Below are 576,716 nucleotides of genomic sequence, written 5' to 3'. Positions count from 1 at the left end.
AACTGGGCCGCGTTTATGTCCTCTTCGCATATAGGCCACTGCCATCGCATTGTCGTCCTGGAAAGGGATCGGTCAGCGTGCAATTGGCTGACGTCTTCTTCACTACCGTCTCTGCTCTCTCGTTTCCGACTGGGGTGCCAGCGCTTGACTTTACGCCGTAGCAATCACGAGGTCTCTTACCGGCTTAACTCCGAGTTAAGCACCATCGCAAAGGCGTGCGTTAGTGACCACGGCAACAAAAAAAATGGCTCTGAGCACTATGGGACTCAACTGCTGAGGTTATTAGTCCCCTAGAACTTAGAACTAGTTAAACCTAACTAACCTAAGGACATCACACACATCCATGCCCGAGGCAGGATTCGAACCTGCGACCGTAGCGGTCTCGCGGTTCCAGACTGCAGCACCAGAACCGCGCGGCCACTTCGGCCGGCTACCACGGCAACAGATACGAGTTTTGCGCGACTATTCGTGGTAAAATCCGAAATCTCTATTGTCCTCGCACTGAGGAATAGCCTACAGGGAACAGTTACAGGAACTCTACATTGCTTTCCGTGACAAAGGCCTAGTGTAGATGGTTTCCCATTGCCTTCCTCCAACATGTTATGAGATGTCACGTGCTTATCCTGCATCGTGCGGACAGTACTTGTAGAGTGTAAAGTTGTGTTTGTCTTGTTTTATGGATGAAGGAAAGAGAGTGAATCCTGCCGCCAGCATGTAACCTACTTCTCACGAATAGTGCGACGACCATATAGTCCCCATACGGCGGACGGACCATCATCAGTAACAGAGCCACAGGCCTTGACTCCGCGACACGCTATGGAGGGGTCTAGATTTTACTGTAAGACATTGGTGCAAGGTCTGTTGATCAATAACTTGACGCCACGACCTCTCCTCCCCTTGTCGGCTAAATACCGAAGGTGAAAATTTCTTCTTCCAGCAACGTTCGAACAAAGTACTTGGGAGTCGAGCTCCACTACACAAGCATACGCCAACTACCTTAGCCACGGAGACAAGTGGATGTAAGCCATACGTTGATGGGTACTGTACACACAGCAACTGCCACTCTCCTTTACAAGGGGAGTGTGTTAGGTGCCGGGAACGGATTTCACCGTTACCTTCCTCCTGTCTCCATCTTCGCCAGTACGAACGCCTTCTCGAAAATGAATCACCGTATTTTCCTATTTCCATATTTCAGTTGTATTTATTTTAAAAAACGCTTAAAAGATACAGAATGCTAGAACACAAAGCATAAACTGGCCCATCTCCATACGGCAGACTCGGACAACAGTGAATTTACTGTGTGGGCTGCTCGTTCCTAATTTAGTACTTTGAACCGCTGCAGCCAAATGCAGCGACTAATCGATTACGCGGCAGATAAAAATTAGTAGCAGTGAAAAAAAGTCTGCACAAAGCTACGCTCGGTACGAACACGTCAGTAGTAAATTCTGAACACCCATATTTACGATACAATATTGACATGTTGCAAACAGTTCATGTAAATGGTACCAATAACAGAATATCTTTCCATTTTGACAAATTAATGAGCCCAGCCACATATTTCAGTGAATGTGTGTTTCATTGCTGCGAAGGACCACAACATCTTCAGGCATATCTTCAAGGATATTAGCACATGACGTCACACAACTGTCGTAATCACGTGCAAACAATTGCTCAACAACGACCATCTTGTACGGATGAAACTGCACGTTCTGTTGCAAAGTTCGACGCACACTCCGACCAGATAACGGAAGAGCTCTATTGTGTCTTCGAGCATATACCTTTGCAGGTTGCTGAAATGAATGCCTTATTGCATTAATTTTTTATGGAGTTCTAACGGTACGTGCCCTTCCACCTCTCTTCTTAACCATGTCCACTCGACCTAACTTCTTTACTTCGAGTCCTTACTCCTATCTGAGATTAAGTACCGTATCAAGCTCCATCCTTGGCCAAGACTGCTAAAAGATTATGTACATAACATGCCTACCTGTATATGTGAAAATATTGCAAATTTGAAGCCTGTAAAGATGGATATCTCTACTTCCATATTATGAAAAATGAAAAACAGACGGCCGTCCGGAGCGGCCGAGCGGTTCTAGGCGCTTCAGTCTGGAACCGCGCGACCGCTATGGTCGCAGGTTCGAATCCTGCCTGGGCATGGATGTGTGTGATGTCCTTAGGTTAGTTAGGTTTAAGTAGTTCTAAGTTCTAGGGGACTGATGACCTCAGAAGTTAAGTCCCATAGTGCTCAGAGCCATTTGAACAACAGATGCGTTATTGCAGAGAGATTTTACGTTCATCCGTTTGACTGAAGCACAAGGAAAAAGTCAGGAGATAAATTTTTTTAGCTGCATATACCGTCCAAATAGGACATAGGACATTGTAATCTGTTCTTTTCTGAAGTCACACATAACGAATAAACATATCAATAAAAAGTTGTTCTACGTCTCAAAACAGTAGTATAGTTGTTACGAACTGAAGAGCACGTTCTGTTATATTTTCTTGCAATCCCAGAGTGTTCCTTTTTCCGTTTTACAGTATTTTCGATGATGCCCAGTGTGATTACATGCATAATCCAGAATCCTACTGTACACCACGGAAGCAGGCTTTCTTTCGTATTCCGATTTATTATAGTGCACAAATTTTGTTGCTAACATTTTAAATTATTCTGGAGCATCAATACTTCTCCTCCTCATAGTATTCATGTGAGATATTGCTGTTCGGATCGATACGAAATGTATTTGACACAAAATGTAATGGAACTGCTCTTCGTGTCATTGTTTGATGTCCTTGTTTTATGCCGTAAACAGCTAAAGTGGTTACCATGGGAAACGCGTCATTTTCACACAAATTCCAAGATTCTTTCCTCTCCCAGTTGCGAAAGTACCAGTTTCATGCAGTCGTTGTTGTAGTCCGACGAAAATGGTGTGTGTATCCGTAATTACGAGAGCGGCTGACAACGGCGCCCTCTTCTCATTTTGTGTGCGTACCGCGAAGAGGAAAATTTGAAAGTGATCCGATCTTCAACTTACTTTACATCCAAACGGTACGTTTATGGACATGGATTCCTTATCAAAACGTTATCTACCACATCCTCTCTACAAAGCGTACAAGTCTGTTATACGAATTGTCAAACACTCTGAATAGTCGTGTGGAATACAAGTGGATAGAAAGTTTTCTGACAGACAGAGAGCAGTATGTCGTCCAGAATGGGGTGACTTCAACAGAAACAGGCGTGACTTCAGGTGTGCCCCAGGACAGCGTAATAAGTCCGCTGCTTTTTACGATTTACATAAACGATATGGATGATGGTATTGACAGCGGCATTAGACTGTTTGCCGAATATGCTGTAGTCCACAGGAAAGTAGTATCACACGAAAGTTGTGAACAAATGAATGAGGATTTTCAGAAAATAAATGCGTGCTGTAATGACTGGCAGCTACCTCTCAATATTAATAAGTGTAACCTACTGTGTGTAACAAGGCGAAAATCCCCATTAATGTACGAGTACAAAATAAATGCCCAGTCTTTGGAAGCGGTAACATCCGTCAAGTATCTGGGTGTGACTATTCGAAATGATCTCAAATGGAATTGTCAGATTACACAAGTAACGGGCAAGGCGAACTCTAGATTGTGGCTTGTTGGTAGAATCATGAAGCGATGCAGTCCTTGAACAAAGGAAATTGCGTACAATACGTTAGTTCGTCCAGTCTTAGGATATTGTTCGTCTGTATGGGACCCTTACCAGTTAGGTCTCATTCAAATGATTGAGAGGGTCCAAAGAAGAGCGGAAAGATTCGTGCTGTTACATGTAGCCATCGCGAGAGCTTTACAAATCTCATATAAAGTCTGAAGTGGGACACACTTGCAGATAGACGACACGCTAAACGGAAGGGACTGCTCACTAAATTCCGAAATCCGATCTTCGCCTAGGATGTAGAGCATGTACACTCCTGGAAATGGAAAAAAGAACACATTGACACCGGTGTGTCAGACCCACCATACTTGCTCCGGACACTGCGAGAGGGCTGTACAAGCAATGATCACACGCACGGCACAGCCGACACACCAGGAACCGCGGTGTTGGCCGTCGAATGGCGCTAGCTACGCAGCATTTGTGCACCGCCGCCGTCAGTGTCAGCCAGTTTGCCGTGGCATACGGAGCTCCATCGCAGTCTTTAACACTGGTAGCATGCCGCGACAGCGTGGACGTGAACCGTATGTGCAGTTGACGGACTTTGAGCGAGGGCGTATAGTGGGCATGCGGGAGGCCGGGTGGACGTACCGCCGAATTGCTCAACACGTGGGGCGTGAGGTCTCCACAGTACATCGATGTTGTCGCCAGTGGTCGGCGGAAGGTGCACGTGCCCGTCGACCTGGGACCGGACCGCAGCGACGCACGGATGCACGCCAAGACCGTAGGATCCTACGCAGTGCCGTAGGGGACCGCACCGCCACTTCCCAGCAAATTAGGGACACTGTTGCTCCTGGGGTATCGGCGAGGACCATTCGCAACCGTCTCCATGAAGCTGGGCTACGGTCCCGCACACCGTTAGGCCGTCTTCCGTTCACGCCCCAACATCGTGCAGCCCGCCTCCAGTGGTGTCGCGACAGGCGTGAATGGAGGGACGAATGGAGACGTGTCGTCTTCAGCGATGAGAGTCGCTTCTGCCTTGGTGCCAATGATGGTTGTATGCGTGTTTGGCTCCGTGCAGGTGAGCGCCACAATCAGGACTGCATACGACCGAGGCACACAGGGCCAACACCCGGCATCATGGTGTGGGGATCGATCTCCTACACTGGCCGTACATCACTGGTGATCGTCGTGGGGACACTGAATAGTGCACGGTACATCCAAACCGTCATCGAACCCATCGTTCTACCATTCCTAGACCGGCAAGGGAACTTGCTGCTCCAACAGGACAATGCACGTCCGCATGTATCCCGTGCCACCCAACGTGCTCTAGAAGGTGTAAGTCAACTACCCTGGCCAGCAAGATCTCCGGATCTGTCCCCCATTGAGCATGTTTGGGACTGGATGAAGCGTCGTCTCACGCGGTCTGCACGTCCAGCACGAACGCTGGTCCAACTGAGGCGCCAGGTGGAAATGGCATGGCAAGCCGTTCCACAGGACTACATCCAGCATCTCTACGATCGTCTCCATGGGAGAATAGCAGCCTGCATTGCTGCGAAAGGTGGATATACACTGTACTAGTGCCGACATTGTGCATGCTCTGTTGCCTGTGTCTATGTGCTTGTGGTTCTGTCAGTGTGATCATGTGATGTATCTGACCCCAGGAATGTGTCAATAAAGTTTCCCCTTCCTGGGACAATGTATTCACGGTGTTCTTATTTCAATTTCCAGGAGTGTATTATTAGCACCAACTTTCAAATCGCGCAATGGTCAACATTCAAAGATAAGGGAAATTAGAGCTCGTACTGAGGTCATCAATCCCCTAGAACTTAGAACTACTTAAACCTAACTAACCTAAGGACATCACACACATCCATGCCGAGGCATGATTCGAACCTGCGACCGTTGCGGTAGCGCGGCTCCAGAGTGTAGCGCCTAGAACCGCTCGGCCACTCCGGCCGGCCTCTTGCTTAGGATCTCAGTCTGATATCTGCCTTTGATACGATTAGTTTTATGTGGTTTTTCACTTCAAATCGCTCCCTACCCATACTTCCAGATACTTAATGTACACTGTAAAACAAAACAAAAAGATTCTCCACGAAGGAACTGACCAAATCCGATGCCAATAGGTACATATGACGTACATGTACACACAAACAAATGATCACAATTTCAGAAAAGTTGGATTATTTATTCAAAGAAAGAAGTTCACAGATTGAGAAAGTCAGTAAGCTTTGGTATATCGCTGGCCCTTGTGCAAGCAGCTATTCGGCTCGACATTGATTGATAGAGTTGTTGGATGTCCTGCTGAAGGATATCGTGCCAAATTCTGTACAATTGGCGCGTTAGATCGTCAAACTCCTGAGCTAGTTGGAGGGCCCTGCCCGTAATGCTGCAAATGTTCTCGATTACGACGAGATCCTGCGACCTTGTTGGCTAAGGTAGTGTTTGGAAAACTCTCGCCGTGTGCGGTCGGACATTATCTTACTGAAACGTAAACCGAGGATAGCTTGCCATGAAGAGCAACAAAACGAGATGTATAATATCGTCGACGAATCGCAGTGCTGTAAGAGTGCCGTGGATGACAACCAAATGGGGTTCTGCCATGAAAGGAAATAGCATCCCAGACCATCACTCCTGGTGAAGTGTGAGATTGGCATCCCACCACTGCCTGGGACGTCTCGTCTTCGTTGTAATCATATTGACTGAAGCAGAATTGCCTCCAGTGATGAGTCTCGCTTTGAAATGAAACTCGATGACCAGCTAAGACGTCTCTCGAGACGCCCCGGATCGCGGTACGATACCAACCTGACTATCGCGCGCCACACGTCACAACAGCCATGAGTGATGTACTGGGACACCATTTTTTTTTCTTAGCAGACCCCTTTGGTTGTCATCCGTGGCGCCCTTACAGCACAGCCGTACGTCGACAGTATTCTACGCCCCGTTTTGTTGCCCTTCATGGCAAGTTATCCTGGACTTACATTTTAGCAAGATAATGCCTGCCCGCACACGGTGAGGGTTCCTGCTGCTTGTCTTCGTGCTTGCCAAACACTGCCTTGACCAACAAGGTCCCCGGATCTCTCCGCAACTGAGAACGTTTGAAACACTATGGGCAGCTCCCGCCAACTAGCTCGGTTTTTTCTCAATCTAACGCGCCAATTGGGCAGAGCTCGGCACAATATCCCTCGGGAGGATATCCAACTATTTTGTCAATCAAGGCCAAGCCGAATAACTGCTTACATAAAGGCCAGAGGTGGACCAACGCGTTATTGACTTTCTCAATTTCTAAAGATCTTTCTCTTGAATAAATCAAGCAGCTTTTCTGCACGTGTAGTCATTTGTACGCACATGTGCGTCATGTAAGAGTGATTTCAGGTGTGCTGCAGGGGAGTGTCGTAGGACCGTTGCTATTCACAATATATATAAATTACCTTGTGGATAACATCAGAAGTTCACTGAGGCTTTTTGCGGATGATGCTGTGGTATATCCAGAGGTTGTAACAATGGAAAATTGTACTGAAATGCAGGAGGATCTGCAGCGAATTAACGCATGGTGCAGGGAATGGCAGTTGAATCTCAATATAGACAAGTGTAATGTGCTGCGAATACATAGACAGAAAGATCCTTTATCATTTAGATACAATATAGCAGGTCAGCAACTGGAAGCAGTTAATTGTTAATTCAATAAATTATCTGGGAGTAGGCATTAGGAGTGATCTAAAATGGAATGACCGTATAAAATTAATCGTCGGTAAAGCAGATGCCAGACTGAGATTCATTGCAAGAATCCTAAGGAAATGCAGTCAGAAAACAAAGTAAGTAGGTTACAGTACAGTTGTTCGCCCACTGCTTGAATACTGCTCTCCGGTGTGGCATCCGTACCAGATAGGGTTGATAGAAGAGATAGAGAAGATCCAACGGAGAGCATCGCGCTTCGTTACAGGATCATTTAGTAATCGCGAAAGCGTTACGGAGATGATAGATAGACTCCAGTGGAAGACTCTGCAAGAGAGACGCTCTGTAGCTCGGTACGGGCTTTTGTTGAAGTTTCGAGAACATACCTTCACTGAGGAGTCAAGCAGTATATTGCTCCCTCCTACGTATATCTCGCGAAAAGACCATGAGGATAAAATTAGAGAGATTAGAGCCTACACAGAGGCATACTGACAATCTTCCTTTCCGCGAACAATACTATACTGGAATTGAAGGGAGAACCGATACAGGTACTCAAGGTACCCTCCGCCACACACCGTCAGGTGGCTTGCGGAGTATAGATGTAGATGTAGATGTAGATGTGTATTTGACGGCTTCCACTGACTGTTCCACAATCTTGTAATGATACAATAACGGGTCTTCCTGCGTCTTCACGCGTAATGAAAGTTGCTCTTACCTACGATGTTGTGTTGAGGCGCGAGAAGCAGCAGCGCTCTGCATCAGCAGGCCAGTTGGTAGTTGTGGTGTCACCGCCAGACACCACACTTGCTAGGTGGTAACCTTTAAATCGGCCGCGGTCCGTTAGTATACGTCGGACCCGCGTGTCGCCACTATCAGTGATTGCAGACCGAGCGCCGCCACACGGCAGGTCTAGAGAGACTTCCAAGCACTCGCCCCAGTTGTACAACCGACTTTGCTAGAGATGGTTCACTGACAAAATACGTTCTCATTTGCCGAGACGATAGTTAGCATAGCCTTCAGCTACATCAATTGCTACGACCTAGCAAGGCGCCATTATCAGTTGCTATTGATATTGTAAAGAATGTACAGACAAGAGCTACGTTCAACATTAATGGATTAAAGTTAAGTATTCCACCATCTGCGTCCGTTTTTCTAAGTTCTCATTTCCTTGTCCTGTTCCAGACCTCACGCCAGCCTGCGTGAGCTTAAACGCGTGCCTTTCGGCTTCCTCTATTCACACGGGTTGGCTCTTCTGCTAATCCTCAACAGTAGTAGCACTGCCAACGTAGCGTAGTCCGTTGCCTGTTGCTCCTCGGCTGATGCTGATGTAGCGCGATAACCGACTCACACTCAGCACAACCGCCTTACGCTGGGGACAAACGGTCGCACTTAAAATATGCCAAGTTCGAAAAACGTATTCCAGAATTAATAACACGCTCGGTACTAGTAGGGTAAGTAATTCGAGGATTATTGTTTCGCACTGAAGACTCCGTTTCCTGTATTTATTTCTCTCTGAGACAGAAACTTCGTCCCTCTCTGACATCGGTGATGTTAAGGCATGCTCTATAGTATCTCACCCTATTAACGCTCTGGTCAGTATACGAGCAGTTATAGAGAATTGTTCAGTAGAGCGATGATAGGTGTCAGTTGGAGAGATGGTTGTGGCTGCTGGAAGAAGTTTCACCGTGCTTCTATACCTCTTCTCATCTCGTCAAATTCTTGTAATCGCTGTTCTAGAGTAATTACTTACAGCATAGTTAGGTTCGAGATGACCATATTCCAAAAGAAGTACTGCTTCAGAATCTCGGCTGCAGACTTTCGTAAGCTTTGTTTTACCTACGCAAAACATTTTTGTTTAATTTCTTCCCCAAAGTAGTTTCAGCGAAAATTTCGCCATCATCAGTGGGTTTCTTTATTCTAAAACATGCAAAGTTGGCATCGTTACAAAATACTACAAAAACGGTATTACAGGCGCACTGTTTGCTTCCAGATACTGTAGGGTATGACTAGTTTTGAAGTACCTTTTTACATTTGAGTCATTGCATGGTGTCAATTTTTGTTGTTTTGTCGGCATATTTTCTACGTTTGTTGCCGTTTTTTTTGACATATAGAATGTCATCTGCAACGGTACGAGCGGCTGTTATTAACAAATAATATGAAAATGTGTGGTTACATACGAGAGCGTTATACTATTAGGAACAGCATTAGTGTTGTGAACAGAATTTTGATGGGTGCTAGGTTGCAACGTAATCTGTCATGTACCCAGGTTCCAAGGTTACATTCCATTATCACTCTTATACACATCAATAATCAGTAACCGGAATTAAATGAAGAAGTAGTATTATTAAAAAACAATTACAATTAAAAACATTTCGAAACAGAAGCTATTGGCCACTAACACAAATTCCATTTTCAAGACACGGAATATTGTCCAGACAATAAAGAATCTCAGTGCATTTTCAAATCCCATCAACAACAAAATAGTAGAAAATGCAAGAAACTGCCTATGGCGGTTTCTAATGCGCGTTCATTAACGTGAAGAATCAGTCACTAAAGTGAAACACCGGTCATGAAACCTCATGTATTCCTAGGTACACTGTCCTCCAAGTACAACAATCTCTCCCAAATCCTAGCAAGTCCAAATGAAGTGTGATATCAGATATACATAATAAGCAAATCGAAGGAGACGCTACAATAAACTCCTTCTGAGGCTGCATTTGCGTTGTCTCAGAATATTCCTAGTCTAATCCATCAGTTTTCTGGTATATAGTACTAGTAAGTGGACCTGTATGTCATCGGACGCTACGCTGCAGAGTTGTGACCAAGTATCTTGAACTTGTAATCGGCTTTACTATTTCTCTTTTATTATTGTCTGATTCGTAATACCTTCTCGTGTGTTAAGAGGATGATTGTAACAACGGAAAGATGTAAATGCAGGCTTAACACGAAAAAACTATAACAAACACAACACGTGTGTATCTATGAGGTGATATAATAAGATCAAACTCGCACACAATTATTCACAGAACAAGAAAAGCTGTACAAAAATGAGTCAAATGGCTCTGAGCACTATGGGACTTAACTTCTGAGGTCATTAGATCCCTAGAACTTAGAACTACTTAAACCTAACTAACCTAAGGACATCACACACATCCATGCCCGAGGCAGGATTCGAACCTGCGACCGTAGCGGTCGCGCGGTTCCAGACTGTAGCGCCTAGAACCGCTCGGTCACTACGGCCGGCGAAATGCTGGACAGACTATTATCACATAGGTCATTTGGGCTCTGTACAGTGAGTGCAATGAAATATTTGAGGGCTTATTTTGTCTAGCCGCACTGCAAACTGCTTTCAAGTTAACTTCATTTTGTTCATTTATTAGATACCATGACTTCTATTATAAGCTACATTTGTGTATGAATAACTGGATAATATCAACAGATGATGCTCTAAAACTAACCTCGTTGATCATATGGATATGATTCCCCCTATACATGACTTCCTTGCATGACTGTTCCAAAACACTCTTTTTGTCTCTGCGCAACGAAGTCATTTTTCGTGCAATGTGTCGACTTCATCTGCTGACATTTTTAAGTTATTCGTATACAAATGTAGTTTATAGTGAAGGTTATGGTATCTAGTAAATGAACAAAATAAAATCAACTTGAAAACAATTTGCCATGCAGACAGACACACTAAAACCCCTACTTATTGCTTAGGCTTATACTTTTGTTGTGGCAGAATAATGTCAGAATCATCTACAGTGTGTTTCTGCAAAGAATACTACGTAACAAGAGACTAATGATCAAAACAAAATACTGGAAATAGCGACGGGCAGATACGAAACGTTAGCAGCAGTCGCAATACCTTCGAAACAAGATTCTGTTACGTGAGAATCTGCTTGCCAGGAAGCGAGAACACGTAAAGAAATCATAGAGGGGCGGCCGTCTGCCTTCGATTCAATGCATTTTTCCGACTCGTCGTGAAACACTGCCACTTACACGTCAACAGTGCAGAAAGCAGCTAGTTTTCTTATGAATGACGTCTCACCAATTGGAAATCGAAGCTTTTTCTTTATTTACGTTGCAGCCACACCGAGCAGTCATGTTACATAACGAGAAACATAGATTCGTGCGTCACCGGTGTTTTTGTCTCACAATGCCTAACCCAACACTTTATTTTTGCGTCAGCGTCAGCCTCTTACAGTTAATTCTAGTCTAGTTTTGGAAACCACATGAAAGCAACTAACTGCTGTAATGTTAAGCAGACATATCGGCCTTGAATTGCAATAGTTTTTTATGAAAAGGTGGAAATTCATTTTTGTATACCTAGACCGCAGGTCGTAGATTCAAATATGTAGCCTTTCCATAGCTGAATTCATTAATACACTCTATTCAGAAAAAAACACAAAATACGTTGAACGACTAGAGATAGGACATTCATATTTCCAGGACATGTGCATAATGATTAGTATTTCAATCATCTAGGTTAAGCATGTGTCCTATTGCCTAGTAGGCACAGGCTCCGTCATGGGTCCTAATAACATGTTAGGCGAATGCCACTCTGTGGTATAGCCATCCATGCTGCATTCACCTGGTTCCAAAGATCGCCTGTGGTGGTTGGCATTGTGTCACAGCGCAGCACCCGTCATTTCACCTAATCCCATACATTTTCGATTGGCTACAAGTAGCCGGCCGGTGTGGCCGTGCGGTTCTAGGCGCTTCAGTCCGGAACCGCGCGACCGCTACGGTCGCCGGTTCGAATCCTGCCTCGGGCATGGATGTGTGTGATGTCCTTAGATTAGTTAGGTTTAGGAATTCTAAGTCTAGGGGACTGATTACCTCAGATGTTAAGTCCCATAGTGCTCAGAGCTATTTGAACCATTTGGCTACAAATCTGATGATCTGGCATACCATACAGCAAGAAGGCACCTGTTCGTGCAGCAACATGTGGTCGTGCATTGTCTTGTTGAAAAATGTTGTCTTGGTTGTTGCGCAGAAAGGGTATGGCTAAAGGTCGCAGGATGTCATTCACGTAGGTCGCACTGGTCACAGTGCCCTGGACACGTACGAACTGTGATTTGTGGTTGTACCCAATAGCACCCCACAACATAAGGTCTTGAGTTTTCGCTGTATGTCGTGTGCGAATGCAGTCACTATGATGCCGCTCCCGCTGTTTGCGACGAACCAAAATGCGGCCATCGTTTTCAAACAAACAGAACCTGGCCTCGTCCAAAAGCACTGTCTGATGCCGTTCCTGTTCCCAGTGACATAGTTCCATACACCATTTCCTTATAGCATGTTTCTGCACATTCATCAAAGGTGAGTGGAGAAGTGGACGATGCGCACCTAATCCATACCGTAATAAACGGCGACGGAATGTCACCCCTGATAGTGTACGATGTGTTACACTGTTCCAGTGTTGCACCAGAGCCGAGGAGGATGCAGATCTGTCCTGCAATGCCATTCGGATGAGATGTCGATCTTCTTGGGGGGTCTGGGTGGTGCGACCTGACCCATCTCGTCGTGTGCTACGGCCTTCCTTGAACCATTCTCCACACACCCGTTGCACTACCGAAAAACTTCGTCCCACGCGAGCAGCAATTTCCAAGATGGATGCATTACATTCTCTCATGCCAATAATGCGCCCTCTTTCAAGGTCACTGATTTGACAGTACGGGTCGGGAAGGCATCCTGCACATATGCTCAAATCACACTGATCCATTACCTTCACTTTATACCGACAACGAGAGCTGCAGCCACATTTTACCTGTTGGTGATGTTACGCCGCGATGTCGATGTTGACCTTGAACCCACAGGCCGACGTGGGTCAAATGCTGATCATTTCTGCAGAACGTGCCAATGTACACGTCCTGTGAATATGAATGTCCTATCTCTAGTCGTTCCAGGTATTTTTTTCTGAATATGAATGTAGTTGTAAACAGTCACGTTAATACATCATAATGCGTAATGAGTCAAAGATGTTGGTGTTTATATGATTACAGTTCTCCACTACTCGGGCTTTTATCAACTGGAGAAAAGTTTCTTTTTCATTTTATTTCCATGCGCATAACTGAACAGTTCTAAATGCGAACATATGACAACCCGTCACAATTGTCCTGGTTTGAACAGAGTTGAAAAATTAAGCTATCCACACAAACGCAATGTAGTCGTCGTAAGGAGTCAACCAAATTATGAGACATCAGAAACATAACATCACTTAGGTCTGATTCGGCACACTTTGAGACACTTGATAATGTTTCAGATCACGACCAAACAAAATACAAGCGCCTTGGAGGCTTATTAAACAAAATCCTTCCAGAACAGTCGTAGCGCTCAGAGCCATTTGAATCATTTTTTTAATTTCCGTACAAAATGGGAATATCATTCTGAAAATGGGTGAGTCCTTTTATATGTTTCGAAGCAATCGTGATCACCATACCCAGAGTATCAAAAGACAAGGTCCCTGAAGGCACTGAATATTTTAAAAAGCCTTTGTCACGGATTTTGTGACGTCTGTTCCGCCTTTACAAAGCTTTTGTGTGATAAGGTTATGTGAACATGGTATACGAATGAGCGATACCTACTTAACTGAAGATCGTCAATGCTACACGTCAAGAGGTTAGTCTGGACAGAAATGTTACAGAATTTGTCCCATTCCCCGCCTCTATGCTGTGACGGGGTAGCCATTACTTTCCATACAGTTGCAAGAATCACTGACATGCTAAACTGTTATCCACCCTAATACAGAATCGATTTTCATAAATAATCTATGAGCAATGATTCCATATGGAGTTCGTTCATAGCATGACGTAATAACATCTTCTGTGGGACCAATGTCGACCGTAAGAACAGTTATTCTGCCAAGGTTGTTAACAAATTTGAGAACAGAGACTGTGATTACTGCTTTATGAACAGTGGACAGTAATTACGCGAGTGAATAAGCTTTCAACTGCAGCTGTATATTACACGTTTTACGTTTTGAATGACTTAACCACATTCGCCTCGCACTATTCTAGCAAGGGCGCTATTAACATCTTAGTAGAACGCCAAAATCCTCACACACACACACACACACACACACACACACACACACACACACACACACTCACACACACAAGCCATCATACGGCGAGTATACACCGACGAGCCAAAACATTATGACCACATATTTAATAGCGTGTTGTTCCGATTTTCAAACACAGTACAACAGAGATTATGCTTGGCATAGATTCTACAAGTCCTTGACAGGATTCTGGAAGTATGTGGCACCAGATCAAGCATTTCCCTCAAATTACGGGATGGTGATTTACGGGCACGCAGCTGGCGCCCGCTATGTGTTGCAGTGAATACAGATCAGGGACATGTGCTGCCCAAGACATCAATGTGAGCTCACTATAATGTCCTCAAAACGCTGTAGCACGATTCGGACCTCGCAATACGGACAGTCATCGCTGTAGGAGGAGACTTCAAGCATGAAGCGATGCAAGGGGTCTGCAATAATGTTCACGTAGTTCAGTTGTGTCATGATGCCTTCGATTACCACCACAGACCCCATGGAAGCCCAACTTGCTGTACCCCAGAGCATAATTCTGCCTCTGACGGCCAGCCTCTGTAGCGCGGTGCGTCTTTCGTGCAGCCATTCGCTCGGATGACGGCGTGTAAGGACCCAGCCATCGACCTTTTGTAACAACAAATGCAATTCATTCGGCAGGCGACACAGTTCTATTGATCCACGGTGAAAACTCAGTGATGCTATGCCATTGCAATGAAACTGACGATGTCGTTGGGTCAACACACGAACAGCAGGGGTCGCGTGATGCTCAGCTCCATGTTCAACAACTGCCTTTGGACGGTGTGCTCCAAAACACTCGTGTTGCACAAGTACTGTAACCTGTCATCAGATCAGCCACAGTTCGCTGCCTGTCCTGGATTACATATTGGGGAATCCTCCGACCTCTACGTTTTGTGATGAGACGTGGTCGTCCAATACCATACGGCCTAATCGTTATTTCACCATCCTTCAACCACTTTCCATAGGTGCCCACGACAGTAGTACACCAACAGGCGACCAGATTCGCCATCTCAGAGATGATCGTTTCCAGCCGCAGAGCCAGAACAATGTGCCCTTTGTAAAAACCGTTTATATCAGTGGATTTCCGCATTTGCGGCCCGTACCGTTGCTATAATGACTGCCCATTCGTCTCTCTTCCGCTTACATTCTTTCCTTACTACGTCACGTTCCCGCAACATCACAAAGAGGCATTCAACCTCGCTGTGGGCAGTGATCGTAATGTTTTGGTTCATCAGTGTATCCTGAACCGGTTTCACTTTACCACACGTTCTCGTTGCGCGGGGCGCCTGGCTGTCGGTATGCCACTTCGTAAACTAGAATTTGACTTATTGTGCAACTGTGGTCATTATGTGATATCTTTTGGTCATTCCAAACAAGAAATTTCTTCCAGAATGAACGGCAAATGCACAAGTTTGAGTCCCGGTTCGCCACACGCCTTTAATCTGCCAGGAATATTCCAGAAATTTCTTGACTGGTATTGGAAACTACGCTCACGGCATTTTAAGAACAAGTCTCTCGTGTAGCATCTCTCACTGGATATTGTTGATCATTTCAGTAACGTCTTGATCTGACTAAAAAGAGAAACTGTGATGAATAGCTTTTTCTCTCTAGCTACTCCATCTTGGTAAGGGTCGCAGGGGAAAAACTCTTAAGAACCAGTCGGAGACAATTTGATAAGCGACCATCTTCGCTGTTAAATTACACTACCGGCCATTACAATTGCTACACCACGAAGATGACGTGCTACAGACGCGAAATTTAACCAACAGGAAGAAGATGCTGTGATATGCAAATGATTAGCTCTTCAGAGCATTCACACAAGGTTGGCGCCGGTGGCGACACCTACAACGTGCTGACACGAGAAACTTTCCAGTTGATTTATCATACACAAACAGCAGTTGACCGGCGTTGCCTGGTGAAACGTTGTTGTGATGCCTCGTGTAAGGAGGAGAAATGCGTACCATCACGTTTCCGACTTTGATAAATGTCGGATTGTAGCCTATCACGATTGCGGTTTATCGTACCGCAACATTGCTGCTCGCGTTGGTCGAGATCCGATGACTGTTAGCATAATATGGAATCGGTGGGTTCAGGAGGGTAATACGGAACGCCGTGCTGGATCCCAACGGCCTCGTATCACTAGCAGTCGGGATGGCAGGCATCGTATCCGCATGGCTGTAACGGATCGTGCAGCCACGTCTCGATCCCTGAGTCAACAGATGGGGACGTTTGCAAGACAACAACCATCTGCACGAACAGTTCGACGACGTTTGCAGCAGCATAGACTATCATCTCGGAGACCATGGCTGCGGTTACCCTTGTCGCTGCAGCATAGGCAGGAGCGCCTCCGATGGTGTATTCAACGACGAACCTGGGTGTACGAATGACAAAACGTCATTTTTTCGGATGAATCCAGGTTCTGTTTACAGCATCATGATGGTCGCATTCGTGTTTGGCGACATCGCGGTGAACGCACATTGGAAGCATGTATTCGTCATCGCCATACTGGCGTATCACCCGACGTGATGGTATGGGGTGCCATTGGTTACACGTCTCGGTCACCTCTTGTCCGCGCTGACGACACTTTGAACAGTGGACGTTACATTTCAGATGTGTTACGACCCGTGGCTCTACCCTTCATTCGATCGCTGCGAAACCCTACATTTCAGCAGGATAATGCACGATCGCATGTTGCAGGTCCTGTACGGGCCTTTCTGGATACAGAAACTGTTCGACTGCTGCCCTGGCCAGCACATTCTCCAGATCTCTCACCAACTGAAAACGTCTGATCACTGGTGGCCGAGCAACTGGTTCGTCACAATACGCCAGTCACTACTCTTGATGAACTGTGGTATCGTGTTGAAGCTGCATTGGCAGCTGTACCTGTACATGTCATCCAGCTCTGTTTAACCCAATGCCCAGGCGTATCAAGGCCGTTATTACGGCCAGAGTTGGTTGTCCTGGGTACCGATTTCTCAGGATCTATGCACACAAATTGCTTGAAAATGTAATCACATGTCAGTTCTAGTAATATATATTTGTCCAATGAATACCCGTTTATCATCTGCATTTCTTCTTGATGCAGCAGTTTTAATGGCCAGTAGTGTACATTTCCTTGTCATTCTAGCATGTAACTTCTCAACTAGATATTTTCTACATCCAAAGTGTATCGATCTGGATGGATATCCCCACATATTAGACAGTTACGATCGTTTATCGATGAAGTAATCAAAAACTTTCATGTCTTGTATCTTACTTCCGCACATTACATTTGGTTCCCTTGAGGGTCAGCTGCAAGCAATTTGTACCAGGAGTTCACCATTGGGGCGCCTTCGAGTACTTCACAACGGTTTTCTACAGAAAAACTCTCTCTCTCTCAGCCTCAGAGAGTTGCTGACCTTGTGTACTACGTCCTTGAGACAGTAACAGTAGGAATAGTAATAGTCGTGTCACACTTCTCCGAGGCAGGCTAATAATACTCTCGCTGGCGGCGTCGCCCCATTGAGAACGACCTATTGAGTCCTGCTCGCCAGAAGTCTTCAGTCTAATCACACGCCTGGTCTCATGTAATACAAGCATGTATTTTATTCACGAACTTTAGTACGAAACACTATCGGATATTTTATGGACGTCAAGAAACACAGCACAAACGTGATGAAAGAGTGTGTGGAGTGGTGGGTAAATAATCAAATGGTCGTTAATTCCGTTATGTAGTTGTGAAAAGACTCTTAAATTGTCTGTGCGTGCTTTACATCTACCTTCGTCGTTTACAAGAGCCTGAAAACTATTTTTTCGGTCAGCCAGAAAGCGATGGGGAACATACTGACCATAGTTTCCAGTCTGTAAGTTCATGTTACTCTTTGTGCTGACTGAAAGAAAATGTTTCTACTTGCTATTTATTCAGCGGGATCAGGAACTACGACTATAAATTAAAGTTTGGACGTTTAACTGATTGATATATTCTGTAAAAGTTCACACGCATAAAACCGGTCTTAGTATTCTATCTAATGTACCTATCGGAAATAGCACTGTTAAGAGTTCAGAGGCGACCTCTCCGGGAAGTTCCGAGTAAAATGGCTTCTAATCATCAAAGGTTAATAGCTCGGCGGCCGGTGTGGCCGTGCGGTTCTAGGCGTTTCAGTCTGGAACCGCCCGACCGCTACGGTCGCAGGTTCGAGTCCTGCCTCGGGCATGGATGTGTATGATGTCCTTAGGTTAGTTAGGTTTATGTAGTTCTAAGTTCTAGGGGACTGATGACCACAGATGTTAAGTCCCATATGGCTCAGAGCCATTTGAACCATTTGTTAATAGCGCGCCTTAAAAGTGGAAAATAATCTCGCCACTTGCCACACGGTTTTGTCAACGTTACGAGACGCACACAGACAGTTACTTCAGCGAGATCTAAGAGAACCAGTACGGTGTACAGTTCTCGCGAGCTCACTTCCTACTGTTACCGAAAACGCATTCAAGTCTGCCCAGCTCTGACGTCATCCGAGACAACGCGAACAGATTGATATCTCGGTGCGAAGTGTCTCTTCTTGCCTCTCTCGCTGTATTTATACGAGGGCTGTCCAGAAAGTAAGTTCCGATCGGTCGAGAAACGCAAACCACAGTGAAAACCAGAAACGTTTTATACATAATCGCCGCTCCAGCTTCGAGTTTTGTCGTAGTGTTGTATCAACTTTCCAATATCCTCGTCATAAAAAGCAGCCGCCTGTGCTTTTGGCCAGTTATCTGCACTGGTCTGCAGCTCGTTGTCTGTGGAAAAACTGTGTCTTCATAGCCAGCGGTTGTTGTGAGCAGAGATGAGACTCAGGGGGAGCCAATTACGGACTGTATTGTGGGTGATCAAACACTTCTCATCGGAAACGCTGCAGGAGTGTCTTCATTGCCCCTGCAGTGTGCGGCCGAGAACTGGCATGAAGAAGGAACTGCTCGACAGTTGTGTTATGTGGGCTGCATGGCACAGGTGAAATCTCTAACCAGGTCCTCATACTTGGCGGGAGACGCTATTTCCTACTCATCTTTATGTGCTGACTGTTGACTCAAAACTGAAAAGAGTGACGCGACACGATCGACGGGCATACTAGACACTGCCCAATACATCCGTGCAAAGCTTTACCGGATTTTACCAGTGGTTTCCATTTCGCGACCGATCGGAACTCACTTTCTGGACAACCTTCCTATATGGGTGAAGCGGACCGCCGAACGGAACATCTGCTATCAGCCGCTCTAGGCACAGGTAGCAGTATCTAAATTGCCCATTTCTTGGACATGTATTAATAAATAACTCTGTCGTGTAACAATTTATGATCTTCTTAATATTTATATAAATAAAGTTACGTTTGCTTTAGTTACTGAAAAAGATTTTGCTCGACTGCATTTAAACTTTGCTGGCTAGAGCTATTGGAAGGGAACCGACAGTAGAACATGACCTCTGAACTGTCTCTTTGAGACTCCTTGTAACCACTGCGATTTACAACACAGTTTTGGTACTTGGTACAGTTGTATTATTGCATGAATGTAATCGAGTGCTGTAAGTAGAACTTCCTATTGCAAATACAAATGACGCTTAATCTATCATGAATAACGACATTTTCGTTCCAAATTCGGTTTTTAGTAAATAACTTGAAAAAGAATAGAGGTAGCCTATTAGTGTCATATATTTAATGGTTTTACATCAAACTGAGGCAGCATACGAATTTTCATCTTTCTGCGTCTAATATTTAGCTCTTTAGATTTTTCGTAAAAACGCCTATTTTGACCAAAACATTGCTCTGATGAATTTGAGAGTTCTGACTTTTAATTTTGACATACATGTGCATATTCTGACCAATTTTTAACTTTCTAATTTTACTATTCAGCGCCACTTATGTGTTTTTTTTAAGATCATATATTGTGCTTAACATATTCATTTGATGGTTCTGAAACCTTACAATGTTGACATTAATATACTGAATCATACACTGACGAAGTTTGGAAACATTGCTACAATTTTTAATGTCACTATTAGATTATGGTGCAACCTTCAAAAGCTAAGCACCGGCGTGTTGTGATGTAGTGGCACTGGTGGTAGTGAACTGGGTAATCCGCGGTACACTCACTCGGTTCAGTAGCTCTTACAATGATACAGTGACTGTTTAGCCTCAAGTGAGCTACGAATTTCACACTACCGTTGCTTTTGAAATGCTTTTTGAGTCTCACAATGAAGTATTCCTGTCTCCATTAAAATCGTAATTCCACACACTATCCACAACTGTACCAGACATTGGTGGGTTTTCTATTTAGAACTATGCATCTACTTCAGACCTTTTTAAAATCAATATTCACAATCATCTTGGGGTTGAAGCTCTTTTTTCGGTGTTTCCTTTAACAATCTTTATCTTTAACGGATGAAAAATAAAAGCCAACTGAAGATGCTGCAACTGCAGCGAAACATGTTTGGGTTAAAAAACAAAATTGTGTTTTGCTAATGGCGGACCCTATCCAAAAACATACGTAATATTCACAATGTTTGACAGCTAAAACATTTTTGCAAGTTGACGGAAACATTAGAATACTGGATCTCTTAGGGATGCAACTAAAATAATGATGCGCTGATCTGTAAATAAAAATCAGAATCAGGATCATTGCTGGCACTTCTCGACACTTTATAACTAACAATAGTGCCAAAAATTTTCCCTAAGCAATTTATTATAGTATGAAGCCTTCAAAAGCTCGGACGCTATCGAAGAAGTTTCTTTCCTCATCGAATACTAATCAGAAGCACACATTATAATGCAGAACCCTCGCGATCTCGGACTCGGCCGACAACACGTCTTGACCATCCAAAAACAGCAGCCATATTAAGGATCCAGTAGTTTCTCAAAGCTTTCTCGTAAGACCAGGAAAGGCTTTCAAAACTGCCTTGGACTACGTTTACTTACTAAATAACAGAGAACTTCACGAAACTGAGGTTACAAAAATGGAAGGAGACGAAGATTAAGGTTTGATATCCTGTCGACAACGAGGTAATCAGAAACAGAGCAAAAGCTCACAATTGGACAAAGACTTTAGAAAAGAACCAACCCAACATTCGTATTAAGAAATTTAGGGAAACTACAGGAAATGTAAATCTCCATCTTCGGAAGAATATTTAAACCCTGCCATTCCTCAAGAGGGGTCCATTGTCTTAACCACTGTGCCACTTGCTCGATTTGAAATTATTTTATCGATCTTAAGTTTGAGAGATGTTAGACTAGCACCTGCATCAGTCGCAGTCTAATTTTGTATGCGTACATTTTAAAGGTTTTACTCTGGCTACAGCTTCTGACCCAAATTCAGATCACGGACGTCCGTTGCGTTTGGAATCTGTTTCACTGGAGAGGGAGGTGGTGACGACAGAAGGCACTCTTGCGGGCGTTCGCATAATTAATGTCCGCTTGCTGGGTCTGTATCCACCGGCCGGTCAGCTCTGCTGACCCAGCAAGCAATCTTCTGCACTAAAGGAACATTAAATATACATCACTGATCCCAATTGCATATATTACTTCGCAGTGGCCTTCACTTTTTTTCAACCATATGGGATCATCCTGCCATTCTCGAGGTGTATGATACGTCGAAGGAAGAAAAGAAGATAAGGGCTTAACGTCTCGTCGACCTTGAGGTCATTACAGACGGAGAATAGACTCTGAATGTTTCAAGATGAGGAAGGAAATCAGCCGTGCTTCTTCGAAGGAACCATCCCGACATTTGCCTGGAGCGATTTAGGGAAATCACGGGAAACCTCTACATCTAAATCTATACATCTGCATCGATAGTCCGCAATGAATCTCACGGCGCCTGGCAGAGGGTACTTCGTACCACTACTGGTCATTTTCTTTCCTGCTCCACTCGCAAACAGAACGAGGGAAAAACGCCTCTCTATATACCTCCGCATGAACCCTAATTTCTCTAATCTTATCTTCGTGGTCCTTACGCAGAATGTATCGTGGAGGCAATAGAATCGTCCTATAGTCAGCTTATAATGTCGATTCTCTAAATTTTCTCAGTAGTGTTACTCGAGAAGAACATCACCGTCCCTCCAGGGATTCGCATTTGTGTTCCCAAAGCATATAAATAACACTTGCGCGTTGTTCGAACCTACTGGTAAGAAATCTATCACCACGCTTCTGAATTGCTTCGATGTCTTCCTTTAATTCGACTTGGTATGGATCCCAAACACTTGAGCAGTATTCATGAATGGGTCGCACTCGCTTCCTATATGCGGTCCTCTTTACAGAGGAATCACACTTTCATAGAATTCTCCCAATACACCGAAGTCGATCATTCGTCTTTCCTGCCACAGTCCTCACATGATCGTTGCATTTCATATCGCTTTGCAACGCTACGCCCAGATGTTTAAATGACGCGACTTTGTCACTTTGTCATGCAGGACACTTCTAATGCTGTATCCGAACATTACGGCTTTGTTTTTCCTACTCGTCCGTGTTAACTAACATTTTTACACATTCAGAGCTAACTGCCATTCATCACACCAACTAGAAATTTTGTGTAAGTCATCTTGTATCCTCCTACAGTCACTCAACTTCGACACCTTACCGCACACCACAGCATCATCAGCAAATAACTGCAGTTTGCTGCGCACCCTCTCCGCCCAATCATTTATGTAGCTAGAGAATAATAGCGGTCGTATCACACTTCCCTGGGGCACTCCTGACGTCATCGATTTCTCTGACGAACGCTCGCGGTCGAGGACAACATCCTGAGTTCTATTACTTAAGAAGTCTTCAAGCCACTAACATTTCTGTGAACTTATTCCATATGCTCACACCTTCTTTAACAGCCTGCAATGGAGCACCGTGTCAAACGATTTTCTGAAATCTAGAAATATGGAATCTGCCTGTTGCCCTTCATTCATAGTTCGCAGTACATCATGTGAGAAAAGGTAAAGCTGTGTTTCACACTATTGACGATTTCTAAAATCATGTTGATTTGTGGATAAAAGCTTCTCGGTCTCAAGAAAATTTATTGGATTCGAACTGAGAATATGTTCAAGGATTCTACAGCAAACCTGTTAGAGATATTGGTCTGTAATTTTGTGGGTCCATTCTTTTGCTCTTCTTATGCACAGGAGTCACCTGCGCTTGTTTCCAATCGCTTGGAACTCTGGGCTGAGTGAGAGATTCACAAGATATGCGTGCTAAGAGTGGCGCCAATGCCGTAGCGTACTCTTTGAAAATCCGAACTGGGATTCCATCCGGTCCTGGTGGCTTATTTGTTTTCAACTCCTTCACTTGTTTCTCTATGCCAGGGATGCTTGTTTCTATGTCGTCCATATGGGAGTCAGTTCGATGGTCAAACGACGGTACGTTTGTACGATTCTCCTGCGTCAACCACTTATTGAGTGTGTAATTTATAACTTGGGTTTTCGTTTCGCAATTTCAGTTGCCACACTAGACTGGTCAACATGTGACTGGATGGGAACCTTAGACCCACTTAGCGATTTTTCACAGAACCAGAATTTTCTCTGGTTCTCTGCCAGATCTCTAGCTGCGGTAAAAATGTAAATGTCGTGTGACTAGGGACTCCCGTCGGACAGACCGTTCGCCGGATGCAAATCTTTCGATTTGACGCTACTTCGGCGACTTGCGCGTCGCTGGGGATGAAATGATAATGATTAGGAAAACACAACACCCAGTCCCTGAGCGGAGAAAATCTTCAACGCAGGTGGGAATCGACTCCGGGCCCTTAGGATTGACATTCTGTCGCGCTAACTACTCGGCTACCGGTAACGACTCTACTTGGGGTATGACGATGGTAGTAGGTGTGTGCTTCGCGCATAGATCTTTTCACAGAACCAAGAATCTCCACTAACCTTTGCGTGTCATCATTTGCACGTTCTCTTTTGAACCGAGAGTGCAACAGCCTCTGCTTCTTCAGCATTCTCCGCATTTCGTTATTAAACCATTGTGGGTCTTTTCCGTTCTTAATCCTCTTACTAAGCTCATAATTCTACCGATCACGATTTACAGTCTGCTTAAACTTTGCCCATTATACCTCCACGCCCATCTTACTGGAACTAAGTGATGTCAATTCACTGTCTTAGTGTGATGCTAACAACTGCCTATCTGCTCTTTCTAGCAGAAACACTCTCGTAGCCTTATTAACTTTCGTAACCATAGTTGCTATAATGATCGCTAACCCCCGCTTCTATACCGACGTTGTCGATAAAGTCCGGCATATTTGTAGCTATAAAGACCTTAAGACGTTTCCATTGCGTGTGGGCTGCCAAACTAGCTGCTCTAGACAGTTTTCAGAAAACGTTTTCAAATGTATTTCGCCTGACAGTCTGTCTGTACGCCTGAAATGAATCCATTGATATCCCCGACTATACTCGGTAGCTTAATATCGCCTCCAACTAATAGTGCACGATCTGGGTATTTACGCAATAATGACCATAGACATTCTTTCAATGGCTCTAGAATTGTCACAGAGTCTGGTGGGCAGTAAAAACATCCAACAATTAGCTTGGTTTCATCTAGATCTGTTATACGTGACCTGATAACTTCACTGTCACACTCAGCTTCGATCTCAATAGAGACAATATTTTTGTCAACGGTAATGAACGCTCCCACTCCTATGACCTACAATCTGTCTTTCCGATTTGCGTTCCATGACTCGCTAAATGTTTCAGAGCTTTCCACTTCGGGTTGCACGCAGCTCTCGGTCCCGAGAATAATTGGAGCCCGAGAACTTTCCTGGAGTGCAGTAAATTAGTGAACTTCGTTGCGAATGCTTCGACAATTTACTGATAAAATTTTGACATCGAAGTGTCTTTACTCAGAACGTGGTCTTACTTCCCTTGATGCGTATCGACTGGCGAGTGTTCATCAGAGTACCTCTGACTAAATCTGGATGGCCGGTCGCGGATTTGAACCATCGTCCTCCCGAATGCTAATCACTGTGCCACCTAGTCTGTATGATCCGAGGCTACGACGAAGGTAAGCTTCTTTCCATTCAAAGCTTACCACTGGAAGAAACCGAAGCACCGCATCCACTGCTCCGCTACAGTCCTTCATTTATACGCTATACATGGACATGTATTAGGCTCTGCTCAGCCTACATACGCGCTGAAATGATTCTTGACTACTATTATCCTCTGATGAAAATATACAATCAGTTTCGTAACATTTGCACTCTGCACACATGGAACTGTAAAGACAGTAGAATTCAAGAAGCTCAATATCAAAGAAAAGAAGCACTTTCTTATACGTTTCTTATACATTAGATTCATTGGATGCTAAGAACATGATTTAAGACTAGATAATGTTATTTATTAAACAGCATTCATCACACGACGTAAATGTTGGTAACCAGAACGCAGGTGAACAAGGTTGATGATCCATATGTTTCATTTTCTGGCATGTAGTAATTACGTGGAAACATCTTGATCGCCAAAAATGCTTTATGCGATCATTATGTTTCCATGGAATATTTTATGCCAAGTCTGGATGTTCGCATACTTTACAAATGAAAGACTTCATCATTCAAATGGAAGTTCCATTTAAAAAAAAAAAAATTAAGTTCTGTGTTGCTGAATATTCGGTAGCCATGTTGAGAATAATTGTAAGTCTATTGAAATCAAATTCACAATTTCTCCAAATAAGTTTTATAGCCGTGTATTTAGGTTGCACTAGAGGGACATTTATAGCATAATGTATGACTATAATGAAAAGTATGTAACGATACGCGAAATTCTGGTACAATACGTCGCAATAGTGGGTCGTCGTACTGAATGTACGTTGTGAGTCTCTGACAGGTCAAAAATTGTGAAATGTCCAGCGCTTTGGCGCATATCGATGTTAGACACAGAAGAAAACCGGAGGCAATCAACTTTGCGGCGACGTTTACTCTGGAACATGTCTGAACCTCGACGCAGAGTGTCTTCGTACTTCTAGTAGGTAGTCCTCCAACTCTATCGCACATGTGCCTCCCAACGAAACACAGATACTGGGAACATCTTTAACGGCATCTGTCATCTGCACGTCTCACCAGGGGCCACCGACTGGTAGTAGTTACACCATTGACAGTTTGGCGACAAACTGCCAATTTCCGTGTTGCGATGGAACCGAGAGGTAAGTACAAATCTCACCGATGCTGTGGAGCAATAAAGCAGATGCTATTGCCGAATTCTAGTGAGGAGAGACATGGCAGGTATCTTCCTGACACATCAGTTAGTGGTTGTGGAGACTGTTTAGTATCATAAGCTGTTAATGTCGACTCAGACTACAAATCAGAGAGACTACAGATATCCGAGTCGACAACATTCGGTTTTCCCCCTGTGCAGCTCTAGAACGGAGTCAAGCGCTCATATAGCCGAAACGGTAATTACATCGCAACTTCTAAAGGTTGGCGCATAGTATAGAATCCAGTTTTTCTATTTCGAAAACCCTGTGCTATCTTGGGGTGGCAAAGAATCACGAAATTTTGGCATTTTCAGGTTTTTTCTCTATAAATTTTTTCCTTGTATCCTACAGCAAAAAGCACTCCGACCTTTCTAGCGCAGAATTTTCTACAGTTTGCATTGGTCAAACTTACTTTTACACTATGCATTTATCAAGGCACAGTGCTTCAGAGGAACAGAAAAATTCTTATAAAAGCTGCAAAATGATAATGGCAGGTTCCTGTAACCGTCAACGCCTAACATCAAGAACTGCCCCGCCACTACCACGAGCCCTCTCATTAATGCAATGATAATTTCTGCTAAGGTTGCACAAAAATGGCAAAAAATGCACGTTTTTCGTAGTAGTTGCCTCTAAATGTCAGTGTTTAAAAAACATAAGGACATCTTCCCCGACCTAACACAATGTAATTTCTTATAAGCTACATGTACCTTTAAAAATGAAATTTACTACGAATGAGAAAACATGTGGCAGAATACATAACCACACAAAAAAGTGAAGCCTTCACTTCTTTGATCCTGTGCCATCAGGATCTGACTCCTCAGCGGTGATGTCGACGGTTAGGGCTTCCATGTCGTCGCAATGTGTCTCGGCATCCTCTTCGTTGAGGTCTGGCATCCGTGAATTCTCGTATCCACGGGCGCAACGTTGTTTGCCAATGGCAGAGAACCAGACTCCTGATTTTTTGAAGCTGCTGGCCCCTGTCCTAAGCCTTTCGTACATTTGCGAGGTATGATTTTCAGTGAAGAGCCTGGAGTTGCATTTTTTGTTGTTTTCATCGGAATTACCCCTGTCCTTATTAGCTTGGGCGGCGTCTCAATTACGCGGCGCTCTCACAAGCTGGCTTCAGGGTTTTTCCGCAGATTTAGAGAATTGTTAATAGCAACTGTTATCCAGTGTATCTCTGTTTATGTCTGCATCTTAGAATGTCACAAGAAACATTTCCTCTATTTCAGAAATTTGCTGTGCTGTTGCGCCTGGCTGTTTTAAAATACCAAGAATATTTCTCGTAAATGGTGTAATATTTCTTCTTCCGTATTCCAAAGAGGGATTGAAGCAGAGGTGAATACGCTTGCTGAATTAAGGGAAAAGAACATTCTGTTCACAGATTTTGTATAATATTGATGACTGCGGAACACTGAGGGAATTGCCGGCCGCGGTGGTCTAGCGGTTCTAGGCGCGCAGTCCGGAACCGCGGGACTGCTACGGTCGCAGGTTCGAATCCTGCCTCGGGCATCGATGTGTTTGATGTCCTTAGGTTAGTTAGGTTTAAGTAGTTCTAAGTTCTAGGGGACTGATGACCTCAGATGTTAAGTCCCATAGTGCTCAGAGCCATTTGAACCATTTGAACTGAGGGAACTATCCCTCCCACTTTCCTGAAAATAGTTGTTGTTTTGAGAAGACTAATGCCTTTAGCAACATCGGGATATCTAAGTCTTCGTCTGTGATGGTAACACTACCATAGTCATCAGCCTCTCATGTTCTGGTATTCCTTATCACCAAACCGGCATCTTCTATTGCGTTCTTAATCACAATGCCCTTTGCTCCCATTTCAGTAGGCAGTAACGAAGCGAAGTTCCTTTTGTTGTTGTCGTTTGATAAAAAAAATTGGAAATTTGTGGTAAGGTCTTATGGGACCAAACTGCTGAGGTCATCGGTCCCTAAGCTTACACACTACTTAATTTAGCTTAAAGTAACTTACACTAAGGACGACTCACACACCCATGCCCTATGGAGGGCTCGAACCTCCGACGGGGGAATCCGCGCGGACCATGACAAGACGCCTTAGACCGCTCGGCTACCCCGCGCGGCGTTTGATAATAAAATTTTTGGGGTACTTTAACGGCTGTTGTGGTTAAGTTTAATTTTATACCCTGTTCAGTACAGCCTGATGCTTTGGTGTTTTGGTAATGGACGTCACTAAGAAGAAAATCTACCACGCGGTTACACCATAAATGTCGAGATAGAGCCTATACACTCACTCGGACATGGCTGCTACAGTCCTTCTCCATACATCTTTATGTAGAAGGTATCCACCGTCCATTACTGCACATTTTGCGCATCCGAAGGTCCACTTCCTGTATCGGATAGGAAGCTACATACTTCACTGACTTTGTGCCCTTATACGGTCCTCAGTGAAGAAACGATGGAAGCTCAGAGTTGAACAATTCTTTCAAGTTGTCACCAAACTGGTTGACAGTGTAAAATCATTGAACTGGAGTAAGAAAATCGAAAGTACCTATTCTGTCTGCAGTTTTCAGGGCACATGAAATTGGAGCTAGAGTAACAACCTTATTCTTTCATTTGAACCTCACATCTTCAAATTTTTTTCCACTGTTCTCTTCATGCAGGTGATGTTGATTTCTCGAGTTAACAACAGTTCATCTCTTCATGAACAATTGTTCCTGTGCTGACACTATTTCCTTAGTCTCAAGGAATGGTGAATGTTCAGAGAACCCTGGTTACTCGGAAAGGCCTCACATCTACAAGTAGTTCAGACGTTCCTGGATGCACCATTGTGAACATCTCAATTTGTTCACTAAAGTGACGGAGGCTCAGCGTATCCGAAGGCCACGGAGACATAACACTACCCGTTATGCAGCGACCATCATACAGACCTCCATACTACACCTGTGACATTGTCAGCGTGCGGACGATCTGCAGTATTAGGTACACTGGTATCCAAAATTAAAGCAACAAACTGTTATTTCCCCATCCTGAGTCTAATTCACGATATAATCATACAAACTGTCAACAGGTGTCGTTACGATCGTTTTCTGCACGGAAGATGTCATTCCGATCAACGGACAACCAAACTGTCAATCACGTCAGGGCACCTATCAAGCGGGGTAGTGTTTGCAGGGTAGTCCCACATCCACAATCGCTGTGTACACAGTCACAAACGGTGCAATGTGGTACAGAGAAGACGCCTACAGACTCTCTGCTGCCCGCATCTCGTGGTCGTGCGGTAGCGTTCTCGCTTCCCACGCCCGGGTTCCCGGGTTCGATTCCCGGCGGGGTCAGGGATTTTCTCTGCCTCGTGATGGCTGGGTGTTGTGTGCTGTCCTTAGGTTAGTTAGGTTTAAGTAGTTCTAAGTTCTAGGGGACTTATGACCACAGCAGTTGAGTCCCATAGTGCTCAGAGCCATTTGAACCATTTTTTGAACTCTCTGCTGCGGAGGGCCATAGGAACAATGGAAGCAGGAGAGTCGTAAATTGATGTGGCCCGATGGCTTGATGTGAATCGTTCTGTTGTTTCTCGGTTGACGCGACAGTTTCTAGAAGCAGAAACTGTATCCGAGGGACCATAACAGGGCCGATCATTTGTGACATCAGAGAGTGTGGACCGTTATTTGGCTGTCAGGGCACAACGGTGCCGCTTTATTCCAGCACTCCAACTGGCATTTGACCTCGCAGCATCTCCTGGACGTGTTGTGCCGAGGCAAACGGTGTAGATTGCTGCCGGCCGAAGTGGCCGTGCGGTTAAAGGCGCTGCAGTCTGGAACCGCAAGGCCGCTACGGTCGCAGGTTCGAATCCTGCCTCGGTCATGGATGTTTGTGATGTCCTTAGGTTAGTTGGGTTTAACTAGTTCTAAGTTCTAGGGGACTAATGACCTCAGCAGTTGAGTCCCATAGTGCTCAGAGCCATTTGAACTTTTTTTTTTTTTTTTTTTTTTTTTTTTTTTTTTTTTTTTTTTTTTTTTTTTTTTGTAGATTGCTTCAGCTGAGTGGGCTTTATTGTTGGAGAATCTGCTGTCTGTTTATCTCTGACTTGTCTTCACAGAAGAAACGTCTAGAGTGCAGCCATCAAGGAGCCACCTGGACGGTCGAACGGTGGGCCAAAGTTCTTTTCACAGATGAATCCCGATGTGGGCTGCAGAGCGATTCTCGACGGATTCGCTTCTGGAGGGCACGTGGAATACGATTTCGGGACCCAAACTTCGTTGTAATAGACCGATATCGAGGACCCTAATGGTGTGAGCAGGGATTATACTGACAACTCGCACACCTTTTCATTAAGCTGCACAGGTGAATCAGCAACGTTTAACTGCTGTCAATTCACTTGAGGAGATCTTGAGATTTCAAGGGCGGTTGTTACTAGGGGCTCTGGGCCCAGACTTTGTGTTGATGGACGATAATGCGCGACCTCATAGAGCATGGCTGGTTGACGTCTTTTTGGAAACGGAAGATATTGCACGCATGGCGTAACCTGCTCGCTCTACCGATTTGAATCGCATAGAGCGAGTCTGGGATGCATTAGGGAGACGTGTTCCATCACGTCAGCATCCACCAACCACTCCCCAAGACTTGAGAGCAGCTCTCCAGGAAGAATGGGTATTATTGCCCCAACATGAGATTGCACAGCATGTCCCGTCGTTGTTAGGATTGTATTGGTGCCGCGGGTGGTCATACCCATACTGAGCACTTTAACCAGCTGTCAGAATGTGTGTACTAATCCGTTAAGTTGGAAAAAACGAAGAACATTTTTGTCTACCGTTATGCATGTTGCAGTTGATTACATTCTGTATTCTTTACATTGTTTCTGCTTTACTATCATCTGTTTATACAGTTCTGTGGCAAAATAAACGCCGCTTTGCAAAATTTCCGTTTCTTGCTTTAATTTTGGACACCAGTGTATATTGAATAAACTTTCAGCAGCCAATAGCGCTAAAATCATTTATTCATATAGATTACGGGTTTCGACAATTCTCTGTTGTCATCTTTGGATCTACGTTTACATCGTTACATAATTGTCTCCTTCAGTACAGTAAGTGCTGCTATACAGTGTGATGGTATGCAATGTACAGCACCACTTACTGTACTGAAGGAGACGATTGTTTAATGACGTAAACATAGATCCGAAGATGGCAATAGAGAATCCTCAGGATGAAATATCTCTTTAAGGTGGCTAATTTCCTCACTTTATAGATGTGCATTCTTGGTTTAATTCAAATGACATACTGCATGAAAGTAAGGAATCATTTGTTTCACACATTCGAGAAGTACATGTTCCAATCTCACAAACATTCAGCTTTAATGAAGCTCTGTATCATGCGGAAATGCTGAATCCATAGCGAAGCAGCAGGATGACAATGCTATGTAAAAGAAGTCCTGTTTTCAACAACGGCTCAGACAATGATGAAGGGTGGTGGCTGGAGGATGGAATGTACCGACCGCTTTGGATAACCCAAGTACACCAGCCCAACTGTACAGCCCAAGCTGAAATGAACATCCCATTGACAGGTCGAGCGGGCTTCTTGCGGTTGATTAACGTTGACCGTTAGCGGAACATACCACTACGTTTTAAAAAAATGTTGTAAAAGTAGATCTATAATGAAAACAGGTGCACTTTTGCAGTTTCTTGATGATTTGAAAAAGTTTCCTTTATTTTGAAGCTCTGTATCATGGTATTTGGTGTTAAAAGACGTTTAACAAGTAAAAATTTCAGGAAATTTGATGATCTACAAGAAACGTCTATGTCCTTTTTGTCGTGGGGCGCAAAAGTAAATTTTATACAGAAAAAACAGAAAAAAGTGCTTAACTTGCGCAGTTTTCATTTCCCCCTAAGTTAGCACAGGGTGCTCGTGGTCGAAAAATTCGGTTATACACTGCAGACCATCTGCATACAATGTGCCAAAAGTTCATTAAAGGTATCCCCTCTTTTTGAATACTAGCCGACTAGGCTAATATGGAGTTTCTGGGTAACGCCGTTAAAGACACAACAGTGGCGGTCAGACAATGATTCTCCGCTTATGAAGTTATCCGTCACATATCATTCAGCATCATGGAACTGGCCCAGCTACGTCTCACTGCCTTGCTTTGGACTTGCTCTCTCGTTATTCTACGTTTGGCTGGCGACACCTTGTGCTTCGTTTTGGTTTCCTATTCGCTTGTCATACCGTTTCGCGAATCAACACATCGTTCTCGCTACCACTTGTTCCACATCGCTGTGAGCTTCTCTGTTTACGGTTAGACCGCAGCCACACCGCTTCTGCTTCCCATCACTTCCCTGTACTGCTGTCTTGTCAGAGGGACTTCACTCATAAATGTCAATGATATCATGAGTCCTAAGGCTCTAGCTTTTTACCAAACATCGTCTCGATATAGCATTTCGAAAAGAAAATATTCATTCGCACATCTATCCACGGTCTTTTGCCTTGATGTCGAGTACCTCCAGAGTATCACGACCGCCGCGCGGGATTAGCCGAGCGGTCTCAGGCGCTGCAGTCATGGACTGTGCGGCTGGTCCCGGCGGAGGTTCGAGTCCTCCCCCGCGCATGGATGTGTGTGTTTGTCCTTAGGATAATTTAGGTTAAGTAGTGTGTAAGCTTAGGGACTGATGAACTTAGCAGTTAAGTCCCATAAGATTTCACACACATTTGAACATTTTTTGAGTATCACGACCAGTTGCTGCAGTGGTTGACAAGCTAAGGGGACAATGGGTGACGTCGCTCTTCTTATCGATAGTGGAGCGTGTATCCGAGCACTCGAGCTGCTGCGATCTGTTGTTGAGAATTATAATATTCAACTGGTACCAAGTCCATTTAGTGGTTTACATGAAATTGTAATCAACGTAATGCATCCACATACACTTTTAATACGCGCTGTTTCATTTTATGGCCAATACTACTTCCGCTTAATTTTTTTCCCTTACTGTGTTTCATTCTACACTCCTCATTTAACGGTGCCCTACACGAAACGTGGCTTCATATTGACTATTTAGTATCAAATGTTCTTCTACCGAATATAGTCTTGCAGTAGTGTACAAATCAGTTGGCACAGAACTATTCAACTGTGTACATTTATACGTACATTTTATACGTATGATACAGTTAGTAGCTTCCTGAATATTAGTAACCAGTGTAGCCACATTTTGCTTTAATGATCTTCTGGACACGTTGTGGCATAGATTCCACCAGGTTAGCAAATGTTTCGTACTTCGTCATCGTTAAACCACACTTTTACCACATTTACTAACATACGTTCTTTTGTTGAACAGTTCATTTTACCAAGACTAGAGTTGCACTTTACCAAAATTACGGTTCAGTAGTATTGGTACACAACATGAATGATGTAGTAAAGTAGGGAAAGAAACATAAATGAACGTGTAAGAGAGAAAATGGGAGCCGACGACTTTTCTTTGTTTTTTGTTTGTTTCGTTGCATGTTTTGCACATAATTAGAACCGAATATCACTCAGTGTTTGTCCATTGTGTAACTCATATCGTTACAGAATGTAGGTTGCCTTTTAAAAGAAATAAAAAATGTAGTTGATCGCGTAACTTCTGTGCTTTTATGTAACCAAACCACTTACTTTTGGTAAAATACAAATGTAATATTGCTGTTATTATGTACTCAATAGAACGTTCTTCATCATGATCAAAGGCAATTATTCCCTGTTAATAGTGATAAATGAGAAAGTTGTTTACGAATGACAGAAACATGTTTTATGTACGTTCGACAAAACAATGAGCGCTGTTTGATAAATTTTTCTTTTATCGTTTATTTTTTGTTTTATCTTTTTATTGAGTACATTTCGTTTTCTAGCACTATATGATAAATCTGTGTTTTTTCTTTATTTTTATTCCGACATCCCTCTGTTTCACGATACAAATCCCATTTTCGAATAAAACCTGATTTAAACACTGACAGTTTCAGTTGTTCTATAAATACTGTTTATTCTTAAGTAACAGACAGGAGGAGAACTATGTAGAACAAAAATGTTCCGTAGGTTAGCCGGCCCTTTATGTATCCTCACTGAGTTTCTAGAAGGTTCACTGCTTCCGGTTTTTAGGGGAATCTATTGAAGACCTGATCGCACACGTAAAGAAAAGGACCGTTATGAGGCACTGCCCGACATGTATGCAACACACATAACGTACAAGGAATACTAACTGACCAACGCTACTAGGAAAACTACCGTTGTCTGTGCTAACGTAAGGTAGTCTATGATAGCCTGTGGTAGTTTTACAACTCCGACCAAGGCGCCTGCTCACAATACTTCACAAATTTTCAGGTCTGGTGAATGGCTTGGCCACTGAAGCACATTAATGTTGTTTTCTTCCATGGACATCTTTACTGCTTTAGCAGTGTGACACAAAGTCAGATCATGTTGAAATACAAGTATCGCTCCACCATCTATGGAGGTCTGCAGGAATGGCACAATCCTGCGCCTAAGGATTTCCATGTATTTGGTTGAATTCATCATGCCATCAACTGAAATAGTGTCCCAGAGCCACTTACAGTGAAGAAATCCCAAAATATTTTCAGGGAAGCCATTTTACGGTCTGTTCAAGATGCTTAGCTGCCCCATGGGTGCTTCACCTGACAACCCTTGCTGTATAAACATGAACGATAAAAATGTGATTCATTACTGAAAACTACACGTTTCCAGTCACCAAAGGTCCAAGATTTTTATACTTTGGTCCATGGCAGCCGTTTTTTCTTCATGGCAGATCTTAACAACTGCTTCTTTATTTGCTTTCGCGCCTTGTGCCCAGAGTCAAGAAGCCTATGCCGTACCGTTAAAGAGTCAACTTCAGCCACAGTAGCCAATAAATCTCTCTGGAAGTCCTTACCTGTCTCGTAAGGATGAATTCTACTGGTTCTAAGTAGAATTTTGTCCGTTATACGGGTGGTTTTTCGTTTTCGTCCACATCTGCCTCTTCTCGTTAGAGACAATGAGATATTATCGCTAAATGCCCTCTTAAGTCCAGGAACACCAGATTTTCTCACATCCATAACAGAGGCAACTCTTACAGTCATGAAGAGCAACTATTTTTCCCCTTCTTAGATGGAACGTCCATTTTAACACAAACACATAGTTTTCCTGTCGAAAGCACAGAAGTAACACTCGCTGTTGGTACACATACACGCACTCACCTGAACTGGAGAGGATCTAGGCCTACAATTGTTGTTCGTGGTCAAGGCAACAATAGTCCGACAAGAGTCGAATAAATAAACAGATAAAATTTGTTACAGATAACCAACAATTCCATTAAAATATGACCCTCTCACAATTAATTTGCACACTATTGTAGTTACAAAACAAAATGGCCTTCTAATAATTTTCGCGCCTCATTTACGGTGCTCACATATTACAGAAACAAATGGAGACTTTCTCGCGGAAGTTCACTTATAAAATTTTCAAGTGTTATCAACCGACTAACTGCGTCGTTTCGAAGCAACGATTTCATTCGTTTCAGGTGACATATGTAGATGTAATGTAAGGAATTTGTTTAAACGCTATTTACTGGTATCCGTCCAATAACCCGAGAAAATTTCTTCAAGATACTGTGTATTTTCTTTACGGGAGAAAGACTGTCTTCTAGTGACAGTCGGATAACAGTTCTGATGTCGAAGGGGTGTGTTTATCGCTCGTAGGCATATACACTCTTCTATTACTGAATATGTTGCACTTTATTTGTGTTAATGCAACTTATCACAGCTACCGTACTCCCGTGGTTATAAAGTTGTTAAGCTACTGGTGAAATGAACTCAAAACAATTGAGACCTTCACGACAATCGATTATTTGCAATTAATGAATTAATGATAGTGACAATTATTACCTGTCATCGAGAGTGATCATACATACAATTGTTCTTACTGACACATTACTATAAGCAATATCACACAATTGCTATCTACTGGGCGCGGAGAAGTAACATTCCTCCATTGGCGTAAATTATTGTGAATTAGTGTATTAATATTACCGTTATTTTTTTCGAAAAGTATTCAAATGAACAGAAAAATTCTAGGGTAGTCACATGGTCTCGAATCGTCAGCTCCTCAGATGTAACATCAAAATCTGGGCATGACTGAGAGCTACGAAACGAGAAATTCTTTGACAATGAAAGTAAGAAGTTGACAGTGCACAACTAAGTACGTTGCTATAGTTATTGTACAGAAATAATTTCATAAAATATGATAAGTATACATTCAGTGTCATTGATATTATTTTAATTTTTTTAATTTCGAGTGCGGTTTCGGCAGAACAATTTCAGCGAGCCTTGTGACACACACACACACACACACACACACACAAAACTACTCATATTTTGCCTCAGCAAACTAAGGCAGTCATTGTAGGCCACTGCGAAGGCACGATGTAGCTTCACACCGAGGTATCCTGACGATAGAGGAAATCGCCAACTCGGCCACAAGAAAAGAGTCGGAGGAGTAAAGTACTGACGGTCAAGTTTGTACATCATGTACTCTATAAACCGAAACCTCTTCTTCGTATCCCATGGGGCTAGGGCATATGATATTGTTTAGGATTATCCTTCTGTCGGACAGAATCACACCCAAAAGTCAGAGCTGGCAATTTCATACCGCCTACAGAACACTACTGCCAAGAAAACCAAGAAGAACATATTCCCAGAATTTTATATTGAAGCTCTTTCCGTTTTTCCCATATGAAAAAGCATTTTTAAGCTTTCTCAAAAAATTTCATTACATCATCGTTAATCAGCCTCACTGTTTCTTTAACTGTTTCTATTGTACATGCAGCGCAGTTACGTAATGTGACTAGTTGTGAATCGTAATTTGATAATCCATTTACGGCAGGCTAGGCGTGTCTTTATTTAATTTCTGGGTTTTGCACGAAAACAGTTTATTTCAGTTTAGCTAAACAGCGCAAGAGCCACACTTGTCACCCGGTTTATAAAAAATTGACAGGTATGTATAGTACACACAAAATTTCTTGATAAATTATAAAGGTTTATTGGGTGTAAAATTAGGAACAGAAATGTATTTTCCGGCGCGCGACAAGGGCGCATATACCCGGGGACAAGTGCCCCCCCCCCCCCCCCCAGTTCTCACGGAATGCAAAAAACGTAGTTTAATCAGATGTTTTTCTTTCAAGAAAATGATATTAAAATAGGTATTACGCAGGTTTTTAAGGGGTCGGAACGGATACTTTTTTATGGCTACTTGAAGGTCGGAATTCCGTTTCTAAAATATTAAAAATACTTCATACCCTCCGGTTTGGCTCTCCCCTACAAACTACGAGTATCATATGGGCTTCCTTGGAGCGAATATCTCACACGTCACCCACCGTTTTCCTCCAGATAAATCAGAAAGCTAAGATATTCACAAAACAACCTACACATACAGAGTAACAATTATTGAAGTATATGGAAAAAACGTAAATTAGTTACAAACTATGGCGTGCACAGACTTTATTCAACATGTAAACGTCACTGAAGATATTCGAATTTAGGTTATGACATGTTCGACATGCCTGCCATCATTGGCGACTATGTGGCGCAGAAGAATAGCGAACTTCTGCATGACCCGATGAAGTGTCGGAAATTCGATGCTGTCGATGACTTACTGAATGGTTATTTTCAATTCAGTAATGGTTTTTGGGTTATTGCTGTACAGCTTGTCTTTAATAAAGCCCCACAAAAAGGAGTGGCATGTGATCAGATCCGGAGCATATGGCGGCCAATCCGGGCCTATGCCAGTGGCCGCTGGGTACACCAGAGTCAAAATGCGGTCCCCAGAGTGCTCCTCGAGGACATCAAACACTCTCCTGCTTCGATGGAGTCGTGCTCCGTCTTGCATGAACCACATCTTGTCTTGTCTTGTCTTGTCGAAATCAGGGTCAGTTTGGATAACGGGAATGAAACCATCTTCCAAAATCTTCACGTACCGTTCGGTGGTCACAGTGCCATCAAGGAATATCGAACCGATTGTTCCGTGACTAGACATTTGAGACCAGTCAGTAACACGTCGAGGGTGAAGAGACTTCTCGATCGCGAAATGCGGATTCTCAGTCCGCCAAAAGCGCCAATTTTCCTTATTGACGAACCCATCCAACTGAAAATGGGCTTCTTCGTTAAACGAAATAGACTGATGGAAAATAATTTCCATCATGTCCCGCGGCCAACCGTGCAGTTTGACGGTCCTAACGCAAAACGTTCAGAAATTATAACGATTGTATTTCATATAGTTCTATACTGTCACCCTGTAAATTATAACTCGAATCCAGTTAGTCCAGAGTGCGAGTCCAGTGTTTTAACGACTGGGCACTCCTCCTGTATAGTCTTGATATTAATACCACTCGTTCGAATTTTTTAGCCTTCTTGTAGTCACCTGCAGGAAATTATTTACATGTGCTCCAACTGAAGCTTAAAGCGCAGCGCCGAGAAGTCGAGTCCGTTTTGCAGATTTATAATCTGTTGCCTCAGCCACTGAGTCTCTTCCGATATTTATGCACTGGACGCTGAATCTGGAGAACCACATTTTAAATTCCCGGTCGGGTAACCAGATTTATGTATTCCCGTGGTTTACTTACGTCGTTCAACGAGTCAAGGAAAATGACGGCACGATTCCATTGAGTAGGTCACGGTCAATTTCCCTTTCCGTCCTCCCCCTAATTCAATTCAAAATCATGTTCTGCCTCTAATGTCTTCGTCGTCAATGGTAGTCCTCCTATACTGAGTACTGTACCACATTAGTGGCATGTTAGTTCGTCTCTGTAAGTATTGCGTAGTACTGTGTTAACCATTCTTGTTTTCAATTAACATCTACCTAGCGCAGCCGGAACGGCAGTATGACTAAAATTCCAAAAACTTTAAGAAAACCAGAAACTAAAACCTTGTCAGTGTCACCCGTTCACAGGAATCTGTTGCATAACGATCGGACTTTCGATTCCAGTTTTATGGCACCATTAAATAAAATTGTTAATACGGTAATAGCGTATGGGGCCTGAAGATGGCAACATTGAGTTGCCGAAACTGGTAGCATTTGAGACATAAAATAAAATAAACCAAAACATACGGCTGTTGATAAAGTATTTTGAATCAAGAAATACGTTCCAGCCGATGTCCCCCAGGCCATAATGGACCGACAGACACAGAAACTAAAACGGTTGCATCCGACTACGTCATTGACCATTCTATCAAAACTAGTATCTTTTTCCATTATGGTGTCATCCTTCGATTTGTGGTCCATTCATTTATAATACGAGAGGTATCCATCCCATAGAAAATCAGATGTTGACACCAAGGAGACAATTCAAACCCTATTGTTTAATCAAATATCAGAAGATTATTTCTACTTCAACGTTCACAATAAATCATTGGTTATGGACACTGTTAATGATGTTACTTTCCAGGTGTAATAAGAAGTAACGCGCTGTGCAAACGGCGGGTCACCAGTAAAATGCTTTACAACGAGTCAAGGAAAATGACGGCACGATTCCATTGAGTAGGTCACGGTCAATTTCCCTTTCCGTCCTCCCCCTAATTCAATTCAAAATCATGTTCTGCCTCTAATGTCTTCGTCGTCAATGGTAGTCCTCCTATACTGAGTACTGTACCACATTAGTGGCATGTTAGTTCGTCTCTGTAAGTATTGCGTAGTACTGTGTTAACCATTCTTGTTTTCAATTAACATCTACCTAGCGCAGCCGGAACGGCAGTATGACTAAAATTCCAAAAACTTTAAGAAAACCAGAAACTAAAACCTTGTCAGTGTCACCCGTTCACAGGAATCTGTTGCATAACGATCGGACTTTCGATTCCAGTTTTATGGCACCATTAAATAAAATTGTTAATACGGTAATAGCGTATGGGGCCTGAAGATGGCAACATTGAGTTGCCGAAACTGGTAGCATTTGAGACATAAAATAAAATAAACCAAAACATACGGCTGTTGATAAAGTATTTTGAATCAAGAAATACGTTCCAGCCGATGTCCCCCAGGCCATAATGGACCGACAGACACAGAAACTAAAACGGTTGCATCCGACTACGTCATTGACCATTCTATCAAAACTAGTATCTTTTTCCATTATGGTGTCATCCTTCGATTTGTGGTCCATTCATTTATAATACGAGAGGTATCCATCCCATAGAAAATCAGATGTTGACACCAAGGAGACAATTCAAACCCTATTGTTTAATCAAATATCAGAAGATTATTTCTACTTCAACGTTCACAATAAATCATTGGTTATGGACACTGTTAATGATGTTACTTTCCAGGTGTAATAAGAAGTAACGCGCTGTGCAAACGGCGGGTCACCAGTAAAATGCTTTACATCCATTTTGTAATAGGTTTTTTCGAAATATTTGTGACGCAACTTCATTAATTTAATTTTCCAAAACAATTTTCATCAGACTACATACACTATCTGATAAAAATAATGGGCATTAATATGGGAAGTGTCCACTTTTCGCATTTATGACAGCTTGAACTCTGTTGAAGATACTTCAAATCGGGTGTCTGAATGTCTGCGCAGGTTCGAATCCTGCCTCGGGCATGGGTGTGTGTGATGTCCTTAGGTAAGTTAGGTTTAAGTAGTTCTAAGTTCTAGGGGACTGATGACCTTAGATGTTAAGTCCCATAGTGCTCAGAGCCATTTAATCTGAATGTCTGTGGAGGAATGGCAGCCCGTTCTTCCTCAAGAACCGAATCCAAAGAAGACAGTGATGTTGGACACTGGGGTCTGGAGAGAAGCTGACGTTCTAACTCATCTCAAATGTATTCCATTGGCTTCAGGTCGGGATTCTGGTCAGGCCATTGTATTTCTGGAATGTTATTGTCCTGAAACCATATCTTGAGAGATGCTGCTTTATGACAAGGTGCATTGTCATGCTGGTGCAAACATAACCGTTTCAGAACTGTTAATCTACTGTACGCCGTACAAATTATGAAAATGTATTCACTTCCTTCCACATTTAGGATTTCCTTAAATCCAATATGGAAAGCATACACTCTCTCTCTTTCCAAGCATTTATCCCGACTGGCGGGGTCTGCTGCTATGGTTAACCAGAGTTGGCATGCTAATTTTAAGGGGTGGCCAGATGCCCTTCCTGTCGCCACCCCGTACTGTAACTGAGGCGAACAAGGGGACCAGCCCGGTATTCACCTAGTGAGATGTGGAAAACCCTCAAAACCACATCGAGGCTGGCTGGCACACTGGCCCTGGTCATTAGCCCACTTTGCGGATTCGACAGGGGGCCGGCGCACCTACCCGAGTCCAATAAGCAGTGCGTTAGCAGTCTTGGCTACTCTGGCGGGTTATGGAAAGCATAAACTATACTCCTCTCTATTTCACTGTTGTCACTACACATGACGACACAGTGGTTAGCACACTGGACCTGCATTGCGGAGGACGACAGTTGAAACCCGCATCCGGCCATCCTGATTTAGGTGCTCCGTGATTACCCCAAATCGCTTAAGGCAAATGCCAGGATGGTTCCTTTAAAAGAGCAGGGTCGATTTCCTTCCCCATCCTTCCCTAACCCGAGCTAGGGCTCAGTCTCTAATGACCTCGCTGTTGATGGGACGTTAAACACTAATCTCCTCCAACATGATGACACATAACCTTGTCCAAGCATTCGCCAAACCCAAACCATTCCATCGGGTTTCAGCTAGGTATAGCGCCATTCATCACTTCAAATCACTTGTTTCCGTTCACCCAGCGTCCAGTGGCGTCGCTCTTCACACCACCTGAAGCATGGCTTTCCGTTGATTACAGGAATACAGTCATAGTTCTAGATGGACTGCTGACAGAGCATTGGAACTCACTAGTGATTCCTTTCGCTAATTCATGCGATCTGTTACAACCATCCTCCGCAACACTCAGCTGTCCCTCTCCGTCAGTGCATGAGGTCTGCCTGATCTTGGTTTAGCTGTGGAAGTTCCTTTGCATTTCTACTTCACAGTTACGCCACCAATAGTCGACTTGGGCAGCACTAAAATAATTAGTTTGAAGTCACTAAGTTCGCCTGACCGACCCATTCTGCCATTACTGCTTCTCTATTGACAACGCAATACTCTCCGTATCCGCCTCTTGTAATATTTAGTGATCAGGTTCGCTTTACACTGGGATTTACAGATACTTTTGAATAAATAGTGCAGTTCTTTGTAATGGTGCTCTGGACTCGCGTTCAGGTGGACGACAGTTCAAATTCTCATCCTACCATCCAGATTTAGGTTTTCCGTGGTTTCTCGAAATCGCTCTATGGAAATGCCAAGATGGTTGAAAACGGCAGGTCCGATTTCCTTCTCCATTCTTGAAACAATCCGAGTTCGTTCCACATTTCTAATGACTACACTTTCGATGGGATGTTAAATTCTAATCTTCCTTCTTACACCTTTTCCCAGTCAGTCTGTCTTTACATCCTTTCATCCTTAAAAATTTTCACTAATTCTTTTCTTTTATTAAAGTGAGTGTGACAAACTTACCTCTCCACTGCTGAAAAAGTTCTGCATCCATATAAAATCGCAGTATTTTCACGAAGGTCTTCAGTTACGGGGACTAAGCAAATTTTTCTGCCTATCACCTGGAGTACCGTTGCGATCTTTTCAACACATAACGATCTGATGCAGTGACTAACACATTTTAACATCATTCGGAACTATCGAGGTTCCATTTCTCATTCAGAAATTCTGATTTAGGATTTTCATGATTTCAGTAAATTACTTCAGACGAATTCCGGATCTTTAATAAGGCAGTTGCTGCTTTGCTCCCCCATATTTGTCCAATCGCCGGCCGTTGCAGCCGAGCGGTTCTAGGCGCTTCAATCGGGAACCGCGCTGCTGCTATGGTCGCAGGTTCGAATCCTGCCCGGGGTATGGATGTGTGGGATGTCCTTAGGTTAGTTAGGTTTAAGTAGTTCTAAGTCTAGGGGACTGATGACCTCAGATGTTAAGTCCCATAGTGCTTAGAGTCATTTGTCCAATCTGAACAGAAGGAAAATTAACATTAAATGTCTCGTCAGTGGTGAGATCATTAGGAACGGAGCCTAACTCGGATACCAGAAGGATGACTCTAGAAATCTGTCATGGCCATCCAGTCAATTGTATTAATCGATTTATGGAATAAAATCTAAATCTAGATGGCAGGCTTAAGGTTTCATAACCGCTTCTCTCGAATGAGAGTCCAGAATGCTCAGTGCAGTGCTACCTTCATTGAATTTTCCCATCGGAGCATGAGCTCCATCGCAAATGACACATAGAATGGAACGTCCTACGAAAAGGATCCATAAGAACGAGCAAGTATCTACAATGTCCAACGGTATTGAAGGAACAATCTGTAAGACACACACTGAAGTGTAATGTGATACTACCATTCTGACTAATCAGTCTCCTGATGAATTACGCATCTATAATTCAAATCTTGTCCTCTTTCCGTCGATTATTGAGTACTTTCTGAGACTCGTCTTCATAACAGAAAGTCCATGCTGCCCAAAGCACGTGGAATACCGTGAGTGGGAAGATGCGGCCACCACATGTACCACAACTTTATAACCAACCACTCAGCAGTCTCTGACCACTTGACAAAAGCTGAGGAGAACCCCGCTAAGAACTCTTGACCCTTACATTACCTGTTGGAATTTCACGAAAATCTTTCTGAATCATTACTCTGCATGTTTCTACCTTTGTGTAAAACTGTAAGGAAAACTTCTTGCTCCACATAAATAACGTTGCTTACTGGATTTCTCTACCTGTCTATAGAGTACTTCACACACTCACTTCCTTGTACCCTGCCGACTACATTAGCATGTGTATGTATAAAAATAAATTTAGTGAGTAGATCTGCCAACTTCTTGCCGTCTATGGGTGAGTCCTCACAGATAAAGGAAAAGTTAAGAAATGTAAGGTTTACATTGTATTCTCAAATCACTTTATCTCCAAATACCGGCTTACTGACTTTTGTACCAGGGCTGTGATATAATTCTCATGAATCCACAGCTCTCATCATTTAAAGACCGATAGTAAATACTCTATCGATAGCTGCTGAATTTTTTTCTGACTAAAGGGTCTTTCGTTCCCTGAAACAAATTTTCAGTTGTTCAGCGCTGATTCTAGTAACACATAACACACAGTTCCAACTACAACGTAAGATTGCTTTAAATGATTCAGATTTTTACTTTTGGTTTGCTTTTCAGAAATTACATCTACAGTTAGTAACATTTATCAGTAGTCAACGCCACATTTAATTTCCAGTGAGATAATAGGTATTATGCGGGATAGCTTCCGTGAAGTAACTCACCAGTCCTGATATGAAACAACTGCGTCACTTTTTTTAGACGCTTTTTAGAAACAACCTATTTAAGAAATTGAACTACTTCAGTCGAAGCAGAAGGTCAATATACCTTCATTCAGACTTCAAGTTTGTCGCATTAGATGATATGTTAATTAATATGAATTAATGAAATCATCTATACAAAAGCATGTATTACTTTTCATACATGTTGCTTGCACAGATTCACATTCTTGACTCATTTTCCACAGAGCAAATGATGTCGTTTGTTGTGCATGACAATGACGTTACATTCAGTTTTCAATCTTATAAATTTAGTTTTTACGTTTCAGCCATTACCATCCGCATTTTAACACGGTTCAGTCAGTGTCTTACAAGAATACTTCACAGGCATAAAAAACGAGCATTCAGAGAGGCTCTCCCTTCTATGTTATGAATCCCTGAACCACATAATTGTCCTTCACCCTAAACTAATAATACAAATTGAGGAGCCAAAGAAACTGGTACACTTGCCTAATATCGTGTCGGGCCCCCGCGAGCATGCAAGAAGTGCCGCAACACGTTGTGTAATGAACTCGAGTAATGTCTGAATTAGTGCTGGAGGGAATTGACACCATAAATCCCGCAGGGCTGTCCATAAATCCGTAAGAGTACGAGGGGCTGGAGATCTCTTCTGAACAGCACGTTGCAAGGCATCCCAGATATGCTCAATAATGTTCATGTCTGGGGAGTTTGGTGGCCAGCGGAAGTGTTTAAACTCAGAATTGTATCCTGGAGCCACTCTGTAGCAACTCTGGACGTGTGAGGTGTCGTATTGTCCTGCTGGAATTACCCAAGTCCGTCGGAATGCACAATGGACATGAATGGCTGCAGGTGATCACACAGGATGCTTACGTACGTTTCACCTGTCAGAGCCGTATCTAGGCTTATCAGGCATATCACTCCAACTGTACATACCTCACACCACCACAGAGCCTTCACCAGCCTGAACAGTCCCCTGTTTTCGTGTAGGAACCATGGGTTCATGAGGTTGTCTCCATACTCGTACAGGTCTATCCGCTCGATACAATTTGAAACAAGACTCGTCCGACAAGGCAACATATTTTTCCAGTTATCAATAGTCCAATGTAGGTGTTGACGGTCCCAGGCGAGGCGTAAAGCTTTGTGTCGTGCATTCATCAACGGCTTTTGGCTCCGGAAGCCGATATCGATGATGTTTCGTTGAATGGTTCGCACGCTGACACTTTTTGTTGGCCCAGCATTGAAATCTGCAGTAATTTGCGGAAGAGTAGCACTTCCGTTACTTTGAACGATGCCTTTCAGTCGTCGTTGGTTCCGTTCTTGCAGGATCTTTTTCCGGCCGCCACGATGTTGGAGATTTGATGTTTTACCGGATTTCTGATATTCACGGTACACTCGTGAAGTGGTCGTACGGCAAAATCCGCACTCCATCGCTACCTTGGAGATGTTGTGCCGCATTGGTCGTGCGCCAGACCCTAACACCAGGTTCAAAACCAATTAAATCTTGACAACTTACCATGTAGCACCAGTAACCGATCTAACAACTGCGCCAGACACTTGTTGTTTATACAGGCGTTGCCGACCGCAGCACCGTATTCTGTGTGCTCACATATTTGAATACGCATGCCTATACCAGTTTCTTTGGCGCTTCAATATATTAGCTGACGAGACATGTTATCACTATGACATATAGCTCGCTTGAGTCTCGAACAACGTCACGAGCCACTGTTTAAAAATGCTGTCTCTGACGAAGGTGAGTAGTTTGCAGAAGTTTAAGGGAAAGATGCACTGTGCGCCACATGTAATGCTAGTGTGTTCATGTTACAGACTTTTTCATGTTGGCAGAACGGTTTCAGCCTTGTTCAATTTCTGCCAATGTCTCTGTCAGCATGTGTTTTATTCGGGAGTGACAAATTTTGTGCAGTATGTTTGTTCCTTTATTGTTATTATTCTTCTTCTTTCTTTCTTCGTTTGGGTCATCTAAGGACCACACAACAATTTCAATGCTTCCTTCTTTGCTCTTTCTTTTTCCTCCAGTATTCTTTCATCTTTTCACTATGTATCCTTTTTCTCTCCTCGGATCATTTTGACTCTGTCTTCTTCTCCGTCCTGCCTTGGAATCCTTCCATTTTTGACACTTTCCCCTTGAAATTCTCTCTTTCTGTTGCATCATTTTCACTTATGTTGTTTCTTTGAAAATCTTTCCTAGATTCTTGAATCCAGCCTATTGTTGACTTCTTGTCCCAAAGAATTTTAAAAATCTGTTTCGTTAACCTGTTGCTGTTCATTTTGTATAAGTGTCCAAAAAATGGCAGTCGCCTCTTTCGTAGTGTTTCATTTATGTTTTCTATGCTGCGATAAACTTCTTCATTGCCTCTTAATTTTCCATACATCTGTATTTTTTGGTGGCCCAAGTATTTTTCGAATAATTTTTCTTTCTAGAACTTCAAGTTTGTGTAATTTGCAGTTCAGTACTAAATAGTCACATGCATAAAGACATTCTGGTTTTACTACAGTGTTGTAGTGCTGTATCTACAAATTTTTGGACCGACACCTTTTGTTGTGCACATTCCTAGTTACTCCATAAACTCACTCCGTTTTATGTACTCTTTCTTCTACAGCAAATTTTTCTAAGCCATTTTTTTGGATAATTTCTACCAAATATTTAAATTTATTTGCCCTCATTATCTGGCCAATATCTGTTGCTAGGGACTCCAAAGTATTTATTATATTTGTGATAAATTTTGTTTGTTCCACAGATATTCTTAAATCTGCTTTGTTGACTATTTCTTCTAAGAGATTGATTTGTATTCCAGCATTTGTTCGGTTTTCAGAAAGAATGGCAAAATCATCCGCAAATGCTAAACAGTGAATTTCAATTCCTTGCTTTTTAGATCCCAGTCTGATTGGTGATAGCTTCTGTTCTTTAAGTTTTTGTTTCCATTCTCTTACTATTTTCTCTAGTACGCCGTTAAAGACGAGTGGAGACAGGCCATCACCTTGCCTTACACTTGTTTTTATGTTGAATGCCTTCGATATTTCACTCTGAAACTTTATTTTTGATTTGGTGTCTGTGAGCGTTTCACGAATAATTTTGCTAATTTCGATTTGATGCCAAATTCTCTGATCTCTTTACCTAGTGTTTCTCTATCAACAGATTAAAATGGCTTTTTAATATCTATAAATGTTACAAGTATATCTTTGGAGTTTGTAAGTCTGTGACGAATTATGGACTTTAGGCTTAAAATCTGTTCTGAGCAAGATCTGCCCCCTCTAAATCCTCTCTGATGTTCTCCCAAATCTCTATCAGGTGTTGCTTTTACCTAGTTTAGTAGTATTGTTGAAAATATTTTATAGCCCACTGGCAACAAAGATATACCTGCGTTGTTATTTATATTTTGCTTATAACCTTTCTTGTAGAAGGGATGGGTGAGAGGCACTTTCCAGTCCTCTGGTATCTTTTCAGTTTCCAATTCTTCTTAAAACATGAGCTGAAAGTTAGTTATAATTTTTGGTTGAGACCATTTAATAAGTTCAGCTGAAATAGATTCTTCTCCACTGGCTTTGTTGTTTCTCAGGTTACTTATTTTTTTTAAAAATATCGTCAGCTGTAGATGGTGGATCTGCTTCTGTATTTTCATGGAGATCTGGAAATTCTAGTTCACTGTTTGGTTCTTCACAGTTCAATAATTCTTCAAAGCACTTTCTTAGTATTTCACAGTCCTGGCTGTTGTTTAGGCCTACTTTCCCATTTTCATCTGTGCAGCAAATACTTGGAGCTTGGTAGCCCTTCAGATGACTTTTCAACATCTGATAGAAATTCTGGGAGTTATTTCTTACAAAGTTGTTTTGTATGTCAGCAAGTTGTTATTTCTCAAAAGATCGTTTAGCACTCTTTATTATTCTTGCTCTTTCTTTCTTTTGCATTCTGAATTCATCAAGGTGTTCAGGCTTCCCAGAAAATTCCCATTTCTTCCACTGTTTTATTCTTTCTGTAACTGCTTCTTCACAGATTTCATACCACCAGACTTTCTTCTTCATTTTTGTTATTCAAATACATTTCTCACCGCCCTGTTGATTACTTTCGATATTTCTTCTCATTTCCCTGATTTAGTTAATTTCTTCCTGAAAATTTTTTATTACCTCTTTGGTGATGCTGAACCTGTGTGTATTATATTTAATTAATTTTTGCTGTCTGTTTTGGTTTTTATTGGGGAGAAGTTTCAGTTTAATTTTAGTCAGGTAGTGATCAGAATGAAATTCCCTGTTTCTCGCTACTTTTACATTGATTATTTTTTTTAATTGCATTTAGAAGTAGCCACGTCATCTAACTGAAACTCCCCTAGCGATGGATTCGGAGAGATCCATGTTTTTGTCTTTCTTGGTAATTTTTTTGAAGAATGTTGACATTACCCTCAACTGAAATGTTTTACAAAGACTGATTAGTGTTGTGCCACTTTTGTTTGTTCATTCATGGGCTGGATAATATCCTGCTATTTTTCCAATTGATTTTTCTCTCCCTATTTGTGCATTAAAATCCCCCATTAGTATAAAAAATTTGATTTTAGAATTTCTGATATTTCTTCTTCTAGAAGTTCCCAGAATGCATCTACTTTACTCGGATTTTTCGTATTTTCATCATTGAGTGGAGCATGACAATTAACAAAGGTATATTTTTGCGTTTAACTGTGAGAAGAGATAGTCTTTCTGAACTGGATTTGAGTTCTCTAATGTTATCTACTAAATTTTTATGAACATAGAAAGCGGTACTAAGTATTGGCATGTCATGATTTTTGTGGTTTTTAGTTTCTGTAACATTGTTATGATTATCATTATTATTATTATTCGTATTATTATTATTCGTAGTTTGGTTTTCTACTCTACATCATCAGCTTCATTTGCAAACTCAGTAATGGGAATTGGGTTGTACCTGATTAAGCAAAGAGACCTTCCTATTGCCCAAGTACCTTTCTGCACATTTGTGCCATCCTGTCAGCAGCTCGTCGTGTAGTTGTTAGCGCCACTGCCTCCAGATAGTGGGTCCCCAGGCTCCATACCCGGAAGCTTCCTTCGCTTGGGACTAGGTGTTTATGTTGTCCTAATCATTCATCTTCATCGAACGCACAAGTTGCCGAAGTGACAAACAGAAAGATTTGCACCTGTATCCGAACCCTTGTTGGGGGTCGCCCCACCAATGATGCCATATCATCGTTTCATTTTTAGTGGAACATGTTCTACTCAGCCACAAAAAATGACATGTCTCACAGAATAATTACTGAGTGAAGAAATGAGCGTAAAACATTTTATATCATTACCGTTACCTAATGATTTCAATAGATTTAAATGCTTTAGCCCTAATTTTTCGCTCAATGTTCATAATTGCCATTACCTAATGATTACAACAGACACAACGTCTTCAGTCCTACTTTATTGCCCAGTAATTAATCCATTAATCACATCCTCTCCAGACCAAAATAAAACATGAAACACTGATGACGTCACAGATGTGCCTAAAGATGTTTGTACAACAAGAATATTTCGTTGCTTACGTAAAAGCGCGGAACATGATTCACTTTATAATTATTTCCTTTGGCCCTTTAAAGAGCACAACGACCTGTTATTTGCCGTAAGTTTCCTTGTACATCTTAACTTTCTAAGATATATTCATCTTCTGACTATGCGTCTCTCGTCTTTCTAGCACCCAAGCGTTTTTAAATTGTAGACTCATTATCACCTTTCTTGCGGCGCACTTACCAGAGTCGATCGTCTGCCCGAACTCGCTTGTAGTCTGCCCAGTTGTCAGTGCTTCAAAAGCAACTTCCGAGATACCCTTTTGGGTGTTTGATAGCCATTGTCCTTGTGTTTCTGTGGTTGGGTTGGGTTGGGTTGTTTAGGGGGAAGAGATCAAACAGCGAGGTCATTGGTCTCATCGGATTAGGGACGGACGGGGAAGGAAGTCGGCCGTGCCCTTTCAAAGGAATGATCCCGGCATTTGCCTGGAGCGATTTAGGGAAATCACCGGAAACCTAAATGAGGACGGTCGGACGTGGGATTGAACCGTCGTCCTATCGAATGCGAGTCCAGTGTGCTAACTACCGCGCCACCTCGCTCGGTGTTTCTCTGGTCCCAAAAAAACATACTTTTTTCATAGTAGGTGCATTGTGCTGCCACCTACTGCCAGGTACTCCATATCAGTGACCTCAGTAGTCATTACACATCGTGAGAGAGCAGAATGGGGCGCTCCGCGGATCTCACGGACTTCGTACGTAGTCAGGTGATTGGGTGTCATTTGTGTCATACGTCTGTACGCAAGATTTTCACTCTCCTAAACAACCCTAGGTCCATTGTTTCTGATAGTAAAGTGGAAACGTGAAGAGACACGTACAGCACAAAAGCCTACAGGCCGACCTCGTCTGTTGACTGACAGAGACAGCCGACAGTTGAAGAGGGTCATAATGTGTAATAGGCAGACATCTATCCAGACGTCCGCAGCTCGTGGTCATGCGGTAGCGCTCTCGCTTCCCGCTCCCGGGTTCCCGGGTTGAATTCCCAGCGGGGTCAGGGATTTTCTCTGCCTCGTGATGACTGGGTGTTGTGTGATGTCCTTAGGTTAGTTAGATTTAAGTAGTTCTAAGTTCTAGGGGACTGATGACCATAGATGTTAAGTCCCACAGTGCTCAGAGCCATCTATCCAGACCATCACACAGGAATTCCTAACTGCATCAGGATCCATAGCAAGTACGATGACAGCTAGGTGGGAGGTGAGAAAACTTGGATTTCATGGTCGAGCGGCTGCTAATAAGCCACACATCACTCTGGTAAATCCCAAACGACGCCTCCCGTGGTGTAAGAAGCGTAAAAACTGGACGATTGAAGAGTGGAAAAACGTTGTGTAGAGTGACGAATCACGGTACACGATGTGTCGATCCGATGGCAGAGTGTGGCTATGGCGAATGCCCGGTGAAGATCATCTGCCAGCAAGTGTAGTGCCAACAGTAAAATTCGGAGGCGACGGTGCTATGGTGTGCTCGTGTATATCGTGGAGGGGGCTTGCACCCCTTGTTGTTTTGCGTGGTACTATCACAGCACAGGTCTACACTGATGTTTTAAGCACCTTCTTGCTTCCCAATGTTGAAGAGCAATACGGGGATGGCGATTGCATCTTTCAGCACGATCGAGCACCTGTTCATAATGCTCAGCCTGTGACGGAGTGGTTACACAGCAATAACATCCCTGTAATCGATTGGGCTGCGCAGAGTCCTGACCTGAATCCTATAGAACACCTTTGGGATGTTTTGGAACGCCGACTTCGTGCCAGGAGTCACCGACCGACATCGATACCTCTCCTCAGTGCAGCACTCCGTGAAGAATGGGCTGCCATTCCCCAAGAAACCTTCCAGCGCCTGATTGAACGTATGCCTGCGAGAGTGGAAGCTGTCATTGAGGCTAAGGGTGAGCCAACACCATATTGAATTCCAGCATTACCGATGGAGGGTGCCACGAACTTGTAAGTCATTTTCAGACAGGTGTCCGGATGCTTTTGATCACATAATGTACATTCAGATGACTATTTGAACTTTGCGCAATTCTTCTGGTCACTGTGTCATCTGTTTTACTGGTGGGCTAATATAAACTTCAAACCCTGATGAGATACCGTAGATCTGCGCGCCTTGGAGAGACAACGACCTTAAATGTTTAAAATACAAAATTTGACTATCAACAGAGTTATGTATTTGTCGTTATACTTCGTTAAATTCACGGCGGCTCGAAAATGTTGCTAAAGAACAACATACATGGAATAGATCAGAGGGACGGTGCCAGTTTTAGTTTTTCGTTAGTAAATGTACACGCTTCATGTATCAATACTGTGCCAAGCACGAAGTCCGGTAATGGCAGAGTCTTCGTAGCTGGGCGAATGCTCCGTGCAAATCGTGAGCGAAATCAAGAACAGCACGTGAATCCAAGTCCGTCGTATGAACAAAGAAAACCATACCAAGGAGAACTGAAACCACAACCAAGTCCATAATACAATCGTCACTATGATTAGTACGGAACTGCATGTAGGCTTCAAGTAAAATGATCTCTATGTGTGTCCCCGCACCCAGCTCTAACAGAAAAACTGACTAAAGCCGATGCACATCTTACATGACCTTAGCAGCTTCAGTGGCGGTGTTCCTTTCCTCTAAGGAGTCGCCACATAGATGGAATCGATGCAGTCCATGTCGTCGCGCAGCCCATATCGACGTCCGACGGAAACAGTAAACTAGGCACTAAATTCCGTACTTGGTCTGTATATATTAGTACGAATTTCTATCAGTTGCAATAATATAAGCCTTAAAATAAATTTCAGACTAATTTAACGTACTTGGTATATATGTATATATATCTGTGTGTGTGTGTGTGTGTGTGTGTGTGTGTGTGTGTGTGTGAGTGTGTGTAAAATTGTCTAAAATAAGAGTTGCGAGAAGTAGACAAAAGCCTGTGTTTTCTTCTGTAGTACGTTCCAAAAACGTAAGTTTGCCGTAAGAGCAGCCAATTCGTAGTGAATGTCGTGCCTGATGGAAAAGGTAACGGTTTGGATTTCACAAACTGTGTATTCTTCCTCCTCTCGATTTTCACCATACTAATACATTTTTCTTTGCTTAGTCAAATATTTAAAAGAAACATATATTTATACCTAATTTCATTGAAACTTGATGTACTGAAGATGATAAATGAAGTTCCACTATAATGAAACTGAACGATGAGCTAGTCAAAAATTTGGAATAGATTATTTGATTCAGAATATTTCGACACATGGCATGTTTTTCTATAGTGTATCCTAGATGGGCTATCTACGCGCCTAGCATGGAATTAAGTTCATTATGAGTTTCGCGTCAGATAACACGTTTTATCAATAGTATTTAGATGGAGCTCTCAGTGACAACGTACTGTGTCAAAACAGAATATTAGTAACATTTACAAACTGGCAGAGCAATTTCACTACATTTTCTGATACATGTTTCTTGTCTTAATTGTTCTGAGGCGTGAATGTTCAGCACTTAATAGCCTTAATTTTACTTTCAGAAACAAACAATCGTTTGCCTTCAGTGCCACTGTGTAAACGGTCAGCTTGTGCCTCTAATAAAAGTATTAATAAGAAACATTAAGATTTAACGTCGAGCTGAGAGCAGGGGCATTAGATAAAAAAAAATTATATGATAGCGATTAATTGGGAAATAATCTGTGTCCTTTTCAAAAAAAACCGTATCGGTATTCGCATTAATTGCTTTGGGAAAACCATACGAATTGTATATCTGAATTCTTAACGTAGCCGTAGTAAACCTGAGTACAGCGTGTTAACAACAGCGACGCTCGCTGAGTGTGAAAGCATTGAGGTACTAGCACAATGGCTTCTGTTTCTTCTAGCGGTTATAACAGAGATCGATGAAACTTTCGTGACAAGCATATTTATTTTGAGTCATTTTTTAGACTGTATAGTACAGTCACTGGAGATAATACCATTCAAACGTGACACGAAAATACGCTTCTAATTTATAATTTTTCACTAACCCATCTCTTTCAAAGATAATGAATTAAAAAGCACAGTTCCTTCGTTCATTACATAAATTAATTAAATGTTTCTAATCTTTTGAGACTGAAACATGTTCTATTTGAGGCAGAACAATCAGAAGAGTTTCCTTCATGAATCTGTTGCGCAAAGCGTGGACACTTTATTCAAACTATAGAATATGATCTGTGGCAAACGGTCCATTTGCACGGAGAGTACCTGATGTCCCTGCTAGATAAAAAGGGTCAAAATTTATGAAGTTGGCGCATTGTAACGTTTATTTATTTCATCTATTAGTATCGTTTAAAAAACCCAAGTGCGGCCAAAACTTTTATACTGAGCTGCAAAAGGCACTATTCCACGGACAGTACACCGGCCATCCGCGCAAATTTTGCTTTCCTAACAGTTTTCAGCAAAGATAAAAGCTTTCACCCATCATTCAGTGGGGTATTTGCACTCTTATTACACTGGAAGATAACGATATTAACATCACTGTTCATCTAACTGAATCGCCGTATGTGATCAAACTGGACTGTTGTTAAACAAAAAGGGCGATCGACTACCGACACCAAAGCAACTGGTGGATATAGGAATATCGTATATTTCGTATATTTCTAATACCGCCTACCTTCGATGTCGTTTTGACACTTTGATTAGATGCGCCAGTCCAACAGTCGTTCATTGCAGACACAGGAAAGAGACTTTTGTGTCTTACCTTATTTAACCCTCTGAAATAAAAATTGTAACTATGTCTTACGATCGCCAAGCTTTGAAGGAGTTAGTTTACTTTGTTAATTCTGAAAATTACTGTGAATTAGTAATCAATGTTATTAAAGTAATTGCTACATGAAACTGAAGATGCAGTATTTTTTCTGATGCCACGCTTAGGCAACCATCTTTGACGATAAAGGATGACAGCCAAAAACAGTCGCAGGATAAAAATTTATTAAAATTCTTGACCAAGGTTTCGGTACATATAAATATACCTTCATCAGAAGTAAAAAATCCTGAACAGGAAGACACTTTCATTAGAAAAGACTTAGCATCGGAAGTGAGAAACACAAAAGCTTAAGTAATAGTGAAATTACCAGAGTAATACAGGCATAAAATCTTTAGTTACTTACTAAAATTACATCATGCAATGGAGATTAATAAAACAATTGTGCCAATGGCGTCGTCAATAATTAAGACATCTTCTCCATTTGTACAACATGACTATGGGCACAGGGTCAAAGCGAACAGTTTCGCACCATTACTTCGCTTATGAACTATCGAGACAAGAGTGTGAAAGCACTAGGGCAGATGGTTTCGCCGAGAGAGGGCACTTGTATGTGCCAGACACTCGCGCATATTAAAATCCGTGAATACATACATAAGCGCATCAAAAATTATTAAAAGTTGTGTTAGTTAGGGATAAGTTAAGAAAAACTAAACATCTTATGAAAGAGTTTCAAAAGAAAACTTTAATTAATATGAACCCTAGAGCACCTAAGCTTAGAAGTCAGTTTAAGGTACACAAAAGTCAACACGCAGTTCGTCCCATCGTTAACGGAATAAAGAGTCCACATCATAAATTAGCGAGATTCTTACACACTAAAATTAAAGAAGCCTTTGTTTTTGGAAACAATTATTCTGTTAAAAATAGTGCTGAGGTAATAACCAAGCTAAAATCGATAGAGATCTCTTCTTATTCTCGTTTGGTTTCTTTTGACGTCGTAAGTTTATACACTAATGTTCCAGTGGATATCACTCTTAAGATTATTGAAGATAACATTCGACAACATAGAACTCTAAGTGAGCTACAGTTGTCGGGACTTATGTCACTATTGCAGGTTGTACTAGATTACAATTACTTTCAGTTTAATGGCAAAATGTATGAGCAACCATTCGGCTTAGCCATGGGTTGCCCGTTAGCTGGTATCTTAGCTGACATCTTTGTGAATGCGTTAGAAGAAAATTTCTTCAAAAACAATCCTGCGTTGGGTAATATGATTCCTTTCTATGCTCGTTATGTTGATGATATACTCATAATATTTCAAGGGAGTGACCAAGATCTACAACAACTGTTTCATGTTTTCAACAGTTTTCACGAGAAAATGAAATTCACAAAAGATATACAAAACAATGAGAGAGAACTCCATTTTCTCGACTTGAAACATAAGTTATCGGGTAACACTATTAGCTTCGACATTTTTCGTAAAGAAACTTTTTCTGATAATATTATTCCAGTAGATTCTTTTCATCCTCAAACTCACAAAATCGCCTTCTTTCATTCTGCAGTTCATCGTGCTGTGAGCACACCTTTAGCACAGAATTGTTTAGAAAAAGAAATATCTTTATTAAAGTCAATGGCTACTAACAATGGATACGACCCTAAATTAATTGACCAAATTGTAAAGAAAAAAACAGGTGTAAAATGTTCAACTTTGGGAGATAACAGGGCGAAAAAGAATGAGGGTAATAACTTTATTTCTATTCCATTTTTGGGGAACGTTTCTTATAAGATAAGAAGACTTTTACAGAAACAATACGGTTACAGAGTTGCATTTTCCGTAAGTAATAGCCTGAAACAAAGAGTAATTCATACCATTGGAGCACGGGAAGAACTCGGCACTAAGTCCGGTGTATACAAAATTACTTGTAACGACTGCCAAAACTATTACATTGGACAGACAGGTATAAGGAACACATGTTAGGTAAAAATGGGGAAAACGTACATAATTCCACGTTTGCCGAACATCTATGGCTCTTACAGCATACGCCACGTGAACTGGACGACATAGAGTTGCTTCATGAAGCTAATAAAGGTTACAAACTGGACTTGCTCGAAGCATTAGAGATTTTCAAGCATCTGTCTCTAAAAGATGGTTTTGTTCTTAATGAACAGGTGCAGCTTGGAAACAAAAATTTTTTAGACAGTTTCAAACCCCTCCTTGCCTTAATGTAATATAGTCTGGCTGACTAGAAGTTAGTTTTCTTGCTTGTTGATGCCGGTGAAATGCGCTTTTCCTGTCTTGTTGGGATTTTACGCATCTATGTTTGATGTTTGTTGTTTGTGATTTTCGATGTGTATGTGTGGTTAATTGACTAGTATGTTTTTATTCACAACGACAGATGGTTTCGTTTTATTACAACATTTTGGTTGTTTTCGCTAGTATGTATTTCACCGCCTACTTTACGCGAGATTCTCGCGCATTACACTAGTGCCCTCTCTCGTTAGACGTTCCATAGCGCAAGCTTTATCTGTTTGACACTAGGACACAGGTAAATTGTTTCTATATTTTCTATTTTACACAAATGTTCTTAAATGGCCTGATATGTTTTATTTATTAAGACAGAAAGTTTGAATTAACACAACTTTTAATAATTTTTGATGCGCTTATGTATGTATTCACGGATTTTAATATGCGCGAGTGTCTGGCACATACAAGTGCCCTCTCTCGGCGAAACCATCTGCCCTAGTGCTTTCACACTCTTGTCTCGATAGTTCATAAGCGAAGTAATGGTGCGAAACTGTTCGCTTTGACCCTGTGCCCATAGTCATGTTGTACAAATGGAGAAGATGTCTTAATTATTGACGACGCCTTTGGCACAATTGTTTTATTGATCTCCATTGCATGATGTAATTTTAGTAAGTAACTAAAGATTTTATGCCTGTATTACTCTGGTAATTTCACTATTACTTAAGCTTTTGTGTTTCTCACTTCCGATGCTAAGGCTTTTCTAATGAAAGTGTCTTCCTGTTCAGGATTTTTTACTTCTGATGAAGGTATATTTATATGTACCGAAACCTTGGTCAAGAATTTTAATAAATTTTTATCCTGCAACTGTTTTTGGCTGTCATCCTTTATCGTGAAGAATTTCAACAGTTGCTGTTGCAGCCATGTTTAAAATCTTGAACCATCTTTGACACTTTCACTTTAGCGATTATCGAAAATTTTCTTATTAGATTATGAACTTTCATTCAGCAAAATTTGCGTCAGCAAACATAAAAATAAAAGCGACCAGTGCATAGACAATGTATTCATTACTCTTTAAATGAACGGTAAATGAAATTCATCATACTGTAAATTTCCGTAGTTTAAGATTATGCAAATACTATTTTTGAGCGCTTCATTTTAACAGAAGTTATTAGTTGTGAAATATGACAAGAATTAGGATCGAGACTGGTCTTTTTGTTAAATAAAATTCGATTTAAACTGTATAATGAACCGCAATATTCAGTCTGAAACACTTGCACAATTATAAGTGGCAGTTATAGGTCTACTAAAACAAAGGAAACGTCTTGTATTGTCTTAGTTGCGTCGTCGAGAAAAATGTGACTATTGACCTTACACAGCTTCTTCACATCTTAAATGAAATATTTTAACGCCGACGAACACAACGCTTCCCAGGGCCATTTTTCCAATGGCAGCCGTAGCTCACAAATCTTCATAACGTCGTGTAAGTCCAAAAATATTTGCATTCACGACTTTATAATTTCATAGACAAATTAATATTGTGTCGACAAATGTCACATGAGTTTATTTAAACCCTTGGGGCTGTACAGCCTTTTGCAGTTATCAAAACAAATTTTCCACGTTTTAGTGTTTTCAGAGTATTTCATATATACGGTTCTTCATTTCATAAATTATAAACATATTTACATTTCCCATATGCACTTATCTATCTGAGTACAGTTGCATCGAAAATTATTTTGAAAAATTTATTATTTAGTATAGTTGTTCCGTTACAATACTTTCTGCGCAACAAGGGCTAGCCTACTCGTTCTGCACGCAAAGCATTGTTTTTATTGCCACGTTCAATAACAGCTGGCACACAATGAATATTTTATCAAGATCCAACATGCGAAATGAGTTAGAAAGTTTACCTAGTTTTTCATTTTATCTCCTTCAGTCACGATAAATGAAATCGCATTAGTGTTTTTTTCTTATTGATTACCTGCCATGGCTTACCACTACATTATTACAAAGCACACATGGAATGTTCGCTGTAGTTCTGTGGTTTGCTTTTTCAGCCGAAGGCATTGTGGTACTTTTTTGTGTGTGTTTTGAGGGATCTAAATGTGACTTCAGTGTATTCCATCAGGTATTTCCTTTCTTTGCTAAAGTTAATGGTTCAAATGGCTCTGAGCACTATGGGACTTAACATCTATGGTCATCAGTCCCCTAGAACTTAGAACTACTTAAACCTAACTAACCTAAGGACAGCACACAACACCCAGCCATCACGAGGCAGAGAAAATCCCTGACCCCGCCGGGAATCGAACCCGGGAACCCGGGCGTGGGAAGCGAGAACGCTACAGCACGACCACGAGATGCGGGCTGCTAAAGTTAGTTATATCGAAAGATGTTAGATCTTTCAACAAATTTACTTTGTTCATTTACACGGTTCACTTTCTTAATGACCAGTAAGCACAATTATTGGTCGGAAACACTCTTATAGCTGTGAAAATTTATGTAATAATTCAACGCTCCATATTTTGCAAACGTTGCTTTCACGAAACCACCCTTTCGGAATCTTGATATCTGTTTCGTGTAACTCACATTCTTGCTTCTTGCACATTTGTCTCTTTTCACATTAATGAAAAATTTACATATTTGTACTTTAAACAGAAGACCTGTAATGCTCCCAAAACGAAAACTTTGTAGCATCAGTATCATGTGTGATCATCAGATATATTTCTGAAATGCCTGAATCACTAGTAGACGTAAATATATATGTATTTTTTCACTTCGTTTGATATATACTGAGTAGTTACAATTGTTCTGCACCCGGTATGAGTATTGGTGTATGATTTCGAAAACGTAAGTCTGAAGACATAGACGAAATAGGTAATTGTTCAACAAAGATACTTGTGTAAAAGCAACATTAGTTACAAGCACTAAGAAACAAGGCAAATGAAGCACAAAGTCTCACATGAAAAGAGGCAGCTTCGAAAGCGAAGGCTACCGTTTTAAGAAATGATGGTAGGAATATGATAGAGTGTGCTACATTAAACAAAACTGTTCGTAAATATCTCCAAACCCATGTTACAGCATAGTGTAAAAATTTTGTAGTAGAAACAACTGATCTAATTAATTAATGTGTAACGAAAACAAAACAGAATTTATATTTAGTACCAAACACATTTCATCATTTCATTAGTAACTAATTACAGAGAGAAGATTATATACGATTTTCAAGATTTCTTTTTGCTGTTTGTATAGTGTGTGACATGAGTCAGAAACAAGTATAAGTAATAAATAAAATAACGGCAGTCAAAAAGTAAATCGAATAAGATCTAATAAAACCTTTCGTTGTATGAAAAATGAAAAGAGGCCAAGAAATGTTGTTTCAGTAGCAACACATTGAAAGTTGGAGGAAACGTATGACGAAAGGAGCTCGCAATGTCGATTCATAATGTGTGCTGAGGAAAATAAGTCGCTAAGACTGTAAAATTGCTGTAACTCTTTTCCTTCACAAGAAAGGTAAAAAGATAAAAAGGTGTAAAAATAACGGATGTAGTAGCTTCCTTTCTGTAATATACAAGATATTCACTAAAATTATCATAACCTGTTTGGAAAAAGAATTACATTATAATCAGGCAAAAAAGAGACTTGCTTCATAAAGTTATAGATGACAATATAATATTTACAAGTCCTGAAGAAATTATACAATGAAAAATGCGTGTGAATTACCAATTTGTATGACATTCATTGATTCTGAGAAATCATTTGAATCAGTTTTAACAATATCTACAGAGACACTCCATGAGAAGCAGAGTATTGATTCAACAGACGTTAGTATCCTGAACAATAAACAAATGAAGGCTATAGCTTCAAATGAACTTCATAAGAATAGTGATAACTTTAAAATGGAAAGAAGAGTGATGGAAGGGGGTTCCAGATCAACAAAAGTTCTTAAAAGATCTAGAGGAACATTCAGACCCTTAATCCGGTAACAGGAATAAGGAGTATACATCTCAGTCACCTGATGTTAAGCTATTCTTTGTCTCTGGTGTAGACAAAACTTCCAACAATGAACGACAGATCTTAACACAGGAAGTTTGGAAGTAGAGCTGTACGTTTTAACAATAAACTAGTATAGCCTATTAATAAGTTGTAATATTTAGTGCAGCTGAATACATTGACTGACCGGACACGAAAAGAGATTAACATACGAGCGAAGATAGCCTGGAGTCATTCTGGAAAACAAAATGGGGATTTATAAGCTAAGCTTCCGTTGAGTCTGTAACTGAAAATTAACAATTACTATGCACTATCAGTTTTTACTGATAGCAGTAAGATGACTTTGATTGTGAAAAGCATTCAAAAACTGAGGGTCGCTTCACGACCAGTGGAGAGATGCGTTCTGGAGGATGGAATGGAAAACAAGTGAATCAGGCAACGGACTGGAATAGACGAAATAATTATGACCGTAATGAAAATGAAATGGAGGTAGGTGCTACATGTAGGTGGAAAATGAATGGGTCACGGCAGTTTATTTTGCTGCATTGCAAGACGTAAAAGAAGACCGAGACGACGTCCTATAGAAGGTGGGTTAATGCTATTAAAAATCATGCACTAGCAACAATAATACCTGAACACCGCAATGCTAGGAAAGTCTAGAAGAGGCTTTCTTCCAGCAGCGCATGTTGACTGGCTGTTGAAGATGAATGCTTATACGTTGTTTCAGCATATACACTAATGACGATAGAAAGCGTTCCATCAGCCCGATATTTATCAAACTTTTTAGAGATGTTTATCACATAACTGGTATTAAATTATTAAATTTTCATTCCATCCAGAACTGATGCCCGTCATCAGCGTAAGTATGAGATTTGACCCCTACCTACACCAATACTAATCGTTGTGACATGGAAGCAAACATCCTCTGAATGTCATTTTGACGACTTTCTTGCCATATCCGAAACACGTGCTGCACCAGTACAAAAAAGATTGCTGGCTGAAGCCTGTTGCGAATATATACGTCTTCCCGTCGCATTCCACACGTGCTTTATGCGTGACGAATCAGAGGCTGGGCTGGCCAGTCAAGAGTCCACACATTCCTCAAGGAGTTTGTTGTGTGTACTATACTGTGTGATACTGTATTATTCTGCTGGAATATTCCATTTGGTACCCTGGTCATGGAGGGTAGGACCATAGGGTTTATCATTCACGCAACATACTAGCGAGTTTTCAGCCTCCCTTCAACAATTACAAATCAGTCCTGTTGTCATATACAATAGTTCCTGAATTATTCCAGAAGTTGGAGAGTTATATGTGTCGAGAATCGTTGGTACCTGTGTCTGTGGACATGATGGCTTCGATCTCACCGCCACAAGCTGAAGCGATAATTATCACTGAACACCACATAATGCCACAGAATGTCTCAAATGACACTGGCTCTCAACGACTCAAGTGGTATAATGTCAGCGATAAACGACTAATGGCAACTGGTAATCTCGACCCAGCTTCCAGCAAGCTGCTGCTTACCGTTTTTTGGTAACATTCCGCCTGGAATCTCTGCTCGGATTTAAACTTTAGTCAGCCATCTATTCTTCAGAGTTTGTGACATATTCGTAAAACCTTGCGGTGCAGTCCTTCGGGACGGCCTTGTATTCTTCTTGCCACAGTGTTATCCTGACCCCATCCCTGACTCTACAGTCATCATTCCACTACAACAGAGGGCCGAGAGGAGACACCTCTGCGCGAGGTCAAGATGGCTGTTTGGAACCTGTGAAGTGTCATCAACGCTAGTAAAACGTAATTAGAATTCAATATTTATTCTCAGTTGTTCCACACCAGCCTCGGCTTTTGCTCATTCAGCTGTGTGTTGGATTGTAGCTGACATCCGTCGAGGCAGCTCAGCGGTTCACGTCCAGGAGATGTCAGTGACCCTGGCCTCACAGCAGTTTGCCTACGAGCAGGGGCGGCTGGAGTGCTGGAGTGTCCTCGGTCCCACTCTGAATTCTACAATGATCCTTTCACGATATACGTGGTGTTGACAGTCGTCTGGTCCGTTGATCTTCTCCCTACTCCTGGTAGGTTTCAGCACCCAGAGACACCTGAGTGTTGAACAGCAATGTGGACCACAAGAGGTCCTCTTGCTGGCTTCCACATTGAAGTTCAGTGTTGGTAGCACCCTGTGATGTGGTTTGTCGGAAGACAGTCAGTGCCTCCATCAGTAGATGGTAGGCAGCGAGCAGCATGAAGTTCATCAGACAGAAGCTATCATCTCGAGTATATCTTCGTCTAATTCGTGGACTGTGTTGGAGCATCTAGGACATAGATTCACTACAGTATTGTAATCGTGGAATCGAGTGTTATTACTCTGAGTGCCATTGATCCCAACTCATGATGAGACCTTTAGAGCTAGTGTATTTAAAGGGACTTGAGTAAGGGTATGATAAGAGGCTCGGTTCCTATTCACCGCATGTATCCTCCTTATTCTGCAACATTCACTTCACAAGCTGTTAACTGTTATGTCAGTTCCTCGCTACGTGCTCTTCTGAAAGACTTACCACCTAACAGTCATGCTTGTCTTGCTTCCTTTAGTTTTATGTTGCAGTCTCCTTTCTACTGAATGCGTATCCTCATTCGGAAGACAGTGTCGTGACGTGTAATTGATCTGCCCACGTGTGACGTACTGGCTTGCTTTCTTCTTCTGCCTCTGTCTCTGACATGACTTGGATTTGCCTGTGGCTTAGTGAATTATTTTTATTAATTTTTTTCTAAGTTATACCCCTTTCTATTTTGTGCCGTAACACTCTTCACTGTACTCAACTGCCTGTGCGATCTTTTGCTGTGAGGCTCCCATGCACTACACAGACGGAAACGGAAAGCATTGCACAGTGAACACCTGACAGAACGCTACAAGACTAACAATCAATTATTTCCATTCTTCTGGAATTTTTTGATTATAGCTTCATCCTTATGTAAGCTTATTTTCAGTATTCTCGGTGTAGAAAAAGCCGTTCCAGTATGCCAATGATTCGAACTTCTCATAGTCCAAAATATGGAGATCCACTGCACGTGCGAGAACTCCGGGCACCCTGTATTGCGATCTCCAGTTGAGAATTTCCAGTAACGTTAGAGATATCCAACAGCCATCATCTACTCACAACATTCTCCACATGGTGAAACGGCTTTTTCTGCAACGAAAATACTGAAAATAAGTTCACATAAGGATGAAACTATAGTCAGACAATTCCAGAGGAATGGAAATAATTGACTGTTAGTCTTGTAGCGTTCAGTCAGGTGTTCATTGTGCAACGCTTTCCGTTTCCATCAGTGTAGTTTTTCCTAGATATGTAATCCAGAAACCTCATTTTAAGAGGCATTGTCCAAATGGCTCTGAGCACTAGAGGCATTGCCAACATTTATCTTGTTCTCCAAACTTAAGAGTAGATTGTGTTCAGAAACAGTTTGAAAAGATTGGAAGGGTGTTGCAGGGGAGGTCGTGCTGAGAAATACTCGTTAACAAAAAAAAATCGATACGTTGCGCCGTTTTCGAGTCATTTAGCATTGAAATATCCGAACAGGTCGTCGCGCGCGCTAATTCAAGCACTTGCACGTGTAAAAATACGGTAATGTACAGACATCTGTGGGTCCGTGAGTTACTAATTGTTCAAATAGCCAGTACCACTTTAAATGTGCCTTTCTGCAAATGATAAATTTAAGGCAAACGAACAAAAGAGCCGTTTGTTTAGTTTGAAGAAACAAAACAAAGAAAACGTTTGGCGACACTGCCTCTGGCAGACTTCTTGAATATGCGGGCGAGACAAACTGATCAGCTAACTTCAATTCTGAACAACTCGTAAACGGCGCAACGTATCTATTTCTTTTCTGAACCATTATTTCTCAGCAGAAACTCCCCAGCAATACCCTTGAAAGCTTTTCAGACTATTCTAACCACCCCTGTATATTCTTACGTGCCATTCTCAAAGTCCTGGACTCGGATTCGGGGGACGACGTTTCAAACTGCGTCCAGCGATCCTGATTTAGGTTTTCCACGATTTCCCTAAATCTTTTCAGGTAAATTTCGGGATGGTTCCTGTGAAATGGCACGGCCGACTTCCTTCCCCATCCGTCCCTACTTGAATGGGACCGATGACTTCGCTGTTTGGTCCCCTCCCCCGAATCAACCAACCAACCTCAAAGTATATGTATTCTGCAATATTGTTTTTCGAGTTTTACTGCTTGATGTAAGAATGGTGGAAATTTCGAGCTTAACAGGGTGCATTGCCTGACAAAAGAGTTAAGCACGTATAAGACGTAATCGGATGTCAATATAACTTCGTACATGTACCATTTTCTGTGAGAGAAAGGAATGGCCATCAGAATGAATTAATTTTTTTCGTGATTAGTGTTGTCACGAGGCCTGATAGTGTATATAAGAGGAATTAGCAGCGTCAGCTGTTGAATGATCTCTTTGAAGGACACGGAGATGTCGTGCACACCGGTGCGGTAGTGTTATCAGGATTTCACAGAGTTTTAAACTCACCGTCGAGTCTCTGGTCGACCACGTCTAAGCACCACAAAGGAGACTCGCTATATTGTGAACCAACCATATTGTAACCCCTTCACATATGCGCCTGCCACGTGAGAATAAGTAGTGGACTTGACGTAATATTCTGTGTCACCCTCCGCCAGCCGTTGGAGACTAGGAGTAGCCATCCACTGCATAGAGAGCCGTTAATACCACAACACAAATGACTTCATTTGGAATGGTGACCGGGAAGCATAGCCTGCTCCTCTTGGTTCTGCGCTACCGGATGATCATCGTCAGCGAGTGTGGCAGTGATCTGGGGAGAGGTCCAATTTTTTGGTGAGGGACAGCGGCGTTACTTCAGGCGTCCTGGTCTGGATAGCCATTAGGTATGACCTCAGGTCACAGCTGGTATTGACTGAGGGAAATTTGACGATACGTCACGGACATCCTGCCCCCTCGTGTGTTACCTCTTATGCGATAGTAGTGTGGTGCCATTTTTGGACAGGACAATGCTAGTCAACACATGGCACATGTCTGTATGAACAGTCAACATGACCTTCAGGCACTACCTTGGCCAGCAGCACTCCAGCTGCAATAGTTGTGGGTCAGCAGGCTTCAGAAGAGGATACGACGACCTTTAGACCCTACTGAACTGAACCAGTGAATGCATCCAGGTCGGAGGGGGAGCGGATAAGTGAGTTCATATTGTCAAGTTCTTTGCAAACTTGGTTTGATATTGTAATCACTGAAATAATACCACATACCTTCTCAGGCCATGAAGTTTCATTTCGTTTCGTTCTTCCTTTCTGGGTGAGTCACCTTTTTTTTTTTCTGGTAGCATATTTGGAGCTGGGGCAAATGCTCATTCGCGACGACAGAGTGTGCGATATCTTGTAAAGCTGGGAAGGGCTGAAAATTTAAGAGGCTGTTTTTAAGAAATATTAGAGTTTTTCGCGTTGAGGACGTGGTGATCGGAGACGGAGCACAAATTCGGATTGAGGAAGAAAATCGGCTGCACTCTTTTCAAAGGAACCATCACGATATTCGTCTTAAGCGATTTACGGATACCATGGAAATCTAAATCTGGATGACCGAAGGAGATTTGGCCCCTTTGCATTCCCGATAGCGAGGCCATTGTCTCGCCACATCGACAGCTCGCTGGGTCCGGGTTTGTTGTAAACATATCAGAATTGTCCATCTTTGCATCACGGAACATGACAACAATACGAAAAATGTTGATACGTGTTATTTCTGTCTAATATATTAGAGTCATTCAAAAAGAATCTAGCCGGAGCCTTTAAAATGAAAATCGTTGAGTAGATCGTGCCGTCACTATTTACTGAAGGAAGTGTGGCCCCTATAACATCGCTGAGGCCCCAAACGCGGCACTTGAGTGACATTGATGTACACTCATGTGACGACAGAGCGAGCACGTTAATGCCTCGACCGCCCAATGCGCCAATTGTAAGTATTGCTGAATAAAGAGAAATGGGAGCTTAAAAAGAAGAGCATAGGGGTGTAGTGAGTTTACTTACAACGGAATTGTAAGTATTGTAAGTATTGCTGAATAAAGAGAAATGGGAGCTTAAAAAGAAGAGCATAGGGGTGTAGTGAGTTTACTTACAACGGAAGAATTGAGGGGAACGAGAATTCGTGGAAGAGTGGCACAAGTGTACTGAGAGCACTGTATGTCCGTTGCACTTCCGACGCTCAGTCCAACCTCTGGACCAATGGCTTTCACTTTAACTAGGCGGTCTTCAATAATTGATAAGGACAGGTTTGTTTCTAGCAGCAACAGCGTATTGATGAGATTCTCGATAGAAGGAAGTGCAGCATCGGTCCTAAATTTTTAATCTTTTTATTTGCAAGTCGATTTCAGCTAATGTATAGATGTCTCTAGTGCTACATAAATTCAAGCACATAATGAGAATGAGACATTAAGGAGCTCCAGACCGATTGAAATCCCCCTAACTTATACAATGTAAAATTTATTCATATAAAAGGTACCTTTTCCCAGAAACCATTGGGAATAAAAATTAGAATATATATGACCTGTAAGTGGCACATTTCTAACCACATTAACAAAGGAATTTCTAAAAGCAGTGACTAGCATTAAGATAGTAATTATTTTTGTGAAAAGTGGACATAAAAATGAAAAAAACTCTCTACACTTTTTTATGTATGTCTGGCTAATTTCTTTGAGATTTACAAAAAAAATAAACCCATATGTTTCAACATACACGATACACAATACACAATAAGTATACCTCGCAATTTCGAACCAATTCTGGCAAACAGAAGCTGACAAAAAGTACTCTACATTCTTTAAAAAGAACCATTAAAGTTGACATTGCATCCCAGCTCAATATGATGGGTTGTCTGCATTCTCTTCCATCTTATCTTGCAATATGCTTTTTCCTGTTTGTCTGTGCTGACTTACCTTTGTTTCAAGGTCTCTACCAGCTCTGTCTATCTAAATTTCTGTTTATCTAAATTTATTATTTGTTTCACTGTGAAAGGACCAAGAATTAGTAGCAGTCTTTTAAGGACTTCACACCTTGCAATATTTCCTTCACTGGACGTTGTCACTGCATCAAAGACAGCAGACGTGCAGTGTATTAATTGCCACGAATACTGTCTTGGGAAATCTGGTCCATATTATGCTATTGATGAACTCGTTAGGATTGTGGGTGCGACCATGAAGACATTTCTTCAATAGACTTACGTCTGAAAAATCTGCACTTCCCATAAATTATGTCCGCCTCATCGCATCCTTTCTCTCTAACTGCCCCTCTTGTGTCATCATCAACAACATCAACTCCTGTATCTTCCATTCCTCTGCAGGTGTGCCCCAAGGACATGCCCTCTCCTGTATGCCCTCTACACCGCTGATGTGCCAAAGCCTCCCCCTCCTGTTTATCTCCTCTAGTATACCGATGGCACAGCCTTCCTCGCCCTCTAATCTACCCTCCGGAGACTGCAACTGCCCATCCAGCTCTTGGTGCAACCATTGGCTCCTCGAAGTCAACCTGGCTCCTCGAAGTCAACCCTACTAACACCAAGGCAAAAATTATAGGCCAAACCACCCACAACTTTTACTTTACCATTAATGAGCGTCCAGCTAACTAATACACTAAAATATCTTGGACTGATCATCGACCAGCAACTAACTGAGAAACCTCACCTACTAACCATCCAACATAAAGCCCAAAATTGACTAAAATTACTAGAACTACTAACCAGCCGAACATGGGGATTTCACGCTTCCACAGTCCTCTAAACCTATAAATCCCTGTTGGGACCCATGCTCTCCTATGCAAATGGGGCATGGACTTCCATTCCTCCCTTGTATTATCATGCCATACAGAAAGCCACCACCTAGCCTTTCTGATCCGCTTACTCCCCCCCCACCCACATTCTCTACAAACTTACAAAATTCCCCACCCTACTCTTCCATCTTGAACATCGTCAAGTTTCCTACATTACCCGTAAACTCGACACTGTCCACCCACTAGTTTTCCCCATGCTCACTGATACTGGTACTCTGCAGCGCCTCTACCACCACATTCCCCCAACACTCAACCTCCACGCACTCCACGTCCTCTCCCAAGGAAACTTTAGTCGCCTTTCCTCACCTGACCACGGAATCTGTCCTGATATACACCCACCTTACCAGATCTAAGAGAACCCACCCATCTACCTCTTCTCATGGCTCCCTTTCTCTCCACTCTTCTCCACCCACTTCCAGAGTCTCGGTTCGGAACTGCATCCATCTTCACTCTTCCAAAATCCCTCCTCCAAACATCCTCATACACAGAAAACCTCCTCGCACTCCCCATTCCCATGATACCCCTAACCCAGGTAGTCATCACTTCCCTCATCTATATGTCTATTATAATCAATCAACACATCAATCTTTTATCTTTTGACTTATGCAGCTGCCCATCTGTCATATATTCGTGTGAAACACTCATTTTCCATTCTTCTGTGTCTATATTTTAATTGATCAACAAATCAGCATTTTATAGTTTAACTTTTTAATTGACAAGATGTCTTTTTATTTTTACCTGTCATACTTTTTACTTAAATTTTGAACAAAGAAAACCGCTCTGTATATTTGTAGTCATCTCTACAGTGTGTTTCAATTTTTTTTTAATTTTTTGCATCCATAAATGTGTTTTGTCATTTCTTCATTAACTTTTGTAAATGCTCTAAGCAGAAGAACGGGATATTATACCGCTGGCAGCCTCCACCCCTCCTACCATATGCACCGAGGAGGATGAAGTAACAAACGCAAAAAGTGTTATGCGTCCCTCTTTGGACATGTGGAAGCCCTCTTTTTTATTAATAACATGAGTTACGGAAACTTCCCAAAACTGGGTGCTTCTCATTACCAACTGGTCATTGAGGAGATCTCCGATAACAAAATATCTCCATTTCCTAAAGAGATACAAAACTCTGCCCCAATCCCATCTATGCAGCAGCTTGATTTGTGAGGTCAGATCATGAGGAACATGACCACTGTCAACAAAATCTAATCTCAAGCCTCAAGTAATGCCTGTTACGTGGAGTAGACTGGGTGAGGGCTTGAGACTGGATTTCGTGAACATGTAGCAATAGAGAGAAGGGCTATAGCTGAAAAATCAAATTTTGCTGCACATCTTGTTGACAATGGGCATGGTCCTCCTGTTCTGAACTCGCAACTAAAGCTGCTGCGTAGAGGGGATAAGGGCAGATTTTTTTCATCTTCTTGATGAAATGGAAATATTTTGTTATCAGAGATCTTTCTATGCCACGTTGCTCAATGAGCAATTAGCAATAAGTAGCACCCAGTTTTGGGAGCTTTCCGAAAACCACCTCATTAATAAATAAAAAGAAGTTTTCTCATGTCTATATGGGCAGGGAGTTGGGGGGAGGGGGAGGGAGGAGTCAACGGTGCAGTCAATCCACTCTTCAGTCAACTGCCAATAAAAACTAAATGAGAAGAAAGAACATGAAACAGACAGTTGAGATATTTACAATGAATTTAAAACCTTTTAAAGGTGAAAAAACATATTATATATATATATATATATATATATATATATATATATATATATATATATATATATATATATATATAACAGAGATATGACTTCCTGCTCTTCTGTTTTAAAAAATCAAATAAAAAGTAACACGAAACACAGTAAGAGCGCTTCAAACACATATAAAACTTGATAACGAACACTAATATTTAAAACAAACACTCTCCAGGCATTAAAACTGGAAGGACATGCCCTGGGATAGGGAGACTGTTATTGAAAGGGATAAGGTTTGTCGGTGAGGAGGGTAGGAATGTGGTGGTATAGGGGTGGTTGACTGGTAAATAGTATCGAGAGGGTAGGAGTGGGACAGAGGAGAGGGTGAAGTAGAGGAAGGTATTGGTGATGCTAAAAATGTGATGGGGAAAGGTGGTAGGGAAAGAAGGACAGATAGGGGAAAAAGGGGGTAAAAACATATTGGGAGGGAAGGTACAGGGAGACCCGATGAGGTGGAATGGGTGCAGTGGATTTAGAGCTGGTAGGATAGGTAAACGACAGAGTGGTTTCATTATCTACTAGGGGGAGATGGTTGAAGTTTCTTTGGAAGAGTAAGTGTAGGATTGATGGGATATGTTGTTAAAGGCGTGGCAGCACATGAGGTTTGGCAAGTAGAGGGGAAACTATAAGATTATTGGAATCGACTTAGCGAGTGATTTAGGATTTTCGGAGGTGTTCAGTTTGAGCGACGAGAGGCGGGAATCTGATTAGAGTTGATAAATGATCTTTGAAGGGGAAGCTAAAAGGATGTGGAAAGCGAGGCAGAATGCATGGCGTTCCAGGATCTGGAGCGACTTAATAGACTATGGGTAGGGTAGAGTTTCATGCAACAATTGCATAGCTAAGGATGGGTCAAATCAAGATTTTGTAGATGTGGAGGACAGTGAAGTGGTGTAATCCCCATTTCGGCTAGTTTTAGTAGTTTTAGGCTGTTGTGGGTTCTCTGTTGGATGGTTAGTAGGTGATGTTTCTACGTGAGTTGCCGGTCAATGGTTAGTCCAAGCATTTTACTGTATTAGTTAGCATGAAAGGACGGTCGTAAATGGTAAGGAAAAAGTTGTGGGGATGGAAACTGTTGGTGTTTCAGCCTACAATTACTGCCTTGGTTTTAGTAGGGTTGAACTGATTGAGATGGAGGTGGTAGGATACTTGGTATTTCTGGAGGGTAAGGTAGAGGACAGGAAGGCATTGTCATCGGTATGCTAGAGGAGATGAAGAGGAGGAAGTGGCTTTGGCATATCAGCGTCGTAGAGGATATATAGGAGAGGAGAGAGGGCATATCTTTGGGGCACACCTGCAGTGGAGCTGTCAGGAAACGCACTACACTCATTTGCTCGGCACTCTAGTAGCGATCAAAGCTCGGTGCTCTTATAGCGACCACACCTTCCGTAGGCAACGCCATTACTATCCATTCAGCCCAATGCAGTGTACATCCTGCGGCCGATTTTTTTTTAAGGGACCCTAATATTTTAGTTTAGAATATATACTGGGCTGTCGGGAGCATGTTAGCGCCCTGAAGGTCAAAAAGTAAAAAACTCTGTCATTATGTTAAGTCCCCCGGTCACTGTGGCCGAGCGGTTCTAGGCGCTTCAGTCTGGAACCGCCCAACCGCTACGGTCTCAGGTTCGAATCCTGCCTCGGGCATGGATGTGAGTGATGTCCTTAGATTAGTTAGGTTTCCAAGTTGTAAAGGACTGGTACCTCAGATGTTAAGTCCCATAGTGCTCAGAGCCATTTGAACCATTTATGTTAAGTTCAATGACATACACTTCATTTGATTTAATGATGCTGACTACGGCATGTGTATTTTCATTACGAAGTTACAGTAACGTATTGTAATGCCTTGTATGATGGCACAGTGACATAGCTCTATAATACCAATTAGCTAATCGCTAAGTAATGAAATGACGTGATTGTTTGAAGATAAAATAGGCTTCACAGGAAAATGACTTCCTTCAAGCAAAAAGCTCGCGGTATGCGTTTTATAATGCTAGGTAATGCTGGCGTGTGTGTCTCATTGCGTGTCGTTTCGTCTGACAGTAGTCAATAACATTTCAGCAACGGCTCATTATTTTCTGTCCATTTTTTGAGGTAAATCATAACTTACATGACAACAAACGCATAGCCGTTTACGCGACTCTCAGCGATTCGAATAAACATCACACAGTTGTGAAGGACATATCATCTTATGGAAAAGCCTATCATTAAGCGTTATGGGCATCTTTTATATACGAAGCACACTTAAAAAGGGTTTAAATCTGAGTTACTAGCGTGTACAATCGCCGCGTAATGAAATAAGAAACTTGTCTCGCTAAGAACATTGTGTCGCTAGTATTACTTTCTTAGCACAGATAAGGGAATTTCATGCAACAAAGATTGAGTAATATCATTTTATTTAAATTTGTGTATTGCTTGTATCATGTACTGACGTTTGAAAGCGTATATCACAGTTTAACAGTTTTCGTTGTTGTGCCCGATGGTCACAGTACAATATTTCGTACTTTGACGCTGTAGAAATATCAAGAACAACGTAATGTCGATATAAGTAGCAAGGGTGGCTGTGTCTTTGCCTTCTTGTTTACTCGAAACACACTGTGTTACAGTAAACAACCTATACTATTATCTGTTATTGATACTTTTGGTAAGGCTTATACAGGTTAACCGGATTAGCTAATTTTGTTTAAGTCAATCCTTCAGGCGCCTTGATTTGCGTAACTTTTTCGTCGATTAAGCGTAATTGTTCTCAAAGTGAAATAATTATCTCAACAATATGTTACGTCCCGAACTAATACGCAGTTCCAAATGCTTGAAAGGTAGTCAGTTACGTACCACAGGGGAATGGTGTCTGTCAAGCAAGTATTTTGAGTGTAGCACACTTCACTATTGCCATCAATTGTATAAAGTCCACTGTAGGGAGGCGGAGGCCAGTCCATTGTTCCTCATTAGTGAATGATTTTGCAGGGTTTACTTCTTTTGCTTCCTCCAAACATGCGTCAGCAGTACATCAATTGCAACCAACATTAAGCACGTTGGATGATTGAGCTACACAAAACGATTGTAAATTGTCTGCAGATAAGTGTCATGTGTGTGTGTGTTTTGATTTTAACCGCTCGCACGATTTTTTAATATATCTGTTTCACATTTGAGGGATACGTTTCTAAGGTTTGAATAATCGGTCAACTTACTGGGCTTCCCGTTTCATTCGAAGTTGTAGCTGGCACGTCTGGTAGATCTGAAGGCAAGATCCCTGAAAGCACTGGACTTTATGGAGTGCCATGCTCACAGGTATTGCGGAGCAGAGAGTACGCGTCTGACGTACAGAATAGAGAGAGCTACTACGTCAAGATCATCGACAAATCTTCAACGCTGGGCTTAGACTTGTCGCAGGTGCTGATCCTGGAGAGCCGATCCTTTCAGTGACAGCGCTTCGTGGCATGTCAGACTTAGAGGTTTCTCAATGTTGAAGAATCACCTACATACCAAACCATTGCTCACCCTGGAATCGATTTTCATAAATTGCCCACGAACAACGATGCAGTTTGGGATCCACGCAAAGTGCGACCTAGCGCCGTACGGTGTGGGCAAATAGTAACCCCACTCCAGCGTCCAAGCCGACACATTTGTGTTGAGAAATTGCTCATCTACTCCAACTCCCTGACGGTATTTTACTGTCTACATTGTTAATATTCACTATATAAACAAGTCCTGATCGAGGATAGTGTTCCCCACTTATAAAGGCTGAGGAAGGAAGTTTCATTCTGCTGGGTTGGATACCACAGCAGATGGGAATTCAGATACATTTTCACAGTCTGATGACACATGGCTTCCTAACCCAGCAAGAGGACCTTCCATAGTGCCTCTGTTATGGCGTACAGATTACGAAATGCCACCTTTTGATCGACTGTGGCTAATTTATCAGAAATGAAATGATCGTATGGCATAAGTCCCCTGTCTTGGATTGTTCGGCGCCTGGTGCAGGTCTTTCTATTTGACGCCACTTCGACTGCTTGCGCGTCTTTATGATGAAGACGAGGTGAAATGATTTGGGCAACAGAAACACCCGGTTCCAGAGCAAAGAAAATCTCCGACCCTGCCGGGAATCGAAACCAGGACCCTGCGATCTAGAGGCAGTGCTAATCAATCGAGCTGTGGGCGTTTACCAGAACATCTGTCCACTTTCTAAGTAGACAACTATCCGGCTTGTTCCCTAACATAAAAGGGAGGAGTTTCAATACAGTACGAGGGTGGCTGGATCAGCCAGATCTTTTGTAATTAATTAGCCACCTGTACGTCCCAGAGTTCTCATTATAGCTGTTGCTTTGTTACTTTATCCTGTTTTTAAAATGACCGTGTTTATAGCTTTTAGAGTATAAGTGATGGTTTGAGTGTGGGGGTGAATATGATTGAGAGTGAGGGAGAGCGAATCTAATATTAGACTAGATGAGCCTGTATTTAACGCGTTTTTAAGTTTCACATATTTTGACGATATTCGGTTCAGGCTATTTTAACAAAAGAGATTATAACCATGCCGTAGCGTGCCCTAAATCTCGAAACATACACATACTCCCACACCTACACTCTTACCCTGCTTTACTGCATTTTTATGGAGATCGAACCAACACTGCGTAGGAATAGTTCAGAAAAATGATTCATATCGATTCAACTAGCCACTTTATTATTAAGATCCAGAATTTTTTATTCAGGGGAACATGAATAAGTGTTTAGAAACGGAAAAGGAATTATGAGTGCTCCGTTGAGCATTTTAAACTAGAGAAAGAGAAGACTGGAAAGCTGATCTGGAATGAAGTATGCTACACGTTCTCAACACAAATTGGCAGAACAGTAGTATTATCTCCCTTAGGATACTTTTAAATTGGCAACAAAACGATCTTTTGCCACAAAATTTTCATCAATAATTAGCTAGCGCAATGGAGAGTTAAAGTAATAAATGACGCCTGCTTTAAAGCAGAAACATAATTATCAATAACTAGTAATTGGCTGTCTCGGCAACCGAAGATGACAGCTAATTTTCAGAATAAATTGTCTGTTGCTAACACAAAGGCAGTTGACTTTAATCATTGTCACTTTCTAAAACGTGATAATGAACGCAGAATCATAACAAACAATTAGTGGTTGTTTGGTCAACATAGTAACCGAAGATAACAGAGACTCTTCGAAGAAACTGTTTCTGACAAAAACTCCACTGAATTTCAGCTTGGAAACTTTCTAGTGTGAGGTGTCCATGGTAGAAAGTCTACAGTGAGGTTTGGAACCTTATACTGGACAAGAAAAGTGCATGGTGCTGCGTGTCACCATGATAATCAATTACGCAATTGCTAAGATTCAGAGCGGTACCCATGTGATACCCATTTCCCCACATCAGGATTGATGCAACGATGCCACGTATATTAAAGTGGCGTAAAAACTATCTACGGACTGATAACGATGAAATACCGTGGTATCGCATTATGCTGCAGGTTGTGAAGATCGTCATTGCAAGCGAGTTAAAGTACGAAAAATTGACCTCCAGAATAGAAAAATACTCAGAAAGTGCTGTAACATCAGAGTGCGGTATGTTGGCTAGTGGAGATAAAAGTGGCAACAAGAATAGCGAGTCAGTGTTGTAATTGGCACGCTCTGAGAGACGAAAGAAGAAGCAGATAACGCCGTGAGAGACGTCAACAGTGGTGGGGGACGCTCAACATAAACCGACGGCCTCGGCTGTTCGTCGAGGCATATGTGTGCGCGTAGGCGAACACTGTGAACACAAGGGGTATAGTCTGGGCTCGGATACATGGACGTGAGCTGAAGTTCTCACCATTCATCTGTTTGTCAAGGAACCAATAAAAATTAAAAGGCCTTCAGAAATATTTGAGAAGAATGGGAACCACACGAGCCACAAATCATGTGTATAATAACTGTACACTGGCTTTTAAAACTAGAGGTGTTAAAAAAACTGGAGCAGGAATAAAGAGGTGTTACATGCTCAACTAGGCAAAAATAGTGAGAATTTAATGAGATGCTAGTGAAAAATTTAAATATACCTGTGGAACAAATAAACATTTTATAATATGGTTTCAAGAAGGTGAAGATAGAGATGAAAGTAGAGGTACAAGTGATAGTCTTTTATTACTCAAGCGTAAATTTTGCAGTTCTGAGAAAAAGAGAAAGTTCCATCCAGTAGCTTTTATATAGCAATTTCTGGAACTGTTCCCGAATGCTGGGTTGACAGATAAAATATCTGGTGTGGTAAGTAGGTTAAAAGGAGATTGATGTTACAACGTAGAACAGACGTTATAAATTATACTTTTAAGGTGAAATGTTTCTAAAACAGTGTTGGTCGCACAATACTCAAAGTAATGAAACCACAGTATTTTTTAGCATGAGATTTTGCAGATAGTAGTGACAAAGCCGTCTATATGTAATGGCAGTCACTTTGGTGGCATTGCCTAAAATGGCAGAAGAAAAATTTTGCTGACGTTCTGTACCTAAGAAGTGAACAGATGAAATATTGCAAGCTTCGAATAAACTTGTCTCATTGACGTGGGGTACTTACACCCACATTGGATTGACGATAATGAATTAGAGACAGAACTGGCCGTAAAGGGGGGCTCGTGAGGAAGAAAATCAGAATTATAATAGGCACGTACCGCAGCAGAAGTCCGTCCATGTGGCAAGTGGTGGCTCGAATAGAGGTGGGAAAAGAGGAGAAGCGTTTACGAATGAAAGAATAGCAGGATAAGAAGATTATAAAGAAGAAGAAGAAGAAGAAGAAGAAGAATAAAAAGAAGAGAAGGATTGAGAAGGTTCTTAAAATGAGCAGGGAAACTGACGGATAGTTCGAGGCACGATAAGAAGATTATAAAGAAGAAGAAGAAGAATAAAAAGAAGAGAAGGATTGAGAAGGTTCTTAAAATGAGCAGGGAAATTGACGGATAGTTCAAGGCAGGTCGTGTATAAGGGACACACTGCATAAAGGAGGTCTTAGCAGGAGAAACTGAAACAGAAGTAAAAATAAATCTTATCAAGTTCATAATGATAACAAAAAAACGGCTCTGAGCACTATGGGACTCAACTGCTGAGGTCATTAGTCCCCTAGAACTTAGAACTTGTTAAACCTAACTAACCTAAGTACATCACAAACATCCATGCCCGAGGCAGGATTCGAACCTGCGACCGTAGCGGTCTTGCGGTTCCAGACTGCAGCGCCTTTAACCGCACGGCCACTTCGGCCGGCAATGATAACAGGCTGAGGTGGTGAGATAAGCGCAACATCGTAAGAGCAGTGGGAGCAAGAAGCGGTGAGGAAGGGATGATGATCCCGGAGCCAGATTTGTGTCCAGCGTTGTTACTGGGGTCTAATTGACTGCAAAATAATGTAATAACGGATTGCAATGATGATACACTGCTGCCTCATCAAGTAGTCTGAAACGGGTTATTAAATTTGCTGGTAATAGTTGTCAGAAATTGATACTGCCAAGAAATTTCTACGTCCGCAGTTCGGGCCCGAACCGTAGATTTTTCGTGAATATATGTTTCGTATTAAAGTGCAATTTAATTATCAATCTCTTTAATACAAAGGTTACGTAGATTAGTATAATGGTTACAGATTAGATTTCATTTTGGACGCTGCCGCAGCTCTCGAATTTGCTCTGCGCTAGACTTTTTAGGATTTTTTTCATTCCTCTTGATGCGAATTTTCTTCTGACTTACGTTTTCTATAATTCACAGCATACTTACGGGTCATATGAGACGAAACATTTCACTATTTTATAATTTTCTGCTTGATACCGATTTTCAGAGGCAAACCTACTCTTATAGCATTTGTAGACCTAGAGAAAGCTTTTGACAATGTTTACTGAACTATTCTGTTTCTAATACTAAGGGAGCCAGGGCTGAAGTACAGAGAGTGAAAGGCTATTTACAATTTCTACAGAAACCAGATGGCAGTTATAAGAGTAGAGAGGCATGAAAGGGAAGCAGTAGTTGAGAAGAGAGTGCGACAGGGTTATAATCTATCCCCGATTTTATTCGGTCTTTATATTGAGCAAGCGGTAAAGGAAACAAAAGAAAAATTTGGAGTAGGAATTAAAGTCTAGGGAGAAGAAATAAAAAGTTTGAGATTTGCCGATGACGTTGTAATTCTGTCAGAGACAGCAAAGGGCTTGGAAGTGCGGTTGAACTGAATGGACGGACAGTGCCCTGAAAGGAGGATTTAAGATGATCAGCAACAAAAGCAAAACAAGGATAACGGTATGTAGTCTAATTAAATCAGGTGATGCTGAGGGAATTAGATTAGCAAACGAGACGCTTAAAGCAGTAAATGAGTTTTGGTATTTGGGAAGAAAAATAGCAGATGATGGTTGAAGTAGGAAGGATATGAAATGCAGACGGCCAACGACAATAAAAGCGTTTCTGAAGAAGAGAAATTTGTTAACGTCGAGTGTAAATTTAAGTGTCAGGAAGTCCTTTCTGAAAGTATTTGTATGAAATGTAGCCATGTATGGAAGTGAAACATAGACGATAAACAGTTTAGACAAGAAGAGAATAGAAGCATATCAAATTTAGTGCTACAGAAGATTGGGTGGCCCTTTACGACACCTCAAGCCTTTAAGAACATGTTCGCGTGCCATAATTTTTCGGAACATCTTTAAAGGTGCTGAGGAAGGTAGAATGAGGCATCTGGTATCCCACATTTCAGTCAGAGTCTCTTGAAACGAAAGCACATTAACCTCTTTTGTGCTCCGGTATGATTTTTTTCCACTGTATTTCACATTACTTCCTTTTAAAAAAGAAAAAAGAAAAAGGGTGCATGAAAACCTGTTGACTCTGTAGTTTCCTTTAGTACATAAGTTTGTTCTGTTGTAATTTGAAATTCTCTGTCATCAAGGCTATATCCACCATGGTCTACTTCTATTGCGATTTCGTCGTCCCAATCCGCAGTGTTGTGAACAGAGCTCACTTTTTTAATGCGTTACATCTACATCTACATCTACATCTATACTCCGCGAGCCACCTTACGGTGTGTGGCGGAGGGTACTTATTGTACCACTATCTGATCCCCCCTTCCCTGTTCCATTCACGAATTGTGCGTGGGAAGAACGACTGCTTGTAAGTCTCCGTATTTGCTCTAATTTCTCGGATCTTTTCGTTGTGATCATTACGCGAGATATATGTGGGCGGTAGTAATATGTTGCCCATCTCTTCCCGGAATGTGCTCTCTCGTAATTTCGATAATAAACCTCTCCGTATTGCGTAACGGCTTTCTTGAAGTGTCCGCCACAGGAGCTTGTTCAGCATCTCCGTAACGCTCTCGCGCTGACTAAATGTCCCCATGACGAATCGCGCTGCTTTTCGCTGGATCATGTCTATCTCTTCTATTAATCCAACCTGGTAAGGGTCCCATACTGATGAGCAATACTCAAGAATCGGACGAACAAGCGTTTTGTAAGCTACTTCTTTCGTCGATGAGTCACATTTTCTTAGAATTCTTCCTATGAATCTCAACCTGGCGCCTGCTTTTCCCACTATTTGTTTTATGTGATCATTCCACTTCAGATCGCTCCGGATAGTAACTCCTAAGTATTTTACGGTCGTTACCGCTTCCAATGATTTACCACCTATGGCATAATCGTACTGGAATGGATTTCTGCCCCTATGTATGCGCATTATATTACATTTATCTACGTTTAGGGAAAGCTGCCAGCTGTCGCACCATGCATTAATCCTCTGCAGGTCCTCCTGGAGTACGTACGAGTCTTCTGATGTTGCTACTTTCTTGTAGACAACCGTGTCATCTGCAAATAGCCTCACGGAGCTACCGATGTTGTCAACTAAGTCATTTATGTATATTGTAAACAATAAAGGTCCTATCACGCTTCCCTGCGGTACTCCCGAAATTACCTCTACATCTGCAGATTTTGAACCGTTAAGAATGACATGTTGTGTTCTTTCTTCTAGGAAATCCTGAATCCAATCACAAACCTGGTCCGATATTCCGTAAGCTCGTATTTTTTTCACTAAACGTAAGTGCGGAACCGTATCAAATGCCTTCCTGAAGTCCAGGAATACGGCATCAATCTGCTCGCCAGAGTCTACGGCACTGTGAATTTCTTGGGCAAATAGGGCGAGATGAGTTTCACATGATCTCTGTTTGCGGAATCCATGTTGGTTATGATGAAGGAGATTTGTATTATCTAAGAACGTCATAATACGAGAACACAAAACATGTTCCATTATTCTACAACAGATTGACGTAAGCGAAATAGGCCTATAATTATTCGCATCTGATTTATGACCCTTCTTGAAAATGGGAACGACCTGCGCTTTCTTCCAGTCGCTAGGTACTTTACGTTCTTCCAGCGATCTACGATAAATTGCTGATAGAAAGGGGGCAAGTTCTTTAGCATAATCACTGTAGAATCTTAAGGGTATCTCGTCTGGTCCGGATGCTTTTCCGCTACTAAGTGATAGCAGTTGTTTTTCAATTCCGATATCGTTTATTTCAATATTTTCCATTTTGGCGTCCGTGCGACGGCTGAAGTCAGGGACCGTGTTACGATTTTCCGCAGTGAAACAGTTTCGGAACACTGAATTCAGTATTTCTGCCTTTCTTCGGTCGTCCTCTGTTTCGGTGCCATCGTGGTCAACGAGTGACTGAATAGGGGATTTAGATCCGCTTACCGATTTTACATATGACCAAAACTTTTTAGGGTTCTTGTTTAGATTGTTTGCCAATGTTTTATGTTCGAATTCGTTGAATGCTTCTCTCATTGCTCTCTTTACGCTCTTTTTCGCTTCGTTCAGCTTTTCCTTATCAGCTATGATTCGACTACTCTTAAACCTATGATGAACATAATACAGGAAAGCTCTCTTTGGATTTCTTCGCTGTAATAGTTCTCTTATTATCGATAATTTTTCCGATTCCCATTATAGCAATAATAAAACTAAACTTAACTCCTTCCGAAGAGGCCTTGAAGACGACCGCCGCTTCATCCTCAGCCCACAGGTGTCACTGGATACGGATACGGGTTAGCTATCCCATCCGTTGTCAGTTTTCGTGACCGGAGCCGCTAATTCCCTATCAAGTAGCTCGTAAATTGGCCTCACAAGGACTGAGTGCACCCCGCTTGCCAGCAGCGCTCGGCAAACCGGACGGTCACTCACCCAAATACTAAACAAGCCCGACAGCGCTCAACTTCGGTGATCTGACGGGAACCGGTGATACCATTGCGAAAAGGCAGTTGGCATTACAGCAATAATGCCAAAGAACTAACCGTAGTCGATGAAGTCACAGGTCTCCTTGGAATCTGCAAACACGGAAATTTATGCTCTGCCTCCCTTTTAGTTTAAATGTTTAATCTACAGGTGAGCGACCTTTCCGGAAACATCGTTGTTGTTTCCTAAGTCTGTGTTCCATCCTCTCTTATAGACGCTTTAGAATGGATTGGGGTAAAGTTTTGTGTATTCCTGGGAGATATAAGGTACCATGGAAGGATGGATTAATGATAATTTCCTATTCTGTTGAAGCTGTTCTTTGTCGCACCTTTGCAAGATGTCTGTTATTTCTTATGGAGTATGCTTCTTGCACTTTTAAGGAGTCTTTACATAAAGCCTGTTTCTTTTTCAGTCTCTTAACTCTGTGTTGATGTCGTCGCGATCTGAGGGGCGCGACAGCAAGCTAAGTTCCACAAATTTCTCCGTTACGATTATAATGACTTTTTCCAAAATTGGAAAGTATTCAAAATATTTTTCTAACGTTTCACAGTTTTCTTCCTATTATATTTTTAGAGTTCTATCTTTCGGAAGCACACGGGTGGACACTTTTATCCTTGAATCAGTCGTTTGAAATTCCTGGAGTATTCTCGGAAGTCAATACGCAAAAAAATTTGTTCCATCCTGTTGTTTAGTTTCCTTCCATGCTTTCGGTTCGTCATTGTGTATATCTCGACTATTTGTACACACTGATTTCTTCACTCGCGATCGTGAATATTTTCTTCGTGTAAGTAGTCGTACTTTAAAGGCTTGAACACAATAATCGATTTAATGGCATACTTATTTGCATTTTAGGTCCCTGATATTACCTTAGCGTTTTGTATCATCTACTTCACTGTGAAAATTATGTCTTTTCCAATAACCGAGCAAGTTATCTGAATACATTTTCTAATTTATTTCTTTTCGTTAAAGTGGTACGTTCGGTCGAGGAGGCTAGTTAATGAGACCAAAGACTGGTTTGTGGGGCCAGGAGAGTAACTAATTAAGTAAGGGATATGATTGGTTTTTTCCTCTTTGTGCTGAAAGGATGGGTCTGAAATTTGCTGCTAATCCATAGTGAGCAGAATCGATATCCACTCTCCTGTTGATAATTAATTATTTCAGGACGTTCACATATGGCTACATGGTGTATCTGAAACTCTATCTCAGCTATGCTTGAAGATGGTCATGTACTTAGTTTGGAAGGGACCAATTCGTAGCGAGCACCTTTCATACACGGCGCACCAGCACCAGGCTCAATTCACTTGTTGATTCACAGACGGTCAGTCACCAGTCGTCCCAGTCCGTGGGAGCAGCACATTTTTGCCACACAGGAAAGAGAAGCGATCTCTTACTGCAGGGCTGGAACTTTGATCATCGCTAACAAATCAGAGAGCTCATGCAGTTTGAAACACAAAGGCACTCTCAACCCAGACAGCGCGCCGTTGCAGAAGTATTCAGGCACTTATCTTGTGTATTTCGTACGGACGCATTTGACGAGAAACTGTCAACATATAGTTGAGATTGCAGCAAGCAGCGAGGATTCATGCTGAATTCAGATGATTGGAAACCGCGATAGTATTGAAGCTAAGTAAAATCGTGTCCTTCTCACGCTAACTTTTTCATGTGGATTTGCCGTGCATAATGTTCGATCCTTGTTCTCGTGTTCAGCTGTTTCAGAACTGGTGGTGATCGTTATCCGTCTATGAATATACAATCTCTAAATTCAAGTGACTTAAACTAGCTTCTTCCATTCGGAGTTACTTTTATAAACAGTTCGTAAAATCGTGTATGTTAATTAGATGGCATGATATTCGGAACGGATGTAAATGTTCTGACTCAGTGTTTGTTCATGGCCATAATGGCCAACTTGAACACTGTCCAGTCAGATTAATGTAACCATTTGTCAAAAGCCTGAATTCTACAGCGTGAACAAATGGTTCAAATGGCTCTGAGCACTATGGGACTCAACTGCTGAGGTCATTAGTCCCCTAGAACTTAGAACTAGTTAAACCTAACTAACCTAAGGACATCACAAACATCCATGCCCGAGGCAGGATTCGAACCTGCGACCGGAGCGGTCTTGCGGTTCCAGCGTGAACAGCTGCGAGACGTGCGAAACGAGAGAGTGAGGTTCTGGAAAGTACCACAGAGATGTGGAGTTGTGCCGACTCCAGTGCTGTGATCAGTTGCGCTAGGTTTCTCTGCTGAGTTTCCATGGCGGGAACAGCGATATAGATGTGGCCCTACAGATTCTCGATTGGATTTTAATCCGGGGAGTTTGGTGTCCGGCAAAGTACGGTACTTTCATCCTGGTGCTCCTCGAACCAGACCAGCACACCGCGAGCTGTGTTACACGTTGTATTGTCCTGCTGATAGATGCTATCGTGCCGTGGAAAAGTAAACTCAATGTAGAGACGGACAGCCGGCAGTTGTGGCCGAGCGGTTCTAGGAGCTTCAGTCCGGAACCGCGCTGCTGCTACGGTCGCAGGTTCGAATCCTGCCTCGGGCATTGATGTGTGTGATTTCCTTCGGTTAGTTAGGTTTAAGTAGTTCTAAGTCTAGGGGACTGATGACCTCTACATATACATCTACAGCTACGTGATTACTCTGCTATTCACAATAAAGTGCCTGGCAAAGGGTTCAATGAACCACCTTCATGCTGTCTCTCTACCGTTCCACTCTCGAACGGCACGCGAGAAAAACGAGCACTTACATTTTTCCGTGCGAGCACTGATTTCTCTTATTTTATGGTGATGAACGTTCTCCCTATGAGGATGGATGCCAACAGAATGTTTTCTCAATCGGAGGAGAAAACTGGTGATTGAAATTTCATCAGAAGATCCCGTCGAAACGAAAAACGCTTTTGTTTTAATGATTGCCACTCCAATTCACGTATCATGTCTGTGACACTATCTCCCCTATTTCGCGATAATACAAAACGAGCTGCCCTTCTTTGTACTTTTTCGATGTCATCCGTCAGTCCCACTTGATGCGGATCCCACACCGCACAGCAGTACTCAGGAATAGGGCGGACAAGCATAGTGTAAGCAGTCTGTTTGGTAGACCTTCTAAGTGCTCTGCCAATGAATCACAGTATTAGGTTTGCTCTACCCACAATATTATCTATTGATCGTTCCAGTTTAAGCTATTTGTAATTGTAACCCCTAAGTATTTAGTTGAATTTACAGCCCTCAGATTTGTGTGACTTATCGCGTAATCGAAATTTAGCTGATTGCTTTTAGTACTCATGTGAATAACTTCGAACTTTTCTTTATTCAGTGTCAATTGCCACTTTTCGCATCATACATATATCTTATCTATCATTTTGCAAGTCGTTTTGATCATCTGATGACTTTACAAGACGGTAAATGATAGCATCATCTGCAAACAATCTAAGACGGCTACTCAGATTGTCTCCTATGTCGTTAATATAGATCAGGCATATTAGAGGGCCTATAACACTTCCTTGGGGAACGCCGGATATTACTTCTGTTTTACTCGATGACTTTCCGTCTATTACTACGAACTGTGACCTTTCTGGCAGGAAATCACGAATCCAGTCGCACAATCGAGGCGACACTCCGTAGGCACGCAGTTTGATAAAAGATGCTTGTGAGGAACGGTGTCGAAAGCCTTCTGGAAATCTAAAAAAATGGAATCAATTTGACATCCCCTGTCGATGGCACTTATTACCTCATGAGTACAAGGAGCTAATTGTGTTTCATATTATAAGTCCCATAGTGCTCAGAGCCTTTTTTTTTTAGGTACCGACATGGTCCCCAAGGACAGATGCATACTTGTGTTGATCCATTGTACCTTCCAGAACGACGAGATCACCCACTGAATGCTACAAAATATTCCCCAGATCATAATGCTCGGGACTGATGACCTCAGATGTTAAGTCCCATAGTTCTCAGAGCCATTTGAGCCATAATGCTCTCTTCTCCGGCCTGGAGCTTCCGACGATTGCCGCAGGGTGCTTTCTGTCCCATGGGGCATAAACCGTGATTCACCTGAAAAGGCCTCCTGTCGCCACTCAGTAGATGTCCAGTTGCGGTACTGGCGAGCAGGTTCCAGAGTTCGTTGCCGAGGAACAGCAGTCAGCATGGGTGCATGAGACAGGGGCCTGCTGCGGAGACCCATACGCAGCAACGATCGCTGATCGGCCGTTGAGGAGACACTGTTGGTAGCCCCTTGGTTCATTTGGGTGGTCAATTCTATTCGCCCATACACATCTCCCCAGCCGTCGTTCACTCCATTCATCTATGGCCCGTGGTGAGCCACAGCTGCCTTAGCGATAGTTTTCGATAGCGCCACTATACCATGCACGGTATACTTAACCACGGGGGCATATTTACAAACTTAGCTGTTTCGGAAATCCTTCCACCCTTGGCCCGAAAGCCATTGATCATGCCCTTTTGGACGTCTGGTAAATCGTTCCGTTTCCGCATTACAACAACGACTGAACTATTTTCCGCCCCCCCCCCCCCCCCCCACCGCTCAACATACTTTATATGCCCTCCACTGCTAGTGCTGCCACTTGTCGTCTGTGAGTGGTTGTTTCACGTTGACATCGAAGTAGCCGTGGTCACGTTCCTGTGAGTTGACCGTGTATAAGAGATCTACTCATGAATTATATTCAGTTCATACAGTCGGACTTCGAAAATTAATTATCTTAAACTTTTCTTTTGTTCACAACTTCTACCACGTGTACTTTGCATCAATGTGTGATCACTTAATCTTTGTTTCATGCAAAACTCGTTCAATTCACTTATGTTACAGTTTGCTCAGGGGGTACTTTCCAGATGCTTGCCACGCTGGCATTAATCTTTCTTAAGATATTTTCAGTAATCCAGGTAAAGCAACGGTAATGCAGTTCTTCGAGTCATGCGGCGGCGGAGACGACGTGATCGTAAATTATTTCTTTCGACAAACATGCTCACTGTTTTCTGATTATTAGACAATGTAGGCAAAAGACTAAACGTTTGTCTCTCTACAAATCGAGACTATAAGACATGCCTTGCTACACTTTGAGGCAGTAAAAAATTAATTACGCAGTTAATGTTCTCGTTAAATAATGAGTTGTTGTTACCTCTGAGTAATCCCCCTTTCGTTGCGCTTTGCGTAATCTTTGCCGTCTCCAAGATAAATTTTCGACGTGAGATTGCGTTGTTAATGGGTCGTATTCCGTGTCTGGGGGTACATTTCAGGGCGTAACCGGGTTTATCACTTTGTGTGATCACTCACGTGTAGTTTCGAAAGAAGCGGAAGGCTTATAAGTTTTTTGCATAGGTAACGTAAAAGTTTCTATTGTTGAAGGTTATGGTTCTGGCACAGTTCTATGAGCCTTATCGATTTTTTTTTGATCTTCTTGAAGAAATAATAAACAGCTATTCAGTTGCAAAGTGGAAGCATTATTTGAGCCCCTTGGCCGTGGTTTCAACGACTATAAAATCCTCTTCGTCGGAGTGAAATATTGACTACATGCACAAGTTAACAGTGAGATAATATCTCGATAAGAAAACAAAAAAATTATTCAAACTCACTGCGTTACATGTTGTGGCGGACGTACGTTAAAATACAACCGAAAGACGTCAATAAAACATAAAATTTCACTGCCATAGTAATTAAAACATGCACAAATTTGTGATCGTCATTTAGTGTTACATCACCAAAGTGCAGCTAGTACACTAGCGTCGAGTACGCAACGCTTGGGCTAAGCAGTGCTGTACTACCTGTACAAAATTTTAAAATTTTATTAATCTCTTTGTCTGTTCGTTATTTTGCAACAACCTTACTTGTGTATGAGTGGATGGACACCATGACCGGTCTCTTACGGGAGTCAGCGATCTGCGAGTAAGGGATTCATAGGTAAGTAAAGCTACGTCAGTTGCGTGAGGACCATGCGATGAGACCATCACGATCCATCCACCTCAACACATTCCGCACGATAAAACTCCAATGTGGGGGTGCACCTTCTTGCTGAAGGATATGTACGGCTACAGCTCTTCGATTTGTGGTAGTAGGAACTGTTCGAAAATGTCCGAGTAAACATCTCCTGTTATGGTTTTCTCTGCGAATAAAAATGGTCCTATCGCCCTGTTGTACACTACGCCACACCAAACATTCTACTTCGGGCGATCACGGATGTGTTAGCACTTGCTGTGTGCGTTTTCGAGACCCCATTCCTGAATTTCTGGCGATTCACATGTCCAGAAATGTGTAATGTTGCCTGACTGTCCGCGTCGATGAAAGTCAACATAGAACACGTTAAATCATATGTCACAGGAAGATCATTTAGCTGCGATGGTTGGACCATTTGCACATTGTGGTGCAACCACTTACCACACACTTCATGGACAACTGATCTCGCTTCCTGCGATTCGCGTGATGAACGATGAATCGACTTCTGGTGCCTGCGTTGAAATGCATCTTGTACTCTATCAACACACGCTTGAGAAGCAGAGCGACGTCCAGTTCGAGGAAGGTCTTCGGCACTGTCTGTATGTTTATAAAGTTTTTGGACCGCCTCTTTATGCTTTTTTTTGCCGGTGGTACCCTCCCACACTGGCGTCAAAACTTCAGCAGTGGCATTGTCACAGATTTGGATTCTGCATACCAGATGACGCGTAAGGCCTCCTCCTAGTCTGTCTATATTTTGATGCACCCCGTATCATATTTGCAACAATGGATAAAGCGGAAAGAAACTCTGAGAGATGCTAAAAGTTTTACAACAAACCACGATTCTCAATTTCTAATAGTTTAGAAGTTACGATTTTTTGAAATGATAGCGGGAATTTATGTACACCATGTATTCCTCGGTATACGGCCACTTCTCTTATCTCATACACATGATTCCTATTCGAGATATACAATGAAAGCAGCGGAAGAGTTGCACAGTCTTCCGCCAGTGACAGGTCTCTCAATTCACTCAACACAGTTTCGCGAGAACTTGATCATCTTTCTTCTAGAGATTCCCTTTTAAATTCTGCAAACATCTATGATACATTTTCATATGGGCTATACTGACTTGCTACTAACCTTCCTGCATGCCCTTGATTCATTTAATGTGTACTGCCACGCTTGCTTGATAAGAATTTGAAACGTGGTAAAAGTGGTGTTTTTTTTTTATAAATCCACAGAACATTCTCAGAACTGTTCCAAAAAATCTAAGTGTTCCATTCGCCTTCTCTTTTACTCGTTTCGCTTCATAGTAGATTCTAAAACTTTTAAATCACATGACAGCCTCAGAAAGCTAACCTCTGATCTTGTACTTACATGCTACCGTTCTTTCTGTCTTGGTTATGGCCATTATCTTGCCTTAGTCACATTTAAACAGAGATTTCATTCAGCAGACCAAGTGGAAATGTCAATTTGTTCCACACTTCCTTAAAATCCCTCAGTGACGATACGTCCTCGAACACAACAACAACATCCGTGGTCAGTTTAACAGTGCTCGTGACCATATCTGATTATCTTCCGTATATTTAGAAAATTTGCGAGCCTATTAGTCTTCCTTGACGTGCATCCGATGTTACTTTAAAAAAAATGGTTCAAATGACTCTAAGCACTATGCGACTTAACATCTGAGGTCATCAGTACCCTAGACTTAGAACTACTTAAACCTAACTAACCTAAGAACATTACACACATCCATGCCTGAGGCAGGATTCGAATCTGCGACCGTAGCAGCAGCGCGGTTCCGGACTGAAGCACCTAGAACCGCTCGGCCACAGCGGCAGGAGATGTTACTTTCTAATTTATTCAACGTTAGTCATCCAGTCTAATGGACTAGATTATTTCGCCACAAATTCTTCACGCTCTAACGATCTTCCTCTACCTCTTTATTGATTCTTTAAACCGTTAGAATTATTATGACCCTAGCACTTCCACTAAACATAAACTGCAGTGGCCACTTTTCCAGCCTAGCAGTTTGTTAATGACACTTTGCAATTACAAGGACAATAATCAAGGTTACTTACGCAGTTAGAACTGTGTAACAATAAGAGCTGGTTATTTTCAACAGATAAACGGACGCGTTAAGTATTTATTTTTATGGTGTCACTTTACTACGAAATGAAAATAATTGTAATCAATTCCAGTTTAACACAGTAACTACCTTGTACACTTCCAAAGTGCCTAGACCATGACCTAACTAACAGTAAAGGCAGTCAGTATCCGAATTTACAGTGATACATTGAACTACGGCCGATACTAAACCATGTTAATTCCTAGTTGCTTATTCTTCCTCCATACCAGTAAAGTTTGAAGCATTGGATCATACACGGCTAAGATATAATCTGGCACTTACCATTAGTCAATCCACCTGAAAGTTTGCTGTGTTTGAAATACTGTGAAAGTTTGGCTTCGAAAATTGTTAACCAGACAAAATCTGAATGCATTTTGTGTACTTTAATTGTAAAGCAGCAAAACTAATTCACTTTCCAAAAAAATTATTATTCTGTAACACAAACCAAAGTTCTTGCTCAAGTATCTGTGTTCGAAACCTACACACTGAATGTATCTGCGAAGCGCAAACTATGTATACAGTAAACTTGTTTTTCCTACACAGTATTTGTTATTGTATGTCAAACAGCTCCAGTTAACTATGAAAATAAACTTGTATCGACTTCAGTGAATCTATGTAAAGTAAAATTTCTTGTTTGAGCTAAATTATTTCACTTGCGCCAATTGCGAGAGTATATGTACTTCAGCATTTTGATCTTTAACTTAGCTTGGAGATAGCATATACAAGACCTCTCTTTTTGCCATTTAGCCTATGAATGTAAGAAACCTAAGACTTACATGAGCTTTATAAAAAGGCTTATCTCTCATATTTACTACTAACATTAAAACTGTGTTCATCTGAAAACAGTATTTTTAAACGGTTTTAGACAGAGAGTAATTTAATGCGTTGTCTATCTGAATATATTTCAACTGGATTGGAGTTGATACTTCCTTATTTCAAAGATTTAAAATCTCACTGAACATTAGACTGTGCAACATGAAGCTTTCGAACGTTTAACTCTGGTCCAACCAGATATTAAGGAATAGCTTCTTTAATAGTGTATACTGTTTTTGCTGCTGAGAAGCAGCATTAACAGTTCACCATATAATTGGCTCACTAATCCACAGTACATTGTATACACACTGTAAAATACTATGAAGGAAATGACACGGTAGTCTTTAACTGTTAACAACACGAAATTTATACATTTCTGTATATTAAACTCAATAAAAACAAGAGAATAATCTGCACTGTGTAACAAAGATAACTAAACACAGTTCTCAGATCTCCCCTTGGATGGGCGAAGTCCACGAAGTTTTTTCTCATGAATCTGGTTTCGATTTGTGCAAATGGCGTACAAATTGCACATCCGTCTTCTCTGGATATGAAGTCATGTACAATTCCTTTCCTAACATTTGCATCTGATGTATCGTCGACTTGAAGCTGGTAATTCTGTTTTAGAGAAATGCAAGACCACCTTTCGTGCACATTAATATTCTTCACTGCTCACATTTCCAAATGACCACATCCTAGTACAGAGCACATGACACTGTCCATCTAGTCATTATGGGCAACTGTCGGCAACAATTTTAAACATTAAGCACTGTTCATTACCTCTCCACATACGTTCGACTTGCTACTATATACTGACTGACTTATCAGCAGAAATAATTAACTCGGCATAGTTCATACTAGTACTGTGTCCGTACCTCTCTGTTAACTGCTTACGACTCACTATATGTCCACCAACTGACTAAGACGCCGTCTTTTGGCGAGCGCCGTAACTTTCCGCACGCTTCCACGTAATCAGTACGTCCCATCAAAAGGTTTTAACTCCACTCAGGCTGAAAATTTATACAATGCTTTTCAACACTGATTTCTCTTACACATTTTTACATAATTCTACTGTTACAAACTTACGTAAAATCAAATAAAACAATTGACATTACAATCATTACATGACTTGAACATAATTTTTAAAAGCCTTAGTAAAGGAATTTAAAAAATTTTATGCAAATACAGATGAGACAAAACAAAATACTACTGTATGGTGTTTGTGTGTATGTGTACTTGATGCAGATACTTTACAAAACCAAACGCAAATTTGTGTGGATATTCCGTACGATCGTGTGTTGGTTACCAGTCGACAGTGTAGTGCAGTATCGAACGCCTTTTTGGAATCTACCTGTCCCCGTGTATATGCTACATGCAATATATCGTGTTTAAAGCTGTGGCATGTATTTCATGCGAAGTGTTCCACAGTAACTAGTGTTGATTCCGGGGAAAAAAGGTCCTATCGCTGCACTAAACGTTCAAGTTTAGAACATACTCTAAAAACCTGGCAGCAAATGGTCGTTAAATATATTCATCTACAGTTCTGCGCATTCGTTTCCTTACCAGCTTTATAACAAGGAGTGTTCTGTGACTTGATACACGGGACTGTTTGGTGCGCGTGATCTAGGTCAGCGACCAATTTCCGCAGCGTATTCAATGTAAAATATAACAGTAATCTCACAAGAGACTGGTGCCCTATTGGAGTTCAGTAGTCGTCAATGTTTTCCAATACCGGGAGGACTTACATTAGTAGCACTCGTTTTTTAGTGTAGGCGGAGGTCAAACATTGGTATAGCAATAATATCACGATGCATAAATCCATTTTTAATTGTGAAGTTGACTATTTCCGCAACCTTTGTGTTGGTTTGTTGATTTGGAGATTAAAGGGACTAAACTGCATGGTTATCAGTTCCTTTTTCCTTAGTCAAACAGGTATCGCATTAAAACCATACCTCAAAAGAATCCTATCGCCTGAAACCAGGGGAAGGAACAAAATGCGTAAAACTATGTGTGTAACCACATTAAAGTAGAAAAGGAAAACACCAAACCAAAACTGAGAACATTAACTAAAAGGAAAAAAGTGGTAGAAGGTTTTAAAATAATATAGTAGGCGGCCTTGGGTGGTTGATCGCAAGAATAATCTGTGTGTTGTCTTCAGTTTCAGTTCCAGAAAGGTGTACGTTGGTCTGGATGGAAGGCTTCCATCTGTTTATTTACTGTGGAAATACTGTAGACTTCGCAAATAGGCCTTATTACAGACGCACGATTTGTCATTAAGTTATCTCAATCAGTTTCTCAGAATTATCTTTGTGATGAGTGCTTAACAGTTTCTGTTGTCTCAACATAATCTAAATAACATTACTAAATCAAGGGGTCTTAACTCTTATTTTACTACCTTGCTTGGTACGGATTTTTCTGGAGCACCGTGTTTACGTCTGTCGGATTTAAATTAAATGTTCTCATTCTGCATTTTAAGTAAGATGTTAACGCTACTCTATCGCTTTCGAAGAACATGAATACTATCCTAGCTTTCTTGGCGGACTCTGAAGACCATCGTCGCCGCATTAGCAACATGATCGCTAAACCCTCTGTCTTGAATTTTTTGAAAACATCGTGTCTCTTTGTAGCATATCTAACATGTTCGTTTCATCTGTGGGCTGTCGGATTATTTGTTTGGGACTATTGTTCGATAACCCCTGTAGTACTACTTCACTGCTCAGTTGGCCCTTACATCGTAAAATATGCATAGCTCTTTTTTCAGTCGACACTAGGCAAATTAAATTCACCCCTACTACTTAAGTAAGATCACGATATTTTCATATTACCGAAATTAGTCTCCCTTTGTATGACACCACGATCTATGTGTCTGAATCTGGCAGCCGATACAAACATTAAACTATCAATTAAAATCGGCATCGGTGATTACTCTTATCCACATGAATTCCGTACAGAATTCATGTTGGCTCCGCAGACCTTTTATTACTGCTCCACTGCCTCCTGTGTATAACCTTCCGTTCCCATGTAGGTTCCGCGTAGTGTGTAATTGGTCTACTTTCTGTTTTGGGTTTCAAATAATCCTCACTTCCTACTATTGTGTGAGGGTGACTACATTATTGCAGAGTTAAATTCTGGAACACTACGGCATCTCTTCAGTAGTTACCGACAGATGTTTTAGTATTATTACTCTTGATATTTTATATTATATCGGTTTAAACGAGTGGTTTCTTAGGTAACGAGCTTCCGTTACAATATATTGGAGTTCCATGTAACCCAATAATGAATAATTAAATCAGCATTCCACACGTTCAACGCCACACGTGTCGCCGTTTCCTACGTAATAGTACGTTTCTGACTCACACAAGGCCACTCTATCACTGTGTAGCACAGGTCGAAGGACCCACAGCTAAGCTCGTCAAAGCGCCGACAAAGCCTCTGGTTTAAACTGTCCATTTGACTGCAGACCACAAGACACCAATCAATCTTCGGAAAGGTGCTGGAAATCGATAGCTGTCCTGAGACCCCACGAATGAGGCTGGCTGTCCTCACAGCTTCCACCAATCTTTGCTAAGAAGCGGTAATAGTCTCAGAGCTCAGACGTCAGACAGATGTCACAGCTGCCGACGTGAACAACGATCCGCAGCTGACTTCAACTTGAGCTATGGAATGGTCTGTTTCACCTGGTGGACGATTCCCCAAAGAATAAACAGTGAGTGCACGGTGGATTCGTTTCCCTCCAGTGACGCTCTTTCTCTAAGAGAAAAGATTACCCGTATATCGTCGCTGTTTCCATTAGGCCGATCGACGATCGCCAACGCAGGTTCCTGCTTCTCACGGACAGCAAACGCAATTCTTACATCACGATGCCGCAACTGCCATAACCTCTAGCCATATCTACTGGTGAAAGTTCCATTCGAACCTAGCTCTTGCTACAAAGAAATTACACACCATAACCACGCCAGAGACGCTGTACACAAGCGACATCTGTTCTGTGATTTACTCTTTGATTGTTGATTTCTGTTCCACGTTCTACTCCTTGGCCAAATCGTGAATCCAAGTGTGTTAGATACGGAATAATTCACCGTACTGAGCTGTTTTCTCACGGCTTCGCACGAGTTATCGATTGCAGTGTATTATTGTCTGTTTCGACCGCAGGGTTTCGTTAATAAATTATTACATCAAGCTGAGACAAGCCTAATTCCCTCATTCAATTTACAAGCACACGCAAATGTTAAACCATCGATCGCGGTAATTCAAATCGGTACCGGTTTGAATAACCCCGATCGACGGTTTAACATCTGCGTGTGCTCATAGGCTGAATAAGGGTAGTAGGCTTGTCTCAGCTTGATGTAATAATTTATTAACGAAACCCTGCGGGCGGAACAGACAATAATACACTGCAATCGATAACTCGTACGAAGGCGTGAGAAAAGTTCAGTACGGTAAATTATTCCGTTCAAATGGTTCAAATGGCTCTGAGCACTATGGGACTCAACTGCTGAGATCATTAGTCCCCTAGAACTTAGAACTAGTTAAACCTAACTAACCTAAGGACATCATAAACATCCATGCCCGAGGCAGGATTCGAACCTGCGACCGTAGCGGTCTTGCGGTTCCAGACCGCAGCGCCTTTAACCGCACGGCCACTGCGGCCGGCTAATTATTCCGTATCTAACACACTTGGATTCACGCTTTCGCCAAGGAGTAGAACGTGGAACAGAAATCAACAATCAAAGAGTAAATCACAGAACAAATGTCGCATGTGTGTAGCGTCTCTGGCGTCCAGCGGGAAAGTTTTGCGGCACTGTACTTTCAAACACCGGCGCATTTCAGTTTCTGTATACTTCACACAGAAGCACTTATAAAATAACAAAAATAAAGTTAATGGACAACCTACGTATTTCGGACTGTTGCAAAGCGACACTGCTGTTAACTATCTGCCTATTTCCCGAGAGCTCGCATACTGTTTACGTGCTGAAATCATTTGTTTTGTTCTTGACATAGTACTTCAGGATTTTGCTACTTTTGTGTCCAGGTTGTTCTTAATGTCTATTTCTTAGCAAGGATTTCTGGTTTTTGTCTTCAGTAAGGGATAATCATTGAACTGGGTACATATTTAGTTGCACAACATAGGTATATCAAGGGAAACCTAATGCTTAAAGGTTCAAAGTTCCAGTCCATTCTATATAGCAAATTTTGCATCCAAAACTGAGTTATTTCTCATTATTTTTTGCAGCACTTCTGTTGTTCAGGGACTGTGGGAATCTTTTGTTGAATTTTTGTTGAATGTCTATATGAAATTCATATTTGAGTTTTTGTGACTTTTTCGTATTCCCTAATGTTACTGCTCTTGATGTTACAGCTCAACCCCAGAATCAGTACTACAATGTTTGCATCACTTATCATTCCTCATTCACCTTGCACCTGGGGCAATATCTCGTTTCTGTTCAACCATCGTATTTATTTGACTGGTCTTTACTTTCCGCTACAGCATCTCTGATCCAACGGACTTAGTCCGTCAAGTGTTACTATTTCTCCAGCGTATGCACCAGACTCAAGAACTTCGGCAATGCCCCACTCCATTAATGCACACAGTGTTCCTTTTGCACTTAGGGATAAGCTTCAGAGCAAGCTCCAACGCCTACGGAACAAGAGAACATTCACCCACGTCCCCAACAGTCAGTGGGCCACTCTCATCATCATCATGGAAAAACCAAATGGTTTGCTAAGAGTCTGCGGAGACTTCAAACCACGGGTAACTCGGTCTTTGATGCCTACCCTATAACTGAAGTAGAAGACATCATGACCCGCTTCACTGGTGGATAGGTTTTTGAGAAAACTGATTTGCATGATGCGTATCTCCAACACCTGCTAAATGAGGCTTTAGGAAACATCTTGCTTATCAACACTCCATTTGTACTTTTCCAGTATAATTGTCTCCCCTTTAGCATTGCCAGAGCACAAGCTATCATTCAACACTATGTAGAGCATCTTATGTGAGAGGAGACAGGGACGCCATCTACTTAGATGATATCATTGTTACGGGTAAAACTGTACAGGATTTAGCTGCCAACTTCGATTCCTTGTTTAAAGCACTTCACCGGACCAGTCTCAAGTGTAACAAGGATAAATGCTGATTTCTTATTTCATAAATAGAATATTTGGGACATGTATTCATTGCATGGTGGATGTGACCCATATCACATTACATCTAGGGAGTCCAGAAACTCACAGCCATTAAAATCCGTTCTTGGATTTCTCATGTGGCGACCATCGCTCCACCATTCCACTACAGAAATATGTTAAGTAGAATTGGACTCCTGCTTGCGACAAGGCTTTCCAGAGTCTCAAACAAGCTCTTTTTTTATTTTACATATCTCACAGCCTACAACACTTCCAAGCCCTTAACTTTGGCAACAGATGCATCGGATTACAACTTGCGATTGTTCTTTTCCCATGACGTTGACAGGGTGTAACGCCGTATTGCATTCATCTCCAAGATAATAACATAAACGTAACGTAATTCTAGCCCTGGTTGTTATCTGTCCCCTGAAGAATTTTCACAATTATGTGTACTGCAGACATTTTACTCTATTAACTGAGCATAAACCTCTTTTGCCACTGTTCAAGGCCAACTCCAACATTCCAACCAGAATGGTATATCAGCTCTCCAGCAGCGGGTGTTGTTCCTGTCAGAGTACACCTACAACGTACATTACAGCCCATGGTGCAACATAGCAGTGCAGATATCCTCTTAAGACTACAGCTTGGACAAGACACAGAGGTCGATTCAGTGCCAGAGGTCCGTTTTCACATACATAAAGAAGCAGAAAAAGCGGTGGTCAACTTCCCCTTGAATTCAGAAGTTGTCGTCCGCCAGTCTATAGACGACCCTGTCATCTGGGAAGTAATTCAGTTATTGAACCATGGTTGGCCAGCGGACTGCAAACAATTGGACCACCTGGAAATGCCAGTCTACTACTATCTTCAAAACAAAATATCAATTCCACACGGCATCCTAATCCTTCAAATGGACAGCGATCGCACCTGAGTGGCAATTCCACAAGCCCTCAGACAATGAGGTCTAATGCTCCTCCATGAAGGTCGTTGGGAAATAGTCCTCACCAAACTGCAGGTTCACCAACAAGTATATTGGAGAGGTATTGACAATGATATTGCTACAATGGTTACAGCATGCTCCACCCATCAGAGTAACTGGGCAGCTCCAGCAGAGTGATGTTTTCCCTGGCCAGATGCATCATAACGATGGTCTTGCCTTCACTTAGACTTTGTGGGTCCTTTCTTTGGATACTTCTAGTTAATTGTAATTGATGTAGGCGGCAGTTTCCCATATTTGTTTCGAATGTCTGCTACATCCTCGCCAAAACAAGCAATGGCCCCCAGGTTACATCCGCTGAATTTGGCACTTTTTGTTTAGTAAACAGTATTGCCTGGTTGCACACCACACATTTCCATCCAGCGTCCAGCGGTCTTGTGGAGAGGTTTATCCACATGATGAAGACACGAGAAGCCTGACTGCACTAGCTCCATGTAGTGTACAATGTACTTACATTGTTCTTAGCTCCCTACCGGTCCTCCCACAATACAGGTTTATTCCAGCCGAAAAGCTGCATGGCAGGCTGCATCGATCGCAACTCTCGATTATTCACACAACTGTACCTTGGCCCCCTGCCTGCCAATCGAGTTACCACCGATACTTCTTCTAGAATGAGGTCTGGGCACTCATCTGCTCCAAGTGTCCACCAGCACTGGGCGCCAGCAGTTGTAACACGTCTATTAGGTCAGACATTGGTCAAATTGCAACCTAAAAATTGCTCCAGATTTTACAAACACATCAGCCAGGTTTGCCCTCGCAGCACACCAACCCCTATGACCAGAAATCTTCCGAATCTCTACATCATTTTATTCGAGTTGGACACCTTACTACCTAGTACCATCTACAGCAATCTATAGCTGCCACCACAACAGGCTGCACAGTTTCTAGTAGCCAATGAGATCAGGTCTCCCACGACCAGGGCGCTCAGATCCATAGACATCAACGTTCGCTAGTTCCACAGGTTGCCAGTGGGGAGCCAGTTACTTCCTGGGAGTTCGAGATGTGTCACACCCACTCGTTCGTCAGTGGGTTGGGGGGGTGGGTGGGGGAGGGAATGCTAAGTCGAAGCTGTTCGCTCTCTCACATAGCAACCAGTCATACATCATCACCAGGTGGGTGTCTTATGCAGCAAAGCTGCAGGGGTCAAAAAATGTTCAAATGTGTGTGAAATCTTATGCGACTTAACTGCTAAGGTCATCAGTCGCTAAGCTTACGCACTACGTAACCTAAATTATCCTAAGGGCAAACACACACACACCCATGCCCGAGGAAGGAATCGAACCTCCGCCGGGATCAGCCGCACAGTCTATGACTGCAGGGCCTTAGACCGCTCGGCTAATCCCACGCGGCTTGCAGGGGTCACTCAAGCAGATGACAACCAGAAGGTCTCCTGCGCCCAGTGCGCCAACAGATGTCAGCATGACTATCGCAGCACGTCACTGTCCCTGCATACAGCCAGCTGCACCCTGACACTATCACGGTATTTAGGCCAGCGCCTTGGCTGTACCAGGCAGTTCACTCCTAACGAACTCTCTGGGCCTGGAGCCGATCGCAGTAGCGGTCCATCTATCAGAGTGTCGTTTAAGAACCATCAGGATCTTCGACACTGTATTACAGACAGCAGTCTCTGCCTCGTGGAGCAGCTAGTGCTGATACCAGGCTTCACCAAGACATGGCCTCTACACTGAGGACATGTGTGAACTTTGGTTTTGACCATTGTAGCGTTTCGTGTTATTAACTTTACATGATAAAGTTATTCCAGAAATTGACTGTGACACATCTTATGGCTGTCAGGCCAACAAACAGTTACTGTGTCACTCAGGTACAACTCTGACTTAACCAAATACTGTCAACGTAATAACTTACTCCAGGGAGGAGATCTGAGTTCATATGTTAACTGATAAGATCGTTCTGCATTCTCTACTTATAGTGTGTTCTTACTGCGCCTCCAGCAGTGCAGTACATAGCAGAGGCTTTTCTTCATCACGATTTCAACCGATCTCCTACTTCCATGTTTTTGACTGAAAGTACCCTTACTTGGCTACTTAGTATAACCTAGTAGTATTATTACACCAGTACCAATTAAAATTGCAGCCCCACCACAAAGGTGGCATGCAGCTATAGAGAGACAAGTCTAGGGAAATGCGCTCAATACCGTAAGGCAGGCTATTTGCAGCAAGACGTTTGCACAACACTGCACCACAGCACTCACTAGGCGTCGCCTTTCGCCTGCCGGTCAATGCCCAGACGATTACCAAAACCAGGAGGCATTTTGGCATGCAATGCAAGTGACTTTAGCAGCCGCAGCACCACAACAGACCTAGTTAAGTACTGGCCATCAAGCCAAGGAGCTGATTGGAGCAGCAGTGTTTCGAAGCATCGGGCCATAATAGTCAGCCATCGCAGAGTTCGCCTCCATCGTGAGGCCACCGTAGCTCTGTCGTCATCTTGACAGGAATGCCTGCCAATGGGGTGCAGCTGCAGCTAGATGGGCTGTCCTAGCCACTGGGGAGATGCTGGTGTCAGCCAGCACTTTGGCCGCTCTACACAGCTGAGGCAGGCGGCCAGCACGTCGTATACTCAGCCGCCCCCCTATTAGTGTGACAACATGAGTTAACTGCACCAGCATATGACAGGGAGTGACTGGGGAATGTTCACTATGCAAGAACATCTCAGTGACTGTAGTAACTACTACCGTCTTCACAGCAACACTTCTCTGTCGAGGGCCGCGAGATCGACGCCTGGCTACGCGTGTGCAACATGAACACCAGTGATCAACTCTAGGTTGCACCACTGGATGGGGTCAGGTACCAGTAGCTGTTCAAGCATGTTGACATAATGAGTTTATGCGCAATGTCTTGCTTCTGCCACAGTTGGTTCAGGAGGGCCCCGCTCAAAAAAAAAAAAATTGTTAAAATGGCTCTGAGCACTATGGGGCTTACAACTACTTAAACCTAACTAACCTAAAGACATCACACACATCCATGCCCGAGGCAGGAGTCGAACCTGCGACCGGAGAGGTCGCGCGGTTCCAGACTGTAGCGCTTAGAACTGCTCGGCCACTCCGGCCGGCCGGGCCATGCTCAACACCATACAGTATGTCAACAGCACGACATGACTAGGACCTCCGAAGACTGAGATTTTGTTATCTCGGCCTTGCAGGATCGTACAGCCAAGTCCCATAGCTGGTGTCTGTGGTGTCACCGCCAGGCACCACACTTGCTAGGTGGTAGCTTAAATCGGCCGCGGTCCATTTAGTACATGTCGGACCCGCGTGTCGCCACTGTGTGATCGCAGACCTAGCGCCACCACAAGGCAGGTCTCGAGATACGATAGAGCACTCGCCCCAGTTGTACGGACGACATTGCTAGCGACAATACGGACGAAGCCTTCCTCTCATTTGCCGAGAGACAGTTAGAATAGCCTTCTGCTAAGTCCATGGCTACGACCTAGCAAGGCGCCAATTGTAACAGTGCATGTATCTTACGAGTCGCATTTGTATAGTGAAGAGAGATGTATCACAAGGAATAATAAAGTTAAGTATATTCCACAGCTACGTATTTTCTTGATAGCAGTCATAACGTATCTTGTTCCAGACTTGACGCCAGTCGGCGTGTGTGTACGCGTGCCTTTCTTTCGGCTACTTCAGTGTGGCGTAACAGTCTTGTTACGTCACAACAGTGTCAAATGTTCAAATGTGTGTGAAATCTTACGGGTCTTAACTGCTAAGGTCATCAGTCCCTAAGCTTACACACTACTTAACCTAAATTATCCTAAGGGCAGACGCACACACCCATGTCCGAGGGAGCACTCGAACCTCCGCCGGGATCAGCCGCACAGTCCATGACTGCAGTGCCCTAGACCGCTCGGCTGATCCCGCGCGGCCCTGGTGTCATGAAATGGTTTTGTTTGTGGGTTTGTTTGCAGCAATCCAAGTAATTATAAGAAGAGTACGATTACGCCTGGGGAATCACATTACAAATAACCTAAACTGGAACGATCACATAGATAATGTGTGTGTAGAGCAAACCAAAGACTGCGATTCATTGGCAAAACACTTAGAGGGTGCAACAGGTCTACTAAAGACACTGCTTACACCACGCTTGTCCACGCTATCCTGGAGTATATCTGTGCGGTGTGGGATCCGCATCAGGTGGGACTGACGGGTAACATCGCAAAAGTTCAAAGAACGGCAGCTCGTTTTGTATTATCGCGGATGGGGGAGATAGTGACACAGACATGATACGTGAATTGGAGTGGCAATCATTAAAACAAAGGCGTTTTTCGTTGCGACGGGATATTCTCATGAAATTTCAGTCACCAGTTTTCTCTTCCGATTGCGAAAATATTCTGTTGGCACCTACCTACATAGAGAGAAATGATCACGATAAAATAAGAGAAATCAGGGCTCGCACAGAAAAATTTAAGTGATTGATTTTCCCGACGCCATTCGGGAGTGGAACGGTAGGGCGACAGCTTGAAGATAGTTCACTGAACCCTCTGCCAGGCACTATTGTGAATAGCAGAGTAATCACGTAGATGTAGATGTAGATCACGGATGTCAGCATAGCGCCCATTGTTGCAGTTTCCCTTTACACAGAATTAGAGGAAGGCACACCATTGTGGTGTGGCCAACGGTTAAAATGTACACATTAGTGGGGCCAAGTCGTGTATTTGGACGTGTTCCAGTTCTGCGTACTGCATCACAATGGCCATATTCATGTGTGGAGAACGAACGTTGCTGAATGCGTTGGTCGTCATCATATTGGTCTGTCATATGGCGTGATGGTATAGCGTGCGATTCGGTACGCAATACCAACACCTCTTCAAGATGGTCCGCATTGTCAAACTGTGGTGATCCTGTGCAAGCTATTCAGCACCTGATTGAAGAGTGTATACTACGAAAATTTCCTGGTGGACTTAGAGAAATGCATTTGGTGACACAATGAGTTGTAGAGTGGTTGAGACACCTAGGTATTCACTTATAGTATTTTCTCTGTATTGTTTGTTAGCTTGTTTATATTCCGTATAGTCTTGTGTATATTTAATCTTTTATATATTAAGTCCTTAAATAAGTCTGTAAAATGACCACCTAAGCTATACAAATAAATAAATAAACCACCACCTCTGGTTCACATAGACGATAATTTCGATAGCAGGCCAGTGATTTTGCCCTCTCTTCGAGGACTCTAGGACGTTATCTTTCAACAAGGTAAAGCAGTAATGTAACGCTACATATTGCCCATGTTGTCCTGCCCTGCGTCGACACAGAACGTGCTCAACTGCGCACTGTCCAACATGTTCTCCAGATCTCACACCATTTGAAAACATCTGGTCACGGTTTGCCGCAAGACTGACACTTCATCGCTCTCCAGCCACTATGATTGATGAACTCCGGCATAGAGTTGATGCAGCACGGAATGACGTACCATATCTGTCATGCAAGCTCAGTTGTACTCGATATCCAGCCGGGTCAGAGACATTGTTGTTGTTGCCTGTGAACACAAATCCATGTGCTAAAGTTCGCACGTTGTATTCAATCAAATAACCAGCATATGTAACCATGTATTCTCCTATTATACAGTGTATGTATAATAATTAAAATTTCAGTATTCACTATCCTTCCTGGCGTTGCAATTTTAATGGGCAGCACTGCACTATTATTACTATTATTATTATTATTATTATTATTATTATTATCTGCAATCATTCCTTCTTAAAGGAAGCGCATGAACTTGAATTCGTTTTGTGTTTTTGTCTCTTCCCTAATTCTTTTCATGTGTTGGCTGTGTTGCTTCTTTCTCGCTTCTGTCAACATACATCCTGTCTTATTGTTTCGTCTTGTGGTTTCAAATTAGTATTTGTTGCTAGTATTCCTGGACTTTCCTCGATCTTTAATATCATTGTTTTTCGCCCCTACCTGTCTGAAGTTACCATCAACTTCTTCAATCCTCTTTATTTTCCTCCTGCCTGAGTGAATGGCTTCGAGAAATTTTGGTTGCTTGGTAGGTTGGTCGAGGGGACGGGACCAACGGCACGGTCATTGGTCCCATCGGAATAAAGGGAAGGATGGGGAGGGAAGTCGGCCGTGGCCTTTCGAAGAAACCATCCCGGTATTTGCCTTAAGCGTTTTAGGAAAATCACAGAAAACCTAAATCAGGATGGCCGGACGCGTGTTTGAACCGTCGTCCTTCCGAATGTGTTTGTGTGAATTCCTAAGGGACCAAACTGCTGAGGTCATCGGTCCCTAAACTTACACACTACTTAAACTAACTTATGCTAAGAACTACATACACACCCATGCCCGAGGGAGGATTCGAACATCCGGCGGGATGGGCAGCACAATCCGTGACATGGCGCTTCAAACCGCGCGGTCCCGAATGCGAGACCATTGTGCTAACCACTGCGCCAACTCGCTCGGTCGAGAAATTTTCTTGTGATTTTGTTTTCATCCATCTTGAGGGTATCTACTAAATTTGATTCGGTTTCTTCTGGACCTGTCCGTTACTTGTCTGTGTATTTACGATGTTGATCTCTCTGTTCAGGTTCCTTGTCTATTTATTGGGTTTTCCATTCATGTTTCTCTATTTCTTTTGTTATTTCCACCAGTTTGTGTTGTTTCTACCATGCACAGGCTTTCCTAAAGTATTACTGAGTTGTAATGCCTAATTTTGTATTAATGGATGTCGACCCTTTATTGTACTGATTCCACGTCAACATGTACGATTTTTGGAGCTTTCTGATTCTTCAATGATCGGTCTTTAAGTTAACGCCTGATGACTGAATAATTTCTCACAAGTATTTAAAACGATTTTCCCATGGCTTGTTGCCATGGGGAGAGTCTCATGTGGCTCTCCCTCAATGTACTGTTTTTTTCGCATTAAATTTGCAAACCAGTTTTTCATGTGATTTTACGTAATTTCCTGTGGTGCCTTAAGTTTCTTGTCTGTTGCTCGTGAGGACTGCGATATCGTGGGAAAGCAGCAAGCATTCCACGTTGACTCTGTTTTAAACCAATTTGGATTCCTTAAGCTTCTTTTTCCCACGTACTTTTTTCCAAAGATGATGTTAAATAGTGATAACATCGCCCTACCGCACTGTGGTTTTGATCTTAAATGTCTCGTAAATTTCACACACGAATTTCTGTTTTGAGATTTGACAATGTTTCCCGAATGTCTGCTCTTGGCCTTCTGTTATGCCAAATTCTTCCAGCTTCTCGAGCAGCTCCTGTCTGTCTAGGGTTCATCTTGAAGTGTACGAAGGTGAACACAATATCTCTGGATCTTCTCATCTGAAGAATGATGTTAAAATTCTATTCTGACCTAGGGAGTCATTTGAGTAAATCTTCCTGGCATTTTTATATATCTGCAAGTTCACTTTTTTCTCTGAGCCTGTTGTTATTTTACTTTGAATGTTCACTCCTAAAGTGTATTGAAATATCGTTTTCCGACTTTTTCAGCTCATACAAGAAAAACGTCCTTGCCAGTGCTTCTGGTAACCGCATAAGCTTCCTACTGGAGCAATAACATCGTCATTAGACGTTCGAGGTTTGGGAAACGACATCTGGACTGTTACTGCACGCCTAGTTGAGAGTACCACGAGGCGGTAGATCCCTGTTGTCCGTAGGGTAGAGACAGATAATGGTATCGTCGTTACGGATGAAACACAGCCCTAGATAAGTTGGTTAAAAGCGAACGATTTGTCCGTTTGGATTGTCATATGCACTAGTTGCCAACCTACGGCAGACCACTCCAGACCTACACGTCCCATAACACGCTATACAAGGTCATCAGTCGCTGGTGTCTCAGTGGCTCGTAAACACCATATGGACATGAAGACAGTTCTCTCGAACCCCGATAATTACCAATTTAGTACTATTGAGCATTACTTTATTAACATTTGCATCGCAACCTTACTACCGGTGGTACTAATAAAACTCGACCTGGTAGGAAGATTACTGTCGCTTATCATGCCCTCTGTAGTACTGGTTTAACAGATTCGTGTGGTCCACGAAATTACAGGCCCCTGCGAGTTACTTCTGGGGTACTAATAATTTTTAGCGGGTGGGTTTAACCAACCGGTAAAAATTTCTCGGCAACGGATAACGCAATCTTTAGAACCACTACAGAAGGCACCTATGCAGTGCTTAATAGGCAGCATAGAGCTTTTATTTACTTTCATTTGTTGACCCAGCATGTGACTGAGGTAGTGACTAACTTTAGGTTTCACCTATTCTTTATGATGAAGGGAGGAAATAATCAGTACAGGATATAGTTTAATTGATATTTATTTAATACCTATGGCATTTCAATTACTAACCGTACATCTGTTGGAAAAGTTACTGTCCATTCTTATGCAACAGCAAGGGCTCTCATATTGTACATCATCACAACTGGTCTCTCTAGTTAACACAATTTACTTTCGCCACGTAATTATAGAAAGGGAAAGGGGAGCGCAGACCTCGTTTCAGTGGAATTTTATGCAGGCACACAATTATACTTAAACCCATGCCTTCTACTGATATTACGTTTAATTACTACAGGTCACGCAGAACAAGTTCAGCAAAGACACTACAAGCGAACTCGGTCAGGGCGGAAGAGGCCTACATATTTCAATTTTCATTAAAACATGCGCTGAAGAGGGTGGTAGCAAGTGGTATACTTGACTATGACTACCAATTTTGCTTAATCCTGCATTCCAAAACAACAACACGTTACTGAGCTTGGGGGGGGGGGGGGGCGGAGAAGACCATTTACTGCGAAAATTTCGCAAGTCTTTAGCATATCAATGGGCATTAAAATCTGAACGGTATATTTTATGTAACGCACTTCATTGAAGGCAAATCAAATAGTTATGGAGATCACAAGATCACCTTCATACTATTCCACACAGTGTGGCCAAGTTGCAGTAGCCAACAGAAATGCAAAAATAACAGCACACAAGATTATTCCTTTGCTATCTTACAGACATGCCCTACCGTATAGTTATTCACTCATCTACTGTACATTTTCAGACCGAAACTGCACTTTACCAATGTGGCGGTTGCTCCAACCGACCAAGTGGAGGGAAACCAAGTACACAATGAAAACATATAAGAAATTAAAAAGAAACCCCCTAAAATATTACTGTGAAAGAAACACCACATTAAAATACATTAAATGAGTTAACTTCTGTTGAGCACTGAGCAACAATACGACCGTGAGCTTAAGGCCCATGATGTGTGCCTGACCAAGGCACAAACGCAAAGTTATTACTGAAATTTGACCAAATTACGAAAATAAACTCCCTTATGGGGGTTCCGTGGCAATCTCACACCTGATTTCAACATCTATACTTCAGTAAAGAACAGATTTGAAACTTTCTAATACCTTTGTTAATATTACCATAAGTCGAGAGCTGCGTCTTCCACGTCTACCCAGCGCCGCTACCCAGGAACCAGTCGGCCTGCCACCACATCGCCTAACCGTAGCTCGTTCAAAAGGTGGTGGAGGGGATGGTTCGCCAACCTGACAGAGCCAATACTCGTGCCTTCGTGACCTCACTGACCTGTCTTGCACACTTTCTTTGCCAAACTTGGTCGTGTTAGCAGTTGCTACTATCCTACCACAGAACCACTCTACTCATGCAATGCTACAACCTCTGACTAAAGCTTTCTGCTACTTCCCATAATTTCTCATTCATACAACCCAGGTCACACAAGGGAGAGGACGCAGGGAAACGTTGGACACATTACATAAAAGTCAGTGCATAAATAAATAAACACCGTTTGGTCCATTCTCTCCTGCTTGTTACTCAATGATTCATTTATGCAGAGTAAAAACTCTCGCTTTTAATTCTCCTGTACCGGAATTTATTGAGAAAAAATATGGAACGGGACAATAAGTTCCATTTCACATTCATTATTCTATATTTGCTTCTATGATCGAATCAAAATATTCTTCTTTTAACGAATTTTGTAGGGACTTCAGGAAGTAAGTCACACATGTCACCGCGTTAAAATTTACTCAATAGTGTTTCACGAGTCTTAAAGATCCAGGCTTTAACAAATGTCGCATACTGAAACTGACTTACTGATAGCATAGGGCTTTCGACATTAAACTGATATTTAATGTTCCAGTTTCATTTCATCATGCGTTAAATACACAAAAGACTGTGGTATTATGTAGGAAAACTGTAGGAAACTTGAGTATAGGCTGATGTGATTAGAGCTATTCTTATGTATGTTGTGGTGTCGTTGCCTAGTATTGCAAAAGTCGTACAAAATGGAAGTATAGTTCATAATGCCGTCATTTGAAGGATCATTATAGATGCAGTATATCAAGGGAACATCGTAGTATTTCCCTGAATTGATTTAGACAGACCATGGAATAACTAAATCAAGAGTTTTAGAATCTCTACTCTTCAATGTAAAATCGATGTTTTATCCACTGTCACACCTCACTCAGCTAAATACCGTAAATTACTTATAAATAATTGAGCAGGTGAGGTAGAACAGCAGATAGTGCGCAGAATTCGCCAAACTGACAACGTTAAATGATCTGAAATGACCTTCCAATACTGTTCAACACCATTCTTTTAATTCGCAAGATGAGCTATCTCTATCGGACTAGCACATTATATTCTGTATGAATTTTGAACAGTTATGCAGAACTGGCAACCTTCTCTCTTGAAGATATATCGAAAACTTGATTAAGTACGTAAATTAAATTAACGCACTATATTTCTGAACCACTGAAGATACAGCCAGTACTTCCTATTGGACATTATGAGAAGAATAAGAATATTACTATTGTATTTAGCTGTAAACGGTGGGAGGAAATGCATTAGCATCCCACGCATCTACAGAACTACTGCTCCGTTTCTTCGGTTGTGTTAATTACTTTTATTACCAACTGTGCTAGATTTTGCTATAGGAAATTAAAGGTTAGGTAATACCTGCATGGATGGTATATGTAGCTGTCACTTTGTTACTGTCAAGGAATAATAAAACCATGTTTTCAGTGTCCTCAGCAGCCTACGATGCAGTGAAGATTTCAACTGTTTTTGAAAAGAATTTCATATAGTATAGGGTTTTTGCATTACCTCTACGTCAGGCAGAGAATGCGGCATAACAGGAAAGAGAATGATACATTTGACTCCTTAATTATACATAATGTGATCAAAAGTATCCGGACACCTAACTGAAAATGACTTAGAAGTTCGTGGCGCCTTCCATCGGTAATGCTAGAATTCTATATGATATTGGCCCACCCTTAGCCTTGACGACAGCTTCCACTCTTGCAGGCATACGTTCAATCAGGTGCTGGAAGGTTTCTTGGCGAATGGCAGCCCATTCTTCACGGAGTGCTACACTGAGGAGAGGTATCGATGTCGGTCGATGAGGACTGGCACGAAGTTGGCGCTCCAAATAATCCCAAATGTGTTTACAGGATTCAGGTCAGTACTCTGTGCAGGTCAGTCCATTACAGGGATGTTATTGTAGTGTAACCATTCCGCCACATGCCGTGCATTATGAAAAGGTGCTCGATCGTTTTGAAAGATGCAATCGCCATCCCCGAATTGCTCTTCAACGGTGGGAAGCAAGAAGGTGCTCAAAACATCAATGTAGTCCTGTGCTGTGATAGTGCCACTCAAAACAACAATGGGTGCAAGCCCCCTCCATGAGAAACATGACCACACCGTAACACCACCGCCTCCGAATTTTACTGTTGGCACTACAAACCCTGGCAGATGACACTAACCGGGTATTCGCCATACCCACACCCTGCCATCGGATCGGCACATTGCGTACCGTGAGTCATGACTCCAAACAACGTTTTTCCACTGTTCAATCGTCGAATGTTTACGCTCCTTGCACCATGCGAGAAGTCGTTTGGCATTTACCGGTGTGATGTGCGGCTTATGAGCAGCCGCTCGACCATGAAATCCAAGTTTTCTCAACTCCCGTCTAACTATCATAGTACTTGCAGTGGATGCTGATGCAGTTTGGTATTCCTGTGTGATGGTCTGGATAGATATCTGCCTATTTCACATTAGGAACGTTTTCAACTGTCGGCGGTCTCTGTCGGTCAACAGACGAGGTCGGCCTGTACGCTTTTGTTTCCACTTCACTATCACATGGAGAACAGTGGACCTAGGGATGTATAGGAGTGTGGAGATCTCGCGTACAGGCGTATGACACAAGTGACACCCAATAACCTGATCACGTTCGAAGTCCGTGAGTTCGGCGGAGGGCCCCATTCTTCTCTCTCACGATCTCTAATGACTGCTGAAGTCGCTGATATGGAGTACCTGGCAGTGGGTGGCAGCACAATGCACCTAATATGAAAAACGTATGTTTTTTGGGGTGTCCGGATACTTTTGATCACATAGTGTAACACGTTCACAGATGGCTGCTGCGACACAAATTGCAACTGCCCTGGGCAGCAATATCGTCAGATCTCTCGCCTATGGAACACATATGACACATAATGAAGCTGGAGCTCACTCCTCCTCCAGTGCTTGCACGTACCACTGCCGAATAGTAACAAAATGTGCACGTTGCTTGCGACAGTCCATCGCAAGACGCCATTCGGCATATTTTTGATCATTTGCTTGCGAGCATGCACGCCTTCATTGACGCCAGAGGGGGTACATTTTGTTGATGCGACTGTTTGGACATCCTTTGCTGTGACATCTGCATTTCATTTGGTCGGAATTTGTTATCATATTCTGCTCTTCCAATGATGAAGTACTTATCACATCACTTGTCAGTACAATGATATTGTCCGTAATGGTGTTGCAATTTTTTTCCTGACAGTGTAAATGTCTGCTGTAGATCACAGAATATTCGACTGATACGAGAAATTTTATATTTTTGTGTCGAAATCCGAGTTCCGTTATTGGTACCTTTATTTCTTTTGAATTCTGAATGTGGGAGTTGCAGAATGCAGTTGGTACATTGCCTGCAAGATTACGAGTACGAAGACTGGAAATTGCGTTTCTAAGTCGTACCTGACGAGTGACTTCTGCACTATTCTTTTTAGCATGTTTGTGTAATAAATAAACGTTGCAAATGTTTTTGCATGCTGGTGCTACTCGTAATTAACGCCGACGTAAGTAGGGGTAGAGATCCACTGACTGTGCTTTAAGGGCTCTGCTGATGACAGCCAAAGGGGTCCTCCTATGAAACTAAATGGCACCCGACACCAACACTCCTGGTTGCCGGGCTGTATGGTGGGTGACAGTCAGTTTGACATCCACCGCTGTTCAGGGCATCTCCAGACACTTCTTCGCTTGTCATTGGGGCTCACTTCAGATGTGACTTATCACTGAAGACAATTCTGCTACAGTCAATGAGTTTCCACGGCCCGAGGACCAGCGAAGACGTGTCTGGAGACGCACCAGACAGGTGTGGGATACCAACCTTATTGTCACCCCCCAATACCGCTCGACAGCCAGGAGCGGTCGTCTGGGATGCCACTTCATTTCGTACCAGAACCCCTTTGGTTTTCATGTACGGGACTCTTACAGCACAGCGGAATGTCGACGATATTCTACGCCACGTTTTGCTACCCTTCGTGGAAAGCCATCCTGGACTTACATTTCAGCAAGATAATGCCCGCCAGCACACGGCGAGAGTTTCTACTGCTTGTCTTTGAGCTTTCCAAACACTACCTTGCCCAGCAAGATCGCCGTATCTCTCCAGAATTGAGAACGTAAGGAGCATTATGGGCAGGACCCTCCAACCATCTCGGGATTTTGACGATCTAAAGCATCAGTTGGACATAATCCGGCACTATATCACTCAGAAACACACCCAAAAACTATATCAGTCAATGCCAAGGCGAGTGCTTGCTTGCATAGGGGCCAGACGTGGACCTACGCGATATTGGCTTGCGCAATTTGTGAAGCTCTTCTCTCGAATAAATAACCCAATCTTTCTGAAATTGTAGGATTTGTTTGTCTTTACATCTACGTCACATCTAGGAATTTCCGTCCCATTCGCATAATTACTACGTGGTGCGTCGCCTTTTTTGTGTTCAAATGTATGATGAACCCTTTGCTACCCATCCTAAGGGTATATGCAGAGAGTGTGTCTAGATGTAGAAACAGATGCAGAGAGGGACGTCTACTTATCGATTGATTCTCTAGTCTTCGTAGCAGGAGCCTGCCACATGAAATACGATATCAAATAAAGTCAAACGTTCATGGGAAGGATTAATGTGTGCTAAGATTGCAAATACGGAATACATTACTCTAACTTTTTATTTGTTTTCTATTTCAGGGAGAAAATAGAAGCTCCATTTTTAGAAACAAGTTAGAGACATAAAGTAAATCTGTTGATAAATACAATATTCTGCTTGAAAGGTTTTGATGGAATTGGCGTTACCACGTCACTTTACTCTCAGTGTGTGATCTTAGGTATGGACGTCGTCCAAGCGCTGTTTGGACAATAGTTATTACGTAAGGCTGCCACGTATTGTCGTGGTGTATTTCTGGCTGACGCGTCTCTAGGTGTACAGTATGGCAACAAGCACCAGGGTGTGCCGTATACAGTGTGGCCGAGGGTCGAGAAGTTATACATCAGACATAAAACCGATCCGATATCGTGTCATGTAGAACAAGTGAACGTAAAAATATTGAAAAAACCTCGATTTTCTGGAAACTTAAAAGATTTAATTCTCACTTTGTCGTATGCGAAAGATCTCAAACTTCACTGATAGCAAGCTACTTGAGTAGATGCAAATTTGTACATGCTGATGGTTGGGATGTCTAACGAAGCAGGTCGGAATACTTTCACACGACAACCATAATCCTTGTGGTATTGCGATTACTATCTGTAATTGAAATATCTCAACGTCTTCCATTTACTAGTAGTCACAGGTAATCCAGGCATAATTCTTCCAGCGTGGAGTGTTTCAGGTTGATATTCTATGTAATAAATTTGTATCAGAATCGATTTGTGGTTTACCGTAAGGTGAGTTATCGGGTGACTAAAGTAGTCTCCTTTAGCTCGCACAAATTATTCTCTGATCTATAAATTTATTTTCACAAGCGTCAAAATATGATAATGGACGCACAGTCATTCGCAAAAGAATTAGCTTTAGATTATCTGTGGCAAACAATGGAAACAGTTCGATATAAGGAAACCTGAGACAGAAATAAAAGAAAACTGTTTTAACAATAGCAATTCACTTTAACACCAGTTATTTATAACCAAAAAGAATCATAATCGGAACTGTACAGTGCAGACTTTCACTACCGTTATTTACGTTCTTCGTGACATTTGTTTCCTGGGAATTAATTAACGTTGGAGAATCAACTATATACAGCTTTATTGCCTCTGATGATGTTTCCCGCAGTAGGGACGAGACAGTAGTCACAAAACGTGCTTTAAGCCATCGTCTAGTTCCGAGGGAACCAATGATGAAATTGTACAGAATTCATTTTATCCTACATTTCCAACAAAATACTTTGCTCTTACGGTATTAGGGGCCTCACAATGCTTTTGGGTCAACGGTATTTAAATATAATCTTAGCACCATTCAACATTTTTTTCACAAATACTAGGTTGACAATATTTCATAATGTTCAGTCCAATTATAATTTTAACAATTACACTTCGTCGGATTATGATCTCTGCTTTTAGAACAGGATTGCCTAACAAGGCTTCTACGTCGAAAATTCGCTCCCACACGTCAATTGCATTGTCCATTGCATTTACAAAACCCAGTCACGAATTAGTAGGCGTTTGAAAACCTTCCTCGTACAGTCGTGGACAAAACGAGCGAGACACCTCGCCTTTTCGTTATGCTGATCCGCACGGCTTTAAAAGTCTGCTACACAGCATAACAGGCAAGGCGACGAAGTGCTACCAACATACTATGCACAGGCGTGAAATTGACAAACTATCTGAACTTTTTTAGGCTGTTTTCAATAATTTGTAAGACTATATTAACGCTGATTAGTATGTTAAATACAACACGTAAATATAAGACAGAACTGAAAGAAGAAACGCTAATTGGTATGAACTGTACCAATAAAAATGAATTTCAACTTATCGAGGTAACATAACTGTTTTAGTAAGACAAAGAACCCCGGATCGTTACGAATTAGCAAAATATTATCCGCATTCGGCCGCGAAACGGTCTGTGTCAACGTTCAGACCAGTCATACTGGACTACCGTTGCTGACCTACCATGAAAGTGTGCAAATTTAGCAATGCGTGAAGATTCATAACGAAATTCAGTTAAAAATCATTCAGTGCCACACATAAGTCAATTCCATTATTGACAGAAGCGGAAAAAGTAGGCAGTAACATGTATGAAATTCTACAAGAGTGTCATATTGACATGCACAGGGCGCCAGTACAGAATAAAGGTAGCGATAAAACGTATTGGGGGCGCGAGAATTTCTTAAAATTGCTTTACTGATATTCTACCTGCCTCCATCGAGATTAGAACCGAAAACAAACCAGACCTTCCTTTCACTACGCTAGCAGACAACCCAGGCAGACCTCTATTATTACCCCAGACATGAATAAGCCGGCAATTTCGCAATGAAAATGGCAAAATGATCTGCAGTTTCTGTTGCATAGAGCTTTCTGGAATCAAAAACATGAATTTTCTTCCTTTATGTCACCGCTTATGTGACAATCATTCGGGATGTTTATCGAAATAACAAAATACTGTTATTAGAGGGTAAATTTAGTGGGATAATTCTGCACCACCTCAGGAAATAAACGCCTACATAGCTGCCAAACATATTCTACACTGTTTCGAATTCTCCACTAGACTCGCCACAGCCATAAAACGTTCATTAGCCTAAGTGTTTCTTAAGCTAGCTAGCAATGGGAATGTTCGCACTTGTAAAACGCGGTGGCATTAATACTGGGATGTGAATTACCACGTGTATAGGCAAATGGATTCTATTTGCATTCCTGTAAACATGATTTGGATCGAAAGCGTACCTACGATTAATATGCTGATGTATCGACTACAACTAGAACATTTCGAATAAAGAGTAGGGGGTGTTATTTATGCGGCCCTCATCTTCAGTAGCTGTCGTAGCTGTTTTCGTTGTTAGGATTTCGTCACCTAAACCGGTAAAAACGGAACCCAACAAGTCTCACTTTCTTGACCGTCTATCGGTCTACCCAACCTTTAAAACCCGTTTACCTCCTGAACGGGTGGACATAATATGTGGAAATGTATCGCACTTCTTGCGGTAACCGTTCTCTTGGTGGTGTAAAAAAGTGAGCTTCTATTTCAACGCAATCTAAAGATACGGCCGTTTATGTAAAGAAAATTTACGCGAAAGGTCAAAAAATGGCTTCAAGAACTAAGCGACCAAACTGCTTATGTCATCAGCCCCTAGACCTAGAACTACTTAAACCTAGCTAGCCTAAGGACATCACAGACCTCTATGCCCGAGGTAGGATTCCAGCCTGCGACTGAAGGAGCTGTGCGGTTCGTGACTGAAGCGCCTGGAACCGCTCGGCCACAGCACCCGGCGGAACCCTATTCACCTCATGTATAATGAGAATATATACTGCCTAGTGAGGATAAACTGTATTCGCCAGCAACTCAGATCGTTTGATCACGGAACTTTTACGAAGCTACATTCAAACTTTGTTCGAAGTCGTCTGCAATATCCATTTATAAACACCCTATGAACGTCGTATGCGATATCCACTTCTGAAGACGCTGGCAGACATTGCAGTACCATAACAAGTAGGTAAGAATTTATTGTTATTGGTCCATGCATCACACTTTATTTCAATATCAATTTAACGTACCTAGGTGTTCGTATATGGCTGAAACTAATGAACAAAAAGTGAATAAACAGCAAACAGCTTCGATGTTTAAATCAAATGAAAGTCACATGTCGCAATTACAACATAATTTCGTTGTTACATCTACATGACTACATCAACAAGATTTCTTTGCAATCCAGATTTACGTGCCTGGCAGAAGGTTCAGACTATTTCTCTACCGTCCCACTCATTAACAGTGTACGGGAAAAAGGACCACTTAAATCTTTTCTTGCGAGCCTTGAATTACATTATTACTACGGTTTCTTCCTGTGTAAGTTCCCGAGGAAATAATGTTTTGGCATTCAGAACAGATGTTGGTGATTGAAATTTCGTGAAAAGATCTCGCAGCAACGAAAAACGCTTTTGTTTTCATGAATGTTACCCCAACTCGATTATCTAATCTGGGACCCTCTCTTCCCTATTTCGTGACATTACAAATCGTGCTACCGTTCCTTGGACGTTTTTGCGTGCACAGTCAATCACGTCTGTCATGGATATTATAGCAGTGGACGGACAAACGTAGTGTAGGCAGTGTTTTCAGTTGGCCTGTTGCGTATTCTTAGTGTGTGGCCAATAAAACGCAGTCATTCGTTTGCCTTCCCCACAAAAGTTTGTTTTCTATCGTTCCAGTTTGAGTTTTACTGGGTACTGAGATGAACTGACAGTGCTTCGACTTGTGTTTTGTCATGTAACCGAAAGTTAATTATTGTTATTGGACGCAGCTTTCGTGTTTAATGTATTCCTCATTCAACAGAGTACACTCCTCCTACACCACATATAACTGTTTCAAAGTATTAAATTGTTACTGATGTTACCAAGTTGCAGTGGTCATCTTAACTTGCCGTTTTGAAACAAAGGAAAATATTATAGCGAAATGTAGGAACTAAGAAGCGGAGTATCCAAATAAAAAAACATTTCCGGTTTAAGTAGTTGCAGTAGGTCTACTACACAGTAACGTAAATTAGGAGCAAAGTCCATTAGTAGATCGTTATCAGGAAAATCAGCCCTCATAATGCAAAGTGCCACTAAAAAAAAGAAAGTTTCCAAACAAGTCAATGAGTAGTCGAGGAAAGTGGACGCATTCTGTCTACTGTATCCCAACGCACTACGCGACACGCCAAGTGTCATAACCCCGATCTTGCTGAAACTTCGCTCAGTGAAAGAGGGGACAAAATAAGCGAACACGTGTCTCGGCTTATCTGCTTACACTCTACCGCTTCTGAGAAAAGGACGGTCAAAGTTTTCAATGCGCTGTTGCTATAGTGTAGATACCTCTTAGCGGGTAAGGATTCAACTGAAGCGGTGGCTCTGCGGCTACCATAGCGACTTCGGAACTTTGCGCTGCGAGTTCGAAACCCGGTTTTTCCTCCCCCCCCCCCCCCCCCTCACTCTCTGAATTATCTACGAATGTTTATTCCAATTCCAATTTATGTTGAAACACTGTTGTCGTTATTCGTCAGTTAATTTACTGTGTAAAGAAATAAGTTAAAAAGGGAACACATAGTGCGTAGTGGGGCGATCACTCTGTTGTAGGAATAATTCAGAAGCCAAGATCGCTTAAATACTGTTTACTGGACAACCGGTTTCAACACACTAAAGGTGCCATCATCGGATCTGAATGTAGATTAACATTTATAAACCATTTGGATATAACGATACATGAGGCAGACCAGATGATTTTAGATCAGCTTGTCTCATTCGTTTATTATTTTTTTAATTCATTGATTACACGTAAAGTTAATTGGCGAATAATGACAACATTATTTCAACATAAATTAGAAAAAAACATTCGTAGATAATTCTGATAGAGAGGCAGGAAAAAATAATAATAAACAAACCCAATATGATCTCGAACACGAGAATCAAAGTTAAGAAGGAACGACGGTAGCCACTGAGCCACCGCTTCAATTGCGTTCTCGGCTGCAGAAGGTATCTACACTATAGCAAGAGCCCGTTGATAACTTTGACCGTCGTTTTCTCGGAAACGGTCGAGTGTCTGCACATAAGTCGAAACACATGTTCGCTTATTTTGTCCTCTCCTTCACTGAGAAAAGTTTCCGGACAATCAGCCTATGACACCTGGCGACTTCCCCTCGTTAGTCGAGTCGCTTCTTACGCCTGGCGAGAATTATGTATGCCTCAGAGTAAACTGCGCCACTTGGAAACACGGCGAGCGAGGATAAACACGTTTTCCTTCTTATAAGGCAACCTTCTACAGCTAAAATTCACGAAGTGTTCTTCAGGTTGCCTCATATATTTCAGAAATGTTTCTTGCTTTAGGCCTGCCGCATATGCAAAACGTAAACATTTCATTTCATGTAATATTTATCAGGATAAGACATGACAAGAGTAGACCAGTCCCTTCTGAGAAAAATTACAGATTCTAAGTTGCTCCACTATGTAATGACACGGTTACGGGCTTGCGATCTCTCGTTTATGCCATCGATTTCCGTGTTACACATACTTGGCCACTGCGTTGTGGCTGCCGTCGTGGAGGAGGCAGTCTGCTTCCGCAGCAGATATTAACCGCGACGAATCATTCAGTCAACGGTAAATGGCCCATCTGGCTGAGGAAGACAAGGGCGCTATAATAGCACTCCATGCAGAGGGATCTTCAAATGGCTATATAGCAAGAACTATGGGTCTTCCCAAGTCAACGGTAGCCAGGTGGGTCAGACGAAAGGAAGAGAGTGGTAACCTGAATGGGAGGCCTCATGGCCGTCGCCGCAAAACAACAGCAGTTCAGGATCAGCAGATACGCCGTTTCAGTGAGAACCACCCATTTGTCAACGCACGACAAATTCAGCAGACTTTGGGTCTCAATGTTACCAGTAAGACCGTCACTCATCGTCTAAGGGAAGGTGGACTGAGAGCAAGAAGCGCTGCTGTGAAAAAGAAATTGACTGTTTCCCTCAGAGAAGCTCGCCTTGCTTTTGCTGCTGAAAATGTCGACAAAACTCTCCAATTTTGGAGGCGAGTGAGTTTCACGGACGAAAAGGTTTTCTCTACGGCATCAACAGGAAAAGTACTTGTTTACCGGCCTAAATGTGCTAGGTATAATCTAAAATACATAACAGTTGCCGAAGGAGTGGCAGGGAGTCGGTAACGGCATGGGCATGGATATCGGCCGAAGGGTGTGGGCTCCTGTGGGAAGTGGAAGGAAGATTCGATGCGCGCAATTACATATCAATTCTGGAGAACGTGATGTTGCCTTTTGTGACAGCAAGATTTGGCGATGAACAGATCATGTTCCAACAAGATCGCTCGCCTATTCATATGGCACGTGTGGTTAAGAGGTGGTTCGACGACCATAGTAATATTACTGTAATGGAATGGCCACCTAAAGGAGCTGACATGAATCCCATTGAGAATATTTGCGCAGAAATGGTCAGAGTAATACGAGAAAAGGGGCAGTCACCGTCGACTCGCCGACAGCTTTCTGATGTGATTCATGACGCTTGGAATGAGTTACTTGAATCTCCTAGTTATGTGGTTCGAGTTGTGGGCTCAATGCCCAACAGACTTCGAGCTGTTGTGGAAGCCGAAGGAGGCTATACGCGATACTAAGCAGCATCAGCGGAGGTGTTTTTTTTTTCAGCCCTTCACCAATCAGCTGCAACAGCTGTTTCAAGTTTTTTCTTTATTTACAGACGTATATTTTATATAATTTCAAGGAAACCCAGTAAGTGTAACGTGGACAAACAAATTAATTCACAGCAAGATTTGTAATATTTAATTTGACAAGAGAAGAAATACACACCTTATATATTCATGCAGTCTCTAAAAAATACATGACACACGTGTATATGCAAGAAGGGTACAAAACAATTCAGCACAAATGAAAAATATTGAGGAGAAGCTCGCCGATGAAGGCGTAATTGGAGACCAAAGGTTGGGCTAGAAGGAGAGGTAAGGAGGCCCGAAAAAGCAAAGAAAAATCAAATACCCAATAGACTTTGAGTCGTTGTCGCAGCAGAGGGTGGTTGGTATATGCGATTCGGAGCAACAGTAGAAGAATAGTTTTATTTACTGATTTGTGAGGCTTTATTTTGTGATGGCTAAACAGTGCTGCATCATGAGACCCACTATTTGTCCACATGTGGCTAAACATCAGAGGTGTAAAAAATGTTGAGAGATGCCGAAGTTCTCTGGAAGAGTAACGTGTTTTAGACAAGAAGATGATTTTTAGTTCATTTCATTTTAACCGTTCACACTATGCTTTGACATTCTAATCTTTGATTTCATTTTATTATCATGTATCTTTTCTTCAGTGAAAGTCAACGATAGTAAGTTTCAAGATATGAAGAATAACTGGAAGTTTTTAATTTGTGGAATAGCGTATTTAACAGTTAATATTTTCAACAAATCTGTTGTTATAGGACATATTTAGAAGCAAGTCAAAAATGGCATTGTGGAAAGATCAAGTTGGTCTCTAAAGGGTAACGACGGTAAATAGCAAATACGAAAGTATGGGTAACAACTACTGTTGATGGTGAGGAGCCATAATCGATATGCCACTATTCTGTAATTGTTTTTCTGAAGTTTATCGTCAATCCTAGGACTGAAACCGATACTCTGTTTTACGTAAAGAATATAACCTTCAAAATTTATTTAGCAGTGCAGAATATTAAATCATGGTTTATAGATCAGGAACCTAACCCAACTGCCTTTAATTTTATTCTCACGGATGACATTGAGACAGTAAATAACAAGAGAAATAACAAAACTCTCAGAATCAATATAGAGAATTCGAGTGTTCAGTGAATTCAATTGTTTGCTATAATAGCGAATAATTGCTTTTACTGACTCCTTCATGCCTACGTTTTCTGTCAGACAATGTTTGAAACTAGGACTAGCAAGGTAAACAATATTTCCACAAATTGTCAAATTGGAAGTCGGAGGGCCAGTTACATAAATTACGATGACAACAAACGTTTTTCAAGTAAACTGATCACAGGAGGCATCCAACTCATTTATTGTGTGTTACATGCACAGCATGTAAACTGGCAACGCCACCAACACACAATACCACTAACAAGGGAACATCCCCATCACACACCCCTCAGATTTAGTTATAAGTTGGCACAGTGGATAGGCCTTGAAAAACTGAACACAGATCAATCGAGAAAACAGGAAGAAGTAGTGTGGAACTATGAAAAAAATAAGCAAAATATACAAACTGAGTAGTCCATGCGCAAGATACGCAACAACAAGGACAGAGGGAGCTCAGGAGCGCCGTGATCCCGTGTTTAGCGTGAGCAGCTGCGGAACGAGAGGTGCTTGGTTCAAGTCTTCCCTCGAGTGAAAATTTGAATTTTTTCTTTTCAGACAATTACTATCTGTCCGTCCGTCCGTCCGATGCGAGGTAACTGCGCCGTAGTATGATGACGCTACACCGAAACAAACATCGAAACACATGACGTCAGTCGACTACAGCGCACGGAAGAGAGAGTATTCCTGCTAACGAGGCTCCCTGGCTGGCAGTTGACTGTTCGCTACTTTGGAAGAGAGTGCATTAAATACGTGAGATGCATTCCGTGGGCAATATGAATCTAGCAAATAGAGCTCGCGACTTCAATAACAATGTCAATGAATATTTTCCGAACTGTAAGGCATCGGAAACTACCTTAAGGGATCGAACGATTGTCGAACATTTGTATGATTATTTCCTACATTTGTTGATAAACAGTACGTGTGGTGATGATTGTCTGAAAATAAAAAACGAAACGACTCACTCGAGGGAAGGACCTTTCCCTCCGCAGCTGCTCACGCTAACCACGCGACCACGGCGCTCCCGAACTCACACTCTCCTTGCGCGTGGACTACTCAGATTGTATATTTTGCTTATTTTTTTCATAGTTCCACACAACTTATTCCTGTTTTCTCGATTGATCTGTGTTCAGTTTTTCAAAGCCTATCCACTGCGCCAACTTATAACTAAATCTGAGGAGGGTGCGATGGGGAGGTTCCCTTGTTAGCTATAAAACAACTGTAGCAAAACGGAGCATCCTCGTTATCCACGTGATGGAAAAGACGACTAATCCGCAACATAAATGTCAATGTAAGCATCAATTTATTTTGGAACGTGCTTCCTGGACCAAATAACATACATTTCCTACGTCTTCAATACGAATCATGAAGCAAATGTAATTTAAAGGACATAAAAATATCGAGTGATTTTACTAACATACACTCCTGGAAATGGAAAAAAGAACACATTGACACCGGTGTGTCAGACCCACCATACTTGCTCCGGACACTGCGAGAGGGCTGTACAAGCAATGATCACACGCACGGCACAGCGGACACACCAGGAACCGCGGTGTTGGCCGTCGAATGGCGCTAGCTGCGCAGCATTTGTGCACCGCCGCCGTCAGTGTCAGCCAGTTTGCCGTGGCATACGGAGCTCCATCGCAGTCTTTAACACTGGTAGCATGCCGCGACAGCGTGGACGTGAACCGTATGTGCAGTTGACGGACTTTGAGCGAGGGCGTATAGTGGGCATGCGGGAGGCCGGGTGGACGTACCGCCGAATTGCTCAACACGTGGGGCGTGAGGTCTCCACAGTACATCGATGTTGTCGCCAGTGGTCGGCGGAAGGTGCACGTGCCCGTCGACCTGGGACCGGACCGCAGCGACGCACGGATGCACGCCAAGACCGTAGGATCCTACGCAGTGCCGTAGGGGACCGCACCGCCACTTCCCAGCAAATTAGGGACACTGTTGCTCCTGGGGTATCGGCGAGGACCATTCGCAACCGTCTCCATGAAGCTGGGCTACAGTCCCGCACACCGTTAGGCCGTCTTCCGCTCACGCCCCAACATCGTGCAGCCCGCCTCCAGTGGTGTCGCGCCAGGCGTGAATGGAGGGACGAATGGAGACGTGTCGTCTTCAGCGATGAGAGTCGCTTCTGCCTTGGTGCCAATGATGGTCGTATGCGTGTTTGGCGCCGTGCAGGTGAGCGCCACAATCAGGACTGCATACGACCGAGGCACACAGGGCCAACACCCGGCATCATGGTGTGGGGAGCGATCTCCTACACTGGCCGTACACCACTGGTGATCGTCGAGGGGACACTGAATAGTGCACGGTACATCCAAACCGTCATCGAACCCATCGTTCTACCATTCCTAGACCGGCAAGGGAACTTGCTGTTCCAACAGGACAATGCACGTCCGCATGTATCCCGTGCCACCCAACGTGCTCTAGAAGGTGTAAGTCAACTACCCTGGCCAGCAAGATCTCCGGATCTGTCCCCCATTGAGCATGTTTGGGACTGGACGAAGCGTCGTCTCACGTGGTCTGCACGTCCAGCACGAACGCTGGTCCAACTGAGGCGCTAGGTGAAAATGGCATGGCAAGCCGTTCCACAGGACTACATCCAGCATCTCTACGATCGTCTCCATGGGAGAATAGCAGCCTGCATTGCTGCGAAAGGTGGATATACTCTGTACTAGTGCCGACATTGTGCATGCTCTGTTGCCTGTGTCTATGTGCCTGTGGTTTTGTCAGTGTGATCATGTGATGTATCTGACCCCAGGAATGTGTCAATAAAGTTTCCCCTTCCTGGGACAATGAATTCACGGTGTTCTTATTTCAATTTCCAGGAGTGTAATTATGAACAGTATTGCCATTGTCCATTAGACTAGCAGCAGGAAGAAAACGTTCGCTCAGCTGTGCTGAGAAAGCTTGCACTGACGAAGCTCGCGTTCGAAGACGCCACAGCATCGTCTGCCACCATTTCATGGGAAACGAAATATCTAAAGTGTACAGTCTTAGACATAAAAACTGATCGCCGGCCGCCCGCCAAAGAGTCTATTCACTTAACGTAGCCAATAGAACTGACCGGCCATCTGGACAATCTGCCAACATTGTAAGGTGGGGAAGTGTTAGGAGGAAGTGTTGTCTACTTCCGAGATGTTCTCGGATCGTGTGAGCCCGTGGTCTAGTGCTAGCCGGCACGGTACCTCAGCGTGTTAGGTCAGAGAGCCGGTTGGCCTCTGTAATAAAAAAAACTGAGTGGAAGGATCAACCACCGAACTTCAACAGATTGTTTTGCGACGTCCGCCACGACCAAACACAACGATCAATGATGAACACAAAAAAAAGTGGTAATCGTCATGCATTCTAAGATTATGGTCGCCTGTTCGCGTCCAACTATTTTTTTTTTTTTTTTGTTTACCACATTTCGGTCTAAAGTTATGAGTCTGATTGAGCATCGAAGATAGTTCGCTTAACATTCTACCCACCAGCAATAACAAGTACTCCAGAAACAACTCCCCACGACAGCTCGTGGCTGCGCCGCGATCAGAACAGCTTACGCTCGAGCGTTTCCTCGCGCTGCAGCGGCTACCGGCCACCGGCCAGACGCCACCCGCCGCCTGAAATCCGGCGCCGCCCATGTGAACGCGGCGCCATGCTGTTAGTGTATGTATCAATTGTGTTTGGAGCGAGTGCTTTTGGCAAAAATACGCCAGAAAAAGATATTCGTGTTTCAACAAAGATCGTTCTGGCATGAATGATTTTCCACATTAAGGAAGTCTCGACTACTGATATGTGTGATAGATTACCATTTAACCATCATGCGACATTTGCATACAACAGGCAAAGTTCAGAAGTCTGGTGTAGGAGTACTGCATGCTCTAATTCGAAACAACAAAAATCAACGGAGTGACTATTATTGAACGTCATCAGGTCACTCATCGAGCATTCCTGTGCAGTACTGTTGCTGGTGACGTGTTATGATGCCTTTATCGTTAACTTCCTAAGAGAAATGAAAGGCTGAGCCCCACCAAAAGACGTAAACTCGAGGAAAGAGTAGTGTGAACATAATATTTTACATCTGATAAATCCAAAAGTGTGTTTTGGGCTACGAATTCTGCCCCCAGGGTGTGTGCAACACAGATGGAATTTGTTGCCAACAACTCAGACACCTTTCGGTCGCAGTGTAAGAAAATCGAGCAACATAACTACATCACCTGTGCTACTGCATGATAACGCACTATGTTGATTTGAGAAACAAAACTATCCAGGAGATTGATAGGAAAGTCGTCTCTCAGGCACTTGTATTGATAGGGAAGTCCTCTCTCAAGCACTTGTCCCTCTCGTCATATATTTGTAAAATTTTACCTTTCCCGCTCTTGATCGATCAACCGTCAAGGCAATTCATTTCTAGACGAAAATACTCTTAAAACTACTCTGGTTTAATGACATCGTTAGAACCAGTAGCTTTCTACAGGCGTAGAATTTGTAAATAACTTTAGCATTGTCAGATCGTTTTAGATATCGTGAAAGAAAATTCTGTTGCTGATTAATTTCTCTTTGATAATTACTGTTGCGTTTAGTAAACTAATGGAAAATGCAATTAAAATATTCACTGTACTAATACAAATTAAATTCAGCTTACTACAGAAACATCACGACGACAGTCTATCTTAATAAAGCATAAAGTGTCTGTGAGACGATTGAGCCTATTTTCACACGAATTAGTAGGATATTACCGACTTATGACTTCGAAAAGATCTGTATTTATTTCATTTCCTCTACCATTCGTAAGTATTATGAAAATGTGACATTTCATAGATAAAATTATGTATTCACAACAATATGTCGGCAGAGAACAAAAGTGGCATTATGAATTTGGCAGTGCCGTAAGGTTTTCGCTCTGACACTACGAGTTACTGAAAGTAGCAAGACGAATTTTGCTCGAGCGCTGTCTTACGATTCCCTTATTGAGTTTTTATCAGCCTGCTTGTAGCTGTGCTACAAAAGAATTAAAAATCTGGCTTTCAGCGAGTCTCGAAAGGCGAAGGAAAGCAACTTGCGCCTGTTAGCTAAGCATGTTACCTGGGAACTGGTTTTTTCCTAAAGTGGGAAGACATCCTTTTGTGGTTGAATTGTTGGCAAATGTCAGTCAGACGTGTGCCGTTGGTCTAAGCGTTTCGGTGTGTTGAATTTGTACCAAGGATTTTTCTACAGGTTTTTTCTGTCCCAAATAGAGAGTTGAAGTCTCCCATTAGTATTTTCACGTCATCCTGGTGAATTTTGCTCATAGTATTTTCGAGTGTGTTCCAGAATTTTTCGACATTTTCGGTGTTTTTCTTATTTTCGATGTTGGTGGGGACACGTGCATTGATGAGTGTATATTTTTTACTGGGGCTCTGAATGAGCATAGTCATAAGTCGCTTGTTGATGGGCCGGCCGCGGTGGCCGAGCAGTTCTAGGCGCTTCAGTTCGGAACCGCGCAACGGCTACGGTCGAAGGTTCGAATCCAGCCTCGGACATGGATGTGTGTGATGTCCTTAGGTTAGTTAGGTTTAAGTAGTTCTAAGTTCTAGGGGACTGATGACCTCCGCTGTTAAGTCCCATAGAGCTCAGAGCCATCTGAACCTTTTGATTGTTGATGGATGTGATTTCTTTGACAGAGTTGATGATAGATCTGTGTTCGAGAAATGCAATGCCGAAGATTGGTACGCCTTTCGCTACCTTTTGTTCTATTTTGCTCTTGAAGATGCAATGGTTTCCCTAATGCAAGGTTTCATTGTCAGTTAGTCGTGGTTCTTGAGTAGCAAGGATGAGAATTTTTGTCGGTGGATTTCTTTTGTGAGATTATTTAGTTTTCGTGTTTGGATCAATGTATCGATGTTTACTTTTAAATGCATGTTTCTTGCTTGTAGGGAAATTTACCAGAGATCTTCGATATTCTCTGCCGTGCTAACCTGGACTCCCCAGAATCCGAAGCCTGTCGACAGCCGGGTTGTGTACCACCTGGGGTAAAGTTGACTTTGCTTGCATAGTTCATGTTTGCTTGTGTTTCATTGGTTTGGCTTGGGTGATACCAGGACCGAACAGGACCAGAGTAGTGGTGATTTTCACTCAGACGTGTCTGGATTTTGGGTTCAACGGATTTAGTAGCCGTTCAGGATCACGTTAGTATTTGGTTCACCCCTAGTATTTGATTTCCTCGGTACCACCCATATGGGGGAGGGTTTTCCTTATCCGCCACACGCGATTATTATTATTATTATTATTATTATTATTATTATTATTGTCATCATGTCATCAGCAAATCCGATATGGTGTATCTTCCCACCACTGAAATAGATGTGTATTGTTCGATTCAGTATTTCCATCACGTGGTAATTCACATCCCAGTATTAATGCTACCGCGGTTTAGAAGTGCAAACATTCCCATTGCTAGCTAGCTTAAGAAACACTTAGGCTAATGAGCGTTTTCCGGCTGTGGTGAGTCTAGTGGAGAATTGGAAACAGTGTAATACGTTTGGCAGATGTGTACCCGTTTATTTCCTGGGGTGGTGCAGAGAAATCCTACTAAATTTACTCTCTGATAACACTTTTTTCTATTTCGATAAACATCCCGAATGATTGTCACATAAGCGGTGACATAAAGGAAGAAAATTCATGTTTTTGATTCCAGAAAGCTCTATGCAACAGAAACTGCAGATCATTTTGCCATTTTCATTGCGAAATTGCCGGCTTATTCATGTCTGGGGTAATAATAGAGGGCTGCCTGGGTTGTCTGCTAGCGTAGTGAAAGGAAGGTCTGGTTTGTTTTCGGTTCTAATCTCGATGGAGGCAGGTAGAATATCAGTAAAGCAATTTTAAGAAATTCTCGCGCCCCCAATACGTTTTATCGCTACCTTTATTCTGTACTGGCGCCCTGTGCATGTCAATATGACACTCTTGTAGAATTTCATACATGTTACTGCCTACTTTTTCCGCTACTGTCAATAATGGAATTGACTTAAGTGTGGCACTGAATGATTTTTACCTGAATTTCGTTACGAATCTTCACGCATTGCTAAATTTGCGCACTTTGGTTCAAACGGCTCTGAGCACTATGGGACTCAACTGCTGTGGTCATCAGTCCCCTAGAACTTAGAACTACTTAAAGCTAACTAACCTAAGAACATCACACACACCCATGCCCGAGGCAGGATTCGAACCTGTGAACGTAGCAGCAGCGCGGCTCCGGACTGGAGCGCCTAGACCCGCACGACCACCGCGGCCGGCTGCACACTTTCATGGTAGGTCAGTATGACTGGTCTGAACGTTGACACAGACCGTTTCGCGGCCGAATGCGGATAATAGTTTGCTAATTCGTAACGATCCGGGGTTCTTTGTCTTACTAAAACAGTTGTGTTATCTCGATAAGTTGAAATTCATTTTTATCGGTACAGTTCATACCAATTAGCGTTTCTTCTTTCAGTTCTGTCTTATATTTACGTGTTGTATTTAACACACTAATCAGCGTTAATATAGTCTTACAAATTATTGAAAACAGCCTAAAAAAGTTCAGATAATTTGTCAATTTCACGCCTGTGCATAGTATGTTGGTAGCACTTCGTCGCCTTGCCTGTTATGCTTCGTAGCAGACTTTAAAGCCGTGCGGATCAGCATAACGAAAAGGCGAGGGGTCTCGCTCGTTTTGTCCACGACTGTACATTAGTAATATTTTCACAATATAGACACCAAATTAATTATCTATATTACGATAAAAAATAATACGAGATTCCGATTGTCAATGTAAAAACATCACTTTACAGAATCGAAGGTATGCTGAGAGTATTTAAACTCTTAACTGTTGGCTGAATCAATAAATGTTAGTATTAACACTTCACATACAAAGATCGAAATATACTGACGGAAATGGAAAGTTTTAAACCAAGAAATCGTCAGTCCAGTACATAACACACTTAATGGAGATGCTCATCACAAATCTTGCATTCGATTCGCAACTGATGCCTATCATCCACGTCAGTATGAGGTGTTGCCCCATGGGCGCGATTACCTTCTTGTATTCGTTGGGGCATGGAGTAAGATAGCCTCAGAATGTCATCTTGAGGAACTTCTTGCCCTGCCTGAAACACATACTGACTCAGGTTATGAATATTGCTCGTTGGACGCTGATATCATCCTATGTATTCCCTGTGGGTTACAAATCTGTAGATTGGGCTGGCCAGTCAAGGATTCGTACATGCTAAAAGGCATTTGTGGTGTGACCTATACTGACGGTTTTTGCTATATCCGGCTGGAATATGTCATTTGGTACCCTGGTCACGATTGGTATCACCAACAGGTTTTTCCATTCTTGGCGCATACTTACCAGCGTTTAGCCTCCATTAAATAATTACCAAATCATTCCTTTTGTCAAATCCGTTAGCTTCCCACACCATTATTCGTAGGGTTGGAGAGGTAAGGGTTTCGAGAACCGCTGCTGCCAGTGACCTTCCACTAAAGCGGCTCCTGACGTGCTATCTGACCGCCACAAATAGAAACAAGACTTATGGCTGAACAACCACAGAGTGCCACTCAGTGTCCCAGTAGGCTCTGGATCTACATCACATAAGTCTGTATTGCCTGAGGTATGGTGTCAGCGGTAAACGACGCTTGACAACTTGAGATCACAACCCAGCTTCCAGTAATCTGTCCCCGACAGTTCGTGTTGACACTCTGGTCTCAGAACTCTGCACCAATTTCAGCCGCTTACATCCGTCTATTCGTCAGGTGCAGTCATACAGTCCTATGATCTCCTCGTGGTGTCGTCCTTCAGGAAGGACATGCCTGCTCTTACCTCAACGTTGTCTTGAGTCCATCTCGTCAGCACTTATTCTGCAGTCATTGCACTATTGCTAACTGTTGGTGTGACTGGTCGGTATGTTGATCCCATATCCGTCTCAGCAATGATTCTCACTTTAACAAAGGCACGAGAGATGGAAATAACCTGAATCTGCACGTTCTCTGGGTATACTACGTACCTATCTCCACCTGAAACGTTGCAGTAACGTTAGACACCCATCCAATAGCTGAGGTGACCAAGTGAAATCTCGCCGCCAAAATTTCTCTGACAGAAACCAAAAGCAAAAGAGAATGCAATCACTGTCAGAAATATTGTAATATAGTCAACTTAGTACAAAGAATCCTTGACGTGATCTGTGGGATTCTGTCCATTCGTGTAATATAGGGTGCCTAGGAAGCTGCTTTCTCGGATAGCTAGACAACATACAAGCAAATCATATTAATGGAGTTTATTACAGTAACTGAATTGGCAAACTTAACTTTGCCTTTTTCACAATGAACTGTAGCAAGTAATTGGAGACACGCAAATAATCAATGCCCTTCGATACATACAATTTCCATGCAAGCAGTTAATATAAGGCACAAAAAAATGGAAATAAGCGTTTGGCGTCATTGGCCGGGAGGCCACTTACGGGGCAGGCTCGGCCGCCCCGACAACACAATACCCAGTCCCTGAGTGGAGAAAATCCCCAACCCAGCCGGGAATCGAACCCGGGCCCGCCGGCCGAGGTGGCCGAGCGGTTCTAGGTGCTACAGTCTGGAACCACGCAACTGCTACGGTCGCAAGTTCGAATCCTGCCTCGGGCATGGATGTGTGTGACGTCCTTAGGTTAATTAGGTTTAAGTAGTTCTGAGTTCTAGGGGACTGATGACCTCAGCAGTTAAGTCCCATAGTGGGCTCTGAGCACTATGGGACTTAACAATTGAGGTCATCAGTCCCCTAGAACTTAGAACTACTTAAATCTAACTAACCTAAGGACATCACACACATCCATGCCCGAGGCAGGATTCGAACTTGCGACCGTAGCGGTCGCGCGGTTCCAGACTAAAGAGCCTAGAACCGCTCGGTCACTCCGGCCGGCGTCCCATAGTGCTCAGAGCCATTGTGAACCCGGGCGCGTAGGACGGCAATCCGTCACGCTGACTATTTTTTTTTTTTTTTTAGTCTCTTTTTCTCATTTTGTTCGTTTTTGATCATTTCATCTGCTCGGTTCGGACGTCGCAAGACACCAGTTGCAGTTCGTCGTTGATCCATTAACTCAGTTTTTTTTTATTACAGAGGGCAGCTAACCCTCTGACCGAACATGCTGAGTTACTGTGCCGGCGACCACTCAGCTATCGGGGCGGACTAATATGAGACACAAGTACGGTCGCAGGTTCGAATCCTGCCTCGGGCATGGATGTGTGTGATGTCCTTAGGTTAGTTAGGATTAAGTAGTTCTAAGTTCTAGGGGACTGATGACCACAGACGTTAAGTCCCATAGTGCTCAGAGCCATTTGAACCATTTTTTGAGGCACAAGACTCGGCTAAACAGTTAGAATGACGGCTCGTCTTCTAGTGCACCTCTTCTAGTGCCCGTCTTCTAGTGCGGCTGAGGCTAGCTGGAGGGGCGCTTATATTCTCTTCTAGTCAGCGTTCTATTGGCTGACGTCGTCTCACAGCCTTCTCTGCTGTTTAATTCAGGCCGACGTGCCGGAGCTTGATTTTCTGCCGGAACAAAATCCTTATACGAGTGCTTGTGCAACGCTGCGACAAGATAAACACTGGAACAGTTCAAAATTCACATCCGCCTTGCAATCAACAGAATTAAACTTAAGTCAGGTAATGAGGCCATTTGTGGCTCACTACACTTGTAGGGAAAGTTACGACTGCAACTACAGCGATTCTCAACTACTGCTGGAATGGGTCTACTTAACTGGGGAGAGGTTCACTCTGCTTCGCTTCACTTGGTTGGATGAGAAAACTGAACCTGTCCTTATGAGGCCATTTGTGGCTCACTACACTTGTAGGGAAAGTTGCGACTGCAACTACAACGATTCTCAACTACTGCTGGAATGGGTCTACTTAACTGGGGAGAGGTTCACTTTGCTTCGCTTCAATTGGTTGGATGAGAAAACTGAAACTGTCCTTTTGCAGGCTAAGCACCGAAATGCTATTCCTGCAGTTCCTGGTGGGGTGGAACCTAACGTGGTGGATTGGCCTTGGGCTTAATGTGCGGGGTGATCCTTGAGTGTTGCGGAGTGTTACTCCCGCGACAGCTCCGGCCAATGCGTAGTTGGTCGGCGGTGGTGTCGGTAGCCACTCAAGAGCCAATTGCGGAAGTGGCCCACTTTCTCGTAAAAATTGCGAGCATTGTTGTGGAACCTGTCCCGCAACAGCAGAGGCCCACATCCTCGTGGAGTTGACAGGAGGGTACATTGTGTGGAGGCGTAGTGCCAGTTTCAGCACCCGGTTATGTACTCTTTGGAGGGGGCCAATGTTGGAGCCGGCGGCCTTCCCCCACACCACAGCCGCGTACTCCGACACTGGTCAGACTAGCGCCAGTTAGAGCGTAATGCCATGGCGAGGGGGAAGCGTCGTCTCGGGATTAAGGAAGGGGTAGAGCACTCACAGGCACCTCACGGTCTTATTTCGCATCTCGCGGATGTGCGGTAGGCATGTCAGCCTCTGGTCAACTTTGACTACGAAGGAGAGGGCGATCTCGATCCACGAGATGGGGCCTCCCACGATGATGATCAGGAGAACTTGGGAGAGCTGCGGTCGGGCAGCCTTTGAAATACATGATCCATGGCGCCGGTGGCGCCTCAAAAATTGTTCAAATGGCTCTAAGCTCTATGGGACTTGACATCTGAGGTCATCAGACCCATAGACGTAGAACTACTTAAACCTAACTAACCTATGGACATCACACACATCCATGACCGAGGCAGGATTCGAACCTGCGACCGTAGCAGCCGTGGTTCCGGACAGAAGCACCTAGAACCGCTCGACCACAGCGGCCGGGCGGTGGCGCCTCAACTCAGGGGGGCGTGCCACTCATGTGGCCGGCAGTTGAGCTACACCGGTCGCTGTCGCTACCACTGTTGGGTAATAGTGGATCCTTTGCACCCTGAAAATTGCCCCTTGCAAAGTACCGACACTACAGTAGCCATCATTAATTGACACCTTTCTTCATGCGTAGAAAACACTGGAAATAATGTCATCTCCAGTCTTTGGCGATGTGACTGATTAATGGAAAGCTTTCGGATGTTCAAACGAATGCAGTCCAGGCAGCGAGTACGCAAAAGTTCACAGCTCGCAGCATCCGAGGACGCTGACTGGGTCGGTCGTCATAATATTGTGCATAAAATTGAATCAAAAACTCGGGTGAACACCCGAAAGCACACAATTAATACTGGAAATATGCTCACATACAGATGAAATTTCGTTTAACATGTACAACATGCAAGGAAGTACTGAAATGTAAGTTTGGTGTTCATAATATAACACTTCTCGTTTCCACGAGAGTAGTTGCAGAAGTTACTGTCCTGCAGCAGTGTGGCTAGGTCTGCTGAACTCCCAAAATCCATGAAAAAATCAATATACAGCGGCTGACAGAAAAAGTGAAGCATCCAGAAGACATGGTCGGATGTCAATGTAACTTCGCACACGTACACCCCATCGGCGGGTATGTAAATGATCAGAGCTGCATTTCTCTGTGACAGGTAGAGCGCTCGCCAGATCGTATTTGTGTTGTTCGTGTTTGGTGTTCTTATCGGGTCCTGGTAAGGCGCGTAAACAGCGTCAGACGGTGAGTGACCATAGTGGAGAAGATGCAGGTGCCTTGTATTTGAGTGGGACAGCGTTAACAGAGACTGGCAGAGTTTAAAAGGGTGTCCATTTGGTCGGCTGGTCGGATCGAGTAATATTCGGATTTGTGGGGCATTCGGATGTAACAATCACCCGATATCAGACTGTATTGGAACTTGAGGACAGGCATACTCCTCGTCAAGTTCCGGTCGACCACATCGGATAGCCACAAGAGAGGGTCGCCGTATTGTGCACCATGCACATTGAAACTCTTCCCCATCTGCGCCTGCCTTCGGAGAAATAAGTGACAGACTCCCTGCAATATTCTGTCATGCCGCACCACTGTTCAACGACTAGTAGCAGCCAGGCCAGGGAATTACCGTCCAATCCGTAGGCTGCTGTTGACATTACAACACAGACGACTGCGTTTGGAATGGTGCCGTGACCGGGAAATATAGACTGCTGATGAATGGCGTTATATTGTGTTAGTGATGAATAGCGGTTCTGCAGCACTGGATGGACATCGTCGGTGAGTGTTGCGGTGACCGGGGGAGAGATCCCATTCTTCCAATTTTTTGGAGAGGCACAGCGGTGTTACTCCTGACGTCATGGCGCGGGAAGTCATCGGACTACAGGTCACATCTGGTAGTGATGAGGGAACTCTGATGGCTCAGTTGTAGAGGACAGTGTTGTACCTTGGAAAAGTTTTCAGACTTTCTCCTGTAGCCATTCCTTTATGTGTGCTGCAGTCTTTTTATGAAATTACAAAAAATTACTCCGAAAATTAAGAATTTTCCAGATGTGTAAAACTAATCAAATGTACAACATGGTCAAGCACCTAGGAGCAACTGTTCTATTCAAATTAAAAAGTGTTTCAAATGTGAAATTCTTGTCAGTACTGTATGTAATAGACTATGTAATATTATTATTACTCTACTAAACACGAATGAGTAAGAGAAATCAAATTAGGAATTAGTATTATCAAATACCAGTTAAAAGTTGAAAACTTTTTGCAATAGAAGCTATTGCCTGTTAACACAAATATTCATTAGAGGAAATTGTTAAGACGTTAAAGAAACTCAGTACATATATCACGTGTTCCGTGGTAGAAGTTTTCTACCGTTTGGAGGTGCAAGATGATGTACGACCGTCTTATTGCTTAAAAATGGTTCAAATGGCTCTGAGCACTATGGGACTTAACATCTGAGGTCATCAGTCCCCTAGAACTTAGAACTACTTAAACCTAACTAACCTAAGGACACCACACACATCCATGCCCGAGGCAGGATTCGAGCCTGCGACCCTACCGATCGCGCGGTTCGGGACTGAAGCTCTTATGGCTTAACCGTCCACACGTTATGTTACTAGCATTAAAAATATACATAATTGCATTCATCATGAAACACTATAACTGAAGAATTAACAATGTCCTTCAAATAGCTTTAATATGTGAGAGTTCGATCTCAAATAGTGGCAACTATTTATTCACAACCGATTCAAAAGAGTTACATATTTGCACCTGTTACTGTCCTTCAAAGTAGTCACCAGCGTTGTTTAGAACCCGTTGCCAGCGATATGGAAGGCGTAGTATACCGTTAGCAGAGCCTGTTCTGTTGATGGTGGGTATGAAGCGGTCTACTGCCTGTCAAATCTCTGGAACAGTTCTGAACGAATTCCACGAAGTGGTTCCTTCATCTTCGGAATCAAATCAAATTCACAAGGACTTAAGTCATTCACAAGGACTTTCACCATACTGGGGCTCTGACACAGTTATGGTGATTCTCTTGTACGACTGTGATGGTGTTATCCTAACGCATTACGTTCCTCCACGGCAGACCGTCAATGCACAGTATTACTGTCCGCTTTTGGAGCATCACCTACGACCAGCTTCGTGAAAGAAGCGGCGACGCTTTCTGCGCAACCCACCCATCATTTTGCACGACAATGCGCGGGCGCATACAGCGCAAGCTGTGGCTGCTCTGTTCGGTCGATGGAACTGGGAAGTACTGTACCATCCACCATACTCCCCGGATTTAAGTCCTTGTGCCTTTGATTTGATTCCGAAGATGGAGAAACCACTTCGTGGCATTCGTTTCAGAACTGTTCCAGTGATCCGACAGACAGTAGACCGCTCCATTCGCACTATCAACACAACAGGCTTTGCTAACGGTATACTAGGCCTTCCACATCGCTGGCAACGCTTTCTACACAACGCTGGTGAATACTTTGAAGGACGGTAACAGGTGCAAACACGTAACTCTTTTGCCTCGGTTGTGAATAAATAGTTGCCACTATTTAAGTTCCATCCCTCGTATTATACAGAACCTGAATATGTATAACTCGTAATATTTGCAAACGCTGCACAAAACACACCCACATCTCTCACAGTAACAAAAACAGTAGAAAATGCCGGAAACTGCTCATGGCCGTTTCTAGTGCTCATTTCTTCATGTGATTCCAAAATCAGTCACCAGACTGAAACACCGACGAGGAAGCTTCATGTGTTGCTAGGTACGCTACCTCCGGGGACAACACTCTCCCCTACGACACAGACATCCTGCGACCTCATGTGACAGTATCGTGGTGCCACTCAACAAGAGAATATGGCACGTGTCTCTGTGAATGGTCTGTGTGATGTTAAGGCACTCCCCTGGCCAGTAAGATTCGCAGATCTGTCCCCGACAGAACACGTGTGAGACCAGCTCCAACGTCAACTCCGTCGCAGTGCCATTATCGAGGATATATACATCTGCAGCTACATCTACGTGGATACTCTGCAAATCACGCTTAAGTGCTTGGCAGAGGATTCATCGAACCTCGAACATTGGCTCCATACTGTGCAAGCCACCAAACGGTGTGTGGCCGAGATACTTCTGGTACCACCAATCCTCGTCCCTGATCCACCTGCGAATGGCACTTGGGAAGAATAACTGTAGATAAGCCTCTGTATTAGCTCTAATTTCTCGAGTTTTCTCGTCGTGGTCATTTCGTGAGATGTTCGTGGGAGGAAGTAATATGTTATCCGGCTTTTCCCGGAAAGTATTCACTCGAAATTTCAATAGTAAACCTCTCTGCGATGCACAACGCCTCTCTTGTAACCTCTGCCAATGGACTTTGTTGAGCATCTCTGTAACACTTTCGCGCCGACTAAGTGAGCTCGTGGTGAAACGCGCAGGTCTTCAGTGGATCTTCTCTATCTCTTATCAGTCCTACTCGGTAAGGATCCGAGATTGATAAACAGTACTCAATAATCGGTCGTGTTTTATGTGGTCATTCCACTTTAGGTCTTTCTGGATAGTTACTCCTAGATATTTTTCGGTTGATACTGTTTCAGTGTCATCAGTAGTGTAGCTGTACAGTGGTGGATTTCTTTTCCTATGTATGCGCATTATGTTACATTTACTGTATTTACGTTCAGGGTCAACCTCTGCAAATCGTTACTGGACTCTGGAGATACCACGTTCATATAGTTAACCACATCATCTGCGAATAGTCTTAAAGAGCTTCCGACGCTTTCTACTAGACCATTTATACAGGGCGTTACAAAAAGGTACGGCCAAACTTTAAGGAAACATTCCTCACACACAAAGAAAGAAAATATGTTATGTGGACATGTGTCCGGAAACGCTTACTTTCCATGTTAGAGCTCATTTTATTACTTCTCTTCAAATCACATTAATCATGGAATGTAAACACACAGCAACAGAACGTACCAGCGTGACTTCGAACACTTTGATACAGGAAATGTTCAAAATGTCCTCCGTTAGCGAGGATACATGCATCCACCCTCCGTCGCATGGGATCCCTGATGCGCTGATGCAGACCTGGAGAATGGCGTATTGTATCACAGCCGTCCACAATACGAGCACGAAGAGTCTCTACATTTGGTACAGGGGTTGCGTGGACAAGAGCTTTCAAATGACCCCATAAATGAAAGTCAAGAGGGTTGAGGTCAGGAGAGCGTGGAGGCCATGGAATTGGTCCGCCTCTACCAATCCATCCGTCACCGAATCTGTTGTTGAGAAGCGTACGAACACTTCGACTGAAATGTGCAGGAGCTCCATCGGGCATGAACCACATGTTGTGTCGTACTTGTTCTAGCAGCACAGGTAGAGTATCCCGTATGAAATCATGATAACGTGCTCCACTGAGCGTAGGTGGAAGGACATGGGGCCCAACCAAGACATCACCAACAATGCCTGCCCAAACGTTCACAGAAAATCTGTGTTGATGACGTGATTGCACAATTGCGTGCGGATTCTCATCAGCCCACACATGTTGATTGTGAAAATTTACAATTTGATCACATTGGAATGAAGCCTCATCCGTAAAGAGAACATTTGCACTGAAACGAGGATTGACACATTGTTGGCTGAACCATTCGCAGAGGTGTACCCGTGGAGGCCAATCACCTGCTGCTAGTGCCTGCACACGCTGTACATGGTACGGAAACAACTGGTTCTCCCGTAGCACTCTCCATACAGTGACGTGGTCAACGTTACCTTGTACAGCAGCATATTCTCTGACGCTAACATCAGGGTTATCGTCAACTGCACGAAGAATTGCCTCGTCCATCGCAGGTGTCCTCGGCGTTCTAGGTCTTCCCCAGTCGCGAGTCATAGACTGGAATGTTCCGTGCTCCCCAAGACGCCGATCAATTGCTTCGAACGTCTCCCTGGCGGGACACCTTCGTTCTGGAAATCAGTCTCGATACAAACGTACCGCGCCACGGCTATTGCCCCGTGTTAATCCATACATCAAATGGGCATCTGCCAGCTCCGCATTTGCAAACATTGCACTGACTGCAAAACCACGTTCGTGATGAACACTAATCTGTTGATGCTACGTACTGATGTGCTTGATGCTAGTACTGTAGAGCAATGAGTCGCATGTCAGCACAAGCACCGAAGTCAACAATACCTTCCTTCAACTGGGCCAACTGGCGGTGAATCGAGGAAGTACAGTACATACTGACGAAACTAAAATGAGATCTAACATGGAAATTAAGCGTTTCCGGACACATGTCCACATAACATATTTTCTTTATTTGTGTGTGAGGAATGGTTCCTGAAAGTTTGGCCGTACCTTTTTGTAACACCCTGTATACACTGTAAATAGTAACGGTCCTATGACACTTCCTTGGGGTATTCTGGAAATTACCTTTACATCCGTCTATTTTCTTCCGTTAAGAGCGACGTGTTGAGCTCTATCTGCAAGTTAATCTTGAATCCAGTAGCAAATATGGACCAATACTTGGTAAGCTCTTTTTTTTCTCACTAAATGGCAGTGCGGAACGATGTAAGATGCCTTCCTGAAGTCAAGGAACACGACGTCAACCTAAGCGCCGTTGTCTACAGCGCTACGGAACTCAGGAAGAATCAGAGCGAGCTGAGTTTCGCAACATTTCTGTTTGCGGAATCCATGTTGGTTTTTATGACGGATACTTCCTTTCTCCAGACACGCACTAGTTACAACAGTTGTGGGAAGCTTGCCTCAAGAGAAGCATGCATCCAGGCCCGAAGGGGTGCAACGTCATTTTGATAAGTAGCTACGTCGGAGGTTCGAGTCCTCCCTCGGGCATGGGTGTGTGTGTGTTATCCTTAGCGTAAGTTAGTTTAAGCTGGGTTAAGTAGTGTGTGGTCTTACGGAGCGATGACCTCAGCAGTTTGGTCCCTTAAGAATTCACACACATTTGAACATTTTTTTGAATAGCTTCATTCTGCCAATTTCCTTCTCAATTTGACCTAATTTTTTCAACACTGAAATGACACCATATACTCACTGAACATGAAGTTTCATTTCATTTCCTCTTCTCCTTCTGGGTGTTCCACTTTTACCGTCAGGCAGTGAGCTATTTGGGTGTATGTATCGTATGAAGTCCGAAGTAGTGAGAATATAAAATGTAGATGGGTAATTGCAAGAAAAGCGTTTCTGAAAAAGAGAAATTTGTTAACATCGAGTACAGATCTAAGTGTCAGGAAGTCTTTTCCGAAAGTATTTCTATAGAGCATATAGCCCTGTATCAAAGTGAGACATGGACGATAAACGCTTTAGACAAGAAGAGACTAGAAGCTTTTGAAATGTGGTGCCACAGAAGAATGCTGAAGATTAGGCGGATAGATCACGTAACTAGTGAAGAGATACTGAACATAACTGAGGAGAAAAGAAATTTGTAGCACCACCTGACTAGAAGAAGGGATCAGTTGGTAGGATACATTCTGAGACATCAAGGGATCACCAACTTAGAACCGGAGAGAAGTGTGAGCGTTGAGCGTATGTTTCAGGGAGGAGGAAAGTGGCGGAGGTGGGGGGGGGGGGGGGGGATCGTAGAGGAAGACCAAGAAATAAATACTGTCAGCAGATTCAGAAGGATGTAGGTTGCGGTAGTTACTTGGAGATGAAGAGCCTTGCAAAGGATAGAGTGGCATGGAGAGCTTCATCAAACCAGTCTTCGAATTGAAGACCACAACAATGTGGTTTTCCAAGTACAGTTTTAAATAAAACATAAGCATTAGCACAGGTAATTTACATACACACATAAAAAAAAATTTTGTACCACCTAGGTTCCGAGAGTTTCGGAACCTGTACAGAAAGTTGGAATAGAGATCAACATAAACATCATTTCCTCCCTTTTTATTGCTCATGAAAACCACACACTGCATGTTGTACCACCATACAGCGAGACCTTCAGAGGTGGTTGTCCAGATTGCTGTACACACCGGTACCTCTAATACCCAGTAGCACGTCCTCTTACATTGATGCATGCCTGTATTCGTCGTGACATACTATCTACAAGTTCATCAAGGCACTGTTGGTCCAGATTGCCCCACTCTACAACGGCGATTCAACGTACATCCCTCAGAGTGGTTGGTGGGTCACGTCGTCCATAAGCAGCCCTTTTCGGTCGATCCCAGGCATGTTCTATAGGGCGCATGTCTGGATAACATGCTGACCACTCTAGTCGACCGATGTCGTTATCCTGAAGCAAGTCATTCACAAGATGTGCACGATGGGGGCGCGAATTGTCGTCCATGAAGACGAATGCCTCGCCAGTATGCTGCCGATATGGATGCACTATCGGTCGGAGGACAGCTTTCACGTATCGTACAGCCGTTACGGCGCCTTCCATGACCAGCAGCGGTGTACGTCGGCCCCACATAATGCCACCCCAAAACAGCAGGGAACCTTCACCTTGCCACACTCGCTGGGCAGTGTGTCTAAGGCGTTCAGCCTGACCAGATTGCCTCCAAACAAGTCTCCGACGATTGTCTGGTTGAAGGCATAAGCGACACTAATCGGTGAAGAGAACGTGATGCCAATCCTGAGTTGTCCATTCGGCATGTTGTTGGACCCATCTGTACCGCTCTGCATGGTGTCGTGGTTGCAAAGATGGACCTCGCCATGGACGTCGGAAGCGAAGTTGCGCATCATGCAGCCTATTGCGCACTGCTTAACACGACGTCCTGTGGCTGCCCGAAAAGCATTATTCAACATGGTGGCGTTGCTGTCAGGGTTCCTCCGAGCCATAATGCGTAGCGGTCATCAACTGCAGTAGTAGCCCTTGCGTGGCTTCAGCGAGGCATGTCATAGACAGTTCCTGTCTCTCTGTATCTCCTCCATGTCTGAACAATATCCCTTTGGTTCACCCGGAGATGCCTGGACACTTCCCTTGGTGAGAGCCCTTCCTGGCCCAAAGTAACAATGAGGACGCGATCGAACCGCGATATTGACCGTCTAGGCATGGTTGAACTACAGACAACACGAGCCGTTTACCTTCTTCCTGGTGGAATAACTAGAAATGATCGGCTGTCGGACCCCCTCCGTCTAATTGCGCTGCTCATGCGTGGTTGTTTACGTCTCTGGCAGGTTTAGTGACATCTCTGAAAAGTCAAAGAGACTTTGTCTGGGATACAACATCCACAGTCAACGTCTATCTTTAGGAGCTCTGGGAACCGGGGTGATGCAAAACTTTTTTTGATGTGTGCAGAAACACTGAATTTTTAGTATAATCAATTGCGTCGTTCGTTGCCATTACGAAATCGTTGAGAATTCCCCGTTATGCCCTGCTGGGATGTTCTGCAACAATGTGGCGAACGGTTTGCCTGGCTGCTCCACAGTTGCATTTTGAAGATGGAGTCTTACCCCATCTATAAATAGAGTCCGCGCTTGTGCCATTATTGGTGCGTGATCGCTCGAAGTCAGGTTTCTTTCTCATGCAGGGCCAATTGTGGCAATGTGGAAGGCAAGCCCCTGTCAAAGTTTGTTCCCATGAGCCGGTTAAGTTGAACTGAGACATGTGTAATTCCATGGCTGTTTGCATGGGTGGTTTTCTTGATCGAAGCCAGTTTCTTTCTAGGGTAACAGCGGATCGATGGATAGGGAGCTGCGTGATGCCTTGTATGCGTTTAATTCATAAAGAAGAGCTGCTTTTCGTCGAAGGCCAGGGTCGGAATTTGGTTCAATATGGGCTTCCATTCGATAGAGGTTGCTCTTAGTGTACAACTGGCTGATTCTCATGTATTGTTCAACTGTTCATCGAGCATTTGGTGTGTGCGCTATTGGGTCATACAGGAGCACCCTGTTCGGCTGTAGTGTAGACTAGTCCAAGTGATGAAGTGCGCAGAGTTTCAACAGTGTAGCCCCTGATTGTTCCGCGCTGCTTATGCAGGATGTCCGCATTGCGATGTTTTCCAGATGCTTCTCGCAGTACAGTATTGATATAACCTACAGATATTCTCGGTGCTGACTGTGGTGCAATTGTCAGCTACCAAAATTGTTCTATGGCTGTCTATTCACCAACCTGTTGCCCAAATGAAAGAAAGCCGTTTCTGTGTTGGTGGGGTTTGGCTTCAGTCTTCATCTCCGAAAGTAAATTCCCATTATCGCCATATCAGATGTTGAGATGGCTTACGTTTCTTCAAAATTTCGGTGTCCCACTGCCAGCATCGAATCATGTGAGTATTCAAACTTATGAGATCTATTTTCAGGCATATCTAAGATGTACAGATTGAACAGCAGTGGGCTGAGGATAGATCCCTGAGGTAGTCCCCCGTTTAGCGGCTTGGAAGGGTGTTGCCCAGTATGACCCCAAATGACCTGCTGACAAGTATGCTATTAAGTTTTAATGTTTTTCTGCAAGGGATTATTTGAATAAGTTTGTAGAGGAGACCGTGGTCTCGTGACTATATCGTAAGCTGTTTAGAGATCTGTTTATAAATGCAGTTAGCGTTCTCAAATTTATATGATAACCTGCTTCTGTACAGGTCGTGAGTGAGTATTACAGCTGAGATTCTCTTGTAAATGACTCTTTCTAGAAGCTTGTGTATTTAGCTAACAAGGGCTATTGGAAGATAGCCTTTTGACTCGTAGCTTGATTTTCCTGACTTACGGATAGCGATGACGTTGCACTTCTTCATTCCACTCGAGATTCTCACTGTCTTCATGAGATCGGTCAAGAACACCGCTAGTCATTTATTGGTGTATTTACCACGATTCAGAAGGAATTCAGTGTGAATTCCGACAGGCCTTGGCGCACTTCCCAGTTTAGCGTCTTCGAGTGCCATTGTCATTGCCTTGACACTAGATCTGCGCAGTACCAAAACCACAGTTCGGTAGTTTTGCTACACTACATAAATGGCGCAGTAAATGGTGGATTACCGGTATTGTTGGCAGAGAAAATTGTAGGCGATCACTCCGCTTTGTTGTTCGTTTGTTTGGTTGTTTGTTTTGCACATGATCAGAACCGCAAATCATTTTGCGTTAGTTGTGGCATTTTTGCAGAATGTAAGTTGCATTTTATAAGTAATAAAAATTAGTTGATCACGTATTTTCTGCGCTTTTATTTAATAAAGCAATTACTTTTGATGAAAGTACAGTTTAAATGCACAAACATAGAAGACATATGTATAATTATTGTTGTTATTTTGTACTCAATAGATCTTTCTTCATCATGACAAAAGCAAGAGTTTTCTGTTGTTATTGATAAATGCGAAAGTTATTTATGAATAACAGAAACATGGTTTATGTTAATTCGAAGAAGTGCTGAAGCTATTTTTGATGTATTTTTGTTTTGCATTTTTTTTCTTTATTTTACGTTTTGGTTGAGGAAATTGCTTTTTCTAGTACTATATTATAAATCTGAATTGTTTACTGTAATTTTACTACAACAGTCTCCTGTTTCATATTACAAATCAACAATTTTTGAGAAAAACCTGAATCAAATACTGACAATTTCAGTTTTGCTAAATTCTTGAGTAACAGAAAGGGGGATAGCTATGTAGAGATAGTTTCTAGACAGTTCACCGCTTCCGGTTTTTAGGGGAACCTAATAAGACACTGATTGCTTGCATAAAGAAAGCGATCGTTATGGGGGTAACGCCCGATAGGTATGCAACACTCTCTACATACACGTAATGTGGGTATGACCTTAACTGACCAAAGCTACTAGGAAAACTGCCGTAGTCTCCACTTACTTATGTTAGTCTACAGTATGCTAAGGTAGTTTTACAGCTCTACTTGACACTAAAAGGCGGGGAGAATATAGGCTGGCCGATGTTAGACGTCTTCAAATCTTAGAGTTCATCTTTGATTCGGGTGATGTACGAAATGATGGGGATAAGGTGGTGAGCTCTGAGTGGCTGCCCTGGACAGAGGAGAGAGTGTGACTGGAGACTGTGCTTTGTTGCAGGGGGCTGCCAGGGGTGCGCTGAGGCGGCGGCGAGCGAGGCGTCGTCGCCGCGGCGGCCGTCGGTGACGCTCATGAAGTGGGCGGTGGGCGGCGGTGGCGGCACCAGGCGCAAGGCGTCCGCGCGCCCTGGCTCAGACCCCGACACGCCCACGCCCACGCCGACGCCCACCGCCAGCCGACAGGTGAGCCAGCCCGTCTCGTGGAAACGCTGTTACATGGCACTAATTACGCCAGTGCAACAGAAGTGTAGTAGTACGTACCTAATATCAGGGAGTATCCTCTCCAGACTTCCCTTGTAGCAGGTCGACATTCACAAAATCAACAAGAGAACTAAAGGTGCTTTGAGGGGTAAACTGAATCACGCCATCACAATGGAATTGTATTTGTGGATGCAGAAATTTGATCATGAAGAGATCTCATCACTCTCATAACATTGCAATACTATCGATTGTTTGTGGTGACCATGTCATTGTCTAGAATGGACATCAAACCAATTTTCGACATTATTTGTCATCCCTGTGGATAATTAACTTGCTAGAATGTTCCACCATTTTCATGTTATAGTCGGTAAGCCACCTTACGATGTGTGGCAGAGGGTGCATCTGCCATCACTAACGTTCATTCGCGAATCGTTTTCGGAAACAACAGCCGACGGTAACCCTCCGTATGACCTCTAATTCCCAAGGTTTTTCTGGCGTAGTCATTTCGCAAGATAGGCGTGAGATAAAGTAATATACGGGGCAGCCAAACTAAAACGAGATAAATGAAAAAAAGTAAGTAAACTGTTTATTATATCAAAATTAATCGCCTAACTGTTAATACATTTACCTCATTGTGAGACAAGACGGTCAATGCCTTGGTGGAAAAATGTTTGCGGTTCGTTACGAAACCATGACTGTGCCCAGGCGTACACATCTTCGTCCGAAGGAAATCGATGGCCGCGAATGTCGTTCCTCAGGGCTCCAGAAACATGGAAATCGCATGGGGGAGATCGAGACTGTATGTAGGATGTGCAAGGGCTGAAAGGCGAAACTGCTGAACTATGGTCGAAACAACCTTGGCAACATGTCGACCCGCCCATGGACGAAGAGGTACGATAGGATAAATGTATTAACAGTTATGGCGACTCCTTTTGAAATAATAAACAGTTTACTTAATTTTTCCATCTGTCTACTTTTAATTTGACTGTACCTTATATGACTCTTCTTGAAATGTACGCCCTCGGAATTTTACGGCGTCTACCATTCGAGTTTGATGAGCATGTTGGTAGTGTTCCCGAGCACACTTTTCGAACCCTTGATGATACGGGCGCCTTTGCTTCGAACTTCTATATCTCCTCTACTTTTATACCTGTAAGGTACCTGGCTGATGAGCAATATTCAACAACTGGTCGGACGAGTGTTTTGTAAACTATTCCTTTCGGTTATGAGTTCCACCTTAGATTGCTTCGGAAGTCAACTCCTATCTATTTAACAGTTGCCGTATTTTCTACTAATCGATCACCAATAATGCAGTGGGACACTAATTGGCCCTTGCGCTTATTTTTGCATAGTACCTTGCATCTGTTTATGTTGAGGGTGAACTCCCAGTTCCTTCTCCGAGCATCAGTCCTCTACAGGTCTTCCTCCGTTTCATTATAGTTTCCTAGCAGCGCAACTTTCCTCTGTACTAAGACAGCGCCCATAGTCGGTCCTGCGGCGCTTCCAACGTTATTTAACAGATCATTTATACCTATTGTGATTATTAATCTCCCTTACAACACTTTTTTCTCTCCCCCCAAATTACTTTTACTTCTGACGATTTCGCCCTTCTGCAAAGGCGTGTTGTATTCCATCTGCTATGAAGTATTCATAACAGTGAAAAAATTGTTCAGATGGAGTACCAGGAAACACTACAAACACGTGAGGAATCGCCACAAATGCAGTGCCTTGTTCACGACACACTCCATGGCCTCACGTTCTGTGTACAGAACTCACACCTGTCCGTCTCCAAACTATTGGCACCGCAGGGCGCCCCGTCTCTAATGACACCGATGTCGACGAGACGTTAAACATTAATCTTCCTTCCGTCGCAGGCCTCCAAACCGAGCTTCCTGTTTCCTATGCCGTTTCTTCTAATGAACGACTTCATGAGATCAGGGAACTCCCCTCTTGTTCTGTGACGTTTTCACAATCACTCTCGTGTGATGTTAGATGTCATATATTACCGTGCCCCATGGAGCGTAATGAAGGCCGCATTGTTCTGTCAAATAATAATCCCCTCATTAATTCCGCCGTGACGCTATTCTTAGTGAAAGCTGATTCCTCCCGCAATTCTTGTTTGCCTTCACTGATCACAATGGTCAAATAACCGTGATTAGCTATTTTCTTGTCAATAATTGACAGTGCAGTACTCGCAGTATAGACGGAATATAGATGGAAGGGCACTTAATATCTGTTTGACATTGGATAACAATGTTCCCCCCATCTGGTACCCACTACAAATCATTCCACAATTTTGTGTGTTAACTATGGAAATGAACATACGACCTGTGTATAAGCATTCATCTACATCTGCATTTACAGTCTGAGAATGGAAGTGCATGACAGAGGGTGCTTCCGATTCTGTCAAATATTGGGGTATATTCCTTCCATTCGCCTGTAGAGTTCAGGACGACTCCCTACTTGAATGCCTCATATGTCCACTGTTGCCTTGCAGCCCCTACGGGAGTGATAGGACGCTATAGCTCTTCCTAGTATTTTCATTTATAATGATTCTTAAAAGTTTGTAAGTAGGCTTTCACGGTATAATTTACGTCTGTCTTCAAGCGTCAGCCATATCACAACTTTCAGCATTTTCGTGACGCTTTGCCGTGACTCATAGAAGCTTGTCACAATTTGTGCTGCCCGTCTTTGTATACGATCAATATCCCCAGTTAGTCTGCTTTATGTGGGCACCACACATATGAGCATTATTCTAGGACGGGCCTCACACGTGTTTTTAAACTATTTTCCTAGTAGTCTGACTAACTACATTCAACAAAATACTCGCTTGAGCTCATTACGAGTTCTATTTAGATACTGTGCTCTGATAACCAACTAGCCTCTAAGAGATTCGCATAACATTTGTGATTTGTGGGGAGAAACTAATCGTTAGGGTTATGAGTGAAGCCGGCATCAAAAGCTGTTAGTTGAGCTCTTATTCCATAAATAAGATAGTTAACGTAATTTGCTACGCTGCGCGTGTGCTCACAGAGTGCCCATAAATTACGGTACTGAACAGTTATTGCGGCGAGCAGCGCTCGTTCATTAACACGTCGAGCTGTGGCCGGCTACAGTACCAACGACCCCATATTCATTGTGGCATTTTGTGCTTGTAACCTACGAACTATACACGGCGTTTGCCCCCAGTACACATTCAACAAAGCGCTGGATAGGCTCCGAGAAAAGAAATGCATGGTTTATGTAAATTTTTTGCAAACAGTGTAATGCTTTGGAAACATGGATCATCACTAAACAGAAATCGCTATAAGACAAATGTCACTCATCAAACGAAAAGTTACTTGAACAACTGGACATCACACTTTCGACGTTGTATTATTTTCAAATTTATCTACATAAGGGGACTGATGACCTCAGATGTTAAGTCTCATAGTGCTCAGAGCCATCTACATAAATCTCATATAAGACTTTCACAAACGTTTTATATCTTATACTTAACTTCTCTACTGTCAAAAGTACCTAATGTGAAAACAAATTATCTTACCTATATAGGTACAATGGAATTTGTAAGTTAAATCACATAAACGGTTACAATTAGATGAAAGTTTCTGAGACTGGAAGTTCATCACCGGCAGCCAGTGGCTCTGGTAAAAACTAAGTCCAATGCGATCACACTAAGCGAAAAAGTGGCGGTCTGCAGAGGGGCAAAGCTACCAGACAGAAAACGGAGGCTTGTTGCCACTTTAGGTAGAATTTGTGTATTTGGTAGAGACATTCGATAGGACCCGTCAAAAATGGCGATAGACGACGGCTATATGCCAACAGTCGACTTAATCAGTCGACTTACATCCTGAAATGCGTGGTTACCATGCTAGAGACCATTTATTTAGTCATATATTGTTACAGAAACTGAGGTCTAATTCGTGTTTACCATGCAGTCACAGTTACAGTACGCATGGCTTCCTCCTAAAGTGTGGTTCTGTTCCTCATACGTCATTCCCTAGCGCTCTCTCCTGCCACAGTAATTGGTAATGTTGTGTCCGATTCTCTTGCTGACTCACCTTGTAGTGGATGTGATACAGCGTTGTACACAATGGTTCCGTATTGGAATCGACAGCTTGCCGACATGGTGTTTACTTATGAAAAGGCAAATAGCAACGGGCGGCGGGCAGCAAGATTGTATCAGGAAACAATAGCCGCAGCATTCAATGTTTGCAACACTGTTTCGCCGTTTGTCTAAGATAGGGTCGTTTCAGGAAGTAGGAAATCGTGAAAGACGTATCCGAAATGTTCGGACATCAGACTTGGAGCAAAATGTGACTAACACTGTGGATGGCGACCGCCGTGTCAGCACCAGGCAGTTGGCCGCCATTACAGGGTAAGATAGACGACCGTGTGGAACATTCTCCATGACAGTTGTTACTACCCTTATCACTTACAGCGTGTGCAGGGCTTACTATCGACAGACTTTCCACATGGAGAGCTGTTTTGTCACTGGTTTCTTCATCAGTCACCCACGATTACGGGATTTGTATCATCCATCCCCATTCACGTATGAGGCCACCATTGCGCAGAGTGGTATACTATGCAGAACCCTCATGGTATGGTGACAGCGAATCATCAGCATCGGTGCAGCCGGAATATATGCAACGGGATAATTGGCGACCATATTTTGGGGCCAGTCTGCCTTCCACGTCGCCTAACAGGCCGAAACTATCGGCGTTTCTTGCGGATGACTTTGCCTCTCCTGCTGGAAGAAGTGCCATTGATGGTTCGAAGGGTTATGTGGCTGCTACATGATGGTGCTCCAGCCCACTTTGCCGTTAACGTCCGGACGCATCTCAATCGTGTCTTCCCTGGTCGATGTATCAGACGAGAGGGTCCAGTTGCACGGCCTGCTCGTTCACCGGATCTTCACCCGCGCGATTTCTTGTTATAGGGTCATCTCAAAAGTATCGTGTATCCAGAGCCCATTCCAGATGTGGAGACACTGGAGCAGCGTATTTATGCTCCCTTAAACACTGTTCGGAAGCAGCCTGACCGATGTGAACGTGTGAGACAGAACATGTTACGGCACGTACACGCATGCGTCGAGGCACATGGAAACCATTTTCAACACATACTGTAACTGTGGCTGCATTGTACAACGCATATTAGACCGCAGTCTCTGTAACAATATATGACTGAATAAATGGTCTGTAGGATGGAAACCATACATTTCCGGTCATACGTTCATTAGATCTTTTTTGTTCCGTTCCTCTCAACGATCAGTCCCTAGAGCCTGTACATAGTGGAAAAAATCACCCTGTATACCTCTGTTCAGACGGTGGAAGTGGAAGAATACCCGTCACTGGGTCTTGAGAGTGAGATAATATCAACTCCACTTCCAGAGATCTGGAGATCTCCAACATTGGAAGCAGTTAGGAAAAGAGATCGAAGAGGGATATGAACTTCGTGAAAATACCAGCACTTCTGCCAGTCGTGGAACTGGTAGGGAGCTTCAGATCGTTGCCGTAGCGAGAACCTCATCCACAGTACGTATAAATCCTAGGGTCGCGTCGTGGAACCTGATGATGGTGCTGGAGTTCCCTATAGAACTGTTGCAGACGAAGCCAGATTCTGCGACCGCTAGATATACTTCATCTACACCTACATTTAGAAACATACCCCGCAAGCCGCCGTACGTTGGTGGCAAAGGGTACTCGTATCTTGTTTCACTACTAATCGCCGGCCGGAGTGGCCGAGCGGTTAAAGGCGCTACAGTCTGGAACCGCACGACCGCTCCGGTCGCAGGTTCGAATTCTGCCTCTGGCATGGATGTGTGTGATGTCCTTAGGTTAGTTAGGTTTAAGTAGTTCTAAGTTCTAGGGGACTTATGACCACAACAGTTGAGTCCCATAGTGCTCAGAGCCATTTTTTTTCACTACTAATCATTTCCTTTTCTGTTCCGCTAGCAAAAAGAGAGAGAGAAAAACGACTGTCTGTATGCCTCCGTACGAGCTCTAATTTCTCAACCTTATCTTCGTACAACCTACACTGAATATACGCTCGCGGCAGAAAAGTCGCTTTGCAGTCAGCCTAAAATGCCGAGTCTCTAAGTTTTCTCAACAGTGTTCATCAAAAGGAATGCCACCTTCCCTCTAGGGATACCCATTTGAATTCCCGAAGCATCTCCGTAATACTTGCGTGTTGTGAACCTACCAGTAAGCCGGCCGGCGTGGTCGAGCGGTTCTAGCCGCTACAGTCTGGAACCGCGCGAGCGCTACGGTCGCAGGTTTGAATCCTGCCTCAGGCATGGATGTGTGTGATGTCCTTAGGTTAGTTAGGTTTAAATAGTTCTAAGTTATAGGGGACTGATGACCTCAGATGTTGAGTCCCATAGTGCTCAGAGCCATTTTTTGAACCTACCGGTAACAAATCTTGCAGCCCGCCTCTGAATTGCTTCGATATCTTCCTATGGGTCGTACTGGTGTCCTATATGTGGTCTTCTTTACAGATTAACCGAACTTTCCTAAAATTCTCTGGAGTCGACCGTTCGCCATCCCCAGTACAATCCTTACATGATCGTTCCATTCAATATCGCTTTGCAGCGTTACGCTCAGGAATTTAAACGACGTTATTGTGTCAACCAGCACATTGCTGATGCTGCATTTGAACATTTCAGGTTTGTATTTAATACTGATCTGTATTAACTTACGTTTTTCTACATTTAGAGCAAGCTACAGTTCATAACACCAAAGAGGCAATCTATTTAAGTCATCTTGTAAGTTCCTACAGTCTCTCAAAGACGCCACCTTCCCCTACACACTGGTATCATCAGAAAACAGCCGCAGTTTGCTGCTCACCCTGTCCGCCAGACCACCTACGTGTATAGAAAATAACAGCGGTCCTATCACACTTCCCTGGGGCACTCCAGACGATACCCTTGTTTCTGATGAACATCCGCCGACGAAGAAAACTTACTGGGTTCGATTACTTACGAAATCTTCGAGTCACTCACACATCTGGGAACTTATTCCGTACGCTTGTAACCTCGTTGATAGTCTGCAGTGGGACACGAGATCAACAGATTTTTGGAAATTAATAAATACTTTATCTTTCTGTTGCCCTTCATCCATAGTTCGTAGGATATCACGTGAGAAAAGTGCAAGCTGAATTCCTCACGAGCGATGTTTTCGTGGAGAGAAGGTTTCCCATCTCAAGAAAATTTACTATATTCGAACTGAGAAATATGTTCAACAGTTCCGCAGGAAACCGATGTTAAGGATAGTGGTCTATAATATTTGCGAATACGTACTTTTACCCTTCGTATTTACAGGAGTCACCTGCTCTTTTTTCCAGTCGCTTGGCATTTGCGCGACGTAAGGTAGATGTATAACGCAGTCGGTGTCTGGAGCCTGACCTTATCTACGCTGCGTCCGAGTCATAGGCAACTCATTGCTCATCTATGTAGGCTGTGTACCGTATCTTCTGGAGGACGCAGCAGAAGCTATGCACATTTAAAAAGAACTTTCATTCGTAACCTAATACGTTTCGTTTATTACAAGGTCCAGTCACGTCAATATCACCACCTATCAAAAGCCTGAATAACCACGTTTTGCAGCGCAGATCGCCGTGAGCCGTACAGAAGGTGAGTCCGTGACGTTCTGGAAGGTACCGACAGGAATGTGGAGCCACTGTGACTCAAGAGCCGCGCTAGGTTGAAGGTTGAAGGTCCACAGCGCGAACAGATCGATATTCCAGAATTTGAAACACGAACAGCTGCTAGCATGAGTTTCTTAGAAGTAGATACCTTAGGGGTTGCAAAGCAATTCAAATCGCTTGATACGGGCAAGTCTTCAGGTCCAGATTGTATACCGATTAGGTTCCTTTCAGATTACGCTGATACAATAGCTCCCTACTTAGCAATCATATACAACCGCTCGCTCACCGATAGATCTGTACCTGCAGATTGGAAAATTGCGCAGATCGCACCAGTGTTTAAGAAGGGTGGTAGGAGTAATCCATCGAACGACAGACCTATATCAATGACGTCGGTTTGCAGTAGGGTTTTGGAGCATATACTGTATTCAAACATTATGAATCACCTCGAAGGAAACGATCTATTGATACGTAATCAGCATTGTTTCAGAAAACATCGTTCTTGTGCAACGCAGCTAGCTCTTTATTCGCACGAAGTAATGGCCGCTATCGACAGAGGATCTCAAGTTGATTCCGTATTTATAGATTTCCGGAAAGCTTTTGACACCGTTCCTCACAAGCGACTTCTAATCAAGCTTGGGCCTATGCGGTATCGTCTCAGTTGTGCGACTGGATTCGTGATTTCCTGTCAGGAAGGTCGCAGTTCGTAGTAATAGACGGCAAATCATCGAGTAAAACTGAAGTGATATCAGGTGTTCCCCAGGGAAGCGGCCTGGGACCTCTGCTGTTCCTGATCTATACAAATGACCTGGGTGACAATCTGAGTAGTTGTCTTAGGTTGTTCGCAGATGATGCTGTAATTTACCGTCTAGTAAGGTCATCCGAAGACCAGTATCAGTTGCAAAGCGATTTAGAAAAGATTGCTGTATGGTGTGGCAGGTGGCAGTTGACGCTAAATAACGAAAAGTGTAAGGTGATCCACATGAGTTCCAAAAGAAATCCGTTGGAATTCGATTACTCGATAAATAGTACAATTATCAAGGCTGTCAATTCAACTAAATACCTGTGTGGTAAAATTACGAACAACTTCAGTTGGAAAGACCACATAGACAATATTGTGGGGAAGGCGAGCCAAAGGTTGCGTTTCATTGGCAGGACACTTAGAAGATGCAGCAAGTCCACTAAAGAGACAGCTTACACTACACTCGTTCGTCCTCTGTTAGAATATAGCTGCGCGGTGTGGGATCCTTACCAGGTGGGATTGGCGGAGGACATTGAAAGGGTGCAAAAAAGGGCAGCTCGTTTTGTATTATCACGTAATAGGGGAGAGAGTGTGGCAGATACGATACGCGAGTTGGGATGGAAGTCATTAAAGCAAAGACGTTTTTCGCCGCGGTGAGATCTATTTACGAAATTTCAGTCACCAACTTTCTCTTCCGAATGCGAAAATATTTTGTTGAGCCCAACCTACACAGGTAGGAATGATCATCAAAATAAAATAAGAGAAATCAGAGCTCGAACAGAAAGGTTTAGATGTTCGTTTTTCCCGCGTGCTGTTCGGGAGTGGAATGGTAGGGAGATAGTATGATTGTGGTTCGATGAACCCTCTGCCAAGCACTTAAATGTGAATTGCGGAGTAATCATGTAGCTGTAGATGTAGATGCAGAGCTGGTCACACACATTCTCGATAGGGTTCAGATCCTGGGAGTTTGGTTGTCAGGGTAGTATGGTAAACTCAGCCTGATGCTCTTCGAACAACGCACGTACACTGTGAGCTGTGTGACACGTTGAATTGTCCTGCTGGTAGGTGCCATTGTGCCGAGTAAAAACAAACTGCATGTAGGTGTGGACAAGGTCCCCAGGGGTGAATACATACTTGTGTTTATCCATTGGGCCTTCCAGATTGACGAGATCATCCAGGGTATGCCATGAAAACATTCTTCGGACCATAACGCCCCCTTCCTCCTGCCTGGACCCTTCTGACGATTTTGCTGGGTGTTTGCTGTTAGACCTTTCACGCCGTACACGGCAACAGCCATCTGTCCGATGGATTCGAAAACGTGATTCGTCTGAAAGGCCACCTATCGCCACTCAGTGGCCCTACAGTTGCGGTATTGGTGTGCAAATTTCAGCCTTCGTCGCCGTTGAACGGCAGTCAGCAAGGCTGCATTAAACAGTCGCCTGATGCGGAGGACCATATGCAGCAACGTTCGCTGAACGGTCGTTGAGGAGACACTGTTGTTAGCCCCTTGGTTCATCTGGGCGGTCAGCTGCTCAACAGCTGCACGTCTATTCGCCGTACACATCTCCGCAGCCGCTATTCACCCGTATCACCTGTGACCCGTAGTGCACCACAGTTGGCTCGTCTCCGGTTTTGGAGGGCGCCATTTTGACATGCCCGATGTACTCTAACCACGGCAGATCGCAAACAGTTTAATTTAGCTGTTTCGGAAATGCTTCCACCCTTGGCCGAAAAGCCAATGACCATGCCCTTTTTTTCGCTAGATACACCCCACCGTTTCCGCATTACAACTACGACTGTGCTATTTCCCGCGTCTCCCCAATACGCTGTGTTTACCCTCCACTGCTAGTGCCGCCATCAACTGGCTGAGAGTGGTTATTGCACGTCGAAAATAGACCGTGGCCACATTAATGCGACTGGAAAGTGTATTCGTGATATACAGGGCGAATCAAAAGTCCTTGGACACCTGCATAAGTTGGAAGAATAAAGGGAAAATTAAAATTTGATGATGGGAACATAGGTTTGACGTGGGACCGCAACTTTTGGAGTGAATGTCATTCATGGCCGCCATCTTTAAATCCGCCATTTTGGATTCAAGTCATTTTTTTTAAATGGGAAGGGGGATGTATGACACATCAAATAACACTCGCTTGAGCTCAGGAATTTAGTGGTGTAATTTGTTTTTGTCTATCTTGTACAGTTTAGAAGTCAGAGCCGTTGTGGCGACTACAGTTGTGCATTGCACGGGATGGACAACACGTAGAACATGTGTTGTAGCAGTCGTTATGAAGGTAATTTCCCAACTTTGAACATTAACAACCTCTAACCTGTACAAGATAGACAAAAAGAAATTACACCACTAAATTCCAGAGCTCAAGCGAGTGTTATTTGATGTGTCATACAGCCCCCTTCCCATTTAAAAAAAAATTACTTGAATCCAAAATAGCGGATTTCAAGATGGCGGCCATGAATGAGATTCACTCCAAAATTTGTGGCCCCACATCAAACCTATGTTCCCATCATCACATTTCAATTTTCCCTTTAATCTTCCAAGGACTTTTGACTCCCCTTGTATTGCAAGTGAAAAAGGCTCAAAAGGAGTTTTATACCAATTGTCTTATTTGGGTGTATAGTGACACCTTCCTTTCCTGCATTAATTCCATAATATGTTCGAAAATTCTGCAACACACAGACGAAATTGGTATGTAATTTTGTGTCTCCGCTGTTTTATCCTTCATAGAAGCAGAACTGTCCTCCTCACTTTCTCGTCACACGTAAATTTTCGCTGTGCGGCTATTCTCGATTATTCTGAGCTAGGAAAGAAGACAATCATGTAGCGCAATCTGTGCAGTATAAGACAGAAATTCCGACAGCGCCTGAAACATTGTTCGTTTCGAGCTGTGTAAACTACCATGCTAAATCATTTATACCAATTGTCTTATTTGGGTGTATAGTGACACCTTCCTTTCCTGCATTAATTCCATAATATGTTCGAAAATTCTGCAACACACAGACGAAATTGGTATGTAATTTTGTGTCTCCGCTGTTTTATCCTTCATAGAAGCAGAACTGTCCTCCTCACTTTCTCGTCACACGTAAATTTTCGCTGTGCGGCTATTCTCGATTATTCTGAGCTAGGAAAGAAGACAATCATGTAGCGCAATCTGTGCAGTATAAGACAGAAATTCCGACAGCGCCTGAAACATTGTTCGTTTCGAGCTGTGTAAACTACCATGCTAAATCATCCAACAACGGCCTGCAGTGCAGCACGTAATTATTGTTGAACTATCGACGTACTCCACACACCCAGAGCGTACAAACTTGGAGATAAATTGCTGCTGTCAATAAATACAGGTCAATCTCAACCAGTTTCCGAGCGAACTTTCCGAAGGGACCAGCATGAAGTGGAAATCTGGACACGGATACGTCAATCCTACATCAAACAGGGTAATGTCGGAGTAAGACTAAGAATGAATACGAAACCAGGATTGTGGCTAAGCTACTACGAACTGTATAGTGAACGCGCTGTCATAGACAAGATAGGTACAAAGCCTACACTCCCCATAGTAATATAGGTCTATATGCCAAATACACATATCAAAAAAGTTTGCATCACCTCGGTTCCGAGAGTTCCGGAACCTGTACAGAAATTTGGAATAGAGATCAAAACAAACATCATTTCCGCCATTTCTATCTCTCATGGAAACCACACATTGCATGTTGTACCACCATACAGCGAGACCTGCAGAAGTTGTGATCCAGATTGCTGTACACACCGGTACCTCTAATACCCACTAGCACGTCCTCCCTCGCCAATATGCTGCCGATATGGTTGCACTATCGATCGGAGGGAGGCATTCACGTATCGTACAGCCGTTAGGCGCCTTCCATGATCACCAGCGCCGTACATCGGCCCCACATAATGCCACACCGAAACAGCACGGAACCTTCACCTTGCTGCACTCGCTGGACAGTCTGTGTAAGGGTTCAGCCTGACCGGGTGGCCTCCAAACACGTCTCCGACGATTGTCTGGTTGAAGGTATATGCGACACTCATCGGTGAAGAGAATGTGATCCCAATCCTTAGCGGTCCATTCGGCGTGTTGTTGTGCCCATCTGTACCGCGCTGCATGGTGTCGTGGTTGCAAAGATGGACCTCGCCATGGACGTCGGGAGTGAAGTTGCGCATCATGCAGCGTATTGCGCAGAGTCTTGAGTCGTAACACGACGTCCTGTGGCTGCACGAAAAACCTTATTCAACATGGTGGCGTTGGGGCCAGGGTTTCTCCGAGCCATAATGCGTAGGTAGCGGTCATCCACTCCAGTAGTAGCCCTTGGGTGGCCTGAGCGAGGCATGTCATCGACAGTTCCTGTCTCTCTGTATCTCCTCCATGTCCGAACAAAAAAAAAAAATGGTTCAAATGGCTCTGAGCACTATGGGACTTTACTGCTGTGGTCATCAGTCCCCTAGAACTTAGAACTACTTAAACCTAACTAACCTAAGGACATCACACACATCCATGCCCGAGGCAGGATTCGAACCTGCGACCGTAGCGGTCGCGCGGTTCCAGACTGTGGCGCCTAGAACCGCTTGGCCTCTCCGGCCGACCCATGTCCGAACAACATCGGTTTATTTCAGTCCGGGACGCCTGGACACTTCCCTTTTTGAGAGCCCTTCCTGGCACAAAGTAACAATGCAGACGCGATCGAACCGCGGTATTGACTGTCTAGGCATGGTTGAACTACAGACAACACGAGCCGTGTACATGCTTCCTGGTGGAATGACTGTAACTGATCGACTGTCGGACCCCCTCTGTCTAATAGGCGCTGCTCATGCATGGTTGTTTACATCTTTGGGAGAATTTAGTGACATCTATGAACTGTCCAAGGGAATGTGTCTATGAAACAATATCCACAGTCAACGTCTGTCTTCAGGAGTTCTGGGAACTGGTGTGATGCAAAATTTTTTTTGATGTGTGTAGTTCCACAGATGATGAAGAGATTGAAAGAATATATGATGAAATGAAACTAATTATTCAGGTAGTTAAGGGATATAAAAATTTGATTGTGATTGCGAAATTGAATTCGATAGAAAGAAAAGGAAGAGAAGAAAAACAGTAGAAGAGCACTGACCGAGAAACAGGAATGAAGGGGCCGCCCCAATAGAGTTTTGCCCAGTGCAAAATTTAATCTTCGCTGATGCTTGGTTTGAGAATCAAGTGAGAATAATTTACACATGGAAGAGACCTTGAAACACTGGAAGGTTCCAGATTGATTATATAATGGTAAGACAGAGATTTCGGAACCAGGTTTTGAACTGCATGCAATTTCCAGGGAGAAAAGCGGTCTCTGACCATAATTTAGTGCTTACGAACTGTAGATTAAAGCTGAGGGAACTGCAAAAAGGTAGGAAATCAAGGAGACAGGACGTGGATAAATTGAAAGACTGAGATGTGGAGAATTTCAGAGGGAGCATTAGATAATGATTCACTGAAACAGGAGACGAATGGATAGCTTTGAGAAATAAAATAGTGAATGTAGCAGAGTATCAAACTGGTAAAAGAGACAAGACCTAGTAGAAAATCTTGGACAACAAAGAAGAGACTTAATTTAACTGACGAAAGAGAAGATATATAAAAATGCAGAAAATTAAGCATGCGAAAGGCAGGACTGACAGGAAGTGCAAAATTGATAAGAGGGAATCATAGGGAAGGCGTAATTGAAAAGGGAGTGTTACAGGGCTATACACTATCCTCAACGTTATTTAATCTGTAGACTGAGCAAGCAGTAGACTGAAGGAAATTAACGTTCAAGAAGTAGAAATAAAACCTTTAACGTTTCCTGAAGACACTGTAATCTTTCAGAGGCAGCAAAGGACTTACAATATAGGCTGAACGGAATGGATTGTGTCTTAAAAAGAAGTTGTAAAATGGACATCAACCAGATAATGGAAAGTAGTCGAGTTAAATCAGGTGACGCCGAGAGGATTAGATTAGCATATGAGACAATAAAAGTTGTAGATGAGTTTTGCTATTTTGACAGCAAAATAACTGATGTCGGCCGAGGAAGAGTGGATATAAAATGCAAACTGGCTCTACCAAATAAAGCGTTTCTGAAAAAGAGGAATTTGTTAAGATCTAATATAAATTAAAGTGTCGAGAAGTTTTTTTCTGAAGAGATTTGTGCGAAGTGTAGCCTATACGGAAGGTAAACATGGGCCATAAACATTTCAGACAGGATGAGAATAGAATCCTTTGAAATGTGGTGCTACGTAAGACTGCTGTAGATTGATAGGTAGATCGAATAACTAATGAAGAGATACTGAATAGAATCGAGGAAAGAAATTTATGTTACAACTTGACTATAAGAAGAGATTGGTTGTCAGGGTACTTCTTGGGACTCAAATCGTCAATTTAGTAATTTCAGGAAGTTTGGGGAGTAAAAATTGTAACGGGAAACCAAGAGATGTTTACAATAAGCAGGTTCAAATGGGTGTAAGGTGCATTAGTTATTGCGACATGACAAAACTTGCACGGGATGGAATATCGCACAGAGCATCATCAAACCAGTCTACGGACTGAAGACAAGAACAGCAACAACAACAGGCCGGAAGTGTTTCTTTGATATTTTGGGTGTGTTTCTCGTACCATATCCGTGGCCAGATCACTCAGGTTTCCGTGAACATTAACCAGTATGTTGTTTCAGCATTAACTAAATCTTGCACTTCATACCGAGTGCGGTGTGAACATGTCCATCTTCTAAGATGACAACAGCCCCGTTCACAGAACTGCTTCTGGTTTGACGAACACTCTGGCAGCCAATGACATTTCGGCTGGCCCACGAAATCACCCGATCTTAAACCCATAGAAAATGCCTGTAAGTATTTGGGACAGCGGCTGTAACGTAGGAATCAACGTCTCCGCAGTATGGCAGCTCTACGGCATGTCATCATCAACGAGTGACTTCTGCTGGCTATGACATTCCTGAAGAAACTCTTAGACTCTCTTCCCCGCCGAACTAAGGCCGTTATCCACGCTAGAGGCTTTGTTACACGATATTAGAGCAGTGACTCCTGGGGGACACATCTCAAGATGGCAGGCGTGCAGATGCGTAAAATAACAGACGACTGCCATATGAATATGACTGCCATTTCTGAGGAGGTTGTTGTCGGGATTATTATCACGCTCATAGACAGAAAGAAACGGTAATATAGTAAAGATTCGACGGCGACCCGATGGGGCTGCCGGAGCGGTTCGTCAGTTATAACTGCCGTCCAGCTTCACATTGACAAGGCAGTTAAGAAGGACTTATTGCGAAAAGAAGAAAACGTCACTAATGAAATGTTAATTCCCTTCGTAGAAACAGATATTTTTGGAGCGTATCTAGATGATTTACAGATAACTGCACTGAAGTCGGCGCCACACCTGTATGGACAGCTGTGCAGAATAGCGAAGGTAGCAACCTTACAAGTGAGTGGTGTGAGAAAATCGTTTGAAACTAAGAATAGACAATCAGAATGTAATAGATTACATGGCACAACATTAATTGCGGCAGTGCACACGATCAATAACATTTGATTTCTGTTCATAAATACTACAAGCTATGACGGCAGATGCAGGCCAAATTTCCGAGGAGGTTGGCCTGGTTAACACCAGAGTCGATAATGTAAAAGAAGATTTCGGAGAAAGGTTGGGAAAGATGCAGTATGAGCTGGGTGACGATGATAAGAACTGTATGCTGAGACAAAACGCACTTGAGGAAGTGGCCACTAACTCTATTAACAATTTGTCTAGTTGAGTGGTAGAGTGTGAAAAAGAGGCAGAATTAAATTCTTTAGCAGCAAATCAGGTTGCTACTGTGATAGATGTTCCGTTGGTTAATTCAGGAGTCACTTATAGAGTGGTATTTGGATTATTCAAATCCTCATGCGAAGGTTACCAGTGTACACTGGAGACGTTAAAGTGCATTAGCGATATGGTGTAAGCGGCTTTGCTGCGAATCGTCAAATGTGATGAGAGTATCCTCGCCAAAACGAGAACTCTACTATGAGTACGATGGGTTTCATAGAGAACCGGAGGTAATCTTGGCTTGATAGTGTGTAGCTCTCGCTAACGTGGCATCAGAGTGTACTTCCGCTGTACACATACTTCAGTGACACAATCTCCACGTGGTTACCTGGACAGTGACATCGATATTGTCTCGGCGGCCGGCATGAATGTTGAGAGCTTTTTGACTCGCACGAATAGTACCTTTCTGCGCGATTGGATCACGACACAGAAAATTGGAAGAACCATTTCTGTTAAATACTCGGACACCATTTCGGTCAGACCAGATCGCTGCTGATTATTAAGCTAAATATTTCTCGTGATTACTGTTTTCCCATAAGGATCCTGTCTGTGTATTTGGATATCACATTAGACATACTTGGTCTGTTTACTCTAGCTACTGTCAACCTGGGCAGTCTCGCACTTCCTTTGCAAATTCGAGACCGAGACTCGGTTGCAGCTCCGCTACACTCTCCTGTATCGTCTGGTATGCACAGTGCTCTGTGTATCTACAGAGAAACAAAGGTTCCCACTGCAGGTTGCTGAGTGATGATTCTTCTCTTAGGACACCACGACTGCTTAACAGAGTAATTTTTCCGGGCTAGTTACGGAAGCAATGTGGGTAACGGACGATGGAAACCAACAGATATATCTTGGAGAAACCAAATAGCAGAATGGTCTGGAAAAATCTGCTGTGGATGTAAGAGTTAATAAAATGGAAAAAGCATATGGTTTTGTAGCAAGATTTCTACAAAAAAGCTGTGTAGCTATAAAAGTAAATCTAAAACAATATATTACAGTAGTATGATCAGATTGTTTACATACATTTGAATATTTAGCGATGAACTATATGCTGAACAGAATCAAGGGCGCCTATAAGATAGTTAGCAGAGAAGGGGGATATACACCTGGGCTTATAGTTCCGACCCTTCTAAAAACCTGCATCATACAGACTTCCAAATCATTTTTTAGAAAGAAAAAGACCTGATATACTATTTTTCTTCCTTTCCTTAGGAGCCAGGGGGGCCACTCGCCACCTTGTCCCCGGGCGTGGGCGCTCTTGGATAGAATAGAGAAACCTGAAAGACAGATTGTTAGAAAGATAGTGGGAGCAATAAAATTACAAATGACTGGAAAATGGAAATTACTGTGGCGATCTTGGAAAATATACAGAAGATAACAGAAGTGATAGCAAAGCGAATATTAATCTTTTTCCGACACCTCTACGGCATGAATGCATTTCCCTTTGTACCCTTTGACCGCTAACCGATGCAGAACAGGGACGGCAAACTAAGACCTACACCACTGGCTGAGATGGACTCGAGCTTGCTACCTCGGCGTTCTAAGACAGCGATGCTGCCTCAGGACCAAGGAAGGCGGCAATTGAGGATCTAAACCCCGAACATCTCCAATACATGTCCAATGCCTTAACCGTTGCACTTTCTCGCTGGATAAATTACGGAGACCAAAGGTTGCAGCACCAATATCAATCTATAAACAAGCTGCAAATCTGATAGAGGCTGCACGTGCATTCCTGATACCATCCGAGGAAAATGGTTCAAATGGCTCTGAGCACTATGGGACTTAACATCTCAAGTCATCAGTCCCCTAGAACTTAGAACTACTTAAACCTAACTAACCTAAGGACATCACACACATCCATGCCCGAGGCAGGATTCGAACTTGCGACCGTAGCGGTCGCGCGGATCCAGACTGAAGCGCCTAGAACCGCTCGGCCATACCATCCTGGGAAACTCTTGCAGGGAAAGATATTATATAAACTACATTACAGACTTATTTATACATTTTAAGAAATTAAAATTAGAGACGAACTACCTTGCAGGGCTAAGGAATAAACTACCACCGTCCGTCCCTGGCATTTTCCAGCTGCGCTTAAAGATAGTTCTTTTCTATATTAATTCTTGCCTCTTCTGATGATTCTACGGCAACAATTATTTTATTACAGACATGTCTATCAACGACTTGCGGGGTGTGCGAGATCTGTCCTCCTTGCCAGCACGAGGTAATTTCTAATCGTCACTATGACAGTTGCTGCACATTTACGACCACGATTTGGAACTCGAGCAACACATTTCATCCCGTTTGAAGTATTTAGAGTGAGTCCCAGCACCAGAGCAATAAGTACTTGTTGCTGGCGATATCGCTTCCCCTTTAACATTACAAGAAACAGCTTCCGCACTACATTTCACTATAGCAAAACACACATACACTACTGGCCATTAAAATTACTACACCAAGAAGAAATGCAAATGATAAACGGGTATTCATTGGACAAATATATTACACTAGAACTGACATGTGATTACATTTTCACGCAATTTGGGTGCATAGATCCTGAGAAACCAGTACCCAGAACAACCGCCTCTGGCCGTCATAACGGCCTTGATACGCCTGGGCATTGAGTCAAACAGAGCTTGGATTACGTGTACAGGTACAGCTGCCCATGCAGCTTCAACACGATACCACAGTTCATCAAAAGTAGTGACTGGCGCATTGTGACGAGCCAGTTGCTCGGCCACCATTGACCAGACGTTTTCAATTGGTGAGAGATCTGGAGAATGTGCTGGCCAGGGCAGCAGTCGAACATTTTCTGTATCCAGAAAGGCCCGTTCAGGACCTGCAACATGCGGTCGTGCAGTATCCTGCTGAAATGTAGGGTTTCGCAGGGATCGAATGAAGGGTAGAGGCACGGGTCGTAACACATCTGAAATGTAACGTCCACTGTTCAAAGCGCCGTCAGTGCGAACAAGGGCTGACTGAGACGTGTAACCAATGGCACCCCGTACCATCACGCCGGGTGAGACGCCAGTATGGCGATGACGAATACACGCTTCCAGTGTGCGTTCACCGCAATGTTGCCAAACACGGATGCGACCATCACGATGCTGTAAACAGAACCTGGATTCATCCGAAAAAATGACGTTTTGTCATTCGTGCACTCAGGTTCGTCGTTGAGCACACCATCGCAGGCTCTCCTGTCTGTGATGCAGCGTCAAGGGTAACCGCAGCCATGGTCTCCGAGGTGATAGTCCATGCTGCTGCAAACGTCGTCGAACTGTTCGTGCAGATGGTCGTTGTCTTTCAAACGTCCCCATCTGTTGACTCAGGGATCGAGACGTGGCTGCACGATCCGTTACAGCCATGCGGATAAGATGCCTGTCATCTCGACTGCTAGTGTTACGAAGCCGTTGGGATCCAGCACGGCGTTCCGTATTACCCTCATGAATCCACCGATTCCATATTCTAACAGTCATTGGATCTCGACCAACGCGAGCAGCAATGTCGCGATACGATAAACCGCAATCGCGATAGGCTACAATCAGACCTTTACCAAAGTCGGAAACGTGATGGTACGCAATTCTCCTCCTTACACGAGGCATCACAACGACGTTTCACGAGGCAACTCCGGTCAACTGCTGTTTGTGTATGATAAATCGGTTGGAAACTTTCCTCATGTCAGCACGTTGTAGGTGTCGTCACCGGCGCCAACCTTGTGTGAATGCTCTGAAAAGCTAATCATCTGCATATCACAGCATCTTCTTCCTGTCGGTTAAATTTCGCGTCTGTAGCGCGTCGTCTTCGTGGTGTAGCAATATTTTAATGGCCAGTAGTGTAGTATAAGATCGTTAATGTGGCCATACAGTTAGATATAACGTTGATGGAATTCTTTGGCGCTGTTCAAAACATCCAACAAATATGATCGTCGATGAAACAGCCTGTGGACTGCTCCAGTGAATTCAAGATCTGCGTCACCGGTCTTCAGCTACAGGACTGAAATCATGAATCATGGGAAACTGACATCGTCTAACGCACGAAAGTAGAGTTTAAAGAAATTGTGCGTAACATAGTAATATCAGATGTTTTACAATGACATATTTGTTGTTCTGATAGTGGTAGTTAGCAGTAGTTGTAGTAGTAGTAGGTTCTGTTATGGCAGTGGTGGTAGTAGTAGCAGTAGTAGTAGTAGCTATTGTTGTTGTTGTTGTTGTTGCAGCAGAAGTAGTAGTAGTAGTTGCTGTTGCTGTTTCAGCGCTAGTAGAAGCAGCTATGTTTGTTTTACCGGTGCCATTACTCGAGGTACTATAAAAGTAGTAGCAGTAGTAATAATAGTAGCAGTAGAAATAATACTAGTAGTAGAAGTAATAGTAGTCGTAGTTGCAGTGGTAGGGATGGTGGTGCTGGTGGTGATGTTCGTTAAGAACAGCGTACAGCAGTGTCTAACTCCATGGATTAGATGAGATCCTTAGGGAATGCTGTTGTAGTATAATTGCTTTGATGTATTAACATACAGGAGCTTGTTGTTTTTACAACTAAAGCACCTAATGGTCTCCTGAAATATCTCCTGGCGATGACGACGAAGCAAGTCATCGAAAGCTTCGAGACTGACAATCTGACGTGACAAGACCTCTGTGAAATATTTATTCAAGAATTTAGTCTCGAAAAACTACGTTCTCAAATCATGACAACCATCTGCTGCTGTATGTAAACATAAATAAACCGTGTTCTGCGTTATCTATACAAACACCAGGCGGGAAATACTGAATTAACGCTTACTGTTTGCACCAAGCTGTATTCTGATTTAGAAACGTTGATTTGACCGGAAAAACTACATGTCTCTCTCCAGCATCTTTTAAGTAAAGAGCCTTCCTTCTCCCACACATCCTGTTATCGAAAGTGATGCAGACATAAGCAGGGCCGCAGTCATTAAATAATGAGGACGAGGTTTTGTCTTCAACAACATTAATCATCGAACTACCAAAGCAAAAAAGGCAGTTTGAGATTGGTTCAGTCATGAATCAGAACTCCCAAACAAGGTAAAAATTGAGAGATAAATTTAATTAGTCGATGTCAGCCGAAAGCCTACATAAAAATATTTTATCGTACTACACATCCGCTGAAGACAGAGAATTTTTCGCAAACATTACTGCACAAGCTTTAATGTTAATTCGTATATGTGTCACGCTTTATTCTTTTACTATACATGTCGCTTTCCTCGGTAGGTTTTCCAATGTGACCAAAACAGATAACTGTTATTCGACTAATTTTAATAAGAAACAAACCGTTCGAAATAGTGTACAAATATGTTTACCACGAGACTCCTGCTGCAACCTATTCCTGTTCTGCTGAGACAGAGCTTCATTCCGTATATCACTAGCGGACTGTAATAAGACTCTGTCTAAGAAAATTGCACTAAAAATAAACTGCATCATGTGACAGATACTCCAAATGATGTTGGTATGTCCAGTTTGTTACACTGAACACCAAGCGGCTTACGTACTTGTGTTGTGAAATTCCAGCACACACGTGTTGTTGAAAAGCTGTAATGTGAAGAGTCATTCTTGTTCACCATCAGAGTCAGCTTTTCAGTACCCAGTACTAAACAAAACATTTCTCCACACGGTTTCATGCATTGCGGGCCTCCACATTGCTCCTGAATGTTTTGTAATGTACACTCCTGGAAATTGAAATAAGAACACCGTGAATTCATTGTCCCAGGAAGGGGAAACTTTATTGACACATTCCTGGGGTCAGATACATCACATGATCACACTGACAGAACCACAGGCACATAGACACAGGCAACAGAGCATGCACAATGTCGGCACTAGTACAGTGTATATCCACCTTTCGCAGCAATGCAGGCTGCTATTCTCCCATGGAGACGATCGTAGAGATGCTGGATGTAGTCCTGTGGAACGGCTTTCCATGCCATTTCCACCTGGCGCCTCAGTTGGACCAGCGTTCGTGCTGGACGTGCAGACCGCGTGAGACGACGCTTCATCCAGTCCCAAACATGCTCAATGGGGGACAGATCCGGAGATCTCGCTGGCCAGGGTAGTTGACTTACACCTTCTAGAGCACGTTGGGTGGCACGGAATACATGCGGACGTGCATTGTCCTGTTGGAACAGCAAGTTCCCTTGCCGGTCTAGGAATGGTAGAACGATTGGTTCGATGACGGTTTGGATGTACCGTGCACTATTCAGTGTCCCCTCGACGATCACCAGTGGTGTACGGCCAGTGTAGGAGATCGCTCCCCACACCATGATGCCGGGTGTTGGCCCTGTGTGCCTCGGTCGTATGCAGTCCTGATTGTGGCGCTCACCTGCACGGCGCCAAACACGCATACGACCATCATTGGCACCGAGGCAGAAGCGACTCTCATCGCTGAAGACAACACGTCTCCATTCGTCCCTCCATTCACGCCTGTCGCGACACCACTGGAGGCGGGCTGCACGATGTTGGGGCGTGAGCGGAAGACGGCCTAACGGTGTGCGGGACCGTAGCCCAGCTTCATGGAGACGGTTGCGAATGGTCCTCGCCGATACCAAAGGAGCAACAGTGTCCCTAATTTGCTGGGAAGTGGCGGTGCGGTCCCCTACGGCACTGCGTAGGATCCTACGGTCTTGGCGTGCATCCGTGCGTCGCTGCGGTCCGGTCCCAGGTCGACGGGCACGTGCACCTTCCGCCGACCACTGGCGACAACATCGATGTACTGTGGAGACCTCACGCCCCACGTGTTGAGCAATTCGGCGGTACGTCCACCCGGCCTCCCGCATGCCCACTATACGCCCTCGCTCAAAGTCCGTCAACTGCACATACGGTTCACGTCCACGCTGTCGCGGCATGCTACCAGTGTTAAAGACTGCGATGGAGCTCCGTATGCCACGGCAAACTGGCTGACACTGACGGCGGCGGTGCACAAATGCTGCGCAGTTAGCGCCATTCGACGGCCAACACCGCGGTTCCTGGTGTGTCCGCTGTGCCGTGCGTGTGATCATTGCTTGTACAGCCCTCTCGCAGTGTCCGGAGCAAGTATGGTGGGTCTGACACACCGGTGTCTAAGTGTTCTTTTTTCCATTTCCAGGAGTGTATAACTACCTGCCATTAGGCTGCTGGCTCCATCTTTTCTTATCTATTGACGTCTGTCGAAGAACTTCCTTCGACTATTTTCCATCCATTCGCCAGCCTACGTGTCCCGTCGATTTACATTTCCTTTCCATTCCGTCCACAAGTACGTCTTCCATTCCATTCTGTTCAGCGATGAATTTCATTATGTCTCTCCTGGTAATTACCTAAAACCATCTTTCCATTTCCCAATGAGCAGTCACAAATTTGGAATGGTTGTTGCGTTGAAAATCCATCTCTCACTGCCACATTCAGAACTGATAAAATACACTAACTATAAACTTCCCACTCCCGTCGCATCGGAAGCTTAATTTTTAAAATATTATATAGTTAACCAAAAGCACTCCATGGCATTTTACTCTTCGGCTTATTTCTTTTCCTACGAGTCCATCCATTTTCGTCGGCTGCTCCAGATAAAAAAAACTCATCATCTCGTTCAATTATTTCACTGTTCATTCTCAGTGTCGATTATAAATTATTTTAGTCTCATTATAATCGATTTTACGATTTTTTTTCAAATCTGTAGTTCTTCAATTAGTTCTTTAAATCAGTTCACACTAAAAACAAAACAAATATCATCAGAAAAGCGAAAGCAGTTCTGATGTGTTTCGTGAACACGTTTTGCTTCTTATTTTTATAAGTTTAAGGATTTGAAAACTCCTTTGCGGCTGCTGAGAATAGTTTTGTTGATATGGACTTGGTATGCTTAAATAATGTATACTTCTGAGTTTGCCATTGTCCTGACGAACTCTAATAAATGCTGAGCATTGCTGAGTACATTTCTTAGGATCCCAACTTAGGATGAATCAATGTCATCTTCCTCAAGATGTCATCAGACTACGTACAGGCTGTGAACAAAAAATGGAAACACCACAAACATAACACATTACCATGCCTAATATAGTGTAGGAAAGCTGTTGCCATTCAAAACGGCTTCTATTCGTCTCAAAACGGATATAGGTCGTGTATAATTAAGTTTTCTCGGGTTATTAGCCGAGTCAAGGCGTCGTCCTGCAGCAACGTTTCGACAAGACTCCTGCTAATGATTTTCAGTATCAGGTTCATTTGTTCGTTTCTTCGTCGAATGACGAGCCATTCCTTGGCTCCAGATGTTAGCAGTTCACGCTTATTAGGAATGACTCATGGTGATTCTTCAGTTGGTCAGAGTTTGGTGACCTCTCGTTGATGAATTGGCATCATGTTTACCTGAAATGAAAACAAAATGACGTGCTAGTCGAGCTAACAATGGTGGTGATGATGCAATGAATGTGAATATGGGTGAGGATGTATGTTATTTTTGTCTACTGCGGAGAAAATTATTCTCGCTATAGATCAGGCCAGCGTGTGGTCAGCTTGCGGTGTTGCTGGTGGCCCAAGGCATGGATATGTCGATTCGGGGATTGTCCCGACTTCTCGTAGAACGCACGTGCCATTTTCCGGAATATGTCCTCCAAAAGCGGGATACCCGTGTCTTCGTGCAGTAGGCGAGTTGGGTACAGCCCTGCGCGGCTTCAAAAATGGTTCAAATGGCTCTGAGCACTATGGGACTTAACATCTATGGTCATCAATCCCCTAGAACTTAGAACTACTTAAACCCAACTAACCTAAGGACAGCACACAACACCCAGTTATCACGAGGCAGAAAAAATCCCTGACCCCGCTGGGAATCGAACCCGGGAATCCGGGCGCGGGAAGCGAGAACGCTACCGCACGACCACGAGCTGCGGACCCTGGCGAGGCGCAGAGCAGATTTGAGACTTCGGTTCTGCACCCTCTCCAGCGCTCCGATGTGCTAGTCAGCTGCATATCATAGGTATAGCGTTTTGCCGTGTTAAAGGGTCAGCGGCGACTGCGGTTTCAGCAGCGGATATAAGGCGCGAAGTCGCCCTATTTCGCTAGCTTTGACGTCACGAACGTGCGGTTTCCAAGTGAGCCGCTGTTCCAAAGCTATCCCTGGGTATTTCGCCGTCTTTTTCCGTGGGATGGGACCTCCCAGGATGTTGACCGTTCTGGCGGAAGCCGCCTTCGGATGAAGACTACTGCCTGGCTCTTGGCTGGCTTGAACTACAATCGCCACTTCGTCGACCATGCTCCTAGTGCACCGCACGCGAACTGGAGTCGGCGTCTCATAGCATATACATTCATACTACAGTTGAACAGTGCTGTATAGTTGGCGTAAAGCACTAACTATACGTTCCCCATTCGTGATGCATCGTCCGTGTACAGTGAGTACAGCAGTAGGCCGAGTACCGACCCCTAAGGCACCCTTGCACACAACTGCCGATCTGTGGACGTTCCGTCGTCTGCTGTGACGTGGAAGATCCTGCCTTAGAGGTAAGACAACAGAAGAACTACATGTGACATCGATATCTCTCAGGCTCAAAGAGTCACTCGGAGTCGAAGATCCAAGACACGCCCCAAGGTGCTCTCTTGATTTCAGTGCTCTCACGGGCGGTTCCACCAACCTCATTATCTGATGAGTAGTGTAGTGGCCATTCCAGAATCCTAAATGTTCATCTGGTACAATGTTCTTCTGGGTGACACGTTGCTTCAGCCTTTTCGTCTTCAACCCCTCGAAGACTTTCAAGAGGGATGAGAGTAAGCTGATGGGCCGGTAAGCTGACGGCCTGCAGAGGGTCCTTGTCGGTCTTCGGAATGGGTACCTCCTTCGTATGTTTCCAAACAGTAAGGTAGACCCCCAAGAGCAGAATCTGCTTAAAGATACCCGTTAATGGTCGGTGAACCGACGGTGGCAGGCTCTTCAGCAGATTTTATTGATCCCATCACTGCCTCTTGTCCTCAATATGTCAAGGCAGCAGAGCTGTGCTGCGACTTCTTCCTCGGTGACCGACTGAATTATGTCGTTATTAGGTCTTGATTCCAGGAAGGTGGCCACCTGCTCTTCAACGTGACGGGTGTGGTCTTCGTCCACCAAGTCCGTCACAGGCGTAAAATTTGCTACAAAGGCATCAGCAAGTACGCTTGCAGTAGCATCTGGCTCCAAGTTGAAATCCTGGTCGTCCTGCAGCAGCTGGATGGGTTGTCGGCGACGCAGGAGGTTCTTGACGATTCTCCAGGCGCTGCCGTCATCAGGGTTTAATGTGTTCACTAGGTCGCCCCCTTCCCAGTTCCTCGTTCCTCAACGGCCGCCTTGATCTCTCTACTCATGCGATTCAGCTGGTGATTTGTATCTCGTTGGCGGGTGATCTGCCATTCACGGAATCGCCGTTTCTTGAAAGTGATTGCCTCCAGAATGTGTGGCGGTAGTTGGTGTGAAAAATCTCGCGGTCGTTGCGGCCATCTGAGTGTCGCCCGGAGCATTCTTCGCTTGAGGAAGGCCAGGCCTGCATCAGCACCCACTTCATCCACGTCAGGGATGTCTTCGATCAGGTGGAACACTTCGTCTTTGTAGCGATCGCTCTTCATGTTACGATAATTTAGACGATCGTTCTGCGTCGTGGCGGACATGTGTTAGCCACCTCCTTTCAGTAGAGCAATGTCAATCACGTCCCATCAGGAGGCAAGTGCAACATTATTTGAATGATATATCAACATTTATGTCTATTCAGGAGAGCGAACGAGCTAACGCTGTGCTAAAACACTAACAATACGCAGAACGACGGTTCAGTTCACCATCCGGTTCACCAGATTTAGGTTTCCTGTTATTTTTGAGCGTGAGAGAGGCGACGCCCACCGGTGCTGGTGAGGCGAGAATTCTAGTCCAAGTTTTTCGCATTGAAGTTCCCAGCAGTGAAAAGTCGCCCGCTAGTGAACAGAGCGTCGAAATCTGCTTCCTGGAGCAAGCCTCTGGGTAGTCAATAGACTGAGGTGAAGGTGATATTCCCAGTGGAAGTGTTAGGGCTACCCCTTGGCCTTCCGATGTGTCTACCTCTGGAAGCACGACTTTGTAGTGCCACAGCGAAGACTTGTCGTAGACAACTGTTCCGCTCCCCGCCAACGGCCTGTCGGTGCGGCAACAGCAGTAATTGGCTGCTTTTACATTTACCCCAGATTTGAGCCAAGTCTCAGTTACGAGGCAGATGTCTATTGCTTCGTCTCAGAGGAATTAGCGAAATTCGCCCTGTTGGGGTCACAGTATTCGTGCATTAAAGGTGCAAATGGTTAGTCCATGTACAGGGTGATTCAAAAGTTGGAAAATTTAACTCAGAACTAGAAATTTATTGGACATTTAAGTGCAGCGGACTAAAATTCAACAAAATATGATCCTTCAGCATCAACACAGCGCTGCCAGCGCGTCTTCCACTGTCCGTAGCCTTTCTGGAAGGTTGGTTCAAATGGCTCTGAGAACTATGGGACTTAACATCGATGGTCATCAGTCCCCTAGAACTTAGAACTACTTAAACCTAACTAACCTAAGGACAGCACACAACACCCAGCCATCACGAGGCAGAGAAAATCCCTGACCCCGCCGGGAATCGAACCCGGGCGTGGGAATTTCTGGAAGGCCTCGGGCGTCATGCTGTCAAGGGCTCTAGTCGAAGCCTGCAGAATGACGGCGAAGGAGTCGAATCGCTTCCCTTTTAGGCCTGGCTTGATTCGGAGGAAGAGGAAAAAGTCACTTGGAGCCAAGTCGGGGCTGTATGGTGGCTGCAGCAGTGTTGTCACGTTGAACTTGACCAAAACTTCGGCGACGGGGCGCAACTTGTGAGCGGGCGTGTTGTCGTGGTGGAGAATCCAATCGCCCTTGGTCGCCGGGCGGACGCGGCGAACTCGATCCCCCAAGCGGCGGAGCACTCGAGCGTAAAAGTCACCTGTGACAGTCTGTCCACGAGCAACAAACTCCTTGTGAATCACTCCTTTACCATAAAAGAAAATTCAGCATGCACTTGACACACGACTTGCTCATGCGAGCTCTCTTGGGCTTCGGCGAGGAACCAGTGTGCCATTCTGAGCTTTGATGCTTCGACTAAGGATCGCACCTGCAGACCCAGGTCTCATCACGAGTAACCATTTTCTGCAGAAAGTTCAGATCAACATTCAACTGCTGGAGCATTTCCTAGAAAACAGTCATGCACTGTTTCTTCTGGTCTACTGACAAAACTTTCGGCACCAGTTTGGCACACACTTTTCGCATCATCAAATTCTCCATCACAATCCTCCACACCATATAAAAGTTCCCGCACTCTCTCCACGTTTTGATCCATTTGGCTTGATGATAGCCTCCCAGAGCGGTCGTCGTCCTCAACATTCCCGCAGCCATCTTTGAAACGTTTGTGCCACATGAAAACCATTGCACGGGACATGGCTTCTTACTTAAAGGCCTCTTGAATCACACCGAGAGTCTCCGTGGCGGTTTTGTTCAGTTGCATGCAAATCTTAATCACATAACACTGCTCCAAGTGCCGCTCCAGTTTCGCCTCTCCCACTTTTCGACCGAGGTCATTGATATGCAGTGACGCTGCGAGCGATGCGCACTCTCCAGGGCTCCGGAGGCAACTGCCGCAGCGTCAGTTCGTTCCCTGAGACCCTCACTGCTTCCCTCACCCGGCGGAACCGGTGCGTGCGCGCTCCCCTACTTAGAAATGAATCAGTCCTGAAGCTTCTAAATCACACCTTGTATGTGGCCATTATCCATGTTGGATCTGGTTGGCGACGACATCGAACCTGGAGGGCCGTCGTGACTACATCGACGAGAGACGGAAGCTGACCTGTGACGCCGCTCAGTGGCTGCAGAAGCGATCTGAGTTCGATGGCTCCCTGACTGTGGCCGCCTTCGGAGCTAGGCAGGAACTGCTGATCGCGGTCCATAATGATCCGGGTGATACTGCCGCATAGAGGGTTTGGGACGCTCCCCTGTTGTCCGCGCCCCTCCTGTGGTGCCTCTGCTGGCCGATTCATCTGCTGGGGGCGGGTGGGTACGTCCGCCTGACGATGCCCGAGAAGCTGACGCATGGCGGAAATGTTCTGGCAGGTTTGCGTTTTCTGAAGGCATTGAAGCCTGGCTGGCTACATGTAGTTCACTACAGAGGAGTGTCTTCCTTTTCCTAAGCATTCTTTCCTCCGTTGTGGGCCTGCGCATCTGACACAACGAGCTGGCATGTGGCCGTAGCTTGCTACATGATCGGTGCCTTGGCGTGTGTAGCACTGAGCTATCGTGCCCTTAGCTCGGATGCGTTCCACTGTGACTGGCATGCCCGCGACCTCTTAAACCCAGAAAATTTTCCGGTTTTGAACGTTCTCGACTAGGACAGCGAGAAACAGGGACATGTTCCTGCGTGTCCTAGGCGATTTCAGCACGCTTGTAAATCGCATCGGGAAACCCACGATCTCGAGTTCCCTCTTCAGGTGGTGAGATTCCATTTTATTGGAAAAGATCTGAAGACCACCATCATCTTCTTGAGAGGTTCGGCATTGTGGGTGAAACATGTTCCGAGCGGCGCTACGTAATACACCGCTGCTGCGTCTGGCCGATGTATTATTTGCCACTTTCGCAACTGATGCTCTAGACTCCAGGTGTGCGTAGTCGTAATTTGTCTTTCACTGAGCCGAGAATATTTTTGATTTTAACTGCTGAACGGAAAGTGGATCCGCTCAGAATATGGGATAAGCGTTCGTCTCGGCCAAATGTACAAACCTGTAGTCTCAGACCACAGTCTCAGCGAAGGTCGTATGTTCAACTTTGAACAGACCAACGTGCTTTGCCAAGCGAATGGGTCCTGGGACTTGATCATCAAAGAGGCATTGGAGATATAGGTCCATAATGATCTTGTCCACCGGGATACTGATTTCCAGCTGAGCTTCGCATGGGAAGTGACCGTTGCAAGAATACACCAAGAGCGTTCTGATGGAACAGACAGGCAATGTCAGGACGCGCAGCCCGATTCCTCCAGCGCGACGCGAGTTCCCCCCACCACAGTCCACGGCTTACACTACCACCGTCCGTGACACGCCTTCCAGAGGCGCGCAAGTGGCACAGCCTTTGCAGACGAGGCAAAGGAGCCTATGATCCAGTGACTATAGACACGCAATGGAATGAACCCGACACATTGCCTGAAGATGACGTGTAATACACTACTGGCCATGAAAATTGCTACACCACGCAGATGACGTGCTACAGACGCGAAATTTAACCGACAGGAAGAAGATGCTGTGATATGCAAATGATTAGCTTTCCAGAGCATTCACACAAGGTTGGCACCGGTGGCGACACCTACAACGTGCTGACATAAGGAAAGTTTTCAACCGATTTCTCATACACAAACAGCAGTTGACCGGCGTTGCCTGGCGAAACGTTGTTGTGATGCCTCGTGTAAGGAGGAGAAATGCGTACCATCACGTTTCCGACTTTTATAAAGGTCGGATTGTAGCCTATCGCGATTGCGGTTTATCGTATCGCGACATTGCTGCTCGCGTTGGTCGAGATCCAGTGACTGTTAGCAGAATATCGAATCGGTGGGTTCAGGAGGGTAATACGGAACGCCGTGCTGGATCCCAAAGGCCTCGTATCACTAGCAGTCGAGATGACAGGCATCTTATCCGCATGGCTGTACCGGATCGTGCAGCCACGTCTCGATCCCTGAGTCAACAGATGGGGACGTTTGAAAGACAACAACAATTTGCACGAACAGATCGATGACGTTTGCAGCAGCATGGACTGTCAGCCCGGAGACCATAGCTGCTGTTACCCTTGATGCTGCATCACAGACAGGAGCGCCTGCAATGGTGTACTCAACGACGAACCTGTGTGCACGAATGGCAAAACGTCATTTTTTCGCATGAATCCAGGTTCTGTTTACAGCATCATGATGGTCGCATCCGTGTTTGGCGACATCGCGGTGAACGCACATTGGAAGCGTGTATTCGTCATTGCCATACTGGCGTATCACTCGGCGTGATGGTATGAGGTGCCACTGGTTACACGTCTCGGTCACCTCTTGTTCGCATTGACGGCACTTTTAACAATAGACGTTACATTTCAGATGTGTTACGACCCGTGGCTCTACCCTTCGTCCGATCCCTGCGAAACCCTACATTTCAGCAGGATAATGCACGACCGCATGTTGCAGGTCCTGTACGGGCCTTTCTGGATACAGAACATGTTCGACTGCTGCCCGGGCCAGCACATTCTCCAGATCTCTCACCAATTGAACACGTCTGGTCAATCGTGGCCGAGCAACTGGCTCGTCACAATACGCTAGTCACTACTCTTGATGAACCGTGGTATCGTGTTGAAGCTGCATGGGCAGCTGTACCTGTACACGCCATCCAATCTCTGTTTGACTCAATGCCCAGGCGTATCAAGGCCGTTATTACGGTCAGAGGTGCTTGTTCTGGGTACTGGATTCTCAGGATGTATGCAGCCAAATTGCGTGGAAGTGTGATCGCATGTCAGTTCTAGTATAATATATTTGTCCAATGAATACGCGTTTATCATCTGCATTTCTTCTTGGTGTAGCAATTTTAATGGCCAGTAGTGTAAAATTGTCGAAACACAGAATGATACCTAGACTCTGCTGATAATTCGAGAAAACTTCATCATCAGGATTCGCCGAGAAAACGTGCATTCCCATTTAGGTCCTGTATTGTTTCCAATAGGATCTTATACTATTCCTCCAGCAAAATAGTGGCAAGTTCAGTTGACGAAGGCGGAGATGGGTAGCGATCATGTATCCTTTTCTCCATATTAAACGACAAATTCTTAATAACACTGAGGATCGGATGACTATGGTGACGAGGGGAGTGGCGATAATTCATCCTCATGCTCACAAAACCAGTCCCGGACGATGAAGCTGTTGAACAGGGGCCCTGTCGTCTTGGAACGCAGTATCACCATTGGGGAACAAACGCTGTATCATGGAATGGACCTGATCAACCGAAGTGGTCATACAAAGCTTGATAGTAAAGTGACACTGCAGAGTACCCATGGGGCCCATGGAATACCACGGTATGACTGCCCAAATCATCACCGAATCCCGTCCGTGTTCCATTCTCGGGACGTAAACTCGGCCAACCCAGTAACGTTCTTCCATTACATCATAGTCCATGCTTTTGGTTTCGACGTTACGTTTTGCTGATGAGTGTGTTTTGATATTCCAGCTCGTCCTGCAATTCCTAGCTTATGGAGGTCGCTTCGTTCTGTTTTGGTGCTGACGGGATTCACGAGTGAGAAGTTCAGTTCTGCAGTGATAGCTGCAGCTGTAGTACTCTTATTTTTCGTCACAGTGCTCTTCAGTGAGCGTCTGTCACGATCACTCAGCACACACTTTCGTCCGCTTTGTGATTTAGCGGATGGTGATTTTCCGCTTTCCCTGTATGCTGTATAAATCTTCGATACGGTGCCTCTTGAAACACCGAACACTTCGGCTACCTTGATTGTGGAAGCACCCACAATACGAGAGCCAACAGCTCGCCCACTTTCGAAGTCACTTATCTCTGACACGCACGCACAACAATGAGAACATTGTTCTGACGACGTCTGACACTCGTCGGGTCGCACTACTCGCCTCCTGGCAGCTACTGTGCGGTTTCTGGGTTGTTTGGACCACTGACGATTTGCGTCTCGGTGTGCCACTGTGAGTAGCGGTTTTTTGCGAGGTATCTAACTCCAAACGTCAATTGCATTCACAATGTTCGCTCAGAAACTGGCTGAGATAGACCAGAATTCACTCACAGTAGCAATTCTCATCGTATTTGAAACTAGTAATGTTATGTAGCTGCGAATGGTACACTATTTGGGTAACTCCGTTCACAGGTTGGTCATTGGCACCTCCAAATACGATAGCTCCTTTCTAACATTCTACCATGTCTCCATGTCGGCCTGCCATACTGCGTTGATACCATACAACCGACTGCCTCTTAAAAACCACATCACTGCCATGGCTGATGTTAGCAGTGGAAGGTTACTGGCAGCCTGGTGCCAGTCGTGCATGGTCTACAGCGCTCCAAAGCGACCAGTGGGTGGCCAATATGATTATATGAAGATGGTATCTGTTCTTTCGGACATGTTCGGAAGAACAGATACCATCGGTGACCATGCAGCTAGTTAGAATGAAATTACAATGGAATGAATGCCCCTAGCTGCATACAGGCGTTGATATAAGTCGTTATTATTATTTGTATAAAATGCAAAATTAAACAATACGTATCAAAATAGATAATATAATGGAACTCAGTATCCTTTATAGTGCCTTAGGTTGTAACATGGAAGAGTTAATTCCAGATTTTTTACTTATTAAACAGCCCTGTTTATTTTGACAGACACATATGTTCATAAACTTGTCACTGTTTACTATTGTCCGAAACTTCACTTTCAGATTCAATGTCTTCGTCTCCACCAGTCACTTTATTAATGGCACATTTTTTTTTTCAAGAATATTTTGTATTGTGTAACAATCCATTTTTCTCCTTTCACAGCTGCAGACTTCTTAAAAATTGAGTCTAGATGTTTCTGATAGTCAAGAAATGCGTCTCGTGGGCTTAGTTCAACATGCTTGTTTTTCCTTGCTTTCTGTAGTATTGTGAACCATTGTTCGGGAGTATGTACTGTGTCCTGTTTCCTTTTTCGTAATTCCAGACTTGTGAAATCCCTACCACAAGCATAGTAAGGGTGTCCACAGGTGGAGAACATACGGAAAATGTTTGAAGATCCACCAGTATGAACTAAATTTTAGCAAAATTAAACTATTGTGCGATTCCCGTTCTTTCCTGTACGGGCATCTGAAAATGCATACAAGGTCTTCCCACTAGAGTCCTCATCTTTCGTTACGAAATCCTTAAAGAGAGAAACTACTGCATGAGCGCCCTTCGTTCCGGTTACTTCATCGTACATACACGTGAAAGCTTTCTTATCCGAAAATCTATGAATGCCAAATACGCTTACTGCCGCAAATAGAAGATTTCAGTAACCGGTATGTGTTTCTTCCTTCTAAATTCATGTACATCATCTCCGGCCTCGTCTGACGGTTCCATCACTGACGCCATTTTGAGACCTGAACAGCTCTTTACTGCATCCCGCTGCAGTGCTGCCATCTTGACCCAAGTTCTTTTTTGCAATATAGGAACTTGACTCAGTGACAAGCCCTCTTCCTGCACGAAACGGAATTTCAACACTGGTTTCGACAGGGAAAAAATCACTGAGTAAGTCCCATTTTAGAACCAACAGTTGCTGAACCGCGTGAAAATAACGACTTGAGTAATAACTCATATTCAGCAAAAATGATGACGAGTCACGCTTTTGATCTCAATGTGTCAACTCTTATGTCATGTGGTAACGGCTATGACTTTTCGTTGCAACCAACACCTTTTATATTCTTCCGTGTATTTCATTTCCTGATCATGCCTGAATTACATGGTTCTTTAGAGATCTGCAAACTAACTCTCCTGGAACTACCTCGTTAAGTTTTACATAGTAATCTGCATTCAAAAATTTTCCCGAGGAAGATGTTTACTTGTCAAGTTCCGTAGGACCAAATTGAGAAGCAAATCTCCAAGGTTATGGAACGTGTCAGTACATGAACTTACAACATAAAAGTAATAACAGATAAAAATAAATGTTCATGAACCTGAAAATAAGTCAGTCCATAAGTTTAAGCAAACGCTATCAGCAATACAATGAGAATCAGCTTAATTTTTCACGGAACTCCTCGACAGAATAGGAGTGACCCATGAGGAAACTCTTCAGTTTCGATTTGAAAGCGCGTGGATTACTGCTAAGATTTTTGAATTCGAGTGGCAACTTATTGAAAATGGATGCAGCAGTACACTGCACACCTTTTTGCACAAGAGTTAAGGAAGTCCGATCCAAATGGAGGTTTAATTTCTGCCGAGTATTAACCGAGTGAAAGCTGCTTATTGTTGGAAATAAACTAATATTGGTAACAAGAAACGACAATAAGTAGTATACATATTGAGAAACCAATGTCAAAATACCCAGACTCGTGAACAGAGGTCGACAAGAGGTTCGTGAACTCACACCACTTATTGCCCGAACCGCCCGTTTCTGAGCCAAAAATATCCTCCTAGAATGGGAAGAGTTACCCCAAAACATAATACCATACGACATAAGTGAATGAAAATAAGCCAAGGAGACTAATTTACGTGTCGAAGTGTCACTCACTTTTGGTACCGTTCGAACAGTGAAAATGGCAGTATTAAGTCTTTGAACAAGATCCTGAACGTGGGCTTTAAACGACAGCTTACTATCTATCTGAACACTTAGGAATTTGAACTGTTCAGTTTCACTAATCATATGCCCCTTCTGTGAGATTAAAACGTCAGGTTTTGTTGAATTGTGTGTTAGAAACTGTAAAAACTGAGTCTTACTGTGATTTAACGTTAGTTTATTTTCTACAAGCCATGAGCTGAGGTCATGTATTGCATTACTTGAAACCGAGTCAATGTTGCACACTACATCCTTTACTACGAAGCTAGTGTCATCAGCAAACAGAAATATTTTAGAGTTACCCATATACTAGAGGGCATATCATTTATATAAATAAGGAACAGGAGCGGCCCCAACACTGATCCCTGGGGCACCCCCCACTTGACAGTACCCCACTCAGATCCCACATCACAGCCTTAATCAACATTGGGAATAATGACCTTTTGCTGCCTGTTGCTAAAGTAAGAGGTGAACCAATTGTGAGCTACTCCCCTTATTCCGTAATGGTCCAGCTTCTGGAGCAATAGTGTGAGATCAACACAGTCAAATGCCTTTGTTAAATCCAAAAATGCGCCAAGAGTTCGAAACTTCTTGTTTAGCCCATCCAGGACCCCACAGAGAAAAGAGAATATAGCATTCTCAGTTGTCAAACGACTTCTAAGGCCGAACTGTACATTTGATAGCAAATCGTGTGATATAAAATGATCAATTAACCTTACATACACAGCCTTTTCGATAACTTTTGCAAACACCGATGGCATAGAAATAGGTCTAAAATTGAAACTTCCTGGCAGATTAAAACTTTGTGCCGGACCGAGACTCGAACTCCGGACCTTTGCCTTGCCTTGCCTGGAAACATCCCCCAGGCTGTGGCTAAGCCATGTCTCCGCAATATCCTTTCTTTCAGGAGTGCTAGTTCTGAAAGTTTCGCAGGAGAGCTTCTGTTAAGTTTGGAAGGTAGGAGACGAGGTACTGGCACAAGTAAAGCTGTGAGGACGGGGCGTGAGTCGTGCTTGAGTAAGGCAAAGGTCCCGAGTTCGAGTCTCGGTCCGGCACACAGTTTTAATCTGCCAGGAAGTTTCATATCAGCGTACACTCCGCTGCAGAGTGAAAATCTCATTCAGGTCTAAAATTATCTACATTATCCCTTTCTCCATTTTTATAAAGCGGATTTACTACTGAGTACTTTAATCGCTCAGGAAACTGACCATTCCTAAAGGAAAAATTACAAATATGGCTAAATACAGGGCTAACATGTACAGCACAGTACTTTAATATTCTACTAGACACCCCATCATAACCACGAGAGTCCTTAGTCTTCAGTGATTTAATTATTGACTCAATCTCCCTCTTGTCTGTATCACAGAGGAGTATTTCAGACGTCAATCTCGGAAAGGCATTTGCTAAGAAATTTATATGATTTCCTGTAGAAACTAAATTTTTATTTAATTCACCAGCAATGCTCAGAAAATGGTTGTTAAATACTGTACATATATCTGATTTATCAGTAACAGAAATATTATTACTGCGAACTGACTTTATATCATCGACCTTGTGCTGCTAACCAGACACTTCCTTCACAACTGACCATATGGCTTTAATTTTATCCTGTGAATTAGCTATTCTATTTGCATACCACATACTTTTTACCTTGCTAATAACATTTTTAAGCACCTTACAATACTGTTTGTAATGGGCTACTGTAGCTTGATTGTGACTACTTCTAACATTTTGATATAATTCCCGCTTTGTTCTACATGATATCCTTATCCCACTAGTCAGCCAACCGGGCTGTCTATTACTGCTAGTACCCCGTTTAGAATGTTCTAATGGAAAGCAACTCTCAAAGAGCATGAGAAATGTGTTATGGAAAGCATTGTATTTATCATCTATATTATCGGCACTATAAACATCTTGCCACTCTTGTTCTTTGACAAGTTTTGAAAAACTCTCTATTGCTGTTGGATTAACTTTCCTACGTAGTTTGTAATTAAATACGACAATGGTTTGAGTACAAAAGCCTTTTAGTGTTAAAATTTTTGCATCATGGTCTGAAAGGCCGTTCTCCCTTTTACTAACAGAATGCCCATCTAGTAATGAAGAATGAATAAAAATATTGTCTATGACTGTGCTACTGTTCCCCTGCACCCTAGTTGGAAAAAACACAGTTTGCATCAGATCATATGAATTTAGGAGATCTACCACATATAACTACTTTCTAGTACTTCCTACAAAGTGAAACAAGAACCCTCTCTAGCTTAAGCAAAAATACTCTGAAGTCGGAGTTAAGGGACCTATAAACAACAGCAATTCGAAGTTTAGTTTCACTAAATTCAACTAATGCTGCACAACTTTCAAATATCTGTTCAGTGCAGTGTCGTGATACGTCTATGGACTCAAATGAAATACTGTTTTTTACGTACAGGGCTACTCCCCCACCCGGCAAGGAACTCCTAGAGAAACAGCCAGCTAATCTGTAGCCCGGTAAAGGAAGCCTCTGAATTATCAAATTATTTACGTGGTGCTCTGATATACCAATAATTTCAGAGTTAAAATCTATTAGCAGTTCACTAACTTTATCTCTAATACCTCTTATATTTTGATGAAATATGCTAATTCCTTCTCTACTTGGAAACATTACATCCTCTGGAGGTGAGCCCTTAGTTAGATGCACTTCCTTTAAGCAGGTATACCTATCAGCTGACTTCAGTCTAAAAGAGGTGCAGCTCTAACACCAACTACTACAGGAATTTTTCCATGAGTGATACCACTACCACCACCACCACCACCACCACTCACTACACTGTCACCTATAAGCTTAGTCAGCCTCCCCTTCCCATATCTATTGAGGTGCAGGCCATGCCTAGTGAAACCCCATCTACTGATAGACCCAACTGGCACCACTGAGATGTGATCCATGCCCTCCGCCATCAGTGCCCTCCTCAGCCACACATTAACGCGCCTAACAGCCGCATTAAGGCTGAAACAGTTGCACGAAATGCACATTAGTGCCACCAGCTTCGACAATCGATCCCATATTGGTATTTCAGACCAGAACTGACATCGAGGGCACGGATACCCACGAGTACGTTATGCCATCCACGTGCCTCAAGATCGTAAGTGGAGTAGTTCACAGTTCACTTGGCAGCTCTTATTTCCATGCTTGCTTGCATGCCACAACTAGCTGGCAAACCGCTCTTAGAACATCACTCACCTTTCAGTCAGTAATAGTATTTATTCATTAAATACGAGTGGTCAGCGGGAACTCATCACGCATTTCTTATTGGGGAAACGTCATCAGAAGCGTAAGCAGCGTTCGACGTATATAACTGAAGTTTTGTAGCTAACTATATGCACAAATGAGCTGATACTTCACGTTTTTTCTAAAATGCCATTTACTCATCGCGCTGTGTTTCGTGCTCCATTGACCCTTTCATCTATCCATCCCTTCTTAATGTCATCTGTGCCTACATACATAACACCACTGCTTGTTCTTGACACTTACTGCAGTTTAGAAATTGGTGCAGTTCCACCAGAATTGGGCTTTACCCAATTGCTGTGATTTCAGGAGGTTTGTAAGTTGCTGCAATGTCACTATTTCTACAGGTACTGCTCAGTTAAGGAGCCTCTTCACAATTTTGGATTCTGCGATATGCACTCAGTAGAATGGCTATGGCGAAACTGGACCATTTTGTTTACATTTGTGACTTCACTTGCTAAGGTCAATGCCATACCCATAGCCTTACAAGCCATGTTCCCTTATTTCTGATGTTGTCATCATGATGGGACAAACCACAGCCGCTTTTAGTAATACAATGATCATTTCATTACGTCATATTGGTGGGAAATTAAGAAAAGTACCGAATAACAGGCAATGAGCATGTAGCTGGAATGTTAAAAGGAACCAGAAATATATGAACCTTTCTTGAACCATGTGCTAAAGTATTCCATCAACTTGTATTATTTATCAAAAAATACGCAATCTTCTGTTGAATTTTGCGTAAATTGCCTTAATGTCCAAAACAGTATCTCAACCATCTGTATTTTTTATGTAATGTTCAGAAGCAATCTATTATTTATCAAAAATATGTAAGGATACTGACAATAGTGGTGAAACTTGGCCACAGTGATTTAACTTACAGCTTAAGATCGCTTGTCAATGAGCTTAGTTCAAATCTACTCCACACTTGGTATAAGGCCCAATGAAGCCGTCAGATTAAATCTATCCACATCCACATTGTATCATTTACCAGAACTTCGTAAACAAGCGCACGCGCACGCGCACGCACACACACACACACACACACACACACACACACACACACACACACGAAGAGGGTGTTGGAATTTCGATCGTAGGCTTACTTGGGGCTATGCTACTGACATAACATGGGTCTAACTTTCATCACCCAATGTTTTCAGAAGTTTTCACTAAAGCACAACCGCACCAAGCACCTTTTTACGGGGATGGAGATAATACATCATTTCCTACACCAGAAAAATATAATTGACATTATCGACTGCTCAGTATAGACTTTTAAATACTTTTTAATCTTACAAATACCTGGAGTTAGGTTCCACTGGTGCTCTATCCACTCACACCACATTTTCTGAGACTTTACACTAAACCATACTAAATATGCTATGTTTTGATGAGATGTCTAACGCATTGTACCACGTAATCTACATATTTTCGTAACACGCAAGGAGAGCTTCGTAATTCTTGTAATACGAATGTTAAAATAACACAACACAACCAAAGAGAAGACGGAACAATCTTCCAAACGCAGAGAGGAAAGTTCGTTATCTTGAAAATGCGATCTTTGCGTCAATATAAAAGTATTTATTAAAATACACAAAGATTTTGAGTAGAAAACACGCTTGAGTTGCCCATCATAATACGCATCTATAATTACACATCTGTGGTTGCAAATAAACATTCTGTTTTTGCACCAAAATAAAATTATTTATTGAAATATGTAAAGATTTTGAGTACAGAACTCACATGGCACTAATTTCATAACCTAATTGTTCCATAATGATAAATAAAAAAACCGCATGGCATGCGTAATAACACTGCTAATACAACTTACAGGTCATGCAGGTCGACAAGCTTTGTTTGATTTTTGCATCACACATTTAAGAAACCAAAATTGTCTGTATTATTTCTGAAAATACATAAAAATTTGTTCTGTCACATTACAAAACACAGATGGCACTGCTGCTGATATAATTTGTAGCTTGAACTGCACCTGTTGGCAAGAATAGATTGATTCTTGTACAAATGTAAGCAATGTTTTTTTCCATGTATAACAGCCAGTATTACTTGTCAAAACCTCATCTTGGATAGTCTAAAACCGACAGCAAAGTCAGCCAAACATTATAGTGAACTCCATACTAGGGCAAGACTTTACCCAGTGAAGGCTACATGACACTTAACCCCATACATCACTATGTTACTGCAAAACTGTAGCAACTTACATCTATACAACGCTCTGCTACAGCAAAATTATAACAAATTTTGAGTAAAGACGAAGAGATAGTGTACAAAGATCGTGACGATGTACTCCAGAGATGGGAAGAATATTTTAAAATGCTATTTGACACAGGTCCCAAACCACTAACTCTGGAACTTGAATCATTCAACAGTGTAGGTAAATACGAGAAAGGACCAACCATCATAATGGGAGAAGTAAAGTCTGCCATAGCTGCAATGAAAAATGGCAAAGCAGTACGTACAGATATGATACCGGGAGAAATATTAAAATGCTTGAACCAAGATGTAATAAGAGAAATATTGAGGTTATGTAAGAAAATATATGACAGGGTAATGGCCTGAGGAATTTCTAACAACAGTAATGATTCCACTACCGAAGAAACAAAAAGCCAAGAAATGCAGTTAGCACAGGACAGTTTGCCTCATTTCACATTCAGCTAATGTTATGTTAAGAATAATTAATAAGAGACTTAAAAGTAATGGAGGAGAATCTTGGCGGGGAGCAGTTTGGCTTTAGACGGAATACGGACACCAGAGATGCAGTAGGGCTCCTACGAATCTTGGGAGAAAGGTTTATTGAAAAAGGAAGAGACCTCTATATGTGCTTCATCGATTTAGAAAAGGCATTTGACCGTGTGGCTTGGGACAAGCTGGCGACTATAATGAGGGAAAAGAGAGTGGACTGGAAAACCGGAAGACTTGTAAACTCATTATATCACAATCAAATAGCCTCAGTAAAGTGAGAGCAGAAAGTACAAACTGGATCGGACTAGGAAAAGGAGTAAAACAAGGATGCTGTCTATCACCTACCCTTTTCAACCTCTACTTGATGATATAATTGACCAATGCTCATTAGATAACATCGGAGTAGGAAGAAGAGCAGGATGTTTGAGGTTTGCTGATGACATGGTCCTTCTAACCACAGGGAAAAAAATTACAGGATTTAGTGGGCACCATTGAAGCTAACGGAAAGAATTACGGAATGAAAATTGACACAAAGAAAACAAAAGTATTGGCACTAGGAGGAAAGTCAGGATAGACACCAACTGGAAGTGCAGCACAGAAATTAAAATAAGGATAGAAATGGCAAAAGAAGAATTGATAAGAAAAGGAGAATTTTCTGCAGCAGTCTGGACAGAGAACTGAGGAAACGACTCATAAAATGTTTTGTATGGAATGTTCTTCTGTATGGCGCTAAAGCATGGATTTTGAGGAAGAAAGACAGAGAAAGGCTGGGGGGCTTTTGAGATGTGGACGTGGCGGAGGATGGAAAGAATAAGTTGGATGGACAGATTAAAAAATGAAGGGGTACTGAGAAGACTGGGAGAGAAAAGACAGTTACTAGATGTAATAAAAAGAAGAAAAAGAAATTGGATTGGGCATGTATTAAGAAAGAATGGCAGTCTGATATAAACAGTTTTAGAAGGTCATGTAGAAGAGAAAAGAAAGCGAGGAAGAAAGAGATTTCAGATACTGGATGGCGTGATGGACGGTAAAACATACAACAACCTTCAGAAGGAAGCAGTGGATCGCAGAAAATGGAGAGGCAAAAGACCAGCTAATATAGCAGAATACTGATCGATGATGATGCCCCCATGTTACAGCAAAACTGTAACCAATTGTCCCATACATTCCCATGTTATAGCAAAATTGTAACAAATTGCTATGCATATCACCATTTTATAGCAAAATTGTAATAACAAATTTCTCCATGTATCACCAAGTTATAGCAAAATTGTAACAAATTTCTCCATGTATCACCAAGTTATAGCAAAATTGTAACAAATTGCATCATACATCACAATTGTTACACAAAGCTCTTACAAATTACTTCATACGTCGTTATGTTGCAGCAAAATTGTAAGAAAACGCTCCATACATTGCCTTGTTACAGCAAAACAGTAATAAATTGCCCAATACATCGTCATATTACAGAAAAATTGTAATAAATGGCCACATACATCAACATTTTAAACCAAATTTGTAACAAATCATCCCATGTTACTGCAAAATGGTAAAAAATATGCCACAAATCGCCATGTTACACCAAAATTGTAAAAAAAATTGTTCTGAGCATCGCGATGTTACAACAAAATTGTATGAAATTAATCCATACATCACCACTGTTACATAAAATTCTAACAAATTGGGGCAATGTTGGTCAGACTATTAGTCCAAAAGTCATCTTCCTTTAGCCAAAAATGACACAACACCTGCTAGAATATAAGGGCGCATTATGTATGCCAATTAGAAACTCCCTAACCCGTATTGGAATATGTGCATCAGACATAATGCTTGTGTACACAGTACACAACACTCATATCAGAGTCCAATAATCAGGAGGTAGCGTATGTGTTGACTGGAGTCTACTTCCCTGGTACTGTTATCTGTGAAATGATAGATACAGTACTTGTCCAACACTCGTGTCACAGTCCAATGGTTAGGGCGCAGCTTATGCAGTGGATAGAGTCAGCCTCACCATTACTGGCAAAATACTAGCCACAAAGAATTTGTAACAAACTGTCCCACATATTGACATATAACAGCAAAATTGTAACAAAATACTCCATGCATCGCCATGTTATGGCAAAACTGTAACAAATTACCCCATACATCCTCATTGTATGGTAAAATTGTAGCCTGTTTCCCCCTACACCAATATTGCTACATAAAATTGTGTAAAACTGCCACACACAATGCAAATATAATGTTGATACTGTTGTGGGGCAATGATAATCAGTTGACATATGGTGACTGCGACTTCCTCAGATACTGTTGCAGCAGTGATGAACAGTTGGAAGAGTACCCTGGATACTAACATATCTCAATGATGGCCAGTTGACAAGGTAGGTGCTATCACCCACTATTATAGGGCAATGATAGTCAGTTGACACAGTGACTGTACTTAACTCTGATATTCATAATGACTACCATTGCTTCAAATACAATTGGTAAATAATGGTGAGTTGACAAGGTGGCTACCATTACATTTGATACCACCCAGTTGGTGGGGATAGTGATGGTCTGTTGATATGGTGACTGCCATAACCCTGAACACAGTTGTGAAGTCAATGATTGTCAGTTCTCATAGTGACTGTTAATATCCCAACTGTATGGAGACAGTATATGCCCCAAAATTTGACATGGGGTGTCCAGACAGTATTTTAACACAAGAAGCTGTAAGTGCGTGCACCTTAACATGGCAGTCAGTGTCTTCAACTGGATCTCAAATAGTGTTGTAAAACCAGAAACAGACCGTGTGAGTATGTGACATAATTTGGCAATGTGATTCAGCTACTGGTTCTCTTCCTTTTTGTGTTCATTTACAGATAAGCATTAAACGAAAGTTGCACTAAACTCCCCCATACATCACCATGTTACAGAAAAACTGTAACTAATTTCCCCATACAGCACCATGTTGTAGCAAAATTTGTAAAAAATGATATCATGTACTGCTATATTACAGAATAGTTTTTACTAATTAACCTTGTACAGCAAAATTCTAACGGATTCCCAATACACCGACAGATTACAATAAAATTATAACAAATTTCCCTATACATCACCAGTGAGTATCAGCTACTGGGTCTCAAAGTACATTGTGACACCATAAGCTGACAGAATGTATATGACAATGGGGGTCAACTACTAGATCTTAAAACTATATAGTAACACCAAAACCTAACATTATATGTGCCATGACCTGACAATGAGTGTCAGGTATTGGTTCTCAGCGCAGCATTTTATCAGTTATTAAAATGATATAGTTAGTTATTACACAGAGTATCCCAGAAGAAATGGTCAATATTCAGAGATATGACAGGAACAATCATTTGAAGCAAAAAAGTATAATAAAAACTGAATTCATCGTCATTGCTAATGTGAAACAGATCTCTTCTACTGCAAGCTCTTTGCTTTTCATACTTTGAGCGGTGATAGAGTGGGCCAAAGCAATTAAAAATATCCAGAAACATGGGCTTTGAAGTCTATACCCTATGGGGTGTGAGCACTTGTTCACTTTTGCTACCATGAAACACATCTCTTCTACTGAACATGTGCTCATAGCCTTTAAGATATGCATTTTAGAGTTCATGTTTACTGAACAAATTTTTCTTGTTTTTGGTCCATATTACCTCCTCTTAAAATATGAAAATCAAAGAGATTGTTGTAGAAGAGATATATTTCACAATGTTACAGATGAAGTAGTGTTCATAGCTCTTAAGGTATACATTTTAGAAAACATGTTTGCTAGATTTTTTTGCGTCAAATGACCATTCCTGTCACATCCCTGAATACTGACCCTTCCTCCTGGGACATCCTGTATAGCCACAATTTTCGATCGTGGTGTCGTACAGGCAAGGTCAATGACCCACAATTGACATCATGGCGATATGATAGTGTAAGAGGCATGCTTTGTGATGTCATGGATAGGGAAGTGGCTTGCCCACATTATGTCACAAATCAGATTCAGGATTTGGCTTACTGAAACAACTCTTGACTTGCCGGGCATTGCCAAGTGTCAGTTTGCTGCCTACTTACTTTTGCTTGTCGCAACATCTTGTAATTTGCCAAGAAAAACTCAGATTGTGTACTCAGTGACAAGTGGGACAATTTGTTACATTTTTTTGACACTGGTGATGTATGAGCCAATGTCTTAAAATTCTATGTAACAATGGTAATGTATGTGTCTATTTGTTATAATTTCGTGTGACAATGTTGAAGCATTGAGCAGTTTTGTTTGACGCTTATGATAATATATGAGATCCAATAGCTGACACCCACTGTCAGGTTATGCCACATACACTGTTAGTTTCTGGTGTTACAATGGAGTTTTACCATACAGGAGCTGAGACCAACTATCTGACTACAGGAAATGGTGTCACCCTCTGGTGTTACAATGTTGTCTGAGATCCAGCAGACACCCATTATCAGGTTATGGTCCATATTCTGTCACCACAACTTTGGGGTATTGGTGGACACCATGATTGGGGGTAATGGCTGTCAAAATATCAGCTGACCGTCATTGCCCCACTAACTGGTGTTTGTGGTAGTGGTAGTCATCTTGCCGACTGAAAATTATTGCCCCAACTGCATTCTGGGTAGTGGTAGTTACCATGATTAAGGGATGATGACAGTCACCATGTCAACTGATCACCATTGCCCGACCCAACAGTATCCTGGATAGAGTGCTCATCATAAGAACTGATCATATCTGGGATAATAACAGTCATCATATGTCAAGTGTCCCCTATTGCCCCACAGTTCAAAATGGCTCTGAGCACTATGGGACTTAACATCTATGGTCATCAGTCGCCTAGAACTTAGAACTACTTAAACCTAACTAACCTAAGGACAGCACACAACACCCAACCATCACGAGGCAGAGAAAATCCCTGACCCCGCCGGGAATCGAACCCGGGAACCCGGGCGTGGGAAGCGAGAACGCTACCGCACGACCACGAGATGCGGGCTGCCCCACAGTAATTACTACCATGTGTTCGCAGTAAATAGGGCAGTTCGTTAGAATTTTGTGTAACAATAGTAATGTCTAAGATAATTTGCTAAAATTTTACTGTAATGTGGCAATGTATGGGGCAGTTCTCTACTATTTTGCTCTAACATGACGCTGTAGGGGACAATGTGATATAATTTCTCAAAAAAGTCCATGTTTGTGGCCATCTGTTACAGTTTCGTCATGGTTACTTCTTTTCCACTACTAGGGAGATTGACTCAGATCATAACATACGCTGTGCCCGTATAATAAGACTGTGAAATGAGTGTTGTAGAAGGAGTACTCAAGTGCTGTGTCCAGTGTGGTACAGAATCCAGTTGAAGAACGGATGCTCTTCTTGCAGCAAAAGCTGTGCTCTGAACATTAGACTTTAGCAGATGCTGTACTGGTTTTAGCTGAACTGAAGCAAATGTTCTGGAGCATGTGAATCTGTGGGAAAACTTGCTGCAATTCTGAAGTAAAATAATGATATATAGGGCAAAGTGTCTTGTAGTTCCTACTCCGCAAGAGCATCGCCAGAAGGTGATATATGTTTTGTGCAATGAGATAAAGTCACTCCCCTAGTATGGAACTGCTATAGTCTTTGGATGACTTTGAAAAGTCGTTGAATTTCAATAGTTGAAAACATAGTAGCCCTCATTTTTTACCTGTAATAATGTATATTACCACTGTTAAGTACGCTGCCTCATCGAAGTGTCATGTAATCTTAACTGTGTGACAGCATAGGTTTTCATTATCAACAGCAGATAACAAATATTTTGTACTGCAAGATAAAGTTATCACCCTCTCATTGGTTCACTATAATGATTTTATGACTCTAATATCAGTTTTAAGCTGAACTAAGGAGAGCTTTTGACAACTAATACAAACGATTTAGACCGGGAAATAAAACTGGAAAATACCAAATCACTCTTATCAACAACTGTAGGTTAAGCTGTAAGTTAGATTAGCAAAAGTGCCATGCATGTTTAGTAATGTTATAGAACAAATTCTTACCTTTTTTGATAAATAATATAGACAGTTTTCGTTTCGTAAATATGTGGTGCAAAGATTTAACTAAGCTTTTCGACTACTGCTGCTTAACATTTAAGTTGGAGCACTAGTGTTATTATGCAACCCTTGTGATTTTTAGTTAACAATGTGGAACAATTAGATTATGGCAACAGTATTCAAAATCCTTATGTATATTAAAAAAATTATTTTATTTTGATGCAAATGTTATATTTTCAAGAATTCGAACTTTCCTCACTGTGTTTGGAAGTATGTTCCATCATTTTCTTTGGCTGTGTTGTGTTGTGTTTTGTTTACATTCATATTTCATGTATTACAAAGCTCTCCTTGCTTATTACGAAACTATGTAGATTAAAAGATATAATGCATTAAACAGCTTCTCAAAACGTTACCCTTTACATAGTCTAGAAATGGAAACAACATTCTGACACATGACATAAACATTTCATGTGTGTGTGTGTGTGTGTGTGTGTGTGTGTGTATTTGTTCACTTATGTATTTTTAACAAATAATGCAGATAATCTGAAGGCGGAAATATTTGAGGGTTCCATTGTTCCTTGCACCAAGTGTGGTTCAGAGACCGAAATACTGTAAGTTTGATGCCAAATGCTGGTTAACCAGCAAGTTAGATCACTAGCGTAAAGTTACACCATTATCGTCAATTTTGTTACGTATTTCTGGCAAATAATCGACTGCTTTTGAACATGGCACAAAATTCAGATCGTTCGGACACTTTTAATGTGAGGCCTCTTTACGCATTTCAAGTGAAGATTATTTTGAGAAATGATAAAAGTCTATTGGATATATTTCTGAAGATGCTTGCTACAAACTGATTGCCTGTTTCATTGGTATTTGTTTCGAAATTCCCGACAATGTAGATTCGTCTTGTAATTATTATTCATCATTTAAAAGGGGGTGTGAGTTGTACAATCTTGATGATGACTTTATAGACAAGGGCCATGTCATGCCATTATGATGACGTTAAAAACAGTAATGTGTGGCTTGTGACGTCATGGGGTAGAGCACTGACCTGCACACGCGACGTCACAATTCTATGTGAAATGGGCCAGGTTCGTCAAGTCATTCTGCTGACCTCTAGCCCTTTTTAAATATATGGGCGTCAAATCACTCATAAAAATCTTCTTCAAATTTAATATTAGCGAATGCTTATTGATGTTCTGGATGGTTCATGTTATATCACATATATGACGAAACGTGCTGCTCTTCTTTGAATCTTCTCTATTTTTCTTAATAAATAACACCTGGTACGGTCAGAAACTGAAGAACAGTACTCATGCATCAAGAGAACATGGGTTTTGTAGACTACCTCCTTAATGGGTGGACCAGGCTGCCAGAGGAACCTTCCAATGGCTCCTCTGTTTGGCATCTGTCTTTCTGGTTATTAGCTTAATGTGGTTTTTCCACTTCAAACCACTTCATTCACACAGTTGCAGATATTTAATGGCTGTCAACCTGTTTATGTTGAGGATCAACTGCTACGCCCTGGGCCAATAAGCAGTGCTAGAATTTTCTAGCATTGGTGCTTCTCCATACACAACAGCACCTATAGGGTGAATTTCTGACGTTATCGACGAGATCATTTATATATAAGGTCAACAGTTATGATCCTGTAATACTCCCATGCGCTACACCCGAAGATAGTTTCATTTCCTAATATTTCTCTGGATTTAGAAGGACGTCCTGTGGTTTGTTTGCTAGGAATTCCTCGACACAATCGCGAAGATGGTCTAATATTGCGTACGCTCGTATTTTGCTCGTTATAGGTCAGTGCGAAACTATATCGAAGACATCTGGAAGTCAATGAACACGAAATCAATTCAGGAACGGATCTTCTATCTTTGGATCTCGTAGATTGCTGAACGATCTAAGTTTCACAAGATTGCTATATGTCGAACCCATGTTGGTTTCTACATAGAACATTTTTGGTCCCCAGAGAAACGTCAATATGCGAGCATAAAACGTGTTCCAAAACTCTACAGCATAACGTCAGGAATACAGGCACGTAGCTTTGTATATCTGTTTTGGCTTCCATTCTTGGAAACGAGAAAGACCTGTGAATTTTTCTAATCACATGAAACGCTTCGTTTTTCCAGCAACGTACTTCCTAGAAGAGGAGCGACTTATCTCGCTTACTGTATGTAGAATCACAAAGATATCTCATCAGGTCATCTTTTCTCTACAGAGCAACGTTAGCTGATTTTCTATTATGCGGTCACTGATTTCCATGTCTGTCATTTTTTGTTCGTGTGGCAATTTAAAGGAGTATGATCTTTCTCAGTGAAACAATTTCGGAAAGAGTGAGACTATAGAGACTTTTAGATCCATTCTCATGTCTGGGGGACTTAAACTTTCAAAATGTTAAATGGAGGTCTATCTCTATCCGCCTCAAGGAAAGAATCAGTGAGAGTGTTATTATATCTAATGATTCTGTCATCTTCAGAACTTGGCATATCACTCGTTTTAGCATTACTTCAAGGTCCTTAGCATTGCATTATGTTCTCCATCCCTCGCATCCCTACCTACATGTATTCATTTTCAAGACGGGTCAGTGCCCAAAAGGAAGCTGCTGAAATGAATTCTCGGCAGGGCTCATTAAAAATTATACAACCAATTACCTGTGTTCAAATATTGAATCAGCGTCCAGTTGCGGGTGGGCAAGCAGATTTGGCTGCACAGGCTAAAGGGTAGACCAGTCTTCACAGTGCAATTTTCTTAGCCAAAATAATCCACAAAAATATTCCATTGTATTTCGATAAGTCATTCCCAGTTCACCAGCTGTACTTACACGAACGAGTTGTACTTACACATTGGAGTCTACACACGAGCAATGCAGACACTTGTCAGACAATGGCAGAACATTATGTTGGGGTGACCGCCACAGGTAGCATTTCGCCGCCACAGAGTGACATGGAGACAAGTAGTTGGGATTCTTGTTTCCAGCATGGAAGAGTAGTACAATTGCTCTTTCTCAACATACTCCTGATAGCAGAGTCAACAGCCAGTTGCAAAAATTTAATATTCAGCCAAAGAAATTTCTCCTCATATTATTTAAAAATTAAATTTGGCGTAGAGAATATTTGTAACTATATTGGAGGAAAGCAATTATCACCTTCCTCCATAAACTAGGGAAAGATCGTACATGACTTAACAGATATCGTAGTGTTGTGCATATCAGCTGCCTAGGGATCACCTTCGAGTGGATGATGAACTAAATTATGAAGTTTTTTATACGCTTCTAGTGTCAATGCTGAAGATATGTTTCCACTATTGGTAATATGACTCACTGGAGTCGGCTATATAGCAAGAACACCGAGCGAGGTTGCCTGATCAGTGCCTGATACTGACTTACGGTGTTATGCACATCAAATTGCGTGAGACATAGATTATAGCAATTCAAGAGAACCAGTGGATGGTTGCATAACTTCTAACAGTGCTACAGAATTGGAAGTAGTAAGATAACGAAAATTCAAACAAAGGGTCAACTTGACGATGCACAGGAAACTGCGAAATCGTTCCGAAAATTTGTGGATAAGATAAACAAAATTATCCCATCGTTCGGTAAGGAAGTTGTTTTGAACTCGAACCAATCGGGACATGCATATGAAAGGAATCCTTGGAATTAGAGGAACCAAGAGAGTTGTATCAGTCAAATAACATCAATGCCTTTAGGCATTCGTATACAATATGCCAACTGTTAATCTCTATGGTAAATTGGCTGGAAAGTTATTTAGTTTGCTGCGAGAAGCTGGAGGTGCTCTGCCCCCTATGATTGTTTCTTGTATGCGTGATATTGTAAGGGCAGGAAAGAATATTTCCATCACAGCAAGCAATAGTGGGAAAATGTGGCATGAGCACTGCTTTCGGCCAACAACTGCTCAAAACAACTTGTTTTTGCTTTATTCCTAGACTGCGTATATAAATCACACTTATTTAGAGCAAACATTTTCCTCCCTGAAAAGTGGTGACACGGCAATTCATACCACCTGCAGCCACTTGACAAGTTCAGCCTCTGGATGTATTTTTTCCGTGCAATAAAAAATATTATCGCACTGTCTTCAGCTACGCCTTAAAGGAGAGACAATTTCACGATGAACTCCACGACAGAATGAATCGTATTCGTTTGCATGCCATCACATTCCATCAGTTCTCATCACTCCGTTACGCCTATATGATTCTATATGCCTTCTTTCAGAGTGGGTACTTAGCTGAACGTCATGCACTGTTTGTAACTCCCAAAAAATTCACCTTCCGTTCGGTGTTCACAGTGCAAGTTAATGATTTGTTTTGAACATTTATTGAACGTCGGCGATGTCCATTCTGTGAACCGTAATACAGACGCACATGGTGAGTCATTAGCAGCTGATATTTTTCCTGTCATACACTACCGGCGATTAAAATTGCAACACCAAGAAGAAATGCAGATGATAAACGGGTATTCATTGGACAAATATATTATACTAGAACTGACATGTGATTACATTTTCACGCAATTTGGGTGTATAGATCCTGAGAAATCAGTACCCAGAACAAGCACCTCTGGCCGTAATAACGGCCTTGATACGCTTGGGCATTGAGCCAAACAGAGCTTGGATGGCGTGTACAGGTACAGCTTCAACACAATACCACAGTTCATCAAGAATAGTGACTGGCGTATTGTGACGAGCCAGTTGCTCGCCCACCATTGACCAGACGTTTTCTATTGCTGAGAGATCTGGAGAATGTGCTGGCCAGGGCAGCAGTCGAACATTTTCTGTATCCAGAAAGGCCCGTACGGGACCTGCAACATGCGGACGTGCATTATCCTGCTGAAATGTAGGGTTTCGCAGGGATCGAATGAAGGGTAGAGCCACGGGTCGCAACATATCTGAAATGTAACGTCCACTGGTCAAAGTGCCGTCAATGCGAACAAGAGGTGATCGAGACGTGTAACCAATGGCACCCCATACCATCACGCCGGGTGATACGCCAGTATGGTGATGACGAATACACGCTTCCAGTGTGCGTTCACCGCGATGTCGCCAAACACGGATGCGACCATCATGATGTTGTAAACAGAACCTGGATTCATCCGAAAAAATGACGTTTTGCCATTCGTGTTTGTCGTTGAGTACACCATCACAGACGCTCCTGTCTGTGATGCAGCGTCAAGGGTAATCGCAGCTATGGTCTCCGAGCTGATAGTCCATGCTGCTGCAAACATCGTCGAACTGTTCGTGCAGATGGTCGTTGTCCTTCAAACTACCCCATCTGTTGACTCAGGGATCTGGACGTGGCAGCACGATCCGTTACAGCCATGCGGATAAGATGCCTGTCATCTCGACTGCTAGTGATACGAGGCCGGTGGGATCCAGCACTGCGTTCCGTATTACCCTCCCGAACCCACCGATTCCATATTCTGCTAACAGTCATTGCATCTCGACCAACGCGAGCGCAATGTCGCGACGCGATAAACCGTAATCGCGATAGGCTACAATCAGACCTTTATCAGAGTCGGAAACGTGATGGTACGCATTTCTCCTCCTTACACGAGACACCACAACAACGTTTCACCAGGCAACGACGGTCAACTGCTGTTTGTGTATGAGAAATCGGTTGGAAACTTTCCTTATGTCAGCACGTTGTAGGTGTCGCCACCGGCGCCAACCTTGTGTGAATGCTCTGAAAAGCTAATCATTTGCATATCACAGCATCTTCTTCCTGTCGGTTAAATTTCGCGTCTGTAGCACGTCATCTTCGTGGTGTAGCAATTTTAATGGCCAGTAGTGTAATTGCGAACACAACACTTTCAAATGAGCCTAACTAAGGACTGAACTTGCGACCTCGCACTCAAGAAGTTCTTTGTCAGAAGTGAACGTCGTAGCTCGTCCGACAGGAGAGGCTGATTAAGAAGGAAACTGCGAATTACCAGATCACTCTCATCGACGTCGAATAAGTTGTGCTCGTGTAATCTCTCAGCAACTCTGCAGGTTGTGGAGAAGGTCCACAACATAGCCGTTGCACCCAAGGAAGGCCGAGTATGTCGATGACTGCCTACAGGTAGTAGTCGAGGTCAGCACCGGTTAGTGCGAATCCTGACTACAATTGTACAGGTGTACAGCGTGTCAAGCACTATCAGTTCGGCTCAGAAAGCCGCAGGTTGAAATCTTCTAGCTTTCTCATCAGAGGTTGCCAGGTCAACAGTTCACAGCGTCAGAGTCTGGTAGGTCAGACAGATAGCAGTCTCGTTGGCGAAAGTCATCTTGGCAAATGGTAGTAGTGCATCACAGCCTCCTCGGCCTCATAGCAGGTGTACTGCAACATATAGGTTCCACACAAAGGCTTGGAAGCCTGCGTATTTATTGCTACTGGTTTGAGGCAGTGACTTTATGTCGGGCTGGTGATGAGCGAATGTGGCCTACTTTTCTGGGCTCATAAGCAGTCTTCACCACTCCCTATTTCACAAGAATGGTTTTTAGGGCTTCAGCTTGTTGCTCTTTCCGTCATATCATCAGTTTGATAGATGTTCTTGTGGAACTTTTACTCTCTCTTACGAAATCAAGCTGAGCTCTCACAACGACGTGTTGGCTTCTGCTCGGGTATGTCATATTGCTGAGTTTACACTTCAAGCTTCTCACTCGCATGAGTTGAGGCAATCTCTTCCAGGTTGGTTCCCTTTTCCGCAATGTCTGCTTTGTTCCTCTTTGTCACACACAGGGCGTTGGCCTGGCTTGCTCTGGTTTGGTGCTGGCTGAAGAAGACTTCGAAAAAGTTTTAATTTTGTATATAATACATTTCTCCTGTGTAACAGAGTATTGCCAACGTACATCTGGGCAGTACACTGTACAATGGCATATGAGTATCTTCCTCGGCACGAGGATCCAACAAGTATGATGTTTATAGGGCGAGAAATTTCGTACGCCATATTTTTTCCACGTATGTTTTGCATCATAACATATGGTTCACCAGCTGATCAGCCTTCTATTTTAGGTGACGACACGACGAACGTGGTTCGTGTATCACGGGTCTGTCTTGCGTCTGCCTGTAGTTTAAATCTGTAGGTAGGATACTGTAGTGTGCACTCATTGTAGCTGGCTAACTCATTTTTATGCAACTGAGTCAGCCACATTATCTAGACTTACAATTTTAATGGAATCTGTTTTTTTGTAATTGTATTTTCACAATACTTTTTAGTGTGCGGGCGTATTCACGTACGAGGGTGACTATGGGAGTTACTGTGTTGAGTGTCTTAAATACAAAATCATCATCAATTATCAGTGGTTCAGAACATTACTTCTCATTTTCAATGCCGCTGCAGAAAATGTGCTTGTTCAATCACTTCATGCTCTAGGAACAGGGAATTTGAAGAAATCTACGGGGATTAAAATAACTACAAAATGTAAAAAAGAATCCTCAAAACGGGATCGAAATTCAAGGCTAAAGGCCACTGGAGAAGTAATTAACTTGTGAAGACTTTGTCACTGCAGCTCAACCAATACCAGATAATTAGTGACTTCATGAATGAATGTGGGGTGCTACGGTGTTCCGTATAAATGATGGTTTGCTGTGGTATAAATATTGGGTGATACGGATATCATACAGAAAAGAGTGATATCTGCGCTAGTTCGAGCGCTGCCTTATTTTTATCCATGACCTTTCTACTGGGAAGAAGTGACGTGTCAGAGCTATTGTGTAGCGAATACATGGCTGACCAAGTCTGTAGATGCACGTATGACGAACTAGACTCCTGTCCATACAAAACGTGGGGACAAGCATCTTCCCAAACAGTGTGTACTGATATCGTTACTGTCGCTTCTCTGTCATGTCTGTGTTGCTAGTAACATTATACAAATTATTTTTAGGTTATGTCTGTCTGTATGCAACTAGATAAAAGCAATTTAGGTTCTGCGTAAAATTATTCAGTAACAAAATCAGTCATACTGTGTGTTTCAAGAACAATTTTTACAACCTTTGCGGACAGGATCTTTATGCCTAAGCAGGAAAAAGTTCTAGAAACATCCGTCCGAAAATCCTTCGTTTTCGGCTTATTAATGGAAGTTTACAATTCAGGTGATTGGAGTTCAACAACACATAAACTCATAATAAATGCTCTAAATGCCCTCCTATTCCTTCTAAAAACGCTTAAAACGCTTGCACTCGTCAGATCATGGATTGTCGCACCCTTTCAAATACGCGCTGACCGTTTCGAATGGTTCCATAGGCTTACGTTACACGTCGATAAAGAGTCTCTGCATTCGGGTGATCTGCAGCATAGGCCAGTTGCTTAAGATGCCCCAAGAGATAATAAGCCAGAGGACTGAGATCGTGGGAATGCGAACGCAATAGTACTGGTCCCCCCCCTCTACCTATCTGTCTCTCACGCTACCAGGCAGTGCATCTCGAACGCTCTGACTGAAATGTGCTGAAGCTTTATCATGTATAAACCATATGTTTCTTCTTATATGCAGGGGCGCATCTTGTGGTAGGTCTTGGAGGCTGGTTCCGAATAAAGTCCTTGCAGACAGCATCTGTAAGATATGATGAGAGAAAATATGGCCCTACCAGACCAACACCTACAATTCCAGCCTACAGGTTAATCTTAAACTGATGCTGATGTCTAACCTGTACTGTTGTGTGAGGGTTGCGATCAAACCACATGTGTTAGTTGTGTAAATTCGTTATTCCATCCCTTCCAAACGTTCCCTCGTCTATAAACAAAACTGAAGAGACAAACAAAGGATTGGCACCCCATCGGCAAAAGCTCTCCCGTGATGGGTGATCGACAGCCGTAAAGCCCTGCACGCTTTGAAGATGATACAAAAAATTGGTTCAAATGGCTCTGAGCACTATGCGACTTAACTTCTGAGGTCGTCAGTCGCCTATAACTGAGAACTAATTAAACCTAACTAACCTAAGGACATCACACACATCCATGCCCGAGGCAGGATTCGAACCTGCGACCGGAGCGGTCGCTCGGCTCCAGACTGTAGCGCCTAGAACCGCAGGGCCACTCCAGCCGGCGAAGATGATACAGATACATGAGTTGCACGTGAAGTATCCTCCACGAACTGGGAGATGTACCACATGCCTGGGCCACTTGTCTTGCTCTGATACCTATTTTTCTACGACAGCCCGTTGAACGTGCTCGTCACGCGTACGAGCAACACATGGTCTTCTTCCGTCAACAGTCTGTGGTCCTACGGATCATGTCTCGGCAACGCGACGATGCACAGCACCAATACATAGGTTGAATGACTCAACTGTCTTCGGTCTGGAAACACCGTCTGATACAGCTGTGTAGCCTGGAGTCCATTGCCATTCGCGCGGCCGTTCATAAAAATCATGTCTGCATGCTCACGAAATGAATATCCTACCATGTCTGAAAGGAGTACTTTCAGTTAATTCACTACCTGAAGTAAATATAATTAGACTCACAAAAATTTAAAGTTCAAATCGTTCTTGTAAATAAAGTCACGTATAAGACGAAAAATCTATTTGCTGATCTCTAAGTTCTTCTCTGGATAAATCACTGCAAGGCCTCTGCCAGGCACTTAAATGTGATTTGCAGAGTATCCATGTAGATGAAGATGTATATGTACACAATGGATACGTTGAAGACACATGAACGACGAATGTAAATGCCAACAAAACGCCTTCGGACGCTATTAATTGAGTCAAATGGGTGCATCATAGATAAGTGAAGTTGCTGGGTTGTACTTGGAAAGCCATTTTGAACGTCAACTTTCGTTAATAACTTGAAAATGAAGGATTTCCGGACGTATGTTTATATGAACGTTTTCTCTTGTTTAGGTGTAGGGGACCTGTGCCCAAAGTTAGCAACCGTATTTTTGAAACACCTTGTACCATGTGTACTGAGTCTTTCCTCTGCGTATAGCAAACACTTATTGTTTTACAATATCGGCTCTTTGTATACATATATTCAAGCTCTGGTTAGTACCACTTACAAAATTCTAGCTTCCCACCCCTGCTTCGCAAGGGTAGCACTAAGAATTTACGGCCGGACGACTTGTCTGGCGTAGTGGTAATAAATGATATACACAAACCTTCCTTGTCAATCAGTATATCTGTTAGTGAAAACCGGTCCATAATCCCTACAGTAGTTCCTGAGATTAGCCTTCACATACAGACAGAAAAACATAATTGGGGGGGGGGGGGGTTGGACATTAATTTATAATATGTACAAATTACACTCCTGGAAATTGAAATAAGAACACCGTGAATTCATTGTCCCAGGAAGGGGAAACTTTATTGACACATTCCTGGGGTCAGATACATCACATGATCACACTGACAGAACCACAGGCACATAGACACAGGCAACAGAGCATGCACAATGTCGGCACTAGTACAGTGTATATCCACCTTTCGCAGCAATGCAGGCTGCTATTCTCCCATGGAGACGATCGTAGAGATGCTGGATGTAGTCCTGTGGAACGGCTTGCCATGCCATTTCCACCTGGCGCCTCAGTTGGACCAGCGTTCGTGCTGGACGTGCAGACCGCGTGAGACGACGCTTCATCCAGTCCCAAACATGCTCAATGGGGGACAGATCCGGAGATCTTGCTGGCCAGGGTAGCTGACTTACACCTTCTAGAGCACGTTGGGTGGCACGGGATACATGCGGACGTGCATTGTCCTGTTGGAACAGCAAGTTCCCTTGCCGGTCTAGGAATGGTAGAACGATGGGTTCGATGACGGTTTGGATGTACCGTGCACTATTCAGTGTCCCCTCGACGATCACCAGTGGTGTACGGCCAGTGTAGGAGATCGCTCCCCACACCATGATGCCGGGTGTTGGCCCTGTGTGCCTCGGTCGTATGCAGTCCTGATTGTGGCGCTCACCTGCACGGCGCCAAACACGCATACGACCATCATTGGCACTAAGGCAGAAGCGACTCTCATCGCTGAAGGCGACACGTCTCCATTCGTCCCTCCATTCACGCCTGTCGCGACACCACTAGAGGCGGGCTGCTCGATGTTGGGGCGTGAGCGGAAGACGGCCTAACGGTGTGCGGGACCGTAGCCCAGCTTCATGGAGACGGTTGCGAATGGTCCTCGCCGATACCCCAGGAGCAACAGTGTCCCTAATTTGCTGGGAAGTGGCGGTGCGGTCCCCTACGGCACTGCGTAGGATCCTACGGTCTTGGCGTGCATCCGTGCGTCGCTGCGGTCCGGTCCCAGGTCGACGGGCACGTGCACCTTCCGCCGACCACTGGCGACAACATCGATGTACTGTGGAGACCTCACGCCCCACGTGTTGAGCAATTCGGCGGTACGTCCACCCGGCCTCCCGCATGCCCACTATACGCCCTCGCTCAAAGTCCGTCAACTGCACATACGGTTCACGTCCACGCTGTCGCGGCATGTTACCAGTGTTAAAGACTGCGATGGAGCTCCGTATGCCACGGCAAACTGTCTGACACTGACGGCGGCGGTGCACAAATGCTGCGCAGCTAGCGCCATTCGACGGCCAACACCGCGGTTCCTGGTGTGTCCGCTGTGCCGTGCGTGTGATCATTGCTTGTACAGCCCTCTCGCAGTGTCCGGAGCAAGTATGGTGGGTCTGACACACCGGTGTCAATGTGTTCTTTTTTCCATTTCCAGGAGTGTATTTTGCCACATGGTGACAAATTCTGCACTGTTGTCATTCTCCCATTAATAAAAGTTTACATGTATCCCTGAGAATGTCTCAAACTGCTGCCGAGTGAAGTGGCGCAGTAGTTAGAACACTTGACTCGCATTCGGGAGGACGACGCTTCATATCCGCGTCCAGCTATCCAGATTTTGGTTTTCCGTAATTTCCCTATATCGCTCCAGACAAATGCCGGGATACTTCCTTTGAAAGGACGCGGCCGAATCCCTTCCCCCATCCTTGAAGCAATGTGATCTTGTACTCTCCTCTGATGACTTCGTTCTCGATGAGATGTTAAGCCATAATTCTCTTATGTGAAATAGGGAATGGGAAAAGAAAGGGAGGGACGGATGGGGATTCGTGACTTCCATCCACACAGGACATTGTGGTAACGCAATGATGAAAGTTGAAAATTTGAGCCGGAAAGTGGCTCGAACCCGGATTTACTGCTTCTCATGAGTGGTTACCTTTTGCCGTAAACCCTTCGGCCATCCGGACATAGTCCCTGGCCGACTCAAATTTTCAAACCAATCGCACGCTGCAGTGCAGCGTCCCTCGTGTATTAGCCCCCCACTCCCAAGTTATTGATTCCGATAGGAGTTCGGACGATATTAGTGCATCCGCGCCATAATCTTCCATCCCTCTTCCTTCTCAGACTGCTTTTAACTACGTCCCCCACTTTGCTTTTGAAAGGTCTTTTAAGTCAAAAACCATAAATTATAATACCAACCTATCACCCTAACTGCTGATGAGAACTTAAAAAGGATTAAGAAAACGCTAGTATCGTAGAATTTATTTAAAATCGAAGCATATATTTATATGCAGGTTGACTTTTCCATGCGAACGGAAGATCAAATGACATATAGACAACGCTAAAAGCGACAAGCATGACGACTCCATTTATTGGAGCAGACCATGGCCTAAACATCACCAAGGCGATGATAAAATGAAAACTATGCACCTGGATCAGGAGGCAGCCCGTACAATACTGGACCATGATCCAAAAAAAAAAAAAAAAAAAGCAAGCTCTAATGATGCCAAAACCATGTTTCAAGATAAGTCCTGTAATCTTGTACTTGAACAGAAGACAGATTAAACGCATTGTAGGACTTACGATTGGCTATGGGAACTTCAAGAAACGAACACGGTGTGTATGGAGGAAGATGCCCCTAAATGTAGACTAAGTGATGAGGAGAATGAAATCACACCACATCTAAGCCTCCAATGCGAAGCATTGGAGGACAAAAGACATAAAATATTCCGGTCATTAGTCCTGAAAAAGTCGTGTATGATAAGGAACTAGTAAAGGGTCCCCTACTACTATTTAACGATACCGGCTGGCTTTTCTAGAATCTCAGGGAGCGAAACCCCACAATAAACTTAGTTTCCGTTCGGGGAACAGTGGGCTAAGATCACTGTTGCTTTTGTCTCCCTGTGTTAATCAAATCAAGTCCCATCACACAAAAAGAAATTGTAACGGTTACGTTCCATTTTTCACGCAGTTTTTATGTAGCTCACTTACGATAAGTTGGAACAACTTAAAATTAGCTAGTTCGAACGTAAAATGATCACGTTATAGAGATTTAATCGACCAGCTTCTTCTAAACGAAAAGAGTGAAACATTTCAGCAGTGAACCAGACGAAAGTTAGTCGTAACTGGAGTCACCGGGCTTGGACGACAGTTATACTTGACAAATGTCGTTGAGAGAACGAATCGTTAGCTCACCGGACAAAAAATTAATCACCAATAGAGAAATCCTTACAAGCGACTTTTAATACCGTGTAATTCCGTCCCTGTACTTGATAAGCGCCTGGATTTGGTTAGGAATTGAGTCCACGAGGTTTTGCGGATACGTCACATCCAGGTTAAGCCATTCGCCGAGGCTTAGATCGTCCAATTCCACCAAATTCCGGGGATGCCGATGTCGACGTTTTACCCGCTGTTCTAATACGTCCCATTGATCTTCTATGGAGTGATTTTGCAGGCGTCCAGCTGTAGTAGAATGGGAGAGTGTTCAAAAACCAGTCTCTTATTCTTCCAGCCCGGTGACATTTGAAGTTGTCGTGAAAAATAGAAGTATCAGTAGCATATTCATCACGCAGACGTTGACTAAAAGGCATCACCTGGTCATTCTGGAAGTTTAAATAAACAAGTTCATGTTAGTGGTCACCTCCGTGAGCGAGCCTAATTCATAATAAGAAAAACACCCCCCGAAACATCACGCCCACCTCTTCGTTTCACCTGACTTTGGACACATTCAGGATGACATGCTTCATTTGGCCTTCGGTGCGCTCGAAGAGGTGCGTCATTTGAATAATGTATAGGAAACAACATTATTCGTCATACCACTTTGCAGTCTGCCAGTCAGTTACTGTCCACGTTCGATGATTTCTAGCCCCAACTTTATGTGCCTGTGTGAGCAATAGCCTCTTGCTAGGTGGGCGACTCCAAAAGTTCATTGCATTCAGTTCCCGTCGCAATGTTCTCTCGCTAACATGTAGGACTGCCTGCAGCAATTCCAGTCGGGTTGGAAGCCATTTTGATTCACAAGCTGTGAAACGTGTTTCCAGTCCCTCTCATTCAGGATCATTTTCCGCTCACAATTCTGACATAGTGTTTCGTGGCCACGTGTGTTTTTTAATAAAAAAAATTTCTTTCATTGTGACTTCCTTGAGTTTGTGAATAAAGGGAATCGAATTCCAGACATGAATTTACGATCTTATTGCACTTCAATAAAACTTTTCTGTCTAGATCGCATGGATGATGTACGAAATATTCGTTTTTTAAATCTCTCTAAAATTCATCAACGGATTCTTCTCAGTTTTATCCATTCGATTTTTATTTAGTTTTTGAAGATGATCACAAGCATGAATAATAAAAGTTACGTCCTCATTGTCTGCGCTGGCCGGAGTGGCCGAGCGGTTCTAGGCGCTACAGTCTGGAACCGCGCGACCGCTACGGTCGCAGGTTCGAATCGTGTCTCGGGCATGGATGTGTGTGATATCCTTAGGTTAGTTAGGTTTAAGTAGTTCTATGTTCTAGGGGACTGATGACCTGAGAAGTTAAGTCCCATAGTGCTCAGAGCCATTTGAACCATTGTCTGCCTTGTTTGCAGTAGCTCTGGCTAATCTTTCCCATTCCTAGACATTGACTAGCTTTAGTGAGCGCCTTATCAAGACCGGAAGGGTTTCAATTTCTTTAATTTTGTCTAAGCGTGCAGGATTTTACGCACATTTTACTTCTGCGATTGTATTCATAATAAGATTAGCATATAATTTAGGGAGTTACTGCACTTCAAACGTTGGTTTAGCAACGATATTTCAGACTTTGCCCAACACACATCAGTCAAACTTTCCACTCTGTCATACAACTATATAGAGGAAATTAAAACGAATACATAAATTTCAGACAGACAAAGAAAAATCATGTGATCTAGCACTCCGTCTTCAGGTCACGAATGGCCTACTGGGACCATCCGACCGCCGTGTCATCCTCAGTGGAGGATGGGGATAGGAGGGACGTGGGGTCAGCACACCGCTCTTCCTGCCGTTGTGATGATGTTCTTGACTGAAGCCGCTACTATTCTGTCGAGTAGCTCCTCAATTGGCATCACGAGGCTGAGTGCACCCCGATAAATGGCAACAGGGCATGGCGGCCTGGATGGTCACCCATCCAAGCGCCGACCACGCCCGACAACGCTTAACTTCGGTGATTTCACGGGAACCGGTGTATCCACTGCGGCAAGGCCGTTGCCAGATGTGATCTAGACAGGAAATATTTATGAATTGAAAAGTTTCTGGGAGCTTTATTTTGTATTGTTCCTACAGTTTTTTTCTGGTATGTTACATACTTTTCACGCCTACATGACTTTTCCTAATAATTATATCAAACGTTAGCATATTTTATACATAAAATGTTATTTGGTTTATTTAGTAATAGGAATTTTAATAACGCGTGTTTAGCAAGTTAGATAAGAAACAAGTTGATGGATACACTGGAAGATACTTGCGAATAAGCTCAAACAGAAAGTTAAAGTAAAATTACTTAAAAAAGGCGAATCCTTGTCACGTCAAATGATCTAGCCGAAACTTCAGCGGGCGAGTACGGTGCTTTGTTAAGTCGAACTGTGAATGGAATGATCATTTATTACTTATTGTTGCTATTTTTCTTATTTAAAAATTATCATACTCTTGCTGAATCTTCTCTCATATTCTACTAAGAAAGGTTCTGTTCATGTCTGTATTTCACACAGTACTCCAAGTCACAGGTCTCGTTTACGCTTTGTTCTGTTTATTTTAGTTAACTCCAATTTCAGCGATTCGATTTCTGAAAACCTTCTGTAACCATTTATTGGCGAAATACTTGTTTTGATGTAATACGGTACCTGGGTGTTTTCCGGATATCACAGAAAATTGTGGAGAACCCATTTAGCGCATTCGCTCTGCGTATGAACATTGTAAAAGAGCAAATGATGAACCACCCTCTTCGGATACACCCAAAATGGGCGTGAAATGTCTCACATGGAAAGAAAGAGGACAAAGTAGACGCATTTGCTAAGATGAGAAATGTGGGATTAGAATTTTGTAGCTTTTACCACGTACCGCAATAGAACGGCGGAATCTGAAAGAATCTGATGTTTAGAGTTCTTCGGATGCTTATCGTTCCAATAGAATGTGCACATTTGCCGCTATCCTTATGAATTCGTTTCTCATTGCACTTCATCTCATTAAACCAGTCGTTCCTTATGAGCTATATTCAGGGAAACTTGTCCTAATGACAAATATTTGTATAATGGCAGCGGTGGTCAAGACTAGTAATCCCTTATGTGGTGTTCACGACGTTATGGAGAAATCGAGAACGCTTGAACCCGTATCTGTGAGGTAAGAGGAATATGTCAGACCCTTTCTGCACGCAGAACAGCAGAGTTACTCTTTCCCATGCACTGGGGTAGCAAGACTTGTTGTAAACGGTTAGATGGACTGAGTCAACATACTGTATATAAGCAAATCAGTAGTGCATAAGAGCCTTTCTCAAACATATTAGTTTACAATGGTGTATGTCAATGCAGAGTCTCTCCTTATTCTACTCCCGCCATCGCTACTTAGTTACTTTACAAGATTAAACCATCTTCGACATATATAGCGTAGTGATTGTAGGACATAAATTACGTGCTGACTATGTAAATATGACAAATACGAGGTGCGACAATAAAGTAATGAGACTGATTTTCTTTGCAAGATGTGTCAACCCTGCAGGCTTGCGTAAGCACAATATCTTGACCTTAGTCTATAAGCTGCTTCTAGTCCAAGTGGTGCATCGATGCAACTGCTGAGTCGTGAGTTGTGCTGTAGTAAGCTAACACATGTTTGTGTCTCTCGTCACAGAAATGGAACTGCATGATATTGCGCAATGGTATGCCATTTCTATTTGCGTTAAATTGGGTGGAAACGCGACGACAACTTACGGTAAGCTTCAGAAGGCTTTCGGAGAGGAGGTTATGTCAAGAGCTCAAGTTTTTTGTTGGCATAAAATGTTTAGTGAAAGTAGAACGAATGTTGAAGATGAAGACCGCAGAGGACGACCATCAACCACATGGACGTATGTCAACTTGGCCAGGGTGCATGAACTCGTGCGATCTTATAGAAGATTATCCGTGAAAATGATTGCAGAAAAACTGAACATCAATCCGGAAACGGTTCGTCTAATAATAACTGAAGATCTTGGTATGAGAAAGATTTGTGCAAAAATGGTCCCCAAAAATCTCACACCACAACAGCAAGAAACACGGAAAAATGTGGCAGCCGATCTGTTAGAGCAAAACGGAAATCAATCCAGAATTGTTGAGCCGCGTTATCACTGGTGATGAAAGTTGGTTTTTTCAGTAAGATCCAGAGACAAAACGACAAAGTTCGCAATGGTGCTCAAAGGGATCACCCAGACCAAAAAAAGCTCACATGTCAAAGCCAAAGTGAAATGCATGCTTGTGTGCTTCTTTGATTCCAAGGGCATTGTTCATAAAGAGTGGGTGCCTCCTGGACAAACAGTTAACCAATATTACTACAAAGAAATTTTAGAAAGACTTCGTAAAAGAGTTCTTCGTGTCCTTGCCAACATTGCTGATAGTTGGAGTCTGCATCACGATAATGCGCCATCCCATAATGCTCTGTCAGTACAGCAATTTTTAAGCTCAAAACAAATTTCAGTACTACCACCTTATTCACCAGGTATCGCTTCGTGCGACTTTTTTTCTATTTCCAAGAGTGAAAACGGCGGTCAAGGGACACTATTTTCAAACAACACAAGATGTCCAAAAAGCTGTGACGAGGGTCTTGGAGGATTTTACAGAAGATGAGTTCCAGAAATGTTACCATCAATGGCAGAAGTGCTGGAAAAAGTGTGTGCAATCAGAAGGGAACTACTCTGAAGGAGACAACACTTAACTTGACTAAAACAGTAAGAAACTTTTTTTTCACATCAGTCTAATTACTTTATTGTCGCACCTCGTATGTAACAGGTTCACGCATAGACTGAATCTTAAACTCCATGAGCCACAGGAAGGAAGGAGAGATTTTAACGTCCCGTCCAGGATGAGAACGTTAAAGATGGAGCGAGGAAACAAATCGGTTGTGTTCTTTTCAAAGGATGCGTGGTGGAATTCGCCTCAGTTTATTTAGTAAAACTACGGAAAGTACAAACCAGGATCGCTGAATAGTATTTGGAACATTTTTCCTCCAGAATGAGCGTCCAGTGAGCGACTGAAGAAGGTGATAGTGAGCTACGATGGATCTGTGACCGGGTGTCCATCAACATCTCTCAGAGTGTGGTCAGCACCATATGCTACGTCTTTTCGTATTCCCAAAAGAACCTCCTCTTCTGATACAGATTCACGAATTATTCTACTTAGGTGCAATAACTGGAAGCATAGTGTGGATAAATATCTTGAGTTGATGGTAGTATTGGAAGATGAGACAGATCGATATGGTCTGAATGTGTCGGTAGAACACTGCCTCAACTTCAGAATTCCATTCACCACCCCTCTGGTGTACAACACGTGATGGTGGGCTTTCAGGACAGAACGCGGTATTCATATTCCGAATTCACAAAAATTACGGACTTTCAGAAGATAATCGCGTACTGGACGGAACGTTCAGCCGTTCCTCCTTTCTTTCCTACAGCAGGAAAATGCATCACAGAATACTATACTCCCAGATTTCGAGTGATGAGAATTTCTGATAAATTCATATAATTATGATCACTCGATTACGTGATATGTTTTAAAGATGTAACATCCATTTAGAGACAGCAGATATCTGCCGACAGCTATGGATCTGGATGTTTTCAGTCGTCTTCTACGTATCCATATTGTCAGCGTCTTGTGTAAATCCTTCACATTTTCAAACTAAGGAAGGCCGCAATAAGAAGTAGACAAATTCCCTATTACGTCTGTCCCGTTCGTACTATGAGTATTAATCCGTTGCATTCGGCCTGCATGATCGACCTCGCGGAATACAGTTTCTACTTTGATGCACGACGTGAAACTAACAGTTTACAAGCACTGCTGGGGACAGCACTGTTCTCATCTTCATTTGGTTATCAACACAGGATGTAAAAACGAATATATAGAGTGATTAGAGGATATAAAAAGAAACACTTCTTTTATGTGACAGGCGTTTCCCCAGTCGGAGTCCATGAGGGCTTCGACGCTAGTGCTGCTCAGAGACGCTGTTCAAACTGACGAGTGACGAATATTGTTTTAGAGATGCTGCTGCAAATGTCGTCCATTTACATTAACGCACAACTGCGTACTAATGATTGTAGAAAACGCTCAAAAGAACCAGGTGATTCAAGAATAATGGCTTCAGCCAAACAGGCAATCAGGTTTTCTGGAGTGTCTATCGGTAACTCGTATACGAAATGCTTCGTCTCTCCCCGCACAAAAAGAAATGCATCGGAGATCAGGAACTTCTCTAAAACAATTTTCAACATACGGCATTTGGAACCCCGTCTCTGAACACCATCAGCGTCAAAACCTTTATGGAGCACTATACAGGGTGGTCCATTGATAGTGACCGGGCCAAATATCTCACGAAATAATCGTCAGACGAAAAAACTGCAAAGAACGAAACTCGTCTAGCTTGAAGCGGGAAACCAGATGGAGCTATGGTTGGCCCGCTAGATGGCGCTGCCATAGGGCAAACGGATATCAACTGCGTTTTATAAATAGGAACCCCCAATTTTTTATTACATATTCGTGTAGTACGTAAAGAAATATGAATGTTTTAGTTGGACCACTTTTTTCGCTTTGTGATAGATGGCCCTGTAATAGTCACAAACGTATAAGTACGTGGTATCACGCAATATTCCGCCAGTGCGGACGGTATGATACATTACCCGTGATAAAATGGACCGTTTACCAATTGCGGAAAAGGTCGATATCGTGTTGATGTATGGCTACTCTGATCAAAATGCCCAATGGGCGTGTGCTATGTACGCTGCTCGGTATCTTGGACGACATCATCCAAGTGTCCGGACCGTTCGCCTGATAGTTACGTTATTTAAGGAAACAGGAAGTGTTCAGCCACATGTGAAACGCCAACCACGACCTGCAACAAATGATGAGGCCCAAGTAGGTGCTTTAGCTGCTGCCGCGGCTAATCCGCACATCAGTAGCAGAAAAATTGCGCGAGAATCGAGAATCTCAAAAACGTCGGTGTTGAGAATGCTACATCAACATTGATTCCACCCGTACCACATTTCTATGCACCAGGAATTGCATGGCTACGACTTTGTACGTCGTGTACAGTTCTGCCACTGGGCACAAGAGAAATTACGGGACGATGACAGATTTTTTTGCACGCGTGCTACTTGGCGACGAGGCGTCATTCACCAACAGCGGTAACGTAAACCGGCATAATATGCACTATTGGACAACGGTAAATCCACGATGGCTGTGACAAGTGGAACGTCAGCGACCTTGGCGGGTTAATGTATGGTGCGGCATTATGGGAGGAAGGATAATTGGCCCCCATTTTATCGATGGCAATCTAAATGGTGCATTGTATGGTGATTTCCTGCGTAATGTTCTACCGATGTTACTACAAGATGTTTCACTGCATGACAGAATGGCGATGTACTTCCAACATGATGGATGCCCTGCACATAGCTCGCGTGTGGTTGAAGCGGTATTGAATAGCATATTTTATGACAGGTGGATTGGTTGTCGAAGCACCATACCATGGACCGCACGTTCACAGGATCTGACGTCCCAGGATCCAAGGATTTCTTTCAGCGTATTGTCAATGCATGTGCGAACAAAACGGAAGGCGAACTACTCGCTGTTGAGAGGAATGTCGTTACACGTATTTCCAAATGCATTGAGGTTGGCGGACATCATTTTGAGCATTTATTGCATTAATGTGGTATTTACAGGTAATCACGCTGTAACAGCATGCGTTCTCAGAAATGATAAGTTCACAAAGGTAAATGTATCACATTGGAACAACCGAAATAAAATGTTCAAACGTACCTACGTTCTGTATTTTAATTTAAAAACCATACCTGTTACCAACTGTTCGTCTAAAATTGTGAGTCATATGTTTATGACTATTACAGCGCCATCTATCACAAAGCGAAAAAATTGGTCCAGCTAAAACATTCATATTCCTTTACGTACAACACGAATATGTAGTAAAAAATGGGGGTTCCTGTTTTAAAAAACGCAGTTGATATCCGTTTGACCTACGGCAGCGCCATCTAGCGGGCCAACCATAGCGCCATCTGGTTTCCCCCTTCAAACTAGACAAGTTTTCTTCTTTGTAGTTTTTTCGTTTGTTGCTTATTTCGTGAGATATCTGGCCCGGTCACGATCAATGGACCACCCTGTAGAGTAAACGGTGCACGTCTGACATTTTTGTCACACAAAAAAATTATTTTTTCTGATGTTATCTAAACTTCTAAAATTTTGTGTACGTAGTTCTTTTTTACACCCCATATATATAAAAAGTGACAGTGGGAACAATTTCTCGTCGTCAGATTTTTAACCATTACATACTGTTAAATAAGGCTTCACTCGTTATCCCATGTAATGATGTTACACATTTATCATGTATAGCGGCCCAGGTTGTTAATCGCTACATAGTAAGCCAAGGTCAGCATAATGTCTGCCTGTCCGTCAGAATGGCGATTAGGGGTGACCTAAGGGAATGGATAATGCCGGGTCTGTGGTGACAGCGAAGCAAGAGAATGATATCAGACATTCGACAGATTTATTGGCAGCTCATTCTAACCAGCAAAGTCGGCCAGTGCCCGTGGTCGGGAACTACTGACGCGGCAGAGTAACCACGCGGTCAAGGGCAACTTGTCACGGTCCGTGCGGCTCCCTCCGTCTGAGGTTCGAGGCCTCCCTTGGGCATGGGTTTGTGTGTTGCCCTTAGCGTAAGTCAGTTTAAGTTAGATTAAGTAGTGTGTAAGCTTGGGGACCGATGACCTCAGCAGTTGATCTTACCACAAATTTCCAAATTTGACGCGGCAATATGCGACATCAGCAACGCTGGCGGCAAATGTAAGGGGTGGTCATGCAGAGGTAGACCCTCTCAGCACAACCCACCGCCGAGTAACAGCCAGCAACGCTGTCGGCAGGCACGGAGGCGGCAAGCCGCATCAGTGTGACCCAGGACGAACTCAGGACCTCCGGGGACAGCGGAGTGCTAGGCGCTGGAATGCGCTGAGCGGCTCCACCGGAGTGGACCCAATTCGACGCCCAAGAGCATTATGTAGCTGGCGCTGATAGGGCCGTAACTGCATCTAGTAGCCGGTGCGGGTGGAGGAGTCAGTCGTCTGGCACTGAGACTGCACCGGTGGCGAGGCTGGAGTTGAAGTCAGGGTCGAAGCTGAAGCGGAGCACGGCACCAGCGGTGGTCATGTCACAACCGCCGTCTGATGTCAGAACGGGACATGCCTCACGTCAGCTACCGAGAAACACCTCTCCATTGACAGTCCCAGTGCAAGTGATCTCTGGCTGGGCTGCAGGAAACGATATATTCTTTTAGGCAGCGTTTTTGGGGCAGAACAGCCAGGTTTGGTGTCACGACCACCTGAAAAGCGCTGCACCAGGTGCTGCTGTATGCGGATCAGGGCAGCATGTGGTAAGGCAGCCTGTGGAGTGCAGGACACTGAGGTCAATTGGAATCTGCCCCAAACACTGCATCATAATTCTGACCTTGCTGTAAGGACTGTTAGGCTGCCGGGAAATGTAATAGTCTGTAGGAAAGGCGTCGATCATAAAGGAATTTAGACAGTCAGTAATAAAAGGAAATTAAGTCACGGCTTTCATGGTCCGTTTCTTAATAAACAGCCGTTCCAGGCAACGAGATGTCACACCCTTACATACTTGTTCCCGCATTTCACAGTGTAGTCTAGGAGAATCTCCTTATAAGACAACACTGCCACAGCACCCCTATTAACATCTCGTTGGGCATGTGTCGAGCTGGCGTTCTACGGAGGACAGCATGTATAGATATGACCATCTGCCTGTTTTAACAGGGATTATGGTTCGTTCCGTTAGGTAGTCGCTCCCAGTGTAAAGAGTGAGTATTACAGTCGAAACAGATGGTTTGATTGTATCAACATGGATACATTTACAGCCACATCTTCTGAAACCTCATTTATATGAAGGTGAAATTAGTGGTTTATTCGAAACGCGTATGCATTCCATAGCAAAATACTCCATTGTATATTGAAATTAAATAGTTAAAATTTTGTTAGGGGACTTCAACGTGCAGATTAGAAAAGATAGAAAGTTCAAGAAAACTGAAGGAGACTATTCAGCAGACTCCGCAGAGGCTTTAACCGCAAATTAATGTCCAAAAATTTTAAGAAACTACCGAGGAAACAGAAAACTTGGAAATCACTTGATACTAACTCAGGAAAATTTCGGATTTACCATGTAGCTATATCTTTAATAATTAAAAAGAAATGATGAATGTAAAAGTTAGAAATGGTGCGAATGTCGAAACGGATCACTGTCTAACCACAATAAAAATGAAATTTATTCCACAAACAAGGATTCAAAGACAGGGACGTAGAATTTGTAAAATAGATGCAGAAACTTTGAAAGTGAACAAACAAGAATTTCAAGAACGGCTAAATATAGACTCAGAAGACTGGGAGAAGAAATTAGTCAAAACAGCGCTTGAAATAGCACCCCTCAACAGACACAAAAAGCATATATGGTGGAATGTACAGTCTGAAAATGCATTACTATTTAGAAAAAAAACTGGCAGAAATGATACTCCACAAAAAAAATGAAGACTTTATCAGCTTTAAACAACAAAGGTCTCAAACATCAAAAACGATAAGAGCAATCAAACGGAAATTTGAAAGAAACCAGCTATCACTAATTGAAGAAGACTAGGACCTTATATAAAAACCTTTAAACAAAGTCTCCAAACGTACCAACCACCTAAATTGTGCTTCAAGAATGAAGACAGAAAATTATCCGTAAACAACAAAGAAAATTGTGAAATATTAGCAAGCTATTCCAATTAGTTGTTAAATTGTGAAGAACCAAAAGCAAACTTTCCAGAACAAAATCTAGGATACATTCACACAAACGTAGAACCACACAACATGGATGAAATCCAAAATATCATTAAAGATTCAGAAACTGCTGAAATGTGAAAAATTGCAGGTGTTGGACGAGTCAAGAAGCTACATGGAATCTTGAAAAAATCTGGGAAACAGATACTATACCAGAATAGTGGAAAACAGCATTAATTCAACCAATCTACAAACAAGTAGATAAAACTGAACGCAATAACTATAGAGGAATATCTCTCCCTCTAATGGCTTACAAAATTCTTTCAAAATCATTACAAAACCGGCTGGAAAGCCAACCGGATCAGCAATTAGGAGAGTGTCAAGGAAGGTTTAGAAAAGGACGATACTGTGTGTAACAAATTTTATTTCTGGAATTCATAATCAGATGTAGAAGAATGAGATCTAAAAGCATGTACGAGTATATAACATCTGTAGACTTCAAAGAAGCATATGATTCTATTGACAGAAAAACATTATTCAACACCTTAAACGAGTTTGGAGCTGACAAAAAAATCAGTGGCAATCATAAAATACACACTAACAAATACAAAATGTAAAATTAAATTTTTAGGCGAAAACTCCAAGGCTTTTGAGATCAAAACTGGCGTAAGGCAGGGAGATGTACTGTCCCCACTGCTGTTCAACTGTGTGCTGGAAAAGGTAATCAGGGAATGGAAAAAAGAACAGAAGGAGAAGGAATTAGAAGGATCATAACTGGGAGAAAGGGGATAATCTGAGTTTTGATTGTCTGACTTTTGCAGAAGATCTTGCCATCTTTGCTGAATCTATAGTAGGTACAACAATGCAGGTAACTCTCCTGCAAGACACAGCTTTAAATGCAGGCCTACATACATCTTTTGAAATAACAGAGTGCATGACAGATGTGAAGGAGGCACCGAAATTTATCGAAACTGATTATGGCAAAATAAAAAAGGTTACAAAACTTAAATATCTAGGCAAATAAAACACCCAAACGCTTCAGACAAAGAAGCTAACCTAGCAACGGCAAGGAAAATAAAGGTGGCTTTTCAGGTAACAAAAAACCTGTATACAAGCAATTTATTTCCATAAATACTAAACTTCAGCACTACAATACTGTCATTAAACCAGACTGTCTTCATGCATCAGAATGCCTTTCCTTAAATGCAGCCAAACATCATGTGAAATATAAAAGAAGGAAAGGAAAATAATCAGGAAAAACCTTGGGACCAAAATATGAGAATGGGAAATGGAAATAAGAAGTAATAAAGAAGTTCATGAAAAAATATAGCGAATATCAGACACGATGAGGAGCAGAAGAGTTGCAGTCTATGGACGCCTAAAAAGGCTAGATGAAAAAAGACTAACAAAAAGAATTTTTAACTTCTTTAACAGAAACCCCAAAATATCAATGATTTGGACAAATGACATTAAAGCAGACCTGATGGAAATGAAAGTCAGGGAGGAAGAAACAGGAGAAAGAGAACGGTTCAGAGCAAAAGTAAAAGGTTTCAAGCGCTTCCAAAAGAAAACAAAGAAAAATACAGGTGCGATATGGACAGAAGAAAGGAGAGAAAAAAACATAGGGAAAGAATGCAAAATTACAGAAATAAAGAAAGGAGAAAAGGAATACTACATAAGTTATTTCATGTGGTCCCTGGTAGGCCAAACCAACTAACAAATAAGTACTCCATTGTCAATCGCATCACACATTTCCTTCTGTTTTCCTTCCCAAAATCACATAGATGCATAGACCTTGACTGTTTTGCAGTGTACTAACGGAATCACGGCCATTCATTCACTTCCATATATGCTAATGAAGTGATTACATGACTACCCCATTGGCCCTCCGTTTACATGGCAGTCGCTCCTAGCACCGGGGCCACCATAATCTGTGTGCTGTTTATATTTTAAACCTGTGCGTTTTCCTCATTTCTCTACACACCAAGTCACACTAAATACTTCTATGTTTTCTTAGTACCTGTTAAGCAGTTTTCGTATTGCATTATGTTCCCTGTGGAAGACCAACATCTACATATCCCGGTGGTATAGTGGTCTTCACAATATTACACGATATTGGAGTGCCTGTGTTATTTCGAATTACGACGCAAAGTTCCTTTGGACAAGCTTGCATGTCCATAGGAACTGTGCACGTAACGCAGAATAACACAGGCACTGCAATATTTTATTTATCCGCCGACACCGGGTAAGCTCAAATGGCTCTGAGCACTATGCGACTTAACTTCTAACGTCATCAGTCGCCTAGAATTCAGAACTAATTAAACCTAACTAACCTAAGGACATCACACACATCCATGCCCGAGGCAGGATTCGAACCTGCGACCGTAGCGGTCGCTCGGTTCCAGACTGTAGCGCCCAGAACCGCACGGCCACTCCGGCCGGCTACCGGGTAAGCGACTTTCAAGTAAAATGTCTCGCCTGTAAGGGAATATACATAATGGATGTGCGTGTACAGGTTGTAGTCACAAATGGTTGACGACGTATGGAAGTTTGGGTCTGGCTGTGGGTCGTATCCGGCTAGCCAATTGGTAAAGCGAGCGCTCGCGATATGCGGGCAATCCGGATGTTTAGTTCCAGTCCGGCACAAATTTGCATTGTAGTCATTCCATTACACAGCTAATGATAATCCATATTCGCAACTGCGAATACATTTAATGTATCATGTTATGGCTGATCAGTTATTACTGTTTGCGAAAATTGCAGCACTGTGAAGGAATCAAAGGAGAGCTACAAAATTTAGTTCGCATATGTACTACTTTACTACAAAGAAACGTTTAAACATATTTTACATTAAAATAATCTTAAATGTACAAAATTAGTACTTGGGCAACATGCCTTCTGCAAGAATAGCCAACTGAAAGAATAGTATCTATAAATCATACCGTCAACTTAGGCTTATAACATCTATTCCAAAATTCAGCTTCACCGGCTGCTGCGTGAGTTGCTGGATGAAGAATACTCTGACTTATTCAGTGGATTGTCTTTCTTGTGAATTAGCAGTGCGGGAAATACGAGTTACCTGTCCCCCATTGAAGGATTTGTGGACGTTCCTTCCCACAAACCAGCAACCACTCTACTCGTAGAAGGCAGCTCTTGGAATAAAACGAGGTAAGTATGCTACTTTGTGTAGGTGACATTCAGAGCAGTTGGGAGCAGCCACAAAATCTGATGGCGGCAAAATTGTCACTCTAAGGCGTAGTTTGGCATGATGCTAGACAGGATAGGCGGGTTCAAATGGTTCAAATGGCTCTGAGCACTATGGGACTCAACTTCTGTGGTCATGAGTCCCCTAGAACTCAGAACTACTTAAACCTAACTAACCTAAGGACATCACACACATCCATGCCCGAGGCAGGATTCGAACCTGCGACCGTAGCGGTCGCGCGGTTCCAGACTGTAGCGCCTAGAACCGCTCGGCCACTTCGGCCGGTGGAGAGGCGGGACTATGGTTGTCATCTCTATTGTATCTCGTGTGAACTTGGCCATCTTTGTGCTGGATGTGGAAGTGTGAGCCGCGCCTTGTCAGAGACAATGCACTGGTAGCCCACCCCGCCCATTTTTCAGCTCACCAATCCGATTCTTGTACTGTGACGTGCGTTTCACCAGTCTGCAACTTCATAAATCTTACGGGGAGGAGATATAACTGCTTGTATTGCGTACTACGTGATTTCTGCTATTCATCTATGTATTCTTACATTGTGACTCTAACCTACAAGAATTTTAATGCCTGTAATTCCATCAATGTATGTTTGACGTCCACTCTTTGAAAATTAAGAAGTACTTGTATAATTAGATGAACCCATCCAGAGTAAACATAGTCTGTAATTGTTCTTGGTACCACGCACACACTTCTAATCATAAAAAATATCTTTGTGAATTCTTTAACTGGATAGACGTACAAAAATGGATAAACTGGCTCTACATGAACTAGAAATGTGAAGCCGTTACCAACTAACCACTGAATAGTTAATAAAGGAGGATATATTTAGGGCTTTATAGAACCATCAGACAACAGGCTGGCCCGGCGAGTAATCTCAGCGCACAAACTATCTGGCAGTGTTAGTAGAGATTCTCGCGTCTGTGAAAAGATTTATGAGGGAAGCGTACTAAAGCCACCGACGTCATACATTGGAAAAATATCTGGCCGAGGATCAGAGAAAATTCTGGTCCTATGTAAAATCGTTAAGCGGCTCTAAGGCTTCCATCCGGTCACTCGTTGACCTGTCTGGTGTGGTAACACAAATAGCAAAACTAAAGCCAAAATTTTAAATTTCGAGATTAAGAAATCTTTCATGCAGAAGAATCGTACAGACATAGCGACGTATGACCCTCGTTCAGATTCCGGTACAGAAGACATAGTAGTAAGCATCCCTGTCGTAGAGAAACAACTGAAAGAGTTGAAAACAAGTAAGTCGAAAGGTCCGGATGGAATCCAAATTCGGTTTTACGAAGAGTACTCTATGGCGTTGGGGCATTACTAGCACTCATTTATCGCGAAACTCTCGCCTAGCACAGAGTTCAAATGGTTCAAATGGCTCTGAGCACTATGGGACTTAACTACTGAGGTCATCAGTCCCCTAGAACTTAGAACTACTTAAACCTAACTAACCTAAAGGCATCACACACATCCATGCCCGAGGCAAGATTCGAACCTGCGACCGTAGCGGTCACGCGGTTCCAAACTGACGCGCTTAGGACCGCACGGCCACACCGGCCGGCTAGCACAGAGTTCCAAGCGACTGGAGAAAAGACCAAATGACTCTTTTACATAAGAAGGGTAAAAATAACGGTCCCGCAAAATTACAGACCAATATACTGAACATCGGTTTGCTGCAGAATTCTAGAATCGAATATAATGGAAGATCTTAGACATAGAAAGGTTTATATCCACGAATGAGCACAGTTTCACAAAGCATCTCTCGTGCGAAACTCATCTTGCCCTTCTCAAACGATATACTGCGAACTATGGGTGAAGGGCAACATGCAGATACCATATTTTCAGATTTCCAAAAACAATTTGACACGGCGCCCCACTGCAGACTGCCTCGCTGCAGATTGTAAACGAAGGTGCGAGCATACGGAGTAGATTCCCAGATATGTGAGTGGCTCGAAGACTTCTTTAGTAATAGACTGTAGTATGTTTCCCTTGACGGCGAATGTTCATCAGAGACAATAATATCGTCCGGAGTTCCCCAGGGAATTATTTTATCCGCATTGCCGTATGATTGTTAGCCGCGCGTGCCGTATGATTAGACGAATTGAATTTTGAATTCAACAACAGGGGAGACAATTTCAACTTTTAATGTGAAAATTTATAAGTAAAAATTAGTATTCAATAAATTAATAACTTGTATTGCACTGAGTCTCATTTCGGTATATTCACAGCGGCATACGGCACGCGCGGGTAACAATCATAAGGCACTGCGGAGTTTTTGAACACCACTTATAAATAATCTGGCGGACAGGGTGGGCAGCAATTTACTTGCTGATGCTGTCGAGTAAGGGAGAGTGTCGAAGTAGAGTGATTGTAGGAGGATACAAGATGACTTGGACAAAATTTCTAGTTGGTGTGATGAATGGGAGTTAGTTCTAAATGCAAAAAAATGTATGTTAATGTGAAAAAAACCGAAATGATCGGATACAGAATTAGTAACGTCCTGCTTCACAAATCACGTCGTTTAAATATCTGGGCGTAACGATGCAAAGTGGTGTGAAACGAATCAAGCGTCTGAGGATTGTGGTAGGGAAGACGAATGGTCGACTTTGGTTTATTGCGAGAATTTTATAGAAGTGTGGTTCATCCGTAAAGGGTACCGCATACAGGATGCTAGTGCGACCTAGTCTTGAGTACCGCTCAGGTGTTTGGGATCGCCACGAGGTCGGATTAAAGGAAGAGATCGAAGCGGTTCAGAGGCGGGCTCCCAGATTTGTTACCTGTGGGTTCGAACAACATTCAAGCGTTACAGATCCTTAGGGAACTAAAATGGAAAACCCTGGAGGGAAGGCATCGTTCTTTAAATGAAGCACTGTTGAGAAAATTTTGAAAACTTGCATTGAAGCTGACTACAGAACGATTCTGCTGCAGCCAACGTACATTTCATGTAAAGACCACGAAGACAAGATACGAGAAATTAAAGCTCATATTGAGGCACATAGACAGTCATATTTCCCTCGCTCTATTTTTTTAGTGAAACAGGAAAGGAAATGACTAGTAGTATACAGTGTACCCTTCGCCGGGCACCTAACTTGACTTGCGGAGTATGTATGTGCATGGAGATGTAGAGCTGGTGTCATACGCCAACAGTGCAGTTGCTGAGCCATCAGAACTGGCTTGTATAACGCACGGACTAGGCTTCAAGGCACAGGCTCTTCTTCTTCTTCTTCTTCTTCTTCTTCTTTGCCTTATTTTGTGTCTCCACAGGATCGGCATATTATTTTCGGATGAGACGATGTTGTAGTCCAAACCACGAACGATGACGGTTTTCGCATGTCGCCGGGAATGGCACTGTTCACAATTCCAAGCGTAGTTGCGCTACGCGCATGCGCGTGCTTTCCGCTTGAAGGAAGCGTATATCCTTCAAAGTATCTCTCTCGCTTGCTTATGAAGAAGTTATGTCTTACCACCACCATCAGCGATGATAGCTCGCAATAAATGAAATAGAAAGTCACTAAATAGCTCGCTACGATCACATTTAATGCTCGCATTAGCTACGACATTCAGAGAGGAGCGCACAGAACACTACTGAACGCTCATTGGCTATCGGAGTATGCGTGACGTAGGTGCGCAGAATCGGCCTGAACCCGACCACCATCGTTCCTGACTCCAAGTATAGCGACAGTGGGTGGCTGCACGCCCTTCCTGACACCACCACTTCCTCCTGGAGCGAAGTTTGTATAGCCATCTGTCTACAGCTAGTGTAATCTCATGTGTGAGTGTGAGAATGTGCTCCAAATGTTTGCAAATGTAACTGAGACTAGACGTTGGCATTGGCTAGGTATTCACCTATTGGAATGTGTGAACCTGCTTGTAAACCACGTCCAGGCTGGCCGGCACTCTAGCCTTCATCGGTAATCCGCCGGGCGGATTCCATACCGAGCCGCACACCTGCCCGTATCCCGGAAGCGCTGTACTATCGGGGCAGATCGGCGCGGCACGCGCTAGGCGGGCAGAAACAAGCACTGCGTGTGATTTTTATGAACGGCACAGCAGAGACTAGTGTAATGACGGCGGTGCATTGTAGCAGTGCTGCAGTGTTGTACCATCAATCGACATAAAATTGTACAGCCTGTGATTTATATGGAAATGAGGTATCTGTCATTGGATGTCAGATTTCATGGTCCGCTGCCGTGCTTACAGTGCGTCCGGATCCCTTCAGGTTCACATTTTCTACAAACAGCCTGAAGGTGCTATAATTCCATAACACTAAAAATCACGCTCAAAAAGGTCAACTACAAGACCTTGTCCACACTCTGTGAATTTCTGTACTGCGCCTTTGACGGTACGAGGCATAATGATCTTTCATGCTACCTTCACTGCTTGTAATTAGTGATGGTCTATGTATTACAGACGTCTACAGCTTTTATGATAACCGTTTGCTAAGACCGATCAGACTGCTCAAACTGCAGAAGTTCTCACAACAAAGTGGTTGAGATTTAACGTCCCGTCGACAACGTCGTCATTAAACACGAAGCACATGCTCGGATTGGGGGTTTTCAAAGAAACCATCCTGGTATATACCTTAATGGTATTGGGAAACAACCAAATATTTTAATTTGGACCGATGAACAGAGATCTGGATCTCAGTTACGACCGTTGGGGCAAGCACGAAGGCACCGTAGTGGCAATAATTTACGTGGAATCAATCGGCTCATTGAATAAGCTCACTAAAGTGCATAAAGTGAGCAGCAGAACTAACGCCATACTGTATATTTAACGAGTATTACACTACACTAACTGCTATATCTCCGAATAGCCGATTATCAGCGCACGTGTTAGAGCCCAGGAGAGAAACGAGTGAAGCCGCAAGGTGGAAGGGCCTCCTTCGGAAGAGAACGGGACACAAAGTGGCAGTCAAGCTGAACACGGCTGAAACTGTGAACGAGACACAGACCAGGACAAGCCCAAAGCAACCTACGTCACAACGAGGTGAAAAGCGGAAACCTTCACCACAACGATCAGAACAGGTCAAGAGCAAAGAGAGACACAATCCAAATCGCGATTGGGGAGAAAGACCAAGTACCAAGCGAGATAGTTACCAAACAGTCCATTGAACAATGATGATAGTAACCGACAATATCGGACTCGAGTACAGAACTGACTGACCATTTGTTGAGCGGCTGTATTTATGCCGGCCACGAGGAACACTATTGCTAGGCGTATCCACGTCGTGAGACAGGTGGTGCACTCAGAATGATAGCACAGTGCTGTGGCGATGCTATGCCCTCTAGCAACTATCTACGTCCATTTCCTCTGGCGGGCATTCATCTTCTGTAGAGCCTGATACCAGGTTCTTCACCCCCCCCCCCTCCCCCTGAATCAGGTATGTAGAGGAGAAAGCAGTCTGGACATTGCTTTCATTAGGTGAAGGGAGGCACAGGTGAAGACCCGATCCGTTCAGCTACCAGCTGCGTGAAGGGAGGGTGTTCGGAGGCATCGATCAGGACAGTCCTTGCAATAGTGGAGAGACCTAGGCAGCCGCTAGAGGGGAGGGGGGGGGGGGCGTCTGTGGTACCACATTGTTACCAGAAGGCAGTGGAGGAGGTAGTGGTAAGTGCAACACTGTACCTGCAGCCTAAGCTGACTGTGGTGCCAGTGCTGGGACTCCTTTCTGTGTATGGACCAAGCTAAGCCGCCACCTGTGAGTCTCCACCACCATCATCAATGTAATAAAATGGAACAGCTATAGCGTCCTTACAGTGTTATTTATTATATGGCTACCCGTTTCGGTGCTTCAGTACACCATCTTCAAGCGTTAACTGACGCTGAGGAGGTTAACTCCAATCGTATACACGATTCATCAGTGGCCAAACTCTGCGAACTGGTTTTCGCGGACCACTTGTAACAAAGCTGTTGTGTCTCCAACCATAAACTACCAACTGTAGCTGATGGTTGGAGACACATTATCGTCGTATCAGGTAGTCTGCGGAGACGATTCACAGATGTTGGCCACCGATGAATCATGTATATACGCGGAGTTAACACCCTCAGCGTCAGTTAAGGCCTGAAGATGGTGTACTAAAGCACCGAAATTGGTAGCCATATATAAATAACATCATAACAATGGCTGTAGGTGCTCCATTTTATTACATAAGTAAGTGGCCAAAGTTCCTCAAACCTCCAATCAGAAGGATGGACATACAAAAACCATCATCAGTGTCCAAGTCTCAGGACTCCCATAGGATTGGGTGCACATACCCACGCCAGGCACATTAATGGGGGGAGGAATGACAGCAGGTTTGAAGGGGTTAGTATAGGAAGATGACGTTGGGTTCTTGATCGTTGCCCATGAAGTAGCTCGGTGAGGCTATAATTGTTAACCAGCATGGTTCTAAAAGTGCTCAAAAACAGGGTGAGGGCAGATGTAATGGCAGAGTATTTGACAGCTTGTTTCACAGCTGCTTAAAAGTCTGAATGAGATATTGCACTTCACCATTTGAGCCATTTGAGGAAGGATGGAATGGATGGCTGGAAATATGTTTTATGCTATTGGTATCACAGAAATCTTTGAAGTTACTGTGGATTGTGGCCCATTATCAGAGAGCAATGTATGAGGCAATGCTTTCATGGACAACACTTGGGCCAAGGTGTTGAGGTTAGTGTCGGTTGTGGTAGACACCATGTGTAACATGAGCTTACAGTAAGCATCCACAATGAGCAACCACATCAAGCCCAAAAATAAGCCCATATGATCAAGATGGATGCAGTCCCAGGGGAGGTGTAGGGTAGATCAGCAGGTGAGGTATTTTGGCAAGCCATGGGTCACATAGCGGAGACACTGCCACAAGGTGGGGTTCCAGTGCATGGTGGTGGCGACACAGGTGGCCATAATGGGGAAACTGTCGAATGTATGTTGCTGTTCAGCGTCGATATGAAAGCAGAAGACCTCCTGTTGGCCGAAATCCCTGTCTCCAGGCCAGAAGAGAGACGCAACAATGTGTCGACATTGGAATGCTGCACTATGGGCTTATACTGGATGGTATAATTGTATGCACTCAGGAACAATGCCCAGCGCTGGAGGCACTGGGCTGTCTATTCTGGGAGGCTGATGCATGACCCGAATAATGCCAACAACAGTTTCTGACGCGTAATTGGAGAGAACTGCGTCCAAAAAGATAGATATGAAATTTTTTAACTGCGACTACTATCACCAATCCCTCCTTTTCGATCCACTGTTCAGCGGTCAATGTCTTGGGTGTGTATGCTATAGGCCATTCCTGTACACCAAGGCCGCCACAACCAATGGGGAACTGGGAAATAATGACATGAGGCAAGCAGCCGATGTCAGCATGGTCTTCAATTAGGTTAAAGCCCAGTCACAGTCAGTTTTTTTTTTCACCCAAGAACACCTGCAATTCATGTAAGTTGGTCCATGGGGAAAGGAGTCTGTAGAGGGAGCATCCCAATCAGTGGGGCTCACTTCCTCTTTAGTGAGCCAATGCCCTGATTACTCCATTGCATGATAAAAAATCTACACCTTTCCAAAAGACAATTCCGATCTTGGTCTTCAGCATCATACAACTGGTCCTGGCAGAATTGTCTCATTACAGAGAGATCATCCAAGTAATTTACACAACCTGGAGAATGCTGCATCAGCTGCTTCAGGAACCCTTGAAAGATTCCAGGGCTGAGGCAATGCCAGATGGGGGCCTCTTGTACTAACATAATCCAAAACGCGTATTGATGACAATGATGTTCAGCGTTTGCTCACCTAAGGGTAACTGGAGGTGAGAATGGGCGGCGAAGTAGATCTTGGATTATGCCCCTCCAGCAAGTTTGGTGAGCCTTCTGGCCAAGGGATAGGATAAGTTTCCAACTGCAATCGAGCTTTTATTGTAGTCTTGAAATATTCACACAGTCAGAGAGAATCATTGGGCTTTCTGATGGTGACAAGTGAAGTGGTCGATGCGCTAGATTTCACCAGCCTGATAACGCCATCAGCCTTGAGATGATGCAACTCCTGCTTCACAGCAGAGCGTAAGATAACCAAAATTGGTCTGGTGCAGTAAAAGAAGCGTATCGTCTGGCCAAAGGGTGATGTGCACCTGAACGCTTGTAGCCGATCCCAAACGTGCCTGAAATATAGATGGAAACTCAGTGCAGAGATCACCCAGTTCCTGGAAATGAATTGTGTTTGACAAGACCTTGGCTTCACCACAAAAACAAAACGCAGATAATGTAAAGGCATCTAAAGCAAACTGTTGGTAGCAGACAAGTGATCAAGAACAAGTAGCATAATGAGTAATGTAACGCTTTTGTAGGCTGCAATGATCGAGAACTGTCCACAAAGAGGAATAGAACCATCCCCATAGGCCACCAAACGCAGCGAGGATGGCGGCAATTCGGGCGAGCTTAACTGTTCATACATCACCTGAGTGATCAAAGAAATGTGGCCCTGTGTCCACCAGGAAACGGACGTTTTGGTGAGAAATGCGAAGCATGAGGAGCAGTTCCCGCATGAAGGGGTCGCCCAGAGGGACTATTGACTGCAGTGCATGTACGGTGACCTGCTGCACTCATGGGGCGGGAAGGGGACGGATCGCTCGGCTTCGACACTTTGAGTGGAGATGCCCCTCTTCGGCACAACGCATGCAGGACCCACTGTGATCTAGACAGTTTCCTCGGTAGTAAGAGGGAAAACACTGCAGGCATGAAGGGAGTGGCCTCGTGACTGTCGACAAGGGTCGACTGGAAGTTCGGATTCCACACAGACGGCGGACAACAACGAATCCGAGAGTTGCATACGCAGTGGTTCGGTCCTCGGGTTTAAAATGACGGAGCAAGTGCTGGAGCGTTAGCCACTTCGCCTCATGCTGAAGATGGGTGACGCCCAAAATTTTATGGAACAATTCATAGATAGTTCAACACTTAATATGACAGCTATGTTTACATCGTAATCTTAAACACTAGACACTAAATAACCATAGATTTTACTGTCACAACGTAGGATATTTATAGAATTGACATATTGGTGATAGTAAGGGTTATGAGAGGTATCCAAGCACATTACAACTGTTTGTTGATGTTTAACACACTTAGACAATATTCCACAGGTTTAAAACAAACCATCCATTTGCATTTTATTCCACGCAGAGTAATACTGTTAACACATCTGCTGTGTTTACAATACGATATTAAAGTTTCAAACACATCCTTCGAAAACAACCGACCAACACCTCATTACTATCGAAGAACCGATATTTTATTACCAAAATGTATCAGGATTGTAGAATTGTCAGACACCGGTCAGTGGATGTAACCCAACGCAATACCACAGTTTGTCAGCGGTCATTTTATATCCCAAACACTAATATTATTAAGGTATTTAGACCAGTACTACACAGCTCTATATCATCTGTAAATGGTGCTTTGCGCGGTGGTGTTTTATAAATACATTTGACTCAGAGATCTCTGGTGTTCAGGAAGAATGCTGCAGCATTCAGAATCTAATTGAAAAACGTCAGACAGAGATAACTTGGACACGACAAATCACACACTCCTAACCACCCATCAGCAGTAAAACGATGTGAAGGAACAGGCTTCATTTGATGTATGCCATGGAAAATGTTTGATTCCGTTATCAAGCTGCCTACACACAAACCCTCCATAACATAATTATAATTCGTTGCTTTTGGAAGATCATCATAGCATCTGTGGGAATTCATACTGCCTGCATCCATTATCAGAACACTTTACAATTCTCACTTTAGTAATATTGACCTGGTTCATGTAAAATATATACCTACCCAATTTCTCAACACACCTACAGTCTCATAAGAACATCACAGCAGTGTGCTAACATATACGGAAATTCTGACAAAGCTATGTGCAATTGAAAATCATCTATTGTCTTAACTTGTGTAAATGTGCATCCAACCACAGCCGAGTGACTCCACGAGGCGTCAGGTGAAAGCGGAAAACAGTATTACAGTCATTTGCTGTACTGCGACAGCCGCCAAGACACCTGTATGTTGGAATTATTATCAATTTATTAATATTATTCTGATTTATACATATGACAGATGCACTTATGGTAGATGAATCAGAAATTAGCCGGCCAGAGTGGCCGAGCGGTTCTAGGCGCTACAGTCTGGAACCGTGTGACCGCTACGGTCGCAGGTTCGAATCCTGCCTCGGGCATGGATGTGTGTGATGTCCTTATGTTAGTTAGGTTTAAGTAGTTCTAAGTTATAGGGGACTGATGACCGGAGCAGTTAAGTCCCATAGTGCTCAGAGCCATTTGAACCATTTTTGAATCAGAAATTAAAATATGAAAACTACACCAAAACTTAAAGTTCACTCCTTACAAAATACAAAAGGTAATCACAGAAATGAAAAAACAAACATAATTGCAACTGATTTATGCCAGAAAGATAGTGAGTCGAGAGAACGATATCAACGAAAGCCATGGGACAGAAACTGCAGAAATCATACATTCATTCAGTAATAGGACTGTCTATGTTTCCCACAAACTCTCCCCATATTCCAGCGGAATTTTCGTATGGGGCTCTCAGTTTCTATTACTTTAGCATTACACATAGAAACGTTGTGAAGGATCAGTTGGCTTGTACAAGAATATAACTCACCAAATCACTCATGCACAGCAAAAATATATAAAAAAAAATAAACGACACATCTGCTGTACATCAAACTTACATACATTACCACTGATGAACATCCTCTATTCAACAGATGAACATACTACATAAAACCCACATTAAAAAAGACCAAGCTACACAAATAAACACCCTATATATAGCTATCACAATGATATATAACCAACACTCTTTAAATAACATTACTTACAGTTCAGTCACTATGCTCCCACACACATCTCAAAATATTTATGTACCATCTCGAACGTCACTTAATGCATACAGGAATGCATGTCATATAATTTAATTGCTATTTACAAATAATTTCCAACTTCCTGCTTAAGTTTTTAACAGCACAATATGACCTTTTATATCCAAAGTCATTATTAAAAATGCTCAATTTATGTGTTCATACAAGGATAATTTACACAGAGTCGATGTATCGACGTAAATCTGCAGAAAGTACTCATCAAAAATATTAAACGAGTAGAAAGACTACGGAATATGAGGTTTCTTGTTTAAATCAGTCAATTTGATTTCGAAATGAGTGAATATTTGTCAAAAGCAGTGAATTTTGTGTCAAAATCGATTCATATAAAAGATGCCTTAAGTATTTGCTATAGTATTCTTAGTTACAGATAAACAACAAACAAAATTGTAACCATTCTCTCCATGCATCACTATGTTATAAGTAAATTGTAACAAACTGCCCCATGCACAAAACATCTATTTCTTGGTAGCTTTTTTGCACATGCAAGTCAAGGTTTTATTTAGATACTTACACAACTCAGTTTTGTTAAAAAATCCCAACTTAATCTTTCATTATATATAGGTCCATAAAGAGGTCTTCAAAGAGCTGCTGCAATAACTAAAGTACCTTATCCGTTATTGAAACCATTTTAATGTCATCTAGTTTCACTTTATATTGGAGAACCTGCACAATTTTGTTACATATATACATCAGAATCTGACATTAGCTGCCAGCTTCTGGTGTTATAATACTACAGTACACATGATGATATTACCTGACAAGATCTGTACCATTTGTTTATGTAGCAAAATTATATAATGGTTATTGACGCATTTTTAAAACACAACCACAAATACGCAAGCAGAGTTCACTTATAGGGCCTTAGGATTTTATCACTTACTTAGGGCTCTCGAGCGTAATTAGTACCTCACCTCCACATACCACAAAGCTCTCTCCCGACAACTTTAGGAGTCTGGGACCGGACCACTATAGAGTTCTGTCTCAAAAGAAGTAAGCCATGCTCAAAAGTATGGAATCGGCTCTCTCATACGTATTACTGAAATGAGAAGTCCAAAGCTCATCTTAAACCAGAAGAGAGATCATGTTCTTGACTAATCACTTCGATTTGTTAAGGACACATGTGGCGATAATGCGCAATGCGCATTACTGTGGGAAAAAGATGACCTAACAGGAAAAAAAAATTTCTGAAGAAGGGCTGCAGGTGAGACGCTACTTTGCACCAGGAACTGAGGGGGTCAATGGTTGAGTGCATCGAGAGGTTTCTACAAAAAATCGAACGTCACGACGGATACAGGGATTATTGACCACAATGTTGCTGTAGCGAGACTGAATACCGTCACATCCAAGTCCAACAAAAATAAATGCAAAATATATCTATTGAAAAAACATCAGACAAAAATTCGTTTGACGCCTTCCTAAGAGAAGGCTTCCACTCCTTTCAAACTGACTACATAATCGTAGATCAGATGTGACATAAGTTCAAAGAAATACACTACTGGCCATTAAAATTGCTACACCACGAAGATGACGTGCCACAGACGCGAAAATCAACCGACAGGAAGAAGATGCTGTGATATGCAAATTATTAGCTTTTCAGAGTATTCACACAAGGTTAGCTCCGGTGGCGACACCTACAACATGCTGACATCAGGAAAGTTTCCAACCGATTTCTCATACACAAACAGCAGTTGACCGGCGTTGCCTGGTGAAACGTTGTTGTGAATCCTCGTGCAAGGAGGAGAAATGCGTACCATCAAGTTTCCGACTTTGGTAAAGATCGGATTGTAGCCTATCGCGATTGTGGTTTATCGTATCGCGACATCGCTGCTCGCGTTGGTCGAGATCCAATGATTGTTAGCAAAATATGGAATCGGTGGGTTCAGGAGGGTAATACGGAACGCCGTGCTGGATCCCAACGGCCTCGTATCACTAGCAGTCGAGATGACAGGAATCTCATCCGCATGGCTGTAACGGATCGTGCAGCCACATCTCGATCCCTGAGTCAACAGATGGAGACGTTTGAAAGACAACAACCATCTGTACGAACAGTTCGACGACGTTTGCAGCAGCATGGACTGTCAGCTCGGAGACCATGGCTGCGGCTACCCTTGACGCTGCATCACAGACAGGAGCGCCTGCGAGGGTGTACTCAACGACGAATCTGGGTGCACAAATGGCACAACGTCATTGTTTCGGATGAATCCAGGTTCTGTTTACAGCATCATGATGGTCGCATCAGTGTTCGGCGACATCGCGGTGAACGCACATTGGAAGCGTGTGTTCGTCATCGCCATACTGGCGTATCACCCGGCGTGATGGTATGGGATGCACTGGTTACACGTCTCGGTCCCCTCTTGTTCGCATTGACGGCACTTTGAACAGTGGACGTTACATTTCAGATGACTTACGACCCGTGGCTCTACCCTTCGTTCGATCCCTGCGAAACCCTACATTTCAGCAGGATAATGCACGACCGCACGTTGCAGGTCCTGTACGGGCCTTTCTGGATACAGAAAATGTTCGACTGCTGCCCTGGCCAGCACATTCCCCAGATCTCTCACCAACTGAAAACGTCTGGTCAATGGTGGCCGAGCAACTGGCTCGTCACAATATGCCAGTCACTACTCTCGATGAACTGTGGTATCGTGTTGAAGGTGCATAGGCAGCTGTACCTGTACACGCCATCCAAGCTCTGTTTGACTCAATGCCCAGGCGTATCAAGGCCGTTATTAAGGTTACAGGTGGTTGTTCTGAGTACTGATTTCTCAGGATCTATGCACCCAATTTCCTTGAAAATGTAATCGCATGTCAGTTATAGTATAATATACTTGTCCAATGAATACCTGTTTATCATCTGCATTTCTTCTTTGTGTAGCAATTTTAATGGCCAGTAGCGTAGTATAGACAACTTTTGAGAGATTTATAACGAATAAATTAACAAAAGGTGGAGCTGATCCCCCATGGTACACAAAACAAGTCAAAACACTGTTGCAGAAGCAACGAAAAAAGCATGGCAAATTTAGAGGAACACGAAATCTCCAAGCTTCGGGGTGTTTTACTGAATCTCGAAATTTACAGCGGACTTCAGCGTGAGACGCTTTTAACAGTTTCCACAACGAAGCGCAGGAAACTTTGTAAATTTGTAGTAAATTCCTATGGTACAAGCTGCTGAGGTCGTCGGTTCCTAGGCTTACACAGTACTTAATGTAACTTTAACTTACGCTAAGGACAACACACACACACACACACACACACACACACACACACACACACACACCCATGCCCGAGGGAGGACTCGAACCTCCGACGGGGGGAGCCGCGCGAACTGTGGAAAAGCGCATCAGACCGCGCGACACGAAGCCCTGTCTCGAAACCTGGTAGAAAATCAGAACAGATTCTAGTCGTACGTAAAGTACACCAGCGGAAAATCATAATCAATATCTCCACTGCAAGATAGTAATGGTAATGCTACAGATGACAGTGTCACTAAAGTGGGGTTACTAAGTATAGGCCGCGCGGAGTGACCGCGCGGTTAGAGGCGCCATGTCACTGATTGCGCGGCCCCTCCAGCAGGAGGTTCGAGCCCTCCCTCGGGCATGGGTGTGTGTGTTGTTCTTAGCTTACGTTAGTTTATGTTGTGTGTAAGTCTAGGGACCGATGATCTCAGCAGTTTGGTCCCTTAGGAATTCACACTCATTTGAACATTTGAACTAAACGTAGTTTTCGTAAATTCCATCACCAAAGAAGATGAATTAAATGTTCCATAAGTAACTCAGAAGTAGATATCCTCGGTGTAAATCACTTAATAAAGGCAAGTCCTCCAGTTTACACTGTATATCAGTTAGGTTTCTGTCAGAGTATGTTGATACAAAAGTTCCATGACGGAAGATCCATACCTAAAGACTGGAAAGTTGCACAGGTCACACCAACACTCGTGAAAGGAAGTAGGAGTAATGCGCTAAATTACGGACCCATATCACTGCTATCGTTAATGCAATAGGAATTTGGAATATATACTGATCTTGAAAAATATTAATTACCTCGAAGTTTTCCGGATTGGTCGCCTTAAACGAAACGTCATTCTCCCGTTTTAGAAGAGCAATGCTGATTGGCAGACGATATTCCTGACGCCTTGAGCTGAAGCAGTAATGGAAGAGACCGAAAGATATACCGCTTCACGTCTGGCGTGGAGAGGGGCCGTTCTGTTGTCGCTCTTGGAGCGAAAACACGTAACAAGAGCGTGTGCACTTGTACGTGCACTCAAAGAGCGAGGAACAAGTCTCTCGTCAGTACTTCATTGGGAGAGCACCTCTGTCAAGAGCGAATCGGAGTGCGACTCTATACTGAGTCCTTGCGATCAAGCGTTGTTCATTACGTTGGCCGCCACACTTATTGTGCGGTGTGAATGGACAGAGTTATAGTTAAACGCCTGCGACCGAATTTTTAAGTGGCATCGCGGTGGACTGGTTATCTGATCAGTGTACCACGCCAATAGTTAGACTAGGGGCGAATAGGAGTCCTTGACTTCATCAAGGCGTAAGGAGAGTTTGATTGGCGAAGGTCAGTCCAGATAGAACGAGAGTTATCTTATTTGTCAACAGTGAGCGGCGCAGACAGCAGTCATCGCAGCTTACGGTATTGTGCGCTACAGCTCTTGCGAGCCCCATATTTCCTCCACAACAGTACACTTCACTGCATATCACACGCGACAGCCTCGACCGTACTTAGTAACATTCTAATGGATAATTATTCAAGTTGAGTAGGGGCGGCTCTCAGCCATTCTGCAAAGTCAATAACAATCTTAAACTTTGTATAGAAATTTCATTAGCGAATCCTATCCTTAAGAGGTAACTTCACATTCCGAAAAGAACCCGGAAATAACTTGTTCAGTTCATAACTAAAAGTGCCATTGTGATTTCTCAGAATTTTTGCAAAAAAAAAAATAATAATTTTCGTTAGTTTCATGTTTTTCTTATACCAACTAGCACTGATCCAGTACCCAAGTATCCCACTAGTTATGTAAGAAATTTTGTGAATTTTTGTGTCATTTCCTTGCAGCAGACGACTCCAGAAAATAGTTATTGCTGAAAGTTTTTCAGGCATTTCTCTTCAGAACGTTAGGAGCGTCTGTCTGACTTCTGTAGTAGTGTGTGCATGGAAATTGTATCTTGCAGGAGCCACAGCACCTGCTTAAGCACCTCAGATTAATCCGTTGCGCAGAATGACAGAATATCACCTACACGTTCATCACAGAACATTAATAAGCTATAGTAACGGCTGACGGCCTTATTAAGAAAAAATTGCAAATTATTGGTCGGCTGGAGGTCACAAACAGTGTTACAAACAATTAACAGCTGAAGGCCGGAATTACAAGTGGGGTAGGCAATAACTTGTTAAAACATTAAAGTAAGTTTTAAACAATTATGGCAACTTGTCCAAATTAGACGGAGTGATCCACAGGCAGCGCTCCCTGGATCGACCTGAGGAAGGTGACTACAGCTGTGTAAGCGGTTAGACAGGCAGCCAAGAACTGTACTCACGTAACAAAAATGGTTCAAATGGCTCTGAGCACTATGGGACTTAACTTCTGAGGTCATCAGTCCCCTAGAACTTAGTACTACTTAAACCTAACTAACCTAAGGACATCACACACATCGATGCCCGAGGCAGGATTCGAACCTGCTACCGTAGCGGTCGCGCAGCTCCAGACTGTAGCGCCTAGAACCGCTCGGCCACTCCGGCCGGCCTCACGTAACAGGATGGCAACTACACCGGGGGTAGCTTAAGCACCGACCGACCGACTAACCAATCCGCCTAACGCCCGATACCCGGTACAACGATGGAATATTTTTAGGCAAGAGCGAAAAGACGGACAGCACCACATCTTCAGAAACACACAGAAGGCCTGGGTTCGGTCGCTGGCTACAGCCCCTCGTTCCGACAGTGGCTGCACGCCGCCAGCGGTCGCGGCCTGCCCTTGCGCTGCGGACCTCTTCGCTGCTCTGTCCGCAGCTGAACTCGCGCATAAGACGATCCAGAACGCAGACAGCATATAAGAAACTACACGTTAAAACCACACAAGACACACATGGATTGGCGAAGACAATTCCACAATGTCTCAAACTATACTAAAACCAGTCACTGTGAAACAACACAGACGAATTATAAGTCGGCACAAACACAGAGAAGCCAGAAGAAGTCGGAAAACCAAATGCACGTCGTCCGCTGCGGCGACTGACCGAACGACCAACCAATGGTAGTCCCCACTCACGTAAGGCACGGAAAAGATCCCAAAATAAATCATCTGACAACTTTTTGCCATGAGGGCACTTCAACGGGTGGACATACACACGTGAAAGTTTCACTACTCGAATATCACGGTCCATTCAACGAAAACTCGCTGAATCCGGTCCTTGACGTGGTCGTGCAAAACAACAAAGGGTGCAAGCCCCCACCATGAAAAAGATGACCACACCATAACACCACCGCCTCCGAATTTTTCAGTTGGTACTACACGCGCTGGCAGATGACGTTCATCGGGCATTTGCCATACCCACAGCCTGCCGTAGGATCGCCACATTGTGTATAGTGATTCGTCACTCCACACAACGTTTTTCCACTGTTCAATCGTCCAATGTTTACGCTCCTTACACCAAGCGAGGTGTCGTTTGTCATTTACCGGCGTGATGTGTGGCTCATGAGCAGCCGCTCGACCACGAAATCCATGTTTTCTCATCTCCCGCCTAACTGTCATAGTACTTGCAGTGGATCCTGATGCCGTTTGGAATTCCTGTGTGATGGTCTGGATAGATGTCTGCCTATTACACATTACGACCCTCTTCAACTGTCGGCGGTCTCTGTCAGTCAACAGACGAGGTCAGCCTGTACGCTTTTGTGCTGTATGTGTCCCTTCACGTTTCCACTTCACTATCACATCGGAAACATTGGCCCTAGGGATGTTCAGGCCTGTGGAAATCTCGCGTACAGACGTATGACGCAAGTGACACCCTATCACCTGACTACGTTCGAAGTGTATGAATCTGGCCGCAATGGCCGAGCGGTTCTAGGCGCTTCAGTCTGCAACCGCGCGACCGCTACGGTCGCAGGTTCGAATTCTGCCTCGGGCATGGATGTGTGTGATGTTCTTAGGTTAGTTAGGTTTAAGCAATTATAAGTTCTAGGGGACTGATGACCTCAGATGTTAAGTCCCATAGTGCCCAGAGCCATTTGAACAATTTTTTTTTTTTTTTTTTTTTTTTTTTAAGTCCATGAGTTCCGCAGAGCGCCCCATTTTGCTCTCTCACGATGTCTAATGACTACTGCGGTCGCTGATATGGAGTCCTGGTAGTAGGTGGCAACACAATGCACTTTATATGAGAAACGTATGTTTTGGGGGGTGTCCGGATACTTTTGATCACATAGTGTACGTGAGTTGGAGAGGCAATCATTAAAACAAAGGCGTTTTTCGTAGCGACGAGATCTTTTCACGAAATTTCAGTCACCATCTTTCTCATCCGGATGTGAAAATGTTTTGTTGGCCCCCCTCCCCTCCTAGATAGGAAGAAATGTCCATTGTAATGAAGTAAGAGAAATTATAGTTCGCACGGAAAGATTTAAGTGTTCTTTTCTCCAGCGTGCTGTTCGAGGGTGTAGTGGTAGTGAAATAGCTTGAAGGTGGTTCGATGAAACCTGCGCCAGGCACTTAATTCTAAGATACAGACTAGTCATGTAGATGCAGATGTATATGACATAAGTTGCAAAACCATGGAACTTCTATAAGATCGTTTTGTTGTTTTAGAATCCAGCAATCTGATTAAAACCCAAGAAACGAAATGATCCACAATGGTACAAAGTTTACTTTAGAATTATGATGAAATTTTTTGAAGATAGTGTCGTAGCAGAAATTCCACGATTACGAATATTTCTGTAAGCTACCAAAATTCCGAAACATGAATCTCTTGTTTGTATACCTTTAAGATTCTTTCAGTTCGCGATTGTTCAAAAAATGGCTCTGAGCACTATGGGACATCACACACTTCCATGCCCCAGGCAGGATTCGAACCTGTGACCGTAGCGGTCGCGCGGTTCCAGACTGTAGTGCCTAGAACCGCTCGGCCACTCCGGCCGGCATTCGTGATTGAATATGAATTTTCCGAATACGTAACTACTTTGGAGCAGGGATTTTTCTTAACTTCCTCCGTTTCGATAGCTTCTCCAATTCGGTAATTTTGTCAGCCGAAAATAGTGTAGCTAAAAGTAACGAGTTTGATGACACAATTTCATAATTTTAAGCAGAAAGAGTTAAAAGGAAGAGATCCTCACCTGCGGTCGTCTGCTGATGATGCTGAACTGTACGGTAAGGTGTCGAAATTGAGTGACTGTAGGAGGATACAAGATGACTTCGATAAAATTTCTAGCTGATGTGATGAATGGCAGCTAGATCTAAATACAGAGAGATGTACGTTAATGTGGATGAGTTGGAAAAATAAACCCGTAATGTTCGGGAACGGCATTAGTAGTATCCTGCGTCACACAGTCACGTCGTTTAAATATTTGAGCGTCTGATTATTAGGAAAATTTTGGGGAAGTGTGGTTCATCTGTAAAGGAGACCACATACAGGACGTTAGTGGGACTTATTTTTGAGTACTGCTCGAGTGTTTGGGATCCGCACCAGGTCGGATTAAAGTAAGAGATCGAAACAATTCAGCAGTTCAGAGGAGGGCTCCTAGGTTTGTTATCTGTAGGTTCAAACAACTCGCAAGTATTACGGAAATACTCCAGGAACTAAAATGGGAATTCCTCGAGATAAGGTGACGTTCTTTTCAAGGAACATTATTGAGAAAATTATAGTACCAGCATTTTAAGCTGACTGCAGAATGATTCTGCTGCCGCCAACATACATTTCGCTTAAGAACCATGAAGATAAGATATGAGAAATTAGAACTAATACGGACGTGTATAAACTGTCATTTTTCCTTCGCTCTATTTGCGAACGGAACGGGGAAGGAAATGACCAGTAGTTGTACGGGGTACCCTCCTCCACGCACCGTACGCTGGCTTGCAGAGTATGTATGTATGTACATGCAGATGTATATGTGGATGTAGATACTAAAGTCATCTATCGCGAAGAAGACCTTTGGTTAGTTGTACTGCTTCATTAATAATAAATTAAACTGTGTTATTTATAAAAGTGCGTTTTTCCTTTTTTCAATTAACAAAATCTCTTTTCGAAACAGTTAACAGTATACTTTGCTTACTTAACCACTAGCATAAAAATCTGCTTCTCTAAAAAAAAAATTGTGTGATGTTTTTGGAAGGTTGTTGGGAGTGTGGTGTAGTGGTGGAGGGGGGGGGGGGGGGGGGGGGTGACAAGATAAAACTCCACACCAAAGGCCAGATTACCTAGCTACGTCCCTGCCAGTCAGTTCCATGGAGACAGCGAACAATGTTTCGCGAACTCGGTAGTAGCGGGTAGTCGTGTCGTATGGCGGTTTGGGTGACGACTCACACGCATTCTCATAGTCTAAAGTTCTTCGATATTCATAAACATTTCTGTGTTAGTCTCGAGTGCGACTTACTACAAATTACGAATCATGCTGAACATTTAAGAATGAGGTTAGTTCGATGATAGGAAAGGAATTGTAGAACGCTGTTGGAACTTCTATAAAGTAATTGTGTAGTTTGTCTTAAACTGAACTGAGTATGAACTTTAATATTCTGCGGAATTTATTGTTGGTATTTTCTCACACGCCTGCTTATATCAAGTACATACTCCCTGGTTTCGAATGATCCTTCTGATCCATTTTGGTGGAATAAACTCTGTTTAAAATTTACGCCGATCTAACAGTCACCTGAATTTTTAAGCTGGTCCACTTTGTACTGAAATTTGGAAATTTTTCAGCCAGTCGCCAGTAATTTTTGCACCCGGCGCTATGTGGGTACCCCAGGACGATGCAGAACAACTGATCCACGCACTCATTTGTTACACCGGATAATGGCAAAGTGGTCATTTATGGAGCAGTAGTCTTTTATTATCTACGACTTTCGTCTCCCAGTCCGCCTCGTTAAGTCGTAAGATTTTTCTTATGTGAAAACAGCAGTTGAGTCTTTGCTCCTTGAAGTGCCTGCTGTAATTAGAATTTCCGTCCAATTCCGCTGGCATTATCGCCTGACACCTTTGAAATATAAATCCATATCTGAAATCAGCAAACCACGACGAAGTGAGTTATTGTAATCCGTCATTATTATTTCCTATTCTTAATACATCTTGTAACTTATGAATTGTTTCGACAAATAATTATTTATTATATAACTTTAGCACAACGCTAATGAAGCTTACGTTACCAAAGTTCTACACGATGACAAGATCTCAGTGAGCGCAAAGCCCTGACCAATATAAGTGCTTACCGCGTATATGTACTGTACAACCAAAGCGACAGTCCCATATCTGTTAGTTAAAACCTTTTTTATCGCTTAATATTTCAATCTCAAACTGCACAAACCATCATAGTAAACATAATAAAGAAAGCAAGGATTTTCCAAACGTTTTTTAGAAGGAATATATATGTCCTACGATTATTGATGTTGCTGCAGTGTTTCGCAATCTCTTTGAAGGTGAAGTATAATTTAAGTCCAAAAAGATAGATGGGCAGTTGGTTGAAACTAATTTTGATGGGAGAAAGTGATTTACGTTGTGCACATCAGGATGTTAATAAAACTCTCAACAGATAAACGCGTGATGCTAGTCCAGCAATTGGGCAGCTGAAGCAAACAACTACAGTACTTCCACGAGAAATGTTTAGCTTTTACTAAAATAAGATGTTCTAACAAATTCATTACTATATTCAATCATTTTATCTGTTCACAGTTTACGACCATCACTGGCTATATTCATATCCAATAAGCAGCATGCTCTATTAACTGGCGTATTCACAAGTCATGCGTTGTCGCTAGTGATGGAGTCTGGTAACAAATGTTTCTGAAGTAATTCAGAATTCGTATAAATTGTGGATACAGGTAGCCCAAGCGCATTACCTGCCTAGAAGTACAGATACTCATTTTTGGGCAACTTGAGGTGTAGTAAAACTTGGATTTCTTTTTATTGTGTACCCCTTTCTATTTTTTCTTTGCCATACATTTACGAATACCATCCGCTTCTTTCAGAAGAATAACATGCCAGTGTGTTGCTCACGTTGCCAGGACTCACTTCCCTTCGTTGAGCTACACTCAGGCTGACTGTTAGTAAGCAAACTTTTATAGACTTCAGGCCTGTTTTTCTTGTACTTAGAAAAGAACTTGTTAGTAAGCAGACTTTTAGTAGCTTCGTTGTCGTTTCTGTTTCCATTGCTTTGTACACGATTGCTGCCTGTAGTTTATTCCCCATCAAAATATTTATTTTCAGATATGTTAGTTGCTGATCGAGACTGAATCAACTGAGCCGGTGCAGTATTTCTCAGACTTCCAGGAAAGTAAAGTTAATCCAAATATTTGCCTGCTTCGTAAATCATGGTTCGGTTTGTCTGTTGTTGGTATTTTTCCCGTAACCGAGTCGCACTTTCCGAGCGAGGTGGCGCAGTGGCTAGCACACTGGACTCTCATTCGAGAGGACGACGGTTCGATCCCGTGTCCGGCCATCGTGATTTAGGTTTTCCGTGATTTCCCTAAATCGCTCCAGTCAAATGCCGGGATGGTTCCTCCGAAAGGGCACGGCCGAGTTCCTTTCCTAATCCGATGAGACCGATCACCTCGCTGCCTGGTCTCCTCCCCCAAAACAACCCAACTCCCCCCCCCCCCCCAACCTCCAGTCGTTCTTAGTTTTATTCATTTCCAAAGTAACGTGGCTTGTGGCTTCGGTAATGATGAAAACTAGCAGGGAGTAGGCTTCGCCATAACAGAAATGCCAATTTACACATATGCGAAGTTCACTTTGCTTTCTCCTATTATTTCTTCCCTTTCCTCATTGTTCACGAATGATATGCGGGAAGAACGACTGTCGATAAATCTCAGTATTGCGTTGATTGACTGTTCCCTCGGTGGGAAAATATTTTAGACATTTATGAATGAAAACACACACGACTCTTCTGTAATATTCTACAATATTTGTTATTTATTTCACAAACCGGTTTTCGGTTCTTACGCCATCATGTGTTTAAATGACGGTTGACTGTTCTGTTTTGACACATTTAATTGCACTGTAAAATAAGTAAATAAATAAATGATATTATAGAATATTACACCAGTGTTTTGTGTGTTTTCATTCACAAATGTATAAAATATTCTACCAAGAACCGACGGAACAGTCAATCAATGTAACTAAATGTGCCAAGACAGCACAGTTATCCACCATTTCAACACCTGCTAATGTTGTAACAGCCGAAAATCGGTTTGAGAAATAAATAATAAGTATTGTAGAATATTACACCAGTGCTGAGTGTGCTTTCGTTCATAACTCTCAGTAAAGACCAGAATTTCTTTGATTTCAAGGAATTTGTACTTTCCCTGACTATTCTTGGAACTTATCTAACCACAGTCCAGTGCACCATCTAAGCTAAAATTCAGTTACCTAGAATATTCATCATCAGACAACTTTCGTAAGCTTCAGTCAAAAAGTACTGGAATGCGGATATCACACTTTTATACAATTTTCTGACTCGAATCTTCTCTTCCCTTTCCCTCACGAAATTTGTTCCAAGCAACTGAAAACAGACTGTAGGAAACTCCGATTTGGAATATTTGGCCGAGGTTTCTGCGTAATGTCTGATTCAAGAATGGCTTTCTTCTAACCGTCATCAGCAATCGATACGGCACTCAAACGAGAGCAACACAGACGTCAAGAATTAATGGTGCTCATGAACAGTTGTTTACTATTTTAATAATATGTCGTACACCTTATTGTAGTTCGGCATGATTACGTTCACTGTGGATACGACGACAGTGATATGTACATATATTCGTACACGGCAGACGTAGTACTCAAAGAGAGTAACATACATTCTTTGCTCTTCATCTGCTAAAAGCATCGCAGTGTATTTACGATTCCTGAGTCTGCACAAACAGAAAGCAGATGATTGCGGGCACTGAAATACCATTGCTTCTACCCAAAACTGTCCACCGAGCGAGGTGGCGCAGTGGTTAGCACACTGGACTCGCATTCGGGAAGACGACGATTCAAACCCGCCTCCAGCCATCCTGATTTAGATTTTCCGTGATTTCCCTAAATCGGTCCAGGCAAATGCCGGGATGGTTCCTTTGAAAGGGCACGACCCACTTCCTTCCCCATCCTTCCCTAATCCGATGGGATCGATGACCGCGCTGTTTCGTTCCCTTCCACCAAATCAACCAACCAACCAGAACTGTTCCATCGTCCACGTACTGGTGTGGACGATATCCTTTTAGACTAAGACAGATTTCTTGTCAACCTTTAGCTTTCTTTTTTCAATGCTGACGCTTTTATACCTTTTTTCGAACTGCAACAATATATTTTCCGAAACATATTTCATTAATTGTGCATCCATGTCGTTTTCATTAATCATACGCTTCTCCCAAGAAGTAAACATACTTCTTTATTGAGAGTGAAAAAGTACGACCCCACTTTTTTTATGGGTAAAAAAATGTGAAAATCATGATGGACAAATGATTTGACATTCACGCTCATATTTTGGGGATAGTGAACTAAGTATTTCCTTTGTTGCAGATGTTCAAGAAGATGTGTAGTATGTGCATACGTAAAGCTGACCACAGTCCGAAGGTTTGTTTGCACGTAACAGCGCTTTACTGGGCATGGTCCTGTTCGAATTGATGTGCCCTTACTATCCTCTAACCCGAGAAGTGACTCACTCAGTCAGTTATACGGGAAATTAAATTTTAACGTGTAACCCCGAACCACAGTGTAACTCTGTTCTTAACATTTTAAAAAGATTGCCAGCGATTATAGTCATGTTACCTACAGAAAAGGAACTAAGGTCACAGGGGATTTTAAGGTAGATCCTTGGATTTATGGATTGCCACTAACCGCACAGCCGTCAAGTCAATCTGCATTTTTTGCATGCACCAATTAATTTAAACTGTCACGTGTATGCCTTCTCATGGGTTAATGGGAGTGCAAGAAATAAATGCTTGTTGTTTGTCTCTAGTGTCTGACTTCACATCGACAGCCTCAGTTTGACAAGGCTGCAGGAGAAAGCTCGCGTGTAACTTGTATTACATGTCTGGTATAGAAGACTTACGTATTCGCCTTCCGATACCGATTTTTTGTTAGTCTGCTCTAGTCGAAAACTATACTTTTCTATGGAAAGTTATATATATGGAGCTTCCAATCAATGTAAGCAAAACTAATTGTAAACGTTTAGTTTAGAGACGTTAGAAACATAAAAAACATTTCTACGGAGAGTAATTAAGAACTTTACTATACAGAATATTACTAATAAAAATTCGTTTTTCAGCCCAACTAAATTAGAGAGCCTCATAGTTAAGGCGACTGCTCATGAAAATCAGGAAATCTAGGTTCGAGTCATGGTATTAGCATTAATTTTGATGTGTCACTTTAGACGTTTGACAGTATATATAACATTGCGGTATGATAATTTATCAATAGTCGCAACCTCGTCTCCCCTTGATATGGAAGAGGGAAACGAAGTGGAGCTACGTAAATTAAATCCGACTCTGGAGATGGCATTTCGACTTGACATCTATCAAATTTATATACTTTGCCTCAGCTGCTACGTCATTCGGCGTAGATCTTATAGCGGAACAGCTCTCATCGGCTTTTCTCACGCTTTCGCAAAATATGACCTTTCTCTGCAGTTCACTAAACGAGAAATAGTGACCGTGATAAAGACACACTGAACTGTCCAAAAAATAGAGAAACGGACATATAGAGAACCGATAACACTACCTGCGTGTCAGACTCGCAATATACCACCACCATTGCAACACAATAAACTTTAATTTCCTTCAATAATCTATCCATTGCTCATAATTAACTGGAACTGGTTGTGACCTAAGTAATCACAATTTGTTGCGTACCACACAAGACACAGTATTCGTACATGAACAAAATAAAATACGTAAAAAAAATAACAGCATAACACATTTAAACACCGAAAAATCGCTGAAGGGAACATGAGGCAAAATATTGACCACTGAGCACATGTATTTGCACCTCGCCGTGTTTATACAACGCAGTAAGGTCTCAACATACGAAACACAGTAATCAAGATCGCACAAGGAAACACAAGCCGTCACACATTTGCATCAGCATAAAGACACGTCAATTACGGTTCACAGTCATACAAACCCAAATACATGGTACTGAAATTAGAGCAAGCAATGCCAACAGCGTTTGTGCTCCAGCACATTTCGTAATTTCAAATAAGTTGTCAGGTACCATAAAGGGTAATTCTCATTAATATGCAGTTCAGTTCAGAACTAATAAAAATGTGGGCTCGTATTTAATAACTCATTCCTTAGGTGAACATTTTAAATACGATACCAATTATGACTCCTGTATGCCACTATTAATCAGGACGAACTATTGCAGGCCGATACAAAAAAATTTACACTGAACTATAAATTTAGATTTGACTGAAATCGCTTGTTTTCTGAAATCGAAAGTATTTTAAGCTACTGAATGGTCAAAGTACAATTTCAATAATCAAGGCTGTAGTACTCCGTCGACATTTCACTGTAGCAGTTGTGAAGTTGAAGTTGCCTCTGGCGCTTGTGTTCAACGTACGAGCGAACCCATGTTCGTTTGAACTTGTCAGAATGTGGGTATTGGCATCTTCCTCCATTAATAACGCTACTAATTATGCCTACTATTTATTACAACCACCATTTCTTGTCTAGGTTACTCGGTTCTAAGTTTGACCAGGGTCTCTTGGTCTACTTTACCTCACAAGTTGTAATATCATTGATCTTATGTACGTGCGGTGTCTTCTCTGTGGTTCAACTAACGGCAAAACATATACTTGTAAGTATTTCCAGTAACCAAGTTGAAACTTCACAAATTTAAACTGCAGGTAAATTGCATCTGTTTTCAGAACCATTCACATGATGGTCAGCTTGCAGTTGAAACTGTTCCTAACTTATCACAGAACCAGACCAGTAACCTGAATAGACTCGATGGAGTCTAATCTGCTTGTATGAGTGGCAATTAACAATACTCCAGTACTGTTCTATGAGTACGTAACTGCTGGAGGGGACTCACACCGACTAAACATTACTTTAGCATGGCGGTGACTTGCAGTGAATGTCCGAAAGTGTATGCTTAAAGACGACTTCCACAACATGTCTGATTGACTATCTAACTACTACTTATGACATTGTTCATGATACATATTTAAATACTCGCATTATAAATTTTCTACAAACAATATCAAAAGTTAAAATACAGACTAATTTTATTTTTAATAATGACATAAACGACAGAAGTCGTAAGCATTGTTGTAAGTATTACTTATCAGTTATTTTGTTTGACTGTTGACTGTGAATTCTTTAAATGACTGTTATATTGAGATCTACTGTCATGAAAGGATTTTTGGATGAGCACATTTCTCCCACATTTTCTAAGAAACACGGGTGAGATTATTCTAGAAACAGAATCTTATATTTGGCATATTTCATTAAGTAACAGGTTTTTTCAAGTAATGATATACATTTTTTTATCAACAGAAAACTTGAGGCTACAAAATGGTAATACAGGAATTTTGAATGGTTAACATTCTACAATTTTAATAATCTTGTGTTTTATGTGTCAATAATATTTTTGGATATTGTTATTTCCTAAATTTAAAAAAAACTGACAGAAGAAAATTTTATTTATATAGAAGAAAATACGGCTGCAAAATGTGATGTAACAATCCTGAATCAAGCGTTTATTAGTGGAATCGAAGTTTTGAGTGCATGTGGTTTTACCAGTTCTTAAAACTTGAATTTTTTCTCGAGTAAAATATTTCTGTACAATATATGGCAGTCGCCAATGAAATGTTAGTTGGCCTCGAACCAATAAGGATCAGAAAAAACCTCTTGAAAAAGAATTTTGACATTACAGATAAATACTGTATGTGGATTAGGCAAGAAAACAGGAGGGGAGTCATATAAATGAAAAAACTATTTAATTGAACACTTTTTTTAAACGGGCTACCTAGAAGAAAAAAGTTTTTCCTAGACCGATACTGATTCCTATTCCTACACAGATAGTCCTGAAAATGTGTCCTTGTGAATTTTTAATAATTATGACAATACTTGTAAAATATAAAACGAAAAACATGGGACGCAACCAACAGATAATTGGTGCATAAATAGTTCACCTATGTCACCAACAATTTTACTGTACTCTAAATGATATGAATTGTTGTATGATTTTTCTCAACGACAACTACTTTCTACACTCCTTACTAATATCTGTTGCATGTCCCCCACGTTTTTCGTTTTAAATGTTAGAAGTATTGACATAACTGTTAAAATTCACAAACACAAATTTTCGGGACCATCTGTACATGGTTAAGAAGCTGTATGGGGTTAGGAGAAACATTTTCTACTTTCTACTGCATTTAAAAAACGTGTAAAATAAACAGGTTTTTATTTAAATAATTATTTTCTGCTTTTTAGTCTTGTGTATGTGAAATTTTTCAATCGATTGCAAACATATGGATGAGACAACAACAAATATATGTGGTACATTTAAAGCTTATTTCAGTTTCTCTTCAGTAGTCAAACGATATGTTGGCTTCTTCCTACGTCTATCTCGCAAGAGGACCGTGAAGGTATAAGTTAGAGGTAATCGAACTCACACGGAAGCTTACCAGCAATCGTTCTTACTGTGAAGCATTCCCGACTGGAAGAGGAAAAGGGGAAAATAACAGTGGTACGCAAGGAATCCTCTGCCATACATTCTACATCTATCTACATCTACATCCATACTCCGCAAGCCACCTGACGGTGTGTGGCGCAGGGTACTTTGAGTACCTCCATCGGTTCTCCCTTCTATTTCAGTCTCGTATTGTTCGTATTAGACAAGAAAGCGAGGTAATACCGCATTGTCACCCAGTTCTGAGCTACAGTCGCTTGAATAAGATCGTGGTCGGGTTAATCAGTGGAGAAATGTGTCTGACAACAAACTAAAACATGTACATGCGTCATATGTAAACAAAAGAAAAATGCACTACCGCTAATAATATGTCCAGTCACCTGCAGCGTCGATAATCGCGTGACATCTCCGAGGCATGCTTGAATCGAAGTTTTCCGCATATTCAAGTGGATGTGTCAAATTCGAGTTGACAGCTGTTTCAAAGTGAAGATTTTTTTTTCCTTACATCTTCTTTTTGACGTAAGACCAAACATTTTCAGTAGTATCAGCGTCAGGCGACTTTGACCCGAACACCTTCCTCCCTTTTCCAGTAGCTGCAAAGCTTTCTGAAGTGCATCGGATCATTGCCTTCTTACAGTATCCAGTTTTCATTTCTGTCGATAAAGCAACGTTAGGCAATCGGCATCAAACACCTTTTATAAACGAGACGCGTAAACTGCACTCATATCTCTTCTTGTGTATATTAATCAAGAATTTTAAAAAAAGTAAGCTAATGCTTTATGAACATTGCATGAAGGACAAAGGTTCCCTCTGTTGGGTTGTGAAAGAACTGAATTGGTATCATTTACCATCTGTGTAATGCCGAACACGCTCTTACTCGATAGACTGTATGTTTAAAGTTTCAGATCTCTAGCTGATCAGGAAGTTACTTTAAAATCAATTGCAAAATTTGTACAGAACAGACCTTATAAAAAAAGTGTTCAGATAGTGTTTATGTTTGGGGAGATATCATCGGCAAGTAAATCTCTTCCATTTTGCTGCGTTGCAACGTATTTTTGTCGCTCAGGAACAGTCAGCAGTTTCAGACTGTGACAGTGCCTAATAGTGAGCTTCCGGGTGTTCAACCGATCAGTTGTTTCTATTTTCTGTACAATATTTCGACGACCGACCCCTCTGTCTTCTTCAAGTGCTGCGAGTTTTGCTATTATGAGTCCTCGCTGCCTGGACTCCAACCAGACTTTGAGCTATTGTTGGTCTCACGCCACTATTTATAGCCGTGTTCGATTCCCTATGTCCACTGCGCCCTTTCATGCTCTACTGTTTTACAGAGCACGAACTGATACTCCGTGAAACGCAAATTCCTTCATCGTTTTCCAACTCTCATGGATGTGATGGTCGGTCGGCGATATTTTAATTTTTTGTGTGGCCAAATGGAGCGGAAAAGCTTCAAGAGTTCCTGGAACATTTAAATTCCATCTGTCGTATATAGAATTCACGATGGAACTTGAAAATGAAGGTCAGATACCTTTCCTCGACGTGTTAGTTAAGACAAGACCGGATGGTTCCCTGAGTCACAGCGTACAGTCAGTTCCTCAAGAAAGTGTACGCTGCTATCTGTATGAAATAAAAAACGCTATTATAAATATATGTTAACATAAAAATACATGTTATTACTAATTTCGCAATTACCTACTAGCTAATCCAGTCGCCACTGTTATCAAATGTTCAAATGTGTGTGAAATCTTACGGGACTTAACTGCTAAGGTCATCAGTCTCTAAGCTCACACACTACTTAACCTAAACTATCCTAAGGACAAACACACACACCCATGCCCGAGGGAGGACTCGAACCACCGCCGGGACCAGCCACTGTTATAGATTATAGCTTGGCATCTTAGTCCTCTCTCCGGTAAATCATCCACGTTTCCAAACACTAAATATCGTTTGACCTACTTCGCAACGAATGTCTTTAACTTTCTAAGAATTTTAGCAGCAGCTCCATACGAAAGCATTGGTCCCATTGGATGATTTATAAGGAACACTGCCTCGTGAAGCTTCTGATATTTTACACTGTAACCGATAAAACAAGACATTCAGTTCTCTCACTGTTTATCTATAACCTGTCCAAAAGCTCATTGATCACAAATTCGAGACAACTACTAGAGATGTCGCAGCGGACGTTATATTTAAAATTGTGGCGTACAATTTTTTGTGGAACTCACTGTACACAGAAAACTTATTCACACTGACCTCTGTCTCCATGCCTGAAGCCATCACCATCGTCCACAAAGAAATTCGGTGCTAAAGACTCTGGTCCATAGAATTCAAACACTTTCAGATAAGGAGAGCCTAGCCAGAGAATTACAACACCTACGACTGGTGTTCCGAAGGAATGGGTAGTCAGAGCATCAAATTGAAGAGGCGATGCAGTCAAAATTAAGAACACCTGAGAAAGAGGTTGAGGCCGATATCGAGGAAGGAAAGCCGGAAACACCTTGTCTACCTTTTGCTGGCCCAATATCCGGAGCCGACCGGAGTGGCCGTGCGGTTCTAGGCGCTACAGTCTGGAACCGGGCTACCGCTACGGTCGCAGGTTCGAATCCTGCCTCGGGCATAGATGTGTGTGACATCCTTAGGTCAGTTAGGTTTAATTAGTTCTAAGTTCTAGGCGACTGATGGCCTCAGACGTTAAGTCGCCTGGTGCTCAGAGCCATTTGAACCCCAATACCGGAAATATCGATCGACTGTTACGGAAATACGGCATCCATCGTATTTCGCTCCCTTCAACTAAGATAAAAAGTATATTTTGTAATGTTAAAGACAATCTAGATCCCAGGAAGCTCGGTGTGTAATGCACGTGGATGCGGCATGTCTTACGCTGGGCAGACTATCAGAATTGTCAAGGAGATATGCAAGAAACATCAGCGACACACCCGGGGAAAACAACCAAACAAAGCAGCTGTCACCGAGCACTGCCTCGATATAATCATGAGATGAAATATGATGAAACCACTATCATGCTGCAAAAGCCAAATTTCCGGGACAGCATAAATTAGGGAGTCTGTTGAAATTAAGATGTCAGAAAACCTAATAAACAGGGATGGAGGCTTCAGTTTAAATAACGCTTGGGGTCCGGCACTCAGTTTATTAAAATCTCGCCGACCATCTCATCCGTCAGAGCTGGAAAACACCGTGGGAATTTGGGTTTGAAGTGATATCAATGCGTGCTCTGTAAAACAAAAGAGCATCGAAGGGCTCAGTGGGCGTCGGGAATCGAACTCGGCTGTAAATAAGGGCGTGAGACCAACAATTGCTCCCAGTCTGGTTGGAGTGCAGGCAGCGTGTACACATAACAGTAATACTCGCAGCACCTGAAGAAGATGGCTGGTTCGGTAGTCGAAATATTGAGCAGAAAATGGAAACTCATTATTAATTTTTCACGTCGAGAAAGCTTGAGAGATCATACGACAATGCCAAACTGACAACTCGTCAAAATATGTGTTGTTCACTAAGTTTTTCAAACAGAAATTACACATTTCGTCAACATTCTCGTGCTGTACAATTTACACACTTTTAGTAATGAAATAAAGAGATAAACATTACAATTTAGGTACCACATAAATTGATGATATGTTATTAAGGTTTGAATCTACAGTATTAGAATGTACTTAATGGGGGTAGGACGTCAAACAGGCCGACGTGGAGCAGGAGAGGCACCACAGGACATTTTAATATCCACTGTCTATACTTTTACAAATAAACTCATAAAACTTTGTCAGCATGACCAGGAAGGATTCAGTATTCACACTTATACCAGATGAAGCTCAAAAACAGAACAAAATAATTTTTATGTAAAATTTCATCTTTTTTTTCACTTTCTATTGGCTGCATTTGTTGCTATCGGTACACTTTTCTTCAAAAGTAAGAGATATTCTTCGATGAATTTTGCACATCATACAAACCGTACTTACAGGTGTATGAAACGCTAGAATTTGCCATATATATTAAAACTGGTAAAAATTTGGATAATTAAGTGTAAAATTAGAGTTTTTTTCTAAACATGAAGTTTAAAATGTAACAGCTCATTCATTTTTTCATAAATTAAATAAATCCTAGAGTTTCACACACCTGTAGATATGGTTTGTACGCTGTGCAAAATTCATCGAAGAATCTCTCTTACTTATAAAGAAAAGTGTACCTATAGCAATAAATGCAGCCAATAGTAAGTAAAAAATTATGAAATTTCACATATAATTTTTTTGTTATGTTTTTGAACTTCCACTGCTATCCTTCCTGGTCATGCTGCCGAAGTTTTATGAATTTATTTGTAAAAGTATAGATAGTGGGAATTAAAATGTCCTGTGGTGCCTCTCTCTTCTGCTCCAAGTCGCCCCGTTTGACGTCCCACCATCCTTAACTGCATGTAGAAGATCGAGGATGATGCATGGAATCTCGACTGAGCAGTGGTCAACAAGACTGAAGTACTGGGTGACGTTTCAGGTGAGCTTCAGCAACACGGTCTCGCCGCAGCAACAGCAGCAGCAACAACACCAACACCAACAACAGCAGCAGCAACAGCAGCAGCAGGCACCCGCCGAGCCAGTGACGCTGGCGACTCTCAACAGGGACTGCTTCATCATCCCTGTGGCCAGCCTCGACCGCTTCCTGCCCGCCGGAGTGCCCGTGAGTACCCCTCCGCCTGTCACAGATATATGTAGGCAGATTTTACGTGGAGAAACTAATCCGGTTCTCTAGTCATATAACAGTGGGGCCTCTCGTAGCTTTAAGAGTACGTCGCTATGCAACGCACAACGCCTCTCCTGTTTTGTCCCCTACTGGAGTTCATGGAGCGTTCTATGAAGTTCTCGATCTGGCAAAGACGTGACGATTCGTGCAGCGCTCCATTGAATCTTCACTGCGTATTTCATTATTCTGTTCTTGTGAGAGTCCCATACCAACGAACAGTAATGAAGAAATGGTCGAATGAGGGCTTTCTGAAACCCACAAATACGAAAGACTCTCTTGTCTGCCCGTGGCAAGTGGAACTATTTTAGCACCCGTGTCCTGAGACTCGCCTTTCACGAGGGGTCTTTTGTTGTTTTCACGTGCCTGTCTAGAGGGAGGTATTTTTTGAAGTTTTCTCGCCCATGTTTTTAGTGAAGGACGATTCGCATTGGACTCCAATGTAGCGTCGCGGAAAGTGAGGGAACGTCACACTACACGAAACGTCGACATAACATCTCGTTTCTTTATCCCCGTATAGTGGGGTGAAAGAGCGGATATGAGGGACAGTCTGTCTTACAAAGAGAAAATACGAATGTACTTACAGCAATGAGCCACTAATAATGATGGTGGAGTTTAGTACATTAATGATTAGTACAAAGTTCATAACAAACGTCCTTGACGCAGGTCATATAGTTAATTTTCCACTCTGCTGAGAACTGAAAGCGTTGTGAAAGTGTGAGCCCCAAGCATTTCAAAATATCAACAGCCATTTTCTCAAGAACATATTAATGTACAAACTCATCAAACAATATTTACAAGGCACCTTTTTACGCTATCGTATGTGTGTTGTTTACTTTCGAAGTGTCAGATAACTTGAAAAATGCATTTTCTCCTTTTTCACTGCTAAGGCAATTTTCATTTAAATAACGTTTTTTCACCTATTCATGTTCTTATTTATGCATTGTACGCGTTTTCTTCGTACAGGTATTTTAAAACCTAAATCTCTTTTTCTTCCAGATACATGGTCTCCCTTTTAGGAGAAAACTCGTGAGAAAGGATCAAATCCCGATGCAGTATTTGCAATATGTCACGAAAACAATGAAAACAATAAAATAACGAAGAACAAGACACTATTAACTTCGATGTTAGCAGATGTGACCACCGTTTCTTGTCAACGTCGGTACTCCGCGCATGTACAATCTTCATCATACTCAAGGCTTTATAATTCTACACTCGCCTCAATCAGTTGCTTGCTGACATCAACGACGTTTTCGTGCTGTAGTTGGAGGCTGGTTTAAGCGACACGCAAATGCTACGAGTAGTTGATTTAGACAAGAAATTTGCTCCTGTAAAACGAGCTTAAACGTCCATCTTCGTCGGTTAGTTGCGCTTCCTTGGCATTCTTCCAGTAAGTCTCATTGTGGTATCAGCCTTCCCCAAAATCATATTTAAGACATCGTTCTGTACTAAATCTCTTCACGCCCACTTACAGTATCGAACACACTATTTCTAAGGTAGCTTTTCAGAAAGTCCATTGGATCAAATTAACTTTAACGTTAGTGTATCAGTCGTGAATGGAGCGCGCTATATTAGCGCGCAGTAACAAACTGGGGAAACACTTGTTGCTACAGTTCATAGTATTCAGTACTGAAAGAGTACCTGGTGGCGAGGTGAAACTAGTCGCCTGATTTGAGTAAAACCTGTATCTTAGTGTTGTGAAGACACACACCATCCCTAGGAACTGTCACTCTCCCTATTTTGTGCAAGGATGTATGAATGTAAAAGAATCTGTTTGGCCCTGTCTTTAATGACAATTCATGGGTTGACCCAATTACATAATTTAAAGTATATATTGAATAATCTCCCGCAAAAACGTGATTAAGTGCAAAGTATTTTAATGTGGCTCTATAATTACTGAAATATAGCGAGATTTAGTGTCACAATGAGATTTATTGATTTAAAGAACAAATGTGTCCAGTCTTCAAATATTATGGCAATACGTGGCTATTCAAATATATGACAAGTACAAAACATTTAGACGAATAATTAGTTAGCAAAGTTGAAGTGGGGGGCCTATCCAATGATTGTAGTTCCCTTTCGCCCGCTGTGGGTGGGCTGATTATCCTAACAGATTGCTAATTCGCTAACGTGTGGTACAACAACGGTAACTCGTCTATAGAATCCCACATGTAAATTAGATCTGCTGTGGGCACTGTGCGGGCAGGCGCGATGTTAGGGGCGTCAAAGTAACTGCGTTCCTGCTTTGTCGGATCAGCCAAATACTTTACCAAACGCCGAGTTTGACTCGTGAGGTGTCAACTATCAGCGATGGGCTCACTGCAGGCTGCAATTTGGACTGCTGACCACCCAGACGACCTGCCGCCGTGGACGATGTTCCGGTAAGTTGTGATAACCGACGCCGAGTTATGCTGACCGCCAGTCCAGATCAGCACTTACAAAAACTCTGTCCAGGCAACAGCGGCAGTGAATACTATTAACTCGACCGATCACCAGTCTCTGCTTCACCTTCTCTCTCTAGTGGTCCTGAATAGAGTTCCTTAGGAAACTCCGTTCTCTACACCAACTCCGAGAAAAATTAAGATTCTCTAACCGCAAAAAGCAGCATGGTTGCCAACAGTGGCCAGTCGAGGATCTTAGCGCCAATCACAAGTTCACAAATCGCCGCACACAATCCCTGCAAAACACAATGATAAATCCTAGTTCAACTGAGGGGCTTGCCGCCAAAAACGAACAGTGCCATGTTACGTCAGCAAGTATCAACATCTGTCCGACAGTCAGCTTGCTCTTTTAATATGCACACAGGAAGACCGCGGGGTGGGAAGAGTGCCTACGGAAGGCGCCAGGTTGGCAGACACCCCGATATCATCGAGCCATGATTCAAAGAACGCAACACTACAAAGCCCGACCGCCCTGTCCCAGGCGCAACAGCGTCGCACTGGCAGATTCCAAGCAATTCTTGTTACCTTCCCCCCGGCCGAGAACGAGACGAAAGCGCCTTTGAAAGACAACACCCCGACTACCGCTATCGTCACACAGGTCCGGTCTTCCTGGAACCCAGAAGACGTGGCCGCACACAACTACCCTGTCTCACGTGCCTTTCCCATACAGACTGTCCAAATACAGCAAATGGAGTAAGACGTTTAACCTGATTTAATTCGAGCAGAGAGTAATTAAAGCCCTCGATACCCGATCACCTTCCTATCAACTCTCCCCGAGAGGGCAGTTATAGAAAATAAATGAGAGAGGACAAACCTAAAGGATTTGGTGTCTCTCAATGAAAGTTTGCATTTAGCTGCACTTAATTACACTATAAAAAGTATCCCGGCACCCCCCCCCCCCCCCCCTCGCGACAATGCAGGAGGCAGAATCAATAGCATAAAAAGGGGTGGGGAGTACCGCTGCAGAACCACACATTGCATGTTGTACCACCATACAGCGAGATCTTCAGAGGTGGTGGTCCAGATTGCTGCACACACCGGTACCTCTAATACCCAGTAGCAGGTCCTCTTGCATTGATGCATGCCTGTATTCGTCGTGGCATACTGTCCACATGTTCATCAATGCGATTAGGCGTAGATCCCTCAGAGTGGTTGGTGGGTCACGTCGTCCATAAACAGCCCTTTTCAATCTATCCCAGGCATGTTCGATAGCGTTCACGTCTGGAGAACATGCTTGCCACTCTAGCCGAGCGATGTCGTTATCCTGAAGGAAGTCATTTACAATATGTGCACGATGGGGGCGCGAATTGTCGTCCATGAACACTCTCGGTCGGATTAAGGCATTCACGTTCCGTACAGGCGTTACGGCGCCTTCCATGACCACCAGCGGCGTACGTCGGCCCCACATAATGGCACCCCAAAACAGCAGGGAAACTCCACCTTGCTGCACTCGCTGGACAATGTGTCTAAGGCGTTCAGCCTGACCAGGTTGCCTCCAAACGCGTCTCCGACGATTGTCTGGTTGAAGGCATATGCGACACTCATCGGTGAAGAGAACGTGATGCCAGTTCTGAGCGGTCCATTCGGCATGTTGTTAGACCCATCTGTACCGCGCTGCATGGTGTCGTGGTTGCAAAGATGGACCTCGCCATGGACGTCGGGAGTGAAGTTGCGCATCATGCAGCCTATTGCGCACAGTTTGAGTCGTAACACGACGTCCTGTGGCTGCACGAAAAGCATTATTCAACGTGGTGGCGTTACTGTCAGGGTTCCTTCGAGCCATAATCCGCAGGTAGCGGTCATCCACTGCAGTAGTAGCCTTGGGCGGCCTGAGCGAGGTATGTCATCGACAGTTCCTGTCTCTCGGTATCCCCTCTATGTCCGATGAACATCGCTTTGGTTCACTCCGAGACGCCTGGACACTTCTCTTGCTGAGAGCCCTTCCTGGTACAAAGTAACAATGCGGATGCGATCGAACCGCGGTATTAACCGTCTAGGCATGTTTGAACTTCAGACAACACGAACCGTGTACCTAGTTCCTGGTGGAATGACTGGAACCGATCGGCTGTCGGACCCCTCCGTCTAATAGGCGCTGCTCGTGCTTGGTTGTTTACATCTTTGGGCGGGTTTAGTGCCATCTCTGAACAGTCAAAGGGACTGTGTCTGTTAGACAGTATCGACAGTCAACGTCTATCTTCAGGAGTTCTGGGAACCAGGGTGATGTAAAACTTGTGTTGATATGTGTGTATTTGGGGATGTTTTCGTGGATATGGTGTAGTGCCCTCATTGTGCTTAAGAAAATGCTAAATTCGTAAGGATATGAGCATATTTTAAGGCATTGTCTACTGCATACAATAGAGGAACTATTTGTAGACGATGATTGTATCAGCATGAAAATTTCGCTTCGTATCCCAGCGTCCAGCATCTCGATCTTCTCTGGTTTCGGCTTTTGGGGACTAATGGCTTGCCATTCCTCCACAGACATTCAGACACCTCACTGAAAGTGTCTGCAGTAGAGTTCAAGGCACCATGAAGTGGAAGGATGGACACACCCCATATTAATGAAAACTAATTGTTTGTCCGGATACTTTTGACCAGACAGAGTATTTTAAAAGAATGATCGCTATTTCTGTACTCAAGTAAGCACAGCAGTGAGTAAACAATTAGCAACATGGCTCTCAGCAGCAGAAAATATACTACATGGTTGTTAAGAAATTCTTCAAAAGTGTCCACACTGAACATGGGCCTGGCTGTTGCAACGGAAATACAATTTTCGTGTTACATTTGTGACGACTATTGCTTTATATTGAAACGTTAGTTTCAGGGAGGACTCACAAAGGCAGCCATAAAAATCGATGCGTTTTGTGTATATATCTATTACAACATCCAGCAAGGCTGTTGTACTCTCGCACGGTTCTGTAAGCGCCCAAATATATTTATGCGGAAGTAGTGCTAGATTATTTGCATAATCTGTCGCACTTTTGTGAGTGCATCACCCCTTGATGGTAATCTTTTTTTAATGTAGGTTAATTCTTGCAGAGAAGAAGACAGCAACCAGCCACTGTTAATACTGCTATTTATTTAGGTAAATAGCGCCGTTACCGATTTCGAACTGGCAAGTTCATCATCAGACGGCTGTTCACATGATTTTCAAGATACCCTTTACATTATCGTCCGTTTTCGGTTTCTATTCTTCCACTGTGGTGAAGTATTTTTGGTGTGTTGTGGCCCTACGGTAGATACCAGTGTTAGAAGCGCCGTATGTGAAAATAACTAGCCACCAAACGATGAAATACAGTGTAAATAAATATGTGAGGTTAAGTGGTTATGGTACTTACGTCGCAAATTCCGCGCGATTTTGTTGCGAAGTTGTAGGATTGTATTTCTCGAATATTTCAAAATATATCCAGCACGTATGGTTTTTTTTTTTTTAGCATTTAAAGAATGAATTGGTAGTAAGTGGGCAAAAATTTGCTGAAATGTTCAACTCTTTTTCGAAACCTTTCGAATATTATGAATGAAAACTGAACACAATGCACATCTCTCACGTGAATGATGTTTATTCATATATTACAGATGTTTTGCTCTGTTTGTTGTTTAATCATATGTTGGAATGGAAGAATCGTTATGGGTATCTATTTTAGCACATTGTGTAATCTGTTCTGTGTCTCCTGTACTCATACATAGAAAACGTCTTAGAGGCTGATATCATCTTCGGAAACAGTTTTAAAGGTTGCTCGCAGCTGCTCTCACATATATCAAAATATGTTGCTGGTTATGCAAAACAGACCGAATGTCTTCCGATACGCCCACTCGTGCTAGACGGGTGAGATGTGATGATCGTGCTGAACAGACAAGTAGACAGACATCTTGGAGAGTGTCATCAAATGTATTCGCAATTGCGAATATGGACTGCCATCAGCTGTATAATTTAATGACGACAATGAAAACTTATGCTGGACCCGGAGTCGAACCCGGATTTCCCACTTATCGCGAACGGTGCCCTCACCATTTGTCTATCCGAGCTCGACACACTGTTAAACCCAAACTTCCATATGTCGACAACCATGTCTCTGCAACATGTTCTTGTACATCCATTATGTATATTCCCGTACAGGGGAGACATTTGGCAGTCGCTCGCCCGGTGTCGGCGGATAAAGACGATATTGCACTGCTTGTGCTATTCCGAATTGCATGCATGCATGTCCGAAGGAATAACACAGACACTGCAACATAGTATCTTGTAGAGTGTGTCGGGTAAGGCAACAGCTGTATGCAGGAACATCAGTCATACAGCGCTGCGTGGCGCGCGAGATAAATGAGGCGACGTGTTGCTCCACAGATTTACTTAGAAACGTCTATTGGCGGGTCCGGATTAATACTCAGCGCTGGTACACTGTTAAATCAGTCTAAGTAATGGCCACCACTGTCGCTTCACCAGCATCATTAACATTTGCCGTGTAGCAATCCAACTACTTTCAGTCTGAGCACTACACTGGAAAACGAGCACCTCAGGCAGTCACTGTACCACCACCAACTAGTTAATAGCACCCCCCGCCGATACTCTCCACAATAAAAAAAAACAAAAAAAAACAGAATAGTGTTTGGAATTCAAAAAGGAGCACACATCCACAAACACGTCACTTCGGGTTTCCATGGGAATAAAGTGAAATTTATTCTCTTCAGTTGAAGCTCGCACCACTACTAGCAGCTAACTACAAAGGTATTACATCCGATATCTGATATAAGACCTTTGCCTAGCAAGTATACGCGCGCTCACAAAACCGCAGCACTCGTCCAGAAAACCAGAAATGCATCAAACAGAATTCCACGCCCGCGCACGAGAATTCACTTCGGATTCTTGCAGGATTTTTGTGTTTGAAAGTATCTTGATTGATCACTGCGTATCACTGACTTTCGACCTCAGAAATACGCTTGGAAACAACAACAAAAAATGGTTCAAATGGCTCTGAGTACTGTGGGACTTAACATCTGAGGTCATCAGTCCCCTAGAAGTTAGAACTACTTAAACCTAACTAACCTAAGGACATCACACACATCCATTGCCGAGGCAGGATTAGAACCTGCGACCGTAGCGGTCTCGCGATTCCGGACTAAAGCGCCTAGAACCGCTCGGTCACACCGGCCCGCTGGAAACAACACCTCCACCCCAAAGCAGCTAGACTGGCCCTACATCCCAAGGCCGACTACCGATTTCGCGAGCTCCATCATCTCTCCACGAAACTTTTTTAACATCCTAGACTTTTTAACCAGTCAGCCTCAGAATTAGAAGCATTCATTTTCATTGGCCATATCCTGCTTCTACTAACAGCACATCTCTGGTTCTTTTCAAAAGTTTTTTTTCAAGAATGTAGGATTACACCTGCTGTCATGGAACGGTAAAAAACTCTGAGGCAGCCTAGTAGGCCCTGACCGCAACCTATTTAGAAGGAAATCGTAATGCATCGTCTCCATGTTGAACCAGGAAACCTTCCCCCGGATACCAGAAACCAGCTCTGGCATCCACAATACCCAATGAATGAGGTCAAGGGCTTGGCTACGATTTATTTGTCACAAGTGTTTCCTATATAAGTATTAGAGGCAGTGAGGTCCCATAGAATTCTTCATATTGCTGCCTCATGGAATTGACACCGTACTCACCAAGAACCGTCTCTTATGCCAAAGTAAAATCTGATCTCTACACCAGACATATCTCTGCGGCTTTCTTCTAGCTCAGTCTTTCGTTGCACCGTTGTTGGCGATCTGGACATTAATGAGATGTGGGAGAACGTATCGCGAGTGGCAACCTTGCTAAGAGCGCAGTCTCCTGCCAACGGCTTATGACGACCGACGCTCACCTTGGGATGAACTATGTTTCTGATTTGTGTTGCATTCGTCGAGTTCTCAGAATTTCTTCTCCCTGAATGTTGGCAGTCCATGGGAGACTGTCCATTGCTATCATCTTGAACCTTTCGCACACTACAGTACCAAAACTGATACACAATTGTCACCTTAGGTTGAATGTGCTAGGAAACTCTGAGAAGGACCATCCACATTCCTGCCTGCTCATGCGATCTAGCCGAATCAATTAATTGCATAAGTTGTGCCCTTTAATTATATCTTGAGATCCTATATACACTCCTGGAAATGGAAAAAAGAACACATTGACACCGGTGTGTCAGACCCACCATACTTGCTCCGGACACTGCGAGAGGGCTGTACAACCAATGATCACACGCACGGCGCAGCGGACACACCAGGAACCGCGGTGTTGGCCGTCGAATGGCGCTAGCTGCGCAGCATTTGTGCACCGCCGCCGTCAGTGTCAGCCAGTTTGCCGTGGCATACGGAGCTCCATCGCAGTCTTTAACACTGGTAGCATGCCGCGACAGCGTGGACGTGAACCGTATGTGCAGTTGACGGACTTTGAGCGAGGGCGTATAGTGGGCATGCGGGAGGCCGGGTGGACGTACCGCCGAATTGCTCAACACGTGGGGCGTGAGGTCTCCACAGTACATCGATGTTGTCGCCAGTGGTCGGCGGAAGGTGCACGTGCCCGTCGACCTGGGACCGGACCGCAGCGACGCACGGATGCACGCCAAGACCGTAGGATCCTACGCAGTGCCGTAGGGGACCGCACCGCCACTTCCCAGCAAATTAGGGACACTGTTGCTCCTGGGGTATCGGCGAGGACCATTCGCAACCGTCTCCATGAAGCTGGGCTACGGTCCCGCACACCGTTAGGCCGTCTTCCGCTGACGCCCCAACATCGTGCAGTCCGCCTCCAGTGGTGTCGCGACAGGCGTGAATGGAGGGACGAATGGAGACGTGTCGTCTTCAGCGATGAGAGTCGCTTCTGCCTTGGTGCCAATGGTGGTCGTATGCGTGTTTGGCGCCGTGCAGGTGAGCGCCACAATCAGGACTGCATACGACCGAGGCACACAGGGCCAACACCCGGCATCATGGTGTGGGGAGCGATCTCCTACACTGGCCGTACACCACTGGTGATCGTCGAGGGGACACTGAATAGTGCACGGTACATCCAAACCGTCATCGAACCCATCGTTCTACCATTCCTAGACCGACAAGGGAACTTGCTGTTCCAACAGGACAATGCACGTCCGCATGTATCCCGTGCCACCCAGCGTGCTCTAGAAGGTGTAAGTCAACTACCCTGGCCAGCAAGATCTCCGGATCTGTCCCCCATTGAGCATGTTTGGGACTGGATGAAGCGTCGTCTCACGCGGTCTGCACGTCCAGCACGAACGCTGGTCCAACTGAGGCGCCAGGTGGAAATGGCATGGCAAGCCGTTCCACAGGACTACATCCAGCATCTCTACGATCGTCTCCATGGGAGAATAGCAGCCTGCATTGCTGCGAAAGGTGGATATACACTGTACTAGTGCCGACATTGTGCATGCTCTGTTGCCTGTGTCTATGTGCCTGTGGTTCTGTCAGTGTGATCATGTGATGTATCTGACCCCAGGAATGTGTCAATAAAGTTTCCCCTTCCTGGGACAATGAATTCACGGTGTTCTTATTTCAGTTTCCAGGAGTGTAGTTTATTATACTGGATCCCCTGAAATTAATATATTTCATGTTAAAATTTAACACTGGGCGTCATGCTATTTTGTTCTAGAAATAGACAAGAAGTCGATAGGCATAGTGCCTAAGCGTAATCCCTTATTGTGCTGAAATATTCTGCAGATAATGACGCGTAATTACTATGAAAGTGTAGTTGAATATTGCAGTAGTGGTTAACTAACAACAAGAACACGGCGAGTGCCTCAACCCGATTTCCCAGCAACTTCTCTCAGTGGAAGAGGACTCAAAATAAGCGAACAACTGTCTCTGTTTTGATATTTGATTATTTGTAAAAAAAAAGAAAACATTTATATACCCATACCTGTAGAAGATTACTACATGAATGCTTTCCGCCGGCCGCGGTGGTCTAGCGGTTCTAGGCGCTCAGTCCGGTACCGCGCGACTGCTACGGTCGCAGGTTCGAATCCTGCCTCGGGCATGGATGTGTGTGATGTCCTTAGGTTAGTTAGGTTTAAGTAGTTCTAAGTTCTAGGGGACTGATGACCACAGATGTTAAGTCCCATAGTGCTCAGAGCCATTTGAACCATTTTTGAATGCTTTCCAGTGTATAGTGACATGACATTGTCCTTATTTGCCTACAAATTGTATGTCACATGACTGAATTTAAAAAAAAAGAAAAAGAATGGGAAAATTATTTTAAATTGTTTTCGGCAAAATTCCTGTAGAATATCTTGATCCATAATCAATTACAAACGCCAGTTTTCGGAAAAGTGATCCGTTATGCATCGTTTGCCGCGAAAATATTGCCAACGCGCGAAATCTTCACCACTGTTAACTACGTTTCTTTCCCTGCTCGTCGTGTTCCGAATATCTGTGCAATCGTTATCATCCATCGGAATGCACCAAATCTCCGTGAAGAATAAACATATGAATAAAATATGAGAATTAATATCAGAATTGATATGAGAATGAAACATCAGAATATGACAATTCGACAATATTGTAACCCCTCAACATAGCACACACAAAAATAACAGTATGACACTTATTGTGAAATGTAGTTGTAATTTTAAGTTATGAGCCAAAACATTACCACTGCCCATCGTGCCGTTGGATGTCGGTCGGTGGCGTAACGGCTACGTGACGCGGTAACAACAGTATGTAAATGGAGCAGACACAGACGGGAGATCACCCTGGAGAAGATATGGGCTGCAAATGGGGAAATCCATTGAGATAAGCGACTTTGACAAAGGGCAGATTATTATCACGCAGAGTCTGTGAACGAGTATCTCGAAAACGGCGAAGCTGGTCGAGTGTTCACGTGCTATTCACTTGATTAGCTGTGGAAAGAGGTAAAAGGCACTGAAACTACCACTAGGCGCTAAATGGATGGACGTCCACGACTCTTCACAGAACGTAGGGTTTGGAAGCTTGTCTGCTCTGTAAAGTAAGATAAATGGTGATCTGTGCCCTCTCGTCCGGAAAAGCACAATGCTGATGCACGCACAATTATTTCGGAGCACACCATTCACCGTCCATCGTTGAACATGGAGTTCCGCAACAGAGGACCCCTACGTGTTCTCATGTTGACCCGACACGTCAATTACGATAGCAGTGGGCACGGGACCATTGAAATTCGACTGTCAATCAACGAAAACGTGTCGGCTCTTTGGGTGAATCACATATTTGCTACACTAGGTCAATGGTCATCTCCACAAAGGCAGTCATGGAGGTGAACGGCGGCTTGAAATACGCAGCGCGCCACGGACGAAGGCTTGTGGAAGAAGTATTCTGCCCTTGGAGACATTATCCTGCGCTTGCATGGGACCTGTTGCAGGAATCAAAGACACGCTGCTATCTGCGAACCACCTGCATCCCTTCATGCTTTATGTCTTCCCCGACAGCGATGTTATCTTTCAACAGTATAACTGTCCGTATATCGGAGTCAGAAACGTGCTAGGCGACCAAATTTGCCTGATGTAAGTCATATGGAAACCATCCGAGTCGCTATCTGGCACAATCGGCGCGAACGCAAATCAGCGACCCGTTATTCACGCGAAGTACATGACCAGTGCGCACATATCAAATTTCACATACCCCCACAAACCTACCAACAAACTGTCGGGTCCCTGTACGCAGAATCAGTGACGCATTTCGTTCCAAAGACGGACAAACAGGCTATTGAGCAGGTGGTCATAACGTTTTGGTTTATCAGTGTACAGTTAATATAACGCCCTTGTATCGCCTAATTTGATAAGAAATATTCGTATAATAACGTTGTAAGGACATGAGTAGACAAATGAAAACAATAAAGATAAAATAACTTAACATAAATAAAAACAGTAATCCAGTTTCGAACACATGACGCAAAATTAAGACACTGCGACGCTCACCATTGAGACATCTACATCTACATCTACATCTACATCTACATGGATACTCTGCAAATCACATTTAAGTGCCTGGCAGAGGGTTCATCGAACCACCTTCACAATTCTCTATTATTCCAATCTCGTATAGCGCACGGGAAGAATGGACACCTATATCTTTCCGTACGAGCTCTGATTTCCCTTATTTTATCTTTGTGATCGTTCCTCCCTATGAAAGTTGGTGACAGCAAAATATTTTCGCATTCGGAGGAGATTTCGTCTGAGTATGTCGTGCTTTGAAGGCGCATAAAGTACCTCGAAAACTTTGACTCGAGTATCTATGGGTAATCCAAGACACGTGTTCGCTTTTCTTGACTCCTCTTCCACCGAGCGAAGTGCCTGGCGAATCGGATGATGACACTTGTCGTGTTCTCCTCGTAAGAGAATCTGAAGTATAGCCGAATGAGTAACACCAATTGTACGACATTCTAGTTTATTTTTGTATGTACAGTACATAATTTAGATGCAAATGCTTTGTCGATACAACCACTCTTTTCCGTCACTAGCTGTTCGTTTCAGTTCCACGTAATCGTCACATCTTCTCAGTGCCATTTCTTCCCAGGCCGTCCTTTTCCTTTCTTTCCTAGCACTTTATGTTCCAGATTGTTAACGACGAAAGTATTGTGTCTGACGATATGTTTAGTAAAATTAATTTTTCAGTTTTCCATTTTCTTTAATAATCTTCTCTCTTCATTGACTTCCCTTAAGACACGAAGGATTGCTTTTTCTCCGTCCAACAGGTGTTTATCATTTTCCGCTACATCTACATTTCAGCTGTTCGAGTTGATTTCTTTCCAATTATTCCAGAATCCACATTTTACTTCCGTAGAGAACTATGCTCCACAATTTTTGTGCAAAGTTTTTATGACATCTACAATTATATGTTTGGTGCAAAATATTTATCTTAGTTATAAATTCATGTTTTGTCAATCTTCTATGTTTTTCCGTACTACCATTACTTTCGTGTCCCTTTGATCACTGCAACTTGCGTAGTTTAAGAGTGTTTGATAGGGTCTACAGGACTCTCTTAATTTCTTTTTCGTAGACTGTAGCTACTATGATGTCATCAACAAATCTGATGCAATGTATCCTTTTCCCACTGGCTTTCATCCCCTTTTTCAAACGAGTAATAAATAATCATTATGGAATATGTGGGCTTTAAAAGTATAGATCAAAGTCTGGATACTTTGCCAGGGTCTATTTTATGTGTAATGTGTAATAATATCGCATTTTGTAAGATCTTGACTACTGTGCCACTTATGTTAACATTTCTGTGACGTTCAAACGGAAATGTGTCACTTACCCATCAGACATACTGACAGGAATATTGTTGTGGACGACTCAACGTAGTGACATGCGGCCAAGTCATCAAGGTGTTTGTGGGACTGAATTCGGCATTTAGGTGATTACTGTTGGCAGCAGACGCTATGTGTTTGTCATTCTTGGTGGCTCCGGGAAAATAGGCGAGTTTTTAAAACTTCGGAAACTTAGTTGTTTCCTCTGGCTCACAGCTTGATTGTCATTGGTAGAGATTTTAATGTCTCTTCTACCATCTACATTCTTGTTACAACTCCGTGCTTTCCTCCCTTACCTTCCATGGTTGTTGTGCTCTCTATCTCTCCCCAGAGACTCGCTCTATGTAGCCAACTTCTCTTGGCAGGGCTTAACTTCCCCTAGACTCGCTAATTTTGCTGTTAGCTAATCGAGATTCCTGCTTAGTTCAATGACCTGAGTTTCGCGTGGCGAAACTGCGAAGCTTACCTCTCGTCTCTTGCCGAGCTATTGTAATTAGGTTTCTGTGTGGTGTACCGCCCTTGGCCATTCTTGCTGATCGTTTAACGACTGTTAACACCCCTCCCCGCCCCGCGCCTATCCACTCTACCCCCTGCAGTCCGACAGGCACTACGCGAGACTACTGGGAAAACACGTTTTGAGTGCCCTGACCGCATTACCTATAATATTTGATAGCATTCAAACCCTGCCACTTCCGCATTGTGATGAATGTTAATTATCTTCTAGAGGAAGTTTTCAAACGTTCTGTCAACATTGAACGCTCGGCGTATTGAATCATTACATTTTCTACCTTCTATGAATGCTGAGTGTGACTATGGACCGAACGAGGTGGCGCACTTAGAAGACACTGGACTAACAATCGAGAGGACTGTGGTCCAAATACACGTCCGGCTATATTGATTTAGGTTTATACGGTTTCCTTAAATTGCTTAAAGCGAAGTTCTGGATGGTTCTTACGCATGCCATGTTCAAAAGGGGGTTTCCTTCCTACTGATGAAATTGTTCCAGATTTCTTATTTCTTCTACACAGTAAACTTTCTAAATTTAGTATTTTATTCTTAAAAGGCGTTGTCTATTATTCCTGATTCTTTGATGTTGTTTATTTCTAGTTCTTTCCTTATTTCTGTAATCCATGCTACTGTCTATTTCTTCTTCCAAAAGTACAGGAATATTTATTTCGCTAGCCTGTACTCAGTCATTTGGAAGGGATGTTCAAAAAAGATTAATTTTTGCTTACTCATTACTTCTGAGATGTTCTCCACATTTTTGTAGATCTCTTCACTACTTCTCATTTCCCAACCATCTGTAGTTTGTATTGTACCCACTATTTTTCTAATAATCCGTATTTAAAGTACCTCTATTTTGTCCAGCACATAATCCCTCGTTAGGCATTCACATCCATATAAACATTCTGGCCGTACCACTGTGGTAAGGTGTTTTAGTTTTGTTTTTCTGGATACGTATTTCTTGTTGTAAATATCCTCATGCTCATTCCATTTTGTTAACTCTTCCATCTACTACAAATTTTTAGCCCATTCTTGTATCTGCTCCAAGATACTTAAATTTACTTACTTATTCAGTTTTGCCTAATTGTGTTTCTATGAATTTTAATGACTTTTTAATGAATTTTGATTTTTCAGCTGAAATTTTGAGACCATTTCTATTTGCTGCTTCTTCCAGAAGGTTTATTTGAGTAACTGCATCTGATACATTTTCTGAAAGTATTGCAAAGTCGTCTGCAACGCCAGGCAGTTTGCTTCAATTCCACTTGTTTCTTTCCCAGAATTATTGGTTAAATTCTGTGATTTTTTTTAGCTTCAAATTCCAGATCCTTACAGTTTTTGACTAGAACGTAGTTTAACAATAAAGTTAATAAATCATCCCCTTGTCGAACACCAGTTTTTATTTCAAATGGCTGAGATACTTCTTCCACAAACTGAAGTTTAGTTATCGTACTTTTTGGAGTTTCACGAATTGTGTTTGCTAATTTTGCTTTAACATCAAATTCCGTAATGATTTTATCTAATGCTTCTCTGTCTATCGAATCAAATGCTTTCTTGACATCAATAAATGATAGTGTTATAGGCTCGCTGGTTAACTTTCTGTGGCGAGTTATTGATTTTCAGTTAAAAATCTGTTCTATGCAAGATCTTCCCTTTCGAAGATTCAAAATCGATTTCGGTCATTATTTTTCCGTTTTTTTCATTCAATTCGAATACCAAAGTTATTTAAATACAAAATTCGTCAAATAAATGCTAATTAACAGGCCTAATAGCTATCTTTATGAAGGATGCACGTCTTCTTATTTCTAGTTATACACTGTACACAAAAATCCAAGTTTCAGTAAAAACAGAAATTTTTAACTGCCGATCCTGTATAACAGATTGTTAATCAAGACTGATCAATTCAAAAATTACAAATTATATTTTTCTTATCTTTTTGTATTTTACGCTTCACGTAAATGGTCATAGAATATGCAGCTTTGTTTAATAATTTGTTTCTGCCACGATGAGATCCCAGGTCCCCCAAACAGTGAGCGAATAAGCTACCGAGAGCTACACTGCTTATCGAAAAGTGTCTACCTTTTTTTTAGCATGTTAAACGTAGTCAAAAAATCTTCAACGTAGATTTTCTCAAAATCATCGAGACTTACAGCAACTGCTTTGTGTGTGGTATTTTTGTGTTCTGAACTTCACGTTCCATAAATATAAAAAAATTACTAAAATTCGAATGCTGTATGCTCATCTTGTAAGAGTAGATATCATGCATGTACACTGTCTGAGCAAAAGAATCTGGGCACCGCTGTGTAATGCGGAATAAACCGCTAGATGTCGCGAAAGGTGGATCCGCCATGATGAAGGAAGGCGGAGACTATTGTGCTGTCAATAGAGGAGTTGTAACAGCAAAGTGGGTCGGACAGGAGAGCTTAGTGACTTCGAACGTGACCTGGTCATTGGATGACAGCTGAATCACAAAAGCATCAAAGACATTTCAACCTATACAAGACGACTGTTGGTGATGAGGTTGTGAGGTGGAAACACAGAGGAGCAACCATAGTGAAATCAAGACCAGGCAAACGTCATGCAGGTGTCCCGATACTCTGATCAGATAATGTACAAAAAAGAGCAACGTGAATGGTCACAGGGTTTTTCCCTCCTCTTCCCTGCACTATCCCGCGGACATCTGGTTCAAATGGCTCTGAGCACTATGGGACCTAACTTCTAAGATCATCAGTCCCCTAGAACTTAGAACTACTTAAACCTAACTAACCTAAGGACATCACACACATCCATGCCCGAGGCAGGATTCGAACCTGCGACCGTAGCGCTCACGCGATTCCAGGCTGTAGCGCCTAGAACCGCTCGGCAACCCCGGCCGGCGCGGACATCTGCTTAGAAAATTTGAAGATTCGATTCAATCCAGAATGAGATTTTCACTCTGCAGCGGAGTGTGCGCTGATATGAAACTTCCTGGCAGATTAAAACTGTGTACCCGACCGAGACTCGAACTCGGGACCTTTGTCTTTCGCGGGCAAATGCTCTACCATCTGAGCTACCGAAGCACGACTCACGGCCCGTCCTCACAGCTGTACTTCTGCCAGTATCTCGTCTCCTACCTTCCAAACTTTACAGAAGCTCTCCTGCGAACCTTGTAGAACTAGCACTCCTGAAAGAAAGTCATTCTGGAAACATCCACCAGGCTGTGGCTAAGCCATGTCTCCGCAGTATCCTTTCTTTCCGGAGTGCTAGTTCTGCAAGATTCGCAGGAGAGCTTCTGTAAAGTTTGGAAGGTAGGAGACGAGATACTGGCAGAAGTACAGCTGTGAGGACCGGGAGTGAGTCGTGCTTTGGTAGCTCAGATGGTAGAGCACTTGCCCGCGAAAGGCAAAGGTCCCGAGTTCGAGTCTCGGTCGAGCACACAGTTTTAATCTGCCAGGAAGTTTCATTCGATCCAATGTTTCATTATACTCTAGTCGTCTACATGCCGTTGTCTTGGGGAAAAATAAGACAACATTCGGCTAATGAGACTCATAATTCTTCCTATGCTCTATCTGTGAAGTGGTAAGGGGAGGGTAAGGAACTCTTTGATACGTATTCTTTATTATGAACATTAGAGAGAAGAACTTCTCACGTGATCTTGGAATATGAACTCGGTCGCTATATCCGCAGCAGAATCTATGACGGTCCAGATGATTTCATGGTAAGTGTAGCGGACAACGGTAATCGTAAGCACCAGAACACTACCGGACACCCATTTTTCCACTTGCTACATGTATCAGCATCACTTTAAACTTTAATACGCCCAAAATGGCGCCCAATTAATGGTTTTCCAAGCTGTGAAGCGGTTTCTGGAGTATCGTAGGAGTGAAGAACAAAGTTCGGCTCCCATTCAGAGGGGTGTCAAGAAGAAATTAGATTTCAACACTTGCTGCAAGTAAGAAACTGGTACGTGACTTTTCCGCAGGTGAATGATGGCTGTAACTCGTATGACGTTAGTGGTAGACTCGTGGAAGGAGCGAGGACAGAGTGTTTTGTGGCAGTCAGGAGGAAGTGTTACTCTTAAGCAGATGTAGGAGGCATTTGTAGAGAGTTGGCAGTCTTTGCACGAGGTTAATATCTTGCCTTGATCCAACTGTATACTAGTACAATTGTTTTAGTAGTAAATAAATAAAAATATAAGATTCCAATTAATGTTTACTGTACACTTATTTTCATTTTGAACACAATCACATAACACGCGAGTGGGTCTAAAGTAAAAAAAAATGTATAATACTTCAATCACTCTTCTCCATTAGCCGCCTGTCATTTTGCCCCTAATATTGACTGTTCACTTATTGACATAGTGTATTTCATGAATGATAATAACAGTATTATCAAGTTTCTTGTGCACCTTAGATGTTAGTTTTATAGGACACATGTTAATATATTCCGCCTTGATTGATGAACAATAATTTTATCTTATTTTAAACCATGCACCTTGGTATGTCAACCCTTGTCAACATATCCTCCAGTTCTTTCGCTCTTGCAGTACCCACACTTGTCTATCTATGTGGTTTGTTGCATCTGGTGTTAACAAAAACTATACAGAATGAGATTTTCACTCTGCAGCGGAGTGTGCGCTGACATGAAACTTCCTGGCAGATTAAAACTGTGTGCCGGACCGAGACTCGAATCGGGAACTTTGCCTCTCGCGGGCAAATGCTCTTCCATCTTTTTTTATCTCATTTTTTGTTCTATATTGTTCGTTAAATTTGTTCGTGGCGGACGTCCGATGACACTGGTTCAGGTTGTTCGTTGATCCGTTCACCCAGTTTTCTATTACAGAGGATAGCTAAACCCTCTGACCCCACACGCTGAGCTACCGTGCCGGCAACCATCTGAGCTACCCAAGCACGGCTCACGCCCCGTCCTCACAGCTTTACTTCCGCCACAGCACTTTCCGGCTAAAGGCAAAGGTCCTAAGTTCGAGTCTCAGTCCGGCACACAGTTTTAGTCTACCAGGAAGTTTCAAAAACTATACATATTGAAAATTACGAAAAAAGTTACATATTTATTGTCTGTAGAGGTATCTCTTATCATATATAGGTCGAGAAACACAGAGAATAGGATAACAGAAAATAGTTCTAAATCACAACACTTATCTTATGGATGCTACACGATATAAACAGTACATGTCAACAAACCAATGATAAAGTTTTGGGTAAAAAAAGTCATTATAAAACTAATTGTAACATTCGCTGATAAAACCTTTCCAAAGGTACTAAGATGTTACATATTGGGATATATACATTCTTGTTAATTTCAGAGACTAGATGAATGTCTATATTAATTAACAATTTTGCGCTTTATTCAAAACGGTTAAAAATATACTGGATGTGCGTCAGAAAATGTGCAAGCGTAGGCGTGCGCCGGCATTGTCATTTTCAGGAAGGATGAAATTTACGACGGCATTCTGCGACGCTGGCCGAAACAGTCCCCGGGTTCCCGGGTTCGATTCCCGGCGGGGTCAGGGATTTTCTCTGCCTCGTGATGGCTGGGTGTTGTGTGCTGTCCTTAGGTTAGTTAGGTTTAAGTAGTTCTAAGTTCTAGGGGACTGATGACCATAGATGTTAAGTCCCATAGTGCTCAGAGCCATTTTGAACCGAAACAGTCTATACAACAAAAAGAGCCGAAAGAGTTTCGACGAAGATTCATCAGAAAAGTTAGTAAAAAGATCGTAGCTGTAGAATTCAGTTTTGGTATGCAGAAAATGTGCTGCCGTTCAAATCTGCGTAAATAAAATTCCAGTGATTATAGCAAATAGAGGTTGCTACTCTATACTGTGGTGTGAAGTATACTGAGAGTGCCTCTTGTGATCCGTGTACCGCATGCGTGATGCTATGGATCAATTTTTTTGAAGTATTTTACTCAAAGAACATCACCATGTTCTTGAAAGCGTCTTTTTTCTTGCTGCTTCCATTCTGTGGATGTTTTTCCATCTAGGACAATATGTTACAATCAACCTATGATGGCAACGTCAGTCAGTTTCTAAAACTGGTTTCGGTTCAGTAAAACAACTATGTAGAGGCTGTTTCCAGCAATGCCTTATGTTGAAACATGTGCACGATTTCGACACGGAACTAATATTTAGCAGAAATGTCTCGCCCTGCTACTGGGCCACTGCTAGTGCCGCCGTCTGCAAAGGCGATAGGTGCTGGACTCGTCGCGACATATAAATACGAGTTGCTGTTCTCAAATAGAACCAAGTACGCGGTGATTTACGGCGGTGATTCATGTTGACAGTGTGACCGCTTCTTGGCACGCTACGGCTCTTCACGCCGGAGCAAGTGAACACGGAGAGAAGGCTTCTGTGTGTCGCCCACTTTTCGCAAAGAAAAGAAAGTACGTGAACAAAAACAGTATTTCTCTCTCAACCTGGATATCAAGTGACTTCATCATTTATTTTCGTGCAGCTTTCTTATGACGTGTTTTCCAAGAATTTCAGCATTAGAAAGTGTACTATTAGGCACTATCACTAAATGACATTTTGAAATGAAAATGCTTTAAAATCGTAAAGCTGATTCGTGTACTTACACACAATTAAAATCATTTTTGTGTCAAATATGAAAGGAACTTACATATCAATCCCCAAATTATCATACCTTCTATAGTCATAATCTTCAATGACTTCCACTTCGTGTGCTGTTTGTTGTCTAAAAGCTCTACGATATTTCCTGCCAGAACCAAATTACTTTCCGGTCCCTAATCGGAAACGTTGCCTTTAACGAGCAGTTTTCCTAGCCGCTGAGCTATCCACGCTGGACTCACAACTCTACTCCCACCACTACCTCTCTCATACTTTCCCAACTTCTTAGAAGTCAAGGATCAAGGTAATCAGCTGAATGTAGTATTTCTCGACTTCCTAATTGCGTCTGTTTCAGTACCACACCAATATTTATCAACAAAAGAAAAATCACATAGTGGATTGAGGATTTCAATGTCATCCACAGAAGTAGAATAAACTCAGGGCGTGCCTTCGGAAGTGTACTGTTCATGTTGTATACATATTAATGATCTGGCACACAACAATAATACGAGTAATAACCTCAGAATTTCTGCAGACGACGAAGTTGAAAATTCCTGACAGATTAAAACTGTGTGCCGGACCGAGACTCAAACTCGGGACCTTTACCTTTCGCGGGCAAGTGCTCTACCATCTCAGCAACCCAAGCACGACTCACGCCCCGTCTTCACAGCTTTACTTCTGCCAGTACCTCGCCTCCTACCTTCCAAACTTTACAAAAGCTCTTCTGCGAACCTTGCAGAACTAGCACTCCTGAAACAGAAGATATTGCGGAGACATGGCTTAGCCACAGCCTGGGGGATGTTTCAGATTGAGATTTTCACTCTGCAGCGGAGTGTGCGCTGATATGAAACGTCCTGACAGATTAAAACTGTGTGCGGAAAGCAAAGGTCCCGAGTTCGAGTCTCGGTCCGCCACACAGTTTTAATCTGCCAGGAAGTTTCCTTTCAGCGCAAACTCCGCTGCAGAATGAAAATCTCATCCTGACGATGAAGTTATGTATAACGAAGTACTATCTGGAAAATGTTGTACAGGTATCCAAGAAGATGTTGATAAAATTTTAAAGTGGTGGGAACGTACAAATGTTGTGCACTTCACAAAACACAGTAATGTTCCCATAACTACACTAAAAACGACTCAAGATGAAATCAGTTAATTCGTACAAATGCACTGTAAGATAAAAAATCACTCACCACTAAGAAATCATCTGAATGGGACGGAAATCGGTAGATATGATGTACATGTATAGACAAGCAAATGATATCAATTCTAGAAAAAAATTGATGATTTATTCAACAGAAAGAGCTTCACGAACTGAGCTAGTCAACAACGCGTTGATCCACCTCTGGCCCTTATGCAAGCAGTTATTTAGCTCGGCACTGATTGACAGAGTTGTAGGATGTCCTCCTGAGGGTTATCGTGTCACATTTTATCCAACTGGTGCGTTAGTTCGTCAAAATCCCGAGCTAGATCCAAGGCTCTGCTCATAATGCTCCAAGAGTTCTCAACTGGGGAGAGATCCGGCGACCTTGCTGGCCAGTTCAGGGATTGGAAAACACGGAGACAAGCAGTAGAATCTCTCGCCGTGTGAGGGTGGACATTATCTTGCAGAAATGTAAGCCCGTAGTGGCTTGCCATGAAGGGCAACAAAACGGGGCGTTGAATGTCGTCGACGTAAAGCTGTGCTGTAGGAGTGCCCCGGACAATAACCAAAGGGGTCCTGTTTTGAAATAAAATGGCGCTCCAGACCATCGCTCCTGACTGTCAGGCCTTACGACGGGCGACAGTCAGTTTGGAATCCCACTACTGTCCTTGGCGTCCCCAGACACGCTTTCGGTGGTCATCGGGCCTCAGTACAGACAATTCTACTCTCGTTCAAAAATGCTTCAAATGGCTCTGAGCACTATGGGACTTAACATCTGAGGTCATCAGTCCCCCAGAACTTAGAACTAATTAAACCTAACTAACCTAAGGACATCACACACATCCATGCCCGAGGCAGGATTCGAACCTGCGACCGTAGCGGTCGAGCTCTACTCTCGTCAATGAGACTCCAGGCCGAAGACCTTTCTGCAGACGCCCCAAACAGTGTTACGGTACCAACCTGACTAACGTGATCCATACATCCCGACAAACAGGAGTGATAGCCTGAGGTTCCATTTCTTTCTACAGTAGGATCCCTTTGGTTGTCAACTGCGGCACCCTTTCAGCACAGTGGTACATCTACGACATTCTGTGCCCCGTTTTGTTGCCCTTCATGGCTAGTAATCCTCGGCTTACATTTCAGCAAGATAATGCCTCCCCGAACAAGGCAAGAGTTTCTGCTGCTTGACTTCTTGCTTGCTAAGCCCTGTCTTTGCCAACAAGATTTCCGGATTTCTCCCCAATTGCGAATGCTTGAAGCATTATGGGCAGGACCCTTCAACCACCTCGGGACATTGACGATCTAATGCACCAAGCCGACCGGTGTGGCCGAGCGGTTCTAGGAGCTTCAGTCTGGAACCGCGCGACCGCTACGGTCGCAGGTTCGAATCCTGCCTCGGGCGTGGATGTGTGTAATGTCCTTAGGTTAGTTAGGTTTAAGTAGTTCTAGGGGACTGATGACCTCAGATATTAAGTCCCATAGTGCTCAGAGCCATTTGAGGATTTTAATGCGCCAATTAGAAAAAATTTGGCACGATATCCCTCAGGAGTATATCCAACAACTCTATCAATCACTGACAAGCCGAATAACTGCTTGCATATGGGCCTAAGACGGACCAACACATTATTGATTTGCCCAGTTTGTGAATCTCTTTCTCCTGAATAACTTAGCCAATCTTTCTAAAACTGTAATAATCTGTTTGTCTATACATGTACATCACATCTACCGATTTCCGTCCCATTCGTGAAATGGAATGACCAAATAGCTCCAGTCGTTGGTAATGCAGTCGGAAGACTTAGTTTCATTGGCAGTATACTCGGATATTTAGTCAGTGCACAAAAGAGACAACTTACGAATCTCTTGTGCTTCCTATATTAGATCCAAACCATAAAGCACCAACGGAGCCGGCCGCGGTGGTCAAGCGGTTCTACGCGCTTCAGTCCGGAACCGCGCGACTGCTACAGTGGCAGGTTAGAATCCTGCCTCGGGCATGGATTTATGTGATGACCTCAGGTTAGTTAGGTTTAAGTAGTTCTAAGTTCTAGGGGACTGATGTCCTCAGATGTTAAGTCCTATAGTGCTCAGAGCCATTTGAACCATTTAAGCACCAACAGAGGATACTGGACATCTACGAGAAAGGGAAGTAGGAGTGCTAACAGGTTGTTTCACTCAAAGAAGAGCGTCACCGAAACGCTGAAAAACCTGAATTGGCGGACACCAATTATCCTGCCCAAGTCTGCTTACAATGTTTCAAAAACCAATAGTAAGCGAAGAATCTAGGATATACTGCAGCAGTAGGGTTTTCATAGGGATCGCAAAGAGAAGGTTTAGCTAGTTGCATCGCCCACAGAGGCATTGAAACACTCATTCTTCCGACACTCCATACGCGACTGGAACTGGAAGAAACCCTTACATTAGCTAAAATGCTAAGTACCCTGCCAGTAGTTTGCGCAGTATGCATGTACCCGTATATGTGTACGTGTGCGCGTTGGAAAATAATACCTCCGAATTTTATAAAATGGTTCAAATGGCTCTGAGCACTACGGGACTTAACTTCTAAGGTCATCAGTCCCCTAGAACTTAGAACTACTTAAACCTAACTAACCTAAGGACACCACACACATCCATGCCCGAGGCAGGATTCGAACCTGCGGCCGTAGCGGTCGCGCGGTTCCAGACTGTAGCGCCTAGAACAGCTCGGTCACCTAGGCCGGCCGGAATTTTATATCTGAAATTCTTAAAGCTATTTAAACAAAACAAACCTTACTTACAGTCCTCATCTTTATTCTTCGTGTCTACATATTTATACCTCAACACAGTCAAGCTGACGGTGAACACTTTTCTTCCAACGAGGGACCAGAATGTTTGTACTGTAGAATGTTTGACTTTTTTGACAGAGCCACAACCGTACCTCTGCTTGCATCGCTTCATCACTATCGAAGTGAAGGCCTCGAAGTTTTTCTTTAAGTTTTGTAAACAGATGAAAATCGGATGTGGCCAAGTCGGGACTGTATGGAGGATGATCGATGACAGTGAACCCAAGGCGTCGGGTAGTTGCAGATGTCGCTGCTCTCTTGGGTGCTCTGTCATTATCGTGCTGAAGGAGAGGGTGTCCCATGTGTGGATGAGCTCTTTGAATTCGAAACTCCATTACAGCACGCTGTTTCTCACGCACCGACGTAGTTACGTTACAAACCGCCATGTTATATGCTGCAGTTCGGAGCCCTCTAGCGGCAGAGGGCTGCAAATATGTACACATGATGAATAAAGATGTAGAACGTTAGTAACTTTTGTCTTATTAAAATTATGAGGCATTACTTTTCAGCACACCCTCGCATCTATATACGAGGGTTGCACAGAAAGTAATGCACTGCCTTTTTTTCTTCAACAATTCGTTATTGAACACAATAAGAATTACACACACGACAGAATGGTGTTTTATCTACACACCCTAGTTTTCCACGTAATCTGCATCCCGTTCTATGGCCTTCCTACAGCGCGAAACACGGGCGTGTATGCCATGTCGGTACCAACGCCTGTCCTGGTGGCGGAGCCACTGCTTCACTGTGTGAATCACCTCCTCATCGCCATCAAAATGTCTTCCACGAATGGCATTCTTTAATGGCCCAAGCAAGTGGAAGCTCGCTGCAACATGTCAGGTGTGGCAGCCGTGGATAGTCTTCCCGACCGCTGCAAATAGTGGAGCTCCGCCGAATCGCCTTCTGATGATCCCATCCTCCGTGCCCAGCGACTAACTGTACTTCTGTCTACAGCAGATACTCCGTAGACTTTGTACAAGCGTTTGTGAATATTCCCCACAGTTTTTTCTCTGCAGTGAGAATTTCAATGACGGCACGTTGCTTGTAACGTACATCACCTACAGACGCCATTTAGAAAATGTCCTGTAGCTACGCTATCTGTTGGAAGTGACGGAAACTTGGCGCGCTCATTCAGGAGACTTCAAATAATACATACCTAAGGTTTCGCATTCGTAGCATTGTTTTCGGCTGAGAAAAAAAAATGCGATGCATTACTTCCTGAACCACCCTCATATACGGGGTGTTCCATTCATCTTGACCACCCTAAATAACTGTTTGTGTCCAGACGAAAATTACAAAATGTTTCAGGCAAATGTCCTTTAGCCGCCATGGGGCATAAATCAGCATGATTGCCTTCGTTGTAGCTTTGTTTTTTACAAAGATATGAACAGCGGTATGACTTTTTTTAATGCACCCTATATTTTTTATTCAGCAGTTCATTTACTCTCCTAAAGGCCTATTCAAAAATGTTTCACACTGTACCATTCACTGAAACACAACGTTATTAATTCCATAACACAACACTGACGTTGACGTTCCCAGCGCTTAGTGCAGGTATTCGGGGTAATGGAACAAATCCACGTGCTGACGTTGACAGAGGACAAATATAAACATAAGTAGAATGCACGCCCGTCATTCCGTCAACCATCGTCAGCTGAAGAGTTGTGTGAGTAGAATGTACACCAACGAAGATAAGGTAAAAATGCTACTCATCTATGGGTAATGTAAGTTAGCAGAACAGTAATTGCAATACTAGATTAGATTAGATTAGTACTTGTTCCATAGATCATGAATACGACACTTCGTAATGATGTGGAACGTGTCAGGTTAATAAAAGGTGTCTATACAAGATATTACATTAGACAAAATATTACATGACACTCAATATTTTTAATTTTTTTGTGGGAGTTGGGAAATTACCCACTTACTATATCCAAAAATTCATCTAATGAGTAGAAGGAGTTGTCATTAAGAAAGTCTTTTAATTTCCTTTTAAATGCTATATGGCTATCTGTCAGACTTTTGATGCTTTTGTGGCAGTATGATTTACCCCCTTCTGGGCCAAAGTTAGATTTAACCTAGAGTAGTGAAGATCATCCTTTCTCCTAGTGTTGTAGCCATGTACACTGCTATTACTGTTGAATTCGTTCGGATTGTTAATAACAAATTTGATAAGTGAATATATATATTGTGAGGCTACAGTGAAGATTTCTAGCTTTTTAAATAAGTGTCTGCAGGATGATCTTGGATGAGCTCCTGCAATTATGCTGATTACACGCTTTTGTGCAATGAACACTCTTTTACTCAATGATGAGTTACCCCAGAACATGATGCCATACGAAAGCAGAGAATGAAAATAGGCGTGGTAAGCTAATTTACTCAGGTGTATATCGCCAAAGTTTGCACTGGCCCTAATAGCATAAGTAGCTGAACTCAAACGTTTCAGCAGATCCTCAGTGTGTTTTTGTTTTTTCAATTCAACCCCTCATCAATGCATACACCTAGAAATTTTGAATATTCTACCTTAGCTACCGATTTCTGATCGAAGCCTTTATTTATTAATGGTGTCATTCCATTTACTGTGTGGAACTGAATATACTGTGTTTTGTCAAAGTTTAATGAGAGCCCATTTGCAGAGAACCACTTAATGATTTTCTGAAAAACATCGTTTACAATTTCACCAGTTAATTCTTGTCTGTTTTCTTATGTACGGGTACATTTAGTACAGTAGTTTAGTCCTTTTAAATACTGTTGTGTAGAGTAGGCATACAGTAAAGGCTGTCCTTCCTACAAAGTGCATCGACATAGCGTTTCTTTTACTGTTGTTATTGAAGGTAGGCGAAATGCTACGCAGGCAGCGTAACTGTGCAGAGAGCGATATCCTGACAATAACCCACCTTCACGACGGATATTTTCTCGTCTTGTTGCGACGCCTCAGGAAACGGGAAGTTTCGACCCACGGCAAGGCAATCGTCGTAACACTCGCGTGGAGGCCACTTTGGACATTTGTTTTGGTGTGGATATGATGCAGCTCTGTACTTTGTTACGGGACAATTTGTTTTCGTTCACGCTCACCCTCAGTTTCTGGACACATGTTCATAGGACCTGTTTTCTTCCATTTCCAGTCAGGAATCCGTCCCCGCACTTTGTGTGGTGTCACCGCCAGACACCACACTTGCTAGGTGGTAGCTTAAATCGGCCGCGGTCCATTTAGTACATGTCGGACCCGCGTGTCGCCACTGTGTGATCGCAGACCGAGCGCCACCACAAGGCAGGTCTCGAGATACGGGATAGCACTCGCCCCAGTTGTACGACGACTTTGCTAGCGACTACACTGACGAAGCCTTTCTCTCATTTGCCGAGAGACAGTTAGAATAGCCTTCAGCTAAGTCCATGGCTACGACCTAGCAAGGCGCCATTAACCGTATCTGAAGATAGTCTTATTTGAATTATCAAGAGCGATGTACCACAAGGATAGAATAAAGTTAAGTATTCGAGGAGCTGCATACTTTTCTTATTAGAATTCACTACTTATCCTGTTACAGAATTCACGCCCGTCTGCGTTAGATAGCTTCCTTTTCGGCCTCCTCTATCTACAAGGTGTTGGCACATTTACCAACACATCACTTTGTCAGTTTTATTAATGTTCAATCTGTGTATCCCTAAAACGTATGTTCTTAATAAAAGTCAACGACAAGTAACGAAATCAGTATTTCTTCCAAATTTTTTGTGATGGTTATAAAGTATCACCCCTTTGGTGTACGCACTACGAAAAATGCGTTGGTATTGCTAAGATTGTGCTAAAAGACATTTTCAGGTTCTGAACCCTACATATACATCAGTATCTATTTAAAAAGTATATTGCTAGTAAAATTGGTTTATATTTTATTTATTTTTTGTGGTGGGCATAAATATTTCCCCCTCCCCCATTGGTAGTACATGATATGGAAAATGTGTTGGTAGTGCTAGGGTTAATTCTTGAAGTCTACCTTATTTCCAGGTTTTCCGACAAGAGAGGCTGCTGCACGTCCCCAAATTTACTATAATGGCTATTAGACTACCGTTCCACTCGTCTGCTTTTTGAAAGCTTGATTATTATGCCCAGAAGGTGGTACTGCTAGTATCTAGAGAGCTGCAAACCAACTGTAAGTAACTCAGTCAGGTGATAACAGGTTTTTACAGGTATCTGAACCGACGGTGTCTAAAATGCTCCCCACGACTGTTGAAGGGTGAAAAAGGTGGTCCAGTATCAATCCATTTACAGAAATATATATAAAATTGAGGTATGATAGGCCGCTAAACAGTCTTCATTGTGCTCCGTCTCAGCTAGCTACAGATATCTCTAGCCATGTTTCAGACGCATTGTGTTGCTGGCAGATTTCAGCCAAAGTGAGAACTATCACTATGAAAAATGGTTCAAATGGCTCTGAGCACTATGGGACTTAACTTCTGAGGTCATCAGTCCCCTAGAACTTAAAACTACTTAAACCTAACTAACCTAAGGAGATCACACACATCCATGCCCAAGGCAGAATTCGAACCTGCGACCGTAGCGGTCGCGCGGTTCCAGACTGTAGCGCCTAGAACCGCTCGGCCACTCCGGCCGGCTATCACTATGAACCAGTGAACGTAGTTGCAGAAGAGTGAATTCGAAGTTTGATTGGCCAAGAGCCCCTTCCATATCCGTTAATGACCAGAGATAATTCCGTGAAAGAAGTTCTCCAGTCCTTAATGTAACCCTCTGGACTTAAAGAGTTCTTCCAAAAATGGTTGCAGAGCGATTATCCTTTGATGGCTATCGCCGAACATAGTGTTATAACCAGATAGTGTGCCACACCAGGAAGTTAATTTTTCGTCAGTCATAAAGTTATACTGTTTCCATACACACGTCTTTTTCCGTCGATGCGCCGTCGTCGACACGGATTCAGTCATAACCCTTACTTTTCGGATGCTCATATGCAACAGGCTTTGATAAACTTTTGTAGCAGTCTAAATTCTGATTGCCCCTGTTTTATGAGAACAATAATCGGTAATACTGTAGCATTTTATCTGGCCTTCATGTACCACATAACCTTATTGACAAAGGAGTTCACAGTCTAAATAAATTGTTTGAACGACATAATTTCCACATACCTTACTCCAGTGCTGTCCCGTGCTGTGCTGTTTGAGTACCTTAGGGGTAGCTGTACCAGAGGTGCAAGGTCAAAGGTCTCCAAGGACAACGTCCTCCGTTCTGACGTGGTTGTGTGACTTACGTCCAAAACCAACCCCCATCCCATCCCCTACCCCCTCCTCCTCCCAATCCCCCTCTCCTCCCCTCCACACCCCTCTCTAGGCCAACTAGGCTTCACATGCATTCCGTACACCATAATGGAAGGTTCATGACTAATCATCAGACTACTTCTGCCTGGTATAGGATCCTTACCAGGTAGGATTGACGGAGGACATCGAAAAAGTGCAAAAAAAAGGGCAGCTCGTTTCGTGTTATCGCGCAATAGGGGCGAGAGTGTCACTGATATGATACGCTAGTTGGGGTGGCAGTCACTGAAACAAAGGCGGTTTTCTTTGCGACGAGATCTATTTACGAAATTTCAATCACCAACTTTCTCTTCCGAATGCGAAAATATTTTGTTGACACCCAACTGCATTGGGAGAAATGATCATCATAATAAAATAAGAGAAATCAGAGTTCTAACGGAAAGATTTAGGTGTTCCTTTTTCCCACGCGCCATTCGAGTGTGGAATGGTAAAGAAGTAGTATGAAAATGGTTCGATGAACCCTCTGCCAGGCACTTAAGTGTGAATTGCAGTGTAACCATGTAGATGTAGATGTAGATGTGTTCTGACATGTGCCTCACCCTTTTATGCATTTTTTCAGTTTGCGGCAGAGTATCATGCTCAATAGCATTTCTACAAGCACTCCAACGTATGATCGTCTTCCTCTATTGCGATTGAGAGTTTTGGATCTGTTTGTTACAATTCTTCCAATTTTCCAAAATAGCCACATTTTCGACTTCGTAAATACGAGCCTTTAAATATTTATCGAACACCACAGTGGATTACTCAAACAATTTACATTGATATCCTACCTTTAAACAACTGACAACCTACTATAGTCTTGGAATTTAATATTTAAATCGATAACGCGTGTACTAATCTGGTACTGAAGTGTGTTAAATGGCTCACACATCATCAGGCTCCCTAAGAGGAGTCTCACACTATATTACTGTGGGCTTTTAAATAACCGCTGGAATTACGAACTTTTCTTCAGCTATATCTCTTACTGCAGATCACGAAGCCAATACAGCACTTAATTACACGGCTGCTAGCACAAAGATAGGAATGGAGGAGGAGATATGCACTTTATTTAAAGCAAGCAAAAAATATCTTCTGTGATCTGCACGATAAGAACACACGGCCCGTAAGCTGCCCGTGCGGACTGCCACAACACTCCAGCCACGACTAATGCTGGCAGCCACTGCACACTACCACCTTCCGGCTCAGCTGGACGTGGAGTGACCAGAGGTTCAGCCACCACCATCGCCTACAAGACGCGACACATCTGCTATCAGGAGAGGTAATGCCACCCGCTCACCTCCGCTGCCGGATAAGATAAGTTGCAGTAAGCCAGTTGCAGCAGGGGAGCGACAGCAGCAGATTCGTCATTGCTCTTAACGCTAATTTTGAAACATATTCTTCGAGAGACTCTCTCACATTCTTTGCGATGTGCATAAACTATCTGATTTGATCTGTTCCGGACACATGCTATTGGTTTTAATACGTAATCTGTACCCTGGTCGAACTTAAAAAGATAGACTCGTGGCTGGTAGGGCTTAGACCTAAGCTCTGGATATGTGTTGCATTTTAAGTTTTTCATTTTGAGGTGTTGTGGCGTAATAACCGATCATGTCTTTCGTTTTGGGGTATTGTGGCGTAATAACCGGTCATGATGCAGCACTATAATTTCGACACTGCTTAGAGTAACATCTCTACGTAGGAACACTATTCCACCACACAATGCGGATAGAAGGAAGAAAAAAACCCTACCAAACACCTACCGCCGTGTACGGTGATATATGGTGTATGTGTCGGCCGAAAAGTCGAGGTATGAGTCGTTAACAACATCACACACAGAACAGCGAGATATGTAAAGATTTAGAGCATTGTTCATTTTGCCAACGTCCAACTCGAAAGTGGAATGACTCTGACATAGGATTTATGGGAGGATAGCGAACATCAGTTGCAGAAACCTAGAAGTAATTTCTTTAATAGAGGCCTGCGTAGGTCCATTTAATGCATGGAATGCTTCTAGCAGCCAGCACTTCTCTGTGGAGAACAACTGTATATTATAAAATTTCGTTCTCCATATTAGCTCCCATAGGAATCCGAAACACTCGAGCAGTAATATACAGGGTGTACCAGCTATCTCGTCCACCCAAAATATCTCTGGAACAATAACAGCTATTGGAAAACGACTTTCACCGGTATCAATGTAGGGCTGGGGCCCATGAATGTACATATTTGGAAACATTCTAAAACGGAAGCATATGTGTTTTTTAACACAAACTTATGTTTTTTTAAATGAACCTCCTATATTTTTTCTTCAGTAATCCATAGCATGATAAAGTACATACACAATGGCGTTGATTGCATCGCAATATTCCCATTACATCCCGAGATATTAAGACGCGAAGTTGGCGCTTGAAACACCCGACATGCGCTGCTAGCGCACGTCCTGAGGCTCTGGCTTGAACCCCATGCTGCCCGTAATCGCGATGTGACTGACATGCGTAATCACACTTCCATACTTATCAAGAGGTCCGAAACGAATAATACGGTCTGCTGCCATCCTGCATTAACGTCGTACATTCCAGCAGGTATTTATCCCATAGGCTAGGGGTGATGCGGTTCTGCAACATATCTGTGTACCGCAACGTTAGTCACAAAGTTAACTTCGCTTATCGTTAATCCGTTACTAAAAAGGTAATGCCGTTCAACGTTAAAACTTTACTTTACTGTAGATCTAGCGCAAGCGACAGTTAATCATTCACTCGTAATAGTAAAATTCATGTTGATGGTTTTAGTGAAACGAGCAAGTGGACTAAAAGTTTTACCGTTGTTCAGGTAAAAATGTTTTGATTTGGGAAGTACAGGTAGGACATAGAAGAGGAATGTAAACATGTTTAACCAATTAGTTTTATTATCACATAATTATTAGTGTTATGTTTATCTAATGCGTTAAATGACAAACTGTTGCAAACAAATGTTTCTTAACATCACTGGGTAAAATGGCCCTTTGTAGAAACTTCCACTGTGATACCAGCACTAAATACTAAACATAGCGTTCACATCTCCTGCTCAAAGTGATGCCCATTGGCTTGCATACATAGGGTCACTCTGCGGATGAAGGATGCCCTACTTCGTGCTACTGTTTCCTCTTTGATGGTTGTACAAGCACCAATAATGCGTTGCTTCATGTCCTCTGGTGTTGTTGGTTCATGTTGGTAAACAGCATCCTTCACTGCTCCCCAAAGAAAATAATCCAGCGGTGTAATTTCCGGAGATCGGGCAGGCCACCTAACTGGGCCACCTCGTCCAATCCACCTACCAGGGAACTTACGGTTCAGAAGTCGACGTGCTCGTAAGGCGTTATGTGCAGGGCATCCGTCATGCTGATACCACATGACCATTCTCCGGTTCAGAGGTACGGTGTCCAAGAGAACAGGAAGATTGTGTCGTATAAATCTGGAGTATTGTCTGCCATTTTGGATGTCATTTATAAAGAAAGGTCCGATAATGGTATCTCCAATAATCCCACACCAAACATTAACTTTCCACGGACGTTGATGCTCTACCTGACGGAGCCATTTTGGATTGTCTGCGGACCAATAATGCATATTCCTCATATTGACAATTCCTTTGTTGGAGAATGATGCCTCGTCGGTAAAGAGAACATCTGCAAAAAAATTTGGATTAGTCAGAAGTTTTTGCTGAGCCCAGCGACAAAATGTTACCCTATTGCGGAAGTCATTTCCATGAAGATCCTGGTGTAAATGAACATGGTAAGGATGAAATTTATGACGTTTAAGAATACTCTGTGCACCTGATTTCAACACACCAACTTCACGTTCAATTTGACGTGTGCTGATTTGAGGATTCACAGCTATGGTAGCGAGCACAGCAACTTCAGCACGTTCATCGGTGCGTGTTCTAGGACGATGTCGAGGTCTTGGATTTAAGCTTCCCGTTTCACGTAGACGAGATATGAGACGACCAAATATCCGGCGCGAAGGCGATGGCTTGTCAGGGAATCGTCTTCTGTACAGTCGTTCTGCCTGAACAGCATTTCGTCCACCTACAACAGGGTACTGTACAGGTATGTAGAGTAGGGTAGAAAACAGACATGTTAACTTAATAATCATAATGTTCGCTAACAGTACTATCAATGGGTCATATAACGCATTAGATAAACCTTATTTTGGGTGTGCAGGATAAATAAGACAACCTGACGGGTGTACACCGATCGGTACTGGTTCATATTGTGTATGTAGATACGTAAAACGTGCAAGAGGGAAACCATTATGTGCTTATGAGAGTTGATGGCAGCAGACCGTAATATTCGTTTCGGACCTCTTGATAAGTATGGAAGTGTGATTACGCATGTCACTCACATCGCAATTACGGGCAGCATGGGGTTCACGCCTGAGCCTCAGGACGTGCGCTAGCAGCGCATGTCAGGTGTTTCAAGCGTCAACTTCGCGTCTCAATATCTCGGGATGTAATGGGAATATTGCGATGCAATCAACGCCTTTGTGTATGTGCTTTGTCATGCTATGGATTACTGAAGAAAAAATATAGGTTCATTTAAAAAAACATAAGTTTGTGTTAAAAAACACATATGCTTTCGTTTTAGAATGTTTCCAAATATGTACATTCATGGGCCCCAGCCCTACATTGATACCGGTGAAAGTCGTTTTCCAATAGCTGTTATTGTTCCAGAGATATTTTGGGTGGACAAGATAGCTGGGACACCCTTTATATGAATGGGTCGCAAAACAGTGGTCTCTACGCAGTTCCATTTATAGACAAGATACACATTCGAAGAATTTTCCCAGTAAACGACGTCATTTACAACTAAACCAGCATGATTGTTACGTTTCATATCACTCAGTAGCATTGTGACCACGTGATTGCGTCAAGCTGTATTCGAAAATTACAGTATTGTGTCTCCTACTCATCCACATTAGCTTACATTTTTCGCTCATCTGTAGAAATCTGCCATTACGTAAACCAAAGAGAAGTTCTGTTTAAGTCATTCTGTATCCTTGCGTAAACTGCAGCGCCATCAGCAAACCGTCGCAGATTGTTTCGTATATATAAACATTTTTCTGGAGTACTTTACACAATACCCGTGTCTCTAACAAACACTCGACATACTGGACGTCACACTGTCTCCTATTGTTTAAAAAGTCTTTGAGTTACTTACATAATCTAAAAACTTATTCCTTATGCTAGGATCTTCATTAACCGTCTGGAGTGGACCACAGTGTCAATTGCTTTCCGAAAATCTGGGGAAATTGAATCTGCCTGTTGCTCTTCATCCGTCATTCGTTAGATGTGATGCAAGAAAAAAGGCAAAAACTAAGTTTCCCACACCCCTAGCGTCCACTCTAACGTACATTTACGTTTCAAGATTTCTCTCTGTCAGTTCCTCAAACATTATTTCCATCTGTTACATAGGCTACATCATTGATCTTTAGTGTATACACACGCATAGCTCGACTTTTCGGCCACATACATATCACAGATCACTGTACACAGTGGAGGGTGTTTGGTGGTGTTTTTTTTTTTTCGCCATGCCCATATTGTACGGTGAAATAGTGTTCTTATGTAGAGATATTACTCTAAGCAATATCTAAATTATAGTGCTGCATCATAATCGGTTGTTTCGCGAAAATACCACATAACTAAACACGTAAAATGCATCACAAACCTAGCGCTTGTGTCTAAACCTTTCCAGTAGCTGTTTTCTCTTTTTTTAAGTTCCACCAGTACATATATCCCATATTAATGTCCACTAGTATGTGTCCGTATACTTTTTATCAAATACTTTTTGCGCATCACAAAGAGTGTTGGAGATTCGCTCGAATATTAAGTTTCGTAATTATTGTTAAGAGCAATGACGAATCAGCTGCTGTCGCTCCCCTGCTCCAGCTGGCTTGCTACAAAATAGTGGCAAGTTTAGGTAACAATGATGGAGGTGGATAGCGATCCACACTCTTCTCTCCACAGCACACCACAAAGCCTCAATAGTATTGAAATCTGGTGGCTGCGGTGGCCAGGGGACGTGCGACAATTCTTCATCATGCTCACAAAATCAGTCCTGGACGATGCAAGCTCTGTGAACAGAAACCCTGTCGTTTTGGAACACAGCATCACCATGCTCCCATTATTATCACCGAACCCCTGCCATGTTTCATCCCTGGGACATAGACGCGGCCAGAAGTTGGAAAAAGTGTGAAACAAGATTCATCCGACCAAATGACTTCCTTCCATTGCTCCATAGTCCAGGATTTATGGGTTCGGTACCACGTTTCCCTGTTACAGGCATTTGTATCACTGATGAGTGGTTTTGGAATTCCAGATAACCCTGCAATTCACTGCTTCTGGAGCTACTTTCGTGTTGTTTTGGTGATGACAGGTTTCGCAAGTGAGATATTCAGTGCTGCATTGACGCTTCCAAATGCTGTCCTTATACTTATCGTACCAATCTTCTTCAATGACCATCCGTCACGATCACTCAAAACGCACTTTCGTCCATGCAGTGACTTAGTGGAGCCGGTCGGTGTGGCCGAGAGGTTCTAGGCGTTTCATTCTGGAACCACGCGACCGCTACGGTCGCAGCTCCGAATCCTGCTTCGGGAATGGATGTGTGTGATGTCCTTAGGTTAGTTAGGTTTAAGTAGTTGTCAGTTCTAGGAGGCTGATGACCTCAGATGTTAAGTCCCATAGTGCTCAGAGCCATTTGAACCATTTTTTGACTTATCGGATGAGCTGTTTCCGCTTTACTTGTTTGCAATATAAATCTTCCTTGCGATGCCTTTTGAAACAGCAAACATCTCCATACCAACAATATGCCCAGTTACGAATTCACTTAGCTCCTACATAATGCACTCACAACGACACAGAACGCTGTTCTGATCACGACTGATATTTGCAAAGTATTAAGGACATTGCACAGATGCCGTTTATGGTCAAATACAGCAGCGCAACCTGCAGGTTTGGGTAGCATCTGCATTTATGTTCAAGCATGCATTTACCGTGGTGTTCCCATATTTTTGCCCAACCCCTGTTTGTACATTAATAATGTTCACACAATATTAGGAACAGAAATCTGGCAAGATCGGAAGTGGATAGCGACGAAATTTTATATTCCATTTGGAATGAACATCGTAATGTCGGTTGGACGCCGGTGGCGGAGGCGTGTCAAAAGCCGAAAAACTTTCGAGACTGGATAAATAAAACACAGTGAAACCTTATGATGACAGTCCTAACGCTTCAGGTGTTTTACATAACACAAAAACATTGACATTCTTGGGCCGCACTCCAACCATTTAACACTGCATGCCGGCCGAAGTGGCTGTGCGGTTAAAGGCGTTGCAGTCTGGAACCGCAAGACCGCTACGGTCGCAGGTTCGAATCCTGCCTCGGGCATGGATGTTTGTGATGTCCTTAGGTTAGTTAGGTTTAACTAGTTCTAAGTTCTAGGGGACTAATGACCTCAGCAGTTGAGTCCCATAGTGCTCAGAGCCAACACTGCGTGCTCGCAACTGACTGTTAAGCTGTACATCTGTTATTTACCGTTGTTTGTTTGTAAGGCGGCAAGATTTTGCCACCACACATTTAATATTCTGTAAATTCTGTTCCATTTATATTTACCAGGTGTAGAAGTATGAAACCGGAATTTCGTTGCAATAATTACACGTCTGTTGTTTGAAACTGATAAACAATATTTTATTCAAAATAATCTCCATTAGCATTTATCCTCTCCGGCAGGCTACAAATGCCACACCAAAAAAACAGTTCTTCTTTTAAGGCGAACCAGTCAGCTAGCCATTTTCGTGCATTTTCATACGAATTGAAGCGTTGTTCAGCGAGAGCTTGTCCCAGTGATGCAAACAGATGATAATCGCACTGAGCCAAGTCTGGAGAATAAGCCGCATGGCCTAGTATTTCCCACCTCGATCGTTTCCCTGACCCGTTTTGCTTTGTGTGATGGGGAACTATCATGGAGCAAAATGACTTTGTGTTGCCTTTTTCCATATTCCGGTCGTTTTTCACGTAATGCTCGATTTAAAACGGTCATTTGCTGTTGGTAGCGAACAATGTTAACTGTTTCACCAGGTTTTAGCAGCTCATAATAGATGACACCCTTCTGATCCCACCAAACACAGAGCATTGTCTTCTTTCCAAAGTGATTTAGTCTTGCAGTGGATGTCGATGGTTTTCCTGGATTTACCCATGATTTACGACGTTTAGGATACTCAAAATATATCCATTTTCATCACCTGTCACTATTCGATGGAGAAACGACGTTCTTTTGTGTCTGGTGAGCAGTATTTCACAAGTGTCTTTCGATTTGCTTGCTGTCTTTTATTCAGTTCATGAGGAACTCATTTTCCTACTTTTTGCACCTTTCCCATAGCTTTCCACCAAAGAGTAGCGTCTTTCTGCGTCACATTCAATTGTTCCTCGAGTTTCTGTTGAGTTTGGGTATCATCATCATCCAATAAGGCCTGCAATTTGTTATCTTGGAACTTTTTCGGTGGTTTCCCACGCTCGTCGTTTCTCACGTCAAAATTACAACTTTTCAATTTTTTAAACCACTCGAAACACTGTGTTTTCCCAAGAGCATGTTCGCCGAAAGCTTAGAAAAGCGTTCGATGCGATTCTGCAGCAGTTTCCTCCAAATGATAACAGAAAGCCAATGCTGACCGCAGCCGGTCGGAGTATCCGAGCGGTCCTAGGCGCTACAGTCTGGAGTCTGGAACCGCGCAACCGCTACGGTCTCAGGTTCGAATCCTGCCTCGGGCATGGATGTGTGTGATGTCCTTAGGTTAGTCAGAGTTCTAAGTTTTTTTTTTGTCCGCAAATCGTAGTTCGTAGTCACGAAACTCGACATATTTACAGGTTTGAAACAGATAGCGATGTATGGAACTTGGGTTACTGTGTCCTGACATTCGTCGTCAACCGTTACAAGAAACAGATGACGCTGCAGACGCGGTCTCACGAACCCTACACTGACGGCTAGCATCATTTATAGGGAAATTCCGGTTTCATACTTACACACATGGTATGTTATGTCACTGTTTACGATAAACAATCGGATTATTAATCATTCCATTGACTGATAATCGCTAGTACCTCTTACTAACAATTTCTGTTGTACTGAATGTCTGGGAGTTAATTAGAGCTGAGCGCTGACAGAAACGGCGACCTGGGCAACATGTTCCTTGGAAGCCGCTATCGGCTGAAGAGGCGCTGGCAAGAGAGTTGTCGTGTTCAGCAGCGACTCACATTTACTGCCCTGAGAGATTACAGAGCAAGTAGGTGGTTTACAAAGCGTGAGGACACAGAACCCCTGTAGCGTGGATAGAGTAGGCGGGAGGCTCCATTCTGGTGGACTGAAAAAATTTCGGAATATCGTTCCTGGCGAAAGAGTGTCGGGGGCGGAACAGGGCGAAAAGATATCCTTTTCTAGTGCGAAGGAATTCGTGTGGTCACAAACGATGGTCGCGAGCTGACCTCTAAGGAATTTTCTTACAGGTAGTGGGGGGCATGCGTCCCACCGAAATGCAAAACGCATATTTGATTGGCGGAGTGATAAGGATGTAGGCTGGCAGATTCATGACCATTGTAGTGGAAGGTAATATTTCAGTAGCGGCCGCTGGGATTCGTTGCCTGAGTGCAAATGTAGACGCCGCGTGTGCAGGAGGCAGTAGGCGTATGGCATGTTCAAAAAAATGTGTGTGAAATCTTATGGGACTTACTTGCTAAGGTCACAAGTCCCTAAGTTTACACACCACTTAACCTAAATTATCCTAAGGACAAACACACACACCCGTGCCCGAGGGAGGACTCGAACCTCCGCCGGGACCAGCCGCACAGTCCATGACTGCAGCGCGTATGGCATGGAGTCACTTCCCTGCCGGGATCAGTCGAAGACACTTCCCTCCGAGGATCGGCCAAGAGGAACCGCTGGCGAGAGCCACAACAGAGAATCTGACTGTTAGATTTCGAGAGGTTTCAGTTTCGCCACAAGGAGCGCAGGAAGTCGTTTCTCTGCGAACAGAGTTGTTATTCTGTTTACTCGATTGATGATTCTTTACCTCTCTTTGGAGCCTGACGTACACTGAAGTGCTTCGTTATGGAACAATATTTGAGTCGAATTTATCTTCCTGGATAATGACCAAGCAGAAATCTACACTCGTGTTCTGTCTTATACTGAAGTAATTTCTGCCATAGGAGTTTTTCGGAGGGCATACTGTGTCCACTGTGTAGGCAGAGCATTACAGGTACGCCATGTACATCATCTGCACAGCGGCCAACACTCCAACGAGCAAATAATCGATGTAGTATAACTGCTGTCCGGACTTCAATACGTGATATGCGCACTTTGGTTCGTCGGATAAGGAAACGCTCATAGTAAATGTGTTGAGTTCCATTTGCTTGTCCACCGAGCTTTTTCTGAAAGTGCCAGTCAGAGTGTAGGTCTTCTGTTTCTCACCGCTAATCTGTATGAGCCACCTTGATGGCCGTCTAATAAAAAAGGGCACGGTGTAAAGAAAGCCAAACCTATGTTCTGCCAACCTCTAAATTACGTATAGGGTAGAATCTGACATTGTGTACTTTATACTAATAAAATTTCTTGCACTCTACATGTTTTTTGAGAGTAAATCATTTACGGTATCCAAGTCATGACTTATTCTAATGGAATCCCGACAGGAATTATTGGCATGATTTCCAAGACTGAAGTGAAGTAAATCGATAACACGATACTAGGTATAAGTTGTCAGTGGCATGGTCGCTTTAGTCATTTGTAGGCATGAGAATTCAATTGCGGAGAAAACGTTAGGCAACCACACATGCTCACGCTGCTGCCATCACGGGGGTTTGCAGGTTCTAGCTGCCATCATAGTTTCTGCACTGACGTCACTTATTCGCCAGGAATGAAATCAGACATGAAACTTATTGGAGGGATGGTGTATAGCTGTAAATAATACACTAATATTTAGCGAGTTCAGTACAGATTCTGAAACCGAAATTATTTGGGCAAAGAGAAGGGTGCAGATTGGGTCAAACATGTTAATTGGTTGCTTTTACAGACTTCCTGCCTCTAGAACAGTAATGGTCTGATATTTCCGGGAAATATTGAAGAAAGCCACATGTACATTTCCTGGCCATGTTAAATTACTAGGGTGTAATTTCATCTTACGTCCTATAGACTGAAAACTCAGCTGATTGATGTAGATGAGAAAGGGAGGGTGGTGGATGGGAAGGACAAAGATTGGTGTGATATTGTTCTAAATGCCTTATCCGACAATTATCTCAAGCAGATTATCTGGAAACCTTCGTATTCTGATCTCAATGAGGCATAATCTTTACGCTTTACGACTCCGTCAACTTAGAGCAGAGAATCAATGATCATAATATTGTTATAGAGTCACTGGCTATGGGGGCTCAACTGAAATAAAAAAGAAGGTAAGAAAGTATTTGCGCTTTGCATGTACGACAAGACACTGACTGCAAATTACCTGAACAGTCAACACCCAATATTCATCTCTAATATTGAAAATGCTGAATAAAAAAGTAAGAGTGTTGCCCAGACGGGTATAAGTTGAGAAAATGTCCCGAGAGATGGGAAAGACCCACAGTTGTTTAACAGCCGCGCTAGAAACCTGCTCCGAAAACAAGAACTTCCTGCAGCTTTAAGCGTTTAAGCGCAGTCAGAAATTTTTAGACAAAAGCGGGGCAAAGTCAAAATAAGCGTAAGGAGACCCATGTGTGAGGGGGACAACGAGTTCTTAAAAAAAATTTAAAAAAATAAAAATGTGTCTACCGTTAGACACAAAATTCTAAAACTTTTATGTCTTATGATATTTCAGGAATGGACCAAACACTTCCTTCCACCCACTCAGGGACCATATTGGCACCGAAAACAGGATAGCAGGAGGACGAATTAAGTACTAAATTCAGTTCTCCGAAGTTTGTTTCACTAAGGATTTCCGTATTGTGGTTCCTCGTTTGAACCGCCACACCAACACCGAAATAACAGCTATTAAAATAAGTGATACGGGATTAAAAAACAACTAAAATGACTCACCACATGAAAGTCAACTAGACCTGAGGGGAAACGATATGATTCTACATAGAGTAGGCGAAGTAACTCCCTCCTCTTCTACCAGACGTCTGTCGTAGATTGTTGGGGAGGCGAAGCATTCCAATTGATTAAAAAAGTATTTAGGTCATTGACATTCCCGTGTTCCCTGACTTTAGGAAGGTGTTTGGTATAGTTCCATATTGAAGCATTATGAAGAAAATAGAACCGTGATTAGGTTGGACAGTTCCTAGGAAAATGGAAACGTTACTTTTCTGCTTTGTTGGAGACAACAGTTATAATGAACTTTTTGAATTAAATTGCCGCTATTTGACTATAAGATTATATTATTCATTTGTTGGACACTATCGCAATTTTGGCTTCATATCCATTATCAACTGCAAAGGTGATCTGAAACCAACAAAACACACAGATCATATAGTGAAAGGCATAATTTGATAACGTAAGATCAACACAAATTTAAAGTAGCATTACTTACACATTAATTAAGTATCTGACATGTGTACACGACATGTCATCGTGGGAATATTGCAACATGTATGTGGTCATATACAACAGCCGTCTCGTTATAAGATTATTTTTAATTCGTAGTCAGAACTTATAATGCGACGACTGGCGTATATGACCACATATGTGTTGTAACATTCCGACAGTGACATGTCGTTTAGACATGTCGGATATTTAATGACTGTGTACCTAATTCTCCTTAAATTTTGGGTTGGTCTTGCGTTATCACAATATGTCTTGCACTATATAATCCACACGTTTTATTGGTTTCAATTCCTGTTTTTACTTGTTAATGGCTATGTAGCCGAAATCACGGCAGTGTGAAATAAATGAATAATAAAACACTTATAGTGAAATAGTAGCAGTTTCATAAAAACTAATACAGTATGATATTCTTAGCGGAGAGAAGTCTTGGGAAGTAAAAGCAGCTTCAGGAGTACCCCAATAACGTTTTAGAGAACTATTACCGTTGGAGTTATCTACAAATGATTTAGTGGATAACGCCAGAAGCTCCATCAGGCTGTGTGAGAATGGTGCTGTTGCATAAAGAGAAGTCGCAGTGGTATGAACTTGTAGTGAAATACGGATAGAATTTAAGAGAATTGGCGACTGGTGCACGAATTAGGAGTTGATATTCTACACAGAAACAGTCACTAGATGCAGTCACATCCATCAAATATTTGCGGGTATGCGTACGAAGCGATTTCAAGTGGAGCGACTATATAAAACTAAACCTGGCAAAGGCGGATAACAGTCTGAAATTCATTGGACGAATGCTCAGGAAATGCAGTCCACCCTCCAAGAAGGCAGCTTACAAAACTCTCGTTCAACCAAAACCTGAATATTGCTCGTCAGTTTGCAATCTTTATCAGACATAATTGATTGATGAATTAGAGAAGATCAAAAGAAGAGAAGCACACAGGTTCATTTAGGAAGCGCGATACCGTCACTGAGATGCTCATCCTATTTAAGTGGTAGACTCACAAGAGAGGCTTTATGCATCACGATGCGGTTTACAGATACAATTCCGAGCGCATACGATAATAGAAGGGTCAATCAGTGTATTGCTTTCTCCCGTATTTATCTCCGTACAATAACATGAAGACAAATTCGAGATCATACGGAGGCTTACCAACAGCCGATATTCTTATGAACAATCCGCACCTGCAACAGGAATGGAGGGAAGTGGCGGATGCATGAAGTGCATTCCGCCATACACCGTAAGATGGCCGACGAAATACAGATATAGCTATGGACGCTATGTTAATTGTTTCGCTTGTTGCTTCTTCCGATTTTGTAAAGTGGGATATAACAGAAGACAGATCCAATAAATTATTGCCTGCTTTATACCACGCAATGGGACAGATCGATGGTTCTGAAAAATTTCATTACACTGAAAATGGAGTATATCGGAGAAAAATACAACCAGCCATAAATGAAAATGACAACTTACAAACGCTGTAATCGCCTTTCACCTTGAAAATCAGTGGCACGTGTAGCTCCATAGTTTCAACTAAAGTTATTCACTTCAGTGTTGTCTTGAGCTGTCTTGACCAGCTAGTTCGATTACCTACAAAAAAATGGAAATATTTTTGATGTTTTAGCTACAAACAGGTCTGACTTCATCGTAAATGTCCGTATGGAGACAGGGATTAGTGATCATTATGTCATCAATTCGTCAATGGTTACTAAAGTTCATAAATCCAACAAGAAGTCTAGAAAAGTTTCTGTGATAGAAATATCAGGTAAGCAGTTGTGAGCATGCTACTTAGACAACGAGAGGGCATCATTTAGTTCCAACATGATAGACGTAGAGGAATTACGGGCAATGTTTGAACTTATTGTAACTCACGCTCTGGAAAAGTAAGTAGATCAAGGACAGAAAAGACCCACCGTGGTTTAATAACAAAATTCTCAAAATGATGGGGTGACAGGAACTGTTGCACTCTCAGTTGAAAAAAGGACGTGGACACGTCGGCAGGCAAAAGTTAGCAGAAAATCTTACGCCTGTAAAAAGGTCGATGCGCGAAGCATACAACTTCTACCGTCATACGTTAGCGAATGATATTGCAGAGAACCCGAGGAAATTCCGATCCTATCGCAAAATTACTTAGCGGGTCGAAGGCTTCCATCGAGTCACTCGTCGACCGGTCTGGCGTGACAGTAGAAGACAGCAAAAGGACATCTGAAGTTTTCAAGTCTCGTTTAAGGAAATCATTCACGCAGGAGTATTGTACAGACGTACCATCGTTTGGCCGTCGCACAGACTCCTGTATGGCATACATAGAAATAGACATTCGTGACGCTGAGAAGCAACTGGACGAGTTGGTAACAAATAAGTCGCCAAGTCAGGACCGCATCCCAATCTCGGTTTTACAGAGAGTACTCTTCGACATTGGTTCTTTACTTAGCTTGTATTTGTAGGAAATCTCTCGTCCAGCACGAAATCCCAACAGATTGGAAAAAAGCGCAGGTGACTAATGTATATGAGGAGCGTAAATGAACGGACCCGCAAAATTACAGTTGAGTATTCTTAACATTAGTTTGCTGCAGAATTCTTGGACATATTTTAAGTTCGAATATAATCAATTTCCTTGAGGCAGAAAATCTTCTGTCCACAAATGATCACGGATTTAAAAAGCATCGCTAATCCGAAACTCAGCTTGCCTTTTCTCACATGATACAGTGGGAACCATCGATGAAGGGCAACAGACAGATTCCATATTCCTAGATTTCCAGAAAATGTTTGACGCGGTGCCCACTACAGGCTTAACGAAAGTTTGGCATGAACAATAGGTTTTCAAATAATGATATGAGCGTCTCGAAAACTTCTTATGTGACAGAACCCATTACGTTGTCCTGGACGGCAAGTGTTCATCAGAGGGAAGGGTATCGTCAGGAGTGCCCCGGCTGTAGTGTACAGGAAATGTAGAGTGACGGCGGCGGCTGTTGCCGAGCGGTTCTAGGTGCTTCAGTCCGGAACCGCGGTGCTGCTACGGTCGCAGGTTCGAATTCTGCCTCGGGCATGGATGTGTGTGATGTCCTTAGGTTAGTTAGGGGACTGATGACCTCAGATGTTAAGTCCGATAGTGCTTAGAGCCGTCTGAACCATATGTTAAGTGACGGTAGGAAAATATAAGATTACTTAGACAGAATTTCTATTTGGTGTGTTGAATCACAGCTTGCTCTAAATGTAGAAAAATGTAAATGTAGAAAAATGTAAGTTAATACAGATCAGTAAGAAAAACATTTCTGTAAAGTTCGAATACAGTGTTGGTGGCCTACTGCTCGACAGAGTCACGACGATTAAATATCTAAGCATAACGTTACCTAGCGATATGGGATGGAACGAGCACATAAGTTCTGCAGTACGGAAGGGGAATGGCAGACTTTGGTTTATTGGGAGAATTTTAGGAAAGTGTGACTCAACTATAAAGGAGACCGTGTATAGAACACGAGTGCGACCCATTCTTGAATACTGCTCGAGTGTTCAGGATGCTCACCAGATACGACTAAAGAAAGACAGTGAAGAAGTTCAGAGACTAGCTTGTAGATTTTCTTCCATAAAATTCGACCAACGCAAGAGTATTGCGGAGGTGCTTCGTCAACTCAAATTGGAGTCCTTGAAGAGTAGACGACGTTCTTTTCGCGAAGCACTGTTGAGAAAATTTAGAGTGCTGGAATTTGCAGCTGATTGCAGAACGGCCGCGAAGACAAGATATATGAAATTAGAGCTCGTACAGAGGTATATAGACAGTAGTTTTTTCCTTTCACCATTTGCTAGTAGGACCAGGAACATAGTGACTAGCCGTCGTAAAATGTACCGTCTGCCATGCACCGGATGGTGGGTTGCGGAGTATGTATGTAGATGTAGATGTTATTGATACACACACGATACATTTCACGAGAGTGGCATTCGAACAGATCATGGCTTTCGCCATAAAAAGAAGTGCCGCCAGCTTTTCACGTTCCATTGACTGATAATTCTGAGACTAAATTCAGACAGCTAATACTATGCACGATGGCCTCGCCTATTGAATTCCGGACTTACATACCACGAGGGGTCGATGCCTCATTGTTTAAGTCCTTGGTTACAGTGCCAAAGCTCTGAGGTTCGTTCCGGATGAGACTTAATGATTTTGGTACTACTTGCCACTTGCTTCTTCTCTGGAAACGTTTGTTGATATGAAAAATGCCCATTACATCGTGGTTTGGAGAGACCATATGACTGGCCTGATCAGTCTGTTAAAATGTCAGACGACCATACCTTGTAACTGTGGCGTTCCACTTAACCTTCGGGGTGATGACAGGTTCACCTGTTTTACCTTCCGTACACACCCTGATAATTTTACTAGACTTGCACGCAGCAGTTGATATTTGCGGAGTGAATAGGCCTAAACAGAACGTTCAATAGGCCTATATGCCTTTGCGGCTCTCGATCCTTTGTTAGCACAAGGGGAACTGCACGTACTACTTCTGTAAGAAAACTGAGGCCCACGCGGTATCAGCGCAGAGCAGGGTATTTTTGCCTGCTGGCAGCCGAAAACATCAGTTCTGGTTGTTACTGGTCGGAAGTGGGTAGGACCAGCGGGAGCGACCAAGTAACCAATCCACTACAGAGGTACTCCTGTTTCACCCTGAAAAACCTCACTGTTTCACAGACAGAGTTAATACGCTCTTCTGAAAAGCACACACGTGTGGAGTAGAGCACGCTCAATCTTTTCATACGAACCGTGCGAGATGGCATAAAGGCTAATTCGATGGATTTCCATTCGGATGGAAGGAGGCTAAAATACCCGTCTGGGTATAATATTTTAAGTATTCCATTACTTCCCTAAATTAATTAAGATGAATAACAGAATGCCTCCTGTGACAGACACATAGCGATGTCTTATTCGAGTGTACGTTTCATCTCAAATGAACTCATTTTCGTCGAGACGTTAAATCTACATGTACATCGACATGACTGTTCCGCAATTCACGTTTGAGTGCCTGCCAGAGAGTTCTTCGAACCATCTTCTGACTATTTCGCTGCCGTTACACACTCTAATAGCGCGTGGGAAACAAGAACACTTTCCGTGCGATCTCTGATTTCCGTTATTTTCTTACGACGATTATTTCTCCGTATGAAGGTTGGCGATAATAATTTGTTTCGCATTCAGAGAAGAAAGATGATGATTGAAATTTCGTGAAAAGATCTCACCGCAACTGAAAACGCTTTTATTTTAATGTTTGCCACCGCAAATCACTTCTCATATCCGTGACACTTTCTCTCCTATTTCACGATAATACAAAACAAGCAGCCCTTCTTTGGATTTTTTCGATGTCATCCGTCAATCCTAACTAGTAAGGATCCCATACCATATAGCAGTACTCTAGCATAGGGCTGACAAGCATGTTTAGACAATCTCTTCAGTAGATCTGTTGCATCTCCTAAGTATTCTGCCAGTAAAACGTTTTTGGTTTGCCTTCCCCACAACATTCTCTTTGTGACCGTTCCAAATGAAGTTGTTCGTAATTGTAATTTCTAGGTAATTAGTTGCACTGATACCCTTTATATCTGTGTTATTAGTCGTGTTACCGAAGTTTAATGGATTTCTTTCAGTACTCACGTGGATGACTTCACATTTTTCGTTATTCAGAGTCAATTGCCATTTTTCGTACAATAGAGACATTGTGGCTAAGTAATTTTGTAGTTGGCTTTGATCTTCTAATGACTTTACTTTACGGTAAATGTCAGCATCATCTGCAAACAATGCAAGAGAGCTGCACAGATTGTCTCTAACTCGTATATGTAGATTAGGGACAGTAAAGGGCCTATAACACTTTCTTGTAGAACGCCAACTATCACTTCTTTTTAAATCGACGACTTTTCATCAGTTAGTGCGTACTGTGAAATTTCTAAATTTCTAAAAGGAAATCACGAATTCAGTCGCACAACTGATAAGATATTCTTTAGGCACGTAATTTGATTAGAAGTCTCCTATGAGGAGCGGTGTCAAAAGCCTTCTGGAAATCTTAATCTTCATCCCATTCCCTGTAAGTGGATAAGGGTTAGTGACCGTAGAAAAAGCTAATTACACGAGATAGATATTATACTGACGATACAGTAATTTTTTATGAGTAATATTTCCTCTTCTCTCCCTTAATTATTCTATGACTATACTTGGATGAAAGTACTTAACTGCACAAAATAACAATAAATATAAAAAATAAAAATAATGAGTGTGTGGCTTTTAACAGTATCAAAAATTCGTTTTAAATTCCGCTGGGCAACCGAAAAAAGCAATTACATATGTTTTTATATGTGTGTTCTCTGTTCTTTTGAACATGTTTTTGATGTCGCAATCATATGACGAAACTGAATTTATTTCAGTGTCCAGTTGTGGCTAATGTCGAAATTGCATGTTCGTCATGTACATTTTTTTATTTGTTAACTGTCGGGCCAGGTGGTCTAATGGTACACTGTGGATCTTGAAATCGAAAGTACGCTAGATCGAATCCTGTTCGAACCGTGATATATTTCAGTCTGACTTTGATCTAGCTTCCCCTCTCAATGATGTGAAGATTTTCCAGGAAGAACAGGTAGTTCTGATTCCACGTTAAACTGTAGATCCCCTTTACCTGGTAGGATTACAAGGGTAGGTTAGGGACACGCAAGTCACCGAAGTGGCGTCTAATTGAAATACTTGGATCAGGCCGTTGAGCAGCAAAGCATTATAATTATTAGCTGTAAACTCAGTGAAAGACTTATTGTACCTAGTTATGTAATATAATTTAAAGCTATTTCAAAAATATGAATACAATATATTTGTAAAGAATGTTATGTGTGTTTAATCAGAATTCAGTCATTCATAGAAAGAGTTTTCGGTTGCTCTTTTGTCATGTCTTCCGCATGGGATTAAACTTTTAACGCTTATTAACCAGTCTATTGTACTACAATAAGATTATACAACATTTGCACTAATTATCTTAGTTAGAACGGCTAAAATATTTGTCTTTAATTGTGTAGATACTCAAAACTCGCTCTGGTTTTTAGTTATGTAGGCTCATACAGTGATCTATAAGGAACTGCCATTCTTACTAACAAAAACTCTTAGGTGAAATATTTTTAAATACTATTTCACTTACATAGTTTCTCCCTGTGTGTGTTAGTCCCACATTGTATTTCCATTCCACACTCGGTGACTCACATGCAGCTGATCATACTGTACATCCATGCTACTTTCCAGCACAACAATAATGGCTCACTAATCTCAATACTCCTTACATCAATTACACGTTCAATTATTCAAGCAGTTCTCTCACCCATCCGAAACTGCTGGCGTGTTATTAACCATTCTTTTAACGTTTACCCTAGAGCCCATAACTTAATTTGCTTACTATTACACCCACTATTGAGTATATTGTTGTGCACATGTTGCATTCCAGTTAAGAAGTTAAATCACAAATATAATATCATGAAACAGTGTGTGCATTTTGCCGCTTTTACATACATACTAGCTTACCTTCCCAATAATTAAGTCACTGTTCCATTGATCAAAAAACTCTGTATACATAGTCTTCACGCAAGAATCAATAAATTATATCTGATCAGTCTGATAGTTCCTTACTTACTACTTTCACTCTTCTGCAAACAATTAGTCATGACATAGCCTCTTCTTACGCACTTTACAAAACCAAGCAGCACTGAAATTAAACATAGCAATATTTTCAAACAACAGTGGTTTAGTTACTTACATGAAGAAATTTTATTAGCAAAAATGTAAAAAACTGCCCTGTGGTAAGTCGATATCTTACAGCGAAATTGTAAAAAATTGTCCCATACATCGCCACTGTTACACAAAAGTGTGACAAATCGCCCCATGTGTCACTCACCTAAGTTAAGACTCATGCCCAACAAACTGCCCCATACATCATCGGCTAAACGAGGTGGTACTTGTTCCATCAAATTGCGACTTGTTCCATCAAGTAGCAAATGCGATTAGTATTCTAGACTTATTCCAATAATCGAAACAGTTACTTAGATTCGTGACATCACATGTGCAGATCAGTACTCTATCCATAACATCACAAACCACACCCCTTTACTATGATGTCATCATGGTTTCATGCACAGGTCATTGACCTTGACCACAGGACATCATGACCCAATATGATGGAAACCATGTCACAGTGGTATTGTGTCATAAATACGAAACAGTTGATCATAGTGCAGTACTTCATCACTCATTAAAATAAATGCCACTGTAACGTCATGTATTCCATCATCTTGGATTGTGATGTCATAGAATCAAGGTTAATAATATGTGTGTGATGTCATGATCATGTGATATAAAGGGATGCGTAATTCGTGATACCATGGATAGGGTACTGATCTAGGCATTTGATGTCACAAATCTGACAAAGCGTTTTGCTTGACTCACTGACATTGATGTCTCAAACTGCTGACTAATCACTTTCGCTTCTTGGAAAAAGTTGAAACTTGTGAGAGTGTAGTTTCTTACAATTTTGGTGGAGCAATTGGTTACAATTTCGCTATAACATGGAGCAGTTTGTTACAATTTCATGTAACAGTCATGATGTATGTGGTATTTTGTTATAATTTTGCTTTAACCGATTTTGGCTGCTTTTAGCCAGTTTTCGCAAATAATCTGGCCATCATTGAGTCACATGATGGTGCATGGAGCACTTTTTCTTGCAGTACAAAATGTTTGTCATCTTCTGCTGATAAACACATAATGCCACACAGGGGAAACTGCGTGACGTTATACTTCCGTACATTACCAACTTACAGGAAAATTGTAATGATTTGCTTCATAAATTGTCATGTTATAGCAAAATTATAACAAATAACCCAATACATCAGCATCACAATATTTACGCATCAGAGCTATTCTGGGAACTTTATACAGTTTACTAGCGCTGGCTTTGGGTATACCATTTTTTACAGCCTCCAAACTCGAAGCATTTGATTTTGTTCATACTTGAGAAACTGTGACTGTTGTGGGGAAGTCTCAAATATTTCTGGAGATGGTTGTACAAACAATCTCGAATTTATTACAACATGTGCATGAACCTACCAAAGTTGCTTTAAGTGGACACAAATTGTTCCTTTAATCATATTTTTCTGCCATAAATCACATGGACATTTCCAGTTTTGACTTTCTGCCAAGTCATCGTCAGATCATCTATTTAATATACTGATTTATCAGTTTTTTATTCTAACTCTTTAGTGTACACTTGCAACCAGCAGCTAATGATTTTCTGTTTGTGGATTGATTCTATAGACAAGCATCATGGATCGACAGCTTCAAAGAGACGCCAGCAGATATATAATGCAATGCAGCTGCGAGGAGGGGTGGCTAATGGGGGCACTTTTGGGAGTGGGACAATTACTGCAAGGTGCGCTGACACATGACAGTAGAATTTCAGGCACGAGTCTCGGTAAGAACAGGAGATTAATCCTGGGGCTCTCAGAAGTCGAATCATGGACTCTGTGGACAGCATGACAAAGGATGATCTTAGTGGCTCTAATAGTGTTTGGAATTTGTTGCGAAACGTAGGCTTGTTTTAGCATCGGTGGTAATGAGTAAGAGGTAATTCCAACTTCCCGCCCACTGTGAAGACGGACGCTGGCAGTGGCGTCGATATTGTTTCCTAGTTCCTACTGAAGCAGCAGAAAAACCTGGGTGCTTCGACAGACACATCACATGGGATGACCGTTAGTCGTCTACTGGACAGATACCCCACGCGACAGGCGTATCAAGTAGTTGCGTATCTCGTTTTTGGAGTCAAAACATTTTACCAACTGGCCACCACGAGACTGAATGTTGTCTGGTGGCGTTGCAGACATGTGGTGCGACAAAGAGAGTAACAGTGTATAAGCGGAGCAGAGACGAATAGGGAATCATCCTAGCGACCATATGGGCCACAAATGAGGACATCCACTGGCATAAACGCCTCCGACAAAGGGCAGATTATTATGGATTAGAACCTGGGAACCAGCATCTCGGAAATGGCGAAGCTGATGGGCTGTTTGGGTGCTTCTCTCGTGAGCATCTATGGAAAGTGGTTGAACAACAGTGAAATCGCAAGTAGGTGACATGATGCTAGACTCCCACGTCTCATCATAGAACGAGGGAACTGGAGGCTTGCTCACTCTTGAAAACAGGACAGGTGCCAATCTGCGGCAGAGCTGAAGACAGAATGCAATGGTGGTGCAGGCAGAAGTGTTTCAGAGCGCGTCATTCGGCGCACGTTGTTGATTCTGGGCCTCCACAGCAGACGACGTCTGCGTGGTCCCAAATTGACCCAACGACATCGTCATTTATTATTGCACTCAGCGTGGGCTGTCAGAGACTGTACCATAGATCAGTGGAAACGTGTCACATTGTCGGATGAATCACGTTTCTTGTTATGTCAAGTCGATGGTAGTGTCTGGGTATGCCGACATACAGGTACAGGAAATTGACAGCTTGAAATATGCACTGAGCCACCGGCGCAGGCCGATGTAGATAGTGCTATGCTATGAGGGACATTTACCTGGGCTTCTCTGGGGTTTATCGTAGTAACCAAAGGCACTATGACAGCTGTGGACTGCTTGAAAATTATGCTTGATGTCTTCCAGAACGGCGATCGCATCTTCCAGCTGGATAACAGTCCGTGTCAGAAGGCCACAACATGTTACAGTTGGCCGGCCGCGGTTGGCCGAGCGGTTCTAGGCGCTTCAGTCTGGAACCGCACGACCACTACGGTCGCAGGTTCGAATCCTGCCTCGGGCATGGATGTGTGTGATGTCCTTAGGTTAGTTAGGTTTAGGTAGTTCTAAGTCTACGGGACTGATGACCTCAGATGTTAAGTCTCATAGTACTCAGAGCCATTTGAACCATGTTACAGTTGTTTGACGAGCACAACACTGAACTCACGTTAACATGTTGCCACCAAATTCGCTTGAACTGAACCCAATGGAACATATCAGGAACGCTAATGCGCTCCAGATCCGCACCTACTATCCACCAGTCTGTAATTTATGGGAATTTCTTGAACGGTGGGTAAACATCTGGTACCACATGGCTCCGGAAACGTACTATGGACGCGTAGAATCCACGCCAGGTAGAATCGGTTCTGTATTGCGTTCCACAGATGCACCAACACATTATTAGGAAGGTAGTCATAATGTTGTGGGTCGTCAGTATTTTAACTCGCTTTCTGGAGTGGACCTAGATTTGGAACATTTTTGCTGTGTGTGTTGTTGTGTAATGTTTTTCCAGCTTTCGTTCATCAGTACGATCTCGGACTCTCGTTACTTGTAGTTTCAACGTTCGCTCTCTATTGTGTTTTCGTTTATCCACTTAGCGTCGAACTTGGTTTTCATACACTTCGTAGATCGTGACAGTGACCTTCTAGGTTTAGTGTCAGGGTACGACAATTAATTCTAGAAGGAAACGAAAGAGCGACATTAGGGTTTAATGATGCGTCGATATCGAGATCCTGCAAACCGAAAAGTAGATTGTCTGAGCAGGGATTTGAATTCCTCTTCTACTGAATACTAGTTCAATGTCTTTAACCACTTCACAATCCCACTGGGATGCTAGTTGGACGAAGCTAAACAAAAAAATATCAGGTATTTACTATATGGCTGCATTGACTATATCTAAGAGGATTTTAAATTGTATCACAGGGTCCTACGTGAGCGGTCTAATGCGAACGCGGCGCGGGAACGCGCGAATAGGCGAGAAGCTCAAAGGAAAGCAGTGCGATGCAATGGTAGTCCAAACATATCTGACGGCCTAATATTAAATTTGCAATTATTACCTAAAAACAAGAAACATGAGCGTGTTGGAAATTAAATTACAAATAGAGTTTCTTTTTCATGGAACTCGATCCAACATGGTGAACGTGGACAAAAAACCCGCAAATTCGCAAAACTGTGTTTCTTAAATAAGTAAATAACTATAGCTCCGATCGAAAAATGTCGAATAAGAATGTTGCGGGACTTAAAAGATCTCATGATTGCATTTTTATAGGTACGCATTGCTTTATTATGTTTCCTGATAGGCTATTTCGAAAAAACCGCTGTAAATCGGGTTCTCGACAACTCGACAGCGTTCACGGCCCCATACTTCATATTTAGTGTAAGAATATCACACGGTACCTCAAAAAAGTGCTTATTTGAAAAATTAGAATAAATTAATTATTTTTTGAGACATGTCGATTTTTGAAAAGAGGACGCTCTCGATAACTGGCTAGATCTTCTCAGTGCTTGTCCGTACAGTAACGTTTTTAGGATTATTTTCTTCGCAAAGAGTTATCCTATCATACTATTAAATAATTTCTGCTCTCTTAGTTATAGTAAGGCTCAAAAATGACTTCGAAAAACTTAAGCTTCTGTTGGTCATGCTTTTTGTAACTGACTACCTTAATTTATATTTTACGAAACATTTTTAAAGAAAGAAATTTCTGACATCTTTCACAAATTTGGAAACTGTTGCTGTATGACCGTCTGGAGTCGAAAAAAACCTATTTTTAATCTGGTGGACCCAATTAACATTTTACAGTGATGCACTTTGACGGAGACTAATATTGAATACTTATAGTTTCAAGGAAAAATTACTGTAGGAGACGTTTCGTTCATTTTTAGTATTAGTACTTGGGTAATAAAGTGAAGCGTGCAAGCGTGGAATGGACTGAACCGGCGCACTCTGTCATTGAAAAGGTTACAGAACGAAGTAGAGAGCAGCTCGCTCAGCAACCTGATAGGAGCCAATTGGAAAACTTGCGATGGTGGCATGGGGGGGGGGGGGGGGGGGGGCGACGCTGGCCACGGGGCGCAGTCATTCTTTATTTTGCTGTACGATCCGCGTACATTATATTAAATTTTTGGTTGAGTGGTTCGCCCACAATATCAATTAAAGTGACTGCACATTTCACATGAGAAAAATATTTTGTTTACGTTACCTTTGCTCGAACCTTTATGATATAAGTACAAACGACGCATCAGTCTTGTGGGAAGTGACCTGCTCTTTCCACAGCTGCTACCCAAAATTATGTATCTTTAATAGAATTTGAATTATAGAGAACCTATGGAAAATTCTAATCAATTAATTAAAATCGGTAATTAAACAAAGAAAACTTATGATCTAACTTTTACTTATGAAAGTGTGCTTACGTTATCCACCACGGGCTGCCATGCTGTTCGTATATCTGTATTACATTATTAAATATGCTGACTTTATGTAAACAACCGATTCAGTCGCCTCTCAATGTCAAATCAAGTATATAAATAAACATGTAAATAGCTCATTCGATTTATCTCGATGAGCGCTTTCCCTTGGTAGATCGATCTTCTTTGTGGTTAAATTACAGGGTGATTCAAAAAGAATACCACAACTTTAGGAATTTAAAACTCTGCAACGACAAAAGGCAGAGCTAAGCACTATCTGTCGGCAAATTAAGGGAGCTATAAAGTTTCATTTCGTTGTACATTTGTTCGCCATTTCAGCCAATAAAGTTTTTGGTCCCTTTTTCTTCGAAGGTGCTACTGTAACTGGACTACAGTATCTGGAGATGTTAGAGAATTGGCTGTTCCCTCAGCTCGAACAAGAAGCACAACAATTCATATTTCAGCAGGATGGAGCGCCACCACATTGGCACTTATCTGTCCGTAACTACCTGAACGTCAACTACCCGAGGCGATGGACCGGCCGCCAGGCAGCCCGTGACAGAGCACTTCATCACTGGCCTCCAAGAAGCCCTGATCTTACCCCGTGCGATTTTTCTTATGGGGGTATGTTAAGGATATGGTGTTTCGGCCACCTCTCTCAGCCACCATTGATGATTTGAAACGAGAAATAACAGCAGCTATCCAAACTGTTACGCCTGATATGCTACAGAGAGTGTGGAACGAGTTGGAGTATCGGGTTGATATTGCTCGTGTGTCTGGAGGGGGCCATATTGAACATCTCTGAACTTGTTTTTGAGTGAAAAAAAACCTTTTTAAATACTCTTTGTAATGATGTATAACAGAAGGTTATATTATGTTTCTTTCATTAAATACACACTTTTAAAGTTGTGGTATTCTTTTTGAATCACCCTGTATTATAAATGTTATTAAAGGTACTGTAAAACGTCAATGCAAATTCCTTCTTGGCTCAATAACTAATTAAATACATTATTTTCGTAATCAATCTATATATTAGAAGAATCGCCTAGCTAAGCTCTCGAAGTCACGCTTTGCTGTAAGTTTTGTGGTCTCTGCTCCACGTGCACAAACGCGTACAGTTCCCGGCTGCTCTTTTTGCTAATTTCCACGGCCTTGTGATGTCACGTCTAGAACAGCGAGTTTGTGAGTCCCACGGGCACAGAGTGGCTCCTGCCAAGCCAGCCTCCAGAGCCCCGCTCTGGAGACTGACAGTGCTGCGGTGCGCCGTACGAGCTGCCAAGCCCAGCAAAAGAAACCACCCGTGGTCTCTTTCCTGTCTGTCGTGTCACAAAGCCAACTGCATTTGAAACGATGCGCAATAAGATTAATGTCACACCTGCTATTTCACCTGCAATAAAGACTCCTTATGTTTGAGAAAAGCTTTTCAAGTAGCATGGCATTGATTAACTAATGGGGTTACCTCGTGATTATTTTGGCCGTATGACTTTTTAAAGCTAATAAAATTCTATAGTTTAGCTTTCTCGTTATGTGTGTCTATTAAATTTCGTTTCATGAATTTGTTGCATGATGTGAATGCTCAGTCCACAGTAGGATTCTTAGATAAGGGCTGTGAGTTAACAAGCTTGGCTGGCGTTTGGCGTGGACTGCGAGCAGAGCGGAGGTAGCACAACGGCAGTCACGTGAAACTGGTACCCGACTTCCGAGAAACATACATTTTTTCAGAGCTCTTCACGGATATTCTACAGTTCTAAAGTTCTCTCTACAAAATTTCAATATTTCTGCAGAATATCGCGAACAAAATTTGAATATTTCTGCAGAATATCGCGAAGAAAACAATATTACTCGGGTAAAGTTCCTCTAAAAATTATTTACCAATTTGCGAGAAAAAATTATAATCACAGCCTCGAAAAGCTCCCCAAGAGTTCTGCAGAGACCCCAATGACATTTTTTGTGCAGATGAGATAACTGGAGTATTGAGAGAGTGAAGAAAATGCATCTGTCATCGTCTCTTTAAATTCTGCCCATCCGAGAAAACATTTCAGTTCTGGTAGACTGTACATTTTTATGGTATAAATATCAGTTACTGTAGAGCGACGCTTGCACCAGGGAGCCGACTGAAATAGCACAACCACACCATTCAAACGAGCGTGAGTAGTATTGCTGCGTACTCCGTAGCTCCTTAGTTAACGTGTTCTTTGTCGTCTGATTGTTATCTACTTCTTTACGAATACGCTTTAAAGGCATGTCTTCCTAACCTTCGCCTTTTCTATTAACAGAATTCCATGATATTCTTTTGCCTGAAAAATATTCTGGAGCTGGTGTGTGGTAATGATCATCTTCCAAACGTAAAAATAAGTTTGCATCTCCTACAGTAAATGAATTAAAAGAGCTCCACGAATTGTTACCACAGCATCTCCATAGTACCTCATACTCTAGAACGCTTCCCATTGAAAATTAAATATACGATATGACGAGAATTAAGGGAGCTGCAGTATCTACCTCTGCCATTACTTTACTAGTCCGCCCCCGGTAGCTGAGTGGACAGCCGGCACGGTAGCTCAGCGTGTTCGGTCAGAGGGTTAGCTGCCCTCTGTAATAAAAAACTGAGTTAATCGATCAACAACGAACTTAAACGGATGTCTTACGACGACCGCCCCGAGCAGATGCAACTAACAGAAGCGAACAAAATGAGATTAAAAAAAAATAATAAAGTGGTCAGCGCGACAGACTGTCAATCCTAAGAGCCCGGGTTCGATTCCCGGCTGGGTCGGAGATTTTCTGCGCTCAGGGACTGGGTGTTGTGTTGTCCTAATCATCGTCATTTTATCCCCATCGACGCGCAAGTCGCCGAAGTGGCGTCAAATCGAAAGACTTGCACCCGACGAACGGTCTGACCGACGGGAGGCCCTAGTCACACAAATTTTCTTTTTTTATTACTTCACTTTAAACGGTTAACTTAAATTAGGCAACGAAACACTATGTAATCTTGCGCAGGTGGCTAACGAGCTGGCGGTCGGACCATCCTGCTACCTGAAGACATAGTTTTCAGAGTTCAAGTAAGCGCTTAACTGATCATTTTCGGTAGAACTCTTGAGGTGCTATTCATAACTGTGAACAGAACTGTTGCACGGTTTTTTTTATGTACCTTAGTGAAAATGGGTCACATATTATTGCAGTTATAAACCATTATCTGCACAAGAAAATTTCATCGCGGTTTTTGTAGAACTCTTGGAGAACTATTCAGAATTGTGATCATGATTTTTTTTCGGAAACTGGTGATTTCTTTACGAGATTAAAGTTTTCCGCATACCATTCTTTTCGTCTCGACATGCTGCAGAATTTTCTAATGTTTTACAGAGAACTCTAGAATTATAGCATGTGCATGAAGAACTCAGAAAAATGCATATTTGAGGGAAGTCGGGTGCCAACTTCGCCCGACGGGCAGCTGCGAGGTGGATCTCCGTTAGCCTGGTCGGCTCTGAGCACAATGGCGGGCAGCCGCAGGTGAAAGGTGAGATTCAAAAATGTTCAGATGTGTGTGAATTCCTATGGGACCCAACTGCTGAGGTCATCGGCCCCTAGACTTACGCACTACTTAAACTTATGCTAATAATAACACATACTCCCATGCCCAAGGAAGGACTGAATCTCCGGCGGAAAGGGCCGCGCAATTAGTGACATGGCGCCTCTAACTGCGCGGCCACTCCGCATGGTAAAGATGAGATTACCAGAATAAGCTACGAAATATTATCAGAAGATTTTACATGCAAAAATACTGAAACTGAAGCCAATGCGCCTACGTACGAAATGATTGGTTGGTTGATTTGGGGGTGAGGTCCAAACAGCGAGGTATCAGTTCCATCGGATTAGCGCAGGATGGGGAAGGAAGTCGCCTGCGCCCTTTCAAATGAACCATCCCGGCATTTTCCCGAAGCGATTTAGGGAAATAACGGGAAACCTAAATCAAGATGGCCGGACTCGGGTTTGAACCGTCGTCCTCCCGAATGCGAGTCCAGTGTGCTAACCACTGCGCCACCTCGCTCGATAAGTAATAAATGACGATATCAAATTTTGTGACTAGACCTCGAGAGTTCAATGCAGCAATGCACGACGCGGTGCAAACTCTAGTTTTTATAAACAATATATCAAATTATACGTGAACTGTACAGTAAACAGATACTAATATAGTTTACCTGCAGCTTAACTGAAACCAGGGCAACTATGACTTTGGTTAATATTACTCAAATAAATTGATCGGTACTAAATATACTCCACAATCACACATCTGATGACGTCAGTATATGGTTCCATATACCTTTAGCCTTGCCATAAACGTTTTTGTGTTTAGACAGGTAAGATATTTCTGTACCAATTTAAACACTAGATAATTTTATTGAGAGAGACTACCAATAAAATCGGCTGTAATTCAGATTTGGTTCAAAAAATAATTTTTTTTAGAATTTTGTGATAAAATCCTGTGGGACCAAAGTGTTGAGGTCATCGGTCCCTAAGATTACACACTACTTAATCTAACTTAAACTAATTTACGCCAAAGACAACACACATACCTATGCCCGAGGGAGGACCCTAACCTCTGACGGGGGCAGCCGCGCGAACCTTGACAAGGAGCGGCTACCCTGCGCGGCCAAAGAAAGAAAGAAAGAAATCAAGAGCACAATATAAACAAGCAAGAAACTGTGCTATGGTTTAATATGATATACTTTTGTGTATACTTGTATTTTCTTGGTTTGACAGTTGTACATGATGGCATCGTATTGCGTTTTATTGATACACTACTGGCCATTAAATTTGCTACACCACGAATATGACGTGCTACAGACGCGAAATTTAACCGACAGGAAGAAGATGCTGTGATATGCAAATGATTAGCTTTTCAGAGCATTCACACAAGGTTAGCGCCGATGGCGACACCTACAACGTGCTGACATGAGGAAAGTTTCCAACCGATTTCTCATACACAAACAGCAGTTGACCGGCGTTGCCTGGTGAAACGTTGTTGTAATGCCTCGTGTAAGGAGGAGAAATACGTACCATCCCGTTTCAGACTTTGATAAAGGTCGGACTGTAGCCTATCGCGATTGCGGTTTATCGTATCGCGACATTGCTGCTCGCGTTGGTCGTGATCCAATGACTGTTAGCTGAATATGGAATCGGTGGGTTCAGGAGGGTAATATGGAACGCCGTGCTGGATCCCAACGGCCCCGTATCACTAGCAGTCGAGATGACAGGCATCTTATCCGCATGGCTGCAACGAATCGTGCAGCCACGTCTCGATCCCTGAGTCAACAGATGGGGACGTTTGCCAGACAACAACCATCTCCACGAACAGTTCGACAACGTTTGCAGCAGCATGGACTATCAGCTCGGAGACCACGGCTGCGGTTACCCTTGACGCTGCATCACAGACTGGGTACTGCGATGGTGTACTCAACGACTAACCTGGGTGCACGAATCGCAAAAAGTCATTTTTTCGGACGAATCCAGGTTCTATTTACAGCACCATAATGGTCGTATCCGTGTTTGGCGACATCGCGGTGAACGCACATTGGAAGCGTGTATTCGTCATCGCCATACTGGCGTATCACCCGACGTAATGGTATGGGGTGCCATTGGTTACACGTCTCGGTCACCTCTTGTTCGCATTGACGGCACTTTGAAAAGTGTACGTTACATTTGAGATGTGTTACGACCCGTGGTTCTACCCTTCATTCGATCCCTGCGAAACCCTACATTTCAGCAGGATAATGCACGACCGCATGTTGCAGGTCCTGTACGGGCCTTTCTGGATACAGAAAATATTCGACTGCTGCCCTGGCCAGCACATTCTCCAGATTTCTCACCAATTGAAAACGCCTGTTCAATGGTGGCCGAGCAACTGGCTCGTCACAATACACCAGTCACTACTCTTGATGAACTGTGGTATCATGTGAAAGATGCATGGGCAGCTGTACCTGTACACGCAATCCAAGCTCTGTTTGACTCAATGCCCAGGCGTATCAATGCCGTTATTACATCCATAGGTGGTTGTTCTGGGTACTGATTTGTCAGGATCTACGCACCCAGATTGCGTGAAAATGCAATAACATGTCAGTTCTAGTATAATATATTTGTCCAATGAATACCCGTTTATCATCTGCATTTCTTCTTGGTGTAGCAATTTTAATGGCCAGTAGTGTATTTACTATAATATGTATGTTAGACTGTTTTGTAAGGTCGCAAAGTTACCAGCATGGGGAGCTATTCATATCAGTATGTTAACTGAAAGAAAAACAATCTATTTCCAATTATGGTCATTTTTCCAACGCAATACCGAGAGAGGTGGCACAGTGATTAACAATCTGGACACATATTCCGGAGGATGACGGTTCAAATCCCCATCCAGGCATTCTGATCTGGGTTTCACATAATTTCCGTAAATCGCTTAGGGCAAATGCCGGCATAATTTTTGACATGGCACTGCCAATTTCTATCCCCATACTTCCCTACTCGCATCATATACTCCATCTCTAATGACCTCGTAATCGACGGTACGTTAAACACTAATCTTCCGTCCTTCCCTTTTCTAACGTAATTTCGTAACAGGTTGTGAACGTGACAAGCGTGGTTTGGTTACCGAAGTGTTAATAGGCGGCGCTGCTGCGCTTCGTGGCCCTTTTTTCATGTTTCCAGAATGAGATTTTCACTCTGCAGCGGAGTGTGCGCTGATATGAAACTTCCTGGCAGATTAAAACTGTGTGCCCGACCGAGACTCGAACTCGGGACCTTTGCCTTTCGCGGGCAAGTGCTCTACCAACTGAGCTACCGAAGCACGACTCATGCCCGGTACTCACAGCTTTACTTCTGCCAGTACCTCGTCTCCTACCTTCCAAACTTTACAGAAGCTCTCCTGCGAACCTTGCAGAACTAGCACTCCTGAAAGAAAGGATATTGCGGAGACATGGCTTAGCCACAGCCTGGGGGATGTTTCCAGAATGAGATTTTCACTCTGCAGCGGAGTGTGCGCTGATATGAAACTTCCTGGCAGATTAAAACTGTGTGCCCGACCGAGACTCGAACTCGGGACCTTTGCCTTTCGCGGGCAAGTGCTCTACCAACTGAGCTACCGAAGCACGACTCACGCCCGGTACTCACAGCTTTACTTCTGCCAGTACCTCGTCTCCTACCTTCCAAACTTTACAGAAGCTCTCCTGCGAACCTTGCAGAACTAGCACTCCTGAAAGAAAGGATATTGCGGAGACATGGCTTAGCCACAGCCTGGGGGATGTTTCCAGAATGAGATTTTCACTCTGCAGCGGAGTGTGCGCTGATATGAAACTTCCTGGCAGATTAAAACTGTGTGCCCGACCGAGACTCGAACTCGGGACCTTTGCCTTTCGCGGGCAAGTGCTCTACCATCTGAGCTACCGAAGCACGACTCACGCCCTGTACTCACAGCTTCACTTCTGCCAGTACCTCGTCTCCTACCTTCCAAACTTTACAGAAGCTCTCCTGCGAACCTTGCAGAACTAGCACTCCTGAAAGAAAGGATATTGCGGAGACATGGCTTAGCCACAGCCTGGGGGATGTTTCCAGAATGAGATTTTCACTCTGCAGCGGAGTGTGCGCTGATATGAAACTTCCTGGCAGATTAAAACTGTGTGCCCGACCGAGACTCGAACTCGGGACCTTTGCCTTTCGCGGGCAAGTGCTCTACCATCTGAGCTACCGAAGCACGACTCACGCCCGGTACTCACAGCTTTACTTCTGCCAGTACCTCGTCTCCTACCTTCCAAACTTTACAGAAGCTCTCCTTTCTTTCAGGAGTGCTAGTTCTGCAAGGTTCGCAGGAGAGCTTCTGTAAAGTTTGGAAGGTAGGAGACGAGGTACTGGCAGAAGTAAAGCTGTGAGTACCGGGCGTGAGTCGTGCTTCGGTAGCTCAGATGGTAGAGCACTTGCCCGCGAAAGGCAAAGGTCCCGAGTTCGAGTCTCGGTCGGGCACACAGTTTTAATCTGCCAGGAAGTTTCTTTTTTCATGTTGTTTTCCATCTTCAGTCGGTTGCGAAGAGTCACTGTGTTCACATAGACGGTGGATGCGGATTCTGGATAATTTTGAGCAGGAACTGAACTTTGTTTCTGGCCGGAAATTCAGTCACACCGTTTCAGTACTTTGAATTTTACTAATGATAGCGTTTAAACAGTGCATGAGAACTTACTAGGGGAAGGCCAACCGATTCGTCTGATATTATTTGTTAGGTCGCTTGTGTGCAACGTAAAATGAAAGACTAAGATGTATTCGGTCAACATCCCCCCCCCCCCTTTTTGAGAAACGCGCCCCTAAGATTCATGACACGCAATCGACTCAAAATTGACGGAATTGATAGATAATTGAAAACTGAGCAGTTCTCATCATCATAATCTATTGGGTCCACAAACGCATAATTTCCTAAAAATCGAGAAAAGTAATTATTACGTCTGTCGCTTATGTAGCCATAAGGCACTCGCAACTCAACGAAAGCACCGCTGTCGTAGCGATCAAGGCACCTGGCTGGGAAGCAGAGAAACTTTATTCGATTCCCCGATGCATCAAGGAGTTATTTCTTTCCATTTGTATTTTCTCCGCATCGGAATTGGTGGTAATAAGAGGGTTAATAAAGTACATAAATCAAAATAGAATAATAACATAGTACACAAATAAATTTCTCGAAGGACTTGGATTAGAAACGAATTAAGACTTCAAGCCTCGTTGTATGAAAACAGTTCCAAATAATACTGATGCAAAGACGAGCATTCTACGCACGTTATCCCATAAGTAAGAAAAACGGACTCTTATCGTTGTTGGTACTATGCATAAAACAACAAATTCGCACAACGCGCAATATTCCATCAGAGTGTCTGGAAAATTGTTGCCTGAAGTTTCACGGTGCTTGCAGGAAACTAAGAATTAATTTGGTCCTCGGGTCATAGAAGAGGTCAATCGTATAACCGACTCGTTAAAAAATGTTTATGTCTCTTGATCTAAAACCGGTGAAGTGACAAATTCAATTTACAGTACAAATTCTGAGAACATTGTTATCACTTAAGTTACTGATAATAAGTTTTGTCTGATATTGGAATCCTGGAGTGGACAAACTAATACTGTCAGGTACACTATGTGATCAAAAGTATCCGAACGCCTGGCTGAAAACGACTTACAAGTTCGTGGCGCCCTCCACCGGTAATGGTAGAATTCAGTATGCTGCTGGCCCACCCTTACCCTTGATGACAGCTTCCACTCCCGCAGGCATACGTTCAATCAGGTGCTGGAAGGTTTCTTGCGGAATGGCAGCCCATTCCTCGCGGAGTGCTGCACTGAGGACATGCATCGATATCGATCGGTGAGACCTGTCACGAAGTCGGCGTTCCAAAACATCCCAAAGGTGTTCTATAGGATTCAGGTCAGGAATCTCTGCAGGCCAGTCCATTACAGGGCTGTTATTGTCGTGTAACCATTCCGGCGCAGGCCATGAATTATGAACAGGTGCTCGATCGTGTTGAAAGATACAATCAGCATCCCCGAATTGCTCTTGAACAGTGAGAAGCAAGAAGGTGCTTAAAACACCAATGTAAGCCTGTGATGTGATAGTGCCACACAAAACAAGGGGTGCAAGCCCCCTCCATGAAAAACACGACCACACCGTAACACCACCGCCTCCGAATTTTACTGTTGGCAGTACACACGTTGGCAGATGACGTTCACCGGGCATTCGCGATACCCACAGCCTGCCATCGGATCGCCACATTGTGTACCGTGATTCGTCACTCCACACAATGTTTTTCCACTGTTCAATCGTCCAATGTTTACGCTCCTTACACCAAGCGAGGCGTAGTTTGGCATTTACCGGCGTGATGTGTGCCTTATGAGCAGCCACTCGACCATTAAATCCAAGTTTTCTCACCTCTCGCCTAACTGTCATAGTACTTGCAGTGGATCCCGATGCAGTTTCGGATTTCTGTGTGACGGTCTGGACAGATGTCTGCCTACTATACATTACGACCATCTTCAACTGTCAGCGGTCTCCATCAGTCAACAGATGATGTCGGCCTGTACGCTCATGTGTTGTACGTGTCCCTTCACGTTTTCACTTCACTATCACGTCGGAAACAGTGGACCTAGGGATGTTTAGGAGTGTGGAAATCTCGCGTACAGACATATGACACAAGTGAAGTCCAACCACCTGACCACGTTCGAAGTTCATGAGTGCCACGAAGCGAGCCATTCTGCTCTCTCTCCGATTTCTAATGACTACTGAGGTCGCTGATATGGAGTACCTGGAAGTAGGTGGCAGCACAATGCACCTAATATGAAAAACGTACGTTTTTTGGGGTGTCCGGATACTTTTGATCACATAGTGTGTGATAGCATATTTATACACTGAAGCGCCAAAGAAACTGGTATAGGCATGTGTATTAAAACACAGAGATATGGAAACAGGCAGAATATGGCGCTACAGTCGGCAAAGCCTATATAAGACAAGTATCTGGCGCAGTTGTTACATCGGTTACTGCTGCTATAATGGTAGGTTATCAAGATTTAAGTGAGTTTGAACGTGGTGTTACAGTCGACGCGAATGTAACGTGAATATCAGGAATCCAGTAAAACATCAAATCTCCGACATTGCTGCAGCCGGAAAAAGATCCTGCAAGAACGGGATCAACGATGGCTAAAGAGAATCGTTCAACTTGACAGAAGTGCAACCCTTCCGCAAATTGCTGCAGTTTTCAATATTGCGCAATCAGCTAGTGTCAGCGTGCGAACCATTCAACGAAACATCATCGATATGGGCTTTCGGAGCCGAAGGCCCATTCATGTACCCTTGATGACTGCACAACACAAATCTTTACGCCTCGCCTGGGCCCGTCAACACCGATATTGAACTGTTAATGATTGGAAACATGTTGCCTGATCGGATGAGAATCGTTTAAAATTGTATTGAGCGGATGAACGTGTACAGGTATAGAGAAAACCTCATGAATCCTTGGATCCTGCATGTCAGCAGGGGACATTCAAGCTGGTTGGGGCTCTGTAATGGTATGGGGCATGTGCCGTTGAAGTAGTATGGATGGGACCCCTGATATGTCTAGACACGAATTTGATAGGTGACACATATGTAAGCATCCTGTCTGATCCCCTGCATCCATTCAATGCGACACCCCACATGTCCATAATTGCTACAGAGTGACTCCAGGAGCACTCTGATGAGTGTAAATATTTCCACTGGCCACCACGTTCCCCAGATGTGAAAATTATTGAGTATATATGGGATACCTTGCAATGTACTGTTCAGAAGAGATCTTCACTCCCTCGTACTCTTACGGATTTATGGACAGCCGTGCAGGGAAGGAGAATTTTATCACAACACGACCGTCCCACACGGCTGAAACCTCACAGCGGGACACCTAGCGGACACAACGAGATACCGAAGTCACTGTGTAGGCCGCCGACAAAAGCAGCCCTTGTCCCTGCTTTTGACGATGACCCTTTCGAAAGCCTTTCAAGAGACACATAGCGGGAGATGCCAGATAAATATCTGGAGAAACCCAACTCAAAACACTGTGGACTCACTGTAGCCACTTGCGTTGAAACTCACATGAAAGAAAAAGTTGTTTATCTCAGTAGTACGTAGCACAAGTTAAACTCTGCCCTACGAAAGAAACGACACCTGTGATGGGCTACAAAAACTCTGGTGGATGGTTAGAACAAGTACGAACGCTGTGATTGGCCAGAAAGAAAAAGTGTGGCCACCAGCTTTGATATAGGCAAATTGTGGACAGAGCAATTAGCTTCTTCTCTTGAAGAAAATCGTCAAGTGTTTGAGAAAGACGACTCATGCCACACTGAGAAGATTGCGAGAGTCATTATGTGAACAATTATTCACAGTCTCGTCTTAACTCACAATTGCAGGGTCTCCTATAATGGACTGACAGTTAAAGCTTGCGACCAATGTGAGAGTAACGACATACGTGCCATTCCAACCAAATAGCGTGTACAGTGGAAATTAACTTAGCTAGGGAATAACTAGGAGTCTCGGCTTCACCGAAGACGTAGGAAATGTATACAACTGGTGTTTAACAGTCGAGGGAGATTTAGAATATATTCCCTGGTTCACAGCTCGTGCTGATAGCCACCACTGACGCAAGGTAAACATGCACACTGGCGCTACGCCAGCAAGTGACATTCAACTGACACTCAGAACTACGGTTGTCTGCATCTCTCCTAATTTTGTACTTTCAACCATGACCTGTAGTTAAACATATTCACGGTTGTCAGGCTTAATTGAAGCAGAAATGTGAGATATCCGATTTCATGAAAAGAATTATTAGCCAATGTAGAGTGCTTTATACTCTTAAGTTACGGAATTGTTTTAATTGTGTACTTCTTTTTGATTGCTCTCTGCTGACCCGCATTGAATTTTGGGTATATTCATTGTGCATTTTAGTGTACTTGATATCTCTCACCCCAATTGTATTTACTTTATTTGTATTTTTATCGACCACCAGACATGGTCATCAACCATCTTACCATTAAAGAACCTTATAATAGTTTCGTTTCGTAGTTGTGAACACCCAATATCATTACTTTACCATCCTGTACATAATTTTGTTAACATTGTTATGTGATGCAGTCATACTTGGAGTTAATATTAACCTTAATAACGAAAATCTAAGATTTTCATTTTTGCTAACATACGGTTACGCCAGAACCCATGCACTAATTTCTGTCACTGATAATGTTTCCTTTACAGAGAGTCTAGTGGATCCAACAATGAGATCATTATCTGATTACATCACTGTCCATACTGCTGCAGTCTTCTGAACTCTGCATGTGTGAGATGGTATCTTCCTACCTTATAGGTCATAGGTTCAACACCAAATTCCTAAAACACTCACAGAGCATCCTGTGGTAGGAAGATAGATCAGAACCAGTCTCACACATATATAAAACATGTCAATTCGGGATAAAATCTCAGACTTTCGACGATAGTCTCCATCGTCATCGCCAGAAGCAACTGACTGTCTTCACTGCTGTTCTTTCCTTTATTGTTATTTTTCACCTCATACAAAGGTGGGCTGGCAGCGGATAAATCTACTCCACTCTTCAGCCACAAGCATTACAATAAAAGAGACAAGGAAGACAGAAAAGCAACAGATTGGTGGTTAAAAAACAGTAGATACAAAAATTAAAAACACGAGCCGTTCACACTCGACGTAAAAACACGAAAAACTGTCGGCTCTGCGCACAAACACTGATGACTTAGACGGTACAAGTGAACGAAGGAGCCTGGCGGCGAAAAAAAAAAAATCACAAACACGATGGCATACACACGAGAAATTGATGGCGATGATCTCCGGCGCACGAATGTCCACTTAACGCGTGCGAGTCTGGGGATCTGCCAAGAGGGGAAGAAGGTGGTGGGGGAGGGAGAGGGGAGAGCAAAGATGCCAATGGCAGAGGAGATGGTGGGAGGAATGAAGGTATGGGGGTAGGGGTAGCCCAGGGGAGGAGGGGGAAAAAGGGAGGAGGGAGTGAAGGGGGAGAGATGGGAGAGGGGGTGCCCATAGGAACAAACACAGGAAGTGGGAGGGCAGTATCAAAGTTGTTAGGAGGTGTAGATGGAGGGGAGCGGGGCATCGTGAGGGAGGGGGAGCTGGCGGAAGCCACCTTGGGAGAGGGTAAGGAGAGTGGAGAGATGGAGAGCAGGTGGGACGTGGAAATACAGGCCCGGCAGCGGGCGGGGACGGGAGAATATGGGAGAGACAAGTGGGTGAGGAGGATCGATTTTGTGGGAGGTATAGAGGATCCGTATCTGTTCCAGGAAAAGGAGGAGGTGGGGGAACAGAATAAGGTCATACAGGATGTGCGTGAGGGAGAGGAGACGGATGCGATAGGCGAGGTGAAGAGCATGGCGTTTAAGGATCTGAAGGGATTTGTAAAAGGCAGGAGGAGCGGAGATCCAGGCAGGGTGGGCGTAGCAGAGGATAGGGTGGTTGAGGGATTTGTAGGTGTGGAGGGTAGTGGAGGGGTCCAGACCCCATGTACGGCCAGTAACGAGCTTGAGGAGACGGAGTCGGGAGCGTGCCTTGGCTTGGATTGTCCGGAGGTGGGGGGTCCAGGAGAGGCGATGTCCAGGAGAGGCGATGGTCAAGGGTGACGCCAAGGTACTTAAGGGTGGGGGTGAGGACGATAGGACGGCCATAGACGGTGACATAGAAGTCGAGGAGGCGGAAGGAAGGGGTGGTTTTGCCTACAATGATCGCCTGTGTCTTCACTGCTGCTGTGGTGGCCTTATATAGACTGCTGTCACAGACGGTGTCAACATGTGCGCTGGTGGCGCCACCGCTTCCGTTGTAACGTAAACCTTGGAAGAAATGTCCCTGTTGCTTCTCTGCATCGAGCGCTCGTTCCCATGCACTGCTCAGATAGCATCCGCTATCACAGTTAAATATCTTCTCGCTCATTCTTATTGTTTTAAGCAAATGTAGTATTTATATTGTGTTAACTGTAAATGTCTGTTACAAAGTACTTTGGATCATGAACATGGTGCAATATCACCAACTGGTTCAAGGCACAATTTGTCTCCCACTTCAATGAATGGTTAAGATGACCTAAATTAATAAAATGGTGGGAAAATTCACAAGGTGGTCATTAAGATAAATGTCTATCATAGCTATTAACCATTTAAATTTAATTTTGTTTGAATTAAGACCAAAAAAATTTAGTCCCCTAGAACTTAGAACTACTTGAGCCTAACTACCCTAAGGACATCACACACATCCATGCCCAAGGCAGGATTCGAACCTGCGACAGTAGCGGTCGCGTGGTTCCAGACTGTAGCGCCTAGAACCGCTTGGCCACCCCGGCCGGGTACTGCGTACAGTAGAGGAACAGTTCGGAGACGATAATTGTTCGCATCATCATAAAGCAGAAGCTGTGAAGAAATGGTTTGTGGACAATAACAATGCTCAAATAGACTGGTCGGCCCAGGGGCTCGATCTGAACCCGTTGGAATATCTTTGGGATGAGTCAGAGCGTCGACTTTGCTCCTGACCTCAGGGTCCGTCATCACTACGTACTGAGAGAGAATGGCCTGCCACTCCTCCACAGACAAATCACGTACCACGCTGAAAGTGTCCGCAGCAGAGTTCAAGCTACAATAAAGGCGATGGGTGGACACACTCCATATTAATGTCCACTTGCAGGCGTCCGGATACTTTTGATCAAATAGGGTATACTACCAAAAAGGTGAAGAAGACATTCCCAGTTTCAAGGTGTACTTTCCTTTGACTTCACGTTTCGATAGCGTCAAGACGGTGATGCATACGCTACGAAAATCAGTACCCGAAGGAAAGGAGATAAAAAAATGATTAATCTGATTACAGAGAGTCTTTTTTACCTGTAAATTAAATACACTGAACTCCGTTCTTCCTTAATTTAGGAGCGATCATGACGAAATTTCTGTAGCATTTCTCTTTGTTCAATGACTGATGCCTTGAAAGACTGTTATTATACTTACGTGCCACTCACATCCAGTTCATTGGCACTAAACTGAAGCGCCAAAGAAAATGGTACAGGCATGCGTATTCAAATACAGAGATATATAGACAGGCAGAATACGGCGCTGCGGTTGGTAACGCCTACAAGACAAGTGTCTGGCGCAGTTGTTATCTCGGTTACTCCTGCTACAATAGTGAGTTTGAACATAGTCGGCGCACGAGCGATGGGACACAGCATCGCTGAGGTAGCGATGAAGTGAGGATTTTCCCGTTCGACCATTTCAGGAGTATACGTTCAATATCAGGAATCCGGTAAAACATCCAAGCTTCGACATCGCTGCGGCCGGAAAAAGTTTCTGCAGGATGGGACCAACGACGACTGAAGAGAATCGTTCAACGCGACAGAAGTGCAAAAGTGCAATCCTTCCGCAGACTGCTGCAGATTTCAGTACTGGGCAATCAACAAGTGTCAATGTGCAAACCATTCAACGAAACATCGTCGATATGGGCTTTCGGAGCCCTACTCGTGTACCCTTGATGACTGCACGACGCAAAGCTGTACGCGACACATGGGACCGTCAACACTGACACTGGACTGCTGATGACTGGAAGCATGTTGCCTGGTCGAACGAGTCTCGTTTAAAATTGTATCGATCGGATGTTCAAGCTGTTCAAGCTGGTCGAAGCTCTGTAATGGTGTGGGAGGAGGAGGAGATCAGTATTTAACGTCCCGTCGACAACGAGGTCATTAGAGACGGAGTGCAAGCTCGGGTGAGGGACGGATGGGGAAGGAAATCGGCCGTGCCCTTTCAAAGGAACCATCCCGGCATTTGCCTGAAGTGATTTAGGGAAATCACGGAAAACCTAAATCAGGATGGCCGGAGACGGGATCGAACCGTCGTCCTCCCGATTGCGAGTCCAGTGTGCTAACCACTGTGCCACCTCGCTCGGTAATGGTGTGGGGCGTGTGCAGTTGGAGTGATATGGGATACGACTCTGACAGGTGACAGGTACACATCAGCATCCTGTCTGATCAGCTGCATCCATTCATGTCCATTGTACATTCCGATGGACTTGGGCAATTGCAGTAGGACAATGCGACACACCACACGTCCAGAATTGCTACAGAGTGGCTCCAGGAACACTCTTTTGAGTTTAAACACTTTCTCTGGCCACCAAACTCCCCAGACATGTTCATTATTGAGAATATCTGGAATGCCTTGCAACGTGCGTTTCAGAAGAGATCTCCACCCCCGCGTACTCTTACGGATTGATGGACAGCTCTGCAGGATTCATGGTGTCAGTTTCCTCCAGCACAACTTCAGACATTAGTCGAGTCCATGCCACGTCGTGTTGCGGCACTTCTGCGTGCTCGCGGGGGCCCTACACGGCATTATGCAGGTGTACCAGTTTCTTTGGGTCTTCAGTGTATATGATCCATGACGGCGTTATATGAGACCAAATATTAAAAATGGACAAACTGGATGTAAGAAAATGCGAACGAAACTTAATGTAGTCTTTGAACTAGCGAAAGCGAATTACGAGTTCGTATTTACAAGACACGAGTTTATGCTTATTGACACCAGATAATTACTTTGTTTTTTTCTGTTTCCTTAAGAAACTAGGCTCTAAATGAAGAAAGGTGTTTCTTTCTTGAACATATTTCACGTGAGTACACAAGGCCTGTGCCGATGGCATTCGGTGGCCAAAGTTGTCTTCTTGGCGTGTGCCTCAAAACTCAACGCGGTTTGATCACCCAACCGACGGCGAAATCAGCGGGACACTAAGTCTGCTGCGGGGCATCCCTCTGCTCGTCAGACGACAGAGCGCGGAAGAAGCAGAGTTCAGTGCCAGCAGTGTGAGTCACTTACATAAAGCAGGCTAGGCAAGATGTGCTGCTCCTGGCCGGCGGCCAAGCCAGCCAACACATGCCTTTTTGTTCCCCTCCCAGTGAAAGTTCGCTGCCCCACCCCATCTGCTGCCAGGATCATTACCTGGCTAGAAAATCAACACCACGTGTATTTTAAGCCTCTGTACTCTACACGTCGACTAGACACATCGACTACAAGACTGTCCCCAAACCGTCTGTTTCCCACACGTCGACTGCAGTTAATCGTTCTATCCTGGCACACCACTCTCTGAAAGGAGTGAATATTCCCGCTGAAAAACAGAAATCGGAAATTTTCTGACCCAACGCTGTATTTTGAGACATACTTTGTAATCTAAATTTTTACTTTCTCGTAGGTACTAATGTTGAGAGGTCTAGAAAAGTACTCCACAAACCCATTTTACCTGTAACTTATGACTGTTTTCGAGACTGGTTTCATCCATTACAGCAAATAAGTCGTACTACTGGTGAGGTTCTTGCTTCATGTAGAAACACAATTCTCGTATACTGTGAAACAGGGATCTTTAAATTTAGATTTGTGTTTCCTTTCCCCAAGACTGTCCACACAGATTTTATTTTTATAAAATTTAAGCCAATGTGCTAATTATTATTAAATAAACGGCCAGCATGCAGTCACACACACAACAAATCAAGTATTCATAGCCTTTAAATTGGCACATTCCACGTCATTCCAATCTTTTGAGCATGAATTGACAAACGAACTTGTGATTGCCGGCTTTCTCGGCGTATTCCAGCGAAGAAATATTCTCGGGTGATCACCCGAGTGGTAGCTCGTCTTGTCGCAACGTTTCTAGGAGTTTCATACCAGCCGCGCGGAGTGGCCACGCGGTTTGAGGTGCCATATCACGAATTTCGCGGCCCCTCCCGCCGGCGGTTCGAGTCCTCCCTCGGGCATAGGAGTGTGTGTTGTTCTTAGCATAAGTTAGTTTAAGTAGTGCGTAAGTCTAGGGCCCGATGACCTCAGCAACTTGGTCCTTAGTAATTCACACGCATTTGAACATTTAGTTTCGTACCCATCAATCTTGAAGCTGGTGGGTACGAAACTCCTCGAAACGTTGCGACAAGACAACTGCATACTCGGATGATTACCGGAGAATATTTCATCATTTAACTAAGGAACTGCCCGCATCTCGTGGTCGTGCGGTAGCGTTCTCGCTTCCCACGCCCGGGTTCCCGGGTTCGATTCCCGGCGGGGTCAGGGATTTTCTCTGCCTCGTGATGGCTGGGTGTTGTGTGCTGTCCTTAGGTTAGTTACGTTTAAGTAGTTCTAAGTTCTAGGGGACTGATGACCATAGCTGTTAAGTCCCATAGTGCTCAGAGCCATTTGAACTAAGGAACTTATTACACAGCTTAAATTTGTGTATGACAGTGCCTCAATTTACATCTCCACAATGCGGTTCAAATGGTTCAAATGGCTCTAAGCATATGGGAATTAACATCTGAGGTCATCATTTCCTCATGAAGTTTGTTGTAAATAACCCACTACGGTACAAAATGAACAATGATAATCTCATACAGATTCAAGACAAAAGTTTATCTAGTAAAATCTGATCGGATGCGTTTTGAAACCACACGTATGTAAAAGAGGACCGAGCAAGGTGATGCAGTGGTTAGCACACTGGACTCTCATTCGGGAGGACGACGGTTCAAACCCGCATCCGGCCGTCCTGATTTAGGTTTTCCGCGATTTCCCTAAATCGCTTCATGCAAATGACGGCATGGTTCCTTTGAAAGAGCACGGACGACCACCTTCCCTATCCTTCCCCAAACCAACCAGCCAACCAAAACTAGGAGCTGGCAACACTGTCACTCGTTAATGTCATCGGAAAGCACAGAGGAAGTATATCGGACCGCACTACCGTACCAGCCGTCGTATTCAGTGAGTAAACTGCTAGGACATCAGACCCCATCCACCACGGGACTGTGGTTCGAACCATCGTCATGTTCCTCTTTTGTCGAGTTCATGTATAGTGGCTTCCCTATGGAGCATACGAACGATGAATACGTCGATAAACTTTTGGTGCTGGGTGCGTCCGATAATCTACATCTACATCCATACTCCGCAAGCCACCTGACGGTGTGTGGCGGAGGGTACCTTGAGTACCTGTATCGGTTCTCCTTTCTATTCCAGTATCGTATTGTTCGCGGAAAGGAAGGTTGTCAGTATGCCTCTGTGTAGGCTCTAACCTCTCTGATTTTATCCTCATGGTCTCTTCGCGAGATATACGTAGGAGAGAGCAATATACTGCTTGACTCCTCGGTGAAGGTATGTTCTCGAAACTTCAACAAAAGCCCGTACCGAGCTACTGAGCGTCTCTCTTGCAGAGTCTTCCACTGGAGTTTATCTATCATCTCCGTAACACTTTCGCGATCACCAAGTGATCCTGTAACGAAGAGCGCTGCTCTCCGCTGGATCTTTTCTATCTCTACTATCAACACTATCTGGCACGGATCCCACACCGGTGAGCAGTACTCAAGCACTGGGTGAACAAGTGTACTGTAACCTACTTCCTTTGTTTTCGGATTGAATTTCCTTAGGATTCTTCCAATGAATCTCAGTCTGGCATCTGCTTTACCGACGATTAATTTTATATGGTCATTCCATTTTAAGTCACTCCTAATGCCTACTCCCAGATAATTTATGGAATTAACTGCTTCCAATTGCTGACCCGCTATACTGTAGCTAAATGATAAAGGATCTTTCTTTCTACGTATTCGCAGCACATTACACTTGTCTACATTGAGATTCAATTGTCATTCCCTGCACCATGCGTCAATTCGTTGCAGACCCTCCTGCATTTCAGTACAATTTTCCATTGTTACAACCTCTCTACATACTACAGCAACCTCTCGATGTACTACAGCATCATCCGCAAAAAGCCTCAGTATACTTCCGATGTTATCCACAAGGTCATTTATACATATTGTGAATAGCAACGGTCCTACGACACTCCCCAGCGGCACACCTGAAATCACTCTTACTTCGGAAAACTTCTGCCCATTGCGTTCTGTTATCTAGGAACTCTTTAATTCAATCACACAATTGGTCTGATAGTCCATATGTTCTTTGTTCATTAAACGACTGTGGTGAACTGTATCAAACGCCTTGCGGAAGTCAAGAAACACGGCATCTACCTGCGAACCCGTGTATGTGGCCCTCTGAGTCTCGTGGACGAATAGCACGAGATGGTTTTCACACGAACGTCTTTTTCGAAACCCATGCTGATTCCTACAGAGTAGATTTCTAGTCTACAGGAAAGTCATTATACTCGAACATAATACGTGTACCAAAATTCTACATCTGATCGACGTTAGAGATGTAGTTATATAGTTCTGCACATCTGTTCGACGTCCCTTCTTGAAAACGGGGATGACTTGTGCCCTTTTCCAATCTTTTGGAACGCTACGCTCTTCTAGAGACCTACGGTACACCGCTGCAAGAAGGGGGGCAAGTTCCGTCTCGTACACTGTGTAAAATCGAACTGGTATCCCATCAGGTCCAGCGGCCTTTCCTCTTTTGACCGATTTTAATTGTTTTTCTAACCCTCTGTCATCTATTTCCCTATCTACCATTTTATCATCTGTGCGACAATCTAGAAAAGGAACTACAGTGCAGTCTTCCTCTGTGAAACAGCTTTGGAAAAAGCTGCTGTCGCTTTTTGTATGCTGCACGGTACGATCATAGGAGCTGTCCCGACAAGAGTGTTCTTTGTCGCCTGGAGAAGCGCCTTCGGGAAACAGGTAATTCTCGTCCACAAATAATGGACAGAGGCTGTCCAATGACTAGATGCACACCACAAACAGAGAACGCAATTCTTAAAACCGTTCACCAGTCACCCCGGCGATGAAACCGTGTTCCTGCAAGGCAGTTCCAGATATCTCATAGACTGGTTGTTGAAGTGTTGCACGATGAAGAATTGCACCCATATCATTGTGTGTTAACTCAAAACTAGCGACCAGAAGACTGCATTTAACGAGTACTGTTTTTTGAGTGGTTTTTGCGTCAAGTGGAAGATAACGAACATTTTACAAATAACGTGATATGGACTGACGAATCTAGCTTCACCCGTGAAGGTATTTTCAGCCTCCGCAACAGCCATCATTGATCTGAACACAACTCTCTTGTCACCCGTGAACGTGGCTTTCAGCTAAGCTTTGGCATAAACCTGTGGACTGGAATCGTGGGTGGAATGCTTTTGGGCTATTACCTATTGCCGGACAAGTTGAATGCGCCCCTGTGTCGTACATTTCTTTGCAATACATTGCCTGACGCATTAGAAAACGTTCCACTTGGTGTTCGGAGACAGCTACTGTTTCAGCATGATGGTGCACCACCACACTTTGGAATGAATCTGCACAACTATTTGAATAAAGCGTTCCCAGGAAAATGGACTGGTCGCGGAGGTCTAACATTCTGGAATACAAGTTCCCCAGATCTTAATCCATTAGATTTTTATTTGTGGAGACACTTAACAGAACAGGTTTATAGTACTCCACTTATGGAGGAACATGACCCAACAGCTCTTCGGTAATGATGAATGCAGATGTGCTGCGTAGGGTTCAGCAAATCGTGATACAGCGAGTGGCGAAGTGCTCGCAATTGCAAGGTGGTCGCTTTGAGCATCTCTTCTACAGTGAACGTTGCTCGTACGTATTCGTACTGGCCCTGTGATGATTAGTCTGGACATCGAACGTATAAAATTGAATTACTGTGCATAGCATAATGAGCAATCTAGTGTAAGCCACTTACTGTGTTTTTTTGTATCTCATTCGATAAAGACGATGTTACTGTATCCACCGTCATTTTCTATTGCTTTATTTGTGTCGTGGATGAAATAAAGTAGACGTTTACGTATGTTAGAATTTCATTTTATGCCTTAATGTTTAAATAAAGGTAATAGTAACAGACACAAGATTCCGCATTGTGGGCCGGCCGCTGCGGCCGAGTGGTTCTAGGCGCTTCAGTCCGGAACCGCGCTGCTGCTACGGTCGCAGGTTCGAATCCTGCCTCGGGCATGGATGTGTGTGATGTCCTTAGGTTAGTTAGGTTTAAGTAGTTCTAAGTCTAGGGGACTGATGACCTCAGATGTTAAGTCCCATATGCTTAGAGCCATTTGAACCATTTGAACCGCATTGTAGAGGTGTAAATTGGATAAAATTTGAGGCTCTAATTGAAAAAAAAATGGCTTGTACAATCGCGACTCCAACATCAGTGAGTCGTATATCGGTTCCCTACGATATTGTCTCATTGTCTCGTCTCACTGATCTATTTTTTTTTAAGGTATAGGTCAGGGGAGGGGGGGGGGCGAGGGGTGCAGAGTGGGCAGGGGTCGTGCTTGGAGGCCTGGCCACGGTGTCCCCGTCTTCTGGTAGCATAAGAGAGAGACAGCGAGAAGGAAACATTGATCCTTTATTTAGATTCTTTTTTTTATTTTTACATTAATTTCCATGTCCCAGGAAAAAACAAACACGCATGAAAAAGAAAAGAAAGAAATGTAGAGACGAAGTGACATCCTCGTGTCTTCACTAGGAGTAATATCGTAGCCCGCGAAACTACGTAAACCTGGGACTCCCCACCCCTCCGAGGGTCATGAAACATGCTGCCTAGAGAGTTCACAAAGCGCCTTTTGCATTTAGAGTGACGTCGGATGATCTCATGTTGTTCTAGTAAATAGAGCCCATAGTCCATGCCCGATATCACGGTCCGCGAGAGCACGTAGTGCGACGCCTGTCCTCCAATCCAGCAGATTGCCGACATTTTCTGTGAGTAGAAAAGGACCGCGTCTTAGAAAAATAAAGAGTCCGTCGCGGTCCTGGAGTCCGTCGGTGCGTTGGACAAGTGCCATAATGCGTTGCCTCAGCCGCCAAATATCCTTCGCCTCACCGCACTGCAAAGAATGTTCGTCGGTGTCCTGCATGCCACATACAAGGCAGAGTGGGGAATATACCATGTGAATGTCGTACAATCGTCGGCGGGTGACTGTCTTACGGTTGACAAATGTATACCAAGACGATCTCGCTGCCTTGGCAAGGAGAGGCGTATGTACAGCCACCCAGATCTGTCGTTAATCTCTCTTTTGGTTTTTAAGCTCGACAACATTGCTGCCATGATGACGCCTCAAGTAACGATATATCTCACTGGTTGTGGAGATCCTCCTAGAAGGTATTTGTAACTGAACATAACTAAAATCAACCAGGTATCGCTAGACGTGAGAAAAAGAAGGCGATATTGTGATTATCGCCACCGGCGGTTCAAAGGACGAGGGAAAAACAACGTCCAGAATCACCGACGTGATGACGTGTCGCCGGTGGTTTCAGATCCGTACCGTCACTCGCTTGTATAGAGCGAGAGCCCTGTTCCGAACATTCGTTAGATTAAGTCCTCCAGAATGATGTGAGAGAGTTAAAGTCTAGTATTGGACCTTAAGCAACACTCCTTGGCTGGCATAGTATGCAAAGGCCGCCATTAACCTGTCAGCAATACCATGTGGCTTGGCAGTACCAGTGTCAGATGTGGCAGTCATGAGGCAAGATAACATTAGTATGGGAGCAGGTCGTAGGTTCTGAGTGAATTGTTGCCTATGTGCAGTCGCGGTGCTGGAGCATTCGCCGGTAGCTCGCCGCCGATAATTGCCGTAGCGATCAGGTGAACAAAACTCCTAAGCACCGCATGCTGTCTACCGACGTAAACGGACTGTGCAGAGCGTCCAGCCCCCGTCCGATGTGCATAACCTTTGTTTTATTCATGTTGATGCTGCTACCCGCCGCCACACCGTATGTAGAAAGAAGAGCAACCACCTTACGTACCTCGATCTCCAATCGCACGAGTGTCATCAAGTCGTCGGCATATGCGCGACACGTAAAGGAACTCGTACTGAGTCGGACGCCGGTAAAAGTCCGTCGAAGAGTCTGTATCAATGGTTCGAGCGCTATTGCAAGTGGCACCATCGAAAAAGGACATCCTTCCCTAACTGAGCTGAAAACAGGAGTCGTCCCTACCTCCCTGTCATTGGCTCTCATCGTCGAAGGAGTGCCGCGAAGGAGGCACATGAGGACGGTAATGAAATTCTAGGGTATCGCCATGCGTCGCATGCTCGAGTCAAAGAAATCATGGTTGATTCTGTCAAAGGCATGATCAAAATCCACTGATATGAACCCTCTCGCATGCGACATTATACCACCGTTGCAATGATGTCACGATATTCATCTAGGATAGATCTTGTAGTCAGTATTGATCATCGTCAGTGGTCGAAATTGATGGGTGCTGACGCTTCCTGTTGATTTCGGTATTGGTATAAACGTTCCCGCCATGAATTGCGACGGGACGTCCGTGTCAGGATGCAATAACTCGTTATACATCAACACCCATTGGGACATCATTAGATTTGCAAATTCGCGATAAAATTCGAGTGTCAACCCATCTGGCCCGGTAAAAAGGAGATGGTAATGCTGCAGAAATCCAGTAGCAGTGTTCTGTTGTGACGTCAAGGGCCGATCATCCCTATCATGGCGCACTGTGATCAAGGACTGAAGATCACGTGCATGTCCCATGGACACATGGTACATGGAAATACGTTCTTCATCGACGTTATCCAAATACCGAGCAAAGATCGAAAGCCCGTCTAAACGACGTCTCGTGATCGATAAAATGCACACTTGAATGCAATGGACTTCCGCTTGACGCTCGGGCGATGGAGCCCTGAAGGACGGTCACGAAGTACCATGTAGCAATATTCAAGTGTATCTAGGCGCCATCTCGCTTTATCCTTGCCGTAAATTATGAGAGCTCTTCGTATCGCCGGCTTTGCACATTGCAGCCACCATGAAAGAACTGTACGGTACATCGGGAAATGCAAGTGGATGTCTGTCACGTTTCTTCGATCCGCTGACGACATTCGGGATGCACCAATAAGGATGAATTAAGTTTCCACGAATTACGGCTCCGCAAGACCCGCTGCCGTGGGAGGGTTAACGTGCATAAATATGCAAGGTGATCTGTAAAAGCTGTGGGCCAACGTTCAGCACCCAACACGTGACTCGTAATCCGTGAGAAACGTAAGTCCGATCTAGTCCGCTCGCCGAGTGGCCAGTAAAACATGTGTAGCCCTCGCGCTGCACATGGATCTTTTCTCACGTGTGCCGGCCGCGGTGGTCTAGCGGTTCAGGCGCTCAGTCCGGAACGGCGGGACTGCTACGGTCGCAGGTTCGAGTCCTGCCTCGGGCATGGATGTGTGTGATGTCCTTAGGTTAGTTAGGTTTAAGTAGTTCTAAGTTCTAGGGGACTGATGACCACAGATGTAAAGTCCCATAGTGCTCAGAGCCATTTTCCCACGTGTCTATTAGTGTCATGTCTCAGCAGGTCGAGCGTAATGCATAGCAGGAGGGTTTCATCCTTCAGTGTGAGAAAATATTTAAAATCCCCCTCCTACCAAGATGTGATCATATCTTCCACGGAAAAGGGGCCCAATCTCCTCCCAGTAGAATTGCGCACGCGCCTATCCATAGTCAGATCCGGAGGGTGCATAGATGTTGACAGTACAAATGCTGTTCACGGTCGTCCCGGAACACTGGGCCAAAAGGAGATAATCGAGGTCACACACTGGAATCCCTTCCCGAACAGATATCGCCTTGCCTGGTCCTACGTCTGGAGCTGGCGCTAACTAAGTGTTGTAACTACGCATATCTGGAAAGGCAGCATTGCAGGTTTCCTGCACCAGCAGTGTATCCGTGTCCATGACGCAAATCATGTCCCGGAAAAGTTGCAACTTTGCAAGTGATCGCACAGAGTTACTGTTCACTGTTCCCACTTTATATGCTTGGTTCGTTGTCATCGTCATGCTCGTGTCATGTCATTGTACACGCCAAAAACTTTAGTCCATCATTCGTGTTCAGAGGGTTGCCCACCAGCGGGCTTCACTCCATTGTTTTCGTTCTGTGGTGTGCGTTCTGCAAGAGAGCCGCCATCAGGTGGGGGTGCCAATTCCGACATCTCTTCGATTCATCCTGCCCAGTCACATTGGCCACCTCTGCTACATTTCGATGTGGCTACCAGGACACTTTCTCTGACTCCTCCATTGGGAGTATCGGGTCAGGCGGTGTCAATGAATTGGGACCGTCGGAAAGGCACGACATCCGGTCACCATCTGAAGGAATCCTTTCAACTCCTCTAAAGGCAAGTGTTCCATGTCAGACATCTCTTCGGCTCGAAGAACTTCCGTTCACATAGGCGAGGGGAGGACGTGTCACTACGGCGACGCTTTTAGCGACGCTTCGGCGATAGCTGTTTGCGCGCCCTACCCTTGCCGCCGTAGGCGACGCCTCACATAGTTCATCGGGCGCTCCTGGGTCCGTTGCTGCCGCCACAGTCTCGACCTCCACTGCCATGCTGCATGCTACTTGTGAGAGTGCGGAAGGTTATTTCCACATCTGCCGTCAGATAGGTGTAGGGGCAGTCTCCGTGTTACCTACTTGCTCCCCTAATTCGGTCCATTCTTGCTTCAGCACGTCCGTGTCACGCTCCGAACTCGGCAACACCTCCCGGCAGGCCACTTGTGCGTACGTCATCGGCAGTTGCGTGGGAACTTCACACTGTGGCGCTTCTGCTCGTGGCAGTTGCATGCGCTCCGAGCGGATGTGTCCTTCTCCACCACAGCCAGAGCATTTCCGCTGCTGGCCATCGTAAATCACAATAGCTCGACATCCTCCAGTATATAAATACACTACTGGCCATTAAAAATGCTACACCACGAAGATGACGTGCTCAGACGCGAAATTTAACCGACAGGAAGAAGATGCTGTGATATGCAAATGGTTAGCTTTTCAGAGCATTCACACAAGGTTGGCGCCGGTAGCGAAACCTACAACGTGCTGACATGAAGAAAGTTTCCAACCGATTTCTCATACGCAAACAGGAGTTGACCGGCGGTGCCTGGTGAAACGTTGATGTGATGCCTAGTGTAAGGAGGAGAAATGCGTACCATCACGTTTCCGACTTTGATAAGGGTCGGATTGTAGCCTATCGCAATTGCGGTTTATCGTATCGCGACATCGCTGCTCGCGTTGGTCGAGATCCAATGACTGTTAGCAGAACATGGAATCGGTGGGTTCAGGAGGGTAATACGGAACACCGTGCTGGATCCCAACGGCCTCGTATCACTAGCAGTCGAGATGAAAGGCATCTTATCCGCATGGCTGTAACGCATACAGCAGCCACGTCTCGATCCCTGAGTCAACAGATGAGGACGTTTGCAAGACAACAACCATCTCCACGAACAGTTCGACGACGTTTGTAGCAGCATGGACTATCAGCTAGGAGACCGCGGCTGCGGTTACCCTTGACGCTGCATCACAGACAGGAGCGCCTGCGATGGTGTACTCAACGACGAACCTGGGTCCACGAATGGCAAAACGTCATTTTTTCGTATGAATCCAGGTTCTGTTTATAACATCATGATGGTCGCATCCGTGTTTGGCGACATCGCGGTGAACGCACATTGGAAGCGTGTATTCGTCATCGCCATACTGGCGTATCATCCGGCGTGATAGTAAGGGGTGCCATTGGTTACACGTCTCGGTCACCCCTTGTTCGCACTGACGGCAGTTTGAACAGTGGACGTTACATTTCAGATGTGTTACGACCCGTGGCTCTACCCTTCATTCGATCGCTGCGAAACCCTACGTTTCAGTAGGATAATGCACGACCGCATGTTGCAGGTCCTGTTCGGGCCTTTCTGGATACAGAAAATATTCGACTGCTGCCCTGGCCAGCACATTCTCCAGATTTCTCACCAATTGAAAACGTCTGGTCAATGGTGGGCGAGCAACTGGCTCATCATAATACTGAAGTCACTACTCTTGATTAACTGTGATAACGTGTTGAAGCTGCATGGGCAGCTGTACCTGTACACGCCATCCAAGCTCTGTTTGACTCAATGCCCAGGCGTATGATGCCCGTTATTACGGCCAGAGGTGGTTGTTCTGGGTACTGATTTCTCAGGATCTATGCACCCAAATTGCGTGAAAATGTAATCACATGTCAGTTCTAGTATAATACATTTGTCCAATGAATACCGGTTTATCATCTGCATTTCTTCTTGGTGTAGCAATTTTAATGACCAGTAGTGAATGAAGGGATATGTTTGTTAAGTACGATACGCACCTGTCGGACGCCGTTTAGCATGGGATAGGTGCTAAATCTCGCCCAGCGTTCAGACGCATGACTGAGTACCATCCCGTATGGTCGCAGCGATTCAATAACCATCGATTCTGGTATGTCAAACGGCAGTTCAAAGATCGGAATGACCCTCACTCCCTAGCCTGGAGGAGTTACTGTTACATCAGAGTGCCGAAATTTAAATCCCCTTTGAGCAGCGACGATAGTTCTTTCACAAGCAGCTTCATCAGTCATTTTGACAGACATTGTGCTGCGTACAATGGATAGATGTATTCCATCTAGGTCTGCAGCAGGAAAATGCACTTCTTCCCTCAAAAAACACTATATTTCAAAAGCCTTGGGTCTGGCATAATCGTTGTGAAACACAAATTGGATCATAGTCTCTCTGAAATTATGTGGCACAGTGATCTATTCAGACGAAAACAAGCGCAAGTATCAGCCATACAAACACTTCCACCTCCAAGCGCACCCGCTGCCGTGACAACACGTCTGAGACACGCCACTGCCTACTGCAGACCAGCTAATGGGACAGCTCCAGGACAGTGTAGAGTTCATGCTACCCGTTCTTGGTCACGCTGCACGTAGTTAAAACGTTGCCAGAGCCTCGTTTTTGAAACAGCATTTCTATTAAGCTACTGGTGGGACTAGCTTTTGCTAGATGCAGTTTTGTCTTCTATTGGGATGAGGAATCACTGCCGACCCCCAAGTGTGGCATTTTTCTCTACTTTGTAGAGCCTCATTGAACATTCATACTTCACCCTTTAATTGTGCTGATAGACTGACTTGAAGTTATACTAGTTTGGAAATATATGATATTGATGCAATTATCATCTTATTTTCCTTTGTAAAACTGTTCTTGTGTAGTTAGTATCTCTAGCTCTTCTGAAACGAATCATTTTATCATATACTATTTACAATGCTAGCTATTATGAAACACTTTTCTTTGCAGCTTGGCATTGATAGTAATTTAGAAGTAAATTAAGTTGCAACAAAACCTGGCCTTAAAATAGTTAGCTGGATACCGGGGCCAGCAAAGCTGTCACGAAAAGATCGTTCTGAGGAGCCCATCAGTGACATTAGGAGAGGAAAGCTAGTTTCCATTGACTTTATGTTACCACTGCTCTGCCTGACACTGAGAGAACAGACATAGCATTTCAATATATATATGAGCGAGGAAAGATGCATCATATCTTCCTAACCCCTGTGGGACTTAGTGAATGCTACGAACAGTGGGGCTAACAGAAGGTAACGCTAATAGCGCGTGAAAGATTGAGAATTTGGGTCACCCGTGAAGCGTGTCCGGATGACTGAGGTGGTTAAGGTAACCATTCCAGAGAAATGAAGCAGCCAGGTTCGAGTCCCAGTCTGGCATAATTTTTCGACCGTCACCACTGATTTATTTCGACGCCCGTAAGGCGACTGAAGTACTGTTTCTCGTAATATTATGACCATTGTTCATCGTGAGACTGAATGTCACCCGGTGGCGTGAGAGCAAGTAGCACAGGAAGGAAAGAAAGAGCATGTAAGTGGCACAGAGGCGAATAGCGAATCGCTCTAGTCGCGATACAGGCCGTAAATGGAGAAATCCACTGATATAAACGACTCTGGCAAAGGGCAGGTTGTTATGACCTACGCCTGGGAACTAGCATTTGGAAAACAGCGAAGCTGGTCGACTGTTGGTGTGGAACTGTCGTGGAAAGATTGGGGAGGCTGAAGGCTTGCCTGCTCTCTAAATTAGGACAGGAGGTGATCTGTGCCAGATGTGGCGATAGAGTAGTCGCTGGTGAACGTTCAACGCACATTGTTGAACATAGGACTTCACAGCAGACGTCTCCAACTCGTTCACTTGTTGACTCAACGACATCTTCAATTATGATTGCAGTTGGCACGATATAATCGAGATTTGACTGAAGATCAATGGAAAAATGTTGTGGCATTTACTTGGGCTTCCAAGAGATCTGAGGTAGTAATCGAAGGCGCCATGACAGCTGCAGACTACGTGATTATTATTGTAAACCAGCTGCATCCCTTTGTGCTTTATGCCCTCCCCGACGGTGATGGCGTCTTCCAGCAGAATAACTGTCCACGAGACAAGGCCAGAACCATGCTGCAGTGGTTTAAGGAGAATGATATTGAACTTACGTTGATGTATTGTCTGCCAAATTATATTGATCAGATACATTTGGGTCCTATTGAGTGCGGGGTCCGCGCTCTCAAAGCATCGGCCCGAAATTTCAGGGAATTTCGTGACCTGTGCGTCGACATTTAGTGCGTTGTATCTCTGGAAACCTACCAAGGACTGGCCCAATTTACGTCAAGCAGAATCGCTGCTGCATTGCGTTCCAAACATGGATGAACATTCTATAAAAAAAAAGATGGTCTAAACGGTTTGGTTCATCAGTGGATCTTGTCGCCTCTTGTCCCTTCAGCTGTTTTTCATTTGTTTTTATTGTAGGATTTCTATTTATTGACTGATTCCCTGTAAGCTCCTGATAAACTGACTCATGTGCAGCCACGTGTAGTTCGCTCACGGTATGCCATTCTTGCAGTGTACACAGCACATGGTTTCAGTTGGATCTCTAGCTACAACGCAGCTACAAAAAGACGGAAAAGTTACTTCAGTTACCGATAACTAGCACTATCAGTGGCTGGTAAAGGAGTTCAGTAGAAATCTTTGATCATTTGCTCAATAACGTGAGTTCCTCGAAAAGAACGTCGCCTTCCCTCCAGGGATTCCCATTTGAGTTTCCGAAGCATCTCCGTAACACTTACGTCCTGTTCGAACCTACCAGTAACAAATCTAGCAGCCTGGCTCTGAATTGGTTCGATTTCTTCCTTTAATCCGCCCTGGTGCGGATCCCAAACACTTGAGCAGCACTCAAGAATAGCTCGCACTGGCGTCCTATATGCAATCTCCTTTACGGATGAACCATACTTTACTAAAATTCTCCCAATCCCAATAAACCCAACTCGACCATTTGCCTTCTCTGCCACAGTCCTCACATGCTCGTTCCATTTCATATCGCTTTGCGGCATTACTACCAGATATGTAAGCGAAGTTACTGCGTCAAGCAGGACACTGCTAATGCTGCATACGAACATTACAGGTTTGTTTTTCCTACTCATCTGCATTAACTTACCTTTTTCTACATTTACATTCATCACACCATCTAGAAATTTTGTCTAAGTCATCTTGTATTGTCTTACAGTCACTCATCTTCGACACCCTCCAACATACCACAGCATCATCAGCAGACAACCGTAGATTTCTGCCCACCCTGTCCACCAAATCATATACAGGATGGTCCATTGATAGTGACCGGGACAAATATCTCACGAAATAAGCATCAAACGAAAAAACTACAAAGAACGAAACTCGTCTAGCTTGAAGGGGGAAACCAGATGGCGCTATGGTTAGCCCGCTAGATGAACCTACGTTCCGTATTTTAATTTAAAAAACCTACGTGTTACCAACTGTTCGTCTAAAATTGTGAGCCATATGTTTGTGATCATTACAGCACCATTTATCATGAAGCGAAAAAAGTGGTCCAACCAAAACATTCATATTTCTTTACGTACTACACTAATACGTAATTAAAAATGGGGGTTCCTATTTTAAAAAACACAGTTGATATCCGTTTGACCTATGGTTGGTTGGTTGGTTGTTTGGGGAAGGAGACCAGACAGCGTGGTCATCGGTCTCATCGGATTAGGGAAGGATGGGGAAGGAAGTCGGCCGTGCCCTTTCAGAGGAACCATCCCGGCATTTGCCTGGAGTGATTTAGGGAAATCACGGAAAACCTAAATCAGGATGGCCGGACGCGGGATTGAACCGTCGTCCTCCCGTTGACCTATGGCAGCGCCATATAGCGGGCCAGCCATAGCGCCATCTGGTTTCCCCTTTCAAGCTAGACAAGTTTCGTTCTTTATAGTTTTTTCGTTTGACGCTTATTTCGTGAGATATTTGAACCGGTCACGATCAATGGACCACCCTGTATATTTACATATATATATATATTTGGAGAATAATAGCGGCCCTCTCACGCCTCCCTGGGGCACTCTTGACGATACCCGTGTCTCTGATGAACACTCATCGTCGAGGACAACCTACTGGGTTCTATAACTTGAAATCTTCGGGCGACTCACATATCTGAGAACGTATTCCGTATGCTCGTACCTGTTTTTACAGCCCGCAATGGAGCACCGCCGCGCGGGGTAGCTGTGCGCTCTTAGGCGCCTTGCCGCGGCGTGCGTAGGTCCCCCAGTCGGAGGTTCGAGTCCTCCCTCGGGCATGGGTGTGTGTGTTGCCTTAGCGTAGTTAGGTTAAGTAGTGCGTCAGCCTAGAGACCGATGACTTCAGCAGTTTGGTCCCATGGTCCTTACCACAAATTTCCAATTTGGAGCACCGTGGCATACTGATGATGCTTTCCGGAAATGTGCCTCCATAGCTCGCAGTATATCAAGTGAATAAGGGGCAAGCTGGTTTCACACCGGTGATGCTTTCTAAAACCATTATGATTCGTGAACATAAGCTTTTCGATCTGCAGGAAATCTGCAGAATATGTTCCAGAATTCTGCAGCAAATCCGATATTAAGGATATCGGTATTTAATTTTGCGAGTCCGTCCTTTTACCCTTTGTATGCACAGGAGTCACCTGCACTTTTTTTTCCAGTCGCTTGGAACTTAGCGCTGAGCGAGAGAAAATTTTATGTCTACTCAGAAATCATTTTCTCTGAAAAATTCAGTCTGTTCTTTAGACAGATAACCATTAAACACTACCACCAATATGTTAATTCTCATTCATTTCAAGCGACTGTGCCATTCATGATCATGATGATCATCATCATCATCATTATCATTTAAGACTGATTATGCCTTTCAGCGTTCAGTCTGGAGCATAGTCCCCCTTATAAAATTCCTCCATGATCCCCTATTCAGTGCTAACATTGGTGCCTCTTCTGATGTTAAACCTATTACTTCAAAATCATTCTTAACCGAATCCATGTACCTTCTCCTTGGTCTGCCCCGACTCCTCCTACCCTCTACTGCTGAACCCATGAGTCTCTTGGGTAACCTTGCTTCTCCCATGCGTGTAACATGACCCCACCATCTAAGCCTGTTCGCCCTGACTGCTACATCTATAGAGTTCATTCCCAGTTTTTCTTTGATTTCCTCATTGTGGACACCCTCTTGCCATTGTTCCCATCTACTAGTAACTGCAATCATCCTAGCTACTTTCATATCCGTAACCTCAACCTTATTGATAAGGTAACCTGAATCCACCCAGCTTTCGCTCCCATACAACAAAGTTGGTCGAAAGATTGAACGGTACACAGACAACTTAGTCTTGGTACCGACTTCCTTCTTGCAGAAGAAAGTAGATCGTAGCTGAGCGCTCACTGCATTAGCTTTGCTACACTTCGCTTCCAGAAGTCATCCGCATATGCGAGACTGCTTATTTTGTGTTCACATATCCTAAGCTCACCCAGCCAGTCTATTGTTTTCAACATATGATCCATAAATAATATCTACAACAGTGGAGACACGTTGAAGCCTTGTCTTACCCCTGAAACAACTCTGAACCATGAACTCAATTTACCGTCAACTCTAACTGTTGCCTGACTATCTATGTAAAGACCTTTAATTGCTTGCAAAAGTTTGCCTCGTATTCCATAATCTCGTAGAACAGATAGTGTGGCCGAGCGGTTCTAGGCGCTACAGTCTGGAACCACGCGACCGCTACGGTCGCAGGTACGAATCCTAGCTCGGGCATGGATGTGTGTGCTGTCCTTAGGTTAGTTGGGTTTAAGTGGTTCTAAGTTATAGGGGACTGATGACCTCAGAAGTTAAGTCCCACAGTGCTCAGAGCCATTTGAACCATTTTTGAACAGACAATAACTTCCTCCTAGGAACCCAGTCATATGCCTTTTCTAGATCTATAAAGCATAGATACAATTCCCTGTTCCACTCGTAACACTTCTCCATTATTTGCCGTAAGCTAAAGATCTGGTCCTGACAACCTCTAAGAGGCCTAAACCCACACTGATTTTCATCCAATTTGTCCTCAACTAATACTCGCACTTTCCTTTCAACAATACCTGAGAAATAATGTGTAAATGGCCAGCATGCAGCCATATGTGCAAATAAATAATTCCACATCTTTGGATATAAATCGTACATATGTCGAGTAGATCACGTAATTAAGGAAGAGTGTCGGTTGCAGATGCCGCTGACGGAGAAGTCGCCCAGCTTCCTGAGCGTGCTGGAGGTGGACGACCCCAAGCTGTGCGTGCTGCTACACCTCATGACGGCCATGGAGCCCATCGAGCCGGTGCTGGAGTCTCCGCTGGCGCGGCCGCTGGCGCAGCAGAAGACGGCCGCCTCGGACCTGCTGTGCGAGGTGGGCAGCGCCAAGACCGCCAGCGAGGGCATGCTGCTCTCCAACATGGAGAAGAATGGTGAGCTGCGCATTCTGTGCCACCTTATACACTGGTACTACGAGTATTTAAACATAGCGAACAAAAAGTGATTCATCCTCAGCATACACTACACCACCCCTAGACTTGACAATCGCCTCCATTCCGCGAGGAAGGGATTTTACAAATTTCTTCACATATGACGCATCCATCTCAAACCACGCACTGGTGATGAGATACCTTATAGAGGTACCAAATTGCTGATTTCTACGTTTGACCCATCATCCTCAACTGTCCCAGACTTTTTCTGTGGGATTTGGATTCAGTGGACCAGTTGAGGTGTGATACGATGCCTGAGTGTTTGTCAAAACAGGAACGTACACTGTCCAGTTACATTAAGGAGCCATGCCGACTCCAGTGCTTTGGCCAGCTGCGCTATGGTTCTCGGTTGAGGATTAATGGCACGAACAGCCCAATCGAGGTGGCCCCACAGATACTCGACTGAGTTTAAATCCGGTGAGTTTGATGGCCAAGGGACTACGGTAAACTCATCCTGGTACTCTTTGAACCACACAAGTACACTGAGAGCTGTGTAGCACTTTGCATTGTCCTGCTGGTAGGTGTCATCTTGCCGAGGAAAAATAAACTGCATATAGTGGTTGGCATACTCCGCAAGGATAGATGCATACTTGTGTTGATCCATTTTGGCTTTCAGAATGACGAGATCTCCCAGGAAATGCCACGAAAACATTCCCCAGATCATAAGGCTTCCTGCTTCGGCCTGAAACCTTTCAGCGATTGTTGCAGGCTGTTTGCTTTCGCACATTTCACGCCGTACCTGCCAATGGCCATCTGTCCAGCAGAGCAAGAAACGCGTCGAAGGCCACCTGTCGCCACTTAATGAACGTCGATCTACGGTATTGGCGTGCAAATTCCAGTCTTCGTTGCCAATGAACAGCAGTCACTACGTGTGCATGAACCAGGTACTTGCTTTAGAAACACATACGCAGCAACGTTCGCTTAACTGTCGTTGAGGATACAATGTTGGTAGACCCTTGGTTCATGTGGGCAGTCAGTTCCTCAACAGTTGCACGTCTACTCGCACGTACACATCTCCGCAGCTGTCGGTCACCTCTGTCATCTATGGCCCGTGGTCTACTACAATTGCTTCGGCGACGGTTTTGTGTAGTGCCATTCCGCATTACACTGTATACTTTAACCACGGCAGAACTATTTACAAACTTAGCCACCTCGGAAATGCTTACACCTTTATTCCAAAAGCCAATGATCGTGCCTTTTTCGACGTTAGGTAATCGCTCCATTTCTGCATTACGACGACTGCACCATTTTCGTGTCCCCCTACACGCTGATTATGTTCTCCACTGCTAGTGCTACCACGTGCCGTTTGTGAGTGGTTATCAAAATGGTTCAAATGGCTCTGAGCACTATGGGACTCAACTGCTGTGGTCATCAGTCCCCTAGAACTTAGAACTACTTAAACCTAACTAACCTAAGGACATCACACACATCCATGCCCAAGGCAGGATTCGAACCTGCGACCGTAGCAGTCGCACGGTTCCGGACTGCGCGCCTAGAACCGCGAGACCACCGCGGCAGGCGTGAGTGGTTATCGCGCGTTGACGTAAAACATAGGAGGTGGTCACATTAATGTGACTGGACCGTGTAAGTACGCGGCCCTTTTTACATTCGATTTGTCATCTTCGTAGACGTAGTGCCCACAGCATACTCATCATGCATGCGTGGACGGAAGGACAACACCCAGGAAGAGAGAATGTTGAAGTAAACTTCCTCTTTCATTTTCACGGTAACCTGAATGAGTGGGCACAAAGTCGTACGAGAAACATCCCCGAATCACCGCAAAACCGCCTGAACTACACACTCCACACCCTGTGGGTTAACACGTCGTTGGGTTGTCGTTGCAGTCTATTACTTGCATCATTTGAACAGACATCAATTTCGACTCGTTGGACCACACTACACGCCTCCGATCAGCTACTGTCGAACTTCTGTGTCGTTCGGCCCACTGAAAGTGTGCAGCTATATTATGTGTCATCCTGAGAAATGTCATATTCCAAGGTAAATATCTCCCATTTGATTTCCCGAAGCATCAAAAACGGCTGTAAGCACTTTGGGACTTAACATCTGAGGTCATCAGTCCCCTAGACTTTTTATTATTATTATTTTGAGCTTTTCCTCATTACAGAGGCTTATCTCCAACATAATAATTTACCTGGAAATGACAATACAAACAATAAACGTTCTTAAACCATACTCTCAAAATATTTCTCCAGGTGTTTCGATCTTGCGTGTCCTCTTCCTCTGCCCCCATTCTCCTCATTGTGTGCTGTACATTTTGGAGCCAGGTAGTCACAGGTCGTCCTCTTCTTCTTCTCCCCTCCGGTTCCCACTCCAGTATCAATTTTGGTATTCTGGCTTCCTCCATTCGTCGTACATGCCCGTACCACTGTAATTTCTTCCTATCCATTACGCCATATATTCTTTCTTTTATTTCCATTCTCCTTATTACTTCGGTGTTCCTTATCTTTTCTTTCCTGGAGATTCTTGCCGATCTTCTCCAAAAGTCCATCTCTAGAGCTTGTAATTTTTTAATGTGCTTCATGTTAATTGTCCAGGTCTCCGTTCCATACAGAACCACACTCTCTAATATGGATTTGTATATTAATTTTTTAGCTCTGCTCATTACATTCCTGCTCCATAAGACTGAGTTAAGCATCCCAATGACCCTCCGTCCGCTACTAATTCTTTTATTGATTTCAGACTCTGATTTTCCCTCGATTTCTAAAATGGATCCCAAATAACAGAAAGTGTTTATCTTTTTGATTTTCTTTCCTTCAATGTATAGCTCATCTGAATCATTAGTTAAGTATTCTGTTTTTTGGTAATTAATCTTCAAACCCCAAGTTTTGTATGCTACTGCTAGTTGATTGCACATATAGTTAGCATCCTCCCCATCTTGTGCTACGACTACTTGATCATCAGCAAATAATAAATGATGTAGGTAAACTCCATCTCTTATTTCTAATCCCATACTATTACATTTACGAGACCATGTTCTAAGGCTAATATCTATATAGATTTTAAATAATGATGGTGACATGGGACAGCCCTGTAAAAGGCCTTTGCTTGTTCTAAATTTCTGTGAAAGTTTATTACCAACTTTCACTTGGCAAATGTTATATTTATACATCTGTTGTATTATTTTAATCAAGGAAGGGTTTATGTTTGCCATATGTAGTGCTCTCCAAAGTAATTTTCTTGGAACAGTATCATACGCTTTTTCTAGATCTATGAAAATTAATCCTATACTTTTTGATTTTTCCCTATGTTTCTCCAAAATCTGTCGTAATGTGAAAATATGGTCTACACATGATCTCCCAGCCGTGAATCCACATTGTTATTCTTGGGTTCTAAAATTTTTTTCCAGTTTGTTTTTAATTACTTTCGCAAAAATTCTCATTAATGTGTTTGTAACACAAATTCCTCGATAGTTTGAACAAATTTTGCGATCCCCTTTCTTAAATACTGTATTAATGTAACCTAACTTCATTTCGTTGGGTATTGAATCTCCATGTATCATTTTGTTGAAGAGCTGTGTTATCAGTTTCACAATTTTGTCACCACCATATTTCAGACACTCCAGATTGATATTGCCTGGTCCCGGTGATTTACCATTCTTTCCTGTTCTCAACGCCTGAAGCACTTCACTTTCTAAAATATGGATCTCATCATCTTCATGTCCTTTATCTTCCCCTGTTCCTTCTTCTAGATATTCTTCTCTGTCCTCATTTAATAATTTTTGGAAATACTCTTCCCATTCCTTTTGTGTTATCAGTTGGAGATTAGTTTTGCTTTTTGTATCCTGTCGAAGCCCTTTCAATACTGACCATGCTTCTTTTGCTCTCCCAAATCCTAATTTGCTATTCACCTTGGCACATGTTCTTTCCCATGCTTCATTTTTTGCCATCCTTATTTTTTTCATCACTTCTTTCTTCTTTTCCTTGTATATTGACCTTGTTTCTTCTGATTTATCATTCAACCACTGAAGGAATGCATTTCGTTTTTCTCTAATGAGGACCTCTAGTTCCTCTGACCACCACTCTGCTGCACGGTTGTGGTTGCTATCTTTTTTACCCAACACCTCTGTTGCTATGATTTTCACATTAGCTTTTATATAGTCATATATTTCCTCTGTACTTCCTTCAAATGATTCAACCAGTTTCCTTTCCATCCTGGCCGCAAAGAGTGTTCTGATACTTTCGTCTTGTAGGCTGTCAATATTAAAAGGTAAGTTTTCATCTTTCTCAGTCTGGTTCGTTTTATTTATGTTACTTGTATCACTCCTTGCATTCTTCCATGGCCAGAAAGACTTCATTTTAACTAGATAGTGGTCTGATCCACACTGGGCTCCTCTATAAGATCTGACGTCTACTGCCTTGAAACTACTTGTTTGCCTAATGATAATATAATCTATTATAGAACGAAGTTCTTTGGTGTTCTGTTGCCAAGTATATTTATGAATGTCCTTATGTTTGAAAAATGTGTTGGTAATTTTTAGATCAAATTGTTCACAAATTGCAATCAATAGTTCTCCATTGTCATTATATTCGTCCTCTCCATGTTTTCCTACTATTCTACAAGATTCTCTAATTCCTACCCTTCCATTCAGATCTCCCATGATAATCAGTTCCTTTCTTCTTGGGATTTTTTCAATAGTCTCCCTGAGGGTGTCCCAAAATGTATCTTTCTCCTTATCTTTTGTGTCGTTCGTGGGTGCATATACGCCAATAATCACAACTTCCCTTGCAAATAATGTCGTTTCAACAGTTATTATACGTTGATTGATGAATGTCCAATTTGTGATTCTTTCTTTCCATGATTTTTTTATCATAATGGAGACTCCTGCTTTGGCTCTTACTGCTTTTGATACCCCACTCCAGATATGTACATAATTATCCAGTTCTTCTTCTCCTTGGCCTTTCTTCTTTGTTTCAGAGAGTACGACAACATCCATGTTGAACATGTCAAGTTCTGCGGGGAGTAAATTTATTTTGGTGGAAATACCTTGCACATTCCAGCATCCAAACATAATTTTCCGTTTCTCATTGTCAGTTCGTCGTCCAAAGTTCCAATTTTTCCGAGGCATATTATTAGGTTTTTTAGCATTTTTATGTTTTTATGTGAGTGACGAGCTGGCCCACTGCACAACCCCCAACCTGGAGGACCAGGTAATTTTTACTCAAGGTTTTCTTCCTTTAGCCTTTGATAAGCCAATATCATACTACAAGGCAGCAGTTGCTAGTTTTGGTCCACCCCGGGTATTTTATTTCCCCGGTACCCACCATATCTGGTGAGCATTCCCCTATCCGCCACCTGGGGAGGCGCCCGATGGGAGACCAGCAAACTCCACACGGGGTCCCCTAGGCTTAGAACTACTTAAACCTAAGGACATCACACACATCCATGCCCGAGGCAGGATTCGAACCTGCCACCGCAGCAGCAGCGCGGTTCCGGACTGAAGCGCCTAGAACCGCTCTCGGTCACAGCGGCCGGCTCGAAGCATCTTCGTGGCACTTATGCGTTGTTCTAACCTGTCGATAACAAATCTAACAGCGCGTCTCTGAATTGCGTCGATGTCTTCCTTCAATCCGACCTGGTGCTGATCCCAAACAGTCGAGCATTACTCAAGAATGGGTCGTACTAGTGTCCTACTTGCGGTCTCCTTTCCAGGTGAACCACACTTTTTTTCCAATAAGCCTATATTCGTGGTGTTTGATGATGAGATGTCAGGCGACAGAGATGCCATAAAACGCTAATACTCATCGTTATTCGTGGGATGCTTTTCATTCCTCACCACACGTGGCCTGTGGAAATTGGCAGCCAGTGGCGCGTATTCAGTGGATGCGAGGAAAACATTGCTTAACCAGCAAAAACTGGAAACCAATGGAAACATTAAACCTTAAAATCATTTCTTATTTTGGCCGATAAATGCAACTTTATGCCATATATTTGCATTAGGACTGTTGATTTCTCATGACTCTGAGCAACCGTTGGAACTTCGCGCTCACTGCACGATACAATTCAAGTGGGGACTGATGTTTTCTGAACGATCTGTACTGGCGACCGCTGAAGCTCCGGGATGCGTGGCTAACCCGCTACCCGCGGCCACCGGGGCCCGCACTTGGGTGATTGCAGGCCTTACGGTGAGTTACGAGATCTAACATTTGTATTTTCCTTTGCGGTGCCACGGAAAGCTCGCTCGTGGTTGAGGCAAATGACTAATTACGCATGTGGTAGGGCCTACATAGTTTTACGTCACCCCAAACTCATAGATTGCTTTAACAGTTTGAGATTAACATCGCATGGATGTACTGCAATTGGCGGGAAGGCAGCTATCATAGGTCGATGCGTATCGTAGTGCTAAGCAGAGAAAGCGTGCAAAACAAAGCAGCGTTGTGATTGTGCAGTCTGTGGAATTCTGCTGCACAACTTTGCCACCCACTTTTTCCAAGAAAAGTGAAACACGACACAATAGGGTAGACCTACATCACAATTATATAACAACTAAGGTGAAATCTTGCATATGGCATTTCGATACGCAACTTTACAACAGCAATGAGTGCCTGACAGGATATCCTAATACGCAAAAGCTATGTTGTTGGATGATGATATTTGTTGATAAATGACAAATCCATCGGAATAGTGTCGACTATTGTGACATGGCTAACGTTCATAAGGCCATTAAAAAGCAAAACTGCTCTTAGAAGTATTCCCTCTCCATAATCAATGAAAAAGCATTCTGGAGGACACGAATTAATTGCATTTTGGCTGGGCAGGAGAGAGTTCATAATTTAGAACGTGATAATCTCACACGGAAGAATAGGGATATAATGAAACGCTTAACTGATGAATTGTTACATGTCCTCAGTGAATTAGACGAAAAGCAGAAACATCAGTTAAAATATTCTTCTATTTTTATAGGAGTATCAAATCTGATAGAGAATGACTTCACTTCTTGTTTCAAATGCTATCATGAATAAAATAAGAAAGGATATTGGTGAATGCAGTCTTTCCTCAGTACTCTTGGATGACACAACTAATGTGAATAATTTTTTGCAGGTATCCTCAGTATTTCGCTACGTCACAGTCGATGGTCAAGTCCATGAAAGATTTTAAAAATTTATGAACAGCTCTGATGACAGAACAATCGAGTTACTATGTCATATGTGCTACAAGTGATACACGACTATGGGTCCAATGAAAAACTAATCACTCAGTGTAACGATGAAGCTGAAGTTATGACTGGTAATTTGTACCGATTGCAGTCTAGACCAAAAACATGTTTCCTCCTGCAATGTTCGTTTACTGTTTCGCTCATGGACTGCTTAAAGTGTCCGCCACAAGGTGGAGTTCTACGACTCGTTTGGTTCAAACCGTATACGAATATCGCAGTATACTGGTTTCAGTTTTCAAGAAGAAAATGTATCCATATTGGCAGGCAAACAATAGTCTCCAATGGGCTGCTAAGAGTACTGGGGCAACATGCGAACACCGTAGCACACATGTGTTCATTGCGTTGGTAAAATTTAGATGCATGCTCGTGTAAAGAGAGGCATCATATGGACATACCTTTACAACGTAAATTACAATGAAAATGATAGAAAATTCTAAATTGCCACAAGTTTAGAATGACCAACAGTTCGCAAATAAGTTCTACAGGGATATTTAAAAACGACAGAACTATCGTAACAACTTGTGCAATGACCCAGGAGCAAAAAAAAGAAGGTTCGGTTACTATGTTTGTAAATCTCACCACGAAAAATCTATGTATGATATGCATGGTGGCAAAAAACTTGAAAGATAACTACGAAAGGATGGGTAGAGTGCCTTGAAACGAAGTTGTAATGTAGTCGAATTAAACGATGCAGAATATTGCACCTGCTAAAGTGTAACAAACGCTGTTTATTACACAGTAAGTATGGATACATAATTATCACTTGACAGTTCACAAAACTTGTCCACACCGTTTTGTGGTAAAATTGAAGGCATGTCACGAGAAATATCCAGATAGTCCGTGGTCAAGTAAGTCCGTCAGCGTCAGTGTAATTGCAATCCAAAGAGTTGTCCGAGTGAGATCCAATAACGAGTGTGCCACATATGCACAGCATCAGTGAGGTAAATATAATAACACAGCACAATACGAAGTGAGTTCATACCAGCAAAGTGACCGGTTTTATTTCCTGCCTGACGTCAGGGGCCAGGGACATGCAATTGCTCAAAATGGTTCAAATGGCTCGAAGCACTATAGGACTTAACATATGAGGTTCTGAGGTCATCAGTCTCCTAGACTTAGAACTACTTAAACCTAACTAACCTAAGGACACCACACACATCCATGCCCGAGGCAGGATTCGAACCTGCGACCGTAGCAGCAGCGCGGCTCCGGACTGAAGCACCTAGAACCGCTCGGCCACAGCGTTCGGCTGTAATTCCTCGCGGGTCGTATTTATCGGCTGCAGGTGGAGTCTTCGGCAGCGTACATACCAAGTTATCGATCTCACTGTCTAAAGACACAGATCTAACACAGAGGGGATTGGTTTAGAGAATGAGACACTAAAAGCAGGACACAAGTTTTGCTATTTGGGTAGCAGGATAACAGATTATGACAGAAGTACAGAGAATATAAAATACAGATCAGTAGTACCAAGGGATGGCAAGGGATTGGACCTGATGTCGGTCTTGGGTGCTTTTGTCTCCGTACAGTCGCGGCAGAAATGTGTTCCTCATACACCACATACCAGTCAGCAGCTGTCTGACTCACGGCAGACCCGTGAGACTTTGTGGAAGTTGTTATTGTCCTGTGTGGCGATTTCCTAGTGTGGGAAACACTGCCGCTACCGTACTTAAAAATGTCTCTGAGCACTATGGGACTTAATGTGGTGTCACCGCCAGACACCACACTTGCTAGGTGGTAGCTTTAAATCGGCCGAGGTCCATTAGTACATGTCTGACCCGCGTGTCGCCACTGTCAGTGATAGCAGACCGAGCGCCACCAAACGGCAGGTCTCGAGAGACTTACTAGCACTCGCCCCAGTTGTACGGACGACTTAGCTAGCGATGCAACACTGACGAAGCCTCGTTTATTTGCAGAGAAGATAGTTAGAATAGCCGTCAGCTAAGTCAATGGCTACGACCTAGCAAGGCGCCATAGCAATTGATAGTTATCGTATGAAGCATGTCTCATCAAGAACGATGTATACAAATGATGGATTAAAGTTAAGTATTCCAGCAGCTACGTACTTTTCTTTATAGCATTCATTACGTATCCTCCCCCCTGCGGGTTCGGGGGTAAGAATAGGCCCGCGGTATTCCTGCCTGTCGTAAGAGGCGACTAAAAGGAGTCTCAAATGTTTTGGCCTTAATGTGATGGTCCCCCTTGGGGTTTGACCTCCATTTTTCAAAATTCTACAGAAGTACGAGCCTTTTGGGGAAGGACACCTTACATGGTGTACCACTGGTCCTAAGTGCACTAAGACCTTGGCACTCAGCATTGCACCGGCGTTGTCACCATACCCATTATTCCTCAAATTGGGCCTAAACGCCTGATGGGTTGTCCAAGTTACGCCCATAGTGCATCTCCATCTGCACCAGCGATCATGATGGACTTTCCATGGCACCAGAAATCCAGCACGGTAGCCAGCCCGTTGTGGTGGGGTCGTCATGTACCCTCTAGGTTGTAGCCCCCTGACAACACAGGGATCGTACTGCCGATACCTGAGCTGCACCCTCCCCACGTTGGCCAAGGAGTAGATGCCCGTCTCCTTGGGGCATCAGGACTCCCGGCAATGGTCATCCTGCCAGGTGGCCCTTGCTGCGGCTGGGTGGCGCCCGTGGGGAGAGCCCCTGGTCGGAGTGGGTGGTATCGGGGCGGACGTTTCGCACATGAAACGTCAACACGTATCAGGTCGCTCTGCGGCCGAGTCTTCCAAAAGAAAAGGTACCGTTTCTAGTTCTGGTTCTCCTGCCCTTTCCCCCTTGGCCACTCCATGGGAGGAGGGACAGGCCCGCCGGCTTGGGGCGAAGTACTTCCCCCGCTATTTGGTCTGTTCTCGAACAGATGGGGGGACGTTCGCCACCTCCAAGCCCATGTTCTTTGTTCAGCACATTGAGGACGTCTTCGGGGAAATCGAGGCTCTCAGCAAGATGCGATCAGGGTCCGTTCTTATCAAGACCACCTCTGCCACACAATCAGCGGCACTCCAGGCGTGCGACCGCCTAGGGGACATCCCAGTCTCCATTGTCCCACATCTGGCACTAAATAGGACGCAGGGGGTTATTTTTCATCGTGACCTCCTGCTACAATCTGATGAGGAGCTCAGGGCCAACCTGGAGCGCCGCGGCGTGCATTTCGTCCGGCGAGTCCAGCGCGGCCCCAAAGACCATCGCATCGACACCGGGGCCTTTATCCTCGCCTTCGAGGGGGACGTTCTCCCGGAGAAGGTAAAGGTGATGTGCTACCGGTGCGACGTGCGACCTTACGTCCCGCCTCCTATGCGCTGTTTTAGGTGTTTGCGCTTTGGGCACATGTCGTCCCGGTGTGAGGCTGAGCCCCTTTGTGGCGACTGTGGACGTCCTCTTCGTGAGGAACATACTTGCACCCCACCACCTCGGTGCCCTAATTGTCCTGGCGTCCACTCGCCTAGGTCCCCAGACTGCCCCGCCTATCAGAAGGAGAAAAAGATACAAGAAATCAAAACTTTGGATCGGCTCTCTTATTCTGAGGCCAGGAAGAAGTATGACCGCCTTCATCCCGTGTCACTGGCCACTTCGTTTGCCTCAGTTGTGTCCACTCCTTCCGCTGTATCCTCACCTCTATCCTGTCCCCCCTCCGCCTCCTCTGCCCATCAGGGGGCTCTGCCTCCGCCTCCCAAATCCCTCCCTTCCAACTCCTCCTCCCCCGCGGCCCCCACCCCCCCTGCCCCAGGGGCCACCCTTCCTCCTCCTCCTCCCCCCACGCCACCTGAGAAGCGATCCTCTTCTCAGGCGTCCATCGGGGAAACAATCCGGACCCCAGCTTCCGAGGTCCGGCGTTCCAAAACGGACCCCGCGCGTGAGGACCTTCTTCGGGTCCAGCCCACCATCCCTGTGCCTCCTCGGCCTTCCAAGAAGGCCTCCAAGAAGAAGTCTCTATCCCCCTCTCCACCCCGGCGCGTTTCATCTGACGCTTCATCCGTGAGTCGCTGCTCCCGGCCGTCCTCAGTTTCGCTGGGACGCTCTGCTGCCAGGCGTTCCGCCGGCCTTTTGTCGGCAAATGATGTGGCCCCTCCTACACAATCAGGGACAGCGGCCGCAGCTGGCGACGAGTCGATGGAACCGGATCCGCCTGCCGTCAGTTGTAGCGTTGTTGCCTCGCAACCTGGCCCTCCGCGGCCATCGAGGTGACCAGCTCTTCCCCGTCTCGTTCCCCCAACTTTTTGACTAGCAATGGCGTTGTTTCATTGGAACATAAGAGGTATTCGATCTAATCGGGAGGAATTACAACTGCTCCTCCGCCTGCACTGTCCGCTCGTCCTTGGTCTCCAGGAAACCAAGTTGCGCCCGACTGACCGTATTGCCTTTTCCCACTATACCTCGGAGCGGTATGACCTCGCCCCTGTGGACGGTATCCCAGCTCATGGTGGGGTCATGTTGCTTGTTCGGGACGATGTCTATTACCATCCCATCCCATTGACCACCCCACTCCAAGCAATAGCTATCCGCATTACTCTTTCTGCTTTTACTTTTTCAGTTTGTACCGTCTACACTCCACCGTCATCTGCTGTTAGTCGGGCTGACATGATGCACCTGATCGATCAGCTTCCCCCGCCGTTCTTATTGTTTGGCGACTTCAATGCCCATCATCCCCTTTGGGGCTCTCCTGCATCCTGTCAAAGAGGCTCACTCTTGGCGGATGTCTTCAACCATCTCAATCTTGTCTGCCTCAATACCGGCGCCCCGACTTTCCTCTCGGACTCTACTCATACCTACTCCCACTTGGACCTCTCGATCTGTTCTACCACTCTTGCCCGTCGGTTCGAGTGGTATGTCCTTTCTGACACCTATTCGAGCGACCACTTCCCCTGTGTCGTTCGTCTCCTGCACCACACCCCATCCCCACGTCCTTCGCGCTGGAACATACTGAAAGCTGACTGGGGACTTTACTCCTCCCTGGCGACCTTTCCGGACCACGATTTTTCCAGTTGTGACAGTCAGGTCGAATACCTCACGGCTGTTATTATCCATGCTGCCGAACGTTCCATACCTCGTATTACTTCTTCTTCACGTCGCGTTTCCGTCCCCTGGTGGAACGAGGCTTGTAGGGACGCTATCCGTGCTCGACGACGTGCTTTACGCACCTTTCGCCGCCATCCTACGTTGGCGAATTGTATTGAATACAAACGACTCCGAGCGCAATGCCGTAGAGTCATCAAAGACAGCAAAAAAGCTTGCTGGGCCTCTTTCACGAGCTCCTTTAACAGTTTTACTCCCTCTTCCGTTGTTTGGGGTAGCCTGCGCTGGCTGTCGGGCATTAAGGCCCACTCCTCAGTACCTGGCCTGACCTCAGGTAATGAGGTCCTTGTTGATCCTGTGGCTGTCTCCAACGCCTTTGGCCGCTTTTTCGCGGAGGTTTCAAGCTCCGCCCATTACCATCCTGCCTTCCTTCCCAGGAAAGAGGCAGACGAGGCTCGGCGACCTTCCTTCCACTCGCTGAATCTGGAAACTTACAATGCCCCCTTTACTATGCGGGAACTCGAACGTGCGCTTGCACTGTCCCGGTCCTCTGCTCCGGGGCCAGATGCCATTCACGTTCAGATGCTGGCACACCTTTCTCCGGCGGGCAAAAGCTTCCTTCTTCGTACCTACAATCGCGTCTGGACCGAAGGTCAGGTCCCCATGCGTTGGCGTGACGCCGTGGTTGTTCCTATACCCAAACCCGGGAAGGATAGACACCTTCCTTCTAGTTACCGCCCCATTTCTCTTACAAGCTGTGTCTGTAAGGTGATGGAGCGCATGGTTAATGCTCGGTTAGTTTGGATTCTTGAATCTCGACGACTACTTACTAATGTCCAATGCGGCATTCGTCGCCGCCGCTCCGCTGTTGACCACCTTGTGACCTTGTCGACATTCATCATGAACAACTTTTTGCGAAGGCGCCAAACGGTAGCCGTGTTCTTCGACTTGGAGAAGGCTTATGATACCTGTTGGAGAGGAGGTATCCTCCACACTATGCACAAGTGGGGCCTACGCGGTCGTCTGCCCCTTTTTATTGATTCCTTTTTAACGGATCGAAAGTTTAGGGTACGTGTGGGTTCCGTATTGTCCGACGTCTTCCTCCAGGAGAACGGAGTGCCTCAGGGCTCCGTCTTGAGCGTAGCCCTTTTTGCCATCGCGATCAATCCAATTATGGATTGCATTCCACCTAATGTCTCAGGCTCTCTCTTTGTCGATGACTTCGCGATCTACTGCAGTGCCCAGAGAACATGCCTCCTGGAGCGCTGCCTCCAGCGTTGTCTAGACAGCCTCTACTCATGGAGCGTGGCAAATGGCTTCCGGTTCTCTGAAGAGAAGACGGTTTGTATCAACTTTTGGCGATATAAAGCGTTCCTTCCGCCATCCTTACATCTCGGTCCCGTTGTTCTCCCATTCGTGGACACAACTAAGTTTCTAGGGCTCACGTTGGACCGGAAACTGTGTTGGTCTCCACATGTCTCTTATTTGGCGGCCCGTTGTACACGTTCCCTTAATGTCCTCAGAGTTCTTAGCGGTTCATCTTGGGGAGCGGATCGCACTGTCCTGCTTCGCTTGTATCGGTCCATAGTCCGATCGAAGCTGGATTATGGGAGCTTCGTCTACTCGTCCGCTCGGCCATCCCTCTTACGCCGGCTCAACTCCATCCACCATCGGGGGATACGTCTTGCGACCGGAGCCTTCTACACTAGTCCTGTCGAGAGTCTTTACGCTGAAGCTGCCGAGTTACCATTCACCTACCGGCGCGACATACTGCTGTGTCGGTATGCCTGCCGGCTGTTGTCTATGCCCGAACACCCCTCTTACAAGTCCTTCTTCGCCGATTCTCTCGACCGTCAGTACGGGTTGTATGTGTCTGCCCTGCTGCCCCCCGGAGTCCGCTTCCGTCGCCTGCTTCGACAATTGGATTTTGCCCTCCCTACCACCTTCAGAGAGGGTGAGAGCCCGACACCACCTTGGCTCCAGGCTCCGGTTCGTATTTATCTCGACCTCAGCTCACTCCCGAAGGAGGGTACTCCGGCTGCAGTGTATTGCTCACGGTTTGTCGAACTTCGTGCTCGACTTGCTGGTCACACCTTTATTTACACCGATGGCTCCAAAACTGACGATGGTGTCGGCTGTGCCTTTGTCGTCGGGACCGCCACCTTTAAATACCGGCTCCTTGACCAATGTTCCAGCTTTACGGCCGAGCTTTTTGCTCTCCATCAGGCCATTCAGTATGCCCGCCGCCACCGCCATTCATCGTATGTACTCTGCACTGACTCACTCAGTGCTCTTCAGAGCCTTGGGGCTCCCTATCCGGTCCATCCCTTGATTCAACGAATACAGCAGTCCCTCCATTCTTTCGCTGATAATGGCGGTTCTGTCAGCTTTCTGTGGGTTCCCGGACATGTAGGAGTGCCTGGGAATGAGGCTGCGGATGCTGCAGCCAAGGCTGCAGTCCTCCAGCCTCGGCCAGCCTCCCATTGTGTCCCGTCATCTGACGTTTGTGGGGATGTATGTAAGAGGCTTGTGTCCTTGTGGTGGGATGCTTGGTCATCCCTCCAAGGAAACAAGCTCCAGGCAGTAAAACCGCTCCCAACTGCTTGGACAACTTCCTCCCGACCATCTCGGCGCGAGGAGGTCCTTCTGACCAGGTTGCGGATTGGGCATTGCCGGTTTAGCCACCGCTACCTGCTCTCTGGTGACCCGGCCCCGCAGTGCCCTTGTGGTCAGGCATTAACGGTGCGCCATGTTTTATTGTCGTGTCCCCGTTTTAGTCAATTTCGTGTTGTCCTGTCCCTGCCATCTACCTTACCGGATGTTTTAGCTGATGACGCTCGAGCAGCTGCTCGTCTTCTGCGTTTTATAACTTTAACTGGCTTGACCAAAGACATTTAACCTTTTTACTTATTTCATCTGCATCTTTGTCAGGTCCTTTTGATGTCCCCCCATCCCCTTGAGTTTTAGCAGGTTCCTTGTGCTCTAACACCAGTGACTGGGCGCTAATGACCTCAGCAGTTGAGCGCCCTTAAACCCTACCAAAAAAAAATTACGTATCCTGTTTCAGACCTGACGCCATCCTGCGTGAGCTTATAGCGTGCATTTCGGCCTTCTCTAGCAATATAACACTTAACATCTGAGGTCATTAGTCCCCTAGAACTTAGAACTACTTAAACCTAGCTAACCTAAGGACATCACACACATCCATGCCCGAGGCAGGATTCGAACCTGCGGCCAGAGCGGTGCTACCGTGCTGAAGACCCACTTTAAACACTAACGAACCGGAAACCTGAATTAACCCATGCGCTTTGTACCGGTTATCATCGCACGTTCAATGTCGATAAACTCGCGACGTGCCGCCATGTTGACAACACATCTCTCTGTAACGGACTGCTCAGTCACCCTGTCTATTAGTCGTCCAAAATATTATTGCACCTGGAAGCGGGGCCGCTTCGGTATCATGAGTCAATGCGTAATCGGAGTTCCGGAGCGAAGCAAGGAAGCAAGGCGGTACAATTTCAGTAACACAATGAAAACTACGCTAACCTCGGTGGCTAGAGTCATGAAGTGAATGGTCCATTGCACAAGGGAGAGACGCCAAGTTCTTCATCTGCTGTATCTGTTCCACTGGAATCCGTTCCCAAATCACTGTCGTCGTCAAGTGCTGCATATTCATCTTGACTCAGACCAACATTGATTATTATATTCTCTACAGCTTCTTCTAGTAACCCATCTCTGCGCCAATATTCATTTAATTTCCTTTTACATGTTCGTAAGCTTTTAACCAATAATATTGAGCAATCTCAGACAAAGAATCTTCGTTTTTTATTTTGTAGTAGGTAAATTAATGGAAGAAACGTTTTTTTTCTGCACTTTTTGTTTCATTGTATACCACATTAGCTCTACTAGGTTTCAATCACAGTGAAATCACGAGAGCCAGAGAACAGTATATGCCTTATACTTTAAAACGGCATTTGCTTTAAAAATAGGCTTTGGCTTATTGTAATGCACAATTTGTAAAAGTAGATTCCTTGTTAAGCTCGGTTCAAAACCGATTTTGTTCTGAATGAGCCATTCAGTTGCGTCCTTTTGCGAGTTACTATAGTGGGAGCATTATTTGTCTGAACAACATGATATGATGCATTACAAAGAACAACAGTACTACCAGCTGGGATATTAGGAATCAGTTTCTCTTCTAACCATCTGCGATAATTACCCCCATTTACATCATTGTGATAATCATGGGATTTAGATTTCGAATCATAAATTAACTTTGCTCCCTCTGCGGAATCCATTGCTCCTCAGCTTGGACAACAATAGCTTTCTGGCCTGCACTGCTGTCAGCCATTTCACACGAAACTTCTTCATGCTGACACCACTTTGCCGTCGTATAATGCGTATGCAGCCACGTTTCATCCCTAAATGCCACTGATGTATTAGGTCCTTTTTCAGTATTTCTGGCTGCTGTCAAGCATTCCGTGAGCTTTGCAAAAATGTCGGAGCGTTCTTTTAGGACAGTTCTCCTTTTTTTACGTTTTTTGAAAATGACTCCTCTCTCTTTCAAAATTATCCGTAATGTTTTCTTCCCCCACTTCAACGGTTTTTTCACAAATTTCTTCTGCTTTCTTAAAGCCTTTAAAAATGGATTCTACTGTTCTTCCTGACTTCTTCTCACTGCCCGCTAGATTACCTTCTGTAGAGGTATCATTACCTTTTTTCTTCCTGGAAATATTGTTCAAGTTCGAATGTTTTCCACTCTCAGTGATATTCACGATTAGAGATACCACCGTGCTGCACTACGGACGATATTTCACGAAGACACACGAGCCACTTCACAACTGACTTGAAAGCATTGACAATGCGATGCGTTTTCGTTAGTCACGACCGTGCTAGTTTACTGTCACGTCACCACATCTTTCGGATAACGGCCGCGGGTCGCCAAGTCCAAAATATCGTGGTTGGGTAGTAAACTCGAGCCACACACCGCATCTGGGGACAACATTCGCGGTCATAATCGGCACATCTTTAAATGGGACAACTCGACCCGTGGCTTTTGGCCACAGCGTTTAAGTTCACGTCAAATATAAATTTAGGTTTCAGAGACTCTTGTCTGAACACATTTGTCAGGAAAGTAGCTTTGTACGGAATTTGGATACGTAGGATAAGCAGCACAAGTAAGAAGTACATAGAAGTTTTTGAAGTGTACTGTTACATAACAATGATGAAAACTAGATAATAGGTTACCCATAAAGAGATACTGAATCGAGTTAGGGAGAAAAGATCTTTATGTCATAACCTGGCTAAAAATATGGCCACGTCTTGAGACATCAGTGAAAGCCAGTTAGGTAATGCAGGGAAATGCGGGTGATAAAAACTGTAGAGGAAGGCTAATGCTCCAAAACAATAAGCAGGTTCAAATGGATGTCAGTTGGAGTAATTATACGGAGATGAGACTTGCACAGGATAGACTACGGTGGAGAGCTACATCAAACCATTCTTCGAACTGCTGACCACAGTACAACAAATGGGAATCCAGAAGAGCCTCTCAAATGAATTTTCCATTTCATAAGCACTGATCAAGTAAAACACAGTTGGCAACAAATGCGCCGCACGGAATTAGCCGAGCGGTCTAAGGCGCTGCAGTCACGGACTGTGCGGCTGGTCCCGGCGGAGGTTCGAGTCCTCCCTCGGGCATGGGTGTGTGTGTTTGTCCTTAGGGTAATTTAGCTTAAGTAGTGTGTAAGCTTAGGGACTGATGACCTTAGCAGTTAAGTCCCATAAGATTTCACACACATTTGAACAACAACAAATGCATCAGTTCCTTAAACGTTTTCGAACACCCTCATGACGTTACAAAAGGTAATAATTTGTCCTTTATTGTCCACGTACAGTCCGTGACGAACCACAGCCCTGTCAAAAAGAAAAAAAGAGTAGCCGTTCTTCAAGCAGAAACAATTGTGTTGCCCAGATGCGAAGAATGAATTGTTCTGAATAATTTCCTGAGTCACATCCACAAATTTTCAGACATCTGCACAGTTCGACCGATTCGTGTTTTTACAGGAGCTTCACAGTGAGGAAGACGTTACCCCATTACATGTGATAACATCTCACGGAGTAGTAAAGCTGGCAATCTTGCTGAAGAAAGAAAGACATCACATATTGAATGGTGTGACCACGGAACTTTTTTCTGCTGCAGCATATCGAGGCAGAAGGCAACAAGAAAAGGTCTCCAAAATCTCTTTGATACGCCGTTGCGCGTTTTTATGTTTTTATCAAGAGAGAGAGGCGGTCGGAGTAAATAACAGCACAAAAATCATAGTATGTGTTATTGAGCACATTGCATAGTATTCGATTATATGCCTCGAATAATTTTGCTTCGTTCTCCTGAGAATGACATCGCCTTTAACGCAGCGGTAGGATTCATAATATGCGAAACGCTGCCAAGTGCTGAAAAATAAACGATTCGGGAACTGGCATCCATTTAAACTACAACGAATGATTCATTCCTAATGAATAGAACCTCAGGGGCTGCAGGACCTCACCGATTGAAGGAGACATAGCGACACCGTATATCTATAGTGAAACAGTAGTTGGTTTGCGTGACTTACGACTTCCACGAGCCCACGTTTGCATGTTTCGTGTCACTGTTACGGCAGCTCGGTTAGCGTGCGAAGCTTCGAAGATCCGATATCGCGCATCCAGATAATACAAGCGTACTGTTCGACTACAATGATATATATATCGATATTGCACTGAAATGAGAAATGTCGTGTACCAGTCTTCTGAACACTCACAATTGTGGGTTTCCGTTCCGTGTTACGATTTATTTATTTATTTATTTATTTGATGTTGGCAACTGACAATTCCCAAATCATATACTGTACAGTCATTTCTCAGACATCAACAACATCACGATGAGTATTCAGGCTCAACCACATTCATTTTATGAGTGTGCGAATGTATAGAGTTGTGCAAACTTTAAACTTAGCTCATGTGTAATATCAGAAATAGACACGAATTCGACCTATCCACAAAAGGGGCAGACAAGATGAGATAAATTTTCCGCCCAGTACCAATGTTATCAATTGTTTCGAAGATATCTGAGTGAACAGAGTGTAATCAATTAGAAAAGTGTAACAAATCTCGTAAATTCATTAGGAATAATCAGTACGGATTTACTGTGTGCCCAGCTAAAAAACTAATCACTAAAATATGCAAATGTTTGATAAAAAGTTGTACGTATCTAGTGTCTTTTGCGACGTCCACTAAAGCATTTGATACGGTAAGCCATAAGCTGCCGCTTCAAAAAACAACTGTTTATTGCTTGCATGGGACATCTTCTAAACATTCTGCGTGGTGCTTAAGATGAGCTTTTTACCCATGGCTTTCCCCACGTACATCCATGTCAAATATATTTTGCATATATCGGGTGATCAAAACGTCAGTATAAATTTGAAATCCAAATAAATCACGGAATAATGTAGATAGAGAGGTACAAATTGACACACATGCTTGGAATGACATGGGGTTTTATTGAAACCAAAAAAATACAAACGTTCAAAAATTGTCCGACAGGTGGCGCTTCATCTGATCAGAATAGTAATAATTAGCATAACAAAGTAAGACAAAGGAAAGATGGTGTTCTTTACTGGAAATGCTCAACATGTCCACCATCATTTCTAACATTCTGTGTGGTGTCTGTTTGTTCTATATCGTGTCTCGCTACCACTTTCGCGCAACGACGCTCTGAGCGTGTTTTTTAGGGAATTGACTAGTTTGAACCTGGGACCTGTTGCTGGTAAGGAGACGTCAGACCACATGTAGAATTCAGAAGAGTTCAATGAGACTAGCGATGATATAACCAAATACTTAATGATTTCAGCGTCAGCTCCACTGCACTCCCTGTAAAAGAATCTTAATACTAACTAAATTTAGTGGAAGGGGTTCAAGGCTTTCCTATTTTTAGTTAGCTGGTAAAATAACGTCGAAAAAGCAGTTAAGTTTACCATTGGAAATTTTATTCTACTCACAAAACATCGTTTATAAATTGCACAATTGATAAAAGGAAATGTTTTAATACAGGATGGTAAAAACCAACTGCGTTCAACAGAAATGTGAACGAATATTCCCTGAATGGGTTTCCAAGTTCTACAATGGAACGAAGGATGACCTATGCCATATCACATCTATAATCTAGGTTTAAATTAAGTTTCACAAAAAAGCAAATTATCAACATGGTCTACAGTGACCCTCAATTATCTTTAATTACTTATCTAACTTGTCGTAAATTACAGTGGCTGATGCGGCTTCTCAATAACTATATAACAGAAAAATCATCGCGTTTCAGATTTTTACTTCAAGTGGCAAATGTGAACACCATGAGCTTTAATTGACGATCGACATTGGTATTACGCAAAAAGGGGATGTAACAGATGAGACTTCTGCAGTTCTGAGTGAAGCCTTATGCGCTCAAAATGCAGCATCGCGTGCGTTCATTACCTTGTCAGTGTTCGTCAGGGGGCGGCGGCCGGCGCAGCTCCGTCCAGCTCGCCCTCTCGGAAGCAACTCTCAACTTCTCCTTACTACAATTTACCGAAGTTGGTTTAAAAAAAAAAACTATCTGGCTGTGTTTTCATCTGACCAATCAGGGTCTCAATGTTAACCTTAAGCTCCGCCTACAAAAATTCTGTCTATCCAATGAGAAACGTTGTACTTTTCGTGGTGGGGCAATGTTTTTAAAGTTTGCAAAGTAACAGAGACGCGAAAAAGTCTCACGCTAAAACTTGCAGCTGGTGTGGTCCTTTAGTGTTATCGTAAGATATATACTGTTCTTCTGGAGGGCTCTATCTTTTAACATGGGCTGGGGGGTGGTCCTAACGTAACAGAGATGCGAAAAAGTCTCACGCTAAAACTTGCGGGTGGTGTAGCACTTTTTGTGTTATCGTAAGATCTATACTGTTCTTCTGGAGGGCTCTAGCTTTTAACATGGGCTGGGGGGTGGTCCTAACGTAACAGAGACGCGAAAAAGTCTCACGATAAAAACTTGCGGGTGGTGTAGTCGTAGCGGTTAGCTGGCGACGTGGGTGTCCGTCCCTTATCGTAGGGCCTTCTCGCTGAACACGGTTCTGCTCTCGGCTTCTGTTCTCGTTTCTCCCCTCGGAAATGCGTCTGTCTCACGGTGGGAAGGTATTACATGCATTTAGGCATTCTTGTGTTAGTCTGTGGTATTCCATTTGCTCACTCGTTACTCGTATTACTTTGGTTAGGTTAATTTAATGTTACGATTTATTCGGAGCTATGTGAATACTACTGGATTTGCTTATCATGTCAGGCTTTTCATGGAAGGTGTTGGATTTGCCTGACACCTTACAATCTTAAAGCTAGTTTTCATCCTATTTCAGAAATAGAAAGCTACAAAAAAGTGAGCAAGCTTGTTCTAGCTGAAAGAAGATAGAAGAAGGTGTACATCGTGGATCCATACTAGACTCGTTACTCTTGCTATATTACTTAAACGACATCTCATGTAAGATAAACTCAGAAATAATTCTACATCTATAAACTTAACAATAACAAGCATCAAAACTGATACAGGGATTAGTAAACACAAGGTTATCGTACGGAGATTGAATATTGTAACCCCCAAATCCTCCAACAATAAACGAAAAATATACCTATTCAAAAAAGTAGATAAAAATTCACTTTTCACATTCCTTCCAAATTAACAATATAGGTGTAGACCAGGTGTGGCTTGAATTCAGAGAAATAGTATCGACAGAAATTGAGAGAGTTATACCAAATAAATTAACAAACGACGGAGCTGATCCTCCTTGGCACACAAAACGTGTCAGAACACTCGCAGAAACGACGAAAAAAGCATGCCAAATTTAAACGAACGTAAAATCACCAAGATACGCGATCTTTTACAGAAGCTGGAAATTTATCGAGTACATCAATGCGAGATGCTTATAATAGTTTCCACAATGAAACTTTGTCTCCAAACCTGGCGTAAAATCCAGAGAGATTCTGGTCGTATGTAAAGCATATTAGCGGCAAGACACAATCAGTACCTTCTCTGCCTGTTAGTAACAGAGATAATATTGAAGACAGTGCTGCAGAGTTACTAAACACTGCCTTCGGAAATTCCTTTACCAAAAAAGACGAAGTAAATATTCCAGAATTCGAATCAAGAACATCTGCCAACATGAGTATCTTAGAAGTAGATATCCTCGGAGTAGTGAAGCAACTTAAACCATTTAATAAAAGCAAGTTTTCTAGTCCAGGCTGTATACCAATTAGGTTCCTTTCAGAGTACGCTGATGCAATAGCTCCATACTTAACAATCGTATACAACCGCTCGGTCGACGAAAGATCCGTACCCAAAGACTGGAAAGTTGCACAGGTGACACCATTATTCAAGAAAGGTAGTAGGATTACTCCACTAAATTACAGGTCCATATCATTAACTTCGATATGCAGTAGGATTTTTGAGCATATATTGTGCTCGAACATTATGAATTACCTCGAAGAGAACGGTCCATTGACACACAGTCAACAAGGATTTAGAAAACATCGTTCTTGTGAAACACAACTAGCTCTTTACACACACGAAGTGTTGAGTGCTATTGACAAAGGATTTCTAATTGATTCCTTATTTCTAGACTTCCAGAACGCTTTTAACACTGTACCACACAAGCGGTTTGTAGTCAATTTGCGTGCTTATGGAATATCGTCTCAGTTATGTCACTGGATTCGTGATTTCCTGTCAGAAAGGTAATAAGTGATGGAAAGTAATCGAGTAAAACATTTGTGATTTCTGGCGTTCCCCAAGGTAGTGTTATAGGCCCTTTGCTGTTCCTTATCTATAGCAAAGATTTAGGAGACAATCTGAACAGCCGTCTTAGGTTGTTTGCAGATGATGCTGTCGTTTATCGTCTGTTAAAGTTATCATAAGATCAAAACAAATTGCAAAACGATTTAGAAAACTAAGATATGTATGGTACGAAAATTGGCAATTAACCCTAAATAGCCGGCCGGGGTGGCAGAGCGGTTCTAGGCGCTTCACTCTGGAACCGCGCGACCGCTGCTATCGCAGGTTCGAATCCTGCCTCGGGCATGGATGTGTGTGATATCCTTAGATTAGTTAGGTTTAAGTAATTCTAAGTTCTAGGGGCCTGATGACCTCAGACGTTAAGTCCCATAGTGCTCAGAGCCATTTCATTTGAACCCTAAATAACGAAAAGTGTGAGGTCACCCACACGAGTGCTAGAAGGAATCCGTTAAACCTCGGTTACACGATAAATCAGTCAAATATAAAAACCGTAAATTCAGCTAAATACCTAGGTATTATTATTACGAACAACTTAAATTGGAAAGAATACATAGAAAATGTTGTGGGGAAGGCAAACCAAAGAACCAGAGACTGAATTTTATTGGCAGGACATTTAGAAAATGTAACAGATCTACTAAGGAGACCGCCTACACTGCGCTTGTCCGTCATCTTTTAGAGTACTACTGCTTGGTGTAGGATCGTTACCAGATGGGGTTAAAGGAGTACATCGAGGAAGTTCAAAGAAGGGCAGCAAGTTCTGTATTATCGGGCAATAGGGGAGGGAGTGCACTGACATGATACAGGATTTGGGGTGGATAACATTAAAACAAAGGCCTTTTTCGTTGCGGCGGAATCTTCTCACGAAATTTCAGTCACCAACTTTCTCCTCCGAATGCGAAAATATTTGGTTGACGCCGATCTACATAGGGAGAAACGATCGTCATAATAAAATAAGGGAAATCAGAGCTCGCACGGAAATATATAAATGTTCGTTTCCTTCCGCGTGCTGTTCGAGATTGGAATAATGGAGAATTATTGTGAAGGTGGTTCAATGAACCCTCTGCCAGGCATTTAAGTGTGATTTGCAGAGTATCCATGTAAATGTAGATGTAAACGTAGATGCAGAATAAAATACGGTCCAATTTCAAGGACTACATGGTACAAACTACAGGATCTAATACTGAGAAGTAGTTAAAAAGTCAGTGTTATTAAGCGTAAAAGAATTTCTAAACGAGGAAGACAAGTAGCAGACATTCAAAATTTTTACGTTCTTTTATCTGTGTATGTGTGTCTTATATTTTAATAGATGTATGTGTTCTTTTTATGTTCATCCATGTTTATAAACTACAGAAGCAAACTCTGAAAAATACTTAAAAAGGGAAGAAGAAGACATGTAACACATGTTTAGACTTTTACGTTGGAATCTGTGTGTGTGTGTGTGTGTGTGTGTGTGTGTGTGTGTGTGCTGATTTTCTTTTAACATATGTTTACGTTGTTTTTATGAATACCTGACTAGGCATAGGTATGTATTCATTGACGAGCCACCAACCTCTCAGTCAAATGGTTGTGTGTGACATGTCATGTGACATTAAAAAATCAATTCTACTTCATCCTATTCTGTTATAGGGTATATCATAATAAACATGGGTTTGCAAACGAACCGTCTGCGAGATTATTGCGAATGTGACTTGTAAATTATAGAGTGTAGCAGTCAGTCGTCCTTTTTTAGATTTTATTACGCGAATCCAGATTTGCGTAATAAAATCTAAAAAAGTCACATAACAGTCGCTGAGTGCACCCACTTTCCGAATGGAAAGTAACCTGATATTGCCAATGTGCCCTATAAGCCACGGCTCACTTCAGTATGAAATATTGTCGTGAACAGTACTCATGTACCAGGGCTGTTCGGAAACTAAGGTCCGATCGGTCGCGAAATAAAAACCACGGTGAAAACCAAAAATTTTTTATACGCAACAGTTTGCCACATCTTCCAGCTACCTCTCTAAATAGTCGCCGCTCCGACTTAGACATTTATCGTGGCGTTGTACAACCTTTCCTGTGTCCTTGTCACAGAAAGCAGCCACCTGTGATTTCTACTAATTCTCTACGCTGATCTGCCTTTCGTTGTCTGTGCCAGAATGTTGTCTTCGTAGCCAGCGGTTCATGTGAGCTGAGATGAGCAATGGAAGGAGCCCATTAAGGGCTATATTGTGGGTGATCACACACTTACCATCGAAAACGCTGCAGGAGCGTCTTTATTGCCCCTGCAGAATGCGGCTGCAAATAGTCTTGAAGAAAGAAATGCACGACAATTAAGTTATGTGGGCTGCATAGCTTCAGGCGAACTCTCTCACCAGATCCACATACTTGGAGGGAGACACTGTTGTTTTAGGCAATGCTACGTGATCACTTTGCGCTCTGAACTGAAAAGAGCGACGTGAAGCGATCGACAGGAACACTAAAAACACTGTCCAACACATCTGTGCAAAGTTCCGTCAGATTTTCACAGTGGTTTCCATTTCGCCCCTAATCGGACCTTACGTATTTGAAACGTAATCTTTTCGTACAATAAGTCCCAATCTAATTGGGCTCAAATTGGAGTTTTGGCTATTAATTACGGTACGCCCTGTACGAATTTTTCAGCTGAATATATGAGTTAACTTGCCAGATAAACGTTACTGCTGTGTCAGGGTTCTCGAAGAGGTTGGGGGTGAAAGATTGTAAGAACCACACACACGACTGACGTAGTGCAATAGAAGTTTGGTTGTTGCAGCGGAGTTCCCGTTCATTTCGTACTACGTGATCAACAAGAGCCAGACGGACCCGGTGGACTTCTTCCGTAACCTGCGCGCGGCGTCTCTGCGGAAGTTCGACCCGCGCAGTCTGCGCTACACGGCGGCCCACACCCTCGATCTCTTCAACGAAGTGGCGACGATCGCGCGCCCGCCGCTCGATACCCACTCCAAGAGGCCCAACTCGGCCGCCACCGGCTACATCATCTCCGTCTACAAGGTGTTCGAAGGCGACGACGGCGAGAAGTTCGAGAAGAACTGGCTCTATTGGACAGGTAAATTACACTTCGAATGCCGTGTCTGGTAGTAAACGCGACCTATACGTCGCACTGCACTGTAAGACAGTAATAACTTGTTTTCAGCATTGGTGTTGTCGAAGAACATCTTGAACTCTGCAAGTAAGAAAGTCTACCGTATAGACGAATTAGGCGGCACCTTATGGCACAAAAATATGGTAGAGTTAAATTTTAACTCTAAGTTTAGAAAATTTCTACAAACCTGTTTTTCTGTCCATTTATGTTCTTGCTCGTTTTGTTTCCTGACCTACACAATACAAAAGTATTGCTCTTTTCACCACGCGAGCACCCGTCACGTGTGGTTCCCGAGGCTAGCCTAGGAAAGTGTTTCCAATACACCGTGCACAAACTTATAGTGTAGTATGTACATTATAAGCATTTTCTATCGTCTCTCTCCCCTAAGTTGATATTTCTTCCATTTAGTTGATGTTTCAGGGCCTGTTAAACTCCTGTAATAATTATATGATTATCGTTATTATTCTTACTTGCACCAATAAATGAGTGGACAGAGGGCTGGGCTTTCGTATCGCAGTTTACAGGTTCAGACACATTCGAGGTTGTTTCTTTTCCTTGGGCTAAAAAATCCACCTTACGCCACGTCACGTAAGCATACAGCCTGTAATAGAACCTAGGAATACTTTCATCGTATTCCCAGCAGAACTGAATTCTCGGATTTTGCAACCAACTGGTAGAAGAGGAAATAACTTTGGCAGGATTGCAACCAGTATACTTTCATGCAGTATACAACCGTTACTCAATATTTACTATTGCTATTTCTTGAATTTCCTGTTGTTGTGAATTTCTTTTCCTATGCAAGCGAATCTCGGAGTTGTTTCTAAACCAACTTCTATTGCATCATAATTCTCTATATTACCCTTCAGAGCACCGTAATTGTTAATTATGTGCTTGCAGGTGTTCTGCCGAGTTGTTGTTTCCATTTTATGCACAATATCTGACCAGCCTAGGCGTCTTCTTCAGATTCTGAGAGTTCTGCTGTTTTCTGAACTCGTTGTGTGGACTCCAACCACACTGCGAAATGCCGTTACTCTAGCACCGATTCCCGACTCCCATTACGCCTCCTGATGTTCTTTTTTTTTCAGAGACTACATTGATATTCCGTGAAACGCAAATTCTCCCAATTGTGGTGGCTGAGATGGCAGGCTAGGTCTTAACAAACTGAGTGACGGACCCTAGGCATTTTTCTTTAAAAAAACATTCGGCCCCATTTATTAGGTTTTCTGACAACTTTATTTCGAAAGATTTCATAATTATGCTGTCCCAGAAACTTGACGTTTACACAATTATATTGGTCTCATTGTATTTCATTTAATTAATATATACGAAACACTGCTCGGCATCAGCTGATTTCCTAGGCTGCTCTAGTCGTGTCTGTCAATGATGTTCATTGCATCTCTCCTCAACTGTTCGATAGTCTGTCCCACGTAAGACATGCCACATTCGCATCGAATGCGATGCACAGCCAGCTTTCAGAGACTTACACTATCTTTAACATTACAAATATGAATTAATAACAAATTATATAAGAAGAGGCTAATGTCGAGGTACAAAGCCAAGTTTCAGGGATACGTAATTTAAAAAATCCCTCAAAAAAAGATGTCAGAAAGCCCTATAAACAGAGACGAGTGTTTCAGTTTAAACAAGGATTAGGTTCCAGCACTTGGTTTGTTATGATCTCGCCGGCCATCACATCCACCACAACGGGGGAACGCTGAGAGAATGTGCGTTTCACGGAATATCACTGCGGGCTCTGGAAAACTAAAGAGCATCAAAGGGCTTAGTAGACGTCAGAAATCGAACTCAGCTGTAAAAGGCGACGCGAGACCAACAGTTGTTCACAATAGCAATGGAGTCCAGAGCGATCACACGTAACAGCAGAACTCGTGGCAACTGAAGAAGGAGGCTGAGTCAGTCGTCAAAATATTGTGCATAAAGTGGAAACAACAAGTCGGCAGACATTCACACCGAGGAAACGTGACACCCCCCTTTCTCTCTCTCTCTCTCTCTCTCTCTCTCTCTCTCTCTCTCTCTCTCCCCTTAACGAAACTTAATGAAAGACTAAAACTACTCCCTCCCTCCCTCAAAACAAGCCTTGTAAAGCCCAACGGCACCGACCGACCGCCGTGTCATCCTCTGCCGTTAGGCATCACAAGACGCGAATAATGAGGGGCATGTGGTCAGCACACCGCTCTCCCGCCCGTTGTCAGTTTTCGTGACCAAAGCCGCTACCTCTCAGTCAATTAGCTCCTCAACTGGCCTCTCAAGGACACTGTGCACCCATCTTGCCAACAGCGCTCTGCAGACCTGGTCGGTCACCCATCCAAGTGTTGGCCAAGCCCGACAGCGCTTAACTTCGGTGGTCTGATGGGAACCGGTGTTACCACTGCGGCAAGGCTGTTGCCACATGAGAGATCATATCACCATAATTTTACCTTTTACAAATGGTTCAAATGGCTCTGAGCACTATGGGACTTAACTTCTGAGGTCATCAGTCCCCTAGAACTTAGAACTACTTAAACCTAACTAACCTAAGGACATCACACACATCCATGCCCGAGGCAGGATTCGAGCCTGCGACCGTAACGGTCGCGCGGTTCCAGATTGTAGCGCCTAGAACCGCTCGGCCACTCCGACAGGCTTTACCTTTTACATTTCTATATTAATGGGGAAAGGGGGAGGGGGGATGGTCGGGAAGAGGATGCCCCACGTACAGCGTCTAGAACCGAATCTGCACTGGACCTGCACGAAAAAGGAAAATTAGGGCTTCACTTCCCGTCAACAATTACATCATTAGTAACATGGGGGACTGATGACCTTAGCTGTTTAGTCCCCCTTAAACATCCCAACAACCACCACCACCACCATTAGTAACAGAGCACAAGCTCTGATTGGGAAAGCATAGGGTAGGAAATCGGCCCTGTCCTCTTCCGAGGAACCACCCCGCCATTTGCTTTAAGCGTTTGAGGGAAACCACTGCAAACCTAAATCTGGATGTGTGGACGGGGATTTCAATCTTGGTCCTCCTGAATTTTTTTGCTTCATCAGAACAACAGAGTCAGTTTCTGGTGGCTCGTCAAACGAATCCCCAACAGTACGACCAGATCTGCTGGTCTCTAACATGACTGTGTGCCGTCAGTGTAACTGCCAGTGGTTATGAATTTTAGCTTTTAGAATAGCCTATTAACGTGCAATATAGCTCATATTATGGATCCTATAAAAAGCGGTCACTGGTCTCTTGTACACTGCTAATGTTTAAAGCTGTTATCTTTTTAAAAATTGTTGACAGTGGTCTTTTTATGGCAATGAAACACTCCACTTCACTACACTAGAAGCGGTAGGACTTCCACTGGCAGAGAATAAGGTAGTACGATAGGTAAGTGTTGCCGTGTGGAGTAAGATAGCAGCGCGATTTGTGGATTCATATTTGGGAATGTGTAATGAGAGACAGAGGTTGGAAGGAGACATAGAATTTGGGGTAAGGGTTATAGTACCCACGGGAAGCGGCCAAGTCTTGTGAGTTCAAAACATGACAAAGAGAAAATTACGAGACAAGAGATACTGGTCGCCTAGGTGCGAGAGCAGTTCTTGGAGGGAGATTATATAAAATATCGTCCGGCAGGAGTGGCCGAGCGGTTCTAGGCGCTACAGTCTGGAACTGCGCGACCGCTACGGTCGCAGGTTCGAATCCGCGCCTCACTCCCTCCACTCAGCATCCGAAAAATAGTGCACAGTTACAACCAATGAGATGGTGTGGACCCTTCGACAACAGGCTATATCAGGGACTGGCAGGGGCGAAGGGGAAAATTGAATAAAACTCGACAGCAGGATCCGCCGAGGGGTCTATTTCAATCAGAGTAGGAAGTTGATGGTAGAATCGCAAGGGCAGTCGAAGAGAGTAGACATGCAGGGCAACGCAGAGTTATCTGCAGTAGTTGGAGAGCAGCTGGTGGAATCCTAGTCGTTTAGCTAGGGACTTCTGTGTGTCGTGTCGTGGGTGTGGACTCAGTACTGACAGTTCCATTTTAAGTAGACGGTGCTAATTAGTCACCGTCTCTGTGTAAAGACTTGGTCTTTTCATGGGTACAGTTCCTTTAGAGCATGTATATCAGGAGTTGATACTACTTTCTGAATAAAGTTAGAAATTGTAAAATATTCATAGTGTTTGTCATTTCAGTACCTATTCGAAACCCTACCTTTCATAATAAGGATATTTTAACAGCATAGTCGGGTCAAGACTCCTTCGCAATTAGGTCAACCGACTATTAAAAGCCGGCCGGTGTGGCCGAGCGGTTCTAGGTGCTTCAGTCTGGAACCGCGCGACCGCTACGGTCGCAGATTCGAGTCCTGCCTTGGGCATAGATATGTGTCATATCCTTAGGTTAGTTAGGTTTAAGTAGTACTAAGTTCTAGGGGACTGATTACCTCAGATGTTAAGTCCCATAGTGCTCAGAACCATTTGAAATGTTTTTGACCATTAAAAAATGGAAGATAAATGTCGGAGAGTACTTCATTGTGTGGGAGATGGAGACTATTGAAGTTGCATTGGGAGAGACTATATACTGTGCATAGGTGTGGTGTGAGTGGGATGCGTTGGTACAGGCTCGGATCGTGACAGAATTGATAATTGCGGGAGAAGCGAAGGGTCTACGGAGTGAAATATGGTTCAAACGGCTCTGAGCACTATGAGACTTAACATCTGAGGTCATCAGTCTCTTAGAACATAGAACTAATTAAATCTAACTAACCTAAGGACATCACACACATCCATGCCCGAGGCAGGATTCGAGCCTGCGTCCGATGCGGTCGCGCGGTTCCAGACTGAAGCGCCTAGAACCGCTCGGCCACACCGAGTCAAATATGCAAGGGTTGATAAGTAGGGAGGGGAAATTGAGGAGCTGGTAAATAATTCTAGTAGTGTAGGATAAGCAGGTGTGGCGAAAAAGACGGAGTTCATAGTTTCAAGGCTTTGGAATGACAGATAGAAACTGGAAACATTAGAACAGAAGAGGATGGGTCAGATCAATACTTCGTAGATGTTTATTCACATAATCTACGTTTCTACAAACATGTTGTTGACTCGACACCTGAGAATGAGTCAGGTATTCACCTACAAGGATCACTGGACTCGCATTCGGGAGGACGACATTTCAATTCCGCCTCCGGCCATCCTGATTTAGGTTTTCCGTGATTTCCCTCAATCGCTCCAGGCAAATGCCGGGATGATTCCTTTGAAAGGGCACGGCCGACTTCCTTCCCCGTCCTTCCCTAATCCGATGAGACCTATGACCTTGCTGTCTGGTCTCCTTCCCCAAACAACCCAAACCAACCAATCACTTACAAGGATATGAGAATAAATTGTACTCTGATATGGTGTTTGGCTGCGCAGGTGCCAGGATGCTGTACCGGTACCTGCCCAAGTCGGTGGGCCTGCGCAGAATAACGCTGCACAAGTCGCTGTCGAGCGGCGACAAGATGTACCTGCTGCTGTGCGAGTGCTCCAACTTCCTGGAGAACCTGTCGGCGGCCGCGCTGCTCCTGCCGGCGCTGCGGGCGCGCCTCTGCGGCTACACCGGCCTCTACCGCACAACTGCCTCCTTCTGAGCTCTCCAGTGCGTAATCTTCAACTTCAAATTTATTCACTCTTTATTGTAACTCTGCAGTGACCATTGGTTTCTCTCACCCCCGCCATACACTGAGGTAACAAAAGTCATGGGGTACCTCCTAATATCGCGTCGGACCTCCTTTTGCCTCTATAGCCGTCCATAACTGCGAGAAGTGCTGTCGGTGCAGGATTTTGTGCTCAAACTGACCTCTCAATTATTCCCCATAAATGTACGATGGGATTCGTGTCACGCGATCTGGGTGACCAAATCATTCTCTCGATTTATCCAGAATGTTCTTGAAACCAATCGTGAACAACTGTGGCCCAACGACATGAAAATTCTTTCGTTGTTTGGGAACATGAAGCCCATAAATGGCTGAAAATGTTCTTTAATTAGCCGAACATAACCATTTCCAGTCAATAACCGGTACAGATGGACCAGATGACCCAATCCATTCCATATAAAACAGCTCACAACGTTATGAAGTCACCACCAGCTTGCACATATTGACAACTTCGATCCGTGGTTCAAATGGCTCTGAGCACCATGGGACTCAACTTCTGAGGTCATCAGTCCCCTAGAACTTAGAACTACTTAAACCTAACTAACCTAAGGACATCACACACATCCATGCCCGAGGCATGATTCGAACCTGCGACCGCAGCGGTCTCGCGGTTCCAGACTGTAGCGCCTAGAACCGCACGGCAACTCCGGCCGGCTTCGATCCATGGCTTTGTGGGGTCTGCGCTTCACTAGAACCCTCCCATCAGCCTTTACCAACTGAAATCAGGACTCATTTGATCAGGTCACGGTTTTATAGTCGTCTAGGGTCCAACCAATACGGTCACGAGCCCAGAAGAGGCGCTGCAGGCGATGTGCTGTTAGCAAAGGCACTCGCCTTGGTCGTCTGCTGCCCATTAACACCAAATTTCGCCGCACAGTCCAAACGGATACGTTCGCCATACGTTCTACATTGATTTCTGCTGTTATTTCACGTGGTGTTGCTGGTCTGTTAGCACTGACAATTCTATACAAACATCGCTGCTCTCATTTTTTTAAGTGAAGGCCGTCGGCCACTCTGTTGTCCACGGTGAGAGGGAATGCCTGAAATCTGGTACCCTCGGAACACTCTTGCAACTGTGGATCTCGGAATGTTGAATTCCCTAACGAATTCCGAAATTTAATGTCCTATGCATCTAACTCCAACTACCATTCCGCGTTCAAAGTATTTTAATTCCCGTCGTGCGGCTGTCACGTCTGAAACCTTTTCACATGAATCATCTAAGTACAAATGACAGCTCCGCCAATGCATTGCCCTTTTATACCTTGTGTACGCGATACTACCGTCATCTTTATATGTGCATATCATTATTCCACGACTTTTGTCAACTCATTGTAGAAGATATAATCCGTTTTGTCACAACTATCCAAGAAAATTAACATCACTGTGAGTGACTTACTGCCATTCTTCAAATCACACTACCTGTCTGTTCCCCATTTCTCCTACATGGCACCGCCACCCAAGCTTAGAAACACTCCCATTTCACCTGCCGAGAATTCTTCCGGGATGTATGACCGTGGTCCATGGAACTCTTCTATCCCTGACGTTTCGTCCAAAGCTACGTTGGGCATCTTCGGAGGTGCGACTGGTTGTGCTGAGTCTTGCCGACTGACGAGTCGGACGTCGAAGAACGGCCTAAATACCGTGGAAAGTGGGCGTGGTCTGGATTTCGCGTGATAGCAGAGGTAAACCTTGTCAAGAATAATATATAACTATTGATCATAGTACGTCAAAGATAAAAACTTCTCACCGATTCTGTAGCGCCACTGCCCATATATCGCTGAGTTTCATAGCTTCTTCCAACTTAGCTTTGGACGAAACGTCAGGGATAGAAGAGTTCCATGGACCACGGCCATACAACCCGGAAGAATTCTCAGCAGCTGAAACATGCGGTCGTGAAAGCCTTCAATGTATGACGCCCATATCACTTACTCCCGCTTAGATACCCTAAGCCCCAATGCTTCAGTCGTACTGAGCAAAATCCGCCTCACAACTTCAACCAGATAAGCTGACAAATTGCGTCCTGCACTACGTCAGCTCCCCACCCATGTCCCATCACTATTTTCCTCCTCACTATCTTACTATTCCAATCTATCCATCTGTTTGACCTGGAAGTGATTATGAAGTATCTGCGCTTCATTTACAGCTAACTTACCGAAGCACCGTCCATGGAGACCATCACCATCATATTATTTTAGCCGTCAGCCAACCGTAGCCAGGGTTTCACATGGTGAATAAAATCTTCCGCACTGGTTGTTTAAACACTTTTATTAAAAAGTCACTACTGCTTTCGCATCAGTGGAGATGTATCTTTGTATCTTGTAAATTTTTTTTTACACACACACAGCCGTAGCGTGGCAAAGTAAATGCTAAGAGCCAAGTCCCATTGGTCTTCGTCGCGGTTACACCAATAGGGTGCTAAAACCGGTTGTCTATGCCAGTTTAATCATACACAACCAATTTTAGCACGCTATTGACTTACTTTGCCGCACAAAGACTGTTTAAAAAAAATAAAGAAACTCTCATCTAAATATGCATCTCCACTGATGCAAAACCTGGTCATGACTTTTTAATAAAAATATTTTAACAGCCTGTGCGGAAGATGTTGTTCACCATCATCACATTGTCACCTGTTTAGTAATATCACATGTTTGCTTTGCCATCTTTTGATGTTTGTTTTAACTCCATTGGACTTTAAAAGTCTGCAGGGCTTACAGTAGTTACACAATGCTACCGATATGCCTCTCTTTCAGGAAATGGAGTAACAATAAAGAAAAAAAGGTTCCCATGCATGACAAAAGGTTTGAAATCATTGCTCTATCTATGTATCATTTCTTTAAGTAATTCCATGTTCCCTCTTCATACTCCCCTTTCTTTCTGGTATTTCCGTACATTTTTTCTGTTTAACCAAACGCCAGTGATATTCATTAATCGTTCCACTTCTCTAATCTAGTCAAGAGAAAATTATGTTCCTCTTCCTCCTCAATTCTTTCCATGACGTTTTAGGTAATGTCATGGTACTGACATTTGATCTTTAGCATTTGATTTGCATTTGATTTTCTGAGGAAGTAATTCACGCATCTCCTGTAATGTAAAAAATGATTTATTTTAATCGGCTTTGTCCTTTATTACTATGCTTGAGAGAGTACATGGAAAATACTGTACTGTTTCTGAAAACAGCCATCCCAAGCATCCCAATTACTTGTAACTCAGAAGGCAGTCAGGGCAGGATATCGCAAAAAACCTTCCTTGCTCAGTCAACTGTCCATTTGTCTGGCTCCATTTCATTCTCATTTTATATTTCGCTGCGTCATCCACTCCAGTCTGTTCCCAGATTTATTTGTTTCCTGGCTCTCGTTGTAATTTCCAAAATATGTATCTTCTTTGATCACTGAGCGACTCGAAATTTTTGAATGATTTCACATTTGAACCACATATTTCACTACTATTAGTGGAAACTGGTAATAAACACTGAATGTGAACTTTTCCTTTCGGATACATCAAAAACTTAGTTTTGAAAATTCTTTTTCTTACCAAAACTATCCTACGCAATTTTCACTATTTTACTGATTTCTTTTATTACTCATTCACAAATTATCCTTAATTGTCTCAAGTAAAAAACGTATCAGTTTAATTGTAATATAAAGCAATTGCATTTGAATATGTCGAATACACATTATTTTAGTCTTTAACCTCCTCTTTCAAATCTTTTTCCATTAAGTTCTTGCATCCGTCAGAGTTTATTTCCACTTGATGAAAATGGAACAACATCCGCAAGCGATTTAGATATACTACTGGCCGTTAAAATTGCTACACCACTAAGATGACGTGCTACAGAAGCGAAATTTAACCGACAGGAAGAAGATGCTGTGATATGCAAATGATTAGCTTTTCACAGCATTCACACAAGGTTGGCGCCGGTGGTGACACCTACAACGTGCTGACATGAGGAAAGTTTCCAACCGATTTCTCATACACTAACAGCAGTTGACCGGCGTTGCCTGGTGAAACGCTGTTGTGATGCCTCGTGTAAGGAGGAGAAATGCGTACCATCACGTTTCCGACTTTGATAAAGGTCGGCCTGTAGCCTATCACGATTGCGGTTTATTGTATCGCGACATTGCTGCTCGCGTTGGTCGAGATACAATGCCTGTCAGCAGAATATGGAATCGGTGGGTTCAGGAGGGTAATACGGAACGCCGTGCTGGATCCCAACGGCCTCGTATCACTAGCAGTCGAGATGACAGGCATCTTATCCGCATGGCTGTAATGGATCGTGCAGCCACGTGTCGATCCCTGAGTCAACAGATGGGGACGTTTGCAAGACAACAACCATCTGCACGAACAGTTCGACGACGTTTGCAGCAGCATGGACTATCACCTCGGAGACCATGGCTGCAGTTACCCTTGACGCTGCATCACACACAGGAGCGCCTCCGATGGAGTACTCAACGACGAACCTGGGTGCACGAATGGCAAAACGTCATTTTTTCGGATGAATCCAGGTTCTGTTTAGAGCATCATGATGGTCGCTTCGGTGTTTGGCGACATCGCGGTGGACGCACATTGGAAGCGTGTATTCGTCATCGCCATACCGGCGTATCACCCAGCGTGATTGTATGGGTTGCAATTGGTTACTCGTCTCGGTCAACTCTTGTTCGCATTGACTGCACGCTGAACAGTGGATGGTACATTTCTGATGTGTTACGACCCGTGGCTCTACCCTTCATTCGATCCCTGCGAAACCTTACATTTCAGCAGGATAATGCACGACCGCATGTTGCAGGTCCTGTTCGGGCCTTTCTGGATATAGAAAATGTTCGACTGCTGCCCTGGCCAGCACATTCTCCAGATCTCTCACCAATTGAAAACGTCTGATCAATTGTGGCCGAGCAACTGGCTCGTCACAATACGCCAGTCACTACTCTTGGTGAACTGTGGTATCGTGTTGAAGCTGCATGCGCAGCTATACCTGTACACGCCATCCAATCTCTGTTTGACTCAATGCCCAGGCGTATCAAGGCCGTTATTACGGCCAGAGGTAGTTGTTCTGGGTACTGATTTCTCAGGATCTATGAACCCAAATTACCTGAAAATGTAATCACGTGTCAGTTCTAGTATAATATATTTGTCCAATGAATACCCGTTTATCATCTGCATTTCTTCTTTGTGTAGCAATTTTAATGGCAAGTAGTGTATGTTAAGTTAATATGCGCTCCGTTGTCGTTTCCTCACTTGAAGTATTTGAAAATGTCTGCTAGGTTCGCTGTTATTAGTTTTAATATAAAATGTCCTCGAATGAGATCAATTTCAGTTCTGAATTTCAAATTATACTAATAAAGCCTGATGAAAGATACAGTTTTACCATGTATATTTTCAGTATATTAGAACAAGTTGAGTCAGTATTTTGTCTTCCAGTGGCCGTTACCATATACTTGCTTGAAGCTAGGCCAAAAGCTTTCTCAAAAGCCACAAATCTAAAGCAAAATGATAATTCTTCGTAATTGCTCTTCTCTATGTTTCGTGAATTGCAAGAATATCCACGTCTAAAACCAGCTTCTTACGTTGATTGATTCAAATTTAGAGTTTTATCTGTGCATTTTGAGATAATTTTTGTGAATATTATCTATATAACAGAAAGGGAGTTGATCGGTCTGCAGTTTTTATGACTTGCCTCTCTCGTTTCTTTTAAAGGATGATAATTACTGCTTTTTTCCAGGTTTGGGAAGTTACCTTCTTTCACCAACATTCGATAACTAATTTTGTAAGCTTCTTCCATATTACATTGCCTCCAAATTTAATCTTTTCTACTGAAACAGCTTCATCCACAGGTGCCTTTCCTTTCTCCATACCTCTAAGGGAATTACATAGCTAAACTGGATTTACTTTCAGAATGTTGTTACATTCATTACTAATTGTCTGTGTTTCTGATTCATCTCTTCAACCACACAAACATTTAAAGATACCTCACAATGTTTCTACAGTATTCTATCTGTTCTTAGTTACTGTGCATCTGTTACCTTAACTAATTATACTTGATGTCTACCCAAAATTAGTTTGTTATATCTTCTTCATACCATTATTCTTTTGAAATATTCTCTTCTTTTTGTCCTACTGTCACATTAAAATGGCATATTACCACCTGGTAGCGATATTCGCTACCATTTATCAGTTTCCATAACCGTTCGCATACCTCAGCAAAATGTGAGCTCATTGTTGCATACACTTCAATGATTTCCACTTTTTATTTTTCAAATAATAAATAATCTGAGATTCCTCTAGCCTGTGTGACATTGTTCTTAACTTTCTTCCTTTAACAATGAATCGCAAACCCTAACTTTCTCCCTGCTCTGTATTCCTGTATATAAAAAAAAAGTGTTTCAGTGATCATACTGTTAAGTGTTCAATTATTTTTGCATGTCCAATAAACCTGCCGAATTGAATATGTATATCGAATAAGGCATTATATTGTAAACATCCAGAATGACGCTGAGTAAAGGAAAGATGACGCCCTCAAGAGATGGGAAGGAGCATTGAAAATTAGTGACTGATCCACTGAAATACATAGAAGGCTGTCTTTGGTTAAATGAGACATAGTGTAACTGATAGACTGACTATATTCATAGATGATGAGAAGGCTGGATATTTCGATCAGTATCGTACTTTCAAAAAATGGCTCTGAGCACTATGGGACTTAACTTCTGAGGTCACCAGTCCCCTAGAACTTAGAACTACTTAAACCTAACTAATCTAAGGACATCACACACATCCATGCTCGAGGCAGGATTCGAACCTGCGACCGTAGCGGTCGCTCGGTTCCAGACTGTAGCGCCTAGAACCACACGGCCACTCCGGCCGGCTCAGCTATCTTCACAAATACATTTTCAGTTCTTCACTTTCTGTAATTTATTGTCCCCAATAACAAATAGTAGATGATGTTGGGTTTCTGAGGTCTGTGTTAGCATTTATTTTGCAAACATCATGTTACTCACTGCACAGTAGTAGTCTACAGTTCCATGATTACTCCACTATTCACACTTAACTGCCTGGCGGAGGGTTCTCCGAACCACCTTCAGACTCTTTCTCTGTCGTTCCACACACTAACAGCGCGTGGGAAAAATGAACACTTAAATCTTTCTGTACAAGCTCTGATTGCTCCTATTTTATTATAATGATCATTTCTCCCTCCGTAGGTTGGCGACAGTAAAATATTTTCACATTCAGTAGATAAAGTAGGTCACTGATATTTCAGGAAAAGCTGTCTTCGCAACGAAAAATGCCTTTGTTTTAATAAATGTCACGCCAACCTGCTTACCGTATCCGTGACACTCTCTCCTCTATTTCGCGATAGCACAAAACGACCTGCCCTTCTCTGGACTTTTTCGATGTCCTCTGTCATCCTATCTGGTAAGGATCTCATATACAGTACAGCAGTACTCCAGCGGAGGACAAACAAATGTAGTGTAGGCGGTCTCTTCAGCAGACCTGCGGAATCTTCGAAATGTTCTGCCTAAAACGCTGTCTTTGGTTTGCCTTCCCGCAACATGATCTATGTGATTGTTCCAACTTAAGTTGTTCCTATGTGCAATTCATGGGTATTTAATTGAATTAACAGCCTTTAAATTTGTGTAATTTATCGTGTAACCGAAATTTAACGCATTTCTTTTAGTTCGCATGTGGATGACCGTATATTTTTCCTTATTCAGAGACAATTGGCACTTTCGCATCATACAGATTTTTGCAATCGGTTTGAATCTTCAGATGACTTCACTGTACAGTAAATGGCAGCATCATCTGTAAAAAATCTAAGAGAGTTACTCCGATTGTCTCTTATATCGTTTATACATGTTAAGAAGAACAGGGAGCCCACTTCCTTGTGGAACACCGATCTCACTTTTGTTTTACCCGATGATTTTCTGCCGATTACTACGTACTGTGACCGTTCTGACAGGAAATCATGATTCCAATTGCACAACTGAAGCGATACTCCATAGGCACGCAATTTGATTAGAAGTCTCTTGAGAGGAACGATGTCAAAAACCCTTTGAAAATCTAGAAATAATGGAATAATTTGAGATTCCCTGTCGAAAGCACTCATTACTTCCTACGAATAAAGAGCTAGTTGTGTTTCACAAGAACGATGTTTTCTGAAGCCATGCTATGTGTCAGTAGACAGTTTCTTCAAGGTAATTCATAATGCTCGAGCACTGTATATGTTCTACAATCCTGCTTCAAATTAACGTCAGTGATACCGGTCTGCAATTCGTCAAATTACTCCTACTTCGTTTCTTAAGTATTCGTGTGATTTCTGCCACTTTCCAGTCGTTTGGTACGGATCTTTTATCGAGAGGTCGATTGTATACGAGTAAGTATGGGGCTACTATATCAGCATTCTCTGAAAACAACATAATTGGTATACTATCTGGATCTAAAGACTTGTCTTTATTAAGTGATTTAAGCTGATTCACTACACGGACAATGTCTACTCCTGAATCAATCGTGTTGGCAGATGTACTTCATTCGAATTCTGAAATATTTACTTCGCCATCTTCGGTGAAGGAATTTCGGAAAACTATGTTCAATAACTTCGCTTTAGTGACGCTGTCATCGGTAGAGTCGTCATTGGGATTGTGCAGCGAAAGTATTGATTGTGTCTTTCCACTGGTGTACTTCACTAACGACCGATCTGTCTTTGGATTTTCTGTCACATTTCGAGACAGAGTTTCATTTTGGAAGCTGTTAAAAGCACCTCGCATTAAAGTCAGTGCTAGGTTTCGAGCTCCAGTAAAGCACCACATGTTCTTGGTGGTTTTGTTCTCTTTTAAATTTGGCATACTTTTTTCGTTGCTTCTGCATCAGCGTTCTGACCTCTTTCGTGTACCGTCTTTTATTAATTTATTCATTATAAATCTCTCAACTGCCACAGATACTATTTCCTTGAATTTATGCCAGGTCTGACGTTTCCCATAGTCTGGAGCCATAGCCCGAGCTCACTCATTCCACTGCCTAGATTGTTAGTTAGTTGTATATTGCCCAGGTCTTTGTCACATTTCCCTATCGTAATGATATGGAATGAGTTAGTTTGCATACTACACAGATTTATTTGGTTGTGAGTGTGTCTAAATACTTATTCTTTACAGGCTACTAAATGGCGCAATGTGGTAATAGTGACATGTTAGTCTTTAAATCTTCTATGGAAAATAACGAGTTGTTCAGACGTTAAGCTTTAGACTACATTTAAAATGTGCTTTCCTGTCTATGAAACTATTTATGTTCTTGGGCTAATGATCAATAACGTGTGGCGTTACATGTTGAACTCATTTCTGAGCCACTATATGTTTTAGTAATGAAAAATAAGTCCTCTCTTGGTTTGAATGTTATAACTTTGGACGAAAATAATCAATCGAAATTTGGGAAGAATAGTGATTATGAATTTCATTAACAAATATATAGATTGTAAGGGAGCAGTTAAAACCCCTAATTCCTCGAAAGGGTGTCTACTAGATGACAGTGGGTGAACGTCACATGTTACTCTCAATGCTCGTTTTTACACAGCCTATATTTTCATTCTAAGCAATTAGCTACATCAGAAAATTATGCCATAAGATATTGAGTGTAACTGTACAACATGTATGAAGATGTTGAGTTGTTTCCAAACTGGTTTGTTTGTTTCCAAAACTACCAATTATATGAAGAGTTAAAGTTGTTGAAATTGGTTGTTCGAGCTGCTCAGTAAGGTGTTTTATTTTGTAAGGCAAAAAATGAAATGTAAATTAATTGCAGATTTTGTTTACATCCCGAATACCAGTGATCTAGGAGATACATATTCCAGTTTTCAAGAAGACTGGATGTAGGTGTTGCACACTTTTATTAGTTCTGAAAAGTAATAAAAATTTAATTTTTCAATGTTAATTATTTTTATTGGGAAAATTAAAAATCACAAACTTAAAATAATATTAAAACTAGACACTGAGATTAATAGGTAGTATGATAGACAAAACATGTGTTGTATTAATGAACTTTGAATGATGCATTCCCTTCTTTTGCTCAATTCGTGACAAATTTTCTTTGATGCTCGGCTACGCTCAGCAAGAATTGTTTTTGTTGTATGTCCCCGACCGATTCGTTAAACATTTTTATCAGAGCAAGTCCTCTTCCTGCAGTGTCATTGACCACTTTAAGAGCGTTCACATGGCTTCTTAAAAAATTACTGCAGTATTCTGTCACGTCATAGACCCCCAGAATTCAGAGAACGCCTTTGTTTTATTAGTAACGAAATAGTCAGGGCTTTTCCTTCAAAAATTAGGTTTTTGCCTGCTAATAGTTTCCTTACCTTTTCTTAACAGGTTTGATTTCTACATTTTTAGTTATATTTTACTTAACAATTTTTCATTTTTAGATATTTTTACTTAACGTCCTGAGTAATACGTTCGTCCAAAAAAAGCGAATCCTATGATTGTTTCTGATAGATACCAAAGGTGTCTCCTAACAACAGTGAGAGTACCTTCTGTGCCTTCTGCATCTGGTCAAGTACTCATAAGCCGTAGCATATGCAAATCTTTCTTTCGCGCCTCATGCCAAAAGCTGATGAACTGTGGTATCGTGTTGAAGCTGCATGGGCAGCTGTACCTGTACACGCCATCCAAGCTCTGCTTGAATCAATGCCCAGGCGTATCAAGGCTGTTATTGCAGCCAGAGGTGGTTGTTCTGGGTACTGATTTCTCAGGATCTATGCACCCAATTTGCGTGAAAATGTAATCGTATGTCAGTTCTAGTATAATATATTTGTCCAATGAATACCCGTTTATCATGTGCATTTCTTCTTGGTGAAGCAATTTTAGTGGCCTGTAGTGTAGATGCAGATAAGTTGCCAAATGGGTTTAATGGATATATTCCAGCTTCTCTATATTCATGTTGTGTTACATTATCAGTGTGTAGCTTTTTGTCAAATGTTGCTCTCTTAGCAAGTATTTGCAAAATGGACAACACCGTATCTTGATACTAAATCATTCGAGCAGTTGACTGAGATTTCTAAGTCTGATGTGCATTAGAATGTCAAATATTAAAAACTAACTTCTGAGAATGAATTCTTATTACAAATATACTCTTGACAAAATCGTGGTTTTCATAGAATTAAATGCAACAACAGTTTTGGGGACCACGATTATATGATCAAGAATGTTAAAGTGTACAGTTTATCTCATAAATTTCCATACTTGCATATGTCATGGAATAACAGTACCAGGAGAATAGTGTAACATATACAATTTCAAGAGCTTCCATTATGCTCAGATAAATATCTCGAGTCTATAAATATAAATGTCGTGTGACTAGGGCCTCCCGTCGGGTAGACCGTTCGCCGGGTGCAAGTCTTTCGATTTGACTCCACTTCGGCGACTTGCGTGTCGATGAGGATGAAATGATGATGAGTAGGACAACACAACACCCAGTCCCTGAGCGGAGAAAATCTTCGACTCAGCCGAGAATCGAACCCAGACCCTTAGGATTGACGTTCTGTCACGCTGACTACTTTTTTTTCTTTTTTTTTCTTTTTTTTTTTTTTTTTTTTGACATCCGTTCAAGTTGATTGTTGATTCCTTGACTCAGTTTTTTTATTACAGAGAGCACGCAGCCCTCTGACCGAACACGCTGAGCTACCGTGCCGGCTAACCACTCAGGTACCGGGGGCGGACTGTCGAGTCTATGCAAGTGTATCGTATGTATTCTACTCCAAAACAGAAAACTAAAATACTAAAGAAAATAAGCAAAGTTTAATGATAAGGTTTCCCAGTAAAATAATGACTACCATGGCAAATTACATCACCAAAGGCACTGTCGCATTCCCTCCGTCAAAATACACCGGAATTACAACACAGAAATGTACCTTAGATAATACACGGGACGTTAAACTGTATTCAGAATGAACGGTAATATTAAAGAACATCTGTAATACAGTAGGAAATAAGAGTCATTTTAGTATCACATCTCTGATATGAAGGTAAAGTAAAAGTGATATGACTTTAGAAGGAAGGGTAAAAAGTAGATTGTTCCTGGAAACTTTTATTTGTTCTTCTTCAGCAGCTCTTAGTTTATTTTATTATTTGAAATCGCCCTTTTTTTTCTAGGAAAATATAATTACTGACAAACATTATCTTAACTCGCAAATTATCACCTGGGACGATGTAATCTTTGCGATATACGCATAGTAGCGTATACCACCTTTAAACTCGCCATTGGGTCCTGTGACGTCATCTCCGACCTCGCCGTCTCCGTACGCTCGAAGATTCGATTCACGAGTTTCCGCCGCTGCCTATTTAACTGAAAACCCGTCAGTTGAATCTGTTGTAGAATACAAGAAGATTCTACAAGCATAGAATGGAGAGCGAATACGCGAGGACTCTCGACATTTCCGTTACTTAGGCAACTGCTCGGCGTAACGGTTATTATATACCAAACTAGATGAGTACCCGACGTTGCCTGGGTCTCTATTTACCCTAGTCTTCTGATAGTACATCTCCTCCTTCCTCCTCTTTCTGTCGATCTCCTCCTTCTCCTCTCCCTCAGTATGCATATCCTCCACCCACCACTCTTTGTCCACCTCCTCCTGTGCCTCCCTCTGTCCACCTGCCCCTGCCTGTCCATCTGCTCATCCCCCCTCTCTGCGCATCTGCTCCTCCCCTCTCTGCGCATCTGCTCCTTACCCTCAATCCATCTACTCCTTCCTCCTCTGCCCATCCCCTCCTACCCTCTCTCTCTGTTCATCTTCTCCTCCCCCCTCTCTCAGTACACCTCTTTCTCCCCCTCACAATGTCCATCTCTTCTTCCTCCCTGTCGCTGCTCATCTCCTCTTCTCTCCTTCCCTGTCCTTCTCCTCCTCTTTCCCTTCCCTGTACATCTCCCCTCCCTTCTCTCTGTACATGTCCCCCCCATCCCTCTCTCTGACCATCTCTTCCTCCCACATGTCTCTGTCCATCTTTTCCTCATTTCTTCCTCTGTCCATTTCCTACTCTCACCTTTTTTTGTCCTTTCGTCCTCCCCCATTCTCTCCATTTCCTCTTATCCCCCTGTCTGGGTCCATCTCCTCCATCCCTCTTTCTGTCTGTCCATCTCCTCCTCCCCCTTCTTTCTCCACGATATCACCCCTACTCCAATAACAGCATGGTGATTCTTACGCCAACATTATTTCTTTCAGGCCATAGTTTACATGAGTACCAAATTTGGTTTAAAACGTTCGAAGGGCTTAAGATGAGCTTTTTACCCATGGCTTTCCCCACGTACATCCATGTCAAATATATTTTGCATATATCGGGTGATCAAAATGTCAGTATAAATTTGAAATCCAAATAAATCACGGAATAATGTAGATAGAGAGGTACAAATTGACACACATGCTTGGAATGACATGGGGTTTTATTGAAACCAAAAAAATACAAACGTTCAAAAATTGTCCGACAGGTGGCGCTTCATCTGATCAGAATAGTAATAATTAGCATAACAAAGTAAGACAAAGCAAAGATGGTGTTCTTTACTGGAAATGCTCAACATGTCCACCATCATTTCTAACATTCTGTGTGGTGTCTGTTTGTTCTATATCGTGTCTCCCTACCACTTACGCGCAACGACGCTCTGAGTGTGGTTTTTAGGGAGCTGACTAATTTGAACCTGGGACCTGTTGCTGGTAAGGAGACGCCAGACCACACATGACATGTAGAGTTCAGAAGAGTTCAGTGAGACTAGCGATGATATAACCAAATACTTAATGATTTCAGCGTCAGCTCCACTGCACTCCCTGTAAAAGAATCTTAATACTAACTAAATTTAGTGGAAGGGGTTCAAGGCTTTCCTATTTTCAGTTAGCTGGTAAAATAACGTCGAAAAAGCAGTTAAGTTTACCATTGGAAATTTTATTCTACTCACAAAACATTGTTTATAAATTGCACTATTGATAAAAGGAAATGTTTTAATACAGGATGGTAAAAACCAACTGCGTTCAACAAAAATATGAACGAATATTCCCTGAATGGGTTTCCAAGTTCTACAATGGATCGAAGGATGACCTATGCCATATCACATCTATAATCTAGATTTAATTTAAGTTTCACGAAAGAGAAAACTATCAAAATGGTCTACAGTGGCCCTCAATTATCTTTAATAACTTATCTAACTTGTCGTCAATTACAGTGGCTGATGCGGCTTCTCAATAACTATATAACAGAAAAATCATCGCGTTTCAGATTTTTACTTCAAGTGGCAAATGTGAACACCATGAGCTTTAATTGACGATCGACACTAGTATTACGCAAAAAGGGGGTGTAACAGATGAGACTTCTGCAGTTCTGAGTGAAGCTTTATGCGCTGTTATGCGGCATCGCGTGCGTTCATTGCCTTGTCGGTGTTCGTCAGGGGGGCGGCGGGCTGCACAGCGCCGCTCACCTCGCCGTCTCGAAAGCAACTCTCTCGTAACTTCTCCTTACTACAATTTACCGAAGTTGGTTTAAAAAAACTATCTGGCTGTGTTTTCATCTGACCAATCAGGGTCTCAATGTTAACCTTAAGCTCCGCCTATCCAATGAGAAACGTTATACTTTTCGTGGTGGGGCAATGTTTTTAAAGTTTACAATGTAACAGAGACGAGAAAAAGTCTCACGCTAAAACTTGCAGCTGGCGTGGTCCTTTAAATGTTATCGTAAGATCTATACTGTTCTTCTGGAGGGCTCTAGCTTTTAGCATGGGCTGGGGGGGGTGGTCCTGACGTAACAGAGACGCGAAAAAGTCTCATGCTAAGGCTCTAGCTTTTAACATGGGCTGGGGGGTGGTCCTAACGGTTAGCTGACGACGTGGGTGTCCGTCCCTTATCGTAGGGCCTTCTAACTTAACACGGTTCTGCTTTCGGCTTCTGTTCTCGTTTCTCCCCTCGGAACTGCGTCTGTCTCACGGTGGGAAGGTATGACATGCATTTAGGCATTCTTGTGTTAGTCTGTGGTATTCCATTTGCTCACTCATTACTCGTATTACTTTGGTTAATTTAATGTCACGATTTATTTGGAGCTATGTGACATACTACTGGATTTGATTATCATGTCAGGGTTTTCATGGAAGGTGTTGGATTTGCCTGACACCTTACAGATCACCACCCTTCGAACTTAATTTTTGCACTGAATTTAGGCAATGATTGAATCGTTGTCTAAGTCAGTCAAAAATTATTCCTTTATCCAAATTTTGCTGCCTACTGTTCAGCCACGTTATTCTGGTTCTATGCTAGTTTGTATTACTAATTTATATTTTTATATTCTTCCACATTATTCTCAAAAATGACAAGAGAAGAATATTTTTATGCTATTATCAATTTTTAATTATTTTCTTTCTTTATTTAAGTATGAAGTTTGTTTTTTAAGAAGTTAATTATCGAAAGTGAGGAGTCTTTCACATCGATTTTCTCAGAAATATATTTTTTTTATAAATGTAGTAGTTAAGTAAAATCTATTCCTAACACCTTTTACTAAATATCATGTACAAGTAAAATGTATTAGTTTCTAGACACTCATTTCAACATTGTTACACTAACAAATAAGAATTATTTCCAAGAATTGCTTTGACAAAGAAATATACATACACAAGTATTGAGATATTATCCTAACAAATGGTAGAAATGTTTAAAAAAAAGGGAAAACATCCAACAAGATAATTTTTTATTCTTTGTTTTTATAAGGAGAAAATAAGTAAAATACAGTTATTCTTTTTTTTATGAGGAGAAAATAAGTGGCATATAGTTTTAGTGTTTATTAGGGCTAACTTTTGTTCTTTATATACTGTCCATTTCAGAACTAATGACTTATTTTTATCGATAGTCTATTTTTTACTTAAGTCCATAGTCAATGACCGTTATTTTGTAGTTTATTAGCTGTCTGGTGTGCTTAACTTATTTACTTTTTCACACGTTTCTTTTGCACAATTCCTACATCACATAATTTGATTTCACACATTCACACAATCCTATGAATGTTTAAGCATGAGGTTGGCGAATGTTTTTTGCATGAAGGTGATGGACTTGAGCGAGATGGATGTGGGCAAGTATTTGATGTACAGCTTCGTTCGTCGTTCCTTGTTGGCTTTGCAAGTGTGTGTTGCTGTTGTGGAGGTCCCATAATGGAATGGGGCTGTGAGTGCAGAATCTCGTGGTTTACTGGCTTTGTATGTGTGAAAGTCATCGTTATGTGTCGCTGAAAGCGGTCGTTTTTCGTTGTAATACTTCGCAGACGACTTGTCTCGTAACTTCCACAGCATTGTTTCTAATAGGACCTCTTACTTTAATCTTACGTGTTTTCAGAACTGGCAATTCCTCATTGGCATTACACTGCATGAATAAATTTTCTGAGATCGCAGTCAGTTCACTTCCGCTATCAATTACAATATTGACTGGGATATGCTTTACCATGGCCTTCACAATTGGTTGAATTTGAAAGGGTTGGATCTGTTCTTCTTCTTCTTGCATCAACGAATCCTCCACTGAATCATACGTGAGTCTTTTTAGGAATTTCCCTTGTGAATTCGAACTTTCTGTAGGATAAGCTTCGACTGCTACTTCTCTCTCTTTTATTTCCTCTTCTCTGTTTCTTCCTTCATTTACGCTTTCTTCAACATCCTCTACTTTTTCCTCGTCCTCGTCTATCTTCTCCTTCCTCGTCACTACTTCCACATAATCGCATCTAAATGCTCTAATTATCGCTTCATAACTTCCTTCATTATATACGTTGCGTTGTGTGCCCACTCGTAACTTATTTTCAACTTCTGTCGACTGCGCATTATCCTCATTGAATTCGCTTTCCCTGGTTTCCATCTCAAATAGCTCTGCAATACTCATTACTTCGTCCTTTCCTCCTACATTCGTTGTGCATGCCTCTGGTAATTCATCTTCCTCGTCAGTATTCTCCCAATTAATTTCGTCCCAACACTATATTGTTATTTTCTTGTCTTCGTTTTCATCTGGTCCCTGCGGATTTGTTTCTTCCTTCTTCTCTTCTCGTGATAAGATTTTTACTTCTCTGTTCAAGGGGCTGCAATTGTCCTGGGTCGGTGCGTCATTCTCTTTGGCATGGGCGCTTAGCTGTCAATTCGAACGTTTATCGGGGTTTGGTGGTCTTACCTACACCTCTTCTATCTGTATTCTCTTTTCTTGTTCAGCTTGTTGATAGTGGTTTCTTTGTTGATAATTTGTCGGTCTATTGGTTCTCCAGCACCCGTTCCGGTTGTCGTTATTCCCTCTGTAATAGTTGTTGCCGTTCCTGGCTGAATTATAGTTATTGCCATATTCTCTTCTAAATCCATGACCGGTTCTTTGTTGAAATCTATTGTCGTTTCTTGGTGCGAAGTTATCACATGGTTCGTAATTAATGTTTCTTCGTACTGTGTCTTGTGGATTCCACTGCTTTTTGCTTTCGTTTTCACGTGCGCTTCGTCTTTTTCTTGCGTCATCTTCCGAAAATATGAACTCTAATTCCCTTAGAATACCTTTAAATGCTTCGACGTCATTGCCTCCGCGACCTACTAACGATTGCTGGTATTTCAATGGTAGCTTCATCGCACATAATTTAATCAACTCTCCGTCACTGTATGGTACATCTAAGCATTGATTTTTCTTTGCCATTAATTCGAAAAATTTGACGGGACTCTTGTCTCCTGAATTTTCAAAATATGGGTTCTGTAATAATTCGTACTTCACTCTGTTCTGTGCTTCGCTGGACCAATATCGTGAGAGAAACTTCTCTCTGAAATCTTCGTACGATCGGCATGTCGCTGCAACATTCTGCATGGTTTCTGCGACTGTTCCTGACATGTGTGCACATATAAAGTCTAATTTGGGTGTTAGCATTCAGTGTTCTGGTAATCCTACTCGGAATTGATCAATAAACGTTCGTGAATGTAATGAGTTTCCTTCTCGAAAGTGTCGAAATTTTCTGGCTGTGAGGAAATGATCGTTGTCGTACTTCGTCATAGTTCCATATGAAATTCGCGATTCTTCGCCACTTTTGTTTCTGATCATTTCTCCCGTCGTTCTTTCCGGTTGTGGTAGATCCATTGGATATTGTCCACTGTAACTTTCGCCTACCCTTGCGTAGAATCGTTAGAGTGGTACGCAATAATTTTCTTCCATCGGTTGTGAACGTGTAGCTGAATGCATTGCACTGTACTCTTCGCGACCTGGCTTTTCATTGTCAGGTATTCGTTCGGTATCTTGTCTGGCTAACCTTGCTGCTTCATTGCACGATCCAAACTGTCTTGAAACATACATTTGTGGTTCCGCATGTGTTTGTGATGACGTTTGTTCATCAAGAATTTCGAAACGTGTTTGTTGCTGTGCAGGCTGTCTGATTTCACGTATGTTACTTTCCGCCTGTGATTGGAATCGCAAATGCGTAATATCTTCGTTAATTGCTTGTTTTTCCGGTGCTGTTACAGATACGGATGTGGTTGCGGACTCTGTGCTTGTTCGATACTGTTTGCTACGCTCTTAAATGGTTTGCAACAACTCTGTTCGCAATTTCTGAAATTGTCGCTTCGTTTGCGCTTCTATTTTGACTATGCGGTTATCATATCTTTTCAGCGCTGCTTTTGTGATACGTTTGTGTAACACACTGTTTTCAACAACTTCACGCGCTGTACCTGCTGCTTGTCTAGTAATTTCGTTTATCTGTTTCTCTAGCTTCTTGACTTCTCCGTGGGTATTGTTACGTAATGTTTTGATCTCGTCCTGAATGTCATTACGCAATGTTTGTACGTCCTCTTGTACCTTGTCAATGTCTGTTCTCAATTGATTGTGACCTGTTATTAAGTTTCCTATCACTTCTCGAGGTTCTTTTGCCTCGTCTTCAACATGACTTAGGTGTAACTGAATTTTTTTGTTTTGTTCTTTAATCACACGCATTTGTCTCGTGGTTTCTGCATTTTGTTTCGTCATTTCTGCATTCTGAATTTTAATTTGGTTCGCAATTTCTTTATTTTGTCTTGTCATGGTTTCCGTCATTAATTGTAATAATTCTGCCAGATTGGTGGGTCCTATTGCGATTTCTTCCGACGTCCTACGCTCTGTGTTTTCGCCCAAGTGTTGGTTTGCAACCGATTGCATTGAACTGTGCGGTGACACGTTTCTGCTCGAATTCCTTGTACTCTGTGGTGAGGGAGCTCTGATTACTTGTACTATGGGTTCTACGTATTGAAGACGCAAGTTAGAATCCTCATCGACTGTCTCTCTACTTTCCTGCTCCTCTGTCGTATGCTGACTTACGTTTTCTATGCCTTGACGTACATTATCCTCGTTATGGTGCGTTATATGTCCTATTTCTCGCGATACTGCATCGTCTGTTGTACTGTCCTCTATTCTCTGTCCATTTTCATGCTGGGTCTCTACCTCAATTCGGTCAAGGTCTCGATCTGCCATTGCTAATCTTTCCGAATCCCTTATTTTCTGTTTTAAAAGCAATTCACGCGCCCTACTTCGAGTCAACATGCGCTCATACGATCTCACGCGTTTCATAAACTTTTTGTTCACACGACTTAACAAACCATTCACTTACTTGTTGGGTCAGAACCAACTTGTCAACGATGTATCCGCCACCTGTGCGCTTGCATTGGAGAGAAAACTTAATTCTAGCAATATTAAAATTCATAACTTAATTATGCTATTCTCTCTGCCAGAATGTCTCACTTTTATTGAATACTTTGTTACTATCTATCGCTGCAGCTACTGTTTTCGACTATTTATAACGTTCAAAAAAAATTTATTTTTTTTTATTACGAAAATTTTTCAACAGGATGTTTTTCTGACCTAGATAGGCATGTGGTCGACCTTCAATCATGGTATTTTACCATCCTGTCAGGGTCGCCATTTTCTAACATTCTGTGTGGTGTCTGTTTGTTCTATATCGTGTCTCCCTACCACTTTCGCGCCACGATGCTCTGAGCGTTTTTTTTAGGGAATTGACTAGTTTGAACCTGGGACCTGTTGCTGGTAAGGAGACGCCAGACCACACATGACATGTAGAGTTCAGAAGAGTTCAGTGAGACTAGCGATGATATAACCAAATACTTAATGATTTCAGCGTCAGCTCCACTGCACTCCCTGTAAAAGAATCTTAATACTAACTAAATTTAGTGGAAGGGGTTCAAGGCTTTCCTATTTTTAGTTAGCTGGTAAAATAACGTCGAAAAAGCAGTTAAGTTTACCAATGGAAATTTTATTCTACTCACAAAACATCGTTTATAAATTGCACTATTGATAAAAGGAAATGTTTTAATACAGAATGGTAAAAACCAACTGCGTTCAACAAAAATGTGAACGAATATTCCCTGAATGGGTTTCCAAGTTCTACAATGGAACGAAGGATGACCTATGCCATATCACATCTATAATCTAGGTTTAAATTAAGTTTCTCAAAAAAGCAAATTATCAACATGGTCTACAGTGACCCTCAATTATCTTTAATTACTTATCTAACTTGTCGTCAATTACAGTGGCTGATGCGGCTTCTCAATAACTATATAACAGAAAAATCATCACGTTTCAGATTTTTACTTCAAGTGGCAAATGTGAACACCATGAGCTTTAATTGACGATCGACACTGGTATTACGCAAAAAGGGGATGTAACAGATGAGACTTCTGCAGTTCTGAGTGAAGCCTTATGCGCTCAAAATGCGGCATCGCGTGCGGTCATTACCTTGTCAGTGTTCGTCAGGGGGCGGTGGCCGGCGCAGCTCCGTCCAGCTCGTCCTCTCGGAAGCAACTCTCAACTTCTCCTTACTACAATTTACCGAAGTTGGTTTAAAAAAAAAAAACTATCTGGCTGTGTTTTCAGCTGACCAATCAGGGTCTCAATGTTAACCTTAAGCTCCGCCTACAAAAATTCTGTCTATCCAATGAGAAACGTTGTACTTTTCGTGGTGGGGCAATGTTTTTAAAGTTTGCAAAGTAACAGAGACGCGAAAAAGTCTCACGCTAAAACTTGCAGCTGGTGTGGTCCTTTTAGCGTTATCATAAGATATATACTGTTCTTCTGGAGGGCTCTAGCTTTTAACATGGGCTGAGGGGTGGTCCTGATGTAACAGAGACGCGAAAAAGTCTCACGCTAAAAACTTGCGGGTGGTGTAGTCATAGCGGTTAGCTGGTGACGTGGGTGTCCGTCCCTTATCGTAGGGCCTTCTCGCTGAACACGGTTCTGCTTTCGGCTTCTGTTCTCGTTTCTCCCCTCGGAACTGCGTCTGTCTCACTGTGGGAAGGTATTACATGCATTTAGGAATTCTTGTGTTAGTCTGTGGTACTCCATTTGCTCACTCGTTGCTCGTATTACTTTGGTTAATTTAATGTCACGATTTATTCGGAGCTATGTGACGTACTACTGGATTTGCTTATCATGTCAGGGTTTTCGTGGAAAGTGTTGGATTTGCCTGTCACCTTACACATTCGTCAACAGTAGCTGTAGTCGAGGAATAATGTTGTGAACAGCACTGTAAAGCATGTCCGGAGTTATGGTGAGGCATTGGCATCGGATGTTGTCTTTCAGCATCCCTAGAGATGTCGGTCGATCACAATACACTGGCGACTTCAGGTAACCCCAAAGCCAATAATCGCACGGACTGAGGTCTGGGGACCTGGGAGGCCAAGCATGACGAAAGTGGCGGCTGAGCACACGATCATCACCAAACGACGCGTGCAAGAGATCTTTCACGCGTCTAGCAATATGGGGTTTTTTTGTGCTAATAAAACCCCATGTCATTCCAAGCATGTGTGTCAATTTTTACCTCTCTATCTACATTATTCCGTGGTTTATTAAGTTCTCAAATTTATACTGACTTTTTGGTCAACCGGTATTTTGCATATTTCACGCGGTTTTTTTTTTTTTTTTTTTTTTTTACGCATATGTCATGTATCTTTCTATCGAATTTCGCCCTGCAGTTTCATTTTCGCTCATCTGAGTGTTTATGCCGTCATGTCTCCTGAACTACGTGTTGTGTGATTATATAACCTTGCTGGTACATCCAGTGCCATATCTAAATACTGTTTACAAAATGTGTTGCTGATACAGCTAGTAGCAAAGAAGTAAAAACTTAAACGTCATGTTTCATTCGGCAGTTTTACTGCATGAGCTGCGAAAATGTTGTAAGCGACAAACTTTTTTCCTTTCATCATTTTGTGCGAGGTGTAAGCGAGAAGAAGTTCATAAAGGTTTGAAATTATGCGAGAAGTTTGATACAAGTCACAAAGTGCTCTCATTCTCAAATACTGGGTGAATAAAGTATGAGTATTCGCGCGTCGTCGGCCACACTGCTTTTTCGCCCCCACCCCAGCCCCATTGTTAGGTAAGTGGTTCTTCCCCATCATAGAGATTTTTTATAGACAGTAAATGATACCTGTACCAAGTTTCGCTGAAATCGATCCTGTGGTTTAGGAGGAGATGTGAAACATGCATGCCTAAAAACATACATACATACGTTCGTTTTTGCTGTATGTATGGATACAATAACTGAACGGTTCTTCGGTGACTGCCGTGAATTTATTTTAATCTTTAATCCCTATTCAGAGAATGTGTAACAATTACGTTTATATATAATATTCTATAAATGGTGATTAGTTATTAATATAAATTTAGACCAGTCTTCGAAAAAATTACACAAAGGGATAATATGGCACACATCTCGTCTTTTTTTTTTTTGTTATGAGTCATCAGTCTTCTGACTGGTTTCATGCAGCCCGCCACGAACCCTTCTCCTGCTCCAATTTTTTCATGTCAGTGTAGCACTTGCAACTTATGTCTTCTATTATTTGCTGGCTGTATCCCAATCTCTGTCTTCCTCGTGCCATGGAAATTATTCCCTGATGTCTTAACAGATGTCCTATCATCCTTGTCAGGGTCTTCCCTTTATTCCTTTCCTCGCCGATTCTGCGAAAAACCACCTCAGTCCTTACCTTATCCGTCCACCCGGTTTTCAAAGTTCTTTTGCAGTACAACATCCCAAATGCTTCTATTCTCTCCTGCTGTTCCAGTTTTTCCACAGTCCATGTGTCACTGCCATATAATGCTGTGCTCCAGACGTACATTCTCAGAAATTTCTTCCTCAAATTAAGACCTATCTGAATATAGTAGACTTTGAATCTTTGAATATAGTAAACTTCTCTTTGCCAGAAATTCGCTTTCTGCCAGTGCTAGCCTGCTTTTTATGACCTCCTTGCTCCGTCCATCATGGGTTATTTTGCTGCCTTGGTAGCAGAATTACTTAACTTCATCGACTTCGTGATCACCAATCCTGATATTAAGTTCCTCGTTGTTCTCATTTCTGCTACTTCCCATTACTTCCGACTTTCTTCAGTTTACTCTCAATCCATATTCTGTACTCATTAGACAGTTCATTCCGTTCAACAGGTCCCGTAGTTCTTCTTCAGTTTCACTGAGGATAGCAATGTCATCATCGAATCATTTCTTTTATTTCCGTCACTGCTTCTTCGATGTATAGACTGAACAACGGAGGCGAAAGACTGCACTCCTGGAAATTGAAATAAGAACACCGTGAATTCATTGTCCCAGGAAGGGGAAACTTTATTGACACATTCCTGGGGTCAGATACATCACATGATCACACTGACAGAACCACAGGCACATAGACACAGGCAACAGAGCATGCACAATGTCGGCACTAGTACAGTGTATATACACCTTTTGCAGCAATGCAGGTTGCTATTCTCCCATGGAGACGATCGTAGAGATGCTGGATGTAGTCCTGTGGAACGGCTTGCCATGCCGTTTCCACCTGGCGCCTCAGTTGGACCAGCGTTCGTGCTGGACGTGCAGACCGCGTGAGACGACGCTTCATCCAGTCCCAAACATGCTCAATGGGGGACAGATCCGGAGATCTTGCTGGCCAGGGTAGTTGACTTACACCTTCTAGAGCACGTTGGGTGGCACGGGATACATGCGGACGTGCATTGTCCTGTTGGAACAGCAAGTTCCCTTGCCGGTCTAGGAATGGTAGAACGATGGGTTCGATGACGGTTTGGATGTACCGTGCACTATTCACTGTCCCCTCGACGATCACCAGTGGTGTACGGCCAGTGTAGGAGATCGCTCCCCACACCATGATGCCGGGTGTTGGCCCTGTGTGCCTCGGTCGTATGCAGTCCTGATTGTGGCGCTCACCTGCACGGCGCCAAACACGCATGCGACCATCATTGGCACCAAGGCAGAAGCGACTCTCATCGTTGAAGACGACACGTCTCCATTCGTCCCTCCATTCACGCCTGTCGCGACACCACTGGAGGCGGGCTGCACGATGTTGGGGCGTGAGCGGAAGACGGCCTAACGGTGTGCGGGACCGTAGCCCAGCTTCATGGAGACGGTTGCGGATGGTCCTCGCCGATACCCCAGGAGCAACAGTGTCCCTAATTTGCTGGGAAGTGGCGGTGCGGTCCCCTACGGCACTGCGTAGGATCCTACGGTCTTGGCGTGCATCCGTGCGTCGCTGCGGTCCGGTCCCAGGTCGACGGGCACGTGCATCTTCCGCCGACCACTGGCGACAACATCGATGTACTGTGGAGACCTCACGCCCCACGTGTTGAGCAATTCGGCGGTACGTCCACCCGGCCTCCCGCATGCCCACTATACACCCTCGCTCAAAGTCCGTCAACTGCACATACGGTTCACGTCCACGCTGTCGCGGCATGCTACCAGTGTTAAAGACTGCGATGGAGCTCCGTATGCCACGGCAAACTGGCTGACACTGACGGCGGCGGTGCACAAATGCTGCGCAGCTAGCGCCATTCGACGGCCAACACCGCGGTTCCTGGTGTGTCCGCTGTGCCGTGCGTGTGATCATTGCTTGTACAGCCCTCTCGCAGTGTCCGGAGCAAGTATGGTGGGTCTGACACACCGGTGTCGATGTGTTCTTTTTTCCATTTCCAGGAGTGTATATCCCCGTCTTACACCATTTTTAATCCGTGCACTTCGTTCTTGATCTTCCATTGTTATTGTTCCCTCTTGTTTACTGTAAATATTTTACGCTGCCTTCTTTCCCTATATTTACTCCTATTTTTGTCAGGCTTTCGAGCGTCTTGCACCACTTTATATTGTCGAATGCTTTTTCGAGGTCGACAAATCCTATGAACGTTTCTCGATTTCTCTTCAGTATTGCTTTCATCATCAACTGCAACGTCAGAGCCGGCCTTTGTGACCGAGCGGTTCTAGGCGCGTCAGTCCGGAACCGCGCTGCTGCTACGGTCGCAGGTTCGAATCCTGCCTCGGGCGTGGATGTGTGTGATGTCCTTAGGTTAGTTAGGTTTAATTAGTTCTAAGTCTAGGGGACTGATGACCTCAGATGTTAAGTACCGTAGTGCTCAGAGCCATTTGAACCATTTTTTTTGCAACGTCAGAATCACCTCTCTAGCACCGTTATCTTTCCTAAGGCAAAATTGATCGTCATTTAACACATCCTCAATTTTCTTTTTCATTCTTCTGCATACTATTCTTGTCAGCAACTGGGAAACACGAGTGCGATAATTCTCGTACTTGTTGGCTCTTGCAATCTTGGGAATTGTGTGGATGATGTTTTTCCGGATGTCTGATGGTATATCGTGAGTCTTATACATTCTACACACCAACGTGAATAACAGGTTTGTTCCCACTTCCCGCAATGATTTTAGAAATTCCGATGGAATGTTATCCATCCTGCCTTCAAAAACTCTTCTGAATTCCGATTCCAATACTGGATACCTACGTCTTATCTATCGGCTCCTGTTTCTTCTTTTGTCACGTGATCGGATAAGTCCTCCCCCTCATAGAGGCTCTCACTCTACTCTTTCCATCTATCTGCTCTCTCCTCCCCATTGAACAGTGGAATTCCCGTTGCACTTTTCATGTTACCACTCTTGCTTTTAATTTCACCGAAGGTTGTTTTGATTTTTTTATGTGATGACGGCAGTTATGAGTCGAAGGGGGCGAAAGGGAGAGTGTGGTTGGAAAGGGAGTGACAGAGGGTGGTAGCCTATCCCCTTCGTTATTCATTACATACATTGAACAAGCAATAAAGGAAACCAAAGAAAATTTTGGAGTAGGAATTAAAGTTCACGGAGAAGAAATAAAAGAAAATGGTTCAAACGGCTCTGAGCGCTATGGGACTTAACTTCTAAGGTCATCAGTCCCCTAGAACTTAGAACTACTTAAACCTAACTAACCTAAGGACATCACACACATCCATGGCCGAGGCAGGATTCGAACCTGCGACCGTAGCGGCCGCGCGGTTCCAGACTGCAGCGCCTTTAACCGCTTGGCCACCCCGGCCGGCGAAGAAATAAAAACATTGAGGTTTTCCGATGACATTGTAATTCTGTCTGTGACAGCAGAGGGCATGGAAGAGCAGTTGAACGGAATGGACAGTGTCTTGAAAGAAGGATATAAGATGAACATTAAAAAAATCAAAACGAGGATAATGGAATGTAGTCGAATTAATTCAGGTGATGCTAAGGGAATTAGATTAGGAAACGAGACACTTAAACTAGTAGATGAGTTTTGTTGTTTGGGCAGCAAAATAACTGAGGATGACTGAAGTACAGACAATACAAAATGTAGACTGCTAATGGCAAGAAAAGCATTTCTGAAGAAATTTCTTGACATGGGATATAGATTTAAGTGTTAGGAAGTCCTTCCCGAGGGTATTTGTCCGGAGTGCAGCAATGTATGGAAGTGAAACATGGGCGATAAACAGTTTAGATAAAAAAAATCTAGAAGCTTTCGAAATGTGGTTCTACAGAAGAATGCTGAAGATTAGATGAGTCGATCACGTAACTAATGAGATACTGTATACAGGGTGTTACAAAAAGGTACGGCCTAACTTTCAGTAAACATTCCTCACACACAAATAAAGAAAATATGTTATGTGGACATGTGTCCGGAAATGCTTAATTTCCATGTTAGAGCTCATTTTAGTTTCGTCAGTATGTACTGTACTTCCTCGATTCACCGCCAGTTGGCCCAATTGAAGGAAGGTAATGTTGACTACGGTGCTTGTGTTGACATGCGACTCATTGCTCTACAGTACTAGCATCAAGCACATCAGTACGTAGCATCAACAGGTTAGTGTTCATCACGAGCGTGTTTTTGCAGTCAGTGGAATGTTTACAAATGCGCAGTTGGCAGATGCCCGTTTGATGTATGGATTAGCACGGGGCAATAGCCGTGGCGCGGTACGTTTGTATCGAGACAAATTTCCAGAACGAAGATGTCCCGACAGGAAGACGTTCGAGCAATTGATCGGCGTCTTAGGGAGCACGGAACATTCCAGCCTATGACTCGCGACTAGGGAAGACTTAGAATGACGAGGATACCTGCAATGGACGAGGCAATTCTTCGTGCAGTTGACGATAACCCTAATGTCAGAGTCAGAGAAGTTGCTGCTGTACAAGATAACGTTGACCACGTCACTGTATGGAGAGTGCTACGGGAGAACCAGTTGTTTCCGTACCATGTACAGCGTGTGCAGGCACTATCAGCAGGTGATTGGCCTCCATGGGTACACTTCTGCGAATGGTTCATCCAACAATATGTCAATCCTCATTTCAGTGCAAATGTTCTCTTTACGGATGAGGCTTCATTCCAACGTGATCGAATTGTAAATTTTCACAATCAACCTGTGTGGGCTGACGAGAATCCGCACGCAATTGTGCAATCACGTCATCAACACAGATTTTCTGTGAACGTTTGGGCAGACATTGTTGGTGATGTCTGGATTGGGCCCCATGTTCTTCCACCTACGCTCAATGGAGCACGTTATCATGATTTCATACGGGATACTCTACCTGTGCTGCTAGAACATGTGCCTTTACAAGTACGACACAACATGTGGTTCATGCACGATGGAGTTCCTGCACATTTCAGTCGAAGTGTTTGTACGCTTCTCAACAACAGATTCGATGACGGATGGATTGGTAGAGGCGGACAAATTCCATGACCTCCACGCTCTCCTGACCTCAACCATCTTGACTTTCATTTGTGTGGGCATTTGAAAGCTCTTGTCTACGCAACCCCGGTACCAAACGTAGAGACTCTTCGTGCTCGTATTGTGGACGGCTGTGATACAATACGCCATTCTCCAGGGCTGCATCAGCGCATCAGGAATTCCATGCGACGGAGGGTGGATGCATGTATCCTCGCTAACGGAGGACATTTTGAACATTTCCTGTAACAAAGTGTTTGAAGTCACGCTGGTACGTTCTGTTGCTGTGTGTTTCCATTCCATGATTAATGTGATTTGAAAAGAAGTAATAAAATGAACTCTAACATGGAAAGTAAGCGTTTCCAGACACAAGTCCACATAACATATTTTCTTTCTTTGTGTGTGAGGAATGTTTCCTGAAAGTTTGGCCGTACCTTTTTGTAACACCCTGTAGAATTGAGGAGACAAGGAATCTGTGCCATAGCTTGATCAAAAGAAGGGATCGGTTGATTACATTCTGAGACGTCAAGGGATCACCAATTTAGTATTGGAGGGGGACGGGGAGGGGGGGGGGTCACAAACCATAGAGGGAGACCGACAGATGAATACAGTAAATAGATTCAGAAATATGTAGGCTGTAGTAGTTATTCGGAGATGAAGATGTTCGTATTGAATAGAGTAGCATTGAGAGCTGCATCAAACCAGTTTACGGACTGAAGACAACAACAACAACATATGCTGAGTCAGTCGTTCAAAAAATCGTTTCTTTTTCAACTTATTCACATTTTTCATGTAGCCATTACCCCTTAATTTCCCTGCACCTCCTATTTATTTCATTTCTAAGGGACTCGTATTTCTGTATTCCTGAGTTTCCCTAAACATTTTCGTACCTCCCTCTTTCGTCGATCAACTGAAATATTTCTTCTCTTACCCATATTTCATCGCAGTTACGTTCCTTGTACCTACGTTTATCTCTCCAACTCCCGTGACTGCCCTGTTTAGAAATGTCCATTCCGCTTCAACTGAACTGCCTACTGAGATATTCAAATTTCGCAATATCCATAGGTGAGAACTTCAAGCGTATCTCTCCGTTTCTTAGTACTTTCGTATCCCACTTCTTTGCACATTAATTCTTCCTAACTAGTCTCGGTAAACTTCAATCTATTCTTTATCATTACCAAATTGTGATTTGAGTCTATATCTGTCCCTGGGTACGCCTTACAATCCAACACTGTTTTCGGAATCTCTGCCTGGCCACGATGTAATCTAACTAAAATCTTCCTGTATTTCCTGGCCTTTTCCAAGTATACCTCCTCTTCTTGTGATTCTTGAATAGAGTACTCGCTATAACCACCTGAAATTTATTGCAGAATTCAATCAGTCTTTCTCCTCTCCTTACAAGTACCAAGCCTTTATTCTCATGTAGCCCTTTCTTCTACTCTTTCCGCTACAACCGCATTCCAATCCCCCATGACTGTTCGATTTTCAACTCCCTTTACGTACTGAATTATCCGTTCAATATCTTCGTATACCTTCTCTGTCTCTTCGTCTTCTGCATGCGACGTCGGCATCTATACCTGAACTATTGTTGTCAGTGTTGGTTGATTCTGATGAGAGCAACAAACACTTAACTGTTCACAGTAATTCATTCTCTGTCCTATCTTCCTGTTCATAACGAATCCCACTCTTGTTTTACCATTTCCTGTTGATATTACCCTGTACTCGTCTTACCAGAAATCCTTGTCCTCTTTCCATATTTCTTCACTGATGCCCACTGTATCTAGATTGAGCCTTAGCATTTCCCTTCACAGAATTTACAGCTTCTCTACCACGTTCAAACTACTGACAATCCATTCCCAGACCCGTAGCACACCATCCTTCCGCTAGTTACTCAATCTTTTTTTCATGGTCACCTCCCCCTTGATAGTCCATTGCCAGAGATCCGAATGGAGAACTAGTCTGGAATCGTTTTCCAACGGAGAGATCGTCATGACACTTTCTCAATCACATCTCGCTATTAGCCCATTAAAGGATGTTTCCGTGACCAAAGGAATACAGAAATGGCGCGCTTTCTTGTCGCGGAGACGTAGCGGTGACGTTGCTCTGTACTCTGTTTTCGTTTGACGGAGGAGATATGTCCTCTCACACTCATGCTCTCATTTGTTTGAACTGGACGAACTTTGTATGTTTTTCGTCTGAACCGTAGACTATAGCATCGAACTTTTTTCCAGACATCACTCTTCCTATTATAAAGCATATTTCCAGTTGCATACACTTCATCACTTAATTTTCGTCTTACACCCTCCACAGGGTCACAAAACACAGCTCCATTAGAGGCCGACAAGCGATCATTTTCGACGTCAGTACCACTTTACTACAGCAAGACCTGTACTCAACTTCCGTACTAGGTCACGACTAGCCTTACACTCCTTAACGCTACAGAGTGAAAGAACGAGTTGACGAGTAGGAAGGAACAGCAGCTCCGCCGTTCTGACTTGTACTCGCAGACCTATAGCGGAAGGAAGCCAGTATAGCAACGACGTAAAAACAGCACCTTGATTTCTAATGTGTGCACCCCTGAACATTAGCTTCGTACTCGCTCCGTTTCTGATCTGTAATATGTAGGAATAAATTTACAAAACCTGTAAGTCTATTCAATTTTGTTTCAGATGTCTCAAGAAGCCTACGGAAGAGAGTATGCCAACCCAGCCTAATTTTCTGTGTGTTCCAAGCGCCTGCATTAGTGCAAGAACAAATTACCCAAGCAACTGTTCTTCCAGTAGCTGAGAGAAACGCACACAGTGGAACATGAGGTTCTCACAGTGTGGGATATCAAAACAAACATCAGCGAGATTCATCCGTAGTTCAACAATTTTTATTCCAGTGTCGTTTTTGACACATTCTCGAAGCTCATAAACAGGAAACACATAACTGTCTGTGCTTTTCTACGTGACTGGATGGAACTGGTGGCACAAGTATCAACAACTAATGTATTCTGTTGTTATTTAAGTACTGGTTGGGATAAGAAAAACGCTTGAAATGTCTCTCTTTTATTAAGAATGAAATCAGATTACATATAGTGGGAAAACAAAACCTGTGTCAATTCATGATTACTTTAGGGATTTTAATTATAATACTTACTAGATTTGCTCATTAGAAAGTATTCACAGATTAAGCACCTAAACGCTCAAATAAATATAAAATTTTAGACATACTGTAGCAAATTAGGTTTTAAAATTCACACCAATTGCTTCCTGAACAACTATTACCTTTATTTCCTAGCATGAGTGATAGTACATTATGAAACAAATTATACAGCTATAGTTCCAATTCTCTACAAACATATGCTCTGTCAGACATCACAGCACTATGATTTTATGAAATATTCTTTGTTTATCTGATTATTCGTTACATTCAAACGTAAATAACCTAGGTCCAGTCCTTTCTTTTTGAAAATGTCCTTTTAAGCAGAACGTAAATGACTGCTGAAATCAGTGAGACACAAAGCTGCCCTCAACCCTTAACTAATACAAATGCAAGTAGTGTGTTTTAAAGCCATAACAAGAATAAACTAGTTTTTGAATTTGAAATAGATGAAATATGTAAGACAACAAAATTTTATCCAAGGTAAAAGCTGTGACTAACAAAGTCAATCTGATGCCTCTAAAAATCTTCCAAGTAGCTCTCTTATGAAAGAAATGCCTATTCTAATAATCAGTAGTTTCACTAGATATTTTTATAGAAAAGTCAATTTTACAACATAGATAATGAAGAAGAATTTCTTTGAAAGTAAAGCTCCTGGCATAAGACTAGAAATCACTGGGAACAGAAATGTTTCATACTACACATGCTTGTAAATAGGTAAAGGTTATTTAATTAGTAGTAGATTAGCATCTGTTTAACTCACATATCACAAAACATCAAATTCAGCGCTTAAACAGAATAAAATATTCATACATCTCTCATATGACCTAAAAAGTTTATTCGTTTTTAAACCAGTCATAGCCAGTTGAAGCCTGAAAAACCTTACACATCTAGAAGAGAAGCATACACATTTCATAGGTGCCTCATTAATGAAAGTTATTCTAGGGATTTAAGTAGTAGAACTCATAGAGAAAGAGCTTTTTTATACTCTAATTTTATAGTATTTGGTAACAGAACTAATGGCCAACAATATGAAATGAACTTTTCATGGCAGTGAAATCAAATATCAGAAAATACATACTTGTATATCCATTTTGATGTGGTATATATTTAGAACTAATGAGCAGTTTCAAAATAAAGCAGACCAAGCAAATATTTCTTGGTATAATCATCACCTTTCAGTGTAAAATAAATAACACACAAACACTCTATTGCCTCAGGAAAAATTTGGACTATCTTGTTAATAGCTATTTACCACTCATATTTCAGACAGCTTCTTATGATCATAAACAGCTACAGCATGTGTTTCAGGATGCAAAGATTGATACAACAAGCTTTTCGTCAGTATCTATGAATGTTTCAAATGGAAATATGCTATTCATTGATTTTAAAAAGACATTTACCTCTGAGAACCAAGAAATCTGATTAGTTTCACCTTCTAAGAAAAAGTTAGATGTATAGCGTTCATAAATACGTAGATGAATGTCGGTAAGATGCATTACAATTTTTGAGTCTTTTTTGCTCCAATCAGAGTCAATACTGAGAGGGGCAAATTCCTTGCTTTTGTTTCCAGTAAGTGTTTATAAATGTAATGGACAGAAAAGGCATATAAATAACTTTCCTCTTTACAAAAGCCATCCATAATTTTGTTATTTACCAATATGTACAGGAATTACATTTCAGTGGATATGAGCAGTACCATTAAAATTTCAATTTTGAATATAAACATCAAGTAATAATCTCATTGCATCCTCTGAAAGACAGAGAGGGATTTCAAATGTGTCTACAGTAGTACCAGAAGCAGAAATATGAAAGAAAGCCATAGAATAAAACCATCATAATTGAATCATCTAATCAAACCCATTCTGAACATGTGTTCAGCAACAAACCACTAAGTATTGGTCTTAATGACAATCAAACAGAACTTTTGCAAGATAAAATGCTCCTTTTTGTGTTATACACTGAAATGAGAAGGAAACTTTTATGACCAAATGAATTCATACAGTTAATTATAGTTGACACTGTTACTATAACTGGCAAATGGTGCAATAGGAAATAATAATCTTGAACTAAACAATATCCCCAATATATTTGGGGCCTAATAAAGTATATCCAGAAGTGGAGCGTTCTGAGCAACTGTTTCTAAATCAGGACCCAGCAAGACAGTACAGTGCTCAGACAATGGACATGTACCCATGAGGATGGCAGTTCAAATCCTCATCTTACCATCCTGATTTTGGTTTTCTATGCTTTCCCTAAATCATTTAATGTGAAGCCTGGAAGGTTCCTTTGAAAGGCTTGGTTGATTTTGTGAGCTTGTGCTCTATCTCTAATGATGTCATAAATGATAGAATGTTAAATTCTAATCTTCCTTCTTTCCTTTTGTCTACTCAGTAACAGGTTTCAATTTGTTTAATTAAGGTTCCTAAGAATAAGCAAACTCTGTAAAACATTCAGTGGCAATAACAAGGTTTTCTACATGATCTCACAGAATCCCCCATAAACATTCTTATGTTTAGAATGTCAAATCAAACACTTTTCAGCTGTCTAAATTGATTTGACATTCTGCACTGACCAGCTGAGGTCCTGCAACCATCTCTGAAAAGATGGACATACAGAGACTTCTCATGTTTAGTTTCTAGATAGTGTTTGTACAGAAGCTACTGATAGTGTATACAAACAAATTAAGAATTTAACGAATATTATTCTGTTTGTATCATTATACTGAAGAGGTGAGACAATTTTATATACTTATGTCATTTGAACTTCTCAGAGTCAGTCACAGTAACAGCTTTGACATAAGAGCATTCATGGAAATATTTTTAGAACAGTGTGTATAATTCTGTTCTATCACATACTCTTCTCATAGTGGTGAATCTTACATTTAATATTATTTTATTGTGTAAACCTGCCATAACATTCCTTCAAGATTTGCTGTCATCTAAAATGACACTGGAAACAGATTGTGGCTAGGTTTCGTGTAGAAAAATCAATGCCAAATATGAAAATTATTGATTATTCTTTTGTCATATGTTCCATAGTGCCTTCATAAACTTATAAAAAGTATACTGAATAGGAAAGTGGAAGGATATTTTCTTTTGGACTTGTATGTTTATGAAGTATAGGTAACAGAAATTTTGCCAATTATTGATTGTATAATATTAACAGAACCTTATAGTACTATTCATAGTATTATCAAATAGTAAAGATCATGTTGTTCCTAGTGCTTCATAATTCTGGTGAGGCACAAGCTAAAACCGTTTCATTTACTCACTTCAGAAAAAACACTACATGTCATAAAAAAGTCACAGCCTTTTAATTCTCTTTCATTATCAAAAAAAATGCAATGAATTTATGTACCTACCTTCTACAGGTATTGTCATTCAGAAATCTGTTTTTAATAGAACTAAATTCCTATATGGTCTGAACAATGAATGAAACCAGGTTTATAGTTCTTGAATATCAACATCAAAATGGATATAATACATTACTGCTTGAGCTTAGCTTCACTTGAAAACAAATTTTTAGCCTAATGAAACACAAACTCCATTTTGTGCTTTTAACAGTAGTAGAATAAGCAGTAATATTTGGTAAAAGCAAGGCTGGAGTATCTATATAGTCACCCATTTTTTGGGTTTCCTAAATTCAAAAAGATGGATGCTAAAGTTCTTCCTTCGAAAATGCTGGTCGGATCTCCTTCCCATCATTGTTAATCTGAGCTTGTACTCATTCTCTGATGACCTGCGTAAAGAAATACTACATTTGTTCATTATTTTTGCCATACTAGATTAACTACACTATAGTATTAATATACAAACAATCACTAACTAATGAAAGTTACACTCTGATAGTTATCTGTTATGTTTATTTTAAGAATCTCAAAATTTTTCATCTATGTAATATATTATAGTAATGTTTGGAATACAGTAAAATAATATGTTATATTAGCCACTCTACCTGCCAAATTGTCATAAATCCTCATATAATTTTGATGTCAGATATTCCTGTTTGTTAGTGTCAGATATTATTAAGTTAAAATTTTGTGACCATATTGCACTTTATGAGCACATTTTCATTAATGTTACTCACCCTCTGCAAATGGAAAGTTAGATACCCAAAGGAAAAGAAAGTTTCATTCTTTTTGTAAATGATAACTTTCTTTATGTTTGTCTGGGACACAACACTGAAACCTTGAGTGATATCTGTATTATTCCCTGTAACACTGTTAATACTGTAAATGCAGCTGGTGTACTGCTGAGATGGGTATTTTTAAACTCCGTATTTGTTGATATGATCGTTTGCTCTTAGTGGTACCTCCATCCACATTGGTGCCAGGTTTGATGCTTAAATCTCCTATTTTCAAGCAGTTGACTGTTTTATTCAGAATTTCTTTAAATTGTTATTTTATGGTGTTTTCCTAGTATTTTATTCATATAGGGATATCTAGAGAAGCTTTCACACTTACAGTGAACAGGACTGTGATGGAAAAAGGGGAAAATATGCAACACACAAAAAGAGAAAACAGTTAACAACTTGAAAATCAATTAGTTACTAGATGAACTGCATTGAATTACTTTGTAAAATAAGATATTTACGTCACAAAGTTACTGTACTTTCTAGAGTCTGTAAAGTAAATTGAAATTCTTGTCTTACCGAAGTTGCCATTTGCAGGCAATGAGCTACACGAGCATTTTAGTCTTCATAGGTTGTAGAAGTATTATATATACTTCTAACGAATTCTGCTACATTTCTGCATTGTATCATTATAGATTTGTGACAAAGATTGTATACCCACTCTTTCAATAACAGAAGCAAACTTAGTTGTAAGTACAGAGCATACACACATATACAACTGCTTCAGGCGATAGGTGTTTAAATTGCTACTATGTTTTCTCTCATAAGTGCAAGGCAGTTTAACAGATTACCCTATTAAATATAATAGCTAATGAAAAGTAAGATAATTATGTAATTGTAACATATGTTCTGTTATATATTTCTTGCATTTTAAAGAAACAGCTCTTCAGGAACTTATAACCTATCCTCTTTATTTGAGAAAAATTGTTGAAATTTTTTTGTGATGTTTCACATTAGTAGTGTGGATTTTGTGATTCTTATACAATTTCTAATGTATTCTAAAATAAGTATAGCAGTTTTTAAAGTTTAGTGTATGACTGTCTTTGTAAATTGTGCAAGCTTTTAAAATTTACATTGCACAAATTTTATTCTAAATTTGTGTCACAGTTAACAGTGCTTTCTATTGAAACATATTTTTGATAATAAAGAAGGTAGACCACACAAAGTTGCACAAGCCGGGCATAGTTTTCTGTTTACTTGGTCTATTCATAAGAGAAGGAAGAACCTATGAGAGCCTTTATCATATACAAAAAATCCTGAAGCATCTCTTGATACTGATACAGGAGTTTACTTTATTGTATATTTTTGTCATGTACATACAAAAATGTAAAAGATGCCTATAAAATACTGAGTGCCTTTAACTGGTTTAACAGAATGTTTGTACAGCAATCCCACTCTAAAATAATGTACTTTAAATATGAACAATGTCTCTGGCATAATACACTGTCTTTCACAAATCTCAAAATTGCTGCATTGTTTTGAAATGGTACTCGGCATTTAAGCATTTGACACTAATGCATAACATTAGTTTTCTGTAATTTGCTGCATAAATTTTATTACATTTAATATGAAAACTGACAGTTGTAGTAAGCTGCTTAACAGATTTTAGAGTATATCTTGTTTTCATGTATTTTTGTATATTGCTTCACAAATTCTTTGTTGATACAGCAAACCCATTCAGATTTGTTTCGATTTTGTAAACTGAAACACAGTATGTAAACTATTATACAATTTTCTTTCTACATTAATACCTCATGCTTCTTGCTAATGCATTCCAGCTGCGTAATAGGCACTGGCAATTATAGTATTTACACATACTGTGCTTCAGAAAAAAGTGCTTTATTGTATAATGGTAAGAGACAGGAGCAGAAATCAAGATACTGTATTTATGTACAAAAATATTGAGTGTTTTTTAATCTTGAGTGAAACAATGTATTTTAAAGAGTTTTAATTGGAAATTTCTTACTTTTACACAGTCGTTTTCAAGTATGTACCTGTAACTCACAGTTGTTCATACATTTGTGGTTTCTACTCATAAGCAAATTGAATGCCAACACTTGGAATATGCACTTTTACAGTAATGTAGGTAACGAACAATGACTACCAATTGTTAATAGTATTTTCTTGTAAGAGGAGATTTCCTTCTGCATGACTATTGCTGATGCAAATAAATTTTTCATTATTTGCAAATGTTATTTTGGTACATTCATTAGAAGATAATGTGCAAGTATTTCATATGGCTCACCTGTTTCGGGATCCTATTCCAGATACACTTCAAGCTATTGCAGAAGAAGTAACACTACAAGCATTTCAAGCCATCAAATGCCTTTTTTTGTTTTTGTAGGGATACTTCTATATGATTTCTAACAGTATAAATTGTGAAACTCATAGTTTGATCTCGTCATTAGTGGCATTGAAAAATAGGAGACAATAATGGTTGAAGGCCTGATTGATCCTTTACAGGTTTTACACAAAATTTTGTACTGAATTAGCTCAACTTTAACTATAATTTACTATTGAATCCCTAATGACAATATTCTTTTAGTGAATGGAGCAAAGCAATCATCACATCCATACACAAAAAAGAACCTGAACTAATCTCCGCTGTTTATACAGCATAATCATACAGCACATTCTAAATTTTGATAATGATCTGTGTTACATAAAATAGCTTTCTGCTTAGTAATTAGCATGAATTATGAAAACTGGTCGTATGTAATGAAGTTCATCCTTCACATCAAGGATATCCTGAGAGTGACACATAGAAACAGCCACATGGATCCAATATTTCTAAGACTTTCAAGAGAACGTTAGTATGTTTCAACTAAAATAACTCTGTGATTCATAATGCAGTGAGTCAGGTGGAAGGGGCCAGCCATTAGCCTATCAAGGTTTATGATTGAGTCACACGTTGCATCATTTTGTAGGTAGAACTCGTGCGAAGTGTCTTGGCCATTACACGGAAAAACATTCTTGCTCTCAGCAGCGGGCGAGTCCAGTCTTCTGTTCTAAAGGGGCAGGTGCCTCATTTTGCTGTCACTTACCGAGATGTGCACTTCATTCATTATGAACGAACCATTCTCTGCCCACAATGCTAAGTCTCCAATGGAGGCATACACACTTCAGCTACTCTGCAATATTTATCAAACGATTTTAAACAAACTACATGTTAAAAAAAATCATTCTTTCACATCTCATAGTCTCATTCATCAGTTTCATGATGAACTGCCTCATTTCGTTTTTGGTCATAGATATTCTGATATTTTAACATTGAGTGAGTTACCAGTTCTATGAGAATTTCGAAAAGTTTATTGGTGCGCACTACATAATATATTGCTGCATATAAAATGTTGCTAACACATTGAATTTTTATTTAAACTTGGGACAATGTCTTTATCTACGTTCAGTCCTGAGAAAATGGATTGTATGTAGTACACTCTCTTCCACTGACGTGTGCAAATGACAGAGTGAAAGTGAAATATTCAGAATATCCCTCATAACCCATAAACAGTGTGAGTTACTAAAATTAGTTTTTTGGGAAAGTGTAGGATGTCAAGTGCAAAGTATTTTACATGTAGTTAACATGTGACACTTTCTTATCTTATGTGATAAATGAGTAACAACAGATTTTTTCAGTAAAATAATGTAATTATTTCAATGGCAATCGTTAGCTGGTCTAAGGAGATTTAGAATAGGTTTGTAACAAAATAAGTAAAGAAATTACACATTTATTTTTATACTGAGTATGAGCTTTTCATAAGCTAATGTTCTAGTTTGCTCTCAAATTTTTGTTTAATAATAGACTGTTCTGTCAGAATTCCAACTCCATTAGCACATTAGTGAGGTGAAATTGTGTAACCTCTGTTGTATTCTGGCAGAAGAAGCTAATTTTAACATTGCAACAAGACAAAGAGAAGTAAGTTTACAAGCCATTCGAAAGTAAATCACTCCATCTTTTGCAGTTTCAGCACAGTCCTGTAACCCACTGTGCTTTTAGTAATAAATGATTGATTTATCGAATTACTGGTTATACAGGCATAACCTGTTAATAAGATCGTTTGCAGACTTGCTAGCTGTACGTTAGAAGTCTTGTGAGATAGAAATTTGTGAGATGGCTTTAGTCATAGAGCTACATCTCTCTTACAGTGCTACACTCGTCTGTAAGACAACTCCCACCACCACCATTGTCCTCTTCCCTACCGCACTAACTGTGCAGCTAGGGGCAAAGTAATTCTGTATGTACTCTAGTTGCAGTTCCTCATCAAGTGTTGCGGGTTGCAAGCCAGTAAACTACCACCACCATGTCAATCTGCTAATCACAAAGTTCTTTTTTCAAGTTGTAATGTAGCTTTATTGGATCAAAAACAATATACAATAATTAGCTCACTGTTTATTTCATTTTTTAATCTATTGCTTGGTTTAGTACTTTCTATACTTACACACAGTCTATGACTGGTAGGAACCACAAATGTTGTGTGGAGATACAAACAGGATCCGTTACTGTGTGTAGGTAGCTCAATGTTACATTGGTCATTGTCGACTGACTTTAGGTTATTACCCTCGACTGTCACGAAGTTGGCACTCTTATGGCCAAGGTCTCCGCTGTCATCTGAAGCCCTTAATATTACTGCCCACTGGTGGGGCGCATATGCAGCAGCAAAGGGATGCCTTATCGATTGACACTGTGGCAAATCTTTCTGAAGGGTCAAGACAAGCACAGAGTTATGTGTCTTACACAAGTTGAGGTGCAGTGAGAATACAGCCCAGGTAAACAACGTAGAACACTTTTATTAAGAAATTCACAAAACAAAAAGCTCCCCCCCCCCCTGGAGAAAAAAGTTAATCATAACAACTGTTTGTGAAGGTGTGTAATATGCCCTTAATTTACATGAATCTATACTTGGGCTGACGGGCCTAATGAAGAATAAGTCTGAGAAATAGTTGATAGTGGAACAATATAATGTGAATATTATGGAAGTTGATTCACATATTCCGAACCTAAATTGACTTCAGCAGTACTATTTATTGGTGACATATGAAAATTTGTGCCAAACTGGGACTTCAACCCAGATTTCCCACTCAATGTGAGCGGTCACCTTAACCACTTTTGCTATCCAGGCACACTTCCAAGACTGATACAAACCTCCATATGACACACTTGTCCGTGTCTCCTAATTCTCACACACACACTATGTGATTTGTGCCAAAGCAAGACATACAAGGGGCATTTCGAAAGAAATGCCTTCTATTTTTTTTTTTTTTTTTTTTTTTTTTTTTTTTTTGTGGTGACTTCGGATGTCCACGCCAGATGTCGTTGGTGTAGTGCTAAAGCTTTAACCTTCTTCTTTCATTTGCAGGTGGTTTCGTTGTTCTGTGGTAGTTGTTGGGAGCAGAGTTGTGTTCCACAATGGCGTCTGATATGAACGCACGTACAAAACAGGATGTGTGTTTGAATTCCTCACTGCTGAAGACTGAAATCCATCGACGCTTGCTAAAGGTGTATGGAGACGGTACAATAGACGTGCGTGATGTGAGGCGATGGGTACGGCATTTTTAAGGTGGTGAAATGGTTGTGCATGACAAGCCACAGCCCAGTCGACCCTGCACAGCTGTCATCGTTCGTAGTGAACAGTGTCTTACTCACCTCATCCGTACTGATCAACGGATAACGACCAGAAAATTGTGTGCAAAGCTGAATGTCGGCTGCAATACCTTGGAAACAGTGTGGGAACATCTTGGTTGTAGCAAAGTTTGTGTGAGATGGATCTCACGGATGCTTATAGAAGAACTAAAAACTCATTGAATTGAAATTTGTTGGGACATGATGGACCAATATGAAGCTGAAAGTGACATTTTTCTGAACAGTATCGTTACCAGAGATGAGAAACATAGTCCACAGAATGGCGACATGCGAATTCTCCATCAAAGAAGAAATTCAAGACACAGTCATCTGTAAGCAAAGTGATGTGCACAGTCTTCTGCCATAGCCAGGATGAGGTTCTTTTGGATGTCCTGGAGCCTGGAGAAACTGTCAATTCAGCATGCTACACGATGACATTGACTAAGCTGAGAGCCTGAATTTCCAAGGTAAGGCCAGAGAAGAAGGCCAACTTTCACCTGCAACGTGATAACACCAGGCCTCACACGTTTTGCGACCACACAACTCATTGCAAAATTCTGCCAGACTGTCTTATCACATTCACAGTACAATCCCGATTTAGCGCCTTCAGACTTCCATCTCTTTGGGCCTCTGAAAGATGGACTACATGACGAACATTTTCAAGACTCGGACGCTGTTATCAAGACTGTAAGAAAGTGGTTAGCCTCATCCAGTTCCGATTTTTACAAGCGCAGCAAGCAAGCTCTCGTTCATCGTTGGCAAAAGTGCATAACAAATGTTGTTGACTATGTGGAAAAATGACAGTCTGTAGCTGAAATATTGCTCTGTTTAGCTCCTCTCGTGAAGGATGAGAGGATGTGGTATGTCTCAAAGTCCCACGAAGCATGCACCTGCCCATGGAACCTGTGACCCAGGAAGATTGAGGTCAACATTCATTGAAGTCAGTTCCTAGACTGTAGATGCGCTGACCTTGCAAGAGGCAGAAGAATGCAGACCCCCTGCTGCTGATACAGCTGTTCAGCGTTGTCCAGTCCTGGGAGGGATGAAGTTCAAGTCTGGAACAAAACACTATGAAAATCTTGTAGGAGATGGCAGTGTTTTCCAGGGGCACGCCAGGTTGGTTTAGTAGGTGGTACATGGATGTAGCTGGCAGTGTCACTACTTCCACGGCCTAACCCAAGAGATGAGTGACCACTGCTTGCATCCAGTGTGGGCAGTGTTGAGTAATGGTGACACCCGAGACGCCACGAGGTTGGCATGGTGTGGACCTGGAGTGGCTGGCAAGGCTGGCAGCAACCGATGCATCAGGAGTGAATCTGTAAGGAGACCGAACGTAGTAATAGACATACTGGACGTAGACAGTTGAAAATGTGCCAAAGCACTCCTAAAAGAACATGGAAAATTTGCATCTGAAGGACGCATGTGAGAGTGGGAGCTTTTGAGAAGTAAAACTGTGGTACCCGAAGCATGAGAGGCGTACGCTGTTGTGACCAGAAGATATAGATAAGAGCGGAAGCAAGTGGGAAGTAAAAGTAGCATTCAGAAGCACGTGAGAAGTAAAATCGTTGGGCTCAGAGGGCAGAAAAGTATGTCAAGAGGATAGAGGTGCGTGCAGGAGCACTTGGAAGTAAGGAGTACTGTGCCTGGAGAGTATAAATGGATGCAAGAACTCTTGAAATAGAGGAGTATTGCGCCCAAAGGGCATAAGTGGGTGTGGTAGCTCTTGAAAGTGAATTGTATTGTGCCTGGAGGGCAAAGATATGTGCTAGAGCACTTGAAATCGAAGAGTATTGTGTCTTTAGAGCGTAGGTAGGTGCACGAACATTTGAAATTGAGATGTACTGTGCCCAGAGGGCATAATGAGTGTGGGAGCACTTGAAAGTGAAAATTATCGTGCCTGGAGGACAGAAGCGGGTGCGAAAGCACGTAACATTGAATAGTATTGTGACTGGAGGGCATAGGTGGGTACATGAACACAGGAGAAAAAAATAGGAAAACGAGTACAGTGATCATGTCTGGAAACGATATTCAGAAAACGTATGTAGAGATAAAAGACCAGACCAGAGATTGCAAGTGTAGATGAGGCACGAGCTGCGCCAGACAGGAGTGAATAGGCATGACTAAGAAGGTGCGCTGGTCTGAGTATACATTGAGGATAAATGCAGACAAATGTTCAGGTGCTGTCTGGAGGCTGTTGACCCAGGAGGAATGTTGGGGGATGGTGGTTTGGGTCGTCCAGTGTCACGATGACGCTGGCTAAAGGTTCTGGTGCCATGCCAGAAGCAGGATAGTGTGACGAACGTGCGTGGAGGTGGATGACGCTAGAAGTACTCCTGGGATGGTTGCTGGGTACTGCGGTGTTGTAAGGACGCCAGCCATCTGTTCGACAATGTGTCTGTGCGTCTGCTGGATGTTGGACAGTGAAGATAGTTCCTGATGCGTCTCTTCTATATTGAGAACAAGGCATTTTAGAACAGAAAGTCACTACCAATGTTGTCGTAATGCAGGAGTCACACGCACAGAGATACTGTCTACGTCGAATAGGTATGAAGGTTTTGGGTTGCCAAGAAATTTCTTGTTGGGATGACACTTCGAGGTGACATTGGAGCTGGTGGAGGTGCTGGGGTCTGAAAAATCCTCGTCCCCATTTGATATGTTTTGCATCAGTTGAGGAGCAGCGAGAACACAGCCCAGGTAAACAATCTACAAGAGTTTTACTAAGAAATATGTAATTCAAAAAACTCTCTTTGGCAAAAAGGTTAATCGTGACAGCTGTTTGTGAATGTTCATAACATGCACAGATTTCACAGAATTTACGCGAGTCTGGACTTGGGCTGATGACCTCTACGAAGAATAAGTCATGTCTCAGATTCACTTGATAGCAGAACAATATAACGTGAGGTAAGGTCGACAGCCAGAACCAAAATTCCTTACAGTCCCCAATGTAAAGACCATGTGACAGCGATGGCGATTACAGACACGGGCAACTCCTTTGATCGGCAGTGGTTGGCGCACAGCATGGCGCCACAGGTTACGAACTTTCCAACGACACTCTCATTGAAGAAATGTTTGTGCAGAGTCAGCGCCTGGCTCAGAGACTTGATGTAAATCTGGCTAGATTGGGTCTGTGCTGGCTTAAGTACGCTGGCAGTTTAGTAATGTCAGAAGAAGTATTTGAGACCACACTGCGTCCGAAAGCAAAGAGGTCTGCGTGGCCTCTGGCCTCTAGCGGCGCTCACGCTGCCACCTGGTGGCCTAGTCTGTGTGCACGATCGTGGCTCTGTTGTCTGCTGATGTAGCCCCTTACAGGCCAGGCGCCCTAGACCGCTCGTCTACCCCGCGCGGGACCTGTAATACTAGGAACAGATAGCTGGATGAAAAACAAGAAGTGGACGGCAGCGAAATTGTAACTTATGTTTTGAATAAACACTGATGATCCAAAACACTATGGCCCCTTGCTTAATAGAGAGTTGGTGATCCTTTGGAAAGCAGTACAGCAGCTGTTCTTCTGTGTGAGATGGGTTTGGCATGTTGTTAGTGGGATCCTGCAGGTATGTGACACCAAAAGTATACACAAAGGCCACACATTTGCCGTAAATTACGAGTCGAAGGTTTGTGGGCAGTAGCATCCCAAACAATTTAAATCGGGTCAGGTCAGGTGAATTTGGTGGGCAACACTTCAACATGAGTGCACTATAATACTTCCCAAATCACTGAACCACAGCTCTGTCCATTTAGTATGGGCAATTAGCCCACTGGAAGATGCTGTCACCGTTACGGAAAATACGAAGCGTGAAGGGTTGCAGGCGCTCTGCAGTAATGTTCTTGTACCTCACAGGTGTCATGGTGCCTCCGGTTACTACAAGTCCCACAAAAGTGCAGATGAATGTCCCCCATAACATGATACTACCCCCACCAGCCTGTGTCTAGGGTGTTGTGCACGTTTCGAGCAAACTTTCGCCCAGATGTGGGCGTTTCCGCACACGACTATCGACCTGTTGTAACAACAAACGTAATTCATCGGACGAGGCGACACGTTCCCATTTATGCCAATGATTCGTAGCCCACAGAACTGAGAATATCATTAAGTACATACACTGAAGAGGAAAAATTGTAACCCAAAATACAATTAATGCAGAGTAATGAAATTTCGGGAATACATTTGTCTAGGGTTACATATTGAAGTGATTGACGTAGGAAGATCACGGGTTAACGTAAGCGCTATAATAAGCCATTAAAAATGTTAAACGCTGGTACATTAATAACTGTTGTAACCGCCAGAATGTTGAATGCAAGCATGCAAATGTGCATGCATCGTGCTGCACAGATGCTAGATGTCAGTTTGTAAGATCTTTTTTTTCTTATGGGACTTAACTGCTAAGGTTATCAGTCCCTAAGCCTACACACTACTTAACCTAAATTATCCTAAGGACAAACACACATACCCATGCCCGAGGGAGGACTCGAACCTCCACCGGGACCTCCTGCACAGTCCATGACTGCAGAGCCTTAGACTGCTCGGATAATCCCGCGCAGTTTGTAGGATGGAGCTCCATGACTATTGCACTTAGCCGGTCAATAAGAGGACGATTAATGCCGTTTGTGGATGATGCAGGAGTTGAAGTCCGATTACGTGCCATATGCGCTCAATTGGAGACAGATCTGGTGATCGACCAGACCAAGACAACAAGTCGACCCTCAGTAGAGCATGTTGGGTTACAACAGCAGTATGTGGGCGAGAAATACCCTGTTGCAAAACACCCCCTGGAACGCTGTTCATGAATGGCACCACAACAGATCGAACCACCAGACTGACGCACATACTCGCAGTCAGAGTGTGTGGGATAACCATGAGAGTGCTCTTGCTGTCATGAAATCGCACCCCACGCCGTAACTCAAGGTATAGGTCCAGTGTGTCTAGCACGCAGACAGGTTAAATGGCTATTAATGGGTGAACGGTGATATGGAAAGTGATTTACAAACAGAAACTGGGGAAAGTTTATGACTGTGGAACTCTGCAGCCTACTGTACGTTTTGTATGCCATAAAATTTTGCTGGGTCGCCTTCCAATTTCATTAAAATTGTGAAAATTAATCACTGAATTGGTAAGCATAATTAACGTGTTAATAGTAATGAAGAGATCCAAGTATATATACGGAAAGAAAATATGGGAACAACTTAAGCACAATCGATAAATCAAATAATTCAGAGCAAGCAGAAGCTTAAGCCACAACAAAGACATAAGATAATCAAACAAAAGTCTACAAACATAAGGCCTGACTTTTAGACTTCAGAAACGCCAGGTGGGATGTATTAAAATCTATCTTACAAAAGGGAGGGAGGTTTGTCTGAGATACAGTCTTCACAGTTTAACATAATTTATTAAAATAAAACATCACATTAAAGATTCACAAACTAATTCTAAACTACGATCTGTCGCTGGCTGTTATGTGGTTAATGAACTCACTTATATCATTATTATACTGAATGGTGTGGTACATTGTGGCGATAAATGAAAAAGGAAATCTTCAGTGCGCAAGGAAACAGTTCGCACAAGCATACACGATTCATACACAAGAACAGAGATAAAAAGAATTTTGCCCATCACAGTAAGTCAGAGGCTCAGAGGTTCATCCCTATCGCTCAGATTGAATTATTTTAAATAAGAATACTCTGGAACACTTTCCGATAAAGAAATTTATCTGCATCACAAACGTGAAACTAAGATAAGCTGGCATGTTACCCGCAGATGCCGTGAATATTCATGAACAAAGCGAAATTAGTAAGACTTTTGAAAACCTCAGAAACACAAATGTAAAACGTATAAGCACAAATAGCAGTAAAATATCATGCAAAATTAAGAATAAAACATATCCAAGATGGTCCTGAATTACAAACGGTGAAACTACCACCATATTGCATGAACAAAGCTACACAATCTTAAAACTAAAACGAAATGAAAAGTAGAAGAAATAAAACACATTCACATGAGAAAAGTTCACACGTACATTCCAATTAAAAGAAAAGTCAGACAGTTGAATTTTAAATCTGTGCTCAAGTAACGATCTTGTTACACCACGTGTTCTGGTCACACAAATCAAGGATCGGAAAAACTTACTAAATACAAGAAATATACTCGTGAGTACACTCTGAAAAATATAAGAATTCGACTACCGAAATTGAAAACGAACTATCAGATCAAACATGTACATCAGTTACAATAGCTACACACCATCGCACATTAACACACTCACCAGCCCCAAATCGCTCTTAAGAGTACCGTCTTCTCTCATCAAAGGTCCAGTGTCGAGTGCCCAGAGCACTATCGCCCTGCAACGAGCTTCCCCCAGGTAGCCGGAAGAGGCCAGAGGAGTTCTTTCCGCCACCAACTTAACAACTGTCGAATGGCTACCGAAAGGGTACAAATCTCTTTGTCTTGACAGTGGCTACACTGCTGCTATCACAGCAGACAGCCAGATGCTGTACTGCTACCATATATAAGACAAATTCAACATATACTCACTCACTCATAAAAATTGATACTTTAATGTAATTGTGTGCTACTGAATGGGGACGAACACGAAGTACATAACTAAATTGTAAATAATTGAACGTGACAGCACGAAATACAAATTAAATAATATGAAACGAATCTAACAGAGACATTTCAAGGTTGGTACGAGGTCCTCAACTGGCCTTCTTCTAACCAACACACAGACATCGCTGGCACCGAGGCAGAACCCACTTTCATCAGAAAACACAACAGACTTCTGTCCTGCCCTCCAGTGAGCTCTCGCTCGACACCATTGAAGCTGGAAACGGCGGTGGTTTTGGATCAGTGGAATGCATGCTAAAGGGCGTCTGGCTCGGAGCTGTCCTTCAAGTAACCGATTTGTGACGGTTCGTTGTGTCACTGTGGTGCCAACTGATGCTCAGATTACTGATGCAGATGTAGTACGATGCGCCAGAGCCATACGCCAAACACGATGTTCTTCCCTTATGAAACGTCCCCTTAGAAAAATTAATGATTTGCTGTGCTGGTAAACCTCTTACATTATTTGCTTTTCAAACAGCTGAGCAAAACTGAACGTACTCAGACGTTCCTCTCTTTACTTATTCTGATCAACATTAAACTGACACACAATATTTTTAGCGCAACGCAATCTGACTTTCAATAATCCCTACAAAAGAATGGCCCTGACTAACATTACCCTATACCTTTCACAAATCACTTACCTCACAAAAATCATCGTTACTCAAGCTACTGCAATACAGCGAGCGACACTACTGCCAGCTAAATAAAAGATTCAGACTACTGAAGTCACTAACTACTGATAGGCATAGTTCGCAAATGAAAGATTTTGATAGGGAACAAACAATGTATTTACCTTAATAGTGTTCAAAAGTCATAATATATATACCAGTTCATGATATCCAGCCTTACAAATTTACTGTCTCTGTCCAGATCATCCGCTCTCAAAACTCCGCCATCTCACTCCCCACATCCACCACTGCTGGCGGCTCACCTCCAACTGCGCAACGCTACGCACTGTTCACATCCAGCTGCCCAGCACTACAATGGCAGACAACAATGCAAACTAGCCACAGACTGCACACAGCACAGCCAGTGATTTTCATACAGAGCGCTACGTGGCATTACCAATAAAAAAACCTAAACAGCCTACTTACATAGCCCCATGCTCCCCACAAAAAATTTTACAAATTGTTTTGGGCAGTGGCCAATACAGATTTAAAAAAAAATTCATAATTACAGTAACAAAGAAATCAAATGCACAGACTTACTGATACAATGTTGGTCAAAAGCTAAAATTTTCTCACAGTCCATAAAGACAGCCCTGATCGTTCATCACAGTAAAATAGCAGTGTTTTTCTCAAAGTCCGAGCAGTAAAAGAAAATGCACACGGAAGTAGTGGATTTCCATGCAGTCTTGAAGAAGTAGTGTTGTCCTTCCAACGGCAGGACAGTGTTGACTCTTGACATGCAGGCAGGTAATCGGCCACAACATAGCAAACCCACAGCAGAGTCAGTCAAAGTTTTGAAGAATATTGGTAGGTAGGTCATCACAGAGCAGACCCACTGTAGTCCTGGTAGAGAGTATGGTATTGGTGGGCCACCAGAGGTGCAGACCCACCGCAGTCCTTGTAGAAATAATGGTATTTGTGAGTCATCAAAGGTGTAGACCCACTGTAGTCCTTGTAGAGATGGCTAGCAGCCATCCGCTGTGACTGTGCAGGTGCACAATCACCATTGAAGAGTCTTGCGGAGAATATAGCAAGTCCATGAACCACCACTCGTGCACTCACAAAGTTTTTGGAATTGTCCTTAGAACCAGCAATGCTGTTAACCAGTCCCTTGCTGACTTATCAACACATGTGGGAGCACTAACAGTTCTCTCTTTTTTTTACATATTGTGCATATATCATGACCAACAGAAATATGTGCAGTGAAATGAATGCTTACAAGTTACTTAATTTGCTGAACTGGTGTCAATTACAATATTATAACATGAGAATACAATAACAAAGGTACAAAATACATCATTAAAGAGCATAACAATACAGATAAAATTTGTAGTAATAGGGGATTTACAAAAGAATAGAAATAAACATATACATCAGTGTTACAGGAATTATGACACAAGTAAATACATAAAAGATCAGAATAACTTTTGAAACATCAACTTCACACATGAGCATTAAAACAAAACAGAATAAATAATGTCTAAACATATTTACAAAATAAATAACATATTATCAGGAAAATTCTACAATGTAACTCTCATCAGATAAACACATAAAGACAGGAAGAACACAAATACCCAAGGGTACACAAACATATTGTGGGATAACACAAGGAAAGGACAGGGTTTGTTTTACTGCAGTATTTTGCAAACAAAACTTTCTTTACTTCTCGGAGATCTCCCTTCGTTCTTCATTATTTCCAAAAAGTCCTATCTATACCTGCTTTCTGTACTTTTTTCGTATAACTTCTCAATGCATTTATTCCAATTCATCGCAACTCATTCTCTTATATAGTCTACCCCCTCTTAAGCTAACTTAAATCTACTAAGCTCAGATGCATAAACTAACGGACGAGGCAATGCAGCAGCACAGAACAATTAATACAAGCAGCAATGAAAAAAAATGCAAATTGGCAAAGCAAGTAGCAGCAGCAAATCCAATAACTTATATCTAATTATGACAAAGCTCAAGCATAAAAAATATTACAGTAAAGATGGCCATGTCTAATACCTATGTCACATCTTAACACCAGAGTGATGCATCACCTTTACTTACTGTACCAAAAATTTACCAAGTCATTGACAAAAATTATCTATGCAATTACTGTCAAGGGAAATGTCTTTTTGTGCTCCCTCGTTTTTTTTTTTTTTTTTGGAAGTAGATCATAAAATTATTTATCTACTGGATCTGTAGGTATAAAATATCTATATTAGTACAGCTATTAAATTTTATTTTAACCAATGCTGCAGTGCAGCTAGAAACTAGATATTAAACAAATTGAACAATCTCTCAACTAGAAAGACAATAGATGTAAAAATGTTTCTCATCATTTCATTAGGCATTTTAGTAAATATCATAAATTAAGAGCTCCACAGTGTAATCATATGTTTTCAAGTTTAGCGTGTCGTATTTGCGACGCTTTCTACAAAGAAATGTCAATAGCGGAGATAATGGCCTCTTTTTTTTCCACCTGTGCCTCTGAAAGGCACACACTAATGGCTTTTTTTCCAGGCGACTGTCGCGCAGCTGGGTGCCCACGACGCATTACGTGAAGGTGGTCACTTTCTTACCGAAATATTTACGACACCAGTTTGCACTACAGTGACAGTCTCATATAAAAAAATTCACAGGTCGAGAATTTGCGTTACAAATGTGTAGAAACAAAATCCTATAAATATAACAGTGTCCAAAAAATTTTCGTCGGCGTTGTGACACATTTACGCATATACATACATTTCATAATTCTTAAAGTACGATTCTTGGTTTCCAACATCCTTTTTCACAAATCAGAGTCCCTAACCACTACTCATTATTCCTTACCTTATCATACATATACATATTCGTTACACTTCTTCAATATTTCATCATAAGAAATATGTAGCATAATCAAATTCCTCATATACGGTAGCTTCATCTTATTGATCATAAACATACCTCAACAGCATAATACACATCGTCGTTGTAATAATATCATAACATCTCAGTCAATTCTCAGAATCGTTGTAGCTTCCTCCAACAATTTCAAAACTTAAAAAAAATTCTCTGCTCATTTCAATAGTGTCATCTACTTCAAATGTACTTTAAAAATCATGATCCCATACCAAATACGACATTCAAAGCTCTCATATTATCACAATGGTTCCGAAAAAATAGGAACAGTTCACAAGTACAGACAACATACAATTTCATAAGTGTGAAGTTATCCAGCTGTGTACTTGCGTAAACATCTGTCACTGACGTCCAAAAAAAAAAATGTTTGTCTCTCTCAGTTAAATGATCAGATAGCTGTGTAATTTATGTGTTGGAGAAATATGGTACCGATGTGTAAAGTTGTATAAACAAATACCATATTTGCTAGGGCTCCTTGTGCTTGCCAAACACATGGTACACAAAGTAGGGGTGTACCCCCTGAGGATTAATATAATTATACCCTCAGGTGTTACAGATTACAGCACTGGAATGAAATGTATCACGGAAAACCTTTGTATCATTCTACTTCAAATATCTTTAAAAATAAATGTTTTAAGTAAAAAATTAATCACTCAAATACATGTACTGTAGCGCTAAACGTGCGTCTTGTTGTAAGATAATCTCTGTGGAAGTGTCGTCGTTATCGTCCTCTGTAAGCAAAGTTCTGCTGAAGTCAATGTACTCACCTCGTAATAAACAAAAGTGAAACGCTATGCGTATAGATATCGTAGTTATTACGTACAGTACCGTGATCAAGAAAGTACTATACTGTAATGCATTGTTGTGCTACGGAAAAGGCTGTCTCATTGTAGCTATACCACAAAAGTTACTACTAAAACATGTTTTACTTTCCAGAAGAATTCAGAAATACTGTGCAGATATAAAACAGAAACACCGCAAAAGCAACATTGTAAATTATCACTCGTTAGTAGTGTTGTGGTAAAATCGTGTAGCTGTCACATAAACTAACCACTGTGTCATCTGGTATCTCACAAAACGTACTCTACATCAGAATGTATTTTCAAGTAAACCAAAATGTTGCATTAAAATCTCATTAGCGGTACTGGTAAATGTTCTAAGTATGTGATCCTTGTAGTCGTTACGTAATCGTGCAACTAACAAGCAAGAATGTACACACACAATAACACTGTGTCGTCTGTTCACAATAACAATGCATTCGTAATTTCTGTTTAAATAAGTTCTCTTGGTTCTTGACTGGATATTTAACTTCAAACATTGTTGCATGTTAACAGATTCTAAGTCTGACAAAGCATACTAGTAATGTAAAGTGAAAAGTTATATGGCAAAGACAAAGTTAAAAAGCAGATTATCTTTCAATAAACGGTTTTACGTGTGAAATGTGGTGTAAACCTTTACTCTTCCTAGTACGCAGAGTTTCAACTTCAACGTAATTATCATGTGGTATATGTCGGATTCTGTAAGGTCCATTGTAAACTAGAAACAATTTGTGACTCAAGTGTTTCTTCTTATGTGACAATTAATGAGTTTTAATGAGAACTTTCTGACCAATATATAATTTGTTTGCATTTGCTTTACCGTGTAGCTTTCTCCTTTTGTCTGCTGCAGAATTTATATTTTAGTAGTCAAATCAATTATGTCTTTGTGTCTAAGTTTACGTGTATTCGGAAAAGGTGCAAGCTCTCTGATTCTGTTCGGTGGTTCTTCATTCTTCAGTACAAGAATAGGTGGTAAAGCAGTGGAGTCATGAGGCATTTCATTCAGCACGTTTTGAAATAAGTGTAAATATCTGTCCCAATGCTGATGCTTTCTGTGACAATAAAGTCTGCAAAGCTTATTGATTTCTTTCATAATCCGTTCAGACGGGTTACAATGTGGTGAGCACAATGAAATAGAAACAGGTTTGATTTTATGGTTCCGAAGCATGCGTAACCAAACACCAGATCTGGATTGCGGTCCGCTATCTGAAATGACTTTACTAACGTGTCCAACTTCACGTAAGAAATTTTTAGCAAAGGCGTTGGATACAGACCGTCCAGTGGCTTTACGTAACGGAGTGAAAGAAACAAATTTTGAAGTAAGTTCAACAGCGACTAGAACGTACGAAAATCCATTCGATGTTCTGACAAGGGGTCCCAAGAGATCAACAGCAGCAAATTCTTTTAATTTAGAAGGAATCATAGGAAACAACGGAGCACGATGTGATATAGTAGATGGTTTCCCCTTTTGACAAAGTTTACAAATAGAGAAGACTCTTCGAATTCTCTTTTCTATATTGTTAAAATAACAAGTCATTCGAAGAATATGATAACATTTTCGTGGACCAAAATGCGCGTAGCGAAATGAATATACCAAATGAGCTTGTTAACAAAATTGTCTGGAATGCAAAGTACCCATACCTTGTCATCAACAGTGCAGCGTTTGAATAGTATGTTGTTTCTAACCAGATAATAATGCCGAATCTGAGTGTGCGGCTTTTCATGCCATTTACTTTTGATGTCTTTCCAAATCAGATGTTTATCTTGTTCATAAGCAATGTCCTTTAAAGAAGTGGTGATGAAGTTTTCAAAGGCGACTTTCTGAATGTAAAGAATACTGAAATTTTTCTCGAGGTTGCCTTCTATGTTGCTTTTCTCAAGCCCAGCCGGTGCGCGAACAGTGCGTCCGCAACAATGTTCATAAGTATGTTTTGTGGCTGCCAGCGGTATGAGTCATTGCCTATTGTGTCTTTGTTGGCGCGCATCGTTATTGGGATTTGGAGACTTAACTTCTACAAATTCACCTTGTCGAGCGGGCCCTGCCCTGTTTGAATCCCGCCAGTTCTGATGCAATTCAGGTCTGTCGTTACGATCATATCGTCTGTCGTCATATCGGTAGATTCCATAGTTTCTTTCTTGTCGGTCACGTGGTGGAGAATTTCTCCCTGAATCGTAACTGCGCACTGGACCGTTGCATCTAAAGTTATTCTGTCTCCCTTGATAATAATTATTTTGGTTCCCATATTTTCTGTTTCTCTGATTGTCTCTGTGATAGTCATTACCACGGAGAGGTGATCTTTCCCTGTACTTATTACTACTCTGCCAACGGTTGTTATACAGGTGGTGTCTGTTTTGGTCACGATTTACGTTGTAAGAATAGCCTCGTCGTGTATTATTTCTGTCATCACGGAATTGTGACAGATGTGACCTGTAATTGTTGTGCTCCTGTTTTCGCGTTCCACGATTGTCAGTGTCAATTTCCAGTTCTTGTAACAGTCCCTGAAAAGCTTCAATGTCATCTTTGCAGCGTCCTGCTAAAATAATATGTCGTAAATGTTCAGGCAATTTGATTAAGCAAATGCGGATGAGTTCTGAGGGGCTGTATGGGTTTGAAAGATACTGATTCTTATGCAACATGTCTTCAAAATATTTCCCAAGACTGGAAAATTCAGATTGTTCGAAATGTTTCATCATTATGATGCTATGTTTTACTCGGTCTTGTGTAGCTTGAGACAAATACGCTGACAGGAAGGCATGATAAAATTCTCCTTCACTGTTACAATCGTAAATGACCGATCACATTCTTACAGCTGGTTCATCCTCCAAGTAGCCACACATAAATTCTAACCTGTACTCCAATGACCAGTTGGGAGGAAAACAATGACAGAATTGATGAAGCCATGCTTGTGGATGAATGTCGTTGTCAGAATTCTTAAATGTTTTGAATTTGCGTGTAGTAATGAACAGCTTATAGTCAAAATCATCGTGTCGGCGAGTCGCACATCGCTCATTGTTACCTCGTTTCGGCGGTTCCATCTCAAAATTCAATGCGCCTTGCCAATTTCTTTCATAATTTCAGAAGAGTCTTGTGTTATTATTTTGTGGTTGTTCCATATTTCTATGTCCCTCTTCCCGTACTGGAGTGCGAGTGTCCTCTGAAATATGTAATTCTTGTATTACCTGTGCCAACTGATCTTGTACTTCCTGGATTTCTCTTTTGTACTATGTATTGATTTGATTTTGATTTTGTTTGAATTTTCTAATTTGTTCATACTCTTCTGTGTCAGTGAAGGCTACAGGTCTTGTGTCATACAGATCATCATCTACCTTTGTAGATAAGTTAGTGAACTGATCTGAAAGTTCGGCTACTTTATCCGATAGTGAAATTATTTCCTCTGTGTGTTTTTCTGAACCAAGTTTCAGAGTGTCCATTTGTGTTGAAATCGTATCTACTGTGTCCTTTAAGTTTTCCTGAGTTTTTGCAAGTTGCGTAACCAAATCGGTAGATGCAACTAAGCCAATTTTAGCTTGCAAGGTGTCGTGATTTTCATGAACAATAGTTTGCAGTTCTTTTATGGCTGTTTCGTGATTCTGTAATGCATTTTCATGACGCAAAAAAAATAGGTTCGAAATGCTCACAAATTTGTGTTTTTACGTCATTACAGACTTTTTGACATTTCGATTCGATTTTAAGTAACTCAGCAGTTAAACCTTCACGTGTTTCTTCAAGTGTGGTGTCTAACTTTCGAAGATTTTCTTCCATTGTGTCTAACTTTTGAAGCTTTTGCTGTGTTTGTCTCTGATTTTGTTCCATCATGTCTAACTTTTGAAGATTTTGTTCCATTGTGTCTAACTCTTGAAGATTTTGTCCCATTTGTTTCTGATTTTGTTCAAGTGTTGTGTCTAACTTTTGTAACCTTTGTCCAATTTGTTGCATTAACTGTAATAACAATGCACTGGTGTCTGAAACATGTTCCTCAGTGCTATTCGGCAGTGCATTTGAACCGGCAATATTCGCATTTTGAAAAGCAGAAAATGTGTCTTGACTTATTCGAGAAAACGGTGAGGACACAAAACCTAAATCTACAGTATTTGCAAGATTGTGTCCTGTCATTTCGGAATCCTGAGGCGAGCTGTTACTGACCGATCGATCGATAATGCTTCCCTGTTCACTAATTGTTTTACTGTCTACACCATTATTTGCAGCCCACTCCATTTCCCTATGCACAATTACCAAATTACTACTTTGAACATTAGTTAATTCATTACTCGGCGGCGCTAACACACTGCTTTCGTCTTCACTGTCATTTCTCAGTTTACTTTGGAGCCTAGTATTACGTTTTTCACACGCCATTATTGTCACAATATTTCACACGACAACACAGAAAAACACAATTTGAAGAGCAAAACAAGAAAACACATTAACATAACATTGAAAATAATATCTCGTTAATTGCAAGCGCAGCTGCGAAATACTTGCTGCAAATCTACATGCATGACACAACTGTTTTACTGTACAACAATGAAAAATTACAACTACAAAGGAAATTCTCTATGATTACATGCTAGCAATAAACAATAGCTACACTAATTACACAAACTACAAGAAAAAAATCAGAACAATCCAGTTAGGTATCCTGGCAGGGTCGCCATATGAAACGTCCTCTTAGAAAAACTAATGAATTGCTGTGCTGGTAAACCTCTTACATTATTTGCTTTTCAAACAGCTGAGCAAAACTGAACGCACTCAGACATTACTCTCTTTACTTATTCTGATCAACACTAAACTGACACACAATATTTTTAGCGCAATGCAATCTGACTTTCAATAATCCCTACAAAAGAATGGTCCTGACTAACATTAACCTATACCTTTCACAAATCACTTACCTCACAAAAATCTTTGTTATTCAAGCTACTGCAATACAGAGAGCGCCACTACTGCCAACTAAATAAAAGAATGGGCATAGTTAGCAAATGAAAGATTTTGATAGAGAACAAACAATGTATTTGCCTTAATAGTGTTCAAAAGTCATTATATATATATATATATATATATATATATATATATATATATATATATATATAATTACTATATATATATATATATATATATAAGTTAATGATATCCAGCCTTACAAATTTACTGTCTCTGTCCAGATCATCCGCTCTCAAAACTCTGCCATCTCACTCCCCACATCCACCACTGCTGGCGGCTCACCTCCAACTGCACAACGCTACGTGCTGTTGACATCCAGCTGCCCAACGCTACAATAGCAAACAACAATGCAAACTAGCCACAGACTGCACACAGCACAGCCAGTGATTTTCATACAGGGCACTACGTGGCGTTACCAATAAAAAAAACCTAAACAGCCTACTTACACCCTGTCTGTAGTACCATTTGGCAGTCCGAAATCTGGTCGTCTTGCGACCATACTTTCTCACGGCCACCTCTGCCAGCAATCATGTACAGTTGAAAGGGTACAGTACCGCCCGACATTGAAAATAGGTACAACATACTTCATTATTTTTGTCAGAACAACACATTTTTTTGTAAAACTAACTCAATTTCAATTAATACAGCGAAGCCGTATACCAGTGTGGGAGAGAATGACAATTTATTTATTTAATTGATCGCATGTGCACTCCCACAAAGTAAATCCCTACATCCAGTTTGGTGAGATCTGTGAAATGAATGAATGTATGGTCGTCTGCTAACCGCAGATAGTGAATGTGAATATATGATCATCTTTGAGTCGATCCTTTGGCCACCTTTGGTGGGACCAAAGAGATGAAATTTACCTGAGCTTTGAGCGCCTGAAATGTGGCAGACCAATACGGTAGCAGGGTGCTCCCCCACTTCGACAGAGGTGTGAGAGAACCTAAAGGACGGCCATGTTTCAGCACTCTGCCGCTGGATCTTGTGCTGTTAAGACCTGTTTTAGTTGTGCTCCATAATGACAAAAGAGTGGAGACATGGTATGCATGTGGAATATTTAAGAGTAGTTTGAAATAATAATTTCTCTATTTCAGGAACTTTTGTGGGGAGAATTAAATGTCAGGCGGGTAATATTAATGGGATTGTAGTAATCTTCGGAAGTGACCAACAGTCACAATGAAACCACGTGTAGCAATAAGTTGAAATACTTCCGTGTGCTTAAGTTAAGCTGAATTACTAGGGTGTGTACAATAAATTGAAATATTTAAGAAATAGCGTGTGTACCATAAGTTGAAATATTTTAGAAATGGCGTGTGCAGGACTTGAAATTAGAGACGAGTACTTCCACGTGGTGAGTACTGTGTGAGTCTCAAACTGTGTATGAGACAAAAGATAAAGAGAAGTACTCGTCCATGGTATCAGTTGAGGACTCGCGTGTGTGATGAATACGTTCTTAATATTACTTTGCGTGATATGATTCCGTGTGACGCTAGATTCAAACTCTGAGAGAGAAGCAAGGTGAGTCGGCCGTCTATCCAGCAACGCCACTTGGCTTGCATTGCACAGGAAGACGTGCATATATCTCCAGAGTTCATAGTAGGAAAGTAGAATTACGAAGTGGGGCAGTGTCGTGTGAAACTGGGATAAATATTAATTGAAGTGGAAAGCTGAAAGTGATAGTGTTGTGACTATTCAGTGTTTTGTATTTCGTATTGTAGTGTGATGTATGTCATGTAATTTGGGTATGTGTGGTTTGCATGGGAGAGTAGCAAGGTAGTTTCAAAAGATTAGTGGGTTACACTTGTTCCTTCTGTACTGCTCGGTCTCGAGGATAGTTTCGTGATGATGATTGTGAGAGTCGAAGTGTGAGAAATAATAAAAGATCCACCATCCTATCCAGAAAGTGCACTGTAGCGTTAAATAATTACGAGACCATAATATAGAGATTCACCAATGTAAAGCCATGCCCACTGGGCGGAATTTCTCATGTGTTATTGTTGTAGATTATAGAATTTGTGTGTATAGGTTAGAGAATTTATCAGAATAAATAAGATAGTGAAAAGAAAAAGATTGGTGGACTTTTTCTTGGAATTGTATGTTGTCATAATGTCCCGAATTTATAATGTGTGCGCCATTCATATTCAGTGCGGTGGCCACGTGTTGACAAAAAGCCGTTAAATAAAAGACAAAAAGAAAATGTGGTATTGCCAGTGCATAGTGTACAGTCAGAGTTCTGTAAATTACTGATAGTCAGATGCGTGTTTCCGTTGCGTATTATTCATATAGGAGGATAATTTGTAACTTAGTTGTGAGTACGAGAGTTCATGTTACTCGATAAATAAGAATGAATCCACTCGCTTGGCAGACCACTCATCTTGCAGGCCTGACTGCTTGATGCCACAGTATGAGCAAGGCATGTGGGTGCCTCTCATAATTTCGACCCTGCCAGGATATTTTGCTGCTAGGGTTTGCTGTTAAGATTTTTTTTTTGTTTTTTGATGCAATATATTGTGATAGCACTAAGAAGTAAAAAATTTTTTCTGTTTGATATTTCTTTCTGGATTGGTGAGGATCTTTTATTTTTTTATGTAATTAATTGCTATATCGTCCAAGGCTGGAATATCGTTGTATAATCTTTTTGTGTAATGTCCGTAGTAACTAGGTCGCAGTCGAAAAGTGTAGTCACCATGGAGAATAGCGATTCTGGGGTGAACGTAGCAGTGCAGCAGGAAGTAGGTGTCGACCATGGGCTAATGAGTGGGAACGGCAAACACTCGGAAGGGGCTGAATTGTTCAGTGGACCGCTGCTAAGTGATCCTTTGAGCAGCTGGCTTTGTTCACAATCGTGGGCTTTTCCCGACGACGCGGGCGAGCCGGGACTAGGTCAGGTATGCAGTGAAAGTGCAGCTACCCTTAGCGAAGCTACGGTTTCTCAGGCGAACGAGGTGAGCTCGCTGAAAGTAGCAAATGACAGTGTGCTACTGCAGTTTTTACAGAGGATGGATAGAGATAATAAGGAAAGATTAGAAGCAATGAGTAGAGATAATAAGGAGAGATAGGGAGAATAAGGAAAGATTTGAAGCAACTAAGGAAAGACTGGAGGCAATGGATAAGGGAAATAAAGAGGCAATGAGGAAGCTACACACAGTTATCGATGAGCGTCTGTCCGCAGTTAATAATAGGTTAGATCAGGGGGAGAAGAATCTGGGTGCGATGAAGCAAGTATGTGATGCCGTGAAAGAAAAAGCCAATAATTTGGAGGTACGAATAAGTGCAATAGAGAGCGATATTACAGAACGTAGGGATGTGTTGCCAGATGAGCGAATCAAAGAGATAGTGGAGGACTTACTTGCAGATAAACAAGGGGCATTAGACAGCGTGGAAGCTCAAGTCACCCGGCAGGAAGTGGCGCTAAATAAATACAGGGACGAAGTTGCGGAGGTAGTGGTCAGAATGAATACGATTAGCGCAGATGTAGAAAAGATAAGTATAAGAGGCGAAACAGGCTCTGACAGTACGCAGCGAGAGGTTTATGCCGACCAGGAGGAGATACAATCACTATTACAGTTTAAAGAGGCACAATTAGAAACAAATAGGAAACATAGGGAAGAACTAGCACAGTTGCAATTATCGTGCAGAAGCGAAGGTGAAACACCACCAGGTAGATTGCAGAGGGAGAGTGAGATAAATTCAAAAAACGAAAATAGGCAGAAAGAGGAAGGCGAATTCAGAGAGTCAGAAGACCGGTTGTGTCGGATAAAGCAGGTGGCAAACCCAACTGGGTACAGTCCAAGGCTGTCTCAATTTCAAGATTCATTACCTTCATCGTGGGGACCGCTCCTCAAAATGAAGTTTGTGTGTAACCATTTGAGGGACGAGGCTAAAGCGAAAATGCAGGAAGTTATTAAAGACTGTAGTAGCTACAAGATATTTTGTGACAAGTTTTTTAATGAATTCTGGTCGAAAAGTAAGCAGGACCAGGTTAAGCAAAGCATATTGATGATGCCAAACTGTAACGAAGGTGGTATAAGAGATCCAGTGTCGTGCTATCAGGAAATGCTGAGACGAAATAGGTATTTGGATGTGCCATACGAACCTGGGGAGTTCATTAGGATCTGTATAACAAAGCTGCCAGTGAAATTGCGCAGAGATATAGTGATAGCAGGCAGAGGCGTAGACGATTCTGCGTCATTAGAGCACTTGTTACAGGAACTGGGCAATGAGAGCAACATTGTGAACGGCGACACGACTCATAGGTCAGATAGTGTCGAGGATAGGAACGGCAGAAACTATCGGAATGACAGGAGAGCATGGAATCCTGGCATTTCATTCTTGTCACAATGGATTGAAGGATAGGAGAAACTAATCCAACATATCAGCCCTTAACATCTTGCTTTAAAACACATGCAGCTGGCAATGAAAATTGTCTATGTAACAGACATACTCTACTGATATGTAGGAATGCAAATACCATACTTCTGATCAGAGAATAAAACACCAGTAATGGCATCTGTTAGGCTGGTCTTTCAGAGCAAAATTTGCAAAGTTTTATTTGGAACACTAAAGTAAAAGGATTGTTTCCTCAAAAAAAAACCAGGTACTAAAAATGTTAGGTTAATGCCAATGAGTCCAGTTTAATTAGTGTGATTTGACTATTGCAGGTACTTAACACGTAATGTAAAAAGTAAACATTGTGATCTGTATGGAATAGGGTACGTTTATACTGCTGTTACAGGTAACATCAGTAATGTGATCGAAGTATTTAAATTAGACGTTATCTGATATATACAGTAGTATGTCATTGTCGTGGTGACAGTTATAATGAGGTGCTGTGTATGGTTGTTCGGAATCTGGTGTTAGGGAAAGAGGCCACTAGCACCAAACTTTCTAACACTTGGGCTGTCCCATCTCTCCCAGCTTGTATATTCTCTGCACACATTTAATTTTCATGTAAGCACAGATTCCTAACTAGCAACTTCTTTGCTGTGTATAGTGGACCATTCAGTGTGAGGCGGATTGCCCATGAAAATGCTGTACTGATTGAGACGATCAAGGGAAAACAATCTCGTGGGCTTCATCATATTTCTAACATCAAATCATGGAAAAGTTAAGGATAGATCGAAAGTAGGCAATTTATGGCAGATAGTCAGTGTATTTATTTGTGGTGTGTAACGTTGTGCAGGGGCAAATCGAACATAAGAATTTTCAGGCGGGATGTCAGGAAGTATGACGGAATAGACTGGTCGAATGAGTCATGAACAGGAGTCGACAGAGTGGTGTATGTATGTATTTTTTGTCATATGAATAAGGATCAAGCAGAAACGACGTGATGATTAATGAGTGGATAAAGGTGGTAGATAGAGAAGCGACGTGATAAATAGTAGTTGGTAAAGGTGGTATTTAAGGAGAGAAGCGACGTGAAACAGTGTGATTAATAAAGTGAAATTCGACGTGATGAAACAGTGGTAAATAAAGGTGAGTAGAACTAATAATGTGGAGATGTCTTAGATGTATGTTACAGAGAGGCCTATGTAAGCTGCAATAGAGATTGATGCCAATGGCGAAGGAAGACCAGGAAATGATGGAGTAATGGACGGACGGAGAGCCGAAATACGAATGAAGAGATGAGGACAACTGCACAACGTGAAAGGACATAAAGGGAGTATGAGATCCAGATGGTGAACGTTGTGGAATACTGACGTAAGATGTAATATAAGTGTAAATCTAATTCTTACCATAACATTTGCCATATATAAAAAAAAATCTTTGTTGTTGTTGTTGTTGAAGCCTGGTACCAGTATAACTAATCAAAACGGTACCAATAATGTGTACAGTTATTTTGCAGGATGAACAATTTGTGTATTTTTTGTTCTTAGATGAAATGTCGCAATTCTAGGTTGATATTTAGCAGGATGAATAATCGGTAAAGTGAATGCAGAGGTAAGCCGATGGAGAGAGGTGCCAGAGTGAAAGGACGAATTCGGAGACTGGGAAGCTATCTCCGAAACAGCTTCATGTGTTATGTGGTTGAGTATAAGGGAGCAAAGGTATGTTATGTTGTCGTGAGTGTAGTGGTGTTAAGGTTAGCTGACTTCTAGACCTATTCTGTTAGTGTATTAATGGATTGAATGAGAAGGAAAATGTGATGTCTGGTGAGTGAGAGTCGTAGAGTAGTGTGATCAATGCGCACCCTCCTGTAAAGTGGATGCTACCGATCCATAACTAAAACACTATTGTGTTATTGTTTGATTTGGATGAACCTCGATGGCAGGTCAGGATCTGGCATCGTGGGGATGGTACATACATGTCCTAGAAATGTTGTTATATATAACAAAAAGGTAAAATATATAAAGAGATACTAATTTCAGTCTGTCACAAGCACAAAGGTGCATTGTATGTTGTAGATTTAGAGTCATCAGTTTCTAAAATGTTTATGGTGTTAGGATGTTAAAGTAGTTTACTATTTAATAACATGTGGTGGGTAATTGTGAGGTGTGTAGATTATTTCTTATTTTTTTGTTAGAACACTTTCAACGGGTATTAATTTCAGTCTGTCACAAGCACAAAGGTTCACTGTATATTGTAGTTTTAGAATAAACAGTTTCTAATACTTTTACTGTGATAGGATGTTAGAGTAGCCTACTATTTGATATTGTAATTATGAGGTGTATAGATTGCTTATTATCCCTTTTGTTTGTTTTTTTACACTTTCATGTTTTGTATGAGGGACGACAGGTACAATCAATAGCACAAGTGTGGGCTGTATATAGAAAAGGGATAAATGTTGATGTGGTATATGTAGAAAGCTAGGGTGTATAATTTTATGTTTTTTAGAACGAAGATTCTTTTATTACCAATGTATTTAATAGATCATACATGTAATCAATTAGTATTTAAATACTGTAAGAATATCCTTTGTCTGTAATGTTGCGAGATGCACGGAAGGGTCTGACTGACTGGGTGTCGTAGCGCTGAGATGCTACGCAGAACGCGCCCATACCGCTAGCAGGGCCGAGCTGACGTCGCCATGGCGACGGGCGACAGAGCCGCGGCACTCCCCACTCCACTGCCGGTCAGGGTACACTCCACGCGCCCGCTACAGCAGGTCAACGGCCTGGGGCGACACGCACGTACCACTGGCCATTCATAAGTTCCGCCACCCTTACGACTGGGGAAAGTATCCCGCGGAGGCAACAGCGGGTGGTTTCTTCTGCTCAACGGGTCGCGCGGCGGCGCCACGGCAGAATGAGTGACGCGGCGCAGAGTCCGGCGGGCATTTGTTACCAGCAACTGTTAACTAGTACTGGACTGTGGAGCTGTGAAACAAGATGACTGCTCGTTACGTCTCCATAAGGTGGAAAGTGAAGGACTGGTGTTTCCACATTGTGAGTGGTGGAAAAGATTTTGTCTTTAGCAGACTGTGTAACGCTACCGCCCTGCTCGGACGTACGTTAGCTCTATAAAGCCTGTACTGCAATAAGTTCACGGGCTTCACCTTATAAACAAGGATTTTAGTACATTAGTTGACCGCGTGTACCTAATAGAAGCAAGATCGGACTTATACTCAGTCAATAACTACAGTGATGCAGTCAAGCAAATGTAAAGTATAATTACTCTTTCGCATGGACAAGAAGTACACACAGTAGATGCTACCTATAATTAACAATTCGGTCGCCAGCCTACTTAGGCAATGAGTAAGTTTTTCCTTGTACAAGTGGGTGCATGTACAAGCATAGTAACACGTAGTAATGATGCGTTATATGGCAAAGTTTGGAACCAGAAAAAATCCACTGAACTAAAGTTTTCTCTTTTTGTACTATTTTGGACGAGCTAAATTTACACAACACCACACAGTAATGATTACTACGAACTGCATTTTGTATGTTGAGCAGACTGAAATCGGACATAGATTGCCCTAGCATCGACAATCTTGAAAGTACACACACAATATCACTATTAATGATGGAAAAACACTAATACACTTAGGATTAATATAGAATTTAGCTTTACTGGTCAAATCTGATCAACACATTTCAGGGTTTGAAAGAATGGATAAGAGAAGGGGGGGGGGGACCCTGAAACTGTTATGGTCGTTATACTGAAACTATTAAGTACTGAAGGCAAATTAACACTCAAAATTATCAATCTATGGATAACTACTCTTTTGTCTTACTTCTGAATAATTTAACTGTCATTATTTCTGTCTCAAATTAATTAAATAACATCGCTAACTCAATTCAAAAAAAAACTCTCTTCCAATTTAGTCATACTTTTGTTCTTTCTCAACATTTGCAATAACACACCGGACTTTAAACTTCTTTATAGCATAGATTAATCTGCCGATAATTTTCATTAACACTAACATTAAACTTTCAGTTCAGGATACTCGGGTTGCACAATACGAGGTAAGGATCCTGTCTAGGTCAGTGATCAGGATAAGTCATGGCTGAAGCAATTCTGGTAAAAGTCACGTTATTATTGAACAGTCAGAAACATTTTCGACACTGGTCCACACAGATACACTTCTAAAGATGAAATAAATGTTTGACCTGTGCAAGTCGGTGCGGCGGATGGCGGGCAGCGAGATAGCGAGAAGCACGGCACACATGCAAGCACGGCTAAGGCTCTCACTGCAGCGGCACTTTCCTTCTTCTTAGCGTCGTTATCTTTCCAACTTTGTGCCTCAGAATATAGCCATGCCAAGTAGTTGTCGGAATCGGTTCATCCGAGGCTCAATGGAATCCACTTTTCCTGGGTAGCCTCCTCGGTACAGTACGTGTACTTCCGAACGATGCCCAACTCCGACTGTAATACTGTGTCCGTTGTGCCGAACCGCGCCAGTGTGCGTTTTCCCGCCTCGCCTGCCTCCACCTTTTCCCGCTCCCCTACAGGTAGGGTATTCACCACAGGTTTTCTACTACACATATCCTAATGCATTACCTACGCATGGACCAAGTGTATAAATTACAATTTTCACATCTTACAATAGTATTAACATTAGATACACTTCCCTTTGATTACCACATTATTTGTAATCTAACATAAATAATAATATTCATCTCAAAAGTTGCTCACAGTTTCTTTAACATAACGATACGAACCGAAAAAGAAGTTCAAAACATTGCTTACATTAATTTATCTAAATTCATAAAGAAAAAAAATTTTAAATGTACAGTTGTCGTTACACATGCCCCTGTTTCCAGAAAATTTTCTTAAGTCCAAATTTTATGGGAACACTAAATCTTACAATTATACAGTGGTTCCGAATCTTTACTTAATTGTCCAAAAAGATTTACACTACATATTTCCTTTTACTCACTGTATATAGGTTTACACTTTTTTTTTAACACATCAAGAATAATTACTTGTCATTTACTCAAGTGCCTTTTGCACAGTCCAACTTCCTATCATAACATCACTAAAATAGCAATTTAATCATTTTTTCTAAATTTCTCAAAGAAATAATTTAAAATTCTGGAATACAAACATTTAACTACAAAAACAAATGCATATTTTGTATACACTATAAGATAATTTGTCGCTGCTTGCTTTGAATAGCAGTCCATTTTCTTACTTACTAAACAAAACACACACACATATATATTCAGAAAATTAACTACACGTATTTGCTGCCTATTATGCGGATTTGGGCAGTCCTTTTCACTTCATATTGTCACATCTCCTGGATCACATTTACAATTTTCCATCGATTATTTATCTGCCTTCATTGGTATTTGGCAGTCCTTCATATTATGGTTCATATACTGCCCATTTTCATTTTTTGACAGTCCCATCTTTTATCTGGCTGATAGCATTTATCCTTTCTTTTCAGTCCTTTTCTCCATACATTTTTACAGTTACAGTACAATTGGTAATCTGAAACTCACATAACTACATTAGCACACTTTCAAGGGTATACAGACATTTACAAAGATTAGATACATTTAGAATAACTTGGGTTCAGCATAAGATACAGCACATTTACTTGTTCCTAGGAACATACAGTTTCAGGTCCACAATATTTCTTACACCTAAAGGTCTTTTGGATTTTGGGTAGATCAGGTAGTAAGCATTATCGTGTGGAATATTCCGTATTATATATGGTACATTGTAAATATATTTAAATTTTGAAATTTCCTGGTTTAGTTCACTAGACTTTTCGTGGGTTTTTAAAAGAGCATAATCTCCAATTCTAAATTTTGAGACTTTTAAATTTTTATTGTGTCTTTTAGATCTAGATTCAGCTTTTTGCTTTGCCCTTTTTGTCACCAATTCTTTCTTTTGATCCAATCCCAAACTTGTACAAGGTGGAAACTCTAGTTTTTCTTCAATTAAACTTTTACTACTTCTGCCTAACAAAATTTCTTCCGGTGGAAATCCTGTAGTTTCATGATGTAATGTGTTCATGACATTCTCAAAATCCTATATAAATCTGCCCCAGACTCTAAATCATGCCCCTTCCTGTCTTTTTTCCGCAACGCACCTTGGTCGACTGTGACATCGTCTCAAGATACGTTCCTGACCTGTGAACCTTTTATATCTGGCAGCTTTTTCGGTTTCTGGAGTTCAAAGTCTTTGCTTACTTGAACTCTTTGGAAAATAAACACTGAGTCGTCCGGTGGCTCTTTCTTTCTTTGTTCTGTTTCAACGTCTGGATTTTGTTTTGATACGTCGTCATCGTTAGGTACAATATCGCAATTAACTGCATCCCCTTTATTTTCACTGATTTTCTCATACCCTCTTTCAGTAAAAGTATATTCATTTTCCTTTACACCTGAAAATTTATCTTCACTAGAATCACCACTACTCTCTTCCTCAACATCAGATTCACTGAAGTACGCTACTTTTGCACAATAGGGAGAGTTAGTACATTCATTTTCGTCTGTATTTGTGTATCTTTCATCATCCGAACTATCGTCGGAATCCGACCATTCCGGATCGCTTTCAGGTTCTAACATAAAAGCTTTTCTGAGACAGGCACTAAGTTCTTCCTCTGTATTGTCGTCAGGCTTGGATTTTAATTCAATCTCCTCTTTTGGCAAAACGGCCTCATCATCAGCTTTATTTACATCTACTGTGACTTCATATTTAGTGTAATCCTCGTGGACTTTAATTACTTTCAGGTAATCATCTTCCCCTTCTCCACGGTGCCTCTCGGTAGCAGCTTGCACTATTGGCGGACTGTTAGCAGAAGTTATTTCTTCGTCAATGCTGAGGATTTCATCCTCCAAATCCTTCCTATCATTAATCTGCGTCCTATTGGCGGCACGCGTACTTTGCGCGGCGCTATTTATTCTCTCCTCTTCCAATTCGGGCCACGTCACCTTATTGACGTCCCTAACAATTCCTTTCCTACTAACTAATTTCTTCGCCTCATACTCCCTTTTAAAATCCTCCCACTCACATTGCTTTAGGCCCTTGTACAGATCATCGATCTGCACACGCCAATCAGTTACTTCTGCTAATTCATCCTCGCCTTTTATCTCATTGCAAACACTGCTAACCGCACCTCTCTGTGTATTCACAGTTTCATTTATTGTTTCCTTTGCCACGGAATTATCACTCGTAAAATTTTCCTCAGCTCTTACGGCTACGTTCGTACCTACTGCTGCCGTATTGCTAGCGGCTTCTTTCCGAACAGATGTTCTGCTAGGCTGGGCCGTTGCCCTCTGATGCTCCACTCGCCTGTTAACATGTAGCGCTCTGTGCGGCAGAGATGACTCATTCTGTCTCGCACCTGACGCTGGTTTCGCCACAACACGTCGCGGCGTTCCATGACTGTCCCTATCCTGTCTCATTACATTACGGTCGGTCCGATATCTTTTCTTAAATCGGGGCCTGTATGTGTTGTCCGCTTCCGTTTGGCCCGCAACGTTCGCGGAAATTAGTTTCCCGCGTCGTTATTATTTTGCGCGGTATACCCTCTACCGCGACCTGAATAATTTCCTCTGCCTCTTCCTCTGCCTCTTCCTCTTTGTATTACATTGACGCAAAATCCATCGCCGTCGTTTCGTTTGTCATTGTGTCGGTTATTATGGTTACCAAAGTTTTGATAATTGGCACGACTTGCGCGCCAATGGTCTTCGTCTTCGACCCTTTCTAGAAATGCTTGGAAGCTACGATGATTGCTTCCTACATACCTCTTTGAATCCTCCGGAAGCTTTTTATATAGCTCCCAGATAATTTCCGAATCTGATCTTCTACCTCTTAAATGCGTCAATTTCCGGTACCAATGCTCGCAGAAATCTTTCAAAGAATTCCTGCCCCTGTTATCATGCTGTTTGGCCATGATGAACTCCCACCATAAATGGTCCTGCTTTTGTTCAGACCAATATTCTTCCGTAAATCTTTGCCTAAATTCTTCGAACGTCATTCGTTCGGTATTTAAATTTATTCCCCAGCGCTTAGCATCACCCGCTAAGGCGCTAATTACAACGTTTATCTTTTCCTGATCAGACAAGTGCTCAGGAAATACTCACTCGCAATTTTTAATAAAATCTAACGGATGCCACCCGTTATGTTTCTTGGCTGGATCGAAGCGTTCCTCGCCTTCTAACAGCTTCGTAATTGGTGTGCCATTACAGACAACACCAGGCCTATCTTTAATTTTGCTCTCCAGATCGAAAATTCTGCCTTGAATTTTCGTAGTATTTTGTTCACAATTTTGAACACATCCGCCGGCCGAAGTGGCCGAGCGGTTAAAGGCGCTACAGTCTGGAACCGCAAGACCGCTCCGGTCGCAGGTTCGAATCCTGCCTCGGGCATGGATGTGTGTGATGTCCTTAGGTTAGTTAGGTTTAAGTAGTTCTAAGTTCTAGGGGACTTATGACCACAGCAGTTGAGTCCCATAGTGCTCAGAGCCACTTGAACACATCCGGTTACTTTTTTACTTAAATCCCTTTCAGTGTCTAAAACTACCTTTTTCAATTGTGATATCCCGTGTTGACATTCGTTTACGATCTCAGTTTTGAGACCGAAAACTTTTTCGTCTACCTTAGTTTCAACCAGAGGTTCTACTTTCTCTTGGATGTTGAGAATTTCAACATCGAATCTACTATTAATGTTTCCAATTTCCTCCTGCATAGTATCCATATTTTTGTTAATGGTAACAATTACAAGTTTCAGTGTATTTACCACAGAACTTAAATTACCCACTTTTTGTTCTACCTGTTCTATTTGTTTACTAATTTTAATTCCCTGTCCTTCGACCTGTGCTTTAATTTGATCCACCTGTGTTTTGAGTTGCTCGTCAACGTGTGTTTTAAGCTGCTCATTCTGTGTTTTGAGCTGCTCGTCAACGTGTGTTTTAAGCTGCTCATTCTGTGTTTTGAACTGCTCGTCAACGTGTGTTTTAAGCTGCTCGTTCTGTATTTTGAGCTGCTGATCAACATGTGTTTTAAGCTGATCATTCTGTGTTTTGATCTGCTCACTTTGTCCTGAAATTTGTTTGGTTAATTGTTCAAATAAATCGTTTATGCTTAAAATTTTCGCACTGTTTTGTTCTACGGAATCGGTGTATTCCGATCCTACTTCAAAAGTTTCTTTCGGTTCTTTCTTTATCTGTGGAGAATCAAACATGTCAGTGGATTCATTCACATAACCACTATCATCTACAAAGTCACCTTCTACTTCCTGTTTTATTCCTTGCTGTGTCCAAGGCGATCTCAACCTTTCAATCTGTTCATTGACATGTTCGTGGTATTGTATGTACGCCAACTGTCTTTCGCTAACGCCATCTGTTATCTGGCCGCGTAAACTCCGGCTACTGCCATGCGCCTCTTCCATTACGCTCGGCACATCTACCCCGTCTACTTTCCCGTCCATACTGAATGTACGCTACACCACACTACCGTACTTGACTCACACTGTAGTTTATTTTACTGACTTTTATTGCTATTCGTGCCACTGAACATCCACTGTTCGATCTTTACATTAATTTGTAACTGACAACAACTGAATGTCCTGTCACCGGGAAGCCACTTGTAACGCTACCGCCCTGCTCGGACGTACGTTAGCTCTATAAAGCCTGTACTGCAATAAGTTCACGGGCTTCACCTTATAAACAAGGATTTTAGTACATTAGTTGACCGCGTGTACCTAATAGAAGTCAATAACTACAGTGATGCAGTCAAGCAAATGTAAAGTATAATTACTCTTTCGCATGGACAAGAAGTACACACAGTAGATGCTACCTATAGTTAACAATTCGGTCGCCAGCCTACTTAGGCAATGAGTAAGTTTTTCCTTGTACAAGTGGGTGCATGTACAAGCATAGTAACACGTAGTAATGATGCGTTGTATGGCAAAGTTTGGAACCAGAAAAAATCCACTGAACTGAAGTTTTCTCTTTTTGTACTATTTTGGACGAGCTAAATTTACACAACACCACACAGTAATGATTACTACGAACTGCATTTTGTATGTTGAGCAGACTGAAATCGGACATAGATTGCCCTAGCATCGACAATCTTGAAAGTACACACACAATATCACTATTAATGATGGAAAAACACTAATACACTTAGGATTAATATAGAATTTAGCTTTACTGGTCAAATCTGATCAACACATTTCAAGGTTTGAAAGAATGGATAAGAGAAGGGGGGGGGGGACCCTGAAACTGTTATGGTCGTTATACTGAAACTATTAAGTACTGAAGGCAAATTAACACTCAAAATTATCAATCTATGGATAACTACTCTTTTGTCTTACTTCTGAATAATTTAACTGTCATTATTTCTGTCTCAAATTAATTAAATAACATCGCTAACTCAATTCAAAAAAAAACTCTCTTCCAATTTAGTCATACTTTTGTTCTTTCTCAACATTTGCAATAACACACCGGACTTTAAACTTCTTTATAGCATAGATTAATCTGCCGATAATTTTCATTAACACTAACATTAAACTTTCAGTTCAGGATACTCGGGTTGCACAATACGAGGTAAGGATCCTGTCTAGGTCAGTGATCAGGATAAGTCATGGCTGAAGCAATTCTGGTAAAAGTCACGTTATTATTGAACAGTCAGAAACATTTTCGACACTGGTCCACACAGATACACTTCTAAAGATGAAATAAATGTTTGACCTGTGCAAGTCGGTGCGGCGGATGGCGGGCAGCGAGATAGCGAGAAGCACGGCACACATGCAAGCACGGCTAAGGCTCTCACTGCAGCGGCACTTTCCTTCTTCTTAGCGTCGTTATCTTTCCAACTTTGTGCCTCAGAATATAGCCATGCCAAGTAGTTGTCGGAATCGGTTCATCCGAGGCTCAATGGAATCCACTTTTCCTGGGTAGCCTCCTCGGTACAGTACGTGTACTTCCGAACGATGCCCAACTCCGACTGTAATACTGTGTCCGTTGTGCCGAACCGCGCCAGTGTGCGTTTTCCCGCCTCGCCTGCCTCCACCTTTTCCCGCTCCCCTACAGGTAGGGTATTCACCACAGGTTTTCTACTACACATATCCTAATGCATTACCTACGCATGGACCAAGTGTATAAATTACAATTTTCACATCTTACAATAGTATTAACATTAGATACACTTCCCTTTGATTACAACATTATTTGAAATCTAACATAAATAATAATATTCATTTCAAAAGTTGCTCACAGTTTCTTTAACATAACGATACGAACCGAAAAAGAAGTTCAAAACATTGCTTACATTAATTTATCTAAATTCACAAAGAAAAAAATTATTATATGTACAGTTGTCGTTGCACCAGGACGATCGTTTTGTTTTGTCTTGACCACTGAATGGTGGGATCCATAAACTTTTGACAGTGACTTGTTAAGTGTGCTTTGTGAATTGCATGTGGGACGCTTGGTATTCTTGAAGAGGACAGTTGTCGTCTGGTAACTAATTATTGTATGAACGCAAGAAAGTAGAGTGGGACATTGACATTTGCGTCTGTAGTAGGAGACATTTCTTGAATTGGTGCGGGAATAATTGCTGTTTGTTGGGACTTACGACTTTTAATTACACCATGAACTGAAAGGACAGAACTGTGGGTAATAGTAGTTGTAGGGCCATTTCTGGACGACCAGATTCGTGTGGATGGTACGCTGAGTGTGACTATGACATTTGTGTTTAATGTGAGATACAGTTTACTGTTCAGTGCGTGTTCAAAATGCCAATTTGAGTGACTTAAAGACTTTCGTCTGGGTAGCCATGGGAGAGCTTTGACGCCGAGACAGTGTTTCTAGGAAAACTATCAGCAACTTTTTGACCCCAAGAAAATCACAGAATGAAATGTTTCGGTGTGACTCGCAAGATAGGGAATAATGTATTTGTAATTGTGTAAATGTGTTTTTTTTATATGTTTCATTCCTGAAGGGACAGCAAGTGTAATTGTATTTCATTAACATTTGTGTTTAGAATAGTTAGTGTTTTTTTGTTTGTTCAGGGCTACCAGTTCACGTAGCATGTTTATTAGAAAATTTGGTACAATGATGCTTTAATTATTAGCCAGTGGCGTAATACTAACGCAGCGGCTCTTGTTGCATTGGTCAGTAAGGTTGTCACAGGGGACAAGAGTTTGCATTGCACAACAAATATCGGAATTAACTGATGCATTTTGATGTCGTGGACAGTAATGATCTTGTTGGTGTGTTGACTGAAGCCACTTATTTTCATTAATACAGTGGAGATATTTCACATTAAAGTGTAACGAAGGCTAGTCGAAATGCAAGTTCTTGTCGTCTAAATGCGTAACAACAGAGAAATGAGCAGTAGAGTAAGATATGAGAGCTACTGGTGGATTCAAGCACTTATTGCTAACTATTTATTGCGTGTCTTGATCAAAGTTGATGGACTGACTGGCTCAGCAGCAGGTATTTGTACTGGTGGACAAGGAGAAGGTTAAACTCACAGTCGAGTAGTGGTGGCAATTGCTTAAGTGATGGTAGTTAATGAAGCATGACATGATGTCTTAGGTTGACTATATTACGTAACCAGTATGTAACTTGTGGTATATTTCATTGTTTTTTTTCTTCTCAGTTTTATTTCTCTGTAGGTTTGATGTATATTTTAGAGTAATGGTATGGAGCCTGACGTTCTACATGTAACTAGTGTATGCAATGTTTTTCTTTTGTTGATTTCGTTTTGTATTTAGACTTTGCTGTGTAAAGGTTTTCACCTCGCAATTTATGAATGTCAGATTACTTGCTCTGTGTTTGGACGGTGAGCTATTTAAAATTTCATGAGTACAATTAGTACTTTTTTTATTTGTCATAGAATTAGTGAAGTTTGGATTACTCATAAAAATAACGAAGATCCCAGTAACTAAGCAAATTTTTATTATTTTTTTATTTGTATGATGTAATGTTTTATTTGTCATTTGGATTGATGTAAATTTGTATGTATACGTTACTCCGGATTGTGGAGAGTACAATAATGCAACAACTGTGTCAGTAATTTGGTAAAGTAACAGCATTTGGTGGTCTATTTGAGGTCACCAGGGGCTAAGGTCTCCTCCTGGTTATTTTGATGACTTGCTATGTTTGTTCTAATACAGTTTTCTTAAAAAATGTTCGGAACTACCCTCGCATTGCAAGGATAGTACCGTTCCATTTTTTTCTGCATGGGTAGCCGGTGGTGAAAGGGTACAGTACCGCCCGACATTGAAAATAGGTGCAAGATAGTTCATTATTTTTGTCAGAACAACACATTTTTTTTGTAAAACTAACTCAATTTCAATTAATACAGCGAAGCCGGATACCAGTGTGGGAAAGAATGACAATTTATTTATTTAATTGATCACATGTGCACTCCCACAAAGTAAATCCCTACATCCAGTTTGGTGAGATCTGTGAAATGAATGAATGTATGGTCGTCTGCTAACCGCAGATAGTGAATGTGAATATGTGATCATCTTTGAGTCGATCCTTTGGCCACCTTTGGTGGGACCAAAGAGATGAAATTTACCTGAGCTTTGAGCGCCTGAAATGTGGCAGACCAATACGGTAGCAGGGTGCTCCCCCACTTCGACAGAGGTGTGAGAGAACCTAAAGGACGGCCATGTTTCAGCACTCTGCCGCTGGATCTTGTGCTGTTAAGACCTGTTTTAGTTGTGCTCCATAATGACAAAAGAGTGGAGACATGGTATGCATGTGGAATATTTAAGAGTAGTTTGAAATAATAATTTCTCTATTTCAGGAACTTTTGTGGGGAGAATTAAATGTCAGGCAGGTAATATTAATGGGATTGTAGTAATCTTCGGAAGTGACCAACAGTCACAATGAAACTACGTGTAGCAATAAGTTGAAATACTTCCGTGTGCTTAAGTTAAGCTGAATTACTAGCGTGTGTACAATAAGTTGAAATATTTAAGAAATAGCGTGTGTACCATAAGTTGAAATATTTTAGAAATGGCGTGTGCAGGACTTGAAATTAGAGACGAGTACTTCCACGAGGTGAGTACTGTGTGAGTCTCAAACTGTGTATGAGACAAAAGATAAAGAGAAGTACTTGTCCATGGTATCAGTTGAGGACTCGCGTGTGTGATGAATACGTTCTTAATATTACTTTGCGTGATATGATTCCGTGTGATGCTAGATTCAAACTCTGAGAGAGAAGCAAGGTGAGTTGGCCGTCTATCCAGCAACGCCACTTGGCTTGCATTGCACAGGAAGACGTGCATATATCTCCAGAGTTCATAGTAGGAAAGTAGAATTACGAAGTGGGGCAGTGTCGTGTGAAACTGGGATAAATATTAAATGAAGTGGGAAAGCTGAAAGTGATAGTGTTGTGACTATTCAGTGTTTTGTATTTCATATTGTAGTGTGATGTATGTCATGTAATTTGGGAATGTGTGGTTTGCATGGGAGAGTAGCAAGGTAGTTTCAAAAGATTAGTGGGTTACGCTTGTTCCTTCTGTACTGCTCGGTCTCGAGGATAGTTTCGTGATGATGATTGTGAGAGTCGAAGTGTGAGAAATAATAAAAGATCCACCATCCTATCCAGAAAGTGCACTGTAGCGTTAAATAATTACGAGACCATAATATAGAGATTCACCAATGTAAAGCCATGCCCACTGGGCGGAATTTCTCATGTGTTATTGTTGTAGATTATAGAATTTGTGTGTATAGGTTAGAGAATTTATCGGAATAAATAAGATAGTGAAAAGAAAAAGATTGGTGGACTTTTTCTTCGAATTGTATGTTGTCATAATGTCCCGAATTTATGATGTGTGCGCCATTCATATTCAGTGCGGTGGCCACGTCTTGACAAAAAGCCGTTAAATAAAAGACAAAAAGAAAATATGGTATTGCCAGTGCGTAGTGTACAGTCAGAGTTCTGTAAATTACTGATAGTCAGATGCGTGTTTCCGTTGCGTATTATTCATATAGGAGGATAATTTGTAACTTAGTTGTGAGTACGAGAGTTCATGTTACTCGATAAATAAGAATGAATCCACTCGCTTGGCAGACCACTCATCTTGCAGGCCTGACTGCTTGATGCCACAGTATGAGCAAGGCATGTGGGTGCCTCTCACAGTGGCTACATTCCTGCCAAGTCTTACTGTAGTATCGCAGATGGAACATCCAGTTTCTCATAGCCCTATTACACGACCTCATTCAAACTCAATAACTTGTCGATAATGGCGTCTTTGTCGCCTTATAGGCATTCTTGACTAACGTCACCTCACCATGTCCAATCTCAAAGGTAACTAACGCTCTCGACTATTACAGTGTGTATTTAAAGCAAACCTGATTTGGATCCTCATAGTAGCGCCACTAGCGCCACTCTTGCGTGAAATTTGAATAGACATCATCTTTCAGACTTAGAAACACGACTACCAAATGCAGGGATCATCTGCTGCAGAACCTCATGGTCAACAATGTGCGCTGTGCGATGTTCTCTGAAACACTCATGTCTACACCAGCAACTGTAATCTGTCAGATCTGCCACAATTCGCTACCTACCTTGTTTCAAGAATGGGCAATTCTCTGACCTTCACTTTCTATAATGGGGTGTGAACATCCAATATCTTGTCACCTACTCGTGGTTTCAGAATCCTTCAGCCACTTTCCATAGATGTTCACAATAGAGCCACGTGTAGAGCTGACCAGGTTCGCCATTTTCGACATGCTCATCTGAAGTCACTAGGTCACAAAAATTTGCCTTTTGTCAAGGTGTCATATCAGCAAATTTTCCCATTTGCGTTCAATAACGTCACTAGAAATATAACCCATTCGTCTGTGGCCTGCTCATAAACTTTCCTTACCACATCACGTACTCGCAACGCCACCAGGCGGAATTCAATCTCGGGGTGGTCAGTGGTCATAACGTGTGTATCGCAAAGACAGGGTATACCAGTGGTGGTTCTGTATTTACTGCCACAAAGAACTCTATCACATGTAGTAAGGTGATCACATGTCCCAAACGCAAAACAATTTGGGTGAATATATAAATCACTGGTTTGTTAAACATGGGAATCGGCTGCTTTTGCAGGTCACCTTCCTCAGGAGTTGCAGTGGCAGAAAATTTCAGGGACAATAAATTTGGATTGTGTTGTGCTTATACTTTCCGACTGCGCAATGATATTAGGGGGACATTTTTACTTACCGGCAAGTCTAGGAGAGGCACGCAAAAATAACAGGGACTCTTATGATATTGCAGTTGTTGCAGATATTATGTTGTGCAGTTAGAGAAACAGTTCGTGAGTATAATTTCTTAGGGTTACTGGCTACAGTCAGGCCCAAACTTAGTGCAAAACGGGCGATTCTATTTGCAATGTATTTCCGCGTTCTTGCTATTCGCGTACTGCGTCCCATCTGTTGGATTTTGTTTTTAGTGCTGTTTCCTCTGTGAGTGATAGACTGGATTCTGGCCATCAGTCAACCGTGTACTTGTCAGATCAAGGTTACCAACTCGTGGCTATCCTTTAACGAGAGATCTCAGTCCCATGTTTGCAATGAGTAATCGCATATGTGTATGTTTCTTATATATATCGCAGTTTCTCAATTTATGAAAGACAGAGAAGTTTCTGGCCTTCAGCCAACCGTGTGTTGTTCATCCTCGTACAGATACTACCGTAATACAATACGAACAGAGTCTTGAGCTTATTCCGGAGTAAGATGGTTATGTATATTTACTAAGATGGTATCTGTTATTTCGGACATGTCCAAAAGAACAGACACCATCGGTGACCATGCAGCTCGTTAGAATGAAATTACAATGAAATGAACAGGCGTAGCTGCTTACAGGCGTTGACATACGTCAACGAGGAGAGATGAAAATGTGTGCCCCGACCGGGACTCGAACCCGGGATCTCCTGCTTACATGGCAGACGCTCTATCCATCTTTTTTTTTTTTTTTTTTATCATTATGTTTGGTCGTTGCGGACGTCGCAAGACATCCTGTTCAAGTTCGGTGGTTGATCCTTCCACTCAGTTTTTTATTACAGAGGCCAACCAGCTCTCTGACCCAACACGCTGAGCTACCGTGCCGGCCGTCCATCTGAGCCACCGAGGACACAGTGGATAGCGCGACTGCAGCGATTTATCTCTGGCACGCCTCCCGCGAAACCCACATTCTCAATGGACATGTCCGAAATAACAGATACCATCTTAATAAACAGATAGTTCAGGCTCACAAGCCACTTGACCATCTTCTTCTTCTGTGCGAATGCACACACAGTGCCCGAACTCTTACGGGAATTGGCAACGCGCCGCGAGTAATGAGGATAATGGGCGGGGGCACAACGAATGTAGTGCGGGACAATACATTGAGAATGTGGGTTTCACGGGAGGCGTGCCAGAGATAAATCACTGCAGTCGCTCTATCCTCTGTGTCCTCGGTGGCTCAGATGGATATAGCGTCTGCCATGTAAGCAGGAGACCCCGCGTTCGAGTCTCGGTCGGGGCACACATTTTCATCTGTCTCCGTTGACGTATGTCAACGCCTGTAAGCAGCTAATGGTGTTCATCTCATTGTAATTTCATAGTTATGTATAACTGTGGAAAATTTCTGCCAGTTAATGATTTTTATATTCTTGTGTCCTTCACTGTGTTGGTGGTCTACTCCACTACTAGCCAACAATCTATATACCCCCACCCCCCCTCCCCGCCGTGGCGCTCGCCAGTGCTCTCCCAGTCTTCGTGAATAGTTAGACAGTTAGTTTAGAATGGCTGAGATCCTGCATTGCATTAGTGAACAGAAGATTCGAATGTTACTTCCTCTGTTTCCTATTTTTGTTCCCCAGATGTCCATGCAGCAAACTGTGTTTCATTATTTTACCTCTTACGTTCCTAACCTTTAATGAGCAATTGTTCATTAAGAGCTCATTACAGCACGACAATATGTCACGTTGTCCTTTTAAACTCTTGTTGGAATTACACCCGTAAGGGTTTCCATATTGGTGTCAATTAATAAATTAATTTTGTGACCAGTAGATGTCGAGATGACTGATCATAGACCAGCAATTAATAAATACTTCCACATCCATTCACTCTGAATTTCCCCAGGGAATGTAAATTTAATGCAAACCTTGAATATACCCAGCATTAAAAGGAAGTTGGGCATTCTGTGAGTTAAATTCATGAAACAGGAAATGTTATTGCGCTGCTGACGACGTTATTTTCCCTACCTCCCATAAGCCAATTGGTATCTGATATAAGGCTCCCAATTGTGGCAGCATGCACGCCTACTGCCACCGCCTCCACGCCTTCCACGCCTTCCACGCCTTCCATCATCCTATCTTTGACTTTGGAGTGGCCGGTCGGTGTGGCCGAGCAGTTCTAGGCGCTTCAGTCTGGAACCAAGCGACCGCTACAGTCGCAGGTTCGAATCCTGCCTCGGGCATGGATGTGTGTGCTGTCCTTAGGTTAGTTAGGTTTAAGTAGTTCTACGTTCTAGGGGACTGATGACCTCCGATGTTAAGTCCCATAGTGCTCAGAGCCATTTGAACCATTTTGAACTTTGGAGTGGTGCATAGAGATCGCTCCTGCAACTGCCAATTTGGAGCCCACGGAATGTGACCTGGGTCTCCCCCTGCCCCCACTCGCCAGTGGTTGAGCACCCAACACCGCCAGTGCTGGCAGACCAACCATCACCCCAGCCTCCCTAACCTTCCACCACTGTGGTGGCGACAGCTGAAAGGCGTTGCCTGCTTCGGTAGTGGATCTGCAGGCATGGAATCTCTCTCCCTTGCAGGTTTTGGGACCATGGTTCCAGCAGAAGTCAGGACATTTTTGCCCCTATGTGGCTTTTTCCAGGGGGAGCGGATTTAGTATCCCATCAGCGGATGTCAAGATGGATGCAGATGAGTTGACATGGTTATCAAAGTGGAATAGTACACAATGCTCTCACAGAGTGAGAATGTGAAACATGGAATGGGTAGAACCACTGATGGAGGTGTTCACTTGTTGTTGCTGATAGACCTGGCCTGCTAGCTCTTACACTGATTTCAGCTGCAAGGAACCAGATCCTCACCTCACGCTCTGCTCTTTTTTTTCCATGTGCTGGAGACAGTCTTTCGTGTTGGTCGGGTTTGTCATTATTTCCATGCTTCATCTCTACATGGTGTTCAGGTTCTCTGCTTGTATGGATACTAAACTCCTGATGAGGAGGACACCATTAGTATGTCTGTCTGATACTGTAAATTTAAATTATTCTTTAGCAAGATTAATTTCACTGACAACATTGTCATCTCTAAATGTCTTTCTCTTCATGTTCTGTAGAAAATGGTTAGTGTTAAGATGTTTTCGTGTGCATTAATGTCTTTATTTTCATGTAAACTACTACAAGTGTATGGCAGTTGAAGAAGGCATCATGTTAGTGAGATGAGCACCAGACTCAACTGTCTGGGAGAAGCAGTGCATGGCCACCCTCCTTTCGCACATAGGTAGGTGCTAATGGGGCACAGTCGCAGGTTGTCCCTCATGAAAGATGACTGGCTTTTGTAGTCCGAGGTCAGCATCCATTGTGGACAGAGCAGTGACTACCCAATCCCCAGAGAAGGGCATGCTGATGTCACACCAGTGTTGGCTGAGTGGCTGCTGCTGCCGCAATTAATGGGGACTATCACCACTGTGGTGATATCAGAAGCCAATCTGCCATCACCTCACGCACTGTGCCCAGCAGTGATGTCACACCCACTGTCAGACTGCAGATAAAGATCCCAATCTTTCTTGTTATGATTTGAGTATCACACACACACACACACACACACACACACACACACACACACACACACACACCGTACACTAATCTTTATTACTGACAATAAATGGGAACTGCACTAGAATCAGTCAATGTGTTTCCCATTTGCCAAGTTAAAAAGGCATTCTGCCAGAGCACTAGTGATAGTTAATACACACACACACACACACACACACACACAATATATATATATATATATATATATATATATATATATATATATATATACCTTTCTGGAAATGTCACCCTAAGACACTGCAGAGTGTTGAAGCTATAGGCGCCGGCATCCGCCACTAGGTCAGGCGCCTTTGGCAGCAAACGTGGCTTTGCATGCTGACAGCCTGTAGGCAGAACATCACGTAATATTGTTTTCTTATTCAGTGATTACAACTGACTGCCACGATCGTCAGTGGAGAAGATGGAGTTAGCTCCTGCCTAGACAGACCATGTCTCCTATGAATGTAACGCTCTGTTCCCTTGGTGGATGATGGTTTTGGACACTTGTTTCTGTCTACAGTTTATTTTACTGCTGTATACTGAAAAACACTGGAGATTTTGTAGAGTTCCAGGAGAAAAGTAAGCTACAGATGGAAACCCATGATAAGGTCCTTCTGCACAGAATCTGGCTTCATATCCTCCATTGGCATCGTGTCATCAGTCACGATCACACAATAACAAATGACATTGTGAGATGTTCTGACTATGGTCTGTCTGTGTAAAACGTCACATTTACTGCCAAATGGGTGGCCTAATGGCAGGCGTTGGCATCTATAAGTTCGACACTCTGTAGCGTCTTTGGATTTATGTCAGGCAGTTGCCGCAGAGGCGTGGATATCACCTCGAGATAGGGTAGTTATCTGAGCCACAACTGGGTCTCATGTACTGGGTGTTGGAGGAAGAAGGTGCATCTGAAATGCACAACATACAATTGCCTGTTTCCTGTTCCCTAATTAAGCTGTCACCCTAGAATTAATCAGACTTCTAAATCAAAATTTATTATGTCAAAATCACCTTATAATTACTAAGTTTACATCACCAGTTTTGGCAGTTTATTGATTTTTTAAATGTGATTAATCCACTAAAGGCTTCGTCATAATAGATAAAAATTCAGGTTGTGCATTCTGAACATTATGAAGCAGTACAAAATATGTCAATGAATTATACATCATATCACCACATGGTAAAAGGGTAAATGTGTCGACACTCATGTTGAACCCTGCCATTTACAAAAAGCATCTAGTATTTTCAGTTCATAGCTGGCTACTGATTGCTCATAGGGACTTCGCTTTTCTATTGTTTCAATGTGTGACATTGAAAACTTGTGGAAATGGATCTGTTTTGAATTGAAAGAAACACTCTTGTGCTGTAACATTCTTCTCTTGTCTGTTGGGAAACTTGATGTATGCAGGGGCACTGGATGGATTATGAGACTTTCAGTTGTGCTGCTGGCTGTCTCCTTGGCAGTACTGACACATCGAAAAAAGTGTGCAGAAGAAAAGTATCTGAGATTCGCAAGCAGCTGATTCATTCGCCAAATAGTTACTTATGAAAAATAAATTACATGTGACATATTATGTGAAAACTGAAATCTGATGTTTCTTAGAAATAAGTCAACATTAGTGACAGAGCTTACAGGTTCCTCTAAGCCCTTAAACTGATTTTGACCAAAAGTGAAGATATGTCCTTCAGAAGTGAAAATGCTGTCAGACTGATACACAATAATTTGTCCCAAACAACAGAATACTTGAAAATGAAGCTAGGTAAAAGATAATTTTGTTGCCTTTCGACATTTTTAAGATTGTTTTCTTAATATTTCCACTGAATGAGACAACCCTGTTCCAACACTATCAGGGTGTCTACACAAAACACAACCACTAAAGGTCAAGGGGTGAATGATAATTTCTTCTATAAAAATACTGTCGTTGTAGTAACACAAGAAATTACGATAATATCATAAGGGGAGGTAAAAATAAAAAAGGTCTACCCTATTATAACTCTTAAACAATTTTTTTCAGTTTGTCTATGCCTATTTTGGTACTGTTTTTGTTACCTAAAAAGAAGTATTGCTTTCTAATACCTTTGCAATGATAACACAGAGATACAAATACGTTCACCAGCAATTAAATATAACTTTCTTTCTGTGTGATGGATATTCTTCTTCTTTTCTTATTTCTTTGTGCCTTTGTCTGGCATTGGTACAAGGTCAGCAAGGCTATTAATGGATTTGGTATGATTAGTTTAAGGAGCAGTTGGAAGCCCTTCCTGTCGCCACCCCATTGCATCCAGAATGGAATATGTGTAGCCCAACTGTCTGTGTGTAGTGCTATTCATGTGAAAGTGAGCGAAAGTTTTCTAAATGTTTGCAAATCCACCAAGTGGATTCGATCCAGGACCAGTGTATCTCCCAACCTCAGAAGCAGCACTTTGACATACGTGTCTACCTGGATAGGTCTGCAAAAGGGACAGTCTCTCAGCATAAAACGACCAAATATACCGATTTTCACTCTATTATGGAGGAATAGCATGAAGTTTTGAACTACCAGTAATGTCACATACTACAAATAAAACAGGCGAAAGAAGTATGCTGAGGTTCAAGTGTAGACTAAGTTGTCAGTCATTTGGTGCAGTTTCACATTCACAAGACTGAATAGGCTGAATGAAGTTTCCTTCAGCAGGCGATATGCAATTATAAATTCTTCAAAATGTTTGGTCTATATCTCATTTTCTTACAGATTTTCATTTAGGCGAACAATTCTGCAAAACCCCGTCATCGCTGCATCATTCTACAGTTATTTCTGCCATACTCGTCAAGCCTATTCTCCAAATTACCTCTCTTACACAATATGAAATCGACAGATAGCATATCTCAATTTTACATTCCTGTTAGGTGCTATTATACTCTGATACAATGCAGTCCTCATGCTTTTCCAAGAATAAAGCAGTTATCCTGAGTTTGTACAACCTTCCCTTGGAGGATAACATGAAGCTACTGAGTAGTCAGAACAGCATACTAGCACTCCATTTTCTACAACGATCACCAATAGTCAACATAAATAAAATAGTGCCTTAGACTCCTGATACTTCTTAGTAGAAATCAGTTAGAATAATTAATGACTCCTGAACTCATGTTTTTAAGAATAGTTTGCAAGAGATAACCCAGTATGAAATTTATAATGAACCAAAGGGTAAAATAAAATTTAGTCTATTCCATGATGCAACTGTGTGTCATGTAGTGTACATACATTACAGAGTAAGAACCAAAGATGATTGCTACAGGACACCAAATGAAACAGATATGTAACTCATACTACTTCATATATTCAGTACTGACAGTCATTAGCAGTACATATTTCAGAACATTTTTTGACACAATGCACAATTATAAAACATAACTGTGACAACAACATGGCAATTCAGTTGTAAAATTGTACTATAGAAAATACAAAGAAATAGTGAAAAGAAAAGCTAATACATAAAGGTTTGAGAATCATAAAATCAAACCTATTCGTAATAAGAGTAAACTGTAACAACAACCAAGTTGTACAGCAGGCTGGAACATCACACAAGTGCACAATATACGTATGAGCACTTAGCTTAAAACAAATTACAGAACTTGATGTCACATGAAGTTTCATAGGAATATTATCATCTCAGGTCAGAAGATATGTGACCTCACAGAAGCATGAGCTAACAGTTATAATACTAATTTCACAATATCCTCAAATAAGAGTTAAACCTGAGAAAACAAACTTTTCTTATAGAGAGCTAGATGCATTACATAAGTGCAAAACATGTGCACAAGTAGTGCAGCTGAGTATTGTAAACAGAACATGCACATGCAAATTTCATCTAATAGCCTATTAATCACGAAATTCGAAAGCAAATTTTCGAAATCCAAAATGTCAGTTTCTCATTATTAATCACAACCTAAAACTGGAGTTTATTACTCTACAATGCAACACGATTTTTTATGTATCCGTGATTTTCATTGTTCTTCAGGTACTTCCTGTGCTGTTTTCCGATCTATTATTAGGTTTTTTCTACCACATACACTTTCTTCACAAATCAAGTGAACTTATCTTTCATTTAAATCTAAATTCTATGGAGGGAAATTTTATTGCATGTAAAGTAAACTTTTTTACTAAGCTGAAGTAGTTGGTCACACCTGTCACACCCACTTAGGTGGAACCTTTAGTTCATTGCTGACATACCATAGTGTTGTGAGGTTAAATGTGGTTGTACAGTTTCTTAGAAATGAGTTCCCACAAGTGTTTGAATAACACAAACGTATTCCATTGTGCTAGTGGTAGCTACATAATTGCTAAGCAAAGAAAGGACATTAATACTTTTGGGGAAAATATCTACTACTCATACTTGGGTATAAGGATGGTGATCAAGACAAGAGCTGGGCACCACGAAAGGCATGTAGTACATATGTTGAGGGACTGAGACTGTGGAAAAATGGATAAAGGGAATCACTGTCATTTCAGTTTCCTGGGTTTGGAGGGAGCCACAAAGTCATGTATATGATTGTTAGTTTTGCATGATTAACATTGAATGTCATCACACAAAAAGTGAGAAGGATCTAAAACATCCTGACATTTCTTCGGCCTTACGACCAGTTACATATAGTGAATCGTTCCCTATTCCAGTTCCACCCACCATTCTTGATTGCAACAGGAGCGCAGTTCAGACAATGAATGTTATGATGGTGATAACTCGAAGCAGGAAGAAGATCCTGCACCAGAATTGTTTATTCATAATGAACTAAATGATTTAACTCATGCCTTGAATCTGGCAAAATATGCTGCTAGATTGTTTGTGTCAAGACTGAAAGTAAAACATCTTTTATTTCCCAGAGTATCGTTCTCTTGGTACAGGGCCAGAGAAAAGAAAGTAATAAAATTCTTTAAAGAAGACGAGTATATGGTTTTTTGTTGTAATATTGACGGTTTATTGAATTTCCTTAATGTCACTTATGATTCAAGTCCTTGGAGGTTGGTTGTAGACCTATCAAACCGTAGCCTGAATGATATACTCTTACATAATGGAAATTTTTTAGCTCAATACCTGTTGCCTATTCAGTGCACTGTAAGGAGACATACAAAAAAATTCACATCTGGGTCGAAATATGTGGAATAGAAAAAAACATTTTTGATCAATATGTGGGAAACTGAAAGTAGTTGGAATGTTACTTGGCTAATAATCCAGCTAAACAAAAGTGTCGTGTTTCATTGTGAGTGGTACTGCCAAGCCAAAGACATGCATTATAAGCCAACTAACTGACCTGAATGAAGCACCCTGCAACTCAGTTCATGGAATATAACAAATGAAACAATTGTTCAACCAACAAAGATACCATTACCTCCTGTTTACATCAAGCTGGGATTAATGAAACCTTTCACTAAAGCACAGTGAAAAGTTGGTGACTGCCTCCTGTTCTTGGTAACAAGATGTCCCAAAGTATTTTATGAGAAACTTGAAGGAGAAATCTTTGTAGGTCTGCAGATCAGAAATTTAATGAAAGACAGTTTGTTTGAAACTAGAATGAACCCAGTGGAAAAAAGGCTTCGTTTAAAGAAGTAGTGACCAACTTTCTCTACAAAAACAATCATCTAACTTATAAAACCATAATTAAAATAATGTTGCAGAATTTCAAAACATGAGGATGTAAAATGAGTGCTAAGCTTAATTCTAGACATTCACATATTGATTTTTTCGCTGCAACCCTGGTGAAGACAGTGAAGAGCAAGGGGAGTGGCACCATCAGCATGTCAATGACTTGGATGAGAGATATCTAGGAAGGTGGAATGCAAACATTATGGCTGACTATTTTTTGATGCTAAAGAGAGATGGTACTGGTGAAGAGAGACAATCAAGGAATAGAAGTTTCAACCCATGCCAGAACAAACTTCATGGAGTGAAATCAGTGAAGAGAAATTAAATTACCACACATGCACTATATTTTTATAATACTTATTAACATATTTAAGTGAGTAATGGGTCACTGTCAGTACTGACAGAAAATGTGCTGATGTCAGCATCAGCACTTCCTTATCTGCAGTGTCATATTACAGCAGAGACAACTGCAGATTTCATAACAGCATCAGCACTTCAAGGCTGTACTGGGAATCGCATCCAGATACATGCCAAGGGCATGAAAGTTCAAAATGGTTCAAATGGCTCTGAGCACTATGGGACTTAACATCTGAGGTCATCAGTGCCCTAGAACTTAGAACTACTTAAACCTAACTAACCTAAGGACATCACACACATCCATGCCTGAGGCAGGATTCGAACCTGCGACAGTAGCAGTTGAGCGGTTCCAGACCCAAGCGCCTAGAACCGCTCGGCCACACAGGCCGGCAAGGGCATGAAAGGGGGGGAAGGATGGAAGGAGGGAGGTAGGGCCTCCACACCCCACACAGCCCGCCACCCCATGTATGCCTGCTCAACAGCCAAATACGATAAAGAACCTTAATTTCCTAAAATACCAAAAAGTTTATCAACTATGTTTGTATTACTGATTTCCAAACTTCATTTAAGGACTGGCTGACAAGTCACCTTGGAATTTTTTTTTCTTTATTGTTATTTAACACCTTACATAAGGTGGACTGGCAGCAGCACACTACGCTGCTCTTCAGCCACAATTTTTACAAAAGAAAAGCAATGGAGACACAGAATATACAGAACAAAGTGGGGGGCAAAAAACAGTAGACACAGAAACAAATAACACATAGCCATTCACACGCGAAGACTCCGAAGGAAACTGTTGGCACTGCACACGGACACTGAAGATGGAGACGACACATGAACGATGGAGCATGGGCGACGAAAAACACTAAGGCACAAACACAATGTCACACACTAAAACGATGGCGATGATCTCTGGCGCGCAAATAGCCACTTAACGTGTGCGAGTTCGGGGACCTGCCAACAAGAAAGAAGGTGGTGGGGGGGGGGAGGGGAGAGGGGAGAGCAAAGATGCCAATGGCAGAGGACATGGTGGGAGGAATGAAGGTATGGGAGTAGGGGAAGCCTGGGGGAGGAGGGGGGAGAAAGGGAAGAGGGTGGGAAGGGGGAGAGAAGGAAGAGTGGGTGCCCATGGGAACAAACACAGGAAGAGATAGGGAAGTATCAAAGTTGGTAGGAGGGGTAGATGGAGAGGAGGAGGGCATCATCAGGAAGGGGGAGTTGGTGGAAGCCACCTTGGGTGAGGGTAAGGAGAGTGGAGAGAAAGAGAGCAGGTGGAATGTGGAAATACAGGTGCGGCAGTGGACAGGGGCAGGACAGGGGCGGGAGAGGATGGGAAAGACAAACGGGTGAGGAGGATCGAGTTTACGGGAGGCGTAGAGGATCCGTATCTGTTCGAGGAAAAGGAGGAGGTGGGGGAACGGAATAAGGTCATACAGGATCCGCATGGGGGAGGGGAGACGGATGTGGCAGGCGAGGCGAAGAGCATGGCGTTCAAGGATCTGAAGGGATTTGTAAAAGGTAGGAGTAGCGGAGATCCAGGCAGGGTGGGCGTAGCAGAGGATAGGGCGGATGAAGGATTTATGGGTGTAAAGGATAGTGGAGGGGTCCAGACCCCATGTAAAGCCAGAAAGGAGCTTGAAGAGACGGAGTCGGGAATGTGCCTTGGCTTGGATTGTCCGGAGGTGGGGGGTCCAGGAGAGGCGACAGTCAAGGGTGACGCCAAGGTACTTAAGGGTGGGGGTGAGAGCGATAGGACAGCCACAGACGGTGACATAGAAGTTGAGGAGGTGGAAGGAAGTGGTGGTTTTGCCTACAATGATCGCCTGGGTTTTGGAAGGATTGACCTTAAGCAACCACTGGTTGCGCCAAGAGGTGAATCGGTCAAGATGGGACTGGAGAAGGTGTTGGGAGTGCTGCAGGGTGGGGGCCAGGGCAAGGAAGGCGGTGTCATCGGCGTACTAGAGATGGTGGATGGGGGGTGAAGGCAGCGGCATGTCTGCCATATACAAAAGGTACAGAAGAGGGGAGAGGACGGAACCTTGGGGCACACCAGTGGAGGGGAAGAAGGTGTAGGAATCCGTGTTATGGATGGTGATGTAGGAAGGACGTTGGGAAAGAAAGGACCCGATCAGATGGACGTAGTTAATAGGAAGGGCGAAGGTTTGGAGCTTGAAGAGGACACCGGAATGCAACTCACAGTCATAGGCGCGTTCGAGGTCAAGGGAGAGGAAGATAGTGGAGCGACAGGAATTAAGTTGTTCGGAGAGGAGATGAGTGAGGTGAAGGAGAAGGTCATCGGAAGAGAAGGACGGCCGAAAGCCACACTGGGTAATGGGAAGGAGGCAGTGCTGGCGGAGATGCTGGTGGATGCGTCGGGTAAGGATGGATTCCAGGACCTTGCTGAAGACCGAGGTAAGGCTGATGGGACAGTAGGAGGAGACAGCGGACGGTGGTTTGTCGGGTTTAAGGAACATCAGGATGTGGGAGGTTTTCCACAGATCGGGGTAGTAGCCAGTGGACAGGACTACATTATAGAGCTGGGCCAGACTGGAGAGGAGGGAGGCAGGAGCTTCACGAAGGTGGCGATAGGTGACACGATCGTGACCAGGAGCAGTGTGCCGTTTTGTGCGGAGTGTAGCTATGAGATCCTGAGTAGTGATGGGGCCATTGAGTTCGGTGTGTGCAGTGTTGTGCAAGTACTGGAAACCACAGGCGAGGGGAGGGACAGAGGTGTCAGTTCAATCGCGGACATCTGGGAAGAGGGAGTAATCGAACTGGGGATCGTCGGGGATGGTAAAGACATCGGAGATGTAGGAGGCAAAGTGGTTGGCCTTACTAAGGTTGTCAGGGAAGGGTTGATCATCATGAAGGAGAGGGTAGTAGTGAGTGGGCTTAGATCCGGTAAGGCGGCGGATGGCTGACCAGTACTTGGACGAGTTGATAGGAAGTGTAGCATTAAGACGGGTGCATGTCTGTCGCCAGTCCCGGCGTTTCTTAGCTGCGAGCAAGTTTCTGATGTGTCATTGTAGTTGCCAGTGGCGTAGTAGTGTGTCCAGGTCACGTGTGTGAAGGAAGGCACGTTAGAGACGGCGGGATTCACGGAGAAGGAGGACGGCCTGTGGGGGTAATGTAGGACGGCGGGGGTGGTTGGCGACGGAAGGGATGTGGGCCTCCACGGCCTCAGACAAGGCCTGCTGGAGAAAGGAGGCAGCACAGGTAACATCATCAGGGTGGTGGTAGGTGAGGGGGTGGCCATCGACCTGGGTAGAGAGGGTGTCCCTGTAGGCATTCCAGTCGGCACGGGAATAATCATGGACGTATTTCAGGGGAGGGTCAGTACGGGGGTCGGGACGGGGGCTACAACCGTCTGAAACGGTGGGGAGGACAGGGAGATGGTCACTACCAATGGGCTCCAGGACATCCACCACTATGTGGCCAAGGAGGTTAGGGGAGGAGAAGATGACATCGGGAGTGTAGTTGGATTCAGGGCCCATGTGACGGGGAATGGGGACGAGGTCGCCTTGGAGGGAGGAGAGGAACCGATGCCATCACCGTAACTGGGCAGTGGAACGACTATGGATGTAAAGGTCGGCAGCGATCACGTAGGAGGAGAAGGTACAATCAATGTGGGAGAGGAAGTCAAAAGGAATAGGGGCGTTGTGGCGGACATAGATGGTGGCGCAGATGATGGTAAGGCCAGGGAAGAAGAGACTAAGATCAGGTGTTCTGTGGGGTCAGGAAGGAGAGGTTGGAGCCGAACAGGGATCTGGCGCTGGTAGCCAATGGCTACTGCGCCATGTGCTATTGGGAGGGGATTATCGGAGCGGTGAAGGAGGTACAGCTAGGTGTGTACAGTGTGTTGGGGCTGAAGAAAGGTTTCATTGAGGAGGAAGGCATCCACGAGGTGGATTGCGAGGGTGTACAGGAAGAGGTTCTTGTTGGTGGGAAGGGAACGGATGTTATTGAACAAGATACGGTGCTGTCGCGCCATTACAAGGACTCAAACGAGGGTGTCGAGATGGGAGAATGTGAAAAGGGCCTGATTATTGGAGTAGGTGGCATACATGTTGAGGTGGAAGATGGAACGGGCGGCGAGGGATATTGCTGGAGGGTGTGGGGGCGCTGGAAAGGGCGGACATTTTGCAGGACGATGGTGAGGAACCTGATGATGTCCTCAGCGGTGGTGGGGGGACGAAGGGAATTTCCAGGAGGGGTGGGGGCGTTCAGAGGGCGGACAGGGACGGTGAGTTCAGGAGTGGTGGGAGGGGGTCGGGCCTTACGTTTCTGAGAGTAGGTGGGATGTGGGAGATTACAGGTGTTGCAGGAGGGAGGGGACTGTAGGTTGGGGAACTGCCGGAGGAAATGCGCCTGTTTACAATGTGGGCAGACAGGGGCCTCGTGACACTCAGATGTATTGTGTGCGTTATAGAGCAGACACCTCTGGCAGTTGAGGGATTGAGGAGGGAAATGGGAGGGGTCGACCTTGTAACATTGGTGGAAGAGGAGGGCACCCTTCTTCAGGAGACAGTCAATGGATGGGGCATGTTCCGAGAGCACCCACATAAGGCGGGTGGGGCCGGCCTGGTTAAAGATGCGGTGGACTGCCCGTATTTCCAATGAGGGGTGCGCCTTGAGCTCCACCAACACCTCCTCCTCCATGATCATCGGACTAAGCCGAGTGATCATGGCGGTGAGGGTCGGTGGGAGATGCAGGGGTTGGGGTTGGCGGGAGGGGGATGGGGAAGGAGCAGGGGTGAGGGAGGCATTGGGGCCAAACCGGGTAATGGGGATTTGGGAGAGGATGTCTGTGTGAAGGGTGGGGCTGGGGGAGGAGATGAGAACAGTCCCTTCGGGGAGTGAGGACGGAGATGGGGGCTCCGGGAAAGTGTTGGTGGAGGAGGAGCGAGAGGTTCCGGGCCACAAGGAGGGAGGATCAGGGCGAGAGAGGAGGTATTTGTAGGAGGAGGGCGAGGAGGAGGAGGAGGAGGAGGAGGAGGAGGAGGAGGAGGTAGCAGGGCCATGTAGGGAGACATCCATGGCATCCTGGGCAGGGGGAGCAGGATGGGGCAGGGCCTTTTTGGAAGCAGAGGAGGCAGGGGTGCCACTAGGGCATTTGATGGCAACGGAAGGGTGAGAGGAGGCTTGTGGGACAGGAGCAACTGGGAGGTGGCGGGAAGTGGCAGGTCCCGGCCTGGATGCTGGAGCTGGCGCCGGAGATTGGGATGGCGATGGTGAAGGCGATGGCGATGATGAAGATTACGATGATGGTGAAGGCGAGGGCGAAAGCAGGGCATGGGCCATGGCCCTCTGGGCCACCACCCTAGTGGGGGCTGCAGTAACAGAGTGAGGGAGGGGAGGGAAAGGATCAGAGGTGGAGGTGTGGGAGGAGGAAGCTGGGGATGGGACGATAAAGACCGAAGGCGAAGGGAGAGTGAGTAGTGGAGGGATGGAATGAGGGGGGGGGTGATGATAGGGTACACCACGTAACTGTGGTGGTGGTGGCGGAGGGAGAGGTATATACTATAGCGTGGTGGTGGTAGTGGTAGTGGTGGTGGGGGTTGACATGACGACAAGGAGGAAAAGAAACAGGACAGGACGAAAAGCACAGAAGAAAACAAAGGATAGACGAAGGCGGAGTAAGACCGATGAAATGCCGACTGGGGCCAAAGCCCCACTCTGCTGACGCTGGCGGGAGGTGACCACAGGCAGGAACTCTGACAGGAACGCTGGCTGGCTGGCAGGAACGCTGGCTGGCTGACTGGAACGCAGGCAGGAAAGCTGGCTGGCTGGCTGGCAGGAATGCTGGCAGGAACGCTGCAGCTGCTCCTGCCGCGGGCTGGACTGCCGCTGCTGCTGCTGCTGCTGCTGCTGCTGCTGGCTGGCTGGACCCCTGCTGGCTGGCTGACCCTGCAAAAGGCCTAACGATTCGATCAGAGCCGAATGCCACTATCGAAGGGCGGCACTCATTACGAGGTACCGCTGGAGATGTCACCTTGGCAAATTTCATTTGAAGCTATATATCATTCGCCAAAGAATATTGGAATGGGTAGATGGCATATTTCCTATGCATAGTTAAAAACCAGCATTTACTTACAAAATATTGACAATGGATTAAAAATTCATATTTGTTGAACATGATTTTTCCTTAAATACTATTACGCAAACCCAGAAAAAATGAAAGAAAATCAAGTCGTGTTTCACATCCAACTTGCTCACTGTCACCAACAGATGGCTACACTGTTGAAAACAAGCATACGTCGAAATTTGTACCACAGTTTCTTACTGTCACCAATAGTTGGCTGTATTGCAGAAAACGTGCATTGTTCGTTTGTTGTATCATGAGTTCACACTGTCACCAACAGACGGCTGCACTGTAGACAACGATGCCTGCAATGATAAAAACAATAAGTGTTCCTTTCTAAGTACGATGCTTGCTTTAAGACGCAACACAGTAGCAAATGAATACTTTTCCACATCTGTGATACTTCTCAAATGCAAAAACATTCTTTCCAACAATTCTCCACATCAATGGCGTTTCTCAAGTGTCATAATATTCTAAACTGTCTCCAAAGTACGTCTGCAAGTTAAAAAAAAAGTGTGAATGCTTAAGGGACCAAACTGCTGAGGTCATCGGTTCTTAGACTTACACACTACTTAAACTAACTTACACTAAGGACAACACACACACCCATACCCGAGGGATGATTCGAACCTCTGGCAGGAGGGGCCGCGCGATTCATGACAGGGCACCTCTATACATGCGACCACTCTGTGTGGCTGCAAGGTAAAGAAAGTGCAAGTGTAGTAAATTTATTTTCCACATATACACAGTCGCACAAATTAATACCCAAAATTCTAAAGCATGTACTTCAATGTTACTTTTTGATACCGAATAGCAGTTGATGTTTCAGAAAGTAGACCTAAGTTATCAATTTTTTCTCATTAAATGATTTTTCTGCAGCAGACAGTACTATCCTGTATTTTTTTTGTACCTGTGACAGTAATCTAGTTACTGAAGGTTAGTGTTGTGTTTTTGTAAAGAACTAAGAAATTTTAGTGTCTTGAGGGAATTTCTTTCTGGTAATATAAACGACAAATTATATATTTTAAATTATATTTACTTAAAAGTTATAGAAGACTTCCTACAGAGTGAAAAAGAACAGAGTATGTGCCATGGTAGAAAAATGGTTTACTTCTATCCTGTACAAAACTAAAACTTTATTATACTATTATCAAACACCCACATAGGTCTGACAAATTACGTAAAGCTTACAGACTCATAATAAGACACCAAAAGCTGTAAAAAATATCATTGCTCAGTCATGAAACAAAGCCAGGGGTATATGGAAAAAAACACGAAAGAAACAGGGATATCATCATACAATAATAGCAGAAGCCTAAGGATCAAAGTAGACAATGAAGAAATAGTAAATCTTGTAACTGTTTGTAGTTCTTTCAACAAATTTTTTACCAACATAGGCCAAATACAAACAAAAACTAACAAAAGTTGTCCTCTACAAGCCCTATTGCCACTTAAAAATAAACGGGATTTCACCATTCACTTGTGTTAATTGTATCGTATGACAAAGCAATGGACAGTAAAAGTAATAGAAAAATTTGATAATAAAACCTCCACTGATAGTGTGTTCGAATTAAATTTTAAAGTTAATGACAAATTAAATGGCCAAACCACTATGCCACCTAGTCGATTCACTTCTGGTGATAAGCAATTTGTAGATAGATGGAAAATATCCATTTTAGCACTATACATAAAAGGAGATCCAGTGCGCTCTGACGTCTATAGACCAGTTTGCCTTTTATCCATTTTCTCAAAATCTCTTGCAAAAATGATATGAATTAGATACATGTCCTATTTTGAAAGAAATTGATCATAAATGGTATAGAGTTTGGATTACAGGCAAGAAAATCAATAGTTTCAGCTGCATATGAATGTATAAATATCGTGTCAGTGGGATTAGGTCAAGGCCGAAATCCTTTTGGAATATTTTGTGATTTGTCAAAACTTTTGACCTAGTTAACTGTGATTTTTTTAATAAGAACACTTGATCACTATGGAATTAGGAGAACAGCTCTTAGTATCATTAAATCACACCCACAAATTAGAATAAAAGCAAAAATATACAGTTCAAACAAAAGAACTATCTCTCAGCATTTTCAAAAATAAGTCACATTGTACCACAGGGTATTATATTTGGATCCCTGCTGTTCCTGATGTATATAATAAACTATTTGCCTTTTAATCATGAAAAGCCTTTATTTCTCTTGCAGATGATGCCGCATCATAACTACAGACAATAATTTACGGGATATCACAATGAAAAGGAAAATGATACTTGAGTCTACCACACAGTTTCTTGGATCAATAGGCTAATTTCAAATAATGAGGAAACTGAAGTAATACTCTTCAGGAACAATTAGAGAAGGGGAATAGAGGAATTATCCCAATTACAAGCATGGGATATATATGTATTTAGAACACAAAAATGTTAAGACTCGCCACAGGTAGCTGCTTATTTGCGCTCATTCTGTTGAGAAATTCCACATCATAGTGTTGATCATGAACTTGATCAATGGAACAAGTAAGTACATAATGAACTTTGGTAAGATCACATTTTTACAATCACTAGCAAATTAAGTTGAGTGATATTTGTTCTCCAAAATATTAACTCAATAGTAGCAGATGACACTATACAAATATTATATTTCTCATATTTTAGTGCTATCATGACCTAGGGCTAAAATATGAGAAATACACTAGTAGTGCTATCATGACCAAGGGCCCCCCCATGAACCATGGACCTTGCTGTTGATGAGGAGGCTTGCATGCCTCAGCGATAGAGATGGCCGTACCATAGGTGCAACCACAACGGAGGGATATCTGTTGAGAGGCCAGACAAACATGTGGTTCCTGAAGAGGGGCAGCAGCCTTTTCAATAGTTGCAGGGGCAACATTCTCGATGATTGATATGGCCTTGTAACACCAACCAAAACGGGCTTAATGTGCTGGTACTGCAAACGGCTTGAAGCAAGGGGAAACTACAGCCGTAATTTTTCCTGAGGGCATGCAGCTTTACTGTATAGTTAAATGATGATGATGTCCTCTTGGGTAAAATATTCCGGAGGTAAAATAGTCCCCCATTCACATCTCCGGGCGGGGAATACTCAAGAGAACGTCGTTATCAGGATAAAGAAAACTGGCGTTCTACGGATCGGAGCGTGGAATGTCAGATCCCTTAATCGGGCAGGTAGGTTAGAAAATTTAAAAAGAGAAATAGAGTTAAAGTTAGATATAGTGGGAATTAGTGAAGTTCGGTGGCATGGGGAACAAGACTTTTGGTCAGGTGAATACAGGGTTATAAATACAAAATCAAATAGGGGTAATGCAGGAGTAGGTTTAATAATGAATAAAAAACATAGGAGTGTGGGTAAGCTACTACAAACAGCATAGTGAACGCATTATTGTGGACAAGATAGACACGAAGCCCATGCCTACTACAGTAGTACAAGTTTACATGCCAACTAGCTCCGCAGATGATGAAGAAATTAACGAAATGTATGATGAGATAAACGAAATTATTCGTAGTGAAGGGAGACGAAAATTTAATAGTCATGGGTGACTGGAATTCGAGAGTAGGAAAAGGGAGAGAAGGAAACATAGTATCTGAATATGGATTGGGGGTAAGAAATGAAAGAGGAAGCTGTCTGGTAGAATTTTGCACACAGCATAACTTAATCATAGCTAACACTTGGATCAAGAATCATAATAGAAGGTTGTATACATGGAAGAATCCTGGAGATACTGGAAGGTATCAGATAGATTATATGATGGTAAGACAGAGATTTAGGAACCAGGTTTTAAATTGTAAGACATTTCCAGGGGCAGATGTGGACTCTGACCACAATCTATTGGTTATGACCTGTAGATTAAAACTGAAGAAACTGCAAAAAGGTGGGAATTTAAGGAGATGGGACCTGGATAAACTGACTAAACCAGAGGTTGTACAGAGTTTCAGGGAGAGCATAAGGGAGCAATTGACAGGAATGGGGGAAAGAAGTACAGTACAGAAGAAGAATGGGTAGCTTTGAGGGATGAAGTAATGAAGGCAGCAGAGGATCAAGTAGGTAAAAAGACGAGAGCTAGTAGAAATCCTTGAGTAACACAAGAAATATTGAATTTAATTGATGAAATGAGAAAATATAAAAATGCAGTAAATGAAGCAGGCAAAAAGGAATTCAAACGTCTCAAAAATGAGATCGACAGGAAGTGCAAAATGGCTAAGCAGGCATGGCTAGAGGACAAATGTAAGGATGTAGAGGCTTATCTCACTAGGGGTAAGATAGATACAGCCTACAGGAAAATTAAAGAGACCTTCAGAGAAAAGAGAACCACTTGTATGAATATCAAAAGCTCAGATGGAAACCCAGTTCTAAGCAAAGAAGGGAAAGCAGAAAGGTGGAAGGAGTATACAGAGGGTCTATACAAGGGCGATGTACTTGAGGACAATATTATGGAAATGGAAGAGGATGTAGATGAAGATGGAATGGGAGATACGATAATGCGTGAAGAGTTTGACAGAGCACTGAGTCAAAACAAGGCCCCGGGAGTGGACAACATTTATTTAGAACTACTGACGGCCTTGGGAGGCCAGTCCTGACAAAACTCTACCATCTGGTGAGCAAGATGTGTGAGACTGGCGAAATAACCTTCAGACTTGAAGAAGAATATAATAATTCCAATACCAAAGTAAGCAGGTGTTGACAGATGTGAAAATTACCGAACTATCAGTTTAATAAGTCACAGCTGCAAAATACTAACGCGCATTCCTTACAGACGAATGGAAAAACCGGTAGAAGCCGACATTGGGGAAGATCAGTTTGGATTCTGTAGAAATACTGGAACACGTGAGACAATATTGACCTTGCGACTTATCTTAGAAGAAAGATAAGCAAAGGCAAACCTACGTTTCTAGCATTTGTAGACTTAGAGAAAGCTTTTGACAATGTTGACTGGAATACTCTCTTACAAATTCTAAAGGTGGCAGGGGTAAAATACAGGGAGCGTAAGGCTATTTACAATTTGTACAGAAACCAGATGGCCGTTATAAGAGTCAAGGGGCATGAAAGGGAAGCAGTGGTTGGGAAGGGAGTGAGACAGGGTTGTAGCCTCTCCCCGATGTTATTCAATCTGTATATTGAGCAAAGCAGTAAAGGAAACAAAAGAAAAATTCAGAGTAGGTATTAAAATCCATGGAGAAGAAATATAAACTTTGAGGTTCGCCGATGACATAGTAATTCTGTAAGAGACAGCAAAGGACTTGGAAGAGCAGTTGTAGGGAATGGACAGTGTCTTGAAAGGAGGATATAAGATGAACGTCAACAAAATCAAAACGAGGATAATGGAATGTAGTCTAATTAAGTCGGGTGATGCTGAGGGAATTAGATTAGGAAATGAGACACTTAAAGAAGTAAAGGAGTTTTGCTATTTGGGGAGCAAAATAACTGATGATGTTCGAAGTAGAGAAGATATAAAATGTAGACTGGCAATGGCAAGGAACGCTGTATGAAAGTGAAACATGGACGATAAATAGTTTGGGCAAGAAGAGAATAGCTTTCGAAATGTGGTGCTACAGAAGAATGCTGAAGATTAGATGGGTAGATCACATAACTAATGAGGAGGTATTGAATACAATTGGGAAGAAGAGGAGTTTGTGGGGCCAACTTGACAAGAAGAAGGGACCGGTTGGTAGGACATGTTCTGAGGCATGAAGGGATCAGAAAGTTAGCATTGGAGGGCAGAGTGGAGGGTAAAAATCGTAGAGGAAGACTAAGAGATGAATACAATAAGCAGATTCAGAAGGATGTAGGTTACAGTAGGTACTGGGAGATGAAGAAGCTTGCACAGGTAAATTAGCATGGAGAGCTGCATCAAACCAGTCTCAGGACTGAAGACCACAACAACAACAACAACATGACCTAAGGAATAGAAATTTGGTGTCAGCTTAGTGAAATATTGTAGAGGTTTCACCAAACAAGTCTTTAGCTTAATTATCCGACAGTAATTGTCAGAGGGTTCAAGATCTCTTATAAATACTTTGCAATGTGAAGTAGAGAAATTTATATCTCGTAAAAATCATTAACAAACATTCTATAGACTAATAAAATAACTATATGCAGTTTCTAAGAATTATTTGTGAATATTTTCTAAAGAAGAAAATAAATGTTTAATACTTTTCGAAGATTTGTATACATAAAATACACATCTGAATGATAAATAGCTAAAAAGTCACGATTATTGCAATAATAAAATTCCTGTCTCCACTTCACAATAAAATTTTGGCTGAACAGCTACAGCAATAAGTGTGTGTTTGGTTTTGTACCAACCAAAGATCTCGTTGTTAGCAATGAAGATTTAAGGTACTTTGGTGACCATAAACTTTGGTAACAGTTGTTGACAAACATTTGCCATGCCGGGAGGCGTTGTTGCCAAGAAGCGTTAAATACAGTGTATCTGTATCATATTCTGAAAGCAATACAATAACGTTTGACAAACTTTGTTATGTTCTTTTACAGTACTAACGTAATGATGACGAAAAGTGGAACAACAAATGAACACATTATATAGTGGAATGTAGTAGCCATAGTGGTGACGGAAGTTTAATTTTGTTGATTTACTGAGGTGTAAGCCAGCATGAAAAAGAAAAATCTTATTAAAATTTATGGATTGCTTCGACAGTTGCGAAGCTTTTCGCTGAGTGCGACATCTACGAAATGGATTGAACCATCTGGATTTCGTACCCCAATCAATGTGTATAACTCTTTAACAAAGTGCAAGGTTCCCTTTATAACTAGAAACAAGAATTTCGTGTACTGGTATTCGTGTGGACCAACAGTATACGATTCTGCGCATATTGGACATGCAAGGTATTTAAGCGTGTTACGCTAGTAGTAACAGAGAAGTAGAGGTAGTCACTGATCTTTTTTTATGTACAACACATTACTTCTTTTGCTTTAGGGTACCTCCTGACGTATTTGAGTAGCAATTCAGCATTGTGTGTATCGTGACAAGGTCCATAATCTTTTTCTCACTGCTTTGTATGTTGAGCGTTGTTAGTGATAAATCCCCAAGACAAGAACATTTTCCTGACTACCACACCTAATCATTCTCTATTCTACCACAAACTGATTGGAGATTGGTGCCTCATAGAGCTTTTCTCGCTGCAGCTGAACGATCCACGTACAAGTCGTAGACATATGTCGTACATGATTTTGTTTCAATCACTATTTGGTTTTGAGTAAAAAGTGAAATTTATTCAGTGTGTCGAATTTGTACCCTAAGTGAATTTCTCTAGCTGATGCCACTTGTGAACAAAACAATATGAATACTCTGTTCATTATTAGAATGTACATTGAGATAATTTCATTGCGAAGACAAATTTAAAAAAATAGAACTAATGAAGACAAGAGAGACGTGGTCATTCTCTTCATGAAACTGTTGTTGTTTGTAGATATGCAACAGTGTTACTACACACAACCACTCATGAATTGTTTTGGCCATCTGTGTAGATAAATTCTAATCAGTCACCAACACTCAGCTGACAGTATGGGTCATCAAGCTTTATATTATTGGTTTGAGACTACATTTAATTGCAGATTTATGAATGATGAATCATTGAATAGAAGTTAACATATCAACACAAAATCGTATAGATTGTTTCAACTTGTGCCATGAGTTATAGGACAACAACTGAATGCACAATGTAATAGCTACATTTAGCATCAGCATACTATTTGCCATAGATCTTACTGCAATGCATAAGCAGTACAAATCATTGTGTAGATGTAGCCCTACTTGTGGAACAAAATAATAATCTTTACTTGCAGTGAGTCCATCCTGTGTAACTATTTAAATGAGTTAATGCTTCATCTGATTGTCATGTCAAAAATGGTATGAATAGTAGGAAACAAGAACAAAGATATACAAAATATTAATTATGTAATAATAAAAAATATAATTAACAACTCTAGGTACTGTTTCTTCTCCAGTGTAGTTTCAAATTTTGAACAAAGCAGTTTCATTTGGTCTTAGTGGTACCCAAGTAACTTCACCCTCCTGTGGGTCTTATAAATAACCTGAAGCATTAAAATAATATTAGAGAGGGAAACTGAAACAGGCAGCCAGATTTATATGTCTAGTGAACTAGATAGAGAGGCAGTAGTGACATATCTAAATCAGGAACTTGAAACATTTACCACTGAACAGTAGCATGGAGAAGAACTGTGGCTCCAGTTTAAAAGTATAATTAACCATGCATTTTATACAGCTGAAAGTTACATTCTGGGCCCACCTTGTATTTTTCACAGTATATGTAAAATATACCTACATAATATGCATCAAAATACCCATAGAAGGTGTGTGCATCAGCTAATATAGGTTTTATGAATTTGATTTGCGGTTTTAGTTTTATGACGAAAAGTGCATTAAATGTGAAGCAAACATAAACATCCAGGAGTGTTGTCCCAATTTAATTCTCACACCACTGCAAAGATAAGTGAAACAGATATTAGTCCCAGGGACACTGAGAAACAGCTGAAATTATTAAACTAAACAAACTGCTAGGGCCTGGTGGACTCTGTGTCACTTTCTATATAGAATTTGTGGCAGAATTAGTCCTTATTTTAATAAAAAAAAACTGTAGGTTCCTCGAACAAAAAACAATGCCCAGTGCCTGGAAGAAAGCACAGGTCACGTTTCTCCAGAGGTTCCTTGCAAATGGCTGTTGAAACTCAACAGTCATACACCCCATTGGTATGCAGTGCGCTGTGAGGTTGAGGTCTTTATAACCCACAAATGGGGCCACAGGAGTGGGCATGTTGTGGGCTTTGTACACATTTAAAGAATAGTTGTCTCCATGTTACCAAGGTAAACATGAATTACCAAAGTCAGTTTTAATATCGATTTAATTAAGCAACAATAATATAAAGTTACATTATATGACTGAAGTCAGTGTTTAATTACTAAATAATGAAATACATTTCCATTATATCGCTCTGATGCTGTGTACAAGTCTTACCCCACAGTAACAACATGCTCGAAGTGTTAAAACAGCCAACCCCTTAATAGGTTGCTAATTATCTCATACAATTGCCTCATTCTGTGATGGTGGCAGTAGCTGAGAGTCTCGGTCATTTTCTTGCACGGATCGTATATTTTTTTTCATCGGGCATGTAGTTTATTTTATATTACTGCTGATAACTTGGAAAAATGACAGCCAACTTAGCACTGGGTTAATTGAAGCAATAATGAAGGAACCCATACCATCGGCTTGCACTTGTGAAGCAACAGTGGTACAGTACAAGACAACATTATTTGTGGTTGGTGCACTTTATATAAATGTGCCTGCTTGAGTTTTAGTAGAAGTTTGTACCATCCTTGCAATCTGGGTATTTGAAGACAGTACTCAGCATATCCCAGCTCAGGTTTTTCAGACCCTGCCAAGAAAGACTAAGCATCTGGGGGTGTTCACCATTTAGCAAAGGTTGTCAAGGGTCTCTTGTTAACAGGAGATTTGTGTCTTCTGGATATGAGCGAGCGTATGTGCTTTACCATTGCACTTTACCACTGCTACAGAGTTGTTTTCTGCCATCGGTCTTTCACTTTGCTCACCTGCTTCCCTATTCTGTGGAAAGTAGATCATGATCAACATTCCAGTGACCAATTCCTGATATGGATACAGCTGCCAGAAAGAGTAGTCCTCTAAGGATGGCTGCCATAATTGGTCCTCAGCAAAACAAACAGAAAGCTGTATAGCCTGCTTGCTGTATTTGAACGTTGAGATGGCATCCAGAAAGAGGTGGATCATGTCACCAGCATGATTGACCTCACAACTGGAGCATCAATTCCTAAGTCCTCAGGACAACTAAGAAGACAGTCTGTTCCATGGTGGAGTGCAGTATGTTGCTCTGCAGTCATGGCCCTGCTTAGGTTTAAGTGCAGACCATCTGTTGTATACCTCAGAGTTTTTCAAATTGCGAGAGCAAAATGTTGCTGTGTTATAAAAGAGAGCAAAAAATGAACATGGCAGACATGCCTGAGCTCCCTAAATGTTTCCAGTAAGTGATTGATTGTGTGGGAAACTGTCAGAAGGAATTTGGACAGAGATGCAAGGTGTGCACAATTACTCTTTTAATGAAGATTGGTACCTTCCAGAACAGCAAAGGAGATATTGCCCAGAATAAAGTGGAACATGTTGCTCACGTAAGTGCACTGTCAGACAGGACCCAGCTTTCCATCAGTTTTGAGTAATTGCTGAGAGGGGAAGCATTGACTTCAGTTCTATCAATGTTGAAGGTTACAAGTGCACTTTCTCAGTTTGGAAGCAGGAGTTGGCTCTGTTGGTGTCACATGATACATCATAAGGTCATGACAGCATTCATTCTACATCCACATACATAGTCCGCAAGCCACCATATGGTGCATGATGGAGGGTGCCCTGTAACACTACTAGTCATTTCCTTTCCTGTTCCACTGACAAATAGACTATGGAAAAATCCTGTCTGTATAGCTCCTTACGGGCTGTTATCTCTCTAATCTTATCTTCATTGTCGTTACGCATAATGTATGTAGGCAACAGTAGAATTGTTCTGCAGTCAGCCTCAAATGCTGATCCTCTAAATTTTCTCAATAGTGCTTCTTGAAAGAAATTTCAGCTTCCCTCGAGGGATTCTCATTTGAGTTCCTGAAGTGTCTCTTTATTACTTACATGTTGTTCAAACATACTGGTAACAAATCTACCACCCCACCATTGAATTGCTTTGATGACTCCCTTTAATCTTACCTGGAGCAGATCCAAAACACTTGAACAGTACTCAACACTGGGTCAGACAAGTGTCCTATTGCAGTCTCCTTTGTAGATGAACCACACTTTCCTAAAATTCTCCGAGTAAACTAAAGTCGAGCATTTTCCTTCCCTACTATAATCCTTACATGCTCATTCCATTTCATATTCCTTTGAAACATTACACCTAGATATTTATTCAGTGTGATGTGTCAAGCAGATCATTATTAATGATGTATTTGAACATTATGAGTTTGGCTGCCATTCACCATGCCCACTATAAATTTTATCTAAGTCACCTTGTATCCTCTTACAGTCACTCAAAGATGACACCTTCCCATACACTACAGCATCATGAGCAACAACCACAGACTGTTACATACCCAGTCCACCAGATCATTTACATATAAAAAGAATAACAACAGTCCTATCACACTTCCCTGGGGCAACACTAATGTTAGCCTTATCTCTGATGAACACTCATTGTTGTTGACAACATACTCTGTTTTGTTATTTAAGAAGTCTTCAAGCCACTCACATACATGGGAACCTATCCTGCATGCTTATACCTTCGTTAACAGTTGGCGGTGTCTCTCTCTGTCAGATGCATTACAGAAATCAGGGAATGTGGGGGACAGAAGCCATTCACTCTCAAGGAAATTTATTGTATTCAAACTGAGAATATGTTCAGGGATTCTGCAGCAAACTGATTTTAAAAATATTGGTCCATAAAATCGGTAAGTGGGTCTAAGGCTTCTATTCAGTCACTCATTGACAAATCTGGTGTGACAGTAGAAGATAGCAGAAGTAAACCTGAAGTTTTAAATTTTGCATTTAAGAAATCCTTCTCGCAGGAGAATCGTACAATTGTGCTGCCTTTTGACCACCACACAGCGTCCCAAGTGGATGAAAAAGCAATAAGCATCCTTAGTGTAGACCAACAACTGAAAGAGCTGAAAACAAATAAGTTACCAGGTCCTTATGGAATCCCAATAACAGCATGATGCAGCACCCCAATAGAAATGTGAAAGGAATCTCCCTTGATTTTTTTAAACTTTTTTGAAACAGAAAAATTCGCTAACTCATGAAAAGATGCTGTTATAATCCCCCTCCTCAAACCTGTAAATAGATGTGTGAGTAGTATCAAAGTGTTTCTCAGCAGCTGTGCGGCAAAAAACTCTGAGCACATGATCATCCTCTGTCGTGTATGGATCTTAGAATTCAGACAGCTATTTAGTCACATTCATTATGAGTTCGGGAGATATCATTCTACCTTGATAACTGGACTATGCTGGAAGCGGCAGCTTTGCTGCACAGGTGCCATCTAATTTTTGACGTAGAGAAGGCCTACAATATTACTTAAATGCATAATATCCTTGAACAACTTTATGTATCGGTCTTTTAGGGGTGTATTACAGTCCTGCTGCGGTCCTTCCTTTTGCAACATTATTTTAAATATATAGTTGGTAATGTTCTATCAGATTGTTTTATACAAGAGAATGGTGTCCCACATGGCACCATTTTAATGTGACCTTTTTTTTTAATAGCAACTAATGGTATTGCATCCATAGTAAAGATCCTGTGCAGTGCACAGTATTCATGGATGGTTTTTCAATTTTATGCTCTTTTTCCAGCCTCCCAGTGACCTTACAGTAGTTGCAACTAATTCTTAAGAGGTTACAGAAGTAGACAGGCAATAGTAACTTACTAGTTTGGCCACACAAACCACAGTCAGCCTTTAGCCTCACCAGTCAGCCTCCTCCATCATTCTCAGTCCATGTATTCTTCTCCAGCTTGTCCCATCATACTCATATTTTCTCTGATTCTATCAGTCCTCTCCAGCAGTAGTCTTTCCCTCAGCCTGATGTCTTCTTCCACCAACTGCCTGGTGATCTGGCCTTCTCAATGCATTATGTGCCCATATAACTTTAGTCTCCTCTCACTAATCACAGAAATTTGTATAACTCTCGCAATTCACAGTTTTTCCTTTTTCTCCAGTGAACTCCACCCTTCACTACTCCAAGAATATGTCTCAGAACAGCATCCTCAAATGTCAGTAGTTTTCTTTTTGTCTTAGTCTGTGGGCAATACTGGTTTTAAATTTTCTACTGAAAAATCTGTGTGTGTGTTTTTTTTAACCATTCCAGAAGTGTTTTTAATCTTCCAGAAATTGAAATGAGGGACATCATTTTTAAATTTTAATTTGTTATGTTTTTTGGGCTTCATTTTATACAAAAACAAACTTGGTTGCAACACTTGAGACATCTGATAGCACGGCCTCGCAGAGCACTCAATACTTGAAAATATATAATCCACGTAACATGGGGAGTGCACAGAACACGTTTACTTTAGATTTATAGACCCTTTGTGTGATACTGCCTTGATTATGGTTTTACAGGGTATGGCTCTGTGGCTCTGCTCTGCCATCGCACTTGAAGATTCTCGCTTTAGTCACTGCAAGGAAATCAGGGTGGCCACAGGGACATTTAAGACCAGCCCTATTTCCAGCATCTGTGTGTGGCTTGTGGTCTTCATCTTGTGGCAAGTGTATAAAATCTATTCCATACTGCAGTTACTGAGCAAAGAGGTGAAATGGTTAGCACACTGGGCATGCATTCAGGAGGGCAGTGCTTCAGATCCCCATCCAGCCTTTCAGAGTTAGGTTAACCTTTAGTAATGTGATCTTGTGTTCCACCTCTAATGACTGGGCTGTCGATGGGATGTTAAACTCTAATCTTCCTTCCTACTGCAATCACCTGTACACCATATCATTTCCGGTCCACCAAAGAAGCCCAATGTGGCAGCTTTTTAATAATTATGTGAGAATAATGAGGTCCTTTTGGAAAGATTTTCTGTTTTCTCACATGCTGAGATTTCCCCAGCACTCTCCATATACCTTGACAGATGTACCAAGCAGATAAAGTGCTTCAGATGGTCCGGGAGTCTACGGTGTCTCTCTGTGACCACAGAAAGGAAGTGGTATTCTGCTGGGTAACAGGACATGTCAGAATCCAGGGATATGAGGAAACTGACATTGCAACCAAGAAAGTATGTCAGGGACACACTGCAGAAATATGTGTTGCCCACTTATGAGCCATTTCCTCGTTACTGAGCCAGGAAGTTATAAACCATTGTGAGACAGTGTGGCTGGGAGTGTGAGAAAATTAGCTGTGTTCTTTGAAACTAACTGTCCAGTCATGACAATCCTCGTTTCAGTCACGAAGAAGGAATGAAGTTACATTGACCCATCGCTTTGTAGGTTGCAATCTTCTGACCTAAGGCTTCTTGCTCTTGTGAGAAGACCTACCAGGTTGTGGCAATTGTGGAGTATGTACGTCAAAAAATTAAATTTTAACAGTATTTGTTTTGTACTTGAACAAGAGGGCAGCAGCAAATTGAAGTGGGAATCTACCCTCTATTCCAGCTGACAATGAGACAAATGTGGTATGCATTTTGAAATTTTGTGAGTTGTCTAAACTGTTAGGTTGGAGATTCTAGTGTTGTTAAGAATCACTGGTGCATCCATTTTTAGCCGTGGGGGGGGGGGGGGGGGGGGGGACAGGCAGTTTAGGAAATATGTTATTCAACAATTATATAACAGTGTTACTCATTTTAACAACATTTGTCTCCCTCAACTTTGGTACGATGCTAAAGATCTTGATGTTGTGTGTCTAAAGAATTCTATCATCATCATCATCTTATTAGATGTTCACCCACATCATTTACCTTTAAAGTAGGGCTTTTCTGTTCCATAGTCAGCATGGTTATTTTTCTTTGTTGTTATATTTATTTATTTACTGAAGGTATAATTTGGTAGAAGTTCCAAGACTTGTGTATTTTTTACTGCTATAAGTCCGTCATTTAAAACTACTTCCATTCCCAGGTCGTGAACTTCATTTTGTGCCACTGGACATAAATGATACCAGTATCATTTGTTAATTGGTGCTTTATGACAGTTTTTACTCTTTAGTATTGTCCACATTAAGGTGGATGTAAGATGAAGACCACAAGCCAACCAGAAAGGAGCCTAGAGAATAGGTGTTATATAAAAATTAATAATAAAATAAATAAATGAAGACTGAGGTTGTGCAATGAAAGTAACTTTATTGTGAAACAGAATTAGAGCAGAAAGGATTAAAATTTATCATTCCATTGGCATTCTGATCATTATAAAAAGAGCACCCACTTGAAGTGAATGGCAGAGGGTGAAGAAATTGGTTGTAACATTACTGAAAAAACCACTCAGGCATTTGTGTGAACGTTTTTAAGATAGCCATGGAAAATCTGTTTCAAATTTGCTGATTGTGCATTTAAATCCTGTTCTTCCCAAACACAAGTCCATTATTATGCCAACTGTGCCTCATAATTCAATAGCAGAAGAAGAAAAGGACAGAAGAAAGAATGCAGCAAATACCAACAAAAAAGGACTGGTGGAGTTCCAGTTTGGTGACAGCTGAAGGACAGTAGGTTTTGTTACAGGAATGTTCCATAGTTACGCAGTCAAGAAATGGTGGCATGTGAGAGATAAGAGAGATCCAGGTTATGCAGTACAAGCCATAAGGAAACCACCAAGCAAGGTACCACAGTGGTTAGTAAATGGGCTCATATTCACGAGGAGCAGGGTACAAATTGTTATGTGGCCATTCTGATTTAGGATTTCTATTGTTACCTTAAGGCTCTTCAGACACGCCTATTACTAAAGACTTTTCATTGTGTTCCTTTCTCATTCATTCATTATCATAATTACAGTAATATCCACTGCTGGATAAAGACCTCCTATAGACTTCTCCAGCCATGTTCGATTAGGCCATTTCTTTGGTCACTTCTCATCACTTGGAATCCAGTAGAAAGCTTCCTGGTCCTTTTACTACCCACTCACCTAGTTACATGCCCGGCAAACATTACAGTCATAACTATGTCTTCCACCCCAGTCAATTTCCTGATCTATTTGCTTTTCCTGTTTCACACGCTAACTCCAAATATGTGTTTCTTTATTGTTTGTGGAGCTACCCTTAATTTGTGGATGTTTTTTTCATTAAAAATCTATATGAATGGCAGGCAGCAAAGTAAAATTCGAACACAAACTGAGAAAGTTTCTCCTTGATGATTCCTTCCATTCTGTAGAAGAAAGTCTATTACTGTACTGTGTAAAACTTCGTGGCTAGGACTTACTAACTCACAATATCTGTATATCTTTTTTTTTTTCTTTTTGAAAAGGAAAAGAAAACACATGAATGTAAAATGACTCATTCCGCATAATTAAGATCTGCCATGCAAAATGATCCATGGAACATGAAACTAACTGTCTGAGTGTCATAAGTCAAAAGTTGTAATAAACAGTGATTGTAAACTTACATTTGACACATATTGGAGTCCTAGTTTTGAAAATGTTGTTTGATTTACTGAGGGTACACCATTCCATTTTAGCTCTTCTCTTTATTCCTTATACTGTTCATCCAGTTGTCTTCAGCTGCCTCAAGGACCATATTAATACTCATCATTTATGTCTGTCACCTCACTGTTAATTTACAGAGATTTATTTTTGATGCTTTGACTATATATTGTTTTAATCTTGTTAAAATTGTTTTAAGGTCAGCTTTCAAACTCATTCAATTAAGTTATTTCATTAGTCATTTAAGGTAATCTGCACTATAGGTAAACACTCCAACGGTATCAGAAAATGAAAGTGAACCAAATATGTGCCATTAATAAATATTCCTTTTTCTTTTTCACCTTTTAGGGTTCTGAAGATTTCCTTTGGCACTGCTAAGACTATGTCTAACATGGAATCTCCTTTTTCAATTTGTCATTATTCTGATTTAATTTAATAGAAGCTGTTGCATTAATTTATGTTTGCTTCACACTCAACCAGTGCCACTTTTCTCAAGCACTATTAACTTAACTGAAATTGAGTCAAGGTTTTTCTCAACATTTACGAATCCCAGGTGAAGGTGCAATTCATACTAAATGCTCTAATTTTGTGTCTTCTTTCCATTTCTGTAATTGTTTATTGGTATTTGTTTGTCCTACAGTCCCCTCCCAAGAGGTGGACTAGCTCTTGCTTCACATTGCTGATAATCTCCCCTGAATAGTCTCTCTGACACACTCCCCATCCCTCTTTCCTTAAGACCACATTTCACTAAGCTCTTCATCTTCCAGGTTAGTTACAGGCTGTCCACGTAACTGTCATGTATGTTCTGCCCCTTACTTTACATTACTGCTGCCAGAGGCTCTTTCATATCAGAAAATGATAACCATTCTTCCATAGTTTAGAATACTGAAACTGGATATTTACACGACTGGCCATTAAAATTGCTACACCACAAAGATGACATGCTACACACGCGAAATTTAACCGACAGGAAGAAGATGCTGTGATATGCAAATGATTAGCTTTTCAGAGCACTCACACTAGGTTAGCGCCGATGGCGACACCTACAACATGCTGACATGAAGAAAGTTTCCAACCAATTTCTCATACACAAACAGCAGTTGACCGGCATTGCCTGGTGAAACGTTGTTGTGATGCCTCGTGTAAGGAGGAGAAATGCGTACCATCACATTGCTGACTTTGATAAAGGTCGGATTGTAGCCTATCGCTATTGCGGTTTATCGTATCGTGAAATTGCTGCTGGCGTTGGTCTAGATCCAATTAGTGTTAGCAGAACATGGAATCAGTGGGTTCAGAAAGTTAATGCAGAATGCCGTGCTGGATTCCAACGGCCTCTTATCACTAGCAGTCAAGATGACAGGTATCTTATCCACATGGCTGTAACGAATCGTGCAGCCATGTCTCGATCCCTGAGTCAGCAGATGGGGATGTTTGCAAGACAACAACCATCTGCACGAACAGTTTGACGACATTTGTAGCAGCATGGACTATCAGCCCGGAGACCCTGGCTGCGGTTACGCTTGACGCTGCATCACAGACAGGAGCACCTTCGATGGTGTACTCAGCGACGAACCTGGGTGCACAAATGGCAAAATGTCATTTTTTCGGATGAATCCAGGTTCTGTTTAGAGCATCATGATGGTCGCATCTGTGTTTGGCGACATCGCGGTGAATGCAAATTGGAAGCGTGTATTCATCATCGCCATACTGGCATATCATCTGGTGTGATGGTATGAGGTGCCATTGGTTACACGTCTCGGTCACCTCTTGTTCGCATTGACGGCACTTTGAACAGTGGACATTACATTTCAGATGTGTTACGACCCATGACTCTACCCTTCATACGATCCCTGCGAAATCCTACATTTCAGCAGGATAATGCACAGCCGCATTATGTGCTGGCCCTGGCCCTGGCCAGCACATTCTCCAGATCTCTAACCAATTGAAAACATCTGGTCAATGGTGGGCAAGCAACTGGCTCGTCACAATACGCCAGTCACTACTCTTGATGAACTGTGGTATCATGTTGAAGCTGCATGGGCAGCTGTACCTGTACACGCCATCCAAGCTCTGTTTGACTCAATGCCCAGGCGTGTCAAGGCCGTTATTATGGTCAGAGGTGGTTGTTCTGGGTACTGATTTCTCAGGATCTATGCACCCAAATTGCATGAAAATGTAATCACATGTCAGTTCTAGTATAATATATTTGTCCAATGAATACCTGTTTATCATCTGCATTTCCTCTTGGTGTAGCAGTTTTAATGGCCAGTAGTGCAGCAGTATGAATAATAAAGTTGAAATCGTGAGCCAAGGGATTTATTCAGTTGCAATAGATGTGTAATACATTATAGTCGACAAAGTGGATTGTTTGTCTGAGAGGACAACAGTACTTACTGGAACTACGTGACATGCAGTATGCTCATGTTTTTTGCCCTCCTCCTCATTATTTTTATTATTATTATTATTATTTATGTAGTGAGCCTTATAGACATTAGTAACTGTGAATTCAAAAAGCAATTAGTCTCTTAATTGAGTGTACAGGATAGAGTACCTGTTACATTCTATATCAGTTGTATAAAGCAACTGCCCCCCCCCCCCCCTTAGCACAGTAATTTGTTGTTCATTTCCAAAGCAATGGAGTGTCCCTTGTGACTGGAAAAGGTGCATATGTTTCAAGTTTTTAAGAACTGACAAATGACAGATTCATGGAATTACAGATTTATACCACTTATGTTAATTTGTTGTATAATTATGGATCATGCTCTGTATTCCTGTATGATAACGTTTTCTGAGACCGAAATACTTTTCAGCAAGAATCATTATAAATTCATGAAGCTCTGAATTTGTGAAGCCCATACCCTCTTGTTGCACAAGACTCAGAATTCTTTGATAGTGTTATGCAGGTTGATGGCATGTTGTTCAAATAATTTATAGGAATGCATCTGGGTGACATCTTCAACAACTGTTGGTATTCTGACAGGTGCACACCTTGTCATTTTCAAGGCACAAATGCAGCAAGGAAGTACTGTGCAAGGGAATTTAAAACTTCAGTTCGCAGATCATATACGAAAAGATGACACACACACACACACACACACACACACACACACACACACACACACACACACACACAAAAAAAAAAGCATCACTACGCAACCAAAGATGACCAATGTAAGAAGTTAGTAGAATAAGGTTTCAGTGTCTATTGTCATTTTTGTTGCATGTCATGATCATAATATTGTTCCATTTGCCATAGTTGTGCATCGTATTAACTCTCCTGCTGCCAGTTGCATCATGCAATGTGCTGGTTTCACACATGTTCTTAAAAGGCTCCAGTACACTCACCGCAGTTAGATTTTGTTCCCAAGGAATTATTTTGGATTCATTTAATGATTGCTTAAAATTTTTTTGAATTTTCTTTTAATTGGTTGATCAGTACTTCATGATTGCATGTCCATATGGAAATTTCCTTCTTTAACTGCTCAGGGTGCTAGGGAAAGGTTTAAATTTTGCACCAATGACCAAGCATTTACCAGTTGTTGGCTTTATAAGTTCTGTTGAACAGGCTGTTTTGAAACTACCTCCTGATGCTGCAAAAGAGGTTAGGAGGGAAGCAAGCTATGTGTTGACTGGGGCACGTCCACCTGAGAGTAATGCAATGGCAGCTGAGAGGGTTGCTTTATGTCCTTTCAGAGTAGATCTGGATATTTCTATTTTACCCGCAGACAAGGGCAGTGCTACAATGGTGTTGGATAAGTAGGATTACTTTCAGAAGCTACAGTGTTTACTGTCTGCTTCAGCATATCGTTGGATCGATGCTGACCCTGCGAAAAGTGTTGAGAGAAACACTAATAAGCTCCTGAAGAAAAGTTCCTTGTTACAGGAGATTATTAAAAATCCTAATTATTGTTGTTGTGTCCCCCTTAGATTATATGGTTTTCCAAGGTCCATTAGGAAGGTGTTCCTTGTAGGCCAAGTGTGAGTAACATTGATGCTCTGACATATCATGTGACAGTACACCTTGCTACTCTGTTAAGGTGACACCACCGAGGATATAAGGCCTGCCAACAAATTTGTGACACCATGCTTGGTGACCCACATGAACTGATACGTCACGAAGCCTGCTGATGCTCATTACTCAGTCACAAAATACTGCAAAGAAATTGTGTCTGGAGTGCCTAATCACTTTGCTTGAATTCTTCATTTAACAGTGATAAATTGTTCTTAATGACCCACTTTCCATTTGAACTTGGTTGTTTATATAAAAACAGCCCAGTAGCAAATTACTTAACAGAGATGCAGTTTTGTTTATTAATATGAAAGATACTGATTATACCCTACAAATTTATTCCCATGGAGTAATGAGTGCTCTCGACAAGGGATCTTGACTGATTCTATATTCCTAGGTCTCCAGAAGGCCTTTGATACCATTCCTCACAAGTGACTAATAGTCATCAAGTGGCGTTAATATGGAGTATCGTCTCAGTTGTGTGACTGGATTCGTGATTTCCTCTCGGAGAGGTCACAGTTCGTAGTGATAGACGGTAAATCATCGAGTAGAACATAAGTGATATCTGGCATTCAGCAAGGTAGTGTCATAGGCCTTCTGCTGTTCCTGGTTTACATAAATGATCTAGGTGATAATCTGAGCAGCCCCCTTAAATTGTTTGCAGATGATGCCATAATTTACTATCTACTAAAATCATCAGACGACCAATTACAATTGCAAAATCATCTAAAGAGATTTTCTGTTTGTGCAAAAAGTGGCAATTGGCACTAAACAAAGAAAAGTGCAAGGTCATCCACATGGGTACTAAAAGAAATCCAATAAATTTTGGGTATACAATAAATCGCACAAATCTAAGGGCTGCCAATTCGACCAAATGCCTAGGAATCACAATTATGAGCAACTTAAATTGGAAAGACCACATAGATAATATTGTGGGGGAGGCAAAGCAAAGACTGTACTTTGTTGGCAGGACACTTAGAAGATGCAGCAAACCCACTAAAGAGACAGCCCAAAATTACACTTGTCTGTCCTCTGCTGGAATATTGCTGCACAGTGTGGGATCCTTACCAGGTAGGACTGACGGAGGACATCGAAAAAGTGCAGAGAAGGGCAGCAACAGGGATGAGAGTGTGACTGATATGATACACAAGTTGGGGTGGTAGTCACTGAAACGAAGGCAGTTTTCTTTGCGACGAGATCTTTTATGAAATATCAGTCACCAACTTTCTCTTTCAAATGTGAATATATTTTGTTAACACCCACCTACGTAGGGAGAAATGATCATCATAATAAAATACGAGAAATCAGAGCTCGAACGGAAAGATTTAGGTGTTCCTTTTTCCCACACACAATCTGAGAGTGGAATGGTAAAGAAGCAGTATGAAAATGGTTTGACAAACCCTCTGCCAGGAACTTAAGTGTGAATTGCAGAGTAATGATGTAGATGTACTAGCCATACTTTCAGAGAGGGGGAGAAAATATAAACACTGAAAAATTTCTTGTATAGCTAATTTATCTGAGAGTCAGGATGCATTAATTACTTGAAATGTGCACCATAAGTGCAGAAATTATTCAAAGGAACTCTAACAGTAAGTTGTCTTGCTGTGCAGCTTGACATTGTAATTTATTTTGAGTACATCTGGAAGTATGAGTATATGGTATGTGGTAAACAGTGCTTATTAAGCATTCAACAGGAAGTGTATGTCAAATTGTGCCAACAAATTCAGAGTTTTGTTTCTACCATTTTCAGGAGATTGTACAGCACTTACACTTGATGTTACACTTCTCACTGAGCACAGTATCATTCATTTAAAGAGTAAAAGCATTTTAGTCTGGGCTCATCTGGAGGCTAGTGACAGGTAGCAAGCAATGAGTGTTAAGTAGTAAAACGAAATATTGTCACACTATGCCCAGAAAAATTCAGATCTTTGTTTCCCAGCATTTTCAAAACACTGTACAGCACTTACGTTTGATTTTACATTAATCACTAAGCACATTATGCACTTCATTGAAGAGTAAAAACATTTTGCATTCAGGATATGTGGAAATATGCAAAAGGCAATGGTAAAGCAATTAGACAAAGATGAAAATAAAAAAAAATATTTTAAGTTGTGGCATAGTGTTTGAAGCTGCTTCTTATTAGAGCCTTGAAGAGGCTGTACAGAAGTTTCATTATTTTTCTTTTTGTAAAAATTATTTGGTGCAATATTTACAGTGGTCTATATAATTTTCTTGTACATTTCTGGCACAATATGTCAAGGACAACAATTTGCACACACCACATCATTCTCCATAATTATTTTCAAAATGAGTTCAGCTGCTACTGCTCACTGATTCAGTAGCTTCATGAAGAGATGTGTTACCAGCAACCTTCGCAGAGTCAAGTAACTGTGTGCAAAAACTGTCACAGGAAATTCATATGGGAATTTAAAACTGCCTCTGTCCAATCATCTAATTAAATTTAACTGCTTATAAATTGTTGTATACCTACCAAGGGTAAAAAAATCTGTGCACTTTGTACACTGAAATTTCCTTATCAATGTGTGACAAAAGAAACCAGCAATGTATGTTAAAACTGGATGATCAGATTCAACATTTTTTTTAATACCACAAGTGATACTGCCCCCCCCCCCCCCCCATGAACTATGGACCTTGGCGTTGGTGGGGAGGCTTGTGTGCCTCAGCGATACAGATAGCCGTACCGTAGGTGCAACCACAACGGAGGGGTATCTGTTGAGAGGCCAGACAAACATGTGGTTCCTGAAGAGGGGCAGCAGCCTTTTCAGTAGTTGCAAGGGCAACAGTCTGGATGATTTGACTGATCTGGCCTTGTAACAATAACCAAAACGGCCTTGCTGTGCTGGTACTGCGAACGGCTGAAAGCAAGGGGAAACTACAGCCGTAATTTTTCCCGAGGGCATGCAGTTTTACTGTATGATTAAATGATGATGGCGTCCTCTTGGGTAAAATATTCCGGAGGTAAAATAGTCCCCCATTCGGATCTCCGGGCGGGGACTACCCAAGAGGATGTCGTTATCAGGAGAAAGAAAACTGGTGTTCTACGGATCGGAGCGTGGAATGTCAGATCCCTCAATCGGGCAGGTAGGTTAGAAAATGTAAAAAGGGAAATGGATAGGTTGAAGTTAGATATAGTGGGAATCAGTGAAGTTCGGTGGCAGGAGGAACAAGACTTCTGATCAGGTGACTACAGGGTTATAAACACAAAATCAAATAGGGGTAATGCAGGAGTAGGTTTAATAATGAATAGGAAAATAGGAATGCGGGTAAGCTGCTACAAACAGCATAGTGAACGCATTATTGTGGCCAAGATAGATATTAAGCCCACACCTACTACAGTAGTACAAGTTTATATGCCAACTAGCTCTGCAGATGACGAAGAAATTGAAGAAATGTATGATGAAATAAAAGAAATTATTCAGATTGTGAAGGGAGACGAAAATTTAATAGTCATGGGTGACTGGAATTCGAGTGTAGGAAAAGGGAGAGAAGGAAACATAGTTGGAGAATATGGATTGGGGCTAAGAAATGAAAGAGGAAGCCGCCTGGTAGAATTTTGCACAGAGCACAACATAATCATAGCTAACACTTGGTTTAAGAATCGTGAAAGAAGGTTGTATACATGGAAGAACCCTGGAGATACTGACAGGTTTCAGATAGATTATATAATGGTAAGACAGAGATTTAGGAACCAGGTTTTAAATTGTAAGACATTTCCAGGGGCAGATGTGGATTCGGACCACAATCTATTGGTTATGAACTGTAGATTAAAACTGAAGAAACTGCAAAAAGGTGGGAATTTAAGGAGATGGGACCTGGATAAACTGACTAAGCCAGAGGTTGTACAGAGTTTCAGGAAGAGCATAAGGGAACAATTGACAGGAATGGGGGAAAGAAATACAGTAGAAGAAGAATGGGTAGCTTTGAGGGATGAAGTAGTGAAGGCAGCAGAGGATCAAGTAGGTAAAAAGACGAGGGCTAGTAGAAATCCTTGGGTGACAGAGGAAATACTGAATTTAATTGATGAAAGGAGAAAATATTAAAATGCAGTAAATGAAGCAGGCAAAAAGGAATTCAAATGACTCAAAAATGAGATTGACAGGAAGTGTTAAATGGCTAAGCAGGCATGGCTAGAGGACAAATGTAAGGATGTAGAGGCTTATCTCACTAGGGGTAAGATAGATACAGCCTACAGGAAAATTAAAGAGACCTTCAGAGAAAAGAGAACCACTTGTATGAATATCAAAAGCTCAGATGGAAACCCAGTTCTAAGCAAAGAAGGGAAAGTAGAAAGGTGGAAGGAGTATATAGAGGGTCTATACAAGGGCGATGTACTTGAGGACAATATTATGGAAATGGAAGAGGATGTAGATGAAGATGAAATGGTAGATATAATACTGCGTGAAGAGTTTGACAGAGCACTGAAAGACCTGAGTCGAAACAAGGCCCCCGGAGTAGACAACATTCCATTGGAACTACTGACAGCCTTGGGAGAGCCAGTCCTGACAAAACTCTACCATCTGGTGAGCAAGTTGTATGAAACAGGCGAAATACCCTCAGACTTCAAGAAGAACATAATAATTCCAATCCCAAAGAAAGCAGGTGTTGACAGATGTGAAAATTACTGAACTATCAGTTTAATAAGTCACAGCTGCAAAATACTAACACGAATTCTTTACAGACGAATGGAAAAACTAGTAGAAGCCAACCTCGGGGAAGATGAGTTTGGATTCCGTAGAAACACTGGAACACGTGAGGCAATACTGACCTTACGACTTATCTTAGAAGCTCGATTAAGGAAAGGCAAACCTACGTTTCTAGCATTTGTAGACTTAGAGAAAGCTTTTGACAATGTTGACTGGAATACTCTCTTTCAAATTCTAAAGGTGGCAGGGGTAAAATACAGGGAGCGAAAGGCTATTTACAATTTGTACAGAAACCAGATGGCAGTTATAAGAGTCGAGGGACATGAAAGGGAAGCAGTGGTTGGGAAGGGAGTAAGACAGGGTTGTAGCCTCTCCCCGATGTTATTCAATCTGTATATTGAGCAAGCAGTAAAGGGAATAAAAGAAAAATTCGGAGTAGGTATTAAAATTCAAGGAGAAGAAATAAAAACTTTGAGGTTCGCCGATGACATTGTAATTCTGTCAGTGACAGCAAAGGACTTGGAAGAGCAGTTGAATGGAATGGACAGTGTCTTGAAAGGAGGATATAAGATGAACATCAACAAAAGCAAAACAAGGATAATGGAATGTAGTCTAATTAAGTCGGGTGATGCTGAGGGAATTAGATTAGGAAATGAGACACTTAAAGTAGTAAAGGAGTTTTGCTATTTGGGGAGCAAAATAACTGATGATGGTCGAAGTAGAGAGGATATAAAATGTAGACTGGCAATGGCAAGGAAAGCGTTTCTGAAGAAGAGAAATTTGTTAACATCGAGTATAGATTTAAGTGTTAGGAAGTCGTTTCTGAAAGTATTTGTATGGAGTGTAGCCATGTATGGAAGTGAATCATGGACAATAAATAGTTTGGACAAGAAGAGAATAGAAGCTTTCAAAATGTGGTGCTACAGAAGATTGCTGAAGATTAGATGGGTAGATCACATAACTAATGAGGAAGTATTGAATAGGACTGGGGAGAAGAGAAGTTTGTGGCACAACTTGACCAGAAGAAGGGATCGGTTGGTAGGACATGTTCTGAGGCATCAAGGGATCACCAATTTAGTATTGGAGGGCAGCGTGGAGGGTAAAAATCGTAGAGGGAGACCAAGAGATGAATACACTAAGCAGATTCAGAAGGATGTAGGTTGCAGTAGGTTCTGGGAGATGAAAAAGCTTGCACAGGATAGAGTAGCATGGAGAGCTGCATCAAACCAGTCTCAGGAATGAAGACCACAACAACATCAAGTGATACTGAAATTAAAAAATAAGTCACTAACATCACACACACTGCTCTTGGTATTTTCATCACAGATATGCATCTCTCCACTTCCTCAACTTCTTTTGTGGATTAGTTCTAAGTTACTCATGAGCCTTAACTTCTTTTCAGTTTCCAACAACTGCCTAAATGAGATACAACACTGATGTCGCGATAATTATCTATGAAGACCAACTTTTGCTTCCAGAGGACCAGTATGGAACTTGCTTGGCAGTTTATAACATATGTTTAGTTCCTTACTACAGTATTCAGTTACTTGCATTAATCCATAATTAGTAAGCCAAAATGTGAGTTTCTAGTGACAGTTGATACTATTCTCTGAGCTTAAACTTCTCCATTTGTCTAACCAAGTAATAAATGTGTCCAGGAAACTATAATGCATGTCTCCTGCTTTATTGATGAGAGGCTTCTGAATTTCTTCTTTATGCTGAATTCCCTTCAGATGTGTTTCAACATTGACAATGCCCATCCAGATCCTAATCAAATTTATATATTAGCTGTACCCTCCCAGTTCTGTGCATTTGCCTTTCTGAAGAGGAACACCACACAGCTTTCACTGACATTTCATAACTGTATTTTAGCAGCTTTTGGCTTTCTGTATCATATACTTCCCTAATTGCAGCAAAAGATGCATATCTAACAGTATTAGGATTATCAAGGATTAACCAAATCTGGATATCAAAGTGTTTGTGTATGGTTCTTCAGATTTATCCAGCTCTTTCTTATGCACTTAAAAATATGAACAATGTCGGGCGGAAAAAAACAGTGGTCTTTTACTATCTGTTGGAGATGGGTACACAAAAATGTCTTGTGGTGGATTTGCAAAATGTGTAACACATTTTCTATTGATGGGATTGTTATCTGCAGCAAGTGAAAAAAATTTGAAAGCCAACAGCTTCTACACATACTGCTAATACACTTACTACATGAAACAAGCTTTCTACATTCTGTTTCTTCAAAGGCAATAAATTTACCTTATTGAAAGGAAAAAGAATACCCTGAATCATGTTGCTATATTTACTGTATCCAAAGTCATTTCAGTAATATTTCCTGCTTTCGAATCTACATATGGCTTGCGTGAATCTCATCTAGCATAAAGGTCATGACCAGATCATGTGGTTCCTAATGTGAAACTTCTTCCGTCGAGTGACTTAATAAATTAGGATTACTTGGGTTCACATTTATATTGCAGCTAAGCTCCCTTAATGAATTTGGATGAGGTTCAATGACAGAACCAGCTGATCATAAAAATGTGTAAACATGTGGAGGAAGACTAAACAATATAGAACAAAGAATCAAAAGCTCTGGATAAAATTTATGATGAGCCTTCAGTTGAAGAGACAGTGTAGTTTGTGACTTCATGAATGAAACAACCTTCTTCTTACCTTTTTTGACTGGTAACATTCCAAGAAGGGATAGTATAACTGGGATGTGTAAATCACTCTTTCTGCCACTAATTAAGTCTGTACATAACCTCAGTACATTTTCAGCTTCAGTTACACTGCTTATGGTCTTTCATAGTGCGTTGGCAACAGTCTCTACATCCTTCATATACAGTTTTACACTGAGGTTTCTGCGAACTGTTATATAAAAATTATCATGGAGAGTTTTCTCAAAGCTAAAATACAGGAACAGTACATAATCTTTCTTCACAACTTTACTCCACAGGTTATTCACTGTAACATTTTCACTTTTTCTCACTATTCATCATAATCTTGAAAATTATTTTCCTTTTCCCCCTTATTTGCAGAAGCTCTTGGTATGCTTTCACATATGGCCACTTCCAGCCCCTGTCTTCTTTGCCTTGGGTGTTATTGTTGAACATTTTGTCTTGAGCTCAAATAACTGGGATAGTTTGCTAATATACAAGGGATAGCAATTTCTTTAAACCGGGGCTCTCCGAAGGAAGTGTTGATATTCTCCCTGTTTTCCTGTCAATTGCAGTGCTTTGATGAATTAGATCACGTGAAATAAAGTGTTCTTGATAAACCTGGAAAGAAAGAAAAAGAAAATAATTTCAGAAAAAAAATTTCAATCAAATAATTGTACTTGCACATCATCTGACTGTAAAGATTTCACATTTGTGAAAGCATGCAGTACACCTTTGATAGCAAAGCACTACGACTACCTTAAAAGTATTTAGTTATTCATGATGCAGAAAAAACTATTCATCAAACAGAACACTTTAGGACCAAAATTTAGGTATGCCAGAATTACATTTGTAATTACTGTAGGGAGTTTTCATTAAATAAGTTGTTTACAGTGTCACATATAGCTGTGGGGTCCTGCCCACTCATCTATTACAGGGTGCCCAAAGGATGCTGCCTTTCCTGATAGCTATACAACAATTCAAGCAAATCACATTAATAGTTTTTATTACAAGAAAGAAGATTGACAACACTTAACTTCGTATTTACAACGAGTTGTCGCAAGCGAGGGGCAACATGCGAAAAAGTCAGTGTCCTTCACTATCTACAATGTCCATGCAAATAATGAATATGACTCTCTAAGAACAGCTCCACTAGTGTCCGTCTTCTAACTGTCCCAACGAGGCTAGCAGGCTGCTCCTGTCGTAGTGCAATCCTAGTCAGCGGGCTATTGGCTGTCGTCATCTCACAGCCTTCTCTGCTCATGTGTTCATTTTCATGCTGTCGCTTGTCGATACGCTGGAACAATAGTCTTATGTAACTTGTGTACTGTAAAGTTGATACTTATTGAAACACACTAAATCTGAACTATAGAAGTCATTTGCTCAACACTTTCAGTGGAACTGTGCAGTGATAATGGAGCCTTTGGGGTTATGATTTATTGTTATGTACCACTCATATACAATGAAATTAACTTTGCTTTTTTGTTATAAATGTAACTTCATAGTGATTACCACAGAATGTTCTGATGGATTGAAGTTCTCCTGTCAAATAGCATGAGTCCATTTCTTCATCAGTTTGGTGTTCTTTGAAAATTTGAACACAGATTTTTTTTTTCCCCTAGATCAGTAACTGTCAATACAGTCTTGTACACAACACTTATTCACCATAGTCTGATGGAAGACAAGTATTTTCTGCTGGTGGGAGAGATGTATAGTAAGAACAACAGTTTCAGTAACTTACATCTGAACAGCAATCCACTCACAATAAAATACTATTGCCATATTACCAATATACTCTTTAGCTGTGGGCTGTTTGACGTGATGTCATGATGATGTAGCAAAATTGCTGGCTGACATTGTTTTCTCAGAGGTGTCGGTTGAGTCCACTGATAGGTCAGTGTGAGCATCACATTAAGAACTTGGCAGATTTCTTATGTCGATTAGAGGGACTGTGCCTGAATGATTGTGATATTTCAGTACAAGACAGAGGAATTATAGACACAGGCATGCTGTTGCACCTCAACTGATCCCCTAAATCTCCTGATCTAAACCCCACAGAAAATGTGTGGAAGTATTTAGAACAGTGGGTGAAATCTAGCAGTCAGTATTCCATCATTTTGGTGGGTCTACGGGATCTAATCATCAGTGAGTGGCTTCAACTGGATATGGCGTACCTGAACAAACTTGTGTTCTCTCTTACTTCTGAAGTTGAGACCATTAACAAAGCTACGTGGTATTGGTATGATGTCTTCCAAGGGTGATTTTTTTCTGGTGTTCTCACATTTACACATAAATTTACAAGTAGTATTCGTTGTGTGTGTATCTACACACATGAACAAGTGCATCATTCTCCTTTCCAGTTTCATATTATACGCATGCATATTAAGTGAATAAATAATCAGTACATTGTTAGGCCTGTTTGAGTAGTGATAAAGCCCATGTTTGGAAATGAAAAGTCATGAGATTGAATCCCTAGTTTTGACCTCTCATCTGTGTCAAAATTCACCAGGAACAACGTGTGATTCAGATTCCATGTTATACTGACCTAATTAGAATTTCCACTTGTAACTGAAGTGTTTCTATTTTCCTCACTACTATTGTCTACTTCATTATTGTCCATATTTTATTCCAAATAAAATCTAAGTTGATTGATTAATTTCAAATTAATTTGTATTTAATTTACCGCTGCTGCTCATTCCCTATAATTTCCTTTTTTTGTTTTCCTTGGAAACTGATTCAGCTCATTGAATAGTGTGTCCCTTTTCCACACTTTCCTTTAGCCAATCAGTCATTCATCAAAGCCTGCAGATCATCATTAGTAAATGTTGTAAACAATTACAAATTTGATCATCCCTGAGAATATAGGCCATAGAGGCCCTTCCCGGCAGCAATTACCAGTGAAACAGCCAACCCTTTTGGCAGCCATGCTAGGACACACCCCAGTGCTGTTTGTCACCCATCTCAATGTGCAATCAAAAACACTTAATTCTGATGAGTTTTATAGCATGTTCTACCACTGAATGCCTGTGTTGTTATTATGTCATACATGTGTCTTAAACTCAACTTCTCCTCAGATTCTGTTCATCCCTCAGGTTGTACCCTTCTAAAGGCTGAATGCATAGTTTATCAAGGAAGTGTTCAAGAGTTTATGTTTGCTGTGATTTAAAATCTAAAATAATAAGTACATGGGACACAAGTGAAAGAGAAATATAAGTCTTTTGCTAAGTAAATACCGTATTTACTCGAATCTAAGCCGCACCCAAATAATGAGACTCAAAATCAAGGGAAAAAAAAGGTCCTGAATCTAAGCCGCTCCTGAAATTTGAGACTCGAAATTCAAGGTGAGAGAAAAGTTTTAGGCCGCCCCTCCAAATCGAAAAACAGCATGTTCTACCACTGAATGCCTGTGTTGTTATTATGTCATACATGTGTCTTAAACTCAACTTCTCCTCAGATTCTGTTCATCCCTCAGGTTGTACCCTTCTAAAGGCTGAATGCATAGTTTATCAAGGAAGTGTTCAAGAGTTTATGTTTGCTGTGATTTAAAATCTAAAATAATAAGTACATGGGACACAAGTGAAAGAGAAATATAAGTCTTTTGCTAAGTAAATACCGTATTTACTCGAATCTAAGCCGCACCCAAATAATGAGACTCAAAATCAAGGGAAAAAAAATGTCCTGAATCTAAGCCGCTCCTGAAATTTGAGACTCGAAATTCAAGGTGAGAGAAAAGTTTTAGGCCGCCCCTCCAAATCGAAAAACAGTTGGTCCATTGTAACGTGAAACACAATTGAGATCGAATGGATGAAGATACAGCTACAGTAGTTTAGTTCGAGTCGTAAGCTTAACAGTTAAGCCTTACCAGGTGGCCATTGCAATGTGTCAGGCGCTCCGTCCATATTTATACGGGTACCCTTCCTTTTTCGCGTGCTTCGTCTGGTTGGAATCGATTGCTTATTTTGCTTTGATCTGATAAGTGCCGTTCTCTTTGTTATAGGTGTTTATGTCACTCTAAGCTGAAAATGCATTATTGTACTCTGTCATGCATTGTTTGTTACATTCTGATAATGCGTGTTTACGACCTGTCGCCGCTCGCGGCAAGGCTTGCTTTTGTGCGCGCTACCGCGGCTTACAAGGGGGGAAAAAAGAGGAATTGTCTCATAAGCGAAACAATGGCGAGAGTCTGCTATTTGTTGTTACTTAAACTGCTGCTTTCTTTGATAATGATCAACAAGAACCAAATAATAGACTGCGTATGAGAGAAAATGAAAAAGAGGAATTGTCTCATAAGCGAAACAATGGCGAGAGTCTGCTATTTGTTGTTACTTAAACTGCTGCTTTCTTTGATAATGATCAACAAGAACCAAATAATAGACTGCGTATGAGAGAAGATGTTCTGAACGAGAGTTTAGCGAAAAAATTTTTCTGTTTGAAAATCTTTGCAGACGACTCTTTAGCACATTACATTCTGCACAGAAATTAGGGTCATCTTAGATATAAAAATCTAGTCAGTTGCCGTGCTTAGTTTCTGACTGTATAGCTATTCAGCATAAGAATAATACGAATATAAACATCACATAATATGTATGTTCTTCCACGTTTGCTGTTCTAGTTTCGTAGTTTATTAGGCAGACAGGATTTAAATGAAATAGCAGCAAACACGAAAGAATAAATGGCATAATGTTTACATTCTTCTACCTTTTAATTTATTTACTGACGCAGAGGTTTTGGTTTAATTTATTTACTGACGCAGAGGTTTTGGCGTCAGTATTTATCTTTGTGCCTGCAAAGCATACCTGTGTAGCGCGACATATATTTGAGGGCAGAAGTTTGTTGTGGCGACACCTACCAATATTTTTCAGAACTTTCGCTTACTTTTCACTCGATTCTAAGCCGCAGGCGGTTTCTTGGATTACAAAAACCGGAAAAAAGTACGGCTTAGATTCGAGTAAATACGGTACAGTGAATCAGACATTTTTAATCTCAGTCTTCAATAAATCATCCAAAATCAGTGTGGTTTCACCTTCCAATCAGTCTTGTGTCAGTGTGAACATGTTATCATTAAAGAGAAATTCTAATATAGAGCTACATCTAAAAATATTGCTCTGCAGCGAATTTAAGGAAACTGTTTCACTCTAATGATGTGAGTATGATAGGTAAAATAGTCCCCCAACAACAAAACTGGCAATTTGCAGTCTGGGGCATGGAATATGAGGATCCTTTAGTTTAGTATGTAAGTTAGAGAATTTAAAAGGAGAAATGGATAAGCTTAAGTTCGATATTGTGGTAATTAGTGAAGTGCAGTGGTGTAAAAAACAGGAATTCTGGGTCTTATGAATGCAGGGTTACCAACAGAAAATGATATAGTGGTAATACAGGAGTTGGTGCAATAATGATCAAGAAAATAGGAATGCAAGTAAGCTACTATAACAGCATAGTGAATGCATTGCCATAACAAAGACAGACACAAAACCAGCACCCACCACAGTTGTCCAAGTATTCATGCCAATGTCTTACAGTTGCCAAAGAGCCTGAAGAAATGTATAATGAGATAAAAGAAATTATTCAGATAGTGAAGGGAAATCAACATTTAATTGTGATGGAAGACTGGAATTCTACAGTAGAAACAGGAAGAGAAGGGAAAATGGTAGGGGAAACAAATGTAAGGGAAAGTTGTCTGTTAGAATTTTGCTCAGGAAATAATGTAATTATCACTAGCATGTGGTTTAAGAACCGTGAAAGAAGGTTTTACACGTGGAAGAGACCGAAAGACGCCAGGATGGTTTCAGACAGATTACGTAATGGTAAGACAAAAGATTTCAAAACTAGATTTTAAACTGTGAAACATTTCCCGGGGTAGGTATGAACCCTGGCCATAATTTATCCAGCTTAAAACTGAAGAAATTGAGAGAGTTATAAAACGAAGGTGATGGAACTTGGATAAATGGAAAAAAACTCCTATTTGTGGGAAGTTTCAGTGGAAGCATTTGGGGATTGACGGATACAGGGGAAAGGAATATATTATAGAAGGTGAAGGGGTAGCTTTGAAAAATGAAATGGTAAAGACATCAGAGGATCAAATAGTCAAAAAGACAAGAGCTAGGAGCCTTAGGTAAAATGTGAGGTATTGAATTTAATTGAAAAGGGAAAGTATATAAAAATGCAGCAAATGAAGCACACAAAATTGGTATAGATATCTAAAACTGAGATTGATAGAAAGTGAAAATGGCAAAGTAGGAATGGCTAGAGGAGAAATGTAATGCTGTAGAAGAGTGTGTGACTGTTTAAAAGATAGCTGCATCCAGCAGGAAAATATAAGAGTTCTTTTGAGAAAAGAGAAGCACTTGTGTGAATATTCCGAGCTCAGATGGCAAGCTAACACCAAACGAAGACAGGAAGGTTGAAAGATGGAAGCAATATATAGAATGGCTATACAAGCAGTAGATGGGTTCTGCTATTTGGGCAGCAAAGTGATGAGGGCCAAAGTAGAGGTATAAAATGTACACTGGTAGTAGCAAAAAAAAAACAATCTTTGAAAATGAGAAATTTGTTAACATTTACTGTAAATCTAAATGTTAAAAAGACTTTTCTCAAGATATTTGACCACATTGTAGCCCTAGAGCATAGAAGCTTTTTAAATGGGGTGCTACAGGCTTGTGCCAAAGATTAGATGAGTAGATTGGATCTCTAATGAAGAATTAAAATATCAGATTGGGGAGAAAATAAATTTATGATGTGATTTAACTAACAGAAAGGATCATTTGGTAGGATACACCTTGATGAATCAAACAATCATCAATTTGGTAATGGAGGAATGTGTGGAGCTTAAAAATTGTACCCGAGAGGATGTTGTCATCATTAAACTGTACTGTAGAACTGCATGCCCCCCAGAAAAAATAACAACTGTCATTTCCCCTTGCATGCAGCCATTCACAGTACCAACATAGCAAGGCAATGTTAACTAGTGTCAGTCAATGATCCAGACTGTAACTGCTGCAGTTACTGAAAAGACTGCTGCCACCTCTTCAGGAATCATATATTTGTCTGGCTCTCCACAGGTACCCTACTATTATGGTTACACCTATGGTATTCTGATCTGAATCATTAAGGCACTTGAGCCACCCAAACTAGGATTTAATTTACAGCTTACAATTCTAACAATCCTGTGATTTTTTTTATTGTACATAATTCCAGGCATTAAACATTGCCTTTTTTTTCTTTCTTTGCAGCTGTTACGTGAGGTTTGATATTGTACGAAGGATATTAGCCAATCACTTTGGAATGAACGTTGTTTTTGTTATGGGAATTACAGATGTGGATGACAAAATAATTAAGATGGCGCTCTCGCAAGGTGAAGACATTAAGACACTGACAAGGCACTATGAGAATGAGTTCTTTGAAGATATGACAAAGCTGAATGTTCAGAGGCCATCAATAACAGCACGTGTTACTGATTATATACCTCATATTATTGCATTTGTTGAGAATCTTTTAACAAAGAAGCATGGCTATATCACCAGTGATGGTAATTTATTTCCAAACAAAACATTAAGAATATATTTTTTATGAATAATGAAAGAAGTAAAGGTAACCATATACCGCATGCTTGAGACACTTAACAGTGGACCAGTAGAGAAACTAGACCGAAAATGTTACCATGCTTTCAGACATTTTTCTCATTTGAAGCTCACACACACACACACACACACACACACACACACACACACACACACACACAGAGAGAGAGAGAGAGAGAGAGAGAGAGAGAGAGAGAGAGAGAGAGAGATATTTTTCTTGATGACTTCACTTCCTAGTGCTGCTGTCCAATAGAATGGGGGATTATGTCAGGTGAAGTGGAGGGAAGGCTGTAGGGAGTAGATTTTGATGGCCTGGAGAGGAAAGCAGCAAAGGAACAGAGTAGGAATGTGGCATCAGTGATTCTGCTCTGGGCAGGCAGAGGAAGTTACTTGTAGAGGAAGTAATGGAGTGGGCTACGAGCAGAGTGGTGGTGGGGGGGGGGGGGGGGGGGGGGGGCTTGAACAGGGTAAGAGGGAGACCATGCAGACAAAAGTGTGACATTAGATTAGTGTAATGAAGTGGAAGGCATGTGCACAGAGGAGGGTATGAGAAGGGGGCTAGTGGAGAGTACAGGAGTAGGGGGATTCGAGAATCAAGGGATGTGTATTAAGGACATTTCTCATCTATGTAATTCAGAGAAATTGGTAATTAGGGGGTAGGTAGGGAGATGGGACACTTCAGATGCCACAGGTTGTGATACAGCTGTTGAAGTCAAATCTCTTGCTCTTCCCAACTATTCCCTCACCCTAGTCTGGCTACAGTGCCAGGACAGTGTCGTCAGCTGGGGCAATATAGCAGTGCAAATGTATATGTGTTCTTTGTTAACGCTGATGAAAGACACTATCCAAAAGCTCGGAAATGTTTTCAGTGTTATTTATGTGCTTGCACGTGATGAAAGACGTAGTGATTACCTTTACTCCTTCCATTATGTGTCTTCCACTTAAGTCTTTACAGTATGATTTTAATTTTTTGACACTGATTACATTAATAATAATTTTCATAATTCATCTCCTGTTGAATTCCTACACAGTTGGTATTATAATAATTTGGTTTCTGTGAATGTATTCTAATACTTACTCTTACTTTAATATTTACTGTCCTTGAGGTGTACTAGTTAAACATACTGTAACTAGTCCTTGAATGTATTTAAATTCTGTTGTCTTACAAAGGCAGAAGGTGGCCTGTAAAATTGACTGCACTATGCACTTTACAGTAGTTTACATTAGCATCTGACCTCTTAGCTGCCACTAGTTTTAAATAGGACACTGGAAAACTGTGGTATACTATCAGATTGTTGTTAATTATTGAAGGACAGTTTGGTGAAGAGCTGACTAGAGAAAGAATAACAACTTACAGCTGCTTCCACTTCTGCTTATGCTAATAGCAGTGGTGGTGATGATTTTATCCACATTACGTTATGAGCATCACGACTATCCAGAAACTTCATAATTATTTCCAGAAATCTACTTATGGCAGCGAATATATCTTTCATTAACCAGTGACATATGATATCTTCATCGTGTTTTTGTATAGTACAAGTGACTGAAGTGAATGCTTGTTAGTGTATCATTTTGCATTATATTTACTTTATAATAAGTAAATTTGGAAATTAAATGAGGAGCAGATAATGCTCCTTTTGGAAAACACTGCAAGTGTTGTCACTCTTTGTATGCACATCTGATGCTCAAATATTTCTGAATTGTGATTTAATTGAACAAGCATCTGTGAAGCACTGAACTCACCTTTGGAAGTGTGTGTTTCAAATCCCTACCAAGCCATTCTGATTTTCTGCATTTTCCTTAAATCAACTAAGGTAAACTGTGGGGGTTGGTTTCTTTGGAAAGAATGCACTCCATTTTGTTATGATTAATCTTTAATAGCCTCTTTGTTAACTGAATGTTAAACTGTAATATTCCTTTGTTTTTCAACAATATTTTATGTCCATCCTTCATCTTTAGAAATATTTTCTTCTTGACACATCATGTAAGTGAAAAACTTGCTGATTATAAAATTTGAGAAACCACCTTTCTTTGATTGTCAACCAAACCCAGTGATGAAAAGTTTTCTACAACTCAAAAATCAAACTAAGCTAAATTACAAACATTTTATTACGTTTGTAAAAGATGACATTTACTGTTATTTACTTCTGAAGAAACATTTAGTGTCAGATGCCCAAGCAGTAACAATATGCAGGCTTTTCCTCAGTGTTTGATCATGAAGCTGAGTCTTTTCTGCATTTTTAAAATTTTATTTTTTTTACGGAAAGAATAGTTGTTGTGACATAACACTGTCCCAAACTTAGACATGATCTGTGTCAACTTTACAACTTATTTTAAAATGTATTTACATGGACCTCACAAGAAAATAGTAATTAGTTAATGGTTCTATAATACCTATCTATTAGCATATTCAAAGATATAGTTTTTGGTGGAACCTAAACCAAAGTTGTAAATAATTTCATTTTGTATTCTGTGCTGTATAGAACCTCATACCCCAAACTCTGTCTTAAAAATTGGATAAAGCTGCACTATGCTCTGTTGGGTAATACACAAAAGCTTTATGGTGGAGGTAACTTAAGTAATGGAAGACATATTTTGTACCAAGCTGTTTTTCCAACAAATGAACTTTGTACATGAATGCGTCAGTCTAACCACGCATGTAAATCATCAGTAGATCCTTGCTTTGGAGTGACACAGTAGATCCTTGCTTTGGATTGACATGTGGGCTTTTAAGTTCCTTTTTTCATTTAAAGTGTGACTCCTCAGATTGGAAAATTGCATCATATTGCACGATGATAATACGTACCCCAATACTTAAACATCTCACTAAAAGCCTTTGAAATGGCAGTTATTGACATTATGGTGTCATACAAAATACCACAATTTACTTCATATGCTCAGGATGCCTCGGGCAGACTATTCCACCCATCTGCCTGGGAGGTATGTTGTGAGTGCTCGTGGCTGAATGTGCCCCAGGGGGGACAGTTGGTGATAGCAAAGCAAAATGGGTATTTGTCTGTTATTTTTTATAGCTTATTTTTCCTGGGCAAAGTCAGAACATTATATGGCAGCACAGATAAGTCAATGAATACTAAACTTCCCCAGAGAGAGAGAGAGAGAGAGAGAGAGAGAGAGAGAGAGAGAGAGAGAGAGAGAGAGAGAGAGAGAGTGAGTGAGTGAGTGAGTCTGTTCAGTCTGAAGTAGTAGCAAAATTTGTCACTAGTACAATATAACCTAATGCAAATCATGTAGATAAAGCCAGAATTCAAAGAACGGCCACTGGAAGATTTGCTGATCACTGTTGAGGTAAACAAGCACGACCTGCAGCAAAACTGATGAGTATATCATTTGTTGTCAGCAGTACGATATTTGAGGTCATTCCACATGATAGGTTGACCATATTGGGGCCAGTCTGTGGAGGTAGGACTGCCTAGTAGCTTGATGCCAGTTTTTGACGTGTTACCCAGAGGGAGCAAGTTTTCAGACTTTCCAGAAGGCTGCCCAAATTTCTGATGGGCCATGGAACAAGAGATAGCAAAAGTGTAGTGAGATATAGAGAATAGATACAGTCTAAATTATTATGAAAGAAAATAGTGGAAAATCCTGGATGCAAGACAAGAAATAGTATTGTGAAAGACAACCTCTGAAGCATTGAGTAGCATTCAGGCAAATAATAAGGTGAAAGTTAGCATAGCTTAGCTATTAAAGTTTGTGTTCTTCATCAGAATGCAATCACACACACACACACACACACACACACACACACACGCACGCACGCTCGCTCACTTGCTACACCTGATTACATTTGGAAATATTTTTCTGTTTTTAAGTTCAACACCCTTTCAGTTATTTTTGAAATAGTCTTTCCTTTTTAATTATATGCTGCACAATTCCAAGATTTTCAAAGCTTTATTGCACATTAGTCAGTTAATTTATCAGCTGCTCTGCAACATTTGTCACATGATTTGTTCCTGTTTCCTTCCTCTTATTCTGTGTTTGCCACAACACAGCAGGATTAGTTGATGTTGAACAGTTGCCTATATATGATCTGGCTGTTATATTTTAAATCTGTAGCTGTATCTCTTTCCGGATGTTGCTGTCAATTACGCTTATTAAAATTTTCTGGGTTATTATGCCTTAATCGAACAAATTTCTTTGAGAAACCCCACTTTTTGTTCTCTTCTGTGGATAAAAAATTCAGGGGGGGGGGGGGGGGGGAGTGGCGTTGGCGCTTGGAGGGACAGGGGCGATGGTTCAAATCTCTGTCCAGCTATCTGGTTTGCTTATATGCTTGTCATCGGTAGATTGACATCCACCCATCTGTATTTGGAACAGAGACAGTACAGTATTGTTACCTTTACATGATTGATTTTGTTAACCAAATGTGCCTACAGGGGTATATATTATTAGGTCAGAAGACAAGTGAAGAATAACTTATTTCATTGGGTAACCCTGAACCCAGAAACATGTGAAAAACAGAATGAGGAATGCAGTAAGAATATCTCAATCATCAGTTGAACAATCACAAGAAGCAGGTCACACATAGTGCTACGTCCTTCACTGGCTGGGTAACACAATATCTGATTACGCACATCATATTCAGACCCCCAGTGAGGCAAACCTCCATCTGGACCCTTGCCTCCAGTGCTAATGCTTAAGACCAGTATGACACCCAGTGAAACACAACAAACACAAAGAAATGCAACACCCAACATTGCAGCTCTTATATCTGGGCTCTTACATGGTGACACCATCATTAAACGGAAACTCCCATGCATGACATAAAAACAGCAGGCATAGATACCAAAAATAGTTCAGAGCTAACATGGAGACTTCAAACCCAGATGTTGCACTGGACTGTATAAAACTACGGAGAGAGCTATGAATCAGAAAATTAAAGTCTAGGGAAATATTAAAAACCACACAGAGACTTATCATAAGACTCAGTCATTCAAAGGTCTGATCAGTACGCTTCCTGTTAACCGAACAGACGGAATGATATTAAGGGTTGAAAACCTGTCAACGGCTACACTAGAATTGTGTAATTTGCTATGAAGACCATGCACCAAAAGGTCTAAAGGCCTGAATTTAAATTTAGATCTACAAGAATCTGATAAGATATGATGGTCATCTGTACTTCAGTCCAGCAAAAACTGGGAAAGAATGTTATGTGTATACCAAATAGTCATGAGAACCTTATAGTTAAATGCTCACTGGAAAATAATGTTTAATGCAGAAATCGGTGAGGTAAGACAGAACTACATGTGAACACGATGGCTCTCCAGGAGCCTTATTCTTGTGACGGTCACTTGTTACATACAAGACGTCAGAGTAATAACAGGACACAGAAAATCTAAGACAACCATCATTATAAAAAACCAAAAGTGACTATGAAACATATGTTGCACTTATGCACTCAACTCTTTGCCATGGCAGAATTAAAACAAGTCAGACAGGTATTGTTGATTACAACTCGGTACACAGATGAAGTTGAACCCTACACTAACATGATAAGGCACAAAGGCTTTTTTGCTGAGGAAAAAAATGCCTAGTTATAATGGCAGATGTCAATGCCCATTCCAAGATAAGGACATGAGATAAACTTAACCTATACATCACAAACAATGAGGGACACTCACTAACATATAATGGTGTAGCAGAGTTTCACAGTAATATAAATGCAACTGTATTAAAGAGAAAAACCCTCGATGTAATACAAACATGGGAAGTTATACCAAATGTGATGCTCTGTGAACAAATCGCAATTCACAGAATTACCATATCAGAAAGGTACACACAATAAAATACAGATAGATGCCTCCTGCTATGTAAAGCAATGTGGAACAAACATTGAGACATAATTGAACAGTATCATCTAGACAACATACATGGAAGCATAGTCTTCAAACTTTCTGCAATTGCTGATACCATAGGAAAAGCCAAAAACAAGCAATTAACACACAATAACTGCAAGAGACAGGGAAAACAGACTACAGCAATATAGGGGCAGTGAAACAAGGTATCAGACACTTTTATTAACCACTAAAAAACAACATTGGCTGAATTCGTACTGTAACAGGTCAAATGATGTTCTTCCGCTGTAGTAGAGGTTAGGATGGCAAAGCTGCACCCTATGCAGGTATTTTAGGTTGGAACAGCAGACTTGGAGGACAGTAGCCAATCAGCCGGATGTCACAAACTGAGTAGAATACTTGTGTTAACCACATGATTTTCTGTACATTGTCTGAGAAGAGTATGCACCCAAGACTTGTGAGCACAGTCTGGTGTTGACCTGTGAACCATGCAGAACAAGGCAGGGATGGCATATTGCAGAGCTCACTCTACGGTGTTTGACCTGGGCGACAGTGCTGGGCTGGCAATGGCTTGTGCTAGTGCTGCAAGGCTGAGAGAGAGAGAGAGAGAGAGAGAGAGAGAGAGAGAGAGAGAGAGAGAGTGGGTCATCTTTCCAGAACTGCTCTGCAAACAAAAGTTTTAAATTCTCTTGCATAGCACTTACTTGCTGCAGTTTTGCCTTGAAAATGACAGAGTTGTCACCTGGTCAGAATATGGGTGGTTGTCAATGATATCACCCAAGTACATTCTTGTAAGTTATTTGAAAACTGATTATTTGATGGAGAAAACATAGAATTAATGTCTCACTGCCTGTACTCACTTGACTTACCATGTTACAACTTCTTTTCGTTCCCGTATGTCAAATAAAAAGTGCACGGACAGTGATTTTCATCATCTTGAGACCCTTTTGAATCCTTACAAAATCATGTTTTTTTATCTATCAACATCATATTGGACAAAATTTTTCCTAAATTGGTTGGTAAATCCTATGCGGAAACGCGTTATCCTTGCATTGTTTTTGTAAAAAGTTAAAAAGAAGGCCCTTGTATTATTTCCATTAATCTGAAAAATCCAGGCAGTCATTTATTTTGCACTCAGTCTCTCATGATTTTTGTATCCGGTATTTCATGGAGAGAAATATTTGGTTTCAGCTTTCTTCTTATGGGTTCACTGTTTAATAATCTTGGCAGTTTTTAGTCTTTTACGTGTTTCTTGAGAAATTAATGTCTGAAATTATTTATTTGTTCTGTTACTTATAAAAAGCACAGTGCCAATCTTAAAACTGATTTATACCAGTCAAACAAAAATAAATATTGTAAATGTAAAACAGGGAATGCATGTTGACACCAACATGAAAGAACAATCTTGAAGATATACCTTTAACTTGACAATGAAGACTTATTGCTATGTTACACAAAAATGCACTTGTAAATCCATAGTAATAGATGTGACTGGTAGCAATTAAATTATAAATAATAAATAAGAAACTAATGTTAATAGTTCCCACTAATGTCCAATGATTGTTGTATAATTTTCTTTGTACTTGTAGAAATTAAATAATACATTCTCAATTATTCATTACATGGTTGTTCTTTTAAGAGATCGTGGAACTATTAATGTTAATGCAGGTTTTTGTTTCAGGTTCTGTGTATTTTGATGTTAAGAGCTTACCAGGTTATGGTAAACTTGTTCAGGTTGTTATTGATGAAGCAGAAGAGATTTCTAATGCTATGGAGAAGAGGTCTCCTCAGGACTTTGCTTTATGGAAAGGGTCAAAGGAATATGAACCCTTCTGGCTAGCACCATGGGGAAAAGGCCGACCTGGTTGGCATATTGAATGTTCAGCAATTGCAAGGTACTCTTATACTATACTTATCATTTGATCTGACTACAATATACTGTACTGCTCGGGTTAAGACAAAACAGTAGGGAAAATTGTAGTAAAGGTCTTGAATCGAATTACACACCAATAAGTGGCTTCCAGATGTTCAGAGCAACTTTATATTGTTTACATCTAATGAACACATTTTGAATTGCTTTTGAATATGCAACATAAAGCTGTGGAGTCTGAATGGGTCATGGTAGAGGTGGCGAAACATTCTGTTATGGATCGGGGTTTGGTACACATGGATAAAACAGCAGTCAAGTAGACTGGAAGTTGTTGTTGTTGTGGTCTTCAGTCCTGAGACTGGTTTGATGCAGCTCTCCATGCTACTCTATCCTGTGCAAGCTTCTTCATCTCCCAGTACCTACTGCAATCTACATCCTTCTGAATCTGCTTAGTGTATTCATCTCTTAAGTCTCCCTCTAAGATTTTTACCCTCCACGCTGCCCTGCAATACTAAATTGGTGATCCCTTGATGCCTCAACATGTCCTACCAACCGATCCCTTCTTCTAGTCAAGTTGTGCCACAAACTTCTCTTCTCCCCAATCCTATTCAATACTTCCTCATTAGTTATGTGATCTACCCACCTAATCTTCAGCATTCTTCTGTAGCACCACATTTCAAAAGCTTCTATTCTCTTCTTGTCCAAACTATTTATTGTCCATGTTTCACTTCCATACATGGCTACACTCCATACAAATACTTTCAGAAATGGCTTCCTGACACTTAAATCTATACCCGATGTTAACAAATTTCTCTTCTTCAGAAACGCTTTCCTTGCCATTGCCAGTCTACGGTTTATATCCTCTCGACTTCGACCATCATCAATTATTTTGCTCCCCAAATAGCAAAATTCCTTTACTACTTTAAGTGTCTCATTTCCTAATCTAATTCCCTCAGCATCACCCGATTTAATTCGACTACATTCCATTATCCTCGTTTTGCTTTTGTTGATGTTCATCTTATACTCTCCTTTCAAGACACTATCCATTCCATTCAACTGCTCTTCCAAGTCTTTTACTGTCTCTGACAGAATTACAATGTCATCGGCGAACCTCAAAATTTTTATTTCTTCTCCATGGATTTTAATACCTACTCTGAATTTTTCTTTTGTTTCCTTCACTGCTTACTCAATATACAGATTGAATAACATCGGGGAGAGACTACAACCCTGTCTCACTCCCTTCCCAACCACTGCTTCCCTTTCATGTACCTCGACTCTTATAACTGCCATCTGGTTTCTGTACAAATTGTAAATAGCCTTTCACTCCCTGTGTTTTACCCCTGCCACCTTCAGAATTTGAAAGAGCGTATTCCAGTCAACACTGTCAAAAGCTTTCTCTAAGTCTACAAATGCTAGAAACGTAGGTTTGCCTTTCCTTAATCGAGCTTCTAAGATAAATCGTAGGGTCAGTATTGCCTCACGTGTCCCAACATTTCTACAGAATCCAAACTGATCTTCCCCGAGGTTGGCTTCTACTAGTTTTTCCATTCGTCTGTAAAGAATCCATGTTAGTATTTTGCAGCCGTGACTTATTAAACTGATAGTTCGGTAATTTTCACATTTGTCAACACCTGCTTTCTTTGGGATTGGAATTATTATATTCTTCTTGAAGTCTGAGGGTATTTCGCCTGTTTCATACATCTTGCTCACCAGATGGTAGAGTTTTGTCAGGACTGGCTCTCCCAAGGCTGTCAGTAGTTCTAATGGAATGTTGTCTACACCCGGGGCCTTGTTTCGACTCAGGTCTTTCAGTGCTCTGTCAAACTCTTCACGCAGTATTATATCTACCATTTCATCTTCATCTACATCCTCTTCCATTTCCATAATATTGTCCTCAAGTACATCGCCCTTGTATAGACCCTCTATATACTCCTTCCACCTTTCTACTTTCCCTTCTTTGCTTAGAACTGGGTTTCCATCTGAGCTTTTGATATTCATACAAGTGGTTCTCTTTTCTCTGAAGGTCTCTTTAATTTTCCTGTAGGCTGTATCTATCTTACCCCTAGTGAGATAAGCCTCTACATCCTTACATTTGTCCTCTAGCCATGCCTGCTTAGCCATTTAACACTTCCTGTCAATCTCATTTTTGAGTCGTTTGAATTCCTTTTTGCCTGCTTCATTTACTGCATTTTAATATTTTCTCCTTTCATCAATTAAATTCAGTATTTCCTCTGTCACCCAAGGATTTCTACTAGCCCTCGTCTTTTTACCTACTTGATCCTCTGCTGCCTTCACTACTTCATCCCTCAAAGCTACCCATTCTTCTTCTACTGTATTTCTTTCCCCCATTCCTGTCAATTGTTCCCTTATGCTCTTCCTGAAACTCTTTACAACCTCTGGTTTAGTCAGTTTATCCAGGTCCCATCTCCTTAAATTCCCACCTTTTTGCAGTTTCTTCAGTTTTAATCTACAGTTCATAACCAATAGATTGTGGTCCGAATCCACATCTGCCCCTGGAAATGTCTTACAATTTAAAACCTGGTTCCTAAATCTCTGTCTTACCATTATATAATCTATCTGAAACCTGTCAGTATCTCCAGGCTTCTTCCATGTATACAACCTTCTTTCATGATTCTTGATCCAAGTGTTAGCTATGATTAAGTTGTGTTCTGTGCAAAATTCTACCAGGTGGCTTCCTCTTTCATTTCTTAGCCCCAATCCATATTCACATACTACGTTTCCTGCTCTCCCTTTTCCTACTGCCGAATTCCATTCACCCATGACTATTAAATTTTCGTCTCCCTTCACAATCTGAATAATTTCTTTTATTTTATCTTACATTTCTTCAATTTCTTCGTCATCTGCAGAGCTAGTTGGCATACAAACTTGTACTGCTGTAGTAGGTGTGGGCTTTGTATCTATCTCGGCCATAATAATGCTTTCACTATGCTGTTTGTAGTAGCTTACCCGTACTCCTATTTTCTTATTCATTATTAAGCCTACTCCAGCATTACCCCTATTTGATTTTGTATTTATAACCCTGTAGTCACCTGACCAGAAATCTTGTTCCTCTTTCCACTGAACTTCACTAATTCCCACTATATCTAACTTTAACCTATCCATTTCCCTTTTTAAATTTTCTAACCTACCTGCCCGATTAATGGATCTGACATTCCACGCTCCGATCCGTAGAACGCCAGTTTTCTTTATCCTGATAACGACATCCTCCTGAGTAGTCCCCGCCCGGAGATCCGAATGGGGGACTATTTTACCTCCGGAATATTTTACCCAAGAGGACGCCATCATCATTTAACCATACAGTAAAGCTGCATGCCCTCGGGAAAAATTACGGCCGTAGTTTCCCCTTGCTTTCAGCCATTCGCAGTACCAGCACAGCAAGGCCGTTTTGGTTAGTGTTACAAGGCCAGATCAGTCAATCATCCAGACTGTTGCCCTTGCAACTACTGAAAAGTTTGCTGCCCCTCTTCAGGAACCACACGTTTGTCTGGCCTCTTAACAGATACCCCTCCGTTGTGGTTGCACCTACGGTACGGCTCTCTGTATCACTGAGGCACGCAAGCCTCCCCACCAACGGCAAGGTCCATGGTTCGTGGGGGGGAGACTGGAAGTAATAACACATTTATTCAGGGTACAGTTACAGGAAGAGAGAAGACTAGCAGGTAACTGTACAGTTCAGTATGGGTTACAGGAAGAGAGAACACTAAGCAAGTAACCATGTAGGGAGTTACTAAAGGAGATAACAACAGGCAGGTAACTTGTTGAAGGAGCATGATGGAGCCTTAGGAGTGAGACGTAGAACGGGGCGTAGGTCTGCGAGTTGGTTTCCGCTGAGAGAAGGATTCATCAGTTTGGCAGATGTCAGCACTGTACAGGAGTTACTCCAGGTGAGTAACCGCAGAGTGGTCAGTGCAATGGCCCATCATAGCTCCCGGCATAGCCTGTTCTTGGAGGCAGTGTGCTGGCCTAGGTACTGCTGAGACAGCAGTATACAGCTCAGACTATTTTCAGGCGCATGACTTGTGAACAGAAATAGTTCCATGCTGGCTGCACCTGCAGTCGTCAAAATGAATCCCATCAGGCGGTGAGAGTAGCGCATTCAGTGGTGGCGTCTTGAGTTCCTGGTGATAATAAACCACATTGTATTTGTTGTTGTGCTGGCTGCTCCCTGGAACTGGTATCATGAAGCTGGTGTACCCCTTCCATTTTGTGGAGAGAAAGAGATGGTTGCACCCACCGGATGCTGGACAGAGGACTGTCAACAGGTTTCTACAATGGGAGCAGTGCCGCCTCCTACATGATGTGGGATGTCCGATTGTGTGTGGGGAGCCAATGACGGTCATAGCCCTGACCCCAGAACTGCTACCTGAGGTTGAGAGATGTCATGATGTGGATGTTGTGGAAAGCCCAGGTGTGACAGCAGGCAATGGAGCGACCAAGAATGGGTGCAACTTAAAAAAGAAACATATTAAGACTAGGATGTTGGAGGACTGATGACATAGAGCAGTCAGGAAGGAATGTAGAAATGAAAAAGGTGGAGCACTGGAGGAATCAGTTGAGTGTGAAGCTGCCAGAGGATCCAATATGGAGAAAGCATGGCAGGGAAAGGGCATGCACACTGGAAGAATGCTTCATTGTATGTGTGCCACTCTGGTATGCATGAGAGAGCATGGGAAGGAAGAGAGTAGAATGCCAGAGAAAGCAGTCTGTTGAGTGCTTATTGCCAGAGTGGGCACAGACACACGGAAAAGAAGGGCAGAGCTCCAGAGCACGCATAAGAGCCCGGAAGGGAATAATGGGATAAGGAATGGGGAATGAATGGTCCTGTGGAGCTGAGGCAGCCAGCAGGATGATGACGGTGAACCAGACTCATCGCAGGCTGGCGGAGCTGTGGGTACCAGATGACCCTGTAGGCCAAAAGACCCCAGAGGCCGGATTACACCAGAGATGGAAGGAGGGTGACTGCAAAGGGTCTGATGCAGCAGAATTGAGCTGGAGCCCCTTGGCCAGCTGATGTCTATAGCTGTGCCACCCTCGAGATGAGGGCCTGCTATGGCTGTGACATGCGTGTGCAACAGGAAGCAGCATCATGTAGCGCAAGGAGGGCTGAAGGTGGATGTGGGACAGATCTCGATGCTGCTGGAATGTACTCCAACCCTGTCTCCCAGAAGCTGGAGGACATCAAGAGTAACAGGTGTGAAGATCATTCAGAAAAGGCACAAGAGAGTAGAAGCCATACTAGATCAAGGGAGAAAAACAGAGACAGACCAGAGGCAAACAGAGAGCTTGGTGTGAATAACTGATAAGAACGGAAAAAGGCAGCACTAGAGCCAAACAGGCAAAAGTTGGCAGACTTGGTCAGCTAGTAGAATCTTCACTAAGCACAACTAAGGGTGAAAATGAAGCATATCATCACCAAACCATGTAAGGGATCAGTCTTGTAGAAGCAGCACTGGAGCTAGTGAAAAATTCACGATCACACCGCTAGTTTTTCTGTCTGAAGCATTACCACTCTCAAGAAGGTAGTATGCATGGCTATAATGTTCTAATGCAGCAAGAAGCAGCATTGGGTGGCTGGAGAGGGTGGCAACTGGATGGTAGATGAGACTGGGATGCTAGGATTGTCACCAGTTGTGTTACATGGACAAGAATGGAGCAAAGAATTTGGTGACCCTCGGTGACAACAATGAAATGGACAGAGCACCATGGAAACTGTGTTGCCAATAATGAAAAGAGATGTCAAAAAGAAGAGTTTTATCCTAAGTGCCCATCGGTTACAGTGGACAAGCCTACAAGCCTGTGAGAGTGATCCAAATTTTATCCTCATTGCCAATCTTCAAAACAGTGACGCCATCGGAAAAAGATCACCCATGGCTGCAACCTGTAGAGCAACAGAAAGCAGCATCGGAGCAGGGAGGCAGTGGCCAGATGGTGAATGAGAGGAGAATGCTGTGGGGCGGTAACTGTCCTCGTCACCAATCTACTATGGACTGGGTTTCAGTACATACAGATTAAACACCAATCAAGTAGACTAGAAGTAATAACACATTTATTCAGGATACAGTTACAGAAAGAGATCACACTGAGTGAGTAACAACACAGAGAGCTATGAAAGGAGGTAAAATAATGCCAGTAACTCTGTTGAAGAGTGTGATGGTGCCCTAGCTGTGAGGCATAGCATGGGCCTAGTTCTGCAAGTTGGTGTCCACTGAGAGAAGGATTCATCAGATCAGCGGAGGTCTGTGCTGGTCATGATTTACTCTGAATGAGGAACCACAGAGCAGTTGGTGCAATTGCTCAGCGTAACTCGTAGTGAAGATTGGCATAATGAAGATTGGCTTCTTGGAGGCCATGCGCTGGCCTAAGTACTGCTGAGACAGTGTAAGCTATTTTCACACACGATTTGTGGAGGGAAATAGTCCCAAGGTGGCTACACCAGTTGTCATCGACAGGATCGTCACAAGGTGCCAAAAGCAGTGCCTGATGTGGTGGTGTCCTTCATTCCTGGTGATAACAAACCACATTGTATGTGTTGTTGTTGTTGTTGTTGTTGTTGTTGTTGTTGTGCTAGGAACTGTTATCATCGAGCTGGCTTGCCAATGCCTGTGCAGGAAGTGGATGATGCCTAAAGCTTAGGCCAGCTATGACACACGGGTGTGCATGAGTTGCAGTACGGTTGTAGTGCAGATGTGAATACTGCATACCTTCTTCGTTGGGGAGAAGGTGGTGGAGCCACCATAGCGTATGTAGCAGCAATGCATCATTGGAGTCAATACCTGCCAGTATAGTCATTGTTTGCCAATGCCTACTGTATGGCCATGGGCAATAGTCAAATGAAAAGTGTCATTGCCTATCATGATGTCAGAATATAATTATGTACCAGATATGTTTCTGATAGGTCTCTAAGCTTCAGTGGTATACAGGGAAAGAAGACTCATCCATATGTCTATCAGTATCAGAGTACTGGAAGAATCAACTTGTCTATGGTTATGAAGTTGTTTGCACTATGGAGGAATTGAACCACATAGATTGGCCACGTGATGCATAATACCAGTTGTTTCAAGCTTATGGGAAGATTGTAATATGAATCTCACAGTGTAAATCTATGAAGGTTCTTACTGGGCTGCTGGTTTTTCCCAGAATTAATAAATTAACTCATTTAGCGTATGGCTTGGTGCAAACATTTTGTCATTGATGCAGGTTGGGTGACTTACACATCTGATGTTTTAAGTGTAGTTGGGCCTCAGGTGTCTTAAATGTAACAGTTTTATATAGGTGTATGTAATGAGTGTATGTATAGTGTAGTGCTTTCTTTGTATTATTGGTAATGAGAGAAGGGAGAGGGTGAAACAAGGTGCTGGCACATAGCCTACTCATCTCACAACCAAGCCAAATGTCCCCAGCTGATAGCTGGATCTCTGACAATGGTGTCACATGCCCTCACTCCATAAGACACTGTAGATGGGTTTGGAATTAAACACAGGACTTCGACATAAAGTCTCATGATCAGGAAGTCTATACCATCACCTCTCCTCCTTTTGCCAGCCAAAAATTAGTGATGAAATTTTTTTCACCACCCTGTTTCAAACCAGCTACCTCATAGTCAGGAGAAACTGCACAAGAGTGCATTTATAACCTGAGCTACAGGTTTCAAGGGCAGAGTGAAAAAAGGGCCAAGGCAAGTGCCCAGGGAAAAAAAACCTCTGCGATAGTCTGGATGGGGTAATAAGAGCAGTAGCAGATTACTTGCTGCCTGTGACAGATCATGCAAGGGTAGGTTATGTTAGTAGTGGGTATCATGCATCAATACTGTGTCAGAGCTAAAGTTCATTATTGTAAAAGCAATCCAGTGCAGCAGTGCAGTGTGCTGCGGTGAGTCTTCTTCTGTGCCATGTTGGTGGAAACTTGGCATAACATCAAGCTGCTATTGATCTGTGGCAGATCGCTGATGTTCGGCATCTTCTGTTTACTGTATGGTGCAATTCTGCTGCAGTTTTTCCTCAAGCTGGGTCGCATGGTTTCTGTGGGTATGTCTATGACAACCTTTTGCACATTGGTGATGAATGCTGCCTTCCTTTCTTCAATCTTGGCACTGTCTGTCCCCTTAGCTGTCGGCTTCACTCCCATTGCCACAGGGATGAAGGACATTTTCATGGTGCTGTTCTCCTGCAACACTGCTGGCATGGTCACAGGGCCAGGCACGCTAGGAATCTTCTGCTTGTAGGCGGTATTCTACATAGGTGCAGGAGTGGTCGTCGGGGTTGGCATCCCTGTTGCTGAACGTAGGCATTGGTCAAACACTGTACACAGTCACCTCAAGGTCTCCTCATTCTCTACAGAGGTAGCTCTCTCTGCTGCCATGAGGGCCGCTGTGGCTTCCTCCATGGCGGTGCGGAAGTTGATGCTGCTGTTCTTCTCAGGGGTGTGAGCTACATTTCAACCATCCGCCTTGGTGGTCATCCCCGCGGCTGGCAGGGGGAACTGCTTCTGCACTGTCCCTCAGCTGTGCCGGGCTGGTTTGTGCCCATCGTCAGTGCCGTCATCGTTGTCTTCTTCTTCTCTGCTGCATTGCCGCAGCCACCTCACTGCCTTTGACATGGTTGTGGCTTGAAAAAGCCTACCAGCTGTGCCAGCTGGTGACTTTTAATTCACCACACCGGGTGCAAGTCGACAGAGCTTCCCTGCTGCACTTGTAGGTGCAGCTGTCATGCTCCCCAGAGCACTTGACGCACCACGCTGCGTTGTGGCACTACTTGGTGACATTGCCCTCACGCTAGCACTTGGGCTGAGGGTCCATGCCAGACAGGAGAGCTTCTACCATAACAAGGAAGTCCAACAGGTTCTGCAACAGGAAGCTGTCACCCGCGCCATCGGCTGTTTGCACGGTCATGGCATAGAGTAGCAGTCTCCTCCTGTTCGTCCAGTTATGCAACCTTGCGGCCGCATTACGAGACTGGCATGCAGCAGCCCTTTTTAGAGCACTGCCTCATTGCAGCACCTAGGTAGCCACCTCAGAAATGCCTTGGTCATCTTCATTCTTCCGGGGGAAGGCAACTTCTCACACTTCGGTGGCGGCCACAGCACTCTTTATCACCCTTTTGTGGGGCATGTTCGCTGCCAGCACAGAGATCAGTGAGCCTGAATCACCAGTCTTGTAGACCACCTTGTTCTTGGCACAACTTGTAATTAAGTCAAACAGCGCTTTCCACACGCCTCTACATATGACATACAAATGGGGGACAGACTATCTCTTGTTTTTGTGAGTCTTCTCCCCTCACTGAATCAGTGCCAATTTAAATAGTGTACTGTGGAGCTAGACTCATACCTGTCCCACAAGTTCAGCCTTGTGCAGAAAAGAAACCTCTGAAACCATGTGAGAATGCAGTGTATGTGGATTTCACTGATGAAATATTCTTGTCTTGTGCTCTGAGTCACAGCGTCATTTTGGAGCAGTTTTTCAACAATTTCCTACTCATCCAATTCAGATTTTTAAAATAATGGTTTACTTACAGTAACATGTGTTACTCATTCTCTAAGAAGATTACATCCTGTGTTCTTCATGGTTTATAGGAAATGAATAAATGTTTGCTTGTTCTGTGGGGAAAAAGGTGTGGGTGCTGAGAATCAGCCGAGATTTTGGCCAGGTTATTATGGAAATGAAGGATGTGTTGCAAGTTGTTGTTTACAAAATCTGGCACTGTGGGGAAGAATACGGGTGGCACAGATTGTGAAGCAGCAGCTGGAATAGAGCATATTGTCCTCAGCAGTGTGTTCCATTACTGGTTGGTTAACTCTGTTCTTAGGCACAACTTATGAGTGACCATTCACTCAGTTGCGTAATTGACTGGTGGTCACGTCCACTCAAAATGCTATGCAGGAATTGTAGCAGAGCACCAGCATGACGTAGCTGGCTTCACAATGGGCCCTGCCCTTAGTGGGATAGGATGAGCCTATGATAGGCCTGGAGTTAAATGTGCTGGGTAGGTGAATCAGGCAGGCCTTGCATGTAGGTCTTCTATGGGGGTATGACCCATGTGACAAGGGACTGGAAGTAGGTGTGGCATAGGAATGGACCAGGATATTGCATAGGTTGGGTAGATAGCAGAATACCACTTTAGAAGGGATGGGAAGGATTGTGGCAAGGATGTCCCTCATTTCCAGGCACAATGATAGACAACCAAAACTCTGGTGAAAGACATGATTCAGTTGTCCCAGTCTGGGGTGATATTGAGTGATGAGGAGGGCGTTACTTAATAGCTGGTCCTTAGGTGTGGTTGGAGGGTTAGAGTTGTGTGATCATAGGGTGCAGAAAATCTATTTATGGACTAGCTTTTGAGGGTATTGTCTGTCTAATGAGACCTTCATCATACTGGGTATGGGAATTTTCATCACGGCAGATGTGCTGTTCACACATGCTCAGACTATACGGAAGGGAATTTTTGGTGTGGAAGGTTTGACACCTATCAAAATGCAGATACTGTTGATGTTTACTGGGCTTGATGGGGACAGAGGTATGGATGGAAGCATCAGAGAGGTAGAGGCCAGTGTCCAGCAAGGTACACTTCTGTTTGAGGAGGACCAGGTCAAACAAAAGGGAGAGTAGTGGTAGATGCTGTGTAGGAATGAGGATTGGGTGTCTTGGTTTTGGGTCCAGATCATGAAGATATCATCAGTAAACTTGAACAAGGCTAGGAAGGTTTCCTCTAGATGGCTCATAAACAGATTGGCGTAGGAGATTGCCATGCAGATCTCCATGGCCATGCCACAGATTTATGTATATTTTCACTACAAAGGAGCATTAGTTATATGTGAGAATGCAATTAGTTAAATGCATAAGGAGTGATGTGGTGAGTTTGGTGGGATATCACTGGCTGGTCACAGTCTGGTAAATCCTGCATTTGGCTCAGCTGCTTCCGGAGTCTGCCTCAGGGTCATTCTTCCAGTTCATCAGCTGGTCTGTTTGCTCAAATAAATTAAGTCTCCAACTCAATATTTTGGTGTAACTACTCTGTGTTCATGTTGAGTGGCCTGCTGGAGAAATGACTCATGGTATTGAGCCTTTACATACTTTCATACTTCATATAGTTTGCTGTCTAAGTCTCTGGCGTGTTCATTGCTGCTGCCCCTTGCTGACATTGCAAAATTAATCGGCAAAATCTTTCATCCGCCATAAGTGGTTTCGTAAGAGCTGAGCCGCATGCTGGTGTGGACCTTCAGGCAGTGAGCACTGAGCATATATCATATACAAGGTGGTCAGAAACAGTCTGAAAAGCTTATAAAGGTATTTGCAGGGTAGGTTGTGCTGAGACATAATTGTTAAGAAAAAAATTGATATGTTGCTCTGTTTCAGAGTTAGTTAGCACTGAAGTTAGTAGCTGATCAGGCCATTGGCTGCACATATTCAAGTGGCCTACCAGATACAATTAGAATCAGTTGTACTCATAGCATAGATGATAACGTATGAAATTGCTCAGCATTTGGCTTGAGTTTGGTCCTTACTACCATCTCATGTCCAATTTTTGTATCACTATCGTGTTCAGTTTTAGGAAACCAAACGAAGAATGTTTGGTGAAGAAGTGTCCAGTGGGCCGCTTGAAGTTACACATACAATGGTCTGTTGATTGGCTAACTTCAATGCTAATTAACTTAGAAATGACACAGTGTATTGAATTATTTCTTAATAATTATTTCTCAGCACAACTTACCCTACAACATCATTACCAGCTTGTCAGACTGTTTCTGAACACCCTGTATATGTGTCCCATGAGTCATGCTTACTGATAGCCACTGGCGGCTCGTGCAAAATTATACCAGTGTGCTACAATGTGATGGTCTATAGTATTTTGACTTACAATGGTAATAATCAGAATTAAATTTATTATATAAATTTTGTGTGTATAAACTGAACTGTTTAAATATATTTAAATTTCATAATTAATAGTTTAACATTGTGAGGAATAAAATAAAATCGGGGGAAAAAAAATTGGTATCTACAGGAATCAAACCCATGTCAGCAAATTACCATTCTATGCTTCAGACCACTTGCCCACAATGGAGTCATGATAATGCTGCTTTAAAAATCCCTATTGCTCTATACTTGTACAATATGCTACATGCTATTTCAAATAAAAGTGCTGACTGTTTGAATTCAGTAATCAGTGACAAATAATTGACTTCAGATTAAATATTTGTTCAGAATATGATCTGCTCTTCCTAAAACCCGGTTGATATTCACATAAATTACTCTCCATTGTTGCTTCAAGTCTGTTTTGTATAATCTTGAAAAATGATGATGTAGTGAATGTACCAATGAAATGAAACCTTTCACTCTCCTGGAAGTTTTTCTGTTTTCCAAGTTTGCTCAAAGATTAATTTTAGCTCTTTTTTTAGTAGAAGCCATTTCAAGTGTGTTGTTGTAATAGTGTTCTCCACTAGCTTTACAAAGTTTTAATAACTTCTCTAATTTCTTTGGTAGATTTTCATGAGTTTTGAGCATTCAAGCTCAAGGATTGGTTCTGATCAATTAAGATGCTGATCAAAATATTTTGCAAATATTTCAAAACTTTTGGTGTTATGTAAGCCAAACCGCTGAGCCTCGTCCCATGCCCCTCTGTTGTTAGATTTATATTTGAAGTTCATCTACCTAACTCTTTAAATTTCACTTTCCCTCCAAAGATCTTCTGGAAGAGGGTGTCTTTAGCAGATCATTTACAGAAAACTCTTTCATACCAAATTTTCTTATACTCACATGTTTTATCACCATCTAGCCTATAGCCCTTTGCCTTATGAGGGTAGTAATCGTAACTGAATCAAATATATTAATTTTACATATGTAAACTGAATTGTTATTTTTAAATTAATAGTTTAATATTTCTGGTAATAAAAAGAAAAAAAGTTGGTATCAGTAGGAATCGAAATTCACAAATTACGTCTTTGCTCTACACCATTTGCCCACAATGCCGTCATGACGTCTTCTCCTTAAAAAGTCATTATACTCTATGTTTGCACAATACACTACATGTAATTTCAAAGAAAAATACTGACCTGGTGCTGTGAATAACGTAACACATGTAGTACCAGAATGGATGATGTCAGATCAGAGCATGCTTGGCAGAAAACAGACAGTTGCGTTGCTTCTCTGAGTTGATCATAGCGCAGCTGATCATTATTTCAGCACTCAACACTGGTTTCCACTTATCACGAAGAGAGCACTACAAAACATGTTTTTGTCTGTTTTATTTTCATACCAGCACGCGTTCAAAGAGAGATGCCATAATTTTAGTGCCATTTCCATATCGAATTCGAAGTGAAATGGCATAATTTTAGTACAGTATTTATAGTTTGCTGTAGCACATTATCACATGATAACCAGCCGCCACTGCTGCCAACTTAGTGATGTCATGATTGTTCGATGAACACTTTCCACCTGTGATTCCCCTCCAGATGATCTGGAATCATCCTTAGCTTATCAATTTCCAGCAATATGCATACTTCGATAGTAATTTCGAAGCAAAATTTGCTGTTTATGTAGTTGATGTGAGGTAGTGTGGCTTACTATGAACACTCCAAACTTTAAATATATTAATAAAACATCAATATGTACTGAAAAATAAAAATTACACATTACTTTGGATCACCTGTGACTCTCTGTTCCACTGTTGTCTCTGTTATTTTTATCATTGGGTAGACTTGGAAATATTAATAACGTTGTGTAATGTTCATAGTAGTCTAATTGCAAGTCTTCTGAGATCTGAGGGCAGAGCTCGATGAGTGACATATTATAAGGGACGTTCAAAAAGAAACAATCCAGAGGCATAATTACAAAAACCAGTACCTGTATGTTAGAAGTATTGACCCTGGCTGTTGAGACACTTGTACCACTTTGATACAAGGTGGTGAATGGCTGTCTCATAAAATTCCCGGGGCTGCAAATTTAACCAGTTCCGCATGTACAGCTTGATGTCGTCATCCGAGGTGAATTGTTTGCCCCTCAGAGCCTTTTTAAGGGGACCAAAAATGGCATAATCACAGGGAGAAAGGACTGGACTGTATGGAGGGTTACCAAGAACCTCCCATTTGAATTTCTGCGGGAGTGCCGTGTATGTCCCTTTGTCACACATCGCTGTTGCAAATGGACGTTACTCCACTGTACAAACACAAATCTGAATACAGCAAAGAGACATGTCAGTTACTGGATGGACAGTTCATAATTTTGTGGAGAGGAAAAAATAGTTGGGCCTGAGGGAAATTTGAACCTGGATCTCCCCTTTTCGCAGTCCAACACCGTGAACCCATGACCACGATTCTAGAGTCATTCAACATCACTAGATGTTGCACATGTTGATCTTGGATTGTTCACTGTTTCTATATTGCTTATTTTTTCCACTGTTCAGTACAAGTTCTTCCTGTTTTCATGCTTGATCTGTGTTCAGTTCTTGACGGGCTACCCAGTGGCCCATCTTACCACTAAATCTGAAGGGGTTGCAATAGGGAGTTTCCCTTGTAAGTAGCTACAACTGGATGACTTGTGTGGTGTAGTGCTAGTAAGCTATATACAGAAATCCTCCTCAAAAATCAGAATGCCTACAGTAGTTCCTGAGGTTAGCGTTCATATACAAACAAAAATGTGGTGAAGGCTCCAGTTTATAAAATGTACAGATAATCATCATGCCCAGCTTTTGTATGTGTAGCAGCAGTGCTGCGAATTCTCAGTAATACTCATGAACTTGCTCCCATTCCAACACTGGTATAGTACATTTTACCCGACAACAGACTCAAGTGATGAGTTTTTGGTTGAGCATGCAGCAGCGGAGACTGGCAAGTCAAGTCTCCGAACATACGGAGATTGTCAGTTCAGAGATGATGTCACAGGACCTGCTGGTGACCAGAGATCTCCTGGCAGCAATGACAGCACAACAGACAAGTGACAGATAATGTTGATTCCACGTGGGCAACTTTTATTCTCTGCCAATGGCCTCATGTGCAATCACCTGATGTGGGAATGTGCGTACTGAAAGCTGTGAGGTATATGCTAACACATCCTACTTTCATGTGCTGTCTTCTTATACAGGGTGAGTCACCTAACGTTACCGCTGGATATATTTCGTTAACCACATCAAATACTGACGAACCGATTCCACAGACCGAACGTGAGGAGAGGGGCTAGTGTAATTGTTTAATACAAACCATACGAAAATGCACGGAAGTATGTTTTTTAACACAAACCTACGTTTTTTTTAAATGGAACCACGTTAGTTTTGTTAGCACATCTGAACATATAAACAAATACGTAATCAGTGCCATTTGTTGCATTGTACTATGTTAATTACATCCAGAGATATTGTGACCTAAAGTTGACGCTTGAAACCTCCAACGTTCAGTTGCGTGTTGTAACAAACACGGGCCACAGTCGGCGAGCAGCATCTGCAGGGACATGTTTACGATGACGACCGTGTTTACGAGTGTGGCTGTAGTGCACTGTTGTGGTTTGGTCTAGCTGTCACAGTGTCCGAATGTAGCGCTTGCTGCTATTGTTATTCTGCATTCGTCTCCGCATGCAGACCAACTGTAGTACACCGTGTTACCAGACATCTGTGATAGTGTAGTGTTGTAGGAACTGTGACCGTGGTGTATTCGAACTCTGAAAAGGCGGAGATGATACTCATCTATGGCGAGTGTCGACGAAATGCAGCTGAAGCCTGCAGGGTGTATGCAGAACGGTACCCGGACAGAGAGCATCCAACATGCCGCACATTGCAAAACATCTACCGCCAACTGTATGCAACAGGTATGGTCGTAGCATGCAAACGGGTCCGTAACAGGCCTGTCACAGGAGAAGCGGGTGCAGTTGGTGTGTTAGCTGCTGTCGCCATGAACCCACACATGAGTACACGGGACATTGCGAGAGCCGGTGGACTGAGTCAAAGTAGTGTCATGCGCACATACTGCATCGTCACCGCTTTCACCTGTTTCATGTGTCGCTACATCAGCAATTACATGGTGATGACTTTAATCATCGAGTGCAATTCTGTCAATGGGCATTAACAGAGAATGCGTTGCAGTTCTACCTGTTTACCGATGAAGTGGGTTTCACAAACCATGGGGCAGTGAATCTACGGAACATGCATTACTGGTCTGTGGACAATCCTCACTGGCTCAGACAGGTAGAGCAAAAGCGACCGTGGACTGTAAATGTATGGTGCAGAATCATTGGCGACCACCTCATTGGTCCTCACTTCATTGCAGGGGCCCAAACAGGTGCGACATACATCGCGTTTCTACAGAATGATCTGCCAACGTTGCTCGAAAATGTCCCACTGGAAACGCGTCGACGTATGTGGTATCAGCATGATGGTGCACCTGCACATTCCGCAATTAACACTAGGCTGACTCTTGACAGGATGTTCGACGGACGTTTCATAGGACGTGGAGGACGCATAAATTGGCCAGCCCGTTCTCCTGATCTTACACCTCTGGACTTCTTTCTGTGGGGTACGTTAAAGGAAAATGTGTACCGTGATGTGCCTACAACCCCAGAGGATATGAAACAACGTATTGTGGCAGCCTGCGGCGACATTACACCACATGTACTGCAGCGTGTACGACATTCATTACGCCAGAGATTGCAATTGTGTGCAGCAAATGATGGCCACGACATTGAACATTTATTGGCCTGACATGCCGGGACACACTCTATTCCACTCCGTAATTGAAAACGGAAACCACGTGTGTACGTATACCTCATCCCTCATGGTAATGTACATGTGCGTCAGTGAAAAAGACCAATAAAAAGGTGTTAGCAAGTGGACGTAATGTGCTGTTCCAGTCTCTTCTGTACCTAAGGTCCATCACCGTTCTCTTTGGATCCCTACGTAATTCAGTGCTCTCTGATACACACGATCGAACAGCGGAGGAGTGGTACTCAAGCGTCAACTTTAGGTTACAATATCTCCGGATGTAATCAACATTTTACAATGCAACAAACGGCACTGATTACGTATTTGTTTATATGTTCAGATGTGCTAACAAAACTAACGGGGTTCCATTTAAAAAAACGTAGGTTTGTGTTAAAAAACTTACTTCAGTGCATTTTTTTATGGTTTGTATTAACCAATTATACTAGCCCCTCTCCTCACGTTCGGTCTGTGGAATCGATTCGTAAGTATTTGATGTGGTTTACGAAATATATCCAGCGCCATAATGTTAGGTGACTCACCATGTATACCAAAATCTGTATCTGGAAGAAATTGCCTTTTCTGGAAATAATAATAAATAGTGGATAAGCCAGAAACCTGTATACTGCAGAAAAAATGTTTTTGTTAAAAGCTGGATAAGATGAAAACTGGAACATATCAGCAGGTTTTGAAATGCTCACAGTATTTGAAGAGTCACAGGTTCAATGAAAAGTTAACAATTTTATGAATGATGTAAAGTGTAAATATTTTGTTCACTTTATTATTTTACATAATAGGGAAGTTAACTGCAAGCACCACTAATAAATATTAGTTTCAAAAACACGACTCATAAGGAGATTACAAAATTTATCTGTCATTAAAGAAGTAGTAGCTCTGCTGACTATGGTAGTGTTTCTAGCAAATTATTTATATCTTGTCCTGGCTTGATAGGATTATCATTAAGTTATCTTTCTAATTAGTTAATGAACACAGATTGAAATATAACAACACCCATCTATAAAACTGGAGATAAGCAAACCTCCTTTAATTACAGGCCTCATTTCTCATCTTCCAGTTCACCAGTGCACAAGAAAAATGAACACTTAAATCTTTCCATGCGAGTTCTGATTTCTCTTATTTTATTATGATGATCATTTCTCCCTATGTAGGTGAGCACCAACAAAATATATTCACACTCTGGGGAGAAAGTTAGTGATTTAAATTTCACCAGAAAGTCATGCAGCGAAAAATGCCTTTGTTGTAATGACTGCCACCCCAATTCATGTATCATATCTGTGGCACTGTGTCTCCTATTTCATGATTATACAAAATGAGCTGCCCTTCTGTGAACTTTTTCAAAGTCCTCCAGCAATCCTATCTGAAGCAGATCCCACACTACACACAGTACTCCAGAAGTGAACAGACAAGCATAGTGTAAGCAGTCTCTTTTGTAAAATTATTACATTTTCGATGTTGTCAGACAATAAATCACAGTCTTTGGTTTGCTTTCCCCACATCATTCCAATTTAAGTTATTCGTAACTGTAATCTCTAAGTATTTGGTTGAGTTTATTACCTTTAGATTTGTGTGATTTATCATGCAACTGAAACTTAGCAGATTCTTTTTACTGCTTGTATGGATGACAGCATCATCCGCAAACAATCTTAAGAGGACTGCTCATATTGTCCCCTAAATCATTTATGTAGGTAAGTAACAACAAAGGGCCTATAACACTTCCTTGGGGAACGCTATACATTACTTCTGTTTTACTCGATGACTTTCCGTCAGTTATTAAGAAGTGTGACCTTTTGGACAGGAAATCATGCATCCAGCCACACAGCTTAGATAGCACTCCATAGCCACGTAATTTAATTAGAAGTTGCTTGTGAGGAACGGTGTCAAAAGCCTTCTAGAAATCTAAAAATATGTATTCAATTTTATGTCCCCTGTCAATAGCTCTCATTACTTTATGAGAATAAAGAGCTATTTGTGATTCACAGGAACAATATTTTCTCAATCTGTGTTCGCTGTTTGTCAATAAATCATTCTCTTCAAGGTAAAATGGAAATGCCATGTGGCTATGGCCTCCCGTCGGGTAGACCGTTCGCCTGGTGCAAGTCTTTCGAGTTGATGCCACTTCGACGACTTGCAGGTCGATGGGAATGAAATAATGATGATAAAGACAACACAACACTCAGTCCCTGAGTAGAGAAAATCTCTGACCCAGCCGGGAATCGAACCCAGGCTGTTGGGTATGACAGTCTGTCGCGCTGACCCCTCAGCTACCAGGGCAGACTATTCTCTTCAAGGTGATTCATAATGTTCAAGCACAGTATATGTTCCAAAATCCTACTGCAAATTAACATTAGCGATATGGGTCTGTAATACAGGAGATTCCTCCTCTTTCTTTTCTTGGGTATTGGTGTGACTTGTGCAGCTTTCCAGTCTCTAGGTACAGATCTTTCTACGAGTTAGTGGGTGTATATGATTGCTAAGTATGGAGCTATTGTATCAGCATACTCTGAAAGGAACCTGACTAGTGTACAGTCTGGAACAGAAGCCTTGCCAGTCTTAAGCGTTTTAAGCTGCTTTGCTGTACCAAAGATATCTACTCCTAATTTACTCATGTTAGTAGTTGTTCTTGATTTGAATTCTGGAATAGTTACTTAATGCTCTTTTATGAAGGAATTTTGGAAAACCGTGTTTAGTGACTCTACCTTAGTGGTGCTGTCATCAATAACATCACCATTGTTATCATGCAGTGAAGGTATTGATTGCATGTTGCCACTGCTGTACTTAACAATTGACCAAAATCTCTTTGGGTTTTCTACCAGATTTTGAGACAGAGTTTCATTGTGGAACCTATTAAAAGCACCGTGCATTGTAGTTCACACTAAATTTGAAGCTTCAGTAAAATTTCGTCAATCTTGGGGATTTTGCTTTCTTTTAAATTGCGCACCCTTTTTTCGCTACTTCTGCTGTAGTGTTCTGACCTGTATTGTGTACCATGGGGGATCAGTGCCATTTCTTATTAATTTATTTGGTATACCTCTTCAATTGCTGTCGATACAATTTCTTTGAATTTAAACCACATCTGGTCTATGCCTACCTACACAGATTGGAAAGAGTGGAGGCTGCCTCCTAGGAAGGTGACAAGCAAACTGTTATCTGCTTTTTGAATAGATTTATTTTGTGTTAATTTTTGCTCATATGTTTTCACAACCATTTACACTTCGAGTGGGCTCCCGAACTAGTTGTCCAAAATAATTTTATGAGAAGGCATTCAGTATGATTTTGGATGACGTTTAATGCCTACCTCAGACTTTAGACACATTTTTTTGCCAACATATTGAGGGTAGACTGAAGCCACTGCCAACTATGGTTGTATGAGTGGGGTATGTATTTGAAATGACACTCAAGTTTTCTTGGAACTGTTGGGCACAGGGGGCTGGTAAAAGGAACCGATTATTAATTTATTTCAGTTGTCAAGTATAAACTCTATCCATACTAACTCGCATTAAATATCTACTTCAGTTTCACTGTAAGGTAAACTACTACTGATAGCAATAAACTCTCCACCACCAACTGTATTTAACCTATCCTTTCTGAACATAGTTAGCTTCTTTGTAAAATTTTCAGCTGAACATATATCCAGATTTAGCCAGCTTTCCATACCTATAATGATTTGAGATTCAGTGCTTTCTACTAGTGCTTCGACCTCTGCTTCTTTTCCAACACAGCCACGGCAGTTTACAACTACAATATTGATTGTTCCTATGTCTGCCCTCTTCCTGCGTTCATCCTGTGCCCTTTAAAACTGAAGCCCTTTCTGCATGTTTATGAGACCCTGACAAAATGTAAAGTAGGTCTCTTTTTATGAGAAGCGGTGACAACTCACAGTACTATAATGCTCTGCTGTTGCTGCTGCTGCTGCTGCTGCTAGGGGATCTGTCACTCAGCTGGGGAATCTAACAACTACAAGTGGCTCTTGAAACACAAAAACAAATGTGTGCCATGATGCAAACAGCAGTTCTGTGTACTACACAGTTAATAAAGCACAGAACTCTGCCTGATAAGAAAACTAATATGCATGAAATATATCCGCCCTGTTAGCTGCACGTGCTAACATGACTGCTTCTGGGACAGGGGGGTACACTGGCCCTGGATTGAATCCACCTGGAGGATTAATGATGAGGAATGGTGTGCCAACCAGCCTGGATGTGGTTTTTAGGCTGTTTCCCACATCCCACTAGAAGTGTATACCTGGCTGGTTCCCTTGTTCCGCCTCAGATACATGCTACACAAACATTTAAAACACTTTCTCACATTCGAACACAGAATTTTCACTATATTCAGGCAGAATGGGTGCCTTGCTTGTGTCCTGTGAAGGTGAACAGGAGACATGGCCTGAGCTGTTTGGTCTCGTTAAATGCTCAGTCAGAATCAGACTCTTTCAGTCATTTCCAAACTATTTGAGAAACTTACCTATGACAGAGTACTGACTCATTTATCTGAGCAAAGCTTGTTAACTGCCACTTGATTTGGCTGGAATCTTACTTTCATAACAGAAAGCAGAGGACAGACTGAGTCACTGGCATGAAACTAACATCACAGCAGGGGGAACGTAACATGTTATCCCACCAGACTTGGTACTGGCCTCATTCTCATTTTTAACCAACACAAATTATTTTCCAGTGACTTTAGTATGGTTCAAAAACTGTAGTGTTTGGTGATAACACAAGAATACTGATCATTGGTCCAGACTTAATCTTAACAGGCACAGCTCTGCTGATAGCTCAACAGGTCTTCAAGTGGTTCACAGCCAAAAATTCAGCTTAATCTTACAAAGACTCATATTATGCAATTTCAAATGAGCAAAAAGATTTGCTACCATCTGAAATAGACATTAATGCTTATACACAAAATGAAACACTTTCTGTACAATTCTTTCAGGTTTTGCCCTTAAAAGTATCTCTCTCATTATACTGACCTAAAGACAACAGTGTTGGCTTATTTTGCACATTTTTGCTCACTGATGTCTTATGGAATTATCATCTGGGTTACTCCACCTAAAGTAAATGAAGTAGTTTATCAGCAATAGCAAGCAATAACCTTATTTTGTAAAGTCTACACAATTTTAATACGAGACTCAAAATCAAATCTATGTAGATTTTGCCTCTTTGCATAGGGTTCAGAGCGGAGTTGTGTAATATGGATCGAAGGTGTTTAACATGCTCCCATCGGACCGCTGACCCCTCTGTTTGGTTCCCTCCCCCAAATCAACCAGCCAACCATGCTCCCATGCAACTTAAAGCAAGAAATCGAGAATCCAAAGCAGTTCAAAAGAAAGTTAAAAACATACATCTTCATCCACCCTTTCTACAAATTATCTTAATATCTAGCTCCAAGGATTGAATTGTTCTGTTAGCTACATGGCAAGCAGCAGTGTTTGTTGTAAAGATGTGTGACAAATAACAAAGGACTGTAAACAGGGGTTTCTATTTCAGGTGTAGGTAACTATTTTCTTTGAAAAATAGCAATGTAATTGACTAAATATCAAGCTAAAGCAGCAGCTATTTGATATAAATGAGGAAACAGCAGCATTATTGAAGCAACTTACTTTTTAATTTACTTGGTTAAATTTAGCTGTCATAAGCATGAGTAGCATTAAACAATGTAGTGACAGTATGTTGTTAATACAGCTAAAGATTTAGTTTCTCTGATTTGTCTGTCTGTTGTTAATGGGTCATGCCATGGTTACAGTCAAAACATTTATACAATTGACATGAAAGTATTTAAAAAAGCAGATAGACATAAATATAAAAATGAACAGTGAAAGTTTGACAGTGCAAGCTGTGTAGATTTTTTATTAAACAAAGGAATAGGAAGTGTTACATATGTAACAATTCGCTTTTCATGGAATGGCCTGAATATATACCTTTACTTGTTCCACATTCCTAAGTTAATCAGTTAATGAGAACAGGCAGTGAACAGTGGACAGGCATATAAATTGCTTACTTAGCTTCTTCAGAACTGACAGGCAGAACCAAGCAGTTTATCATTCTTTGTACATACCTGTCCACTTTTCATCACCTCTTGATCCCTCCTCATATCAATATTATATTCTGCCCTTGAATTTCCACTGATAAAGATTTTCTTTTCACTTTCTCTTTTATGTGTGGTATTGTTGTATTGTAAAAATGACTGTCTACTTTTCCATTTAATTGATTTTATGGTAAGAGCTATTTGTAGATCATACTTAAAGTACAGAAGGAGAAATAGTTTAAGAATCAAAAAAGTAGCAACTCATGTAACACCTAAATTTTATGTATCCACTTTTCTTCTAATGCTGAAATATTTTGTTTTGAAAACCTGTCAGCTTTGTTGTGATGTATCAATATTTTTAATCAACCTGAGTGACATGATTCATCTTTGGCTTTTATGGCAGGTGAATTCATTGAAATCACAATAAAAATTTTCTATGAAATGATGTCTACTTTTAGTGCACTCCTGGGAGAAAGTATTGACATCCATTCTGGAGGTGTTGATTTACTTTTTCCGCATCACGAAAATGAAGAAGCTCAGTGTTGTGCACGTCATGGTATCCCTCAATGGACAAATTACTGGCTTCATTCAGGTAAGATTTCCGTTACTTACCATACTTGTAATGTATCCAAGAATGCTCGGTAATAGTAATTAATTCAAGTTTTCATAACTGTCCAGCATATATAGTTCATCCATTTGAAATAACAAAGAATAGTTTTTAGAAAAAATTGTTTTAGTGTATATCTTTCTGTACTTGTAGGCTGAGGCACTTAGCAGGATCTTTTTTTTTTTCTTTTTTTTATTTTTTTTTATTTTTAAGGGTTCTGTGGCAATGTAAATATTCTCCACATTCATAAATTGAAGTCCTCTGCTCACTTCTGTCTGTGTGTTCAGCCTAATCTCAAGAACTATTGCAGGGATTTTGATGCTGTTTTCACTAATAGTTGGACTACATTAAATGTGTTTGCAGTTTTGAATATGGACAACCATCGGCTGTAGAATAGTTGGTTGGTTGATTTGGGAGAGGAGACCGCACAGCAAGGTCATCGATCCCATCGGATTAGGGAAGGATGAGGAAGGAAGTCGGCCATGCCCTTTCAAAGGAACAATCCTGGCATCTGACTGAAGCAATTTAGGGAAATCATGGAAAACCTAAATCTGGATGGCTGGAAGTGGGTTTGAACGACTATCCTCCTCCTGAATATGAGTCCAGTATGCTAACCACTGTGCCAACCCGCTCGGTGTGTAGAGTGGAATGACAACAATGAAAATTTTTGCCAGACTGGGACTTGAATCCACATTTGCCACATATCTCGAGCATTCACTTTACCGTTAGGCTATGCATGCTTGACTCACAGCCAGACCCAAACTATCATATGTTGTCAACCATGTGCCTGCAACCTGTACTCATACATCCATTATTTATATTCCCATATAGCTGAGACATTTTATCTGAAAGTCGCTTGCATGGTGTCGGCGGATAAATACACTATTGCAGTGTCTGTGTTACTCCAAATTACGATGTAATGTTCATTTGGACATGCTTCCATGCTCCAAAGGAACAGACATTGTGGCAACTACAGCCATTACAAAATATGTTCAATGTATTCGCAGTTGCAAATATGGACAACCATCAGCTGTAGAATGGAAGGACAGACACTGCAATATTGCATGTATCTGCCAACCACGGGCAAGCTACTTTCAAGTAAAATGTCTCACCTGTACAGGAATATGCATAATGGATGCACGAGTACGGGCTGTAGACACATGGTTGATGACATTTGGAAATTTGGATCTGGCTGTGAGCCGTGCACAAATAGCTAAATGGTAAGGTGACCACTTGCAATAATCGGAAAATTTGGGTTCGAGTCCCGGTCCAGCATAAATTTTCATTGTCGTCATTCCGTTCTACAGCTGATAGTTGTCCATATTTGCAGTTGCAAATACATTTAACGTATTTAACAATGGCTGTAGCCGTCGAAGTGCCTGTTCCTTTGGACACACATGCATGTCCAGATGAACATTGCATTGTATTTCGGACTAACACAGGCACTGCAATATCATATCGTATTGTATAATAGTTGAACTTGCTTATGAGGCAAATTGGTTGGACCATGATGAATTAAAGTTAACTACCATTGTGAAATGGATGCTATTGCCATCAAGAGCATGTACATCTACATCAATACTCTGAAAATGACAGTTAAGAGCCTGGCAGAGGATTCATCCAACCACCTTCACAATAATACTCTATTTTTCCACTTTTGAACTGCGTGCAGAAAAAATGAACACCTCTATCTTTCTGGGTAAGCTCTGATTTCCCTTATTTTATTATGATGATAGTTTCTCCCGATGTAGGCCGGTGTCAACAAAATATTTTCACATTTGGAGGAGAAAGTTGGTGTTTGAAATTTCATAAGACAGTCCCGCCACAACGAGAAATGCCTTTGTTTTAATTATCTCCACCCCAAATACTGAATCACGTCAGTAATACACTCTCCCCTATTTCGCAATAATACAAGATGTGTTGCTCTTCTTTGAACTTTCTCAAAGTACTCTATTAATCATAACTAGTAAGGATCCCAGACCACACAGCAGTGCTCCAAAAGAGAACAGACAAATGTAGTGTAGGCAATCTTTTTAGTAGATCTGTTGCATCTTCTTAGTGGTTTGCCAATAAAACACAATCTTCGGTTCTCCTTCCCCAGAACATTTTCTGTGTGTTCTTTCCAATTTAAGTTGTTCGTAATTGTAATTCCTGGGTATTTAGTTAAATTTATGGCCTTTAGATTTAATTGATTTATTGTGCAACTGAAGTTTAACGGATTCCTTTTAGCACTTAAGTGGATGACATCACATTTAGGGTCACTTGCCAATTTTTGCACCATACAGATATCTTTTCTAAATCATTTTGCAATTTCTTTTGATCTTCTGATGAGTTTACTAGACAGTAAACAACAGCATCATCTGCAAACAACCTAATACGGCTGTTCAGAATGTCTTCTAAATCATTTATATAGAGAAGGAAGGGTGGAGAGCCCATAACACTATCTCGGGGACTGCCAGAAATCAATTTCATTTTATTAGGTGACTTTCTGTCAGTTACTACAAACTGTGACCTCTCTGACAGGAAATTATGAATCCAGTCACGTAACTGAGACAGTATTCCATAAGCAAACAATTGCACTACAAGCTGCTTGTGTGGTACAATGTCAAAAGCCTTCTGGAAATACAGAATCAATTTGAAATCCATTGTCAATAGCACTCAGCACTTCGTGTGAGTAACGAGCTAGCTGTGTTTCACAAGAACAATGTTTTCTAAATCAGTGTTGACTGTGTGTCAAGAGACCATTCTGTTTGAGGTTATTAATGATGTTCAAACACAATATATGCTCCAAAATCATGCTGCATATTGATAATGATGTGGGCCTGTAACAACTTTCCAGTCTTTGGGTACAGATCTTTTGTCGAGTGAGCTTTTGTATATGATTAAGTATGGAGCTATTGCATCAACACACTCTGAAAGGAACCTAATTAGTACACAGTGTGAACCAGAAGACTCGCTTTTATTAAGTGATTTAAGTTGCTTCACTACTCCAAAGATGTCTACTTAGCTTCTAAGTTACTCATGTTGGCAGCTGTTCTTGTCTCTAATTCTGTAATACTTACTATGTCTTCTTTGATGAAGGAATTTCGGAAGGTGTGTTTAGTAACTCTGCTTTAGCAGCTCTGTGATCGATAATATTTCCATTGCCATTGCACAGAGAAGCCATTGCTTGTGTTTTGCTACTAACATACTTTACGTACAACAAGAATCTCTTTGAATTTTCCGTCAGGTCTCGAGACAAAGTTTCATTGCACAGACAGTTATAAGCATCTCACATTGAAGTCGGCAGTAAATTTCATTGTGTCAAAGATTGCCAATATAGGGGATTAGTGTTCGTTTGAATTTGGCGTGCTTTTTTTTGTTGCTGCAACAGTGTTCTGATCTGTTTTGTATGCCATGAGGGATCAGCTCCGTCATTTGTTAATTTATTTGGTATAAATCTCTCAGTTGCTTTCAGTACTATTTCTTTGGATTCAATCTACACCTGGTCTACACTTACACTGTTAATTTGGAAGGAGTGGAAGTAGTGTCTGAGGAATGCGTCAAGCAAATTTTTATCTGCTTTTTTGAGTAGATATATTTCTCATTAATTTTTGATATATTTTTCATTAATTTTTGGAGGATTTGGGAGTTACAGTATGCAGTCTCGCTGTGACAATGATGTGTTCACCAATCCTTTTATCCATTTTGATGCTCGTTCTTAGCTCAGTATTATTTGTTGCTAAGAGGTCACGTCTGTTTTCACAACCGTTTACTATTCGAGTGGGTGGATGGACTAATTGCTCTACATAATTTTCAGAAAATGCATTTAGCACAATTTCGGATGATGTTTTATGCATACCTCCGGATTTAAACATATCTAAAAATTAGATTAACATGCAAAGATTCAAATCTGATCTTCATTTCTCACTGCAGCGGCAATGATTCTGCATTTCCTCTGAGACACTATTGTCGAGATTGTGTAACATTGTCATTTCCATTTTTGGTGTTTGTAGTTCTTGTGCTGCCTATGCATCTTCATGGATCAAGTCTGTGTTGTTCAGTACAGACATGAAGTGGCGTCTAATTGAAAGACTTGCACTAGGCCACTGAGCCATATGAAACTATTGTTATCAAACTCTATACATCTATATATTTTATAAGTTGAGGTCCCCTGTCATGTTTTTCTGTCAATATGTGAAGGGTAATCTCAGGAACTACTGTGCAGTTTTCACTAATATGTACACAGATTTAGGGTGGATTGCGCAGCATGGTAGTGTGCAGCTTCCCTCATTGCCATGAGATGTCACTCTGAACACCAATTACATATGAATCACATGACATTTGTCTCTCCTGAGAACTTTCCTGGCATGTGCTGCTTAAACTGTTTAAGTTACATGAAAGTTATGTTATTCAGTTGCCTGATGATGATGTCTGCACTTTAACCATTACTCTATGTAGTGGCCCCTAAATAAAATTACCACTGTGCCAACCAAGATGTCCATCCAAACATGCTTAGTGGTTTCTTAAAATTTTTTAAATATTTTTTCAAAAATATTTTAATTGTCTGGATTGTATACATATATTAATTTAAAATATGATGACTTGACTACTTTCTGTTGTTTTGTGTTTACAGGGATGTAATGTAGGCCGTGATATGTCTTGCCATTGTCTCTTACTGGCAGACAGTACAGGAATCTACTGCCCAATTTTACAAATATGTTTGTTCTCCCAGAGCATCCCATTAGCAACCTATAACTTCAGCAAGGCAATACATCACTTCATTGCTCCTAAAATGTGTTTTGTGATACCCCAGAGCACGTAAAACTAATCGTGTTAAGTGCAGCTGGAATGCAATCAAGCATGACATATTGCCTGGAGCCCAGTTCCAGTCAATACCCATAAGTTGTGGGTGCCAGTTGTGGGGGGCATGGATTAGTATCACTCTCCAATGCTATGTTTCATGCAGTTCATGTCACTTTGCACTGCCACAGTCATCAGGGCAAGAGAAGATGCAGCACACTCGCTGACGGATGTTTGTAAAGAGTGAGGAATTTCTAGGGGCCATTTAATATCAAATAAGTTATGAATCTGGTGTGCCTAATTGTACGAGAACAGAATGGAAAACCTGACAAAATTACAAGTCAACCAGTGGATAAAAGTGGAAATCAAGAATTGACTTATTTTATTTTATTTATCTAGACATATATTGTAAATATACTACAGAGACACCAGTGATTTATGTTTCTGCTTAAAATGCCAATAGTTGTACTATTAAATGTAAGTAAACATTGTTTTCAATGTTTTTTTTCCAAATTTGATAGAGTGCCAAACATTTTAACATCTATCTTAACAAAGGAGGAATCCTTACTTTGTTTATTGGCATCATTAGACAGTGTTTTCAATTATTATTATTATGTGTTATTTGGAATGCTCATTTTATTTATTTTGTCAGATATACTTTCATGTCTAGCAAGGTTGTAAGTGTTTGCTCTTACTGGGTATTGGCTGAGCAGAGTGGCATAACTGGGCTTGTATTCAAGAAAGCAGGTTTCAGAACCCTGATGTAGCATCCATCTTATCTGTAGTTTTCTTGAGTCACCTCAAGCAAACATTGATACAGATCCTTTGAAAAATCCAAATATCCTAAAAACGTGTAGCTGAAATGGTGCTATTTTTCTAAAGACCAAGAAGTTAATGAGGCATTAAACACCTAATTTCACCCATGCTACATAACTGCTAAGAATTTAACAGTTACATACAATTAGCTGAAATATATGACATTATTATAAATATGTTGCTACAGTGTGCCATTCCATTGTCAGAGAGTTGAAAGATTGCACTCCATTATAAAATTTTTGTTTGCAGGTCACTTACACCTGAAAGAAAGTGGAAAAATGTCAAAATCACTGAAGAATACCATTTCTATTTCTGATTTCTTGAAGGAATACACTTCTAATGAATTCAGAATGTTCTGCTTGCTGAGTCATTACAGAAACAGTAAGTTTTTTTAAGAATAAAATGTGTTCCACCTTTGTTGGTATATTTAGTCTCATGCCTGTTTCTACTAGAAAGAGAGGAGGAAAATACCATATTATAGCTAGAGGGACACCACATTTTAAAAACCATTTATTATGAAAAAGTAATGTTTGAGTTTTTCTGCAAGTCCATTGTGATTTTCCATGTCTCTGGAAGCATCAGTGACACACAAGACTATCTGATGGAGAGGGAACACAGACACTGTAATGAGCAGAGTATGTATTTGGAAATTGACTCCAAATTAAGTGCAGAAATGTAACATTTTCAACAACAGTGTGTTGGGAAACTATTACACAAAAGTAGGGACACTTGCATAGCTGAATCAATTGAAACTCAACCATTGCTGAAAAGCAAAAGTTGAATGAAGCCAAAACATGCAAGGACAGCTATGCAAGAACCATTGAGTGAACACAGAATCAAGATCTTATATACTGTACTGCCACAAAAATGCTAAAATGGTTTGATACTATATAAAATCAGATAATGGAACAAAATTGTCTGTCCAAATGCTTGTCAACCATGATAACACCAAAACAAAACTGATATAATGAAGGCCAAAATACTAAATTCTGTCTTTTAAAACAGTTTTACTGAAGAAGATCACAATGAAGTGCCTATGTTTAACTTTCTTAAGAATACAAAAATGACATGTACTTTACATATGGCGGGAACCTTATCAACCATACACCTGCTGTACGAGCCTCTTCCATTACTTTCTGTTGACTGCATTGTTTGTCCACTCATGTTGATGTTCATCCCAGCTTTGTCGTCCCGGATATTATCTCTGCATCTAATTCTGGGTATTCCTCTTTTTCCATCTGTTGCCGTACCAAATGCTGTTTAAGCTAGTCTACTTTCCATCATTATTGCTATATGGCCTGCCCAGTTCAGTCTTTCTTCTCTAGCACTTAAGCAATGTTACAGTGTTTGTACAGCTCTCTTAATTTTTTATTTTTTCTTATTGTTCCATTCCATGTTATTTTCATCCTACATCAGTCCACAAATGTATCGTAGTTTTTTTTTATTTCAAATATTAGCAGTTTTTCTTCATCTTCCTTTCTAAACATTAATGATTCACATCCTGATAATGTTACCAGTATAATAGTCAAATAAGTGGGTTTTGTAGTTAGTACTGAGTGATCTTTTAAGATTTTGCTACAACTGAGAAGTGTTTTTCCATCTGTTAAGTGGTCAACTGTCTTCAAAGTCTTTACAGCCAAAGGAGAATCGTTTTAGATTTTCTTACTTATGACTGGATATTCTGTCTTACCTTCATCTGTTTTGGAACTATGTGCTAATGCTGTATCATCTGTGTAGGCAAGTCTAATAACGTACACCTCCCTTGGGGATTGGGCGTACTAAATTCTCTATTATCTTCCCAAGACAAGATTAAATACAGTAGATGAAATGGTGTCCCCTTGTTTCAGTCCAGTATGGCTAAACAGTAGTCATGTGAACAAAATTGATGTCGAACTTAACAACACCATACACATTATTTCAGGAACCATTAGGTCTACCCCTCACATATGGCTACGTGTCCTGAGTCATATACCACCCCCAAAAATACGAGGAGAAGCAGCCTTGGTCAGGGAATACAACATGATCGAAGCAGATGCTGAACTACCGGTACACATCGATATACCTGATCTGAGTATCAAGAGGCTTCATTCAAGACATCATAGGTCTACCCCTCACATATGACTGTGTGTCCTGAGTCATATACCACCCCCAAAAATACAATGAGAAGCAGCCTTGGTGAGGGAATACAACAAGATTGAAGCAAACCCTGAACTATCGGTACTTATCGATATACCTAATCTGAGTATCAAGAGGCTTCGTTCCAGACATCCTCCTTTTGCTTTCGACAGCCTCACTGGGTCTGACATCAACTCTTGGAGAAGAGAATGACTCCAGATGCCCCAACAGCTTACCACCTAATGTCTTGTATTACTGAGGCAGTTCCTGGGTTTGATCAGCCCCACAAGATCTGGTCAACCGACTAAGAACTGGGCATGGGAGATGTGCTGACTCACTCTCCAAATGGGGACTGCTGTCTTCGCTAGTATGTGACTGTGACGCGCCTAAGCAGACCATCCAACACATCAGAGAAGAATGCAGTGCTAGAGCGTTCAGTGGGGACTTTCAAGAATTCCTCGTGGCATCCCAAAAATCCATTTAATATATACAACAACTAGATGTTTGTCTGTGAATGTATGTAATGTAGAATAACATGATCCAATACTGAAATGTACTTAAATGCCATACTCTAAATAAATAAATAAAGTCCAGTGAAGACCCTAAAATGTTCAGTTTCTCCTATATGTGTCTTTGTGCAACCTAAAGTTTCCTTTATACGCATTGTAACTAATCTGATCAGCTTTGATGGTATTTCAGATTCCCTCATTGTATTCAGGAGTGTCTGTCAGTGGATACTAGATATGCCTTTTTGAAACATAGAAACAATATGTGGACGCCTACATTGAATTCCCACACCTTCTCTGTTATTTGTCTTAGAGTGAATAAATGACCTAATGCGGCTATATTTCCGTGAAAACCGCATTGGTAGTCACCAATTAGTTCTTCAGTTATTGAGCTCAGTCTGTTTAATAGGAATATCACAAGGATTTTATAAGTGATATCCAATAAAGCAATTCCTCTGCAGTTATAGCACAAAATATGGGGCATGTAATTGTGTTTTTTCAGTAAGGTACGGTTTCTGTCTTCCAAATTGTTCCTGCTAAAGACTGTAGTTCTAATTCCAGTTGTGATCCTTCATTCTTTAATATCTTAGCGTATATCTGGTCTTCACCACAAGCCGTTTTAGTCTTTAATTTAATAATGGAGTGGTGACATGTAAATCAACTGTATGAGGTGCTTCAAGTTAAAGTATGACTGTGGATCATCAAAGTAGAGGATTTGCAAAAAGTATGTCTTCCATCTTTTTGTATGTCACTTTTGTTGGTCAGTATTTTCCCATATTGATCTTAATATACTGTTCTCTTTTAGTAAATTTACCAAAAGATTTTTATATGATACATTGGCTTACTATGTGATGCTTGAAATCACCCTCTGTGTAGTATCCTGCCCACTCCTCCAGTAGAGAGTGCCTAGAAAGCCACATTCTCGGATTGACAGACAACAATTCAAGAAAGTCACATTAATGGAGTTTATTACAATAAGTTAAACTGACAATACTTAACTTCGCATATTCACAGAGGTATGTTCAATCAAATAGCGACATGCAAATAATCAATGTTCTTTGGCATATACAATTTCAATACAAGCAAAACAAAACAGTTCACAAGTCACTGCTGTAGAGTTAGTATAATGGCTAGTCTTCCAGTCCGGCAGCGGTTAGGCGGTGCGGTGCTAATATTCTCTTTGTATAGATGCCGCTACAGTCATGGTGTCGTCCTAGTCAGCGTACTATTGGCTAATGCCATCTCACAGCCCTCTCTGCTCTTGCATTCTTGATCTTCGTTCCGGCACTTGTTGTCACACCAGAAAACTGTTTCTCTTTATCATATTGTTGTAGTATTCCCTTTTCTCTTGTCTTAGGGTTCGTTGTATTTCCTGGCAGATTTTATAATATGTTTCCTTCAGGGTCATATTGTTCCTTTCTTGAATCCACACTTTCCTTGCATTTCTTCTCCCCAACACTTTTTCTTGGCATTTTATGTTAAACCAGATTTAGTTACATTATATATGTATTTTTTTCTATAGCTTTGTAAGTTACTTCATGAATACTGTTCTTCAGGTGTCTCTATCTGCTTTTGACATCTCGTTCATCCCTATTAGCCAGTCTAGTCTTTGTTAAGTTATTTCCCATTCCTTTTGTTAACTTTTCTTGTGTATTTTTTTCTTCCGTATTTCCTATGTTGTATCATAGCGCTCCAAGTGTGTCTGAGCAGCGTAGACCACTCCATTCGCACCATCAACAGTACAGTGTAGTGTAACGACGTAAGTTTTGTATAAATGGTTTTTTTTTTATATATGACCATGTGTAGGCTTCGTCACCTATGTCAGTTACAACACACTTCAAAATTATTTAAGTTCTTTTTAAATTGTCTCTAAATGGTTCTTGAACGAAACTGTAATTAAAACATCATCATTTGAGTCGTATGCGCAGAATTATGTCACTCAGGCCAATTGGTTTGCACAAACTTTTTCAATTTAGATGTCGTTTGTTTCTTCTCAGAAATTATATTAATGCAAGTTATCTGCTTTAATAGATATTAGAACCACATTGAATAAAGTTTCGAGATTCAAACTCGCGATGAACGTTGTCAAAATTAATAATCGTGTCAAATAAATTACTTAACATAATTCCTCATAAATAAATTCTCGGAACACGTATTTAAACTTCAGTAGCATCCACTAGTTTATTATCTTCCTACATATAGACGTGAACCTGAGCCTTGACAAGATAGAACTGAACATTTACAACATGATTAAACTTTCTATGATGTTATTGTTGTAGAAACATAAAAAAATCTCAATTTTTCAATTTTTAGAAGCACGACGCAACAACTCGGTTTCAGGATCTTCTGTTGCTCTTTGGCTGTCGACCCGCAACGTATAGTGGCCAGCAATTTTCTCTCTGGTCCCGGCAGCGAGGATGCTGTCTCCGTTCGTTGCGCTGCCCTCTCCGTACATGAAACATAAAAAATAAATACAAAACTTTAGATAATTCACAACCATTACAAATATTACAAAAATACATAAACAAAAACTAAATTAAACTTATATTCACCTGCAAACTGGGCTGACACTGGTGGATGGGTGACACTTCAATTTCACGTCCCACTACAACAGGCTCTGCTAACGGTATACTTCACCATCCACATAGTTGGCAACAGGTTCTACACAACGCTGGTGACTACTTGGAAGTACAAAAACAGGTGCAAACACGTAACCCTTTTGTATTGGTTGTGAATAAATAGTTGCCATTAAATTCCAACCCTTGTATTAATTATCAAAAGCACTTTCAACTTCAACTTCTCCAATTTGACACTCAAATATGAGTTCCAATTTGTGTTGTTGGAAATATCAATAAATAATACACTGATGTCCAAAATCAAAGCAACAAAAGGAAATTTAGCAAGGCTGAATTTATTTTGCCACAAAACAGTACAGACAGGTAATGATAAAGTAGAAACAATGTAAAGAATACAGAACATAAACAATTACAACATGTATAACAGTAGACGAAAATGTTCTTCATTTTTTCCAACTTAACAGATTTGCACACGCATTCTGACAACTGGTTAATGTGCTCACTAACGTGTGTGACCACCTTTGCCTGCAATACAGACATGACAACAAGGGAGCATGCTGTGAATAATGTCATCAATGTCATGTTGAGGCAATAATGTTCATTCCTCCTGTGGAACTGCTTGCAAGTCTTGGAGAGTGATTGGTAGATGCTGATGTAATGCAACCCATCTACCTAGTGCACCTCAGGCGTGCTCTATGGGATCCATGTCGGGAGGGTGAGCATGTCACACCATGCGTACAGTATCTTCTGCTTCCTAGAGAACATCAGCCACTCGATGCTCTATGAGGTCGAGCATCGTCATCCATCAGTACGAAGTCTGGGCGCACAGCACCTCGCAAAATCATACATGAGGACCCAACACCTTGTCATGATACCTGTCAGCAGTTAAATCTTTCCAATTCACCCTCACAATTTCATGAAGAGATGTTCGAATGATCAACATGAACCCTGCCCACACCATTAGGGATCCTCCTTGACACTGGTCTCTTTCCACAATGTTCGGGTCTCAAAATCGTATTCCACATGTTCAGATGCGAATCAGTCAAAAACCACTCTACAGACCAAATTGGGACTCATCTGTGAAGAGAACATTGGCTCACTGTTGAGGTGGCATGTTGATAACTTCACTCTATTCGTTTCCTTTTGTGAAAGGGGCAAACATACAGTAGGTCTCCAACAATAAAGGCCACTCTGTCAAAGCCTTCTCTACACCGTTTGTTTCGATACAACACATTCAGTGGATGCTATGAGAAAAGATGCCAGCAGCTGCACAGTACGAAGGTGATACTGTTGTGCCCTTACAGCCACATAATGGCCATCTCTTTCTGATGTCATATGTGGTTGGATCTGGCCTGGTCTTCGTAATACAGTTTTGGTCTCTATAAACTGTTGCCACATCCAACAAACAACAGAACGATTCATGTTAAGCCATTGGGAGAAATTAGTTTGCGATTGTCCCGCCTCCATTATTCCTGTGGCCCTCCTCCGGAGGAAGTCTGGAAGGTGGTTTCACTGTACCATACTGCACTTTCTGTGACTGTGTACGTGGCAATTGTTGATGTGGAACTACCCAGCAAATGCTACTCTGTTTGATAGATGCCCCGACATCATCGTTGGCGTGGTTTTGCATTGACCGAAATGCCATCTTCTGTGCAGAACATGATCATACAGACATCTGTTGACAGTTTGTATGATTATATCGTGAATTAGACACAGGACAGAGAAATAGCAGTTTGTTGCATTAATTTTGGATGCCGGTGTGCAATGTACCTCTTTTGAGCTCTTACCCATGACACTAATTTTATTGGAATGAATTGGTTGCTTATGATAGTGTATTAGAAGAAATGGTTCATGGTATTCAAAAATTCCACCTGCAAATTACCCATATAATCGTTTATGTAAAAGTTAACAATAATATTATATAATCAGGTATCGTAATGTATTGGACATTTGTACAAGCAATACAATTTTCGCAATCACAAAGTGTTAATGTTTTGCTCTGAACTGTGCCATTTAAATGTTGAAATTTCCAGAGATAACACCTTTAATTTAAATTTCAGTAGTTTCTCTCACCATTAACTCAAAATTTGAAAAAAGGAAAAATGTGTTTATATCACCATGACGAGACTCAAATAAGCTAGCAATTATTATATTTCTTTTAATCAGTCTTATAGGTCTGGACTCTCCATATAGTTTTGAGCAGTGTGGTGTAATGTCTAATTAAACCATACCAGATATAAATTCCAGCATCACAATTTTTTCTCAGTTTCCTAATATGATGCCCACATGTCCATGAGGAATGAAACTAAACAGTGTGCTAGACAGTGTTCTGATAAATGTGTCACCACGTAGTGCTAGGAAAATACAAATAATATTAATTTTTAGCAACATAAATGTTCTGTCTCTATTTTTGTTTTAATTTAAGCAGAAATAAGTATATGGCCTGTATGATTTTGACGTTCTGTAGCTGCCCAAGTTAGAACTGTTGGAGTGTTTTTTCTTTCATAAAAAAAGGCACTGTTTTTGTCATTTCTCTTGATCTTGGGAGAAATTACTGCTATTTGATAACACTGCTTGCTTAATTACTCTTATTGTCCTTCAGAGAAATGACGTATGTAAACTCATGTTGCAAACTTAATTTCATGTGCACCTTTTAGGAAAGCAAACTACTAAAAAATGTCTTTCCCAGTCTGACGAGATGTAATCCGTGACCTGTGTGAAATCTTTTCCACAAATTGTGTAGCTGAATGAATGTTCCAACATACAGTTTACATCCATCTCCATTGCTGAGCAGTCAGTCTGGTACCAAGCGTCGCGGGTTTTGAATCCGCGCCACACAGCATGGACCTCGATTACCACTAGAGGTCTCTATAGCTATCGCGCCGTAAGCCACGGCTACGCATGTTCCTGGCTCGAGTACAACATGAGGGTGCCACGGTGGAACACATGGTCCCAGCAGCCAATAGTGGCATGTCTTATTATGTATATAAGTGCCTGCCTCTCGCTGAGCTAGGCAGTCTGAACTCCGTGGAGTCTATTGACCTCTCAGCAACAGACGGCGTGTTTACAGTACTTTGTTTTCGTTACAAGTGGACATTGTGAATTCATTTGGTTGTCTCTGTCACCCCATTGCTTCTTGCGTGTTGTCGTCATAAGGTCTCACTCAGTCGTCCGTCGTTGTTCGTGTCCGTCCTTTCTGTTTGTTTGTTTGTTCGCGGGCTGCTCTCCGTTTGGTCCCTCCGCACTTCGTTCTTGGCCACCCTGCAACCATTCCAGTCACGGTTACAACAGTTAGCATGTCTGACTGCCATGCAGAGGACCCGGGTTCAATTTTTCAGTACTGCCATGGATTTTTCTTTGATGGAAGGACTGGAATGGGGTGCAGTCAGTCCCATGATGCCAATTGAGGAGCTGCTTGAATGAGAAGTAAAGGTTCCAACATCTGAAATGCAGACAATGTCCAGGAGAGCAGTGTACAGTGTGTTCGCCCCATCCCCCTCCATAACATTTCCAAATGATGCTATATGAAAGAGGATGACATGATGGTCAGTTGGCTGCATGTGGTCCTCTGGGCCTGACTGTGGAATTACGTACTTACATTTAGTTTGCACATCTGTAGAAGTTTTTTAAAAAAGTGTCCTTACTCATATAGGACCAGTTTTGTGAGTTTGTGAGAGTCATAATGTTGGATTTAATTTTAATTTGGGAATACTCGTGCTTGGTAGTTTGGTGGCTACTCCTTACCATTGGCTATCAGTCTTTAAGTGTATTAACTCTGCTTGTGGTGTCTTATTTCACCTTTTATAATTTTTCTGTATTTCATAAAAGACAATAATACCTTGAGAGACTTGCTTATTGATGGTAAATTAATACTGTTCTCATTCACATTTGGTTTTAGTTGTAGATTTGTAGTTGAATTTAATACCTTGCTCAGACGCGAAGACTGGGTTAGAAAGATAATGATTTTTGTGAAAGTTACTCATGTTTGTCTCATTAAATATTTCACTCCCCCCCCCCCTCCCCCCCCTCCACCCATGTTTTCCAATTTCATAGGGAGCAGAATTTTGCAATATTATCATATCTGAGGTCCCCCTCAAATTGATGAGTGGCTTTCTCTGAATATAATTGCATCAGTAATAAAAAAAAGGCAATTTTGTCTTATTTAACATTATGATATTATAAGGACGCCAGTTTTCTGTAACGGAAGTCTGATGTAATGTAGGTTTAGGTATCACTAAGATATCTGTGTTTTTGTATTCATTGTGGGGAGCAAATGAAACCTTTGCTTTCATTTGTTGTTCTGTTTTAGTGGCTTACTAAGGAAGAATTGAGCATGCGGAAGATTAGTATAAGCAGCTTTGCTCACACTGTGCTCTTGATGTTATGTTAAAGTTTTCTCAAAGCTTTTTGTATGATTTATTGCTTTCAGGATTAGTGATAGTGACTTTTCTTAAGTTTACCTATGCTTTTTACAGGCATTGAGTTTACCCACTCATCAATGGAGCATGCTCGAGGAGTGTACAGAAAGATTAAGGATTTTCTTGTAGACTGTGAAGCTTCTATAAATGGATATAAGGATACAGGAGTAATTGATGAACCTGAAGTTCTGAAGGTATATTAGTTTTATTGCTTTATTGAAGAAATTGTAAATAAAGTACTGAAAGATAAATATTCTCATTAGTGTATATTTTGCTTTTCAGTCATTAGAAGAGGCAAGGATCAGTATTCATTTAGCACTGGCTGATGACTTTGACACAAGTAAAACAACAAGTATTATAATGAATCTGATTCACTTTGTAAATAAAATGCTGTTAAATAAAAGGAATGTAAGTAATAAGTATTATGTTCAGTTTTTATTAAATTTGTTATTGAAGATTATGTTTGTATGTACTTTGTAGAATAGAGAAATTTGTTTGATAATAACTAAACTCATCTTTATTAATACACAAGTAACAAGTTGAGAGGAATGCACAAGAATGTCCACACTTTATTTATTCTCTATTATCTTGTGGTATTATATTCCAGATTATTCCTTTCATGTCACACAATATTTTTTTAATTGTATTAAATCAAAAATTCAGTTGATAACACCATTAAAATTGCATTTGGATGTATTTGTTGACTAGTACATACCTTCACAAGGCATAATTCTAAGTACTGTTGTGAGTACAAGGGGACCTGAATGTTTTAACTTAGTTCATGAACTGTCACAGCTATTTGTGTAAATTTCCAAGATTTTAATATAGTCAGGTTTATGTAATTAATTCTGTAGATTGTACAAATACATGGCCATCTGTTGTCTTCTTCCATGACCACAGATATTCATCTCCAACCAATATATAAGATGAGCAGTATCAATAATGAAATAATATGAAGAGGCAATCTCTGCAGTGCATTGTCTTAAATTGTTATGAAAACTAATTTTCTTGTTTCTCAACTGGAAGAACAGATGATCAGCTGTGACTCAGCCTAGAGTTTCCACTCTCATTAGTTGTACAAGCTTTACATGTCATGCCATGTCCCACAATTTGGAATAAAATGGGGACTGCCATCTTATCTCTACATTTCTTGGTGAACCACCTGTACTCACCATACATAACTTTAGGCTTAGTGAACCATTACTTATCTTAGGTTTGTTTGTGATTGGTATATTCTTTGTAGTTTGTGTGACTATCTTGTTGATGGACTTCAGAATTTTTTTTTTTTTTTTTTTTTTTTTTTTTTTTTTTTTTTTTTTGTGATACTTGAACTGTAATTAGGCTATAATGATCAGTTGATAACAATAACCATGAGTAGACAGGTATACAAGTGATCGTCCCATTGAGGTCTGGCTACTGGTATCAGTAAATGGTGAGAAATGAAAGATAAAAATTTACGTTTTCACTGAAGTGGTAAGAGTGGTGAACCCATAATTTTTAAACATATCGCAAGAGCAACTGCAGTAACAGTAACAACAAGAAGAACAGATGGTTGTGCAACAACAGCGGCTTCAAAAGTGAGAAAACAGTATCCATTACATATTTATATGTAACAGTAAAAATTTCAGATAGTACAGAGTCTACTTTGCCATCAAATCTAGCACCAGTTTTCACATTCATGACATTTATTAAGGAGTGGATTACCAGTTCATGAAATCTGTACAAAAGGCCTTGTAACTATCGGATCCAATGCACCTGACATACATCAGGCACCTCAGAATTAGTTTTTCAAAGAAATTAAGGCTGCAGAAGTTCAAGTGTGACCATGCAACTAAAATAAGAAAAAATATTAACCACCGTTCATCACCAGCCACAAAACAGTCGCAGGCGATGTACTAGGCACCTCACTGAGCACATCAGGCTTGAGCACAGACTCAGGCAGACCCTCCACAACCTTTTTCCCTTTGGCCAAAGCCCTAACAGAGTTCGTCATTGACGGAACATCATACATCATCGTAACAGGCAACTGACCACAGTTCATGTCTGCTGCTGTTCCACCCAGCTCCACATGGGAAAACAGTGTACATTTTTAAAACTCAAATGAAGAATATACTGTTAACAGCCTCCAAAGATGATACCCTCACATGTTACAAAGTACTTACAGGTCCATAACCATACATGGTCATTACCTTGTGGAAATACTTCAGCGACAGGCCTCGAAACATTACTGAACGTCCTCTGGCCAATACCATATGCACCTGTGTTGTGGCAGTGTCCATAGTTCAAATGGGCTCCCTTATCTGGGCCTCCATATACTGATATTTGCTGTGTTAGATACCTGCCACCATTTGCTGCAGGAATCTGAGATGACAATTGTTTTTCTTTTTTCAGTTGAGTCAATGGGCAGTCACTTGGCTTGCCACCAGAATCAACTGCAGTTGTCATCCTCCAGCAACTTCCCTTTACTGTTCCTGTAATCACAGCTTCTCCCATACACTCATTAGCACTGTGCCGCATTATCACAATCTCAAGTTACAGTGGGGCAAGAACCAGTGATAACCGTTTGACATAGTGAGCCTGTGAATTCTCATTGTGTTCGTAATGCTCATAAGACTCGTGTATCGAGTGCTGTTTGTTACAGTGCTGTGATGATGGAGAAGGACATTCTGCAAACATTAGCAGGCAGGGCATTCGTTCTACTGGACTGACCTGGAGTAACCCAAGGTAGTGCCAGCTGGGATAATTTCAAGGTACTTGGTTGTTTTATTCTATTAAGAATTTGTGTCATTTCATGCTAGATGATTGAGGTGACCAAGACAATTTTATTGGATTTTCCCAAAGTTTTCCTTGTTTATTCTTACATCCATATGAAGTAAGAATGCCACTGTTTATTTTCATACCTCTCTCACATTTTATTAGCATTGGTGGGCTAAACAGCAAAACCTTAATGCTTTTCTTTTGCTCAAGATCTTATTTAAGTCAAGTTATCTTGGTTCCACATCAAGCTAAAAAGCTGAGTAATGGACAAATGGTTGGAGATATCACCAGATGTCACAGTTTAAAAAAAATGCTGAAATGGAAACTGAAACACAAGATACATATTGAGAAAGGATTTAGAAAAAATATTCCACTGATGCCATCAAAAACTTTGAATAATATTTCTTATGTACCAAAGGAGCTCTTCACTAGGGTCCAACTAGGGCCATTGTGGAAATAATCATAATATTTTGCTCTTTGATTTCTTTCCTTGCTCTGTAATTTCTAAATATTTGCTTCATTACTTTAAAGAGGTTATATATTTATTTATTGTATGGTGACAGAGAAATATAGGCAACCATTTACAACAAATACGTACATTTCTGTACACCAAGTGGCAGCAGTAGAACACACATATTAAGGCACTGAAATCTGCAAGCTTTTAGAGCCAGTGGCTCCTTCTTCTGGCAGAAGGGTTGTAGGGGAAGGAAAAGGGTTCAAGGAAAAGTAGTGGTGAGATTTAAGAAATGGTGAGGGTTCAGAAAAGTTGCCCAGAACCCCAAGTCAGGGGAGACTTAACAGATGGGATGAGAAGGAATTACAGTATATTTTCAAAAATTGCTTTTTTTTTTTGTTATACATTTCTATACTGATACTCACTATCTCAAGTTCGTAATGGGTTCACAGCTCTAAGTAAGAGTTGAAAATCCCGTGAGAAGCTTCTGCAGACAAATTGTGATGGTCTTCCAGTGTCCCTTTGAATGTTCTGAGGAAACATTCAAATATTATGTGAGGTACTATTTGCTCCTTGTCACCGGAGTCACATTCATGGTAGAACTTCCACCCCCATTGGTACAGCAATGGAGTTCTGATCCAATTCAGTATGCACCAATGTTGTTGGGTTGGATGAAAACTTGCTCGTCGGTCCCAGGGAGCTTTGATTAATTGACAGTGCTTCATGGAAGATTGTTCTTGCTATTGTTGAAGGCTTCTTGCCTGTTGAAGTTAATGTCCTACAACCTGATTGCTGTGTGCTGCGATGGTTTTCTAGAGCTCAGTTGCTGGGGTTGTGATGATGAAATTTCTGAATGGATTGCTAATTCTGGATTCAGCAATTGCTGTGATCTTCTTATGGGTGGTGCTGAAGTATCACTATGTAGCACTAGCCATAGTATGTTTGTGGGGAAAATACACCCTGCAATGAGGAGGTTCATTGGTTAATTGAACTGTGTGTCAATTATTTTACTGTGACCACTGGTTAGTCAGGGGGAACTGCAGTATTCCATGAATGAATATTAAAGAACTAGAGCTGATCTGAGGACTGTTGTAGTGTCACCTCAGGCGGTTTTTGTTAACTTCTGGAGTAGATCGTTCCAAGTTTTGGTTTTGCTGCCACATTCCAGAGATGGCTTTTGTATGTCAAAAACCTGCCTATGGGCACACCTAGGTATTTTGGAGTATTGCAATGAGAGTTATGTTTGAAGTATTCATCCTATGTCTTCAGGTTTTATGTTAGTGTTGCTTTGGCTTCCCTGAAGCTTTGATCCTGAGCGATCAAAGCAATATCATCAGCATAAATAAATTTCCTGGTCTTTCTTTCTGGAAGATCGTATGTATACAAATTTAAAAGGAATTGGGCCAAAACAGAACCCTGTGGGATACAATATATTATTTTGTGAACTCTGCTTTCAGAGTTCTCAGAACACCTCCAAGTATCTATTGTTGATTATGTTACTAATTAGAATGGTTAGTTTGTGATGCAGAATGATGCTGATGAATTTGAGCAGGAGTTTGTCGTGCCAGGCAGTATCGCAGGCTGCATTTAGATCCAAGAGGACCCTCCTGTTTATCTTCTGCTTCTCAATGCCATTTTTGATATGAGTTGCTATTGCTGGCACCTGTTCCTCACATCCTCTTCTGGTCTAAACTCAGCTTTCCCTATTGGGTCATGTTTGTGATGGCTGACAGGATTCTGTTATGAATTAGCATCTCCAGGAGCTTTAACATGACACTAAGGGGAGCAATGGGGCAGTTTTCAACTTGAAACGAATCTTCATTTGGCTTTAGTACAGCAGTGATCCTAGTTTTCTTGAAGAGAGGTGGAAGATGACCTGACTTGGGATATTTGCAAAAAGGTGTCCAGCCATTTGAGAATACCAGGACCACAGTACAACAGAAATTCAGCATAAGTACCCTCAACGCCTGATGCCTTCCTAGTCTTCATGTTCTTTATAGCTCCTATGATGGTCTCTTCCAATTGGAATGGAGTGGAAAAACTCAGATGTTTGTGGAGCCGACTGTATCTTTACTGTTAAGAGGTGTGTAATTTCTCTTTTGATGTTTTTTATCTCTTGTTGACTTAGAGGTGGAGATCATGTAATTGGCCATATCATCTAAATTTGTGTTAGATTTTTGTCGGGTGATGGTGTTTGCTGTATTCAGCTTGCTGATTAAGAACCAGGCCTTCCTGCTGGACTGAATATGATCCAAGGAAGCTACAGTTTCTTTCAATCTTTTTTGTCTGCTCTGATTTAGTGAATGTAGAAGGTCGGAGGCAGTAGCAGGATCAGCACTGTCTTCGAATTCCTTGTGAAGCCATTCGCTGTCTTCATTCCAGCCAGGAATGTATTATCTGCGACATCCTCTTGGTATGCATTATTTTGCTCCACGTCTCAATACACCAATGAATTTATTGTAGTTGTTGAAGGTTGGTTTTATCCATCTTATCTGTTTGTGTGGAAAATACAGACCAGTTGGCTTTTTTAATGTTCCATCTTGGCTTTGGATAGTAGTAGATGATGGGTATGAACAGTCCTCTCTGGAGAAATATTGTACGATGCTGACAAGAAGGGAATCTTGTTATGACTTAGTGGCACACCTCATTGGACATATTTGGAGACTCTGTGATAAAGGACAGGTCAAGTGTGTAGCCCTTAATCCATCAGGCAGAAAAGAAGGTTGCCTTGCCTTTCGCATCATATCCAAATTTGAGGTTTTCTGTTTCCATGCAGTCGACAAGTTTTTTGTCAATTTTTGTCACATTCTTGATATCCTCAAGATATGTTGTGGCTTTTGAAGTCTCCAGCGATGATAATTTGTTGTTGTAGAGAGGGCACAAGTGGAGGGGGCCAGTTGCATCCTGGTGGTTTTTGCAGGTTGACTATTGTCAAGTTCCTCACTTTAACTGTGGCTGTGAAACTGTTATCATCTGAACATGATGGCAAGACCTCAAAGTAACTTATGTTGCTTGTTGCATAAGTTGGGCCATGTTTCGGATGACCTTTAGTAGTAACAAGCTTAAAGCCTGGAATCTTTCCTCTGCTGTGAAGTTGTGCATGGGTTTCTTAGAATAAGATGATATGAATTTGATGATCTTTCAGTGTTCTGGATAAACATTCACTCTTTTCTCTGCTTATGCCTTCTATGTTCAGTTGGTATGTTGATATTAAAGGTCCAGTCTTTCCATTTGGTCTTGATAGTTGCTGTTTAGCACCACAAGGGGAACACGTGCAAAGTAATAGAGACGTAATACTTGCAGATGTGAGGAACAGTGGTCCCCCGATTAAAGAGGTAAGAGAAAGAGATCAGATCTTTGACAGAAAAATGTTTTGTAAATAATAGATTTCAGCTATCAGTCGTCCTTTTGAAATTTTATTGGCAGATTTAGATATCAGCTAGAAAGTAGCCATTCTCAATGCACTACCAATTAAATGAACTGTGGGTGAAGTGCGACCAACAGGCATTACATGCATTTATCAAAAATGATAGTGCATTGAGAATGGCTAGTTTTTAGCTGAAATCTATATCTGCTAATAAAATTTCAAAAGGACGACTGATAGCTGAAATCTATTATTTACAAGTCAATATAACAGTCACTGCGTGCAACAGCCTTCTGAATGGAGGGTAACCTGAAGGAGAAAAATGTTTATTAACGGTATATTTAATTCCAGGTACGGGCTGAAAGGGAAACTGGGGGTCCTCTTGGTTACAAGGGAAGCACTGTGAGCATTATAAGGGAGAAGTGCAAAAATATCAAGCATTCAATAGATCAGGGACAAGTGTCTGCTAAAGTCTGCATTGTATCTACAACCATTCAACACTGTCAGTGGTGAAGGGTTCATTAGACGTCTCTAAGCACTGACTGGCATTGGTGCCAAATTGGCATGTGGTTGTACAAGAGTTTTTGCATTCTCCAAGAACGTATTCAAGATATATCTAATGCAGTTAGATGTGAGATGATGCCTAAAGTAAACAAAGCCATTGACCAGAATGAGTGTGGCAAGTGATCTCTAGACTGGCCATTATTGTAAGATACATTATCTTACTTTCACATCCAATATTATTATAGATTCTGAGGACAGGTGAGCATTAAGGAGCAATTTACACCTCAGAATAAACCAGAATGAGTGTGGCAAGTGATCTCTAGACTGGCCATTATTGTAAGATACATTATCTTACTTTCACATCCAATATTATTATAGATTCTGAGGACAGGTGAGCATTAAGGAGCAATTTACTCCTCAGAATAAAGTATCCAGACTTTACAAAAACAAGAGTTCCTATAGAATTTTATGACAATGTCATAACTAGGTATAACTGTTCTGGAATTTAGTAAAAGTCACATTTGTGTATCTCGAGGGTCAAACATAAAGAAAGCTCTGTAGTGTCGCAGATGTCTTCTATGTGCTGTGCACTGCATAATCATAACATTAAGGGCACACATTTGGATCCGTACCAGGTCGGGTTGACAGAGGAGATAGAGAAGATCCAAAGAAGAGCGGCGCGTTTCATCACAGGGTTATTTGGTAAGCGTGACAGCGTTACAGAGATGTTTAGCAAACTCAAGTGGTAGACTCTGCAAGAGAGACGCTCTGCATCGCAGTGTAGCTTGCTGTCCAGGTTTTGAGAGGGTGCATTTCTGGATGAGGTATCAAATATATTGCTTCCCCCTACTTATACCTCCCGAGGAGATCACAAATGTAAAATTAGAGAGATTCGAGTGCGCACGGAGGCTTTCTGGCAGTCGTTCTTCCCAACCATACGCGACTGGAACAGGAAAGGGAGGTAATGACAGTGGCACATAAAGTGCCCTCCGCCACACACCGTTGGTGGCTTGCAGAGTATAATTGTAGATGTAGATGTAGATGCGTGTTCCTTAATGAAGAGTTGCCTGGGAGAGAGATTTTCACTCTGCAGTGGAGTGTTCGCTGATATGATGTGACTAAGCCATGTCTCCACAATATCCTTTCTTCCAGGAATGCTAGTTCTTCGAGGTACGCAGGAGAGCTTCTGCAGTACCTTGTCTCCTACCTACTTGGAAGGTAGGAGACAAGGTACTGGCAGGAGTAAGGCTGTGAGGATGGGGCATGAGTCGTGCTTGGGTAGCTCAGATGGTAGAGCACTTGCCTGCAAAAGGCAAAGGTCCCGAGTCCGAGTCCAAATCTCGGTCCGGCACACAGTTTTAATCTGCCAGGACATTTCATATTAGCACACACTCCACTGCAGAGTGAAAATCTCATTCTGTATACATTTATGTTTCTTAAAGACTATTATTTCTTTCACTGGACAGTCCTAGAATGACTTCATAAATGATTGTGATTATAGCAGACAAAAACTTTACTTCTGCGCGCAGGCTCACTGAATGAAAAATAAGGCCATTTTAAAATACTACAATGTTTCTAAACAAGAGGGTAAGAAAATGTGAAGGTCAAAATATTATGGTGGTGAAATAATGTATTCATTAAATATGTTTTGTCATACATGCAGTTTTCATTGCAGGTCATCCATTTGTGACTACGTAGGCTTTCCCGGCGTAATAAGTCTTGAAAGTCTTTTCGGGTTTGCTGCCGGATCCTAAAATCAACTTGACTCGATATTTCGGCGATCCAACTGTTCGCCATCTTCAGGAAATGCTGCTTCTGCTGATGAGTCCCGCTGAGAACTGACGCAAGGTTGCAATTCGACGTCCTATATAGGCCACCGTTGAGTACACGGCGCATGCGCCGCCCATCACGGTTTCTGACTTCCAAAACAGGGAGGTGGCGCCGCCCTTAGTGAAACACTGCTGGCAACGATATATCGCAATCAAGGCCGCACCGAAGAACGTTCAGTTTTGATGCGAGATAATACAGGATTCCACGTTTTGCTAAGAGGAAACCCATTGTCCCTGTTGATTAAATTATCAGCCAACCTAATTTCGATCGCCTCTTTATACACACTATTCCAAAAACCGGAAATGTTGGCAATTACAACAGTTTCCTCAAATTTCATTTTGTGTCTCTCATTCGGGCAGTGTTCTGCTACGGCCGATTTTTCCGGCTGTTGTAGCCTCGTGTGACGGCGATGTTCCACACACCTGTCATTCACTGTGCGAATAGAACGGCCAACGTAAGCTTTCCCACATTGACACGGGATTTTGTACACCCCGGGTTTCCTAAGTCCCAAATCATCTTTCACAGAGCCGAGCAGAGCCCTAATCTTAGAGGGTGGACGGAGCACACTCTTAACACCCTCTAAGATTAGGGCTCTGCTCGGCTCTGTGAAAGATGATTTGGGACTTAGGAAACCCGGGGTGTACAAAATCCCGTGTCAATGTGGGAAAGCTTACGTTGGCCGTTCTATTCGCACAGTGAATGACAGGTGTGTGGAACATCGCCGTCACACGAGGCTACAACAGCCGGAAAAATCGGCCGTAGCAGAACACTGCCCGAATGAGAGACACAAAATGAAATTTGAGGAAACTGTTGTAATTGCCAACATTTCCGGTTTTTGGAATAGTGTGTATAAAGAGGCGATCGAAATTAGGTTGGCTGATAATTTAATCAACAGGGACAATGGGTTTCCTCTTAGCAAAACGTGGAATCCTGTATTATCTCGCATCAAAACTGAACGTTCTTCGGTGCGGCCTTGATTGCGATATATCGTTGCCAGCAGTGTTTCACTAAGGGCGGCGCCACCTCCCTGTTTTGGAAGTCAGAAACCGTGATGGGCGGCGCATGCGCCGTGTACTCAACGGTGGCCTATATAGGACGTCGAATTGCAACCTTGCGTCAGTTCTCAGCGGGACTCATCAGCAGAAGCAGCATTTCCTGAAGATGGCGAACAGTTGGATCGCCGAAATATCGAGTCAAGTTGATTTTAGGATCCGGCAGCAAACCCGAAAAGACTTTCAGGTCATCCATTTATTAAACTTCACTGATTTCCCTCTGCTAAAAGTGTGTTCAAGCTTCCTTGCTTATGAGCTCCTGTACTTGAGTCACGAGTTTCTCGTAACACCACTCCCTAGCAGCAAATTTGATGTTTATGCTGACTCCCTCTACAGCATTGGCATGAGCACCATCAGATTGGCAATGTTTCAGTACAATCACCATCCACTATAAACACAGCTGAAGCACCAGATGGATTTTTGGGTCTGGTGGAAACCTTGCTGTATTGTCCAGTGAGGAAGGTCTTCACCCCAGCTCCTTTTGCAGCTATGATCTAACACAGTCCAACATCTCTGACTTCTTGATAGTGGTTGCATTGCCTTGTCACAACAGCAGAGACACAGGTCTCATCAAGAGTACTTACAACTGCATCTTTCGATTGATGCCAATCCCACACAGGCTGGATGGTTACCACTTGGAGGGATTGGTTAAGAAGTTTGCAGCGCAAGCCCATTATCAGACTGTGCTTGATTGCTAGTAGAGTGGAGCCATTCTGTCTACTGCAGCACTGGGAGGGGAGAGGTGGCAAGTCCCTCACCCCATCCAGAAAATATCCCCAGAACTCATTTTGACAGCAGGCTGAGAAGATCTAAGGCCATTGTTTAGGGTCTGGAATGTGGAAATATCCCCTCCCCTACCTATGTTAAATCTCCAATCCCAGGGTTGGAGTCAAGTGCTCTACCCACTAGGTTACCATTCTCTGCCCAGTTAAAGGTGAGAATGATCTTGTATCTACACTGGCTAAACAGATGATGTTTGACCCAAAGTCATCATACAGCATCCATGTCGCATTGTGCTTATGAGTTTCTCAGACCTCACACTATGTCAGTGGCCACAGGAGCTGATAGTTGCTAAAAACAACCCAAAACTTTTGTGTGAATTGATCTATAAGTGTGTGTGTGTGTGTGTGTGTGTGTGTGTGTGTGTGTGTGTGTGTGTGCGCGCGCGCGCGTGCGCGCGCGACCGCCTACTGGTGCTGGTGTACTGTGACGAACAAGTGGATGTCTGGGCACTCCAGACTTCAGCTATCACCAACTTTCTCCTCTGAATACGAAAATATTTTGTTGATGCTGACCTACATATGGAGAAATGATCATCATAATAAAATAAGGGAATTTAGAGCTCACATGGACAGATAAACACTATGGGATCAAAAGTATCTGGAACCTGGCTGAAAATGACTTAAAAGTTCGTGGCACCCTCCATCAGTAATGCTGGAATTCAATATGTTGTTGGCCCACCCTTAGCCTTGATGACAGCTTCCGCTCTTGCAGGCATACATTCAATCAGGTGCTGAAAGGTATCTTGGGGAATGGCAGACCATTCTCCACGGAGTGCTGTTCTGAGGAGAGGTATCAATGTCGGTCGGTGAGGCCTGGTACAAAGTCGGTGTTCCAAAGCATCTCAAAGATGTTCTATAGGATTCAGGTCAGGACTCTGTGCAGGCCAGTCCATTACAGGGATGTTAATGTCATGTAATCACTCCACCACAGGCCGTGCATTATGAACAGGTGCTCAATCATGTTGAAAGATGCCATTGCCATCCCCAAATTGCTCTTCAACAGTGGGAAGCAAGAAGGCGCTTAAAACATCAACGTAGGCCCATGCTGCGATAGTTCCATGCAAACAACAAGGGGTGCAAGCCCCCTCGATGAAAAACATGACCACACCATGACACCACCACCTCCGGATTTTCTGTTGGCACTAACACATTGGCAGATGACGTTCACCGGGCATCCTCCATACCCACACCCTGCCATCAGATCGCCACACTGTGTACTGTGATTCGTTACTCCACCCAATGTTTTTGCACTATTCAATCATCCAATGTTTACATTCCGTACACAAAGCGAGATGTCATTTGGCATATATCGGCGTGATGTGTGCCTTTTGAGCAGCCAATTGACCATGAAATCCAAGTTTTCTCACCTCCCGCCTAACTGTCATAGTACTTGCAGTGGAACCTGATGCAGTTTGGAATTCCTGTGTGATGGTCTAGATAGATGTCTGCCTATTACACATTGCAACCTGCCTGTCAGTCAACAGATGAGATCGGCCTGTACACTTTTGTGCTGTATGTGTCCCTTCACATTTCCATTTCACTATCACATCGAAAACAGTGGACCTAGGGATGTTTAGAAGTGTGGACATCTGACGTACAGAGGTATGACACAAGTGACACCCAATCATCTGACCACGTTCGAAGTCCATGAGTTCTGCGAGGCACCCCATTCTGCTCTCTCACAATATCTACATCTACACCTACATCATACTCTGCAAGCCACCTAGTGGTGTGTGGTGGAGGGTACTTTAGGTACCACTATCTGATCCCTCCAACCGTGTTCCACTCGCAAATAGTGCGTTGGAAGAATGATTGTCGGTAAGCCTCTGTATTCACTCTAATTTCTCAAATTTTTACCTTGTGGTCAATATGCGAGATGTATGTGGGGGGAAGTAATATGTTGTCTGACTCCTCGTGAAAAGTGCTGTCCCAAAATTTCAGTAGTAAATCTCTCCGTGGTGGACAACGTCTCTCTTGTAACGTCTGCCAGTGGAATTTGTTTAGCATCTCTGTTATGCTCTCTTGCCAGCTAAACGATCCCGTGATGAAACGTGCCGCTCTTTGTTGGATCTTCTCTATCTCCTCTATCAGTACTACCTGATAGGGATCCCAGATAGATGAACAGTACTCAAAATTTGGACGAACAAGCACCTTATAAGCCACTTCTTTTGTGGACGAGTTACATTTCCCTAAGATTCTTCTGTAGAATCTGAGTCTTGTGTCTGCTTTTCCCACTATCTGTTTTATATGGTCATTCCACTTAAAATTCTTACTATCTTATGGTGTTGCTACTTTGGTATAAACAACTGCATCATCAGCAAATAGCCTTAAAGAGCATCTGACCCTTTCTGTTAGATCATTTATATATATTGTGAACAGCAATGGTCCTATCGCACTTCACTGTGGTACTCCGTATATTACCTTTACATCTGTCGATTTAGTTCCTTTAAGAGCGACATGATGAGTTCTATTTGCAAGAAAGTCTTGAATCCAATTGCAGGTCTGCTCTGATACTCCCCAAGCTCATATTTTTTTCATTAAATAGCAATGCGAGACGATGTCAAATGCCTTACCCAAATCAAGGAACACGGCATCAGCCTGAGCGTTGTTGTCTACTGCGCTGTGGATCTCATGGAGGGACAGAGCAAGCTGAGTTTCACTGGATCTCTTTTTGCGGAATCCATCTTGATTTTTGTAGAGGAGCTGTTGATTTTCCAATAATGTCATAATTCTTCAGCGTAAAACATGTTCCATAATTCCACAGCAGATTGATGTCAACGATACAGGTCTATAATTGTGTGGATCTATCTTACGACCTTTCTTAAAAACGGGAATGACCTGTGCTTTCTTCCAGTCGTTAGGTACCTTCCGTTGCTCAAGCGATCTACGATAAATTACTGATCTTTGAGAGTGGAATAAGAGAAAATTATTGTGAAGGTGGTTCGGTAAACCCTTTGCCCAGCACTTAAGTGTGATTTGCAGAGTAGCCATGTAGATGTAGATGTAGCTCTTTAGTCAGGCAGTGTTGAGTGCTATGGACATATTTTACCCCTACCCTTCTTTTTTCCACGGTATCAGTCAACCAAAAGTCTTTTTAATAATATGATAGAAGCATTCTCAAACTTTAATGCTTTTGTTGTGGTATACATTACACAGTCCAGTCATAGTAGTGTAACAACTGCCTATGTTCAACATCACTGTGCAACAACCACTGTCAGATGGCAGGTGGCAACACTAGCAATGTAGCAGTGCCTAGGCAGCTGTGGTGCACCGTGGGCCATAGATGACAGGGGTCAATGATGGCTGTGAAGATGTGTACAAGTGAATAGACATTCAACTCCCGAGTAACTGACGACCGAGATGAACCGAGGGGGCTACCAGCAGCGTCCCCTCAATGACGATTCTGCGAACATTGCTGCATATTGGCCTCCACAGCACAGGCACCTAGTTCTTGTGCCCATGTCAATTGCTCTTCATCAGTGATGAAGACTGGAATTCGCATTTCAGTACTGCAACTGGAAATCAACTGAGTGGTTGCAGGTGGCCTTTTCAGGTGAATCACATTTTATACTCTATTGGACAGATGGCATGTACGGCCCTGCAACAGTCATCAGTAGTGTCCAGGCTGGAGGAGGGAGTGTTACTGTCCACAAAATGTTTTGTAGCATTTCCTGGGTGTTCTCGTCATTCTGGAAAGCTCAGTGGATTATCACACGTATGCATCTGTCCTCGGGGACCGTATCCACCCCTACGTGCTGCTTGGTTTTTCGTCGGCATGGTGGCACCGACCAGAAGAACAGAGCAATGTGTCACACAGCTAACAGTGTATGTGCAGAATGCCAGGATAAGTTTACAGTACTCCCCTGGCCACCAAACTTCACAGATTTAAACTCAGTCGTGAATATGTGGGATCACCTCGATCGGACTGTTAGCACCGTGGATCCTTCGCCGTGAAACCTAGTGCAGCTGGCCACAGCACTAGAGTCCCTCCAAATCCCTGTCAGTACCTTCCAGATAATCATTGGCTCTCTTCCTGCCTGTCTGCACTGCAAAAGGTGTTTATTAATGCTTCTGATAGGTGGTCGCATTAATTTGACTGGACCACACATTTAAAAAAATGGTAAAATATTTCCATCAGTAAGTATCGTCATCATGTTAGTAATAAATAACTGAGGTTATTGTTTTATTTAGCATCAAATGTTTTTAACAAAAATTTTAGTCATTATTGTTAATATTGCACATAATTTTTAATTGTAGGATGTTTATGTTGGAAGCCAGGCAGCTGGATTGGTAGCATGCTGCAACTTCATAAAGAACACTATGGAATCATTTGGAGTAACTTCTTCTACGGGACAGGTAAGCTGTTCATTCTTATTACAGAGATGACACAAAAGGCTGAAACTGAAATGCTTGCTCTTGAATAATTGCAAAGGAGCTATTTTGCATATTCAGTCAGACTCCCTCTGATTTCTCCCCATATAATATTGCACTAGAAATTATATGTACTGTTTCTGTATTCGTAACAAATGTGAGTCAAGACAGGAGTTTATTTCAGCAAGAAATACAACTCTGTATTGAAGGATAATGTACTCCGCTTCACTGGTTGCTAGAACTAAGACTAACCACCATTTTAAATTAAATTAGCCCTGAAGGAGGGTATGATACATAAGATGTGCCAGTGGCCAACTACATGTCTCTTGTTGCTGTCTTGAGTAAAAGGAAGGAGTTATACATATTGTAAACAAAATTGAGTATTTGCTTGAGGCCAAGAGTGACAGGATTTATGAAACAGTGCTGTTTGTGATCTGTTGCATACTTCTGTAGCGTATGTTTGTCACATATAGGCAAATTGCACCATATATGAACAACTGGCATGAAGAGTTCCACATACTATCGCTGTAGAAGTAAACAGTGGCCACAAAAGCTTGCACGGGCTAACTAGTGTGCTACAGCTGAGCAGCTCACCATCAGATTAACTAGGAGTTTATGAAACATTTTTTTTTAAAAAAAAAAAAACAAATATAAAGATCCAAAATAATTGGATTGGATTTCAAATTCCCTTTTGGCTACCCTAATTTTAAAGTTTTACTGTTTCTAAACATTGCTTTTGTCAAATTGCACTGTAGTTCTTTGTTGATTCATTCCCCTGCCTCTGTCCAATCCAAACTAGTTCTCCACCTCTTCTCAATGTTGTCATAGTGCAGATATTGCAGAGATGGAGGTTTCACAGTATTTCAGGTCTCCAAGTTCCTCTGGTTGGTCAGGAAACATGGGGAGCTCAAATAGATGGATTTAACTGACTGCCATCTGTTTCCATCAGAAGTTTTTGATAGATTTGGATACAAAAGCTTGATGAAAAATATTATGTTTGTGTGTGTTTCAGAGAAAAAGTGCAGAGAAAAAGAAAATTGTCTAAAATTTACTGCTACTTTTCAATGCGTGGGAATAAAACAACAAAATTCACAATAGAGAATTATGTAAAAACTGGCTCTCTCTTTAGCAGGATAGGATGAAACTGCTAGAATGGCATGGAAAGGTTTGAAGATCTTGATTAAATTTAAAGTAAGAGTAATGTTAATTTTCCTGTGAAAAGCAGGAAAAATAAATTAAGAACAATGAAACCCATGATTTTGTACGAGGGTTGGAACTTAAATGGTGGCAACTATTTATTCACAACTGATACAAAAGAGTCACATGTTTGCACCTGTTACTGTCCTTCAAAGGAGTCACCAGCTTGTGTAGAACCCATTGCCGGTGATGTGGAAGGCGTAGTATACTGTTAGCAGAGCATGTTCTGTTGATGGCGCAAATGGAGCGATCTACTGCCTGTCAAATCTCTGGAACACTTCTGAAGCAGAGGCTGCAGTGGATGGGCACCACTGTTGTGGGCTGGGTATTGGGATCTAATGGACATCCAGCACGCCAGAGACCTCTGATCGGTTCACCCCGGTGGCCAACCCAGTTGCTGCTCGCACTGAGGCTGACCCTTCACCTGTGGTCGAGTGGGAGGTCGCCCTGGGGCAAAGCAGGCAGCAAAAGACTTCCCAGGCGGCCGCATGTAAGGCCTCCCCAGTTTGTCTGACAAACAGGTTCCAGGTGCTGTCTGTGGCTGACACTGTCGCTGAGCCGGGTGCTGTCGCCTGTCTTGTTTCAGAGGAAACCACTCAGCCTGCAAGATCCACACAATTGCAGAGGGTGGGATTATTAGTAGTTGAGAGCTCCAATGTTAGGCATATTATGGGGCCCCTTAGGGACTTGGCTGACAAGAAGGGTCAGAATACCAATGTGTGCTCCATGTGCATACCAAGTGGAGTCATTCCAGATGTGGAAAGGGTCCTCCCGGATGCCATGAAGAGCACTGGGTGCAGCCAACTGCAGGTGGTTGCTCACGTCGGTACCAATGGTGTGTGTCACTTTGGATCAGAAGAGATTCTCTCTGGTTTCGAGTGGCTAACAGAAGTCTTGCGTGCAAGATGAAAGCAGAGCTGACCATTTGCAAGATAGTCGACAGGACCGATTGCGGACGTGTGGTGCAGAACTGAGTGGAGGGTCTGAATCAGAGGTTCAGATGGTTCTGCGACTGTGTAGGCTGTAGATTCCTCAACTTGCGCCAAAGGGTGGTTGAGTTTCGGGTTCCGCTGAAGAGGTCAGGTGTCCACTATAAGCAGGAGGTGGCTACACGGGTGGCGTTTGATTACTTAAAAAAAAAAAAAAAAAAAAAAAAAAAAAATAGACTTGGAACACATTTTATGTGCCTTCACCTTCTTCTCCAGCAGTACTGATGAACACCCTCCTTCTTTCCCCCTTTACTTCTGTACCCATTCACCCCTCCTTCTTCCACTGCTTTTGTTGCTCCTCTCTCCTGACCATGTTCCTCTCCATATTGTCCCCACTCCATACCTCCCCCTTACCTTACCTCCTGTCTCCTTACCTCCCAGTCTCCTAATTCCCCCCACCTTCTCTCAACCCCCTCTCCCTTGCTATCCCTTCTATGCTCCCTCACTCCTGGTCTCCCATGTATCCTCCTTTACCCCCCTCTTATTCTCCCCTTCTTATTCTCCCCCCTCTTATTCTCCCCCCTCTCTTATTCTCCCCCCTCTCTTATTCTCCCCCCTCTCTTATTCTCCCCCCTCTCTTATTCTCCCCCCTCTCTTATCTCCCCCCTCTCTTATTCTCCCCCCTCTCTTATTCTCCCCCCTCTCGTATTCTCCCCCCTCTCTTATTCCCCCCCCCCCCTCATATTCTCCCCCCTCTCTCTTTCTTTCTTCCTCTCCCCCCCTCCACTTCTCTCTCCATTCCCCCTTCAGTCCATCTCCCTCCATCTCTCCATCTTCCTCCACTGTCCAGTTCCTCCTTCTCTCCCTCTTCCTCCCTCTATCCATTTCCCCCTTCTCTCCCTCTTCCCCCCTCTATCCATTTCCCCCTTCTCTCCCTCTTCCCCCTTGTATACCTTGTCCCTAGACTCTCTCTCTTCCTCCTCCTCAGTCTCTTCATCCACTCCCTCTCTTTCCATCATCTTCCTCTACCCTCAACTTCTCCTCAACATCTCACCTTGTCTCCTCTCTTCTCTCTTCATTTATTTACCCCTTTCCTGTCCTCTCTCTCTTCCTCACTTTTTTCCATCTTCTCATGTTGGACACCTCCTCTTCCTCTCTGTTAATAATCACCATTTGTTTCTCATTTCCTTTTATTTCAAAACAGTGCATTTTTTGTTATTAATGTCTGCTCCCTGCCCTTTTCTTACCATTATCTAATAGCCACAGCACCATTTGTAGTATCTTTGCTTATCTTGTCATTTATTTCACAATGCCCTCACTGATTCGTAGCTCTCTGTTTCCGTAGTTAAACCCCATCCCTGTTTCCCTAGTCTCATGTCAAGGCTTTTTTTCTCTTGAACTTTGGGTTATTTGATTGAGTCAGTTGATCAGTAGATGTAGCTTTGCATGCATTTGTTTTCCAGTTGTTCCTCTGGAATATGAATCAAATTAGAAGAATTTCAATGTGTTGATTTGTGTGTTATTTGTGGCATGCTGCATTATCTGTCAAATGAATTATGTCCTGTTTATACATACAGAGCATATAATAAAATATACTAAGATATGATGTAATAAGTTTTCTTCATAGTACATAATATACATCTATTAAATACTCCTGTATTGCTTTAATTTATTTATTCTTACAGAAACATAGTGAAACAACAGTCACAGCCGATGTTGGGCTGGTTATTGATAGTGCATTGACATTCAGGAACACTGTCAGAGAATTGTCTATATCGTCACTGAAGGATAAAGATATCGAGGTAATTAAAAGTTTTGCGCTACATAGAATTGTTAATAATTTGTCTATATGCTAACATGTTGCAGGTTCTCTACACATATTCCAGGGAAAGAAATTTGAAACTGGACTTTTAAGAAAGAGATCTCATATTTGCTGAACATTTTACAATCAGAGTTGGGTGCCACACTTATCATAAGAAAAGAGTGGTCTGGTGGCTAGGAATTAATATCGTTAATACAGGCAAGCTTGTTTGTGCTGCTATCAAACTTTTGAAAGTAGGTATGTCACACACCAACAAATAATTCCTTATCTCATCTATAGTGTTGTGTTGACTTGGTAGTGCCCCACTGAGTTACCTTCGTAACTAGTTGATGAGTCAAGGTCTCATTCGTAAAAGACTGAAGTAGGTGGTAGAAACATCCATTTACAGAAGTGAAGATAAACAAGTAACTTCTGATTGTAGGCATATCTCTTTCCATCCTATATTCTCAAACATTTTTGAGAAAATGGTGTTCAACAGAATATTTAACCACCTTCCTGAGAATAACCTTTTAACATTGTCTCAGTGTGGTTTCTATAGAGGCTTCTCTACTGAGAAAGCAATATGTGATCTCATAAGTTAAGTTTTGGTACAACTAAACATGAAATATTACCGTATTTGCATTTTATTATGTGATTTACTAAGGCCTTTGATTGTGTAGATCATACAACAGTTCTACTAGGGAAACTAAAATGTTATAGCATTAAATACATTCTACTTGCATTTTGGAATTTTATTGTAACAACAGAGAACAGAGGGTCACTTTAAGAAATAATATGACAGAAATAAGACCAAATTCAAAATGGGGAAACATTAAATATGAAGTCCTGCAAACTTTGTTATTTGACCCTTTCAGATCTTGACCTACATGAATGCTTTGCCTTAAACCCTGAAGGACACTCTACCAGACAAAGCCAGAAGAATAATGGAACAGACTTACAGCTGGTTAACAGCAAACACCAGACTCCTTAATTTTACAGAGACTCATGTAATCCAATACCAACCAAATTGAAAATTCCTTACAAATACCAGAAGTAGCTTTCAATGAGCACCCACTGGATGAGGCTCCATGTGCAAAAGTACTAGAGCAAAAAGTTCAGTTCTGCCTCCTTTGCACTTAAAAATCTCACTCATTGTGTTGACATGCAGATAGGTTTGTTAGCATACTCTATACAGGGTGTTACAAAAAGGTACGGCCAAACTTTCAGGAAACATTCCTCACACACAAAGAAAGAAAATATGTTATTTGGACATGTTTCCGGAAACGCTTACTTTCCATGTTAGAGCTCGTTTTATTACTTCTCTTCAAATCACATTAATCATGGAATGGAAACACACAGCAACAGAACGTACCAGCGTGACTTCAAACACTTTGTTACAGGAAATGTTCAAAATGTCCTCCGTTAGCGAGGATACATGCATCCACCCTCCGTCGCATGGAATCCCTGATGCGCTGATACAGCCCTGGAGAATGGCGTATTGTATCACATCCGTCCACAATACGAGCACGAAGAGTCTCTACATTTGGTGCCGGGGTTGCGTACACAAGAGCTTTCAAATGCCCCCATAAATAAAAGTCAAGAGGGTTGAGGTCAGGAGAGCGTGGAGGCCATGGAATTGGTCCACCTCTACCAATCCCATCGGTCACCGAATCTGTTGTTGAGAAGCGTACGAACACTTCGACTGAAATGTGCAGGAGCTCCATCGTGCTTGAACCACATGTTGTGTCATACTTGTAAAAGCACATGTTCTAGCAGCACAGGTAGAGCATCCCGTATGAAATCATGGCGGTGAATCGAGGAAGTACAGTACATACTGACGAAACTAAAATGAGCTCTAACATGGAAAGTAAGTGTTTCCGGACACATGTCCACATAACATATTTTCTTTCTTTGTGTGTGAGGAATGTTTCCTGAAAGTTTGGCCGTACCTTTTTGTAACTCCCTGTATACGAGGGTTTTTCGGAAAGTAAAGATACACCGTATGCCAGATGAACAGAAGAGTTTTGGCAAGCAAGTTGGCAACACTGGTGTTAACCTTGAACCATTAGCGTTCCCCTCGCAGTCGTTTGGCAGCATAGGTGGGGGTGGTGGGATCACTCATGGGAAAATTCCGGTAGTTGTAGGTGTTAGAGCTGTATCTTTTTTAGATTGAAGTCAGCTGACAGGTATTCCTGCTTAAGGGAAGTCTCTCTAACAAAGAAACCACTTTCGACAAAGCTTAGGTATCCGATTAATGAGGGAATTAGTATATTTCATCAAAACATACAAGGCATTAGAGATAAAGTTAGTGAACTGCTTATAGATGTTGACTCTGAAATTATTGGTATATCTGAACACTTCTTAAATAAGGAGATAATTCAGAGGCTTCCTTTACCAGGATACAGGTTGGCTGGCAGCTTTTCTAGGAGCTCTTTGCGGTGTGGGGGAGTAGCCATGTATGTGAAAAACGGTATCCCATTTGAGTCAATTGATGTTTCAAAGTACTGCACTGAAAAGGTGTTTGAATGTTGTGCAGGTGTGGTTAAATTTAGTGGAGCTTAACTTCTTACTGTTGTTATTTATAGATCCCCGGACTCCGATTTCACAACATTTTTGCTAAAGCTAGAGGAGGTTCTTGGTTCACTTTATAGAAAATACAAAAAGTTAGTTATATGTGGTGACTTCAATATAAAGTGTATAAGTGATTGTGCAAGGAAAAGGATGCTGGTAGACCTCCTTAATTCATATAATCTTATGCAAACCATATTCTTTCCAACGAGAGTGCAAGGGAACAGTAGAACAACCATAGACAAAATTTTTGTTCATTCGTCATTACTAGAAGGGCATTCTGTTAGCAAAATGGTGAATGGCCTTTCAGATCATGATGCACAAATTTTAAGTCTAAAAGATTTTTGTGCTGCAACACATGTTAAATATAGTTACCAACTTTTTAGGAAAGCTGATCCAGTTGCTGTAGAGACTTTTGTAAACCTTATCAAGGAACAAGAGTGGCAAGATGTTTATAGTGCTGATACAGTAGACGATAAATATAATGCTTTCCTCAAGACTTTTCTCGTGCTCTTTGAAAGTTGCTTTCCATTATAACGTTCAAAACAGGGTACTAGCACAAACAGGCAGCCTGGGTGGCTGACTAAAGGTATAAGAATATCTTGTAGAACAAAGTGGCAATTATATCAAAACGTTAGAAACAGTCACAATCTAAATGCAGTAGCCCATTACAAACAGTATTGTAAGGTGCTTAAAAAAGTTATTAGGAAGGCAAAAAGTATGTGGTATGCAGATAGAATAGCTAAGTCTCAGGATAGAATTAAATCCATATGGTCAGTCATAAAGGAAGTTGCTGGTCTGCAGAGACAGGTTGAGGATATAGAATCAGTGCGTAGTGGGAATGTCCGTGTTACTGATAAGTCGCATATATGTACAGTATTTAATAATCACTTTCTGAATATAGCAGGTGAACTAAATAGAAACCTAGTCCCAACAGGGAATCATATAGCGCTCGTAGAAAAAAGTGTTCTGAGACTGTTACCTGAAATGCTCCTCCATGATACTGACAAGAGGGAGATTGAGTTAATAATTAAATCACTAAAGACCAAGAACTCTCATGGATATGATGGGGTATCTAGCAGAATACTGAAGCATTGTTCCATGTATGTTAGCCCAGTACTTAGCCATATCTGTAACTTTTCCTTTAGGAGTGGTCGGTTTCCTAACCGATTAAAGTACTCGGTAGTGAAGCCACTTTATAAAAAGGGAGACAGGGATAATGTTGATAATTATAGACCTATTTCTATGCCATCGGTGTTTGCTAAAGTTATCGAGAGGGTTGTATATACAAGGTTACTGCAGCATTTAAATTCACATAATTTGCTGTCAAATGTACAGTTTGGTTTTAGAAATGGCTTAACAACTGAAAATGCTATAGTCTCTTTTCTCTGCGAGGTTTTGGACGGATTAAATAAAAGGTTGCGAACGTTAGGTGTTTTCTTTGATTTAACGAAGGCTTTTGACTGTGTTGACCACAAAATATTACTGCAGAAGTTGGAACATTATGGAGTAAGGGGAGTAGCTTACAATTGGTTCGCCTCTTACTTTAAGAACAGAAAGCAGAAGGTAATTCTCCGCAATATTGACAGTGGTAATGATGTTCAGTCCCAATGGGGCACTGTTAAATGGGGCATTCCACGAGGATCGGTGCTGGGGCCACTGCTGTTTCTTATTTACATAAATGATATGCCTTCTAGTATTACAGGTGATTCAAAAATATTTCTGTTTGCTGATGACACCAGCTTGGTAGTGAAGGATCTTGTGTGTAATATTGAAACATTATCAAATAATGTAGTTCATGAAATAAGTTCGTGGCTTGTGGAAAATAATTTGATGCTAAATCACAGTAAGACTCAGTTTTTACAGTTTCTAACTCACAATTCAACAAGAACTGATATTTTAATCAGACAGAATGGGCATGTTATAAGCGAGACGGAACAGTTCAAGTTCCTAGGCGTACGGATAGATGGTAAGCTGTTGTGGAAAGCCCATGTTCAGGATCTTGTTCAGAAACTAAATGCAGCTTTATTTACCATTAGAACAGTATCTGAAATAAGTGACATTTCAACACAAAAAGTAGTCTACTTCGCATATTTTCATACGCTTATGTCGTATGGTATTATTTTTTGGGGTAATTCTTCTGATTCAAAAATGGTATTTTTGGCTCAAAAACAGGCTGTTCGAGCTATGTGTGGTGTAAGTTCGAAAACCTCTTGTTGACCCCTATTCAATAGTCTGGGAATTTTGACATTGCCCTCACAGTATATATTTTCTTTAATGTCGTTTGTTGTTAGCAATATTAGCTTATTCCCAAGAGTTAGCAGCTTTCACTCAGTTAATACTAGGCAGAAATCAAATCTGCATGTGGAATGCACTTCCTTGACTCTTGTGCAGAAAGGAGTGCAGTATTCTGCTGCATCCATTTTCAATAAGCTACCACAAGAACTCAAAAATCTTAGCAGTAGCCCAAACGCTTTTGAGTCTAAACTGAAGAGTTTCCTCATGGCTCACTCCTTCTACTCTGTCGATGAGCTCCTGGAAGAGCTAAAAAATTAAGCAAATTCCAGTGTTACATTCTTGATTTTCTTTATTTAAACTAACGACGTGTTGCCTGAATATGTTTCTTATATTTCATTTTATCTGTTTCTACAATCGTGTTATAATTTCATGTATTGACTCGTTCCATGACCTTGGAGACTTCTCCTTAATGTGGTCCCACGGAACAATAAATAAATAAATAAATAAAAAACTTTGCTTCTCGTTGGAGTAGGTCGTGTTTAAGATGGCTACGCCGATTCAGAATCCTGCCAAATGCGAAGTGCGCTCCATCATACGTTTTCTTCATGCAAAAGGTCAGTGACCAGTGGATATTCACAAATAAATTGTTCCTGTTTATCGGAACATTATCAATTGACAAAATGTAATGAAATGGTGTCGTCATTTCTCTGTAGGTAAGACCGATGTTCATGACGAACAAAGAACAGGTCGACCATCTGTGATCTTTGATGCCCTTCTTCGGAGAACGGAGGAAACAATTCATGCGAATAGACATCTCACATTGAAAGAATTGCATCAGATCATACCGGACGTGTCAATGACAACTCTTTATGACACTATAACTGTCAAATTAGGGTACAGGAAATTGTGTGCGCGCTGGGTTCCAAAACTGTTAACAGAAGAACACAAAAAGAAATGGATGGGCTTTGCACTCTACTTCCTCACACGCTATGCTGAAGCAGGTGATGAGTTCCTTGATCACATTGTGACAGGTGACGAGAAATGGGTTTATCACCATACGCCTGAATCCAAGCAACAATCAGTGCAATGGCGCCATTCGAATTCACCAAAAGCCAAGAAATGCAGTGAAGAAAATCATGGCTTCTGTTTTTTGAGACAGACAAGGCATTCTTCTGCTGGAATTTATGCCTCCTGGAATGACAATTAATGCTGCTGCATATTGCCGGACTTTGAAATGTCTTCGAAGGGCAATTCAAAATAAACTCAGAGGAATGCTGACAAGTGGAGTCTGCTTACTTCATGACAACGCTCGGCCTCACACAGCGCTCGTAACCAAAGCACCACTCAAACAATTCAAATGGGACGTATTGGACCATCCGCCATACAGTGCCCACCGACTTCCATATCTTCTGTTACCTGAAGTCACGTCTTGGTGGAAAATCATTCCACGACAATGAAGAGATCAAAGATGAAGTTGAAATGTGGTTCCGACAACAGGCGGCAACCTTCTGTGACTGTGGGATACAAAAGCTTGTGCACCGACTTAACAAATGTTTGGATAACAGGGGTGATTATGTCGAAAAATAACAAATAATCCAGTTAATAAGATGTAACTGACGTTTTCTAAATAAATGTTCTGTTTAAGGACTGCGAGCCATTGTATCTTTACTTTTCGAAATGCCCTCATACTTTCACTCACTAGTGTCCTGTGGCATGATCTTCTGGGACAGTGCAGCTAAGATTAAAAATGTATTTATCCTATAGAAGCATGCAGTAAGAATATTGTGTAAAGTTAATAACCGGACAGCTTGCAGAAGCTTCTTCGGGGACTGAGGGATTCTTGCAGTTACATACCAATATGTAAACATCCTAATGGTATTGTGTGTGAGTTTAGCATGAACTGTGCAAATCACAACCACAATACTAGAAGTAAAATTTAATTTCCATATGGATTATGCACTCCAGTCTAGGGTTAAGACATAATAATGATAAATATTTGCTATGCCATGCTAGCCTGCGACACTCCATAGGCCATATACTAAGATCAAAGAACATTAGTGAAGAATTGGTTAGTGATGTATATAAAATAGTACTGAGAAACATGTAATTTTAGCAGAAGAGGTGGTGACAGTTCACCTGCTTGGGCTATGGATGCTGATCCAATTTTTTCTTTGAAATCGACGTCACATTCTGTGTCTAGAGCGTTGTATGAATATGAATATGAACATGACTCTCAGTACCTGCTATGCAAATGTAATACAATTACTGTCTGATTTTCCTGTTATTCATTACCTCCACATAGCATTATATTCTGTGATTATTTTCAGAATCGTGCTGAAAAATCAAAAGCAAATTCCGAGGCCTTGTTGAAAGCATGTGACAACTTCAGGGATGATCTTCGCAGTGCCGGCATAATAATTAAGGTACATCTACTTCTGACAAGATTAAATGCTACGTTCAGCATGACTCTTTAATTCATTAAGAGGCAGACATAATAGAAAATTATTGAAATGAAGCTTAACTTGGAATGAGACCAGTCCAATCGTTAAAACAGTATTACCAGTATTCATTGTTGCAGTACATTATCTGCATGCAAGATAACAATTACATTTGATCTATGGTTCCATACACACATTCTTTGAATTAGTCATGTAATTATACTGTTTTGGTTTTTCAGGATCATAACAAAAAGTCATCTTGGGTGTACAATAAATCTGGAGTTGACAGAACAAAAACTACTGGAAAGATGTAAACCGTAATGATTTATGAAACTGTTGCATAATTTGAAACTTATTTATCAGTGTTGTCATTCTGTTACATCACTTCAGTCAGAACAACCATTGTAATATTGTTTCTTCCCATTTGTGTGAATTAAATAACTGAACTTATGTTTGAGTTTTATGATAGAATATACCCTAAATACAATCTTATAATTTGCACCACATGAAAGAGTTTGAAACTCACTGTCAAAAGAGCTATCTATAGCAGAGAACAAGTGTCAGATTCAGTTTTACTGTCTCATTTCTGTGCAAAGTAAAATAATTGATTTAAAAGTCAGAAAGTAATTGCGAATAACCTTCTATACCTGAACTAATCCTCAAGCAGAAGTTTTCGCCATTATTCTCTGAATTCAATGCTGTCACCACTTTGTGGTTCTCTTGCCATATTGTAATTTCCTCGCTGCCT

General features: G+C 42.2%; 2 protein-coding genes across 3 annotated transcripts; both read left to right on the top strand.

Annotated features, from left to right (window-relative positions):
* Positions 1–144,173: 144,173 nt before the first annotated feature.
* On the top strand, positions 144,174–412,798 carry LOC124555645. Its single transcript, XM_047129628.1, has 7 exons — positions 144,174–144,219; positions 243,761–243,814; positions 252,377–252,559; positions 343,260–343,494; positions 369,363–369,656; positions 375,082–375,304; positions 406,000–412,798. Exons 2-6 carry the CDS (start codon positions 243,761–243,763, stop codon positions 375,294–375,296), a joined length of 981 nt encoding a protein of 326 aa, XP_046985584.1. The 5' UTR covers positions 144,174–144,219; the 3' UTR covers positions 375,297–375,304; positions 406,000–412,798.
* A 61,959-nt stretch (positions 412,799–474,757) lies between these two features.
* On the top strand, positions 474,758–576,418 carry LOC124555231 (cysteine--tRNA ligase, mitochondrial). Of its 2 annotated transcripts, XM_047129088.1 has the most exons (11): positions 474,758–475,228; positions 503,097–503,392; positions 510,939–511,152; positions 534,322–534,455; positions 540,318–540,449; positions 549,741–549,877; positions 549,966–550,091; positions 564,684–564,782; positions 568,609–568,725; positions 575,858–575,953; positions 576,208–576,418. In XM_047129088.1, exons 1-11 carry the CDS (start codon positions 474,996–474,998, stop codon positions 576,280–576,282), a joined length of 1,659 nt encoding a protein of 552 aa, XP_046985044.1. In that variant the 5' UTR covers positions 474,758–474,995; the 3' UTR covers positions 576,283–576,418. The 2 variants fall into 2 exon arrangements, with proteins under 2 accessions (XP_046985044.1, XP_046985045.1); XM_047129089.1 differs by lacking the exon at positions 503,097–503,392 and having other exon boundaries at positions 475,092–475,228.
* The last annotated feature ends 298 nt before the right edge of the window (positions 576,419–576,716 follow it).

Source organism: Schistocerca americana, chromosome X (genome assembly GCF_021461395.2).
Source record: "Schistocerca americana isolate TAMUIC-IGC-003095 chromosome X, iqSchAmer2.1, whole genome shotgun sequence".
Taxonomy (NCBI): domain Eukaryota; kingdom Metazoa; phylum Arthropoda; class Insecta; order Orthoptera; family Acrididae; genus Schistocerca; species Schistocerca americana.
This window is presented reverse-complemented; position numbering and strand designations above follow the sequence as displayed.

Bases quoted from the DNA above. Each gene is read 5' to 3' on its own strand.
- LOC124555231 (XM_047129088.1), top strand. From the start codon at position 474,996: ATGAAAAAGAAAAATCTTATTAAAATTTATGGATTGCTTCGACAGTTG. The intron at 475,229-503,096 runs GTATTTAAGCGT...CTTTCTTTGCAG, and splicing joins GCGCATATTGGACATGCAAG to CTGTTACGTGAGGTTTGATA. The intron at 575,954-576,207 runs GTACATCTACTT...TTGGTTTTTCAG, and splicing joins GTGCCGGCATAATAATTAAG to GATCATAACAAAAAGTCATC.
- LOC124555645 (XM_047129628.1), top strand. From the start codon at position 243,761: ATGTTCAAGAAGATGTGTAGTATGTGCATACGTAAAGCTGACCACAGT. The intron at 252,560-343,259 runs GTGAGTACCCCT...TGTCGGTTGCAG, and splicing joins TCCTGCCCGCCGGAGTGCCC to ATGCCGCTGACGGAGAAGTC. The intron at 343,495-369,362 runs GTGAGCTGCGCA...TGGTTGTTGCAG, and splicing joins CTCCAACATGGAGAAGAATG to CGGAGTTCCCGTTCATTTCG.